Consider the following 477,872-nt stretch of genomic DNA (forward strand, 5'->3'; position numbering starts at 1 on the left):
CTATAGCGAGGAAAGTGCAACATCCACAGGCGTTAGATCATCTTCATCAACTGGAATCACTATTTTTTTTTACGATATTATAACAAAAAACTGGAAATTCTGTACTTTTACGTGAGAAGTTTTTAAGTAAAATTTTTGTTGACAATGTTGACATTTCTAACGTATGAAATGTCAATGATGCGTTTTGAAATTGCATCGACTTAACTTGTGCGTTCAGAATTATATTTAACATAATTATTAAAAAACAAACGTTTATTATAGAATTTTAAGGTAAAATTAAGAGATATCAGACAGCAATACTTTCATATTCAATATTAAAATCATTAACCCTTAAATGCATGATTTTTTGTATAACTTTTTAATAAATTGAAATAGATGTGTCATGCTGTATAACAGTAATAAATGTGATTTTGGATAGCTGCATATTGAGCCACGGACCATCAAATATACGATGCATATATACATCATTATGCATTTAAGGGTTAAATAAAGCTAAATCTGGTATTTTTTATTAGATTCTCAAACCATTTATTTAATGATAATTAATATCGAACGAACCATTATTATGAGCGTTTTACGTTTTGTTATCTGTCAAGCTACTTAAACACGCTCCATTCAAGGTCAAATTACTTTCCCCACTAGTGGATAAAATGCGTTTTTCCCCGCTTGTTTTAAAGGATAAAAGACGGCTTTCCGAGCTAGTGAGGGGAAAATCAAATTATTTGTATGAAATATTTTGCTTTGTAGTCACACTACTATATATAATTTATCTTGAATTATCCTTTGTAGAATAGTGTGTAGGACGTTAGCCGCGTAAGCTGAAGACGCGGGGTCGATTCCCGCCTCGGCCACCCGGTGGATTTGGTCACTTTCTCTTTAGAGTATGATATCTATTTCAGTTTAAAACTCAGTATCATTTTTGACATTTTATTTACACTTACATTATGTAACACAAACTTTATTATTCCTTACACCGAAAACAGTCATTCTTTCTTAGCATACTTTAATATGTTTAAATACTTTTCAGCAAAGCTTTTAAGCGATGCAAATTGCAAATACAATGAATGAATTAAAAATTGTATTTTTAAGATAGGAAATTCGTTTTACCGAAAATGTATTATAAATCAACAACAATAATTATGAGTAGTTATAACCTAATCGTCATCTTCGTTATACGACGGTGAAGTCGGCGAGTAGTTTGGAGAAGTCGGGGAGTAGGAGGTCGGACCGGCGGAAGAAGGAGAGTAGGCAGGGGACGAGGGAGAGTAATTCGGCGACGTAGGGGTGTAAGTTGGCGACGTCGGCGAGTACTTGGTCGACGAGGGCGAGTAGCCCGGCGACGACGGCGAGTAGTTCGGTGAAGACGGGGAATAGTTCGGGGAGGACGGCGAGTAACGCGTGCTACCCGGGTGTTGGGGCGATGAAGGCGAGTAAGCCGGGCTGGCCGGCGAGTACTGAGGACTCGTCGGCGAGTATTGTGGGCTGGTCGGCGAATATGTCGGACTGCCGCCCGCAACCGACGGGGACGTCGGCGAGTAGTTTGGTGAAGTCGGTGAATATTTTGGCGACGACGGCGAGTAGCTGGGCGAAGTAGGTGAATACGCCGGAGACGTGGGAGAGTACGACGGGCTCGTCGGAGAATAAGCGGGGGAAGTCGGCGTGTAATTCGGCGACGATGGAGAATAGCTCGGTGACGCGGGACTGTAAACGGGGCTGGTCGGCGAGTAACTCGGTGACGATGGCGAGTATCCCGGTGATGCGGGCGAATACGCGGGACTCGTCGGCGAGTACGAAGGACTTGTTGGCGAGTAGGAAGGACTCGTCGGCGAGTAACTGGGCGAAGTGGGCGAGTAACTCGGGGACGTGGGAGAATAAGCCGGGCTGGTCGGTGAATAGCTCGGCGACGTCGGCGAGTAGCTGGGCGACGTGGGCGAATACGACGGAGAGGTCGGCGAGTAGCCGGGCGACGTGGGCGAGTAGCTCGGCGAGGCCGGCGAGTACATCGGTGACGTGGGGGAGTAGTTGGGTGAGGTCGGCGAGTAGGACGGGCTGGTGGGAGAGTAGTGCGGGGACGCCGGGGTGAGGCTCGGAGAAGCGGCGGCGTACACGGGGCTGGTGGGGGAGTAGGACGGGGAGGCGCCGGCCGGGGACGCGTAGGGGGAGAGCGGCGGGCCGGGCGAGCCGGGGGAGCCGGGCTGCGGCGACCAGGCGCTGTAGGCGGGCGACAGGCCCGACGCGTCCGACGCGCCGGACGGCGAGAACGATGGCCCACCGGGGGTCATGATGCTTCCAACTGGAATAGAAGATCAATAATCAATAAAATCATTATTGATTTACAATGTATTAGCGACGCAGTAGATGATCCTACTATAAGCGCATTCGTACTTTCGGAGCAATCACCACGTAACTACCAACTAAAGTAGCATAAGTACAACATTAGCAAAAAGAATCGTCTGTACTTAATTAATTTAACTTATACCTACAGTGGCAGTGTAGTTAAGATTGCGGAGTTAAAGCAAAACAAGTCGTTTCTAATAAATAATAATTATAGGAAAAAACATAAATTGAAATACAGTAGAGCCCGCCTAATAAGATCACGTTTATTATTATTTCCCGCCTATCCCTGCAAATGTTTGTTGTTTTCATAAATGTTATCATGGTTAAAACACTTTTCCGTTTTAGATGCTTCTGACATAGCTTCTTCAGACTAGTCTTAGCTTATTGCGTTGCGTTAAAAAAATTAGATCTCTATGTAAACGTTACGTGAACAGATACGAATCTACTTTCACCCCCCAAATTTCGTGTAAATATTTTCTATAGCTACCTGAGTGGACAAGGGCGCCATAAGTGGCCCATGCTAACGCACAGTCGCCGTACTTGCATTTGTCGGCGTCAAGGAGTAAATCGCAGCAACTTTTCTGTATCTACAACACATACCTTGACCAGGAGACCAGACGCTGCTTCCATAACCCGGCGTGTTCTGCGTGGACCAGGGCGTCATGAGCGGCGTCATGGACGGCGTGCCCACGCCAAAGTACATGCCGCCGCCGACGCCCATGCCGACGCCGAGACCTCCCATTTCCATGCCGTGCTTGCATTTTTCGGCGTCGAGCAGTAAATCGAAACAACCTAGAAATAAAGATTTTACATTAATCTTAAGTATAAAAAATTCAAGACTTATGTTCACGACTGCAGTCTTGGCTTAAAAAATCGAAGAGATACAAAATAATATAGGCAAAAAGTATAAAGAAGATAAAAGTTACGATAATTATCGAAAAACAGTAGTAATTTATAATATGTTTTCGTGAATTTCTTTTCATTTGAACTGAGGTTATTAAAATATAATAGCAATGTGTTAATGAATCATACCTGTGCCCATTCTTGGCAATTGTCCCATGATAATATTTTCCGACACGCCTCTCATAGGATCCACTTCAGCATGACTGGCCGCGTCCAGCAGCACGTCCACCGTTTCCTCGAAGGAGCATCTCATGAGCGCGCCAGTGTCCTGCCTGTTGATACCGTGACGGGTGATAGCCATAAGGTGACCTTTAGCCGTCATCACGTCACAAAGCAGCGCAAGATGCCGGTAGTTCACGTATAGACCGTAGAACTGCAGCACAGCATTCATTTCCTTTTCTACCGATTTACGTACAGCCTCGATACCCAACACTTGGAATATTTCGCAAATGTCGTTACTGAACGTCCTGATCGGATCGACGTCTCTCTCGGACAATACTTTCATAAGAGAAGTACCGTCAGTTTCCAATAACCATTCGGCAATAGCCTTGAACTCTCCCTGTTCAGTGATAATAATGCGTTTCTTCGCCTCCGTTTGAGGCAAGTGCATGTATACTTTAGCGATAGCTTCTATACCCTGTAGAGTCATGTCTGACAACATATTGGCTTCGATACAGCGCAAGAACATGTCGTCTTCCATTTTATCTACCGTCTCTTCATCATTGTCTTGGAATTTGCTTTCTTCGTTATTCATGATTCTAATACGCAATACAAGTTTTTCTGCGTTGTCGTCGTTGAAGATACAGTTCAAGTCATCTCCAAATCCAGCATTAATTTTCTCTGCGATCTGTTCCATGGTAAGTTTTTTGTCTGTCATCCTCTTACGATCCAACTCTATACGAAGAAGCCAGGGCGAAATCTTTGTAGGATCGAAGTCAGGCATTTCATAGTAGACATTTACGAATTCTTGATCTTCAGCAATAACTGTATTTTGAGGATCAGGGTCATAATAAATAGCTGTATTAGCGGTCACTTTACGCAACGTCGTGTGTTCCAGCCTGCAAAGCACATTCTTAGCTTTCTCAGCATCTCGAGCCGCACCGCCTGTTAGAAACACGGTTAGAGAAGGCGCCTTTGGTTTCTTGGAAATGTTGATAATTTCCTTGAGACGTGGCACGCCAAGGGTTACGTTTTTGGACGACACACCAGCAAAATGGAAAGTGTTCAGTGTCATCTGCGTGGCAGGTTCTCCGAGAGATTGCGCGGCCAGGGCGCCCACCATTTCTCCAGGGTTCACTTGAGCCTGTTGGAAGCGAGTTTCAATTTCTCCAATCAACCATTCGAATGCCTCACTTGACAATCTGTATTCTTCAGCAACAAACTTAGTGCAAAGTGTAGATCTCACTAGACATTGGAACAACAAAGTAGCATTCTCATTAGCTTGTACGGATAAACGATCTTCGCCAGCTACAATGACACACTTTTTCAAAAGGTCCTTGACTCCCTGTATAACTTTGATGGGACTCAGGTCTGTCGGCATTCGTTTATTTATATGGAAAATCTTTTGAACATTCCAGATCATTCTCTTAAAGTTGCATGGGAGTACAACTTTAGATTCTCCACTCGGGAAGATTTGACGCAACACTTCTCTGTCCTTGTTCAGTTGTTCCCATTCGCTTTCAAGATCGGCAATAACATATCCAGATTCCGTGAGCTCTTTAATAATTTCTTCATTGAATATCCTCTTTAGGTAACGTTCATTTGAAGGGTCAAATTTGAATTTCTTTTCAAATGCCTTGTTTGACAGTTTCACAGTTGGTAGATTTTGAAACTCTACAGTTTCTCCAGCCAGGCCATCCTCTCCGTATCTCAACTGGATAAGCTGTCCGACAGAGTTACGCACGGTTCCATCGTAGTGAACCATTACAGACTCCATAGCCTTTATGAGACGACGTTGGATATAACCGGTTTCAGCAGTCTTTACGGCAGTATCGATAAGACCTTCACGACCACCCATGGCGTGGAAGTAGAACTCTGAAGGAGTAAGGCCGGCAAGGTATGAATTTTCTACAAAACCTCTGGACTCAGGACCATAATCGTCTTTGATGAAGTGTGGCAGAGTTCTCTTTCGAAAACCGAATGGAATACGTTTACCCTCAACGTTTTGTTGTCCCACGCAAGCAATAACCTGGGAAATGTTAATGTTGGAACCCTTGGAACCGGATACCACCATAGCTTTGAGGTTATTGTACTCAGTCAGTGATTTCTTAGCTGATCCACCGGTCTTGTCACGAGCGTCATTAAGAATACGATTCACTTGATTTTCGAATGTCTGCCTGAGAGTATTACCAGGCGTAGGCTCCAACTCCATATTGTGAGCTTTTTGAATGACCTCTATTACATCATCCTTGGCTTTAACTATAGCTCTCTGAATTTCTTGATATGTTTGCGGATCGGCAATAGTGTCTCCAATACCAATGGAATGGCCTTCCAGCAACAGCCAGTTGTTAATCACAGTTTGAATATTACCATAAAATCGGCCAGCAGTTTCATGGCCCAGCTCCAACATGCAAATGTGAAGAAGAGAACCAGCAGAGGCACCAAGTGACTTTTTACACAATATTCCCATGAGGAGCTCTCCATGCTCTACTACTACTTTAGTGTCTCCGGGAGAAATCCATTTGTAAGGCCCATCATCTTCTTCATCAGGATGTGTGGAATGTGTGCGAATCATGTTTACATTGCCTGGGATGATCAGGGTAAATATTTGCTTTCCAGTCCAAAGTGGCTGGGGTTTCAAAATGCAAGGCTGAGGAATTTTACCATCCCAAGTGGGTAAGAACATCAGAAGGTTCATGACCTGTTCTTTAGTCAAGAACACATCTCTCTTAGTCATTTTTCGGACTGCAGTAAGAGTGTCCTGCACAATACCCATGACAGGTTTGTTAGCTTGTGGAGTAATAATCTGTCTGGGTGTTATGTGAATATTTTCTACCTCGGCACGAGTCTCCATTGACTGTGGCACGTGCAAATTCATTTCATCTCCGTCAAAATCTGCATTGTAGGGAGAAGTACAACTCAAATTCATACGAAACGTTGACCATGGCAGTACTTTTACTCTGTGGCCCATCATACTCATTTTGTGTAATGTTGGCTGACGATTGAAGATAACCAAGTCATCATCTCTCAGATGGCGTTCAACTTTGTATCCATATTGTAAATGCAAATCTGATGGTTTTGGGTGGAATCTCAAGTCTATCCTCTCTCCATTGTCACGAACAATATACTTGGCCCCTGGGTATTGAGCATTGCCTCGCCGTACAAGCTCCTGCATTCTATCTATATTGAATGGTGTTACTAACTCTGGGAATGTCAAGTTTTGAGCAATAGATCTGGGCACTCCTACTTGATCAATACGCAAGTTCGGATCTGGGGTAATGACAGTACGTGCTGAGAAATCAACACGTTTTCCCATGAGATTTCCTCTGATCCTTCCTTCTTTGCCCTTTAGTCGCGCTTTGATTGCTTTAAGTGGCTTCCCCGATTTTTGCATAGCTCTGAAAAGGAAGCAAACCAATACATAAGAGATACTATGAAATATTAATGAGGTCAGAGAAAGGCAGAAATATGAACAAAGTAACAAAACAAGATGCTACATGAAGAACTTTTCAGGAATTATAAAAAATCACCAGTTTAATTTACCATACCATATGTACTTATGAGTACGAGGAGAGGTAAACCGAGGAAAAGGTGGATGGACAGCGTGGGAGATGATATGAAACAAATGCAAGTGAATAATGAGATGACGGGTGACAGAGGTATGGAAGAAAAAGACATGCTGCAACAAACCCAAGTGAATGGGACAAGGGCAAGCAAATGATGATGTACTTATGAGACTTAGTTCACTGAAATTACAACTGAACAAGATTGACTAACTTACTTTGGCATACCAGGCATGTCATTATCAACAAACGTGGCCACATGGAACTGAAGCATTCTAATATTGTCAGCGAGAACATGAGCTGCAGCACCCGACTGTTCATTCCTTTGTAACTCATTGTTTGCTTTGATGATGTCAGCAAGTTTGTGTGTCAAATCATCCTGATTCTTGGCAGCCCCAAACATGACCACAGCGGGCCGCACTGACAATGGTGGTACAGGGAGAACTGTGACAATCATCCAATCTGGTCTGGCGAATTTGGGATCCATTCCCAGAATAAAGGACTCCTCATCTAAAAATAAAGCAATCATTACCAAAACATTTGTGTATAAATGGATAGAATAACTCATTTTCTGTAAAGGTATCCTTGACACAATACTCTATTTCATGGCATTAAAATTTTCCATTACTTATATCAAAGTACAATAAAAATAACATGGACGAAAATTTTAGGGATGTGACAATACAAAATTGACAAACATATCTTCTCTGTCGGGCATCAAGACCAAACAGGAAAATAAATCAATCTTGACGATGAAAGTTAGTAGACAAAGATAATATCAAAACCCTTTTGTCTAAACTCTGACAGTCATTCAGTGGCGGATTTGCCCTAATACCCAGTATCCCTGGGCCTAGGGCAGCAAGACATAAGAGGTGACAGCAAGCCGGCAGTCTATGACGCATGCTGAGAAAGGGGCGGCTAGCTGTTACTACAGGGCTTGGGTCTAAGGCGGCTAACACTGCAAATCCACCACTGCAGTCATTGTTAAAAAACATGCATGGAATATAATTATATTAAAAAAAACTGTCCACCTAGTGGCATAACTAACTCAATCCTCACCAGTAATGTGTTTTAAAATTTCCCAAACTCTTTCTGCAGTAATGATGATCTTTTTCTCTTGCGAGTCTTCATTGACATGTTTCCATTCAGCAGAAAGGTCAAGTCCCTGTCTCCTGATTGAAGGCTGGTAATGGCCACAACCTCCATGGCCAGAGCCTTTTTTAGCCTCCTCTCCTTCTTTCCCTAAATCCATGTCTTCTCCACCCTCACAAATATTTTTGCCCTTACACAAGTCATACACATATGTTAATCTTTTACGGGGTTGTCCTTTTGACTTCATTACAACTTCTTTTATCTTTGGATTAGTCTGTAATAAAAATAAGATCATAGGATTGATTATTCTTACCCAGCATTAAACTTAAGACAATATTATTAAACAAAATGTTACATACATAAAATCAATAAAATAATGTTAGAATAAGTAATTAGTGTAGATGTTGCAACACCCGAATCGGGTAGCATGTAAGAACTTTTTGTAATATTTAATACCTTTTGTACCTACTACATGTATGCAATTGTGAAAGAATAAAGAATAAAATTGATAACTTACCGGACTGACAAGCAGTTTTGAACAATAAAAACAAACGCATCTTAATATTTTTATAGTTTTTGTTATGAAACCAATATGAAATACTGGTTTGGCTAGATCAATATGGCCAAAGTGTCCAGGGCATTCTGTCATGTTGCCAGCACACGTCTGGCATCGAGAGCTTCTGTCGATCACCCCTTGTCGAGGATCCATAAGGCCACCAAGCTTGGGCCGTCCGCCTTCCATGGTTTCGGGGAAGCGGATACCCCCTTCCGTGACTGACATACGTCGCTAAAAGTGTTTACATACTTGATATACATAGCACAGCATTACACGTATTTACACAATATAATAATTATAATAGATATCACAAAAACGAAACGACACTAAAATTATGACCGTAAACAAATTGACTTGTCTTGAGCAAGGCAAACAGATAACACCACAATACAAGCGCAACTGCGTGACCCGTCAAGACATGTGTCGAATACAAATCCAGCCACTACACCGTAACTTTATTTTATTGTTATCAGAAAGGGAACTTAAAATAACACTGTATTCACAACTTACTATTTCATCGGGTGATATTATACCAAACTGTACCCTTTTTACTTGGCGCACTGGCGCCTTTGAGTCATTCGTGGTAGCCATTTTGAATGGCTCTGAATTCTGGCAATTTTTTTTTGGTACGATTTCACAGATGTTGCCACAGTAAAAAAAAAATTTATTTAAGCGAGGTTTAGACTAGCAAGAACTTGCATGCAATTTATGTTATAGTTTGTCAAGGGACTGTCTCATTTCGGGCGTAGACGGAGAGAGTCATACTGTCTTTGTCTTGCATTGGTGCTGGCGCCCAGAAGAATGAGATGAGTGTCACAAATAATACAAAAGGTAATCACGGTCTATATCCAGGTCAATATAAGTCTAGAGATGAGTGTAGTTTTTTTGTTCTTATTTATTGACAAGATTTGCTTGACCAACTATACATTGCTGACTACTAAGGTAAACTGCATTCAAAATGTATAAAATAATAATAATAAATAATATCAGATACCGCAATGTAATGAAAATTGCATGCAAGTTCTTGCTAGTCTAAATCTCGATATTTCCTTGTTAAAAAAATGTTACCTGGATAAAAAACAAATAGTTGGTCAAACCAAATTGGCAGTAAATAAGAACAAAAAAAACTATACTCATCCTTTTCTTTCGGGTGCTAGTACTAGTGTAAGATAAAGATAGTATGATTCTCTCTATCTATGTTTGAAATAAGACAGTCCTTTGACAAACTATACTTATCGATAGATTCATTTCATAGTCTAATAAAACCATAATAAAACAATATTATTATACCATGAATAAAACATATTTTTTTATGAATATATGGCATGAAAAGTGGTATAAAAATAAAAATCAGCCACGACTTTCATGTATGTGAAACAGTCGTAAATTAATGTAAATTAAGTACGACGCAAAAATCGATATCCCCATTTTTTTTTAAATATACCACGGTGGTGGCAAACAAGCATACGGCCTGCCTAATAATGGTACGCAGTCACCGTAACCTATGGACGCCTACATTTTCAGGGGTGAGACATACGCGGTGCCGACCATTTAAATACACGACATCATTTATCAAACCAGTAGGTACACCAGTTTTGAAGAACCTCGGACCACCATCACACTATCCTATCGTTTTCATTTAAAATTACGAAACCCTGCTTTCTACCGGAGTACACTACGGTACGGTCACGGGTTGTATTCTTGTTATGTGTTCCAACATCCGTAGTTTCGAAAGGTTGTACCGAGAGGTATTACTGTTAGGTTAGGTTACGGAGCAGTAGTGAGCCGAGCGCGGCCGAATAATTGAATGAAATACCACGTTACCATAGACCTAGCATTACATAGATCAGCTATACGCGTGCGCCCGTGGGGGACGGAACATACGCAATGCGATAATATGATTGGTCGATTAGATTTGTAGCCCACCATAAACCATACAAATTTACGGTGGGGAATTTAAAAAAAGTGAGACTATGACAAGGCCAAACAATAATAGCGCTTTCTCTGCTACTCCTACTGAAAGATACATAAGACTATCCCGTTCGGTCATTTCCCCCCACCCCTCATGACCGATCCAGTTATACTAGATTCATGACTGTTGCGCTGCGCTGCCTTTAAATAAAGGCAACCCTACACTAGCGTCTATTGAGCGTCGGCGTCTAATCAGTGCTATGGATTGGCGTAGCTGCGCAGATTGCGCCAACGTTGCGTCCAGCAGTAGCCATGAGGGTGGCTCCAAGGTTGAATGATTGGTGGAGTGCCCACAATAGGGTATCTAGGTAACAATAAAAAAAAAACGATGTTGCCATTTTTTATTATTACTTAAATATTATTGCAAATTCTTGTTTATAAATATACTTTGGCAGAACAAAAAAATCTAGCTCTCATAATTAATATACAAAGGTGCTGTTACATAGTTAACTACTAACTTTTAAAAAATGCGTATCTTCATACATGAGGTTTAGTTATGCTTTACTGCTGGAAGCACTATTTGTATTAAATTCTAGGAAATCTTTGAGTAATGTAGTGCGTCTTTTTTCTGCTATGTCCATTTGATTCTCTAAATCCCCGCGATCTGTCGTCTCTGCCCGTTCTACCTTCCATGATAAGTTTTCAATTTCTGCTTCCAGCTGGGCCTGCAAGACACAAACAAATCATCATCATCAACACAACCCGTAAACCGACGTTTGCGGGATTAATTGTGGAACACTTTGTGGTATCAATACTATCAATTTCACTCATTCTCCACAATTAAAAAGTGATTATTTCACATTCAGTCAAATAACTCGTTATTTAAATGCTTTCCAAATTGCCGGGCTCTTTACTATTTATACATATGTATCTTGCTAGTAAAAGTCAAGCTGCACCTCTTCTCCCCTTTGGAAAACATACTTTTTCTCAACAAAAACAACAGCACCAGCAACTACACAATCAATAAATATATTTTTCACCACACCAACTGGTAAAGGCCCTCTTGATTGTTCAAAAACGAATAGTAATGAGAAAGTTGCATTTTATCCACATGTGTGTGGGGCAAAGTAATCTGATGCAAATTTTGAGTTGTTTCCTTATGTTAGCTGGTAGAATTGACTTTTAAATTATGATTTTGAATGATAATTTTTTTATTACGTTTATTTGGATTTGAGTTGTTTTTTTTTTGTATTTCATAGTTACTTATTCCTCGCGTGTAAATTTTGTGTTTCATTCGGAGGCAAAGTTTGTTTAACCCTCGTGCCTTGAAACCCTCGTAACGCTCAAGATTCCACTTCTCGAAACAATCGCTGCGCTCGTGGTTCAATTTTGGAATCTTTCGCTATCTCGGGTATATATATATTAGCACGAGCGGTTAAACAACAACTTTGCCCCCCTGTAAAACAAATAGGTATTAAATTGCAGTTGATTTCTTTATCTAATTCTCGGTAGAAATTAAGCGCTTCACACACCTTTCTTACTTAATTATGTAACTGGCAGCAGGGACGCAGCTATACGTCAGACAAGGAAAGGTGAGGTAAGCATCTCACTTCCGCGATATTGCTGCATCCCTGTCGTCAGTTACTGAATAGAGCCAGGTGTGTGAAACGCTTTAGGGTGTGTTGTTAACTAAATATGGCGCTGGAGGCTGTCATTTCTTAGAGAATTGTCAAACTGCAAGCTAATTGTAACAAAATTGGATTATTACATTTACACCTTGTCCTTAGTCTAATATGAATATAACCTTTAGCTTACCTGCTGGTACTCAAAGAGTTCTTTTCGAGGTCCAACTTCCATATAATAAGCATAAGGGTATGTATACTGCAAGGTATATCGGCAACGCTTCAGTAGTCGCGCAGAATCCCACAGGTACTGCCAGTCAATCCAAGTACCCTCCCCAGCCATCACCTAAACAAATTAAAATATTTGTGTTACAAAAAATCAGTTATGGTGCGTTTAGATCTGGCTAATCTATCAGGTTTGCGCCGCCAACGCGACTATCGCGATTGCTTGCATTTCGTAGCACCAAACATTGATTGATCAGTAAGATGTGTAAGGGCCACCCCACACTATAGCGTCTTTTGAGCGCCGGCGTTTAGTCAGCGCTATGGAAATTGGCGTCGCTGCGCAGTTGCGCCAACGTTGCGTCGAGCAGCAACCATAGAGTTGACCAGACGACGACGCTCAGGAGACGCTAGTGTGGGGTGGCCCTAAAGTCTACGAAATGGCGTATGGCGCCATTTTAGTCAAGGGGTCTTCCACATTTCTTATGCGAACTGCCAAGGAGTGGAACACCCTGCCCGAGTCTGTGTTTCCGCATGAGTACAATTTGGAGCTCTTCAAGGCAAGAGTTAATAGGTATCTCATAGGTAAGCGTGCTTCACCGTAGACCACATCATCACTTACCATCAGGTGGGATCGTGGTCAAACGCCTGCCTATTCATCATTAAAAAAAAAAAGATTGTCTGTCAAACGTCAACTTTTGACGACCATAGGACCTATCGCGAACACCATTTCGACTATTTGTCTCTCTATAGCTCGAATATTCGATAAGGGACAGAGAGAAAGATAACGAAATTTCGATTTTCTATATTCACCATCTACATTAGCTGTAAAATTTAAAGCACATCCTAAACAATGCATTAATTTTGGTAGTTTCGTTGTGCAGCGAGTGTTCAGTACGCAATCGCCTGATAAGAACACACCTTTAAAGGCGTAATTATTAAGATCATCATCAGATCGCCCTCGACCAGTGAAGACGTGTCGTTGCTCCGTGAAGACGATCCTCGTAAATTGGATCGAAACATGTCGAGCTATTCGACTTAATAATACATGAGTGACCCGTTTTTATCAAATGGTTTTCTTAGCGTTACCTTTTGATTAATACGGCTTTTGAGACTTGCCAAGGTCTGCTCCTCCAGTTTCAGAGATCGTGCGTGATTTTCCCATCTTTCATAATAATGCAAATATTTTTTGAGAGCCTCGCGTGCCTACAATAAGGAAAAGAAAGTCAGATAAGTAAGTAATACTGCTTATACCCGCAGAAAAATTAACAAACAGAAAAAAGTTATGTTTTTGGTTTTTTGGTATTAAAAATATGGATAATAAAATATCAATATTATTTCATTAGCCACTAGACTAGTTAGTTCATTGTCCAATATAGCATTATGCAATGAAGCAAAGGGCGTAAATGCATAAGGAATGTTCATGCTATATTTTATATTACTCATAATAATATAATATATATAACTTCTAGAGAAAATCCAAAAGGCCTTTTTGAGATTTCTGTACAAAAAAAGATATGGGTACTACCCCTTTTTGTACCCAACAAAATTCTTACTAGGCTGCCTTGGATATAATTCTCTAGAGGTAAGGCGCAACAACATCTTGCTGACTACGGCTTGTCGCATATTGCGCGGTGACTCGGACTGCCTGGAACTGGTAGCTGGAGTCTTGAGGTTGTACGTCCCGGATATTCCTCGAGTCTGCTTGAGGCCGCGAACGCGTCCACTATTGTCTGTGCCGGCAGCGCGCACAGTATCGCATAGAAACTCGCCACTCCTCCGCGCGTTATCGCTGCTCAATGCACTCCTGACATCAGCACCAGAGTGCGACTTTTTGCGTGGAGATGGGCGAATGTGTGCCAGGAGTGTCTGAGGTTTTGTGAGATGAAGGATGATAGGCTTTCCAGCACTTGCATTTGACTTGACTATTTGTATTTTACTTTATATATATTTTGTATTTGTAATTTGTATACCTGTAACTAGTTTAATTATTCGGTGTATTGGCCTATGCTGTGATGCCGTGTAAATAATTTAAATAAATAATAATAAATAATAATAATAATAATATATTCATCATTCAGTCATACTGTTAGTCTTCGTTTAGTTTTATGTGAGTGTGATTCTATTAAATCATCAGTACTTTTATTTGCCTCACTCTAAATTTTATGGCTCGTCTACACAAGTACACAATGGCCCATGCCAGTGATGGGCGAACACGTGCATATCGGCGATTGTGAAGACACAAGCACGATCATCGCCACGCATTCCTTTGATGTACCGACGATTATTCACGATTATAGGAAATAATGGGCAACCACAGACTACACAATTACGCATGCCTGTACTCGCCCATCGTGGCCAATTGTGTAGACGAGTCTTGAAGTAGTGTTCAATATATTTTTCTATATTAACTATTCATATATTCACCTGTGCATGTTGATTGTCATTTGTCAAATTAGGATCTTCTTTATAACGACTGCACTCATAGTATTCAGAGCCATGCGTCTTCCAGTCGCCCAGGCACACCCAACAAAAATCGTGTCTACACGCTCCGCACTGCATATGATTGCAACCTCCATTTTTCTCTATGCATATTTGGCATTTAGGGCAATCCTGGAACAAAACAGATAATATTTTGGCAATGGCCGTTAATAATATGCCACAACTAAAGAATAAAAAAGTTTTATTAAATATTTGTGTTATTTTAACAGTAGCTACTGAAGGGCTTGGTCAATTTTCCTTAAGTAGTATATAGAAATAGAAATAGTTTATTCGTGGCACCAAATATACAGATAAAAAAGTTGAATTAAAAACAAACTTACACATAACATTACAATGCATATTTGACACAAATAATGTTAGCCACGAAATGGTCCCGATAGCATGACATCTATTTTAGTTCATAATGCACAAATACGTAGTATAAATGTGGCTTTTTATCAGAGCCACAAATGTGAGCCAAATATGTATAAGGCATCCAGCATGTACTAGTAGTATACTACCACATTACAATTCTTGGTCATAGACCTATTGGTAGGTACCTACTGTTAAATGACAGTTTAGCGCTTTCGCCTGGCGAACCAACTTTCGCCGGCAGTCAAACCAGTGAAAGACCGCGGTCTGGACGCACGCGACCGGCGGGGCGACGAGTGGCAAATCAAGACCATTCATACATTGCGTATAAACGCCCTTGAGCGGAGTCATGGCGTGTAAAAAAATTCACAAAGTATAAATAAGCAATGTTGGCATACCTTAGTGTGCGCACTGATGTAGTTGGCCGTCTCGGAGTCGTCCGCGCACTTGGTGAGCCAGCGGCGGATGGTGGGGCAGTCGGTGGGCGCGTGGTGCGGCGCGCCACACGAGAAGCACGTGAGCAGCTCGCAGCCCGAGCACTCCACCCGGCGCGCGCCCGACCGCACCCACGCTTGGAATATCCACTACAAACAGATTTCAATGCAATCATCACCTAATACGCCTCACTGGTCCCTGCAACTTGTTCACGTACATTTTTAACTGTTAAGACGCGTTTCACGCTTAAAACGCGTATTTGGGATGATAGACCTTATATAGAATTTACATTAAAAACAAATGTCAAATGTGCTAAAAATAACAGGGTTCTAGTTAAAACAAAAAAATACTCATGATATTAAATTGAACTGCAGAAGCAATTTGCATGATAACTGAAATAAATGTCTGTTCTACCTTAGAGATGGCCAGGGGGCGCCACAAGCCTTCGGGAAATTGTCATATACTTGTAAATTTCGACCCATGCTACCCTGACCGGATAGCCGAGCAGTTCAGGCACCTGTCCGGTAAACGGGGTACGCTGGTTCGATTCCAGCTCTGGACACTGGAGGCTTTGGTCATTTTTTCCTTCGTATATGACATTTATTTCAGTTTATAGTTTAAATAGTAGTGTGTCTACTTGAAAAAACACAAATTAAAATATTTTCGTAAAAAATAATTTAATTTGTTCTTAGAGAATTTGCATCATGTTCTTACCTGACAATTGGGACCTGGGCAAAATCTAAGTTGTGGATGTGATTTAACATGGTCTTTGAACATAAACTGCTGGTAGCGTTCTCGTAGCGTCGGTTTAGCCACATGCGACAACACAAAGTCCTCTGGAGCTCGCACTTCACAGTCCTGGGCCATGCACTGAATAGTGTTTGACACACCTGGAACATTAACATTCAACGATAAGATCAATAATAGTATTGCATAGGGATTGGCAAACTGGGGCTCTTAGAATCTGCAATTGTGGTTCTTCAAGACACCTGAAATACCTGATAGACCTCTGAAATCAATTTTTGCGGCTTTGTGAGATTCCTAAAAATAATTATATCTACTGTGGTTGGCTCGCTTGGTTAGAAGTGATGAAAGCTTGGTTAGAAGTGATCAGTCCCAGAATTTGTTCTTGTTGAATGAATTTTTCATTCATCACTTTAAATATTATAAATTGATGTGAGTATACACTAGACATCTTACTTTACACTTCACCATAGTTATGCACTTCATTTTTAGCCATTTAACATTTAGGAAGTTAAGGAAGCGGAAGAGGTATGTCAGGATCGTAGCAAGTGGAAATTCGTGGTCTGACTACCCCTCCAGGTAATAGGTGTGACTATACTACTACTGCCTAGTATGTATGTATATATGTATTTTTAGCCCCTTGGTCATTGTTTGGTCTGATAATATCCAAGTCACAGGTGTCACTCTATCACTGTTTACTTACACTCTGATTAAATCATAATGTAAAATGCATTTAATATTCCTATGAAATATATGTAAACAAATTTGACATGATGATGTCATCGTTATTAACATCCTGTGTATTTCATTTATAGACCCCTGTGATTTCAACACAAGTACAGTTTGCTCAAAGTGGTGGGTCTCCCTACCTAAACAATGCTAATAGGTACAGTACAGTCACCTGCAATAATATGTTAATCTTCGAAGGCCGCAAAAATATGTGACACACTCTTATGGTTTTACTAATAAGATTGTGTCAGATATTATTGTGGCCTTCGTTGTGTAACATATTATTGCAGGTGACTGTACTTGTCACGCTAATCAGTTACAATGTGTCATAAAAACTTAGGACTCTTTATCATTTTACTATAATAAAGACAACAAGGTTGTTTTAGGGTGGTATTCCATCTATCTAATTTCTTTGTCCAATGTGTATTGCGTCTCACATTTTGCTTAATGAGAGAGTGAGACGCAATGACATTGGACAGGTCAGGTGGAATACCACCCTTAGTTAAGAATTTAGGTATACAAAAAATAGGCTTGCCTTGCATAATTTGTACTTCAAAGTGCATAGCCCAGCATTCATTGCAGAAGTAATGTCCGCAAGCAAGAGCACTGTACTTGGTCAAAGCTGGAGTGTTGGCACAGACTGCACAGCATATCCTGCTGGAGCCTGCTTGGGCAGAGGGGACCCGAGGCTTCACCCGGCTGTACACTAGCACTTCATTACCATTATTTTTATACTTAGCTATAATCTCTTGAGCATTCCATTCATATGCATGTAACATAACCTGAAAAACAATCAAAAAAACTTGAACTTTACTATGAAAGTTTGTACTTTGTAATTATTTAGTAAATGGTTTAAAATGTAAGATGCAGTTTATAGGAAACAGTGATACGAACCTTTGCCAGGGAAGGTGTTATTTGTAGGCTGTTGCTGAGCAATTCAATCGATTCGTTTAACAATTTTTCCACTTCTTCTACCTTGTGACAGGAGTATAAAAAATATTCGGGATCAGCCTTACTACGGTCCACCGCTTCCATATCACAATCGTCTTGTCCTCCGTAGTAATCGTAGTCGTCCCCATCGTTATCAGAGTATTCCATATCAGATTCCGCAGACATTTTGGAGAAATGTAGAAAGGATGGGATCGAAATGGATGGATATAGGTTGTGTGGATATCAAGATGATATTAACATACTGTGATACACTGAAAATTTTAACATTTTAAATAAATTATATCCTACACACCGCAGTGTAAATGACTAGATTGCGACATTTAAGTTGGCCTTACTTGTTTATTTCAGGAAAAATCTATCGTTTATTTACTACTGTTTTCTACTAAAAACTTAAGCTAAGCAGTGTTTCCATAGCGAAACGAAACTATCTACGACAAAAATATAGTTGGTCAAACCAAATTGGCAGTAAATAAGAACAAAGAAAACTATACCCATCCTTTTCTTTTAGGTGCTAGTACTAGTGTAAGACAAAAATAGTATGATTCTCTCTATCTGTTTGAAATGAGACAGTCCTTTGACAAACTATAATTCGGTAATTGACAATTTTTTTAATGGTATCATTTGATCAGGTTTGTTTTGAGTATCAAAATTAAATGTCTGCATGGGATCCATTGTCTAAGCTAAGCAATACAAAAATCACAAATGGTGGTCAAAGACGTCAAAGTCTGGCACCCGCACTTTACTGACGAAACGCTCTCAAAATAGCAACCATAGACCTAGCATTACATAGATCAGCTATACGAGTGCGCCCGTGAGGGACAAAATGCGACGATATTGTATAGCAACAATATATATAAACGCAACATTTCACCCGACAAAATCGCAATTTTCTTGTTTTCCATACATCGAAAGTGTCGAAACCAGTCGAAACGGCTTCTAAGCAAAGCGGCTGACACAGTGACGTCACGATGTGTTGCTATCATGAATCTAGTATAACTGGATCGGTCATGAGGGGTGGGGGGAAATGACCGAACGGGATAGTCTTATGTATCTTTCAGTAGGAGTAGCAGAGAAAGCGCTGTTATTGTTTGTCCTTGTCACAGTCTCACATTTTTTTTTATTCCCCACCATAAATTTAGTATGGTTTATGGTGGGCTACAAATCTACTCGACCAATCATTAATTGTCGCATTACGTATGTTTTGTCACTTTTGTCCCTCTCACGAGCGCACGCGTATGAATACAAAAAATTACCGAAAACTTCCAACAGCTACATTATATGCAACACTAATAATGATACCAAGTTTCACAGCAAAATGTTTTTAACCAACACCCAAAACATTCCTTTAGACCTATGATGTCCAAATACCTACTAAATAAAGTTTATTTTTCTCTGTGACACAACTTCCTTTTAATATGCAGCTTAGAATGACGAACACCAACAACAACATAATTAAAAATACCAAGTTAAAAATGTTCTTTTTGCAGGGTAAATTTCTGAACTATGTAGAATAAACGGAGCTTGTAAATATTTTAAACGGTGATATCAACTTAACATTGAAATCCTTTTGGTGTACAAAGTAATGGTTGAATAATAAAGACATATTTGTTGATATATTTCAAACGAGATTGGTTGTAAGGAATTTCTGAAAATTTCGTTGTCAAACTTCAAACTTGTCATTCAAAGCAAAGGTCACCTTGGTGAAGTTGAAGTTCATCTCTGACAGATTCAAATTCAAAAAGATTTTGTAATTCAGGTTTGGTGCGTAATTCTCTAATAAATAAGAACTAAAATCTCTAGAGAACATTGCATGTGCATTGTTTAATTCATGTAGTGAAAATTTTAGACTATCTTGTGTATCTTCAGTGATAATAGAGTATGTGTGTATTTTAGGTGTCGGGGGATATTAAACCCTTCAGGATGGAGGTGACGGCAACGCAAAGGTTTATTGAGAGGGGGTCCCATAAAGGGAAGGGGCTCGCAGTATTTACGAGCGGAGGTGATTCCCAGGGCATGAATGCTGCGGTGCGGTCAGTGGTTCGAATGGGTATTTACTTGGGATGCAAAGTATACTTCATTCGCGAAGGTTATCAGGGCATGGTGGACGGAGGAGACAACATTGAGGAAGCTAACTGGTCTTCTGTGAGCTCCATTATTCATAAAGGAGGCACCATTATTGGTTCAGCCCGATGCATGGATTTCATGTAAGTGTTGTTATTGTTAGAAAAATTGATGAATCATCTCTATTTATTTACTAACATATTATGAATCCGACGATATACTTATTTGAACATTATTAGCTACTCTTATTTCACAATAATTAATTTTAAATTATGTCAGTATGTTTCATCATGGTTGATGCAACTTATTTCAGGAAGATGTAATCATATAATTACATGCACTTAATAATATTATAAAATACTATGTTTTAGACATTCTCAATTTGGATATGATATTAAAGGAATTCAGTATTTTTATGGAATTAATTCAATTTAACCCTGCATCCTCCATCTTACCTAACCTATTAAAACATCTAACCTTTTTTTACGAAAATAATTTATAAAGATATCTAATTTTAGCAAAAGAGAGGGTCGTCTGAAAGCCGCATACAACCTTGTTACTCGAGGCATTACAAATCTGGTGGTCATCGGAGGTGACGGATCTCTGACTGGAGCTAACCTCTTCCGTCAGGAGTGGTCGAGCCTTCTTGATGAACTGCTGGAAAATAATAAGATCACCAAAGATCAAAGAGAGAAATACAAATTCTTGCACATTGCGGGAATGGTAAGTAATTGAACAATCCTTGTTTTTATGCCCCAATTAAATCTGTAATTTTGTACAAATTTAGAAGATTAGGTAAAAATTGTCATTTTAGTAATTTGACAAATATTAAGTCATTTTGTTAAAGGGTGTAGCAGCTTTCAAAAATTGCCCCCAAAGCTTTGAGTTCGAAAGTCGTTACCAGATGATGCCTTGTGAAATACTTCATACAAGGAACCTCATGGCATCCATTTAACCCTAAAACTTATTTTGTTCTCAAAAAGCATGAAACGGACAAATATAAAATTTTGCGTAAATATTGCAAATTGCAATATATCAAATTTTGCATAAACTTTTTTTATTATATAATAGTGTCGCACTATTCTGAGTCTCCTAGTCATTAAATGAGTTTGTTGTGAAAAATGTGTAGTGAATGCGACCCTCAGTAACAAGGTTCATGACTCAAGGAGGAATAGGAATTTAATGTAGCTAACTCGGTGTTGGTCATTCAGGTGTGACTATTATTTAAATCTTGCAGTTCGAAGGCAAAATATTTTCATAAATAGGAGAATAAACTCATACATCACCAAAAAAAGGATTGGGAAAGATAGTTAATTACGCCACGAATGTGTGGACCACAGTTATAGTAACTAGATAGATAGAATACAACAAACAATTGATTAAGGATATAGGTAGACAACAGGCGGTCTTATCGCTGACTACTGGGAACCGGGCTATAGTTGGGTGGTTTTACGGTAATTGTTGTATAATAATAATCAGAACTGTAATAATAGCTCAGAGATTACTATTGTTTGTCATTTTTAATCTCCGGTTACCCAGACTAAAATATTGACACACATCGAAGTATCAATTCCTTACGTTCATGTAAACAGTTTTTATTTTATACTATGTCGGTGGGAAAGAAGCAAACGGCCCGCCTGATGTTAAGCAGTCTCCGTAGCCTATGTACGCCTGCAACTCTTGAGGAGCTACATACATACATAATCGTTACTACAAGAATATTGTATAACAGAAAAGTAATGATGACAGTGAATACATTTTTCACCCTGGCTCCTGTGTGTAGCGAAACGGTCAAGCCACATATTTTGATTAAGGTGTAGTTTGTGAAGTTAGGGCTTGTAGAGTTAGGGCGTGTAGAGTTAGAATCTTGGCTCTACATGGGATCTGTTAACTTTTTGACAGTGCGAGATATATGGTTGTCTTGGCAACATTTTACATGAAAATGTTTTTGGTGGGCTTTTACTACTTTTTGTAGGTTACTTATGACCATCTTCCATCCCCTAATTTATAGGAGGGGGGGTGATTTAATAAAAAATCCTGAAATGCGTATTTTATTATATATAGGGACTCTATATCAATTTTCAGACCTCTAGCATTTGCAGAAGTCTCATACAAACTTCCATCCCCTAGTTTTTAAGGGGTTGGGGGTAAGAGTTCCATGTTTTAGGATTTTTTTGTTGTTTGTGCCCTAATACTAGCTTATTTAATTTTGATGATCTCCAGTGAGTGGAGAAATAGGAGTTTTTTAGATATCAATAAAATCTAAAGTATAAAAGCTGTGCAATTAAAACTTTTTATGTTTAATAAGTCCACTATTGACATCATATCCTGAAAATTTTGTTTATCTGGTATAATCCAAACAATGTTAACCAACCAACCAATCAACCAAGTTATGAAGGTTCAAAAAAACGACGAAGCGCTTCGAGAAAAGGTAGGTAGTGCACTTGCGCTTCGCTTGGCTCGTCTTGGCGGGAGCATTACCATGCCTCCACATGAACAATACCTATTTTAATTCTAATTAAAAATCACACGGCGCACCCCATTTGTTGAAATCAGATGGAATGGCCCGTATGTAAAAGTTGTGGATGTGTCTTGTTTGGATATTTCTATCCTGGGTTAGCAACCAGATTCTATCTCCAAATCATTGGTACAGAGAAGTATGAATGCATATCGATATTTTTTTAGGTTGGTTCCATTGACAATGATTTCTGTGGTACGGACATGACCATAGGCACGGACTCAGCTCTGCACCGAATTATCGAGGCTATTGACGCCATCGTGAGCACGGCATACTCGCATCAAAGAACTTTCATCATGGAGGTCATGGGTAGACACTGCGGGTAGGTAACAATAGTTTAAACTTGAATGCTCATTTGTACCTACCATGTACCTACATTGTATATGTGTAATTTTATTGATGTCTATGATTGCTGGTTTGTATGTATTACAGGAAGTGTTCTTTAAAGCGGAGACGTAAAATAAAATCATAATTTTTAAATTAAAAAATTATATAAAAAAAATTAAGATGCATTCACATTAAGTGCGTCAATAGTTATTTGTGCAACAAGAGAGGAAAGTAAGAATCTTGAGCGTAGCGAGGCGACTCAAAATAAACACTCGCAAAAAAAAACAACTTTTCTCTCTTGTTGCACAAATAACTATTGAGGCACTTAATGTGAATGCATCTTAATATTTTTTTTTATATAATTTTTAATTCAAAGTGCAACTCAATATTCAAGTCAAGTGCTGCACATAATGTGGATGTACTTTTAAAATTTCTTAACTCGACTTAATTAACTATAAATACCTAGTCATACTTCCATCACCACACAACGCTATGTAAGCTTGCATCAGAAAAGGAAATGGAACCTAAAAAAGCTATTGTTCGTCCAGATATCTTGCTGTGGTAACGGGATTAGCGTCTGAAGCGGACTTTGTGTTTATCCCCGAGTCGCCTCCATCAGTTGACTGGAGCGCTAAACTATGTGATAAGTTAGAACAGGCAAGCTTATACATTTATATGTGCCTTGCCCCCTGCACCCGTTGATTTTTTCCATCAGCATTCATGGATGAATCATATAAATGTCATTCCATAACTGGTACTTTTATAGTTTTCTTGCAGTTCACACCAGCCTCTCTACGGATGCTACTTATACCTTTATATGCGAGGAACCAGTGCCCCTCAATTGGCATAAAAAGTTATGTGAAAAGATTATCCAGGCAAGGATTTAGTCTGTTATTTATGTGGGAGCAGGATCACTATCCATTTCCTCTATTAATTCACTCCATTGAGGCTGCTAGTATACTGACATTAGTGACATTACGGACCGCGAAAACCCGGCGATGCGAATTTCTTTTAAAGAATTTGGCCACGGTATCACGATCCGTAGCGTTAGTGTGCTAGAGGTCTAAATTCAGTTCGCAGGCTTTACTAGCGTTTTGTTTTGACCCAACCTATGGTGGTGTGTAACTCTGACTGTACCTATACTGAGCATTGTACGTGCAAGATGGGTTCCGCTTGCATGACCAACCCTCGGGCCGCTTGTTACAGTTACCTGGCCCTCGTGGCCGCTCTGGCGAGCGAGGCAGATCAAGTATTCATTCCCGAGGACCCTGTTCCCAATAATTGGGTTGAAAAGCTTTGCAAACGATTGACTCAGGTACGCAGCTTAATTGAGTGGCTCTGTGCACATATAACACGCAATCGCTGTAGGTACGCAAATAGTATAATGTAAATGTCCCAGTGTCTGATGCTGCCCCTTTTCATTAGTTGGCATCCTCAATCTCAACTCTTAGCAAAACATTTCGCAGACTGTCAACTGTTGGTATTAGGCTTTCAAGCACTAGGACTTTTACCATTTACTTTATTTTTGCTTTATTAGGCGCTGCGAACCACGCAATTCAATAGTTATTTTAAGGTACCTACCAACTCACTTGACTCGGTGATATCATTCATAAATCGATCCAATTTAGCCAATTGAAAGGAAATATTTTCAGTTGTCCCGTTTGACTTTTTTGCCACGACGACTTGCAAATTTGCTGAATTCGTTTTTAAACGTGCTTAAAAGCAATTTGACCGCGACCAGTAAAATTCGGTGACTTTTACCTTGTTTGTCTTTGATTGTGTGTTATTTGTCAACCTCTTATGTTCTTGTGAACCTAGTTCGTTCCTTAAAGTAGTCTCAATTACTTGTAGCATGTCTTATCGAAAGGTGTAGGTACCTACTTAAACACCATTACATTTCACAGTGACATATGTAACTTTTCACATGTTGCCATTTCATCACAAAGGATCGTACAATTGTCGTCCTACTTAAAATGAAATTTGCATTTGCAATCCACCCTGAATCCTGGAATGACTATAAATAGCATGTTGACTTACCAAGTTATAGTTAATATATTTAGATAGCCTTTACAGCCCTCATAGCATTGCAAGAATACAGAAAGAGTCAAATAGTTGAATTGATTTGTGCGCGCGCGTGTGCGTTACCTCTTCCATGTATTTCCCTACAATGCAGACTTTGCCATAAAAAGTTCCGAAGCCATGACCTTCATATGTCTTGCATCCATGCATTGAATGCGCTTAGTATAAATTTAATGTGATGTGGGTTAATATTATCCACTGGGATGGCATGTCTTATAACTGTTTTGCATTTTTTCCCCTGAATTAGCGTGTCGTAAATCTAATTGATAAACTATGGATCTGCTTAGAAATGCAAGGAATGTTATACTTTAATTAAAGTGGGCCTAAATTAGTACGATTAAGCCGAATTTATGTACCTTCTTAGTTGAAAATACTTTGTTTACTTATAGATGATTGCTTGAATGACATACCTACTTTCACCATTTCAATCTCTAACACGACGTCTGTGAAATAGGAAAGGAAATCGGGCCAGCGGCTAAACATCATCATAGTGGCGGAGGGAGCCATCGACCGCGAGGGCAAGCCCATCACCGCCGAACTCGTGAAGAAAGTGGTCGTGGACAACCTGCAGCAAGACACGCGCATCACCGTGCTGGGTCACGTGCAGCGCGGAGGCTCGCCTTCGGCTTTCGACAGGATTCTGGTAAGAACTGGGATGGTGCAAGTGGGCCTTACCTATATTTTAATTGCTTCACGAACAATTCGTTAATGAATAATTCGCCTCAAGGCTAACATATTTTTGACACATTTTTTACCCCGCAGGGTTGCCGCATGGGTGCAGAGGCAGTGATGGCGCTCATGGAGGCCACCCCGGATACTGAGCCGTGCGTGGTGACCCTGGACGGCAATCAAGCTGTGCGCCTCCCCCTCATGGAGTGCGTGCGACGCACTAAAGCGGTCGCGCAGGTAACCAGAATGAAAATACCAGTCATTGGCACCTATAGTCTGTCAAGTCATTTCCGTCAGTAGGAAAAAGCGGCAAAGTAAAGAAAATTTAGGCGCGTAGGGTTATCGTCCCATAGAAAATTTGAATTTCATGCCTTTTTCTACTGACAAAGTTGTTTCACAGACTATAGTTTTATAAAATTCACTAATGCTGTTACACCCCCCCGAGTCCTGCGGAAGCGATATCGCGACCGCAGAAAAGTGATCTTTAAGGCGGTCTTGCGAACAACGGAGTTTATGCGAATAAGTAGGTACCTTTTTGTAGTATGGTGGTTCCTAGTTTTTGATAGCTTTTCTTTTACACATTTAAAATTATCTGCTGCCGGTACCGCATGAACACAATATTCATCAATTTATTAAAAAAATAATGACGTTATTCATAAACACGCTGTAAGCTTGTAAGCCTCAATAAGCTATTAATCGTTTGTCTTTGTCATTTTGACTTTGTATTTGTAAGTAAGGGATAAAACATAAATTGACTAATGAAGGTTTGTAAAGTTTTATGAATAAGTGGGTAAAACTACTACGTTAGCTAGACACTTTAATAATAATGGTATCTTGCAGGCCATGGCAGACAAGAACTGGGACCTAGCGGTTCAGCTGCGTGGTCGCAGCTTCGCTCGCAATCTGGAGACCTACAAGATGCTGACGCGCCTGAAGCCTCCCAAGGAGGCCTTTGACGCCGATGGGAAACCTTCCGTAGGTGAAATTTCATACCACTATAGAATAACAAATCTTGGTAAGATGTATTGGGGTAGCTTCGGAAGCGGGTTAATATCAAAATCGCTTATATCAAACTAAAGCACTTCATACTTTGGCGTCACTTACGTTACTGCAACGATTACCAAAGTATCTTGCTTGCTTTTAAGGGCTTTCAGATTAGTACATATGTATTTGCAATTTCAAAATTATCCCGCTGCTTCCGAAGTTATCCCTATGCACCTTATCCGGATGAATGCATACGCTGCCTACAGCGTCGCGTTCTGTAGAAATATTTGTGTCTTGCCATATAATGTGACGTTATAAACAGCGTTCGGCGTCAGCCGGAGACCAAGGCTTCAAGGATCGCAGTAACTAATGGTTCATGGCCGGTCTAACCCAGTGAACGCCCGATCTTTTTTTCAGATGTCGCTCTACCAAATGAGGCACTAGATCTGTGAACGTGGTTCTTATTTCAAAACTTTTCGTTTCAACACTAATGAAGTCGTAACAGGGCTATTTAGGTCCGTATTTATACATAGACACAGAAGATATAGACACATTTGTAAATAAAACTCAAATATATAATTGGTATTAGGTGTGTAGACAATCAACCATATTTAATAAATTGTCTTCACTGTTCAATGCTGTACCAAACATAAGTTGTAAAATAGAGTTCGCATGCTAAAATTTACGTAAAGTATGGCGCGGCCATACATCGTCCTTAGCGTGGTTGTGACCTAGTGTAGTGTGTCTAGGCAAGTTTTTTAAAGCGATATTTGAATGATTAAGGAGGGCTACACACTGGCAGTGATGCACGTGGGCGCGCCCGCGTGCGGTATGAACGCGGCCGTGCGCTCCTTCGTGCGCAACTGCATCTACCGCGGCGACACCGTGCTCGGCGTACACGATGGCGTCGAGGGCTTCATCAGCGGCAACATCGTCAAGATGGACTGGTGAATACACGTCTCTAACACGACCAACCCGCGTGCCGCGTAATCAAGTAATGACACTAATGGAGTTGGCAACTGACAAAGGTTTGCATAGATGGAGCCATCATAGCTTGCCCCTTATGCTATGAGATTTGGCTTAAGGCCGTTCCATCGGTTTGCCGCTATCACTGTCACTTTAAAGAACGGGAAAGACCATGCGCGCCAAGTGTCAATTTTGATCGAATTTTGTCGAATTTTATTTATTTCAAAAACGTTGCCTTACAATATCGTAATTCGAAAGCTGTCACATAACAATTAAATTAAGATTGTTTTTTCTTCTTTTTTTTTATAGTGTCACATAATAAATAACCGAGTAAAGTTTGATTAAAAGTTCGAATTAGAGGTTATTTTGGAAAACCGGACAACTCACGGGTCGGATGCGATCATTGGCGATGATAGACGATGATTAGCGGAGACTGCCGAGTATGCCCTCTTCACTATCGTGCCCGCCAGTCATCGTCTATCATCGCCGATAGTGTAGAGGAGCCATAATACAAATAGAGTTGCTCCCCTTGTTTTACTCACTCACTCACTCTCAGGTCGGACGTAACGGGCTGGGTGGGGCAGGGCGGCGCGTTCCTGGGAACTAAACGCACGCTTCCCGGGGACAAGAAGGCGGAGATGGCCGCTCGCATCAAGCAGTTCAGCATCCAGGGCTTGTTGATTATCGGTGGATTTGAGGTACGCACGACTAAACATTCATATGTATAGTCAGCTGTAGAGATAACTGACCCCCCGTTAACCTCCTGGGTTAGCTATATGCAGCTGACTGTACATGCATGTCTTTGTAGATTTAGGAGGAATTCAATATGTGAATTGTTAAATAGCATTCCTTATACCTACATATTATTGTCAGGAAGATGCAGGGTACTTCTTATGCAACTTATTGTCGTAGCTTTTATAGTAGCATTATATCACTGTATATAATTAACACAATTGAAGTTAGTATAAAAATATTTTGACATAACCCTTCCTGGTAAATAATGTGTTCTGGTTCTGGTAATATTTTTATTACATGTTTGTTTTAGAGAAAGCTATCTTTATATTTAAAGATATGTATAGTGAAAAAGTTTTCTAATATCATAATTTTTTAGGACTTCTTATGTCGTCTTGTTATGTAGAGGCAGCAAAACTATTAGCTTAGCACCCCCGCATACAAATATGTATGTGAATGTATGTACATTAAACTAAATGTACGATAACTTACAGGCGTACCAAGCAGGCTTGGAGCTATACGAATCCCGTCACCAATTCGCCGAATTCAACATCCCCCTAGTGGTGATCCCGTCAACCATCAGCAACAACGTGCCCGGGACCGATTTCTCATTAGGAGCTGATACAGCCCTTAACGAAATCACTGAGATTTGCGACCGCATCCGTCAGTCCGCGCAGGTGATATTGAAACTTGTTTATACTAGCATAAGGTTTATCGGGCTAGTTGGTTATACCAATTCGACATCTCACTAGTAGTGATTCCGTCAACCATCAGCAACAACGTGCCCGGGACCGATTTCTCTCTAGTAGCTGATACAGTCCTCTAACTTATTTATTTTAAAATTACAAAAAAAAAGATATATTTGCGATTCTCAAAATGAGCTCTTTCATTTGATATGTAACACGATATAGTTTGAAAAACTTTATTTTTTAATTTTCTCATTTACCCCCCCAAAATGGCCGCCATGTTTAAAATTCATTTGTTTACGTTACATGTCCGTCTTTGGGTCACAAACTTACATATGTATACCAAATTTCAACTTAATTGGTCCAGTAGTTTTGGAGAAAAGGGCTGTGACAGACAGACGCACGAGTGATCCTATAAGGGTTCCGTTTTTTTCCTTTTGAGGTACGGAACTCTAAAAAGGTGATATTGAACCTTATTTATGCTAGCATAAGTTTTATTATTTTGCTATTTGACTTTAACGTTTGTTTATTTATTTCACAGGGTACAAAACGCCGTGTGTTCGTCATTGAAACCATGGGTGGATATTGCGGCTATTTAGCAACCTTAGCAGGTATCTACTATTACTACTATTTCATAATCATAATAAATCGATACAAACTTCGAATATAGTCCGTACATATGGCGTTATTCATAAACGCCTATCAAGCCCGAGATCGTTTGTCCTTATCTGTCATTTTGTGATTTGAGTTTATTAGAAAGGGACAAAATTTAACCCTTAAATGCATGATTTTTTGTATAACTTTTTAATAAATTGAAATAGATGTGTCATGCTGTATAAAAGTAATAAATGTGATTTTGGATAGCTGCATATTGAGCCACGGACCATCAAATATACGATGCATATATACATCATTATGCATTTAAGGGTTAACAAAGTTTTGCAAATTTTTATAAATAAGGTTAATCATTGCTATAATTTTAGGTCTGGCCGGTGGCGCCGACGCTGCCTACATCTACGAAGAAAAGTTCTCCATCAAGGACTTGCAGCAAGACGTGTACCACATGGCGTCTAAAATGACGGGCGGCATTCAGCGCGGTCTCATTCTGCGTAATGAGAAGGCTAACGACAATTACAATACTGACTTTATCTACCGGCTCTATTCGGAGGAGGGCAAGGGACTGTTCACAGCCAGGAGCAATGTGTTGGGTAAGATCTGCGTTGGCAGCATGGTTGTATTTTTATCGCCTGTCACTATGCCCGTCACTTTCACACTTGCATACTTGTTAGAACATGACAGGGATGGTGATAGGCGATAAAAATGGCTGCTGAACTATTATGGCGTTAAGCTTAGAATAAATTTAAATTTATTCTAAGCTTAATAGCATCGATCGCAGACGTTTCTGCTTGTTAAAAATTAATTTATTATGGCGTTATTCATAAACGCGTTACTGGCCTGAATTAGCTATGAATCGTTTGTTTATCTGTCATTTCGACTTATGTATTTGTAAGAATGGGATAAAAATAATTTAACTAAATCAGGCCCCTAAAGTTTTATGAATAATGGGGTTAATATATGACTGTTTGTTAACCGGGAAGATAAATTTCAGTTGAAACTAATTAGTTTAAGGGCCTGTTTCACAATGTCCAAGTAAAGTCCTGAATAAGCTACTTGCCACTTATCTGACGAATAAAGTCATCGTTGGCGTTTCACAATCTCCAAATAAGCTTTATCTGCTGGATAAAGTGCTTTTTTTGTAGGAAATTTTATCTGGCAGTTAATTTATTTGTTAATTAGCTATCCAATACTTTACTTGGACATTGTGAAACAGGCCCTAAGCTTAGGGAAGACCACAGTATAGTAATAAAAGATAGCTAAGAAGTCCGGGATACAAATGATTGATTGTCCCTAGTAGAGTTGAGGTACACAGAGTAGGTACTCATTGCAAAATCAGTATTGAATGAATGTGACTTAAGCGCACGATATTAAGCTAAAAAAATACATTGAAGATACTTTTTGGTCCATCTTGCAGTTGGCGGTTCAACTTGCTATCGTTACGAAAAAATAATACTAATTTCAATATTTTGCTGTCACTTCAACTTTCGTGTCGTGCCCATACCTAAGGTAAACGTCCGAGTGCTCGACGCGGTACTAGTATATGACATGGGCACTCTATAGCGAGGTTTAAACTAACAAGAACTTGCATGCAATTTACGTTACATTGCCGACTACTAAGGTAAACTGAATTCAAAATGTTCATCCGCAATGTAATGAAAATTGCATGCACGTTCTTGCTAGTCTGCTTAAAATCGAACTAAGATGATTTTTCTTCATTCGAATTTAAGCCATGTCACTTTGACATAGAGTGCCCATGCCATATACTAGTACCGCGTCGAGCACTCGGACGTTTACCTTATAACTAATTTACGTTAGCGATGCCTTTGTAGCGTTATTGTTACATATTTATTTCATTTTTAGGGTTCCGTACTCAAAGGGTAAAAACGGGACCCTGTTACTAAGACTCCGCTGTCCGTCTATCCGTCTGTCTGTCTCTCACCAGGCTATATCTCATGAACCGTAATAGACTAGACAGTTGAAATTTTTACAGATGATGTATTTCTGTTGCCGCTATAACAACAAATACTAAAAAGTACGGAACCCTCGGTGCGCGAGTGCGACTCGCACTTGACCGGTTTTTTTCAATTGTTGTTCTCTATCTTACAAGGTTTCGTATAACCAGGTCACATGCAACAAGGCGGCTCCCCGACTCCGTTCGACCGCAACATGGGCACCAAGATGGCCGCCAAATGCCTGCACTGGCTGGTGGAGACGCTGCAGCGCGGGCCCGCCCCCGCGGGCGGCGCCGACACGGCCTGCCTGCTCGGCGTCGTCAAGCGCCAGTACAAGTTCACGCCACTAGAGGATCTCAAGGCTCAGACCAACTTTGCGTAAGCTATTGATTTGTATTAACCATACATTTTCATTGTTACATTTAGGTATATAGGTCTGCAATATGAATGTCAAACATAAATACATTAATACAAAGAAAATACTACAATAAAATTATGAGAATGTCATTAAAAATTAAAAATAATAGTTAATCGTCGTGCTCCAAGAATTCAGGTACAGAATAATACCGGGAATCATCTTTTCTATTCTGGCAACCCTTACCAATTCTTGGTGCCGTGCTACATTTATGTTTATGTCAACCCTGCCAACATGGACTAACTACAAACCTTTTTGCAATTGGATAAGGTTTACTATTGATAACATTTGTCTTGTGTCAATACTGTCCAGGCGAAATTAAATCTTATGTCAATATTGTAAATATGTCGTATTTTTTCTGGTGTTGGCTGAATATTAGTTTGTTTGATTCTACTTTGCTTTTGAGAGGTAAAGTGAAATATCGATTTCAATTGTTTCCTTGTTCCCAGGCAAAGAGTACCAAAGCAGCAATGGTGGATGAAACTGCGTCCCCTGCTTCGTATCTTGGCGAAGCACGACTCCACTTACGAAGAAGAAGGAATGTACATGACCGTTGAACAAGGAGAGATTGACTCAGAAAGTATCATTTAATTTAATTTTATCTCAATGGGATTCGTAATTCGAATTTTAAAGTTTAGAACTTAGCTGCCTTTGCTACACCAATACTAACAGCTTTAGAGCCCGTTCACACGGCGTCAAGTTTTGTAAGATCTACTAACTATCGGATCCTGTAAAACCGGATAGTGTATTCACATGGCCGCCTGGTTCTGGGTCTGGTTTTTTGCAGGATTCTTGATCCGAGCTTGTGTGAATGCAAGTATTGAAATACTGTTGCCACTGAATCGGATCCGGCATTTTACTGAACGATCGGACCGATTTGTAGTCGCAAAATCGGATGACACATTTTGCAGGATCCGTTTTATTGCCGGATTCTGCAACCGTACGCTTGTGTCAACGCGTGCATTGAAATACTGTTGCCACTAAATCGGATCCTGCAAAGAATCGTATGTCTCCGTGTGAACGAGCTCTTACATGTAGGTAGATGTTAAACTGTAGCAGACACACAGTGATTAGTTTGTGATTATTATTTATTTATTTCAATGAGATTCACTAGCAATTAATAGGTAGATGAATTTTACAGAAGACACTAGTTAATAATGGGTGCAGTATAAAATTACGCATTAAACGGGTTGAATTTCATTAAGATGCTTTTTACCTTAAAATGGTATATCAATTTTATTTTAAGTCTAAGTACAAATGATGATTAATAATTAAAAATAGTTAACGAGACATAACCTAGACAATTTTGAGCTGTGAATTCAAACTACAAATATGAGGGCTGTGGATTTGTGGGAGGACCGCGTATTTTGCCGTTCATTTTATTGACTATTTATTACTAGCGCAATTTATTTATTTTTAAACTGTTTATTTTTGATATAGTACAATATTATGTAAAATTTTATAAGCATTATTCTTATATCAATTATGCATGTGAATCTATAAAACCTATCAAACTATTTCAATTTAAGAATCAATTTTGTAATTTTTAATATTCAGAATCACAACTAATCAATACTTGATGTTTAAACGAGCGTAGTAACTTAAGCTTTTATTTGTAATAGAAAATATATATTGAAATTAAGTTTGCTAACAGTATTTTTTGAAATTGTAAGACGTAATGTATGTTCGTCGATGAATCGTTATTATTGTTAGAGATTATTTATTATAGCAGCTTATAAAATCAGAAAAACAGCAAATTCGTGGCAAGCGAATATAAATGTTGTTAAATTATGTTACATTTTATAATAAATGTTTTTGGCTCTCTTTCTTCTTATCCTTTTGCTCAACTAGTCCTAACTTCTACTCAAAAATTTTTCATCAACATACTTATAACGTTTATACATGTACAGCAGCAGCTATACGCTATACCGACGAATAGTTCGGACCAGACTGGATTGGGACTGATACTCGGATAAGTAAGTAAATCTTGAAAAACCAAAAACCATGGTATGTACATAGATGTTACAAATTATGTAAAGTTTCACATGGACCCCGGTGGGGTGTAGCAATTTTTCTTATAACCAGCTTATGGGAGAAGGGATAGATGATGGCATGTATTCAAAATTCCCGGCAACCAGATCCAGGGTCTAAATAGCACGCGATTTGTTGAAAGATCTGTGGAAGAGAGGTCGTCCTCAACTCACAACTTTTAGAGGCCACACAAACGAGCGCTTTTTCAACGCGCGTTATAAAAGCGCTTGAATCCGCCCGCACGCTAAATTCGATTTTGAGAATGGATTTTGACCCTGAGATGAAGCCGTGAGCTTAACGTGGGCCTTTGAGATTAATTTAACGGCCAACGCTTAAAGTCGAAAATCCAACAACGCTTGATAAAAACGCCACCGCCATAGTGTGAATAAATACACATTTTATCAATTTGTGTCATTCAAACGCTTTTTTAACACGCGTCGAAAAAGCGCTCGTGCTTATGATGCCTTAGTTTTGTGAGTATTATTTTCTTTGAACACGACAGCCTAGCCAGCTATTGTATCTCGCTATCAAGCGCTTCACATCGCTCATACATCGCTAGATATCCCAAATCCCATATAAGTTAGGTACTTACATAAAAGGTTATGCTTATATGTAGTAGTTATATAATAAGTAGATATATAAAAGAAGCTAACGTTATTTAAAATATTCTTTAAATACGTTTAGGATTAGGATTCTTGCAACTTGCAATGGAATATTCGGTCGTGAGTGGAACGAACCAACCTAGACTTCAGTAACTTCAGTTTCCTTTCCTAGAATATATGTAGAATATAGTTTTTAGCATAGATCCACGACAAAAATTGTTGATAAATATATGTATATTATTAAATTGATTTTTAAATGTAAAATAATTGGAACTTATGTTAGTAAAACAAAGTTTATGTTAAATAAATCGTTAATTGACCTTTTTATGTGCCAACACAACAATCAACAAACGACAGCGCTGTTGACGTGCGTAAAGTGAAAGTGTCACGTCGGCCAATTCGCTGTCAGTAATATTTTTGTTCCGATATAATTTCTTATTGGCTGCTTATTGGTACGGAAATAACGCTAGTTTTGAAAAAATAGAAAAATAATAATTGTTACTTGTTTTATGAAAATCATCTTACGTGTGTAAAACGGTTGGTTAAGGACAAGATACCTCTGATCTAGGTTATTGCCGGGAAAAATGGGTGTTAAGCCTGCAATTGGAAGAAAATCTAACAAAAGCCCACCTATATTTAGCCATGAATTTGTGATCCAGAATCACGCAGATATAGTATCATGTGTGGTTATGGTTTTCCTGGTTGGACTGATGGTTCAGGTACGTTCAAAGCAGTTGCCACGTAAGCCGAGCTTTTCGATGTTTCTTGAAATATTGTAGCATTTTGTCGTGTTATTGTCGTTATCTCAGTGGTTTTTGTTACAGTCGACGAGTCCCATCGCTAGTTTATTCATCAGCCTGCACCATAATGTCAGTGGCGTTGAGCCTACGAGAGAAAATCCTAAGGGTGAGCCTTTCTCGTACGAAGCGGGCTGGAAAGATTCCTGCGCGGTCTTCTTCTACTCGCTTGTGTGCATCGTGATGCATGCAATCCTTCAGGAATACTTCTTGGACGTAAGTTGCCACCTATACATTTATTCTTGTTCTAGTCTTGTACATGGTTCAGTATGTTTACAGTTTTTTTGTCTTGTAGAAAATATCAAAGAAGTTCCACTTGTCAAAATCAAGATTGAGTGCGCTGAATGAGTCTGGTCAGCTGGTTGTGTTCCATTTGGTGACCTTGCTATGGGGAGGGGATGCTATTCTTCGAGAAGGATTTGCATTCAACATTTCCCAGCTTTGGGATGGTAAGTTTTACTTAAAGTTATTATTTTACTTCTACATAATATAACTGTGACAAGATACCAAACTAACACAGCTGGCAATTATAGTTGCATCAGTGCATTCATTATATCTACCATCTTTTCTTAAATCCTATTTTGCAAGATTTTAGAAATACCATTAAAAACAAGAAGATTTCTAAAAAGATTTTTTAATAAAATTTTTTATGAAACTGGACAGATCAGGGTTACATTTTTGGCTGAAGTTTTAGTTACACTTAAATCTTTAGAAACATTATCTTTTTCTGGTTCTTCTCATAAACACAAATATTCCTGGCCTAAGTTAAATAATCCTGGCCTAATTATGTAACCATCATCTCTCATTCTTCTGTTCTATTTAGAAAGAGGATCTTTATTTTTCTAAGATGAAGACTTTCATGGTCATCCATGCTAGACCTACAAAAAACACCAGATAATTAATATTTGTGTGATGTTTTTTCATGTTCAGGCTACCCGAACCACCCAATGAGCTTCCTGCTGAAACTGTGGTGGATCGTCCAGGCTGCATATTGGATCCACACTCTCCCCGAACTGTACTTCCAACGCATCAAGAAGGACGAGTGGGCTGGCCGTATCCGCCAAGCTCTAATCGCATTTACTTTTGTAGCTCTGGCTTATGGCTTCAAGTAAGTTTCATATGAACTGTTCTCCTTCAGTGAACACCTTTAAAAACAGACTTGACAAACACTTAAAACAACTAACAAAATGAACACTAATAGACCTAATAGTAAAAAAAAAACAAGTGCAGTGATATACACGCATCAGCTTTCAGCTGCTAGTGTATTAAACAATATAATAATATCAGAATCCTAATTAAGTTAATTAATGTAATCAGTTAAACCATATCTCTAATTATCTTGTGTAATTAACTAGTTCACGTTTACAAATGTGTATTGTTACTAAATTTAATTTGTAAATAAGTCATGTTACAGTCTGGCAAAAAAGAGTAGAAATTAAAAAGTGGCAACACTGTAGTGTCGTCCCGTTTTTCTTAGATTGATTTGAAAGGGACGACACTACAGTGTTGCCATTTTTTAATTTCTACTCTTTTTTTGCCAGACTGTACTTTCGTTTTATGTTATTGTTTATGAACTGGACAAATTTTACATTTACATTTACTTGATGACTTACTTCTGTTTTTTAAAACAGAGCACACTTTACAAGAATCTATTCATAACTACCCAGTATCATCTGTTTGATATTAGTTTTCAATCCTAATACTGTTAGGACATTGGGCTGTAAGGCCACACATCTTACAACAACTAAAAAGTAGCTTGGGCTTTATGCTTTATGAGGATTAAATTATGTGGATGTCTTGTTGTTCACCTGTTAGACCAATCAGACTGAAAACGAAATTGAATGTCCCTTAAGGATAGAGTAATTAACTGATACAAATGTATTTTTATCTAGATTCCAGCGTGTTGGCGTCAGCTTGGTTGTCCTGCACTCCCTTGCCGAATTCGTGTCACACGCCTACCGCCTTAACGTCATCCTGAGGGGCGAGCGAGAGGACTTCATTGAGAAATGTAAGTTCTCATATATTTGCACAATGCTGTAACTGAAAAACTCCCATGAGACTCGAGCATATTAAAATTTGGGTCAGATTTGGAACTAGACTCTAGGGGATGTTCTTTAAAATAGATCAAATACTGCCAATGTTGTGATGTAGTCGCTCAACTGTCAATCTGTATTGACGATGCAAAAAGTCGCAGCATGTAAAGACTAGGGCCTGTGGAACCATCTACAATCGACGTCACCCAGCAGATAATTTTGACACTTTTCATACAATTAAACTTCGCGGTCGTTTTGACAGTTTTGATGGTGACAGGAACGTTTTGATCCTAAGAGGCTGGTCGCACTAAACCATCCGTCACAGTTAGAGTTTGCTTAATTTTATAGTATGGGAAGTTTGATAGTTCACTGCTGAGTGACGTTGATCAGTCTGCTAATTGTTGTTGGTGCAACTGCCCCTAAGTTGTGTAATGTCGTGCAGTCGGCCGGCTGGTGAACGGCGCGGTGTTCGTGCTGGTGCGGCTGGCGTCGCTGGTGCTGGGCGTGCTGACGTTCTACTTCGGGCTGGCCGGCGCCGCGCCGCTGCTGCTCCGCGTCGGCGCACTGTCGCTGCTCGTCTCCTTCCAGGTATAAAACTTTACCGCCTAATATATACCTAATAACGAACCAGCGTCCTAAATTTAGGCCGTAGCACACCTTTGTGGCACATTTTATTTTATTTTCCCAGGCTCCAGAATAAGGTCTAATTTCATTCGAAAATTAGACCATGAGGGCTGATGTTAGTACTTTTTGCCGTTCTAAAAATAAGACACTAGACTTTAAGAGGATACGCCGTCAACCAATAATCTTGTCTGGACACTACAATGTTCCAAATATTAAAGACCTATACATATCAAGCCAGAATGCAAAGTTGCGAGGACACTCTAAGAAACTTGTCAAACCCCCGTGTGCTAGCAACCGTAGGAAACAATTCTTGCCGAATCGTGTGGTAAATGTGTGGAACTCTCTACCAGAAACTGTTGTCAGTGCACCGTCAGTGAACACTTTCAAAAATAGACTAGATACACATTTTAGAACTTTGAAAAGTACAAAATAAAATACAAGTGCTCGATATACACGCATCAGCTCCAAGAGCTGCTAGTGTATCAAATAATTAATAATAAAATAATAAACCAAACTGACGACTCATTTAGTGAGAACATTTTCCACATTGTATTTTTTTATATACCCATATTTGCCAAAAATACATGGGTAGATATCTCCAAGAGCTAAGCTAAAATCTGAATTATGTTTTTAAGTAGTTTTAAAAGTAGAAGTGATAGTTTATATTGCTATAGGCAAAAATGACATATAATTAGAATTAAACATGAATAATGTATTTTTACTTTTTTTTAAAGGTTTACCTCATGTTCAACTTTATCTCTGAAGCCATGAAGCAGAGGCAAGAGTCCCGCCAGTTGGCCCTGAACAGGCCGAAAAAGGAAAAGAAAGACAAACCTAAAAAGGAAAAGGGTATGATTATTATATGCCTACAAAATTATTATTTTCTGTTTACAAAACAAAATGTAGTAAGTACCAAGTTGGTATCAAGTAGGTTGAATCTTTCACTTGCAGCTTCTGACTCTACACATATCCATTGTCTTTGCAGAGATGAGTTGAGAATTTGGGGTAATACCTACGCCACGCTACTTATACTTATTACATACCATTTATTAAATGCCAACCATGGTATAACAAGGTATTAACATAATAAAGTGCAACATGGACCCTGCTAGGGCAAGACAAATCTTAAAATTAGCTTAACCGATAGAGAAAAAAAAGGCTAAAGTTGAACATACAATCCACCCTACCAGTTGCCAAATAAAACAGGTGTATACTTATAAGTATTTATAAGTATAATATTAAATGTATTCTGTGGTCAACAGTAAAGAAAGCACCCGTCGAAGAATCCGATCTGCCGGAGGTGGATCAGAACACGAACAAAACTCTAAGGCAGCGACAGGCCGCCGCCGCCAAGGCCAAGTGAAGCCCTCCCAGTAGCCCATAGACCTGCACTTCCGAACCGAGACGCCGAACGGCCATCACTGCATATTCTCATAGCATTGACAATTCGACAATGACATGATGAAATATTTGTTGAAGTAGAAAACATTGTATTGACTGTTCCTACGTGACCCAAGGGTTATCTCTGTAAAGTTATACCATGACATAAGTAATCGTCGCAAACCATTTGTGGGAGATAGTTTTGTTAAGGTTTGGAGAAGTGACGACCATCTGAAGTGCACGTCTGGGCTTCACCTAGTTCAATGAAGGTTGTCCACATCCCGTCGTATCTCAGTCTTTCCACTACATAACGAGTCTTTCATTTTTAATCTTCCTATAGTTAATGTAATTAACAATTTAATAAACAATGTTGTGTTGTTAACAAGTTAGAGCACAAAGTATAAAGATATTTGTTCAGCTATACCTGGCTGTACTTACTTCGATTTTTTTTATTGTATCACCAACCATTAACAGAAAATTTTACCCCAGCCGTGATAATTTATAAACAAGACTTACTCGTCAAGAAATATGTTGCGTCGAGTTGTTCATATTCTACGTAAATGTGCCGTTTATTTTCTCAAATCATGATTTGGATAGCAAAACGTACTGTCATATAAAAGTATAGTGGATACAGGGTTGTAAAATATCTCCTAAAGTGTAAAAATAAATGTAATAGGTTAAAATGTTGTTTATATGAATATATTGATAAGGATTACGAGGTACTGTGTGTTCAACACTAAACGGAGGAACTGCATTATTAATTTGCATTTTTAATATATATTTTTCAAGAATTCCAATACTGAGTTGTTTTAAATATATTCGTAATTATTTTTGTAATGCGGATTACTTTTTATTACATAAGTTCGTTTATTTTTGTGACTATTTATTCTGTAACATTCGAAGTGAAAATTGTTTTGGTGCTCTCGAGATTTTAATTTATGAAAGGTTTGTAGTAGAACGCTCGGTTGCCGACCGCGAACGAGCTTGCTGTTCTGGGGGGCATTCTGTTACGCCATGAGATTGAATCCATGTTTGTTATGTATGTGAACATTGTCAACTAATTACTAAAGCATAAATGAAATTATTCTTCCTAATGTCAAATTTGTGCTCACAATTTATAGTTATTTTTTTCACATGAATTGTCAATTTTAAAAAGCTTGATGTTATTTTTTATTTCAGAATAAATTTTCTAACAAAAATGTGGGAGTTTTTTTTTGTGCCTAGCGGGTTTTGTCGAATTTCTCAAAAATACTATAGGTACTTAAACAAATAAAAAATAAAAAATCTTTAGAGGTACAAAGCGACACATAATGGTCTCTTGCGTCAGCAATTTTCTTTACCTCGGGTAACCCACCGCAATAATCGATTTTTCATTAGGTATTTGCATTCCTTTCACTTTTGCATAACCTCTAGCGTACCACGGTACTAATATGTAGTAGTAGTAGTTATAATTACATGGAACAGTTGCTTTTCTTTTGTTTGTTAAAATTTTAAAACAAAACATTCAATTATATTTTATAACCCTTTAAGCGGCAGGGACCGGCTCCCGGTCAATTACGTCATTTAAATTTGAAATTTGATTAATTGAAATAAAATCAAAGTTCCAACAACTCAAAAATGACGTAGGGGAAGGCCGGGTAATCACGAACGCTGCGTAATCGCGAACGCAGCAGTTTCAGTATGTTAGAGACTTTAGAGAGAGATAACATGACTTCACTCAACGCCATCTTAGAAATCACGCTATCACTTCTGCCAAGCGACTAGCGGAGCGTTACGGGTGCACACAGGATTCAAGTTAAAACTACTTCAAATATTTGCTTACTTTCGTTGCAATTTTCCCATAAATTAAACACATTGTAACTTATAAAACAACGTAAATTTAATAACAATATAAAGTAATAAGTAATAGTTCTAACACGACATTTATTTGCATAAATACGAGAATTACATTACGGCGGGGCCAAACTTAAGCTAAAATTACGTTTTTGTTTTATTACCTTGGTGGGTATAGGCGGACGAATTAAGTGGGTCAAACGTTCGGCATTGCCCCATATAGAACAAAAATCGGCTCTAACTTGTAAATTAAATTTAAAATAATACTCTATTTGATTTTAACTCTCCGTTAAAAAAATGTAATTCCCCATTTTACGTTTGTTTAAAATGGACCCATAAAAAGTGCACAGCCGGCCAATCGTTGGCTAACGTTGTGAATTGTGATTTTTGCCGGGCAGTATGTATGTACATACCTACGTTTTAATAGTTATTTGTTATAGGAGGGTGCAAAGTTGTATTTTAGGTGGAATTGAAACACGAGCAAGCGAAAGGATCCTATAGTTGAACCACGAGCGAAGCGAGTGGTTCTAAAATATAATCGTGAGCGTAGCGAGTGTTTCAACACACGAGAAGTAAAATGCATTTGCACTATTTGCACCCGTGTGTAACAAAACTTTTCAACTCACTATAGCGAGGAAAGTGAAACATGCACAGAAACAGCTCATAAAAAATAAGTCTTTATTTGTACACATTTATAATCATCATCATCTTAATTATAATCATCATCAATAAAAGTAAAATTTATGTTGACAATGTTGACATTGACATTTCTGACGATGCGTTTTGAAATTGCATCGACTCAACTTGTGGCACTTGTGCGTTCAGAATTATATTCAACATCATTATAAAAAAAGAGCAGTACCCAAGTATAGAGCTGATGCTGAACTCTGGCTGTACCTAGTGGAACTCAAGTTTGGTGCAACATATGCACACGCTGTTTTGGTCTTCCGTCACATCAGATAGAGCTGATGCTGAATTCTGGCTTGTGACGTCACACCAGGGGGGGTGGGGTTTGCCAAATGTGACCAAGTGTGACAAGGAGGGGGGAGGGGTCAAAAAACCTCGAAATTCGTGTGACGTAATTAATGGATGAACCCTTAGTGGAACTCAGGTTTGGTAAAACATAGGCACCTACTGTTTTCGTTAACCGACTCGTCGTCGTCTGCCGATGTTGCATAACTAGGTGGGTCGATCAACTTTTTTTAACCGCCTTAAAAAAAAGGTTCTTACATTCTTAGTTTGACCCGTATGTTTGTATGTTGGCTGAACCGGTTGCCTTGATGCGGTTTTCGAAAAATGCTTGTTACATTCTGGACTTTCTGGAGGTTTTAGTATACCTATACATGGATGGTTTGAAAAACCAATTTCACTCGGTAGGTGGCGCTGCTATCGGTATACATATCGTCAAATTTGATTTGCTGAAACCGAATCAGATGAAAATTTTGTGTTTAGATGAAATAGTGTTTCTGAGTCCTCCTCTAACTTTTGAAGCATGGGTCCTAAAAATATGAAAAAAATCGTGAAAGTAAAGCTTATTAAAGACTTTCAAGAAAAACTATAGCAAACCTGATCGGTTAAGCCATTTTTGAGTTTTTGCAAAAAGTATATTTTGCCCCGACATGCTTTTGGCCGGTTTATTTTTATTTTTGGTCAGCAGGTGACTCAACTTGCTTATTCTATACTAAAAAATTCAGTTATGATGAACAACTACGAAAAAACGACGTTTTCTTATATCGTCTATTTTTGCTATTGGCTGAACCGGTTGCCTTGATGCGGTTTTCGAAAAATGCTTGTTACATTCTGGACTTTCTGGAGGTTTTAGTATACCTATACATGGATGGTTTGAAAAACCAATTTCACTCGGTAGGTGGCGCTGCTATCGGTATACATATCGTCAAATTTGATTTGCTGAAACCGAATCAGATGAAAATTTTGTGTTTAGATGAAATAGTGTTTCTGAGTCCTCCTCTAACTTTTGAAGCATGGGTCCTAAAAATATGAAAAAAATCGTGAAAGTAAAGCTTATTAAAGACTTTCAAGAAAAACTATAGCAAACCTGATCGGTTAAGCCATTTTTGAGTTTTTGCAAAAAGTATATTTTGCCCCGACATGCTTTTGGCCGGTTTATTTTTATTTTTGGTCAGCAGGTGACTCAACTTGCTTATTCTATACTAAAAAATTCAGTTATGATGAACAACTACGAAAAAACGACGTTTTCTTATATCGTCTATTTTTTATCTCTTTGTTAACTGAAACACCCTGTAGATCCTAAAGTATTGATCGTAGAGTAAAATAAATATAACCTAATTTGTAGAAAATATTATGTAAAAACTTTGGTTCGAAGTAATTATAATGCTATTTGTACAGATATTCGAGATACGAGCAAAAATCTGAAAAAAGGTACCCTCAACCCCCTCCTACACCCTCAGCACAAACCCCACCCCCGAGGACTTTTAGTATGTTCATCTGGACACCACAAGGTATATCCATACCAATTTTCAAAACTACACGAATGATTTCCGCACATTTGTTTAATTTTCTTGGGTTACCTCTGGCTTGCCTTAGCCGGCTGGCCAGAGTGGAGTCGTTAGAGCTATAATATAAGCTCCAGGGGTGGAAGTGAAATATGCATAAGACGCGAGTTGGCACAGTGGCTGTTAACAGCCACTGGGTAGAAAGCGGCGCACACCTCTCGACACCCCTGAGCCGCTCACACCGATGTTGCCCTTGAGCCATCCTAAACGTCGCGTTTTGTGAAGGCCCATCTTGTGAGGGCGAGTCACCGTCTGCCGGAAATAAAATTGGATACGGTTTTATTGGGCAGGCGTCCGGTTTTTTATCCCATAGCTCAGTACTTATTCCATCGCTTTCACCCAATAACCATGTTCATTTTAGATCCCATCAACTCTCAATAGTCCTTACACCCTGGCGTTGCTGCCTCTGCGTGCGTGCTATGACACGGGCAAGGGCAACATCCGCTCGGTGTACCCCTTACATTCCACTAAAGTGTCAAAATGGCTCAACGTGTTGGCTTCGGCTCCGCGCACGCCTCCAAAGGTCCAAAAGGTCCGGAACACCATAGTTCCGTGATGGGAAAGAAATCAATATATGTTTTTTTTTTTCAACAATTTTCAGTTTTCAGATTTCTTCCCCTATGTACACCTAATAGTCTACCTTGGTGCCAAATATCAAGTTTCTAAGTTATCTGGAAGTGGGTTAGGTTTTTGATCCATAAGTGCTTAATTAATCTAATGATTATCAATAAGTATATGATCGATTTTTTTTCCATCGAAATATCAAATAATTTTCAGTTTTCAGATTTTTTTTCTCTATATATTTACACCTTGATGCCAAATTTCAAGTTCCTAGGTCATTCTGGAAGTGGGTTAGGTTTTTGCGGAAAGGGTGGACAGCACTCTTATTACCTACTCATTGGATGTTTAATGCATGTGCGATCCAACGAGCACTATACTTTCTACTAACATAGGAATATATTTTTCCCCTCACTAGCTCGGAAAGTTGTCTTTTATCCTTCAATACAAGCGGGGAAAAACGCGTTTTATCCACTAGTGGGGAAAGTAATTTGACCTTGGATGGAGCGTGTTTAAGTAGCTTGACAGATAACAAAACGTAAATCATGATAATGATTCGTTCGATATTAATTATCATTAAATAAATGGTTTGAGAATCTAATGAAAAATACCAAATTTAGCTTTATTTAATGATTTTAAGTCATAAACATTAAAATTCCATAAGAAACGTTTGTTTTTTTATAATGATGTTAAATATAATTCTGAACGCACAAGTTGAGTCGATGCAATTTCAAAACGCATCGTTGACATTTCATACGTCAGAAATGTCAACATTGTCAACAATTTTTTTACTAAAAAACTTTTCTCACCGACTCGCGTAAAAATACACAACTTCCAGAGTTTTCTGTTATAATATCGTAAAGAAATGAGTGATTCCAGTGATAAAGATGATCTAACGCCTGTGGATGTTGCATTTTCCTCGCTATAGTGAGGTGAAAAGTTTTGTGTTATACACGGGCGCAAATGTATTTTACTTCTCGTGTGTTGAAACACTCGCTACGCTCAGGATTCTATTTTAGAACCACTCGCTTCGCTCGTGGTTCACCTATAGAATCCTTTCGCTTGCTTGTGTTTCAATTCTACACTCGCGGGTAAAATACAACTTTGCACCCTTGTATAACAAATAACTATTTCCCCTCACTAGCTCGGAAAGCCGTCTTTTATCCTTTAAAACAAGCGGGGAAAAACGCATTTTATCCACTAGTGGGGAAAGTAATTTGACCTTGGATGGAGCGTGTTTAAGTCACAGTCCTAAAATTTATGCTTATGTCATCCTAGTTCTGTGGTTTAAGTAGCTTTTGACAGATAACAAAACGTAAAACGCTCATAATAATGGTTCGTTCGATATTAATTATCATTAAATAAATGGTTTGAGAATTTAATAAAAAATAACAAATTTGGCTTTATTTAATGATTTTAAGTCATAAACCTTAAATTCCATAAGAAACATTTGTTTTTTAAATGATGTTGAATGTAATTCTGAACGCACAAGTTGAGTCGATGCAATTTCAAAACGCATCGTCAGAAATGTCAGCATTGTCAACAAAATTTTTCTCACCGGCTCCGACACGTAAAAATGCACAACTTTTGGAGTTTTCTGTTATAATATCGTATTATCGTAAAAAAAAAGCGATTCCAGTGACGAAGATGATCTAACGCCTGTGGATGTTGCACTTTCCTCGCTATAGTGAGGGGAAAAGTTTTGTGTTACACACGGGTGCAAATGTATTTTACTTCTCGTGTGTTGAAACACTCGCTACGCTCAGGATTCTATTTTAGAACCACTCGCTACGCTCGTGGTTCAACTATAGAATCATTTCGCTTGCTCGTGTATCAATTCCACACTCGCGGGTAAAATACAACTTTGCACCCTTGTATAACAAATAACTATTTCCCCTCACTAGCTCGGAAAGCCGTCTTTTATCCTTTAAAACAAGCGGGGAAAAACGCATTTTATCCACTAGTGGGGAAAGTAATTTGACCTTGGATGGAGCGTGTTTAAGTAGCTTTTGACAGATAACAAAACGTAAAACGCTCATAATAATGGTTCGTTCGGTATTAATTATCATAAATAAATGGTTTGAGAATTTAATAAAAAATACCAAATTTAGCTTTATTTAATGATTTTAAGTCATAAACCTTAAATTCCATAAGAAACATTTGTTTTTTTTAATGATGTTGAATGTAATTCTGAACGCACATTGAGTCGATGCAATTTCAAAACGCATCGTCAGAAATGTCAACATTGTTAACAAAAATTTTCTCACCGACTCCGACACGTAAAAATACACAACTTCCAGAGTTTTCTGTTATAATATCGTATTATCGTAAAAAAATGAGTAATTCCAGTGATGATGATGATCTAACGCCTGTGGATGTTGCACTTTCCTCGCTATAGTGAGGGGAAAAGTTTTGTGTTACACACGGGTGCAAATGTATTTTACTTCTCGTGTGTTGAAACACTCGCTACGCTCAGGATTCTGTTTTAGAACCACTCGCTACGCTCGTGGTTCAACTATAGAATCCTTTCGCTTGCTCGTGTTTCGATTCCACACTCGCGGGTGAAATACAACTTTGCACCCTTGTATAACAAATAACTATATATCTTATTGTTACTAACATAATGTTGTAAACAAACACCTGGTGTCTGAAATAAATATATTCATTTTTTTTAATGTATAAGTCCGTCATAAATCAGTCACAACAATGTGTCTGAGCTACGTTTATAAAAAATGTATTTTAGACAAGCTAAAGGGGCTTGAATAAATGTGCCCACGTTTGTAGGTATCAAAAGTAGCTCGAAATGGTTCGTGTAAGTTGCTGCGTCGCAAGTTCCTTTTTCTTTGAACTTGGCTGAACACGCTACTGCGTCTAAAAATAATAAATATCTAATAAATTTATGTAAAAATAAGAAAATAAGAAGATATATGTAAAAATTATAAAAATCTAATAAATTTGTAATAAAACAAATACCTACTATGTTCTCTGTGCACTATAAAGTCTATAAAACTAAACTGTGACTTCCCGCGCTACCTATATACCTATACTAATGCTAAATAAAGTTTTGTTAAATGTCCATAAGTATAATTTGTTCTTTGTGTATCTTTATTGAATTTAATAATAAATTAAAAGCAACAACCGACCATGGAAGTTATTACGTACCTACTTACCTACTAACTATAAAAATCTATAAATTTAGCAAATAATTTGTGATAATTCATTTGACTAATGATTATTTCCTAGTACCTACCAATAACTTACTTTGGTAAAACAATGCGACATAATTTTTTAAATACCTATAGGTACGCAACAAGATAATTAATCTTAGCCACAAATATTAGTTAAACACAGGTAAAAATACGTTTTTATTTATTTGGATAATTATCCGGGATCACTTTGATATTTGTAGATATTTGGAGGTATGTAGCATAACCGCAAAACATTGCAAAAGTTCAGTCAATGCAGTAATATTATTTATTTATTTAACATTTGTTACACAAAAATAACTTCCAGTACAACAAGGCATTGGCATTACATGATATCCACAATGTTTGTGTTATAGAGCGACGATTTCCACCAGTTAAGGCTAAATAAAACCTTTTTCTTTTAATACCACGTCGGTGGCAAACATGGATACGGCCCGCCTGATGGTAAGCATTCTCCGTAGTCTATGGACGCCTGTAACTCCAGAGGTGTTACATGCGCGTTGCCGATGCCGACTCTAACACACCGCACCTTCGTTGAGCTCTGGCAACCTAACTCATCGGCAGGAACACAACACCTATGAGTTATTTGGCTGCGGTTTTCTCTAAGGTGTAGGTACTTCCCCAGTTGGGCTCTAGCTGTTCTAGATCTGGAATGACATGTGCCTTTCCATACAATACAAAGCGAGATGACATTCACAGGGCCCATACAGTTGGAGTTTTTGGACGTAGTTTAAGGGACCGTCCCTTTGTTTGAAATAATTATTGAAAGTCATAATGTAACGATTATCATTATAGCTACATCAAATTAAGCCGAAAATGGGCGATCTGCGGAAATAATTCGTGTAGTTTTGAAAATTGATACAGTTATACCTTGTGGTGTACAGATGAACATACTAAAAGTCCTCGGGGGTGGGGGGTGAGCTAAGGGTGTAGGGGGGGGGGGGGTACTTGAAGGTACCTTTTTTCAGATTTTTGCTCATATCTCGAATATCTGTACGAATAGCATTTTAATTAATTCAGACAAAAAATTCTACATAATTTTTTCTACAAATTAGGTCATATTCATTTTTACTCTAACATTAATACTTTACGAGGTACAGGATGTTTAAATTAACAAAGGGATAAAAAATAGACGATTTAAGAAAACGTCGTTTTTTCGTAGTTGTTCATCATAACTCAAATGTTTAGTTTAGAATAAGCAAGCTTAGTCACCTGCTGATCAATTATAAAAATAAACGGCCAACATCATGTCGGGCCATGCTCAGTGTAGAGTTCCGTAGTTACCCATCCGTCAAAATATACTTTTTGCAAAAACTCAAAAACGGCTTAACCGATCAGATTTGCTATAGTTTTCCATGAAATTATTTACTAAGCTCTACTTTCACGATTTTGGCTTAAAAGTTAGAGGGGGACTCACAAACATTATTTTTTCTTTCAAAGCGAATATTTCCGGAAATATCACGTTTATCAAAAAAATGTTCTTAAAGACTCACATTCATTTTAAAAGACCTATCCAATGACACCCCACACTATATGGTTGAAGCGAAAAAAAAAATTCATCCCCACTTCTCGACCATGGTCTAACTTTTGAACCATGGGTCCAAAAAATATGAAAAAAATCGTGAAAGTAAAGCTTATTAAAGACTTTCAAGGAAAACTATAGCAAACCTGATCGGTTAAGCCATTTTTGAGTTTTTGTAAAAGGTATATATTGCGGGGCGGGTAACTACGGAAGTACGAAACCATACACTGAGCATGACCCGACATGCTCTTGGCCGGTTTATTTTTATTTTTGATCAGCAGGTGACTCAACTTGCTTATACTATACTAAAAAATTCAGTTATGACGAACAACTACGAAGAAACGACGTTTTCTTATGTCGTTTATTTTTCATCTCTTTGTTAACTTAAACACCCTGTAGCTCCTAAAGTATTGATCGTAGAGTAAAAATAAATATAACCTAATTTGTAGAAAATTTTATGTAGAAACTTTTGTTCGAAGTAATTATAATGCTATTCGTACAGATATTCGAGATACGAGCAAAAATCTGAAAAAATATACCTTCAACCCCCCCTACACCCTCAGCTCACCCCCCATCCCCGAGGACTTTTAGTATGTTCATCTGGACACTACAAGGTACAACTATACCAATTTTCAAAACACACGAATTATTTCCGCAGATTTCTTTAATTTTCTTGGGTTATTCCTAATAGTGGCAATTTAAAAAGTACCTACCTTCAATGCGCATTTTCTTATTAGGCACATGCGCCGGTTAGATACATGCATTGTGTAAAATTGGGAACAACGGTCTAATATGGGTTCAGTTCAGTGACAATGATGTAAGTAAGCGTAGATTTCTAACTAGTTATTCGGGGTCCATAAATTACAGTTGAACCATTATCAAAAAATAGTATCGTTACAAAACGACCCGCTGCATGTACCTAATTATAACTACACAGTAACCTAGCAGGCACGAAGTGGGTTATAGGCACGCACTTTAAAAATCACAGCCGTCTCATCTCCATCAAGCTTTATTGCTACCTTTGCTACCTATTCAATTTTACGATAACTTTTCGCTGGTAACCGTTACTGTAAGTAGCGGGCGTGCCGAGCATGATGCGCTTTCAAAGCTTTGCACTGAGTTATATCTAGGTAGCTATATAAAAGTGAGCCAGCGGAGCGACCGGCAGTTCCTCCACAGAATCTGTCCGAGTCCGACGTATCAACCTTCACCATGCAGCGACTAACCTTGTTTTTACTCTCGGCGGTGTTGGCTGTCGCTCTGGCAGGTTAGTGCCCTTTCGTTTAGTTTTTGCCGCTGTTCGATGCGACTGTCACTTGTTTTTTTGGATGGTAACATCCGATCGGATCGAGTTTTTTAGCGGCCTTATTTGCGAAACAATAGGGACGACTATTACGCGGGAACTCGCGTCAATGCCGTTGATTTTCAAACTTTTGAAAACCTCGGATCTGCAATAATTTCTGTCGGCAGAATATTAGACATGAACGAATCAAATACTATAATTTCCGATATCAAATGGATGACTCACTTTATAAAAAACTCTTCGTCTCAGTTGTTTCCTCGTGGATTTTCATTATCAGACCACGGTTCTGATGACAATGATAAGAAGTTTTCGAAATTATGGCTAGTAGAGTTTATGGCTCCTGTACACCATGGCCCAGTGTAGGCCAGTCCAAGGGACGTATTTATGCCTTAGAGGGAGCAAGTGATATTGCTATCTCATTCCACCGCATAGCTGCGTCCCTTAGACTGGCCTACGCTGGGCCATGGTGTACAGGAGCCATTAGAATATAATGTTTTTCAAACAGGACGGGAAGAGTAGGGTGACATTTGAATTTTTATCATTCCATGCTATTAACGTTACAGATCAATCCTTTTTTAACAAAAAAATAACTTAAATGCTAATAGGCCAAAAATATCTCCGTAGCTTAGAATATCTCATTAAAATAGACACAAATCACCAAAATATATAATTATGATGTTATAAAAATAGAAAGATAAATTTTAATATCGTTGAGTTTCATTATGTAAATCGGAACTCAATTGGACCGAATCGATTCCGCTCGTTTCAAATTGTTACAGTCGCGTTCAATTGTGAATTTGTTTAAAAAAATGAATCATCACCTATAGAATCGGTTATATGGCCTCTGCAGATTTAATCGAGAATCGTAAAAAATCGTTTCTAATTTGCATTTATCACAACCCTATAATCACTTTGTGACATAGGTACTTAAGTACGTTAGGTAGGTAGCAAAGTGACGTCAGCGACGTCATAATGACGTAATGATGATGTCATAAAGAAGTCGCTGACGTCATAATGACGTATAAATGTTACCTGGGAAGTGCGACAGAGAGGCAACACGTCGAACGTGGTTCGCGGTAGGCCCTCTAAGCTAGTATTGATTGATACCCGAGCAAGCGAAAGATGCCAAAATTGAACCACGAGCGTAGCGTGTGGTTAGCAGAGGAAACTTGAGCATTGCGATGGTTTCAAGGCACGCACGAAGGTAAAACTTCGCTACCGAGTGAAACACAAGACACCACATCAACGAGAGGAAAATACTGTAATAAAATATTACAAATTAAATCTAAATGAACGCTATTATTAAATATTAAATTTATCATTCAAAATCATAACTTAAAAGTAAACCAGCCAACATGCAGAAACAACTCAAATCAACTTTGCCTTTATTTGTACGGGAGCCATTAGAATATAGCTTAGTGTTTTTCAAACGGGACGGGAAGGGTAGGGTGCCTTTTTATTTATCAGCTGTATGTTGAGAAAAATATAAGGCTCTACATTAATATACCTAATGTTAGCAGTGTAAGTAGGTATTCCTAAAAATATCTAAAAAAAAAACAAATTAAAATATACCTAACTGGGCCAGAAAACTAAATAAAAACTAGCAAAGAAATGCTAAAATAACATCTTAATAAAATAAAATAAAACGGAAATAGAATTCAAAAATTCTACCAATGATTAAAAGAGTTTTCTTAAAATTTCCTTTTTCTCATTAAGAGCCGTCGCTGACTACCACTTTGATGACTTCAGGCTGTCTCGGCCTTCTTTGCCGATAAATATTTAAAGGTGCTTACTATTGTGGTTACACACAGCATAGAGTAACTTATACTAGAGCGGTACTGTCATAGTAAATTTTGTAACCCCAGTAAATTCACTGCCATCTGTCGACACACTTTAAAACTAAAAATAAATATTTTTAAAAATACGATAAAATGTATTTAGATATGGATAAATGACTTTTTTTATTTGCATTAATTATTTTTATGATTTTGACCCATGTTAAGGATAGTTGCTGTATTTAATAAATAAAAATAAAATAAAAATAAAATAAATGTTCTTTCACTGATATGCGTTAAAATTGTTAAATAACAAACGAAACCGTGAACGCCATCTATACGACAGTTGGCCAAAGCTAGTAGCGCCCTCTGAACGAGAATCTAATTTTCTTGATTTTCGAGGCACGTTTTTTCCTTAGACTGTATCCATCTATTACGGAGTTATATCTATCTTTGCACACAGTAAAAAACGAAAACGCTTAACAAGCATAGCGATTCACAAAGCTTACGAAGATCTTCACTACAGATGTACCAATGCAAGCTTGACCTCCGATCACGCATAGTTGTCTGCCATCCCGAGATCAAATTATACAACATTTATACAAGAATTTGTGGAAAATGAGAAGACTTGTGAATAGATAGGATCGAGGCACTCACAAGGTTAAGATCATCACAGTACGTAATTAATCTTTTATGTTTAAGTCGAAGCGACGACCTTCTTTACCCGATCGTGACTAACTTTATTCTTGATGATCAACAAATAGGTTGTTGTATTTCTAAATCCATATGATTACATACTTTGGTTTATTTGGAGACCCTTTAAGATTCGTTATGCGGAATTAGCCAGGGATTTGTCAAGGGTATGGTAGGTAATATATAGTATTTGTTTATTTTATCTTTTTTGCACATTACAAGAAAGTACAAACGGAGGACTTAATGTATGTAGGTATGTAGTACTAGTAGGTGACTTACCTATACCTACCTTGTTGTGGTCAATGTTAATTAAACAATATATTTATAATGGATGCACATGGCTCAGACTTGCACCTACCTATGCTGATCAACATGCCACCAGAAAAAATGTGTGGTCCCAAAGACCAGAGTTGAAATGCCCCCTTTTAACTAACAGTACCCGTAACGTACTTTCTGAGGAACGACGTTGAACGACAACGGCATACTGCATTCGGAGCGCAGTGAAACAATGCATGTACTGTTACTGCATTCCTGGCAGTAGAACGAACAATACCTACGTAGTACGTACTGTGCGCGTGCTTACTACAATGTCGACTTGACCCAGCTCAACACAAAAACAACCTGAACCCCAACAACCCGCCGGTAAACAAACTGTAAAACATAAACCGACTGACTTTACAAAACAGTATATCATCTTTTTGTGGTCTTCTACAGTGGCTCCATTTCATCAAAAGTCGGTTTCCACAAGAGGAAATGCCACAGTTACTATGAAAAATACCCAAAACACAAGGTATAGCTGTGCCTTCAGAATCCCATGACCATCAGATCCTGAGTATCCTGACGTAACGACAGATGGTCTAACCAGTATTGGTATAACGTTTAAAAATATAATAAAAAGCAATTCCAGTCGCAATTTGAGAACCGCACCATTTTGTTGAATTTAGATGAATTTATCCACAATTCAATCAAATGTCTCGAAACCGCCAACATTTTTATAGGTATCGTAACTTTGTAGACAATGGATAACATGTCTGCTGCACATTCCAGAAGGCCAGTTCTACGTGCCCCGCGCGTACTACACGATCGACTCTACAGGGCACGCGTCGGTGCCTGTGCCCCTGCAGCGCCTGCGTCGGTCCTTCAACCCCTACCCCGGCCCTGGATCTGATGCTAATGCCAACGCTAACGCCAACTCATGGGGAGGCAAGTACCTACTCAGTACTCAGTAACTGATGCTTTAAGTACGACCACCTTGATACGATGACTCTACGGGCACTCTACTATTTCACATAGGTACATTACGTACTCGTAAAAATAGCACTAAAATACACCCTCTGCCCTGCCCTGCTTTAGCAATGCGAACTTGCGAATGCAAGGGAGGCATGTATTGTGTTCTATAGGTCTTAGGTAGTACCTAAATGATGCTGTAGGGTTTTTGGCACAATGACTGGTCAAAAGCTACTACATAAATAGATACTAGCGGTTAGTAGAAGCGTTTTTTCGTTTGTATGGTTTAAGGTTTCAAAAATAAAGTTTCAACATAACAATTTATTTACGTATTTTAAAGTTTAAACTGCAATTTTTTTAATGATAAAATTAATAGATTACCGTAAATATATTATTAGCTCAACTTTATTGAATCCGGAACTAATCATCACTAAAATGCGATGGGTGATTCAATCGAGATGACTGAGAATCATGACATCGCAATAACATTCATTCATTGACCGGTCGAGGAAATCCTTGATGATTCGAAGCTAATCTTAACCACGACTTTCCTATAAATTAAAATGCAGTTAATTATATACCACCTACCTCGGTACTAACATACTAACATTGACTTAATTGGTGGTAATGTTAGGAACCTGTTTTAAAATATAAAATTTGCCTCAAGCCAACATGCCAATCGTTTACGCTTCGTAGCGAACGAAACGTAACTAATATGTCGCACTAATATGAAATAGTGATATAGAGAGATGACTACGCTACGCAACGGAGCGTTAACGATTGGCATATGTTGGCTAAGCACCCTGAAACCTAAAATAAGGGAAACTGGAGCTTCGAGCTTCAAAACTTTAAGAATGGGTTAGTGTTAACTCTTTTGTAGGTAGGTAGGTACTTTTGATCCTTATCAAAATTTAAAATTTTAATTGATTCATTAAGAAATATTATTGACCGTACCTGAAGTTTACTAGCTAAAATTATCATTAAATTTTGCAATCATAGGTTTTTATTCTTAACTTGCTTGTTCTAAATAAAAACCACTAACATAACTGTTTGAAGTACATAGATAGGTACTCGTCTTGCCTTAAACAACGGAACACGTCCAAACGGGGAATGGCAACGGAATGGTAATTGATATGCACAAAATGAGTTCTTAAGTAGAGCATCATCGACGTGCGGGGCCACCACAATATTCTAATCGCTTTTCGAGTTCCTACTTGCAAACCTCTGTCTCAGGCAAACCAGTATAAGTGTAAACTTGAGCCGAAATAAAATATGCACGATTTAAGGGTACAGTTTGTACTGTTCTAATGAGATGAATTCTTGACTCTATGCGATCGCAACACGGCTAAGGTGTATCGCCGCTGCGTTGGCGCCGTTCGAATAACGGTCTTCGATCACCCATCACCCGCCAATGCGCAAATAGGAAAAAAAAGATCCATGAAATCATTAACTACTTTCTTAAAAAAAATTTCATAAAAACTAGTGTCAGCTACTTGAAGATCAATCACCCGCGACGAAACGTGAGGAACCTAGCTGCTTTTGAGTAGACACACAAAGTAGGTATTATGCTAACTTAATAGAATTCTTGACTCTATTTACCACATTGTCAATAAGTATATAATTGCTCAATTCGTGGTAAATGTGGGTTCAGTGAACTAACAGTGCCTGGCAGGTGGATGGTACAGCAGACCAAATAAGTACCTAAATATATTCTGCCCAATATACCCGTAAATAAGGTACATAATAACTTAGGTATAATAAATTCTTAGCAAATGTGTGCGCCCTTCTCCTGGGGACAATATCCTACTTGGATATTCGAGGTATCTATACATACAGAATGTTCAGTAAATAATGGACAACCTTCTGACTACCGACAGGTCAACTTAGGCTGGTCCAGAAATGGCCTTATAGATTTTTTTAAAGTTTCACGGTGTTCGAGATAATCTAACTTTTCTTTCTTTTTTAATAGCTAGCACCTTACTCGTACTTCACTTAAATGACCACCTAGGCCATCTTATTTTTATAAATATTTTTTATTAATGTTAATATGTAAATAGCATGTGCTTATCAGAAAATACCATTTTAGAATTATATATATTTTGGTCACTGGTGGATACATTTTTATTCGCCGCATGCGATCGAAAAACGTCAGTGCTTAGAAGGCTGTCCGTTATTTTACTGGACACCCGGTATAAGAATCAACTTAAGTATCTAATACAAAAGCCACTTTTAAGTAGGTATATAAAGCATGGGAACTATCTGAAATTTAACGTATATTCTTAGTATATGATGGTTGTTCTTGTCTACGTGACAGCGTGATAAAACTGTGTCCGTCCCTTTCTATCCAGCGGTGATAAAAGTGACAGTTATTGTAGGGTGGCCCTAAAATGCATAGTCTCGCAAAATTGTATTGAGATGACATCAGTCACCGTGCCCAAGCAGTTTGGAAAATACCTACCTACTACTTATAGGCTAAGCAAATCAGACGACTAAAGAAATTACATCCTAATTTTGTTTTAATTACAAAAATATTTAGTGATCATTCACTGATTAACTGAGTGATTGTTCATACAAAACGTTGGTTTAAAATTAATCGCAATTTAGCGTAAGTAATGTATGTTACCTATCTAATCTATTTGCACCATCAACGATTACCTCCGGAATACCAATCAATCAGAATAATTACTAACGATGGTTTCTTAGAAACTATATTAATTTCATAATAATATTGACGAACTGTATATTGTATGAGTTTCTTAGACACTATACTCTGTTATTATTATATTATTTTTATACTGTTCCAGAACTAGGCTATTATTGCAATCAAAATCTCTACCAGTTTATTCTAGTTACCTAGTTCTCGGGTTAGGATACTTAAATATATACATACATTTTCTCCACGCAAAAGTGACAACACAATGACCCACACACGTTTAAGTGCACTGTAGCTTTACCACGAGTTTGACCCTGGCATATTCGCTAGCGTTTGCGTAACTTTCTTTCTTTGAGATGTATATAAAGTAAGTTATGCAAACGTTAGCGAATATGTCAGTGGCAAACTCGTGGTATAGGTACTGCAAAAAATTGGGAAGTAAAGGATGGTGACGTTGTTTTCAGGTGGCACTGCTAACGCAAACGCGAACGCTTATGCCGGCGGTCGCTTCCCCGGTGGTGCCGGCGGTCACTTCCCCGGTGGTGCCGGCGGCAGCTGGGGCGTCCCCGGAGCGTACGGAGCTGCGAAGCCCATGGGGTAAATAACTGAGTCTAATTAATATTACAGTTGGGAATGCAAGCCGGTAAAAAATTGTGTAAAAATTACCGGTAATTTCTCATAAGATCAGATGAGATAAAACGCGCACAGGGACAAGTAGAACACTTTAACTTTATGGAATCGTCGTAGTGTTCGTTTTGCTCCATCGTCATCTTCCTCGCGTTATCATTATCACGGCATTTTGTTTTGCCGCGGCTCATGGGAGCCTGGGGTCCGCTTAGCAACTAATCCCAAGAATTGGCGTACGCACTCGTTTTATGGAAGCGACTGTCATCTAGCCTTCCAACCCCGAGAGTAAACTAACGTCTGGTTTACTATCGGGATTAGTCCGGTTTCCTCACGATGTTTTCCTTCACCGAAAAGCGACTGGTAAATATCAAATGATATTTCGTACATAAGTTCCTGAAAACTCATTGGGTACGAGCCGGGGTTTGAACCCGCGACCTCCGGATTTAAAGTCGCACGCCCTTACCGCTAGGCCACCAGCGCGCAAAATAAACCATGTTCTTCCCTTATCTCACCTTACGAGATATTTACCGGTTGCATCTGGGGGCACCCCCAAACCCCCCGCCAAGACGAGCCAAGCGAAGCGTAAGCGTTACCTATTCCCTTTCCTCGAAACGCTTCGTAATTTTTTTAACCCTCATTAACTTGGGTTTGGTGTAACCAGGCGGCCTAGTCAAGGTAACAATCGCTTGCGCTTCGCCATCGATCGATATATATATATCATAATATATATCAGTGTGACAGTGACAGTTGCGTTTCGTTTGCTACGGATACGGAACGTTAGCGATTGGCATCTCCTCTACGATGCCTGATAAACAAAATTCTCGGGATACGTTGTCAAAAGTGGACTTATTAAAGGAACATAAAGTTATAATTGCATTATTAATATCTAAAAACCTTGATTTTATCACTGATTCACTCCTAGAAATGGAAATCCGGGGTCCTAAAAAGCTGAAATTTGGTATGTATTAGTACAGGTTCCGTACATTACACAATTTTTAACAATGCATTTTTTTATGTGAAACGTGAGTGAATTGTCTAAAAAAACCGTCTAAGTAATTCCGTCCGTGTCTAAGTAATTAAGTCCGATTCACGCTTGACTGAACATTTCTAATAGATTTTCCTGTCATCTATAGGTAAAGAAATATTTTGTGTATTTATTTCAAAATTTTACCTAGTAGTTTCGGAGATAAAGGGTGGGGAATGGTAATTTTTTGCCTATTTTCTTGACAAACTTCTAAACTGCTTATCCTAAAATTATGAAAAAAAAACATTTGAGATACTCACAATAAGCTCTTTCATTTTATATGTAACACGGTATAGTTTGAAAAACTTTATTTTTAATTTTCTCATTTCCCCCAAAAGTGGCCCCCATGTTTAAAATTCATTTGTTTACGTTACATGTCCATCTTTGGGTCACAAACTTACATATGTGTACCAAATATCAACTTAATTGGTCCATTAGTTTCGGAGAAAATAGGCTATGACAGACGGACAGACAGACAGACAGACGCACGAGTGATCCTATAAGGGTTCCGTTTTTTTCCTTTTGAGGCACGGAACCCGAAAAAAACTTGGAACTTTTACCCCCCAACCCCTTAAATTAGGGGATGGAAGTTTGTATGCCGCTTCCGCAAATTTTGATGCTAGCTAGAGATCTGCATGTTGATATAGAGACCCTTTTCATAAATAATAAAATATATATAAGTATTTTTAGTAAATCATCCCCCACCTTAAATTTAGGGGCTGGAAGACAGACATAAGCAAGTTAAGCAACTTACAAAAAAAAGTGAAATCCCACCAAATACATTTTTATATAAAATTTTGCCAAGACGAGATTATATAGCTAGCACTGTCAAAAAGTTATCAGATCTCATGTAGAGTCAAGCTTCTAACTCTGCACGCCCTAATTATACAAGCCCTAACTTCACAAACTACACCTTAGTCAAAATATGTGGCTAGGGGCCCGTTTATACAAAACTTGTAGCTTATAATACAAGTGGAAGTCCCTAACAAAAGCTGTCAAAAAGGGACTTCCACTTGTATTACAAGCTACAAGCTTTTGATAAACGGGCCCTTGGTCGTTTCGCTACAGTCACATGGGCGTAAGGTGAAAACTTTATTCACTGTTCATTGCTTTTCTGTTTTACAATAGTTCTTGTAGATAGTAACAAAACGGCCAAGCCACTTAATAGTTTGACTAAGGCGTAGAGTTTGTAAAGTTAGGGTTTGTAGAGTTAGAGCGTGTAGATAGGTATACGTCGTTTTTTTAGCATTAGAAAATGACTACACGGTTATGATGTGTCTTTTTATTGATAAACAATTTTGAAAAATAAGTTACAGCAAATATATAACATTTATATATTATATATATGTTCATTTACATTCTTTTGGTTTCATAAGTAATAATTACAATTTGTTTTAAAGCGTTTTTCAATAAAAAGACACGTCAAGATCGTGTAATCTTTTCTAATGCTAAAAAAACGAGGTATAGTTAGGAGCTTGGCTCTACATGAGAACTGATATGTAACTTTTTGACAATGCGAGCCATATGGTCTCGCGTTGGCAACATTTTACATGAAAATGTTTTTGGATATTTTTCTCTTATTGTTTTGGACCTCACCAAGGCGGGTTAGGACTTGACTACTAGTAATGTGACAGTGGCGCCATGCCATCCAATTATGTAGGAACAGCCAGTGATTGTCAATGTCATAGGGATCAGCATTCTTCGCAAGGAGTAAGGTTTCAAATAGGGTTACGGTAGTTATGCGACATATGCATGGTGGTGAGAATCGATGTTGACGGATTGTTAGCGTCAGAGTTATGGCAAGCCAATAATATATGAAGGAGGAACTAACGGCCTCATCTCAATGGTTTACACATTGTGGTTACAAATGGTCACACGCATGGGGTATAGGATTCGTCAACTAATGCATCACCAAACCGTCTGTCACCGTTAAAGAGTTCGCGAAATTTTATTGTATGGGAAGTCTTATAGTTCATTGCTGAGTGACGTTAGTCAGTCCGCCACTGTGGTTGGTGCTAACTCTCATGCTTTTTTAAATTTCAAGTCTTGTTGCTAGCTGCAACCTGCAATCGATAAGAATAGACCTCATAAGTACATTACTCATCATCACAATCAAATGAACATCAGTGACTAATTTGCCCTTTTTGTCCCTAGGGCTTAGCGGGCGAGCGACATAACTAACTCCGGTGTGAGCCATCCTGAACTTTTCCACCAGCTGCACGCGCCGCGCGCCGCCGCCCCGCGCCCCGCGGCCTACCGTGCAGCTGCCGGAAGACCATTTTATTGTATCTAAGTTGTTACTAATAAAAAATGCATTTTGAAATGTTGAATTACTTCGCTTTCTCTCCTGGATGTCTTAAACTGGATGAGACATACACTTAACTGTTCATAAACGAAACGCACGCTCAACACTGACGCTGACTGACATACGACCTTCAAACCTCCAAGAAAAGAGCGTACTCCCATCTTATACGCCAGCAGCGCACTTACAAGTCTTACAACCCGGTGTTGCGGGTGTCCATGGGCAACGGTAATCGCTTACCATCAGGCGATTCGTCTGCTCGTTTGCCTCCTAATATCATAAAAATAATCAGGGTTTCTACTAATACTACTATACGGAACTACACACATCTTACATCTTATCGTATACCCGATATACCTACCTACTAAACAAGACTAAGTGCGAAATGGCTTGCGCCCCCATATCGATGTAATACGCTTCGGTCGATCGTATCGTATCACAGGTCTAATATGGTACCCACTGAACTAACTAACGGATATTAGCAATAACCTCAAAGCGCAAAACTAATAAGTTAATGGCACACATTACATTACTCACGTAGGTAACAACGGAGGTGCAAAAAAATAAACAAAAAATAATCATGTTGCCGGTTTTTATAACAATTCATGTAATACAAGTTTAGGAAATATATATAGGCAACGACCTTGGTAGATTTTGATAAAATCGTACAGTGGAACCTTGATAGCACGAATCTTATCGACTTGGCGAAGTTTTTATAGGTTTTTGTTCATCTTAAATAGCTTTCAAGTTACAGAGGTAAAACGCATGAAAAATTCGTATTAGAGAGGTAATTATAGGTACAAACGTGTAAAGTAAAGTCTTATACTGAGGTTTGTTAGTAAATAAATTCGAGATAGAGGTGATAAAATAATACGCCAATTTTTTCGAGTTATAGAAGTAAAATTTCATAGGTAAAAATTGTACGCGTTAATAGTGAAGGGAATCGTGAGTTACTTCGTCTTTATGAGGTTAAATAATTGGAGTTATGGAGGTTTGATGGGAAGGAAATGGCATTTTATTTCGTTCTAACGAGGATTTCGTCTTATCGATGTTCGAGTTATTGAGGTTCCACTGTATATACTGTGCTGCAGCCAAGTGTGCAACTTTCGTGAGCATGTATTTTGATATTGCTTAAAACATCTGGCACAGATGAAAAGGCCTATTATATATACATATTATAACATCATTTGTCAACTGTCAAATAACTTGTAGTTTGCCTCGGGGAAGTTTGCAGTTCCCGGGACACGCGGCAGACGCGTTCCCAAAATTAGCAGTACAACACAACGCGCAATTAAATAGTATAAGATAAGTAGGGAAACTATTTCGCACCAAGATTGGCGATTCGAGATCTCGCACGAAAAATCTAAATCGAGTCCCAATGGGTGTTTCGAGATCTCAACCGTCAGACTTTCGAGATCGAGATTAATCTCGACGAGATCGAGATTTGGCAAAGTATTTAAAAATGTGATATTTTGACTAAAAACTAAGAATATTTATACTACTTATTTAGGGTATGTCATGTTATATTTTGAAAAAAAAAAAAAACATATGAAATCAACATTTCATACAATATCCACTTTTATTTAAAAAAAAACAAGGAATATATATATAGCTCTAATTTGTAATAAGTAAAAAGTAGTAATAATTATTTTTAATTATAATTGTAAGCAGATACACTAACATGCACAGTTGATATTTTTGACAAGCACTGAGCAACTTACAAAAAAGTGTTGGGTTAGCGAGTAAAAATCATATAAATAATTGTGGCTACGATAAGTTAGCCCAATTCTTCCCAACAGGACTAGTCAACGTGCCAATCGCCTACGCTCCGTAGCGATCGAAATTCGAAACCACCTCACCTGTCACTGTGGAAGAGCGATAGATACACACAAAGCGTTTCGTTGTCGTAGCGATAGCAATTGTCACCTTGGCTAGGCAGAGCTTTTATCGTCAGCTAAAGTCACACACAATAGCATATAAACAACATGAATCTAAGGTCAAAAAGATTACTTAAAACAAAGTAATTCACATGGATCAATATTTTTAATCTCGTTCAAGATCTCGAAAATATTTATCTCGACCGAGATTACGAAAATCGAGATTTCCTATCGACGAGATTGAATCTCGAAAATTCGTGCAAGATCTCGCATATAAATTGCATTCCGTAAAGATCGGAAATCAAGAAAAAGTTATACTCGAATAGATGGCGTCACCCACATCTTTGGCCTATACTCGGGTAGATGCCGTTGACCACACCGTTTGATATACTGTAACTATTTTAACAGATATCAGTAAAAAAACATGGATCAGTCATATGGCGTTCTAAAAAAAATATCAATAAAAAATTTATATATATATAAAAAAATTTTATATATATATATATATATATATATATGTATACACATATACACATATACACATATATGTATAGATTATATAGGTAGGCGCACTTCGCCCCCTTCACCTTAATAGTTACATCAATATTCTCAGAATTAATTAATTCACAGACGACAACACTGATTATGCCAAATAGTTACTAGCTTAATCGGGCTCAGGTTAGGGTTTAAATACTTAAAATGATTGTGGTACCTAAATTACTAATAAAGTATAATTTTAACAGCCCCGGGATGACCCGACGTATGTTCGGTGCAGTGAACGGCGCCAACTCGGTCTCTGCCAGCTCCTCGGTGGATGTCGACGGGGAAGGCAACGGTTCTTACGACGTGTCTTCTTCAGTTGGCTACTAAACAGAATTCACCATGAACAGCGAATGATGGTCGAGCTTTTATCGTCTGTCTTTGAGGCCGTCACGTTGTATAATATAACAAACAAGTATGCGCGAGGGTGACGCATGAATAGACGAACAGCCGAAAAAGCGCAACCATCACATCTGGACTGTAACTACTCTACTGACTGCAGTTTCAATTCCTAATCAGCCCTATAATGTGGATGTTTAGATATAAATATATATATATATATTTAGGTATAACGATAACGACAAATGACTTCAGAATTGTTTCTCCGTCTTATATGATCAAGTACGCCATAGTAAATCTATGGCGAACTTGATCTTAGAAAACGGGCAGGTTATACTAATATTAAATTTCTAAGTAGGTATTCTTGTGAGTTCGCGTAAGCTTTACTTAGGTACTTTAAAAATAGGGGTAACTTTGCTAAACTTACCCACCTATTTATTAAATTTTAAAATCTTTTTTTTGTGATAATTATTATTGAAAAAGTTTTAATAAAATGGACTATATCTGTTATGTGTAGAAAGCGCACACGCTTCACACACCTTACTTAATTTAGTCGTCCTAACTGGAAGCCTAAAAAGGATCCTAAAAAAATTGTTTCTTGTTAGTGCAGTCAGGTTCTTACTAAATGCATCTTTACGATTTTATTTAGGATTCTGAGTAAGATGTGTGAAGCGTTTTAACTAAAGTTAGTAGGTACCTGCTACCTTTACGTTCCTATTGCGAATATACTTTTTGGTTCCTAATCAGAAGGAAACCCGGACTTTAATGTGTGAATTTATGTATCAATAAATACATTAATGTCATTGTCAATGTGATTTTGTAAGAACCTACGAAAAATCCACATTAAACAATTGAATTAGGTAAACCTTCGTTAGTCTCAAATTAATTTGCGTGTACAAGCAGCACCAAGCAGATACAAACGCAATGATGCGTGTTAATTAAAACTAATTGCAACATTACGAGTATGTGTGATAAAGTGTTTCAAAATTTACAATAGTGTAGGTTTGGATTACTGTTGTAGCTTTTAGTAATAGCTTATTTTAAGGTAATTTCACTAGATATATTTTAATATATGTATAGGTGTATCGTTCAGGATGGATCACAAATAAATATATGCATTTTATATCTCATTACTTATTTATTACTTTATTGGTCTAGAGTTATCGACACCTAATTAGTAAATTATTCACCGATTTCGTACTTGTAAGTCTTATTTAGTAACAATGTAAAAACAGTAGCAGTGCCTAATACTGAAGGGAGCCTCTTCTGAATTTATTACCTACTTAATACCCGTAAAATTGTGCAGTTATTCCTGGTAAATCTCGGAAATTTAAAAATCAAAAAATTCGGTGATCTGATGCCAACGATGCTCGAAGGAAATTTACACATATTAAATTAAAGTCTCATCAATAGTTTCCTAGGAATTTGGCAATGTGAACTTTACTTATGGGGTAATTCGAGCCTGTACTGCGGTTTGTTATACTGGTAACCGCCCTCAGCGGGCTCCACCGGGGCCGGCGCAGGCGCAGGCGGCGCTATCGGCACGTGCGGAGGGGTCACTATCACAGCGTCATCAGTTATAGCCACATCGCGGCCCGCTGCGAAATTCCGAGGGTACAGATGGGCCGGGTACTGGGGCGGTACTTGATTGAATTGAGGCTGCAAATGGTTGAACTGTGGTTGCGCCTGGTTGAATTGCGGCTGCGCTTGGTGGTATAGATTGTACGATTGGTAGCCAGGCGCGCTGTACTGCTGGGAGTCGTAGTTATTAATCGAAGGAGGACCGTACTGCGTGGGCAGCTCCATCCGACCAAACATGTTTCCTAGGAATGGGAACTTGTTGATGAGGTGGTTCCAGAGGCCGGTGCCGCCGACCTGGTTGCTGCCTTGCCCGTTGCCCCAGAATAGACGTTGCGAAGGTTGTTCGAGGAAGTTGGGGTTGACTTCAACCGCGAACGGATCGTTCGGCCCGACGTTGTAGGGCGCGTTTGGCTGAGCATAGTACCCTACGGCACTTCCTAAAACACAAATATTTAACACTGTCATAGGTACCTAATTGTGGAATACGGGTGTAAAAAATGTAAGTTGTGCATTTTGACCAAAATAAATATTCTGAAATAAGTTTTTTTATAACGATAATTTTAAAAGTTAGGTTAATAGTGTGATTTATGTATTACTATTAATTTTATTTGAAATTTAAAAGAGTAGGTAGGTACTGCAAGAAACCTGACATTTGAAAGATGTCTACGATTCTTAAAATTGTCAATATGCTTCGATCAATGTCGTATTCGCATGGCAAAATTACTGCAAATATATTAGAATAATACTCCATTACAACCAAAGATTTACGATTATGTACAAAAATTTCGGGTTGCACAATTATACGTTTTAGATAGGTACGTAATCAATTCAAACTAGTTTATTAGAGCCGAAATGAAAGTCTCATTCCATTTTGCTCTAAGTTCCTTTTAGAAGTATTGGGGAAGTATGGCAATAGTCGCAATACTATGAAGATTACAGTATTACAATTATAATAAATAATGGGTTTTAGGTAATTCGCGCCCCTTTTTAACATGCGACATTGCTCCATGCATATAAAATTTCACTAGGTATCCATTGTTGACCATCACTTTTTTTAACCGAACTATTGAAAGGTTTTTTTTTAAAGTGAAACCATTGTCACCACTTTACGCATCACTTGAAAAAGTTAACATCACGTACCAACAACACAACACAGCAAGAGTGCAAGGGGCGCATTCATTTTGGCACGAGTATCGGCGTCGACTGCATGTCATTGTTGCCTCTTCTTGTATTTATACCCCCTCTATTCCCCAAAAAAGGACCTTGAGGTTCATTGTAGCCCAATATTGATAGTGTGAGGTAATGGTGGCTCACCCAGCGGACAATAGGCGCGACAACTAGGTGACTCGTGCGATGCACAGGCCGTGCCGAATCTGCATGTCGTATGCTAAACTCCTAAGTTTTCCTCGGAATTGTCGTGTAATTATGGCGTATGCTGAAGGCAGAATACATAATCAGCTCGTGAAAGCGGAGAGAAAACGTACCAGACTTGCAAGATTTACAAGAGGATTGCGTGGTGCTTATGTAGGTATTACTCTATTACTCCTCCTGGTTGCAAGTTGCAACCTTGCAACCTTATTAGGAGTAAGGTGGGTTGGGTTGGTAAGGTTGAAAGCGTTTTTCATGAGGGGTAAGACAAAAATCGTCCGTATGCCGAAGCATTACGGCCAACTTATCATCTTACCCCTCATGAAGAACCCTTTCAATGTTACCCCACGAACCTTAGTTATTTATTAACAGTATAGGCAAAGATAGATATAACTCCGTAATAGATGGATACAGTCTAAGGAAAAAACGTGCCTCGAAAATCAAGAAAATTTGATTCTCGATCAGATGGCGCCACTACCTTTGGCCTACTCTCGGATAGATGGCGTTGACGGTTTCGTTTTATTTAACAATTTTAACGCATATCAGTGAAAGAACATGGGTCAAAATCATAAAAATAATTAATGCAAATAAAAAAATCATTTATCCATATTTAAATACATTTTATCGTATTTTTATAAATCTTCATTTTTAGTTTTAAAGTGTGTCGATAGATGGCAGTGAATTTACTGGGGTCACAAAATTTACTATGACAGTACCGCTCTATCCTATTATATCCTCTTTGGTATAGGTAAGGAATAAATAACAGCCATCTAGCCTAGTCGGTAATGACCCTGCCTACTAAGCAGGAGATCCCGGGTTCAAATCCTGGTAAGGTCAACCGGGTTAAATGCGTTACTGTGTTTTTAATATTTTTTTACTCTTCTTTAACCACATATTATGAAATATTTAATAAGTCTATTGAAATATCCTTTTGCTGTGTGCTTTCTTCAAATCTTTGCCAAGATAATTCGTGAAGTAACTTTTTCGTTGTGCTATAATTAAAATTTAAAGATGTTTAAAAAAAGACGCCGTTGTACCAGTTGGGCAAATTACGTCTTTTTAAAATAATTTATAAACAATTACGATAAGACTTTTCAAACCTCATGAAACGTGTTCATAATATCAGTATTTTATAATCAATACAAGGGGCCAAAAACAGCAATTAAGAAAATTAAGTAGAAAATAGTATAACTTGGTTAAATGGTGGGTAAATGCGTGCCGAATTTGTAGACGCATTTATCCAAACATAATTTCCAGATGTTATAAACCATTTTAGTCGATTAAAAACTAATATAAAAAACCGGCCAAAACTGGTTCCGTACATAACACAATTTAAACAATGTATTTTTTATGTGAAATGTCTTTAAAAACCCCGTAGGGGTCGGATCAATAACTAAGTAATTAAGTCCGACTCACGCTTGACTGCACATTTCTAACAGGTTTTCCGGTGATCTATAGGTAAAGATCTATTTTGTATATTTTTCATAATTTTTGACCCAGTAGTTTCGGAGATAAAGGGGGGGGGGGGATGGTCATTTTTTGCCTATTTTCTTGAATAACTTCTAAACTACTTATCTTAAAATTATAAAAATATATATTTGAGATTCTCACAATGAGCTCTTTCATTTGATATGTAACACGATATAGTTTGACAAACTTTATTTTTGAATTTTCTCATTTACCCCCCAAAAGTGGCCCCCGTGTTTAAAATTAATTTGTTTACGTTACATGTCCATCTTTGGGTCACAAACTTACATATGTGTACCAAATTTCAACTTAATTGGTCCAGTAGTTTCAGAGAAAATAGGCTGTGACAGACGGACAGACAGACGGACAGACAGACGGACAGACAGACGGACAGACAGACAGACAGACGCACGAGTGATCCTATAAGGGTTCCGTTTTTTCCTTTTTAGGTACGGAACCCTAAAAAGAGGTATTATTTTAGTGCGGGCAAAAGTGTTTATGGTAAAAATGTATTCCTTATATTGCAAAGCTTGGCAAGCAAGAAGAAAGTTCCGTTCCATAGAAAAGCTAGTTTTAGAAAATTTTGTATAGTCGAAGGGCTGAAATTGTAACTTCGTGACTTTGTCTACTGACGAAACTTTCTTGAATAGCTGCTAAAACTACGTATTAAGTATAATGGTGAAACGAAAAACTACGTATCTAGTAAAAAGGTTGTTGACCACTGACATTGGAACAAATGCGTTACATTGACGCAATTACCTCAAAATTATTGATGCATATTGGCAAGGTAAAAAAATAATTATCCTCCAAGAATTTGACACGGTTTTATTTCCAAAACAGAAGTATTATTACCTAATACAAATTGTGGTTCGCATGTCTCAGTTAAATAATATTAAGCACGTTTATTACTAAATAGTACTAAATATCTAAATAAAAACAAGGATTTAAACGGATTTTGTTGACTTACCTCATTCACCTTATCTGATGTAACCATGATTCCTTTCTTTTTCGTACGATAAAGTGTTTACTTACTTACACCGTGTGGGTTTGGGGTGAAACTAATTCTCAAAAAAAAAAATAGTCTACTACTTATTTGAATACGATTTGGTAAAACGCCCTCTATGTTACGTGTTGGCCTCCAAGTAGTTCTGACCTTTTTCTCTAGATGAAGGGAGCTGTAGTGTTTAAAAAATAACTCGAATAGACGCAATAACCCAATAGTGGCAATTAACCCGGTTGACCCGGTTATAAGGGCATTTATTTTTGTGTTCATCACAGACATTTCTAGTCCCTGAGTTATGTATATACGTATATAATAGGTAGATATAGATAAATACTTAAATACATAGAAAACATCCATAACTCAGGAACTAGAAATATCTTTGATGAACACACAAATAAATGCCCTTAAGGTCAACCGGGGTAATTGCCACTATGGGGTTATTGGCGTTATTGCGTCTATTCGAGTTATTTTTTAAACAACATTGGTTACTAGCTACAGCTCCCTCCATTGTCCCATAAAATTGAATATCTGGGAGATATAAAACAAACATATAAAAACTCAAAAATGCGCGTTTTCCCAGAGATAAGATCTAGCTAGATCGATTTTTCGGCCCCGAAAACCCCCATATAGCAAATTTCATCGAAATCGTAAGAGCCGTTTCCGAGATCCCTGAAATATATATACATACATATATACAAGAATTGCTCGTTTAAAGGTATAAGATTTATTTATTTATTGTATTTTAATTGTTTTAATAATAACGTTTCAAACTGGATACTAGTATGAATTTTATTATGAAAATTTGTTTCTCAGCACCTATTTAGGGTAAGCGGTCACTCAAGTGCTAGATCAAAATAAATTTGTGTTTATTTAGGTAGGTAAATAATAATGATCGGGTCATTTAAGAACTACCAAAATTAAATTTGGAATTCTCGTTATGAAACATAATTCAGTAATAAAATACTATACCATTTAGCAAACAATGTATGTATTGTTACGTATAAAACAATTACATATGAGAAATAAAGCGATCTATAAAATCTACAGCCTGTATAAGACAATTTTTTTGTGAAAAATTCACTCGAACGCATGTGTTTACCCAACATAATCGGCATTATTCATAAGATAACAAGTATTTGTCTTCGCCGGTTGTCGCGGCATTGTCCGAAGAAGCGTTTTGCGAAACCTTTACTCAAGCGAGCCTACACGATGGTCACGGAATCGTAGACCGACGACGGAATAGATAGCGCAGTCAAATATTGCAACAACGATCCATTGAGTAAACTGCTGTTAGTGTATGTCTTAATTTTTATTAACCCTTAACCACTGACGTTAAATTTTGACATCCCATTTTGAACTTTAACAAAACGTCATAAGGAACGGTTATGGCGAAATATATGTATAGGTAGAGTTATACCAAGAAAATTCTGCAGAGATTTTGACAGCGCACGCAGTGCCAGTGTTATTTATACGTCATAATTTCATAGTTTAAAATAACACCTGCACTGCGTGTGCTGTCAAAATCTCTGCAGACTTTTCTTGGTTTAGCTCTACCACATTCGTACGTCACTGGTTAATAGAGCACACGTACTGCACAGTAGAAAAGCGATGTGGCTGTTAGGTCAAACTACTTTTGATGTTTATGGGAATAAATAGGTAAACGTATCTTTATAGGTATATACATGCATTTTCTGCCGCCGTTCTCATTTTTGTTTCACCACACGCAAAATCAAAGTCTATCAAGATCCGTCCCTTCTTGTCTAGGAGACTATCCACAGCAAAAAGGGTGATATAGGTAAATCTAAATAATAAATAACTTATTTATAAGTATAGGATTCTTAATAGGTAAATTATTTTTGCACAGTCACGTCTATGAGATTTAATAGCTATTGTCTTAATCCCTAACTTATCTCTTAATCTGACCAGCATAAGTTTAAAGCTGATTATGCCAATAGGGAAAGTGGTTAGCTGCAATGCCTGCAATGGGTCAAGTCAAGTCTTAAAGCCACTCGACTTGCCAGCGATGCGAGCTATAATGACGACATACGAATCTACGGTTTTATAAGAAGAAAAAGCTTACTTTATATGTGTATGAGTAAGTTCTGATGAATGAATAAATAATGAACTTTTTATACGGCGAATGGTAAACATGTATCGATGATAAATCGCTATGTTACAAGTACACTTGCAATGTACCTACTTCCATTTTTCGCCGCAGGTAGCGTGCGGTTAGTCAACAAAGGTTAAAGGGTGACGTACAGTCAACGCTAAAGATATATTTGTATATCTTTATGAGATTAGTAGTTGAATCTAAATCGACCATGAAAATTAAAGGGTGGTCCAGAGATAGAGGCCGCTTTTTGCAGCCGTTTATATGACTACGAGAATAAACAATTGGATTAAATAGTAATGCGTTTTATTGTAAAATTTTACAATACAATACAATTAAAACAACACGACAATTACAACAACAACACAATACAACAATACAATTTTCAATAAACAACAACAATACAATACAATACAATTTTACCGGCACAATTAACATTAATTAAACATTAATTTTATAACAGTGCAATTTTAAATATTAATGCATTTTATTGTAAAGATTATTTCATAAGAGAGAATCCGACCCTAACAATTCTAGGCCTATATCTAACGACACCTTGGTAATATCATGACGTACGATTAACCACGATACCACAAAATCCTCAAATAACACATTGCCTACTTAAATAAAAAATTGGTATTAAAACATGAATAGGTTAGATATATAGGTAGACTACATTGGTTAAAAGTAGGTAAATACCTATCTTTTGCTGGATAGATTACTAAATATATTATAGTTTAACGTCTTCGTCTTTCCGTGCCTCTTCCCATTATTTGGGATATATAAATATATATTATTTAACTAACGAAAGTATTTAACGCATTCACTGCCAGGGGGCGTGGCCTAGGAACAAACTTGTATGACGGTGAACGCACATGTGCGTTGGGGGCAATGAATGTGTTAAATAGAACACGCAATACACTAAACTTGACAATCTGTCATTTTGTAAGAAGGTACGTAGGTATAGGTATTGTAGCCATTATAGGATTCATGTTTTGGAGCAGCATTTGTTCAGCATAATGTCGAGCTCGTTATCCATGCCTTGTCTCTGTGCTACTCTAAGCGGTCATTGTTCTAAAAGGTGAATTACGGATGAGACGACAGAAATTATAGCGTTTACTGCATATTATATTGAACGCCCGAGGCTCGGTGACCCGGATATCAACATCACGAGGCTCTTGCCACGCAATCCCGACTTGTTTATTTACTTTTAACATTTTATTCCCTTTTAAATAAATTTATTTACATTTTTGATTAAACCACAAATATGTCGAGAAGCTTGATTTATAGCCTTTTGTTATTTATTGGAATTTACGATGACCAGCCTTTATTGATTAAATATTTTTTTCTTTTTTTTCATGTCCGGTTTACACTTCGGTGCTTATGTGAGATTATACACTAGGTATTATTCTACAAATCTATAGTATAGCTACTACATAGGTTTTTCTATAGTATAAATATTGTGTTAACGAAATATTCGGACGCCTTTACCAATTGGTTTTATTTAATTTCGAAGGCTTACTTACTTAAATATATGCGCATAAATTAATTGATTAATTGCCATTGTCCACGGGGTATCAATCATGGGCATAACGGTTGGGCAAGGCTGCACATTACAGATAGTGGAGTAGGCAAATATTGATCATACATACCTAGTTTAATTTAATGACTATAATAGTAATAACGTTGCTACTCGTCAAAAATAACTAATGAAGGTCAAAAAATTTGAGGAGATGTGTATTATGGATCTGGATGAATCAGATGCAAGAAAAAGAGGGGGCAATATATATAAAAAAGTGAAAGAGTTTAGCTTTGAAGACTTTTATTATTATTTATTAAGGAGACAACACAGAAAACATACATGGGATGAACAAAGAATTTAAAATAGCATAAATGTCCTTAAATACAGATGCTTCCATAAACGTATCTTCATCAGAATCAGAGCCTACAGCGAAGGTGCAGGTCTAATTACTCCAATTTTTCACTTTATTTTCATTGAAATTATTAGAAAAATATTCAAATATATAAAAATAATGCAATCTACAAGGAAACGACGGAATTAAAATATTTTAATTAGAGACAGGAATATAAATTTTAGATTACCTATTTTAAATAGACACCTACTACTTTCGGCTCGGATCCATTTTATGAATAAGGGGCCTTCGACTTAATTCGTCTGTTCTGTGGTTTCGTCTCGGAATTCTGAACAGGAAGCCCTAGTTCCATCATTCTTATCAGATGATGAGACGAGACAAAAATATGTATACATCTAAGGTGTCCCATTTTCATAGCTCTTCAATGATTTTAAACTCTCGTGCATTTATGGCCAGATCTAATTATTAATGTGTTATTAATGAATCAGATCGAGGCAAGCTGGATAGCCTGGATATAATAAGAATTGTCATTTGATAGCACTTAACCCATAGTTCTATTATACTGAATGTAGTAAGAGTGAGTTATGTGTTGTTTAGTAATTCTAGGTAGTGGGTATCATAGTATTCATAGTATAAAATAGGTTCTGTAAACAGAGTGCGGTGTCCATGACGATCCTTTGTGGATATTGTGAGTGGGTGAAGGTAGTGATAGTGACTACGTTTATTAGTCAGCCCTTGCAAACATAATATGTACAAGGCGTTACCGTGACGGAAACGATATAAACAATGTCAACTGCCTACAGAGGTACAGTGTCATTGTTTTTGCGAATAGCGATAGCGAAAAGAAGTTATGAAGACAGTGTGCAATCTAAGTCGATTTAGACTATACGCCCTGTATAGTGGTCGTGTACAGCGGAATTTCATCTCGCTTGAATTTGATTTCAATCCGAGGAAGTTATACTCTACCATAGTGCACCAACCAAGTTGGCAAAGTATTCACATAAAACGTTTAAAGTCTAGGAAAAATTCGTGCCTCGAATGTGATAGCAGAAGTACCTAATATAGCTGCACGGCTCTGTACCGTGCGGTACAAGTCTGCGGTCTGTATAATAAGTGGGGTAATTTGGCTGCTGAAAGTTGTCGTTAGAAAATTCAGTTACCACAAAGTATAACGCGCAATCTAGTTCAGCTGTCAGACTTGGGGGACAATATATCTTAGGCAGTACATCTCTTCTACAACCAACAACTCTTTCGTATCGGTATTAGTATTGGGGCATTTGGATCACTTCTTACCACATAATCCTTGTGCCCATAAGGTTTGTTTAGGAAATAAAAAGACGATGATTAAAATTCGTAATATATTAAAATAAAATGGGCGGGACACTAACCACAGTAAGTAATGAACCAAAACCGGTTGGTGTTTTAATTGTTCATCATAAGACACGGCACATTAAATACCTAGGTTTATATTAGAAATAAACTTTATGGATCAAAGTCGATTTTTAACTTGACTAATTAGGATTAGGATGATTGTGAAATTAGTGGCACAATACGACTTTTAAACACAGGATTTTGGTACCTACGGGTCAACGTTGGGGAGCTTTATGCCGTTATCATTCAGCACTATATTCATATTAGGCTCCTGCGTGTTCTTAACTTTTAGTAATAGAGATTGTATTTTACATAGGTACAGTGTCTGCTTATGTTTTACATACCTACATAGTCTACATACATCTTATCTTATCTTATACCTTTAAACGAGCAATTCTTGTATATATGTATATACATTTATATATTTCGGGGATCTCGGAAACGGCTCTAACGATTTTGACGAAATTTGCTATATGGGGGTTTTCGGGGGCAAAAAAACGATCTTATGCAGACATAAGACCTAGCTAGATCGTTTTTTTCCCAGAGGAAAACGCGCATTTTTGAGTTTTTATATGTTTTCTAAGCAAAGCTCGGTGTCCCAGATATTACATACATATATAATCACGCCTATTTCCCGGAGGGGTAGGCAGAGTCCACGGATTTCCACTTGCTTCGATCCTGACATACCTATTTCGCTTCCTACACTTTCATAACATTCCTCATCATACACGCTCGCCGGTTTAGGGTGCTCTTGACCTGGCCTTTCTTCAGGATTTTCCCGATCTGATCTGAGAAAGTCCGCTGAGGTCTACCCCTTCCAACTCCTGCTTCTACTTCTCCCTTATACACTCTCTTTGTTAGCCTTCTTTCACTCATTCTTTCCACGTGTCCAAACCATCTCAACATACCTTTCTCAATTTTTGTCACTACATCTTCGTTCAGTCCACACTTTATCCTTATTATACCTATCTAGGTCATATTTATCTCAAATATGAAAAGTCTATCGGAACACTTCAATAAGTACTTACCTCCTACATGCAACAGAAGCTTTAGCTAAGTTTTTAATCTGCACCCTCGTCATGGTACGAGTAGAGGTAAGGTACCTATTAATATTTACCTAAGTGCCAGAGGGATGGGCAACTCCCACAATGAATATTTATTGATCAGCATCCGTGATGTTCATACGAGTCGTGAACAATGGAGAGAAGTGGATGATTGTATCAGCAAACCTGCATTCCCATCGCTCACCGAGGGTTCTAATCATGCTATAACCAGTTACAACTATTATCTGAAGACCCGTGATAATAATATGAATCGCAATCACTATTAATACTTGTTCACTAACAACGATGTATCAAGCATGTGGTGGTAACAGTATAAGCACTGATATATGTGACGGTTGCCGAGATTTACGATCGATGCTGAGAATCTGTAGATGATTAGGACTGATGCGAGCAATCACTGTAATTCTGTCAAGCTGGAATAAAGAAGTAATGAAGGTAAAGGATATACCTATTACAATTTAAATTTATTACTTGAGGCGCATAGGCTAATAGAAGACACCACAACAAATACAATAGAAAATGTCGGATTAAAAGTTTTTTTTAACCTTCGATGAAAAAGATAGCCGTAATATTATTGTTTTAAAATATGTAGGTATTTGTGCGTCTACCTTTATTTTCGCAGCTCCCAGCTGGATCAATTTGAGTGCGTTTTTTAGGGTTCCGTACCCAAAGGGTAGAAACGGGACCCTATTACTAAGACTCCGCTGTCCGTCCGCCTGTCTGTTTGTCCGTCTGTCACCAGGCTGTATCTCATGAACCGTGATAGCTAGACAGTTGAAATTTTCACAGATGATGTATTTCTGTTGCCGCTATTTATAACAACAAATACTAGAAACAGAATAGAATGAATATTTAAGTGGGGCTCCCATACAACAAACGTGTTTTTTTTGCCGTTTTTTGCGTAAGCAATGGTACGGAGCCCTTCGTGCGCGAGTCCGACTCGCACTTGGCCGGTTTTTTATCGAGTATTTGTCGTTGTCGAGATAGTTATAACTAAGCTGTTTTTGGTAGAAATAGTCTTCTCCCTGATGTTCAGCTCTCATTGGAAATGGTGGCAGGATCAGGATCTCAGGCAATACCGAAGAGAAGAATATTTTTAATTTATAGTTTTACACTATAAACGTAGCAAAGATGCGGGACTATCTGCTAGTACGCGGACACCGCTGAATGCATTGCTAAACCGTTCTACTAGTTAGTAAAAAGATATCTAAATATGTAAGTACTCATGAGGGTTTCATTTAAGTACCCACTATGTTTAGATCACATATCACATCATAAGAGAGGGCCGCTGCCGCTGGGTTCATCTTTGATTTTGAATTAATCTGATTAACAGTTTTGAATGATTCACGGTTAGTTTCACTAGACTTACTTATATTTATCGACCGGGATATGGATATGGAATTTCGGGAGCTCGAAAACAATACAAAAGTAATCACGGTCCATATGTCAATAAGTCTAGTAAACTGATTAAGTACAATTATGCACAGAAAACAATAATAAGGTATACATTATATTTTGTATAGGTATATATTGTATAGGTAGGTATATATTATTATTGTATCCCGAGAATATGAAATTATTGCTGTCTGATATCTCTCCACGCTTAAATAATTCTGAACAGATTTAGATAAATTTTGTTATAGATAGTATACTATCCTATCTGGGACTAAAACTCTGTTAAGTATACCAAATATCATCTAAATCGGTTCAGGTACTTATTAGGAGGAAAAGGGCACGGCCGCTTCTCCATACAAACGTAGTCCTTATTTTCCTCTCTGGATATGCACATGATGGAAAATATTTTTTCACCTCAGCAGCTCGAATAAGCCTACTTTCGTCACTCCCTGGAGTGAGGAAAGTGCGACTTTCCTCACTCCAGGGAGTGAAACAATGTAGCCTTTTAATTTAGTGAAGGCCATGAACTTCATACTTTTATTACATTTTTTTTTATGGTATGGTACGGTACGGTACGGTACGCTACGGTACGGTACGGTCCGGTCCGGTCCGGTCCGGTCCGGTCCGTCGTCTCGTCTCGTATCGTATCGTAACGTATCTTATCGTATCGTACATATTATAATACTTTTTTTTTCTGTTTATTCTGTGTAATTCGAAATACATTTTAACCTTTAATATGTTCTCACTACTGAGGTGAAAAATTATGTGTGCAACACTAGAGCAAAGTTATTTTACATCTCGTGTTTTTGAGTCCCTCGCTACGCTCAAGATTCTACCTTAGAATCACTCGCTTCGCTCGTGATTCAATTATAGAATCTTTCGCTTTCTCGGGACTCAAAATAAACACTCGCAAGAAAAACCAACTTTCCTCTCTTGTTGCACAAATAACTATTGCTTAATTTGATGTATATTAACCATAGCTGACTACGTTTGACTTTTTAATTTTTTTTAATTATTGTAAACTTAGGTGCGAACAACAGATTTCATTAAAAAAAATGCTCCTTACTCTTATAATAAGATCATGCATGGCCGGGTTTCATGGTTTCTTTAATACTTTAAGTATTAATATTTTCTGTCTGTACTGATAGCTATGCTATGTACGTGTATAATAGTTAAATGTTTCTTAGTTTTAATTTAGTTTTAAGTGTCCATTGTATACCCGAATTGGGTTACCGTTGAAACTCACATGTATCACACCACATAACACCTCTGTAACACGGTTGTACAATAAAGCAATATCTTATCTTATCTGTGCATAATTGCATATTCAATAGGTATTATTCGCTATATCTACGCACACAAAGTCGCACGCAGAAGTTAGTAATGAGTAAAAATAGCTTTCAAATATATAATTTACGCTAAATAGCTTAAAATATTACTTTGATGGTACCTACCTATAAAAGATTTATATTTATAATATTTATTTCTATAATTTAGTGACTAGAGGTAAGATAACGATCTGTGTGATAGAATTTAAAATATAATTGCTTCTAATAACTCAAGTTTTACCTGTTAAGGCGTTAGTCACACCAATAATTATAATTATACGTTAATAGTCGTCGATCCATAGCATCCTGTTACAAGTCAAAAATTCCTTATAAGCAGTTCGGCATTTTTCTACATATATTTTCAATTAGTCGGCATAGTTGTGCCAGAGACAAGTAAATGATGGAGACTTACAATCTCCTTTTAAAGGGACTTTCCTCGTCATATTGTTGTAAATTGGTAGGTACATTAGGTACATAGCAGACGTAGGTTAAGATCAAGGCGGGAATAGTGGCTTCGCTCAAAGAGGGGCTATTTTGCTTTCCTGCGAATACAGCAGAAATATTCAGTTATCGAACAAATTCAAAAGGTTATTCTAACACGCGAGGGTGCAACAGTATTAAGCGATATTTGGAGGACTGAGTCACTGCTCGAGCAGAGCCACTGTTCCCACATATTGTGTACATATTGTAAGTCCTTTGACCCCTGGTTCACAAGTTTACCCATAACGACATAAATTTTAACTCTCTCAAATAACTCACTAGGAAGGAGATCAAGTTTAAGGGATGTCATGTTAATTTGTTAAAATCAAAAGGAATTTTTGTTTTTTTTTCTACCTTATAACAGGATGCCTGTGACAAGGTAGAAAAAAATCAAAAATTCCTTATAAGCAGTTCGGCATTTTCCTACATATATTTTCAATTGGTCGGCATAGTTGTGCCAGAGACAAGTAAATTTAAGATTAAGCGATATTTGGAGGACTGAGTCACTGATCGAGCAGAGCTACTGTTCCCGCCTACATATTGTAAGTCCTTTGACCCCTGATTCACAAGTTTACCCATAACGACATAAATTTTAACTCTCGCAAATAACGCACTATGAAGGAGGTCAGGTTTAAGGGATGTCATGTTAATTTGTTAAAATCAGTAACGAGGAATGAGAGTTTGTATTAAGATTAACAGTCTCTATTATTCGCTTAGGTATAATTAGGAGGTAATCTCATTAACTTTGCAAAAATTACCACTGAAATTATAGTCCGCTTTTAGTTTTTTTCTTACCTAATTTATCAAATATGTCGACCATCACGGTAAGATAATTCCACGGAAGTGCTTACGCAGGAAGTCAGTAGTCGTTGAACTCTAATAGATATGTGCTCTTATGACGTCAGAAATTCGCTCAATTAAAAAACCCCTCAAGTAAACGTGTCGTTTTTTTGGTGCGCCTGTCGTGTATAATATTTGCGAGGCAAGAAGTGACCTTTAATTTTTTAGCTTTGCAATTGTCAAAACAAATGACAGCTGGTCTATGAATGGTTTGGCAAGTTCCATGTAAAGGGGCCCACTGACTATCAGTCCGCCGGACGATATCGGCCTGTCAGTTAGAACAAAAATTTGACAGTTCCGAACAACTGATAGGCCGATATCGTCCGGCGGACTGATAGTCAGTGGGCCCCTTAAAAAAGTTTGTACCAGCAAAACTAAACAATCTACAATTTCGATACCGATGTGCAAGTACTAACGAACTGAAAAATATTACACAGTAATAACAGACTACCTTAGTTATTCTCTTATAATTTTCTTTGGGATGAGATGATAAACCCTGAAGTAAAAATGAAACTAGTGTACGTAAAGTGCTCACACAGATTCTGTGAGATACGGCTGGTCGGATTACAGTCTGGGTCTCTACGCTTTAGTTTATACTGTCCGCCTTTGTTTTTTTTTCTTTTTTAATATGAGATCTTGAGGTACTAGGTGCTAACTATAACATTTATTAAACCAGCATTATTTTGCTCTAGTGCGGTGTCTTTGTCTTTCAACTATTTCGTTTACTTTTTGTAAGCAACCTGATTTTTTGTCTTCTACTACAACCCCCCTTGTAAGTTCTCCCACCTGCCACATATTGAAAAAAAAAAACTGATTTTGATTGACATAAGCTCGTTGAACTCCATCGTATGCCAAGCTAAACTATGTAGGTTTTGAAATAAAACTATGAAAACGGATTATATCGCGTATATTGAATTTATAATACATCCCGACGTTTCGTCGTTTTTTTTATCGCTTGTATATATATATATCTTTACTTGAAAATAATTGTAGTGTATAACTAGCCTTATGAGCCTTATGATTGTTCATTATTTTGTATGTGGGTATTTTTGGACTTTGTAATTTTTCCTCAGTCGCCCGTTGACCACGAACGCTGTAAAGGGTTCGAAACGTCGGGATGTATTATAAATTCAATATACGCGATATAATCCGTTTTCATAGTTTTATTTCATGAGTAACTATCGCGGTAACCGAAGACAATATTATGTAGGTTTTATTATACGGATATAAAGCAACCATGTTAATCTAGCCCTAGTCACAAATCTTATTATTATTAAATAGCAGGCAGTGTTGCGTAGGGAAAACTAAAGGTCACTTTACTTGAAGGATCTATAAAAGGTTAGGTACATTTATTATAAAACTTATTAAAGAAGGAAGAAGGAAAGAGGCAATAAAAGAAGTGTAATAAAACCGTGTTTAAAAAAATCCTTTAATTAAATAATAATGACCGAAGTAGTTTTGAACTACCTAATACTCACGTTATATTGCACTAAAATACTACATATATGGCTAAATCGTTAACAATTCTTCAATATGTTTAGGTATGTATGTACCTTAAAGAAAATATTTTGTAGTTACCTAAGTATATGTATACAGATTGCACTGTTATGTTTGTTGCTTTTGCCACTTCTATTATAAATAGAGGTACAAATTGTACTTCGCTAAAGCGACAACACAGTATGCAGAAAATTTAGCTTTAGTATCTATCGACATAAATATGCGCGTAGTAGGTAGGTAGGTAGGTATGTCTTGAATTGACAATTTAAAAATCCTAAGCTTAGTAATTAAAAAATAAATGTCAAATCGGTTACAACAATCTCAGTTGGTTAGTCTATATATTAAATATCACAATAAGTCCGTATTCAGATCTCCTAATGATTAAACAATTATTATAGTTAACGAATTAAATTAAATCAGGTCGTCACATAGGCTTTGGGTGCCTTATGAACAGCTTGCCCATGTATGGAGTCTTGTCGTGGAGTAATTAAAGTTATCTTCTTCCGTAACCTGGAACAAGATTAGTGGTGAATTAGTACTAACATCAACATGTACACTTGTACAGCTACAGATCGATTCATATTTCTAAGAACTGGCTCAAAATTTGAAACATGTAGTCTGTCAATATGATACGGTGTTGGTTGTTTTTTTTTTCCCCTCACTAGCTCGGAAAGTTGTCTTTTATCCTTTAAAACAAGCGGGGAAAAACGCATTTTATCCACTAGTGGGGAAAGTAATTTGACCTTGGATGGAGCGTGTTTAAGTAGCTTGACAGATAACAAAACGTAAAACGCTCATAATAATGATTCGTTTGATATTAATTATCATTAAACAAATGGTTTGAGAATCTAATAAAAAATACCAAATTTAGCTTTATTTAATGATTTTATGTCATATACCTTAAAGTTCCATAAGAAACGTTTGTTTTTTAATAATGATGTTAAATATTATTCTGAACGCACAAGTTGAGTCGATGCAATTTCAAAACGCATCATTGACATTTCATACGTCAGAAATGTCAACAAAATTTTTACTTATAAACTTCTCACGTAAAAATACAGAATTTCCAGTTTTTTTTTGTTATAATATCGTAAAAAAAATTAGTGATTTCAGTGATCTAACGCCTGTGGATGTTGCACTTTCCTCGCTATAGTGAGGTGAAAAGTTTTGTGTTACACACGGGTGCAAATGTATTTTACTTCTCGTGTGTTGAAACACTTGCTACGCTCAGGATTCTATTTTAGAACCACTCGCTTCGCTCGTGGTTCAACTATAGAATCCTTTCGCTTGCTCGTGTTTCAATTCCACACTCGCGGGTAAAATACAACTTTGCACCCTTGTATAACAAATAACTATTTTATAAACTGATCGGCGATTGGCCCTAGTCACACCTGATGGAAAGTGAAGACAGGGCCTAAGATGGAGCTCACCGGTTCAGTAACAGCCTATTCACTCTTGTTTTAAAGAGACCGAGGTCATATTGATCAGGGAATACAGATGGCGGGAGCGCATTCCTTAGCCGTCCGTACCAAAAAGGAGGAGGCAAAACGTTTCGTCCGAACGAATGGAATGTGGACCACGAACGGGTGTATTCGCTCCCCGCGCCTGGATGTCCGATGATGGAAAGGGGAAGGTGGGATCAGGTCGTGCAGTTCCTGTGCGCACTCCCCGAAATGTATCCGATAGATAGTTGTGCATGTTGTATTGGGAGGTGAAACGAATTATAAAGTTTTGTACCTAGTGTGGCATGTTATTCGGGTACGGACTTTAAATTAGACTGGATAAGTAATCTACTTAATATATACCTATACATATACATATTTTGGGGAAGGTTAAAGGTAACCAAGTAATAGTTGGTTAAAATTGTTTGATAACTGAACAATTTTGGAAAGAAACACTTTCAATGTTAGTGACAGGTACCTAACTAAATAGTTACTCGCAAAGCTATACGAAATTACTAACCTAACATGGGAATAAAACACATCGAAAAGGTACCTACCTATTAATATAAATTCAATATATACAAATGAATAGTAAATACTAACCTCCTTTAGTAGGGAATCCGGCAGAAGCTTGGGCGTTAGCGGAACTGCTCGCAAAGCTGCCAGCTTGGCTGTACGCCCCGCTGGTGGCTCCCGCGAGACTCTTCGCGGTTGCGATCGCACCACTGTTACTCCGCGCGAGGTTACCATACGGACTGCCGCCACTGCCTCCACTTCCGCCACAACCACCACCACATCCATTATGACCACCTTGGTTACTTCCAGAGCTAAATGCGCCTGCAGCAGCCCCGGCAGCTGCGTGTGCTCCAGCACCAGACTGCGATCCACTTCCACCTACATTCGGGGAATTATAAGGCGAATAGCTTCCAGTTCCTGCTGTTCCTGCATTCAGGTTATTGCCGTTTCCGTTATTGCCGAAACTACCAGCCTCAAGGCCGTTTTGAGAAGCGCCTGGCTTGCTTCCCAGTTTTCCCTCATCATAAGGTTTCAGAAGCCCCGGTGGACCGCCAAACCCTCCTGAGTATGCAACAGCGTTGGCACTGGCTGACGCACTTGCACCAGCGGCGGCCCCGGCTATACCCTTGTTCTCGTTGCCAGCACCTAATGAAGGGGATGACTGACTTGGTTGAGCTCCGCAATTCCCAGATGTGCAGGAAGGTTTATTGTAAAAATTGGAAGTAGGAGACGTTGGAGCTACTCCATGTGTAGTGGACGGGATTGCGCTTGTACTAGGGTGCGCGGGTTGACTTGTAGGATTTTGACCTGTTGGGAATGCAGGTTTAGAAGGTAGTGAGAAATCGTTAGGTTTTAAAATTCCGAGTGGGGCGCCGAAGCCACCGGTATAAGAAGGTAATTTTTCTTCGGAAGAGGGATATGTTCCGCTAGCTGGTTTAGAAACACCCAATGGTCCCGCTCCAGCATTGGCACCAGCCGCCACACCGTACTGGCCAGAGTTAGAAGGTAAAGTAAATGGAGGAGTATATGTAATACTTGGTTTGGTGATTGCTCCTGGGCTAGGCTGTGCGGAAGAACCGACACAGTTAGGAGTTCCACAATTAGTGGGAGCAGTTGCACTCGCTGATGGGATTGTAGGTGATGTTCCTTGCGAAAAACTTGGGAATTTTGATCCTGGATAAGTGCTAGCTCCTATGGGACTGGGTGCTGACGAGGGGAAATTGCCACAATTGCCGTTAACACAGTTGCCGCTAGGACCTGTAGGCGAAGATGTATAACCAGGGGCTTTTGAACCTGGATACGCTCCCGCAGCACTAGGGGCAGAAGAAGGATAGGTGCCGCAGTTTCCGTTGGCACAATTGCTACCGGGAGCCGAAGGCGTAGGTGAATAGCTCGTGGGTTTAGAACCCGAATACGATCCCGCAGTGCTTGGGGCAGATGAAGGATATGTACCGCAGTTTCCATTGGCACAGCTGCTACCGGGAGCAGAAGGCGTAGGTGAATAGCTTGTGGGTTTGAAACCTGCATAAGATGACGTAGCACTTGTGGCAGATGAAGGATAGGTGCCACAGTTTCCATTGGCACAGTTGCTACCGGGGGTAGATGGCGTAGGTGAATAGCTTGTAGGTTTGGTACCTGCATACGAACCCGCAGCGCTTGGACTAGATAAAGGGTAGGAGCCGCAGTTTCCGTTGGCGCAGTTGCTACTGGGGGCAGAAGGTGAATAACTTGTGGGTTTGGAATCGGCATAAGAACCGGTAGCGCTTGGGACAGGTGAAGGATAACTGCCGCAGTTCCCGTTGGCACAGTTGCCGTTAGGAGATGACGGCGTAGGCGAAAGGCCTGGGGCTGTGGAGCCCAGGTAAGATCCCGTAGCACTGGCGGCTGAAGAAGGATAACTGCCACAATTTCCATTAGCACAGTTACCACTAGGAGCTGATGGTGCAGATGAATAGCCGGAAGCTTTGGAACCTGCATAAGAACCCGCAGAGCTTGAGGCAGATGTAGGATAACTGCCACAATTACCGTTGGCACAGTTGCTATTAGGGCCCAATGGCGTTTGTAAATAAGATCCGGTAGGTGCAGAGGAAGGGTAGGTACCGCAACTTCCGCTAGTGCAACCACCATTAGTAGAAGGCGATTGTGAATAGCCTGGGGCTTTGGATCCGGGATACGATCCTGTAGGAGCCGGAGCGATTGACGGATAGCTACCACAATTTCCACCAACACAGTTTTCATTGGGGCCGGCCGATGTCGGGGCATAACCAGGGGCTGACGGATTAGTACCGGAAGAGGGATACGTGCCACAATTTCCAGATGCACAGTTTCCTTTGTTGCTATCCGTCGATTGCGTAGGGAACTTGGGGCCTAAGTAATTAGTTGAATAAGAATCACCATTAGCGGAATTGTATACACCATCCGAATGTTTATTATCACACTTTCCGGAAGAGCACTGACCAACTTGACCATTCGCTGAAGGGGCGTTTTGGTAAGCATTGTTATTCAAAGGCAATCCCCCAGTTCCTGGATTGGGGTATTCTTTCGGAGCTGTCAAATCTTTAGCAGGTACTGGTACGTCTGCATTACCCTGTGCTCCACTCTGAGGATAATAATTACCATTGCAATTTGGTGATTCACATTTAGGCTTGGAATAATCGGGACCTGCACCAGGGTTCGTTTGCGGGTATAATGGCTTTGTAGAGGACGGCGATCCACAGTTTCCATTGGAACAATCGAAAGGTTGATAGCTATCAGAAGATTTGTCGTACTGAGATCCTTGATCATTTTCAGTAGTTTTCGAAGCTGTCGTGCGAGCAACATTTACATGAATGTCATTTCCGTCATCTTCTGATCCATCGTTTGATGATGGCGTGTCACATTTTTCTGAAGTACATTTGGTAGCGTCACCGCAGTTAGATCCTTGACAGCCTGAGGGTTTCTGGCCTGAACACGCGCCACTAGTGCAAGGAGCGCCATTAGGTGAATACGCCCCAGCGATTGCGCCTGCTGATGCTATAGCCCCCGCGTTCGCACCACTGAATGCTGGAAAACCGTTTCCAGGTTGACCATCTGTGCTCTTCTGACACCCTCCAGAAGTGCAACCCGCACCTCCCGGGCCAAAGGAACCACTACCGCTGTAGCTGAATGAACTTGACCCGGAACTAGCACTCGATGAGGCAAAGCTGGAGGCCGAGGATTTAGAAAAACTGCCCGAAAATCCGGCACTAGCGGGGATGTTTCCAGCGCCACTAAAAGCCCCGGCTAGCGCTGCTGCATCGGCTAAAAAATAAAATTATAAACACTTTTATATCCATATTTAAATGTATCCACGTCAAATTATGATTTATGATAACATTACTCTTTTAATTATTTACGTCTAGTTTCCTGTTATTCAAATTAGAAGCCGGTTTATTACTTAACTCTAAACAATTATAAATTGCAGACGGCTTAATAGCTTAATTGCCGAATAACTAAATCAAAGTTTGAACTGTTATTTTTCCTAACAAATAAACTTTACAAGTAAACACTTACCTTTAGCCCCCGCGCCGCCCTTAACGCCATAGCTATTATAAGGACTGGATGCCACTACACCCACGAGGGTCAACACTAAGGCGCACTTGAGCTCCATCTTAGTGAAGCCTCGCGATTACAATGTGGCACAGCAACCGGTGCCTTGTCTTTATAAAGCGATACACAAATAGCCAGTCGTTCATAATGTATAGCAAAAAACCAGTCGGCGTTTACCGCGAATCAAAATGTTGACTTCACGTTTGTTTCCCGCATTCATTAGAAGCACCGCTCCGCCGTGCATAGTAATTGGGAGCCGGGGTACTCCATTTCAAATTTTATTACGTAAGTAACGTCCTTAACTTACGCTTATTAACATATGAAATTGATACCATGCTCGGATCTATTCAGGATTTTACAAGAGAGTGCCATCCTTGTATCCGCTAATGTTTTTTATATTCTTTTAAGTGCTTACAGGAAAATACATTGACGTTGTTGGGGTTATCGTTTGAGATGATTTTGATATTGTTTACAAGGTAACGGCCTCCATAGGTATGTTTTTAAGAACCGGTATTTACCAATAACTTTTACAAATCAATTCCAATAATCGCTTAGTCATTTGAATTATAAACACTATCGGTGTAGGTATACAAAAAAAAACTGGCCAAGTGTGAGTCGGACTCGTGTACGAAGGGTTCCGTACCATTACGCAAATAAACGGCAAAAAATCACGTTTTTTTTTTTTTTTTTTTTTTTATACCACGTCGGTGGCAATCAAGCATACGGGACAACAACTTGTATGGGAGCCCCACTTAAATATTTATTTTATTCTGTTTTTAGTATTTGTTGTATAACAGCAACAAAAATAAGTACATCGTGAAATTTTCAACTGACTAGCTATCACGGTTCATGAGATACAGCCTAGTGACTGACAGACGGACAGACAGACAGCGGAACCTTAGTAATAGGGTCCCGTTTTTACCTACATGCTGAACCGAACCTACCTACTTGCCTTTAAAATTACGTAAGTAAACAATTTATCACTCACAAAAATAAAGGACCACAATTAAAACTAACGGTTATTTACATCTTTATTCGTAAAAACCTAAAAACATGGGAATCGAGCTATAGCACAATCGTATTAAGTCTAACCTCGAAATCCTTCCAAAGTTATGAAATTTGGTATGTATGTTAATTAAAGGTCTCTTTTTCATGTCCACCTTTTGACATTTGGGGACCTCGAGGAATCGCAGCCATCTTGGAAAATGTGTAATCATATTTTTACTCCTAGCGCCTAAACTATTGAGTGGATTTCAATAAAATAGACATCAGTAGATCCATAATTGGTACACGAGTGCTATGCAATACAAATTTACTAAAATAAACGGAGGAAACATGGTTAGAACTTAAAAATGTGACTGCAAAAACAGATTTTAGGTCTTAAATGGGGTTTAAACAATAGTGACAGTAATGAAATTTGACACCTACAATTTCAGGGATCCCTGTTTGCGTGTTATATAATTGGAGCTTCGGGGACCACGGGGATCAAACGCCATCTTGAAAAGTATAAGTCTTTTTTGGTTTTTCTGTTTTTCTTGGAATATCTGGGTTTAATGTGAATACTGTGTATGGCGAAACAAAAGCTTGTTAAGTTCTACACAAAAAAGGTATAAAACACCATGTCCCTAAAACGGAGCTTTCTTCTAGAAATATGGCTCAGAAGTCTAAAGGTTATACTTAATCATCTACAATTTTTTTATTTTAAGACGGGTCAGAAAAAGATACTTGTATATTTTTTTTTACAATTTTTGGAACACAAAAACATTATTTACCCAACCACGAATAAAAAAAAATGTGTGGAAACTTGTAAGCTTCCCTTGTAACTTGTAAACCCTATTTCTAGAAAAAGGCTTCGTTTTTGGGACATGGTGTTGTATAACTTTTTAGTGTGGAATTTAATAAGCTTTCGTTTCGCCATACACAGTATTCACATTAAACCCAGATATTCCGAGAAAAACAGAAAAACCAAAAAAGACATACTTTTCAAGATGGCGCTGGATCCCCGTGGTCCCCGAAGCTACAATTTTATGACACGCAAACAGGGATCCCTGAAATTGTAGGTGTCAAATGTCATTACTGTCACTATTGTTTAAACACCATTTAAGACATAAAATCTGTTTTTGCAGTTACATTTTTAAGTCCTAAACATTTTTCCTCCATTTATTTTAGTAGATTTGTATTGCATAGCACTCGTGTACCAATTATGGATCTACTGATGTCTATGTTTTTGAAATCCACTCAATAGTTTAGGCGCTAGGAGTAAAAATATGATTTATTATTCGGCGTCCTCTCAAGGCGGCTGTATTGATTTTTCTTTAATATAACAAGTGTAAGCAGGTTGTGAAGGGCAAGAGTAATCTACGGATATGTCATTTAAAAAAATCCGTCCAGTATCCTGAGCTACAGGGTGTACTGATTTTCAGTATTTAAACCAAAAACCCTACTTTCTGCTTAAGTCGCTGTCGAGTAAAATGTTGATATTAGGGTAGAACGTGTACAAATGTATAGACAAAAGTGGAATTCATATTCCTCCAAGTTTCATATTAAGAGAATATCCCCTGAAAGGGTATAAGCGCTAAATCTGGATAAAACTATTATTTTCTATAACAGGATGTATTTTTTCCGCAAAGATATCTAGGACTTTTTTGTGTAGAATTTAATAAGCTTTAATGTTGCCTTACACCATATTTTCATAGAGAAAGTATATTTAGAGTAAAACGCAAATTTCTCCAGGATGGTACACATTTTCCAAGATGGCTGCGATTCCTCGAGGTCCCCAAATGTCAAATAGTGTGGACATGAAAAAGAGACCTTTAATTAACATACATACCAAATTTCATAACTTTGGAAGGATTTCGAGGTCAGACTTAATCCGATTGTGCTACTACTAAAGTATTTATCACAGAATGTACTTCTAGAAGGCAACTAATATTGAACTTCTTTCTATTCAAATAATTTGCAATATATTGCAGTTATTTAACTATCTATAAGGTATGATAATTAATGTTTACAGTAAAAATGGTACTATTACACTTTTCCGCATCAAAAAACTTCTATATCTAGGAACTCTAACTCCATTCATCATAGTTTAATTTAGCACAGTCTATATAACAATACAGTCATTCGACGAAGCCGTCTAGACAGGGCAATCATGCACCCCGCGAGGGGTGGATCGCGCGCACCCAAGCTGCATACATCGCCATTGTTAGTAGCTCGGTACTTGTGCGGTGTCGGCATTTACGCAAACAACAAAGGCGTCGGTCCACTGTTACTTTTTAGGGTTCCGTACCTCAAAAGGAAAAAACGGAACCCTTATAGGATCACTCGTGCGTCTGTCTGTCCGTCTGTCACAGCCTATTTTCTCCGAAACTACTGGACCAATTAAGTTAAATTTTGGTATACATATGTAATTTTGTGACCCAAAGACGGACATGTAACGTAAACAAATGAATTTTAAACACGGGGGCCACATTTTAAAACTATACTGTGTTACATATCAAATGAAAGAACTCATTATGAGAAACTCAATTTTTTTTTTATAATTTTAGGATAAACAGTTTAGAAGTTATTTAAGAAAATAGACAAAAAATGACCATTCCCCCCTTTTATCTCCGAAACTACTGGGTCTAAACCCAGTAGTGGTCTAAAATTTTGAAAAAAATACACAAAATAGTTCTTTACCTATAGATCACAGGAAAACCTAGTAGAAATGTGCAGTCAAGCGTGAGTCGGACTTAATTACTTAGTTTTTGATCCGACCCCTACGGGTTTTTTAAAGACATTTCACACACGTTTCACATAAAAAATACGTTGTTTAAATTGTGTAACGGAACCCTTGGAACGCGAGTCCGAATCGCACTTGCCCGGTTTTTTACACAGTGGTTTTAATTTAACGCTAAAAAATAGCCCTCCACGAGTCATTTTCTGTATGCGCCCGCAGCGTGAAAAAGCGAATACGTGACATTAAGTTTATTCTGATAATAATAATATTATAATAATAATAATTCAACCTAAAACAATATTTAACATTAAATATTGTTTTAGGTATTAAAAAAAAAATATTTTTTTTATACCACGTCGGTGGCAATCAAGCATACGGCCCGCCTGATGGTAAGCAGTGATATGGTGTATTTTAATCATGTCAAAGAATGTTACTGTTATGCTGGGGCGACACTTACGGGTAACGCGTTAATTCGACGTTTTTTATACGGCCACACGGGGATTATCGCGATAATCAACGGCGTTTCCCATTAGTGTGGCCCCCGGCATTAGAAATTTATCTTAGTTATTTTTTCAACAACATAGGCAATTTAGCACGGGTAAACTGGGGTTTCCTACATAAAAGCTTCTAGTAAAAAAACCACATACGAGTAGGTACTGTATAGATTAACATTTTTACTGTATTACAGCCACGTCATTGGCATAAATCACAGACAAACAATCGGTCCTTCCTACTACATCCATATGTGCATGAATGTAAAATTAAACAAGATATGACATCAACGCCAAGTCATCTGGAGCTTTATGTGATCTCGTTGTCAATGACAATGGGGAAAACTGACTGACTACGTAACTACCTATATATACCTACCTATGTTGCTAAACACCGGAGGTGGTTTTCGACTCATTTAATGACCGCTGGTGACATAACGTCTTAGCCATAATAGGTAACATGAAAACTTAATTTGGTAACGTGTACCTAAACTTAATTTTGCTATTAAATATGTATCACCAGAAGTAGTATTATGTATTTAATTTATATTTGCGAAAATGACTTAATGCTTTGTCTCGCATTGGTCAAAAATGGTAAAATGAAGTAGTTTTCTGAAAACTCCCAATTTTAAAGGCTGAAGGCATAGGCATAGGCGTAGGAACCCTCGATCTTATCTCTCTCCCTCTTATCCTATAGAATCTAGAATAAATTTATTATCAACTTAAACAACCACAAAAATGTCGCTTCAAGAAGGCTTGTATCAAAAGAAAGATAAAAAAACCAGCAAGTTGAGCTGGACAGGGTGACTAGTCAACATGCCAATCGTTTACGCTCCGTAGCGTAGTCATCTCTCTCTATCACTCTTTCACATTAGTGCGACAGTGACAGTTGCGTTTCGTTCGCTATGGAGCGTAAACGATTGGCACGTTGGCTACGCACACAGGACATATGACGAATTTGTTTTAAAACAAAGACGAATACTGCTTCTATGCAGATACCAGCAAGGACAAGTGATAGTGTTACTGTTACCAGTACCTTTTAGACTGGATCAGTTGAATCAGCATGGGTTAGTCATAGTTCAACTTGAACTTTTGAATAAGTAATAATGTTTAAGCCAGCACTGAAACCCGGCTCTAATGCCATGACAGCATATATTAACTCTGGCATGCCAGCTTTGTCAGTAGAAAAAGGTGGCATAATTAACCTTTTCGACGCCGTGTCAAACACAAAAGCTGTCGCTTGGACGCCAAGTCACCGAAATGTTAAACTGAAATTGGACTTTATGCACATGCGCGTAGGTCTATGTTGCTCTGTGGTCTTTGACCAATTAATCGGTCTTTGGCGTTGGACCTGCGGTGCCAATATATCCGTCATTGGCGTCCATAAGGTTATATAATGTAGGCGCAAAGGATCGATCGTCCATACAAATTTCGCGCCATTTTCTACTGACAAAGTTTGCTTGCCAGAGTATACAAGTATACATATGTAAGATCCTTAGATTCTCTTTAAACTTTCCTTATCCTTATTCCTGCAATTATGCAATATCATTTCAATCTTGATTCCTTGAATATTGTAGTCTTAGTCACTTGCAACGATAAGTATCCATAGCCACGAACGACTAGTTAAATCAACACAATAAAAGGTCCTTACAGCAATTGCCTTAGTATGGTTTTCATTACATTTTGTAATTCTATAGTAATCCATATTCTATTCATGTCAGATTATGAAAGTAGGTACAATAGTATCATGTTTGGGGTCCTAGCCAATCTTGGTCATCTGAAAATCGTGCCCCGCGCCGTAGCGAACGAAACGCGTTTCTCTCTCTATCGCACTTATAAGAGTGATAGAGACGAGGCATTAGCGTTTCGTTCGCTACGGCGCAAACGGTAAAATCTCTCTTTCACTCTTACATATAATTTAGTATGACAGAGAGACATTAGCGTTTAGCGTATCCTTTGCTACGGAGCGAACAATTAGCATCTTGGCTAGGCACCCAGGCGTATTAAAAATGCAACATGTCATGAGCGGGCAATTCGATGTCAATTCAATACTTTAGGACAATTGCTAATTTTCATTCGGACTAATTTACAAAGGAGCTAATATTATTTTACGTAGTCGCATATGACCAGGACCACCACGGTAAAACAAGCACACCACCCGTCCGAAGGTAAGCGGTTACCGTAGCCTATGGAGGCCTGTGACGTCAGTAACAGTGATGTCGACAATTGTCGCACCTGTCACCGTAGTAAATTAGGGGCCAGGTGATACTAACCCAAGCTTGTCAAGTTAGGATTTCTTCAAGTGTGTGTTACCTTTGATTTGAAAAGTCAGACGAAGCCGGTGTATCCTGGTTTTCGTTGCAAGTGTCAGCCGCAGGCGCCGTGGCCTTATAGCGTGACAAAGCGTGGCGCGTCGTCTAGCTTTATATAATTACCAATAGCTTCCCAAGTTTTAACAAACGCTCGACTCGGGAGAACTTATAGGTCTGCCACTTATATCAGGCGGTTGGTAAATAAGTTGCGCAGTGTTTTTCTAGTGGAAAGTAGCTAGTTTTGTGACTATAACTAGTTTATATACTACACTTTGACTTACTTAACCTGATACAAATCAGCTATACGTAAGCCAAGCTTTCAGCTAGTCCGAAGTTGACCATAATATAGCATTTTGCCAACTGCCCCAGAGGCCCTACCGCGAAACACGAATATCGAAATTTCTGCCTCAAACACAATTTGCATATTCGAACGATAGAGAGGCAGATACCGAAATTACGATTTTATGTTTCCCGGTAAGCCCGCAGTTAAACGGTAGACCTATTGTATTGTATAGATGTGACCTCGAGACTCGGTAACTAAGCGTAAAAACTTTTTTAATACAGTTGCTCAAAAAGTGCTACTTTTCGTGGCTGTTTAGCGTGCGGAAAGTTGGTTTTCGCGAACTAGTGCTTTTTACTTTTCTAATTTTTTTAAATTCTTACTTGTTCCAATTCATGACTACTTATTGATGAGTGTTAATATTAGTTTCCTTTAAACGTCGTAATCAACATAAAAACCTACTGTTAATGTAAGAATACGAAAAATATGCATATTTCATATTTTATTACTTACCTCTTCATCATTATAAGTATTATTACACGTTTATTTTTTAATGTTGAAAAACCGTTCTTAATAAGTTGTCTGAATGGAACGGAACGCCTGTCAAAGAAGAGGCGTATTTTGTTACTGCAAGAATGTTTTAAGTTTCCAAAGGCAACATTCGATATTGTTTTTATAAATATATGATACAGAAATAATCGTAAATAACGATATTTAGGTAATAATAGTACAATGTTTTAATATTTACAATTGTTTCTGTCTTATAGAACATGCATTTTAAAAAAACTTGCATTGAAGTGGGTTCAATAATAATAACAAAATCTATTCTAGTCGAATAAAAGCTAGAAAAACACCGCTTCATAATGTCAATGATGTCACAGAATTAATAATATAAAAGTTTCGAATTCCATTCCTTACGTGTTGCTTTTCTTATTTTTTCGCAACTGTATTAAAAAACGTTCGATACACGTGCGGAAATGTCATTCCTCACTCGTCCCGAGTTTTGTGATGATGTCTCGGTACTCGTGAGGTAATGACATACTTTCCGCACTAGCATCGAAATGTACTATTTTCACATAGAATATATTTTTTTTCGCATACTTTTAAATATATTTTTATTGTAAGTCAAGCAAAATGAAATTCACCCTTAGGAACCTTGGAGGATATAACCAACGGAGACGCCTTGTCTGTAATTTGCTGTACAAAAAAGTCTGCCAATTTTTGCGGGGGAGGGAAAACGTCAAATGTATAACGTCAAAATAGCCATGTCACGTCAGTCTATACATTGTGTATGACCATTGGCCGACTATTTTCGACAGAGGGGAACGCCTGTTAATGGCTACTCCGTTTGGTTATATCCTCTAAGTTAGGAACTCTTTTATAAAACAACGCACCTAACCTAATTTAATTATGAGGCTCCTCAGAATCGTCTAAATGGTCTCAAGCATGTGTCGAAAATAAAATTTCTGAAAGTTTATCTAAGGTCACACTTGGTTCGCCTGACGCGATCGCTCCCTTGCGGTCGTTACGCAATACGAATAACGACCTAAGTCGTGCGACCGCAGCCGTGCGTTGCATCCACACATCCGGGTGACGTACAGCCCACATACTTACCACTAATTCTCCATACATTCCAAACTATATATGTTTCATCCATACTCCTATAAATCATGCCATGAACCTTGCATGGACTTAGATGGTAAATTGTATATCCATATCGTAGCTAACAATGTGCACATGTATGGCTCAATAGAGCCAACTTGTCTCGGAAAATAAGTCGTATATTCTTAGATCTTCGTTTACCTAATCATTTAATAACATAGTGTGAATACGCTAAGGTATAAGTATTCAAATATAATCCTTATAAAAGATTGATTTGTGCCTATGACAGAACGGGAGATTCAGAGTCAAAGGCTTTACAACGGATACAAACATTACATTACTTTGTATAAATTTGTGAATTATACAGTTTGAGTAAATAAATTGTACGTATCGGTCATCAACATTTAGATTTTCCTTACTTAGAAATTTGCAAACAAAGCAAGGTTGCATTGCACGAGAGCATTATCAAAATTAATTTCCTGTTTAAAAGGTCTGCACGATGAACACATTAAAATCAATTCCCTGCAAGCTCTTATTTGTCTCTACGTAATAGAAGTGGTTAAAACTAAAGCAAATGCGCGCAATATTTTTTTTAAGTTAAAGGAAAGACACAAAACACAAATTTTAATAAATATGTACTATGAATACGGTTAACTTGAATTAAAGTCGATTTCACCAGAATAAAATATGTATTTTATTTAAAAATAGCATATTTATCGAACCATTACGACAATTTTAGCTTAAAACTACGAACAATTTCGAAGGAAACAAATTAGTAAACCTACTAAAATCCTAAATAAGTTCATTTGTTTACGGAACATTGTTAAAACACTACGAGTGTTTGTAATGGGCGTCCTTTGGGTGATGTATGTCCAAATTATATGAACTCGTCTGGTTCGCGCGGCGCGTCCAGGTCTCGGTAGTGTATGACAGGGCGGTAGTCCGCGCCGCCGCCCCTTTAACAAGCAACCACACGGTTAGGTTAGGGACCACTCTACTCAAACTTACTAAATCGGGATCACTCCAAATTTCGAAATCATTGGTCCGAAAGCATCAAACTTCGAAAATTACATAATTCCGAAAATCATTTACTACTGAAGGAATTGTCTCACACACTAGCGTCTCTCGAACGTCGGCGTCTAGTCAACTCTATGACTGCTGCTCGACACACCGTTGGCGTATCTGCGCATCGACGCCATTTTCCATAGTACTGATGCTCCAAAGACGCTAGTGTGGGGTGGCTCTTACTGTTACTGATTTAATGTAGAATAAGTTCAAATTATACCATAAAAACTAACATCATCCTATGGAATGGTTTACGGAAAAACGAAATTCAAAACGACAGCCTTCGGAAAAATGTTTTTCGGAATGAGGTGATTACTACTAAAACTCGTACACACGGCAAAACACACATTTAATGCAACAACAAGTAAACATGTCATTTTAAATGTAAAGTGTTTATGTAGGTACTAGAGTAGGTAGTGGAAGGCTTGTTCTATATCATACTCGTAGGTACGCCACAAATAATAAAAATAATGTTATCAATACAGTATGCTATTTATAAATATTTCTGCCCAGTTTAGAAATGGAAAGAAAATAATCTCGGCTTCCCGGAGATTATATATTGATACGCTACAGTGGTTGTAAAGTATAGGAAGTTTAGGAAAAACAGATGTAACACGTCATATTATAAGATAATTTATTTCAAAATATTCTTACAAGTGATTGTACTACAGTGTCTTGCTGCAATGTAATTAATACTCGCATATACTCGTATGTACTATTTAAATTATATTTATACTTAATGTACAAGAGAGTTACTAGCACATAGGTATAATGTAAAAGTCTAAGGTAACATTACACAACCAAAAATTGTATAAGCAATTGAAAAAGTATTGAGACTACAACATACAGGAGGTTTATAAGATGTCTCAATGATTAATCTATTTCCGTGCATCATACCTATAGTTTCGGATTTATTGAGAAAGTATTTATTGTATAATTAACAGTTAAACAAGTTGGTTTTGCGACTTTAGAACAAGCTAGTTTATATGTGACGTTCAACGGGTAAAGGTACCTTATGGCGGTTGGCACTTACACTATTATTAACGACGCTCCAATACTAATGTGGTGCTAGGACGTAAGCGCAGACCGCCATAAGGTACCTTTTCCCGTGGAACGTCACATATACATGTCATTTTTTTTTTATATTAGAGGAACATGGAAATATGTATATGTACTTGAAATAAGTTAACATTATCTATAAGTCGGAATGATTAATACAAAAATATCAAATATAAGATATAATCTGTCATGATTTTTAGTAAATGCTTATAAGTTAAAATATATCGCCACTTTCCGGGAAGTCAAGATCGTTGTAGGCAATAATAGGCCGGGAGCGGTCGACATTATCCCTGCAAATTATTTCCTTTAACTTAACTAATTGTTTTTGAAAGAGTATAAAAATATATTTCTACATTAATATTTTATCAAAATGAGAAACAAATGCCATGCAAAAACCCAAAAATCAGTTATTAAAGAAAACATGCATACATTGTCATCGAACCAGTATGAAGTTGTGATCGCCTAAGCGGCGTTTAGAAAATGAATAGGTATCGGACGGTTCCGCATTAATGACACAGATTAATGCTAACTACGATTTACCGAGTATAATATTACATCATTTTAAATATATGATTCGATTCTGTTTTATATTTTTATGTTTATTTTAATAATATAAAAAAATGGCCCTTTGATTAGATTTAAATCATGTTAATTATAGGAAATATTCTCAAATAACATGTCAAATAAATTGTAAACAAAAATGGTGCGCAGTTGCGGAATATTGTATCGTTTATTAGTTGTTGTGTTTATGTACATCTGAATTCGGCGTTTATTAATGATAGTATACTTGTTATAGTCATTTTAAGCACAGAAAGTCGACTAAACTTGATATTAATAAATTTTATTAAAATTGGTTAGATACCGGCGTGTAAATGCACCAAACAGATTAAAACAGCGGCATATATGTATTATTCAAATCGATGCGTGATTTATCTTAATAAATAAGTGCATGTTAAGTTTATAAGTAAACTAAACATCATAAATTTCAATAGACTTAATAATATTTTATGATGTTTAATTAAGGCACGGCTGAGGGCCATACTAGGCTAATGACTGTGTTATCTAGAAACCGCACGGCCCATATTAGGCTATCGTTTAGATCAGAATTGCCATCGTCGCTTCATTATCGATTGTAAATATGTACGATGCCCATAGTTGATTAAAGAAATAAAGCACTATGATTAATGCAAAAGAAGACAAGTAAGCGTTGGTTAAATAAAAATAATATTAACCAATACTAAGGCCAGGATTACACTTGTAAGTTTTACTTAGGTAAGTAGGGACAAAGCTATTTGCTAGAATGAGATAACGATATTCATATCTCATTCTGTAGTATAGCTGTGTCCCTACTTACGTAAGTAAAACTTACAAGTGTAATCCTGGCCTAAAATCATAGTTTATTCAATGTTGGTTATAAAAAAGCAAGAAACCCTGGAATGCATTCGTTTCGGGTCGATCATTCAGTAACAAGTTTGCCAATTAAAAACTAAAACTTCAGTTCAACTCAATTAGCTTGGCTTCGTTAAACTTTGTTTAAATAACGTGCAATATAGGCTATGAGTATTTACAAGTAAATAAAAAATAATGGTAATGATTTTATGTTTCCTGAAACCGAAATGCAAACTTGAGGCTCAATGACGAACGGTTTTCATTCATATTATAGGTCCTGTTTGCACTTGGAACTTGCTTCTTTTTTCTGAGTAAATAACCAATGGTTATTTATGGATTCGTTATTTATTTTTAATTTTCAAGTTACTAGTTAAAGTTGCCTCCAAAATTAGGCGAACTAAATTGACAAATCAGTATGCACAAAATGATACCACAGTTTGGCCAGTGCTGTTCATATCGATATTTTCAAAAAAGTTTGAATTAGAGAATATCGCGAAAGTTCACCGCTAGGGGCGCTACTCTTGCGCGGTCAGTTCAAACGTAACTTTAAGTATTTTTTTGTTATTTTACAAATGTTCGTTGGTATTTAGAAAATAGTGCAATTTTATAGTAATAAAGATAAGGATATTGGATAAATATATTGTAACTAAATAAATGTTTTGGCTCAAAATACAAATAAGGCCAGCCCAGACGGGGCAATTTTTCGCACAATCTGATTAATTTCTCAATTACATTGTGTGGTGGTGTGGACGCAAAAATTAAATCGTTTCGGTAATGCCTATTTGCTTCGATCGTGGAGACCAGTCTCAAGTTGACAATTTGGTCAGAATTTAAATATGCGTCAATCTCATCTACCGTACATAATTAAATCACCAATTTTAGATTTATGGCGACAACCGAGCTTTCAAAATAAACAACTTGCCCCGAAACCTGCATATTAACATCGTGGCATTTTCGCGTCCGCACCTACAATCCTACAAACTTTTCTTGTGACATTCATTAATCGAAATCGTTCGTGACCCCTTTATAATAATTATCACATGGGTAGTAATTGCAATATCTTACTTATCGCAATCATTTTATCGTCATATACTCGGACTAATTTTTATTTGCTATTCCTGGTATCATATTATCTGTCAATCACATGTCAATTTAGTTCGCCTAATTCTGGAGGCATGTTTAGTAAACGGTTTCAAGTGAAAAGAAGCTTATATAATATGGGGTGAGGATAAAGACGGTCAGCTTACCTGGGCCTGGAGAACCTCGGGTGGCGGGGCGCGTAGGGCTGCGGCGGCGCCCAGCCCGCCCAGCCCCAGCCGCGCCCGCCCGCCCCGCCCGCCCCGCCGCCGTACCTGCCCGCAGATATACACACTCAATAACCTTCAATACCATTCCTCCGGGGTTCCGCGACGTCTGAGGTTAATAACTGTTCAAGTTTAGGTTCTAAACCACCTTTGGTATCACTTTCAACTAAATCAAAGATATAGGCCATACCAAATTTCAGCTTAATCGGTTCAGCTTCAGCGTTTGATTCCCCATACAAACTTCCACCCCTCTTTTCACCTCCTTAACCTTTTTGACGCCTTGTCAAACACAAAAGCTGTCACTCGGAGGCCACGTTACCGAACTGTCAATACTGAAATTAACCTTTATGCACATGCACGTAGGTCTATGTCGCTCTATCGTCTGTGACGGATTAATCCGTCTTTGGCGTCGGCCCTGCGGTGCGGATATATCCGTCGTTGGCGTCCAAAAGGTTAAGGGATGATTTTTGTGATAAAAACTATCCTATGTCCTTTCCCGGGACTCGAACTATCTCCATTCGGAATGGTGTTAATGTGATACCATAAATGAATTCGCCATCCCCGATTTATACGAAAACGATACCAAACTTGGCCTAGTACCTGAAATGATCAAGATAAAGTTGAGATCGACCAGCCAAAAATTTACTTCAAAAATCTTGGTGGATCCATTTCTCAAACCAATCCTTGGGTCCTAAGGACCAAGCCGGCCAAAGGAAGTCTTCGGTTGACGAAACGGCGTATTTCCTCGGCTGCAACGGCTACTGTATTCGAATTTGACTGTAGATATGAAGCAGGGATATAATAGTGTATGGTGCACTGACGGCGCGGGCTGCGGCGGCGGCTGGAGCGGCGCGGGCGGCGCGCGCTGCGGCGGCTCGGGCTGCTGCGGGCGCCGCACGTCGCGCACGTACGCGTTGAAGTACGCCACCTCGCGACGGACCTCCTCCACCTTACGGAAACACAACACACAGCAGCTTAGGAACATACGGCTCTACAAGCTTTTATAGGTGACACATGTCGACCGTGGAACGCGCGTTCCGAGTGCGACAGGCTGGATCTCACATTTAAAGAAAACGAATGGCGGTCGGCGGTAGCGCCGAGCGTACGTTCCGTGGCCCTCGAGTAAGTCTAAACTGTCTGAGCCGCCTCAAACGTCTGTGGCGATAAAAAGCCGGTCGCATGTTGGTCACGAACTCGGGTAGTACTAATAGGGTCGACACAATGGAAAAACACATTTAGCTCCATCAAACATGCAATGATTTAGTGACCCTGGACTATTTTTGGGGCAAAATTAATGATGTAAAACCCACCTTCTCCGCATGCTTGTTGAAGATATGTTTCCTAATAAAGTCGGGCCCCTTGAACTTCTTGCCGCTGAGTGGACACAACCACTTGTCTTTGGCTAACTCCTGAGTGTTAGATTGGATGAACTTCTCTACTTCTGCATCGGGATCCTGATACAATTCAATAGAAACATCAGTAAAGTAAGTATATAATATTAAGTACCAATTAAGTCACAGCTAAAAAAGTTACACTCGACTACATTACCTTGATTCCAAGCTTTTGTAACTCTTCTTCAGTAAGGGGTTTGACGTCTTGGAGGAAAGCAGACATTTTCCCCTCAAATGTTTTGATGTAATCCTGCACTTCTTGTTGGGTGGGCTAAAAATAAATCGCATATTAGTTATTGATTCGAATCATGTATTGTAAGAAATATATTTAAAAAAAAAACACCATTCATCTCCCCTTATTATTCTCCAGTGGGAACAAATGGGAAAAAGTCCCACCTATTAGCACTGGGTGGCAGTAACTAAGAAATATTAACATTCTAGCAACTGACAATTTTCAATTTTGACCACAAATGAGATTTAATTCTTCCCGGTGGTAACAACTGGGCATAATTCCTTTCCAGCTCTCCTCGGAGGTAATTAATCGACTTTATTCCCCATTGGTTCCTACTAAGGCTGGGCGACATTCCACCAAAAGGTCAACTTTAGTCGGTGATGTGACTTCAAACTGCAATAATCTGTAGAATATACAAAGTAGTAGATAGTATCTAGCAGGTACTTGTAGAGCATTCATTTGAAAGCCAGCTTCCTTGGGGCTTGTTTATTCGTTAGTGGGAGGGGATTCCAAAGTCGGATTGCTTGAACAGCGTGAGAAAACCGGACACTTTCTTGAACATGCAAACCGCCGCCGTTTATCACCGATAAACAACGGCGTTTCCCGTGAGCGTGGCCCCGGCATAACAGATGGGGACAAATGAAACAGGTAACAATGGGCAGATTTTTGGGTGATAATCCGTAGGTACCTTAGTGGCAGGAGGGCCGGCGCGCGCGTGCATGATGCCGCAGCGGTTGGGCATCTCGTCCTCGTACGGGTACTCGCAGTGGTTGTAGTAGTCCACCGAGTGCACGATGCGCAAGTACATCACCAGCCGGTCCAGTACTCGCATCTGACCCGATAGATGTAGTTAAAAGTCAACATATTTTTTCTCTAAATAATAGCGTTAACAACTAATGTGTAGTTGATGTAGGTACAAAATCTAGGGCGCGCGTAGGGGGTTAGCAGGGCGGTGTCATCGACGAATAACGAGCGGCAAGCTACATAACACCACCACCGTGCGAAACCCCGCTAGCCACCAGTATCCCTCCTCCTCATTGAAAGTATACCTAGTTGGGCAAGTCCACACAGAACGAGTCGCCTCGCGAGGAAAGAGCTGCGCGGTCTGCGACGCATGAAGCAAACGCACACAACCACGAACACTCCACAAGTCTGTTTTCACCTCTCATGCTTATAAAGTTCGACTTTAATTCGTGCGTAGACGACATAAAGTTGCTTATTATGTTCTAGAGTATTAAGTAAAAACATCTATTACGACCCTTATCGACTTAGCAATAAAGTCAAAAATCTGCCATACAAACTGCCGGCGCGCCCCCGTACGGAGTACCCCGCGACCCCGACACAACCGAGTACTATTTTCTTTAGTGTGGAATAAATACGGTAAAATAACCTACAATATTGGATATTTTTGTATATTTTACTCACAATCGAAGTGAAAAGTAGAGTGATAACTCAGGCATATAAATTGCCTCAGATAAAAATGGATTGCTTTATGCCCTTGTTGTACAATCTAGTCATCTACTATTTTGCGGGCGGCTCGTTGTGTGTGCATCCACCTGATCTGGATACCTGGAGATCTTGTGAAGTACATTCGTGTTATTTCTTATTGGTTTGAATTCTCACGTACCAGCTCAGGGTCCACCTGCTCGGTCTGCGTCTCGGTGTCGGGCTCGACTCCTAGCAACTCCTCCTCTTCAGTGGAAGCCTCCTCGATCAGGTGCTCGGTGATCTTGTGGAGCACGGGGTTGGGAGACTCATTCAGGCTGAAGCTCTAAAACGAACATAAACAACTATGATGGGAATTACTAGAAAGACATTACCTTTTCAATGATAGGCGCTCAGTGTTTTTAAATGCTGACAGGCAGATGCAAAAGGCATGGACGTTACAGAAGTAATCTGTGGTCTATCTTTATAAACACAAAAACATATCAAATCTCCTAAAAATTTGGTATTCAACTATTACGTTACGATTGTTTCGCTTTGAAATAGACTAATTTCTTTTGTACAGATGTAGGCAAGATAAATAGTTCAACACAATTCGAGGTTTTTTTTGTTGAGGCAATTACTAACAGTACATTTCACAACATGCGCTTAGTTAATGCGACACGCTACTTAATGTAATATTATTCGACGTACTACGTGATGACCACACCTTATCTTCTTGAAATCACCTTAGCTCTAATTTCCACATATGGGTATCGTTCGATATTAATGCACATGTTATACATATCTAATACTAAATACACTCCTATAAAGAAACATGGATGAAGGCTACCTACATACCGAGCAAAAACCAGAGCAGAGACGTTGGGCTCCCATGCATAGGTCCATGCAGCTGACCATTGAGGCAATAAAGCCCCGTATTTGTGGTAAATAAGTGTTGCGTGCAACGTGCAACCCATGTTACTTAGGATGGTATTCCACCTACTTACCCAATTTCATTGCGTCTCACTCTCTTATTAAGCAAAATGTGAGTAGCAAATACACATTGGACCAAGAAATTGGCCAGGTGTAATACAACCCTTAGTTGGTTTTCCTTGATAGACGGATGCGGATACGTTTTAGCTCAGCACAAGCTCTGCAGATGAGTTAGGGTGGTATTACACCTGTCACCTGTCCAATTTCTTTATCTAATGTAATTGCGTCTCACTCTCATTATTAGGCAAAATGTGAGACGCATTAGACATTGGGCAGACGGAATACCACCCTTACACGTAAACGTCCGATTTAATTTTCAATAAACATGCTCAATGTAGACTTGCTTGTCGTGCTTGGGAATGAAGGAAGGTTTTACTAACCGAGTCCTCATGAGGGACTGTTCTATTGAGACGGGGATCGCGATTGTTCTTGACTTTTTGACCATGGGCATCCTAAAAGTAAATAAGTGTTAGCTACACACAAAAGCAAAGAGGATGAGGACATTATGTTAAGGAATTTGGTATAAAATATACCTGCTTTCATTATTATTGATTATATTATTGCCAGACTAGCTACGTAGCTATTAGACGTAAAATATTCTTTTCACTTCTCATGCTCGTAAAGTTCGACTTTAAGTCGTGCGTAGACGACATAATAGACTCGCTGCGCTCGAACCAATAAATTGCCTCGGATAAAAATGGATCGCTTTATGCCCTTATTGTACAATCTACAATTTCCTGCTAATAATAAAAATTCGAAAAGCTCGAACGATTTTTTGGTGTTTAATAAACAGGGGGGAGTAGGACGCTATCTTACTATAGCGTCGGCTGAGAATACGTTGGTGCCATATCCATTTTTGAGCAAAATCGTTTTTTAATTTTTTCTAAAATAACCAAAACATATGCTATAATTGACACTAATCGGTTTAAAAAAATATATTTCTCAAAAATCTTGTGCCATATCCGCGTTTTACTATAGGCAAGTGCCTCGAAAATCACGAAAATATGATTCTCGATCAGATGTCGCTACTACCTTTGGCCTACTCTCGTATAGAGGGCGTTGACGGTTTCGTTTGTTATTTAACAATTTTAACGCATATCAGTGAAAGAACATGGGTCAAAATAATAAAATTAATTAATGCAAATAAAAAAAAAAAAACATTTATCCATATTTAAATACATTTTATCGTATTTTTATAAATCTTCATTTTTAGTTTTAAAGTGTGTCGATAGATGGCAGTGAATTTACTGTGGTTACAAAATTTACTATGAGAGTACCGCTCTATAATATTATATCCTTTGCTATAGGATAATTACACTATATTACCAGAAAATTATCACAAAAATTGTGACATATCCAAAACTTTGTGTCATGTCATACTTTGTTTTATTTTTATTTCTATTTTTATTTTGCTTTCATTTCATGATAACCACTATATATTCAAAATATTTGTATGGTACAATAAATAGTAAACATATGTGCCTAAATGATAAATAAATTCAATATGTCCTAAATATAAAACTTTTTGATTTTTGTTTTTTAATTCATAAATTTCATAATTCATATTTTTTTATTGCATGAAAGTGTAGTTTTGCTTATTTTTCTCTCCTGCAAACCAATGTAAGTGGCGTATGGCACAAACGTATTGTCACCCGACGAATTAGGTGTTTTGTTTTTTAAAGCAGGAACTTTTAAGAAAGAAAGGTTTAAATGCGAAAAAGTGCAGGTGTAAGTATATGATATCGATATAAATGATCTGCCTGCAGTAATATGAAGATATCACCACATTTTTTGTCTCCAAATCGATTTAACCCATGCAGAAACATATGCTTCGCTTCTCCGACCGTCGCTTCGACATCGGCAATCATCACATATACGAAACGTGAGAAACGTCTTCCGCTTAAGACCATCGGACGTCGATAAATGAGGTGAGACCGTCAAGACAGCCGCGCGTCTGACCGATCTGTAACAACGGCCGCGAGGCGGGCGTCGGCGCGCAGCACGGGCCGCTCCAGCGTCACGCCCGTCACGGGCCACACGCACTGACCTCCATCTGTTGTTCCTCAGCGGCGTCCTCCTTGGGTCGGTTCCACAGCTTGGTGCGCGTGTCGAGCAGGTGCGCGAGCCGCGCCGCGAGGCGGGCGTCGGCGCGCAGCACGGGCCGCTCCAGCGTCACGCCCGTCACGGGCCACACGCACTGACCTCCATCTGTTGTTCCTCAGCGGCGTCCTCCTTGGGTCGGTTCCACAGCTTGGTGCGCGTGTCGAGCAGGTGCGCGAGCCGCGCCGCGAGGCGGGCGTCGGCGCGCAGCACGGGCCGCTCCAGCGTCACGCCCGTCACGGGCCACACGCACTGACCTCCATCTGTTGTTCCTCAGCGGCGTCCTCCTTGGGTCGGTTCCACAGCTTGGTGCGCGTGTCGAGCAGGTGCGCGAGCCGCGCCGCGAGGCGGGCGTCGGCGCGCAGCACGGGCCGCTCCAGCGTCACGCCCGTCACGGGCCACACGCACTGACCTCCATCTGTTGTTCCTCAGCGGCGTCCTCCTTGGGTCGGTTCCACAGCTTGGTGCGCGTGTCGAGCAGGTGCGCGAGCCGCGCCGCGAGGCGGGCGTCGGCGCGCAGCACGGGCCGCTCCAGCGTCACGCCCGTCACGGGCCACACGCACTGACCTCCATCTGTTGTTCCTCAGCGGCGTCCTCCTTGGGCCGGTTCCACAGCTTGGTGCGCGTGTCGAGCAGGTGCGCGAGCCGCGCCGCGAGGCGGGCGTCGGCGCGCAGCACGGGCCGCTCCAGCGTCACGCCCGTCACGGGCCACACGCACTGACCTCCATCTATTGTTCCTCAGCGGCGTCCTCCTTGGGCCGGTTCCACAGCTTGGTGCGCGTGTCGAGCAGGTGCGCGAGCCGCGCCGCGAGGCGGGCGTCGGCGCGCAGCACGGGCCGCTCCAGCGTCACGCCCGTCACGGGCCACACGCACTGACCTCCATCTGTTGTTCCTCAGCGGCGTCCTCCTTGGGTCGGTTCCACAGCTTGGTGCGCGTGTCGAGCAGGTGCGCGAGCCGCGCCGCGAGGCGGGCGTCGGCGCGCAGCACGGGCCGCTCCAGCGTCACGCCCGTCACGGGCCACACGCACTGACCTCCATCTGTTGTTCCTCAGCGGCGTCCTCCTTGGGTCGGTTCCACAGCTTGGTGCGCGTGTCGAGCAGGTGCGCGAGCCGCGCCGCGAGGCGGGCGTCGGCGCGCAGCACGGGCCGCTCCAGCGTCACGCCCGTCACGGGCCACACGCACTGACCTCCATCTGTTGTTCCTCAGCGGCGTCCTCCTTGGGTCGGTTCCACAGCTTGGTGCGCGTGTCGAGCAGGTGCGCGAGCCGCGCCGCGAGGCGGGCGTCGGCGCGCAGCACGGGCCGCTCCAGCGTCACGCCCGTCACGGGCCACACGCACTGACCTCCATCTGTTGTTCCTCAGCGGCGTCCTCCTTGGGTCGGTTCCACAGCTTGGTGCGCGTGTCGAGCAGGTGCGCGAGCCGCGCCGCGAGGCGGGCGTCGGCGCGCAGCACGGGCCGCTCCAGCGTCACGCCCGTCACGGGCCACACGCACTGACCTCCATCTGTTGTTCCTCAGCGGCGTCCTCCTTGGGTCGGTTCCACAGCTTGGTGCGCGTGTCGAGCAGGTGCGCGAGCCGCGCCGCGAGGCGGGCGTCGGCGCGCAGCACGGGCCGCTCCAGCGTCACGCCCGTCACGGGCCACACGCACTGACCTCCATCTGTTGTTCCTCAGCGGCGTCCTCCTTGGGTCGGTTCCACAGCTTGGTGCGCGTGTCGAGCAGGTGCGCGAGCCGCGCCGCGAGGCGGGCGTCGGCGCGCAGCACGGGCCGCTCCAGCGTCACGCCCGTCACGGGCCACACGCACTGACCTCCATCTGTTGTTCCTCAGCGGCGTCCTCCTTGGGCCGGTTCCACAGCTTGGTGCGCGTGTCGAGCAGGTGCGCGAGCCGCGCCGCGAGGCGGGCGTCGGCGCGCAGCACGGGCCGCTCCAGCGTCACGCCCGTCACGGGCCACACGCACTGACCTCCATCTGTTGTTCCTCAGCGGCGTCCTCCTTGGGTCGGTTCCACAGCTTGGTGCGCGTGTCGAGCAGGTGCGCGAGCCGCGCCGCGAGGCGGGCGTCGGCGCGCAGCACGGGCCGCTCCAGCGTCACGCCCGTCACGGGCCGCACGCACTCACCTCCGTCTGTTGTTCCTCAGCGGCGTCCTCCTTGGGCCGGTTCCACAGCTTGGTGCGCGTGTCGAGCAGGTGCGCGAGCCGCGCCGCGAGGCGGGCGTCGGCGCGCAGCACGGGCCGCTCCAGCGTCACGCCCGTCACGGGCCACACGCACTGACCTCCATCTGTTGTTCCTCAGCGGCGTCCTCCTTGGGTCGGTTCCACAGCTTGGTGCGCGTGTCGAGCAGGTGCGCGAGCCGCGCCGCGAGGCGGGCGTCGGCGCGCAGCACGGGCCGCTCCAGCGTCACGCCCGTCACGGGCCACACGCACTGACCTCCATCTGTTGTTCCTCAGCGGCGTCCTCCTTGGGCCGGTTCCACAGCTTGGTGCGCGTGTCGAGCAGGTGCGCGAGCCGCGCCGCGAGGCGGGCGTCGGCGCGCAGCACGGGCCGCTCCAGCGTCACGCCCGTCACGGGCCACACGCACTGACCTCCATCTGTTGTTCCTCAGCGGCGTCCTCCTTGGGTCGGTTCCACAGCTTGGTGCGCGTGTCGAGCAGGTGCGCGAGCCGCGCCGCGAGGCGGGCGTCGGCGCGCAGCACGGGCCGCTCCAGCGTCACGCCCGTCACGGGCCGCACGCACTCACCTCCGTCTGTTGTTCCTCAGCGGCGTCCTCCTTGGGCCGGTTCCACAGCTTGGTGCGCGTGTCGAGCAGGTGCGCGAGCCGCGCCGCGAGGCGGGCGTCGGCGCGCAGCACGGGCCGCTCCAGCGTCACGCCCGTCACGGGCCGCACGCACTCACCTCCGTCTGTTGTTCCTCAGCGGCGTCCTCCTTGGGCCGGTTCCACAGCTTGGTGCGCGTGTCGAGCAGGTGCGCGAGCCGCGCCGCGAGGCGGGCGTCGGCGCGCAGCACGGGCCGCTCCAGCGTCACGCCCGTCACGGGCCGCACGCACTCACCTCCGTCTGTTGTTCCTCAGCGGCGTCCTCCTTGGGCCGGTTCCACAGCTTGGTGCGCGTGTCGAGCAGGTGCGCGAGCCGCGCCGCGAGGCGGGCGTCGGCGCGCAGCACGGGCCGCTCCAGCGTCACGCCCGTCACGGGCCGCACGCACTCACCTCCGTCTGTTGTTCCTCAGCGGCGTCCTCCTTGGGCCGGTTCCACAGCTTGGTGCGCGTGTCGAGCAGGTGCGCGAGCCGCGCCGCGAGGCGGGCGTCGGCGCGCAGCACGGGCCACTCCAGCGTCACGCCCGTCACGGGCCGCACGCACTCACCTCTGTCTGTTGTTCCTCAGCGGCGTCCTCCTTGGGCCGGTTCCACAGCTTGGTGCGCGTGTCGAGCAGGTGCGCGAGCCGCGCCGCGAGGCGGGCGTCGGCGCGCAGCACGGGCCGCTCCAGCGTCACGCCCGTCACGGGCCGCACGCGCCGCGCCAGGTCGCGGTTCACGATCGCGCCCAGCTCGCACTCGCGCAACTACACAAATACAAACATTGAAGGAAACAAGTTCAACCTAGCCGAATTAGGCTAAGCGGTGCTCGTAGATTTACATCACCAATGTGCTCATCGATTGCAGTATTCGCGGTATTCAACTCTACTTACTAATGATTTCAACAGACGAGTCAATGTATAAAATTTTAAGCGAGTTCACCATGAACATCCAGTAGTCGCCTTAACCCCTCGAGTTCCACAGGCGCGATATTGAGACAGCGAAGAGATTCAAAATTCGAATCTAACTTTAAACAAGGTTGTTTTTTGGCTAGCAAATTTTAAGCACTAGGATTCAAGAGGTTACCAATGTAGCTCGTTTCATACTTCTTGGAGAAAACAAAAGATTTACATTTAGAATTAGGTAATTAACAAGAAAAACGAAAGATACGACATACCCGAATGTTGTTGAGGTTCCAGCAGATGTCCTTGATGTTGACTTCTCTGCGGAAGGTGACCCAGCCGCGGCGGAACCAGCGCCGCTCAGGCAGAGGGTCGGCCAGCGCCACGCGCAAGAAACCGCCGTAGCGTTTGCACATCTGTATTAAACAGAGTAATACAATATGTCAACAAATTGTCTTTAACTCTTTACCACTTATGGTCTTTTGCAAAGATAAGGGGCCGTGCGCGACGGAGGGTCTGTTCTGTTACATTGTAGAAATTAATATCAAGATAATTACACTTCTCGATAATAGGGGGCCTCTCAAGTCTGTTTACGCACGATCCCAGTATTTACGCGTTTCTGGAAAAATTACTGATTTCATGGAAAAAAAACCGGCTAAGTCACCTCTTGGATGGCTCTTAGTAACAATTAAAGTTGAATGTAACAATGAGGAGTTAAAAACTGTTCGTGCTGGGGGTTATAAACTACGATTACACAAAGTAGACAGTTGAAAATAAGACTTACAGCTTCGACTTCAGCTTTAGTAATACTGGGCGCGAGGTTCCTCAAGAATATGGAGGTAGTTTTATGAAGGGCCCTAGTTTCTTTCTTCTCGACGACGACATCAGACACCGATTCCGCCTTATCATCGCCGCTCTTGTCTCCATTCTTTTCGTTTTCCTTAACAATATCGACGGGCTTCTCGTCCTTTTCAGGGGATGGGGATTTGGATTTTTCCTTGCGTTTAGGGGACTTGTCTGGCGTTTTGGATTTGGACTTTGATTTGCGTCTCGTCGCCGTGTCGCCCTCGTCTTCGGAGCTGGAGGAAGACGAGCTGGATGAGGAAGAACTTGATGAAGATCCAGGCGGTGCTGAAATAAAACGATGATGAAAATTTTGCTCTTGTTGGGGTATACTAGAAAATTATTAGTCTGTATCCATGGTCTTGTTTTATTATCCTTGCTTTAATCATAAACACTTGTCAAGTCTAATAAGCCCTTAATAATAGTTTAGTGTAATCTTGTTTGTTAGAAAAAGCCAAAATTAAGAGGCCTTATTCCTACAAACGAGCGTATTTTGCAAAATGCTTCCTTTTTCATTCAACATTACGACGTAACTATTAGTATTTATTCAAAAACTGTTAACGTTCTTAAATAATCATTTCCTAAACTAGCGGCTGAAATAATTAAAGTTTGCATTTTCTCTTTTTAAACCTAAAATAAATGAGTTTTCCTGGGAGTATTTTTCAAAATTTGCAGTGAAAGGTGTCGTTTCGGTTGCCAATTTTGCAGTAAACAAGAATCATTTGGAACATGAATGATTACAATTCAATTCACCATATCTTGGACGAGGGGCTAAAATGATTGAAAATCAAAGATTCATTTAAAAAAATTGATAAAATACCTTCCGAGTTTTCTTCATTTTTTCGGTGAAAACAGGGTCGCATTATATTTTTTTATCGCAAATTGTACTTATATTTTGCCCTCAAAATAATATTATAGCAAACTCTAACTTTATGTGAACCCATAAAAAAATAATCATAACTATAGGACCTATTTTACCGTAAATTTAAATATTTTTAAAAGAAGTATAAATCACGCTGCACCGACACTGCGCGCTCAGTCTCCGCCGGGCGCGCTTAGGGGACGGACCTGTGCTCGATCGTCAGGCGTTTGTTTCGTTCGTAATCAACGAGCTAGTTCCGAGAAGTGGTGTATACTGCGATTAGAAAATCTTGATCCTTAGGTGATCAATGTAATCATAGGTACATTTTATAGCACAAATATTAAATTTTTTCGCCTAGGTGGTCGGGTCTGTTCAGGGTGCCTAGCCAAGATGCCAACCGTTTAGGTACCTATAGTTTACATTAAAACCAAATCTGTAGCTGGCCTCTGAATGGGTAGTAGAAACGGGTTCCGTGTGTTTCCCTTTCCAGATGACCAAGGTGCCTAGCCAAGATGCCAACCGTTTAGGTACCTATAGTTTACATTAAAACCAAATCTGTAGCTGGCCTCTGGATGGGTAGTAGAAACGGGTTCCGTATGTCTTTCCCTTTCCAGATGACCAAGGTGCCTAGCCAAGATGCCAACCGTTTAGGTATCTATAATATAATTTACATTAAAACCAAATCTGTAGCTGGCCTCTAAAATGGGTAGTAGAAACGCGTTCCTTATGTCTTTCGCTTTCCAGATGACCAGGGTGCCTAGCCAAAATGCCAACCGTTTAGGTACCTATAGTCTACATTAAAACCAAATCTGTAGCTGGCCTCTGAATGGGTAGTAGAAACGCGTTCCGTATGTGTTTCGCTTTGCAGATGACCAGGGTGCCTAGCCAAGATGCCAACTGTTTACGCTCCGTAGCGAACGAAACGCAACCGTCTCTGTCGCACTAATATGCAAGAGTGATAGAGAGCGATTACCCTATCGTTCGCTGCGGAACGAACGACTGGCATCTTGGCTAGGCACCCAGGTTAAGGTACCTATAGTTTACATTAAAACCAAATCTATAGCTGGCCACTGTAATGGGTAATAGAAACGCGCTCTGTATGTGTTTCGCTTTGCAGATGACCAGGGTGCCTAGCCAAGATGCCAACTGTTTACGCTCCGTAGCGAACGAAACGCAACCGTCTCTGTCGCACTAATATGGAAGAGTGATAGAGAGAGATTACCCTATCGTTCGCTGCGGAACGAACGACTGGCATCTTGGCTAGGTACTCTGATTATCTGGAAAGCAAAACACATGCGGAACGCGTTTCTATTACCCATTTCAGTGGCCAGCTACAGATTTGGTTTTAAGTGGTTTTAACGTAAACTGTAGGTACTAAACCCGAGTGCCTAGCCAAGATTCCAGTCGTTCGTTCCGAAGCGAACAATAGCGTAATCTCTCTCTATCACTCTTCAATATTAGTGCGGCAGAGACAGTTACGTTTCGTTTGCTACGGAGCATAAACGGTTGGCATCTTGGCTAGGCACCCTGGTCATTTGGAAAATGAAAGACATACGGATCGCGTTTCTATTACCCATTTCAGAGGCCAGCTGCAGATTTGGTTTTAATGTAAACTATAAGTACCTAAACGGTTGGCATCTTGGCTAGGCACCCTGGTCATCTCTGGGTACAAGTATGTATATGTTCTTAACATAATAAACTGAAATTACTACTACCATGCATATAAAATAAAATAAAAGAGTGGCTATAACAATAAAAATAATGTTACTTGCTGTTGAAATCGACAAAGATCAAGATTATTCTTCTCTGCGTTCAAAACGCGTTATAGTTGCCGGCGCTCGCGTACCGCGCGTCAACGCCATCTATTGAGTGTTATTTCGTGAAATCGATGAACGCTCCAGGGAATAAGGGCTCTTAACATAGGTTTGCTAAGCTTTATGAAGAAGGAAGTAAGAATGTAAATGTAACAACTGGAGTTGATCTGCAAGAGCATTTTGGTTTGCTCCCGCAGTTGATGGAGATTTAGCTCTATGGCAGATATATGGCCTTACTTTATGATTTTAAGATTATTATTGTAAGAGTATGTATTTTACTCTGTAAGGTATCTAAGCCTAAGGCCTAGGGCCTAAGTTGAAAATAGATGATTTGATTTATCACTCTTATCTACTCTATTTAGGTACCCCAAGTAGGACCAGTTAGGTACTTACGCGGTTCTTTCTCCGGCACGTCGATATCGTCGCCCGGTTCCGTGCCCGGCGCGGAGTTGAACCGCGAGAACATTTTAGCTTGCTCCTGCAACTGCTTGAGATGAGGGTCTATCTCCATAGTCAATGGCGTCGTAGGCTTTGGTGACTCTGGTTTCTTTTCCTATTACAACAAAAAATATATGAATGCGGTAAATTTTATGGCTTATGCGCTAAATGGTATCCTATTAATTCATAACGTATCTTTTCTTCTATTAGGGTGCAGTAGGGCTCAGTTTTGAAAAGTTGTAGCGCTTTTTTAGATCACAATACGGTTGCCAAAATTTTAATTAGCAATCTTGAGGCCTTTCCTTGGGGACTTCAGCGATTCGTATCCCGAGTTTTTGACTTTCGCTCGATAGAAGAAAAAAACCGGCCAAGTGCGAGTCGGACTCGCGTTCCAAGGGTTCCGTACATTACAAAATTTTTAGCAATGTATTTTTTTTATGTGAAATATGAGTGAAATGTCATCAAAAAACCCGTAGGGGTCGGATCAAAACTAAGTAATTTAGTCCGACTCACGATTGACTGCACATTTCTAATAGGTTTTCCTGTCATCTGTAGGTATAGAACTATTTTGTGTATTTTTTTTCAAAATTTTAGGCTCAGTAGTTTCGGTGATAAGGGGGGGGGGGGGGGGGGGGTGGTAATTTTTTGCCTATGTTCTTTAATAACTTCTAAACTATTTATTTTAAAATTACAAAAAAATATATATATCATTCTTTCTTTTATTTGATATGTTAATGTAACACGATATAGTTTGAGAAACTTTATTTTTTAATTTCTCACTTACCCTCCAAAAGTGGCCCTTTTGTTGAAAATTAATTTGTTTACGTTACATGTCCATCTTTGTGTCACAAACTTACATATGTGTACCAAATTTCAACTTAATTGGTCCAGTAGTTTCGGAGAAAATAGGCTGTGACAGATGGACAGACAGACAGACGCACGAGTGATCCTATAAGAGTTCCGTTTTTTTTTCCCTTTGAGGTACGGAACATTAAAAATCACGAATATAGGTCTAAAATGCAGTTCAGTTAATTTTGCACTAAAAATATGAAAATTATTTCTAAAAATGAGCAATATTATGCTTGATGAACTCAGTGACTATTTTTATTAGTATTAAAACACACAAAAACTTAAAATTCTAAAACATGATATCCGCGGTCCCAAGCACGCACATCCATCTCGCTCACGCTTACGCTCAGTGAGAGTGAGAGAAGAACACGAACCTACTAGGCCTTACCAGTATGGCTCAAGACTGACAGTTTAAATTCGATTACCTTTTCTTCTGTTTTCTCAGAATCGTCTTTTTCTTCTTTAACTTTGACAGCGTCTACGTCAATGACGACCGGTTGGTCGTCACGTTTATCTGCAACAAGCCACTCAGTAAAATAAAGCGGCATCAATAATTAAAACGCTCCTCGGTATGGGTTTGGTAGAGTGTGTAAACGTGTAACTCTATACAATGGAATCCTCGTCTCAAACACACGTAAGGTAGCCAAAGAAGTAAATAAGTACCTGATTTTTCACTTATCGTATTAATATTCTCGGGGGCAGGCGGCAGATCGAGCGCTTTCAAATCTTCCTCAGTTCCGCCTTCTAGTTTTATGACCACGGTATCCAGCAATCGGACCAATTGGTCGGACTTGTCCACGTCCACGGATACTTTGTTGAGCTCCCCACCTTCTAAAAGCTCCAGGAAGATGTTGACGCGGTTCTAGAAAACAAATTACCATCAGTGTCTTATTCAATAGTAAGAACACCCCTGCAAAAAAGCAAAAAATTTAAATAAAATATTTGCCTATATATATCATAACACCAGTTGCTCTGTTAACTGAGCTACCAATCAAGGCATCTAATTGAGAGAGCAAATACCTAATTAACATGAATAATCAAAAAGGACTTACCTTTAGCGCATTCAGTTGCTCCTCTTTCCGTTTAACTGATTCTTCAGGATGGTATTTGATCTTGAACCTAAATCAAAATCAATTGTTATCATGCCTTCAGAGTAGAGTACACAACACGACTACAACTTGTCTAGTCTTGTCATACACTTAAATACAAAGTCCTTTAGAAGCGAAAGTGATTGTTCCAGAGATAAATAATCATAAAAATCACTTCTAACAGACTTATACAACAACATAGACATGACTTTCTCACTAATAAAGGCTAATAAAACTACAGAACTTTCGCTTTTATTAGAAAGAATGTCATAGCAGTTTATACCTCTGTTGCACACCAGTCTTGCTCAACCACTGTTGGTGCTCAGAAAACTAAAGAGCTTAGTAATAATTTGTAAAATTACTTCATTCTCACCTGTACCACACTTGTGGAATTTAGCCCTAACAGCCCTACAGTATCGAAACCGGTAGCATTGCGCGCTACTGGTCAACGCGAGATCAACTAGCTACACACACGATTTTATTTGTACAAAGTTTCAATATATTTTTCTCAACGGTGTCCAGCAATTCCACGCGTTTACGCGGTTGACTGTAGGGAAAAAAGGTTACATTATAATTTGCACAAGGTCTTTAAAAGATTTTAAGCCTTAACTGATCTACAAAAATCACAGATTATAATTTTATCTCATGCAATGTTTGTTAATGCTTAGAGTCTTTTAATTACCAGCAAATACATTAATATAAAAAGCTAAGTATAGAAAATTTCCTTGTGATTTAAACTTCAAGTTACTATTCAAAAATGAACTCTCACTCTATAGTTTTTTTACGAGTCTGCTTGCATCAAAGAGCAAGAAATATTTTTTAGTAAGATAAAATGAATGTAATTATTAAGTTTTTTATCATTAAGAGTCCCCGGCAAGCTCAGCCTAATTTCACTTTCCCATACAAACGGAGTTTCGTTCTCATTTTAAAACTACGTGTTGGATTGTAATGAAACTTTGCATATACAATGACATGAGGTATGTCTAGGTCTGTAATTAGTTTATATAGCTCTAGTAGGTATAACACAAACAAAATAGAGCAAACACAAGTTTTGTATGAAAAACTTAAATTCGCTGTATTTGTTTACTAGTGTATCTGAAGCTACATAAACTAATTACAGACCTAGATATACCTTATCCTATTGTAAGTACAACGTTTCAGAGCAATCAAGCTAGTCGTTTTAAAATGAGAGCGTAACTACGTTTGTATGGAGAACCGAGCTTGCCGGGGACTTAAGCTTTCCAAGATTGGTAAACAATGAATATATATAAGTGCTACATACCATTCCTCGTCTTTATGAGCCACGAAGAACTCATTGAGCTGTTGTCGCTTGTAGTCGAGTTTGTACTCGTTGTACTTGACAATGGCGTCGTCGACGGTGATGGAGTCGTCCTGCGCCGCGAGGAACGCCTTGAAGGACATCATGGTGGACGAGCCGTCTGTTGGACCAATGGGGAGAACTGCGTCCCTAAAATAATAATTGTATTTTATTATATTACTCTATCCTATACACATGTATGCATTGATGAAAACAAAGAATATAGTTACCATTACAATTTGCAATAAAAAAACCATTTCCACAACCAAGACTAAATTTTATTTCTCCAAATGAATGGTTTTTAATTATCTGAAATGTTTTAACTCCAAATGCACTTATTTAAAGTAGGGTTTTCTAATATAAGAGAAGATAAGGGTTCTAAACTACGGTCCATAAGCCCTTGCAAGCCTTCAGAATCGAAGTGAAGGATTTGAAGGGCCCACAATAATGAACATAAAAGCCAATTTTTAACTTGCACAAATTTTATTTAAGGTCAAAAGGTGAAAAATATGTCAAGAAGATATGAAAACTCTGATTTAAGAAGTTTACAAATTTAAAGAAATTTGATGAAATTAAAAATAACATTTGTAATACACATAGAATTGATGAAACATTTAAAAAAAGCGTAACACTATGAAAGCCAGGTCTTGTTAAAGATGTGTTTGAACATCATTGTGACAAGTTTTAACGTTATAGACAGAAGTTTTATTTCATTCAAACATAATCAAACATAAAGGTAATCCGCCACAAGCTTCGTCAAAACACAAAGGTAATCCGCCACAAGCTTCATCAAAACACAAACGTAACCCGCACAAGCATCGTCATGGCCTTATTCTACATTAACACTAATACAAATCATAATTTCTGCGTCAAGCTTCGTTAAAAACAACCACAAACTAATGGCCGTGGGGACCCTGCACCAAAAGTTCCCATTATGCTTGCAGCATTCCCACGCTGTATGGCGATGGAAACCTGTTGGACCAGCCAAAATCCACAGTGGGGATCATTACCCCTCTACCGTAAACGCCTGCCCAACTCCCTAAAAAGCTCCAGAGCCTCATTACCCAAGGGCCCAACAGTCTCCACAGCAACCGGTACGAAATCGTACACCCTATCTAAGGTGGAGTACTTGGCGTGTTTGAGCCTTGCAGACGTTTCCGCCGCCGATCCTGCAGCGTTAAGAGCGTGTCTCAAATGAGATGCAGCATATGTACTTACACATGTTGCATCCCATAAGAGACAACGCCCTTTCCGCCAGGGAACCAACGTTAACCCGTCCGGCCTCTTGCCATCCATACGTGACAAACCCAGTGGCTCCAAAACGCATGGAACAGTGGCCGATACCATGGCCCGACGTATTATGTCATTTATGGAAAGGTGCCTCGAGAAACGTCCAACCCGTGATGCCCATTTTCCTCTACCATTACACCGCATATACACTGGTGCACCTCACACACCTTATTCCCTAACCTCAAGGCCACTGCTATTGTCAAATAATCATTGTCAAGCAGTGTACCCAAATGTGGCGAGGGCAAAGCATGCAACCACGCACCTGACTCTGTTCTTGAAGTCACCTTTAGACGCGCTAAATCGGCTCCTTAAGCACCACCCAACAAACTAAACAACAAAATTTTAACTAGATATCATTTGTAATTTGAACATGGATTACCTAGCAGGAACTGGGGGCATAGGCTGACCATAACCTTGATGAGCAGGATGAGGCCCAAAGTGATCATGTGCCCATCCATAGGACCCGTATGAATCATGAGGCATCCCCCCAAATCTCCTATCTTCCATGGGCCAGTCCGGCCGGATTCTCTTGTTGGGTGGCCCGTCACCCCGGATGGGGGAGTAGCCACGGCTTGCACTGGCTCCTCCACGGTAGTCTCTGTAATCAGGTCCGGAGCGGCCTCCACCACGGGATCTTGAAGGAAAATTATATTCATTTGTTTTTAGGAAATGCTTTCATATTAAATTCTGGTGATTTACATGGCTTGAAGGTTTAAAAGGGCTGTTATAGAAAAATAATACAGCACTACATTTTAAGCTATTTGTCTGCAATATTTGTTTGGCCGAAAGATAGCATCCCTATGTTAATAGAATTCACCATGAATATCGTCAAACAGAACAATTGCCATGGATATTACTTTAACATTTTGGACGCCAATGACATATATATACGCACCGTAGGTTCAACGCTAAAGACCAATTAATCGGTCATAGACCACATATGCATGAAAGTCTATGGTGCTCTGCATATAACCCTTTATTAATTTAACTTCACATTTCAGCATGAAATATTAATATTTAAGCATACTGCATATGCATAAAGTTCAATTTTAGTTTTGACACTTCGGTGGGGTGGCGTTTGGCAAGAGAACAAAATGCCAACTAGTGCATTTTCTGTTTCATACAACTTAGCAACCTATTAATTAAACACTACACACACTACTACTCACTACTACATATTTTTTCACTTTAAAGCACTTTATATGGAGAGAAAAGTAAGTCATTACTTCTACTATTACCTGGATGAATCAACTACTTCTTGTTGTTATTCTGTCCCATCAGCCAGAGCACAATAGTAGCAAAGTTTGTTAGAAATGTTTAAACACGTTCTACAAACAGTTGAGTTGAGGGGCAGTCACAAAAAATCATGTCTAGATAATTTAAATGCCATAAAACCCAGGTTTAAGGAGTGAGCCAGGGGACTGTTACGATTGCAACCAGTGCCAAGAAAAAGTTGATTCGCCCACCTACTTCTTGTTTGTAGTAAGAAATGACATAAGGTGTATTCAGGTAAAGCCAAATACTTAAGAATGTCAGCTTATTCTGAAAATCACCCATAATTTTATACCCGAATATACCTTAGTAGTTTTTCAGAAGATATTTAATGCAAATACTTATTTCATATAATGCTTCAGGTAAGCAAAAGAGGTTAGAAGTTCGTACCAACTATAACATAACAGTCATATCTCTAACTAGGCTAAGACAGATGGTGTACCAATTCATATCATTTATAAGTATTTCTGAATTTATACCTTATTACTAGGGTAAAAGAACGCTTTGGATATTTAGGGGCAGGTATAGGATTCTTAGGAAGCTCTGTATTTTGAGGATGGGATCTGGAAAAGAAAGATCAGTGTTTGTGATGTAAACATAAAATAACTGCCACATACGCTAACGTATAGAGTAACGTAAGTACCTCTCAGACCACTCTTCGCGTCCACGACCTCTTTCTTCCCGCCGATCGCTGCTCCGGTAGCTGCTGCCCTCAGCTGTACCTCTTTCACCACGAAATTTGTCTCGTCGCTTACGATCGTATTCATCATCACTGTCAGCCATAGTTTAAGGAGGCAATGTAATGACAATTATTAGTTTTATACACTAATTAAGAGTTTTGCTGAATCAACAACTAATAAAATTATAATGATTGGCAGGCACGTAACGTAAAGTCAAGAGAGAAACTTCATTCATCAGTGTTACCAGCCTGTATCCCCAGTTTCGGACGATGTGTAAAGCCTGACCAGAAATATATGATCATGCGCCATGTTGCGGAATTTCATTGGAACTAATTTCTTACACTGGCAATAATTTTAATGATAGGTTGTCACTGTTGTCAGTCATTGTGGCGGTTTACTTGAATAATGCTTAAGTGTTGAATATTAAATAATAAATGACAAAAATGCCCAAAACTATACATAGTCAGGAGCGGAACATTGTTAATAATGTAAATAATAAACTGCTGTAAAAGAACAGTTCGGGAAATTAAACTATTTCGCTACGAAACATTTCTAAATTAACATCAGAGCTGACAGGTAAACAAATCAAAATGTCATTGTAGTCTGGTTATTAACGACTTAGTTATTGTAGTGTTATGTTATACGAGCGAGGAAAGATGAGTTTGAGAAATATTTACTATGGGCTTTGGAGACGATCAATATTATTGTTAATTGACAATGTAGCAGAACCCATGTAAGGTTACGGAACATATACCTAGTAACACGACCATCATCATCATCATAGTGGCCGTTTGGTGATCCAATCTTAGATGTAGGCCTCTTCCCAGAATGGAGTAACATGATAGACGAAATATTTTTTCAACTATAGAGCTGAGCTGATGTTGTGGCTAATAGTAATCACACCATCTTGTTATGTTACGACTAAATTAAATACATATATGTAATTTTATATAAATTTCGAGGTAAATCGGAGGCATCAATTACACGGATTACGAGAGAAGGCATCTCCTGAGGTTTTATGCAAACCAAAAATAAAAAAGAAGATGCAATTAGATGATGTTGACCTATGTGTGATACGTAAGAAAATACATGAATTTTATACGCCAAAAAAGAAGTACCGACTATAAAAAAATGTGTAGACACCAAATAAATGGGTTCTGATTTTGATTACGGTGAAGAAAAGTAGATGTAAGTCAAACGAGTTGCCAATCCACATTGCTCAGACTATACTGAACTGTTGCCATATAAATGAGAATAATAGCGCCCTCTTGACAATGATCATATATTCCTGGTCAGACCTTTTAATCTAAAAAGGGACGGGTTTTATCACAATGGGACGAAAACAAAGTTGGAACATTTTTATCATAATTTGTGTACCTGCGATCAATGCAAATGGTCAAAACTATCAATATTAGTGCGTTGTTAGTACATCAGGCTTCTTCAAAACAGGCAAATTATCGATGTATAGACAAATACATAGGCACATGCTACTTAGGTACTCGATATGTACCGTCGATGGACGGTAATGACGGTATTTCGGTAAAGATTTTCAAAAGCTTTTATACTGGACGCTCGATGCCCAAAAGGGACGGTAGTTCGGAAGGGACGACAAAGGGACGGTGTGACATTAAAAAGGACGGAAAATCGTCCTATTTGGGACGATCTGGCAACACTGTCATTCATAGATTATAGAATAGCATCTCACGCCAGAAACCAGAGTATATAACCACTACGTTTAAAGAGACGGGACTTCCTTACTGGCCAATGGAATCATTTTAGTATAGGTCTAGTGCATGAATCTAGTATAACTGGATCGGTCATGAGGAGTGGGGGAAAATGACCGAACGGGATAGTCTTATGTATCTTTCAGTAGGAGTAGCAGAGAAAGCGCTGTTATTGTTTGTCCTTGTCATAGTTTCACTTTTCCACCGCTGCCACAACCGAGGTTGTGGCAAACAAATAAGTACGTGACATGTCATGTTTGTTCGTTGCTTGTTTAATTATCGTTGTTTTGTATGAAATTGTGCTTTCTCTTATGAAATATAGTGATGGTTAGCGTTTTGAATGCTTGAACTTTGATAAAATACTGGTGAATTGTTCTGTAATCGGCTGTAATAGCCGCTCTGAGCAAAAATATGAGATCATAACCTTTCACACGTAAGTACGGTATTTTACACCTTCCTCTTAACGCAATATGTAAGAATAACATCGTAAAATTACGTTACACTCAAAGCAATGTAGAATCAAACGATTTCAATAAAAATATCACAATTATTTACGCAAATTAACAAAACATTATTTGTAAAATTATCCGCCCAAATTACGTAGGTAGGTAGGAGTCTGAGGTCAGCCATTTTTAAACTTCTTCTTAATTTAGCTGCATAACAATCATGTTAGGGATACCAGATAAAAATATCATAATTTTATGGGTAATTTTGACCTCGAAGTTTTTTCGTACTTCTAATTCCAAAAAATAAATAAACAAATGTTGTGAAGATTAAATGTGGTGTACATTAATTGGTGTGATTGCGATTTGTGATTTCTTTAAATTAAAACCCATAATACATTTTATTTTACGTTTTATTTACTAAACATGTTTAGTTTTGTACCACCTGCGCGAATTATAGGAGGTATTTCATTGTTTATACGCCTAAAAAGAACGGCCCATTGACATTTTATTTAACAATTTTTTAATACCGTCAAACAAGCGTCAAAAAAAAAAAAAAAACCCCTCACGCATGTCTCTCCTGAATGCTTTATTTTGATTGTATTTTTTTTTTGTTTGCATATATTTTCCTGCATGCACTTTTTTGTAGTTCAATTAATTTATAGTTCATATTTGATATCTCTCGTTCAATCAACGGCCATCATACTCAGTATTGTTAAAATTTCTCAGTAAATTGTATTTACCCGGTTCCCGAGATACAGGCTGCGCCTAGTTTGGGGCCGATGGATATTAACTTAATTGTAAAATCTAATTTATTATTTTTTGTTCAACCTGTGATGTCAACTTGTAAAATATTTGGTAAATAAACGATTTGAATTTGAAGCTAACTTTGCCTCCAGGGTAATCGCCCCAACGTGATATCAAATATTGGGGTAATTTTTACCAATACGGTATCCCCACGTTTATGACGTCATCTATGTCTATCCCTTACGGGCGCACGCGTATAGCTGGTCTATGTAATGCTAGGTCTATGGTCTAGTGACTAGTTAATAATCTGTGGTTGCGCCAGGCTGCCAGAAACCACAGAATCACAGATAAAGAATTGACTTAACTCAACTTGGCATTTTAATGTTGGCTAAACTGAATCGATATCAATAATATACTCTGTCAAGCAATTTCCGTCAGTAGAAAAGAGCGGTAAATTCGAAAAATGTAGGCGCGTAGGGTTATCGTCTTATCGTCCCATAGAAAAAATAAAATTCGAGCCTTTTTCTATTGACAAACTTGTTTGACCGGCTATATTTTGAAAACTCGAGAGGGTCTACCGCGAACCACGTTCGACGTGTGCCTTCCTGTCACACTTACTTACGAATATACAAATGCGACAAAGAGGCAACACGTCGAACGTGGTTCGCGGTAGGCCCTCAGATGCTATAGTTTGTCAAAGGGCTGTATTCAGTATTCATTTTTTTTTATACTACGTCGGTGGCAAACAAGCATACGGCCCGCCTGATGTTAAGCAGTCTCCATAGCCTATGTACGCCTGCAACTCCAGAGGAGTTACATGCGCGTTGCCGACCCTAACACTCCTCTCCCTCGAGCTCTGGCAACCTTACTCACCGGCAGGAACACAACACTATTAGTAGGGTTCTTGCTTCCATGGTACATAGTTACATACTACATTTTTGGGTAGTATTTACATTTACTGTCTCATTTCAAACATAGACAGAGAGAATCATACTATATTTGTCTTACACTAGTACTAGCACGCAAAAGAAAAGGATGAGTATTGTTTTTTTCCTAGTTTTTTTCTGTTCTTATTTACTGACAGTTTGATTTGACCAACTACATATAAGTTTCTTTGGCTAACCATACTTACTTTACTCCAAAGAGTAGTATAATATATAGGAGACTTTCGAGACTTTACTCTTTGGGTTAACCCATGGAGACCATGGAGACTATATAAAGGAGCCAAATCTCTATGTATGAAAAGTGTCCATCAAAAATCAGTAATTAGGCGGCGCCACCATACACCGAAATACTACCAAAAACAACCTACGTAATTTGGTCGGGTTATTTGTTGGTTCATGTTATACTCATGTCCCAGAGCCTAACTAGCGTCACTGGCGAGATTAGGAACTATTATTTAAAGCTGAAAGCGGTTACTTTTGCAACAATTCTGCCATAAGAGATTGGCATCCTTTCTATACCATCCATAGGCTACCCCATGGCTAACCATTTCATTTCCGTCATCAAAAGTAAAGGCGCGAAGTTCAAAGTTTGTACCAGGCTGTATCTCATGAACCGTGATAGCTAGACACATGGAGACTGTATAAAGGAGCCAAATCTCTATGTATGAAAAGTGTCCATCAAAAAACAGTAATTAGGCGGCGCCACCATACACCGAAATACTACCAAAAACAATCTTCGTAATTTGGTCGGGTTATTTGTTACCTTATATGGTTCATGTTATACTCATGTCCCAGAGCCTAACTAGCGCCGCCGGAGAGATTAGGAACTATAATTTAAAGCTTAACGCGGTCACTTTTACAACAATTCTGCCATAAGAGATTGCGATCCTTTCTATACCATCCATAGCTAGACAGTTGAAATTTTGACAGATGATGTATTTCTGTTGCCGCTATAACAACAAATACTAAAAATAGAATAATATAAATATTTAAATGGGGCTCCCATACAACAAGCGTGATTTTTTGCTGTTTTTTTCCGTAATGGTACGTGTGGTGTTTAGATTTACATCCGTTAATCTAACCACTCTTGGATTAATTATATTATAAATAAAACAATTTATTATTGTTCCACACAGTGCGCTCGAAACACCCTCCGCCATGACAGTCTGACTAGTGTTGCCAACGCATCTGATTGATTTATTTATTTATGAACACCACATCTCTTCCCTTTTAACAAATTTGAAATTGTAGAACAATTCATAAAATGAACCATTTACTAAATAACAAAAAGTAAACTCGCACTACACACATTTCTAATCAGCATCTTAGCTTTAACCAAATGAGTGGTAACAATTAAAATAATGCATTTAGAAACAATGACAAAACTAATAAATCACCACACACTTTTTATTAACTCGGTGTTCACCTATGAATGACAACACCTAATGATAATATCAAGAAGTTGAACTCCAGTTACCAATAATATTACAGCTTTCCACATAGTCTTAGAAACCTTATTTCTTGTAAATACCCTTTAGTGTACAATCATTATGTTTACAATATGATCACGACTATATATTACCTAGCCAGCTTTGGATGCTTAATATGTTAACAACAATGAGTGATGTTAGACTAGAAATATGTACCACTGGTTAGTAGCACAACATATATATATTCTTACTTGAGTCTAGATTAGTCCTTAATGTAGGTAGTTAAAGTAGACCATATACTGATACATCAATGACATGTAACATTCACTGTAGCAATACTGATACATCTATGACCTGTACATCCAGTATAATAATGATTGTTCCATAAATATCTTGTTCGCAGTGTATCCTCTTTTGTAGAGATACCTATGACATTTATAATCTATTACCTCTCCTTTCTTTTAAATGAAATTTTAAGTACTTTTGTTACAATCTGCATCTATTCATTTCAGTGTATACTTGCAATTATATCATACATAATAAAATCTGTTAGTTTGTCAAGGACTGTCACATTTCAAACATAGACAGAGAATCATACTATCCTTGTCTTACACTAGCACCAGCACACAAAAGAAAAGGATGAGTATTGTTCCTATTTATTGCCAATTTGGTTTGACCAACTATAGATAAATCTATTAACCCACTATAGATAAATACATGAAGCATATATATATGTTTAATAAACTTTCATACTTACAATATTTTTTGTAGTTGAAACTACCTATATGAGCCAATGTGCACATTTTCAACATTCTACACCATAATTTTAATCAGTAATCAGTCATTAATTTCTTTCATTGGTACATATGATGGTACATAATAAATAATAGTTATGACCCTGTAAGGGCACTGAAAATTAAAATCCTTGGTAACTAAAAGTTTTAGTTTATGCTATATATATTAGTAGTTACCCTTTTGCTACCGCTATTAAGTATTAAGACAGATTATCTTTATTTATAACATGTCAGTATCAATTAATTACAATAATTAGTGACAAACATCTAAACATGTTTCACATAGATTTGAATCCCCATATCACGCACATTTTGTCTACAAGTAAGTAAATATAAGGATACATACGCCACGCAGGTGGCGCTGTAATCGTTACAATGCACTTAATTGTCATAAACAATCAAGATATTTGAAATCGCTTCACATTTTACTATTTTTATTCTGTGTTGGTACTGTTGGTATCTAAATACTTACATAAAATACATAATACATATGTATTTCAAAACAACAGAAACCAAATTATGGCGACAAAACGTCGTGGCTAACTTGCGTTATTTGCTTGATGGAGGATTCAGTGCAATATTTGTAACCACCAGATAAACTCCACCGACCTTCGCCAGGAATTTGCACTCCAAATGGACTGTTTAGCACGTAGTCAGTTTTCAGCCGCATTGGTTGGTTGTGAACTTCCTGTAAGAGAAATCCAGACGATTCATCTGTCACCACGCTATGGGTGTGTTTTATACCCATTTGGGAAGGTACATAAGTGGTATATAAACAATTCAAGCAGTTGTTTGTGTTGTGAGCCGTTAATCAAGTTGATTGACATGTAATAATTTGATGTTGTCTTTCTTGCGTAAATACATAATGGACTTGTGGTATGGACTAGTATAAGCAGTATACAGTAGTATTTAGGTATTTATTTGTTCTGTTACAGGTATACATTTCAGGCCATTAATAAGGCATAAGCGTCAACAATTTAACGCAAAAATGAACCCTATAACTTGAAATATAGTTCAAAATCAGGTGGAAAATATATACCCTCTGCCTTAAAAACGTAATACTCCATTGCTATTTATAATGTACACATTTCATGAAATATTGAGTTTTAATGTCATAGGATACCTTGTTCCTGAAAATACTTGCTGAAAATTTCAAGGAAGCAATCTACCATAAATTTGTTTAAAAAACATCATAGGTAACATTGACACTAATAAGTACATTATTCTAATCCCTCCTATAAGGTGATTGTATATCCTTGGACCTAATGTATTTATTATTTAACCTTTTTGACGCCATGTCAAACACAAAAGCTGTCACTCGAACGTCACGTCACCGAAGTGTCAAAACTGAAATTGAACTTGATGCACATGCACGCTCTGTTGCGCTGTGGTCTGTGATGGATGAATCCGTCTTTGCGCATTGTACCTGCGGTGCCGATATATCGGTCATTGGCGTCCAAAAGGTTAATACAGAGTAAGAGACATTGCCAGCTTGCCTAACAAATGCAGGCCGCACAATGCACAAGAATAAGATATGGTTTAAGACTGGAAGGTTTTAAGATATGGATACCAATATGTGCCCGTCGAATTTAATTTCAATTTCGATGAGGTGGTCTAAATCACTGCCACTCAAGAGTTGACAATTTCGACATGATCACTAGTAAGGTTAAATCAAAACTCCATTAAGATTTTCTTTTTACTTGCACTTACCCTATTCCACTGACATTTAGAAATATATATGGCTCGTAACATACCACAGGTGCTGACATCATTATACCTCACGCAGCTAAGTCAGTCTCCATTCCTGGTCACTGATATTTTCTCTGACAATGTTGAACAACACCCACAGACGTTGCAAACAACAATTTTACTGAAGTTGTTGTTCTCAATGTGTTAATTAGGACATATTGTGACATATCAATATAACTTAACATTTGCATTAACACCCAGTATAATTATTTTGCTCTGTAGTTTTGTAAAATCTGGTGATGCCCAAGAAACCTGAAAACTCATATTAATTGTTAGTACACATTCCTAGAGTAAATCTACTCCGGGACATTGTTGTATTCTCTACTAAGGCCTTGTCTGTCAGACCTCTCTTTCAGTTTTTCTTTTATTTTATTTTTTATTTTTTCTAACATGTATATGTTAACATTGTTAACACTAAAACGGCTTCCCCTTCCAGGGATAAGCTCCTGCAATGTGAATCATTTTATAACAGGTGTCTTAAACAACTTCTTTAGTGCCTCCATTGTAGAATTTGATAAGAACTAATAAAGTTAATATAAGATATATAATCTAAGTCAACTTGTTGACATTTGTTGTTGCTCATAACTTGTCTACCATAAGACAAAATTTAATTGAATAGGCTAGATGACAAATGTTGATTTCAATGATATCACTTGTTCCGGTATATCTTGAGAATCAAATGTTTGTATGAGACTCATCCTGTTAAAACTTAAAACAATCCACAAGTCAGAAATGCTTATATGCGAGATCCAATTCCAGTAAAAGCCATCTTGATGTACAGGAAACAAGAAAATTGCTATTTAAATATTTACAGTTTGTATAACAAATAACTATATACATCTACTTTTCAATAAAATGCAGGGAATCATTTGAACAGATACTGCTAAAATTTGGGTTTATTGAATGGACAAGTCATGAACTTTTGAGAGCTTATTTTGTTTCAGATGTCTTGTATGTATATTACTGATTACAATATTAATTCTTATAAATCTCATTTTAAAATTTAAAATGCAATGTACTATTATGCAGCATAGCACTAGAAAGAGAGAAATGGAAAGAGTTGGGGGAGGCCTTTGCCAACAAAAGGCATACAGACAACCCTATTATAATAAATAATTAAGATGTAATATACAAAGATAACAAGTGAAACTATGTAATTGTCTGAAACAAAAGGCTATTTTTATTTTATTATTATGCAGCATACAATAAGGAATCGAACACACAATCTCTTCTTTTCATTTTGAAATTTGAAAACAAAATAACCTTGTGTAAGTGTGATACTTTGGAGTTCTTGTATTTCCATACATTATTAGATAATCCAAATCATTGTGATAAATTGCTCATTTATCTACTTCACTAGACAGTGTATTATTGATTCAACATAATGTCATCTTGCCAATTTATCTTGTAATAAAACATTTAGATTAGACTCCATTTGCAATCCACAGACGCCTCCGGGTTACACCCATTAAGGCATTAGAAAAAGCACAGTAGTAATTGTGATCTGTCAAAATGAAGATACAAAATACGAGTCCTTTTGTAATTCTGAGCAACTAGGGGATAATTTATTTGTTTATTATGTCTTTATATGTGGAAATACCACCAAGCATTTACTTTTCCTTTAGATTACCCTGTACATGCAGGTCATATTCCAGTTTTCATAATTTTTTATTAGATAAGTACTCATGGTACATAGATTTTATGAATAACTAACAAGTACAATAAAATTAATTTTCATCAATTTATCGCTTTATTCGTTCCCATCCATTTTGTGGGGTGTATGATGTATTATTTGACAACTCGGACGTACGAGTTTACATCATTTTCGGCCGCAGCCAGTAGTCATTTGACATTTTAGCGATTTCTTCCCATCATTTTATGGGGTTTATGGCTTTACTAGGACTTTACAACTCGGCCGTACGAGTAACCTACACCATACATCCGGCATCAGCCTACACCAACTTGTTGGTATTTTCGTTATTTGGGTTTATGGCTTTACTAGGACTTTACAACTCGGCCGTACGAGTAACCTACACCATACATACGGCATCAGCCTAAACCAACTTGTTGGTATTTTCGTTATTTACGACATGAATATACATTCATTTACTGCAATCGTTTGTCTATCTTGCAAGATTGAATTGAATTGTACTTATTTAGTTAGAATTTCGATACCATTTATTGCCGCTGCAATTGTTGGTAAACATGGCGCCTTATTTATTTCTGCACGCTTATTTGTCACATGTCGTGTTTACTTACAGTTTTCTGATTTACCTCGTCGCCACTTGTGGTGTTTAGATTTACATCCGTTAATCTAACCACTCTTGGATTAATTATATTATAAATAAAACAATTTATTATTGTTCCACACAGTGCGCTCGAAACACCCTCCGCCATGACAGTCTGACTAGTGTTGCCAACGCATCTGATTGATTTATTTATTTATGAACACCACAGTACGGAACCCTTCGTGCGCGAGTCCGACTCGCACTTGGCCGGTTTTTTTAAATTGCCGCCTTTTTCTACTGACAAGATTTGCTTGACCAACTATAATACCTACACCATCGGAAAGGCTATAATGGCTATAATAATAGGGACGCTAAATTCATGAAGTCAAAAAGAGTCATTAATTTCAGTCACTATTTATTTAACTATCTATTAATACAAAGTAATGTAATTTATGAATTACACAAAATTCAATTAAAATTACTTAAAACAGTCACTATATCAACACTACACTCAAAATAAAATTTGAATATTGTATAAAGGGAAAGATGGACCATCAAGAGCAGTGAACTTCACCAGCGTGGCATCGCCAGTGTTAATAGGCTGGTTTTAGTGTCATACAGATGATCGGAGTTGTTCTAAAACGCTTCCTAATAAACATGATGACCTATTGGCCTGTCAGCGCCGATGGTCAGCGCGACACTAAAACCAGCCTTACTGCAACCGCCGTCGTAGCAAACAAAATCGGAATATTGTATGTATAATGGAAGAATGCATAACCGAGAGCAGTTGACTTCATCAGTAGCGTCGCCGAAGTTGTTATGGCCGTCGCACCTCACGTTGGTAGACACGCAGCGTCGATTCCTGCATTGCAACTCGTGTTGACTGTAGCCACCATGCCATAAATAAAAGGGAATATTGTATAACGGAATAATGATCATCAAGAGCAGTTGACTTCATCAGTAGCGTCGCCGCAGTTGTCATGCCCGTCGCACCTCACGGTGTTAGACACGCAGCGCCGATTCCTGCATTGCAACTCGTGTTTACTACAACCGCCGTCGCAGCCGCGCGGTTCGTCACTACCGTCCGGGCAGTCGGTGTAACCGTCGCAGAAGCGAGACTCGAGGATGCATTGACCGTCTGTGCAGGTGAACTGGTCTTCGGGACATTCTGGAACAGTTATGAAAATTTAATACTTTGGCTGCCAAGAGATAAGGATAAGTGTCGTTTGTAAAATAACTTGCGAAATCATGAATTTAATTATGTAATATTGAATGAATGAATATGTATTTATTGCCACAACAGCGAATACAGAAAACACAATATCAAAAAGTTACTTAACCTATAAACATTATATCTATAACCTTAACCTTATATCTGTAACTTAATAACTAAACATTTGCTGTGACAAATGGTTTGGGCGTCAGCATAATGCTGCCAGCATCAGCTCAGCGTGAGTGACACTGCAGCGCTGTTTTTCAGCCCAGACCAAGATACCAATTAAAATAAATTAAATTAGCTCCGTATTTAACTACACAACACAAATACAATTCTCACTTAACCAAATCTTGTATATATATCGATTTTTTTTATATTTGGGACAGGTTCGGTACGGTGTTGGGCGAGTCATTAATTCTTCAGAGCTATTGTCGGTCACAAATGTTAATAAAAACTACAAACCTAAGTACAATACCGTATAAAATTTGTTATTGTGACGGTTACTGTGCCAAAACACAAAAAAGGTACCTGCAATACGAGTACTTGCATGTTTAAATTTTCAGTGCGGAATGTGGTCGATTTGACTCCCAAAAATTAATCATAGGTAGGTAGGTAGGTACCTTACCTATACATACCTGACATTAATTACGAGATAAACTAATTGCCACTACGACAATAACAATTACCGTTTTACACGAGTCTGCTTATTAAGGTTAGGGGCTAAGAGTTGATAGCCTAGCGTCTAGCGTCATCAGTTACCCATATTGTCCGTAACCTTAACAAAATGTATTTACTCATTAGCAGTTCGATAAAATTTGTCGCGGCGTTCGTTATGAACCAAATTTATGTCAATATAGATTATAATGAGTAGGAACTCCCGTTAGTTTGAGTGAATACATTTATAACTTAACCCAGTTTCGAGGCTACCAAATCAAGGTCACGGCGATTTACTTCACATTCGGTATAATAATAATACGAGTACCTAGGTACCTAGGTATTTATAAATCAACGACGTTCGCTTTACCATTTCGAAAAAAACCTGAAACAATAGTAGATTGTTAAACAAGGGATGAAAGGCACTCGTTCCTGCCGAGGTATTTTGGCGCTCGAACGCAGTGAGAGCGCCAATAGTCCGAGGTTTTTTTTTTTGAACCTGACGGGCTCTATTGCACTAGGGCAATTAGAGCGGTAGGACTGCGTGGAAGGATGGTCGCCTGGGGAAAATCCAGGACCCTTCCGCATCACACAAGACGGTTTTGATACGCTGGAATACTCCTAAAGAGTTTTCGCTCCAGCGCAGATCAGTTGAGCGGTCTCAACCTGATCCGAGTCCGAGACTGAAATGATGTTTTTCACCCGAGTTAGCCCACTCTACTTTTCATTTCGAATACGTAGACCTGTACCGCTGGCTATATTTTGACCCCTAGGTTATAAAAATATTAAAGTCAATTCTGTTTTCGCTTATGAATACTTTGTTAAGATGTAAATCTTACATTTTGTTTTGTGTCATATATATAATTTGCTTTTCTAGTAATTTGTTATTTTGTGGTAATTATTTTTTATTTTCAATTATTTTGGAGAAAAAAATATTCGAGAGAAAACATGTAACTGTGTTGCATTTAGGATAGTGTTTTTAGTGTGAAAACATAGTTTGTGTCAATTACGTCCACTGCAATCTGATACTATGTCATAATATTCTAAATGACACAAAAAAAAATTAGAGTTAAAAAAAATTACTTAGGTCGAATTTAATCGTTTAAATAGGTCCATTAAATGATTTTGTGTCTTATTAAGGCATAGCTTCATAAGATATTTGATGATTTTGTTGTAACAGTCTGTCACCGTTACAAAAGAATATTAAAGATATTAGAGTTTACATCTTATTAATTTGAAATGCGGGATAAATAAGATGTATGAATTTGTGTCACTTGCATCCACTGCATAAACAAATATTACAAAAATATTATTTGCGTTCAAACGAAGCTAGCGGGCGGTCTGAATGGGCAACGGAGGCCGTGCAGGGTGGGGCCGCGGCGTGACCTTGCCGTACGCAACGCATGTTTACTTCGCCTGTGCGCCAAATTAACGCAACTTATTCAAAGAAGTTACGCAAACAACACAACAACAAGCAACAAGCAAGCAAAGAATGCGTCGAATTATCTTTTACCTATTTAAAACTTATAGATATTGTACAATGTCACCATTATGCAAAAGAACTGTAAGTACATGTTTGATTTGCGAGCGAGCTGGCAACATTGCGCAGGGAAATCTCAAAAATATCGCGTTTACGTGAACGCCACATACATTTGTGACAGTGATAGGGAAAAGGTACCACTAAAGTAAAATTTGGTTATTAATACCGTGACTTTCTTTCATTCTTTGATAAAAAAATGCGGAAATCATCTTTACGCACGTGTATCATACAATGTTTTACTATGCATTGTGCGAGTAAATAAAAAAACATATCATGGCAAATAAGTTTAATTATTAAAAGGAGTGTTTTAAATCGACACGAGTTGCGAATTACCTATTCGCACGTGTATCGTACGTTTTACAGTACATATGGCCCTTTAAACTTTCGACATATGCACGGTAAGTGCTCTTTTCCGCACTAGTGCGAGAAAGTAGCACCATATGTACTGTAAAAAAAAATTGAAAACAAAAAGCACTAGTGCGGAAAAGCAGTACTTTCCGCACGATATGGCTCCGTAGGAAACGCACTTTTCGAGCACATGCATTGTAAAAAAAATATAGGACTGTATCTCCTAAACCATGCGTCGTAGCGCAAAAATAATAAAATTTTCGTTCCCCTTTATGTAACCCAAAAGTAATACATGAAAAATACAATGAAAAAAAAAAAAGAAACAAAATCTTTATAGGGCTGTATTAGCTGGATCTCCTAAATCGTGCATCGTAGCGCAAAAATAATCAAATTTTCGCTCCCCTTTAAGAAGCCCCTTAGTAAGATTTAAAAACGCAAAAAAGAAAAAAAAGAGGAAAAAATCTTTATAGGGCTGTATCTCCTAAACCGTGCGTCGTAGCGCAAAAATAAACGTTTCGGTCCCGTTTATGTAACCATTAATTTATATTTAAAAAAAACGCAATAAAAAAAAACAAAAAAAAACTTTATAGGGCTGTATCTCCTAAACCGTCGTAGCGCAAAAATAATCAAATTTTCGTTCCCCTTTATGGAACCCCAAACTAATATACAAAAAACACAATGAAAAAAAAAAAAAAAAAAAATCTTTATAGGGCTGCATCTCCTAAATCGTGCATCGTAGCGCAAAAATATACAATTTTTCGTTCCCCTTTAAGAAACCCTTAATTAATACTTAAAAAAAAAAACATAAAAAAACAGGAAAAAATCTTTATAGAGCTATATCTCCTAAACCGTGCGTGGTAGCGCAAAAATAACAAAATTTTCGTTCCCCTATACGGAAACCCAAAGTAATATACAAAAAACACAATGAAAAAAAAAAACAACAAAAAAATCTTTATAGGGCTGCATCTCCTAAACCGTGCATCGTAGCACAAAAATAATCAAATTTTCGTTCCCCTTAAGAAACCCTTAATTAAAACTTAAAAAAAAAAACAGGAAAAAAACTTTATAGAGCTATTATAGCTATATATATAGATATAAAATATCTCCTAAACCGTGCGTGGTGGCGCAAAAATAATAAAAATTTCGTTCCCCTTTATGCAACCCATAATTTATATTTAAAAAAACGCAAAAATTTAAAAAAAAAATCATTATAGGGCTGTATCTCTTAAACCATGCGTCGTAGCGCAAAAATAATAAGAATTTCGTTCCCCTTTATGAAGCCCCAAAGTAATATACTAAAAACACAATGAAAAAAAAGAAAAAAAAATAACAAAAAACTTTATAGGGCTCTATCTCCTACACCGTGCATCGTAGCGCAAAAATAATTAAAAAAACCCCTTTAAGAAAGAAACCCCTAATTAAGATTGAAAAACGCAAAAAACAAAAAGAGGAAAAAATCATTTTAGGGCTGTATCTTCTAAACCATGCGTCGTAGCGCAAAAATAATAAAATTTTCGTTCCCCTTTACAGAACCCCAAAGTAATATACAAAAAACACAATGAAAAAAAAAAAAAAAAACTTTATAGGGCTGTATCTCCTAAACCGTCGTAGCGCAAAAATAATCAAATTTTCGTTCCCCTTTGTGGAACCCCAAACTAATATACAAAAAACACAATGAAAAAAAAAAACAAAAAGAAAATCTTTATAGGGCTGCATCTCGTAAATCGTGCATCGTAGCGCAAAAATAATCAATTTTTCGTTCCCCTTTAAGAAACTCTTAATTAATACTTTAAAAAAAACGCAAAATTAAAAAAAAAAACATTACAGGGCTGTATCTCTTAAACCATGCGTCGTAGCGCAAAAATAATAAAACAAACCCCTTCAAGAAACCCGTAATTAATACTTAAAAAAAAAAAACAAAATAAAACCAGGAAAAAAAACTTTATAGAGCTGTATCTCCTAAACCGTGCGTGGTACCGCAAAAACAATAAAATTTTCGTTCCCCTTTATGCAACCCATAATTTATATTTAAAAAAACGCAAACTTTAAAAAAAAAATCTTTATAGGGCTGTATCTCCTAAACCATGTGTCGTAGCGCAAAAATAATAAAATTTTCGTTCCCCTTTATGAAGCCCCAAAGTAATAACAAAAAACGCAATGACAAAAAAAAGAAAAAAAAAACAACAAAAAAACTTTAGGGATGTATCTCCTAAACCGTGCATGGTAGCGAAAAATAATCAAATTTTCGTTCCCCTTAAGAAGCCCTTAATTAAGATTTAAAAACGTAAAAAAGAAAAAGAAAAAAATCTATATAGGGCTGTATCTCCTAAACCGTGCGTCGTAGCGCAAAAATAATCAACTTTTCGGTCCCCTTTATGTAACCAGTAATTTATACAAAAAAAACGCAAAAAAAAGAGATTTTTTTTATAGGGCTTGATCTCCTAAACCATGCGTCGTAGCGCAAAAATAATTAAAATTTCGTTCCCCTTTATGAAACCCCAAAGTAATATATAGGTACAAAAAACACAATGTAAAAAAAAAAAAAAAAAAAAAAAACTATAGGGCTGTATCTCCTAAACCGTGCGTCGTAGCGCAAAAATAATCAAATTTTCTTTTCTCTTTATTCAACCCTTAATTTATATTTAAAAAAAAAACGCTTTCATTAAACTGCTGTCACTCGGAAACTTAGAATCCACAAAGGGGACTTTACTAAATTATGACACATATTAAAGCCTGACCAGTAATATATGATTATTGTCAAGAGGGCGCTGTTCATTCTCATTTATAGGGTGACAGTTTAGTATAGTATGAAAAAGTATTGTATTTAATGAACATCATCATCATTGTAATTAATGTTGCTTGCCACGCTTAAACATAACAAAAATCACAATAAATTGCGTCTTAAAATAAACTTAAAAAGTCTACTAAAAATCGAAACAAAAGTAATTTTTAAGTCGCTGATGTAACATTCTCAATCAAAAGGTAGGTACCACTTTGTCGTTTACCATAAAAACGAAATTTGATTATATCTTTATACAAATAACCTGTCAGAGAAAGTGGTACCTTTTGATTAGGAACGTCACAAATGTTGGTCAGTATGAGGAGTGCAGCCTACAGTTTATTTTTAATTATATTTATATACCTACTACGGTAAAATTGATAAGACAATGTAATTATGCCTCCGAATGAAATAAATACACTGTATCGCAAAACTAAGTGGCGAGACAGCTCATAATGCCATCTCTTTCACTCTTGGTTGGTCTTAACAAGGGTAAAGGAGATAGTATTAAGATCTCAGTCGCCAGCTGATATTGCGGCAAGTATAATAAGCACCCCACCCGCGTAGGTACCCTTCCCCGCGCACGCCCTTCTTGCTCAATTGTGTTTTATTTTGCCAGATAGTAAAAAAACCGTGGATCAAAATGACCCAAATTATGAATGATGTCTCAATGTGGTATTATAATATTGTAGACGTAAACTTAATAATATGAATTTTTTTTTGTGGCAGATACAGGGTGTTAATTAGAAAAAAATTTTTTTTAAATAAAAGCGGTGGATGAATTTGACACAGATTTGTTTGAATAACATATAACAATGTTCTGTAAAGTACAACACTTCACTTACCGACTCTAATATTTTTTTAGGCGTTTTAGGATCAATATTAGGTATTTATTAAATGCCATTATACCCGTGGATGAAAATGACACAAAATGCGTGTGTACGTCGGAAGCCACTTTGCCTTTACAAGGAAACAAAGAATTTCGTCTCTAATATTTTTTTTACAGAATGCTGATTGAAAAAAGAAATACCTAAATTTCTACCTAAGCAAATACCTAGGATGACACAAAATATTATTTTTAGGTTTAATATATGGTCTGGAAACTATATATAAAAAATAAGCAACATTAATATTCTTATAACCTCAGAAGTTATTGGTACAGGTCTATACGAGGAAACTAAAATGCATATGTTTTTTAAAAACATGACTAAGTTTACATTTTTACAGTATTTCTTGAGGGTACTTTCAATTAACAATTTAGGCAAAAGTATCGTTATTTATGGAATGGGGAGTCAAATATCAGAATGGAAATTGTATAACAAATCCATTTAAACTCCAAATTTAATTGCTTATCCTAAAAAAATTAAAAAAAATCGTACTTCGAACGTAAAATGCTCTAGTGCAGACACGTCTCATTTTCTGCACCCCTTTTAAAACAACAATGACCCTCTTTGAGAGCATGAGAAATGAAAAGAATCAGGTCGTGTTTGTGGCCCTATAGGGAGCGTGCATTAACTATAGGGGGCAGCACAGAAGCTTAAGCTTAAATGTGAAGTTCATGCTTCCGATGTAGCCCACAAGATGGCGGAACCTACTATCTATGCACAAGAAAACGTACTAGTACGGTACATGGTAGCACTTGCTTTGGCAATGTACATACAATGTCTATGTTTCCGATTTAGGCCACAAGATGGCAGACCCTCCAACGCACACGGTCCTCATTAATATTTGATATTGGTTTAAGGATTAGGCGTACTCTTGCTACAAAGTGTACCTAGTAGTATATATTGTACCTAGTATGGGCTTATTTACTATATGATTTATTTGGTTTCTAAAGGTTTATCGCTCAAAACTGATCGAGGTTTGACTCTTCCTGCCCCGGGTCAAGGCCCCTTTTGGTCCTAGGCTAGAGTAAATACGCCTCAAGCGTTTTTCACGAGACTATTTCGCAGCCACGAATTTTTTTGTAGACACACTTTCATTGTTCTTATTTTGCCTTTGGTACTCTCTCAATTTTCTGCGTAAGGAAACTCAAATTGAAATGATTCACTGACATCTAATCAGTAACCTGCCACTTCGTCATTGTCATACCTACATATATACCCATAGTTCAACAAAACACGTAGCTCAAAGAAAGTCCCGTTTTTAGAACGTAGTTATTACTTATTAGTTATCTATCTATACTATCTTTGATCCCTACCATCCAAGTTGAATGAATTCCATTCATAATTTCTCCATGCAATTTCGAACCTCACTGTAAGTTCCTAAGTTAAAAATGCTTGGCAACGGCAATCCATCAGACGTGACAAAGACAACATACAACCGTGAAAATTAAGGGGCAATATAAAAATGTTTGCAGTTAGAAAGTCACGATTTCGCAAAATTGATGGGTAGGTAAAATGCTAGGTATAGAGTAAACTGATAAATAACCTGTCGTGCAGTTAACTTCGTCGAAACCGTCCCAGCAGTCGATGATCCCGTCGCACAGCTTGTTGTTGGGGAAACATGATATGAAGTGACCGCAACGAAACTGCTTCGTTAGATCACACTCTGTAACAAGCAACAATCAAATTAATTTCTCCTTTCTGTCGCCATTAGTAAAAAAAACGTCACAATTATTCCTACATAATTAGCTCAAGCAAGCCAATATAAACTAAACATCCATATGCAGTCGAAGAGTATTATACCGTCTGTCTGTTCGTTAGTAAAAAAGCCGGCCAAGTGCGAGTACCATTACGCAAAAAAAACGGCAAAAAATCAAGTTTGTTGTATGGGAGCCCTACTTAAATATTTATTTTATTCTGTTTTTAGTATTTGTTGTTATAGCGGCAACAGAAATACAGTGCGTCTCGTCAGACTTATTGTAGCCCTGCACGACGCTGTTGCAGCGTGTCGCGGCCGGCGCGTACAGCCCGTTGCGAAACCACTACTCCTGCGGCGATCATGTCACTGCACTGGGCTCAACTGCCTACATACGTGCGCTCATAGGCGGTCTACAAAGTGGCTTCTTCAGGGCACATAACATCATAGATGGTCCTTACCGCAGTGCGCCTCGTCAGACTTGTCGTAGCACTGCACGGCGCCGTCGCAGCGCCCCGTCGCCGGCACGCACAGCCCGTTGCGACAGCGCCACTCTTGCGGCGAGCACGTGACCAGAGTCAGCTGCCGACATACGCGCACACCTCGCAGTCTGTCTACTAGCTGACATGCCTCGGTCTCCAAGGCACACAGACCTCCACAACCTGTAGAGGACAATTTAGTAGGAAATTCAGAATATAAGTAGGAAAAACTATAAGAGCTTCACGAACCTGCCCCACTGGCAATAATAAGTGTGCGTAATGTGCGTATGTTAAAAAAAACCGGGCAAGTGCGAATTCGTTTAACTCGCGCACTCGCATCTCATGTAAAAATACGAAAGACTTTTGACCACAAGTATTCTAAGTATAATTGTGTGTATTTCATGTATCTTGGTGGTTCAGGGATAATTCTTTATTATGTAAACCGATTTCAACAATTTTAGTTTTATTTGAAAATAGGTGTTTTTAGTGTAATCTCACACGAATTTCAAGTATTACAATTATATAATTAACACCTGCAAATTAAATTTCGAAATGTTCTTTGAAGATAAAAAAAAAAGTTATCAAGATAGAGATGTGGTTATATTTTTCCTGTAATATTTATGATAAACTTAATGTTATGTAACAAACAAGGATCATAATTTTTTGATGGTAAACTTCGGAGATAAGGAGGGGGAATGGTATTTTTCCACATTTTCCTTCATAATTTTTATTTTTTTACTATGAAAAAAAAAATGTGTTGGAATGTCTAATTTGAGCTCTTTCAAATGATACCCCTCTTGACCTAATAACTAGAATTTGAAATTTTCCCCCTTATCATACTGGGAATTTACCTTAGTTAATCTAAATAAAATAAAAATAACACATTCAATGTGTTTGGGTTGGCGTTGTTGATAACTATTCCAAATTTCAAATCGATAGTTTAGTAGTTCTCGAGATATTTAGCAATGTGACAGACGGACAGAGTCGCACCATAAGGGTTCCTTTTGTACCTTTTTGGTACGGAACCCTAAAAATAAACGAATGCTTCAATTAAATAATAACAAAAGCCTAATCATACAACATATAACTAGTCTAATTATGTGTTTATAGTAATTATCGTTTAAAGATCAACTTTCAAGAACTTTTTGGCTTTTATTTGCTTTAGGGTGGCTTTAGGGTTTAAGACACGCAGCCCTCGAGTCGAAAACCTATGAATTATGTTTATTTAATTTTGCAATGCCGAGGGCGATAAACATGCAGTCTAGCGCTTTATTTATCAGAACTCGTGGACTAGACTTTTACGTCTTCTTCTGATTGGGTAATGATATTTATTTAAAAAGGTAGAGCTGGTCCATAAAATCAAAGATAGATATAACTCCGTAATAGATGGATACAGTCTAAGGAAAAAACGTGCCTCGAAAAATCAAGAAAATTTGATTCTCGTTCAGAGGGCGCTACTAGTTTTGGCCTACAGTCGTATAGATGGCGTTGATGGTTTCGTTTGTTATTTAACAATTTTAACGCATATCAGTGACAGAACATGGGTCAAAATCATAAAAATAATTAATGCAAATAAAAAAATCATTTAACTATATTTAAATACATTCTATCGTATTTTTATAAATCTTCATTTTTAGTTTTAAAGTGTGTCGACAGATGGCAGTGAACTTACTGGGGTTACAAAATTTACTATGACAGTACCGCTCTAGTATAAGTTACTTTATGATAAAATGTATGCATTTTACCTAACCCATGGCTAAAGTATGGTTAAGCATAATAAGATTGCGTCAGTTGGAAACAAATAGGTATACATGTACTAAGGGTAATGTGAACTTACCCGTAGGATCATCGGCGTCGATAGCTTTCTTGCAATCTGGCGTTCCGCTGCTTTCGTTTAGCATGCATATTTCATCTGTTTGGCACGAGCAGAAACTTTGCGATACAATGTCTCGATTTATGATATCTTTTGGTTTTTGGCTTTCTTTGCTTTTGTTAGAGTTTCTCGGATAAGTCCTTATATTCTTACGGATTTTAGATAAAACATTATTAATTAAGGAATTATTTTCAGTTGTACTGCTAAACTCGTCTTCTGTTGTCAATGATATTTCAGTGGCGAGAACTTCGGGCAGTTGTGCCGACGGTAATGCGATATTTGTAACTGCTGACGAAGTTTTATTTACAATTACGGGTTGGGTTGGCACTACAGTTGTACTAATTACTTTTACACGTGTAGAACTAGGAGCAGTAAAATTTACCAAAACAAAACTTATAACTACAATAGCAACAATCATCACACTTATTGAGCACGCTTGGATCTGAGTCCGCTTCTTCACGGGTTCAGTTAGAGCAAAATTCACGATACATCCGATGCCTTTAAGGCTTTTCCTAAGTCTTCGAGGATTACTTTCAGTAGGCTGTGGTTCATAGGAAGTAAATTTTTGGCGGACACTTGAGTCTATTTGATGAGATATTGATGGAATGTAACGGTTAATTTCTACCTCCGCGATGGCGGAGTCTTTTGTGGAAGTTTTTCTACAAGAGAAACCTTCTGTCCTACTAATATCTTCACATATGGAATCTTCTCTTGGGTCATCTAACGGTAAGCCAACCTCTTTGGAAATTCTTATGTTTGGAGTGGAATGCTCATTTGGTCGGAAATCAGTTCGTGGAGATTTTATCTCATATTTTCTCATCTTTCCCCTGCAAGTATAACAATACGTAATCGCTCGATTGTCCACACTTTGGACATTGTTGAGTATTGTTTTCCGTAGGTTGCTGTTTGACCAAAGATGGGAGCAGTATAGTTGATCCCAGTTGGATGTAGAATCATCGGTCGCGCTAGCTATCTCTCCGGAAAAACTGTCCGTCAATGTCATAGTGTCCGATTGCTTCTTTGTATGTCTATCATATTTATATTGGACTTAGTTACATTATTTTGATTGAGAACGTCTGAAAAAAAAAGAATGACGTTTTAGTGTCTTGTTGTAGGTACTGTACGAGTACCTACACCTAAGGTTAGGTAGAAAATAAAATGTATGGAGCTATGTGGCTACCACGTAACTTAGATGGAAAGTTTCTATGTATCTCGCTCGTACTCGCATATTAGTGCGAGAGAAATGTATAGAAAGTAAATTACGTAGTGACTCATGGTACGGGTACTGATAGGTGTTCCTACCTCCTCCCCCTACCTCAGTTGCACGTTACTTGATATTTTAGAAGGGCATCATGTAGTATCTTTTACGGTTAATTCTAATTGCGTGAAAATGACACCGTTTAATCTATGCGGGTATTCGTGTCCGTAATTAAAATTAAGGGATTAAGTGCAGGAGGGGTCTGTGCCCAGCAACGCCTCTAATATATATAAAAAACAGTAATCTTTTAAGTTTAACGACGGACGCATTCAAGTGAGTAGATAACCTGGTACTTAAGAATACGGACCAACAGTCTTTTTTATACATGAGGATTTTTATCAAACACTTTAGGTGGTAAGTTTTAAGGATATAATTTTAACCATCACAATATTTTTTTTCCTACTCATCAAATACTTCAAAATTACCGCCTAATCGAATACCAGATGCTTATTTATGCGAGTTTACGAGTTATTTCTAGTCCTAAACAACGAACTTAAGTAGAGTTCTAATTATCAAGCCTAAATCACGATTAAATGGTACCTACTGTTTCGTTATGTTTGATCTGAACCTCTTGACCTGAATAAATAAATGGATATAGCTATTAGGTAACATGAAATAGAAATTTCATTTAATTGCGTATTAAAATTAAGTTAATTTGTGTTTAAATAGGTACCTACACCTACGTAGATATTTTGTAACTTATTAGAAGATACAGATTTAAGAATGAAGTAACTCAATAAGTACCTAAGGGTAAGTAAATTTTAAAACAGGTATTAATTCGTTAATCATCAATCTAATATCTAATTAATCAACTAAGAAAAATATACGTATGGGAACTAACATTTGGAATGTGACACGTACTAGCTAATAAATTCTAATATCAACGTGCTGCGTCAGCTGAGTTCGGTACGATCTTACGTCTAAATCTATCTAGTATCTACCTACGTTATCTATCGGCTATCTACTTACGTGTTGTTATAAGTTGATGTCTAAACCCACACTTGACTGGAACATTTTCTATATTAAATATTGTCTAATTATGGAAGTACAATGTAGGACGTCAGCGTGCCGGTAAGCCGCGGGTCTTGTGGACGGAGCTCCGTTGCCGGGACGACCATTAAACAACCCACACAACCCCTTTGGAGTAAAACTGGCAAAGAAAAGAGATGCTTATTTTAAATTGTGTGCTAGAAAGGGATATAGCTAGGGGTTGGTGACGTATGGTGCTGCCAGTGGCCAAAGGCTGTGTTCAGCCAAGAGTGACACGCAGCAGGTTTTTATCGGGGGAAAGCAACTGAACTAACAGCTGTTCATGTTACGCCCTTAGTTAACGCGATGCACTACAAGTACTTACAATTAATGCAGGTGCTGCTCTTAACGTCACGCTGTGTGTTTTAGATAGGTGTTGAGAGATTTAAAGTCGCAATTAACACGGTACCTATTAGATTTATTCCAAAAGTGAATTTATACATGTGTGTCTCTATGTCTGGCTGGTAATTTATACATGTGTGTCTCTATGTCTGGCTGGTAATTTATACATGTGTGTCTCTATGTCTGGCTGGTAATTTATACATGTGTGTCTCTATGTCTGGCTGGTAATTTATACATGTGTGTCTCTATGTCTGGCTGGTAATTTATACATGTGTGTCTCTATGTCTGGCTGGTAATTTATACATGTGTGTCTCTATGTCTGGCTGGTAATTTATACATGTGTGTCTCTATGTCTGGCTGGTAATTTTTAATTACCTTTTTTTTATAATTAATACGTAGGAAGAGGGATGGAGATAGGAAGACAAAAAATAAGTACCTAGGTAACTACTTTACAAAACCCACCCCCTGTGATGGCAGCCAAGCTGAAATTAATAGACCAAATTATACACGCAGGCACAGCTAGGCTAGCGTAGGTGTATAAATAGTCACCTGCGATAATATAATGTTTGCAAAAATATGTGACACGCTCTTCTGGCTCTACAAATAAGGTCGTGTCAGATATTTTTGCGGCCTTCGCTGCGTAACGCGTAACATATTATTGTTGGTGACTGTACCTATAAGTAGGTACATAATTATTATTATTAATTTTCGTAGACAATTGTAAAATGGTAGATTTGATATTCTAACAGCTCCGCTTCTGGTTCTCGACACTATTTAAGATGCCGGTACACATACATGTATGTAAGTATTCATATTCATAATGTTGACTTTCCCTACCTGGCACCGACTTCAAACATATCTTACATATCAGTTGCAATAAGCGCACATAAAATCTTTCCGTTATTATTTTATTTTTCTTTTTAAGTTAATTTTATCAGCCGTATCTACCTATACAGTCAAGGTAATAAATAAATAACGGCACGGAAAAGTGCCAAAAATATGTATTATACACGACCTTATTGCCCATACATTAAAGTAGTGTGTACATATTTTTGGCACATTGTTCTTGTGGATATTTATTTTAATACCTAGACTCTAGGTACTACTGTACCTGCCTGCCTACATAACCATGGCCGTGGCATGGATAGGTTAATATATTAGGCAACATGGTTCAGTTATTTTGTGTTCCATCCAACGTGTGTTCTTTGTACTATAGGCCCAATTATATAGAACTATTGATGCATTTCTCATCAAGATTAATTACATTGTCATGTTTTAAGTTTATCTTGTAGGTAAGTACGTTACCTAGCGATGCAAAAATGGGAAGCTTTCAAGGTAATTCATAAGTATTAAGTATACTTATGAATTTATTATACAATAACTTTAACACTTGAAATGCCTTATCTATGTATAAGACCTGATACCTAAATAATATGATCGTAATTATGTTTTTATTGCTTTTTTGATGACTGTGAAAGGATAAAGTACGATAAATATCTATGGAATACAATTAAAGAAATCTCTAATTTCTATTAAAATATCAACTATGTACGTACAATTAGAGTTGTGCATATTGGTAAGGAAACTGGTATCAGGATTGACTTATTAGCTACCGGAGAATACTTACAGTGTGGAAAAAAAATATGGGCCCTGGAGGGAAAGTGCCTTAAAACCTTAAGTTAGCTCATTTTACTTAAAAGAAACATTTTTTATTTTTAAATAGAAACATAACTGCATTCAAAGTTTTTTTTATTTGCTTGTCTCGCCCGGGAATCGAACCGATTAAAAACTCAAAAAAATAACACTCGCTATTATACTATTATTGTACTAGTCGATACAGTTAATGTTAATGATAACATTTCTTCAAGAAACATTAGGTCTTACACTCGTCTGTCGTACAAAATATCCATAAAATCTAATATTTATAGTACTCGAGAATATATTTAGACAAGCGAAAATGAAAAAAATAAAATAAACAACGGGTTGCACTCCGGGAGTGCCGGCAGAAGTGAAATCTTGAATATTGTATTTTACCACATAAATTATAGTACTTTTATACTGATAATTAAAGCAATTCGTGCAAAATTATTCCCTAACCATTCCAAAATATCAATCACTTCAACAATATTCATTTATTGCGCTATCGTACACAAGCATAACAATTTATATTACATAAAAAAATTAACACTTCAGAACTATTACAATTTGCTCAGAAAAATCAACTTCCATCCATAATTTCGATCAGGTCACGTGTCCGTCTTACGAATTTTCAATCTGTCGGTCACGTGACCTATCGCGAAATCTGTCGCGAGTTTAACATTTTTCCCCATCACAAAAAGTGCACAGCGCTGCTATAGTTATTTGTTATACAAGGGTGCAAAGTTGTATTTTACCCGCGAGTGTGGAATTGAAACACGAGCAAGCGAAAGGATTCTATAGTTGAACCACGAGCGAAGCGAGTGGTTCTAAAATAGAATCCTGAGCGTACGAGTGTTTCAATACACGAGAAGTAAAATACATTTGCACCCGTGTGTAACACAAAACTTTTCCCCTCACTATAGCGAGGAAAGTGCAACATCCACAGGCGTTAGATCATCTTCATCACTGGAATCACTCATTTTTTTACGATAATACGATATTATAACAGAAATCTCTGGAAGTTATGTATTTTCACGTGTCGGAGTCGGTGAGAAAATTTTTGTTGACATAGTTGACATTTCTGAATTCCTGAGGTTAATACTGTTTAAATTTAGGTTTGAAGTCATGTTTGGTATTATTATCAACTAAATCAAACATGTAGACCATCCCAAATATTATTTAAATAGGTTCAGCGGTTATTGATTCCCCATACAAATTTCCACCCCACTTTTCACACCCTTAAAATGATTTGACCATGATTTTGGTTATAAAAACTATCCTATGTACTGTCCCGGGACTCAAACCATCTCTGTACCAAATTTCAACTAAATCGGTTCGGCGGTTTAAGCGTAAAGAGGAGTTTTATAAAAAATCATTTTTTTAACTTTTGTTTTTACTTCGGAATGGTGTCAATGTTGATACCATAAATTAAATACATTTATTTACATACAAGATATATACAGTGGTACTACGTAAACGAAATTAATAACTAGCTTAAATCTAAAATAGGCCCTTGAGATGACGGAACTCTAGGAGGCGACGTGAATACTGTGCTCTCTGATTTGTCTTTTATTAAGAGTAGTTTCGAAAATATTGGTTTAGAACTGAATTTCAGCAAATGTGAACTCTTTATTCAAAAACCTTCTTGTTCTTTGGCAGACTTACAACCCAAATTTGACGATCTGGCTCCTGATATCAAATCAGTAGACAAGTATTCTCTTTGCCTCCTGGGATCTCCTATATACGAAGAATCTTTTCCCGGTTATATTTCTAACTCTATAACTAAATTCAAAAGTCACACGAATCGCTTACTCGAAATTAGCCCTCATTATGCTCTTGTGATTCTTAAATTTTGTCTTTTTGTCCCTAAATTTACATATGTGCTCCGCTGCTGTCCTTTTTGGAAACATCAAAATTTATTGTCGCCTTTAGATGATTTGATCAAAATTAGTTTAGAGACTATTCTAAACATTCAGCTAAGTGAGCCTTCCTGGTCTCAAGCGTCCCTCCCTATTCGGTTTGGAGGTTTAGGAATTCGCAAAATTTCCAGTGTGGCTTCCCCAGCCTTTTTGGCGTCCACTCATAGCACGTCTGGTCTCATAGGAAATATTTTAAGGGCTTTGCCCACAAACTGTGAGATTGCGGGCTTTGAGGACGCCAAAAATGCTTTTAAAATTGCTTGCCCGGGAAAACAATTTCCAGACAACCCAAATTCACAAAGGAGTTGGGATAATGTTTACTGTGATTTAACTTACAATATTCTCCTAAACAACTGTACAGGTCCAGAACGCGCGAGGCTTTTGGCGGTCGGAGCCCGGGAAGCGGGTTACTGGCTACATGCCCATCCTTCGCCTAATACTGGTACTTTCTTGGATCCGGCCTCCCTTAGACTGGCGACTGGTTTGCGACTCGGGGTTTCGGTGTGTACGCCACACATATGCTCTTGTGGCACGGACGTGGACCGACTGGGACACCATGGATTATCTTGTCAAAAAAGTGCCGGCCGTTTTTCAAGACATGCGTCGCTTAATGACATAATCCGTCGGTCTCTTGCCACCATCAATGTACCCGCTCTTCTTGAGCCGACTGGCATTATCAGAGATGATGGAAAGAGGCCCGATGGGATGTCCTTGGTTCCTTGGAGCTTGGGACGGATGTTGGTGTGGGATGCTACCTGCGTAGACACACTGGCACCGTCCCACCTCCAACGGACTAATGTAAAAGCGGGCGGAGCGGCGGAAAGCGCCGAAATTTTAAAACGTAATAAATATAAGAGCCTCGGTAGAGAGTATCATTTCGTTCCATTTGGAGTTGAAACTCTAGGTCCATGGGGTCCCAGCGCGCATAAGTTGTTTGCAGAAATCGCGAAGCGTCTGGTTGACGTAACTGGTGACCGAAGAGCTGGCGGCTTTCTCGCACAACGTATCAGCATTGCGATACAGCGGGGAAATGCCGCCAGCATCCTTGGTACAATGCCTCAAGGGCCTATTTTAGATTTAAGCTAGTTATTAATTTCGTTTACGTAATACCATAAATGAATTCAGCACCCCCGATTTATACGAAAACGATCCCAAACCCGGCCTAGCAGCTTCACCGATGTAGATAATCGAGATAAAAATTGACGAAAAACTTGACTGAATAAAACTTGTAACAAATTAAATCTCTTTTCATTTTGTATAAGTGGCCAAGTCGCTCAGACGCATAGTTTCCGAGATATAATCGAAAAACCGAAAAATGGAAACTTCAAACCCCCCTCCCCCCAGCACCAGGGTTATGGCCGGGGACTTTTGATATATTAATCTCCTAACTAGTCTAAACAAAGCTACGAAGTTAAAAATTGTGTTCCTTGCATTTCCCTCTATACCTTTTTTTGGGCATTCATTTCCTGGCCTACAAGCAGTCAGTCGGCATCAGTATAAATCTCGCGCCAGCTTTCGTGAATCGACTTATACTTTTACGTAATATTGCTAAAAAGTATTACAACTAATTGCAACCAACAAAGTTGATTTTGTAATAAAAATAAAATCGAATATACTTACTGTTTTCTTTGATTCCCTGGCAGATTTATAACCATTTAACCACATTAGTTTAGTCAAATACCGTATCTTACGGGATATAACTATATCCCTAGGGATATAACTATACTCCGCCGCACCGCCGCGCCGCACTTCTACCTACAATTAGGCCAGGATTACACTTGTAAGTTTTACTTACGTAAGTAGGGACAAAGCTATTTGCTAGAATGAGATAAAGATATTCATATCTCATTATGTAGTACAGCTGTGTCCCTACTTACGTAAGTAAAACTTAGTGTAATCCTGGCCTTATTTCACTAAACACTCCAGTAATATAACTATATATCACTAAACTAAAGACGTATTATAGTTATATTCCTAGTAAGATAGTAATGAATCGCTTTCGTATAACTATGTTACGACATATAATTATATCCCTAGGGTTATAACTATATAACGGCTTTATCTATCGTACTGCGACATATACATAAGTTGTATACTTGTATAAGTTCTTCAACCTCTGATAATAGAATAGTGAGTTACCTACCAAGGAAGATAAAATGAGGGTCGGTGTCATGAATTGGGAATAGCAGTAGCGGTAGCTATTAGTACTTTACATAAGGCGCCATTCATTTATTACGTAAGACGATTTAGGAGGGGTCGAACATATCTTATTTTATCTTACAAGGGGAGGGAGGGGGTTTTCATAGTTCTTACGTAAGATCACAAAGATCGAGTTTTTTTAAATTTTTTGTGAATTTGTAATGGCACGTCTGTTCTCGCAGGTAAAATCCTCAAAGCCCCATCGGCAACAAACTGCGAGATCGCGTGCCTGGTTGAAGCCAGGAATGCCTGGCTAGCTGAATTGCCGGATGTGCCATCTAGACCCGAGAGGCAAAGGACCTGGGACAACTTAGCCTCCACTGCCGTTTTGAAAGGTTTAATTGACACGTCGTCGGGAAGGGACCGCGCAAGGCTCCTAGCTGTGTCCAGGCCAGAGTCGGGATAATGGCTGCACGCCTATCCTTCACCCAACACCGGCACATTTATCGACCCAACTACTCTTAGAATTGCCATCGGTCTCCGGGTCGGGGCTGATGTATGTGTGGACCACAGCTGCGCCTCTTGTGGAGCCTCCGTTGATCGCCTCGGCCATCACGGACTAGCCTGCTCCTCGGGCGCTGGCCGCCTATCCCGTCATGCCGCGCTCAACGACATCCTGAGGAGAGCGCTCGTCAGCGCCAACGTCCCTGCGGCTCTGGAGCCCCAGATCGCAAGGGATGACGGCAAGCGCCCCGACGGGATGTCGTTGATCCCCTGACGGATGGATCGCGCGCTGGTGTGGGACGCCACCTGCGCAGACACGTTGGCGGCGTCCTACATTTCAGCCACCAGCAAACAGGCCGGGGCGGCGGCTGACGTCCGAGAACGCTTCAAGTCGAATAAATATAGTTGTCTCGGCGCACACTACGAGTTTGTGGCTTTTGGCGTCGAGACACTAGGCCCTTGGGGTAAGGGGGCACGGGGGCTCCACAAAGCGCTTAGCAAACGCCTGAGGGAGGCCACAGGTGACCCTCGCGCAGGATTGGCTATAGCAATCCAGCGCGGGAATGCCGCCTGCGTGATGGGCACCTTGCCTAGGGGGCAAAATTTAGAAGGGCCTTTTATGTAAGTATTTTTAAGTTTATTTTTACTTTAGTATTATTTATTATTATTATTCTATATGGTTTTTTCCATGTCAGTTGATCATAAGCCCTAAATTTTTTTAACTCTATTTTCAATCGTAGCTGAATGCCGGATGGGTCTGTGCCTTCGATGCCGAACCTGTCAAAAAATGACAATATGGCCCACGAATGTTAAAATGTCACCGTATATTTCGCTTAAAATTTAGTTTTTTCTTCGCATGTGTGACGAAAAACATTGTGTGTAACTTCGAGGGTAAGAATATTGCAAACTCGGGTCTATAATTCACTTCAGCCTCCAGCTGTCGTGAATTAACACCCTCTTTTCCAATATTTCACAATCAATTCGTTGCATAATCTACTATTTGATACTTCAAAAACTTTATGAGAAAGTTGCGTTTTATCTACAAGAGTGGCAAAGTAGATGCAAATTTTGAGTTATTTACTCATTTGGCTGGTGAAATTGACTTTTTTAAGTGGTGATTTTAAATGATTAATATTTAACAGCGTTCATTTGGATTTGATTTCTAATGTTTTACAGTTAGTATTTTCCTCGCGTTTGTGTGGTGAAAAATATTGAGTTTCACTCGGTGGCAAAGTTTGTTTAACCCTCATGCCTTGAAACACTCGCAACGCTCAATATTCCATTTTCTAATCACTCGCTACGCTCGTGGTTCAATTTTGGGATCTGTCACTTGCTAGGGTATCAGAATTAGAACGAGGGGTTAAACAATAACTTTGTCCCCTTGTAAAACAAATAATTACCTATTTTTAAATAGGCTAAATATTCTCCGGTTCAAACGTGTTATTATTATCGTTAGCCTGTGACATAACAAGGCGCTGTTCACTTTCCTCATTGTTTTAGGAAGTCAATGGTCGTGTTAGTGAATGACGTCGCGTGCGTGCGCTGAACGCGCGAGTGCGTCGAGTTTCAGGCGCTGTCCGTGCTGGTGCAGACATCAGCATCTCCCTGGTCTGGTGCATAGCGAAATACCTTGCCCGTCGAGCGGGCCGAAGCCGAACACGCAATCAAAGCTGAGCGCATCGCATCAAGCACAACTCTCACTGCGCGCGCCGCGTGCGGTTGTGGTACTTGTGGTCACTTGCCTCCATTCCTCGCTTCGCTCACCCGACTCGGACATACACTCAGTGTACTTGCACACAGTGATCCGTATGCGCGTTTCAACGTACATCGCGCGGTTTCTCTCGTAAATAATTAGTATGTGAATGCGACGTGTATTTGTTCAACACGAAAACGAGTGAAATGGTGTGGATTCGCTGATCAGCGCGCGTTCGCTTCGTCTTGCACTTGGACTGACTTCATGAGGAACTGGTCGAAATATCCTGTTTTGCTTAGGTGAGCTAAATACGTTGATTAAGGCTAGGGTTCTTATAAGTGCAACAGTTGTACCGTGATCTTTAAAGCTACCAAATGCTTCATCACATTGTTGCTATCAGTTAGAAGTCAATATTATTAACACTGCGAGGTGTGTAGGTCAGATAATCAGATGTCCCACTTGTCAACGGGCGGCATCAAGTCACCAAACAGAGTGGCGAACTGTTGTTAACTGTTAGTTCGTGCCGGTTTATTGGCTACGATATTTTAGAGGGCATTCTATTTTACACTTTCCGCCAAGTTTTGCACTTAAAATCAACACTGGTTCAAGTTTTTGTATAAGCAAAATTGTGGTCAAGGGTGACCTGTTCAAATGTTTACGTACTCTTTTTACTGCAGCAAGTAGTATACCTCCCTACTACTTAATTATGTCGTCAATTTATTAGTTTACCTAGGTACTCAGTCAAAATATGAAGACCTACCTAACACAATAAATAATAAAGTACCTAAACTAACCTTTGGTTTTTATGAGCCATATTATTCGCATGGTTAAACATATTAATTGTAGCATTAACTGAAAGAACAACGATTACCTTAATTACCTATATTATTAGAGAATTACTTAGACAAACGGTATTTTTTTATTACCATTATTCAAATAATGATGTTTGACGTTTTGTTTTTCCTCGATGATTGTATAATAATAACACAGTGTAATGAGAACGCTTATTTCCGTATGTTTTTAACTGAAAGCGGCGAATATAATCATTGCCGTTGTGGTGTCGTGTGACGCGCTATCTCCGTTTATTACCAAAAAAAATGAAATACCTTGTTCAGTGTTTCTTATAGACGTATATTGTATTCAATTATGGCGCACGATAGCTCCGAAGACAATCCAGTTAGTTCGAGCTAAGTGTCGCTAAGCCGAAGACTAGTCGGCTTGACTTTCTCATACTTACTCTGGTACTTAGAAATTATGACGACGACACGGTTAGCGCAACCTGTCGCAACTTTGTCGCGCGACGCCACCAAATGGCAGCTAACATTGATATTTTGACTGATATCGAGAATGAGGAAGCGTAAACCGACACCAGCTTGAAGAAATAATTTAGATTCCGGCAATAAAAGTATGACTGAAAAGGTATGGAGCTACGTAAATAAAAGTATCTTTATAAGAAATGAGATACCGCGTTAGCCTCGTGAAATACATGCCCTCAGTTACCCGTTTTCTCTTTCTAATTCTGCATATTAAATCAGAAATGGACATTATTTCTTGTGAATTGAGAACATGTTATCCACTGTTAGATAAAATAAAATAAACAATTATCTATGGGACAATCTGTCTATCATACGAAAATAAATAGTAATTGCTACAAAGGCTTTGTTTACATAAGCTTTTGGCAAAGAATTCATTTTTGGTACAAACTTTTATTGCTGACTGTACTTTTCTTTCCACAAGTAACTAATACTCATCGAGACAATTCTAAAAACCCCAAACACAATTATTAGGTTTCGTTGTTTTATCACAGTTCCTATGGTCACCTCCTGTCTCCATCATCAGATCAGCTCGATGGTACCTAAATATTGCATTGTCACCCGACTTACATATGTATGCAAATTTTCAGCTTAATTGGAAGTCAGGAAGTGGGTCAAATTTAACTTGCAAGATTAGACCCGTACATTAGTTATTTGTGCAACAAGAGAGGAAAGTTGATTTTTCTTGCGAGTGTTTATTTTGAGTCCCGAGAAAGCGAAAGATTCTATAATTGAATTACGAGCGAAGCGAGTGATTCTAAGTTAGAATCTTGAGCGTAGCGAGGGACTCAAAAACACGAGATAACTGCTCTCGTGTTGCACACATAATTTTTCACCTCAGTAGTGAAAACATATTGGTGAAATAAAACTATGAAAACGGATTATATCGCGTATATTGAATTTATAATACATCCCGACGTTTCGAACCCTTTACAGCGTTCGTGGTCAACGGGTGACCCGAACCACCACCGACCACGAACCACGAACGCTGTAAAGGGTTCGAAACGTCGGGATGTATTATAAATTCAATATACGCGATATAATCCGTTTTCATAGTTTTATTTCATGAGTAACTATCGCGGTAACCGAAGACAATATTAACATATTGGTGGTTAAAATGTATTTCGAATTACACAGAATAATCGAGACAAAAAAAAAGTGAAGTGGCAGTTCATGGCCTTCACTAAATTAAAAAGCTACTTTGTTTCACTCCCTGGAGTGAGGAAAGTCGCGCTTTCCTCACTCCAGGGAGTGACGAAAGTAGGCTTGTTCGAGCTGCTGAGGTGAAAACATACATTCATAGGTACCTACTATACCTACATTGCAAGTTAATAAAAAGCTTGTAATAAACATAATGCTACTTAAAATCTTTTTCGTTAAACACAATTATTTTCTATTTTGTTACATCATGTTACCTCAACAAATTGTTTACAAATTTTACCCAATAATGTTGCTTTTTCCTTGCTGTTTGGCTACACGCAGGTGACACCTTTGAAGTTCGGCTACGCTTTCGTCTTACCATCACTTAGGTCATTCTTATACATATCACGTTTATACATATGTTTGTACCTACCTATTAACGAAAATAGGATCTAAACGGAATAAAATAGGAAACATAAACTGATACCTAGTTGTTTAACGCAAGTAAACATATGCAAACTTATTATTCCAAGATTCCGCGCTGTGATTATATAAATGTTTAGGTACGTTAATTACTATGAAGCATAGAGTAACTTATACTAGAGCGGTACTGTCATAGTAAATTTTGTAACCCCAGTAAATTCACTGCCATCTGTCGACACACTTTAAAACTAAAAATAAATATTTATAAAAATACGATAAAATGTATTTAAATATGGATAATTGATTTTTTTATTTGCATTAATTATTTTTATACGATTTTAACCCATGTTCTTTCACTGGTATGCGTTAAAATTATAAATAACAAACGAAACTGTCAACGCCCTCTATACGAGTGTAGGCCAAAACTAGTGGCGCCATCTGATCGAGAATCAAATTTTCGTGATTTTCGAGGCACGTTTTTTCCTTAGACTGTATCCATCTATTACGGAGTTATATCTATCTTTGCTATGAAGGTACTTACTTATTCATACAAAACAGCAAGAATTATGTAACTGTGAACCCTTCAACTAACATAAGAGGTATTGAAGGTGTGCGAGACATAGGTATGCAGGTAAGTAGGTACATATGCTTTTTTCAAAACGCATTTAGGTGTAAGGTTTGATAGAAACGCCAACATTTTAAATAGATATCTACATATTTATTAAGGGCGGAAGGTTCTCTTTTTTTGAAGTTACACGACTTTACGAATTATTTTGTAATAATTTGACTGCGGAGACTATGATAACTACTTACACTCGAAAAGCAATTTATTTATTTAGTTTTTAGAAATATAGAAGTTATGAAACCCGTGGTCACCCGTTGACCACGAACGCTGTAAAGAGTTCGAAACGTCGGGATGTATTATAAATTCAATATACGCGATATAATCCGTTTTCATAGTTTTATTTCATGAGTAACTATCGCGGTAACCGAAGACAATATTAAATATAGAAGTTGTTAATTAGACTAGGCAAAAGTTAAGACAAGCTGAGGTAATTTAGTAACCTACCAACTTGTGAAATAAGCTGAATACTTGCAACATGTCTGTGAGTGCAAAAGTCGGTATTTATTACAACATCTGCCTCTGTAAGTGTTGAGACATTATAAATTCATGTCATCCTTTAGGCACGGCAGCTACTTTCTTTCTGGCAGCCGAAGGAGGTTAACGGCGAATTTCGATGTGTCGCGAATCGCAAGCTTATCTGTACCATAGAAGCATATAAATAGCGTTGTGTTCTAGTTATATTGATATGTTTGTTCATACGAATAAAATAGGGAGATCTAGATATTAAGAACATTATACAGGGTGTCCCTAATAGCCATTGGACACAGCCGAAATGTAATATGCATTAGGGTATTTAGAACCAGTATACAAAGTATCATAACAACCGGTGTAGCGGTTACGAAGAAATTAACAAATTAAGATTTTTTACTTTGGAGCAGCCTTTTTAGCTCCTGAGGTAATAAATAGTATGGAACCTTCTTCGACCCTTTTGATGCTTTTTTATTTATGACACTAATAAGATTCTGACTTGTGACAAATGTCATCATTGCCGCACATTTTCTATGGATGGTATAGAAAGGATGCCAATCTCTTATGGCAGAATTTCAGCTTTAAATAATAGTTCCTAATCTTTCCGGTGGCGCTAGTTAGGCTTTGGGACATGAGTATAACATGAACCATATAAGGCAACAAATATCCCGACCAACTTACGTAGGTTATTTTTGGTAGTATTTCGGTGTATGGTGGCGCCGCCTAATTACTGTTTTTTGATGGAAACTTTTCATACATAGAGATTTGGCTCCTTTATATAGTCTCCATGACATTTTCGAACAAATTGTCAAAAGCACTGCCAATGATTAATAGTATGTTTCCTTTATTTGTCGATTATTGGAAATAACTTTTGTTTGAAAATTCTTTTTTTTGTTCTAATAAAAAAATATTAACGTTAGAGCATTCCTGAAAAGTAACCCTACGTGGAATTTCAGGGTTTGTCCAATGGCTAAGGACAGCCTGTATATTCCGTAAAAAGAAAATAAATCAGTACTTACCTATACAATACAATGGATTGCAAAACTAGGAGGCATAAAACAAGAATATATTTTTAGTAAACAGAAACATCTACGAACGATACCACAATGCTCAGATATAAAACTAAAACCGGCCAAGTGCGAGTCGGACTCGCGCACGAAAGGTTCCGTACCATTACGCAAAAAACGGCAAAAAATCACGTTTATTGTATGGGAGCCCCATTAAAATATTTTTTTCAATGGGGCTCCCATTTTATTCTGTTTTTAGTATTTGTTGTTATAGCGGCAACAGAAATACATCATCTGTGAAAATTTCAACTGTCTAGCTATCACGGTTCAAGAGATACAGCCTGGTGACAGACGGACAGACAGACAGAGACAGACAGACGGACAGCGGGGTCTTAGCCCTTCAAGTGGCGCCAGCGAAAATGCGAAAAGTAGTCGTGGCGCCGCCGCGGATTTGCACAAAAGCAGTCACGTGGCGGGGCCCCGATGGGTGGTCAGTGCAGATTAAGAGAATTTCTATGTTTAAAAGCTATATTAAATCACATATCGTTACAAGCTGCGTTAAATAGGCTATTTAAATATAGCAATTAAATTATTATAATGTTTATACACTTGGCCAGACCTAATCAAACAGGAAGAATAACAGCTTTCCAGTTTCCTTGTCAAAAATGACTGCCACCAAAAAATTTATTAACGATTGGAATAGCTATTTAATTATCAAAGTAAGACTTTTAGTTTTAAGATTATATCATTAAAAAGAACTTAACATACAATTTATTTTACAAAACAATGTCTTAAAAATCAAAACTGAACGAACTCGGACTAGGCGGTCGCTCCCGAATCAATGGTTCTCACCAACAAATTTTATACCGAGTTTTTTTGTGTTTCTTACGGTATGCTATCCTTGTCTAACTCGCTACTAATTTTTGGGCGATAGAAGAGCGTAACTATACTTAAGACCGTTTAATTTCAACTCTAAATACGGCAACACCTATTTGACCACTCACTGGTGGCCGACAGTTTACTGGTTTTCGCATCGACCCGTGAGTGGTGGGCCGCCAGTTTACTGCTTTTCGATCCGACCATTCACGGGTTGGCCGCCACTTGAAGGGTTAGTAATAGGGTCCCCGTTTTTACCCTTTAAATAAAATAAAAATAATTAAAATATATACCCGCTACTTAAGCCCGCTACAGTGACTTTTCCACCTTTCTTTTATATTTAAGCATTATAAAACGAATCTTACGTAACTAATAAACTACGAGCATGATTCCCAACACTATAGCTCGAAATACCGGATCAATCTGATCAGCAATTATTACTAACACTAATGCAACGATAAACAACAGAAAGACAAGTTCCTTATCTACAGAAGAACACAAATACTCGGCAGCATTATACTTAATGACACAGGGGTACCTCCATGCAATTCTATTGTTTCTATCTGCTTACTTACAAATATTATTTAAAAAAAAAAACGGTTGAAAAAGTGAAGCTTACAAATAAGGATAGGGGGACAACGTATAAATACCTACAGCAAGCTGTAAAATTGTATGGACACATAATAAATGGAATTCATTCATAAAGTGAGTGAGAAATCTCTCATCTCATCTCTTTTTGTAATAGACACTAGGTACCTAAATATCCTCTTTACGGTTGTGAATGTTGTGATACTCGTAATATAGGCCGTGAAACCACACATTTCGGGTATCGCGAATCTCGACCTCTCTTTCGATCCTGACAATGAAATTTCAATAAGTACACCATTTTCAACCTAGGCCGCGGATTGCATAGCATTATTTCTTGGGTGTTTTGAGAAAAAGAACTATTTGTTCGTACCTTGATGGAAACATAAAACAAGGCCGTTGTAGTAGGTAGCGTAGTACTATACAATTGTAACGATATCAGTCAATATTATATCTAACTAATAATAATTTTATCAGCATGTTTTCAAACTAGGAAGACTACTATTATTGGCTCTTGTATGAAAACAGGGTTGAGGTCGGATATACAAATACGCAGTTATAAGTAGGCTAGTCAATCTGCCACGGTTAGTCACTCACTAACGTGCTTCAATTAATTACGAGGTAGGTAATAGATTTATTCACACAGTTTTCCGTTCCTGGTACACACTAGATACGTCAGATTTCTTTGTTTCTTTGTTTTTTCATCGATTCGGGAAATTGATGAGTCTTGTTTTCAGGGTTAAGTCTCGATCGACACATCTGAAACCTACATAATTGTTACATATTTGCTGTAGTTTTAATAACAAAACTTCCGTGAGACACAGACATATTAAATATATTAACCGCGGGTCACTCACGTATTTTAAGTCGAAAAACGCTCGACATGTTTCACTCCGTACCGAGTAGTGTCATCAGGAGCTTGCGTTGACGGTGACGGACCGGCGCAGACTGCGGGCCGCAGCCCTCCGTAATACGTGAGTGACCCGTTGTTAATATATTTAATATTTGCAGTAATTTATTTTTCAAGTGTTTTTCTATAAAAAGATACGTCAAGATTGTTTACACTTTTTCTAATACTAAAAAAAACGAGGTATAGCTAATGGTTGATATACAATAATTTGTGTCAAAATAATTTCAATAATGTTAGTATCCACAGAGGAAAATGAGGACTACATTTGTATGGAGAAGCGGCCGTCCCCTTTCCTCTTAATCGTGAATATCTGCACACTGATAGTACGACTACGTTTGTATGAAAATGCGATTTCGCGCGGGTCCTCCACTTTCGTCTTAAGTTCTGCATAGCAAGCCAGACATAAGACACCACTTGCGAGATCTATATATAAAAAAATATACCTATTGAAATTTGCAACGGTGGACTGGTAGAGAAGATTTAGTCCGCTGTTTGTCCAATTTTGTGTCGTGCAATAGTTTGATAAAATAGTTACATTAGATAGGTACTAACTACTAAATAACGTACGTACCTACTTAAAGATACGTACTTAAGTAAGTACCTACTAAGCTGTTTGTTTTAAGTATCGAGAAATTGTTTAAATGATTTAGAATTTTTTCATCATTATTTTTTTTATTGCACAAAAGGCGCATTGTTTACATTCAAATTACACTGCGCGTTTTTACAAAATTTGTATGAACTTTTAATGTTATCTGCCATACATTGATGAGATGAGTGTTCATTTAGAGGTTACGGTTTTTATCGGACGTCTCTGCGAGCGCCAGGCCACAACGGGTCAATTATCGCCTGATTTTCTATTAACTTCATTTAATTTAGAGCTCGGTGTTGTATATTTATTTAACAAATGACTAGAATATTATTATCTATTTTTCATCATCCATGTATACATACATAAACTTCAGATATGTTCTCATCATAATAATTATTGACCTAAATCTCAACAATTATTGAATAAGTGTTTGGTTTATGTTAGATAAACAAATAGAGAAAAGTACTTGATTTTTGGACAACGCATGGAATTAAAAGCTTACCTTTCCTCATATCCGGATGTAATAACTTGAAAAGTAGCTCATCAAAACCACAAACACAACAGAGGAAGACACGAGCAGAGCATTTTAATGATAGTTAGTATGTTTTTCCGGCATCCCGACCGGCCACTAACACTATTTATAAGCGACAGTGATACGCTATATAGATAGCTGGGGCGAAGCGTCTGAAACACTGAATGTAAATATTGAATATCACATGAGAAAATCATCTCGCGCGATCTCCGAACAGGCGCTGCCCGCAGCGCGGACCCGACTAACCTATGCCATTTAGGTACACACCAAAATACATAATGGGACTCCTATCTGACTGATCATTATTATTATGCATTAGTTATTTGACTTCTTAATCAAAAGTTTATCGAATTTATGGTTTATTCCAGATACGCCTCTATAAGTATTTTTATCTCTTCTCAGATATATAGGTATATAGAAGTTTTTTTCTTGTACGTAATAATTTTACTTATGTAATATGTTACATATTTAATGACACAAGTATCTTAAAAGATATGTATATTCTAAGCTAATTAAGAAAGTATCTTAGAATTTCTGAAGTCATCTATAGAAACACAGACTCATTAAAAAGTTGTCGTTCATATTCGACAAACGTGTCAAAACCAATTTATAGCTGAAAGTGAATTCTGAGCTCAAAGACAAGTCGCGTGTTAATTAAGTTAATCGGTAAAACTGAATAACAGTTTGCTACACGAAGCACGTGCGCCGCTGCTTTGTCAGTGAGACATTAATTAGCATGCTTGATGAAATGATCTGCCCGCCCTAGTTTTTTATTTGCATGCAATTGGGCAAATAGCTAATGCAAAAGTTTACAGTTATATATATATATATATATATATATATAGAAAGCACGTCACACAGTACATCGGTCTCTGATACATACTTCATTTTTGGAAAGTGTAACCGATATTCACGTTGTCGTCCCTTACGTTCCTCGAAGTTTTTAGTTAACGTCGCAAATACGTTAAATATGTACTATTGTACTATCTGTCTAAAGTTCGGGCTGCTATTTTGGGTGGAGGATCCACCGCAGCCACCCTACCACCAACACTACTCTCGCCGGTCGGAAGACGGTCATTTCTTCTCGCCCCGGGCAGCCACCTGAGTACAGTCGGCCACAGTTGCAGCGCCCGCGCACACCACCGACGGCACATACAGGCGAGAGTACCTAACCGCAAAGTAGATAGGATCCATTTGTGTGAATTTACGAATAACCTACGACCCTACTAAAAATAAAGATTCGCTAAATTTCAATCTTTAAGTTAGCTTCTGATATTTTAATTAAATTTATTATTGCACGAATCTAGATTTTTTTTATTCCGCTCCTTATAGTTAGTGGTCTAGATCAAAACCGTGACACTGGGATATATATATATATAATAATTAAATATTAAAGAAAGTAAAATCTTCTATTATTAGTAACTTCTCTCAAGATTTTCTCGCGAGTTCTTTTTTATGTTAGCACGAATTTTCAATTCGTTTAGACGTTTCCGCATGTTCCTATTTTTAGTTCAATTCTTATAAAACCTTTTGATAAAAGTTCAGATAAATATTTCAAAATCTGGCTCATTCATGCTTCCATTCCACTGTTAACTGTCACGCGTAAACTGCGTTGCTAGTGTATGTAATAAGATATAATGTTTTGGAAGCGTGAGAGCGTAGAGTGTATGTATGAATATGATTTTTCCTTGCACGTGGATGGCGCTAACAATTATAATGCATTCCGATGAGAGCCTTGGGAGTTCGGGTATCGGGAGAAAGTGAGTTCGATGAACTAGTTGTAAATGAAAGTTGTTCAACAAAGGGAGTCTGGATCGGGTAGAGATCCAGAAAGTAAAAGGTCACGCATGTCGGGATGAATGAACGTTAATTGTAAACAATTCACGACAATACTGGTGTATCAACAAAGGTCTTTTTTGTTGTAGGGGATTAATAGTTATTTGTTATACAAGGGTGCAAAGTTGTATTTTACCCGCGAGTGTAGAATTGAAACACAAGCAAGCGAAAGGATTCTATAGTTGAACCACGAGCGAAGCGAGTGGTTCTAAAATAGAATCCTGAGCGTAGCGAGTGTTTCAACACACGAGAAGTAAAATACATTTGCACCCGTGTGTAACACAAAACTTTTCACCTCACTATAGCGAGGAAAGTGCAACATCCACAGGCGTTAGATTATCTTCATCACTGGAATCACAATTTTTTTTTACGATATTATAACAAAAAACTCTGGAAGTTGTGTATTTTTACACGAGAAGTTTTTAAGTAAAAAATTTGTTGACAATGTTGACATTTCTGACGTATGAAATGTCAACGATGCGTTTTGAAATTGCATCGACTCAACTTGTGCGTTCAGAATTATATTTAACATCATTATAAAAACAAACGTTTCTTATGGAACTTTAAGGTTTATGACTTAAAAACATTAAATAAAGCTAAATTTGGTATTTTTTGTTAGATTCTCAAACCATTTATTTAATGATAATTAATATCGAACGAACCATTATCATGAGCGTTTTACGTTTTGTTATCTGTCAAGCTACTTAAACACGCTCCATCCAAGGTCAGATTACTTTCCCCACTAGTGGATAAAACGCGTTTTTCCCCGCTTGTATTGAAGGATAAACGACAACTTTCCGAGCTAGTGAGGGGAAAAATGTGTTTCGGCTGATTCGGCGGCTGGATCCTAAATTTTATGAGTCGTATCGTATAGACTCCACTTATTAACCACAAATAGAATCATAGCGGGACAGGGGAAATATTAGTAAATTTAATAATTTTATTTTTGTTTTTGATATTCTTTTTATATTCCCTTTTTTAGCATCTTATTTCTTTCATCGTATTGTCCTGTGTATGTGTGCTTTATGGCATAAATGACTTTCTTCTTCTTCTTCTAAATTTAAGAAAAAAATATTTGTCATCGTGATACGTGTGGGCAATTTATTAAGACGATTTGTTACGTTTATTATTTACTTGTTCTTACGATTATTCGACGAGTAAATTAATTAAATTAACACATAATAACGATGGCTTGCATATTTTATAAGGCTTGCATAAGAATCATAACAGTAGCTGTGAGCGCAACTTTCTACATCTTACGATTCTTACGTACTATACCTAACGGAACTGTAAAGCAAAATTGTTTACAGTATCCGGGCGAACGTGCGACCTTAGGCTAGGACGGGAAAATGTAAACATGTATGCCTAAGTAATTATAAAATGCATAGCCAATATGCAGAATGTGTAACATCGTCTATTGAAATTATGATTATTTTTAAATAGGTACTTATATACCCATCATAATTATATAATTAGCGAGTATATGCATTTTAATTATTCTAAAGTGCTGAGATGAAAAGTTGTCACAAGAGGTGACGGGACGAGTCTTATGTCTTATGAGTCCCTTTCTACGCTCAAGGTTCTACATTAGTAGTAGTCGTAGTAATCACTTTATTGTACACAACGTCACTGACTGAACTGGCATGACAAATACGAAAATACGAACGTTTCCGAGATAATACGATGGAAAACAATTATATATGCACTACATCGTCTGTACCTAGTTACCACATAAGTGGGTACCTATGTACCAAATAATCGTATTGTAACATTGTATTGAATAGTTGGTGCTAATCACCCGTATCATTTATAATTGTGTATAGTATAGATGCTTGTGTAATTGCGTCTCCGCAATCCGCATGCTTAATTAGGTACTGTAGGATTCTTCCTAGCAGGTGGACCGGCTATCTCTCCATACCGACTGCAATAAGTGTCTAGTGGCCGGACCAGTTTCGATCCTCGGCTGTTTTAGAAAATTAGAAGCGCGACAACTTACGAGTATAAGTGAGGGTTAGTTGCGGAAGAAAATAAAAAGTTATTTCTTACACTGTCATTACTTTCATGGATCCGTATGTAATTTTCGAACAAGAAAATGCCTATGGTATGTATGCAAAAACGAAAGGACGTCATGTAGTCGAATTATTCTCGTAAACAAAGTATCGTATATTTATGCACGAAAGAAAGTTGTTTAAGTATGCAAGATTGGAGACAGTCCTTGTAGCCGGCGAAACTTGCATCTTGCGTGAGTGCGTCGTCATAAATCTAACCAGGAGGCCAATTCAAACTAACATTCCGACATCCAAATGAAGTCATTTAGTTATCATTCGCACGTGCATTTCGCTCGTAGGTACTTTGTTCCTACATGTATTCGGGCAAGTGAGACGCACGGGAACATCCAGTAAGGCATTTTCATAGCGTGAGCACCTGACGATCAGGGAGTGTAATCCGCGCTGTTTCAGTAGATAGGCGTTTTCTAAAACAATTAATGATTAAACGAACTTACCTGAAGTGAAGTTCTATCATAATTATACGAAGCGCCTCGTCCGAAGAGATTAGTAACTGAAGATATATATACACTTGTAGTTACGCCGGTAGGTGTCACCACTCTGCACTTAGTTTGGAGTTATTTTTAAATTTTTATTTTTTAATTAGTGGGTATGCCTAGATTCTACCTCCCGGCCGCCATCGCTCCGTCCGTTCATTAAGTTGAGAGAAATATTTTACATATATTATGGTAGTACATTGATTGATGTATTTTGTATAACATTGTAAGGGGATGAGCGAAGCGATGGGTGGGAGGGAGCTATGTTACTAATCTCTTCGGACGAGGCGCTTCGTATAATTATGATAGAACTTCACTTCAGGTAAGTTCGTTTAATCATTAATTATACTTCGCGCCTCGTCCTCGAGATTAGTAACTGAAGATATATATACACTTGTAGACTTTGAGAGTAATATTTTCTAAAAGATCATCAATCAATGACGATATTCTTATATATTATTAGACAATTTATAGGTACTATATAAATACCTAATCGGCCATGATAAAATATAATTTTATTTATACATATGATACTCAAAAAATCTACTGATATGTAGATATGTTACTATCAGCTAGGATCGGGCACTATAGGCAGGAATGGCAGGATGTCAATCTTAAACACCTTAAATACCATTATATTACAATCATTTATTGCATGAAATAGAAATAAATTACATAAGTAAAAACTGAAGTCGCAATTAGTCATTATACTAATTGGTACAATTTTCTTACAATATCAAGGACTATGTAAAACACATTTATCATAATTAATAAGATCTGTGATGAATGATCTTTAAATATGATTCTTATTTGCTAATCATATTCTCAAAAGCTTAGCAGTTTTTTAATAATCAACCGATACGGGATGAGTTGGATATCCTTTTCATTAATTATTTATTTAAAACGGATAGCGCCAGAGACAGACAGTCTTCGTTGCTTAAAATTGGCCTTTGGTAAAACTTTGCAAAAGTATTGGACTGTCCGCTCCACCCTGCGGTGTTGCGAATGGCGTCGACGCTGACGCCTCTCGCGTGCGCGTGCGACACGGCGGCGTGCCGCGTGCTGTGCCCGCTGAACGCCGCCGTGTCGACCCCGCACTCGCTCAATGTGCGCTTGATCCATCGGCTGAGCGTCTGTGAGCCTACTGGTTTATGAGGCTTTTTAGTAGCGATGAACAGGCTGTCAGATATTCTTAAGGGCTTTGTTTTATTCAAGTAGCAAGAAAGCGCTTCCGCTGGACATATGGAAGGGTTTTCGCGGAAAAAGGGTAGATATATAATAGGTTGTTTACAGCCAAGTCTCGATGTTTTTAAAATATCTGGAATTTTAATAGATATACATTCGGAAGTTATTTCAATGTTTTTTATATTAATTTTTGATATAGTTTGGACTCTGTGAGCCGTAGTGAGAGCCAGCAATGTAACCGTTTTGTTTGAAAGCCTATCGAGGTTTAATGTATCGTTAGGAAACCAATCGCTCAAATGATTTAATACAAGATTGGTATCCCAAGTTGCATTGTACTTAGGCGTCGGAGGTCGTAGACGAAAAACGCCTTTGAAGAATCTCTGAAGCCTGTCATCATGTGATATAGTTGGACCTAAGACTAAAGATAAGGCCGATCTACAGGCGTTTAATGTACCATATTGACTACCTTCATTAAACAAATTGGTCAAGGAATAGACAACTGTCGGAATAGACGCGTCATATACGTCGACTGAATTATTTTTACAAAAGCGCCACCACTTTTTAAGGCAAACATCATATTGTTTTATCGTGTTTGGTGATAGAGATGCTAACATTATGTCCATTGAGGATGGTGGTAGGCTTCTTCTCGATAGCGCGACCCGCACAATATCCCTGCAACCAGGGTAATCGAGTTGTGTATTCGTTGGGAACTGGAATGAGAAATTAAAGCATTGCTGCATGGCTGAAAAGTTATGACTTCGCTAACAAGGAGACTTCGAAAGACAGGGTACCATGGTTGTGTTGGCCACAAAGGTACGACCATGATACCCGTAGCTTTATCTGAAATAATCTTTCGAAGAGCTTTCAGCACAATCGAAAAAGGTGGGAAAGCGTAAAAGAACATGCCTGTCCAGGCTACAGTAAACGAGTCTACCGCATAGGCATCAGGGTCTTTGTGCCAGGAAATGTATTTTGCGCATTTCTTATTTATACGACTTGCGAATAAATCAATTAACGGTAAACCAAATTTGTACACTATCTCATTAAAAGCCCAATCAGCCAATTCCCATTCTATATCCGGATGTGATCTCCTTGATTCGTAATCAGCTATAACATTATCGCGGGATCTTATATAAGATGCAAACACAAACAACTTTCTTTGTTCGCACCATTGCCAGAACTCTCTCGTAACCTGGGTAAGATGAGGGTATTGTATACCACCCATTCTGTTAATGTACGCTATCGCGGTAGTATTATCTAATCGTAGGAGTATCTGGCAATTGTACAAATTGCATGCGTAAATTTTTAAAGCAATAAATGCGGCAAGCAGCTCTAAATAATTTATATGATTTTCTCGTTCAGTACTAGACCATTGGCCGCTGGCCGTATCACCCCCACAGGCTGCCCCCCACCCCGTAGTTGAGGCGTCAGAAAATATCTGAATTTGGTAATTATCCGTGCGAATGCGACTATGGGAATTATCGATATTCATTAGCCACCAATGTATGTCAGGTAGGATGGACTCGGGTATACTCATTGCACGATTATAATTATCGTGGCCTTGTAGGTTAAGGAACTTGCACCGTTCCAGTTCCTTCGTATAGAGCCATCCGTACTCGATAGCCGGGCACGCTGAGACTAGTAGGCCGGTTAGTTTTGCTAGCTGTCTAATCTTGCATCGCTTAATTTTTAAAAACAGTTCTAACTCAGATTTTATGCGCACTCGTTTTTCAGAAGGTAAACTAAGTCGCAAACGACGTGAATCGATAATCATTCCTAGGAATTTGCATGACGTCATAGGTGTAAGTATACTTTTCTCTTGATTGATAATAAAGCCTAACGAAATTAATAATTCTGTTGTTAATTTTACGTTTTCTAGACATTGTTCGTAACTTTGACCGAAAAGTAACCAATCGTCGAGATACAGGGTAGAGAGGAGGCCTGTGGAACGTAATAGTTTTACAATAGGCTTTGTGATTTTGGTGAAAATATAAGGCGCAGTGTTGAGGCCGAACGGTAAAACGTTGAATTCATACATTTTATTTTCATAAATAAAACGAAGGTATTTTCTTGATTCCTCGTGAATTTTTATTAAAAAATACGCATCTTTCAAATCAAGCGTAGCCATAAAGCAATCCGGAGTTAAAAGCTTAACGGCTGTTCGCAAATCCTCGAGCTTGAAATGATCAGTTTTTATAAATTTATTTAACTGTTTTAAATTGAGTATAAAACGCATTTTTCCGTTCGGCTTCGGCACAAGAAAAATACCGGACACAAATTGTCCGTCGCAAGGATTACACTCGGATATAGCACCTGCTTGCAAAAGGTTGTTAATGGCATCTACAAAATGTGACCTCTCTATATCAGAATATTCTGGCGCTGAGGGCAAAGAATGTTGAACAACAGGGCCAGAGAATTTGATTTTATAGCCTATCCATGAAAGTATGGTGCGGTTACTAGTAATGAGCGCCCACTGTTCATGAAATAGTGATAAACGGCCGGCATACTTAACTGTGTCTAGTAGTAGTGGCCGTAGTGGCGCGGCGGCGGCGGGGGCTGGTGCGTGTACGACGGTCTGTAGTAGCGCGCGGGCGGCGCCGGGGGAGGCGGCGCGCGGGGAGCAGGCGCGCGACCCCTCGGAGTCGGAGCCGGCGGTGGCGGGCCCGGCGGCGGCCTGCGCGGCGCTGGGCCTCGGCGGTTTAAAGGCCGCGATACACTGGATTTCATCCGCCTGTATTGCGCTACGGGCTGCTTAGGAACAGGAGCTTTTATCTCTCCGCCGGATTTAATCATGGCTTTCGCTGATTTAAGCGTTTCCGTCAAGTTTTCGCCAAATAGGCAAGTGTCTATCTTGGTATTCGCCAGATGGTCTTTGAGATCTTTTTTCAATGAGAAAAGTATAAAATTGCGTCTGGTCACGCTGTCTGCGTATTGTAAGTCGCACAAAATACGACCGAGGTCTATAAGTTTTTGTAACAGGTCGTTATTTTTCTCTTTCGAATTTAATTGCGATGTAATTATTTCGCCAAGACATGATATCGCGCTAGCCATTTCCTTTTGCTTGGACTCGATGCCCTTGTCTCGTTTAGCAAAGTTTTCTGAGATGGCAGCTTTGATCTCAGGGTTTAACTTTGGCGCGCCTATTTTAAGCAATTAGCAGGGATTAGATATTTACTAAGGAGGTCTTTACGGATTTCTTTAGTTATACCCTCTATGGCTACATGTGTAAAACGGGTAGCTATTTCTGCACGTACCTCTTTGCCATATATTGTGGCCGACGAGGGGTCATCTCCCAGAATTTGCAATACATCATCGTCCAAATCGATTGTGTCAGCGACTTTATTATCGTCAGCATGCTCAACAGTGGACGTGCTTGTGCCTGGTATGGCAGTGGCGCTTGCGCCGGGCATGGCGCTGGAGCTGGTGCCGGCTATGGCGTTGGAGCTCGTGCCGGGTACGGCATTGCCGCTTGTATCTGTCACGGCCTGTGTGTTAGTCCGTGTAGCGCTTTGCTGAGCCTCAGTAGGCTTTATCACATTTTCAACAGAATTCTGAGGTTCCTCGCTAGGACAATTATCGGCCTCAATAGGGTCTTCCAGATACTCAGCGCCATTATATTGGTCACTCTGACTGTATGGATCGTAGTTCAGTTCATAATCCGGGTATTCCGGAAACCAATCGTCTGGTCGTAAAACCGGTGATTCTGAGAACAAAAAGCAATACTTAGTTTGCTTTTATATTTATATACTTACTCATTTATTTAAAAAGCAAAATGAATTAAATAAGAAAATCTTCACGACTATATTTAAGGTAAACGTACTGATATATTAATCATATATAAATTACTATTTTTTACTCATAAACTCAAATATATTATTACTGAATAGAAATATTCTAATCATCTAAACTGAACCAGATAACGCATGTTATCCCATCTTAAAGTTAGGTTACAAATCCCAATGAATTGTACGCCAACCGTCATACCATGCGTCGACTTAGCCCCAACGGCTAATCGGAGTGCATTGATGTATGTATGTACAAGTATGAACTCGTACTGTGGTTCTATACAGTCAATAGATACGTATCATTTAGTTAGGTATCAATTCCCAATGAACTGAACGCCAACCGATACAATTTATGCTTTGATTTATCCCCAATGGCTAAATCTGAATGCACGTATACCTAGGTTTAATAACCTTGGCCAACTTAAAATTTGCACAAGCGAAAATTAAAAAGACTTACCTGTTTCTTGTGGTATAAATTCCTCATTGGAACCACTGTGTGAAGAAGCACTTTCACTATTCCGTATTTTACGTTTTAATTTTCGAACTTTATGCAGTAGATGATAAATGTCATCTTCGTATTTCTTAACACGTTTACGTTTCGGCATTTTGCGAGACTCCACGAACAAGAAACTTAGTTAAATTTCTAAGAAGTGACTTGAGTGGTCGAGCACTAGAAAGCGTATGGACGGACGGAGCGATGGCGGCCGGGAGGTAGAATCTAGGCATACCCACTAATTAAAAAATAAAAATTTAAAAATAACTCCAAACTAAGTGCAGAGTGGTGACACCTACCGGCGTAACTACAAGTGTATATATATCTTCAGTTACTAATCTCGAGGACGAGGCGCGAAGTATAATAAATATTGAAAACCGAATTCTCTCAGATCCTGGTGTTTTTGGGTTTTTTAAACTTAGAATCACTAGCATATTCAATCCTGATTATAAAAAAAAGTCCCAAAAATTTGTATGAAAATTGTATAGGTACATTCCACTACGTCACGCACATACAAATGAAATTTTTTCTACTCGTCGAGTATAATCTGTGTATTACGACTTCATATGCAACACTACAACCTTACTCTTTTCAACGTTGGATAGTCTATGGCACTTCCGACTCAAGCATAAGAATTTTATCGATACGGTTTAGTCAATTATAAAAATTTTGAAAATAGAACTTCATACATTTCAGTAAAATATTTCTTGTTTAAGGAGACTCTATTCAATGCAAATTAGCCTACTTAGCGTCGCATCTGCTTTGTGATTGGGTGGCCAACAATTGCTTCATATTTCATAAACGCGCATGTGACACCCTTCATATAGCATCCATATCCTACGAAAACCGCTTAGCGTTGCTTGCTAGTCTCCATAGGCTACGGTGGCCAAAATCGAAAAAAAAACTCTTAAAATTGAATTTAGCGCGGAGCAGGTACCAGCGCCTCATGAGTTACGAGGAGGTGTCGTTGACCATCCCGCCGTGGTCGCCGGGCCCGCGGCGGCCGCGGCCGAGGCGCGTACGAGTATGAAGGTATCGCGGGCCACGGCAGCTCGCGTATCTTAATTAGCTGTATACTTTTGGTTTGTTTACCTAAGTATATGATTCTACTAGTTGAAAATAAAAAATTTTTGTCTCGTAGAAAAAGTATTGTATACAATAGTGATATAATCAAGCTTTTCAATCTCGTACCTTAACTTAAGCAACTCAGCAAGCTTCGTTGCTTAAGCACGGTACTCGACTGAAAAGCTCTCTATTATATCACGATTGTATAAAATACTATTTTTTTACACTAAAACGTGACGTAATGGAATGGACATTATGGGACATCTTTTTTTAGAGGTCTCTTTGTTTGACATAATTATTGAAAGTCGTAATGTAATGATTTGTCAGATTATCATTAGTCATAATTCTGAAACTGTTTGTTAACAGTTTTTGAAAATACAGAAAAAAATTCAGGATTTTCTTAAGATAGGTTAGGTTTGTTTTATGGCAATCGTGAAAAGTCACGCGTTTCTGAGAAAAACCAAATTATGACTACTAATTATGAATTATGATTATGAAATGATGACTGTGATTATAAACGATAATGTGGACAAACAATACATTATGACTTAAAACTTTATGGGAAACAATAGAGACCCCTTTTTTAATTGCAGGAATGGCAGGATGGAGAATGCTGACGATTCTGAGTAGAATGAGCCCAAGAATGTCCATTGCAGATTTGATAGAATCAGGTTTTTAATATTTATTTTAGAAAACGCCCAGATACGAGTTTATAAACTTTAATCGTCATAATTAATAAACAAATGGATTCTACTTACCTAATTGTGATAGTTTTTAGGGTTCCGTACCCAAAGGGTAAAAACGCGACCCTAATAAAATGACGGACGGTGATACTAATGAAATGAATATATGTTCTTTCTTACAAATAAAAAAGAATTTAGAATAATAAATAAAACGTAGCACAGTAGTACCTTTTTTTTTTTTTTAACGTTGGAGAAATGCGTTTACGCATGCCACCTGGTCCGGGGGAACCAGGAGGGATGACGGACTAACCAGAGGACTACCGTCTAAAACCACCAACGAGTGCCGAATCCGCCTTAGATAGGGTGCCGCAGGGTCGCTATCAGCATTCGACCGCATGCGCCCCGGCGGAGCACAGTAGTACCTACGTAGGGGGTGGTCTGTGACCTACGTACAGTATTATATAATCTGTGGTACAGTTGCGTGCAATATAACAGCAGTACATAAGAAAATGAAAATTAGAGGAAAACTATAACTTTAGATCAATTATATTATTGGATCTTTTTGTATAATTCTTCTGCATTATTTGACATTATTTCAAAATTAACTGTAACCTTTACTTAAATAATATTGGAAGTAAAAAAAATATCATGAAAACAGGCTTTTTTACTAACTCGCGGAAATTCATATAAAAATGTAGAACCCTATGAAAAAAATACAACTGTGTACTATAATAATAATTTAGTATCTTGAATATTATTTTTCACCTCAGCAGCTCGAACAAGCCTACTTTCGTCAAAGTCGCACTTTCCTCACTCCAGGGACTGAAACAATGTAGCTTTTCAATTTAGTGAAGGCCACGAACTTCATACTACGGTACGGTATGGTACGGTCCGGTCCGGTCCGGTCCGGTCTCGTCTCGTCTCGTCTCGTCTCTTATCGTATCTTATCGTATCGTACATACAGGGACCGGCCCGCTATCCCTTATCGGGGTTTTATAAGGGTATTGCATAAGGCTTAACTCACCATACTCTTTGCCAGACGAAACCCTTTGTTTTGGTTTTAAAAACCCTTATATAAAGCTACCACATTTTTGTAATCGGTAGCCCAAATACCCTTACAAAACCCTTATCATCCGCTCACCAACACCTTGCATATTGCTTATAAGGGTTAGCCTTATAAAGGGCTTCCCTTTTAGCATACTATAAGCGTGCTAATTTAAGTCGTCTACCTTGTTCATAAAGCACACATTACTTCGAATCCGAGCGATCGTCGGCGGCGACGGCGGCGTTCTTTGACTAGGCACGTATTTTCTTTCCTTTTCATACACTACCGTAGATATATACTAATCCTGTCTCTTTCACGCAAAGGGAAACCTTTATAAAAAGCGCTTAAAGATAAGGGTAACCCTTATTAAGAGCTAGCCTTATTTTTGGTTAGCTTTTCGGTAAGGGTTAGTCAAAGGTAAGGGTATGAATGGGCTTGCAGTTCAAAAGGGAAAGTCTTTCAAAGTGTTAGCCGTGTTTAAGTGTCGCCCATTGAAAGGGTTTTATCGCGGAAAGGGTTGTCCGGTCCCTGCGTACATATTATAATATTTTTTTTTCTGTTTATTCTGTGTAATTCGAAATACATTTTTCACCTCAGCAGCTCGAACAAGCCTACTTTCGTCACTCCCTGGAGTGAAGGATGAATGAAGGATGAAGGAAAGTCGCACTTTCCTCACTCCAGGGAGTGAAACAATGTAGCTTTTTAATTTAGTGAAGGCCATGAACTTCATACTTTTATTACATTTTTTTTATGGTACGGTACGGTACGGTACGGTCCGGTCCGGTCCGGTCCGGTCCGGTCCGGTCCGGTCCGGTCCGGTCCGGTCTCGTATCGTATCGTATCGTATCTTATCATATCGTATCGTACATATTATAATACTTTTCTGTTTTTCTGTTTATTCTGTGTAATTCGAAATACATTTTAACCTTTAATATGTTCTCACTACTGAGGTGAAAAATTATGTGTGCAACACGAGAGCAAAGTTATTTTACATCTCGTGTTTTTGAGTCCCTCGCTACGCTCAAGATTCTATCTTAGAATCACTCGCTTCGCTCGTGATTCAATTATAGGATCTTCCGCTTTCTCGGGACTCAAAATAAACACTCGCAAGAAAAAACAACTTTCCTCTCTTGTTGCACAAATAACTATTTTCCTGCTCCATACTTTTTTTTTGAAAAAAAAAAAACGACTTGTCCAGTCAAATCGTTTGAAATTCATAGTTTTGCATAACAATGATAGACAAAACCCATTTCAATAAAAACCCTTTCCCATTTCACTTAGATTTTTTTTTAAACGCACCCGTGGCCGCAATATGAAGTAGGTATGCCAAAAAATCACAAACAATTCGTAGTATAATCATCTGCGTTTTGTTGTGCGGTTTTTGAAATAAATAGATTTTTTGTTCTTACTCCATAATTTTTTTTTCCAAAAAAGATCATAATTTGACACTCTTTAATCCCAAATTCAATAGTAACCATAACAAATTAACAATGATGGGCAAACCCTATTTCAATCAAAAATAAAATGAAAATAACAACTTTGGTTTCTATGTCAATGAGAGCCGAATTTCAGCCCACAGTGCGCCACTTCATCGCCCTCGGCAGGCGCGCGTTATCGTTTCTGTTACGTGTTGGATAAGGATGAAGAGTTTACGACTGACTGCTTGCATCGGATTATTTTACCACGGTAACAATGTGTCAATAAGCAGACTCACCGCGTGCGAATGCGCGATACATTCGTCACTTTCTTTGGAGCGAGTCAATGAAGCGCGGAGAAAGTGCCAACCTCCACGTCCGCGTACAGTCTGCAAAATCCGCTGACTCACAGTCTCACACACGTACCGTAAATCACACATTGTTTTCCATTTTTTCTGAAATGAAATGTGTACCGACTGCGTTTACTATAAAGGCGGCCCGCATCCGCAGAACCAATACTGGTCCACCGCAGCAACCGTAAAGCGATATGCGCCCATTCACTTTAGCTATCAGGTCTTCCCATTAATTAAAAATGTTATTTACTTGTATTTATAGGCAGTAAGTAGTACAGTGGCTTCCTAAAACCATCTAAAACCAAGCGCACGACATAAATATCTACGCGTACATTGTGCAGTAAGCTTCATGTGAAAATTATCCAAATTGGATCATATAAAAGCTGGATAATCTGCCGGGTTTTTTAATGATTTAAATATTATTAATTTTCCAGAATCGGATTGTATCGTATACTGTGTCGTATAGGTGTAGGTTTTGTCCATAATCACTAGATACGTAAATTAAACAGTAGGTGACAATATTTCAGTTTATATAGGTAGCACACATTTTAAAGGAGGAAAGTGGGTAAAGTAATGTAATATGAGATGAGTTGTGACTCAAATTACATAAGCCATGTTTACGACGCGCGTGATGCCCATTGGCGTATGAAAGCTTATTGGAAATATGGGTCCCAAGTTCTTCAACTTTTACATTGCGTAGATACAACAATGATTGCATAGAATTATGTAAAGCCTCGTTTAATAGGCCATGGATCGTCCGTTGTCCCACTTTCACTACATTTTCCGAAAGTAGAAAGACTTTTACTACCGAATTATTTTATAGTACTATTACTAATGTTATTTCTTTTCAAGTATTTATGGATTTATTCATAAATGCCAGTCTATTACAAAAATGATTTTACGGCAATTACGAATTCACCCAAATAAAGTAGAGATTTTTTACGAGTTTCACGGCAGGCGGGAAGAAAGTTTTGAGTTATGTTTGAGTACAGTCGAATCGAATACGAAAGTTGTATGAAACTTTTGAATTCTGATTTCTGAAACCTGTTTGTCTACCTACTTTATTAAGCTTTTTTTGGACTTTACTTAAGTAAATAAATAAGTAGGTAAATATTTTGAGCGCGAACTTAAAATTTGTGTCGGTATCGTTACGTCGTCATCTTTAACATTTAACTTTGGATACGTAATTGCTGATGCCGATTGCTTTATTTGCAATGTCTGACTAGACAAATTCTTTTTTTCTAAATACCCATGGAACAAAATACCAATATATCCCAACAGATTACAGTTAATAGGGGTATAAATAGTTAATACTGCAATGTTCTGCCACCAGAGTGCAGCACTAGCCCCTTTAGTAAACCATACAGTAACTTATACATACTGTGCCTTAACAGTTTTTTGGCGGTTTGTTTACAGAGGACCCACCGGGAAACGCGAATCCGAAATTTTGCTATCTGAGATAACGAAATTTAGATTTTCTAGTTTCGCGATAGACCCTCAGATTGTGGTAGTGGCGCCCCCTACGCAGTTTCGCGTAATTCTATTCTTTTCTAATATTCCCTATTGGTTATCTTGTTTATTAGATTTGCAGTTACACCTTCTTTGCATAGATTTAAAATACTGTAGCCGTACCAAGAGTTGACACTGAAGTTTAAGTTAGCGACTGCGTAAACTCGGTCACAGTTCATCTAGCTCGCACTGATATATTGGTGCGATAGAGAGGGAATGCGATCGAGTTCACGCAGTCGCTAACGCAATTTCAAATGCCAACTCGTGGTAGCCGTGCTGTAGGGGTGAAGTAAATCATTAGGTACCTATATTAGATTGTAAAACACTATGAACTAGGTTTACTCACCCACAACGTATTGTGATTTCGACTACACATAATTAACCCTATACCAGGCAAAGGGTTATATGCCAACCAGGCAACCACATAGTATAATATACTATGTGGTTGGCATATCACCCTTTGACGATATTATCGTTGACCATAGTCAGGTTTTAGTTCCAAATTTCCTATAAAGCATTATATTGATCCCTGAAAATATTATTTTATGATCTTCATTCACAATGATGGATAATTGGATGGATGATTTAGAAGCATTTCTAAATCCAATAATTTATCGATTGAATTAACTTGACCAGTAATTTCAGTGGTTTATGACGAAACCCGAATACTACTTAGTTTCAGAGAAATTAAAGCAGATAGGTCGGATATTTTTTTTATTTTTTTAGATTGTGATTATTGTAAGGTTATCTAATCTCATGCTTCGCTAAACATTCATGCATTTTTGTAATATGACCAGAATTAGGATGTGGGATGACACAATCCCATTGCTTTGTTAGAGTTTGACTATGTTGGAACTACTCCGCCCATAGCCGGGTTGGTTGTCTTGTCGTGTCATGTAATAAAATTCTTATTGTGTTCAACCTATAACTAGGGAATTTGCGTAGTCTTAAAAGTTCCCTTTAAAGACTTGTCCTCTTAGAGTTAAAAACTGACTATGGTAAATTATATACTAGGTGGGTGGCATATCACCCTATGCCTGGTAAAGAATACAATTACACTAAATTGAATATGGCAGTTCATTACTCAGACAGGCAACGGGATTACCGTATCCCACGTTTTTTTCTGGTTTACAGGAACATACCCGACTTTTGTTAATACATTTGCAAACCTATATAAAGTACTTAATAAAACACGCTTGTTCTTCGCGGCCTGGTAAAGGGTTAACCATAAGCTGGTGGTTTGCCATGTCCGGGTAGACATATTTACAATACCAGAATTTAAACTACTTAGCTAGACTTTGTAATGACAGAGATATAGAGTACTTACTTATCTTACTTACTTACGTGTTGTTTGTTTCCAACCAAATTTGGGTATAAAAAGTATCCCATGTTTTATTTTATACCTATGATGTATGTGACTAATTGCATCTAAATACGTTCAACAATTTTTCTTGATTGAGTAACAAATCTCCATCATCATGTTACTTTTATAAGTAGGTATGTATTAATGTGAAATAATAAAATGTTACCTGCCTAATGATATTTTCTTTGTTTCAGATAACTTCTTTCTTCACCTTCAGTAATGATTATCAGAATACCATGGCTTTCGCTGCAGCTGATACTACTTACTTCTGCTTACATTACTTTTGTATTAGGTAAATCACAGTTCAATTATTTATTTATATAATGTAAAGTCGGCGTTAAAGATATATTTACACTTCTGCTCCTTACTCATTTGTATTATGACGAAAAAAATCTGTATACATATCTTTGACGTCGCGTCGACTATACATACCTATAGAAAGGAAAATATGTACAATAATAGTAATAGCAGATACCGGAGTAACAAATACCACTTACGTGAAAAGCAGCAAAGGGGCTGACGAAAGTTGAAGTGAATACGCACATATCACATCACAACATTTGTGATATGTCTTAAGATTGCGAATAATGCATCTGCCATTTGCAATCGTCGATTAAAATGGCACTTAAGCATCTGTTTATGTTATCTTGTTTGTAGAGCTTTCTGGTTGCTGTGCAAAATATAGAGTTAAGTTGTACCATTACACCAGCTAACTTAAGCATGCCTGCAAGTCATTGACATTAAATAAATGTCAGCTTTGCTTTAGTCATCATGTTTATTGTATAAATATACTTACTCGCCAGATACATCTCACTACAGAATCTACATGATTTGTGTCGTTGAGGAAAGAAGGGAAATATCACTTTTAAACTCCATTGCCGTTTTTTAAAGATTGAAATTTGAGAAATCAGTTCTTTTTGCGACCGTACTGTACATTCTTACATGATGTGGCCGATGTGGGCATGTTTTCTTGTATGTATGAATTATTCTACGCTGTAATGTACATGTTGTGTTTATAGATTTCTTGCTTATTAAATAAATATATGGTTACGATGGGATAGAAATTAGAATCTTTAAAATTTGTCTTTGTGGTCTTCGAGGCATAGGTACTCTACAAGAATATAACTTAGGTACCTAAATGGTTAAAATTTTGCTGATTTGAAACCACGTCCTAGACTTCTAGTTATAAGATAACGGGTCTGTCTTATTAACAACAGTAAGTGGAAATTGAATTTAATATCTTGAACTTTGCCGAGACTCTTCTATTTAATACAGCTGTTATACCTACATATTTTGATCATCTGTTTCATACTAAAATCATCTATTTAATAGGCATGTGTCGTATCGGTATGGGTTTAGATAGCAAAAACAGTTAAAATAAAATTACTCGTCAAAATCAGTACTCGTTAATATTATAGCGGTCTCGAAATAACATTAAAATACACGCATACTTACGAGTACCTATTCATTAAAAAAAAGTACGAGTAAGGCACAGTTAATAATGATAATTATTGTCTTTCAGGTAACCCAATATTTCTCGACCAAAAATGGAACAAAAATCCTGTAATAAAATGGTCGCCCCCAATGGACAACTGGAACTGGACGACTGAACCTCGCAACCAGGAACTGTTCTTCATGCCCTCCAACCATGAGCACAAGCTGCCGCCGTCAGCGAACGAGACAGAACTAATTGCGCACATGGCTGCCCTGAAGAGAAATTACTCTCGCCTTTTATGGGACAGCGATAAAAGCTCAAACTTGCCACTCTTTGTAGAAAAAGCCTTGAAGTTGCTCAATTTAAAACAAGTTTACTATGAAGTAGAACACTCTGTGATGTCTAAAGTGTCGTGCACCGCGTGTAAAGCGGGCGCAGGTCTCCTACAACACTACATACGCGCTGGCAAAAGCAATGAGGAAATCAATAAAACAATATATCAGTTCTGCGTCTCCTTGAAAATACAGTCTGCCAGAGTATGTGAGGGCATAACAAGACTCTTCGGGGTAAGACAAGTTTCTATTTATTCAAACTATAACACCTAACCACAAACAAGCACTTACATAACGTTGTAGGCATTTGAATGCTTGTGGTGTGCGGTTAACTGACCATACGATTAGACAGCACATTTCTTTGGCGATTACACATTTCTTTTCACACTTGTTTTCACTTTCAGAGTGAAGTTGTATACGTACTGAAGCGTGTAACAATAGGACCCGACGAGATATGCAGCTTCGTCATAGGCGATGCTTGTGGGGACGTGTATAATCCTTACCATGAGTGGGAAGTTGCTTTTCCTCCGGTGCCGAAGCCAGCCGCGAAAGTCCTCGATATCCCGGTAGACAAGGCTCCCACGTTCAAAGTTCTTCAGATTTCTGATACACATTTCGATCCGTATTACGCTGAAGGTAAATATTTATTAGTAACAGAAATACTCATCGTTTTAGGTCAAAATGGCTTGGCATTCTTTTAAACAGATATTTACTGTAGAAGAATATGACGCAATTAAGATTATTGCGGGTCATGAAACATTTTTTTTTTTTTTTTTATTATTCAATAGCCATAAACTGTATGTGTACATGTTGATGTTAGACAAGGACAGTGAGAATCAATACAATTTTACCCGGTGGGTGTAGCTACATATTTACATACTTATTAACTAACAGTTTATATTATAGTATTCACTTAAGGTGTAGGGGCATAACTCAATGACAAATTTTTTAAGTTCTGTCAAAAACTTCAACATACTCGTACTGTGATTTTATAATAGGCACGTTTTTAGGGTTCCGTCTGTCCGTCCGTCCTCGGCTTTGCTCCTTGATCGTTAGTGCTAGAAAGGTGTAATTTGGCATAAATACATAAATCATGCATGGCGAAAACAAAAATAACAAAAGGATTGTTTTTTAGGGTAGAAAATGTTTTTTTTTAAATGTGGGGTATCGTTGGATAGGTCTTCAAAAGCCATTTTTTGATAAAGTAATTATTTTAATTAATAATTTCGCTCAGAAAGATAAAAACCGGCCAAGTGCGAGTCGGACTCGCGCACGAAGGGTTCCATACCATTACGGAAAAAACAGCAAAAAAAATCACGTTTGTTGTATGGGAGCCCCATTTAAATATTTATATTATTCTGTTTTTAGTATTTGTTGTTATAGCGGTAACAGAAATACATCATCTGTGAACATTTCAACTGTCTAGCTATCACGGTTCATGAGATACAGCCTGATGAGAGACAGACAGACGGACGGACAGACGGACAGCGGAGTCTTAGTAATAGGGTCCCGTTTTTACCCTTTGGGTACGGAACCCTAAAAACTAAGTTTTGAACCATGGGTCCAAAAAATATGAAAAAAATCGTAAAACAAAAACTTAACAAATACTTTCAATGAAAACCATAGCGAACATGATCCGCGTAGCAGTTTTTGAGTTATTGAAAAAAATCTTATCTTCTTAGTTTATACTAATAATACGTACGAACCGCAGCGAAGGTACTCCCTTATACTTGTAATGTACATGATACTTACTAATAGCCCCCGTTAGCCTATACTGAGCATGGCCCGACATGCTCTTGGGCGATTTTTTATTACTTACAGCCGTATAAATTGTTACGGAGACCTGTAATTAGGTATATGCTACCTAAAAATTGCATTATAAATAAGTCGTTGACCTAAGAGCAAGCATTCTTGCAGATTCCGTTGAATATTTAGTAGCGTATGTAGTATAGTGGGCGAATGAGTGAACAAAGCTATAGAACTGGAATAAAATGAAACGTTAAAGGCGTCGGCAGGACGACTTACGCATAAAAATTCAATCGAGTTAGGACTGAAACCTTATATGGTTTAAGAAAGGAGAACGCGAACACGCGTGTAATAAACAAATAATAATAATTAAGGTCTTTGTAATTATTGTTTTGTCTACTTTAAAACGTATTACAGTCAACTAAGTAAGTAGTAAATAATAGTTCTATAACTGGGTCCAGCTGGGAAGTGGAACAGAAATATGCTTTCCACGAGACTTCAAGCCTCAGATAAAAAAAAGCTTACGCGAGTACTTTCACTCCGGGATGATGTTTTTTTTCCAATGTTACTGAAGCCTTTGACTAATGGTTACTCAGACTATATCATATTTGATGCAATTAAATATTGCTCTGCGCAGGTGCAAACGCAGAATGCAACGAGCCGCTGTGCTGCCGCGCGTCCAACGGGCCTGCGGTGACGCCCGGCGGCGGCGCCGGCCGCTGGGGCGACTACCGCAAGTGCGACACGCCCAAGAGGACCATCGACCATATGTTGAAGCACATCGCTGATACGCATACGGTAATTATTTTTTATCTAAATGTCCGGGTGTCCGGGATAATTGGATTCGTCAATGAACGCCTCTTTTATCCACTATTCATTATCCAATTTTAATTATTGACTACTCCAGTCTCCGGGCAGCTTGCCATAAAGAAACGGCTCCTTGTTCTCATCAACTAGCTTTAGCCTTATTATATTAAACCTCACAAGGTGTCCATGGCTTTCAATGGGTTAAGATTACCCTTTATCGATCTCAACGATTTGCTTCTGGCGTTTTCCAGGATATCGACTATATTTTATGGACTGGTGACTTGCCTCCTCATGACGTTTGGAACCAGACAAAGGAAGAAAACCTCAAAGTTCTGCAGGAGACTGTAGCCCAGATGTCTGATATGTTTCCGGGTGTTCCCATCTTCCCCGCTCTCGGTAACCATGAGTCCTCTCCAGTTAATAGGTACGGATAAAATTATGGATACTGATTCATTACTCGTTCCGTTGTGTTGTTGTAATGCTCGAGGTCATATCAATCAGTACGATCAACACGAGCGCTCGTATGTGCTTGATTAAGGTTGATATTTTGAAATTGGCTTTTATATAAAAACAGGTTGAACGTTCTGGTACAGTTTCGACCGGTGTTTCTACATATTGTAATTAAAACATTTTGGATTCAAATGGTCAAGTAGGACTTTACTAAACGAGATAAATTTAATCTATTACTAATTTACCCTCTGGTCATTTTAAAAAGATATGCAAAATACCTAACCAACGGGAACAGTAATATAATACATTAAATATCTAGGAGCAATATTTACGTTGAATCCTTTTATTTAAAGCATGCGAAACCTACACGCTGCGATTATCACTAGGTAACTGTGCCGTGTTCTGTTTTCAATTCATATTCCTATTGTTTCCAGTTTCCCACCGCCATACATATCGTCACCGGAGTCCAACATAGCCTGGTTGTACGACGAACTGGACGCCCAGTGGCGACGGTGGCTACCCGCCGGAGTGTCCCATACGGTGCGCCGCGGGGCCTTCTACTCTGTCCTCGTGCGCCCCGGCTTCCGCATCATATCGCTCAACATGAACTATTGCAATAACAAAAACTGGTCCGTATTCTTCATAATAAGAATACTTTATCTGCATGGTATATGAATTATACTTTGAGACTCAAAAGCAGCAGCAGTAGGTTAACGGGTGTAGTAGTCTGCAAACGGGTATCACTCTCTTGACAATAAAGTTGTGTTCAGATCTTTATGAACACCACTTAGCAACTTCTGCTGCTGATTATGCAACCCCGGTATTCCCATGCATTGATGACATGATCGTTAAATCGCTTTGGTGTTAAATTAGAGACGTCAATTAACTCGTCCGCCGCTTGAAACAGTTCTAAAACTTCCTCTTCCCTCGGAATCCACGCCTAATTGTCTTTTCTAATACGTAGTGAGAATACAAGTAACACATTAGATTACACTCGCACAGATTGTGACATAAAATACTTTATAAAGATACGTGTCGTATCAATATCTAATGGATTACTTATACATAAGCATAAGTAAGTATTATGGAGCACCCTTACCACGAGTCACTTACAGTGTCAACACTGACATTATACGCTAACATCTACGTAATTTACTTTCTAGATGCATCCGCTCGGACTTACATATTAGTGCGAGCGAGATGTATAGAAAGTAAATTACACATTAGTGTTGTAGTGTTGACATGCCATGTCAGTGACTCGTGGTTCGGGTACTGATTGTTGACCTGAGGTATTTATTTACCCACCAATAGATGAATCTGGCTTTAATTTTGAATAATAATCATTCGAAAATTTATTTTTTAGGTGGCTGTTACTCAACAGCACCGACCCGGCGACCGAACTTCAGTGGCTCATCTACGAGCTGCAGTCAGCAGAGTTCAGCGGGGAGAGAGTTCACATAATCGGCCACATACCGCCCGGTCATTCTGACTGTTTAAAAGTGTGGAGCAGAAACTACTATGCCATCATTAACCGTTATGAGTCCACGATTACTGCACAATTTTTTGGACACACGCATTTTGATGAATTCGAGGTGTTTTACGATCCAAACGATCTAGGTAATACTAAAAACATGCTACAAACACGTCTCTCGTACCTTACGTTTACCTTCTCATGTTAATTGTAGATTGCAAATAGGCAGGTCTAATTATTTGCTGAAATGTTAAGAATAATTAATAATTAAATGTTAGACGTCATATCCAGTTCATTATGTTTCAATTGTGATTGTTTTTAACCTCTTGGAGGAAAACGTAACTTGACATTAACCTACCCTGATTGTTTACAGGCAGAGCGACTAGTATAGCCTACGTGGGACCGTCTGTATCGCCTTACTATGATTTAAATCTTGGGTATCGAATATATTATGTCGACGGAGATCATGAAGCAACTACTCGGGTAAGTCCAGACGTAAACTGTAAACTACTATAGTAAGTATTTATTTCAAAACTGTAATAGATGTCATATATTAAAGAAAAAGTGACGAAAAGCCCTCCAGTGGTGAAGGCCGGATTCGAACCGGCGTCTTTAACTATCGCGGCTAACGCCATGAACCCCTAGGCCACCCCGCCACGGCGGTGCCCGTCCGAATTTCTCGACTATATGCCATCTTAGTAAGACTAGGCGTCTTTGACCAGCTCTAAGGGCAAGCAGTGCGCGCTTGCACCTCCTAAACGAACTCCTTACGGATTTACGTTGTAGCGAGAGAGACTGGTGCTGCCATCTATGAACAAGTTTGGGAACAAATCAAATTATTTTATTAAATATTTTGATGTGTTTTTTTTTCCATGCCCAATTGCAGCTTTCTAGCACTAACGATCACGAAGTAAAGCCTCGGACGGACAGACAGAGGGTCATGGTGAAACTATAAGGGTTCCTAATAGTTGACTACGGAACCCTAAAAACGGATTTGCAGAGTTTGCTGATCCGTGATTCTAGCCATAAGACGGTGTGGTTTGATTTCAACGAATCATTGGCCGGGTGGACCGGGTGGTCGTGGTCAGGATGTTAGCCGCGTAGGTAAGCTGAAGACGCGGGTTTGATTTTCACCTCGGCCACCGGTGGACTTGGTCCTTGGTCACTTTTTCTTTAGTGTATGACATCTATTTCAGTTTTGAATCATTGGCGTTCAAGAAGCAATTTCTAAGTTTTATTGTATCTTTCAGTTAGTGGTGGATCACGAGACATGGATAATGAACTTGAAGGAGGCCAATTTGTTTGGCTACCCGATATGGTACAAGCTGTACTCTGCGCGGTCGGCGTACACGATGAATGCCCTGCGGCCGCAAGACTGGGACAAGTTAATTGACGATATGACAGCTAAAGAAGACGTGTTCAATTTATATTACAAGTAATTAGAGTTCCGAATTTATTCTTCTTACCTATTTGAAGGTAATATAATCAAACCGGAGGACTTCCTTTGTTATTATGCAGTGCTACTTGATATCTCCTGTTAGTCGAACCTTGGTTATGGTGACTGCCTATGGTTCTATTCATACCCATCAATCAGCGGAGCTCCTCCAAAAGAGACCTCCGAAATAATAACAATTTACCTTTGTCCTCTTCTTCACTATTAGGGCACGATCTCTTGCCTCCCTTGTAGCACCCTGGCTTCCTTTTAGTTGATCTCAAAATTTATCATTCTTTCTTTCGCTCTCTCCCTCTCAATAAAGCACCGCCATAATGTGTTCAGGACAGCGTGGGCTACGTCAATCACCCTTCAACCGTCAGTTGAAAACTGTGCTTGTTTCCCCCTGTTGCAGGTGTATTTATGGTCGCCAGTGCTCGACGTCTCTTACCCTACCAGAATTACTCCTAATATACGTCGATAATTAATTGGATAAAAATCTTCCAGGCATTACTGGAAGAACAGTCCCCGCCGCGGCACTTGCGACGGCGAATGCCGCAAGCGGCTGGTGTGCGACGCGCGCTCGGGCCGCTCGCACGACCGCCGCGCGCTGTGCGGGCACATCGAGGCGCGCATCGACGGCTCGGCGCCGGCGCCGCAGACGTGGCGAGCATGGTTCTACAACGGACTCTCAGTCTCGTAAGTATCTAGCTCAACAGGGTTTAGCAAATTTAGACAAAGCAGAACATACTGCAGTGTACATATTTCACTAAATAAAATTTCTTAATAAGTATACCTAACACCCGATAGGTACTTATATCATAGAGTTAAACCAAGAAAAGTCTGCAGAGATTTTGAGGGGTGTTATTTTAAACGTCAAACTTCTATGAAATTATGACGCATAAATAACACAGGCACTGCGTGTGCTGTCAAAATCTCTGCAAACTTTACTTGGTCTAACTCTTAATAGTCTGGTCTGGACTAAAAATATTATGAATTACTCGGTCTCACAATCTGCAGCATAATTGTGTCCGCGGCCCGCAAAACATCCCACTTTGTCGCTTGCCATATAAAGACGCTTTGACGGGTTATTCGTATAAAAATACAAGCAAATCTCGTCCTCATGGTAAGCGACAATATGGGACCTTTGACTAGACTTCGACACAATTATGATTTAAGTAGTTTACTAATAAACTAATCGATTACCTATTTTAATAACAAAATCAATCGACTACCTGTTCAACTGTAGATGGAATGAAATGAAAATGCACTTAAGAGTTTTGTAGCATGTTGAATGCAACACGTGCAACGATTGAGATTAGTCCAGCGACACTGTTTTGTGCTTTAAAAGTTCTGTATATATACTCTAAGAGTCCTATTATTATGAATGAATTCCATTCATAATTTCTCCATGCAATTTGGAACCTCACTGTACCTAATCTATATATATATTATGTCCTATTTTCAGTTTCATAGCTATAGAAAACTTAGTCAAAGTAGTTTTGGATGCTTTATAAATTGTGCTTTTCGACTAAATTATGGAATGATATGTCAAGGTAACAACATGTATTAAACACCATGTATCTACACTTACAGCTGCACTTCACTAGCGATAAACAAACATGCACTGCACTGCACCTAGGTCTAATGACTAAAAGTTTGAAAAAGTGGATAAGTGGCGTATTTCAATATTCGCCGTTTCCATTTTCCATTTTACAATTTGTTCCATACAGTTCAAGTTCAGTACAAGCTTCCCTACTTCCATACAGTTCAACATCGTACTTACGAAGTTTCATGCCAACTAATTATTTCTAGACTTCGGTCCAAAGGCATAACATCAGCATGGAGAGAATTCTCTATTACTCTATCTCTTAACATCACTTAGACTTAGGTACTGCACTGCACTCTACCTAAACAGAAAAATCTAGCTTACTAAACAAAATAAATTTACATAGGTAACAGAATATAAAATATATACCTACCTACAATTTTCATTGGCACTATCACCTGGTGACCGGAAAATAGATTACAGAAAGTGACTTTCATCTCGGCGCATAAGAAAAAGAAACCTAGTTACGATATTATTAAGCAGTTCGTAAGTTTAATTACGTCCGTCTGTCCGTCCGTATTTTACAGATATTTTACGTAGAAACATATTAATTAGGTAGGTATACCTGATCAAGTAATCATAGAAAGTCTAACAAATTGTAAATGTAGATATTGAATAGTAAATACTTCATACTAAAATTGTTTTTAAAAGGATAACTATAATAAAAGAAAAACTATCCTCATTCAACTAAAGGGTGTAAGTGCCGAGTGCTGTATTTCGTATAAAGAACTCTTTGTATTTTTCCTGTCTCGTATCCTATATACCTAAATATCTATATACGGAACACGGAACCCTTAATTGTGCGTGGTCTGACACGTATTAAATCGGTTTATTGTTCCTACAGCTTGAAATGGAGATGGTTCTCGGATTTCCGAATAAACAGTATCGGCCAATTAAATTTTAAGTAAAGATAAAAGCCAGATATTTTCGTCATGATTGACAAGGAAAGGAACCTTTTTTATTATTATGAACTGATCGGCGATTAGCCCTAGTCACACCTGATGGAAAGTGAAGACAGCCCCTGTAATAAGATGAAGCTCACTTAAATAGACCTATTGATTGAGTAAATAAAACAAACCACTTGAGTGTTTTGGCCGGTACTGTATTAACTATAAGAGTTGGAACAAGATAACTCTGCAGCGATTTTGACAGCATAGACTGCGCAACGTCAACTATGAAATTATGACGTTTAAATAACACTTGCACAGTCTGTGCTATCGAAATCGATGCAGAGTTATCTTGGTCCAACTCTAAACAGCTTTTGATACTTACCTATTAACTACACTTCACTGTACATACCTTATTAGTGTTTATTTCTTTTTGTACAGACCTAGTGTACAGCAAGTTTAAGGTGGTGGATATAACAAACGCAAAGAAGGTGGGTACAATCCGTACAATTTAACATTAAACTCTTTTAACCTTTTGAACACCTGTCAAACCCAAGAACGTCATGCACACGCCAATACTCTATCTCTGGCATAAGCGCGAATACGTGAAACGTAAACCATACTGGAAACGTAATAGGTTACTTTGACAACGCGAGCCACAGCACTTATTTATAAGCGTTTTTGGCGCTACGGGCAAGACCTCACGACGAAAGGGTTCTGACGTTCAAAGTTCAACGGGTTAAGGAATTTCTTGCTATACAAATATGCAGGATAATTTATCCTGGTTGCAATAATCGAATCGCAATATGAAAGGGTATCAGCGATAAAGCGTGCGGTGGTTCTTAAACGCCGTTTCGCTCTGCACCAATTCGTTTCACGGGACTTGTACTTACTCGTAGGTACACCAAATATAATTGTATAATTACATGTTGCTTTCCGGCAAAGGAAAACATCGTGATCAACATCAAATGGGTTGTCAGGGTAGTCCTCAATCCACATTGGGCTTGCGTAGTTACTATAGAGTAAACCCTCTTGTACAAGCCTGTGTCCATCCAGCACGTAGCACTATGGAGTAACCAAAAATGGTTTTTTGACCGTTATGGATTGACCTTTACGTAAGCATATGGATCTAAAGCTATCAGTTAAACGGGAGGTTTTAGCTTCATATATGTAAGGACTAAAATTATAAGTATTATAACTGTCAAAAATCAATTCTTACGTTAACCCTTAAATTTTTTTCTTTTTGCCTGGTATTAATATATGCATGTTACATAATAGGGAATATTACGCGAAACTCTGCGTAGAGGACGTCACTAGTACAATCACAGGGTCTACCGCGAAACACAAAAGTTCGGTTTCTGCCTCTATCATTCTTGCATATTTGATCGATAGAGAGGCAGATAACGAAATTTCGATTTACGCGTTTTTGCGGTATATAGGCCATCTGTAAAACAAACCGCCTTGATGCATCAACGTCATAGTTTAAGGCACAGTATGTATAAGTTACTCTATGGTTTTCGATAGGTGCTAGTGCTGCACTCTGGCGCCACAATTTTGCAGTAATACTCCCTATTGTCTACTGATTCTGGAAAAAAGAATTAAAAACATCAATTTTCACTGCTCAATCAGTGTTAGAATTGACATAGGGTAAATCATAATTTATGTAAATATACAATTATTAGCAAAAGATATATGAAAAATCTTACCACCATTAGAAATGTACACTATTTGTAATGTACCTATAATAAAGATTTTAAATAAAAATTAAAAAATCGGATGGTCTAGTGGTTAGCCGCGTAAGCTGAAGACGCGGGTTCGATTCCCGCCTCGGCCACAGGTGTATTGGTCACTTTTTCTTTAGTGTATAATATCTATTTCAGTTTATAATTTATATATAGTAGTGTGACTACTTTAAAACAAATCAAATAATCGAATTTAAACTGTTGTGAGACATACTAACATAATGTTGCGAGTGACTAAAACAAGTGAGTCTAAACCGTAAAATGATTTAATGTTAAATCAAATAATATTTCATAAAATAATTTGATTTGTTCCCTAGCTGGATTATACATATGCATGTTTTTTTGTTGTATAGGCTGCATCCATCACTATGCATTTAAGGGTTAAATCAGCTATAGTCTAGTGCAGGGATCACCAATTAGTTTCTTCACGGGTACGGACGGTACGGTTTTTAAAATAAAGTGACCCTGGATGGTCCGTTTGTACTTGAGAGTTATTAAATATTTAAGCAAAAAAGCAAAATAGGTCGGCGGTCTGGATCCGGACCGCTGGTGACCCCTAATCTAGTGAGTATCACAGTGATTTATCATTTAATATTGTATTAACAAATCATTTCAGGATGTCAATGATAATGCAAATACCTCAAGTGGCATATTCAATACCAAAGTTCGTGATGGGTCTCGGCTGAGAAGTGCCGAATGAAAACTGCGGAAGTTTGATCAGCGCCGGAAGCTCGGTAGTTAAGTAAAGCTGCTAAAGTGACTTCAATTATTACAGGGAACTGATTAACATCGAACAATCTAATTGATCTGTGTATTTACCTACGCAAGACAAGTAAATTAGTCCCACTGTTTTCGTTATTACTTTTTTATTCTACGTAACATTGATGACATTACTTCAACAATATATGTAGATCTATTTCTAAAAAAATTTTTTTTAAAAATAAGGTTAAATTTTAAAACTTACTCTAATTTACACTACGGTGGTCTCAAACTGTACTAAATACTGAAACTTGTATAGACTTAATGATAATTTGATGTTAATAATAATTTAATTTAATTTTATATTGTACATACCTACAAACGTGTAAATTTTTAATTAAATGATTTTAAAAATATATATGTGCTTCATTAAGTGATATACCTACTTTAGAGTTTGTCCGACCTCTGTATAAGATCCTAGTTCGCGGTGTTAAGGCCGTTCCATCGGTTTGCTGCTATCACTGTCACGTTTCGCAAGAAAGAACGGGAAAGACCATGCGCGCCAAGAGTCAATTTTGATCGAAATTTGTCGATTTTTATTTATTTTAAAAACGTTGCCTTACGATATCGAAATTCGAAAGCGGTATATTTTTTCCACGTCTACGAATATCAACGTCGCGTCTCTTAGAAAATATGATCATATAAGGAGATTTTTCGCCTTCTGGCTCAGGTAATCGCCTTAACCCTTAAATGCATGATTTTTTATTTTTGGTTTGAAAAAATGTTTTTATTTGTTACTTGGATGTAGGATCATCTTTTGCCTATTTTCTTCAATAACCTCTAAACTGTTTATTCTAAAATTATAAAAAAAAAATTGAGATTCTCACAATGAGCTTCATTTGATAATTATGTAACACGATATAGTCTGCAAAACTTTATTTTTTAATTTTCTCATCCCTCCCATCCCATCCCTCAAACTGTCTTTGGGTCACAAACTTACATATGTGTACCAAATTTCAACGTAATTGGTCCAGTAGTTTCGGAGAAAATAGGATGTGACAGACGGACAGACGCACGCACGAGTGATCCTAAAAGGATTCCGTTTTTTTCCTTTTGAGGTACGGAACCCAAAAAAACCGGCCAAGTGCGAGTCGGACTCGCGCACGAAGGGTTCCGTACCATTACGCAAAAACGGCAAAAAAATCAAGTTTGTTGTATGAGAGCTTAAGTGGGGCTCTCATTTATTTTATTTTATCCTGCTTTTAGTATTTGTTATAGCGGCAACAGAAATACATCATCTGAGAAAATTTCAACGTCTATAGCTATCACGGTTTATGAGATACAGCCTGGTGACAGACGGACGGACGGACGGACAGCGGAGTCTTAGTAATAGGGTCCCGTTTTTACCCTTTGGGTACGGAACCCTAAAAAAGCATAACTAATACCATCTCATGTAGTAGTTTATGTTATGAGTATTTGGTAAGGAATTAGGACATTTTAGTTAAAACATTTTTACGATATTTTAACTACAGTAGCGGCAAAAAATCTATCATATTCCTATTTTATTACAGGCATTCATTCGAATATTCGTGAAATTAGACTTCATATCCTGTAAACAATGATGGTATCAATCATCATCGCGATGATATATATATATATATATATATATATATATATATATATATACGTTACGTGGCAACATAGGCAGCCACGTTAGAACAATGCGTATTAGGGAGTTGGGGACTTCACACACAACAATTAATGTATGTTATAAATATTGAATTTCTTATTTGAAAACAATCAAAAGCGAATCTTACCAACAATAAAACCTAGATGGATCGATTTTTCACCCTCGTTAGCCTCAAGTTTGAAAATGATATCGAATCATTACAATTGAATACCCACCGGGCTACCGCGAAAACTCAGGCAAACTAATTATTTTACAAATGTACCCTAGTTTGATCGAATTGTCCTTTTCATACCCTATATTGTAAATTTCATCGAAATCGCTACAGGCGTTATAGATAAATTTGATTTGTTTATATTTATTATGAAAAAGGGTTACCTCGGCGAAAATAAATTAAATACAAAATTTTATCAAGTTTTTATTTACCTTTAAAACTTCAATTCACAGAAATAGAGAGCTTTCGAAGCGTCCCGAATTGTAATAATTAAGTATTTACATTAAAATCAAATGAGTCTTTAAAATTATTTAAAATGTGTTAAAACACAATTGTTCCCATAGTAATTATGTCTGCATAACCAATATTGATAATTCTACACTATGCCATTGAGTAATGGTTTGTGACAATAAAATTAAGAGCATTACATACGTAACTTAGTAGCGATAACTAATTACTGAATGCTATTCTAAATAAAATACAATTATAATTAAAATGAGGTATGTACCAGTCAATACCATTACGTATAATTATGGGAAAAGGTTATGCAATAGTACTTGAATTTAATAATAAAATAGTAAAAATTGCTAATAAAACTTTTAGTTATGCACTGCACTGCATCTCACTAGGAAAATCAAGTACCTAACTCAAAAAATTGATTGGTTTAAAAATTGGTAAATATTTTTAGGTACCTAAAATGAAAAACCCATAGACATACATATATATCGTCGCTATACTTAACGTCATATCTGCAACAATCATTTGATGGAAATGTCGCTTTTCTTTTATTCGGAATACGGGTGTTTTTGTCATCAAATGAGTGTTGCAGATACGAGGTTGAGTAAGTATAGCGGCGATATTATTACTTCGTAAAGACCAGCCTTACGAGCACTACGAATGGGGCCGATACATTGGAGTCAAAATCGCATTTAGTTACATTACACCAGCGCGCTCAGTCGTGTGGCGAATTGCGCAGTGGGAAGACGTCGGTGTTCGGTCGGAATTGTATGCATACGCTTATACTTTGTTTACACCAATGGTGACGCCTTTACACTGCGCAATTCGCCACACGACTGAGCGCGCTGGTGTAACTAAATGCGATTTTGACTCCAATGTATCGGTCCCATTCGTAGTGCTCGTAAGGCCAGTCTTTACGAAGTAATATATATGTATGGAAAGACCAGATTTTCTTAATCTTTCGGACTTAATGATGAAGTAATGTAAGTATCTAAATTCTAAATTTAGTATTAGGTAACTAAAACATGACCTCAGAACATAGTTATTACTAAAATCAAGTATTACCAGCAAACAAGTTGACTTTTGATGTAATACTATTCATTTAAATATTACGAACAAATTAGAAACAATTATTTTAATAATGTTAAAGGACTAGAACTTATTTGATTGTAATTAGGATTTTGTGTGAGAATCATAATAATATTATTCAAATAATCAATGTGATAAAAGGCAATAAAACCAAATTAACAATAATTAAAATGTAACCTATATTACCTAAAAATGCCATTTTGTCCATGTAATTCGAGTGAAAGTTAAAAGTAGTGATGTAATATGAACAGTCTTGTTTTTATGAGTAAATTCATCCTCCTTACATTGTTATTTTTTTACGTTGTGTACCTGATACTCAAAAAGTTAATATAAAGGGTGGTTAATATATAGATCACATGTGAATTAACTATTACACGAAGATCACCAAAATTATTTAAGTAAAAGTTAGGTACGTACTCAAACATTACACTGCAAAGATATGGCACTATTAAACAGACTGGATGCTGATATTAGAACATACCTAAATAATTGATTAACAACCATTAAGTTTGCAGAATAACTTCTGAATGTTGTGGTGTAGTTAATTCAATTTCCCCAAACATTCATGTTGGACAAAAATCTATTTATACATTAAGCTTTTCAAGTTTACGGATTCGGTATAAAGTGAATTGTAGCTCAAAATGTTTGATTTTACTAAAAATAGTAAACAAATTCGAAATAATGTCAAGATCATAAAATAAAATCACTAAGTGCAATGTTCAATATTCAATAAAATCATACACTGTTTCCAATTTTATGTTAATTATAGTACCAAAGTTTGCCATCAGCACAAAGTTTATGGCATTATGAGTAAATGGAAATTGCCATTTACATGAAGGTACATAATTCGGCTTATCATTAACAGACACAACATAGGCACTATCTCCTTCTAAAGGCAACATTAAGAGTCAATATATTATTTCTAAATTAAAACAAACTTATAAATTGTAAATTACTTTAACATGGCATTAATATTTCAGTCTATCGTTTAACTTCCAGAGTTTTTCCTTATACTTGAAATTTAACATTATAATGTCATTTTGGAATGTAGGGCTCATAAAAAGAATGTTCAAAAGTTTATACTCTATGTTACGCACACAAAGTTACAGCTAATTTTCTTTTTCATGTATAATATTAGCCATAGCCAAACATATTAAAAACGAGAATAATTCAAATAAAAAGTTGTATAAAAATGGCACAACACCTAACACTGGGAATTTTTTGAAAAATAATCTCAATACATACTAAAACGAATTGGCCCCCTACGCATCCAGCTTACATTTTCGTAGACACTATCAACTATAAGTAGCACACATTATCAAATAAGTTTAACCACCAAGTCTCATTTGATGAGAAGCCTGCGCAGGTTGGTCTTACTTTGTCTAGATCCCGCAGCACAAGTTTTCTTTTTCCTTTTAGACGGGCTAGGTCCTTCAAGGCCAAAACGAATACAGCTCTTACCTGGATGGCGATTGCAGGAGCAAAGCTTGCAGAACTGGTATGCGCAAGTTGCTCTTGTGCATGCTGCCCAAATCTCGCCAGAAGGGTCTTTTGTCACTTTAGCTGGCTGTTGACACCGTACACAGGACAGTTGAATGCACACATCCAGAGATGCTGACTGCAAACAAAAATATAATAATTTGGTCATCCATGTAATCCAATCAATAAGCAGTGCACGTATCCCTTTTATTAGGGTTACACTCATAAAAGCATATAAAACTTCTTGTATGGAATTAACTCAATTCAAAGGGTCCCTAAATCAATTAAAACAAGTAACCAATTTTCATCCTAAAGAACTCGGAGGGGAAATAGGATAGATTTTTGGGCACTGGAAAAGAAATGGGGCACTGAGTGCTACTTAGATCACCTGATGCTACCCCAAAATGGTCTTAGGAGACCTTACCTAACTTTTTAATGAATGACTATTGACATTTACAGATTTAAGAACAGACAGAAGAAAATGTTTTTCATAGATGTAGTATAATAAACAGTGTTGGCCGTAATTGTTAATTTTAATTAACCATTGATCAATTTTATTAACCATTAGTTCCGCCATTAACCAATTGCATTAAAGTTAATTCGGATTAAAGTTAATTCGGATTAAATTTTTGAGACGTTAATGGCCATTGAAGTTAATTCGGATTAACTTTAATTCGGATTAACTTCAATGGGCATGAAAGTCAAATAATTAATCCGAATTACTCTCAATTTGGATTAACGTCTAATAAAATTACATTCGTGATATTTTAAAATGAGAGAGCAAAATGACCCTGACTGAACCCTGGCAGTAGTAGCAGTACCTACCTACTACCTAGTAGAATTCTGGTTTGGTGCAACACAGACATACGCGGTTTTGGTCATTTAAATCGTCTTGATGAGCACTTCGGAGAGCCGTACCCATGATAGAGCTGATGCTGAACCCTGGCAGTACCTAATGGATCTAAGGTTTGGTGCAACATAGGCACAGGCTGTTTTAGTCATCCGACTCGTCTTGATGAGCACTTCGGAGAGCCATACCCATGATAGAGCTGATGCTGAACCCTGGCAGTACCTAATGGATCTAAGGTTTGGTGCAACATAGGCACAGGCTGTTTTAGTCATCCGACTCGTCTTGATGAGCACTTCGGAGAGCCATACCCATGATAGAGCTGATGCTGAACTCTGGCAGTACCTAATGGATCTAAGGTTTGGTGCAACATAGGCACACGCTGTTTTAGTCATCCGACTCGTCTTGATGAGCACTTATGAGAGCAGTACCCATAATGGAGCTGATGCTGAACCCTGGCAGTACCTAGCGGAACTAAGATTTGGTGCAACGTAGGCACACGCTGTTTTAGTCATCCGACTCGTCTTGATGAGCACTTAGGAGAGCAGTACCCATGATAGAGCTGATGCTGAACCCTGGCAGTACCTAGTGGATCTAAGGTTTGGTGCATCATAGGGACACGCTGTTTTAGTCACCCGACTCGTCTTGATAAGCACTTAGGAGAGCGGTACCCATGATAGAGCTGATGCTGAACCCTGGCAGTACCTAGTGGATCTAAGGTTTGGTGCAATATAGGCACACGCTGTTTTAGTCACCCGACTCGTCTTGATGAGCACTTAGGAGAGCGGTACCCATGATAGAGCTGATGCTGAACCCTGGCAGTACCTAGTGGATCTAAGGTTTGGTGCAACATAGGCACACGCTGTTTTAGTCACCCGACTCGTCTTGATGAGCACTTAGGAGAGCAGTACCCATGATAGAGCTGATGCTGAACCCTGGCAGTACCTAGTGGATCTAAGGTTTGGTGCAACATAGGCACACGCTGTTTTAGTCACCCGACTCGTCTTGATGAGCACTTAGGAGAGCAGTACCCATGATAGAGCTGATGCTGAACCCTGGCAGTACCTAGTGGATCTAAGGTTTGGTGCAACATAGGCACACGCTGTTTTAGTCACCCGACTCGTCTTGATGAGCACTTAGGAGAGCAGTACCCATAATGGAGCTGATGCTGAACCCTGGCAGTACCTCGCGGAACTAAGGTTTGGTGCAACATAGGCACACGCTGTTTTAGTCATCCGATTCGTCTTGATGAGCACTTAGGAGAGCAGTACCCATGATAGAGCTGATGCTGAACCCTGGAACTACCTAGTGGATCTAAGGTTTGGTGCAACATAGGCACACGCTGTTTTAGTCACCTGACTCGTCTTGATGAGCACTTAGGAGAGCAGTACCCATAATGGAGCTGATGCTGAACCCTGGCAGTACCTAGCGGAACTAAGGTTTGGTGCAACATAGGCACACGCTGTTTTAGTCATCCGACTCGTCTTGATGAGCACTTAGGAGTGCAGTACCCATGATAGAGCTGATGCTGAACCCTGGCAGTACCTAATGGATCTAAGGTTTGGTGCAACATAGGCACGCGCTGTTTTAGTCATCCGACTCGTCTTGATGAGCACTTAGGAGAGCAGTACCCATGATAGAGCTGATGCTGAACCCTGGCAGTACCTAATGGATCTAAGGTTTGGTGCAACATAGGCACACGCTGTTTTAGTCATCCGACTCGTCTTGATGAGCACTTATGAGAGCAGTACCCATAATGGAGCTGATGCTGAACCCTGGCAGTACCTAGCGGAACTAAGGTTTGGTGCAACGTAGGCACACGCTGTTTTAGTCATCCGACTCGTCTTGATGAGCACTTAGGAGAGCAGTACCCATGATAGAGCTGATGCTGAACCCTGGCAGTACCTAGTGGATCTAAGGTTTGGTGCAATATAGGCACACGCTGTTTTAGTCACCCGACTCGTCTTGATGAGCACTTAGGAGAGCAGTACCCATGATAGAGCTGATGCTGAACCCTGGCAGTACCTAATGGATCTAAGGTTTGGTGCGACATAGGCACACGCTGTTTTAGTCATCCGACTCGTCTTGATGAGCACTTATGAGAGCAGTACCCATAATGGAGCTGATGCTGAACCCTGGCAGTACCTAGCGGAACTAAGGTTTGGTGCAACGTAGGCACACGCTGTTTTAGTCATCCGACTCGTCTTGATGAGCACTTAGGAGAGCAGTACCCATGATAGAGCTGATGCTGAACCCTGGCAGTACCTAGTGGATCTAAGGTTTGGTGCAACATAGGCACACGCTGTTTTAGTCACCCGACTCGTCTTGATGAGCACTTAGGAGAGCAGTACCCATAATGGAGCTGATGCTGAACCCTGGCAGTACCTCGCGGAACTAAGGTTTGGTGCAACATAGGCACACGCTGTTTTAGTCATCCGATTCGTCTTGATGAGCACTTAGGAGAGCAGTACCCATGATAGAGCTGATGCTGAACCCTGGAACTACCTAGTGGATCTAAGGTTTGGTGCAACATAGGCACACGCTGTTTTAGTCACCTGACTCGTCTTGATGAGCACTTAGGAGAGCAGTACCCATAATGGAGCTGATGCTGAACCCTGGCAGTACCTAGCGGAACTAAGGTTTGGTGCAACATAGGCACACGCTGTTTTAGTCATCCGACTCGTCTTGATGAGCACTTAGGAGTGCAGTACCCATGATAGAGCTGATGCTGAACCCTGGCAGTACCTAATGGATCTAAGGTTTGGTGCAACATAGGCACGCGCTGTTTTAGTCATCCGACTCGTCTTGATGAGCACTTAGGAGAGCAGTACCCATGATAGAGCTGATGCTGAACCCTGGCAGTACCTAATGGATCTAAGGTTTGGTGCAACATAGGCACACGCTGTTTTAGTCATCCGACTCGTCTTGATGAGCACTTATGAGAGCAGTACCCATAATGGAGCTGATGCTGAACCCTGGCAGTACCTAGCGGAACTAAGGTTTGGTGCAACGTAGGCACACGCTGTTTTAGTCATCCGACTCGTCTTGATGAGCACTTAGGAGAGCAGTACCCATGATAGAGCTGATGCTGAACCCTGGCAGTACCTAGTGGATCTAAGGTTTGGTGCAATATAGGCACACGCTGTTTTAGTCACCCGACTCGTCTTGATGAGCACTTAGGAGAGCAGTACTCATAATGTAGCTGATGCTGAACCCTGGCAGTACCTAGCGGAACTAAGGTTTGGTGCAACATAGGCACACGCTGTTTTAGTCATCCGACTCGTCTTGATGAGCACTTGGAAGAGCAGTACCCAAGATAGAGCTGATGCTGGACCCTGGCAGTACCTAATGGATCTAAGGTTTGGTGCAACATAGGCACAGGCTGTTTTAGTCATCCGACTCGTCTTGATGAGCACTTCGGAGAGCCATACCCATGATAGAGCTGATGCTGAACCCTGGCAGTACCTAATGGATCTAAGGTTTGGTGCAACATAGGCACACGCTGTTTTAGTCATCCGACTCGTCTTGATGAGCACTTAGGAGAGCAGTACCCATGATAGAGCTGATGCTGAACCCTGGCAGTACCTAATGGATCTAAGGTTTGGTGCGACATAGGCACACGCTGTTTTAGTCATCCGACTCGTCTTGATGAGCACTTATGAGAGCAGTACCCATAATGGAGCTGATGCTGAACCCTGGCAGTACCTAGCGGAACTAAGGTTTGGTGCAACGTAGGCACACGCTGTTTTAGTCATCCGACTCGTCTTGATGAGCACTTAGGAGAGCAGTACCCATGATAGAGCTGATGCTGAACCCTGGCAGTACCTAGTGGATCTAAGGTTTGGTGCATCATAGGGACACGCTGTTTTAGTCACCCGACTCGTCTTGATAAGCACTTAGGAGAGCGGTACCCATGATAGAGCTGATGCTGAACCCTGGCAGTACCTAGTGGATCTAGGGTTTGGTGCAACATAGGCACACGCTGTTTTAGTCACCCGACTCGTCTTGATGAGCACTTAGGAGAGCAGTACCCATAATGGAGCTGATGCTGAACCCTGGCAGTACATAGTGGATCTAAGGTTTGGTGCAACATAGGCACGCGCTGTTTAGGTCATCCGACTCGTCTTGATGAGCACTTAGAAGAGCAGTACCCATGATAGAGCTGATGCTGAACCCTGGCAGTACCTAGTGGGTCTAAGGTTTGGTGCAACATAGGCACACGCTGTTTTAGTCATCCGACTCGTCTTGATGAGCACTTAGGAGAGCAGTACCCATGATAGAGCTGATGCTGAACCCTGGCAGTACCTAATGGATCTAAGGTTTGGTGCAACATAGGCACACGCTGTTTTAGTCATCCGACTCGTCTTGATGAGCACTTAGGAGAGCAGTACCCATGATAGAGCTGATGCTGAACCCTGGCAGTACCTAATGGATCTAAGGTTTGGTGCGACATAGGCACACGCTGTTTTAGTCATCCGACTCGTCTTGATGAGCACTTATGAGAGCAGTACCCATAATGGAGCTGATGCTGAACCCTGGCAGTACCTAGCGGAACTAAGGTTTGGTGCAACGTAGGCACACGCTGTTTTAGTCATCCGACTCGTCTTGATGAGCACTTAGGAGAGCAGTACCCATGATAGAGCTGATGCTGAACCCTGGCAGTACCTAGTGGATCTAAGGTTTGGTGCATCATAGGGACACGCTGTTTTAGTCACCCGACTCGTCTTGATAAGCACTTAGGAGAGCGGTACCCATGATAGAGCTGATGCTGAACCCTGGCAGTACCTAGTGGATCTAGGGTTTGGTGCAACATAGGCACACGCTGTTTTAGTCACCCGACTCGTCTTGATGAGCACTTAGGAGAGCAGTACCCATAATGGAGCTGATGCTGAACCCTGGCAGTACATAGTGGAACTAAGGTTTGGTGCAACATAGGCACGCGCTGTTTTGGTCATCCGACTCGTCTTGATGAGCACTTAGGAGAGCAGTACCCATGATAGAGCTGATGCTGAACCCTGGCAATACCTAGTGGATCTAAGGTTTGGTGCAACATAGGCACGCGCTGTTTAGGTCATCCGACTCGTCTTGATGAGCACTTAGAAGAGCAGTACCCATGATAGAGCTGATGCTGAACCCTGGCAGTACCTAGTGGGTCTAAGGTTTGGTGCAACATAGGCACACGCTGTTTTAGTCATCCGACTCGTCTTGATGAGCACTTAGGAGAGCAGTACCCATGATAGAGCTGATGCTGAACCCTGGCAGTACCTAATGGATCTAAGGTTTGGTGCAACATAGGCACACGCTGTTTTAGTCATCCGACTCGTCTTGATGAGCACTTAGGAGAGCAGTACCCATGATAGAGCTGATGCTGAACCCTGGCAGTACCTAATGGATCTAAGGTTTGGTGCGACATAGGCACACGCTGTTTTAGTCATCCGACTCGTCTTGATGAGCACTTATGAGAGCAGTACCCATAATGGAGCTGATGCTGAACCCTGGCAGTACCTAGCGGAACTAAGGTTTGGTGCAACGTAGGCACACGCTGTTTTAGTCATCCGACTCGTCTTGATGAGCACTTAGGAGAGCAGTACCCATGATAGAGCTGATGCTGAACCCTGGCAGTACCTAGTGGATCTAAGGTTTGGTGCATCATAGGGACACGCTGTTTTAGTCACCCGACTCGTCTTGATAAGCACTTAGGAGAGCGGTACCCATGATAGAGCTGATGCTGAACCCTGGCAGTACCTAGTGGATCTAGGGTTTGGTGCAACATAGGCACACGCTGTTTTAGTCACCCGACTCGTCTTGATGAGCACTTAGGAGAGCAGTACCCATAATGGAGCTGATGCTGAACCCTGGCAGTACATAGTGGAACTAAGGTTTGGTGCAACATAGGCACGCGCTGTTTTGGTCATCCGACTCGTCTTGATGAGCACTTAGGAGAGCAGTACCCATGATAGAGCTGATGCTGAACCCTGGCAATACCTAGTGGATCTAAGGTAGGTGGTAAGGCTCTATCATGCGTACCGCTCTCCTAAGTGCTCATCAAGACGAGTCGGGTGACTAAAACAGCGTGTGCCTATGTTGCACCAAACCTTAGATCCACTAGGTACTGCCAGGGTTCAGCATCAGCTCTATCATGGGTACTGCTCTTCTAAGTGCTCATCAAGACGAGTCGGATGACCTAAACAGCGCGTGCCTATGTTGCACCAAACCTTAGATCCACTATGTACTGCCAGGGTTCAGCATCAGCTCCATTATGGGTACTGCTCTCCTAAGTGCTCATCAAGACGAGTCGGGTGACTAAAACAGCGTGTGCCTATGTTGCACCAAACCCTAGATCCACTAGGTACTGCCAGGGTTCAGCATCAGCTCTATCATGGGTACCGTTCTCCTAAGTGCTTATCAAGACGAGTCGGGTGACTAAAACAGCGTGTCCCTATGATGCACCAAACCTTAGATCCACTAGGTACTGCCAGGGTTCAGCATCAGCTCTATCATGGGTACTGCTCTCCTAAGTGCTCATCAAGACGAGTCGGATGACTAAAACAGCGTGTGCCTACGTTGCACCAAACCTTAGTTCCGCTAGGTACTGCCAGGGTTCAGCATCAGCTCCATTATGGGTACTGCTCTCATAAGTGCTCATCAAGACGAGTCGGATGACTAAAACAGCGTGTGCCTATGTCGCACCAAACCTTAGATCCATTAGGTACTGCCAGGGTTCAGCATCAGCTCTATCATGGGTACTGCTCTCCTAAGTGCTCATCAAGACGAGTCGGATGACTAAAACAGCGTGTGCCTATGTTGCACCAAACCTTAGATCCACTAGGTAGTGCCAGGGTTCAGCATCAGCTCTATCATGGGTACTGCTCTCCTAAGTGCTCATCAAGACGAGTCGGATGACTAAAACAGCGTGTGCCTATGTTGCACCAAACCTTAGTTCCGCTAGGTACTGCCAGGGTTCAGCATCAGCTCCATTATGGGTACTGCTCTCCTAAGTGCTCATCAAGACGAGTCGGGTGACTAAAACAGCGTGTGCCTATGTTGTACCAAACCTTAGATCCACTAGGTACTGCCAGGGTTCAGCATCAGCTCTATCATGGGTACTGCTCTCCTAAGTGCTCATCAAGACGAGTCGGATGACTAAAACAGCGTGTGCCTATGTTGCACCAAACCCTGGATCCACTAGGTACTGCCAGGGTTCAGCATCAGCTCTATCATGGGTACTGCACTCCTAAGTGCTCATCAAGACGAGTCGGATGACTAAAACAGCGTGTGCCTATGTTGCACCAAACCCTAGATCCACTAGGTACTGCCAGGGTTCAGCATCAGCTCTATCATGGGTACTGCTCTACTAAGTGCTCATCAAGACGAGTCGGGTGACTAAAACAGCGTGTGCCTATGTTGCACTAAACCTTAGATCCACTAGGTACTGCCAGGGTTCAGCATCAGCTCTATCATGGGTACTGCTCTCCTAAGTGCTCATCAAGACGAGTCGGATGACTAAAACAGCGTGTGCCTATGTTGCACCAAACCTTAGACCCACTAGGTACTGCCAGGGTTCAGCATCAGCTCTATCATGGGTACTGCTCTTCTAAGTGCTCATCAAGACGAGTCGGATGACTAAAACAGCGTGTGCCTATGTTGCACTAATCCTTAGTTCCGCTAGGTACTGCCAGGGTTCAGCATCAGCTCTATTATGGGTACTGCTCTCCTAAGTGCTCATCAAGACGAGTCGGGTGACTAAAACAGCGTGTGCCTATGTTGCACCAAACCTTAGATCCACTAGGTAGTGCCAGGGTTCAGCATCAGCTCTATCATGGTTACTGCTCTTCTAAGTGCTCCTCAAGACGAGTCGGATGACCAAAACAGCGCGTGCCTATGTTGCACCAAACCTTACTTCCACTATGTACTGCCAGGGTTCAGCATCAGCTCTATCATGGGTACCGCTCTACTAAGTGCTCATCAAGACGAGTCAGATGACCAAAACAGCGCGTGCCTATGTTGCACCAAACCTTAGATCCACTAGGTACTGCCAGGGTTCAGCATCAGCTCTATCGTGGGTACCGCTCTCCTAAGTGCTCATCAAGACGAGTCAGATGACCAAAACAGAACGTGCCTATGTTGCACCAAACCTTAGATCCACTAGGTACTGCCAGGGTGCAGCATCAGCTCTATCATGGGTACTGCTCTCCTAAGTGCTCATCAAGACGAGTCGGACGACCTAAACAGCGCGTGCCTATGTTGCACCAAACCTTAGATCCACTAGGTACTGCCAGGGTTCAGCATCAGCTCTATCATGGGTACCGCTCTACTAAGTGCTCATCAAGACGAGTCGGGTGACTAAAACAGCGTGTGCCTATGTTGCACCAAACCTTAGATCCACTAGGTACTGCCAGGGTTCAGCATCAGCTCTATCATGGGTACTGCTCTCCTAAGTGCTCATCAAGACGAGTCGGATGACTAAAACAGCGTGTGCCTATGTTGCACCAAACCTTAGACCCACTAGGTACTGCCAGGGTTCAGCATCAGCTCTATCATGGGTACTGCTCTTCTAAGTGCTCATCAAGACGAGTCGGATGGCCTAAACAGCGCGTGCCTATGTTGCACCAAACCTTAGATCCACTAGGTACTGCCAGGGTGCAGCATCAGCTCTATCATGGGTACCGCTCTCCTAAGTGCTCATCAAGACGAGTCAGATGACCGAAACAGCGCGTGCCTATGTTGCACCAAACCTTAGATCCACTAGGTACTGCCAGGGTTCAGCATCAGCTCTATCATGGGTACCGCTCTCCTAAGTGCTCATCAAGACGAGTCGGGTGACTAAAACAGCGTGTGCCTATGTTGCACCAAACCTTAGATCCACTAGGTACTGCCAGGGTTCAGCATCAGCTCTATCATGGGTACTGCTCTCCTAAGTGCTCATCAAGACGAGTCGGATGACTAAAACAGCGTGTGCCTATGTTGCACCAAACCTTAGATCCACTAGGTAGTGCCAGGGTTCAGCATCAGCTCTATCATGGGTACTGCTCTCCTAAGTGCTCATCAAGACGAGTCGGGTGACTAAAACAGCGTGTGCCTATGTTGCACCAAACCTTAGATCCACTAGGTACTGCCAGGGTTCAGCATCAGCTCTATCATGGGTACCGCTCTCCTAAGTGCTCATCAAGACGAGTCGGGTGACTAAAACAGCGTGTGCCTATGTTGCACCAAACCTTAGATCCACTAGGTACTGCCAGGGTTCAGCATCAGCTCTATCATGGGTACTGCTCTCCTAAGTGCTCATCAAGACGAGTCGGGTGACTAAAACAGCGTGTGCCTATGTTGCACCAAACCTTAGATCCACTAGGTACTGCCAGGGTTCAGCATCAGCTCCATTATGGGTACTGCTCTCCTAAGTGCTCATCAAGACGAGTCGGGTGACTAAAACAGCGTGTGCCTATGTTGCACCAAACCTTAGATCCACTAGGTACTGCTAGGGTTCAGCATCAGCTCTATCATGGGTACAGCTCTCCTAAGTGCTCATCAAGACGAGTCGGGTGACTAAAACAGCGTGTGCCTATGTTGCACCAAACCTTAGATCCACTAGGTAGTGCCAGGGTTCAGCATCAGCTCTATCATGGGTACTGCTCTCCTAAGTGCTCATCAAGACGAGTCGGATGACTAAAACAGCGTGTGCCTATGTTGCACCAAACCTTAGTTCCGCTAGGTACTGCCAGGGTTCAGCATCACCTCCATTATGGGTACTGCTCTCCTAAGTGCTCATCAAGACGAGTCGGGTGACTAAAACAGCGTGTGCCTATGTTGCACCAAACCTTAGATCCATTAGGTACTGCCAGGGTTCAGCATCAGCTCTATCATGGGTATGGCTCTCCGAAGTGCTCATCAAGACGAGTCGGATGACTAAAACAGCGTGTGCCTATGTTGCACCAAACCGTAGATCCATTAGGTACTGCCAGGGTTCAGCATCAGCTCTATCGTGGGTACGGCTCTCCGAAGTGCTCATCAAGACGATTTAAATGACCAAAACCGCGTATGTCTGTGTTGCACCAAACCAGAATTCTACTAGGTAGTAGGTAGGTACTGCTACTACTGCCAGGGTTCAGTCAGGGTCATTTTGCTGTCTCATTTTAAAATATCACGAATGTAATTTTATTAGACGTTGATGCAATTGAGAGTAATTCTAATAAATTTTTTGAAACTTTAATGGCCATTGAAGTTAATCCGAATTAAAGTTAATCCGAATTAACTTCAATGGCCATTAACGTCTCAAAAATTTAATCCGAATTAACTTTAATCCGAATTAACTTTAATCCGAATTAAATGGCTAATGGTTAATGGCCATTAACCTTTTTAATTGTTAATTTTTAATGGTTAATGGCATTAGCGTTCGGCCAACACTGATAATAAACAAAATAAACATAAAATCACATGCCTGCTAATCACTTTATTATGCTTAAGGACTAAAACACTGCGTTGCGCATCACAATTGATGAGCATAAAAACCGGCTAAGTGCGAATCGGACTCGCGCACGAAGGGTTCCGTACCATTACGCAAAAAACGGCAAAAAAATCACGTTTGTTGTATGGGAGTCCCACTTAAATATTTATTTTATTCTGTTTTTAGTATTTGTTGTTATAGCGGTAACAGAAATACATCATGTGTGAAAATTTCAATGATTCATGAGATACAGCCTGGTGACAGATGCCCGTTTTTACCCTTTGGGTACGGTACCCTAAAAAAATTAACAAAATTGATGATTTTGTCCCTGACTGTACATTTTTTCCAAAATCTGTAAATGTCAGTGCCCCATTTAAAAATCCAGCCTGTAAGTTATTCCTACAATACTCTACAAAAGGCATAAACAAAAACGATTTCTAGGTAAAGTAAAAAGGTTATCAGTACCCAAGATCTTATCACATTGGAACAAAAGACAAGTGTAACTTTTTAACACAGGCCAATTATGACCAGGTAGATTGACATGATTAACTCCCCACAAGGTATTAATCCTTTTTTTTTCTTTTGTTCTTAAGAGATAAGCTTCACATTTCATAGAATTCTAGTAATTCAAAATAAGTTCCTAACCTATAGTTTAGACAGATTTAGAATTAAAACACTTTCTGTTGGGGGATTACAATGGGGGGTGCAAGAAGAAAGTTTGATATCTTACCCGAGCAAATGTTTTGAATCTCATGGACCGAGGAGAAGTTGGAGGGCTTCTTGGAGAGCTTGGTGTAGTTTGAACATGTTCAATATTGTGTATGTCCCTAAGTTTTCTTCTGGTATCAATAATGTTAATCTTAGGGCTACTTCTTATATTCTCTTGGTTCTCCTTAGACAATCTCAAATAAGTCTTCAACTTTTCTCTGCCTGCTAATGAATCCGCGCAAACCCGAGACCATGTTGGGCTGACCAATGAAAAGTTGAAAATATCTACTGGTGACATAAAACTCAAAATAGTATCAATAACTGGTATTGAACAGACTCGCTCACTTAAGAGCTGGATGATATCAATCTTCTGATTGGGTTTATAGAGTACTGGAGCAGCAGGACTTGGTGGTGGGATAGTGACTACTATCAGACTCTGCGGCTCACAGGCCAACGAGTGTGTTTCAAAGTCAAGTTGTCTAGCAAACTTTTTAGGCTGCTGATTATTACTATTCAATGGCCTCAATGGACTGGACTTGTGGTTAGATCTTATCCTGTTTAACTTGCAGCTGCTTTTGCATATTTTCTTTACGGGTGTAGATGGGAATGACCATGAATATGCATTGAAGTTATAGATACTACTGGCATCAGTGTAATCAGAGCTGATTGGTGAGATTGTATAGTTGCCACTGTAGTTTCCAGATTCATTTACTTTTAACTTCTGTATTTGACTAGCTATTATACTTGTTGGAGTTGGAACAGATCCAAAGCCGACATTGGGTTCTATATCACTTGGATATGGGCGTTTCACACCTCTTCTCTTGAACCTCCCTGGTTCACCATTATCTGAGAAATTGGTCAGATCGTAACATGGTTCAGGAGTATTGTTATGAAATCTGTGATGATTCCCTTTACCATCACATACAGATGCTTGGACTATAACAGGATCCACATTCTCAGATGACAATTCTGAAAAGTCGATGGAGCCAGGAGTAAAAGTATGGTATCCACTGTCTTCAGTTCTACAATAGTTGACACCATCGCAAGATAACACTGGGGTGGCGGGCTCCATCATATCAGAAAGCGTATCCATGTTGAATGCAAACTTAAAACGAAAAATTGTTTAGCTGCATTTCCGCGCCAACTTCACGTGATCGAAGTAAACATTGCTTCCAACGGCGTCATGACTGTGTTTTACCTCGAACATAACATGCCGCCACAAAATGTATAGGTACAAAATATATAACGACCGTAGTTGACGGTTGACTTGACACGACGCCGATGCTATCACGACTTGTTCGTTATTCGAAACCTTAAGACACTTTATTTCGTCGCAGTTTCAATCACTAACTCACGATAGGTAATTTAACTTTATTTCCAATTATTACGTACGCATTGAGATGAGCTGATTTCCATATATTGTTTAGAAGCTCGATTTTAACATTGTTCCATTCCACAGACACGGACTTTTTTTCGCACTTTCGCAGTCTTCGCTTGTCATTTTTTTTTTAATTTATTTCATGACCATGGATACAAGTTCTTCAGTCGTATTAATAAAATATTAAAGATGACATTAATAATGTCAAAAAAAAAAATTAGTCAATCTGCAATAAAAAATCCTGCATTTATTCAAATATTTGTGTTAGATATCGTTGTTTCTTTTTACATTCAATATATCTATTACAATTACCTATATTTTGATTTGATTGTATTTTACCCATGTTGTGTCCCACATGCCGCTGTTTGTTCATAGGTTGTTATCAAGTTGCATCTTCTTCCTCAATATGCAAAACAAAACTAACACAGCACTTGCACGCCACATAACACAAACCATGAAGTGTATTGTACCCTTTAAACTAACCCTACTTCCAACCTACTTCTCCTAAAAATATGTGACGTTCCACTGAAAGTACCTTATGGCGGCTGGCACTTACGTCACATAGCACCGCAAAAGTATTAGAGTGGCGTTAATAATAGCGTAAGCGCCAACGACCTTAAGGTATCTTTAATTATAGGACGTCACATAATCTTTGGTCGACAATGTAAAAGAAATTGTTGCAAGGTCTGTGTAGCCCTTTATATTTCTAGCCGACAACACTGCAAACTGCAAGTGACAGGGATTGGCACTAAACGTCATGCAGCACGATAATGTGTGAACATTTCTTGTTTTATTTATTTATTAATATCAGTATTGTTAGTTAACAGTTTATTTGTCTTCCTGAAAATAATCTGTTTCAACATGTAATTGACCAATATATTCTACGATATAAGAACACGTTTCTAACAAAATGACTAGCTTTAAACACTTGAAGTACTTGTGTAGACTTTGTGCGAAAAGCGATGAGTTTTGTAAGGATTTACTCGACGAAAGCAACAAAAACGTTATGAGCATGATAAGAGATTTTATTCAAATAACTGTAAGTATAAAACGTTTACAGTTGTAATGGTCGACTTCTTTCAATACCTTTCGGAATATAAAAACCATCTCTTGTTTATGTACTTACAAGTCGCTTTAAGCAAATCACGTAATTCTTTATATTCCTGCATTTTAATCCCTATTTTACAGATAAATGAAAGTGATGATTTACCAACCCGAATCTGTCTCAACTGTGAAGAGAAAATGGTGTCCTTTCAATTGTTTGTCTTGGAATGTTATAAAGTCCAGGAGGATTTTAGAAAACAATTGGATACGGAGCATTTAGAAATTTGTACTGACTTGCACATCAAGCTTGAAGAAACTGCTGTAGACTATGGAGCATCTCTAATAAAATCTGAGGTATTCATTATAATTATAGGTATTCTTTTGGTTCTTTGCCAAATACCAATTCTATTAATGAGCATTAATTTTTAGGTAAAAGATGAGTTAACTGCTGAGGATATAGTATGTAAGTATATTTTAATACATATTTAATTGTTTGTTATATTTTGTGATTGGCATTTGGTTGCAAGTTGGGGTGAATTACCACAACTATAATATTTATAAATATCCTCCTAAGGCCCAAGGTCCTACCTTCTCTACCAGAATACTTCTTCAGTTAGATGAAATTGAAATCATATAAAATTGGATCAGAGCCACTGCTTTTGCTTTGTTTTGTTCAATTTTCAAACAAGGCAAAATAAAAACTCTATTTTCTAGAGGTTGAAATTTCAGCGGCAAATTTTGGGTTTTTCATTTGTATGGCTGGACCTTAGGAGGATATATTACCTACACTTAAATAGCATTCTTTTCAAGCAGTTTAATATGTATTGTGGGGTTAAAGGCATATGCATATTATAATATTTATATTTCAGCTTGATATGTTACCATGGTGTTGCATCTAAAATGCTGATCACTGGTTATATTTTAAATCAAACTTACTTTAACAGTTACTTTACTGACATTAATTATTACATTTTTTGACATTATTTATTGTTCAGGTGCAATCACTTCAAATGATGCTTCATTGTCTGAATTTGAAGCAGTGGATTACAATGATGATATTGACATAAATCATGATGTTGATGAAGATGAAGATGATGATGACTTGGATGATGTAGCAATAGCATCACTGAAGGAAATAAAGCAAAAGCGGATCAAAAAGAAAGTCATTTCAGAAGAGGACTCTATCAAGTTTAGTGAACTTTTAAAACAGCCAAACTTGAAAGTGAAAGACTTTGTTAAGTAAGTTTTATCTTATTTATCTCATCATTGCATCATTTTTGCATGCTCAATTGTGGGTAGAGTACACTGCACTTCTAATTTTGTCACCATCTACATACTTGACAAATAAATAATTTGTATTTGTATTGATGATCTAAATACTTATCATTAAAGTTGCCACAGTGGTTAAGGTGTGCATTAAATGATAATTTTATGTTTTTTGCAGGCTGATATGTCACCTGTGTGGAGCAGAGTCCAATACATGGAGTAACTTGCGCGTGCATTATTTCAATAATCATAGAAGCAAAGTAGTAGCATACTGCCTATGTGGATATGCAATAAGATCCAAAAGTGTTCTCTATAAACATTTTTCTCAACATAAGTTGGAAAGTAGAAAAATAAGAAGTGCTGAGAATTTGCATGAAGAAAGGCCAGAAAAATCTCAATATTCAGATCTAAAAATTAATAACTTTGTAAAGTAAGTTTGCTATTAAAGAAAACATGTATGATGATTGATGATGTTGTTGTGATAAATGTATGATGTCATGTCAATTGAATATTTTCATTTTGTCAATTGTTAATCAGTTAAAAGCTGTAATTAAGAAATTGTTCAGTTCAAATCGGTTTGACAAATTTGAACATGTCTCCAACGTTGGGAGTTTGGGAGTCACAGTTCCTGTAATACTTTTACAATCAATAAGGTTTTTTTAGGGTTCCGTACCCAAGGGGTAAAAACACTCTATTACTAAGACTTCTCTGTCTGTCCATCTGTCTGTCTGTCCGTCTGACACCAGCCGCATGCCGCTGTATCTCATGAACCGTGATAGCTACACAGTTGAAATTTTCACAGATGAAGTATTTCTGTTGCCGCTATAACAAAAAATACTAAAAAGTACGGAACCCTCGGTGGGCGAGTCCGACTAGCACTTATCCGGTTTTTTATTACTTATACTTGTTATTAATCATATTCGTTTTCTCACCTGCAGTTTCAATTGCAATGTCTGTGATAAGGTGTGCTCCAGTTGGTATAGTCTGAAGTCACATTGTGAAAGAGCTCACAAGATTCTTCCAGTAGTGCATTGTGTTTGTGGCATTGCTCTCAAGTCAAAATCAGTTCTCTACAAACATATAAATGATCACAAAAATCCTAATGTATTATCGTAAGTATAAACAACTAGTCTTGTTGATTAAATATATGTTTATATTATTGGGAGACTAAGAATTATGATGCTATTTAAGTTTTTTTATTAATAATTTACAAACGAGTGTCTCAACTGCAGTACAGCAAATATAATAAAGTTTAGATAAAAAAAAATAGTGTGCACCTTAAAATTGCAGATACAACACAACATGCAAGTTTAAATTATTATAGGAGCAGAGTTATTTTTTAAATCTTTATTAAGATAAGGTGCTGCATAAAAACACAGCTCACAAACGGAATTGTCAAAGTACAAACCCACTTTACGATACTCAATTATACTTGTTTGTACTGTAAATGTCTTGAACTATTGTTCGTTTGTTTTCAGGTGTGACAAATGTCCACGAATAACGAAAACCTTGGCAGCGTTAAACAAACATAAAATGAGACACGTCCCTAAATCGGAACGGAAATTCACGTGCGAATCCTGTGATAAAATATTTAATACTAAGGATGCGTTAAAATCTCATGAACGGTCACACATTCCAATAGAAGATAGGAAAATTTACCACTGTACTTTCTGTAACATGAAGTAAGTTTGCAAACATAGCTAGTACCTAATTAGATTTATAATAGAAGAAACTTAAATAGAGCAGACAATTAAATTTGTAATTATACTCAATCATTTATGTATTTGAATTGATATGTATGACAAATAAAAAATTAAAAACATCTATACCTTTGCATTCGCCGTTAACTTTACTTTTACACTTTTTTTCTGCAGCTTATAACTCATAAGTGCCGATTAGTTCGCAATACTCGCAAACATATTGTAACCTATGATATTATCGCTAGGTTCACAACCCGGTCGTCAGCGGCGTCACACAAGCGCGTGGTACACGACAAAATCAAGAGTTATGTGTGCGATCTGTGCGGCTACGCGTGCGGCACCAACGGCGAGCTGCGGCAGCATCGCGCAATACATTCCGACGACAAGCCCTTCGTGTGCAGGAAGTGCTCCAAGCCGTAAGTTATCCACAGTGGGTCCATGTTACCGTTAAATTTTTAATCGTGGAAAAAATCGGAATATCGCAGTTAAGTATGCCGGGTTAAAATGTTTTAAGGGTTGTAACACAACGACACTAGATGTAAGTACCTAACATATGTAGGTATATTAGCAGACTTCGGACAAATTATCGCAAAAATAAATATGGTATGGAACAGAATAAAAACGTTAAACAATTTTGAACTGCAGTTTTGAGTATAATCTGGAAATTTTATTCAAAAATACTTTACATAATACGAGTTTAATAAATCTTGTCCTATTTTGAGATATAAATGATTTTTGATGGTTTTGCGATGATTTGTCCGACCTATGTATATTAGTAACAAATCCGGTCACTTTAAACTGACTGTTTTGTTGCAGATTCAAAACTTACTCGAATCTCAAAACTCACATGGACATCCACGAAGAAACTTCGTACCCGTGCTACGTGTGCAACCGCGTGCTGAACAGTCGTCGGACGCTGAGGAAACATCTGCTCGTACATGAGGACAAGTGCCGGCATGTCTGCTCGTATTGCAATAAGGCCTTCAAGAGGAGGCAGACGTTGAAGGTACCCTCTTTCTCATTCTTGAAATAGTCAGTCTAGGTTCACACGGCGTTAATTTTTTCCCGTATACCGTATACGAGATTTTATCGAATATCGTAGTGACAGCAACGTTTATATGGCAACTTTCAAAATCGTTCACACGGCTAGACGGCTTTCCCGCATAGACGCCGAGTGAACAATTTTGAACGCTGCCATACAAATGTTACTGTGACCACGATATTCGCTAAAATCTCGTACACGGTATACGGGAAAAATTAACGCCGTGTGAACCTAGCCTTATAAATGTCTATGTTGAAATGTCGTGAGCTGAAGTGGCTGAAATTGTATTGACATTTTTTAGCTATAAAGGTCTCTTGGCAAGATTTTTCAGAAGCACACCAGTGTATTTTGCAAAATTCGCAATATTTAAGTTGGAAAACTTCTGGGAAATGTCAGAAAAAAATCACAGGCATTTGAAATCGTTTCCATTTTGAGATGTTCCTCATGTGGAAATTTTAAGTTATTTCCAACGTATACGTTGCCATTCCACCATATCAGTTTAAAAACCTACTCAGCTTTAAGTATCTACTCAGTAAACATTGCCGTTACTTTATATCACACGTGTATTCTCCAACTGCCCAGGTTCACATGTATACTCACACGGGCGACAAGCCGCTGACGTGTAAATGGTGCGACGAGCGGTTCGCGTACGCGTCCACTTTACGATCGCACCGCCTGCGATGCCACCCCGACAAGATGGCTGCGCAGATGAACGAGCAGTACGTCTACCGGCACGTCAACATCTTGCAGCAGGTACGTCACGTGCGTGTAGTGTGCTGTTGACCATAGCCGTCGTACGCGTCTACTTTACGATCGCACCGCCTGCGATGCCACCCCGACAGGATTGCGGCGCAGATGAATGAGCAGTACGTCTACCGGCACGTCAACATCCTGCAGCAGATACGTCACGTGCGTGTAGTGTGCTGTTGATCTAGGCGGTCGTACGCGTCCACTTTACGATCTCACCGTTTGCGATGCCACCCCGAAATGATGTCGGCGCAGATGAGTGAGCAGTACGTCTACCGGCATGTCAGCATCCTGCAGCAAGTACGTCGACCGAGGCGGCGTACGCGTCTACTTTACGGTCGCACCGCCTGCGCTGCTATCCACACAAGATAGTGGTGCAGATGAACGAGCAGTACGTCTACCAGCAACTCAACATCCTCAAGTCAGCATGAGCAAGTTCAGTTGACAAGTCCACTAAATACCCTTCTAACAATAACCGACACCACAGAAGTTTACTAACAGACTCCGCCGTAGCGTAGAGCGTAGGGCACGGCACGACTTACAAAAAAAAGCAGTTAGCGAGCAAAAATCAGTTATTTGTATGTCTTTCCCATCACGGAACAATGGTTTTCCGGACCTTTGGGAGGCGTGCGCGGAGCCGAAGCCAACACGTAGTGGCCCTTTTGACACTTTAGTGAAATGTAAGGGGTACACCGAGCGGATGCTGCCCTTGCCCGTGTCATGGGACGCACGAGAGGCAGCTCCCGCCACGGTGTACCTAAGGACTATTGAGAGTTCACAACTTGTTATTATTCTCAACTTATATATTAAGTTAACAAAGCTTTAAAAGTTACATCAAGACTATATTATAATAGTTACGTTTATAATGTAACTCCTTTGTGTGTAGACTCCGTTCTGGATATTCACACAGCGCACAATGATAAAGCTGCCGCTGTCCGCGCCTCCCCGCCTGTCTCGCGAGCCCGTCTCGTATGTCTCTCTAACTTGTACTTTGTTTTTCTCTAGAATAAATTACGCCCATTGTAGGTATTAGATACTTTCAAAGTCACCCTTTGTTTAGACTTATCTAAACTTTTGCTTGTTTGTCGAAAACTCGTAAATTGTATAAAGTTACTAATTGTACTTGGGAAAGTTTTACGGCAGCTTGTTAAAATGTAAGTAAGTGAGCAGATTATATTATAAGTTATTTATTTTCAGGATTACATCAAAGCTGACGTCGCCGCGATTAACGCGAAAAATGAAGTAGAGGCTATTTAAAGAATAAGTTTAGTATTCCGCCAGCTGAATCTATGTAAGGTAATTATAATTTTTACATGTTAATATTATAGCCATTTTGGTTTCACTGATAATAAATAATTTATCTCAATTAGAGTGAGTAGTTTTCGTTAATAGTAGTAGTTTATCCCCACATTGCCTAGTTTTCCCTATGGGAGATCAAATAATATATAAAAATTGTGCTTATTTTTGGGATTTTAAGGTTCGAGTTTAGAATTAGTTGCATTAAAGGTACTAAGGGGAGAAAAGTAGGGAGTACCTAGTATATATTTTCAGAATTGGTTGTCTCATATACATTTCAATACGCGTCAATAGTCTCGCTGTAGTGTGAAATATGGGTCGCCTATTGTGGCCGTATGTTTTCATTGATCTAAATGCAGCGCTGCACGCTGAAATGAAGAGAACGCTTGAAAGCAAACCGCCGTTTGTTTGCCTTCACTGCACTGCACCGTCTGCACCCGTGCACCGGCCTGACGTAAAACTACTTCTTACAAAATGTAAACGTTTTTAAATCTGTTCTATTTAGAATCTAGTCTTTTTAAATCGTATTTTCTGCTTGCTCTGGGAGCATCACAATGTTTTTAAATGAATTGTAAAATATTGACTTTCGTTGTGTGAGTGATCTCAGATACATGTAGGTATTCAAAGCATACCTACTCGTATAACAGATTTACGAAGACGCGGCCCATTTATTTATATAAAGAGATACAGTACTGGAGCGGCATTTGATCATAACAAATTGATATCATTTTGATCTAGATTATTAACCGAGTGTTAGCGAAGGTTTCCATTTCAGCTGGGGCAAAAATGCTTGCGTATGTTCGGATGTTCTCTTCTACCGGTCGCAATTCTCAACCGATGCCCGTGAAATTTTATGAGGTGGTTCGATGACGAGAGAAGAAGAAGAAAGTTGATTCAGACTTTGGAAATTTTAAAAAAGGCGGAGCCATACATTTAGCTTTAAGTTATGCGCGCGAGGTCTACAGCTCACAGTGCCACTAGTTTAGTAAACTTCATATGCCACTTCTAGTTAGTTTTTCTCCTTCAATTTTCATCCTAAAAATAGTTGTAGCCATTATTATTATCTCTAGTTTCTTCAAAACAAGTTTCTAACACCAGATTTTTGTGGTGAGATAGATAGATACAGAAAAAACAAATATGTTGATAAAATGTTAACAGAATTTTATATTTTATTGTAGCCAGTCCCACGAGTGTGATGTAGTGTAGCGCATCGATCGGTAGAACTAGATATAAGTAATAGTTGGGGTGACCTCGGTTCGTGCTCAAGGGTTCAGGTCGCGCGATACGCTTATCTTTATCTGTCTCGGTAAGTAGAATAGTCACGAAACAAAGAATTATAGGAGGGGAGCGTCTTCAACAAAAAAGGTAAGATATACCCACAGACTGGAAGTACCTACATCGCGATATCGATAGCGTGACCACAGTTTGCTTATAAACAGTAAACTATTTCCGGCTGAAGCTTTACTCAATTATTTTTTGATCACTTGTCGACCTCCAATTCGCGGATACTGCTTATATAAGTTTAACAATACTATCGGGTAATTTTTTATGACTGAGAGCTGAATATGTAGGGCATACTTAATTATTTTTACTGTGGCGACAAACCCGAAATCGAAAAAATGTAGCTACGTACATATCATACGTCGATGTTGTCTACAGGACAGCCGCCTTTTTTTGCGATTTCTATAGGCCGAGCACATGATTGGCGCGACAGTATCTCGCCGCGAGATAGACTACCCGTCTTTTGATAACTGTATGAATTAAAGGGGGACGGGTAGTCTATGTCGCGGCGAGTTACTCTCGCGCCAATCATGTGCTAGCCCGCCTGTGTTGACCACATAAAAGAAACTATAAAATAATAATAATAATCCTTTATAAATCTACTGTGGCGTAACGACCATTAGGCATTTCCATAATTTAATCCGGCTGACAGTAGAAATAAATGCGTTTCATTGCATAAGCACTGCTGGCGCTGCGGTGATTTCACAATTTGCAAATTTGGTCTGCAATGCGCTAATGAATAAAGTTTATACGAACTTGGATAGGTACATAGATAAGATAACTGTCGAGTGGTAGACTCGAACATTTGCTGCTGTGCGAATCTCGTAGCGCTACGCCGTAGCTTGTAGGATCTAAATAAAGTGAATAGGTATGTCCAATTAGCTTAACAACAGATTCATTGATTACTTACTTACTGGTTGTATAATGGTGCTCCCACATTGGCTGTTATAAAATGTTTTACAGTACATATGGGGCTACTTTACAGCACTAGTGCGATAATTAGCACATTACGCAACTATGTCGAAAATTTACAGGGCCATATGTACTGTAAAACGTTGTACGATACATGTGCGAATAGGTAATTCGCAACTCGTGTCGATTTAAAACACTCCCTTCGGTCGTGTTTTAATTTATCGCCACTCATTTCGAATTTCCTATTTATCGCACTTGTATCGTAATGTACTAATATAACATCGTGTGACACGACCACATAGTAAAACACTATCAATACTATCATGCTGTCCCTGTCACACAATGTAAACCATGTTATATAACATTTTTCAAACACACGTGCTCGACGTTTTTATTCCACCGATGTTTGGCTCATAATCCTAGATATTAAACACGCGTGCTTTTTCAGTATATTATAACACTCGTGCTTTTTCATTATATTATCCGACTGAGTTAAGAAGGTAACTGATTGCTAATAATATGCATGGAAACGGAGCCTTCTTTAATTGGTCGGACTGGCGGGCATCGGCGCGCCCGACCGCCCGCCGCCCGCGGCCGGGGCGAGGGGCGGCCGGCAGCGGCAGTATGACAGATTTTAGACTTTACAGTACATATGGTGCTACTTTCTAGCACTAGTACGTAAAGTACACATTTCGTGCATCATCATCATCATCATCATGACAGCCGATAGACGTCCACTGCTGGACATAGGCCTCCCCCAAGGCATTTCGTGCATATGCCGAAAGTTTAAAGGGCCATATGTACTGTAAAACGTTGTTCGATACACGTGCGAAAAGATAATTAGCAACTCGTGTCGATTTAAAACACTCCCTGCGGTCGTGTTTTAATTTATCGCCACTCGTTTCGAATTTCCTCTTTTCCCCACTTGTATCGAAAATAACTATTACTGTTTTAACAATTTAAATTTGATTAATATGAAAGCTTTTCTTTTCTCGCAAGTGTGTTGAAAAACGTCGTATAAAACGCATTGGTCATTACACACATCGGCTTTCTTATTGCGCGCTCGTTTACAGCTCGCGCGCACAATATCGCCTCGTGTGTAATGACCAACTTAGCACTTGTATCACAATGGCCTATTATAACAGCCAATGTGGGAGCACCTTAAGATGTGTAGAGACTTAGAACCAATTCGCGCTTCGAATTTGAAAACTTCTAAATGATACACAGTAATGTACAGTCAAGGGCATAAATATATATACATTCCCAAAGTTTCAAAAATATGTGTACGCTCTTATAACTTAGACAATAAAGTCGTGTTCATATATTTTTGAGCCATTTGTCTGGATCGATATTTTTGCCTTCGACTGTACAGTATGTGCCGCTTTGACAATTCAGTGACCACCGTACGCGGTGGCGCCGTACCACAGAATAACTAATAGTACTACCGTACAGAAAATTCACTCCTTCACAAAAGCCAGATTTAGGTATAAAATTATACCTAAAATTGAAACTTATAACCGCGCACGAACCGTGAATCTTCTTTGCGCGCCGCAGTTTTATGACCGAGCTGCGAGTGTCGGCACGGGGTTGTCACTTGACAAGTTTTTGTACCTATACCTACTGATTTATTATTTTTAAGATAAATATGTAGGAATTACAAACGTTGATTCTGTAAACATAAAATTTTTAGCCGGAAATAGTATGTCTGATTCTCACGGAAGTAGGTATGCCACAGAAGTATGTATGTATGTAAACACTTTATTGTACATAAGACAGATTACAAACACAATAAAAGAACAAAAATATATACAATGTACAAAGGCGGACTTATACCTATAAGGGATCCCTAAAAGTACTTATTCCTTTGAAAATATGTCGGTCAATATAGTCAGGAATTAAAAAAAAATGTTTTTTCTGCTTCCTTGTTCTTCCGTTTATTCTAGGGCTCCCGGTATCCGTGTTACACGCCGAAACGAATACCCGTGTTCTTAAGCCCGGCGGTACTAAGAACCCGGTTTACACGGAACCGCCGGGATTCGAAAACGTTTCGAAGGAACGTTCCCAAGAAACGTATCTCAGACACGTATCTCCGTTTACACGGGTACTTAAGACCGTTCCGAACGGGTCTGAATACTCCGAACCAGTTTGAGCCAATGTACAATGGTAACAAGGTCCACTTTCCACTATTATTATGTTGACTTCAGATGAATTCGTTTGTCGTACGATATTTAAAGTAAAACTTTTTTTCTATCGCCCCAATTTATTAAGTTAACATTAAAACCGCGATTTTAATACCGTAATTCGAATTAATTTCCGAAATTTTTTAGTTAAATGCCTACAATCCGAAAAAAGTTTCACTTGCATCGTGGTTTCATAAAACCGCACAATTACTTTTTTTTTAATTGTTTTTAACCATATTGATAAAACATAGGTACTGAGCCATCTTCCTATGTTTAATAGTAGGTATATAATTTTTATTTTAAACTATTTATATCATTTAATAAAACCGATTGCTTCTAAGCTAATTACATAAATTTGATATCGATCATAGTTTCTTTTTATAATTACATTATGGTATTGTATTTTTTCATTAATAATAGGTGTGCAGACAGAATACAATATTCATTAAAAATAACAGTTTAATTATTTCGTGGTTATTTTTATCTCAGGTGTATTACTGCTTTGCGAAAACAACAAACCTGCCAACCGCGCAAAAAAAGTTAGGTACACAAAAGCGGGATTATCGAGTAATCATGCTCAAATGAAAAGCAGAATTTTACCCAAGAACCATAAAAACCCATACTACCTTGGATAACTTGCGAAAATATTGCTAATTACATTAAGATAGATCTTTAAATTGGTAATCATTCATAATTCACTTTGGTCACTTTCTCACTAGCGTTCAGGTAATAAACTTGAATGGTCCATCCATCCATTGTTTTCCAATATCCTTTTGTTTGTCATCGTCGAAAACATGTAGGTTCCCAAACTATTATCACAAGTGTCACCGCGAATTATAAGCTTTATGTCGTTGTAATAAGGTCAAAACATCTGCACAAGAAAATGTTTTCCATTGTTTTGTAGCCGCGCCGCACTAAAAAGCGTTTTATTATGGTAAGAGGTACCTAGAGCAAAAACAATTAGAATTTATTGAGAAGGTGCAATTTTATCAAGTTGATTTAAAATGTTTATTAATAACTAGCGACCTTCGCTTGGAGAGTCAAGCATAATAAAATACATTCTGTAACAAGTATTCACATCGGGAGCCCAATAATACTAAGACTTCCATCCACCTGTCTGTCACCACTCACTAGGCTGTATCTCATGAACCGTGATAACTGGACAGTTAAAATTTTTACACATGTATTTCTGTTGCCGCTATAACAACTAAAATTTAAAATTAAATTTTGTAAGGAACCTTCGGTGGGCGAGTCCGACTCGCACTTGTCCGGTTTTTTTAGAAGTTAATAATGGGTTAATTATTCTTAAAATATAGACAGACAGCCATCGCGCACTTTTTTGTAGACTTTTTTCCACCATACATTGTGTCGTTATATCTCAAATAGATTGGGCAGCGTTTCCGATTAAGCTCCTGGCCAGCGTGATTTTTTCTAACTTCATTAGCAAACATCGTCATATTTCTACCAATTTAAACAAAACTTTAACAAAACTTCATTCATAGGTGAGGTCTGGTTATCGCGAACATACAGACAGACATACGGACGCGGCGGGGGACTTTGTTTTATAAGGTGTACCTACACTACATTATATGACAAGAAATAGAATTTCATATCATGTTCTCAAACTAAACTAGTAAGGGCAAATCGCCTAGCATGGTATGGGCATGTGATGCGGAGGGATAAAAGTCATGTGACAAGAAAGGTATTAAGAATGAATGTGGAGGGAAGTACGAGGAGAGGAAAACCGAGGAAAAGGTGGATGGACTGTGTGAAAGATGATATGAAACTAACGCAAGTGAATGATGAGATGACGGGTGACAGAGATGTATGGAAGAAAAAGACATGCTGCGCCGACCCCAAGTGAATGGGACAAGGGCAAGCGAATGATGATGATGTTCTCAAATTAAACTAAAAATAAAGAAGCAAGTTAAAAATTTATTTTTTTGTAAATACTTACCTAATGCCAATTTCGAACATTAGTTTGACTTCCTGCCTACATACTGAACTCGATGGTTCTAATTATTTTTTTAAATAGGTACTAGCAGGTTTTTATTTTATTTTATTGCTAACCCGCAACGTAAAAAAAAGTAGCTATTTAAAGTGCTATATAAAATACTACTTTGATAAGAAGCGTGAATACTCGTAATACCTATTGCAAGCAAAAACTACCTGCTCAAGAAAGGGTTTTCTAAACCGTTTATTAAATTTCGACTCTATGACCCCACGGAATAAGGTTAAATATGACAGAAACTCGTCATGAATCTTTTGTCTATTCATTTGTAGCTGGCGTTCGTTCCTTCGCTACTATCGTCAAGGACGTGTCCGGAGCCACGGATAAATAAGATACGTATCTTCGAATACCCGTTTATCCGTGTACACGGGTCTTAACTACACGTTTCTTAATTAAACGTGCGGAACGGGCCAGAAAACCGTTTACGTATTATTCGGAGACGGGTATTCGAAACGTGTAAACGAAACACGGATTCGACCGCGAGCCCTTCACTTTATTCAGACATCCGTAAACAGAACATTATCTTTTATACAGATTAGATCGCGATTTAGGTTTCGAAGCCATTGCGTATTTACAATTTTGCGCGAGCGCCACGTGACACGACTATCGTGCGAGCCGAGCGGCAGCCCACTGCCATACACCGTCCCGGGCGGTGCGCCGGCCAAATATACCTAAACTGCGCAGTGACACCCCCCTGGCCGTACATCGCCATAATAAAATATAATAGATTTAATCCAATGCTATATACATGTTTGTGCGAGCAAAAATAGCATTACTTAAATATTTTCTCGCACCGCACACTAAATGTTTGGCCTTTATCTAATATTAATTTTAGTGCATCGAATCAATACCTACCTACCTACCATATTTTCTGAGTCTGAATACACCTCTATTACCGTGACGAGAATTTCTTATGATTTCCCCTGATTTAAGCCGCAAAATAGCTACAATACAAGCAAATACACCACTATACAGGACTAGCCTAGTGTGGAACCACTGAGCCTATTGTGTAATTTTAAATTCTTTCTTTTAATAAATAACTTTTTTTTAAATTAAAACAAAATAACAAAAACAGAAAATGCAAAAAAAATATCGCATTGTAGATATCTTGAATAAAACTAGAAAGAGAGCTAATAAACCATGTCAACATTTTACCTACATCATAAAGCTTTCAATGTTTCATAAATTTCACTCATCTTCGTGTTTGTACAGCGCGCGACAAATTGGGAGAGATGAATGAGATCTACATAAGTTTCCATTTGACAAAATTGCCGGAGCTCACATAGTAAGTCCGGCATTATTGCAGAAACAGACAATGTGGCATGCACTGCTGGCAGCGGTAAACGGTGACGAGGAAAGTGAAGCGAGGCATTGACGGCGCGGATTCATGCGGCGATAAGGCTTTTATAGCAGTTTAAAAGGAGGTAAACGTTTGTTGATGGTGCTGTACATAGGCTGTTTTGTCGAGCGGGGATAGTGACAGCGTCAGCGGATGGCGCGTTGCCAGGCATTCGTATATTTCTGTTGCTTACCGAAAAATATGCTTCTGGCGAACCAGCATAAGTGTGGTCTGCGATTGTTGCGTACGGCTTGAGGACTGTGATGATCATACACATTGAGCCTAGTTAGCTCGGGCTAACTAGGCTAAGTTAGAGTTAGCATTCACGCAAATACCGATATTACAGTTTTCGTAGATATGTACTTTGGTTTATTTACAGTAACAAATACTATATAAAGTATAGTTCATATAGAATTGGTACGCACACTACGCACTAGAAAATTGTTATTAGGGTTCCGTACCCAAGGGGTAAAAACGGGACCCTATTACTAAGACTCCGCTGTCCGTTCATCTGTCTGTCCGTCTGTCACCAGGCAGTATCTCATTATGGAGGCTTATGAAAGAGTGAATTTGCATTATTTGAACAGTACAAAATGGTTTTGATTATAGGTGCCTCTGATTGGCCGCGATACATGATGTATGGAGCGCCTGCTATTGGAGCTTTAGAAAAAGCCTGCGAAAACTAGCCGAGCCCGACGGCTGCGTTTAGCTACTGCATAAGCAATATTTTTATGTAAATAAAAAGTTGCGTTCGCAACAGTTATCAATATCATCATACTTATAAACGTAAATAATTGGATGAAATCCATTACGCTCATGTAAGTTATACATTATTGTTGTACCTACCTACCAAATCATCCGTAAAATATTTCGCTAGGCGCAATTAATCAGCACCTGTTGTAAAATATATTTACACGAGCTACATTTTGCCAACAATTCATCCAAATTATTCGGAGTAACATAAGGCAACATTAAATAAATATTCAAATTGCTTTCAATTTGAAAATTTTATATTGTTTGTTTTTTTTCACTTTGAATATAGCTTTATGTGGCACCTGTGAATAATGCTAATGAGCAAGAGCAATCCCTAGCATTATTAATTGCGTCTCACGCTACACTGTCATTACTGAGTAATAAGAAGCGCCGAAATCCTAGTTAGCTAAGCCACGCTAAGCTCCCAGAGGTGAGCTGCTGATTATTAAGAGGATATATTAGCTGAGTCCCTTCTCAATTTTGAGACTTTTAGGTAAATAAATATCTCCGTCGCGCTGACGGGGACGGCTCCTAAAGTTACACTGCACTAAGGACAACTGTAGCTTAGGCGAAAAATCCTGCGTAAAAATATTAGAAATCGAGGTTTCGTTCTCGACATTTTCCTCCTCCAAAACTTGACCAATCGTAACGAAATTTTGGGAACGGAATGAGAAAGAAATTATCTGTGTCTGACGGTTTAAATTTTTGCGTTTATTGTTGCCAATTTTGTATGCTAGGCGTCTGTTTACGGCACATTTATTTGGCCGTTTTTAGCGCTATTTGAAGTAACCTAGATCTTATAAAAAAAAGAATATCAAAAAAAGCAAAACGTATAGACATAGATACTGGTAATATTCTATATCTATAGGTAATGATCTATTTTGTATAATTTTTTCAAAATTTTAGATCCAGTAGTTTCGGAGATAAAGGGGGAGGGGGGATGGTCATTTTTTTGCCTATTTTCTTGAATGACTTCTAAACTGTTTATTCTTAAATTATAAAAAAATATATTTGAGATTCTCACAATGAGTTCTTTCATGTGATATGTAATACGATATAGTTTGAAAAACTTTATTTTTTAATTTTCTTATTTACCCCCCAAAAGTGGCCCCCATGTTTAAAATTCATTTGCTTACGTTACATGTCAGTCTTTGGGTCACAAACTTACATATGTGTACCAAATCTCAACCTAATTGATCCAGTAGTTTCGGAGAAAATAGGCTGTGTCAGACGGACAGACAGACAGACAGACGCACGAGTGATCCTATAAGGGTTCCTTTTTTTTCTTTTGAGGTACGGAACCCTAAAAATAATCCTAATCTAATAATCCTAAGGGTCAAAATCCAGAGAGGAAAATGTCGAGAACATTTGTAGGTATAGAAAAATTACCACTAATGTATCCTCTTAATGAAATAGTGGCGTTTACTCTAAACGCTGCAAAGCGTACTATATTCGCGAGGCAGGACGCGTAGCCAACGTGCCAATCGTTAACTCCCGTAGCGTATCGTAGTCATCTCTCTGTATCACTTTTTCACACTCACTAGTGTGCAACAGTGACAGTTGCGTTTCGTTCGCTACGGAGCGTTAACGATTGCACGTTGGCTACGCGGCCTGGCATACAGGTAGTTAGGGAATCGGTAGATTTGATTAACCAATCGAACGGCTATTGGGAGCCTCGCAAATAGCAATTATTTTGAACGTTATTGCACATAATTATAATTTACATATAGGTACATAATTGTTAAACTTGAAATTGTAAGATGCATAGGTAATAATACTAATAATAAACACAGTAGCTGTAAGAAAAGTTTTACGTGTCAGTTCATACGATGTCGCATTGGCTGGCACAAGGTTAGTTCCTGAGATAAAAACCTTCATCACTGTATAGTATTAAGGACCCATAGCATTGACCTTTATTTATTCTATAGTAATAATCCTTCGAGTAAAAATAATAACACCGCCCGTTTTGGATAACTTTGTGACACTTGTAAAAGCTTCATAGCTTGTGGTGTTTTAATTTTTGGATGCAATCGGAAACTTTATTTTGACTATTAGTCATTAATCCTACATACCCCTACACATAATCCTATAAGAAATACATCCCGTTAGAAGACATCGTATACAATAACTAGTTACCGTCTTATTTTACCTTAGCTTCATTCCAGTACGGCACACCTATATTTAACCTCGTAAGCGTTAGATTAACTTGCAATCTTACCAACCCCCGGCTACGGCCGTAGGCGAAGGCGAAGCAGAGATTAACACTAAACTCATTAGCAACAGTAAATACGCCACGAGTAGTTTATTTATATACACCCTGAGCGTATTTAGTTTGATCGTGTTTAACTTCTACCTGTTTATTTGTTAACGTATTGATTTTGTACGTTTTAATTTGTCTTTCTATCGTTGTATTAAGTCTAAGGCCCTAGCGTAATTATTTAAGTAGGTACTCAGGTTTCTAAGGAGTTTCTTATATGCCAGCACAGTAGTTTGGCTTGCATCCTTGCATAAGATCACAAATGAAATAATGTCACTCTTCATTGGCTGCCTTGCATCTAAATAAGAAGGTATTGATGAAGGTATATTAGCATATTTTACATCCCTTATAGCATAGTTCTACAATTTTTACTACAATACTAATGAGAATTTTAGGTAATTTACTTTTTTATTACGCATTCGCTTTTAACGCATAATCTGTTGCGAAGAGAAATAATCGTCCGTAAAATGTCTGTCTGCGGCTGTTCGCGTCGTAGCACGGTACGCTTATCACCATGCCTGTCACGTTCTAACAAGTATGTGAGTGCGAAAGTGACGGACTTAGTGATAGGGGAACCATGCTGTGCGGGCAGTAGTCCTTACGATTAGTAGGTAAGCATCAATTTAGTCAAAGAGGAGGATATTAAAAATGTATTTATTTATGGGTAAATGATTATATATTATAACTATACATGACTGTTAATATATTTGTTTTATTTCACATAAATCCCATGCCCATGCTATATACTGTAGGTTATAGGTTTACCTATCTTTTAGGAAATTAAATATTTTCTTTTATGCCGTTTAGTACAGCTTTGATGTCTACCTCGATTCAATGCAAATTAGCCTACTTAAACACGCTGCTGCGTCGCACTGCTTTGTGATTGGTTGGCCAATAAAAACATTTTATTTTATGTTGTAGTAGAAACAACTGCTTCATAAGTCAGAAACGCGCAAGTGACACCCTTCATATAGCAACATCCATACCCTACGAAAACCGCTTACCGTTGCTTATTAGTATCCATAGGCTACGGTGGCCAAAATCGAGAAAAAAACAGTCTTAAAATTGAATTTAGCAAGGAGCAGGTACCAGGGCCTCATGAGTTACAAGGAGGTGTCGTTGACCAACCCGCCGGGGACGCCGAGCCCGGCGGCCGGGGCGCGTACGAGCATGAAGGTATCGCGGGCTGCGGCAGCTCGCGTATCTTAGCTGTATACTTTTGGTTTGTTTACCTATATGATAAAAAATAATACTTTCAACTAGTAAGTTGAAAGTATTATTTTTTTGTCTCGTAGAAAAAGTATTGTATACAATAGTGATATAATCAAGCTTTTCAATCTCGTACCTTACTTAAGCAACTCAGCAAGCTTCGTTGCTTAAACGCGGTACTCGACTGAAAAGCTCTCTATTATATCACGATTGTATAAAATACTATTTTTGCGGTAAAAACGGCTGTATCTTTTTTATGTTAACTTCGAAATTTGATTTTGATTCAAGGTACTGTAGACCTGAGTACATGTATGGTTTTAATTTCAACTCGATACTTTACGCGTTGCCGAGATAAAGGGTCTTGACTTGACAGACCGACGGACGGACGGACAACAAAGTGATCCTATAAGGGTTCCGTTTTTCCTTTTGAGGTACGGAACCCTAAAAATACTTAGTATAATTTCAAAGGATGACATAGGCGGACTAGCCAATTTTTTTATACATCGATATGTATAAAAAAAAGTACATGCTACGAGGGTTGATCCGTATGCACCACCCCTAACCCTCTTACAATGAAACTACATTCAAGATTTATTTTTTATTTTTCTACATAGTCTCTCTCAACACTAATACACTTATTCCATCGGTGCTCCAGCATTTCAATAGCCTCCTGAAAAAAAAATGTCCGACCTCTGAAAACCACTCCTCCACAACAGATATCACCTCTTGATTATCCAAAAAAAATTTTCCACGTAAAAATTCCTTTAATTTTGAGAATAGCCTGTAGTCGCTGGGGGCCAAGTCAGGCGAATACGGTGGGTGCTCCACCAATTCGAAGCCTGCTTGGTGTATGGCAGCCTTAGCGACACAGGACGTATGGACGGTAGCATTGTCTTGGTGGAAGAGTACGCCACTTGTCAACTTGCCCCGGCGTTTCTCTTTAATAGCCCCTCGCAATTTTAGAATTAAGTTTGCATAATAGGCCCCTGTAATAGTCTCTCCCTTTTTCAAATAGTCAGCCAGGATTATTCCTTGAGCATCCCAGAATACAGACAGCATAACCTTTCCTGCAGACGATGCCACTTTAAATTTACGTGGTGGCGGAGAACCACTGTGTTTCCACTGCTTACTTTGAATTTTAGTTTCGGGATCATAGTGATGTACCCAAGACTCGTCCATGATTACGTATCTATGGAGAAAATTATCTTTATTAGCTTGGTACATATCCAACAGACGCTAGCAAATCAATACTCTGTGTCTTTTCTGATCAATGGTCAACATTCGTGGCACCCATCTTGCACTGATCTTGTTCATACCCAACTCTTTAGTAAGTATCTGTTGCACTACATGATTTATTTATTTTATTTATTTATTTTATTTTATTTATTAAATAGAGCAACTATTTTTACAGGTAAATCCTAATACATTAGTGCCTTAAATGAACCTTATTACTACTTACTTAACTATATTATGTCAATTTGAATTTCAATATATTTACACAATCATTCCAATCTATTTAATTACACAATAGTCAAAAATTTCTATTTACCTACATATATTTCAATATTACCTTTCTTATAGATTACACAATTATTTAAATTCAATTTCAATATTTTATATTACACATACACAATACATACAATAATGTTTTTGATAATTCCCACATAGGGCAATAAAAAAGGTCTGTTTTGTCGACCACGAGATTCAGTATGTGCAAGGCACGGCTGAGAGGTGCCTTACGGAGCAGGTTTGTCCTGCCGGTTTGCTCTGTCAACAGCTGCGGTTTTCGCCGCCGCTCGGTGTACCTGTCCGGCACGCATAGCTTGATCTTTTACAAAATGTCGGGGTTGCAGACACTACCACGGAGAATCCGAAGCACGTAACACGTAAGCGCCAGATTCCTACGGGTTTCTAATTTGTCGTAACCGACCATGCCAATTACAAATAGTGTAGGGTACATCAGTGGATAGAAAGGATACACTCCGTACCGTTTCCAGTATAAGTACCTAGTGAACTTATTTTGTATCCTTTCCATCATGATGTTGTATTTGGCCTCATGCGGAGCCCATATTGCAGCGTTGCATTCTAATTGGCTTCTTACCAGAGCATTGTACAACGCCGAAACGGCTTTCACGTGACTTTCGGCATTCATGATATGACAAGCCAGTCTCTTCAACAATTTGCCTGATACGTATTCGCCGGTTTTGTAACACCATATCGTGAACTTTATTAATGTTTTCGTCTGGAGTAACCGTTACAGGCAAGTTACAGGTGGTCCACCGCCATGTTGGTTTTCACAACTTGATCTTCCGCACTTAAACTCTCGACACCAACGTTTCACTATGTAATAGGATACTGCACACTCCCCTACAGTTGCCACAATATCTTGATGGATTTGAGTTGATGTAAAATATTTTTTTTTGTAGATATTTTATTACCGCCCTCTGCTCAACAAAATCCATTTTCATACAAAAAAACCACGACTCAACAATTACAGTAAGCTCAATAATAGTTCGACATTTAAAAATGTTTTATTTTTTTTAATAACCTCTAAATGTCTATAAACCTACAGCAAAAAGGTTTTAATAACCAAGTGACAGCAAAGAGGTCAGGGGTGGTGCATACGAATCAACCCTCGTATCTCCAAAAATGGGCAAGTAAAAAGTAATGTTTGTAAGTTACCCCATAAAAAGCGATGTCTCATTAAATATTACTTGCGTGCGAGGTGGTTTTTAGATCTAAATATATTGCGCCAATTTACTTATGCTTATGACTCTTTTGAGCCGCCATAATATAAATATCTCAACCTTTTATATGATGAAATTATTAACGTGCCTTATTGCACCATGTTTTATTTTAAACGTACAGTAGCGGCAAATAATGATTCGATTTAATCTTCAAACCAGAGGCTAATCGATCCATCTTATTGTTGGTAAGATTCGCTCTTGAGTGTTTTACAATATATATTCAATATTTATAACATATGTACATTAATTAGTGTGTGTGACGTGAAATCCCCAATTTGCATTGTGCTAACGTGGCTGCCTATATTGCCACGTGCAGTGGGACGTAGGTATATACATGGGTTCACAATTAGGCAAGTAAATAAAGGTCACTCCTAACATATGGTATCATAATTAAATCATACTTAAGCAATTCATGTTAATAAAACGTCCCCTATTTATATCGTATTAAGGGTTACGGGCATAAAAATATTAACGTAATAGTATATATTATGTGCAATTATATTAATAAGTAGGTTAGGGTATTTTTAAGGTAGGCTATTTTTTTTCAGGCATACATTCGAAAATTCGTGACATTAGACTTGAATGTAAGCAATGATTGTATCATCATCACGACCGTATAGGTATATCTATTTATATACATGTGGCCATAATACAAGGTGTCACCTTATATGGCTTATATGTTTTGTTGGTTTAGATCGGCGGTGGGTAGTTCGTTGTTTTCAAAATATAGAGGTCCCTCTTCTTAGCGTTCAACCCAGTTGCAGTTGCAATTACTGATTCTAAATCAGATTCCCTTTGGGAGCGTAGGTTCGCATCCCACCGGCTGCTCCATGTTATGTATTGGGGCATTTTAGTCAAACACAAGCTCGAGACAAAGACTTGATTTATTCAACTCTTTTGATGTCATCCAGACTTTTGATGTTTGACTTAATCTATTCTCTTCTCTCTCTTTTGTGGACCATGTTACCCCTTCCATTATAACGTTAGTGCAACCAGTACCTCCAATAACTCCACTATGTATACACCGCCACCGGTGGATTAATCGGCTAAGCACAAAACACAATTTATTCCAAATATCGTTATTGTAAATCGTAATCAAGACTAACAAATAACAGAGTAAATGATATGGCGATATAATTATTGCATTTTCGCACAATCGACAACGTTTGCGCGTGTAATGCGGCTTGGCGGCGTGTGATGATATATAGCGCAAAGGAAAATATTTCACAAAATTCACACCCGGATTTTGACCTTTGCATTTTTAGCGTCTTTCGTAATGCATATAAATTCTAGGTACATTAGTACTTCTACCTAATATTTCCACTTTCTAACACAGTGCTGAAAAACCGTTCTCGTGTAGAAAACTATTCTCTATTTCTTGTTATTTGCTATTGAAAATCGTAGCCCTTTATTTACCATTTTAACATTCCCCCTTATATTGCACAATTTACCAATGCTATCGCGTTCACAAAATAGGCTTTAACGATATCAATGGGAGATCATTGGGGCTTAAGAGATGGTACCTGTATCTCGTTAAATCTTTTGAGCGCAGAATTCGAGGTCTACAGAGATTTTTTAATCTGCCTATGTATTTATCTATTTATTTGAATATTATCGCTGTTGACTGCAGTCTTATTTCAAAACAGTATAAAAGTATGTAACTAAAGTTTTTTGACTGCAGCCTGATCTTAGGGGATCAGTACTTGGTAATTCTGTACTTTACAATGCTTGACCTTAAAAAAACAACCTTATTCGAATAGATATAAGTTTAAATTTGGAACGGGATTTTTAATATATTTAAGTCATTTAGTAAATTTGTTCGTGGAATTTATATGTGCATAGTTACTAAATCCTAGATACATTAATTTAATATTTATTTAATAGTGTTGATAATTTCAAATTTTGACTATGATTGACAGTTCATGCAGTATCTGATTAGTCAAATTATACTGTCGAGTTAAGTAAACCAAGTGCCATAATGTATAATAGCTAACGCAAACACGTGCTGTTAATGCTACGTAGCAGCTCAGAGATCGATGCATGCGAAATTATCCTTTAGGAACATAATGTTGAATTCTCAACTTAACTAGACGGCGACGATGAGCAAAGCGAGAAGGAGTATGTTAGGCTAACCGTGACCAATCAGCCGAATTCGAGAGAATGGCGATAAATTAAATGTCGCATAATTTAATACTGAAACGGGATTTAATAGAATGCACTTACTTTTTCATTTTGGCCTGACGTTTTGAACGTCACATTACGTCCGCGGCAAACTCAAATCAATATAGATAAAATGTATTTTTTCTTATTGCTACTTTCATATACCTCTTATTAAACATTTCGGTAAAGGGGTATTGTAAGAAACGAAGTTAAGAGCTCCTAGTGAGTATTATATTATTTGGTTAAGAGGTTAAGAGACAAAAACTGACTTTTCATTTTGAGTCGTGTCCAGTCTATAGGTTTCACATTCCTACAACAATCATAGGTTATAATAACATGAGGTTTACATACAAAGTTGTCATTTTTATTGTCAACTTTGACGTATATAGTTGTTATTTTGGTGTTTGGTAAATAAAGATATAAAGAGAGGACTTCCGGTTCGAGCGCCATCTTGATAGTTAGCATCGTGATTAATTACTTTGTTTTTTGCTCATTAATATTGTTTAAAGTGTAATATCGATAGCTTATTATACAGTAAACTAATGTGGTAGTGTGCAGTGAATGGAGAATTAATTTTGAAGCGCGTTTAACCACCATCTTGGTGTCAACGGCCGGTAGTCCACGTGCTTCTTGTAAAGTCTAGCTATCGATTTACAAGAGCTAACAAAGTCACCGTACACTGTCTTGTACAACCGTACAATTTTTGTCGTTTTTAAACCTCTTAATACCTTGATACTGGCGAAATAGTCCCACTGGGCTGAAGCCATAAATTTAAAAGAAGAAGATATAAAGAGAGATTTTATGGTACTGGACGTGAGATATAAGAGGGTCAGTCGGTGTCTACGACACGGATATCAAATGACGCCTCCCTCTGTGCATCCTAGACGCCGCGGCAGCAGAGATAGCCGCGAAGTCCACCGTCGCCTTCGGTGATGATGGGTTCTTTAACCACGTTCCCCCAGATTATATTATATTATTATAAGAGTTAGGGGCGAAAACCAGGTTTCATACAAGGCATAGCTATGATTAAAATATATCAAATTGTGTAAAAATATTTTCCATTATGTCAATATCTAGGGAGGAAAGTAAGGACTACGTTTGTGCGGAGAATCGATTGTCCCCTATCCTCTTAATGTATGCTAGAGACCTCATACTATTGTCACTGTGACAAGGTACAAAATGAGTCATAAATTTAACCTGTTCGAAATACCTTAAGCAATGATAAAAGCTTTATCTATTTAATCAGCTTTATCATTTCATAGTGTTTGAGATATGCCTAAACTTTAATGCGTCATAACGATGCGTACAGTCACCTGCAATAATATGTTACTCTTCAAATGCCGCAAAAATATGAGACACGCTCAGGCTCTACAAATAAGACCATGTCAGGTATTTTTGCGGCCTTCGAAGAGTAACATATTATTGTAGATGACTGTACGATAGTAGATAGATTACCTACTCACGGAACACTGCTGCCGCAGTTGTGGCTGCGGGCTTGGCCAAATTACTTAATTGTATGGACACGTACGTACGTACATGTACGGCAAACCGGCGCACTTCATATTTATACTCTATACGTCCAACAATGCTCACTTCAGCGAGGTTTTTTGAGTGGCAGCGTTAGCAGAAAAATATTTTCAATCTGCCGGCTGCCCACATAATATTGGATTATGTTAGGCGCGGTATCCGAGGAATGTAACGCAATAAATACCCGGTGGGCAGCGGGCAGGTAGCGCAGACGATGTTTACAGGCCGGTCCCGCCGTGAAGCCCCCCGAGACGGAGGTCGTTTGTCAGTCGCATCACGCTGACCCTACAATGAACCATCGACTCCACTGAGACCTCAACCTACACACTCGCAAAACTTAATTGCAGGCATTGCTATTTATAAAATCCTTTAAGTTAAAAATAGGAACTCACGTTAAATCTTGACACGTCCAGGAATTCGTTTGTATTTCAGGCATGTAGTAAAATTAAGTAAAGATACAGGCGTGAGGGTGCAGGCGAGGGTGGCGGGTGGAGCGGGGCGCGGCGCGGGGCAGTCTGCCCTCAGTGTCGCGGAGGCTGCGGCGCATCGAGCCGCCCGCCCTGCGCCGCGCGAACTTTTTGCCAAAACACTACCTAATCCCATCCAAATTACTCATTTTAACGGCACCAACTTGCCCCATTACAAGTTTACGTACTCCAAACGAGCCAATGTTTTTGTAAAGTCACGTTTCTTAGCTGAACTTGTGAAATAAGAAAATGACAACATAATTTTCGTTTGAGGATTATCAACTAAGTATATAGGTAAATATGTGAATTGTTTTGCAACTTCTTATGAACGGCTAAAACGTGACTGAGAAAGCTCTGTATGAATTCTTACGTAAGTATCTTATTATTTTCATGTATAGTATATGCTTACATACGTATACATATTTTAGAAGAAAAAGTAGATAACTACTTATTAGATAGTAGCGTTTGTCATATTGTTAAATTACCGTAATTTTTTATTTGAAAAGTGAAGCATATATTCTAAGTAAACTTTGTTTATACCCTTAGTAAAAATTAGCGCCCGCAACACAATTACAAGGTAGGTTAAGTAATGAGGATTTTCCTATACTGAAGGTATTGTTGAAGTGAGATACCTAACTCAAGTTCATCCGGGAGCTGCACTCCTGGTGTAGAGGGTCGCACTCTTTAGGCGAGGACTCGACAGCTGTCCAATTATAAATGTTTTCGCCAAGAGACCACTCGTGTATCGCGCCACTTGGGATTTTGGAACACCTGAAATACCTACACCTTTTATTTAAAAGTCCTTCATTAGAACAAAAGATGTTTTTAACCCAATTATAAATTAATTTCGTATCATAAGATTTTTGCGAACAATAGAACGATTCATTCAAATTTTCATGATATTGCTTTCTTTGTCAACAGGATTAATACAGCCTTGAAAGCAGAACCACTAGAGAATAATCTACTTGTGCCAAATTTACAAACGCAAAATAAAAAGTTCTTATCATCATGGATGGCCGGAGATGCAGTGCCCGTGTCCAAACACATATGTCACCCAGTTTATTGGCCGCGCTATTATTATTATCTTTAGCAGGAGTGTGTTTATGTAAATCAACTGTTAACCCGACAGAAAACGTTACGTTCCCTAGCACGTTGCTTAGCACGTCGCCTAGTACGTTGCATACCACGTCGCCTAGCACGTCGCCAAGCACGTTGCCTAGCACTCAGCCCTCTCAGACAACTGTACATGTGAAACCGACAAACACAACTTTGAAGCCATTAGAGCCGGCTGAAGCAAGTACTACTGCATCTCCAACTACAAAAGCGAAACGTAAAACAACAAAAGCGAATAGTGCCTTGCGGGCCACGACTAGCTATTCAACGACTCAAGTATATGAGAGCACAAAAGCCGTAGTAAAAAGTGCAAGGAAGCCGAAGTTAAACACTGGTTCAAGTGTAGGGGGGGTGCATTCCGCGGACCGGCTGCAGGAGCGCCTCGGGGCCATAGATTGTGATTTACCCGTGTTGCCGCGGGAGTCGCGGCTTTGGCGGGGCAACGAGACGCATGAGCTCAATCTACCGGTCAAGGTAAGTTTTTTGCCATATATCTGAGAGGCTTTACACATTAATTAGTGACTAAGCACGAGTTCATACATTTTCCAATAACTCCTAGAAAAATATTGATATTTAAATCGCGCTTATCACTGATTAATCGATTTTCTAATAAGGCTTTGACATCATCGTCGTCATCGTTTCTCAAAAAAGTAGTCTCCCATGACATTGACATCACACACTAAAAAAGTCGAAATTGAGTCCCTTGATGACCTAGTAGATGAAGGTACGATGGCTATCAGTGGAAACGATCATCTTTACCTAAAAGTAATTTATTAAATTCCCTTTGAGCTCAAATGCGCTATTTATCTATCTATCCGTCCGTATTAAATTTATATCGCCGGTCCAATATACCTTCTGCCGTACATGCTGTTGTACAACAGACAAATAAAATACTTCTGGAACACACGATCTATATAAAAACAACGCGTCACCATGTTTTTTTAATCAAAAATCTGGTGCATCAACCGAAAATTATATAATAAATAATGAACATTTTTTAGCTGCTATGCTATTGCTGTATCTAGTTTTTAACTTATATTTTTAGAGTATCCACTGACCAATTCTCTATAATCATCAAATTCATATATATCTTGAAGCTGCTTGTCGGTTAAATAAGCGGTACAGCCTGATTTTAATGCTTACTACATTTTTTTTGTGAAAATACTAAAAACACGAAGGTTATTATCTTCGTACATAATATTTGGTTTGATACTTTAGGGATATGTAAAGATAAACATAAATCTGCTTTTGATGTCCTTTCACAATGTTCGCAATCTTGAAGCACGTATAAATAAGAACAAGATTTTTCCTTAAAAGAAAGTAATGAACAGAGCTCAACGAGTCTCTTAAATCGTTGAAGCAAAAAAGCTTTTCCCCCTTTCCTTTCTTCTTTCCTTCTTCTGTCGAATTGTATGTTTTATGTATTCGATCTCAGCGTAGTCCTTTGTAGCCGTGATGTAACTTATCAAAATTAAATTATTATGTGAAACTTAGGTACTTGTTTTTTTTTCATGATTATAAAAAGACAAAAGTTGGCCAAAGGAGGTAATTCCGGTGTTATATTGGGTGATTTACCAATGTTATTCCAAAATCATTAATTACCTATAACCATGACCTGCGTTTTGTTACACCATTACATGTTCGTCACGGAGCGTCGGCTGGCATTCGGTATAAAATATAAATATACCGAATGCATGGCATAATATTTAGTACCAAGTACCTATAACTTACCTAATTTACCTATACCTAACTAAGGTACGGACTCATTAGCCACTATATAGCGCCACAATTTAAATCACATTTGAAAATGAAAAGTTTGCGTGTATTTAATATGTACAAGTGTAACCGACACCTTCACTAAAATAAATTAGAGCAACGGGTCACATCTATACATTTTCACAATTGATATTCTGGGTCACACAACCCGGTGGTACTGTAAGTATATACCTTAAAATTTAATTAACATTCACTTCCCAACCTCCCGAAAGCTACGGGTTTTTAGGATTCTAGAAGAAATTAACAATTGATCGAAGAGTGAAAGTCCTTTAATGATAATGATCGTAATCCGCAACGTCAAGGACTTCCGTGATGTTGAGGCCATAAAGCTTGTCTTTAACGCAATGGTGAGAAGCAAGTTGGAGACCTCGTCAATTGTGTGGATCCCGTATGAGTCGACTTACGCTTTACTTCTAGAGAAGATTAAAAGGCTTTTCTTAGATTTTTGTATAAGAAAATACGATGGACGACTGAGTACCGTGAGTGTCTGAAGTATTGTGAGACGATCGATGATAGGCCTTCCACAGTCGGTGTATAATACTATGTTATGTGATGTGTTATTTCTGTTTCTTCCTATGTATTTTGTATCTTGTACCTACTTTTGTATTATATTTTTCTTGAAATGAAATATTCTGTTAGGTTAAGTTTCTCGGCGCATTGGTATTTGCTTTAATGCCGTTTAACCATAATTGTAATAAATAAATAAATAAAATAAAATAAATAATAAACCCCTCAAGGTGGTGTTATCGACTTAGAAACTATAATCTTAATCATAATCATATTAATTATTAACTTCATAAGGTACCTGCGCCAAAGAAGGCCCGGTTCTTAATTTTTGCACGGAAAACGAATAAGTAAATAAATACACCGGTTCCGGTGCACGTGGGGTGGGTCGCTCTAGCATATATACATTGCGTGGGCGCCAGGTGCATTACCTCCAAACGCAACATGTTTCCTCGCTCTAACGTTAAAAATGAGATTGCGGGGAAATTGTTTTGCCCGCCATGTCCTTTTTGTCCGCCTGTCCTCGAATTATTATTAAAAAAGTACGAATGTAAAAAAAACTTTATCTACAAGTACCTACTTACCTACGTGTACCTAGAATCTAGTCAGCTACAGAGAAAAGGTACCCCCTCTCTGCATAGAAATTTGTATGCAAAGGTGCTAAGCGAATAACATTGCTGACTGGCTGTACGTATCGTTGCCTAGTACTTAGTAGCTAGGTACTCAATGTACCCATAGTATCAACCTTGCTTAGTTTGGGGCAATGTCGTTCTGTGGAAGATTGTCTTAAAATACGTATTTATTATTTAACTTAATATGTATACTGCAGTCTGCCTTAATATAGTCGTCAGCTAAGCCAAGAACTATAGGTAGATGCTCATTAGTTTTGTGCAATGAAATCTAACCCTTCTTTGCATGGTGATGGAAATACCAACCCGCCATATTTGTAGTTTAACTCGCCCGCAAAATTCGTCAACCTCGTCGCTTTGATTTTGTTTTACTTATATAACAAAACTCTCATTTTATAACTTTACGCAAATTACGCATACCTTTTTATTAATTGACTCATTACAAAATGAAAGACGACGAAGAAGTGATGATTACCTTTTTAGAACATAAAAAACAATTTCTGTTTTAAATAATTCAAGAAGTTTATAATTTAAGCTTAAGGGTTTCCGATGATGTCACTCGCACGCAGTTTTTAGCGAGGGCTCAATCCGCTGATAAAACGCGTTCAGATTATATTGAAACCGTAGATAAGCTTATAATTGAACAAATAAATAAATAAATAAAATTGTCCTTGGAATTAAAGGTACTTTTGGAGGTGATTGATATTTATTTTTAAGACTGTCAATTTTCAACAACAGTACAGCGTGAAATCGAAAGTAGTTGCGAAAAAAAATAAACAGAATTTTCATATTTAAAATTTGAATTCGCGGGTTCGCTGTTATGCGCCAATAGGGAATATTACGCGAAACTCTGCGAAGGGGGCGCCACTACCACAATCTGAGGGTCTATCGCGAAACAAGAAAATCGAAATTTCGTTATCTAACATCTCTGTCACTTGCTAATTCGAGCGATAAAGAAGAAGCGCGTTTCCCGGTAGGTCCTCTGTAAACAAACCGCCTTGATGCATCAATGTCATATTTTATTATCTCTGAAAACTTGTCAAAAACCTGTTAAAGGTACAGTATGTAAAAGTTACTCTATGGTTTACTAAAAAGGCTAGTACAGTCAGCTACAGAGAAAACCCCTGCATATAAATTTATATGGTGGTACCTCTTCTCTGCAGCTGACCGTACATGCACTCTGGTGGCAGAACATTGCAGTAATATCCCCTATTACGAAAACGATTGACTTTCAAACTGTATTCTGGAGGATTTTACTGAGAATATATTGATTTACGCGGGATAATAAATGTGTATCAGACGTAGACGGCATGAGTTGCGCTCTCGCGCGCCAGTCCATACTTTAAGTCGCGCTAGAGGTATGGAGTCGTGCTGGAGAACGCAACTCATGCCAGCAGGTCTAGTATGTAATTTAATACAAATGTTACTTTTTGTGCATATTAAATTTTCAAAATTCGAACACAAAATAACTCTAATTTACATCATTATGCAACGACTTCACTCGTAAAGTATGGCGAATTATTTATTAATTATACAATAAATAACTAATAAATATTTTGTGCGTATTATATAGAATAAATAAAAATTATATTTAATTTATTTAGTACTAAGCGACTTGATTTTTGCATAATTATGGATATTTCCATCATATTAGAAAAAATAAAAAATATATATTCTCGAATTTAAACTATCGTGATACATACATGGACATTAACGCTGGCGTTCCGCAAGGCTCTGTGCTATCCCCAACGCTGTTTTTGCTGCACATCAATGACATGTTGTCTATCGACGACATTCATTGCTATGCAGACGACAGTACTGGGGATGCCTATTACGCAGGCCGTGCCAACATCCCTCGTTCCGTGGTGCTAGAGAGTCGTGAAAAGCTTGTGTCGGATATTGAGGGCACTCTATCCAGAGTTTCGGTGTGGGGCCGGGACAATTTAGTGCGATTCAACCCCACCAAGACACAAGTTTGCGCGTTTACCGCTAAGAAAACCCCATTTACTGTGGTCCCACAGTTCGAAGGCACAGCCCTTACCATGTCAGGGAGTATTGGGATCCTCGGTGTCGACATCTCCAGTGACGTCCAATTCCGTAGCCACCTGGAAGGGAAGGCTGATCTGGCATCCAAAAAACTCGGTGTGCTCAATAAAGCACGGCGATACTTTACTCCGGGGCAAAGAGTGCTGCTATATAAATCGCAAGTCAGACCCCATATGGAGTACTGCTGTCACCTTTGGGCAGGAGCACCTGGATGCCAGCTTGGACCCTTCGACTCAGTCCAAAGGCGCGCTGTACGAATCGTCGACGATCCCAAACTCACAAGCGGTATCGAACCTTTAAGTCTAAGGAGAGACTTCGCCTCCTTGTGTGTGTTCTACCGCTTGTACAATGGGCTGTGCTCTGAAGAATTGTTTGACATGATGCCAACGGCCGCTTTCTATCACCGCACCGCTCGCCATCGGCAGGGTGTTCATCCTCACACCCTAGCACCTAAATGGTCGCGTACTGTGCGGTTTAAGAGGAATTTCCTCCCGCGTACGCTTCGGCTGTGGAATGAGCTCCCTGCCGAGGTTTTCCCGAGGGGCTACAGTATGGGGTTCTTCAAAAAAGGAGTGTACAGGTTTTTAAAGGGTCGGCAACGCGCGTGTAATATCTCCGGTGTTGCAGGCGTTCATAGGCTACGGTAACTGCTTACCATCAGGCGGGCCGTATGCTTGATTGCCACCGACGTGGTATAAAAAAAAAAACCTACTAACTTTAAGCTAATTTTACGGTTTCACTCACGTATTTTTTAGTCACTCGCGCCTCGCGCGACATGTTTCGGAGAGCCTAGTATCTACTTATTAATAAACTATAATAGCTATTTATGCAAGTGCGGAAATCATCTTTACGCACGTGTATCATACAATGTTTTACTATGCATTGTGCGAGTAAATAAAAAAACATATCATGACAAATAAGTTTAATTATTAAAAAATTGAAAACAAAAAGCACTAGTGCGGAAAAGTGCTCATTTCCGCACTAGTGCGAGAAAGTAGCACCATATGTACTGTAAAAAAAAAATTGAAAACAAAAAGCACTAGTGCGGAAAAGTAGTACTTTCCGCATGATATGGCTCCGTAGGAAACGCACTTTTCGAGCACATGCATTGTAAATATTTTTTGTGGTACTTTCGTACCACCTTTGGCCCTCGACTTCGGCTCCAAATTTATTTATGAGCTGGTTCAGAAAGGATTGCCCACTTATTCTCAATTTCTGATCATAAGTGTATTGTGAAATAGAAATAGGGTAGCAAGATCATTCAATAATAAGAACCCTTTTAACCCTTTACTTACGATGATACGCGTTTGATCCATAATTTTATTTACATTGCGACCCCGGCTGGGCCTTTACGAAACAGATAACTTTTAGACTTTTCAGACGAAAGCCAATTATATTTGGCTCCTAATTACTCGTATCGTATCATATGTAGAATGGCATTTACCGAATACTTTAGGTAACCTTACAGATATTACAGTAACTTTATACATTAGGTTTGCGTCAAATCTGGTAGTTCTGATTTTTTGGGTACTTGTTTATGATGGCCTAATGAATAATCCAAGTTTGAGACCTCGAGCGCCGAACGCAACTTTGTCAAAAATCGAAAAAAAAAAACGCAAAAACTTAGTTTTTTTTTAGATTTAGGCGATTATAACCCTAAAGGAGTAGTATTAGACTAGTAGACTGAATTAGCTACAATACTAGGCTAGAATAGTCTCTGTAGATTTAATAGTTTCTAACTCGTATTCGTAGCGGAGCGTAGGGTAACCAGGCCAAAAGCGGGTAGGCCGCCTAAAGCGGGTAAGCGCCTATACATCGTTGTATGTAACAGTAGTGTGAATGTATGCATGCGCCGTAAGAGACTGACCGCCAACGAGATTCAATTAGGTCCAAGCAATCCGCGCTATACAGAGGACGCCTGGCTGTATGCCGTTAAAGTTTTGTGGTGTTTTTGTTAAAAAAAATCAAGGTAAGTTTTGTCTGAATAGTCAGATACCTTAGGAGATTACTAGTTAGCAGTGTTACTGTATGATTTTAGCCAAATTTACCATTTAAATGAGATCGAATGCATTCACATCTCTGTTAGTAGCTTGGCGGAACAGGCTTTAGGTTACTTTTCGCTCATGTCGTCGCAGACATGGATATATTTGGTATCAGTACATTCAGTATGATGTACTGAATACAAATATATGAGATGACAAGCGCGAAAGTGGTGGGAGTAGTTGCTGTGACGTCATAAAGTTGGCAGTACAAAGTTTTTTACTTTTTTCTTTTAAACATACCATGTGGGGTACCAAATGAAAGGGCTTTGTGAGTAGATCATAAATATATAACATACTGTAACATTTTCACTACGTGGTCTAACAAATTATTAGAAAACGTTCAAAATTTTCACAATCCACAGTTGACTTTGAACTGCTCTAAATTGAAAATTACTGAATAGATTATTCTAAAATACATACCAAGTGACTGTGAATATCCTCTTTATAATGTTAAAAAATAATTAACCAGATATATCCAAAAATAAAAAAAAAGTACATCAAGTTGAATAACAGTATAATTTTCTGTTACATTAAACTGCAACTATTATTAAAACAAATAAAAAACCTGACTGTTTTTGAAATGAACATATATTTTTGGAATGGTCTTTTCACTAGCTTTCATTTGGTACCCTTATTGCTATAGTAAGAAAAAAAAACAATCCCCCCTCCCTTTTTTCATTAGCGGGCGCCATTTTCAAAATTTATATAGCCTTTGTCACTACCATAATTCTCTCGAATTCAACCACACCTCATATATCTAAAACCGTCCAACCGTTTAGGCTGTAGGGCGTGCCAAATAAATGGACATATATACATACCTACGCTCGAAACACATTACACTCCTTCTGATGCAGTCGGGTAAAGACACCATTTTATACTATTTTTTTTACTGGAAACGTGTTTTTACCCGACTGCATCAGAAGAAGGGTAATGTGTTTCGAGCGTGGGTATGTATAATATTTGGCACGCCCTACAGCCCAGACGACTGGACGGTTTTTGACATATGAGGTCAATGTTGATAATTTATGTTATTCATTGAATTCAGTACCCCCGATTTATACGAAAACCTAACCAAACCCGGCCTAGCAGCCTCACTGATATAGATAATCAAGATAAAAATGAGAGCCCTAAATAAAGCTTCAAGAGCGGATATCTCAAAAACTATACAAGATATCAAAAAACTTGACCTAATAGAACTTGTAACAAATTAAATTACTTTTCCCCTCACTAGCTCGGAAAGTTGTAGTAGTAGTAGTAGTAAATCACTTTATTGTACAAAACAAAAATCAAAGTTGTCGTTTGTCCTTCAATACAAGCGGGGAAAAACGCGTTTTATCCACTAGTGGGGAAAGTAATTTGACCTTGGATGGAGCGTGTTTAAGTAGCTTGACAGATAACAAAACGTAAAACGCTCATGATAATGGTTCGTTCGATATTAATTATCATTAAATAAATGGTTTGAGAATCTAATAAAAAATACCAAATTTAGCTTTATTTAATGATTTTAAGTCATAAACCTTAAAATTCCATAAGAAACGTTTGTTTTTTTATAATGATGTTAAATATAATTCTGAACGCACAAGTTGAGTCGATGCAATTTCAAAACGCATCGTTGACATTTCATACATCAGAAATGTCAACATTGTCAACAATTTTTTTACTTAAAACCTTTTCTCACCGACTCGCGTAAAAATACACAACTTCCAGAGTTTTCGGTTATAATATCGTAAAGAAATGAGTGATTCCAGTGATGAAGATGATCTAACGCCTGTGGATGTTGCACTTTCCTCGCTATAGTGAGGTGAAAAGTTTTGTGTTACACACGGGCGCAAATGTATTTTACTTCTCGTGTGATGAAACACTCGTTACGCTCAGGATTCTATTTTAGAACCACTCGCTTCGCTCTTGGTTCACATATAGAATCCTTTCGCTTGCTCGTGTTTCAATTCTACACTCGCGGGTAAAATACAACTTTGCACCCTTGTATAACAAATAACTATTTCATTTTGTGTAAGTGGCCATGTCGCTCAGACGCATAGTTTCCGAGATATAATCGAAAAACCGAAAAATTTAACCTTCAAACCTCCCTCTCCCCTCCCCCCTGCCCCCAGCACCAGGGTTACGGTCGGGGACTTTTGATATGTTCATCTCCTAACTAGTCAGAAGTAAAAAATTGTGTTCCTAGCATTTCTCTCTATACCTTCTTATTGCTTGGCCTATAAGCGAAACAATACAAAAAGAAAACTTTTTTTTCTAAATTAACATTATATAGTCTAGTTTTAACTACAATTTATTATGACAATTAGTGAAAACTAGTTGTGAGTTTTACTGAAAAATCCCAGTTTAAACTAGTTTTCACTGAGGCGTTACGAAAAACTAGTTTTAACTAGTGAAAATGTGTTTTCGCCGAGAAGATACAGAATAGTACATTTCGATGCTAGTGCGGAAAGTATATCATTACTTCACGAGTACCGAGATATCTTGACTCGGGACGAGTGAAGAATGACATATCCGCACGTGTATCGAACGACGTTTTTTAATACAGTTGCGAAAAAATAAGAAAAGCAACAAGTAAGGTATGGAATTCGAAACTTTTATATTATTAATTCTGTGACATCATTGACATTATGAAGAGGTGTTTTTCTAGCTTTTATTTGACTAGAATAGATTTTGTTATTATCATTGAACCCACTTCAATGAGTTTTTTTTTCAAATGCATGTTCTATAAGACAGAAACAATTGTAAATATTAAAACATTGTACTATTATTACCTAAATATCGTTATTTACGATTATTTGTGTATCGTATATTTATAAAAAAAATATCGAATGTTGCCTTTGGAAACTTAAAACATTCTTGCAGTAAGAAAATACGCCTCTTCTTTGACAGGCTATCCGTTCCATTCAGACAACTTATTAAGAACGGTTTTTCAACATTAAAAAATAAATGTGTTAATACTTATAATGATGAAGAGGTAAGTAATAAAATATGAAATATGCATATTTTTCGTATTCTTACATTAACAGCAGGTTTTTGTCTTGATTACGACATTTAAAGGAAACTAATATTAACACTCATCAATAAGTAGTCATGAATTGGAAAGTAAAAATTTAAAAAAATTGGAAAAGTAAAAAGCACTAGTTCGCGAAAACCAACTTTCCGCACGCTAAACAGCCACGAAAAGTAGCACTTTTTGAGCAACTGTATTAAAAAACTAGTTTCACTTAAAACGGGGTTTGACGGCGGAACTATATTAATGGGGTTGGCAACTGTCAAAGGTTTGCAGAGATGGCGCCATCATAGCTTGCCCCTTTTTCTATGAGATTTGGCTTAAAGGGCTGGCATCCAGGGCATTAAAGAAACAAAATTTGACACAATTCTAGGGATTGACAGGGCAAGCTATGCTGGCGCCATCAGCTCAATATTTCGACCGGCCAACCCCATTGGCGTGCTTAATCGTTTATTCTAGTAATAAATTGTCGAGACTGATAATATCCGGAATTTAATGGAGGATAAAATGAAATTAATATATAAATGAATTAAATTACGCGTGAGAATGATAAGTGAACTCCAGGCGGGCTGATGAAATGGCTTCGAATTATTCTGTATGACGGGTCATTATTATCGGCACAATAGTACCCTCATTTCATCTGGGTCTGGGGACCTACGTACCTACGGACCTAATATACCTAAACATGCGTGAGCAGAAATTTGTAATTTGTATTTCTTAGATTTTTCAGAGCGCGGTAATGAATAGATAGATATTTCTTCATAAACCCATATACAATTCGCCTACACTCGCCACTCGAATCTTTCTTGAGGTCTGATAAATCTTTTTGAGGTCTAAATGTAAGTTTGAGTTGGCCTCCTTGTGTCGGATTTTCCCAGTTATGATAAGTCTTAGTGGTAAATCACTAGGGTAAATGTTATATACGTGTATGTTTAAATAAATAATAATAATAATGTATGTATGTAAACATTTTGACCTCAAAAAGATTTATTAGCCCTCAGAAAGATTCGAGTGGTAGATATCTCTTGGAAATTTATTATATTACCAAAAAATACTTATAATTATCCGTCCAGAGAAATAGTAGATTGTGTCACAAGGGAGCAAAATGACATATTTACGGCGAAGGCGTACTTGAATCATGAAACGAAGCGAAGGATTCCGAAATATAATCTTAAGCGTAGTGAGGGATTCAAGTGTTAACGCCCGAGATGGAAACAATTTTTTTACGAAGTTACACATGCAGTATGTTATCATTTTCACATAAATAAGGTTACTATGGGGAAATTATTGTTACAAAATATTATTTAAGATAAAAAATTGTATGCAAAAATAAAATAAAAATAGTGTCAAAAACTAGGTATCAGAAAAGTGCCACTGATTCCTCCTGGCAGGGAGGAAAAGTGCCACTTTGATCCCTCCTAACGGGGTAGAAAAAGCCCTTTTCCGAATAGGTGATGTATAACAATCTTTGTGGGTATACTTAACCTAACTACTAACTCTTAAATTTTTATCTTGCGCTTCGATGGCGAAAGTAAAATATGTTGTCAAACCTATTTGGTTGTGGCTTGTGGTTATTTTTTTATGGACGTTCACCGATTACTCCGAGACCCGTTGTCCCATTTGAGTAATTCTGTTTTTGATCGAAAGGAGAATGTATTTAGTAAAATCAGCATCCGCAACATCCTTGCTAGCGAGTTATATACATAATGAGAAAACAAACAAATATTATAGGACAATTTTACTCAGATCGACCTAGTAGTAGTTACTATGGGTAGTAAGCTCAATAATGATTGTGTTGTGGGCACTAGACGACTATATATATATATGTGTAGGTGTATATACTTATATACATAGAAAACATCCATAACTCAGGAACAAATATTTGTGATAAACACACAAATAAAATTGTAGAGCAATACACTGTTCGTCAGTCGCGACACATTCGACGTCTAGTGTCGAGTAGCAGTACTGAGTGTTCCGCTACTTGATGTCGACTACGAAATAAGGCGCGAAAACTGATGTATGGAGTTACCATCCTTTCTTTACTTATATTTCTCTATGCTACGATAGTCAACTGATGGCCAGCCGTTCGCCAGTGTATACCCCCTGTACACAATGGCGATGGCTTGTCATGGACCATCCTTGACCACTGTGTAGCTTTTAAAGCAAAAAAATCATTACTTTGCTGAAAAGGGAACCATGCCAGTACAAAATAACCACCGTATAAATAAATCTCTTTGATGCATCATGCATCCCTAAATGTTTTTAAGCAAATAAAGCAGTCATTTCACTCTACGCTCCCACAAAGGCTCTCGTGATAATTAATGTGTGTGACTTTGTCACTCGTGTGTGCGGTCTCTGTGCGAGACACATGAGGCGGTACGAGTATGAAGTCAAATGTAGTCTGAATGACTCGGGGTTCTTGATACTGGCCATTTTTCGGTAGAAGTTAATATTTTGTGTGGTCTTGGGAAGTACTTAGGTAAAGATTAGCGGTTGTCACGAAACGGATGATAACAATCTTAACCGTACATACATATTGACATGTTTCTAATTATGTCTCTAATTAAATTAGAAAGAAAATTAGAATATTTTGAAAATAAACGTGGCGTAAGACAGGGAGACCCAATCTCGCCCAACTTATTTACGGCTCTACTAGAATACATATTTCGAAGACTGGACTGGCAAAACTGTGGTATTTCCGTAAATGGAGAACGGCTTCATCACCTACGTTTCGCAGATGATATAGTTTTGATGACAGAAAACCACGACGAGCTCGTATACATGTTGAAAACCTTACAAATTGAAAGTGAAAAGTGTGGTTTAGAAATGAACCCGGAAAAGACATGTATTATGACCAACGGCGATGCTATTTCTACGACAATATCATCCAAAAATATAGAATACGTAAAAGATTACATATTTATTACACCTTGGTCAAAATATAACTGTCAAGGATCGCGACCCGGTTCAAGAAGTCGAGAGACGAATTAAAAAAGCCTGGCAGGCGTACTGGTCGCACAAACACATATTTAAGTCGAAATTAAACATCAAATTAAAGAAAAAAGTTATGGACTCCGTAGTAACGCCTACCCTATTATATGGATGCCAAACTTGGCCATTAACTAAAGAACTTGTCCAAAAACTCAAAGTGTTTCAAAGATCAGCCGAAAGGAGTATGTTAAATATCAGGCTAACAGATAGAGTACGCTGTACAGATATCCGCCGTCGCACAAATATAATAGATGCAGCGGAAATGGCTTGCAAATTAAAATGGCGATGGGCTGGACACACGGCTCGCACTAATGATAGACGATGGAGCGAGAAAATCCTGCACTGGTACCCGCGCGGCTCTACGCGGCACGCGTACCGCCCGCGGCGACGCTGGCGAGATGACATCGTTGCCGAGGCGGGCATCACCTGGTCCCGAGCCCGAGTAGCCACCGACAGAAACGAATGGAACAGGAGGGAGGAGGCCTATGTCCGAAAATGGACAGCCCAATAGATAGTTGTAGATTTAAGAAAATTATTATAATAAAACCAATGCTAGAATTTAAAATTATCACCATATATAAATTAATTTATTTAATTTATAATGCTATAAATACAAATGGTAAAATTGATGCTAACTTGTTAACTAAATATAAATAATCATTTATGTTATGTTTTTAGTGTAGTAAATATATCGATGCATGGAATTTTAATAATGTAATCTATTGGTATAAACGGCTTAATTATTATTATTATTTGTATCTCCTCGGATTTCACGGGCCTATAAATCCCGGTCTTTTGATAGGATTGCGTGGGGATATAGATCCTACACGTGTGCAACAATAGACACCCATGAACCGGTCGCAGCAGGCATTGGGACTATTGTAGAAAAAGTGAACAGTATACCGGTCTATGGATTGAAGTTTGGGTGGACAATGAGACTGGGCTATTGTAAAGAAGTCCGGATACCTGCCATAACAATGTTAAAACACATTATCGAGGCAGGTGGTGACTTGCCGCTGACTAGATGGGCCCCTGAAACTGCCGTCGTGAAGACGACCAGGAGCAACACCGGTGTGAGCGGCTCAGGGGTGTCGAGAGGTGTGCGCCGCTTTCTACCCAGTGACTGTTAATAGCCACTGTGCCAACTCGCGTCTTATGCATCTTTCACTTCCACCCCTGGAGCATATAGCTCTTACGACTCCCCTTTGGACGGCCAATGAAGGCAAGCCAGAGCTGAGAGTCCTGCGTGTCCCCTTGGGGTCCACTCCGACCGACGAAGACACGCCGGAGACGGAGACCCTGACCGACTCTCTGGAGCACTCGGGTCCGTGGGGTCGTCACTCCCCAACAGCTCGCCGCAAGCTGCCCTGCGGGCTTATTATTATTATTGTTATTGACATGTTTTTCTAATAAGTATTTTTTTATCAGAGTTCTGTTTTAATAAGAGTGGCATCGCATTATAATAAAACCCGCTTATATGAACATGTTTTATACAATTTGTCAGGTGACATGACAGTCTATCTAGACACGCGGTAGCGTGTCCAGCCAAGTTCAAAGAAAAAGAAACTGGCAACGCAGCAACCGTGTGTATCAGTAATTGGAATAAAATAATAATAATAATAATGCTTTATTTTTCCATGCAAAAAAGTAATATTACAATAATTAATTTACAATATGGAGTAGATTATTTTTATGTAACATTCAATGTAACTTATTCGTATTATTTTTTAACATTTATAATTATTGATTGTATATCTGTATCTGCACTTAAATAGTTAGTTTACCATTAATTAAATGAATTTAACAGAATAATTAGTTATAACTAGAATTAAAAATGTATACATTATTCTTGATTTTTTTCTTTCGTTTTGAAACTGTTCTTAAATGGACCCCCTTCGGGTAAAAGCCTCCTCCAAGGTATACCACTTTTTCCTGTCTTTGGCTGTGTTTAGCCAACCTCGACCTGCTGTTACTGTAATCGGAATAGGCAGAGTATAAATACCTAAACTTGATACTCTTGATAGAACAAAGTTAGTTGTTTTTTACAGTATTTATAACAATATTATTTACTTAGTACGTTTCCGGGACTATACTCCCGGATTTTTTTTTATCTCAAGGCAGTCTCCACTTTATGACTTTGTTCTACCAAGTTTAGGTATTGATACTCTGCCTATACCGATCACTGGTAACCATTTCGAGCTACTTTTGACCCCTTCACACATTGAAACCTATTTAACCTACACACATGAACTTTGGCATATTTATTCAAGCCCCTTAGCTTGTCTAAATACAAAATTTCATAAACGTAGCTCAAACAGTTATTGATAAATTAACGTTATAAAGCGGCATTTTTGTGACTGACTAACTTATAAATCAAAAACCTTATTAATATTAGGTGGAAAAAATCAGAAAACTTAAAATTATTGAAAATTCGATGGAAAAAAATCATATATTGATAATTATTAGATTAATTTAGACTTATAGATTAAAACCTAACCAGTGGGTTCTGTCTGTAAGTGTCCAGATGACCTAGAAACTTGATATTTGGCACCAAGGTAGACTATTAGGTGTAGGTACATAGGGGAAACAATTTAAAAACAGAAAATTATTGAAAATTTGATTTAAAAAAACAGTTATTGATAATTATGAGATTAATTAAGACTTATCCTAAACCTAACCCACTTCCAGATGACCTAGAAACTTAATATTTTGCATCAAGGTAGACTATTTGTATATAGAGGAAAAAATCGGAAAACTAAATTATTGATTACTTGATGGAAAAAAATCATATATTGATAATATTAGATTAATTAAGACTTATAAACCAAAAACCTAACCCATTTGCAGATGACTTAGAAACTTGATATTTGGCATGAAGGTAGACTATTAGGCGTATACAAAGGAAAAAATATAAAAACTGAATTTTATTAACAATTGACCGCGCGTTAGCGAGGGTCTCCTTTTCAGCCTGGGCAAAACTGCTTTCATGATGAATACTAAAGTAAATTTTGTAAAAAAAGTAATGATACCAACAAAAACATAAATGTAAATTGAGAGCCAAGTTCAATATTAAGAATATGTGTCGTAGTTAACTCGCCGACTAAATAATTGAGATCTAAATGGGTGCCAAGTTCTTGTGCTGTGTAGAAAATCCTGAAATTATAAAGGATTTGTCTTAAATACGATACAAAATAAAAATACAAACAAATAGAGAGTAACAAAATTAAATGTATATTTTAAGGTACGTTGCCAAGAAAAGGAATAAATCCTTACCTGCCTTGGCGCCTTACACAGCTTAAACAGTTGTGAAAGCGAGGTAATATGTATGAGTGAAAATTCTTCTTGTTCCTACTGAAGAACATAATAATAGGACGACGATAATAAAACGGGATGATAATCGTTGAATCTATTTGTTGCATAGATAGCAGAGGATTGCGTGGGCGGAGAGGAGTGTCCTCCGGTCGTCGCGTCTTGGGAGGGCTCGGCCGATATCCAGAGCGGAGACATCCTGATTGTGCGCATCGCCGACTCGTCGCTGCTCGACAGCTTTACCCACCCTGACGCTAAGAATACTAGCCATGATGCGAACGCTACGCAAGCAGATGGACAGAGGTAAATAGCTATGGTCCGAATTAAGTAAGTTACGGGCAACTTGATTAACCGGGCAGTATAAATAATGACCGGTCATTATGAATAAATGCCCAAGAGCGTCGGGCAAAGTGATAAATTTATACTTCCTTACCTTCCTTCCTTAGCCGGGCGATGTGATAAATTCGGCCGCGCTGTGGTTAAAAGAGTTTATTTCTGAAGGGGGGTTGCAATTCTAACCTAACTTAAACTTACTTTTCTATAAACATATGGGTTAGGTTAGGTTAGAACAGCGACGGGGTGCTAGGTCAAGCAACCTCCACGAGCGTCAGGGCCCTGCCAATTTCTTTGAATTCTCGTGGATCCGCAAGAAAGGGTAGGGTCCTGGTTGGTGTATCCTGGGGGCAACGGTAGGAGAACTCTCACGGGGGATCACTTTCCGGTGCTGCTAATAACTCGACACGGGGGAAGGAAAACGGCCGTAGAGGCCGAGAAAGTGTTGCTCTGGGCTCCTCTGACTAAGCAGAGGACACCTCAGATGCGACTTGAAGATTGAATTGGTGGGTTTGCCTTTAGTATCCTGCTGATCTCCGAGGCTATACCGGATAGGGCCACCCATACCGGGCAGGCTTGGGGGGAAAGACATCCAAGAAGCGAACCAGCACACGGGGTATTACGCCACTTCCCGTCAGCTCGGGTTCCAACACTATCCCAATTGACCTCCATTTATGGCGTCATGGAGTACGGAAAGTGTGCGGAACCGGAAGGACTTGGTGCGTGCGACGAGGAGGGGCGGCGGGCTCTACTACTCCTAGTGCTCTGTGCTAGGCGTAGGGGGACAGACTCAAGTCACCGTCGGCCAGCCTGTTACTCCTTTAGGAGCCAGGGGGCTTGCCTTTACCGGCCGGTCCAAGTAGAAAAAAAACCACATTAAAAAACCACAACCCCCGGTATTGCGGTCCATGTTATCGGTAGGTAGGTGGTCCACGTGACAGACGGACGGACAGACAGATAGACAGACAGACAGCGGAGTCTTAGTAATAGGGTCCCGTTTTTACCCGTTGGGTACGGAACCCTAAAAAGTGACATTTAATGAAATGGAACTGCTGATGGTGACCAGAACGGATCAACGACGCATAGTTCTAATATATTAAGAATTATTTATATTCCAGGTATTGTTTTAAGATATCTAACAAGAACTGTTTAAGTACTTATAATTTATTCTAAAAACATGTGTGTCCTTCTGGTAAAATCAGGCCGATTCAAACGTACACTGACATCAGAATGATATCTGAATGATGTTATTAGTTATCATTATTACGGGTCTCGCTCGCTCCAATACAGTAGGTAGGAGCGAACTATATCGATAACTGAATGGCATCATGTATAATATGCCATTCTAATGTCAGTGTACGTTTGAATTGGCCTGAATGTAAAACAATACGTAGCCTATACTGTATTCAAAATCTCAAACGTTTACGTTTACGTTTTACGGCCTAACCTAACATGAGGTTCGCGGGGCTTCAAAGTTTTATCAATTTGAAAACTCGAATAGTTCTGCGCAGTTCTTGGCTACTTTTTACGTGAAACAACCCTTATCTCGAATTACAACTTAAACAAAATATTCGTGGTAAACCTAAACACTAGAGGATAGTTATCCGATTTAAAAATATTCAATTCAGCTGTAATGTTGTTCCGCTGTGGAATATCCAATGGCGTGGAACAAAGAGGATTTGATCCCTCGGTGGGATCCAATCCAAACCCGATGTAAAAAACAAGAATTTAGAAGAGAATGTTTAATAATATGAATATGACCGCTACGAAGATATGTCAGCATCTAATATACTTTGCTAGATTAATGAGGCTTAATAAATATCATCAAAGTAACTAACTTACTGTGAGTCAAGAGAAGGTCAGAGTGAACTTACTTCATCACGCATCATAATTACATGATTGATTAATCTTGAAGGGGTTAGGCGGTGACCCGAAAAATCGAGATGCCTCAATGCTTTGCTGAACCCACGGGTAATCCGGACAACTAATGGACTAATAAGCACAAGTAATTCAACGGCAGACCCCTCAAGGGGGTGAAAATGGAGGTGGAAATTAGTATGGGGAATCAATAACTGCTGAACCGATTTAGATGAAACTTGGTTCGGGGATATTTTGAGCTGCGGGGAAGGACACAATCTTTATCCCCGAAATTATTCCTCAAGGGTGTTAAAAATGGAGTAGAAATTTATAGTGGACCGATTTGGGGATGAAAAAAAGGATGGATTTAAAAGCAGATTTGTTTAAAAATTAAGGTACCCAAATTACTAATTCCACGCAGAGGAAGTCGCGGGCAAAAGCTAGTATTATAACTACGAAAGTGTGTCTGTCTGTCTGTTACCTCTTCACGCTTAAACCGCTGAACCGATTTAGTTGAAATTTGGTATAGAGATAGTTTGAGTCCGGGGGGACATATAGTTTTTATCCCAGAAGTCATCGTTTAAGGGGGTGAAAAGGGGGGTGGAAGTTTGTATGGTGAATCGATAAAAAGCAAATTGGATAAAAAATAAGCTACCCAAATTACTAACTCCACGCAGACGAAGTTGCGGGCAAAAGCTTACTGCTTACTGCTAGCCTTTCTCCGCAAACGTCTTGTCTGGTTGCTCTTGGCATAGGCCTCTCCCATATTCCTCCACGAGTCCCTGTCCAGAGCCTGTCTTCTCCAGAAGGCTCCAGCCACCTGCCTGAATTCGTTTTACCATCTCATTTTTTGTCTTCCATCATCCCTTTTTTCGTCTCTTGGGTACCATGTTGTGATGTCTTTTGACCATTTTTCTCGTTTGTCTCGGAGCATGTGGCAAAAGCTAGTAAGTAATAAAACAGAAGTGTTTAAAAAGTAATTATATTTTTTCTGTCTGCCTTTAGTAAAATAAATCAAGGTCCTATAGTTACGTCAACAGCTAGTTCATTGAAAAATATGTTCATATAAACCTAATGTTGTCCTGGCATTTTGCCACGGCTCACTTGGGGAGCCTTGGGTCCGCTTAGCAAGAACGGGCCGAGAGAATTATACTACTTATTTATTAATTTCTTTCATACGCTAGTAATATCATCGCGATATTTTAACACAGGTATTTTGCTCCTACTGTTATTGCAGCTATTGATGTCACTGTCAATTTTATGAGTTGTGTAAAATTTCGGCAAACACATTTGATACTTTCGCGCGCCCTGCCCGATGTGGGTTCCCATGGGGTAATATTGTTTTCGCCGCCTTGTCGCCTACACTCTTGGCTCTTTCGTCGAGTGGGTCGCCGCCGCGCCGCCAAGAAACTCGCTTGCTACCCTAATCCTGAAATAGTAGATTGTGTCACAATGGAGCAAAATGACATATTTACGGCGAGGGCGTACAATTGAATCCTAAACGAAGCGAAGGATTCTATAATAGAATCCTGAGCGTAGCGAGGGATTCTAACATAGAATCCTGAGCGTAGTGAGTGATTCAAGTGTTAACGCCCAAGGTGAAAATTATTTTGCTACCATGTGACACATACTGCTTTTCACATCACCTATGAGGAAATTACATACATATATTAGGTTTCAAAACATTATTATTTTAAGCAAAGATCGATACGGACAAAGTGCCAAAAATATGTATACACGACCTTAGTATAAATTAAATTAAATTAAATAATCATTTATTTTCAGGCATGGCCCATAAAAGTGTATAGGTACATACTTCTGGCACTTTGTTCGTATCGATATTTTCAGACGTGACTGTACTGACAAATTAAAAGTACCTACAGCTCATAATTATGTACCTAATTTATTTTCAAAGACAGCAGCAAACACCTAAAATGTTACAATGAAAATCAGGTACATTATTTTTGTAGATTTTTCTGGTAACAAATTAGCTCTTACCCCTTTGAACCGAATCTTCGGAAGAACACTATGAAGACTGATATCACTTATATTTATTATTATAAAGTTATTGATTTAAACTAAGTATTTACAAATTTATATACAATACAAAACCGCATAATTATGCTTTGTGAAATATTTGTACAAAACTTTTTAAATATAAACTTTTTAAATTGCATAGACAAGTATGGCTGCGTTTAAGGAGACCTAAAATGTCAAAATAAAAATTAAATTATTAAACTAATGTTTTTTACGTTTCTTTGTAAATATTACGCTAATTAATTAATTTACTTAATTAAAATATGCTATTAATTAATTTAAAATACGCTAATTACATTTATTGTTTACAATTACAACAAAATATTATTTAAGTTAGAAAAATTGTATGCACGTAATCGATTATAAAGAAATTGTAATCGATTATATGCATACTAATTTCATATGTCTTTGTGTCAATATTTCATACTGGCAACAAAATGTCCTTGAACAGAAAAGTGCCACTTTGATCCCTCCTAGCAGGGAAGAAAAGTTCCCTTTTCGAATAGGTGATGTGAAAATGGATTTCATTTAATATATCGTTCGGTTGTAGTATTTCATTATTTAAAAATAGGTTTGTAAAGTCTGATTACATTTTTGATTAAATTTAAAAGAATATCGACTATCAATAAGCGACATAGAGTACTTATCACTATCACAGAATCCAATTAGAATAAACTTTTTTGATCAAAGCTACTTGTATCAGAAATTCGAAAAAATATAGTTTACTACTTAAAGTAAGTTAGCCAAATATTTGAAAAGCATTGCCTTGCATACTCGTTCTCTATCCTATATTTGTATTTACCATGGAAATGAATTAGAGATTCACTAGATATGAAATAGTCAAGATATGTGACGTCCCACGGGTAAAGGTACCTTATGGCGTTTGGAGCTTAAATACGCTATTATTAACGCCGCTCCAATTAATATTGGATGGCGCTTACGTCGCATAGCACCGCAATAATTTGCGACGCTATGCGACGTAAGCGCCAGCCGCCATAAGGTACCTTTTGCCGTGAAATGTCACATACTTTACTATTTCATATCTAGTGAATCTCTAATTCGTTTCTCGAATCGCGCCGAAAGTTTTGAGACGCACTCGTGTAACCCAGAACAAATTAAAGCATCAATATTATTATTTTTTATTTTTACCTACTCTACTACGTAAGACGTGCGACTTCCAAACTGAAATCGTGAGTTTAAATCCCAGCCCGTATCAATGTGCTTCTCCCTTCTCCGAACTTATTGTACGAAATATTATTTGACATTAGGCAGTTGATTTTCTCTTAAGGAAAACATCGTGAGGAAACCTAAATACATCTCCGATTTTTTTTAAGGTGCATGTGAAGTCCTTTGTCCGCTTTGGGCTAGCGTAGCGGGGACAGTAGCTTTCAGCCGCCCACAAATGAAACTTGCCAAGACCAATGGAATTTAGTTTTGGTTAAAATACTCAAAATAAAGATTAAAAATACAATGGAATATAGCGCCTTTAATATGTATATACATATTAAAACGGCGGCTAACAATGGCCCAAAACTACTGTTACCTACAAAAGGGGAAGCCTGTGCTTGAGTGGGACGCATATCATATCACGCATATTGCTGGTATTGACTGTCACAAAAGTAAGGTACGAGTACCTATTTAGTCCATACACGGGTACCTATGTTGAAACTGTATGTACAGTGTGGAAAAAATGAATGCGCCCTGGAGGGAAAGTACGTCAAAACCTCGAGTTAGCTCATTTTGCATAACGAGGTCGTTAATTATGTATATCGACGTTATATTATAATTGAAAGCGAGCACGCGGTACCTTAGTTCTGTTTGAACTCCGGTTAGACCGCATTAGGGTGGGCTCCGAGCGACTGTAAAAGCATCAGGGCTTGAAAACCACTTCTAACACGAGTGGAGAGATGGATTTCCTCTACTTATTGTAACCGACGCTTGCCACGTGTCTATGCAAATAAAACGTCCCTGTGTTTTACGATTCTTGGGTGTAAATACTCGTAGATCCGAATTCTGACGGATTTTCGTATGTAGGCGACAGATGCGCCATTTTTACAAGCTTTTATTTAACTTGCAATGTACCTATGTAACTATACATATGTATGTATGTTTGTACGGGTCAAATCTTGCAAGTTAAATTTGACCCACTTCCCGGTTTCCGATGAAGGTGAAAGTTTGCATACATATGTAAATTGGATGACAATGCAGTATTTATGGTACCATCGTGCTGATCTGATAATGGAGACAGGAGGTGGCCATAGGAACTCTGTGATGAAACAACGCAACCTAATTGTGTTTGGGGTTTTTAGAATTGTCTCGATGAGTACTAGTTGCCTATTGAAAGAAAAGTACAGTTAGTTAAAGCTTTTATCAAAAATATTTTTTTTACAAAAAACTTATTATTAGATCATTTCTTGACTTCTAATTTTTCTTAGAAGTTGAGACTGAGAAAGTTGGAAACAATCGAATTTATAGTAACTATGTATGCTTCCTATGCATAGTTACCACATTTTTCTTTTGATTGGCAGATCAGGATAAGAGTTTTTTTTTTTCGATGTAGTCACGATAACCTTTGCTTACTGTAGTATGGTGTATTTTACTGTCCAAGTTCTTCAACGTGTTTCCCTTAATACCCGATGTGTTCCACTGTGCAGGGTACACCGCACGCTGCCATCGCCGGCCGTGTACCAGGTGACGCGGCAGGGGCACGTGCACTGCGACGTGTCTGAAGGCATGCTGCTCGACATCACGCCGCTGGACGAGAGCGGCGCCAAACTTATCACGCTCTACGACAAGGATCTCACCGAGGGCGTCAACTTGCTTATAGGTACGTACATGACACTGTTTGTATTAATTTAATTTAATATTCCGCTATTTGTTCATATAAGATGTAAGTAATGTGCTAAGACGTTTATAATAGGTACCTACGTATTTTTACGTTTTCGTGATATATTGCTTGCTTTCAGCAAGTTTTATTATTACTTTTGTATAACCTATAAACATGGCAGTGGCAGTTACTTCAGTGTAATAAACGTCGTGTTTCGAGATTTATGTGCATGTCATTTTTAGTTCAAAGTCGAATGAGTTCTAAATAAGCAGCGCGCACGAAACATACTTTATTGACAGCATTTAAACTAACAACAACCCCTACCTAACGAAAAAAGTATAAATAAAACATAAAGATCCCAGGGAAAAGGAAGTTTCACCCGTTAAGCAAATGATAAATCGATTTTGTAACAAAAGATGGGGCTATCTTTTTTTAATACCACGTCGGTGGCAAACAAGCATACGACCCGCCTGATGGTAAGCAGTCACCGTAGCCTATGGACGTCTGCAACACCAGAGCTATTACATGCGCGTTGCCGACCCTTTAAAAACCTGTACACTCCTTTTTTGAAGAACCCCATACTGTAGCCTCTCGAGAAAACCTCGGCAGGGAGCTCATTCCACAGCCGAAGCGTCCGCGGTTGGAAATTCCTCTTAAACCGCACAGTACGCGACCATTTCTAAATAAAAAACATCTATAAACAACGAGCCGAATAGTGAAAACTGAATGCTTGTGAGTGGTTGTTAGTTTCAGCCCTTGCGAGTCCGGGGACGTATACGTGGACGTCATTAGTTAAGGCGCTTAGCCAAGTCAAATCGGCTATTTCGGTTTATTTCTGCCTGAAGTGATGCCGTCGGATACGTGGCATGACAAAGTAAGCAGGTAGACTCTTTGTTACTGGCACCACACCTGACAAGATTACGGAATTGAGGAGCTTTAGTATTTTGTTTGTTGTATCACTTTTAAAATTTCTTTGTTATCTAAACTTTGTCCTTTGTAAAAGCGCAGGTCCTGTTTTCGAATAAGGCACTTTAACTATGACGTAACTTGAAGCTTGCGGAAAGTTAGTTGCGCAGCGCTAGCCGTTTTGTGCCGTAGCAAACTGTTATCGCTACGGTATAACGCAAGTTCAGCGAGGGCTGCATTTTCGCTGAGTAAATTCCTTTTGTGGTTTAATAACTAGCAATTCTTACACAATCAACTATTATTACGTAGTCCCTTTATTCAATAACCTGTTTATTCGCGAAGGTTATATACCATAAAAATGCTCGCTTTTCACAACAAGGGGAGTAAATACGTGTATGGCGAGCGGAAACGAGGCACCAAGGGGAAAACGATGACGCTTTTATGCCTCGGGAACAATAGTTATACGAGGAATCCCGCCGCATGCATGCCACGCGCCGTGCATCGCTGACACAGTTAATGTTGCCGCCTGGGACACACTTGTACCTCTCTGCCGTCTTATCTCGTATTTAGCGCCCGCGTAAATTTAACAAAGGTTTACACTACATTCATAATACCTACATTAATTATAAATTATTACAAACACCGTGCCAAAAAAAATCACATTCCACGAGCGCTCACTACGATATAAAGAACGCTCCACTTGAGTGAAGAGCCGCAAAGCCGCGCTCTCGAGCGGTCGGTCCTCCAGCGATATAAGTTACATTAAGGAGGCGCCGCGCCGTGTGGCTGCAATAAACATTTATGCTTACAGTTGTTTCCGAGAACTGGGGGTCACAGTGCGTCCGCCTCAAAGTTACTGTCAAGTCGGATAACTGTGGAGAGTCTCAAGATTGCTCCGGGAAAGGCGTGTGCTACACCAACGTATCTATGGTAAGTTAATTAAGCTGTATTCTAATTCGCTGCATAATGCCGCGGAGCATAGTGCTTTGGGAATTTAGTTTCGTTCAGGAAACCATTGTAATCGTGTAGGTAGTCCATCTGATAGAGGAACAAGCGACACATTGACTGTGAGACCTTTGTGCTGGATGATGTTGGACATTCCGAGTATACAATATGTTTGAAAAGTCTCCTACAATTTAGGAGGGAATTAAATCTTCTCGGGTCAGAGGTGTAGGGTTAGAGCCGGCGTAGCTTTATCGAGTAGACCTGTGTTTCCATATAGCTCTTCAGTAGAAAAACCTTGTGGTTTAGAGAGCATTACTTTAATTGGGCATTTTTGTCCTCTTTCAACCTCGATTGCTTTTATTGCCACCGCCCCAGACTGGTATACAGTAAGACATAATAAATTGTCCAAGGGTAATTACGTATATAACTTGATAAGCAAATTAGTGCGAGCAATTGTTTTAGAATTTTAAAAATCCAAATAACCTTCCGAATCCTGTTAGTGATGTACTCAATGTGTCCGTGCCAGCCACGAGAGTCGCTGATTACACCAAGATATTTAGTATGTAGTATGACCACAGTATGACGTAACTTTTTCTATTTGCTGTGTGGTGTGTGCACTTGCAGTTCAGGGCGTTAGTCAGGTCAGGTCACAATTGTGAATTTTTATTTGTTGTTTGTTCGGCGGCTGAAGTATTTTATATTTTGAAAAACAAATAAAGTTTTATAGGTGTTTAGTGATAGTAGATTTAATCTTAGCCAAGTTGATAAGTATAATTGCAAGACTTTTTTCAGCTTTTTTATAACATTCATCCCAAGTATCGCCGCAAATGACCATTGCCGTATTATTACGCTTATTATTATTAAGTAAAAAACTCATATATGGAGCACTCTACGCTTAGGTACTTATTTCTCTATGGTAACAGGTACAATTGTAGTTTCTCGGAAGATAAGACACGATTCCCAAGCATCCGTAATTTAGACGCACTGTACAAGTTTATGATGCAATTGCGAATTTAGAATAAACATCCGTGCGTTTTGAGTCTGCGCACGAACGATATTACCTATGCATTCAGGGTGGAATGCAATGCAATATAAGACTTTCTATCAAGTAGATCATTCAAAGCCAAGTCGCATATAAGTATGCTAATCGCATGTCATTACTTGTTCTGTGCTATAGGTCGGAGGTGTTTATAGATACCTACTACAGTCAGTACTACACCTATCATAAAAAGCCTAAGCCTAACTATAACTAGCAAATAAATGTTATTTATAACATTAGTCAATACTCTATTACTGTTCGAGGTAATAATGGCAGCTACACTTATCCCTAATGACCTTAGCAGAAAATTAAGTACATGTATGTATATACGAGGTCATGAGTATTTAATTATGCGACCATTGAATAATAAGGAGTTTTAGCACGCTACGATGACAAAGGTCACGAGTTACAGTAATAACATATACTAATCTATGTTCACGAGTACCTACTCGTACCCTGTCATTTGCATTCAGTTGCATACTAAACCAACGTTTGACGTTACATTTAACAGCATCCTAGTCTTGTGGGTAATGCCAAGTAATGCTAATTGTGATCCTGCATACGAAGCTGAAGTCTGGAGGTCCTGGGTTCGAATCCCGGTAAGGGCATTTATTTATGTTTAATATATTAAAATATTGTAAATGTCATGAGCTAAGCGTTCTTAGTGTAAGATCTGGTGATTATATTAAATGTTTATAATTTATTATACGGGCCATTTTATTTTAAGTTGTACAGTGCACACTACATACACTTATATTTTTAATTTGGACATTTGTATGTTATATAACTACATATAGAATTAGCCTCATGCATGAAGTTATATTTGAACGAAATATTTTTTATTCGGACAAATGCATTTCCGTTATTAAATTATCATCTAATTGCTTAAAATAATAAACAAAAACTAAAAAAAAATGCCCACGAAAAGCTAGTGAGCGAAACGCGCGAAATGTCACGTGACTTCACGCGTTCGACAGATTAGTTAACATAAGTGTCATTACTTCATTAGTAGCAAACGTCAGCTCTGTCGATTTCGCGCCAAAAATTATGAAAACATCAAGCGCTCCAAATTTTTCAACATTTTAAATATTTTTTAATAAAATTATGTGAAGGTTTACAAAAGTATTTTTATTTTTTCCGGTGTTCAAACGATATAAATTATGATTACAAAAATAAAATAAAATCATGCATGGAGCTAATTTGCGAGCTCTTTTGATCCTTATTAGTAGGAGAAAAAAATTGTCCCAACATTTTTATTTCCATTCCGTTTTTCCGTTAAAATTTTTCATATACCTTGTATGAGGTTAACGGGATGGTAATAACGAAAAATGTATGGAAATTATGTGACATTTTCTTCTCCTATTAGGAGTAACAGAACTCGTAATTCTTAGTAAAAATAATATAAAAAATCCCAAAGGAAAAAAAATTGTATCCAACTTTAAATAAAATGACCCATACTTCCTGTTGAGAAAAGAAAATTATAAAGGCAAGGATTAAACATATATAAATTTAGAAGTTTAAATTGATTTTGTAACAAAACATACACTTAAATCAACTTTTAGACGAATTAGAGCCCTTACTAAAGTATTCATTTAAAATCATATTACAAAATGCCATTTCGTTGAACCCGTATATATCTTGTCATCTCATTAATTTTAAAGATTCCAGTAGATAGGTATAGGTACATAAGTAATCGCAACGTATTTAAACTTAACAATTTAATATCTCAACGTCTTATAATAACCAGTAAAATATGTAATATACTACTATATAGTAATACAGCTATATTCGACCCTAAGTGTAGATACTTGTAGATAGAAGTTCCGACCGCGACGTTCGTAAGTCTGTGACTGCTAAAGGTCGGAAAAGTCTAAACTAATGCTAACTACGCGTTCGTTCGACCCCTGGCAACTGTGAATCGTCGTTAGGGGTAATAGACGTCCGGAGCGTTATTAACTTTTTGGACGCCAATGACCGTAGGTTCAACGCCATAGACCGATTAATCGGTCGTAGACCACAGAGCAGCATAGACCTACATGCATATGCATAAAGTTCAATTTCAGTTTTGACACTTTGGTGACGTGGCGTCTGGATGACAGCTTCTGTGTTTGACACGGCGTCGAAAAGGTTAATGCGCTATTTTGTAAGCAGAATAGGAATGTTCATACCATAAAATAATTTGCATCAGAAACACGTGACAATTCAGATTTAGAAAACAAATAGCGGTTTTAAACCGTATTACTTATATATTAGATCCGTATCTACTTTCTTAATGCGATATGGTACTGTCGCCACAGATAAAAGTTTTCTCTAGTATACGTTGACCAAAGAGGGCCCTATTCAAATTGTAGAGCTTTATGCGCGGTTTGTGTCGGTTTTCCCTTGGGATTTGAACAAGAAAGGGCGTATTATGCGATGTGCATTTGGCGTAACAAAATAATATAGAAAACGTATTGGTTTTGCGCGTTTGCTAGCTTTTTTGCGCGAGCACATATGTGCCAGCAATGTCGTAGGTACCTACCTAATTGCGTACATTTCCCCCGGTAGTTAGGCCAGTGACCCGCCAGTCATATGTTTTTATGAAACAATTATAATGATTCGTTCAAGTAACTCATGCGCTAAATTTATAGTATCTCGGTTTAATCAAAACCACTTTAAACATTGCTTTGTTTTTCTTGATTTTCCTCGTGATTATCATTACGTATTAAATCATTTTGTTAGGTCACCTTAACCTAACTAAATGTCCTTATTCGACTTATGGATTTTTTTGGTAATCCCCATTGTTGATGGTTCAAACTTTTTCTGTAAGTTACACAGTATGGAATTTATACCCTTCAAGACGCGTAACGTCAATGTGTCGTAATTAGCGCTATTTTTGTAATTAAACTGTAAATGTACTAAGTTTATTACAATATTTTAGTGAAAGCTTTGTAAATAAAAAGCAAGTTAAATGTTAGGTTGCTCCCATAATGTGGTACGATATGTGCAGTAGGTATTGTGTAGTCGGTAGAAAAAGGCTATCATGCGTTTGACCTCAACCGGCGTGTGACGCGTCGTTAGTGGTAATAGAAGCCGACAGCGTTATTGATGTGCTTGTAGGAAGGCTACGAGTGCCAGTGCTGCGCCGGCCAACTGGGCCCACACTGCGAGGAGCGCGACGTCTGCAATCCATCACCTTGCCTGAATAATGGCATATGTGTCGACCTCACGCAGCCTCTCAACGAGGCGAACTACCACTGCCTTTGTCCCTACGGTAAGGAATATGAGGAATATTACCTATGCAAATTGTGATGATACTTATCTCGTTAGCGCGTGAGATGTGACTTAATCCGAGTATTGACTGCGGACGGCTGGATGCTTATTGAGAGGGATTGTTTAAAATATGCGAGTTATTGACCTTATTATTGAAATGATTTAATGTATTTTTGACATGATCTTTATGTACTTAGTTCATAGAACAGAATAAAATAGAATTTCTTTATTTGCCAGAATACGTGTATAAGATGACAACAGCAAAGGTTTACATGTATCAGTATTCAGTCGAGGACACGACATGCAAATAATTGACAATTTAATAAATTTAACATAAAATAAAAGTACAATATGGAAAATATTACGACAGAAATGAAAACAGTGGGTAAATTCCTGTTAAAAAAACTAATAATAAGTTGGTAACAATTTGAATATTAAATAATAAAATGTCCATGAATAAATAAAACTAATATCGATGTTAAACTTTTTATATAAAAAGTCAAATTACAAAATGGATGTCGTGTTTAATTTATTTAAAAGTCATTGGGAAAATAATTTAATGATAAGATGTCAAGATATATACATAATTTATGCTACTTAAATTATCATTCTAATTGCTTTAAAAAAATATTGTGCTCTAAAAATTCCCTCACACTATAAAAGCAATTTTCAGACAGCCATTTTGTAATCTTATTGCTAAATTGGTTACTATCGATTTGCTTTAGTTCATCAGGAAGACTGTTGAATATAACTATACACATATTGTATGCATTTCTGTGGTATACAATACAATAGAATGTGAAGGAGGTTGATACAATAAATCCTTGTATTGCGCTCTCCGATTTCCGGCAAATACATCAAATCTCTTTTTAAAAAAATTTCACAAATAGACATGCTTTTTTGATGTACATGCAAGGCAAAGGCAAAACACTAAATTGCTTAAACAGTGGTTTACAACTGTCCGTGATCCAAGCGTTGGCTATAGCACGAATACACTTTTTCTGCCGAATGAACGCTTTTTCAATGTCGACTGAATTGCCCCACAGTTACATACATTTATTGTTATTGTTTTTATGTTCGTCCTTTACATAATCTCGGGACCATGGGGTCCCGGACATTGGAAGGCGTGCGTGGGGCCGAAGCCAACACACAGAGGCCCCTTGTAAAAAGACAATTTACTCTAAAAGGTGATGTGACACCCACCGACGATTATTCCTGTATGCACTATAGTAGTGCACCCAAGGACAAGCCCCGGTTAGTGTAGGACTATTGCAATGATAAGAAACAAAAGAAACTAGGCTATTGTGTTGAGATGTTAGTGTACTGGTTACCGGGTCTATGGAAATACTATGGCACCTGCCCCAATCTATGTTTAAAAACACGAAAAAAGAATGGACAGGTGGTGACTCGCCAAATCACAATATGGGTCCCCGAAAACGGCCGCTCGCACGGAGCGACAAGGGGATAACATCGCGTGAGTGGCTCAGGGTGTAGAGAGGTGTGCACCGCTTTCTACCCAGTGGCTGGACCAACAGCCACTGTGCCAACTCACGTCTTATGCATATTTCACTTCCACCCTGCGAGCTTATATAGCTCTGACACCTCACTCTGGACGGCCGGTAAAGGCAAGCCAGAGGTGAGTCCTGCGGCCCCTGCTCAGTGTTCACTCCAGCCGGCCAATGAAGGCAAGCCGGAGGGAGGGGCCTGACCGACTCTCGGGGATTATTATTTATAATCGAACCTAAACATAAGAAATGTATAATGACTTAGGCTAGTCCTGTAACGTTGCATTTTGTTTTAAAAATGCAACGAAAATGCAAAGAAATGAATACCTAATACGTACTAATTACTAGTAGTACAATCGGATTAAGTCTCACCTCGAAATCCTTCCAAAGTTATGAAATTTGGTATGTATGTTAATTAAAGGTCTCTTTTTCATGTCCACACTATTTCACATTTGGGGACCTCGAGGAATCGCAGCCATCTTGGAAAATGTGTACCATCCTGGAGAAATTTGCGTTTTACTCTAAATATACGTTCTCTATGAAAATATGGTGTAAGGCAACATTAAAGCTTATTAAATTCTACATAAATAAGTCCTAGATAACTTTGCGGAAAAAATACATCTTGTAATAGAAAATAATAGCTGAAACCAGATTTAGAGCTTATACCCTTTCAGGGGATATTCTCTTAATATGAAACTTGGAGGAATATGAATTCCACTTTTGTCTATACATTTGTACACGTTCTACTCCAATATCAACATTTTACTCGACTGCGACTTAAACAGAAAGTAGGGATGTGGGTTTAAATACTGAAAATCAGTACACCCTGTAGCTTAGGATACTGGACGGATTTTTTAAGACGACATATTGGTAGATTCCTCTTGCCCTTCACAACCTGTTTACACCTGTTTTATTAAAGAAAAATCAATACAGCTGCCTTGAGAGGACGCCGAATAGTAAATCATATTTTTACTTCTAGCGCCTAAACTATTGAGTGGATTTTAATAAAATAGACATGAGTAGATCCATAACTGGTACACGAGTGCTATGCAATACAAATTTACTAAAATAAATGGAGGAAAAATGTGTAAAACTTCAAAATGTGACTATAAAAACAGATTTTAGGTCTTAAATGGGGTTTAAACAATAGTGAGAGTAATGAAATTTGACACCTACAATTTCAGGGATCCCTGTTTGCGTGTCATAAAATTGGAGCTTCGGGGACCACGGGGATCAAACGCCATCTTGAAAAGTATGTCTTTTTTGGTTTTTCTTTTTTTCTCGGAATATCTGGGTTTAATGTGAATACTGTGTATGGCGAAACGAAAGCTTATTAAATTCCACACTAAAAAGTTATACAACACCATAAGCGCTAAATCTGGTTTCAGCTATTATTTTCTATTACAAGATGTATTTTTTCCGCAAAGTTATCTAGGACTTATTTATGTAGAATTTAATAAGCTTTAATGTTGCCTTACACCATATTTTCATAGAGAACGTATATTTAGAGTAAAACGCAAATTTCTCCAGGATGGTACACATTTTCCAAGATGGCTGCGATTCCTCGAGGTCCCCAAATGTGAAATAGTGTGGACATGAAAAAGAGACCTTTAATTAACATACATACCAAATTTCATATCTTTGGAAGGATTTCGAGGTGAGACTTAATCCGGTTGTACTATAGTTGATGAATCCTTGATGGTAACCTAAGTAATGTTTTGTTTCGTCGTAGGCAAGATTATCATACTCTCTATTGGCTTTGGCTTTACAGATAAAGATATCAAATTATCTTAAAAACATTAGATTCATTGAGGTGACCTTTACATAACTGGTCCCCGTCATAAAAAAGTATCGAAATGAACGGGTTTACACGCCTTTGTGATCATATACAGATGTTGCGTGAACCCATGACGTCATAACGTGAAACTGAAAATATCTAACATACCGAGTCCGTGTTTCCTTCATGAATTATTGCCTGGATTTTACCATTTTCCTCGAGCCATTTATTTTTCGGACAACTTCATTCTAATTTATGTTGGAGGTAAAAGTTTATATTTTATGTTTAGGCTCAGGATAAAGAATCCCAGTTGAAATAATTTATTCCTTTCATATTCAGTGGTGCGATGGCGAAAATTTATTCATTGTATTATTTCGACTGAGGAATATTTTTTGTTACGCAGTCAATTAAGCATCGTTGTGACGCAATCTGCTGCCCTGAATACGGAGCGTGTTATTACGTAATCATTCAGCCAATTGGGTTGAATAAGTTATCTGGATAAAATGTTAATACTTGTTCATATTGGCTAGCTAAATGCTGGACCTGATATGGGCTTCGCCTATATTTATTTTCGTAAATGGAATGGATGAGTAAAGTTTGTCAAGAGCTTAAGCTTTTAGCTTTGTTAGAACGGTGGTGCACTCTTGATACACTTTTCCGTACCATGCCCCATGCATGCATGCATATATCTTGTTTGCACGACGCTTTTACTCAACTAGGCAGCTTGAAGGAAGATTTATTTATAGTTGTATAGCGGGTTTTGGGCTAACAATATTTATTTAGCAGCGTGACAAAGAACTTCATAAGATTATCCCGTACGTCGTATAGTGACTAAGAATAATAAGTTAATATAGTGTTAAGAGTCCCCTGCGAGCTCGGTTCTCCATACAAACGTAGTTACGCTCTGTTTTTAAAACGACTAACTAGATTGCTCTGAAGTTTATGTAGCTTCAGATACCATAGTTAAAAAAAACATCGAATTTAAGTTTTTCATACAAAACTTGTTTTTGCTCTATTTCGTTTGTTTTATAAACTGGAGCTATATAAACTAATTACAGGACTAGATATACCTCATTTGCAAAGTTTCATTACAATCCAACACGTAGTTTTAAAATGAGAACGAAACTCAGTTTGTAAGGGAAGGTGAAATTCGGCCGATCTTGCTGGGGGACTCTTAATCTATTAACGGTTAAGGAGGTAAGTATAAGTAGTTTAAATTTGCATCGATTAGCTTGGAATACTAATTTTATTAAGTAAACTTGGTTAAATCCATGCAAAATGTTATTCGAGCTTGAATTTTGTTATACGTTGACTCAGTTGTAATTTAGTTAAGAAACTTAAGAGTAGATATTTCGTATGATTGCAATATTACCATACCTACCTACCTAATAAATTATACTAAGTTCTGTTATGTTACAAGCTTTAGTTTGATGCTTACAAACATATTTTAATGATAAGTAACTACTTAATTCGACTACTATTGGTTTTTATTGGAACTACCTGTGGCATAAAGCAAAGTGGACTGTATTGTTTGTGTGCTATACTAACCCAAAGGAAACTAACTTGGCTTTGGCTTACCGATGGCTGCGGGTCCTCGTGTTGGCAGAGGCCTCTGCTGCTGGTGGCTGCTTCCTAGTTCTTTCTTTATATTAATAATTAGGAAACACTTAATTAGTTTGGTTTTTACGGAATATAATTCCCAAGAAGAAATTCCCAAATTTGATGCCGATTTAGCGCTCCATTACACACAACTGTCACGCTGGACGGACTTCCAATGCTTGCTAAACCATTAATTCTAAAAGATATTGACATGCCTAACGTTCCAGTATTATCGCCACAATTTATAGCGCTAGTCTGTATTCATAAACATATATCGCTTATGATTTATTTTATTACTAAATAAATAACGGCCAGTGTCTGCCACTATAGTTTTTTTTCTGACTACTCCTTTTAATATACCTATAATTTAACCTAAAGAAATAAAGCTTCAGTGTGTGATCTCAAAGGTGAGATGAAGGGAAAGTAAAGTAAGGAAAGCATTCACAAACATTGAAGCCTTTTAGGAAATGTTTTATGCATTCGCTCTAAACGTTTCGTTTTTACGTAGGTTTTACAGGTAGAAAGTGCGAAAAGGATCCGTGCTACTCGGAGCCTTGTCTGAACGGAGGGTCGTGCATGAGCCTGGCGATGAATGGGTCGACGACTTTCCACTGCGCATGCGCGGACGGCTGGACGGGCGCGCACTGCGAGCTGCCCACGGTGGGCGGCGCCTGCGCTGACAAACCCTGCGTCAACGGCATCTGCATAGAGCAGACAGACATTGATACTGAGGGGCACGAGTACCGATGTTTCTGCTTGCCAGGTAATTATTTAACAGTAACTTTTCTTTTTTAGTTTTTTCGCTTGCGCAAACAGCGTCAGCGGCATTTGCATAGAGCAGACGGAGGTACACACATCGACACCGAGAGGCACGAGTTAGTTGCTTTATAATTCTTTACCAGAGACTTTTCATCTGGTAGAGACTTTTTCCTCTTTTTTATAGCGCTTTCCCAGTCGCTTCGTAAAGGTACACTTAGACAAAAATAAAGGTCTAGAATAATCAGTCAGCATTCAAATGCACCTATCGTTGTCGCCTTTCTCTGTACCATAATGCTTCTATGCTTTTATTTCTAAAAGGTAGGAGAATTTTTGATCGTAACTAATGGAATTGGAAATTGATGATATGGCTGGAAAACGTGATCAAATGAATTAAGTAGGTGGTAGAAAGGTAAAAAAAACCGGCCAAGTGCGAGTCGGACTCGTGCACTAAGGGTTCCGTACCATTACGGAAAAAAACAGCAAAAAGATCACGTTTGTTGTATGGGAGCCCCATTTAAATATTTATATTATTCTGTTTTTAGTATTTGTTGTTATAGCGGCAGCAGAAATACGTCATCTGTGAAAATTTCAACTGTCTAGCTATCACGGTTCATGAGATACAGCCTGGTGACAGACAGACGGACAGCGGAATCTTAGTAATAGGGTCCCGTTTTTACCCTTTGGGTACGGAACCCTAAAAAGTAGGTACTTAGACGATGAGCTGACTGTAAACTTAAAGTAAAGCCCGTCTTCTATATGCAGCTGTGTAGAAAGTAGAAAGCGACTGGTCATCGTATATTTTTTTACCAATACGTGTAGATATAGAGACCATCACCATCTTCCTCGCGTTGTCCCAGCATTTTGCCACGGCTCATGGAAGCCTGGGGTCTGCTTGGTAACTAATCCCAGGAATTGGCGTGGGCACTAGTTTTTACGAAAGCGACTGCCATCTGACCTTCCAAGTTCCAACCCAGAGGGTAAACTAGGCCTTATTGGGATTAGTCCGGTTTCCTCACGATGTTTTCCTTCACCGAAAAGAGACTAGTTGGTAAATATCTAATGATATTTCGTACATAAATTTCGAAAAACTCAGCGGTACGAGCCGGGGTTTGAACCCGCGACCACCGGATTGCAAGTCGCACGCTCTTACCGCTACGCCACCAGGGCTTGTAGACATAGAAACCCATCTCGTGTAGATAAAAATGATCCGTATATAAATATTTACTCTTCTTGCGAGAAGAAAAAAAACATTCGGTCGCGTAGATAAATACGCTGATCGCTAACTAACTCGCTTCTCGTTTTTGTTTTCGGCGTTTGAACATTTGCTCAAACTACTTATGGTCGTGGAGCCCATGAGGGGATTTTTAGTCAGTCGAGCGCCTCAGCTCAGCATGGGGGATAGCTTGCATCCTATTGAGTATCTCCACCAAGTATGCGTCCTTGACACCGAGCAGGGAATCCAAGACAGCCCGTCAGAATAGTAAAAAAAAACACCGCCTTGAAATACTCGAGCGCGTCAGATTAAGATATAGTAGATTAATTACTTGTTAAATAGTGCCCATTTCAATAATCTGACGATTTTAGCGATCCGTGGTAGTCGCAGTTGCAAAAAAAAATCGCGACCTTGACTTACTCGAGTGCATTCGATTTTTTTAAGGGAATAATGCAAGAATAACAATGAAAAAAATCTGCCGATTTGAGCAAGCAGAAGTGTCAAAAATCGTTTATGAAGTTTAGTGCACCCAGCTCTTTTTCCCTTTCACTTTTTTAGCTATCTCTCTGGCTCCTATTTGTAAATTAAGCACACTTATAGATATTTTCTAGGTTAGGTAAAGCTTACGGATGTAAATTTTTTAAATTAAATGAAATTGTAACTAGCGACCCGCCCCGGCTTCGGACGGGTAGGTCAACTAATTTACACAAAACCTATACAAATTATACATATAAACCTTTCTCTTGAATCACTCTATCTATTAAAAAAAACCGCATCAAAATCCGTTGCGTAGTTTTAAAGATCTAAGCATACATAGGGACAAACATACAGACAGCGGAAAGCGAGTTTGTTATATACTTTGTAGTGATTTATATTTTTAGTTGTAGCAATATTTTTTCTTTTCTTGTTTTCCTTTCGTTCTCTCTCTCTCACGTACCCATACCCGTGTAATAATACCCATAATGTAGTGTAATAATTATTTCCTATAACTTACATGGAGGCTAAGTCTAGGTCAGAATAAGGATTCAACGCGGTTTTCAATTTGTAGTGTTATAGACAGTTAAAAATCGAATAGCTGAAATATTATTAAGTAATGTATTCAGATTTCAGAAATCTTCACACTGTGATATCTCTTGAACCTGTTGGTCGATTTTGGTCTACTTGACGGACGGCATTCTACCATCATTCTACGCAGTTTTTTAAGCACAAAAAAAATTATAATTTTCAAAATTACACTATGGAAACTATGTCACCACACCAGCCTTGGTATTATGGCCTTGGCTTAAAAATCGTTAATAATAGCATATAAAAATGGAAAAGTATATTTGAGGGCAACCTGTATACTTAAACACTATAGTCAATTCTAAAATTGCCTGGGCGGCGTTAATACCTGCATTTACCTTACCTACATCTAATCTCTATTGTTTTAACGACCTTATCTCTATCACGCGCTTGTGTTTGTGTTTTAGGGGTCGTTAATGTTATAAATCGTTTTGGAGTTAGTCGATTTAATAATGGTTAATCGTGTTTGCGAACGTCGGGCGAGCGAAATTGTAGGAGTGATTTATTTGAAGATCAGTTGGAACTATTGGAAGGTTGCCCGCTCGCGTGCGGTCTCGCTCGTCACTTGATGTGATGCCTAACCGTCTTGCCACGCTTGCTGGGGCACGGGCACGACCTCATTTATGTGTTTATTTAAACTTTATTGACCAAATGCCTTCTATTATATAGACCATATATCTTATTTTCACTGATTTACGTATAGTATTTCGAACTTATGTTAGTACCTAATATGGGTACCTAAAATAGGTAAAAAAGTCATGAAAAAGTAATGGATGCGTTCGCCTTCCCATTAAATATAAATGGCGCGTTCACAGGCGTGCGAGCGCGACGCACTTAATATGTATATATTTTTGGTACATTTTTGTTTTCTGAATAAAATATTGTCTTCGGTTACCGCGATAGTTACTCATGAAATAAAACTATGAAAACGGATTATATCGCGTCTATTACAATACACGCATATAGCATATATTATTCAATATACATGTACGCGATATAATCCGTTTTCATAGTTTTATTTCTGAATAAAGCTTTTAATATTAGCAGCACTTGCACTTCGATTACGTAACTTAGATTTTTCGAAATACTTTTAAGAAATATTTTTGGGATAGGTAGGTATATCTTTTGAAGCAACGTTTATTAAAAAACGTCACACTAATGGATCGAGAATAGAATTAATCAATCAAATCAAGTTTGATGAAAATTTGTTTCCTTTCTTCGAACATTTTTCACGAAACGCTACGTCGAGCCCCGTAATCACGAGAACAAAAAAAATCCTTCAAAAACGGCCAAATTATTTTTTCACTTTATCGCATTAATATTCGTTTACTTAATTTAATTAAGGGTCTTAAGTAACCGAATGTTTTATATCCCATGCTTGAAATAAATCGGGGTGAATTAATCAAGGGACTCGTTTTCCCGACTACATGGAAGAGGGAATATACATAGTACCGGGGCAAACAAACAATCCCCAGGGCAGTATTGTCTTACAGAAGAAAGCGACCGAAACTTGTTTCATTGAGATCGTACAGTACGTATAACATAGCGACACTGCACATTTTAGGTAGGTAGGTAGGTACCTACTCTCTCGGACAAAACTTATCTAAGATGACATAGTATATACTTAACAAATAAAGAACAACCGATATTTCAATATTAAATATATTAAAACGGGTCCTCACGTATTTTAAGTCGAAAATTGCTCGACATGTTTCACTACGTACCGAGTAGCATCATCGGGAGCACGTATTGGCAGACCGACGAAGACATGTCGAACAATTTTCTACTAAAAATACGTGAGTGAGTGAGTGAAGTTTTAATATATTTAATGTCTGTGTCTTACGGAAGTTTTTTTTATTAAAATTGATAACCTTTACGGGGCGATATATCAATATTCATACTTATTCTTCTGTTGATTCAGTACCTATCGTGCGATTAGATTAAAAAGGTTTGGTTCATTAAACTGAAGAGATTTATTTTTATCACTTTGGTAGAACCCTTCCGCTTAAGTTGCTTTTAATTACGCTATCGTAAAGTGGAACGGAAATCGCTGTCGTATCTCATGGACTTAACTTGTAGGTATCTAATTCTGAAGTTTTAGACGCTATCCTTATTAAAAAAGATACTTGTACCAAAATCAGTCAGGTCATCAATTTATTATTGCTTTGTATACAATTGGATCACCCACTACTTAGTCACATATTTAGGCATTTAGGCATTATTAAATAGTCAGTCAGTTAGTACCTGTAGCTGGGGAGGCGACAATGCTAAATGTGTAGTAACTCGAGCGTCGTAGAGACCTATTGGAATCGAAAGATTAGATGACGGAAAGAAAAAAATGTTAATAATATTTTCTTTTTTAGCGAGCAGGAAAGCGTCTACAGATTTTTTTAAATGTAAAAAAAAAAACACCATGTCAATCGTCAATCGCGCAACATGTCTCTGTAATAAGGGTATGTTAATCTGCCGGTTTACGTAGGCAGGGTGGTCATACGGAAGGGTAGAAAATTTGGAAAAAAAATGATTTACTCGAGCGCGTCAGATATTCAAAGGGGTTGTTAAATGGACCCTACAATAGTGTCTATTTCAATAATCTGACGATTTAGGCGAGCAGTAAGCAAATGGCAGAGTCACAAAGTTGCAAAAAAAAGCCGCCATCTTGAAATACTCGAGCGTGTCAGATTATTATACAGACAGGTTCAGATTGATGTCCCAGTTACGTAAACCCTTAATCTGACTATAATGTGGAGCAGTATCCTTATTCTGACGATTTGAGAAAAAAAAATTTTTTCCAGACTATTTTAAAAATTCCTGTCGTATGTATTTATTTTATATGTAAACTTTTTTGTACCTAAGAAACAGCAGAATGCCGCTAAGTAGATCAAAATCGACCAACGGGTTCACGAGATATCATTTAAAGATTTCTAAATAAATGTTGGTTAACAACGATTTTTTTAAGCTCGAGTTACTTCAAATTTAGCATCTTGGGCTCCCCTGTTATTAACATTGTTTAATTATTTCGTTTAAAGCGTATTATTAAAATAATGACAACGGAGGGCTATATGTGGACAGTGTGAGAGAGAAAAAAAGGAAAAAAATGCAACAATAAAATATAAATAACAATAAAATTTTACACCCGTAAATTATACTTAATCAAGATAAAATCTATAAAAGAGCTTAATAATTTACAAATAGGAGTCAGAGATAGCGAAAAAGTTAAAGGGCAAAAGAACTGGGTGCACTAAATATAAACGATTTTTGACACTTCGGCTTGCTCAAATCGGCAGATTTTTTTATTTAGTTATTCTTGCATTATTCCCTTAAAAATAAAATAAAAATCGAACGCGCTCGAGTAAGTCGTCGCGACTTTGTGACCCTACCACTCGCTTATGGATCGCTAAAATCATCAGATTATTGAAACGGGCACTATTTAACAAGTAATTAATCCACAATATCTTAATCTGACGCGCTCGAGTATTTCAAAGTGGCGATTTTTTTTACTATTCTGACGGCCTATCCTTGACTCCCTGCTCAGTGTCAAGGACGCATACTTAGTGGAGGTACTCAACAGGATGCAAGGTATCCCCATATCTTAATCTGACGCGCTCGAGTGACTCCAAAAATCCCCTCTTGGGCTCCCCGACCACTACTCGTAATTTGACAGTTGAATTAGTTATAGTATTTCACATTAATATAATAGCAGCTTACTGCAGAAATATTTATTAGGTACATACTAGTAATTTTAGTTGAGCATTTATAAAATAATGACAAATCCATATCCGCAATACAGGCTTCGTCGGTAGGGTACAACCATTAATAAGCAAATGGCGTCATCATTTCTCATAAACAATAAAGCCATCCAACAGCTTCGTCACTACACGGTCAATAATCATCACCACCCCGAATCGCATCCGGTCCAAAAGTTCCCATTACGCTAGCAGCGTTTACACGTTGAGCCTATGAAAAGATACGACCCGGAGCGTGGTTAATATAATTATAGTTCACACAAAACTTCGCATTGAAACTTAGATTCCAGGTTTCACTTTCTTAAAATAAATAAATAATACTTTTTAACCTGAAAACATAATCGACATCTGGAGGCTGATATTGATTTGACGATTTGTTAAAGTTTCGATAAGTTAAAGTTACGACCCTGACACGATTAGCAGTACATCTTTCTGGCGAAAATAAATGCGAGCGAGATGCCTAATGACTCGACCCTTCAGATTCGGTGCATTTCGCGCGCACCAACCAGCGTGAGCGATCGTCAACGTCGTATCACAACAAGATCAAAACAAATTGGTATACCAGAATCGGCCTCCTGATCTGCCGAAACGTATGAAATCATAATAAGCAGAGTCGAGGTTGCCACACAATAGCGCTCCCTTACTAATTGTACATGAACTGTTGATATAATATAAACTAAATTAATAAGGGAGCGATATTGTGTGGTGAGTTGGTGACCTCGAGTCTGCTTATCTGCTCAATTCAGTTGCGACAACGTTTATGATCTGTACTCATGTAAACGACAGATGTTAACAGATATTCAGTTCTTGAGGTGAAAATGGGTTGTTATAGCGTTATAAGGTAACAGTGTAGTGTTCACGGCTTAGTTTTTTCAAGTATAAGAACACTTACTTGTAGCGCTGGCGGTTGCCAGTCTTTGCAAATGCTTCATAATTCGGAGTCTATCGCGGCTCACTTGGGGAACCTGGGGTCAGCTCAGTATCTAATTCCTAAAATTGGCACAGGCGCTACTTTATACGAAAGCGGTTTCCATCTTACCTCCAGCCCAGTGGGGAAACTAGTGTTATCCCGAATATCTTCACCGAAAAGCGATTGTTAAATATCAAATGTTATTTCGGAAGTATATAAATGCCATGCCGCGACATTCGGTTAAAAAGTTGCACGCATTAGGACCCAACATATACTACTGCTCAAAAGTATTTAGGCACCCGCAATTTTATACAAAAATTATTTTCAAAATCATACTGTTCGTTCGCAGGCAAATGACTCTCTTTACATGTTGGATTGAATTTTTATTTAGGTAAATATATTGAGCCTCAAATTGTTGCCAAAGACATCCTTTAAAATTTCGAGTTTACTTTATGCAACGATTTAAAAACCCTTATGTACTAGTTCATGAATAAAAAGATCTTGTACTGGAAATAAACGATTTTGTACTGGAAAACGATCTATGGATTTTTTTACGCTTGCCATTTGGTAAATAGGCAATGTACACGAATATTCTGCACATCATTTTGAAGCTCGATATGTCTGTTAAATTAAAAAAGTAAACTGCACTAAAAACTGTTACCCGACTGCGACTTAGCGGTATCATTCTGAAAGTCGATTTTGTGTACAATTGTATGGAAAAAATTACGAGTGCCTAAATAGTTATGAGCGGGGTAGTGTACATCCATCGATTTTTCATCTTCACTGTCTTCAGCTAATAAGCTGTATGGAGGTCAGCAAAATATTATCGGCGCGTGTCGATAACTTAAGATAGGTTAGAGCACTTGCTGATCCGGTTAAGATAATGTCTATACCGCCGTAGATTAGAGATGTATAAAACACTTGAGTTATGATTTAATAAATCAGTCTAAGTCTACCCGTCAACGGTACCTTTTACTCACCCAACTATGTTCCTCTAAAGTGGTGACCCCGAGTGGGGTCCCTACGGGGACCGACGTGCACGGTTGCCACTTCGCTACAGTGGTAACCCGCCGAAGGAACACGCACCTACTGAGATGTCTACACGAAGAGCTCCAGTATAGAAGCCTGGGAAGTAAGTGACTGAGACACTCAATTGCTGGTCGAGAAGGACTGACAAAGTGATCTCGTCTCAATTTGATTTCGCCACCCTTTCATCAAATGACATCACCGACACTGCCAAGTAACATCGCGGGAAAGCAGCGGCTACTCCCATTATATTCCGGTTTCCGGATTCTTGGACCACAGAATATCGTCAGAAGGGAGAAGAGATAATTACAACGAGCTTGACATGACCTCACGATGACACCAGACATCCACCAACGCTTTATGGCAAGAGGATTCTGATTAATCCTGATGTGGCACGCAGCAAACCTAGCGACCCGACTACTTTACTCAGCGCTCCACTACTAGTCGTCGCCCTCTACGCTCGCCTTGTCGGCTCTGAGCACCCCGCTCGCCACAATGGCTCGAGATTCTCCGCTCGCCACCCTGGCTCGAGCATCTCCGCTCGCCACGCTGGCTCTGAGCACCCTGGCTGCACTCTTCATACGTCCGCCCAGACGTATTAGAAGACATCGGCACGTCTCCGTTTCTTCCAAGAACGACAAGTTTAAGGAAAGGATACAACGGGGAGGACTGTCACAACGCAACAAGAAAATATTCAAGGAAATTCACGCCAAATAGCAAATTAATAAAAATGAAGTCATGTGACCAGCTGTAATGTGTGAAAATGCAAGCAAGCACAATACGCGACACGCGCGAGGAAATTATTGTCAACGCAGCATGCGTCGAGACATGCCGCAGCGATTCATTTTCAAATTCACGGTCGCGGGGCCGTGATTGAAGTTATAACGTCGTGGAAGTGAAATAATCGTATCGTAATCGTATCCTGTTCAGGACAGCTCCTGCGAGAGACCTGGTCGTCAACCCTACCGGTTGACTAAGGGGGGAGTATTATGGAGGTCAGCAAAATATTATCGGCGCGTGTCGATAACTTAGTATAGGTTAGAAGCACTTGCTGATCCGGTTAAGATAATGTCTGTACCGCCGTAGATTAGAGATGTATAAAACACTTGAGTTATGATTTAATAAATCAGTCTAAGTCTACCCGTCAACGGTACCTTTTACTCACCCAACTACGTTCCTCTAAAAGCTGTAAGTGCTGATTTTTTTCTCGCGCTCAAGATTTAATTGTGTAGATAACTACGAGTAGGTATATCCAAGCATCCAAGTAGCACTTACCCTAATACGACATTATTCCTAATTTGAATTCGCGATAATATTCTTCTACTCAATTTATTTTATGTATTTATTATATGAGAGTTTCATGCAAAACCAAGGCTTGAAAAACGGCTTACGAGCGATATGGTTGGCGCAGCCCTGCGTCGAATGTCGTTGCGTAATCTTTATTTACATAGGCGTGTTAAGGGACCCTTTGTGGCTTGTTTCCCGGAATGAGAAATTTCTCTTGTTTTTCATTTTTATGTCGCCTTCGTATTAGATTAACATATTTTACTTCGCTATTGCTAATTTAGGTCAATAAAGAACATTATGGGAGAGTTCATTGGGAGGTTTTCGGTTAGGTACCTGATCTCGTTTTCACAAATTAAAGTTTCGTTAAAATATAAACTTTGATGCAAGTTGGATACTTAGTAGCAGTAGTAGTAATCACTTTATTGTATACAACACAGGTTTACAAAAATAAATTATAGTAATGGAAGTACAAAGGCGAACTTATCCCTATAAGGGATCTCTTCCAGCTAACCTTCGAATAGATGAGTGGAAAGAACTTAGAACTTACTACTTAGCGAAAAGTCAAATTACAAACCTACCACCATTGCATATTTGATAATAACATAATTATTAGCATAGGCAACCTAATTTTACTTTGACAGTTTTGTCTCATCTGAGTTTCCGTAATAACAATAATTTCTATACGGAGCGGATATCAGACTATACATACAGGCTTTTATTTTCAGACATGGAAAGATTTTTAAATTGCAGCCTTTGCTTATAAACAGGGTACACGGGTGAGCATTGTGAGATGGAATACAACGAGTGCGAGTCGTCACCGTGCGCGAACGGCGGCACTTGCACCGACCGCGTCGGCGGCTTCGCGTGCGCCTGCGGCCGCGGCTTCACCGGCAACACCTGTCAGCTCAAGGTAGTGTACTGGGTACACGGGTGCTGATGTATGAGTGCAAGTATCCGCGTCGGAGTATCTCATGTGTCTGCGGCAGCGATTTTACTGGCAACACCTGCTAGCTCAAGTTCTGGGTACACGGTTGCTGATGTAGGACAGCCGTCGAGACCGCGAACGGCGGCACCTGCACCAACCGCGTTGGGGGCTTCGAGTCTGCGGCTGCGGCTTCGTCGGCAACACCTGCCTACTACCTACTGATGTATAACGAGTAGGTACGAGTACTGCGAGTCGTCGCCGTGCACGCACTACGGTGGACCTTCAACAATTGCCAGCTTAATATACTTATTTGGGTCTCTATTGTTTCCCATATAGTTTTCTAGAAAATCCTGAAAAGTTAACGGTTTCAGAATTATGACTAATGATAATATGACAATCATTACATTATGACTTTCAATAATTATGTCAAACAAAGGGACCCCACTTATTTACAGGGATTTTGTGGTAAAAGAGCATAATATATCGCGGTTTATTTTTTAACTTCTTTGTGGCACTAGCCTTAGCTAAATTATCAACTAAGGGTCTATTTGATATAAGAAAGACATATGACGTTAATAACCTTTTAGGTACCACATAGCTGCGTCTTTGAAAAGATGGTGATGGACGATGTGCACTTTTTAACCAACTTCAAAAAAGGAAGTTATCAATTCGACCGTATTTTTTTTGTATGTATGTTATAAATAAATAAATAATAAATAAATAAATATTATAGGACATTCTTACACAGATTGACCAAGTCCCACGGTAAGCCCAAGGAGGCTTGTGTTATGGGTACTCAGACAACGATATATATAATATATAAATACTTAAATACATAGAAAACACCCATGACTCGGGAACAAATATCTGTGCTCATCACACAAATAAATGCCCTTACTGGGATTCGAACCCAGGACCATCGGCTTCACAGGCAGGGTAACTACCCACTAGGCCAGACTGGTCGTCAAAATGTTACCTCAGAACTCCGTCATTTCTGAGCCGATTTGGAAAATTATTTTTTTGTTTGAATGTATATAGTCCCTAGTTGGTCCCGTTTTTGTAAAAACCCAGTTTTGATGGCGGGATCCATTAGGAATCCAGGGAACTTCTCAAATCTTATAGGCATAGGTACATATATAGGTTTTAGTATTTTCATCAACAAACCAAGCACTTTCATCCAAAACAGTACCATTTGTTGAAGTGGAACTACTGATGATGACAAGAACGAGACTTTTTAAACCGAATTCAAACGTATCAGTTTGCTAGCGCATATAAAACGAGATAATATTTAATTTTATCCCCTTTGAAGTCGGTTTTACTTATTTTTTTAGATTAATTTTATTCATCTGAATATTGGAACTGGAATATATAATTCCAATTTTGGTAGCTTATTCTAAATATTCACCATCTTTCCCATTTCAGGTTGATTTGTGCTCACCAAACCCGTGCTCTGCGCAGCGCTACTGTGTGGACCGCGGCAACAGCTATACCTGCGAGTGCCTCCACGGCTACGTCGGCGACGAGTGCCACCTGCCTGTCAAATCGGTAACTATCACACCTTGCACCTGCACCTCCTACCTACACCTGTGCTAATTAAACTCGTGCTCTGCGAAACGCTACTGTGTGCATCGTGGCAGCAGCTATTCTGTTCTGTTCAGCTACGTCAGTGATAAGTGGTCCTTAGCACTGCTCCTTAGCTGCGCCTAGCAGAGTTTTCCACTATTCCATTCCATAGGTACGGGGATTGACTCACTACCTACTAATATGGCTTAAGAAATGCACTTTTTTATAGGTTAATAATGATTATGTTGGTGTTACAGGCGTGCGACAATAATCCGTGCGCGCACGGCGGCACCTGCTGGAGCGGCATCGACGCCTTCTACTGCTCCTGCCGACCGGGATACACCGGCAAATTATGCGAAGGTATAAATATCTTATATTCTTGTTTTAATTCGATTATTTTATGCCTCAACCATCGGGTATATTTTTCTAAAACCTATTAAGTACGCGTCTCCATGTGCGCACATTCACCTGGTTAACCTAAGTGGGTAGTGAGCTAGTGAGTAGTGACCCTGCCTTCAAAACTGATAGGGTTCAAATCTGGGTAAGAACACTTCTTTGTTTGATGATCATTGATCACAAAAGTTTATTCCTGAGACAAGGAAGTTATCCATGTAAGTAAAGTATAAGTAATATCAACGTTTCATTACCGTCATTGAAAATCTAATTTAGCTTAGGTATGGCAGATTTGTATATAAATACCCTTAAGTATTCATTTAATTATGCTTAATTAACCAAATTTCTGGAAATACATAGTAACGAAATTTCTTCAGAAATAGCTGCCGAAACTAATTATTAATTTAATACGTACTAATCCACGGTAGAACCCTATGTGTGTATTTTTGAAACGAAAATTTTGCGTAACTTTTCTGGTCAGTTTTTGTCTTTAGCATTTGGAAAAATAACTATGACATAAGAAACACTTTCGAAATAGAATTTGAATGATACATAACATAAGGCACCGGTTTTAAGTATTTACTTGAAACCGGTGCCCACTTAAAACTATTTAGTTTAGAAGAAATAGTTAATTAAAATAAATTGGACCAGGAATATGACGTAGAAAATTACGGTCTTAGCAGGAAAATTATGCCGTCTTTGCTATTTTTAGGGTTCCGTACCCAAAGGGTTAAAAAAACGGGACCCTATTACTAAGACTCCGCTATCCATCTGTCCGTCTGTCTGTCACCAGGCTGTATCTCAAGAACCGTGAATTTTCACAGATGATGTGTTTCTGTTGGTTTGTTGAACAACTTTGTTCGCGGTGGGTAATGAGTAGCGCGGGTAGCGCCGTGGTTCGTTAGAAGCGGGTACTGCTCGAGCAGTAACGGCCGGCGGCTTGAACTTGGTCGCGGCTACAGGCACAGGATTTTTTCCTTGCGTCTTCGGCGCGATCGATCCGTTAGGGTGATTGTTGCGTGCAGCTACATCACTGCATTTCGTGCGTATACGTTGAACGTTTTCTAACTCATTTATTTTATCCTCTAGCCTTTTTAAATCGACAAGTACACATCCCATTTTTTCATTAATCGGTAGTAAGTACTTCTTAATTACTTTTTCTAAAGATTCTATGGTGGATTTTGACATTTTTCACCAAAAAAGACAGCTCACGGTTACACACAGACGCGCACTCGCTCGCGATCGAATGTCAACTGAACAGCATTGTATATGTATATTTCAGCTTATTTGGTAATAACATAATTTTCAGAGGATTTCATCCTGGAATCAGTGGTCCGCGGCGAGGTAATCAGCTCGGAGTCCCGCAGCGACGGCGGCGGCGCGGTGCGCGAGGTGCGCATGCCGCTCGGCCTGTACCACGACCGCCTGCACAACGTGTACATCGCCGCCGGCACGCTTGGCGCCGCCATCGCCATTGTGGGCGTCGTGGTCAGTATACACGCGATACATATCAGTGATTCTTATCTTTCGGTGCGCATGACCAAAATATTACGTCACGTGTCTACGAAAGACAATGCTACGACGTGGCAAACTTTAATGAATCGGGGACCCTTGTGGATAAATCCAAGATTTTGTAATTATTCGTAAGAGATTTAACGTCCAAGAGAAAATAGATTAGATTAGTTATATTTATTTCTTAAAGAAAAAGGGCAGTATTTTACAAAAAGGGATAAAACAAAGACTTTCACTAAAAGATCGTCAACTTAAGATTAGAACAGAAATCAAATAATAGACCGACCATTGTTTCATATTTGAAAAAGATACCTACTTAGGTAGGTACTTTAAATAGTTAAATCGAAAAAAAAAACAATAATGTTAGATAGGGTAAGAGAAACACTTGGGCACGAGAAACATTTTGTAGGGAATTCTTATGCTTTTCCTCTCGCCCGAGCACAATAAACTACTTATTTTCTTCTTACACAACATGACCTTAACAAAAATATGAACATTCCAGGTGACGGCGTGCCACTGCCGCATGAACAAGACGTACTCGCGGCTGCTGTCGCGGCTAGCGCGCGCGCCGACGCCGTCGCCGCACTGGCTGCACGACAAGCGCGCGCCCGCGCACACGCCCGCGCATGCGCCCGCGCCGCCCGCGCTCGACACCACCGACATGTACTACACGCTCGACTTCAGCGACAGTCAGAGCTCTCCGCTCATCCAATAGCAATCACTCATGAACTGCTCCGATGGGGAACGGTTCAAGATACAAATTTAAATCGCGGAACTTGCATGGTAGGTACGAGATATTTACGTACGTTACGAGATACAATTTTTGAGTTATTTCTTCTCAGAATTTCGGGAATTATTGATAAAATTTATCTGATCTGATCTAATAAACCCAAACACATCTAAATTGCGTTGCTTTATCACAGAATTCCTATGGCCACCTCCTGTGTCCATCATCAGATCAGCTCGATGGTACCATAATATTGCATTGTCACAAGTGTCACAACATACATTTCTCGAATATACAAACATATATATATATATATATATATATATACATTGCAAGTTAGATAAAAGTTTGTAAAAAAAAAGTGTTCCCAGTTTCTCAATCAAAATTTATAACTTTTAAGAGTCGTCGGTTCTATGACGGCTCATATAAAATGTATGTGAAAATGCGTCACAAAACGGACAAACATTTTTGGGCAAGCAATCTGTCTAATAGATGATGAGGATGCTGATAAGCAATAATGTGTCAAACCACAAAAACTTTAAAATGAGTTTTTAATGCCATATTGTAGCTGGTCTGCTTGACTTCATTTTGCAAAAAAGACCTTAGTGATTTGAAGTTTATAAATGTGTTTAAATGCTGGTGTTAAATTCTTATTTTACACGATTATCTATACGACTCATTTTGATGCTTTGTCCATCATAGGGGTGTTTACTATACCTATCTATTGCACAATTATAGATGACATCGGTTTATTTCATTCCGTTTGTGCCTGCATTCGAAATAACTTTTGTAACTAATTTATTCCGTTTTGCTTAGCTTGTTACCGCTCAACTACCTAAACTCGATGGATGTTAGAAGCGAGTGACTCAAAACTCAAATGTGTATAAGGTATTGATATATAGATATGAATTTCCAGTACCACCATTGCCCAACATGTATACGGCATTACGGCATGACACAGACGTTGTGTCACACCGCTACGAATATGTTGTACCACATAGCCAAAAACACCTCTACGAGCTACGACGTAGCGCTTATAGTAAACCTGCAGCCTGCACACTGAAAGAGTTAATATTTAGATCTATTCTTCGACAGACAATTTCTGCTATTATACTTGTGGAGTTCACATTGTCGCACAGTACCTAAGCTATAGAAAAGTGATAATTATAACCCGCCCTATATATAATATAACCTACTTGTGTAATATCGATATATAGGTAGCAACATAGACCTCCATAGAGATACCATTGTGATTAGAGAGCTGAAATAATTTGTACGTAATGTACTTGGGTAAGCTTAGTGATCTCTATTTTGCATATTATGTGAATATTGTTGAGGTAAAACGTTTAGTGTAAAGAGATGTTAATGTCGGCGGCGGTTAGATAGATCTATAATATTAATAAGACATTTGTGAAGAAAATGCATTTGCTAATAATACCATTTGATGTAATTTTCTGAAAGAAATAATCTATGTGGTGTTAGGTTAAGTAAATTATATAAATTCGGCCGGTTTACTGGCATAACCTCATAAAACCATTATAAACTAACCCACTAACCAATTTCACATCTCCATTTAGGGTTACAATTAAAGGTGTACCTATTTATTAAAATTGTTTCCCCTTAACCTAACCCTACTCAGGGATCCGTAATTACTAATTATTGATAGTCCAAAAACATATTTATGCTACCCATTTATTTGTTGTTAAAAATATAAGTAGATAGTGAGGTAGGTAATTATTATTATTTATATGTTTATATTTTTTGTCGTTTTCTTTTTAATTACGAGGTAATTAATTGTTAATCATAAGTCAAGAATAAAGTCTAGTTAAAGAAGAGTAAAAAGGTAGCCAAATTTTATATTTGTATGTACTTTACTTAGTCAGGTCATAAGTTCTGTCACAAAAGTTTAGACTGATATAATGTAATACAAAGCCTTCAATAAAAAAATATGACTCGATTTAAAAGATTGTTTTATACTGATCAAAACGTATATCGAAAAATTTAACTAAATTAAACTTGTAGCAAATTTAATCATACGTGGCCATGTCGCTAAGACGCAGTTTACGAGATATAATCGAAAAACCGACAAATGGGACCTTCAAACCCCCCTCTTTCCCCCGGCACAAGAGGGCCGGGGACTTTTGATATATTCACCGCTTAACTAGTCCAAACAAAGTAACGAAGTCAAAAATTGTGTTCCAACCATTTTCCTCTATAACTTTTTTGAGTATTCGTTATTTTATTTAGGTTATTTCTGACCTACATGTAAAAAAGAAAAATAAATAAATAAGGAACAAACTCACCTTGAACAGGTCGCGTATATTTTTTGCATGTTTTTTATAACTTTTTAAGGTTCCGTACCTCAAAAGGAAAAAACGGAACCCTTATAATAGGATCACTTGTCCGTCTGTCACAGCCTATTTTCTCCGAAACTACTGGACCAATTAAGTTGAAATTTGGTATACATATGTAAGTTTGTGATCCAAAGACGGACATGTAACGTAAACAAATGAATTTTAAACATGGGGGCTACTTTTGGGGGGTAAATGGGAAAATTAACCCTTTACCTACGGGGACTTTGAACACCCAGTCACCGCTCAATACGGGCATGTGTTGGCGAGAGTCAGCGGTTTGACATAATTTCACTTACTTGTAACTTTTGTAGTACTACAGCTACGTGGTTGAAATTTCACTCACACATTAAGTATAATATGTTTAGTTAATAACTAATCACTTGGTGTATTTATATTCACTAATATTCCTTATTTCACGGTTAATAATAATCACTAAGAAATTGAAGTATTTTAAGTTACTATTAGCGAATTTCTCAAGATTAAGTTTTAAAGTGTTAGTTTATTATATATGTAACACAATTAAATACTTAAATGATGATAATTATTGAAATATTCCAAAAAATCAATTACTTAAAATGTTGCATAGAAACAAATCTCTGCTACTGACAAAAATAGGGATGTGCGCATATCGATACAACTGTCGATATTTCTGTAAGTACGAGATAGAAGCTCAGCAAATTATGTTTTTCGTAAAAAAAATATTATAATCCAATTTTGTAACTATTTGGACAAAGAGAAGTCAAAAAACTAAAAATAACATTCAAAACACCCACGCACGTCACTCCTACAACAAGTCGATGAAATATAAAACACTAGGACCGCCATATTGAGTTCAATTATTTGCGCTTCTGCAGTACGGGTGTCAACCCCAGTTGACAGCAAAAAAGCGGTAATTTTAAAAATATGTTTATGTCAGAGCCAAAACATTATGATATTTTTTTCTTTGCACCTATATTAATCCCAATGCATAATGTGACCGCTATTACCAAGACACAAGGTCTCGTTTTGATTAAAAAATATATTGAACGTGAACATATCTACGATCAACTATAGTTGACACCCGTACTGCAGCGGTGTTGCCTTACTGGCAACTGGTTGACACCCGTAGGTAAAGGGTTAAAAAATAAAGTTTTTCAAACTGTATCGTGTTATATATCAAATGAAAAAGCTCATTCTAAGAATCTCAAATATACTTTTTTTATAATTTTAGGATAAACAATTTAGAAGTTATTCAAGAAAATAGGCAAAAAATGACCATTCCCCCCTTTATCTCCGAAACTACTGGGACTAAAATTTTGAAAAAAATACAGAAAATAGATCTTTACCTACCTATAGGTAGATTACAGGAAAACCTATTAGAAATTGCAGTCAAGCGTGAGTCAGACTTAATTACTTAGTTTTTGATTCGACCCCTCCGATTTGTTTAAAGACATTTCACTCACTTTTCACATAAAAAATATGTACTTTGTTTAAATTGTGTAATGTACGGAACCCTTGAAACGCGAGTCCGACTCGCACTTGGCCGGTTTATCTGAATATCACACACAGAATTATAGAATTATGCAAAACTGAGACAGCAAGTTACGTTCGATTATATTGTAAGTAGGTAGGTAATTCAGCATTAAATAAGCTTTCAACCCATATATATGAATAATAAGGTATCTGTACCTATAACTTTTTTATCAGTATAAATCTTTGTGACGCAACTTATGACCTGACTAACAAAAGTAATATATTTACATGAACCAAGGAAGTCATTAAATGAGCTAATTAACTCCTGTAAGCTTCTGAAATCGGAACAAATGTCTAAATCGGATAAACTTGTTTGTCTAAAATTTTAATTGACATGAACTACAACTTACTCGCATGAAAACAAATCAGTAACAACGTAATCAGTGGCAATGCTGGCAATCATTAAATCCGACAATTGGATGGGTTTGCGTACGACGGGGGTTGAAAAATAACAGTACACGAGCTGTGTGTAGCATTACTAGTTTACAAAAAAATATGACAATATTACTCGTTAGGTCATGATACCGATCTACCAATAAGATTTAGTGAAGTTGGCTGTTGTCCCTAAAAGTTTGCCGATCCCTGGGTCTAAGGACACGTATCTAATGGTAATTTTATTAAACTCATTATCTTTCATACGCACTGCAATAGTGTGACGCCCGTGGGTCTATGATTTGTCAATAACTTCATAGATTTAGTTTGCCCCACTAAGTGCCTATTAGGTTTGCCAAAATGCTTATCGTACAACCTAGGTTATACAAGTACCTAATATCTTTTGTCAGATCCGTCTCTAGATAGTTATTCAATAAAGCAGCGTTAGCAGCGTTACACAATTCCTGAGTAATATAAACCGACATCGTACATTTTATAGCGATTTCGGTGCAACATAGTTGATCTAAAGGAATTGCTAAAAACAATTTCTAGAGAGATAATCAATTCAGGTTCGTATTATTTATATTAAGTCTTATTAATAATTTTGGGTATTGGGTAAATAGATCACTTTAATACAACAATACTGCACTGAAATTTTTGCAAAATTAATTATGTTTGGGTAATAAATAGTTGAACATGTAAGTAAGTATTTGACTGATCTTCAAATTAGATATTTTCTGACTATCTTTAGCTTGCTTTAGATGTTCTGGTGCAAAAGTACGTACAGTAAGTCGTTATCAAATATCTACGATACTAACGTACTGGAATATAATCGTCCCGCCAGTTAAATTGTCATATTGAAATAAAATCTGAGTCAAGATGTTTACAGTACGTTAAATTCGTAGGTACTTTTGCAGCCCATTTTACCTAAACGCATATGTTAAATTCGGCAGTAGTTTTACTAAATAAGTTCCTAATTTATAATTAATGAAATAAGTAGACAGGATACTTAGATACCTATTTGCATTCCAAGCGATTCGCAAGTTAAAAACAAATTGTCTTCTTAAATACAAAACAATTAAATAAATAAAGACGGTGAACAAAATAGAGTACCTACTTAAGCTAAGTTATAGTATCTACTTTGGGAACGTTGTTAATATATCTCTAAATTAAACTACGAGTAAATCCTCGTCTTAATGCTTTCGTGATCTATGTAATACCTACTTACCTATGCTAAGTTATAGTAACTATTTAGGGAACGTTCTTAATATATCTCTAAATTGAACTAGATCTTTCGTCTCCATACCCTGTGCTTTGTGTGAAAAATTCTGATATTTACCTTCCTACTTATTGTTAGCTTTAAGGCTCCATTAAATGTTGATGGTTCCAATATTGTTTCTTTGTCTTAATAGCTTTCCCTTTATCTCTTCGGCACGCACGGCACACCAATATCACAAATCAAACAACCTTAATGTTTTGAAGAAAAACATTTTTATTTAGATTATAAACTTTGATAAAAATAATTATATTAATAATATTTTATGACAACTTACAAATATTCATATAAAAGAATAACGTAACATCTATTCAATTTCATCTTAAGTACAGTAGAATTTTATAACGAAAATGTGCTAACACTTTCGGGGTGTGTTTAACTAGTGTGACTAAACTCTCTCGCCGGCGACGCGGGCGGCCGCGGCTCGCCGCGACTCGGGCCCGACCCGAGTCCGACCCGACCGCCGACCCGACGACCCGACCACTGACCCGACATTGCACAACTCCGGCGGCCGCGGCGGCCGGCGTCGCGCCGCGCGAGCCCATTTAACTACTAACTGCTTCACGTATTTATTGCTACTGACGTTTGTGACTTATGACGAGATTCAGAATCACGATCTAACATCAATGTAAGTAAATATTAAAGCTGCACGATTAAAATAATAAGATCATAAATAAACATTAGGTGAATACGTATAAGTAGGTATAATAACAATGTCGTTATAGTCCGCCCCACTCGAGCGCAGACTTTGAGCAATACGCGTAACCATATAAAATGTGTATAATGAATATACTTCGATCCCTTTTACATAAGCAGTGGATAAACATTAACGAGTGTCTTTTACATAGGTACATATCTTCAAATATAATATGAAATGCAGATATAAGTGTTACGCGATGGACCAGAGGAGTCTCAACACTATCGCAATAACATGGAAGAAACGAAATAGAAGAGATAGAAAAGTATTGACAATAATAACATTATCTTAATTAAAATTCGATGTCTATCTGCAATTCGTGGGACAATAAAACGAATTATATTTAAAAATCTATAACTAACATCATTAAGTATACTCTAAATTATGTCATAATATGGCAGTTAATCGAACCGTCCTCCGCACTAGGCACTTCTCTTAAAAACTCTTGGGCATGTCCAAGACTGATCCTTTTAGGAAACAGAACCTGGTTCTAAATTTTGAATATAATCGGTGGAGAAACTTAATACATAATATGATTTCAGCGTCATCCATCAGTGATGGACCATCACTTTAATGATAACACGATCACAGTTTCCGAACCAATTTTTTTCATTAGCCATTAACCCTTTTTTTGCTTAGCAGTATTTAATTAGAATGTAACACATTGCATTTAGGTATTTATTTAAGTATCTTTTAGTTGTACTTGTGGGTCATTTCAGCATGGTTTCATATACAATACGAAAAGTATAGAAATACTTACTGGACTGGGAACGTGTTAATCATTTGTTTGTTTGTTAGGCTATGCGACTCGTAAATAGCTACTATGTAATGCGATGGCTTACGTTGTAACGAAATGGTCAGTCGCTTGCATGTAAGGCGTAATTCAATACATTATTTATTGATGAGTAGGCACGTGTATGGATATCTATATATAATTTGCTTCGATTTGTCTAGGTATAATCCAAATATGCAAATCGCTGAAAATTATATATAAAACCATAATCAATAAATTCAAGCGATAACTTTGGATATGAATTATAAAATGGCTCGGTAAAATAACGTAATTAGGTACATGGTAAAGTCTTGGACACAGCATACATTTTTCCTTAATCTAAATTGTTGTCATGGCCCGATAACTTAAGTATCGAAATTCGTTTATAATAACAAAATCTATTATCAATAATACCTTAAATTATACACAAACCAATCCCACAGATGATAATGAAATTGTATTTCAAACGGACTCGTCCTTTGTGACTATGTTACAATGACTAAGTACATATCCTTTCCTTTTTGAAATTACTAGCGACAGTTTTTTGTGTGAATGATAATGGCAAATATTTGTAAATACAGTACTGTAACATCGGTTCGAATAGTCGTCATTAAAATTTTTCGTTATATTTTACGAGAAATTCGGAAAGGGAATAGGCTCATTCAGGAGTTACAAAAATAAATAAGGACGTAATTTACAATATGATAGTGAACGATGAAAGTAATGACGAACAATCTATCGATTCCTATAGCTAGAGTCACCATCACTAAATGAATGAATTGAGCGAGCTTATAAAGCAAACTTACGCTTATAAAACTTAACAAAGTGGATGGCATTTAATTTGACTTAACTCACTTACATTAATTATTATGACAAAGGCACTTCATGCTTTTACTTCAAGTAGATAATATAGTATCTACTAATACATAATGTTTTGTGACAAGAATTTCTTACTTTATCATCATGGCAAGATTCAAAGGTACCTGTTGAAACGTTAACTACATACAGCTAGTATGATAACCGAGTGAATGGCACACACGTTTTGATCAGCAACAGATAGTCATTTACAAATTACACATTTATAACTAATATAGTCAGAATTACTTTCAGAACTAATTTCTTCGCATTAGAAATATGAATTTCTCTGTCATCGTCGTTCCGCAACAATAATAAATTCTAGCGTGGTCGTTATTTACAACGCGGTCCCACAAACGGATGCCGTCCTACGACAACCACCATGATGTTTTTGTGACAGTAAGTTTTAGTAAAAAGAAAACTACGGTGATGAATCGCTTAAAAGTAAATTTCAATGTGAGATCGACACTTTGAGAAAACGTTTAATCAGTTTATCTCATAACGAGTGTAACTCTGACGGAGACTGTTGGTATCACTGTCCAGAGCGTAGTCGCCACGCGGTTTTTGAGTCTCTGCGCCGGCGCCGGCAGGGGCGCGGACGTTTTCGCGGGCCGGCTAGTGGTCGAGGGGCAGCTCCACGAACGTGATGTCGTACAGCGGCTCGTCGTCGGCGGCGCCCGCCGGCCGCACCTCCAGCAAGAACAAGTCCTCGTTGCAGTAGTAAGCTAGCATTTCATCGTCAATTTTGGCCGTAATCCTGCAAATAATATTTTGGTTAAACAAAATACAAATACAAAATCAAAGCCAGTACTCATTCATTCAGTCATTCTTAAAGAATGCAACAGTAAATGACGTAAGAATTTTGTTCCATTTAGGTATTATTGCAAATGCATGCATCGATTTACACAATAATGAAGGCTATTCAAAAAAGTCATTAGGTTTAAACAATTTAAGGAATCAATTCATCTTTGCGTAATTTACCCATAATTTAATTAGTTGGGTACTTAATGCTATTAAGTCGTTAGAGTGTTCATTTTATTAATTTAGTCCAAGTGCTCACCATTATTGCAATATAAATTAGGTTTTGGGGCAAGGTCTGTTACACGCTAAGGGACATGATTATTGTAAATGATACCATTTTATGTGCAGCTTATAAATTGCATCGGTTATTTTGAAAACAATCAAAGACAAGGTGTATTTAAATGCGACCTTGGTTGTTTTCTAATCAAACGATTCAATTAGGGGTATAGGTAATTATTTGAATAAGCGTTGCAAGTTAGTGGCGCGCCCGGGGCAAGCGATGCTAGCGCGTGGCGGCCGGGTGTGTGAAACACGTCACAACGACAACTATCTAAGGCCAATGAAAACCACTTACCCTTTCTTGTTCTTTCGATAAAGATTATTAATTGCCGAACTTGAAATTTTGTACTTATTCTCAATCTGAAAATAAGCAAAAAACAAACGATTACAAACGGGCCTTTGTTTTTTGAACCGAGACGTCTCGTCTGACGGAACCGGTGGAGTGGTTTCACAACGAGAATGATTCGCGCGAGTTCTGGCGACGTGGTCCGGTGCGGCCGCGCGGGTGTTAATTACAACATGCAGTTATGATGACGTGTGTATTGTATTAGACGGGGTTATGAAGCGCCACATCGGTTACAGCGGCGCCGCGAGCGACGGCGTCGCGCCCGAGGGGCGGAGCCGTGGCTCGTGGCGCGGACGAAGCGTCTCGATTACATTGGTTTACAATTTTGAATATTGGTAACGTTAACAAATGTCGAGATAGCGAGAAAGCATCCAAGTCCATCTCGCTCCCTCACGTTCTGCGGTTAGCCGAAATCACCAAGGTTATTCTCGTGCTGCCGCGCCGAGCGGCGGCCCGCGGCACGCCGCGTTGACGAGCCCTGGTCAACGTGGCGAGCCAATAAGGCAAGCGTGTGCAAAAACGAAAAGGAAAAACAATACACGTACTTGAATTTCGTTTCAGCCGTGCTACTATTCAACCATAATCTCTAAGTTAAAGAGCCGATTCAAACAAAATGAACTGAAATTAGGCAGTAGGCCAATGAATCATTTGAAAATCGTACAATGAAAAGCATGCGAACTCAAACAGGTTTTCGTTGACGTTTGACAATCATAGCACCTTAAAATTTATAAAGCCGTGTCAGCATCATTCAGCTATGGTATAATTACAATTTAGACGTAATGAAATTCTGACAGCTCGTCTTTTATTTCAGTTGCCTGATTGTAACTTAAAAAAATTACAAATGAAAATCATATATACCTATGAAAAATGGAATTAACTTTAAGGTACTTATATGTCACATTTAGTGCGTACAACAGTAATCGGTTTGTAAAAACGTGGTTGAAGCACGGCGTTGTTGAACAGACCCGATGGCCGTATAGGAGGACGTATATAGTTTTTCCCTCGAAAGTAGGAACCGCTAGCGGAGAGTAGTGTGCTCACCGCATGCAGCAGACCCTGCGTAGTGGGTGGCGCGACGTGCAGCGGTGTGTACACGTCGTCGGTGTCCTGGCGCACGTACAGCATGACGCGCTCGCTGAGCGGCGGCGTGCCGGTGCGCGCGCGCTTGCCCAGCACGCCCTCCAGCTCCAGCGTGTCCTTGCGGTCGCCGTACGGCGAGAGGCTGCCCACCTCCGACCTGTACCTGAATACACATCACTTCTATAGGTATCTCTGTTTCTGACCATAACGATGCTTTTATTTATGCAACAATCTTATTTATTAAACGCAAGCATCTGCTAATAGAGAAAGTTTTCTCCATGTTAATAAAATAAATAATACTTTCTATTTTTAACAATTTTCCCTAAATATATCTAAGTTTATCAGATTAACTACTTACAGCTGTATGGTACTGGGACTACTGGGTCAAGACCAAAAGCAAAATAGTTCAAAAATATTTCTGCTAATACAATAATTTTCAATCTGAACACATACCTGAATACAAACCAATATTTTACAATTTAGCCATAACAATTTGCCAAGTTAATCGGTACTGCAATCGATCGGTTGAAGGACTAGCATTATCTATCTATATCTACCCATGATTGTTATGGAATTTTACCTATTCTTATTCTTGGTAATTTGAGATATCAATAATTTGGCGCTGACTTTAACTAATAACCGATATGACATTTGCTTAAACAAATGGTACTTTATCTGACATCGGTTTGATTAATAAGCTCTTTGTGTACTTGGTATCACAATGAATTCATAAGTATATTCTTGCGTCATGGGTATTGTAGTATCATGTTTCGTGATCGATTGAGTAATCAATTTACCTAGTGTAAGAAGCCGAAAATTTGCATTATTATGCAGGTATCAAGAGGTTATATCAGCGGCATTTATTAGCGTGGTCGCATAAAACAGACAAACAGCGACAGGACATTGAAAATACGTACAGAACTCTGTTGTTTAATAAGCCAGATGTGTAACAGGGATTTCAAATAGGTGTATATTTCCTGTCGTATATGATCTTCATCTATTAGTAGATCTGCCAAGTTAGTCATCCGCATCATAACGGCTAGCGATCTGAAACCTTGTTCGAGTGGATTCCTCAGAGCAGTAAGCGAAGAGTGACAGCAAGTGTAGGTATGTAGAGCAGATACTTACGCAGGCGCGTCAGGCGGGAAGTGGTTGTGGAACTTGAGCGCAGGCGCCTGCGGTTTGGCGGCGTGTAGCAGGAACGGCGAGGCGCCCTTCAGGTGCGCCTCCGCCAGCGCCGACTCGTCGTGACCGTAGAACCCTTGGATGTCCATCCCCGTTAGCTTGTCGATGTCTTCAGCCGGGCTGAACAGCACCGGTGGCTTCGCTAAGTCAGCCATCGTATAGAATTCACTCCGCTCCGTCACTGGGTGGTAAATCTCGTCCAGCTTCTTTCTATTCGTAGCAGACATTTTTCTTTTCGCTGCTCTTCTCTCTTCGTCCCTTGTTTTTCTTTCCGCGCCCTATAAGCCAGATGAAGAAAGTTACATTCAAGTACCTACCAATGGTATTAGACAGATATACATAAATATAAATTATCCTTAACGTGTCACAAAAGTGAGTTACCTTGTCACAAAAAACTTTAATTTGGCAGTATCCTCTGTGATACACTTGTGTGTCGCGTGGGTCTTCAAACGTGTCAATTTGAATGTGCAACGGTAGGCCCTGAAACGAAATATCAAAATTCATTATACGAAAGTATTTATGTAACTACGTAATTAATCCACTCGTCTGTAAAACGCAAACATTCAGATACCTACGTATCAACCGCTCGAACTAATACTTTTCGTCTAACGCAATTTCACGCTTCGTGTCTCATAACGAGTATGGTATCACAATTTTTTTTAATAAACTATAAGAAATAATTACGTCAAATTTACAAATAAGGAAAAATATGCACGTGTCTGAATCGAATCGCGTTAAAACGACTTAATTGCGGCGGTTCGAGGTCGGTGCACGTCACCGCGGCGGGCTTTTACCTAGGCTCGTCGCGAGCTGAGTATTCGCTTTTAAACAGCCAAAATAAGAGTAACCTCGTCATTCATAACATCAATGCGTAATCAGAGATCATAATTATATAGGATCGCCTGGTTCGTGTGCTACACCAGTGATGGGGGGTAGGGTAGTTTTGGAGGGTAATCGCGACTAGAACTGGCTGTTCCGGGTGGACGCCGAGAACTGCGCTAGCAGCTAGGACGCCCGGTTACTGTTTTATTACTTACCATTTCAAAAACATGCGGAGCAAATATAGAATACAAACTTAATATTTCATTTAAAATGAAACTGCTGTAATTTAGTTATACCTATACTGGTAAATATACATTAGGTTTAACCTTTTGGGTATTGTTTAAGAAAGCGATTTTGGATTAACTGACTGCTAATTCGTGGTTAAATCACGCATTCATTCTCGCAGTTAATTCTCTAAATTCATCAAAGTACCTAGTTCATTTAGTACAAAAACCAAAAGTTCACCCAGAACAGAGGATGCCGACCTCATTCTTGACGCTATTCTCATTATACCTATTACCTATCTTGACATAATTATAATTATTATTTGTAATGTAATGTACTTATTCTCAATAAATAAAAAACAATAACAAAACTTATAAACTATTATTAAAATTAACCTATAAACCTAAAAACAAATTAAAACTAACAAAAATAAATTAAACTACGAACTAAACAAACTAAACTAAAACTACCTAAAAAGTCCTATAAATAAAAAATTGGCCCCAGGTCTGTGCCGTCCGGTAGGGTGCCCAGAAGGCTGGCGGCGTTGCCGCGCTAAACGGCAACGCCGATGCGTTGGGCGAGGTATGCTCCAGCCTTCCGGTCACCCGTTGCGTCTATTAGGCGCTTGGCCAACTCCTTATATATGCTGTGCGCGCCTTGACCCCACGGCCCAAGCGTCTCCACACCAAACGGCTCAAACATGCAGCCGGTGTCAATGGCTGCATATTTGCGCCGCTTGAGACGCTCGGCCGCATCGGCAGCAGCTTTTATATCTTAGCAATCCACACGTGTACAATTTAAGCAATTAAAGTTACACTATACCTAAAACAACAACCGACACATTACTCCGATACTGCGTTTTGAGGTTTATAGGTGAAAAATAAATAGGTACGTCTTCCTATCAATATTTTAGAATAAGAAGAAGTTAACCGCGCAAAATTTTTAATCAATAATTCCAAGCCATGTGATAAGTATATTACCTGCGTGCGTATCGTACCAATTACTTTAAATACCCGACGATATAAAAATGCATCTACTATGTATGTAATCAGTTATCGTAAACAAGTGTCAGAAACGTACCTTGACTCCCTTTTGGCTGCTAAAGTCTGTGCTGAGGCACTGTACTGCAATGTTGATCTGAAATAAACAAAATATCATGAGAGCGGCCGGATTATAATGATGTTAGATTCTCATTACTCTGATAATACCTGCGATGTATACAGCACACATCCTGACCGCAATGACAGGCGCCAGGGGTGTCGGACTAAGACATGAGAACCGCCCGTCACTAATGTGCATTGTATAAAAAATATAGTGACTGGAAATTTTTCAATGAAATATTGGCGATGTTGGTAGTATCCAGTGTTGCGTTAGGGTCATTATAGCGTAGCATGTAGCTAAGGGCGGTGCTGTTGGCTGGTCTACGTTGCTCATTACCGCAGTCTATGCAAATGACCCCCTGCGTTTTTCCTCGCCGCCACCGCCACCGATCACTGTCCGAACGCATATTATCTGTCGCTAACAACTCGCATCCGCTGTGGTTTCGCCCAACAATAAATAATTACAGATATTGGTAACTGACTACTAAGTAATTTACGGCAATAAAAGAAACCAAGAAAAACAAAAAGCGCACACATGAGTTTGTTGGCATAGCGCAATGATCTCTCAAACCATCCGTATTTTATTGATATTATCTGAGTGAAGATTTGATGGCACGGTAGTCTACATTATTATAAGCGCTGCATGGTACGTGGTACCGTAAGACTATCTACATATCTGAATATGAACTATATGAATGTATTTATAGGTAATGATAGTACAATGAATTTTATAAATGCAATTAAAAACGGAGACCGTTGTTTTTTAATATTTATACCAACGGCGGCCGCCAGGGTTCTCAGGCGGACGCTTGCAGATTTTTTTGCTTCATTTAGTCGTTATTCGACCAAATAAGGTTGCAGGAGTCTATTTAATTACACTGTAATAAGTGTAAGTATAATAATATCATGAGCTGTATTTTAATGCTGCTTCATAATGAGAATTAAGTATACGAACATCTTTATGAAATGTTTCCAAATATTTTGATCAACTTGTTTTTTTTACACGACTGCCCAAAAAAGAGAGTGTAATTGAGTAGTCATTCCTTAATATTTAGATCAGTACGGTTTTTACTCACTATTATTTTTAGTCGCTTTTGGCGACATGTTTCGGATTCTTTGGGAATCCTTCCTCAGGCACGAGTTAACGAGTTTTGAAATATGTCTCACGATAGTGCGATTAGTCATTCCTTATTCATTTTACATTTAATACTTACAACTCTTACAAGTAATTATCCCGATAGATTGCCAGTCGGCGCGATTCGAGAAATGAATTAGAGATTCACTAAATACGAAATAGATATGTGACATTTCACGGCAAAGGTACCTTATGTCGGCTGGCGCTTACGTCGCATAGCGTCGCAAATTATTGCGGCGCTATGCGGCGTAAGCGCCATCCAATATTAATTGGAGCGGCGTTAATAATAGCAAAGAGGATATAATAGGATAGAGCGGTACTGTCATAGTAATTTTGTAACTATTTTGTATCCACAGTAAATTCACTGCCATCTATCGACACACTTTAAAACTAAAAATGAAGATTTATAAAAATACGATAAAATGTATAAATATATGTATGTATATGGATATATGTTTTTTTTTATTTGCATTAATTATTTTTATGATTTTGACCCATGTTCTTTCACTGATATGCGTTAAGATTGTTAAATAACAAACGAAACCGTCAACGCCCTCTATACGAGAGTAGGCCAAAGGTAGTGGCGCCATCTGATGGAGAATCAAATTTTCGTGATTTTCGAGGCACGTTTTTTCCTTAGACTGTATCCATCTATTACGGAGTTATATCTATCTTTGATAATAGCGTTAGCTCCAACCGTCCCACGTCCATTTCCCGAATCGCGCCGAGTGTCATTTTGAAGTGCTGAATACTCGAAAATTTATTGCCCATCGTATACCTATTACCGACACTTTTTTTATTCGCATCTCACTTTTGTTTAGTGCCTAAAAATTATTTATTTTAATATAGGTAATTTATTTTTAATCTTAAGACTTAGGAAAGTCGTGTAGGTAACACACCTTAGCAGCACTCTCGAGAGGATTCCAGTAGATGGCAATGGCGTTGTGCGACACCTCCTCGATGCAGCCCGCCAGCCCGATGCTGTTCTTCGTGTCTGCAACAAAAACACGCATTTATCAACCCAGGCCCGCAGTAATGACGACGCAGATTTCGATTAAGATATCAACACAATACGTCATCGCCGACGGAAATTTATAAGCAGGGCGTGAATAATCACGTGACGTGATAACATCGATTTATCAACGCAACGCGTACGTTTCGACAAGTGTTCTTCTAGGGTTTATGTAAATTGGTGAAGTCTTCTGATTGCCTCGTCAATTATTCTTTGTGCGAACGAATAACGAGTTTTAACGTCGTATTCGCACGCATTTGATTTTATTATACTCTCAATCAAGTCCAATTTGTACAAATGGCAGGAGACGGGTAAGTACTGCGTGTATATTACAATCTGCACTAAATTATTTTGAGTCCTAAGGCTCTATAGTGTTATTAGTGTTCAATCAAATTAATAGTTAGATATTTTATGTCATTTACGTAATCCAATTATTATAGAAAGAGTTTCAAATGCAAATCCGGTAACTGGTTAATTAGTACTGATTAATAGATAGAATAATTAAAATAATTTTAGATAGAACTCATTTAGGTACCTACTTTAACTACCAGACCGTGTCACCGTCATTAGGTAGATAATGGAGTAGGTGCTATTCGAGCATGTGATTAATATCTAAGTAAGTAGATAATTAGATACCAAATCAGTAATCACCTAAATGCGTTTATAATAATATTTTCAGATTATGTTAAAAATGAAATTAAGTACCCTTAGAAAAGTCTAAGTTAGATAAGGTTTGTTTTAAAGTGGAATATTTAGTGTAAGAAAACATGAATAAAGTTAAACAAAACATTGGACGACACATCAAATTCGATTAACACTTTTTTTGGGTCAAACGAGAGCAAAATAAGTTAAGTGAACTATGATTTAGACGTACCAGCATCAGCTGCCTGTCTAAAATGAAAAAATAATAAAAATAATAATAAATGTTCATGAGTGGCTGGAGTCGTCAACATGAGTGGCACAGCTCTGGTCTAGGGTTATGCATTATCTGGCGCGGGGGTGGTGGTTAGTGAGTAATCGGCGTGGCTGATGCGGCGTGGGCGCAGCCCTATCAGCGAGGCAGCGATTTGTGCGGGCGCCGCTCGCCGGTGCCGACGTGTTTATGACGACCGCCGCCCGCCCTCACACGGCCTTATTGTTTTAACTGCCTCCAACGAATTTACGAGTCTGGCTTACGTCCTGCTGTGAACAATACGCCTTCTGTGCTGTCACTCAAAAAAAACGCTTCTGTCATATGTTTGGTGTGTTTTATGACACTTATCAGGCTTAACGTATTTTCATTACTAATTAGTACCTAATACTCATTGCTCATACTTTTGTAAAAGGGAGAAGCCAGAAAAAATTGGATACAAAATATGAATACATACTTAAATATCTTTTCATATCGCATGCTCTAAAAGTGGGTCGTTGTTGTTCTAAAAAGTGCACAGAAAGTGATACGTTTCTACTCTAGCGCAGAAAAGTGGTGTACTCCTCTGCATCCCCGTCCCACGAGCAAGTGGGTGGAAACAAAATGGAAAAACAGTATCTTTATTTCCCCGCCTGGAACAATTGGTCTAATTTGTTCCAGGTTTGTTGTTGGTTGTTCTAAGTTTACTAATCCCGCATTGAAGCTTTTTTGTAATCAAAAATCAAAAGTGATGTAAGTCAATTGTTAAATAAATTATTCTTCGTTTCTTTTGTTGAATTGTAACTCGGATATTTATAACCAAAAGGAATACACCAAAACCGTTTGTACGATATTAAATGGGTTTTGAAAGTTATTTAGCACTACATTCATGAAAATAAATAAATAATTAGGGGACATCTTAAACAAATCAACCTAGCCCCAAACTAAGTAAAGCTTGTATCTACTATGGGTGCTAGGCGACGATATACATACTTATATAGATAAATACATGCTTATATAAACACCCATGACATGACTCAGGAACAAATATTTGTATTCATCACACAAATTAATGCCCTTACCCGCAAATAACATAAAGTATAAGATAAAAATTGCTTCATTTATTCATTAAATTGTTATTCAATGTTAAGATTCTTTAAAATACTTTTATTATGTTGGCTGAATGAGTAATGCCATTGACTATTGGGAGTTTTAGATCGAAAAAGTAAATAATTAAAAAGTCAAGAGGCAATCCCGCTGATTTTCATACTACATTATATATAAAATGAACAAATCATTTTAAAATCAGGTATATACTGCAGTTTGTTAAAATATGTGTGTTTTCGTAAATATTAATTAATACTGTTTTTTTATTTCGTAATATTGCAATCTAAATGTTTTCACTAGGGGTTATTTATCTTCACATATGTAAAGTCTCCGATTGCAAGTAAGTCCTAAGGAAAAAAATCACGGCCGAGGTCTATTAGGTACTTTAATTACTAATTTGAAAGAAAGAAAGAAAGAAAGAAAAGACATTTATTGTAAAGACCTTCTACAAACAGCGCCACCTCAGTTACAAAAAAGAACTTACTCACTAAACACTTAAAGCTAGGTACAATGGTAGTTATAGAAAAAGGAGTAAGGTAAGGGTTAATGAATTTCAAAATTTCCTTGTCTTGTTTGGTTTCCTCGTATTCGATATGAAAAGTAGTGTTTAACTGAAAGGCACCATTTCCGCCTCGGGCTAATGGCGCTCTCACTGTTCGAGCGCCAAACTACCTCGACAGAAATAGGTGCCTTTCAACCCTTGGTTAATAATCTACTAGACTTAGGTGCTTACAGTTTTTTCGTACAAAAAGATAATAAAATACACATGATAGACTTATAAGAGTCAAGATGGGTGTTGGCTTCTCCTCGTCTTGTAAGCTGCATTTCATAGGCTTCTTACTGATGAAAGCTACGAAATAAAATACCGAACCGAACGCTAAACCCTTTTCCCAAAAAACTAACCCCGACCATGAGACTGAAGGTAATCAGGTTTTTTAATAACAGATTGTGTAAGATTTTGTGAGGTAAATAAACCACCGCCATAGTATAAACTGGGTTAGAACCTCCATCGTCTCCAACCAGAATAATAAGAACAACTAACTCTACCTATCTAATAGTGATTAGGTATTAATTATCTAAGTATTATTATGTTCGAGTATCTTGCGAGTCATATGTTAGAGATTTTCTGAGGATACGTTGTGTTGACAGCGGAGGACCTATCAAGCTCATAATAAACTTTTGGTAAATTTGTTCCGTGGCACCAGGCACAAAATATAATACATTTGAGATATATTGTGGCAAAACAAACTGATAAATATAAAGTAAAATCTTTAGTTTTGATCAGTTTAGGGTGTTACAGGTAGGTGCTTAAGCAAAACCCTGTCAAAAGGAATAACCAAAGACGCTCGGATGCGTTGGACACGCGATACAAGAAGGCATGTAGTAATCGGAGCAGGCATTGTGCGGGTGCGCCGTGCGTTGCGAGTCCCTGCCCCTACCCCCGGCCTCGTTCCCCATTACCCCTTCGCTTTCACATGCCCGCGCACAGGTGTCCGGTGTCGCCCTTGACGCTGCTCCCGAGTCCAAGATCATACAATTTCTGATTTCTGTACGTAAGATGTACATATTTATATTCAATATTGGACATCTAACGATTTCTTACTAAAATGCAGTTGCACAATCCAAATTTTTTTGACTTTGGCGTTTACCTAATTCTGTGCTTTGCTTTAAAAACAGATGAGTGCAATAATTTTGATATCTAAGGAATAGGTTAGTTTTTTAATGATACCTACTCGTACGAGGCATTATTTTAATTTTTCTGACGTTAGACTTTATATCATTGTTTATAATAATGCTAACAAAGTAAAAAACAAAACTCAAGTAACATCGAGATAAGCTAAAAAAGCCTTGACATTAAACTTGGCCCGGCCGCGCGAATTAATGGCTTCCATGTTTTTATTTTCCTTGAGATTTAATTTATGGGCAATGCTTGTGACCGCGGCTTCACTCATCACTAATGCCATAGGCACAGCTAAGTAAGTAATGTTAGAATATGTAAAGTGTCATATATCACCAATGCCGATGTTTGCCTGGGATTAATTCCGTCGATGACGCTTGGCGCCGCTGTCAGGCCCACTATACTTCAATTGAACCGATTAATTTACGTTTTCTAGCTTCTTTAAACTTAATAACATGCCTATAGAAGGATACGCGCCTTTTATATTAAATTTTATGTACAGACGAGGAGACAGAAATTGATGATTTTAATTTAAATCGAAATTGCTTTATATTACTTATCCTGTTATGTATCATTATAATTTGCTTCGTATGTATCCATTATGATTTTTTATTTATTTTACAAAATAAATTAAGAATATTTTAGTATTACACGCAGGAATGAAATCTGTTTGGTGGAAAATGGATGAGATTTATTTATAGTGTTTAGATGGAAACATACATTTTATTTGGCACTTATTTAACCGGTCAACTAATCGAATTTGGGCGGTTTAAAAAAAATAGAAACGGGTACTAAAATAAATAGATTGGCAACAAAAACGAGCTTTTTTTTTTAGGAGGTACCAAGTATTAATTTGGCAACTGAATTATTATATTGGAGACCATCTATGAAGCACATTTTTAAAAGAAAACGGCTATCTATCAATTCAAAAATGACGTTCTATTAAAATATTTCGATAGCAAATAAAGTTAAACGCACATTCAAAATTTGTATATCGATCATTACATTAATCTGTTATTTTAATATAAAAAAGGATCCTTATAAAGTTATTGTAGGCGTATAATCATTGAACCTATGAGTAGAAAACAAAAGTGTTCGCTTGTGTCGTGGTTAGGATAATGTTTATGGAATAGTTCATACATTTATTTCAGTGAAAACTAGTTTTAACTTAATGATATACATAACATAACCTTGTTTTCTAAATTAACAGTATAAAACACATAAAATCGGTTCTGGCACACTGTCTACGCTCGCTCAACTTCGCGCGCTGTTTTGTCACTACACACTACACGCTTAACCTAACACGCTCCTCGCTTCGCTCGTTGTCGCTCCTACCTTTTGACTCTGGACACTGTGATAACTATTGAAATTATAATCAAAAATTGAAACACCTAATAGTATAATGGTAGAAACATATAAAGCTGCAACGTAAACGAAACTAAATGGGCGGTACTTGGAAAAACTTGCGAAAAGATTAAGTACTTAAGACCAATCTTTACCTACCACAAGCTATATGATATATACTTAACCCCACAACTAAACACTATCCACATACATATTATAAGACCAGTGTTTAGGACGATGCAATCAATATTTCGATATAATTTCGAGACGTGTTAAGCATACCTGAGAATAAGTCCCGAGTCCCGACGTAAAACGGCGCGGTGCGCGGTCGCGGTGCGCAGGCGCCGGCAGCATCACGCAATTAACATGCTAATGAACGCGCCGCGCGATATCATCGCGGTACTTATGTGTCCGCCAGACTATATTGTATCATTCCTTATGTCTCTTCTTTTCGCGTTAGACAACTCACCGCGCATATATTAAGCATTACTGAAGCCATGTTTATATTGTGCCAATAAAATGCTGCGGTGCAATACGCAATTAAGTAACGAAGCCAGTAAACTGCTTATGAATACGTGTGTACCTAACAATCGTGGACACATGAGGTAATTAGGTTTAGCAGGAGAAAGAGAAATTCAACGATAAAATTTAATTTAGTCATTTCACTAGTCGACTTTAAGGCTCAAATCAACGTTTCTTAATACTGTTTACGATTTCCTGTTACTCACTAAAAGTTTAAAATAGCAGGAAAGCCCATCGCGTCAGATATCTTTATTGCTTAGATCGTTTTATTCAACCTCACATCGTGGAAACGTTACATTCAGTTTCATATCTTTAATCTGGTTGTAGCCGTGGAATGCGTCATTATTACTAGGTTTACAGTGGAGGTAATATGAGACCGGCAGCATTAAGCAAGCGGGCAGTGATACTTACGCGGCGGCGCCAGGGGACTATGAATAAGTATATTTTTAGCCGGGACGATTGATAGGTTCGCAGAGTGTGGGCCGCGAAAGAGGTAGGCCTTATATATGCAAATGTTCTAACGAGATAGTAACGGCCGGAGCGGAGGACGGGATATGCGCGGGAGCCAGCCCGCAGCACAGTAATTAGACCCTCCTGACCACGCGAGAGCCACCGCCGACCCTCACGCAACTACTCCCGCATATTTCTGTGTCGCCTCAAGCACGACTGTTTTTGTGCAGGTAATGCCGTGTCTCCTATCCTTGTACGTGTTACTGCCCGATCTGCACTCTCGCAAAAACAAAGAGTCATTGTTTTCAAAATTATCATCTTAATGGGCATGTAATTACTCTCACTCACGCGATGTAGCGTTTAATGTGCAGAGGAAGTCTGAATATGACTTACCGGCGTCTAGTATCCTTTGTTTTACTGAATGTTGTCTCCCGTGCCAGAATTGCCATGCTTTAATTTCATCTTCAGGTGATTTTTCTTCCCTGAACATCAGCATAACCACACTCTGAAACAAAATAAAAACATATTTAATTAGGAATGTCTAAATCATCATTTCATTTCGGTTTAGACAGAAACTGAACAAAAAACATGGTTTATTAAGGTCTACGGCTATAAAGAATGCCATAGTACATAAATTGATACAGAGGGTGGTCATTAGACACACCTGACGCCAAGAAGCTATGCTTTTGCGTAATTTATAGCAAAGTTTTAATGGCGAAAGTGCCCACCTCCGCAACAGAGCGCCTAGAGCATTTCGCGAATACGCAAAATGCGATTACCGACGCGCATTCCTGAGCTATTACGTTAAACGAGTGCGATTACGTCGTTGCGACGGGCATCTTAATTTCATACGCATTTAAATCTCCTTTGAAAAAGGCACGTGAAACCTTTGGACCGTTTCCGTTCAGGTGAAAAAGTGAAATATGTTGTTAGGAGATTTCTACAGACGAGTTAGAAAATAAAGTTGAAAAGAAGTGGCTTGCGCGAGGCGTGGTGCCAGACGTGGCCTTATAGGGCTAACGATGAGAAAGCACCTCCGATCGCCGCCTCTGATTGATGGATCGGTGCGACTGCAACGCTCGCCAATGGCTTAGCCTCGCCCTTTTTGTCTGACTCTACTGAAACGATGCATGAAGATACCGTGAAAACGTAACTGCTAAAGCAATTCTTCCGGTGTAATCTAAAATCCAATACTAAAATAATTGTCAAGGTCATGTCAATAATTGTAAGCCCGCGAGCCAAGAACCGAATTCCATGACCAATAGCATCACGGGTAAAGTACATAGTTAAGGGCGATGTTTAATGAACCCTTGTGGACGTCAGGTGTCGCTCCGTTGGTAGGTTGAGGAACGGCAGCCACCCAAACACGTAAAATAAATTGTCATCGCATACCGATTGATTGAGATGATAGTTTAGATGTACTATTGTGAATAAAAAAATCGTCTGCCGGTTGTATCGTGGCGGAAAAACCGTTAGCTGGTCATATGAATATATGTAAAAAAAAATTATTATAGTCGTCACATTCCAATTTCACCAAACACAACGAACGACGAACAGCATTGTTAACGTAGTGTACGCAACCTGCTACTGTATGAGCAAGGCTTCCGCTGCAATTATTTAATTAGTGTTATAGATTATTTAATTTTAGTTTAGTTTAGTTTAGAATAGTTAAATTTAATATAGATATCATTACCTAAATAAATAACTTTTTTTTTAACTTTGTCAAATGATAGTTTATTGTGATAGTATATGCTATTGTGATTAAATAATATCATCAGCCAGCTGTTTCGCGCTGGAAAGACCACCGGCTAATGAACTGAAGGAGCATCTATCACTTATGTAAATGCACCAGGTCACTATTTTATCACCATAGTGGTATCACTGTAAGCTCTGTGGACATCAGCTGCCGCTCCGCTGATTGGGTGACACACAACAGCCACTATAACAAACCACCTTACCCTATTTGGTAAAATTCAGCAAACCAAACCCTATTTGAATGAAAAAAGTTCATAAAAATAAAACCTAGAATGAATTGAGTTCGGTATTTTGTTACGGTAGCCTAAAATTAGTAAGACTATAATTATACAGAGCGATCAATCTAAATGGGTCAGTATGGAGAAGTCAGAAACTATGAGAGATAGCGAAGTCTGTTCTTAGGAACCATGGCGTCGATTTTAGATTTAATAATAATGTCATTCAACCCTTCTTTTAAACTCTCATACATAATCGGGAATCGAACCTGGTCAATATTCTTTACGTACCTAATCGCGTGTAGTATTTGTTTGTCGACGTCACAATGGTCTTTTTACTAAGCTGTCCAATGACCATGTCGGAATTTTTGAATCGTCGGTAGGTACGAGTACTTCCATAATTATCGAGAAGAACTGACTTATGTATAATTTGTATAAATATGTAAAGACAAACTGTAAACTCCTACTGTCAGGGCGATATTAATATTACTTAAATGAAATATCTACTAAAATAGACTTTATTTAACTGCACCCTGACTGAGTTCACAGAGGCTACAAGCGGGCAACTGTTCTATGTTATTGGGGCATTTCATTCACGTGAAGCGGGCAGGGTAAAATGGTTGAAGTTTCCGATTTCGGTTATATTCGAGTATGTTACACATGTACGAGTTCTCGACACAACTACTAAATATTTTTACAATTGGAAGCCTATTTCACAAATTATCGGTCTTAGAAAAATTGACTAAAGGCGAGATTTATGCTAAGACTCAGTTAGAGGAAGTATATTGAACCAAACTAACTGCTACATTTAATTAACCATTAAATTGCCTTTATTACCTCATATTTTGATTTTGTTTATTACTTTTTTTATATAAAAAAAGTGTAAAATAAAACTTTGTTTTTTACAGTATTATGTTTATACTCTATGTAAAATTTCGTAGTGGGCCGCAAAGTAGTTTAGAAACTATACGAATAAGAATACCAGTGCGGCGTCAGCCCCTTTGTAGCATCAATCCGTACATAGTTACGACGACACATTTTCGTTTCACATCATCACTACAAAGTATAAAACAAAGTCGCTTCCTGCTGTCTGGATAGATGTCTGTCCCTATGTATGCTTATCTTTAAAACTACGCAACGGATTTTGATGCAGGTTTTTATAAAAGAGAGTTATTCAAGAGGAAGGTTTATATGTATAATACATCAGCATTGCACCCGTGCGAAGCCGGGGCGGGTCGCTAGTACATTATAAATAGTGCTATTAATGGTTGTGTCTGATTATTTGGGCTATTTCCCACTCGTTACCACCAAATTGTCACCAGTGGTAACAACTGGGATTTTCTTTCCTCCTAGTAGTAAAATACGAGTTGAATTTTTAATCAATTGTTAGCACCGGGGACAGCTAGGAAAGTTTATTCTGAGTACTAGTTACCTCCAAAATGTTGTTAGTGTTCAATACTAAAAATACTAATTTATATTATAGGCTAGATGACAATTTTTTATTAATGATACTAATCGAACAGGTTTGTTTATAGGATCAAATATCTATATGGGACCCATTGTATTAAAGCAATACAAAAAACTTTTATAAAAAAAAGATAAACCGACTTCAAAAAGGATGAAATAAAATATTATCCTTTTTAGGGTTCCGTGTTTAAGTATATGCGTTACCAACTGATATGTTTGAATTCGGTGCCAAGTCAAATTTTAAACCATATATTCATAGGGATTTTGGTGCAATTCGATAAAGATGCGGCTATATAAGTATGTACGTTGGATTACCTAATGCAGCGTACTACGTAGGCGAACAACACGCGAATGCGAAGCGGCGCGGCACGGCGCCTTAATTAATCCTTTGATACCTATATAGAAGTGTCCTACGTGGGCGATCTCGTTGCGAACGCGAACGAATTGGGCCGGCCGTGCCGTGCCGCGTCGCTTCGCTTCGTGTTCGCGAGTGTTCGCCTATGTAAGACGCAGCGTTACACGACGACAATAAACGAACTTCCTGTACACCTCAGAACAGAACACACGGTTGGACCTTCTTGGCGCAGTTCGTAACATGCTTGTCGGCACGTTAGTGTAAATCTAATACGTTTTGTCGTCGTATTTTTTTAAAGAGCATTTCTTACTAATTCTTAAACAGTCATAGCACGCAAGTGTGGGATTGGGACTGAGTTATTTTCTGTTGCTTATCCAGAGGACTACATTTCAAAATATAAAACAATTCAAGGAACCTTCATGCAAAATTTCAGCTAAAGCGGTTTAGTTGTTTAGCCATGAAAAGGTAGCAAAGAGGTAGACATAATTGCTTTCACGTTTATAACATTTGTAAAGTTGTAATGGGATTTATAGACATAAAGCTGATTATTTTTGACTGGTATTGTTACTACTTGGAGTACTTGGCTTGGCACCGACTTCAAACATATCAGTTGGTAACGCATCTACTTAAACACGGAACCCTAAAAAGGATAATATTTTATTTCATCCTTTTTGAAGTCGGTTTATCTTTTTTTTATAAAAGTTTTTATTTTTCCATTTTTAGTTTTAAGACATTGTTAAGAGCAGGGACCGGACAACCCTTTCCGCGATAAAACCCTTTCAATGGGCAACACTTAAACACGGCTAACACATTGAAAGACTTTCCCTTTTGAACTGCAAGCCTATTCATACCCTTACCTTTGACTAACCCTTACCGAAAAGCTAACCAAAAATAACGCTAGCCCTTAATAAGGGTTACCCTTATCTTTAAGCGCTTTTTATAAAGGTTTCCCTTTGCGTGATAGAGACAGAATTAGTATATATCTACGGTAGTGTATGAAAAGGAAATAAAATACGTGCCTAGTCAAAGAACGCCGCCGTCGCCGCCGACGATCGCTCGGATTCGAAGTAATGTGTGCTTTATGAACAAGGTAGACGACTTAAATTAGCACGCTTATATGCTAAAAGGGAAGCCCTTTATAAGGCTAACCCTTATAAGCAATATGCAAGGTGTTGGTGAGCGGATGATAAGGGTTTTGTAAGGGTATTTGGGCTACCGATTACTCAAATGTGGTAGCTTTATATAAGGGTTTTTAAAAGCAAAACAAAGGGTTTCGTCTGGCAAAGGGTATGGTGAGTTAAGCCTTATGCAATACCCTTATAAAACCCCGATAAGGGATAGCGGGCCGGTCCCTGGTTAAGAGCGTGACGCATGAATGAAAAACATAATCATGTTTATCTGTAAATTCGTAAACTTTATTAAATAATCAGAATTTTCCTCGAGTCCGTCTGGGAAATCATTCCTGTCAGTAAATCCATTCTCCGCCCCGCCACTGACCCAATCCCTCAAACCCCCCGATCACTCAACCTCACAGCACATCAACCCCTGATCACTGAACCCCTCGACCCTAAACCACCAACCCTTCAACCGCCATTCCCCGACCCCTAACCCCAGACCCCTAAACTTCTAACAGTCCTAACCCTAACCCCCAATCCCTTAACTCCCAACCCCTCAGTCTCCGACCCATCAACTCACCTCCCCTCAACCCCCAACCTCAAACCCCTCAAACAGTAATACCCTCTACCTTCACCTCTCAGTCTCTTTGGTTGTTTCCAACACTACCTACATCAAAAATAATACACATGCGAGGGAAGTTATCAGTAGCCTTACCACGAGTTTGACATTGATATATTCGCTATCGTGTGCGTAACTTACTGTTTATGCATCTCGCTCGTACTGGCGTATTAGTGTACAAAGTAAGTTACGAAGAATATTTAGTGCCAAACTCGTGGTTAGGCTACAGTTGCACTACATCAAATTGGTGGTATTGGTGAGGAAATGCTTGAGTTACTTTAGAAAACACCGAAATTACCATACACGTGCCTTTAAAAATTGAGGAGTTCCCTCAATTCCTCACGGATTCCATAATCAGATCAAAACCAAAAATATTACGAAAACACCTTGGAGAGTTAACTTCTTTCAAACAGAAAAAGAATAACTCAATTTGGATCATGGGTGCCGGAGTAATCGCTGAAATCATTATCATCAAAACAATCATCATCATCAGCTCCACTTCATCAAATTGGTGGTTTCCTAGAAAAAATGATCAAGTTGCTTAAGAAAACGACCAAATCACCATACATGTGCCTTTAAAAATTGAGGAGTTCCCTCAATTCCTCATGGATCCCATCATCAGAACAGCACCAGATTAATGTGGAACCACCTTGGTGGTAGTTCCTTTCAAACAAAAAAAGAATTGTTCAAGTCGGACCACGGGTCTCGGAGTAATCGCTGAACATCCTACATTAAAAAAATCATCATCACTATCTTCAAAACAATCATCATCATCAGCTCCACTTCATCAAATTGGTCGTTTTCGAGAGAAAATGCTCAAGTTGCTTATGAAAACACCCAAATCACCATACATGTGCCTTTAAAAATTGAGGAGTTCCCTCAATTCCTCAGGGATCCCATCATCAGATCAGAACCAGATTAATATGGGACCAACTTGGAAGTAGCTCCTTTCGAACAAAAAAAGAATGACTCAAATCGGACCACGGGTCTCGGAATAATCGGTGAACATACATAAAAAAAAAAATAGCCACAACCGAATACAGAACCTCCTCCTTCTATGAAATTGAAGTCGGTTAAAAAGTCAGAAATGATAGTCAAAGTAACGCTACTAATAAAACGATAAGTGTGAACGTGACGACAAGGTCACTGAGAGCCCATCTTGAAGTATGGACAAAACAAGAAAATTGCGTTATGGTCGGTGAAATATTGCGTTTATGTATACACGGTCTAACATGAGGATACCAAATAATTTTAACAGCGTATTCCTGATCATATTTAAAGACTAAAATGTCCTATAAACTTTTGTGTAATTTGCCTAGTTTCAGAGGTAATACCAATTTAAACAAAAACAAGTTTTTATTGTTACATAGTGCAAAACGCATATCTGATGTCGATGTTGCCACTGTGGGACGTAGTCTAAGTAACCTTGTTGATAGGGGTACACTACATAATTCCGAAAAATGTTATGCCGAATTTTATTATTCCGATTTTTAAATGCTCGACCTATCAAAATTCCGACTGTCGTAATTACGAATGATGAAAATGACGAAGATTTATATTTCCGAAAAACCGAATTTTGTAAATTCCGAACCACATAATTCCGATTATAACAATTCCGATGGTGACAAACACCGAATTTAACAATTCCGATTTTTGAAATGACGAATTCCGAATTGCCATTATTCCGAAATTTTAAATTCCGAATATAACAATTCCGACAGTGAACCACGCCGAATTTAACAATTATGATTTTTGAAATCACGAATTCCGTATTGCCATTATTCCGAAATTTTAAATTCCGAATATAACAATTCCGACAGTGAAAAACGCCGAATTTAACAATTATGATTTTGGAAATCACGAATTCCGTATTGCCATTATTCCGAAATTTTAAATTCCGAATATAACAATTCCGACAGTGAAAAACGCCGAAATTAATTAAATTTACGATTTCTGAAATCACGAATTCCGAATTGACGTTATTCCTATTTTAAATATCCAATTTTTTTAATTTCCGAATAACGACATTTTGAATATATTGTTAAAGTTCGTTTTCTTGAGGGTCGTAGTTCTAACTTAACCTAACCCACTTTTCTGGCAACAGTTCGTTTTCTTGGGGGTCGCAGTTTTAACCTAACCTAACCCACTTCTGACAACAGTTCGTTTTCTTGGGGGTCGCAGTTCAAACCTAACCTAACCCACTTCTGGCAACAGTTCGTTTATTTGGGGGTAACAGTTCTAACCTAACCTAACCCACTTCTAGCAAGAGTTCGTTTATTTCGGGGTCCCAGTTATAACCTAACCTAACCCACTTTTCTGGCAACAGTTCGTTTTCTTGGAGGTCGAATCTCCGAATCCGAATTTATTTATGCCGAATTTTTATGCCAAAAGTATTTTATGCCGAATTTAAGAAGTCCGAATTTAACGTGCTGCGGCACGACAGGCACCCATAATAATGGCACGACAGGCACCCGTAATAATTACTAAAACGTGAGGCTTTCGGTAAAATGACAATCGGATTTTAAATATTCGGAAATAGCACATTCGTGATTTTCTTCCATCGTGTTTTTAAAAATCGTAATTTTGATATTTCGGACTTATAAAAAATCGGTATTATGAAAATCGTGCTTACGAAATTCGGAAAAACATATTTCGGAATTATTGGGTGTTCCCTGTTGATAGATGTCAAAAAGTGACAAGTACCACTTTGTAAAAACTACGTTTTACGAAAAAAAAAATAAGTCCATTTTAAGTGAAAAGTTTACCAATAATATTTACTTTTTATGTACAAATACATCTGAAAAATCGAAAACAAAAAAAAAAAAATTTTTTTTGCGAATTTGACCTAAACATTACATTTTTTCCTTCTTTTGGCCTCAGAAAAGCGTGGTTAAAATCTTTCGGTTTCCTCGTGAACACCTTGTATAGTTGCCGTACAATCTTTTTTTTTGGATAAAATGTAAGGAATCGAATGGTAACCCTTACTTTTTACTTTTTTGAAAGTTAAAAAAAAATTATATTTTGAAACTTTCAAGTCCTGTATTTTTGTACTATTTTCATATATTTTAATATCCACATTATTGTGATAAATTGCTCATTTGCTACCTATTTTACTCGATTTTGTTATAAAATTCAACATGTGTCAACAATGTCATCATCCCTATGCTAGGTATCAGTATTAAACTCTAACAAAATTTTGGTGGTAACTATTGAGAATATAACTTTCCCAGCTATCCCCAGTGGTAACAACTGATGGGTCATCCATAAATTACGTCTTACGTCACACGAATATGATCCCCCGACGGGGGGGGGGCCTTGTCACACCTAGTCACATTTCCCACTGGCAACCCCCTCCCCCCTAGTGTGACGTCATATATTTGGCAATTTTGTTTTCAACTAAATCAGGAATTCGAATTATGTAGGTATTATTATTTTAATATTAGATATTTTATGACACGAAACCGATTAGGAATAGAAAAATAACGAAGAAAAACGAGTTTTCATTGCAAAAAGCTATATTATCTAACTAACTGTACAGCAAATACACAACAATGGAAACAATGATCGGTTACAGGTGAAGTTAAAGTGACTCCCCTCCCCCTAGTCACAACATTTCACATTTTCTTGACCCGCTCTACCCTAAACGTGTCACGTAATTTTATTAATGGATGACCCCTGAGAAAAAATGCCACTAGTATTTTACTACTAGGATTTTTTCCAGTTGTTACTAGTGGGAACAAGTGGGAAAAAAATCCCAGTTGTTGCCACTGGTGACAATTTGGTGGTAACTAGTGGGAAATGGACCAAATAATCAGACACAACTATTAATAACACTATTTAAAATGTATGTGAAACGAAAATGTGTCGTCGTAACTATGGACAGGCAGAGTGACAAAGGGGCTGACGCCGCACTTTGGTATTCTTATTCGTATAGCTCCTAAACTACTTTGCGGCCCACTACGAAATATTGCATAGAGTATAAACATAATACATATAAGCTTTCAAAATTCTTCTCTTCTTCTCATCAAATCAAATGCGAACTTCGTAAAAAATAAAAAAAGATTTTTTAAACTTTTTTAAAATAAATTACGATAAACTAAATCGATATATGAGGTAATAAAGGAAATTTAATGGTTAATTAAATGTAGCAGTTAGTTTGGTCCAATATAGGTACTAACTGAGTTATGGCATTTAAAGAAGTATAAAATCTCGCCTTTAGTCAATTCTTCTAAGACTCATAATTTGTGAAATTATCTTCCAATTGTAAAAATATTTTGTAGTTGTGTCGAGAACTCGTACATGTGTAACATACTCGAATATAACCGAAATCGGAAACCTCAACCATTTTACCCTGTCCGCTTCACGTGAAATGCCAGTTTAGTTTTTTATGTAATATTTACCACGCGTTGGACTATATAGTCTGTAAGTGATATGTATGATTGTAAATTAATTAATTAATTCCTACAACCTAACAAATAAAATGGTTTTACCAAAATATTTTACAAAATGACAAGACAGAGATATTTTCAATATTAGGTAATTAAAGTGTTAGTACTACACGAAATCTAATTGAATTTGTGACATCGACTTGTATTACATTTATTACTGATTAAATACCCTACCTATAGCAACAGGAAGATTCCTTATGTAATACCTACGTATACAAATTGAATGTAGCTATAAAAATAATTTTACAGAAAATCAATGAATTTATGTGTAATTTATGTCAGCAAATAGCTGCGTATATAAGGGCATAATATATTATGTTAGAGGTCGCGGGTTCAAATCCTGGCTCGTACCAATAAGTTTGTCGGAACTTATGTACGGAATATCGCTTGATATTTACCACTAGCTAAAACATCGTGAGGAAACCTGCATACATCCGCGAAGAAATTCAAAGGAATATGTGAAGTCCCCAACCCGCATTGGGCTAGCGTGGGGACTATAGCCCAATCCCTATCGTGCATGAGAGGAGGCCTGTGCCCAGCAGTGGGACGTATATATGCTGAAATATTATATTATTATATATTAAATTATGATTACACATAATATAAGGGCGACGCAGGGCAGGCTTTCTCCGGAGATCGGACGGTGTAAAGTCGACGACTCCGTGCATACTAATGGATAGCCCATGGATAAAATTGTAACGGTATCGTCTCTAACCGTCGCTATTCATAAATAAACTTTACCGTACCACTTTATTAGAATTCTCCAAAATGATTTGTAGGTATTTCACCAAATCTTTAAATGCATGTTAAACTGTAAAAGTCAAATAGGTTTACGACTATGATAAGTAATGGCATTCAAATCGCAGATAAGCACCTATTATTATAAAATGTAGGTAAATATTTTTGTAGGCAACTGTATTTCCGAATAAGTAATCGTTTAGTTGTAATTGGGGCAACATTTTGTTTATTATATTGCAGCTAATAATTAATAAATTCTCACTAACTAATTTAAGCCCTAGTGCAATGGTTTACGTAAGTTAGTGCCTATTTTGAAATGGCAATTGATACGAAACAATGTTTGCCGGCTATTGTTGCTTGACAAAGATACATTGAGTTTGAGCTACGCAGGTAATTACTGGGTGACTACGACTATCTTAAATATTCCAATTACGCAATTTATCAAAGACAAGTTTAACTCCGTTTACATTGACAAGTGCAACTTACTTAAGTTATTACTTTATAGCTTAGTGCAATCTTTTGCAACATAGTGCAGTTTAGAAAAAAAGAAATCAAGGTACCTATAGTTTTTATTAGATAGATGCGATTAATTTTTAATGTGCACCATTTAATCCTTCGTGAGCATTAATATTGGTTGCAGCAAGCGTGGGTGACACAAACAGCCCACGTTCGCCATGCTGTTAATTGGATTTTTAATCCATATTGACATTTGGTAAATACGCGGATATTAGGTACGAGGAACATAATAACCAATACACATTGTAATTTGACGTTGCACAGGAGTACAGATGTAGCTAGTGCATACTTGTTTTCCATCGTATTTTCTCGGAAACGTTCGTATTTGTCATGCTACTTCAGTCAACTTCAGTCCTTTTTGTACTGAGCCTGACTGAAATAGCAAGACAAGTTCGTACGTTTCCGTGAAAATACGATGGAAAATAATGAAGTGCTACTTTCTTTTTCTTATCATAAATTGTAGATCAAATCGAACCTAAAGGGTGTTTTAATAACCTGCAATATTTTACGATGTAAATATATACTTAGGTCATATTGAGCAAGTTTTACTATGGAACCAACTCCGAAATAACGAATAAAAATTGTCTGTTTCATACGTTTTGGCTGGTCATATTCATACAATCGGGGTTTTGGGTGCGGGAATGTTTTACACTAGCCAAAAATAGGTAAAAGCTGTAAAAACAGAGACTATTGTAACATTTTTAGGCACATTTGGAGCTTACTACCTATTTTTAATCCCTATGGATTAACCTAACTATTTAGGTAATTATTTTGCAATAAAGAAAGTTATAAATACACGAAATCATTCCCGCATCCAAAACCCTGATGTATGCGTGCAGCGTGATGTTGATATGTTCTATGGAGGAGTAAATTATTTTTTCGCGATTTTGGGGTTGGTCCCATAGTAAAAGTTGCTCAGTAGTACATACCTATAATATTCACAATGTTAAAATTTCAGTTTTTAAATAAAACATTCTGGATGGTAAAGATTGATGATTTGCCCGGGCAATATCAGTAGTCCCCGCTATTAGTATTAGACTAGATTCTATAGAGGAGGCGATGCCACCTTCAGGTCAAAGATTGTGCATGATATTTTATGAGACGATTTACAACAAATTGTTTAACATAAATTATTTTTGCTGTGCTGCTTAGTTTTTATTTTAATAAAACATACGCCTTTTAAAAGTGATTGCGGATTTGCGGAATCCAGTTTAAAGTTTAACCAAGTGAGGTATATGGAATTAGGCTAGGCATAAGCTTTCGTTTGCAGTAGGTAATCTATTACTTTATTAATTAACAATGCGTTTTTGCTTCGGTACATACCTAGGTATATATACTAATGACTATTAACTACCTAGGTACTAGCAGTATTTACAAAAATATTTAACACATTATAAAATTTAATTATAAACACCAGTTGTGAAATAAAGTTTTAATTGCCTAAGATTTGCAAGTCTCCGTCAGTACCTTAATTTATGGAAAAGTATGTGGGCAGGTGATTTGTGCTTTTTATTACGTACCTATGTTTGCAAGTTCAATCGTGACATAATTCAAAACTAAACCAAAGTCTTCCTTCAAATAACAAAAAGAAAAAGCAATAGGGTAGTTATTCCACATTTTTTTATTTATGGTATCAGGCGATCAAGTTTGTTTTGAGGATCAAATGTCTGTATGGGACCCATTGTCTTAAAGCAATACAAAAGTCACAACTGATGGTCAAAGCAGTTTACTGACGAAACGCTTCTAACAAATTGGCATTACATCGTCACGTCAGCATGTAACGTCGCTATTGCTTAGAAGCCGAGGAAAACAAGGAAATTGCCATTTTGTCGGTGAATTATTGCGTTATATATTGTTGCTATACAATATATTTTTTAATTAAACGAAAGGAATCGAATGGTACCATTATATTTTTCCTATTTGGAAGTTAAAAAATGTTTTTTTTTGAAACGTGGAAGTCTTGTATTTATTTATTATTCCATATATTTTTAAAGTTTCCAATTTATTGTGATAAATTGCTCATTTTTTATCTATTTAACTAGATTTAGTTATAAAATTGAACATATGTGGAAGCAACCCTATTTAGAGCACTGAATGTTTTTTTTTGCTAATTAATGAAGCTCCAATTTACGCGGCCGGTTAAGCATGTGCACCTCGCAATTAACCAGAGCCAAATTGAGCTTATTAACTTTTTAGTAGCGTCATTCGTTGGTCGGCGCATGTTTCATAAGAGTACAGTTTTGGTTTCTCGGACCAGTTAGCTCCAACTTTTCGGACCGTCAATTAATTAATCGAGTGTATCGACATTCGACCCGATTTCAGGAGCTCGGTTGACAATCTGTGTTATCTGATTAAGCACGCTTTCTCTTGCATGCGCGCTCTGTGTGACTAGTGTCACATACGCTCGGTGACTGCTCTGCCCATGTGTAGCTCACCGATTACATACTGACAGCCACTCTACTTTAATTTCATCATTCCATTTGAATAAAACAAGCATTTGCATATATTTCAGGTATGGCATTGCGTAAGCTTAAGCAGTGACGATCGGTATCTTTTTGTTAACGTGTGACAGAGAGTCAGAGAGTGAGCGGTCATCAATATAGCCAGTCATCTTAAATTGTCCTGTTGCCGAGTTTACAGAGTTGACTATTTAATTTTATAAATTATGTTATTTATTTATACATGTGACGATCTTTCTATCAATTAGTGTTATGTAGGTGTAATATTTTCATCGTCAGTCCTCACCCCTGCTCGGGTCATATTTACTGAAAGGGAAAAACAACTGATTTGCTCATGAATTCAAGCAAAGCACTTCTGAAATTCCACATCAATATTACAGCGCTATAATTATCACAATACAATAGGTATCATTCAAATCACATGCCTGGCCGTAAAAGCTAAAAGGTGCCCGCGTATTGTATAGGATTCGTGATAAATTGGCTAATCAGAGCCGAGACCCGCGCATGTACTCACTTTATTCCTATATCAAAGCTCATTTCTCACACTTGTAAAGAATGCCGCTCAATAAAACCGTCGTTTTTGTTTATGGAAGCAGTGATTCAGTGTGATTCAGTGTCAACAAAACAATTACTGTTTCTGATTTTATCTCTTCGTGTTACGCTTTTGTGCGTCTTCGGAGAAGTAGTGCGTGACAGCATATATAGCGGAACGGTGTTCGGTAGGTGATCGCATCATCTCTTCGTAAGCGAACAATGCATGCGATGTTATGCAAGGCGGGCGCACGCGCGCGGCCGGTGCAACGCAGCAGCGGCGCGGCGCCGACGCCGGTTCGTCCTCGTCCTTTTGCCCGCGAACTTCCTCGTTAGCTGCAGGGCGCAGCCATCCATCAGACCCTATCTACTTTATGACAATTATTTATGTTCCCCGCATAGCAAAACTATTTCGCTTACCGTTGAGCTTTATCGATAGCGCAAAAGTAATGTCCTGCCGTTTAGATACTCTATATCTGATAAGGTTACGTCTGTTTGTTAAGTGCGCTAGTTGTTTGTGGTAGTTGTTTTAACGCCTAGGTTATTTGCTGGAAATGTTCTCTGTGGCGAATGTCGGTTTCGACATAAATTCTGAGCGGAACTGTGGGTGTAACTGCTGCAGTGCAGTTGCTAGCGATCTATGTGTTGGTATTTATTACTCGTACACCTCAAGTGAAATATATCAATGGTAATTTTTGCATCGTAAAGAATAGGTTTCATTCATTCATGGGGCAATATATAAGTTTTTGTTCCTTCGTTGGAGTCTAACATCGCAGAACATTTTTTCTTTGAGCTTTGCTACAAGTGGACGATAACGTATATTTGAGAACGTGCATTAAGTTGTTAAAGGCTGCGTGCATGATATTATGTGTTTCGCGGATGCTGGGAGGGAGGGCGCCCGCAGGCGCGCGGAAGATTGCTAGAGATGTGCAGCTTCCGCTCGCGGACAAATTGCCCTGCGCTCGCGCATCCGGCGAGAACCCAGCACTACTAATTGAATATCGAGCGCAGACTAAATTATTATTTCCAATACTTCACTAACATTACAAGAGCCAGGGTAAATGTCTCTTAATTACACAGGATTTTGTATCGGCCGCTTTTATTATTGGCAATAATAATAATAACGCAACAATTTCATTTGATGGTGTTACACCTAGTGCCCGTAAATCTCGATTAAATCGGAGCAATTCCTGCGATCCGTCCAGCGTCGGATTAGCATCCGAAGTCGCGTCGTAACACTAATCTGCTTAAATGTCGAAAGGAAATGTCAGATTGTAAAGTGCAGCTCTGGACGAGCGTGATGGGGCTTAAGTGTGGGCCTCCCGCTTAGAGCACGGCTCGCTGTCACTCGCTTCAGTCACATTCGTCGCTACATCATTAATGTACACTTGTAATAATTGAATCATATTATTGACAAATAATTTCTACCAGGCATCCGTTGCACTATTCTTATAAGTAGTGGTACCCTGTGGTAGTCAGGGGTACCCTGTATTCCAATTAATGTAATATGCATCTTTACATCCATATATAAATAATCTAATTATACACGAATCCGCTTACTGGATCGTAAATATTTTCTTGTAAGAGTTGTCAAGCGGACCCCAGTCTCCCATGCCGTGGCAAAATGCCGGGATAACGCGAGGAAGGAGAAGAAGAGTTGATTTCCAACCGTATAAGTATAATAGTTAGAGCCCAAATTGTGTAAAACAGTAATTCATTTTCCAGTAGGTAGTGTGTTAACAAGTTAAATATTATTCTTGTAATATAAGCACGAGATATGGTTAGATACCTTTATTATCAGAAATATTACGTCAATGAACTATTAACATTAATCCATTGTTTTAAGTCGCAAATCATGTAACGATTGCGCAATGGTTTTTAAATCAGCATTGCGTTTGATTAGGACGCGTGTTGGTGCGCTGTCGCAGTGGCGTGATGCTATCGCGATTGACGCTAAATACGCGCCCGCCAAGACGCGATATCGACTCGAGCAATGACGGACTTCAACTTACGTAATGCCATTTGCGTCCAACTTTGCTGTCACCTAAGTTGAGGAATTAAGGTTAAGACGAGTGAAAGTTGATCTATAAAAAAATATAATTACGATTCTATCGAAAGGACGCAATGTGATTGATAATGCAAAAATATTTGGCCGGATGGCTATCGAGCGCTTATGTGCAGTTACGCAGTTTCAGCCGTTACGTGGAGCTGTATTATCGAATACCACGTAATAATTCGAAAGCATAATGGCTATCGTGTATTATGCGAACCTGAAACCGAACGTGGAAAGTTCACGCTCGGCGAAGCGCGACCCTCGCGCGTAGACGCAGCTACGACACCTAGCCACTTCAACTCCTTAGTGCAGTTGGTTCCAGCAGCTACGATGTCTCACGGTGCAGACAGACATTCTATTTCATCATGTAATATACAAAAATTATCGAATTATCCATGTCTGTAACGTAAATTTACGGCTAATTGTGAAATATGTTCCTAAAGCATTGCGAAAGTTTTTTAGGCGTATCTAAATTACAACTTGCATGATTTCTATTCTCTCAAATAGTTACCTGTTCACTGAACCACGTAATGGTTTGAAATCTGCGATTTGCGAAATATGGTTACAATTTTAATAATAACTGGATATGTTCTTTGTGGCGACATAATGGGGTTTTTTCGATCAGAAACGAATTCATGCCGAATTTTATTAAGTTAAAGAAAACAAGCTAATAAAAGGCAATGACATTATTTGAAGGAACATAAATTCACTTTGAAATACAGAAACTCATAAAGGTGTTTATGGTTTAAAAGCAAGCTTAAGAGATAAGAAATGCAAAAATACATTTCACGCCTTGATCACCTTTTGCATTCCGTCTTATTATTAATGTATGATTAATAATTACAATATACATTTAAATAAAATATCTACTAATATCATGGAATAACTTTTGAGTCGCCTGTTTATAGGTATTTATATTAAATATTAATGGAATAGCACAGAATAATTTTATAATTAAACATATCTAATGCTATGTATCTATTCAAAGTAGGTTGGTACCTAATTTATAAAATGCCGTTGCTCATGTTTTCTGTCGTATAATTTTGCAATTTATAATCATTAGCGTGTTTCTGAAGCGACGAGCGGGCCAAGCGGCGCGGGCGCGGGCGCAGGATAGCGAGGGTGCAACTTAATTGAGACATCTCAACAAGTGATTGATTACTGTTCAACCGTGATTCGTAATACAAATACCAAAAGATGGAAATGCAAATTCGATGTCGTGTTTTTCGGCCTACATTGTTGCAAAGCTTCTTTTTGTGAAAATTGCATAAGAAAATCATTACACCTGATCGCTCCCTGTGAGAATTATTTGAACTGTCTCAGATGACAGCCCTTCACTTGTCCGCGACGGCCGAAAGGTGCACGGCCCGCGTGCTCTGAATACGACCGTTATAATCCCTCATCGCGCATAACATGTGCAGTGTAAAAGGTATCATTAACGATTGCCTTAAAAAGGCAAACGGGACAATCATTAAAATCGTAAAATATTGCAAAGAGAAAAGATTGTATTAATAAAGAAACGTATCTCGTTACGCGAGTTTCCGTTCCTACGAAAGTGAACACAATAATGTCAGTTAACGATAAAAAATAGAGTAAAAAATGATCTGAATGAGTGGGCGCGCATTAAGACGACGCCGTTTCATCGCGCCCGCGACGGAACACCGCGCATTCGATAAGCGGAAGTATTACTCCTATTTACCTACTGACAAGCACTAGTTTTTAGAATTTCTCGCCTGAAACACAGGGTACCTTAGTTCAGGCACATGTAAAACGTCACTATTTTGTAAGTCTTTGTTTTGTATGAATGTAAGCATGCCACGTATTTTTGAATAAATTATGTTTATGTTTAATTAAAGTACTTGACTACTCTGTCAACGTAGTCTATGATCTATCTAATAACGTTAAGGTATCCGCTTAAAAATGCCATAAAATTACAACCACGATACTTTTTTTCTATTCATATGATAATCATATAACGTCTTATTTGTTTGAGCATTAAATTAAGAGCAACGATTAATGAGATTTTGCTAAACGTGTTGCATATATGCATTTAGTTTAAAGCTTGGGGTTACCTGTTACGTGCACATTCAACCCTCGAGTGACTGGGATGGATAACAAAAACTAAACTGTTACTAGCAAAATGATTAATTGCTGCTGTGTACTTTGATTGATCGGTCTCCTTTCACGTTTTTTTACTGCAACCCATTATAACGGAAAGAATATTTGCACTGCTTAAGTATTTTAGGACAGCGTTTTAAAAACCGATTTGTTATGCGCATTAAAAAGCGTGATATTTTCATATAGCGTGCGAACGTTTCGAGAGTGGATGTGAAATTGTATCTGTCGTTTATTGGGTCGTAGCAACGGTGTTTAATTAGGTGCAAAATGTTGCATTCGGCGCGGGCGGGGCGGACAGCCGCGATGGTATCGCCGAAGCTCCGCCAAAACAAGGGCGGCGCTGCCCGCCGTAATTACGATTCCGCCACGCACACCCCGCGCGCCAAATCTCGACTCTACTAAAATTACTTGACACGCAAAATGTATTCAGATTGCGTGTGAAATTTAAATTGTCAGCCACGGTTTATAACGAAATAATTGCTTGTGTTGGTTTAACGATTACCTCTAAAAGCATGAAAATGTTTATTGTTTTCGGTATTATTTATTCAAAAGTCGATGACATCAAATGAAATGATAAATACCGTAAAGGCGACAAAAACAGAACAAAATCTTAAAATGTATATAAATGCAACGAGGTTCTCGGGCAACACAATTTATTTAATATCTAATTTATCTCATGGGGCTTGCGATATATGTCGATATCTATGTAGGTATATACTTGCTTATAGATTGGACAGAACAAAAGAGACCACAACATTTCAAGCCACAACAACCTCTTTTGGAATGTAACTTTTTTCAAGCTGGAACAAAACCAAATGCTCGTTAAGGAAACACGATGTTTGCTGCATTGAAATTATTTTATCATATACAGTAAGGTTATTGTTTAAGGGGAGCGATAATATCCGAGCGGAGCGGGCTCCCGGGGCAGTCATTGTGTTCCTATATGGCAAATGTCAAAAGCGTCGTCTTAATTATCGGGCGCGGCTTTACAATGCGGACTCGATTGCGCCGAGATAAGGCCTCTATACCTACTATCTGAATCAGTATTGAATGCGATACGCCGCGCCGCTCGCGGCCGCGTGCGCGCGCGCCGGCGACTCACACTCGCTCCACTTACTGCCTTAATAATAACTTCAAACGTATGTCGCATTGTATCTTAGATTATTCCGATCTAACTCCATTCAATACAGATAAACATGTTTGACCATGGAACATTACAAGAAAAAGGAAAAAAAAGTGAACAACTGAATAGCAATTGCATTTCATTAAACTCGCTCAATATACTCGTAGTACCTATTTTATATATGTATTAAGTAAAACCAGGCACGGCCCACGCCACCTTTTTAAATTGAACAACTACAAGTATCTACAGGCCAATTCGAACGTGCACCTAACATGAAACCGATATTAGTTCATTCGCGGCCTGTTAATCCGTGTTAACTTGTTAGGATCTGCCCACTATTCAGCCCCTTACAGTTAAGATCGAAATAAAAAGGATTTTAATTAGTCTATACCTACAAAAAAAACTTCCACGAATCATTATCAATTACTAAATACATACTTTTCATGGTTTTGAAAAATACTGAGACGAATATACCTAGTTAAATTCGTTTTTAGTGCTTTTACCTATAGCACATTAACAATCCTAGTGTAAACGTTTTCTCATCATCAATATCTACCTAAGACCAGCAAAGACACGTACCTATAGATTACTAAATGTCAAAATTGTGCGAGATAATTCTGTAGATACATACATATACTAAATAGGTACTAATTACTGTACGGACCAGTGAACTGTCTTTAAAATGTTTTATTATCCACGGCCAATTATGTGTACAATTTCAAACAATAGGTACTACCTAGGTGCACCGATTATCTAAACCAGTATGCATGGTACCAGATTTTCTGGTTTTTCAAGAAAACTAACTAAACTAATGCAATTTCATTGTTACAAAGATCTCGTGCTGGACTCTATTAAATGATATCATTTCCTGGGAAGTGTCAGAACAATAATGCGAGGGGATTTCCGATTTCCATTCCATGGTAAATGCGACGCGTGGGTTTATCTTTTGTCTATTGAACATTGATCATTTTCTCATGATATAATAATGGACAGCTTGAGTCACGCAATTACTTTTCCAGTTAAAAGTCCGCGTCTATATTTATGTTATAACGATTAATAATATAAATAAGACGAATAAAGAAATAATCAAAGCATTGTATTACGGTTACCAAAAGAAATAATGGATAGTTGAAAATGTTGAGTTTTGCACCCCAGTGTTGAGTTTTGCAAGTTGGTTTGTAATTATTTTGTGGTTAGTCCGCGAAGGCGAGGGCAGCGGTGCCCGGGTGCAGGTGGGGAAACTGACACGAGATGCGTGCGTGTACGAGTATGCGGCATGCGGTCGCCGCTTCCTGGGCTACCGAGCCGAGATGTCGTAGCAAACCCAATTAACAAAAATCAGATAACTAAAAACCTCCTTGTCTTCCACTGATTGGTACAAAAGCAGTAATAATTAAGTATTCGAGTAGGGACGTCGGAACTTGTAAATGTCAATTTGTAATGACAGTCCTCTAGACTGCTAGCGAGCTGCGTTCAGCCTTTCACAAAGTGACAAGTGACGCGCGATGCGTCTGACGCGGCGCGGCGTAGGCGCACGCGGCGTGGGCTACCCAATAAAATTATACATGTTGATGCACCCCGCTCGTAAATATCGATCAAACACCGATTACATTTCCGCACAGGAGCAATAATTTCGAACATTTTATTATTCCACGCTAGAATTATAAATTGAGATGTTCGGTGAGAGGCAGCGCGGTTGTGTTTTACGATTGCCCATGCCTCTTAAAGTGCGACACAGCTTTCTAGGGTCCGCGGGCAAACATCCGGCCGACCAACGGTTAACGCCGATAGCTTCGATTGATTTTAATAATAAAAAGTCATCGAGCCGTAGCCACTATCGACGGTATAACTACTGTTCATGTTTATTCATAGTGTGTATTTCAAGCGCATATCTACTAGTCCACTTGATAGCTGGCTTGTGGTAGGTACACAAAAAGATTAATTTACGTAATGTATGTAAAATGTTTGAAACTCAGTAGTTGAAGTATAAATGTAATGTGGATAAACGTCGATAAAATATACTATAAAACACAAAAAAGTTTACAGGCGAATCCACTCAGTCACCTGATCCTAACAAAATATACCTAAAACGTGTTCCGGTTTACCGAAGAGACAAATGATATTTATTTGAGCTATCTGTACAACACTCATATCTCACTTACTACTGTGCTATTTGAGGTAAAAGTACTATCTCATTAGCGTAAAGTGTAAGGGATCAATGTTTTGTATTTTTTTTTTTGTTTACAATGTGTTTCTGATTACTGCTCAAAGGACCCCGCAGCAAACATAGGGAAAAAGTGGTTTCAGTCAAATCTCACAAAATTTTAGTATGATGTAGATTTAAGTATCCTGATAAAAAAAATAAGAGCACATCTCTCAGAAGTATACTTTCAGAAATATTCAAGTTTATATTTTTCTATTACACCTCATAAGGTGTTTCCTAAAATCGATACATTAAATTGATAGTAATGACAGTGGGGCGACACTCCTCCTTCTCGGCTCCGTTCGGCTCAGCATTGCTACGAGCAATTAACCCTTAAATGCATGATTTTTTGTATAACTTTTTAATAAATTGAAATAGATGTGTCATGCTGTATAAAAGTAATAAATGTGATTTTGGATAGCTGCATATTGAGCCACGGACCATCAAATATACGATGCATATATACATCATTATGCATTTAAGGGTTAATAGGGTTAGCATAACTTGACGTCCCTTTGCGTGCACGACCACAAATAAGATAATGACTTGAATTTTGACAATCCTAAATAGCGGAAAGGGATAGTGCCATACATTAGAAGGGACAGCGTGATTCGTCCCTGAAACGCTGTCATGCTAACTTCTGTTTTGTAGGAAATGTCCTTTCTGTAAAGTAGTACTATTATTTATTCTGTGGTAATGATAATGACACATACTGACAGTTACTGAAGCTATGAAGTCATATTATAAATATTATAATGCAGTTACCAATTATTTTTCTTCTAATTTTTACTTTTAATTTCTTATTACCTATCTATTAAAAAGGTCGTCACGGAAATAACTAAACACTAAGATTATAACAGTTTTCTTTGTAGAATCTCGACTTTTGTATATTTTTTAATCTCAATTATTTGATTGCCAGGTCGTGATTAAATAAGGAGAGCGTACCTAGGAGTTTTTTGGGTCTATAACTAGCGTGACGCCATATCCTCGCGCCACTCCAGGTAGTACTTGGTTTATTTGAAGCATGAACACTAACCTTGACCGTCTGGTTCTTAAGGGGCTTGTCGGGGTCATGGACGTACTCCAGTGTGATGCCGTAGAACTGCCCCTTGTTGATGTAGGTGATGCGGTCGTCCTCGCGCCGCTGCGAGCTGCTGCTCGCCGTCTCCAGGTGGTACTTGAAGCCATAAGGCGAAAACCTGGACAATGATATGTAATTGAAAAATTGTTTTAATTTACATACCTAAATAACAACACGTCAGCTAACGAGATTGAGATTAAAATATTTTTGTTTTAATAATATTAGGTTTACTCTAAAGGCGGGATTCCACCAGTGTGCGGCATTGTGTGGCACAATCAAAGTACAATAATTCTTGTGCCGCACAGTAACTCACACTGGTGGAATCCCGCCTAAATGGTATCCCTACAGCTCAGTTGGATAAGCGAATTTCAATGGCAGGTGTAAACAGCTGTAGTTGTGATTACAATTTATTATTGTAGGTATTAATGGTTTCCATTTTTAATCGACTTCAAGATTTCAAAGGAGGAGGTTCTCATTTCGGTTGTATGTTTTTTTTTTTTTATGTTTGTTACTCCATAACTCCGTCATTTCTGGACCGATTTTGAAAATTCTTTTTTTGATTGTAAGTATATACATACAGATTGGTCCCGTTTTTGTCAAAAAGCAGTTCTGATGATGGGATCCATGAGGAATCGAGGGAACTCCTCAAATGTTAAAGGCATACATATAGTGATTTTAGTATTTTCATCAACAACTCAAGCGCTTACATTTAAAAAAGTGACATTTGATGAAGTGGAACTGCTGATGATGATCAGAACGAAACTCTTCAATGACGCATAGTTCACGTTTAGCGATTTGTCCTCTTCGTTATGTTTGTTAAGCAAGTTAGGTTTTCAAGAAACATTTTTGTCAAGCTCAAGTTCTGATGATGGGATCCATGAGGAATCGACGGAACTCCTCAAATGTGAAAGGCATACATATAGTGATTTTTGTATTTTTATATACAAATCCAGCACTTCCATTTTAAAAAGTGACATTTGATGAAGTGGAACTGCTGATGATGATCAGAACGGAACTCTTCAATGAGGCATAGTTCACGTTTGGCGATTTGTCCTCTTCGTTATGTTTGTTAAGCAAGTTAGGTTTTCAAGAAACATTTTTGTCAAGCTCGAGTTCTGATGATGGGATCCATGAGGAATCGAGGGAACTCCTCAAATGTGAAAGGCATACATATAGTGATTTTTGTATTTTTATAAACAAATCCAGCACTTCCATTTTAAAAAGTGACATTTGATGAATTGGAACTGCTGATGATGATCAGAATGGAACTCTTCAATGACACATAGTTCACGTTTGGCGATTTGTTCTCTTCCTTATGGACCCAGACCTAAACTTGGACCCGGACTCGGACCCGGACCCGGACCGAACTCTGACCCAAACTTGGACCCGGTCAGCCGGACACGGACCCGGACTCTGATCCGGGCCCAGACCCGGACCCGGAAATGCTACTAGAAAAGTGGGTTAGGTGGGTGGTTGGGTTTTGAACTGCGATTCTCACAGAACAGAACTGCTATCAGAAAAGTAGCTTACAGAAACGAAATGCTATCAGAAAAGTAGGTTAGGTTAGGTTAGAACTGCGACCCTTACAGAAACGAAATGCTACTAGAAAAGTGGGTGGTTTTACCTCCTTTTCTACATTATTAGGCAAAAGATGCTGTCTTTTTCATTTCATTGTCTGGAATCTAAGAGTGCACCATCAACAATAAGTGAACTTTCAGCGGCATCCCCCATTGAAGTCGGTTTTTTTTCTTAAAAATTATTTTATTTTAAATTACTATAATGCGAACATGGATATGATAAACGAAGGTAACTCCATAAGCAACTTCAGCAGTCGGTAAATTATATAATCTAATGTTGTCATATATTTATATCTTTTAATATTGTTGTAAAATCCTCTTAGAGTAGTCAGTTAAGCAAATTACTACGAAACTGCCATAATGTAGCCTTAGATCTAGGCAGATAAAAACGTAAGCCACCAGCACTCGTAAGCGGTAAAGTTCACGCATATGCAAATAAAACGACAAAGTTCTGAGCCGACTCAACAGGCATTTAGAAAAAGTGCGATTTCTTCTTTGAGATGTTTATCTACAAATACAAGTTCTCGACAATAATTTCCATGAACTAAGCAATAACATTGTGCAAAAAGTGGAAATCTTAATTGCACCGCAAGCAATGCTTGTCGGCCGGCGTTATATAAAGTCGCCGAGATCTAGTTAGTAGTACGCAATGAAAAAACTGGCCAAGTGCGAGTCTGACTCGCCCACCGAGGGTTCCGCACTTTTTCGTATTTGTTGTTGTAGCGGCAACAGAAATACATCATCTGTGAAAATTTCAGCTGTCTAGCTATCACGGTTCATGAGATACAGCCTGGTGACAGACAGACGGACAGCGGAGTCTTAGTAATAAGGTCCCGTTTTTACCCTTTGGGTACAGAACCCTAAAATCGGTTTTCTCGGGATTTCCTGAGCTCGGGATCTACGGAAGGAAAACCCTGCTAATCGGTTATCTAACTAGTTAACTAAATAGTCGATCGCGTGTCGCGGCTCGTTAGCGCGACGCGCGCCGCGCGGCGGCCGCCCGGCGCGCGCGCACCGCCGCTGTTGCCGCCGCGGCAATCTACGCCTACGACGTCGAGGTGTCACACCAAATGACACTAGGAAACGTCATTATCAGCCTACTTTATTATAGCTTTCGCACTAAACAATGCAATGAGATAAACGCAATAAATAATTATGAAAGATTTAATCCGGAATGTCGGCCCGCCAGTTTACATCGATTCCATTCTTGATTCGCGGTTGCACCATTAAAGCTTATTGGAAACAATTTGGTAAACAGGCCCGCTGATGTTTGCGATTTAAACCGAGCATGGGCAGATAAAGGCCGTGTAATGCAAACGCGGGCCGACAGTGACGGATCGGTCGCGGCGCTCGCCTATCTGATGCTCTCTAAGTGATTCCAAGCGCAATTTCCATTTGCGACGTTGCTCTCTATTGTCATTTTGACTATCCTTATCCTTTATATTGTTGCAAGCTGGCTTTACATGGAATGAAGGACTAATGAACAATGGATTATCGAACAAAACGTAATCCATTATTGTTATTTTAGTAAATATGATAGGTAAGTAGGTACCTAGGTTAGGAGTTTTTATTTTATTTGCGAACAAACATACATTCATAACACAGATCGTTAGCTAAGTTAACGGGTACATGTACCTCATATCCAGTAATAAATAACACATTGTTTTCCAATGAGCTTCATTACAAATTTCAGCGACGCAGAAGCCAAAAAAGACACTTCCTGCGTGAAGACGAGGACCGTTCATGAATAAATCAATCGGTGAGGCGCGGAAATTGATGAGTGCACAAAAAACCTCAGAACTTCGCGGCAACAAAGTGCTCGCAATAAAAACACATGCCGAGATAAGAGCCCGGGCGTCCCGCGGAGGGCTCCCGGCCCAAATCAGATGCGCATAATCCACGCGGCCTTATACAGAGCCCCACCGACTACACAACGCACGACCAGCTCATACTTTATTCTTACTACGTCAGCCCCACATGTGGTAGACAAAACCTTTTTTGTTGGAAGCAGATCGAGTAATTAAAGGAATACAGTAGCTCTCGTTAACCAAGAACGCGACATAAGTGAATACCGCTATTCACAAAAGTGCATTAACTGCGCCAAGATATCGTCTCATCATTCGTTGATGGAAATTGAGGCACCATTGTATGCCCGAGACGAATGCTTTAACTGATACAATGCCTTGAATGCCTACGTACCTGAGGTTTTGTTTCATTGTATATTGCTTTTGTTGCAACTGCAGCAGTATTGTTTGCGTTTTATACCAAATACTAACTACCGGCAGTCTCAAGACATTAGATGAATGAATGCTTAAACTGCTTAAATTGGCTTCCTGTATCTACTATATTTTTTATGTTAATGTCACAGCTGTTGGATCTTCAAATAAAAAAAAATTACGTATAAAAGTGGAAAGGATAGTATAAACTGAGGAGATATATATTGAAAGGATACCAATCGAGGTCAATCAGCTATTACTACAGCTAGAAAATTAAAAGATGTTATCTGATAATGCTAGGGTAGGTGCACGCATGATAGCATGTTAGCAGGGCGCGGAGTAGCGGCGGGTAGCGGTTAATGAGAACGCTTAGGCGGCGTAATAGCGGCGTACTGATTGCTAGGTGCGCTCCTCGCCGACACACGCAGCGTCACAAGTCACAACACCATAATGGTGATGCACCACAATTATTAACCAGCCCAAGATTTGCCAATCACGTGGGATAATATGTCCTACCTTTTTAACGGGTTGCATTGCCGTAGAAATTTACTATGATATTTAATATTCGTACAGTCGGTAACTAAACAAACTCTGCACAAAGTTTGCAATGATAAAGTGTCACCATAAACATCAAGTATGTCATTTATTGTGGCACTTCCACACTCACGTCACGTCAAAGTCAAGTTAGGGGGACTATTTGGTGACACCCCTATATCTAATAATTGAAGTAACTAAGTGGTGCACGGTAGTTGAATGAAATTTACTAAACTGCTACCGGATAGAATTATGTTCTCTAACGTTTTAAACGCATAAGCGAGTAATAATGTTGATCAAAGTAATTACTTCCCATATTTTATGTTAGATGGTACACGTAGACGCCATTAGTGGTAATTCAAAAACTGAATCAAGGTAGTTGGAATTTAATTTTCCGTGAAAGCGTTGAGTTGTACAGTAACCTGCAATAATATGTTACCCTTCGTAGGCCGCAAAACTACGTGAAACGCTCTTATGGCTCTACAAATAAGATCGGGTCAGATATTTTTGCGGCCTCCGTTGTACATATTATTGAAGGTGACTGTACAAAAAATATATTATTATAAAAGTGCATGCCGCTGTGCCGAATATCCATTCGCGATGCCGAACTGTAGACGCGATATCGCATTTCTTGCTTCGCTAATGAACTCATGAATTAAAATGCGATTTATACAGCGGAAATGTTATCATTACCTACCTATATAATCGTCATGACTTGAGTTTACTAACGACGTTTTCTGAAATCACCAAGAAAACTAACGGTATACAGCGTTTTACGATCCGATTCCGTGATACGGAGAAGGAATGTAAATACCATTTTGAAGTGATAATCACATACGCACACATTAGTTGATTAAGTCACTGGCTTTTAAGAGCTCATTTCTGTGTTGAGCATCGGATGGGTAAATAAAGTGCCTGTTGAAAGTATTAGTTCAGCTAGGCGAGGAGCCGTCGAGAGGCTAACCGACATGGTAAGTAATAGGCCAAACATTTATGAGGGCGTCGGAATAACTCGGCAGATACGGGGCCGAGGGTTGATTATCGGCCGGGACCGAGCGCCGTATCGGTATCGAGGTAATTTAAGACGGTAGAAGCGACCGCGTTATTTGGGCCAAATGCAAGCAAGTAATTATTATCCAGATAATAATGCTAATGCACTTATCGTGTCGACGAGCGCTTCCGCCGGCTCGTCGCCCGCGCAGCGCCATCGCTGTGACGATTTCTATCGAGGGTGCCGATTTGTGTTAAACATTCAATCGTAAATACTGTTTCAATGACATGTGTTACCTAATGGATATATAGTTAGACGTAATCCTAACTTAAATAACAGTTACTTGCATAATTAATCTGACAGAATCTGTAGCTGTAAACAACAATATTAAAGCATAATAAAGCATGTATACTTACATTTCCTAGTTAGTTATCCACATATTTGGTTGCGTGAAAACAAATTTATTTCCATTATTCAACAGAGACTTAATATGGTGCGTGTAAAATGCTCGTTAAAAGGTACCTATTAAATGGTGCTAGTGGCTGACTTGATTTAATAAAGAGCTGTCAAATCACTGATATAATCGTTATATTTGTTCTAAAACCCACGCTGGCTTTTCTTTCTCTTGACAACAACAACAAAGACAAATAAATGAAAGATCTGCATTAACGCATGCCTAAAGAGTACCTAGGTATTTACAAATAAACACATTTTAGTCCTAATCTAAAATCAGTAAACGTCAAAAGAGAAGTAGTATAGCGTTACTTAGCCTTTTAAGAGTAATTTAATTGTGACTTGATAAAATGCAAACCAAATAGGTGCAGCAAGTTATTCGCGGTAATGCGTTGTCGGACAGGCATCCGTGCATTCTTGCATATTATGTTCATAAATATTAATGGCGAGGGCAATATTTTTGATATAACAAGTGTGTTATTTTATTCTTTACTTCAGATAAAATATACTGAATGTTTAGAAAAGTAATTTAATCAAACGATAACCATTAATTCTTCGAAATCTTTGAGGCCAGCTTAATCTCCGTCATACAAACGCAATTAGCGTTCATCGAGGAAAACATCAATTTACACACCTTAGTACAGTCGATGGTCACGAAATGGCATTTAGCACCTTTTAGAAAAACTATCCCTCCCCGATGGGTCATTGTAAGTGAGAATACCTATACACACAACAGCGACAAACAGTTATACCTACCTACGTGTAAATACTTTTAGCATTTCCTTGTTGTTTTCGTTTCTTTCTTGGTCTACAAATATGTGTTTATGTACTGTATCTATTTACACTTTTGTACATTTTATTAATGTTTTGATACCTTTAATACCTGGTGCAAAGAGTTAAAAGTAAGTAGTTGTACTTAATACTTGGTTCTGTGGGTTGCCACAGAACCAGCTTCTGATGCCAAATTTAACAATCGGAAATTCTTTTAATATGGACTAACAGATAGATAGATGTGCGGCGCTCACACACAATGTCCGACCGCTCGCGTAAAAGAGACAATGGCTTTTGTGTAACAAATTTACGTCTTAGACGAAAAAGTCATCTCAGAAGATGAAGACTAAAGGCTGGCCCAGAAGTTAAGAGACAACTTTTAAAGTCTTACTGGCCGAAAGTATTATTAAAATAAAACAAAAGAAAAGTTTTGGTGTCGTTGCATCTACAATTTGGTTATCTGTCATTTAAAGCAAAAATTTCGTTATTGCATATTAGTTTTTCGAAATGAATGATCAGAATATGAAGCACTAATAAGATTATTCACAATTGCCTTTATTTTACGAGTCTCATATTAAAAAGGATATAGTAAAACACTTTCTTCAAGTAAACGCTACACAAACTAGTATATATATAGTAATAAGACTTTAAGAAGAAACGGGTGAGATTAGTTTTAAGAAGATTCCGGTTAGAAATAGGACAATCACGGTACCTCGAAATATTCACCGAGTTAAATCAATTTTTGATAAGACTCCTTTAACGTCCGTCAGAGTGGCAGCGGATAAATTAAAACTTTAATTTAAAAGTATCAAAGTCGCCTGTCGCCAGAATGATAAAAGAATGAACTAGGTTTAAAACCATATGTGCAACAAACTGCTTCTAGATATGTAAAGGACCAAGAGGAACATGCCAAAAGAGGTAACCAATATGTTTATAAAAGTTAACTGAAAAAAATACTAAACGATTTATTGACGATTGAACCTATGTTCCGGCTAAATCCCACTGATATTCATGAAGGAAATATTTCCGTACAACCATTTATTAATTTCCATTCAGTCGTGTGTCGTAGATGTGACGTCCCTGAATTGAACCCTCTACTTATTTACATGTTTGTTTGTTTGTTTATTTCCGTGTCTATGAGATTCATATTCGCGACTCTTTAGTGGTATTTTGTAAGACATTTACTTTAACTACTACTTTTAATTTCTATTGATAGGTCTATCACTTAAGCGGTTATAAAGTAATGGTGCGGCGGTTTTATAGTAGAATAGTGAAGCGATTTTGTAGAAGGTAGATAGCTTAATTTTGGGTTAGTTAAGGTTTGGTTAAGTTTTTAATTATTTTTACTTAGTACAAATCAGTCGCACTTAGCCAGGCCTTTGCCCAGACCATAGTCAAAAAATAGCGTCTTACCAAACGAGTCAGTAAAGTTGTAGATTTATTGTTTATAATATTTATTTTAAGTTGTAACTATGTGTTTCTTTTTAGTAATATAAATATGTTTGTCCTATATCCATATTTTATGTTTGAAATTCGATGAGTACCTAGTATAAATAGTACCTTCATACATGAGGAATGAAACATATATTTTGAAAACGAGTCAATGATGCTTCATTAAACGAATACAATATTATTGTTGTTAAATGTTATCGCGTTAAATTATACTTGAACCACTATTTAACGTTTATTTTGAGGTAATCAGACTCCTAAGTTTAGGATAGCGTTGCGGTGAACACACGCAGTACAAAATGTTTTCCTAGAAAGGGCCTGGCCGAGACACGCGGCGAGGTGCGAAGTGGTCGGTCAATAAGGTCGCTCGGACATTAGATGGTGTGCCGTGTGCCAGCGCGCACACACACCACACTTACTTACCAACAAACTATTTAATCAAACTGTTTTATGCCAATGTTTGTTCTATCTGTTTACAGCAATTCAGTAAATTGTTCCGTTTTCGGTTCGAGCATTAATTAAAGACTCCAAATTGAGGGGAATTGCTTAACTAATTTTCATTTTTAATCTTCCGCTTAAATACTTTGATTTATTCAAAAAGTGGATAGTAATTATTTTACGACCACGATTCAAATTAAAATATATGCCAACATTAGAATTAGGTATACAATTATGTTGATTTACGTGGTTCTTAATATATTGCAAACGTGCTCTTAAGGTGACGCGATATCGATTATGATGTGTCACGTTGACCCTCTACTATTCAGGCTTAAGGAAAACTACTAAAATTATACCTATACATCTGGTTGTACATTAACGCGCTCTATAAATGTATAAGTACATATTAGCATAGCACAGCAATACAAAACAGAATTGTGTAGTAGTATAGCGAAAACTGACTATATAGTGTATATACATATGTGATGTTTTCAGGCAAAAGGTACCACATTGTCGCTTACCATAAGGACGAAATTTGCTAGTATCTTTATACGAATAACCTGTCAGAGCGTCCTTGAAAACGTAACATATTTAGAGATTATGGTACTGCTAATCTAATATGCACAACCTTTTTTACCATTGGCTCAAGTGTCGATTGCTAATTATCTCACATAGTATATTATATAACAACATCAATTACATATAAAAGTTACTGGAAATCTGCCAATGGTACACGGTGCCTGGTGTAACGGAACCTTGAAAGCAATACACATCCCGTGGATACCATCTGAATTAAAGTATATAGCATCGTGTAATATCCCTGTAACTTCGAAACCACTAAGATACTATAGGGTATAAGATACTCTTAACATAGATTTACTTACAATTTGGCAATTTGTATCTTATCGGCGTCATTTTGTCTGCCGAAGTCGTGCCAGGGGCGCGTGCGTGGGGGCTGGGCGGGCGAGTGATGCGCGGACGGCGTTCCTCGCCCGTCCTCCGGTGGTTGCTGGCAGATCACTGTGTAGTCGAACGACTGTGCACACAAAAAAAAAATTAGCGTGAACCACTGAACAGCAATATATTTTCTAAAGGCTAGTTGCAATTCGATGCCAATTTTAATGAAGATCGATATTAAAACAAATGAATAACTTCTGAATAATCGAACTTAGGTTAAACGAGTTTTGATACAATGAGGGCTAACGCGTATGAATTCGCCGCTAGGGGCGCTAGTGTAGATGGTGGTCTTTTCCATAGTTCGAAATGTCAAATGTCACTTGTCACTTCAATGACTGACAGCTGATCTTTAGTCTTTTGGACCACCATCAACAGAGGCGCCAACTGGTGAGCAAAAAAGCCCTCATTAGTAACAAAGGATTTTTTTCTATAATGTAGTGCCGATATCTATCCGGTAAGAATAATTCCATTTCATATTTTAAGATAAGATAAGATATAGATTACTCTAAATAGGGATGTTGTTGGAGACTGTATTTAATATGAATTCTTTCACACCATGCATAAAATAAATCACTAGAAAATTACTGGAAAAATATAAAAAGTAGATTGCAGTTACATTGTGACACGATTTCTATTTAATTAATCGGTATGAAAACTATGAAATATAACGAGTAGGTTGCACTTGACGTCAAAAAAACGTGGTTCTTCAAAAAAGTAATGTACAGGTTTTTAAAGGGTCGGCAACGCGCATGTAATATCTCTAGTGTTGCAGGCGTCCATAGGCTACGGTGACTGCTTACCATCAGGCGGGCCGTATGCTTGTTTGCCACCGTCTTGGTATAAAAAAAAACGTCACTCCAGTTCCATAGCGGCCAACCATTTTTATTTGATACCTGATTTGACTTGTCAATTAAACACCATATTCTCCATTAAAAATGTAATTTGTCGGTGAACTGAATATATAACTCGCATAGTTATGAAAAATATTCAACTCAATTTCCTTGTCACGATAAAGCAAAGTCGTGCAATAGTTCACCCACTTATTAATATTTACTAAGAACAACATTCAGATAATAAACGTGGATCAGCAAATTAAAGTCCTTCGCTTGGTTGTCTATTAGTTTTATGAACAAATAATACCCAACAAAATATAAAGAAGAAAGAAATAGAGTTATCAACCAAATACATACCTACCTATATATTTAATGTATATAAAAGAGAGGTTTTGGTTTGATTTCATTTACTGCTCTACCGGAGTAAAGTACTTTATTTTATATTTACATATCGTACGACTTTGCTAATAACACTTTTAGTCTATAAGTTATCTATATGAATATTTTATGGGACAGGTCGATTTCTTAGCGATATTTAAATTATGTACCTAACCTACATTCACGACACTACCTGCGAGTTTTAAAAATGTTTTTCAAATATTTAATAATAATAATATAAACCATCAAATATATTAGTATGTACAGGTAATAATAATACACCAACCACCTTTCGACAAAACCTGAACTGGATAATCTTCCTCACGAAGGAGTAATTAAAACATTGACACTAGATCATAAGTTAGAATGTATAACAAACAATGTGGTTAGAAGGTTATGAAACTAGTACGTCTAGCACAACTTACTTTTCTGGAAATCAAAATATACATGCAACAACAAACACTCATGCCAGCACTATGGTATTTGTGTATACCGTGTTATTTGTTTAAAGACAATTAATTTAAACACATACATTGTAAACACTATGTAAAGTTGTAGGTATGCCTACCTACATAAAATCATATGGCTAATATCTAATACATTTGCAAGTTGATTCACCTACGTACGTACGGCGGATATTGTAGGTATTCATAGTAATGCTATCTATGTAATGTATATCCCATGTGACCGCAATTTGCGAAAAAGATTGTATAATTTTAAATCACGTTCGTGCAATTAACTCTGAGGCATTTGGATTAAAGCTCCATTTTTAGCGTTGGCGTGTTTTGGTGTCGGGGTTTCCTATCATCAAATTCCTGAATTGTAATGACACTTGGCAAGGAACGCGTTGAAGTCTTTTTCTACGACTGCCTAATTTCGTAGCAACGTAGCGCTCTCCCTTGCATACAATTAGGATGCTACGGATAGGTCACATATCTCGCAAGGATTTTTAGAATAGATTCAAATGTTTTTTTAAATAAAATCGTAATTATTTGAATATTTTTTACTAAAACTCTTTTCGCCATTCTTATTTGTTTTCAACTTGTTTCTTTGGTAATCGGCTGATGATTAAACATTTTTGTCAATTAATATTTGCCTAATGAATAATGTAAATTTCTTTGATTAGAGCATAAGTAAATATGTTGATTATCTCATCTCTATAGTTTAGTAAACAATATGTATGTAGTTACTATTTGTGGTATTTTCTATAAAAAGGGACCTTATTGTCGATGGCGCTTACGCCATTATAAACGATGCTCCGATATAAATACAATGCCGCGCGACGCTGTGTGGCGTTAGCGCCATCGACAATAAGGTCCCTTTTCATAGAAAATGCCCCATTTTATGTTCATATTTTATGATAAGATACCTAGATATTCTCTTCAGCGGAAAAATGCAGATCTAAGTATCTAAATATAAGTAGCTGAAAGCTCTTAGGTAAGTGTTTTTTATAAAAGTATTATTTTTGTGGATAGGTATTTTAACGCCAGCTAATTCAAAAGGTACCTAGGGCATAGAGGTGGGGCGTAAATAACGTCTCGCGAGTTTTCACCGTCGAACGGATATTGCTTTGATAAATAACCAATTACACGAACGGGTGTTTTGAGAGATACTCTGTTACACTGATGTTTTATGTCGAAATCTTCCGTGAATAAAGTCCAATTGGCAACTAATTTATGATAATGGTTTCTCATTAAAATTTCATTGTAAGTGTGTCATCGGCATTAAGTAGTTATCAGCTATTTGCAGGTATGACGTTACTTCAATACATTTATACATCTAATATTTATCTATTTGTTTGAGCCGTTTAGATATTTATGTACCTATCAGTTTCACGTATAGGAGGCATTTACTACGGATTAGAAAACAATGTTTTTTTTTAAACTATGCCGTACCTTACTATAATATATGAGTTATATGACCTAAACAAACTGTTAACGAAATTGTATATAATAAAGAAAATAACGCGAAGTGCTAGTTATAAACACAATGTACATATGTAAATCTTGACATGTAATTTATATTACCAATAAAGTATGAGTATGAGTAAATGAAAAATTTAGGTATATAAATAATTCATAAACGCGTTAGGAAACAAGGTATTTAAATTAGATACATATGTTTAAGCTAATTGTTAAGTAGAAAAACAATATTCTTACTATTTTCGTGTTATAATCGCGGAACTATTAGACCAATCGGAAGATTAATATAGGTATAGGTACCTAGGTTCTGCTTCATAAGTTCATACTTGTATATAGGTGTCATTACAATCAGTTTTCTATGCAATAATGACTTGATTGAGTGGTCCGCGCACGTAAACAATAATCGAGTTAATTAATGCGCTGAGAATTGCATATTTTACTAACAGGCCATGCCCCACGTGCAGTTAGTAAACTTTACAATTGAGTTAGTAGCGCCGCCGCCGTATATTTATCATTTCACTATTGCTCTCATTCAATTTGATTACCTCATATTTCGCTCAGTAAGGTGACAGTAAACATCAAGCGAAATTTATATGGTGCCAGACTGAATTGCAAGCTCGAGTCGGTTCAACAAGAGGCAAATTAATAAACTCAATCCGGTGTCATTGTGGTGCTAGGTTGTCAGTTGCCTACTGCGTGCGCACCGCGCCCTGAAAACCGTCCTTCAAAGCAGCTTATCACCTAACTGGGTTATGGTCTGGTCCATTTGTTATTTTAATTTTCGCAAACATTGCTAATGCTCAGAAACGCTCCAGGTAGGCACTTGATTGACCCCGAAGGTTACGCTGCGGCGAGCCATTGTCTAACTCAAAGAGCAATTACACCAATGCACTTCATACATAAGTGTTTAAAATGTACCTGCTCACTAATAAGCATTGTTTAGGTATATGCCAATATAATTCTTAGCAAATATACCTAATTGGGTAAAGATTTGAATTCTTATTAGATTTCATATAATATATTCTTTTTGCTGATTAGAAACCATCTTAGCAGAAAATTTCGATACTTGTTTATATAAAATAAAAAGATAGACTGATAAAAGAGGCATGGTTCGGCAACAGACTTATAAGGTTATCAGCGTTAAATAAATATTGATAATTAGAGCTGAGCGCGGGTGGGCTTTGATGACTTAATTAGTGAAATAAAACTTATCTGCATATCTACCGACATTCTGATATAAGGTGTACCTACATAAAATGTATCAACTATTTAATAGGACCTAAGTATATATTAAAAATAAAATACACTATCCGTTATAAATAGAAAAGATACAAAATATATTGAGATCTAACAAGATATCATAATCAAGGATGACTAACTAGGTACATGTTGTTGTGTTGTGTATGATAAAGTGGTGAGTGGTGTGGTGTAAGCATCCCGCCCGCCCGCGCCCGGGTGTGCACCGACCTGCTGAACGGCGGTGTGATCCCTGGGGGTGACAGCATCAGCGCCAATTCCACTGTCCGGCGAGGGCAGGTCCACGGTGAGGCCGGCAGCCGCGATCACGCTCTTGCTGTGGTAGCGCGGCGCCGCGTACCGTTCGCCGAAAGCCGACCCCGGCGCCGCTTCTGCGTCCCCATAGGGCGGCGCGGACCTCTGCTGGTAGCCTTCACCCACAAAGTACTCTCTATAGTAGGGCTCAGCGGCGAAGGCGGCACCGGAGGGCTGCCGCGAGTACTGATCGCCATAGGGCGTCGGGCTCGGGGTGCCGGGCGGCGCGAACATTTGCGCCGCGTACATGGCGGCGTCCGGCAGCAGCGAGCCGGCCGAGGAGGCGCGCGACGGCACCGGCGACGGCGACGCCGCCTCGCTCACCTCGCCCACCGCCACCTGCGGACACACGCGTCTGTTACACGCGTTCTCCCACGACAACTGTCCGCTCCGCAACGTCGACGCGTACATGCCGCGTCGAAGCACAGTTCACAGCTTCACGTACACTAAGGTTTATGGTCGGTAACACGTTCACATGAATAATCCCGGATGAGTATACAGGTCCTGGGGATAGGGTGCATCAGAGTAAAGCAGGTTAGGGCGCGGGCGGGCGCGGTTAGTGCGTCGCAAGCACGGAGCCCGGCGCATTGTACGGAGACCGCGATAAATAATACATGAGTGACCGGTAAGGAGTGTGTGAGTGCGTGCGCGCGCGACGGCGGCGTGCGGACGTGTGACGCACCTTGTGTCGCGGCGGCTTGAGCGCGTGCGCGTGCGGCTCGGGCTCGTCGGCCACCTTGCGGCTCAGGTCCTCGGGCTCGCGCTTCACGAGCCCCGCGTGTAGCAGCCCGGAGAGCTCGCCCAGCTCCGCCCCGTGCGCGCCATTGGTTGTCTTCAGCGCCGATCCGGCCCTGCGGAGGGGAGATAGCGGTGATTGGCGCCGCCGACGCTGCGCGCGCGCTACTCGCGCCGCGACCTCGCGCAGCGCAGCGCGCAGCGTCGTTACAGTTGATACGTGTACTATTCGCGCTATCATTATCCTGCAACTGCGCTAACTGTCATACTGATAATTTACATTCCTTCACATTCTACAGACATTCATCATCGGCTCAACAATTATTTTCATATTAATTTTTTAACGGAATTAAAAGGATACATAATACGAATATGTATAATAAAATAACCATAATTTTAATAAATATTAAACACATTTCCATTTATAACAAAAGTAGTACCTACTAATTTTTTTGCCTAATCGCACAATTTATTTTATTTTAAACTTTATTGCACATAAAAAGTGTACAACAGGAGGACGAATTTAAGGGCTTATTAGTAAGAAAACCGGCCAAGTGCGAATTGGACTCGCGCACGAAGGGTTCTGTACCATTACGCAAAAAACGGCAAAATAATCACGTTTGTTGTATGGGAGCCTCCCTTAAATATTTATTTTATTCTCTTTTTAGTATTTGTTGTTATAGCGGCAACAGAAATACATCATCTGTGAAATTTTCAACTGTCTAGCTATCACGGTTCATGAGATACAGCCTGGTGCCAGACGGACAGACAGACAGACATCCAGCGAAGTAATAGGGTCCCGTTTTTACCCTTTGGGTACGGAACCCTAAAAAATTAGTTAAAAAATGCATACAAATAAATGTGTACTACCTGTAAGCAATATTCCAGAAGTGTTCACAATTCTTACACATTTTTGTAAGTATTCATAAGTCTTAGCTACTTTTCCATTGTTTCACTATACTCAAAGAATTTAATTTCCGACCCATTTTGCACCTTATCACAGTGACAATAGTATGAGGTCCCTAACTGTCCCTAGCGACTTTAATATTGGTTGTCACTGTGACAGAGTAGGTACGACATTGGTCGGAAATTAAATTCTTTGAGTATACCTACACTTTTTTTTAAAGTCGAGTCTGTATAAAAAATGGGAACACTTCTTCGTTTCAGTTAAATAAGAATTACCTATACCTCTACCTAGTCTATTTTTTTTACAATGAAGTACTGCCCATAGGAAATAGTATAGAACACTCATATTAAGTAAGAAGTGTGCGTTTTAGCTACTTATCTAACCTACCAACGCAATATTGTACGCATTACCAAAGTTTAAACGTCATATGTTCAATATTATTTTCTTGACACATAATAATATTTAATATAATATAATATATAATAATATATTTATTGCTTTCACATTGGTAAAATTACAGATGTTCTTAATCGATAATGTATCACAACATGACACCCTGTAAGGGTATTGCAATTTTATCTATCTACTCTAAACTAAACATAGTATGGTTGTTTATATTAAACGGCAATTTGTAATCCTTCAAACTAGTAGGTAATTTATCAATTCATTCATTCAGTAGAGATGAGAAGCAGTAGTTTTTAAATGTAACATTTTAAATTTAAATATTATGTTGCATCTTACGCTAATGGAAAATAGGTAGGTATCTATAATAATTTACAATGAGAAATATAGAATTGTTGGGCCTAAATTAATATTTTGCACATTAACTTATTCCCAATGCCACTGCTACTTGGTAGGGTGCCCATAATGATGCCTGTTTTTCCCCAATTAATGAATTTGAGAGAGATATCATATCATTGTCAAGCCAGGATCAGTCTTTGAGTTTCAAAAAACGCTTCCTTGATTTGTTTTTCAGTCATAGTACAAGCCAAGCCTTGCTTAGTTTGGGTTTAAGTCGACCTATGTGAAATTGTCGGTTAGTTAATACCTAATAAATATTTCATTAAATACACTTGCAGAAATATAGAATGATACTAGTACTTACCTATTTTTACATTGCTTAGTGTTTGGAAGGATTAAGGTATATTAGGATTTTTTTAATAACATTCTTAATATACCTACCTAGTACCTATATTTTAAACATATGGCCATATTCTGAATATTATTGATATACCTACATGTGCAGATGTAGCTACTCATACAAGTATTACACATCACATACCAACATACCCATTTTAAGAAAGGAATGTTGTTTCTTGGAAATTCGTAGCTCCGTCAAGAATATGCAGGCAAACTTACTTAGTAAAATGTTCCAGTGAAATAATTTGTAATATAAATATTTGTCTTTTTTTAATGAATATATTCGCGCCACGTAGTACTTACCTACACGAGGAACGGCTGAACATTTGTTTGATTTGTTAGCGATGCGGCCACCTCCGCACGCCGAGCGCAGGCGCGGTTTTCGTCGGCACTGATGCGATGTCAGTGCGCGCCGATTTATGATAATTGAAGACAAGTTTCATTGGCGTTCAGATGTTTATTTTAGATAAGAGTCTCGCGCCGCACTATTTCATGCGTCCGAATTGGTCGGGACGCGCGACCTCCCGCAAGCTCGCTCGCCGCCGCCCGTGTCCGATTGCAATTCTCGCTTTGCTCATACTTAACGATTTATGAAAGCGATTTGTAAGAGAAACACGACGAGTGTGAAATCGCTCATCCGATAAGATAAACCGCGTGTGTAAAATGTTTCGGGAAACGTCGACAGTGTTTCTACACAAGAGAGATGCGGCGCTAATTTGTTTCACGGATTATTTCGGCAGCGCCGACGGTCAGGTAAGTCAGGTTAGATTTCGTGTGCACCGTCGATCGTACGAGCGACAACTACGTAAAATATATTCAAATAGATTTTATGACAATGAGGGTACGAGTTACGGAATGAAGTGGCATAGATATCTTTATTCATGCGAGTGAAACATAAAGCGATGTTTGCTTGTCGTTCATTGTTGGCGCCTTGCAAAAACATTACACAAAGCGCGCTCCACTGACAGCTGAGTCGCGGCGCCTCGAGACAGGACCGACCGCCAACTTCGCTCGCGGCCAAGCTTGCTGTCGCGACCCAAGCTTGCGATGCGAGACGTCATCCATTGTATCGAGGCGTGTGTCTATAGCAGTATGTAAGTTCGAACTGTTTGAAGAATAATCCGAGCGACACTGCAATTAGACGACTTTTGCACTGAAATACATCTTATGGTCATCCCTTCAATTCAAGCCCTATTTCCCATCCCCATTATTTGCTAGTAGATGCAGCTAAGATTTTTTTTTATACTTACACGGTTCATAACCAATTAAAAATATCAAGCCATTTTTATTTCCCGACTCACTTTACAAAACCAGTCATTGCAACTTGAATCTGTTTCTTAAGGCCAGTTGCACCAACCACAATTAACAGACTGATTAACGTCAAGCAACAGATAACTATGAAACTTTCCATACGGTAAAATGGTGACAGACGGTTTGGTGCAACCGGCCCTTAGTACGGTAATTTGAGCGGATTATTTTGATTCAAAAGTTACTCTTAATCTGTGATTATATCAGCTAAACCTATCTCATCATTGGGTAGCATTTCAGATAGTACTAGTGAAATATACTATTATATAAATACTTACTTACCAAATATTGGTTTGTGACAAATATTATTTCTCCTTTTTATAAGAGTAGGTATTTTATTAAATAAATAATCAACACATCCGCCGAATGTGACCGGTTTCAATGCTCATGTCCCCTCTAACATACGCGGTTATTCAGGAATTCTAACATCATAACTTGTTATTAGATCCCATGCCACTCGTTAACCACTTTCCATTCACATAAAAAACAAGTACAAGCTTGTACCTAGCCTGTTTATAAACGGTGATGCTATTAAATTTTACAAACAAAAACTCGTCTAGAAATTGGCATATGTATTTATCATTAATGAACTTACTAGCATTTATTAGGAACACGGAACACAGGAACAGGGGCCCATTTTTCGAACAATATTAGGCTAATATGATTAGTATGTTGTCATGGAAACCCATACGATTTGACAGTTTGTGGACTAATAATATTAGCCTAATACCGTTTGAGAAATGGGCCCCAGGTTTACTTTTAAATCGTATCAAGTTAAGATTAGCTGTGTAAACGTGCCTACTTAGACATAGCGTGCCTACTTAGAACTTATTACAATCGTTAACCAAACACTTGAATTATAATAAAGAGTTACTATTTACGTACCTATAAAAAAAACCTACAAGTACATTTCTAAAATTTCTATTTGTAAGTAGGTTATAAAATATCAGTAGGTATGTGAACCTTACCGTTGCCAAGGAAAGAATTGTATTAATTCCAAAACTTACCTGCTATCCAACATAAATTTAATTTTGATAAGGAATAGAAAGGAATCCGTTACGAACCCGAATCCCAAAGTTTAGATCAGATATCAGTGTCATGTTGCAAATGATTACCATAACAGTGGCGGTAATAAAAGGATAAGAATGAACACCTCTAGCATCCGACTGCTACATTTTACATGCAAATAACTATTTTCTTATCAAAGCAAATCGGAATACGCGCGGATGCAATTGCCATTATAATTATTTGCAATGTTTACTTAACACCCTTTCACACATGACGAGATCGCGACAATGCGATGCAAGGGGTGCGCATGGGCAACCCTATCCTAAGCACCAACTCAGAAACGCACTGATTGAAAAATCTCCTATGAATCACAATGATAAACTTTAGTATCCTCAAGGATAAATAATGCATTAATCGTGTGATTTGTAGGTTATTTTTATTATAGTCACCATCAGAAATATTTATTCTCAGAATGTACAGAAATGTTTGATCATACACTAATAGTAGTCGTGTTCAGATATTTGTGAGCAATTTCTTTGCTCCGATATATATAATGACGACTTTGTTAAGAGTAATATATGTATATTTAATATTTCTGCTTATATACGTCCCACTGCAGGGCACAGGCCTCCTCTTATGCACGAGAGGGATTGGGCTATAGTCCCCACGCTAGCCCAATGCGGGTTGGGGACTTCACATACACCTTTGAATTTCTTCGCGGATGTATGCAGGTTTCCTCACGATGTTTTCCTTCACCGATAAGCTAGTGGTAAATATCAAGCGATATTCCGTACATAAGTTCCGAAAAGCTTATTGGTAGGTACGAGCCAGGATTTGAACCCGCGACCTCCGGATTGAAAGTCGGACGTCAGATCCACTCGGCCACTACCGCTTAAGAGTAATAATTTTCCAATAATGTAAGATTCAATAACTATAATCAAAGTATAATGTAGTCGAAAGTAATTCATACAAGTAATTGCATAATAATGTTAAAAATAATAACTACCGGTAAAGTAGATGTCGGTCATGTAATATACAACAAACTAGCTGTTGAGAAATGTAAAGAAGCTTAATGATGAAGAAAACCAGTGAGATAATGAAGTGAATGAACACTTGGTAGTGGTATCGCGCTCGGTATCTCCCGCGGCGACAGTTTATCCGTTGCTTGACGAATAGATTAGAATCTATCGCGCGACGGAGACCGCGTCGAGGAGGAGGCGCTTGCAGCGGATGCCCGCATCGTAATATCAATGCTATTTGAATATATCATCCGCTAAATGTAGGTTTATTGCTACTTTTCTCACGGAACTAATACATTATCAAAAACTTTAATTGAAAACGATTTCGCCATTTGTCTAAGGTCTAAGTCATTTAAGAGTTTGTAGTTACACGGAGCCGTAACGGTGATTAATAAGCCGTTAAACATTTCCATGATCCTAATTAACCGAAAATAGCGAATAGGTAATAATAAAAATAAATCAGCATGTCTGTGAGTAATGCTGTTAAAAATAATTCGCATGGCTAACAACTGTTAATTCAAATTCTTTAGCTGACCGTTTCAATGGGAATGTTCGCATGATAAAGAATGGTCAAGGGGAATGGTCAGCCCCGATTGGATATTTCGCTACGTGATGGCCGGCCAGGGACATAACGATGTTCCTATCTTTTTATGCATTATCTTATAAGGGGGATGGGGGTTTCCAAGGGAATTGAATGGTATTAACTGCTTTGCCATTAACAATACAGTCGGATCGTCAAGAGAGAACCGGTTCTCTCCTAAATGGGTCACACGGTTCCAGCTCCTGAGTTTTTGCCGCCGCATTACCGAGCGTCGCACACCCAGGGATACTTATGAACCATTATGTATTACAATTTCATTATAAAACTGTAAACATAAAATAACTACTTAATGTATGTACCTACCAATAAACGCTCAACAGGTATGTATATTGTTTATCTTTACTTCCATTATAACATTCATAACTGATCCGTTACAACGTTTATTGGTTTATAGGAGATAATGTATTCCGAGTGTTAGGGTCATATCAAAAATGGTCATTTTATAATTAACAATGTGTCGCTACAGGATTAATTAACGCGCCGACAGTGGCTTCGTCGAACCTTCGCAATTTAGCATGTAGGAAATCCCACTGAACACTATTTTTTTTAAATTATATTTTATTACATGTCTATTAACTTCATTTATATTCGTCCATAGGTAATTCCAATATTAATGTAATGTAATAAAGTGATCCGGAGAGAGGAGAAAATGTTTTCCCGTTAGTGGTGAGTGTGAACAGTGACAGGGTCAAAGGGCGCGCCCCTCCCTGAGACATCCCGCTGCGCATTTCTATGCTAATCTTAGAGTTAGCATTCGACAGCGTCCAACTTATATTAATGGTTATAGCCGCCCGTTTCCACCTAACAGCCATAATATTCGTAGTCCTGCCTGGCTATAACGGACGCTAGGGCAAGCTGCGCCCGCGCAATACGCAACGCGTTTACGAAACATGCTCACGCCTACGGCTGATCTCGAGGATATTTATAAAGATGGAACTAGTCCGTGTCTAAGTATATTGAGCATTCAATTCAAATAATACGAGCGATTTAGACAATAAACACTGCAAGCCGAACCTGACGATGAACCTGGCGCTCAACTAGAGGTGAATTTGCATACAAACGCATAAGAGACACAGCCCGGGGAGCGGGCAGGGGGCGCGGGTGAACGAGCATTCGTTATAATTTTGAATGTATGAATGAGCAATAGCGCGCTCATCGTAGCTCGTCGCGTGGGCCGCGCTCTGACAATGCACCAGACAAGTCCTGGGCGTCCTTGTCAATGTGAGCCGCTTCCAGCCACATCCGTCTATTGTCATTATTTGTATTTATGCACTCCTGTAAACAGTGATGAGAATGACGAGCCAAATCTGGTCGCCGTCACATTCCATCCGCGCGCCAGAATTGAGGGCGACTTGTCCCAGTCGCCCGGCCCCTCGACGTGTGAGGTGTTATGAAGGAGGCCCACTGCATCGCAATGTTGCACCATGCACTTTTACACCCTCCACTACTTATGAAGGTTTTTGTAATTTCTCTCATAATTTTTAATGTCCATTACAGTCTTCATCAGGTATACGAAGGGTTCCTTTTAAGTTGTGTCGTTTGTAAAATCTAAAGACAATTTAAAGCTCAAGTACTATTTATTTATTGTTTTTCTAGGAACTCGGCGTGATATTTGATACACTTTTTCATTCGGTCGATCCAGATTTGAAACCACTTATTCCACTCCGAAGTTAGGGCTCTAAATGGCCTCTTCTTGGGTTCGGTACCGTTAACCGCGAAGACATTGCTTGATTTTAGGGAAAGCAAAGAAATCATTAGAGCTCAAGTCAGGGCTGTACGGCGGGTGGTCGAGAATTTCGACGTTATGCTCTTGTAAAAACGCAATTGTTTGCCGGGAGGTGTGTGAGCTTGCATTGTCATGGTGCAGTACCATACGATGTTTTGGGTTGATTTTTGGGAATTCACTTAAAACTTCTAGTATTACGCAAAGTGTGATATACTAGTCAGGGTTAATTGTTTTGTGATATTCTAACCCAATAGTGGCAATGTATTTAAAAAAAATGTTTTTTTAATCTAGTATTTAATACAATTTTGCTGTGCCCTAACAGGGTATCATGTACCGACTATATTTCATTTAACACCTGTATGTAATGAACATGATTGTAATAAATAAATAAATGAATGAATTAATGAATGTGTCCACTTTTGGCGACAAATGAGTTAACCATTTTTTTAAGCTCTTCTTGAGCATATGACTTATTCGGGCGGTCGGTTCGGCTCGTTTTAGAACACTCAGACGGTGGATTGCTGTTTGGAATCTGGATCTTAAGCATGAATCCATGATTCATCACCACTGACAAGCGGCACCAGCTAATGCAAGCCGTTTTTGGTCGTCAATAAGCAAACAATACCACATTTACCGGCAAGAATATTTTTTTACACCTAGCTCTTCATGTAAGATTTATTAAATGGTTGTCCCTGAAATGCCTATAGAAGCTTCTATCTCACGGTAAGTATATCACATGGCGATCTTCGACGATCAGCTGCCGTACAGCCCCAATGTTTTCCTGGTTTTTCGCGGTTCTCGGACGATCTTCACCCAGTCTGTCACTGAGCTTAGAGCAATCGCGCTAAAATTCCAAAATTAGCGTTACACAATCCGAAGGCATGAAGTGTTGTCAATAAAAACAGTAGTCAGCTCTTTAAAGCACTGAAAACCGTCGCGTCGCGTTAAACCTCATTTAAAGTTATAGAAAATTATCGCACGAAAATTTTCCTATGAAATTTCCATCTTCACAACTGACTTGTCAACTTTGACTCGACGCTGTACTAAAACGGTTTGGTCAATCATAATTCGTTTATTTATTTTGAGTTTAATACGATGGTCGTTTTTTTAGGGTTCCGTACCTCAATAGGAAACAACGGAACCCTTATAGGATCACTCGTGCGTCTGCCTGTCTGTCTGTCCGCTGTCACAGCCCATTTCTTAGACAAGATAAGATAAGATTTCTTTATTGTCAAAGCTGTGTTGGTACACAGGTCTTATAAATATCATAGAAGTTCATCAGCTTTCCCATTTCGGGCGTACAATAATAAACTAAACTAATACATGCAAACGTAAAACAATAATCGTGTTACATATCAAACATACTTTTTTGGAATTTTAAAATAAATAAGTTATTTAAAAAAAAAGACAAATTATTATCACCGAAACTACTGGGTCTAAAATTTTGAAAAAAAATGAATACCTATTAGAAACGTGCAGTCAAGCGTGAGTCGGACTTAATTACTTAGTTTTTGATCCTATCCCTACGAGGTTTTTAAAGACATTTCACTCACGTTTCAGATGAAAAAAATACTTTAAAAAATATTAATGTACGGAGCTCTTGGCCGGTTTTTTAAAAATAATTGTAAGATTTGCAAACGACAAGACTTAAAAAGCAGCCCTCGTATCGGAACGATCAAGTTCTTGCTCAAAAATATCTGAACATGCGCTATGACACTTTTAAAATAATCTTAACGGCCTTCCAGCCCAGTCGGTAGCTGGACCTACAAAGCAGGAACGGTTCGACTCCCGGTAAGGGCATTTATTTGTGTTTATCACGAATATTAGTGAGTTATGGATGTACCTATATAAAAATATATTTATATATTTAAGTATGTAAATCGTCACAGAATAAATAATAGTATTATATATCGTTGCCTCGCACACATAGAACTAGCTTTGCGTAGTTTGGGGGTAGGTCGTTCAGGTCGTTCTGAGTAAGATAGACCCCAAATATGTATATAATCTACGACATATCCGACAGCGACTCGACTGCGAGCGACTGTCTCGAGGTGTTAGTCGGCTTATTACCATTTTCATAGGTTCAAACTTGTTTCTTTTATAACTGCGTCACTGTGTTTATGGAATATAATAAACCTTCATAAAAGTAGATATAAACGGTTTGTGGGGTCAAGTTAACATTATGCACTCCTTGTGTTAAAATGTGACACGGCGTTTGCTCATTTTGGGCTGCTATTCAAGGGATGCTGTTAACAACCTCTTTCAAAGACCGAGCATAATTTGGATCGGGGTCGCATTTCTATAGGATTTCTTTGAATGCACTGACATTTTAAGTTTGAATTGCACGTATTTTCACGAATAATATGAATAAAAAGCAACCATTTGACTGCTTCTAAAAGTTAGACCAGTTACATGAAATACATATGACAATGAGATTGGCAGGCATGGTAGGTCTATTTAGTTAGCTGTATTTATTTCACAATGATCATAGTAAATAATAATACACCAGAAAAATATTTTAATAAGCTCATTTTATACGTTACGTTATTTGAAAACAAAGGATATGATATCGTCGTCGATGAATAGTACCTGTCATAAATAGTTAAAAAAATAATGAGCCAAGACTAAAACACAATTAATATTATTATTATGCAAAACATATTCGAAGAAGTCGAAATGTGGGGATCGAAAATATGCGCAGTTGCGAACTCTCAATTCGTTAATCCTGCCATAGGTATTCAAATGAGTGCTTGTGATTTATTGAGTGGAACATTAACATTTTTATTATTTGTTATTCTTACACCTTTCGTTAGGGCCGGGAGCCACGCGGCCTCTGTCTCAGCGTACTCGTCCGTGAGACTGCAACACAAACCCCATGCGTCTTCAATGTGCATAAAAACTCTACAAAGATTGCATATTATCATAGTTTACATATAAATTTTACGCGAATTCATTCCGTATTCACTGCGCTTCAAAATTCGTCGATTATAATGATAATGCTTCCAATACACGAACGTCATGATGTACGGCCGTGAGAATCGCCGATTGATTTTCCGCGATCGCTTCTGATTGAACTTTGATGTTGTCGATATTCGAGATTCGTTTTGCATATTCGCAGCAGGCAATTATCGTGAGTATGGTAAGCATACATATGTTTAACTCGTCTGACTATTTTATATGTTGATTAAACACTAATTGTTTTTTTTTAAGTTCTAATAGTTAATATAAGTACCTTTGTATATAAATCGCTGACAGTCTTAGAAAAAAATCTTATCCTCGTTACGTTACGTTTTTATAACCTTTTACATACATATATAGACCAATTAATTTATTTTCTGATTGCGATTGTGATACATTCATTAATAAAATTGTTATTAACTTGTAAATAAATAATACTTTTTTGATATGACTAATGAATGCAAATAAATAAATAAATTAAAAACGAGTAATAATGTATAAATCGTATAAAATCAATTCTATGCCCTAACGATACACCGAAGAATATTAAACAAAACAGATTAGGAAATAGGTAAAAGTGTAATGTATATTAGTAGAAGGAACATTTTAAATAATAAATAAATTTACAATTTTCAATGCAAAAATAAATGCCAATTATAGATTGCGACATCGCAACAATAATTTAAGTTTGCTTCAACGTTTTGTCTGGCAGCCGAATACTACGAAATTAATGCATATGAAAAAAATTGTCATTTTAATCGTCTTTATTACTTCCCGTCTTTTGCTTCGCAAGTTAAAAAGTCAAATATGTAATATTTCCTGCAAACAAACATAATACATATTATTCATGCTTTAAGCAATTAAGATTCTGTTTACCGCAATAGTTTATGGGTATGCCTTTAGATATCAAGTCGGTCAATAGTATTGTAAATATAGGTTCCGGGAAAAATTTCTTTAGTATTTTATAGGTAGCACAACAGCACAACCAAAGAGTTTTTACTATAACTGTATGTTATAGTAAAAACCGGCCAAGTGCGAGTCGGGCTCGCGCACGAAGGGTTTCGTACCATTACGCAAAATAACGGCAAAAAAATTACGTTTGTTGTATGAGCCCCACTTAGTATTTTTTTATTTTTTTTTATGTGATATTCAGCAAACGAGCAGACGAGCCGCCTGATGGGAAGCAGTCATCGTCGCCCATGGACGTAAGCAACATCACAGGAGCCACTTAAGCATTGCCGACCCTTGAGAACCCTAAACACCCGCTTCTTGAAGAATCCCATGTCGTAGCACAAAGGAAATACCTCAGGAGGCAACTCATTCCACATTCTGCACGTTCTGGGAAGAAACGAGCGGGATGCCCGCTTATTCATGGTGTGCCATGTGTCTAAGTGAGGATGAGCTTTGCTCCTTTGGCGGGAGGTGCGGTGATAGAAACGAGACGATGGCACCAGATCAAAAAGTTCTTCGGAACATTCCCCATTGTACAGGCGGTAGAACATGCAAAGAGAGCCAACGTCTCTCCGAAGACTAAGAGCTGTTGTTGTTATAGCGGCAACAGAAATACATTATCTGTGAAAATATCAACTGTCTAGCTATCACGGTTCGTGAGATACAGCCTGATGACAGACGGACAGACAGACAGACAGCGGAGTCTTAGTAATAGGGTCCCGTTTTACCCTTTTGTTACGGAACCCTAAAAACTCTTTGGTTGTGTGTAACTGGCTACATTTAAAAAATAAAAAAAGGTTGCCGGCATTTGCCTATTATTTTCCTGTCCGCCAAAATGAGTAAATCTTAGGCAGAAATTCCTTGCATTTTGAAATTTCATTTCATTTCATTCTTATGACTACTAAATCAGCCGCAAAACAAAATTGGTTCAAGCGTTTTCAGTCCGGGAATGTTGATGTCACAGATGAAGCTCGTTCTGGCTGCCCCGCCCTATCAAAGCCTGACCAGTAAGATATGATCATTGTCAAGAGGGCGCTGTTGTTGTGCATGTATAGGGTGACAGACTGACAGTTCAGTATAGTATGAAAAAATTAGTTCCAGTGAAGTTCCGCAACATGGCGCGTGATCATATATTCCTGGTCAGGCTTTACGGATAAAGTCAATGCCATTTTTGAAAAAGTGGAGCAAGATCGGCATGTTAGTATTTACAATAATCAAAGCTAACGAGCTATATAGGTATTGACTCCAAAACAGATTAGACCCATTAAAAAAAGTCTGGGTGCTACACGAGCTCACTGAGAGAAACTTAATGAATGAACGTGTAAGACGCCAGACCACACGCATTTTTAGCCACTCGGTCAAAGTTGAAAGAGCTTGAATTGAGCGCCATATAGCGCTACCCTTGCACCTTCAGATTTCCACCTGTTACGGTCTATTCTGAATTCTTTAGGTTGACATCACGAGTTCACGGGAGGACAGTCAAGTTTTTTGAGCAGAAGTCCCAAATTTTTTACAGCAATGGGATAATGTCACTACCTACAATGGCAACAAGTTATCGAACAAAATGGCATATAATTCCATGTGGTTTAAGGTGAATAAACTATGTATATTAAAAAATGTTTTAAATTTCTATATAAAATACGAAAAAATAAACTTTTTCCCCGACCTTATCCATTGTAGTTCAAATGTCTAGCAAGGATGTCTATGGACTAATACATTTTAAAGTAAGATTAAATCTTGTGAATGAAATACTTCAGAGCAATGAAAATCAGCGTATCGTTTATATCCCTCCAAAGTATCTTGTTTTCATTTCATGAGCGTAATTTAGTTTCAGATTAATTACATTTCCTTGACACATATTTAATACAGTGAGAAACTAACACACTTACCTTTATTGCAGGGAATTCAGAGTTAAGACCGTAAACATGAAATCGATTATTATAAATACGATACAGCGTGTAAGTTATCAACGCGGCTCATCCGTAATTTGTAATGCTTTTCAAAGTAGCTATAGCCGCACCACACCTAAGATATATTATCTACTGCCGAAGCAATTTGTTCGTAGTTCGAGTAGTGATGTTACTAAGATTATAATGTTTAAAAGATAAGTTCAGTCAACCAATTTGATTCCTAGGCCACTATAGAACCTTGTCGCTTTAGCTACTAGATACATGACATATATTACTTTATAATAAGCACTGTCGTAGAAGATAAACAAATTAATGAATGGCATGGTTCTATGGAGGCCTAGGAATAAAATCGGTTGACTGTACGCACTAATAGCAAATATTTTTTCCCCTCACTAGCTCGGAAAGTTGTCTTTTATCCTTTAAAACAAGCGGGGAAAAACGCATTTTATCCATTAGTGGGGAAAGTAATTTGACCTTGGATGGAGCGTGTTTAAGTAGCTTGACAGATAACAAAACGTAAAACGCTCATAATAATGGTTCGTTCGATATTAATTATCATTAAACAAATTGTTTGAGAATCTATTAAAAAATACCAAATTTAGCTTTATTTAATGATTTTATGCCATAAACCTTAAAGTTCCATAAGAAATGTTTTTTAATAATGATGTTAAATATAATTTTGAACGCACAAGTTGAGTCGATGCAATTTCAAAACGCATCAATGACATTTCATACGTCAGAAATGTCAACATTGTCAACAAATTTTTTACTTAGAAACTTCTCGCGTAAAAATACAGAATTTCCAGAGTTTTTTGTTATAATATCGTAAAAAAATGAGTGATTCCAGTGATGAAGATGATCTAACGCCTGTGGATGTTGCACTTTCCTCGCTATAGTGAGGTGAAAAGTTTTGTGTTACACACGGGTGCAAATGTATTTTACTTCTCGTGTGTTGAAACACTCGCGGGTAAAATACAACTTTGCACCCTTGTATAACAAATAACTATTATTGACACTTTCGTACGGTAAACCTTTTTCATTGTCTGCCCTATACGACAGCACAGTACCTGATGGAAAAGCCGTTCAATATAAAATCAAGCTGGAAAGACGAATGGACAGCAAATCCACCCAGGGCTAATGTTTCAAACTATGACCCCACGCAAAAGCCATCTGGCTTTTCGGACTCTAGACAGGATTGGTGCCAGCTGAATAGGCTCAGAACCGGACATGGACTCTGCGGAGACTACATGTTTAAGTGTGGCTGGCGAAACTCACCGCCAGCCACACCGCGGTGCTGCGGTGCTGTGTGTGATTGCGGAGCTCCAGCGCAGCCTATTAAACACATAATCTACGACTGCCCCAAGAGGAAATATACCGGAGTTACCCTGGACCTGCTCTGCCCTGATGTGAACGCAGCCCGATGGGTGAAGAAGCTAGATGTTAAATTATAGTACCTACTCAATAAGCAATTAATTATTATATATGCGACCAGTTTATTATATGCCATACGATTAAATAAATAAATTGTAGATATAATCCCATCAAAAACATAAATGTGAAATGAGAGCCAAGTTCAATATTAAGAATAGGTATGCGGCGTTGTTGACTTCGCCGGAAAAATAATTGAGATCTATATGGGTGCCAAGTTCTAGTTGGCTTGGTATGTAATTAAAGTTGGGATATATTATATATCATTACTTTTTGTACAGAAATTATTGGTATTCATCATAGTTGATTTCGAAACTAATATTAATTTTTGCTACTACAAATTCGATAGGCGTAGGTAAATAAAAACTGTTTTTTTAGGATTCCGTACCTAAGGGTTAAAACGGGACCCTATTACTAAGACTCCGCTGTCTGTCTGTCCGTCTGTCACCAGGCTGTATCTCATGAACCGTGATAGCCAGACAGTTGAAGTTTTCACAGATGAGGTATTTCTGTTGCCGCTATAACAACAAACAGTAAAAACAGAATAAAATAAATATTTAAGTGGGGCTCCCATACAACAAAGGTGATTTTTTGCCGTTTTTTGCGTAATGGTACGGAACCCTTAGTGCGCGAGTCCGTATCTCAGTTTCGTAACCACACAATTGCCCAGCTGGATGCCAAATTTCATCTTGCTAAATAGGTCATCTGGAACTGGGTTAGGTTTTTGATGTTAGGTCAGTCAGTACATCAGTAAGTCAGTAAGTACATAAGTCAGTGAGAAAAATCCTGATTTTTAGATATGTATGTATCTTTATAACAGGTCACAGGTATAGCTCACTATATTCATGAAATTTGGTGTTCTAGTTAGGGTCTTAATAAATAAACCAAATTTCATATGTTTATGTTTAATAGATTTTGAGTTACGTAGTAGGGGTCAAAAGTGGCTCCAAATGGTTCGTGCAATATAACACACGGCCGCTGCGTCGCGGTTCTCTTCTTTTGAACTTGGCTTGACACGCTGCCGCGTGTCTAGATTTCTAACCAACAACTTTACACAGATCGACGTAGAGCCAAGCTAAGCGAAATAGTGCTAACGCTAAGTTAATTTCTCAAAGACACCAGTATTCTAAATAATTCTGCTAAGGCACTTACCAGCTGCCTATTAGGGCCTGTTTTGCATATTGTTTAGTATTTAGTATGAGTTCTACATTGACTGCTAAACGCAAGTAGTTAGTCATAGTTTTCAATTGTTTGGTTGAGTTAAATTTATTGCCCGTGTTATATAACAATGTATCGCTATATGCAGCATTTATGAAAAATAAAAATAAAACAAATTTACGAAATTAACTATGCCATTCAATTTCCTGAAATATACTTAGTATACCCTAAGTTAACGGAATTCAATAAAAACACTGTATGTATATACCCTGATATACATAGTTACCGAGTCTATAACCTATATACACACACGTTTGTGAGTGTATAGGTTATCGAGGTTCATAAGTAACATATCGATCTAGAAGTAGGACTCACGTCCAGACGTCAGTTAGTTTCCCATCCTTGTGTAGATCGTGCGCCTGCAGAGGCGGCAGCTTGTAGTACTCGGTGACGAGCGCCTGCGGCTGCTGGTCATCCACGGCCAGCACCGTCGAGGACGCCGCGCTCAGCGGGTGCTCCGCGCTCGAGTAGTACGCGCGCCACGACTCGCCGCTCAACTCCATCACCTCCTTGCGTCTCCTGTTCAAACATAATATAACCATTAGGGACTGTTATACTTCTATGTAGATATCCTACCTACCTACCTACCTACCTACCTACGAGTCATCATCAAAAGCACAATGCATATTCTAATTCCGTCTGCCGTATTACGTAATACAAATGGATTTTCATTCAGTCTATCGGATCATCGAGTAAACATAGCGTAAAATACCTGTACCCTGGCCTTTAGTTGTACGACGGGGCCGACTACAACTTGCGAACCAGTTATTAGGCGTGACCATTTTGGTACGGATACTGACCTCTGGTGGTTGGTGGGCACCAGCGGTCGTCCGTGTGACGCTTTGCGTGCTAATTGTTAAGTACACAGACGTGAGTCAGCAAGGCGAGTGTCCGGTTCAAAAGTAAACCAGTAGTGATCGGAACGGGACGCGAACGAGCGTGGGGGCGACGTCGACGTCTAATTCGGGTAGTTTTTTGCGAGGTATCGCGAAGCCGGGAGTACGTCACGGCGGCGGGTCACCTGGTGCCTCAACCTGATGTAGAACAGGTCCGTGCCACTTGCAGAACCGGAAGGATGCGAGGCAAATCCCTGCTCCCTCGCTAACCAGTTTAGGTCGTCTGACGTCACGCCCAGCGGTATCCGACGATGCAGACAAATAAATAAAAAATGTTGGAAGCACGCGTCGGACGGGTTTGACCGGATCGTAGCTCTACCTGATTCCTGTTCCTGGTCTCGTGTTGATATCATGGGATGACATCGCTTTTTTGTTTTTGGCCACTATCATTTTCGGAAATCCGTAGCTTTAAGGTTGCTTAGACCTATTTAGTACAACAAAATCAATGCCTAAATGAAATATTAAATGCATATTTGATAATATTCAATTCCTTTCTTTATCCAGTTGAACTAAACTAATAAGTCGTAACATCCAGTTGGTGTATCTGCACTTTAAACTCATTCATTAAAAGCGGTTTAAGCAAAGAACCTGTTCGTTTTTTACGCAGGTACCTACTGCTAATTATATAGATTATATACTCATATGGTGTGCATCAGAATTGCGTCGTTCATAATATGAATGAATGAGCTACGCTTGCCCAGTTAATCAATGCATTAAAGTATCTATTCCACAGAATGTCATATTAGTTTCAAGTAAGAATAGTATGTGCGAATTCGATCAGAAAACTGGAAAAGCCAGCTTCTGGCATTTAACCAGCCGAAGCGTGAGTCATTTGACGAGTTAACTGGCAGGCGGCGCGGGGCCGCGGCGCGGGTGCAGCACGTGAATGAGATTCCGGTAGGTGCGCACGTAAAAATCGTGCAACGAATCTAACAGGTTTGCTGGGGTCCTTGCGAGGCCACCGGGACTGGTCTAACCTGCCCTGAGCACCTCAGCCACGAATTTCCGAACGTTTCCTATCGTATCGTACACATTACACATCGAGTTCAAGTATACATCCGAGTTTGTTTATAGAGGTTAAACTTTATAAAATGTACTGATTCTGTATTTAAATATCTGGGGTACCAAGTCACCGCTTACGTAATCAGGTTGACAAAGCTTTTGTTGACTCTCATGTCTATAAATAATTAATTGATGTCTTTTCTTTTCTGTCGATTGTTCGAGCCATTTAAATCTTTCGCAAGTCGCCAACTCCTTCTCTGTGTGTTTGGTATTGAATGGAGCGATTAGAAAGTATAGCGCACAGCTGTCACGACGACGTGACGTATGCAAGAGCGGAACGGATGGCTCAGAGCGTAGGGTTGAAGGAGACTTGTTCAAACAAAAGATTCGACACGGCCGTTTTTTACACGACCGTTACTCAGAAAACATATAGGTATCCTTGATGTGTACCTACGACACAACGGCTGATTATGTGTAACGTAAGCGAAGCTTTGTTATAGTGGTCGACATTGCACAAGAACTTGAACTCATTTATTTTAGAAATTTCGTAAATCGGGTAAGTACTTAGTTGGATTTAGGCAACTTAGTTAGCTATGAAAATTTCTTACTTTGGGGTTTACTGGAAATCTTCTGAATTACATTAAGAAGTGACAGTCATAAGTAGTAAGTAAATGAATTTTAAGGATAACTGATTAAGAGGGCAAGCGAGGCGCACGCGGCGAGTCTGTTCGGCGACGGCGACGGCCAGTTTCGAAAGGCAGCGCTCCGCCACGTCCACGTCCGGTGTCGCCTCCAACTATCGATCATTCGGTTCGTTAATAAATAACACGTTGGCGTCTCTTGCCGCTTATCTTAGCTGCGCGGGCATGTGGAAAAATTCGGTGTCGGTGTCGTAACGGAGCGGCATACATGTCTCATAGGGCTGCGTGCGCCCGCCTGCCGTGTGTGCTCTCCGGTCGTTGCCTTGCGCCTGCATTGCTTTATTACTAATCTCTTAATTAAAACTCGAACACCATCCACCAAGCGGAATACTTTGATCTTTTTATTAATTATAAACCATCGTGGTCTACATTATACTTCTGCACTTACGCACAGGATCCGCAAACATCGTCGATTTAGGTCTCCATTAAAGTTATATGTTATATATGTTTATATATTTGTTCACTTACCATCTATTATGAGGTACATTTATAAAAATTATAGACGAGGACTACTCATCGCTTGTAATAAACGGGAAATACGAGATCCGTATATCTCGTGAATGGCCATTCATATAGTAGGTATAATAAGGAGAACTTTCACGTGGCGTAAATCGGTTTAACCCGTCTCATATGCAATAACCTCATGTACGGTACGAGTATCTGGATATATCTATAAACGTTAGTCGTGCATTGCAGTGTACTATTTTAAATCATGGTTAAGCGACGGAACCGCCTTCACCTCGGTCACCCGGCAGACGGCGCAGCAAGTGTAGTAAGTTCAGGGGAAAGTGCAGGGAGTGCCGCACTACACGTATGTTTTATCATCAGTGATAAGAGAAACTGCTATCAATCCCCGACAACTTGTTACGAAGAACTAACATTTAAACTGCTTCCAACTTTAACATCTAATAACCGTAGGTAAGCTTTATTATACCGGATCTCATATTATTATAATGCGATAAAAATGTATGATACATTATAATTATTACAGCAAAAGCGTCAGCTTGACGTATTTAATCACTACCTTACCGTTTAGAGTAGATAGACTTCGAGCCATAAAAGGTACGTTTAAGTACTTACATCGGTAATAGTACTTTTCGATGCTAGTGCGGAAAGTATGTCATTTCCGCACGTGTATCGAAATCGCACGACGTTTTTTAATACAGTTGCGAAAAAACACGCAACATGATAAGAAACACAACAAGTAAGGAACTTTCGCAATAAAAATTATTGACATTATGAAGAGGTGTTTTTTTTAGCTTTTATTCGACGTATGGATTTTGTATTGTTATTGAACCCACTTCAATGAGTTTTTTTTTTCAAATGCATGTTCTTTAAGACAGAAACAATTGTAAATATAAAACATTGTACTACATATTATTACCTAAGTATCGTTATTTACGATTACTTGTGTATCGTATATCTATAAAAACAATATAGAATGTTGCCTTCACATGTTTTATTGGTAAAAGGCAGTCATTTAGTAACTTAAAAACTTAAAATTTGCTTGCAGTAAGAAAAAACGCCTCTTCTTTGACAGGCGTTCCGTTCCATTCAGACAATATTAAAAAATAAACGTGCTATAATGATGAAGAGGTAAGTAATAAAATATGATTTGATGTATATATTTTTCGTATTCTTACATTAACAGTAGGTTTTTCTGTTGATTACGACGTTTAAAGGAAACTAATATTAACACTCATCAATAAGTAGTCATGAATTGGCACAAGTATAAATTGAAAAAAATTGGAAAACTAAACAGCACTAGTTCGCGTAAACCAACGTTCCGCACGCTAAACAGCTACGTCAAGTAGCACTTTTCGAGCAACTGTATTAAAATAGTTATTTACGATACAAGTGCGGAAAAGAGGAAATTCGAAACTAGTGGCGATAAATTAAAACACGACCGCAGGGAGTGTATTAAATCGACACGAGCTGCGAATTACCTTTTCGCACGTGTATCGTACGTTTTACAGTACATATGGCCCTTTAAACTTTCGACATATGCACGAAAAGTGCTCATTCCCGCACTAGTGCGAAAAAGTAGCACCATATGTACTGTAATAGAAGTTCTTGCTGTTTTGAGACATTTAATTACAAGTAATTGGACTAGCGTGCTGCAAGGCCCCTAGGCCCTACGTAACGGCAAAAATATCGCCAGCTATGTTTTAAATATGAGATAAATTAATTTTTTGAGATGATTTTGTGTCAGAATAAGGCTAACAATTGTTGAAACATATTATTGAAACGAGACACCTTATTTAAAGACAGTAGTGGTTATTTCGTTAAACATTGTGAGCCAAGATTAAAAAAATCGGGATTCATCAATTATTTTTTATTTTAGTAGATAATCAGTGTTAGGTACCAGTGCTATGTGGTAGTAGTAGGTGTCAGTGCTATGTTACGTAGCTACGCTGTTTTTGAATTACCACTATTATAATAACTGTCACTGGAGCTGGCTATTGTCTTTAATTTAACGAGTACATAATTATATTGTACAACATTAAGAGTAAGACTAGGTCCAGTAATCTCCACACACTTGACGGTTATAATATAAATTCGTATAGATTAGTGTGGAATAATTTATATTATAATTTATTTAATATTATGAAATAAATAAATCTCAATCCTACCTACTTAATATTCTTAAATATTAAACGGCGTGCTAGTAAGTACCTTACTAAAAAATTAACGAAGATGATAGATTTGGTGCCTTAGTAAATATACACCTCTTGATAGTTCAAGTACTTCCTCTACCTGATTATAGCCCTTTATTAATACACTATAGGTACTCTAGTTTGTTTCTTAATAGGCAACTATTAGACTACTGGGTATAATTTGTTAATACGGGCCATCATGTGTCGTAGTAATAATCACCTTATTCCTAAATATTACACAACTACGTAACGTAACTGCTAACACCTTATCCCTAAATATTACCTATACACAACTATGTCACTGCTCAAATGAGCAAGTGTTGAAACAGTGAAATGTATTAATTATTAATGCTCTAGCAATAAGGCATTTTCGTATTCCCACATTAAGCCTAACGATCCAACTGGAATGCAGAGTTGCTGCATTTCGTCAATTAAAGAATTCGCTGGATCGGATTGTGGCAGCGCTGAACGCGCTGATACAGAGCTACAAAAAACGCATTCCTCATACCAACCAGTATAAATAAATAAGGGATGAGTACCCAGCAGCCAGCAGACAAGCGCTAGCTAACTGAACGAGGAGCATTTTCGACAAACCTCTTTTTGCACTGTGACGAGGAACGCATATGCGATGATTCATTTACGGAGTTCTTTACCGTACAAGTATGGCTAACATTATTACTTCTGTTTTCTTAGCAGCATCATGCGCGCTCGACAAGAAATGTTTTCTCGGAAATATGCGCCCACGCAGATTAAAGATGGAAACACAACATGGGCACTAAATAAGTCATGTCTCCTGTCTGCGTAACTAGTAGCGCTCGAGTAATCTGAAAATTTAATGGCGGTAAATAATTACACTTAGTTTAGCAGATGCTTTCAATTAATAGCTAACTCAAAACGGTTCTACCAAAGATAGACATCACACGTAATAGATGGATGGATGGATGTAAGGAAAAAACGTGCCTCGAAAATCACGAAAATTTGATTCTCGATCAGATGGCGCCACTACCTTTGGCCTACTCTCGTATAGAGGGCGTTGGCGGTTTCGTTTGTTATTTAACAATTTTAACGCATATCACTGAATGAACATGGGTCAAAATCATATAAAAATAATTAATGCAAATAAAAATAAATCATTTATCCATATTTAAATACATTTTATCGTATTTTTAAAATCTTCATTTTTAGTTTTAAAGTGTGTAGTCTGGCAGTGAATTTACTGTGGTTACAAAATTTACTATGACAGTACCGCTCTATCCTATTATATCCTCTTTGGTTCTACTATATTGTATTATTTTCGTTCGCTCTATGCCCCATTTATACCATCAGTAACTTTACTGTATATGTATATCGTACCCATCACTGCTCCTAAAGAAAGGGGTGTCATTGATATTTCATTGTTCGATAAAGAGCCTTTTTATTATCTTTAACGCTTACTGCTATAAACATTACTTGTCTCTCGTAATTTATTATCTTACCCATACAATTTTAACGATACCTTATTTTATGGGTTATTTACACATTTAGCTCAATAAAAATATGATTTTAACGTTATAGATATTTGATAACTGTATAAAGTTTAAAAATTGACATTTTGTGTGAAATGCCATGGAAGTCGAGAACGTTCATTGTTTTTTTTTTTTACGAAACCGTTGGATGACCGTTGAGTGACAGCGGCCGGAGGTGACGTTGACGCGAGCTCATTCAATATGTTCGGAACGTTAACTTGCGTTTATATGAAGTGCCCTTTGTATTGTAGTCGGTGGGATAGCTGGCCAAGACCGCGGACCGTCATTCAAATCGAGGCATCAGAACCGTAACTTAATTTTTAACAACACAATAAAATTTACACAATATGAAGTATTAAAAATTGGCCAAAAGCATGTCGGGCCATGCTCAGTGTAGGGTTCCTTAGTTACCCGTTTGTCACAATAGGCTGCCTTGAACGGGGGTTATATTACGGAAAAAAACAGCAAAAAAATCACGTTCGTTGTATGGGAGCCCCATTTAAATATTTATATTATTCTGTTTTTAGTATTTGTTGTTATAGCGGCAACAGAAATACATCTTCTGTGAAAATTTCAACTGTCTAGCTATCACGGTTCATGAGATACAGCCTGGTGACAGACAGACAGACAGACGGATAGACGGACGGACGGACGGACAGCAGAGTCTTAGTAATAGGGTCCCGTTTTTACCCAAAGGTACGGAACCCTAAAAATGAGCACCAATCATAGCGATATCGTCGCTTAATTTAACGATTTCGTCACGAAATGTTTCTTAATGCTGTTTCCATTTTAGTTTTTGTTTTTATTAAATAAACATGTAACACGATAATTTCCGCACTTAATCTGCTAACGTAAACATTGGGCAATGCGGAAAAGAAGGTTGCATTAAAGGTCGTCCGACGTAGAAACGACATTGTACCTACTAGCCTTCATCTTCGGTTGCTCTTAAAGAAAATTTGAGGCAAAAAATATTATTTTTAATACAGTTGCTCAAAAAGTGCTACTTTTCGTGGCTGTTTAGCGTGCGGAAAGTTGGTTTTCGCGAACTAGTGCTTTTTACTTTTCAATTTTTTTTAAATTTTTACTTGTTCCAATTCATGACTACTTATTGATGAGTGTTAATATTAGTTTCCTTTAAACGTCGTAATCAACATAAAAACCTACTGTTAATGTAAGAATACGAAAAATATGCATATTTCATATTTTATTACTTACCTCTTCATCATTATAAGTATTATAACACGTTTATTTTTTTATGTTGAAAAACCGTTCTTAATAAGTTGTCTGAATGGAACGGAACGCTTGTCAAAGAAGAGGCGTATTTTCTTACTGCAAGAATGTTTTAAGTTTCCAAAGGCAACATTCGATATTGTTTTTATAAATATACGATACACAAATAATCGTAAATAATGATATTTAGGTAATAATAGTACAATGTTTTAATATTTACAATTGTTTCTGTCTTATAGAACATGCATTTGAAAAAAAAAACTTTCATTGAAGTGGGTTCAATAAAAAATTATTCTAGTCGAATAAAAGCTAGAAAAACACCTCTTCATAATGTCAATGTCAATGATGTCACAGAATTAATAATATAAAAGTTTCGAATTCCATTCCTTACTTGTTGCTTTTCTTATTTTTTCGCAACTGTATTAAAAAACGTCGTTCGATACACGTGCGAAAATGACATTCTTCACTCGTCCTGAGTCTTGCCACTCGCCTACGGCTCGTAGCGAGATATCTCGGTACTCGTGAAGTAATGACGTACTTTCCGCACTAGCATCGAAATGTACTGCCGGAAATGCTGAATGTACTGCTGTAATGTGGTTGCCGACCACAGGGTCCCCAAGTGAGCGCTAGGTAGGTGTTGATGAAATATATTGGCTTCACGAAGGGCATATTCCTACCAGATAATTGAGGAGTGTCTATTCAAAAGGGCTTATTTTTGTATGGTGTTCATAGAGAAATAAGTTCTTTTGAAAACACTCCTCAATTGTTCTAATGAGCTATTTAAACGTATCACATAAATCAGACTACATTCCGGTCAATTCGAACAACGTGATAATTACTAGACACGAGAACAATACGAGATCTAATAGATACGTTATAGATTAGTTCTCAACTAGTTATCTTTTGCAGTTCGATTCGAGAAACCAATTATTGTCATTTCACGCTACAATTATTGTGACGTTTTGATATCCATTGGATGTCTTAGTAATATCTTAAGCAAATCTTAAAGAGATCGTTCAAGAGGACATTCGGAATCGCGGAAATGTCAAATTTAACATGAGTTTCTTAAATATCTCGTTATCATTACGAAATCATATCTAGTTTATAGATTTCATATCTAGTGGATATCTAGTTGATACCTAGATCATTGTTCGAATTGGCCCGATAGTCAAGACGAACAACTTCGTTTTTCCGATGAACCGATTTTCGTTTAGTTTTTTTTTGTCATAGATAATTTTATCCCGAGTGTTCTTAGCTATGTTTAATGAAAATCTGTTCAGCCGTTAAAAGATCATCAGCTCTTTTCTAGTTGATGAGGGGATCTGGCTACCTTCCATATGTCCTATCGATTCGAAATTTGATACCGTGTTACTTCAATGATATTGAAAGAACATGGTAAGGTAAAGTACCTAACTAAGTTACCTACTTTAAAAAAGACAAAATAAAAGTAAAATCAAAAAAATTAAAAACCCCACGACACAAAAAATGAACTCTAAAAACTAATAAATAATATTTTAAACCAAATAGGTTACGCTACCGTACGGTATTAATTAATTAGCTGTTGTTGGAAAAATACTTATAAACTTCAGCGGTCCCCCGACGACGCGACGACGCTTGGAAAATAAAAATATTTTAACTTACATAATATATGTGACAATAATAATTAGAATAGGTTTAAAATATTATTTGCTAGTTTTTAGAGTTTGTTTTTTGTGTCTGTTATATTTTGGAGCCAAATAAAACTGTAAATTAATTAATTACGGTTTATTAATAGCTATATACACATGCGTTCCGTTACATATGGTTTGAATGACAGTTCATGTCTCAGTGTTGCCACTGTAAACTCTGTGACAGGTTATTACAGTGTCGAAGGGTTTTTCCAGTTTAGTTTGTCATATATGATGTCAGGTGTCATATGAACAAAAGTACAATTAAAGCATAATAAAAGCATTTCATAGCATGGTTGTTTTTTATAAATAAAAAATAAATAAATAAAAATCATTTACTTTAGGTCTTAAAACCTATATTACATCACATTACAAAATATAAAAATAAAAATGAAAAAATATAAAATTAACATTGATAAAAATTAAAAATTATAATACATTAACAGTCAAACACAATTTCAATTTTTAATTATATATATCGTTGCCTGAGTACTTGGGTACCTATAACACAAGTCTTCTTGAGCTTACTGTGGGGTTAAGTCAATTTGTGTAGAAATGTTTATAATATTTATTATTCTAGCCATACCTACCCTTATTTAATGGCGCCATCCATTTTTAGGATTTTAAAACCTTTTTTAATGGCTCAAAATAGTTTGTTTATGCTTTACATCTACTTTTAGGACTATAATTGCGGCCAGCCAAGTCCATTTTTGCCTTTTGAAATTATTAATAACCAGTTGCTGGCAGTTTTCGTACACAAATAAAAATAGTTAATTTGCTAAAATTTAAAAATAATAATAAATGTCTTCTACAACATAGATGATTCTCGCGGCGTTGTATAGGTATCATGGAAACAAGAAATAAGGAAATATTAATATAATTTATTTTTTAATTACTATATTACAAAAAAAACAACACAAATCAATGTATTGTTGTTTAGATTATGTAACTTAACTAAATAAATAAAGTGTATTACAGTTTCGTGGTTATAAGATAAGTGGCAGACTAAGTTATTACACTAATCGTCTTAGCACACGGAACACGGCGGACAAATGTTTCGGTTTCACCACAAATCATAATGAAATATTTAATCGATGTTGCTTGCACGTATTAGGCGCGCTTAAAAGTGTCTTATTAGAAGAGTTACGAGCTTAAAGAGAAGAGACGCCCGCGGTGTTCGCCCTACGTACGAGCTACGATAAATGCATCATTTCCGTTTACATTGACTTTTCTAATTTGAATGGCCGTGTGTGGTCCATTTTCAGTGAGTTAAGGCGTTACCTAATAGGTTACTATATAACAGCAATCCTTATAAATCAGACACAACTGTTATAGTTGTGTCTGATTTATAAGGATTGCTATAATCGCGGGCGGAAGTAAATGTAATGTTCCTATTTGTATTTTTTTTATTTAATGTTAAAACGAAGGCAGCAACGGATTTCTTTTTAATTAATTAGACCACACCTTAATGCGATTACGAGAACAAAAAATCCTTGCTCAAGTTATTTTGACCCGACTACGTTATACTCCCGTAGACAAAGATTGAGTGAGTTCTATGGCTGATTAAACCACTCACGTTTCAATGGTAATGTTAATGCTCTCAATTGTGTGCTAAACGCGATACTAAACAGAGTCCTGAACAATGAGATGATGCTGTATAAATTTTATAGGCATCCGAATAAAAGCTTATGAACAGATTTGCAATTCTTTAGAACGAAATTTAAAACGTTGATACGTTATAGTTTTGGATGAATTTGGCGTCTTTCAGTTAACAAGCATGAAGGTATAAATTAGAAGGATGTCGCCCGCGCGGCGCACAATGCGCGGCTCGGCGCGGTTTCGCATTGTGGCGTGCGAATTAAAACAGGTTGCGCTGGCAGGTATCTATACACTGTGATTTATGCCCGATTATGCTATACTCCTGCGACTATAATTAAATCTCGGTGCCATTATACCCAAAAGATCTGCGACACTGCGCTGTGCCCACGGATCTACGCGAGCTTGATTTACTACCCTCAGCTGTTGTAGTACATTGTCTAATTTGACATCTCATTAAAATAAATGGAATACCAATTATTTTTAGATTTAAGCATGAAAAGTTGTTCAACGAAAGAAATAATGAATTTGCCATTATTTCAATAATATTTGCTTCCCTAGATTCTATTACGGAGCTGCTTCAATAAGAGACTAAAAAGTCTGCACTCAAGCACATACAAATACAAATACAGCGATATAGCTACAGACACACAATTCAATAAGCGTGTGTTTAAAAGATCCAATTGAATACGAATATTTGTCGTTTAAGATAAATTATCTGAAACCGCTTTAAGAAAAAATAGCAATAAGCTGTACAAGCGAGGTGTTGCTGTAAGCTGTACAACGTCTCGAGTGTCTCGACTCCGACAACTTTTTAAGTGTACACAACTTGCAAACAACTCATCAAACTGACAATTGTGAGAACGCGATCAATTATACCACAATGTTTTGTAAATATAGTAACTGTCCACAATAAATACAGTAAGAATTAAACGAGGAGGAACGTTTTCATTATCGGACCGCTGCAGTTAAAATAGTGCGTATGTCAATCATTTCTCGGAGCCATCCTGGTCAGCGGCGCGGCGAGCCTGGCAGGCCGCGAGATAAGCTTTTAATTGCCTTCGACGCCTATTTACATATTGTAGTAGATACTGCTGGAAATCTCGCAATTAGGGGCGTATACATCTTCCTTTTACGCCTCGGAGTGGTCGGGGATGTTTCATCCGATAACATCTGTTTGACGGAACGATTAAGCGCTCTCACGGGGAAAATCTGCATCAGCTGTAGGCGAACGACACAGCCACAACAACAAGATACATACATTTGCTTGGTCATGCATATGAGCGTCTGGAATTAACATAGATATAGAGGTATGTAGATTGCAGGTCGGTCTAACATTAGGCACGCACAAACACCGTTTATAACACTATAATAATTAATAAATCTATCCGTTTAATAGCTGGTATTAGTATGCTAACCCGTTACCATGCAAATAAGCATCGAAACGCGTAAACTACTATTTATGGCTAGTTTATATACTGTAAGTATTTAAAATGATTGACTTATTAAATTGTTATAATTATCTCGACTGAACTGTTTTTTAAACAAATTGTAGTTTAGGTATTTATTGCAGTAAACAAACGCACATTTCGCATTCATAAAATAATGTTCAGTTTAGACGAGAAGCTACGCCGCAGCATGCGAAGAGTGAGGTATTCAATAACAGTAAGAGTGTGTATTAAATACAAACTACCTAACCTAATCCATTTAAGTATGTATGTCAGATGGGTAGGTGGTAGGTGGTTTTATCGGGTATTAAAATAAGTTACGAGAGCACTCGGAAATGGGACGATTTAGTGTGATTCAATAAACAACAAACTAGTATACTTCTGACAATTTTTTGTATAATACCTACAAATATATGAATATAACTGCGCGAGCGCAGTTTACTGCTTATTTACGAGTTTTTGAATAACGACTTCAGTCCCGAAATTATCTTTAAAACAATACAAGAGTATGTACCTTAGTTTAATAAATCTCTTTTTCTCCTCGGTCAGTATAAAGACTTAATAGTCCTTGAAGGAGATAATTGTATTTGCTGCCTGCTATGGCTGCTGCCTTACCTCAGCAGCCATAGGAAACGTATAATGCGCCAATTCGGCGCCTGCTAATTGCGGAGGTGTATAATTTACGAGCCGTCTGAATAGACTCCCCTCGCCCTCCGCAACCTTCCCCTCGTCTAATAGCTTACTTTTCCGTCCCAGAAAGCCATAATCTGTTAATATTCTAATCTTAACGGTATATCGCAACCGTTCGGCAATTAATGATTAATGCAATTACTGTTTATAAATAGTTTGTTTAAGGGTTATATTTTACGTTACAATATTTACCTACTATCGAGATAAAGACATTCAAGTGTGAAATTGAAAAGATTACTTATATTAGCCGAATCGAACCGCATCCTTACTATAATCAGGATATAATAGGATAGAGCGGTACTGTCATAGTAAATTTTGTAGCCGCAGTAAATTCACTGCCATCTATCGACACACTTTAAAACTAAAAATGAAGATTTAAAAAATACGGTAAATGTATTTAAATATGGATAAATGTTTTATTTTTATTTTTATACGATTTTGACCCATGTTCTTTCACTGATATGCGTTAAAATCGTTAAATAACAAACGAAACCGTCAACGCCCTCTATACGAGAGTAGGCCAAAGGTAGTGGCGCCATCTGATCGAGAATAGAATTTTCGTGATTTTCGAGGCACGTTTTTTTCCTTAGACTGTATCCATCTATTACGGAGTTATATCTATCTTTGTTACTATTTTTATGTTTTTTTACAGTTACCTACGGAAGTACGGATATGTATATGTCGGAGCAACTACTTGTATCTGAACATGCCTTTATTTTCAAGGTGTTGAGTTCATGTTCAGATATTTTTGAACAATTTGGCTTTAGCTTTGCATTACAAATGACACACATGTAGGCTTCTTATGAGAATAATATTTTACTTTGGTAACTACATTATCAACGTTGGCAATGTTGTTAACCAAATACCATGTCCCTACGAACAGTACCATATATAAAATTTACAACCTTTGGAAGGAATTTTGTTCCGTAGTCCCGTCCGCGAATACCTACCCACGATCTAATCAGTAAGTGTTCCTTTCCTTTAACAGTCTTAGTTATTTGCAGAATACTGAGCCTGGTCCGTTGATTGGACGATTAAATCTCTCATTTATGGGATGCGAAGCCATCTTGATTTTTTTGCGCAAACATAATTTTATAGTTAATTTACGTGCGATAGAGTAAAACGGTCGTCCGTTCTCGGCGCTCGCCCGCCGCCCGCCGCTATCTAAATGCAAATCGGATAGGTTCGGTGGATGTCCACGATAAATCAAGACTCTTGCGCACCGTTACACCGCCCGCCGCCCGGCCCTGCGGCGCTTCGCGCAGCCATACGTCGCGCATCCACAATACGGCACGATGCAGTACAAACGCTTCCCAAATACATTTATACCATTTTTAGGGTTCCGTACCTCAACAGGAAAAAACGGAACCCTTATAGGATCACTTTGTTGTCCGTCTGTCTGTCCGTCTGTCCGTCCGTCTGTCTGTCAAGACTCTTTATCTCGGGAACGCGTGGAGGTATCGAGTTAAAATTTAAACCATATATTTAGGTCTACGGTCCCTGGAAGCTGTGAAAATATCAAACTTCTAAGTTAACGTATAAAAAAGATACGGCACTCGACACTCGAGGGAATCAAAATTGATTGGGTACTTCCCGTTGACATGACATGAAATTTGGCAATTAAAATCGTCTTACACTACAAATACAGGGAAAAATCTGAAAACTGTAAATTTGTAAAAAATAGTTAAATGTGTACCCTCGGTGGGCAAGTCCAAGTCTCACCTGGCCGGTTTTTTTTAAATAATAATTTCATTCAATAAGTGGACAATTCCATTGTAATTCAATGCACCCATAAAACCATTGCGGTCCATCAAAGACCACCACTACTCACCTGTACTATTACGGTCGCTTTATCACGTTATTAAAGCGTGTATTAAGGGGCCTACTGACTATCAGTCCGCCGGACGATATCGGCCTGTCAGTTAGAACAAAAATTTGGCAGTTCCGAACAACTGACAGGGCGATATCGTCCGGCGGACTGATAGTCAATGGGCCCCTTTATAGCATTTAATTGATATGCACCGCTAATCGCTATCCTATGATAATTTTAATCTAGAAGTGATAAAAACTCTTAAATTTTGTCAAGTAGTTAATTTAGAAAATTATAAATAACAACTAGTCCTCCAACCGTAACAAGAGTGAGTGCATATAAATTACCCATATCGATGCTACTCGCGTAACCTAACCTGTCAAAAAATGACAATATGGCATAGTATTTAAGAATTATTTCGCTTTTTGTTTTTTTCTTCGCAAGTGTGATGAAAAACATTATTCACTGATTTAAACTTTCACGGGGATAACGCCATCCTCGAAACGTCGCAGGTAAATTTAAAATTTATTATACGCGAATAAGTCCCGTCGTTGTGAATAATAATAAAAACATTATTCCTGGATAATCCTCCAGGGTGACCGAACCACACGCATGGACAACCCCGGAAGACGACTAACTTCGGGGGTAAGAATATATGTATAACTCGAGTCTTTAATTCACTCCAGCCTTCGGCTCGTCGTAAACAATAATATTATATTATAGGCCTTTGTCCTTCAGTACACCTGCATGAAATAAGTTCTTTTTCGAACAAGTGTGATGAAAACATATTACTTCAGCAATACAAAATTGCCTGCTGTAATTCGAAAAACTAATAAGAATAATTTGAAAACCATTAAGAAATAAAAAACCGGCCAAGTGCGAGTCGGACTCGCGTTCCAAGGGTTCCGTACATTACACAATTTAAACAAATGTATTTTTATGTGAAACGTGAGTGAAATGTCTTTAAAAAACCCGTAGGGTAGGGGTCGGATCAAAAACTAATTAAGTCCGACTCACGCTTGACTGCACATTTCTAATAGGTTTTCCTGTAATCTATAGGTAAAGATCTATTTTGTGTATTTTTTTTTTCAAAATTTTAGACCCAGTAGTTTCAGAGATAAAGGGGGGAATGGTCATTTTTTGCCTATTTTCTAAAATAACTTCTAAACTGTTTCTCCTAAAATTATAAAAAAAATATATTTGCGATTCTCACAATGAGATTACCTATATTCATTTGATATGTAACACGTTATAGTTTGAAAAACTTTATTTTTTATTTTCACATTTACCCCCCAAAAGTGGCCCCCGTGTTTAAAATCTATTTGTTTACGTTACATGTCCGTCTTTGTGTTACAAACTTACATATGTATACCAAATTTCAACTTAATTGGTCCAGTAGTTTCGGAGAAAATAGGCTGTGACAGACGGACAGACAGACAGACAGACAGACAGACAGACAGACAGACGCACGAGTGATCCTATAAGGGTTCCGTTTTTTCCTTTTGAGGTACGGAACCCTAAAAATAGGTCCAATTACTCACTTACGACTTCATCTTGTGTCTCCATTTTTGGAATAAGCGTCTTATTAGCGCATTTCATCTACCTCTAGTAAAATCCATGTTATCGTGCTCTAGAGGAGGATGGGGGAAATGCGGACGCGGGATAAAATCAGACAACCAAATATTTATTCAATCCCTTTCCCCCGCGCCCTCCCGATGCAATCACGTGTTCCTTTTCGCCATCATTAATACATTAGTGCCGTACATTCAGGCAGGGATCGGATACCGGTATTTTTTGTATGGGAACGAAACCGGTATTTTTTCGTTATTTCTAAATTATTTTATTTCTAATTGGACAATCTCATAATACGAAGTCGATACTTAAAAACACAACTGAGTCCTACATTTGGAGTATAAAATAATTCGAAATATATGGTTATTTCGAAATTTTAGCATAAAACCGGTTCCGATCCCTGCATTCAGGACGGACGACTGCGCACGGTTTTCAAGGTAAATAAAACCAAATTTGTTCGTCTAATTTTGGGTGTTTACAAATTTGAGTGACAGGTCTATATAGTAAGTGATGGTAAATAGTAATATTTTCTAGGGATTGCCTCGCTAATGGCGTATGAATTGCAAATGTTTGTTTCAATGACACGTTTTGATAAACTAAAAAAAAATCTTGTTGATTCTTTTAAAACTAGTTGTCTACTCAAAATAGGGACGTTACGATACATGATTTTGCCGATACGATAACTAACCGATTTTTAAAGTAAATAATCGGCGATGCCGATACAGATACCGATATTAATGACATAGTAGTTAGGTATTAAATCAAATAAATAAGGAATTATATACTTAATATGCATATGCATAAAACATAATTAAATACTTATGTATAATAGACACTCGCTTTAGTGAAGTGTAAAAAACTATAAAATAAATAAAGATACATGCCAAATCAAAGATACAAGCAATCAAAGCAAAAGTAAATCCAAATCAGTAATTATAGTTCACTTTAGGTAGATTTTTGTTAAGGAAACAAAGTTTGTTCAAATTATTAGCGGCTAGTTCATTTCGCTCGCTTTTCAAACCGATATATCGCCGATATATCGGCCGATATATCGGTATCGGTATCGTTACATCCCTAACTCAAAACATTAATCAATTACTGCATATTTTCAGCGAAATTATGTAAGAAAAAAAAAACAAGCGTACACCATAGAAACCTTACATAAAGCCGTGCAAATAATTAATAAATATCCCATGCTGTCCGTAATTAACCCAGCTTCCGTCCGTGTTTACCACAAGTACTACGGGTAATTACGGACAGACAACATTTTGATTTTAATTTAAAACTTATAATTGTTGATTGATCTCGTATAATAATTAATGTTGATTTTGTAGGTGTATAACCGGTGTTTAATAATGAATATAGTCAGACTGATTATTGCTAATAGTAGGTATAGAAGTTGTACATTATATTCTTTCAGCATCCGCAATTCTCCCATCCTCCCTAATAAGTGAATTCACTAACCGCATGTTACCTACTTGTAGTAGATACCTGAAGAAAAAAATGCAATACAATGACCGTGATTGTGATACTTCATTCTGACATATAGAACTTATTAGAAACGGAAATCGATTCAAAGGTAACAACTTTCTGATTGGATTTTTCAATGTACGTATTGAAGTCGAGACACGCCCCGGCTCTATCTTCAGGGCACTAAGAGCAGAGTGACATGTTTCCAATAACACGTAATGGCTGACTTGGATAGGTACATACATATTTATGCAATATCAGGTTGTATCAATATTTCGATACGGAATAATAAAAGCATTCAGTAGCAAAACAACGACACAATAATTGTCACCCGCCCCGTGCCGGCGTCGCGTCTACTGCGATACCATAATAATCATTTTTATATACCTACCCATTCAAGTTAGTTGGAATCTTATTAGATTTACTATTCTCGGTCGGATCTCAATATTCAAATTATCTCAAATCGGATCAAACGGAAATGTTGTTGTAATAAAACGGTTTTCTGCGCCACTTTTTTTCTCTTCCGTTCTTGTTTACTTTTTATAACGCCTTTGAACAGTTTGAACGATAGCATAGGTATAAGGTAAATAGCGGACACTTAATCAGTTTATAAATCATATAAGGGAATTATCTACGAATGTCAACGGTGATTATAGGGTTTCTTGCCTGATCAGTTTCTTTGCTATTCATAGTCGATAATGTGTAGCTGATGGTAATGGAACTTGGGCAGGTACATATTTACCTTGTAAATAGTAATCAAAGAGCGCGCAGAACGCCGCTGCTGGTGCAATGTCCGCTGAGTGTTCGTTAATGGATCTATACATTTATTTACATCTCAATCTGATCCATTATACATATTCATTTCCAGCAGCTTTATCTTTGAGCCAATAACGGAGTAAGCGATTCGAAGTATTATAAAATATTCGAACATTTGAATAACAAAATTTATTGCATATTATTGCCTACCGCCTCGTGTCAGACGATATGATAATCCTCATTAAAAGTTTTTCATCCAAAACCATACACACAAATTTAAGTCATAAATTATATAACCGCCGATAAATTATACATAAAGTTAGCGTCTTCGTGTCAGAACCAGAACTAAAATGCCCGTTGATAATGCGCAGCTACTAAACTTTAATTAGAAATGTCAAGCCGTCCCGAGGAAATTTTCGATTAAAGAGTTTTTCGTCGTTGCTAAATATAGGGTAGTTGAGAAAAAGATGCAATTTTATGTAGATACAGACACTTAGCGGACATAATTATGCAAATCTGCTGCGTCGATTATTCCATAGTAACTACCGACTAGTTACGAGAATTGATCGCCCGGTGCGCCCGCGCTAATTGCCCACCACTAGGTTTCAGGAAAAGTTGGTACGCACTTCAAGGTAACATTCGACTTAGGTACATTGTCAATGTTTCATTCTCTGCCATTGTCATTGTTCTATTATAGAACGATTGATGATTAACTTACGATCACGATTAAAGGTAAAGTGATGAACCATAGAAACTTGCTACAAAACACCGGGTAATCAAGTGTTACGGCTCCAATACAAATTGGAATTGCGGCCTTATGAGCACCGCCCCCAGTCGTGGGAGAGTTTACCGCAAGACTATACACATGATAATTTTTCACCAAAACTCTTTGTGTAAGCAATTATAAATGCATTTTGTCGGTGTGTCTGTCATTAACTTAAACGTACGATGTTATTTTAAGGGCCGTAATGGCGGCTCAGCGTGCCTCCGCTTTTTGCGAACGCTCACGAAAAGCTATGCATTTAAACGCTTGAATTATGAAATTACAGTATTGAGTGTAAACAAGAGACGCTGGGAGGCATAACTTGAGGGTGGAATAAAGCTGATCTCAATGCGCCCAAGGTTACATATTACATTGACTTATAGACTGAAAGTATCCTCCGTATTTGCAAGTCTGGCACAATGTCACAAAATTAATTAGATAAGCAAAAAGCGGTACGCGAAAGGTAATTCTGCCAAACGACAGCTCTGCCAAGTAATATTATGCAGTACAAAAATATGTCAAAACACTTTCTGCAACACAATAGGGAACCGAGAATTAGCTGTACCTACTTGTACACCTACATGACGAGACAAGACGTTGAGGCCTTAGCTTATTAACGTTAGTTTGTTGAAGTAAACAAATACTAAAACTATACTATAGGTACATAATATATGTGTAAACTCGTTGAAGTCTTTTGTTAGGAGTGAGAAGCGACGCCCGCGGCGACCGTCGCATCTTATTATCGATCTGTGCCGCAACAAACGAGTTGCCATTGTCTCGCTAAAAAATATACTGTTACTGTTTAGTGTTTACACCAACATCTTAATACATACGTTACGCAAGCTCAACGCCCAGAAACAATGGTTGTCTATAGATCAAATTACTATATTGATTCACAAAGCGTAAACTCATTCTGTTATGACAGGCGAACATAAATTCTCGGCAGGACCCTCAGATGCTGCGAAACAATAAAACCCTCACATCAGGCGATTGTCAAAACTGTGAGACATTATCATAGATCGTCAAGACCCATGGACGCGCCGGAGAAAGGGGTGAACGGCACAAAGGCCGGGGTCGCGAATTGTCTATTTAATGATAGGGGACACACAATGGTCAAGTGTGCACCTCTCACCGTGTGAAATTGCTGCAAATTTCAAACCGCCATGACATAATTTATTCGCAAATTTAATATAAGCATAGCCGTTAAAATAAATTGATTTAAATACGGCCTTGATAATTAAAAGTCTGTTATTAATCGAGGCGTCGTCACCAATGCGAACAGTGCCTGTTGTGGCAATGAGTATAATGTAGTTAAATATAGTAAACACCTGCATGAGACCGCAAAATTACATGGTCTAGTCTAGGCGCACAATGGCACGCCGGCTCCGCGACGGCGCTGATTGCCAAATTACAGGGTGGGTATCACCACCGACTGAGCAGCGCCGGGGCCGACGGTGGCCGCTGTGGTCGGTCCGTAAACTGATATTGCTTACCGAGTCAAACACTCCGACTAACCAGCCTGAATATGACATCGAGATAAAATGGAGGGAGACTTTACACTGGTCTTTAGGGCGTTTAACTCGCTTATTTAGCCCTTTAAATAACACTACACTTATACTCAATGCTTACCAGCCGCGTCTCTTCATGTTAACCACTGCAAATCGATCTATGATCAGTATCTTGACATCAAGTTACAACAGGGACAAGCTCACAGTCGAGACCAATTTTGTTAGCTAGGTAGCTCCGCAGGGACACGTGAGAACACATCGCCCATCTGGCTATTAATTGCACAGCGAGGTACAGGTACTTCGCCACACCTCCTGGCGCTGTATTTACTGAATTTAGAAGCAATTATTCTTGACCTTTATATAAATTATTTGACTCTGAGCTGCAGTAGCCATTAGAATTAATAATAATGATTTCAGCTATTTATCAAAACTTAGGAACAGAAAGTATATAACAGTCAGCATCAATAGTATAGTAGCGGATGAAACAACGCGCAAAACTATCTGACATTCCAGATAACTTTTCCAAATATGAATAAATCTCTAAAATTCACGTTCAAAAAGGTATACATTTTACAGTCTTAATTGTTCTACATATATATAAAACATCACTTTTTGTTAAGCTGTTACAGAATGGTGAATACCTACTTATGAAGCGTTGTTTGATCCGCTACTTTTGATGTTGACTGTATCTATACTAGTTGCACTTTATAATTAATTGCTTAGGACAAATCAATAAAATGTATTATCTACCGTAAACGTTGAGATTTGCTATCGAAACACCAAAGTATAACTATATGTATTTTATAAACTTGGTAGTTTTAAAACTCGACAACTCCGCGCGGATCTATTCTTAGTTAAATAACGGTAATGTTTCGTCGGTCAGGAGCTCGAGAATAAACAGAGGTACAAATTATAAATATAAAATAAAGTTCCAAGCGAGGAGTACGAAAGCGCGCAGTGAGAAATGTAATTTTCATTAATGACACGTACGGCTGCACAAAAACCCTAAAGCGTTGCGGACCCTAATAAAGGGTCTTATAAGGAGCGGACAAAAAAATTAAGAATCGCCCCGATGAGCCATTATCTTTGGATGTTAAAAATAATATGGTCATAGGGTAAGGTACATTCATGCGAGGAGCGTCCAGGAGCGCATTTGAATATGCCTTTATTCTTTGTTGCGCTTGTGCCCCTCGCGCCGGACTTCACACGCTCCCGCAGGTACCCTGACGGCGAACAAGACTGCGACACACCATTATTTGATGCTATTATTTTTGTGTGTCATTTGCATATCACAATTATCATTTACATTTGCTAATGCGAAATTAATATTGGATGCTAGGTAAATGTACTTATAGTAATAAGTAGTTACTTTAATCAACTAAAATTATAAATGCGAAAGTTTGTTACGTTACTGTATAATAACACAGAAAGTTATAACCTGAATTAATACGTATGCTCACTCTATATTGTGCGGTTAACGTATGCATTAGGGTGGGCTATTTTTATTTATTTTATTTTGGTAATTAATTAGTGCACGTATTTTTATTTTATTTTCACCTCAGCAGCTCGAACAAGCCTACTTTCGTCACTCTCTGGAGTGAGGAAAGTACGACTTTCCTCACTCCAGGGAGTGAAACAATGTAGCTTTTTAATTTAGTGAAGGCCATGAAATTCATACTTTTATTACATTTTTATGGTATGGTATCGTATCGTGTCGTGTCGTGTCGTGTCGTGTCGTGTCGTGTCGTGTCGTGTCGTGTCGTATCGTATCGTATCGTATCGTATCGTATCGTATCGTATCGTATCGTATCGTATCGTATCGTATCGTATCGTATGGTATGGTACATATTATAATACTTTTTTTTCTGTTTATTCTGTGTAATTCGAAATACATTTTAACCTTTAATATGTTCTCACTACTCAGGTGAAAAATTATGTGTGCAACACGAGAGCAAAGTTATTTTACATCTCGTGTTTTTGAATCCCTCGCTACGCTCAGAATTCTACCTTAGAATCACTCGCTTCGCTCGTGATTCAATTATAGAATCTTTCGCTTTCTCGGGACTCAAAATAAACACTCGCAAGAAAAACCAACTTTCCTCTCTTGTTGCACAAATAACTATTTTAGCTTTAATTTTACTGCCTTCGGATTTGAGTTGGAGTTTCGTAAAATGTGTGTGGAAATTGTGAAAAAAATTTTTCATTTTGAGTACTTACTTTTTTTTTTCAATTTATTAGTTTGAACCATGCTATTTTGAGCCAAATAAAGCTGTTTGAATAAAGCTCTGTTCTTCATCTTTTAGCAAAAGTTTAAATAAAGAGGCAATACATAGATATACTTCCGCACACCATACAAAATGTAACAACTTTTATATGAAAACTGAAATAGATCCGGAGGCAGAAAATGAATTCCGATTGCATAATAATTTGAAATACTGTTTATTTGCATTATTACGTAACTTTTTATTACTAATATCTGGGAGACTGAGCTTTGCTCGGAAAAAATACAAAAACTCAAAGATACTCGTTTTCCCAGAGATAAGACCTAGCTAGATCGATTTTTCGCCCCCGAAAACCTCCATATAGCAAATTTCATCCAAATCGTTAGAACCGTTTTCGAGATCCCCCGAAATATATATATATATACAAGAATTGCTCGTTTAAAGGTATAAGATTACCGAAGGATACCGAATATATTTTTTTTCCTTCATACACGAGTGACCCACCCTAGTAGTCATGACATAAATTAAGATGAGTAATTATTGTAGAGCTTTTATCAAGTGAGCTTTTTGGCTTGGGTTGGTAGAGTTAAAAGGTTTACATGATATTAGCTTGACTATTTAACGCAGACAAAGTGACGGGCAAAACTAGACTTATATTGACCGGGATATAGACCGTGATTACCTTTTGTATTATTTATGAGCTCCCGATATTTCGACGCAGTTACATGCATCATGTTCGTCGAAATATCGGGAACTCATAAATAATACAAAAGGTAATCACGGTCTATATCCCGGTCACTATAAGTCTAGTGAAACTAACCGTGAATCATTCAAAACTCGAATTGACGGGCAAAAGCTATAAAGTATAATAAAAGCACCGCCAACCCTACACTACGTACACTAATTGCAATTTTACCCTGTCTTTAACATAGCTCTGAAATTTATAAATTAAATAAATGACGTACCTACGTATACGATGATGTACGTACCTATGTACCGAGATAGGCGCCACCCGTAGGTACAAAACTTCGGTGAAAACAAGGAAGGCAGGTATATTAATACAAGTACAGTTTCTAAGCAGCGCAATAATCATCTCCTAATACCGGCATTTCGGCTGACTGACGCCAGATTGTTCTATGATAGGTAGGTATATATTCCATGTGACTAATTCCGATACAGCTGGCCCGCAACCGTTGTCTTCTCTGTGAAAAACGGCGTATAAACATACGACTCCGAACAGTACAAAAGTTACTTTTTTACTAAACTGTATGTGGATGTACCAAGCCCGATACTGATTACGTCGAGTTTCATTACGAACTGGATGTCAAAAATGCAAGTGTCAAGATCGGTTAAGCTCACCATAGCAACGATCGTGTGCATTGTTCGGACAACAAACTGTTAAAGAGCTTATTATTAGCAACGTATGTTTATGCAATTAAAGATTTTATATCATATTCCTGGTATATGTATACCTACATTCCACATATTTGTCCTCGCTTGGTTTTGTTAGTTCAAATAGGAAAGTACTTGTTTATATTTGGGTATATACCCATTTTTCATTACAAAAACGACTGAAATGAAATTGATTAAAAAACCCGGAATTAGTATTCAAATGAAATTCAATTACTTTTTACAAAAAAAAACTTATCCGCAACTGCTATGAGGTTCCCGATTTTATGACTACTTATTTTCGATCGTTAATTAATGCGCGTGTGCAATTAAATGAACCTAGATACACGTCTAATCAGAGGAAGATATACATTTTAACGACGCGCGCCGTATAAATGTGTTTAGTGGCTTCGCTTTGAAGCCGACTTGTCGTGTTTCGGAATTGAAAGTCATTTAGAAAAGTTAACTGAATGCAATAAATTTTACATTCCAAGCCGTTACAAAAAGTGATCCACGCGCGTAATCTCTTTAATTGATGCCGAATAAAAAATTGAATCTTGTATAATTATATATTATGTACCTACCTAGGTATATTTTTAGCTGCCTAGTGATACAAGGTATAGCTTATGCACATATTAACATACCCTATTTTAATCAAATTAATCTGTGATGTAAACTAATAATAAATCCTTATATTCACCTGCTACTCAGATATTCTTATTTTTATACGATGATAATGTAGTTTAAGGTGTGTAATAAAATACGTGGCGTGTAACATCGCGTGTCATTTGACATTCGTGAGTATTCAGCCTTAGCGCGGGCGCAGGGCTTTAGAAAGCGCGCGCACCAATAAATACTCGTCCGATTATGATCTACGGCGTAGCCCGTAGCCACCATGCTCCCGGCATCCCGCGCATGCCGACCTTATACTAGCACTTCGATACTCACTACCCACTATCCTTCAAACCATATACAATGTTATTTTGGAATAGTGCGTAAAGTAATAATAAAACGCACAAAATTATTTTCAAACGTCCCACAAGATCCAATTAGAACTAACATTTTAAATAGGGAAAAAAATAGGCTTTCTATGGCAATTTTGAAAGCGTTTGAGAAAGAGCGTGCTCTCGACAACATTCCAAGCTGCGTTCACGATGTTCACGCGTCATACCTAGAAAAACGTACGAGCGCGGGATTCTCGGGAAGACGCTAACTAAATAAAAAACGTATGTAGGTACACAATGAACACTCATATAATAACAACTATGTTTTTTAAGTCCTTTCCAATACCATAAAACTGCCAGAACGCTATTGACGGCGATGAAAAATAATTAGTCCGCTTCCCAGAAACAAGGCATGTACTAGGTTGACAGTATTATCCGGGATATAATGTAATGAACTTATCGGTGAAGTCTCAGTCGAGAATCCTTTTTAGTATGTAAATACCTAATAACACTAAGAAGTGATGGCGGCGCTGCTCGTCCCGGCCGCGATGCGCAGGCGCCCGCGGCTCCCATTAGCATACGCGGTACATGCAGCCTCCATTACCTACGTTGCGGAGACTATCACAGAGGCCGTATTTAAATCGAAGGTGTGCCAATTTCGATATGTCGTCGACGTGCGTGGGAGGCTATATCGCAAATGTTTTTAATGTAGGTCAGCCGAATATCAGATCGGCATCGAACAGTAATTGGATATCGAGTGTAATTGTACACCTATGAAACGTTTATGTTTAACTTCACCAAACCCTGTGATTACGATACGTGTTTGATGATTTATTCATTATTGCTTGCAATTTAGAAAGATAAATGTATTGCAAATTTGCGGCACAGTTCTTAGTGAATCGTTTATATTTCGACAACTGAATTTATAGGTCAATTTGTACCGTGGCTACCTTGTAAGTAGTCAGCGAAAATTTGGAGAGAGTGATTTATAACTATTCACAGTTTTCATATCACGTTTTTTTTTTCATGGTTGATTACATAAAGGACGTTTTGCCGGACGGATACACATGTAGGTTGTACGATATCATACGATATACATATATGTATAGGTACAGGCATTTGTGCTTTCGTCCGCGATCCACACATGTGCCGCGTCGTATCTCTACTTTCACGGAAGACAGGCGCGCCTATATTAATTGCTCCCGTTCTTCGACGAAGCTTTATTTATTGCGTTCGCCGGTGATTGTGAAAAGCTTTGAGTGTACATTAGTTTAAGTTTTATCTATTCTATTTGATCTGACGTGTGACACGAGAGCGCGTTGCGGATTATATCGTCCGTTGTGACGGCGTTGCGTCGCGCGACCAAACGCTGCAGGTCATGCAGCAGAGATCACTTACCAGCTAAATTGACGTTCGATCGCCATACAGTAACGCTCACATACTAATTTAAGAGAAGAGGACAACCTCTCATATTCCCACCACGTTCAGGATTTCCTGATATAGATTATAAACATGGGTTGTTAGCTTACAATCGTGTAGGATGCAACTAAGTATGTATTTTGACTCATAGGGTAGTAGTGCCGCTTCGTAAACGCTTTTTATCACGGAGCCTGATAAGGTCATATCCATGGACAGGTCACGCATCGTGAGAAAATATCCCCAAATACCATTTGCCGATGTCTTAGAAGAGCATTACATCGGAGGAGTCAATAAAAAAACAATGATTAGCCAAACAAAAAAATCGAACGGTCGCGCGCCGATGTCGACGTTTTTAGAGAAATAAACATGAGCTGTTTACTCAGTGACCGCCGCCATATCCAATATTTGATATTCGAAAATACTATTCTAATGTATGTCGTGGTACATAGGTACCACTCAAAGCATCTGGCACTTTAGCGGCTCTTTTGGTCTGTGTCTATATTATTACGTGTCTTCTTAGCGCTATTATACCTATGTGTGTATTGTAACGTTAACGTTGGCATATAAATAATAGGTACCTGCTTATTATTCAATTGGAAGTTTGTTCATGGATTTAATAAATTTAATGAAATATATTTAGGGAAATACATTTTTATTATGTTGTGGATATAGCGAAACTTAAAAGCAATAATCAACAAATCTGCGGGCATAGTTAAGATATGTAGAATGTAGAATGCAATCTCGAACCAAGATTATTGATTAGCGATTCGCGGTCTCGCGAGAAAAATCTCAATATAGATTGGGTGTTTCGTCAATCAATTTCGAGATCGAGATTATTGACAAAGTTAATAAATCAACCCGTGCTTTACTCAAGTTAGGCCTATAAGTAAAATGACTAGTAGACGCTTATGGTTGGTAACTATAATATCGGTTGGTTATTATTGGTATTCCAGCCAAAGTCAATTTCACAAATTGTATAAAAAAATCTTTAAACTATTATCTTTTGACCCATGAACCTTTATGTTCAATATGAAACGGTCTTTATAATTTCCTTTGTGTAACTTCATTTTTGTGTCACATTTTTGTGAATATTCTATTGTGTTATGTACACTTTTTTTGAAATTTACATATTGTTTTATTATGTGATAAACTTGATCATGATATACCTCCTGGCCTGGACCTCTTATAGGAATAATTGACAACACAATAATTAATATTCACAGTTTTAGTATTTATTATGTTTTTCTTAAAGTTTTGACACAAATACCGACTTAAGTCATTAATTTGTGAGGTTTTACAATCAAATTTTAATAAATAACTCATTAGGTAGCAGCAAAAAACAGCCACGCCTGGGATCTCACGGTCAAACGCGCCGTAAATTTGTGACGAACGTCGCGAGCGGAGCGGAGCGGGGCCGAGCACGCGGAAACCACGGCTGTCGCTACGCTACAGTCGCTTACCGAATACAAGCGATTTGACTGACCTGGGTGCCTAGGCAACGTGCCAATTGTATACGCTCCTGTAGCGTAGCTTAGTCATCTCTCTCTATCACTCTTCCATAATAATTTAAAAAATAAATTAAAAAATTAAAATTAAAATTCATTTATTTCGAGTATCTGTGACTCATAAGTACATAATACATAATACACAAATTAAACAAAACACAAACATTAACACGATAACATTAAACAAAAAAAACTACAAAAATTACATTATGGTAGGTAACCGTGGTAAACACATTGACACCCTTTATCTATTTCTCAATGTGTTTACCACAGTGCTGCCGGGCGTATGAAGTCCGTAGCAAAATGTCATATACGGACAAATGCGACAGAGACATTTGCGTTTCGTTCGCTACGGAACGTAAACAATTGGCACGTTGGCTAGGCACCCAGTATAGACGCTTACCGATAACGAACAGATCTCAAGATCACTTTACATAGGTTAGCCCCAGAACTCTACTAGTCCACGCTCGCGTAAGCAATACGAATACATTGCCAGCATTGTTACGTCCTCATCTGGACAGCCTGGTTAAAGAGCCTGTGCCTATTGTTAATTAACCTTGCATTACAATTAAATAAGTTAAAAATTTACGGGCACCTAATGGGAGATCTGATTAAAACAGAATGTCTAAAGATATATGATATACATAAATAAAATTTTAAATTATTATCAGATCGTGCCTGTTTATTTTCTTGGCTAAAAATATCAATCTATAATTTATGTATTTTATAATTTTTACAGTCGTTTTAGATAGGTACCCATAGAGATGTGTGCTATAGTAGCATAGTAGCAATCAATGAAGAACTGGAAATTACGAAAACCATAAATGAAGATCAATCATATTCGAACTTTGATGGTTATTCTTTTGCATTACTGAACATTAATTCGAACGTAACTATAAACTTTGCCTAAATTATATTAGGAGTAAAAAAAAAACATCAAAACTGGCTTAATTAAAACCCTAGTAAAAATACTTATTAAACTTGAAAACACAATGAAAAATGTACAATTGTGTACATTTCTACAGACTCGACTTTTAAGAGAACTTTTAATACGTCATCACGAAGGTGTATAGGAGTTTCCAGCTTATTATCTCTCATTCCGAGGTAAAACCCTTAATTTAACTGGGCCATTATGAACGCGTGGAAGGCTAGATTAATACCTAGGTGTAGTAGGTATTTAATATTTGATGCGACGTCGTGCCGTGGCTTGATACGACGTCGTGTCGTGGAAATCGAAAGGTTTTTTGACTCACAGGTACACCTTTTATCTTATAAATAAGTACAACAAAGGATAACTGGTTGCAAAGGTCAAAGGTTAACTGGAAGAGATCCCTTAAGGGATAAGTTCGCCTTTGTACAAATGATGCGTTTTTCTCGTGTTTTATGTTTATTTTTGTACAATAAAGAGTTTTACTACTACTACTACTACAACAATTCTTAATAAAATATTGGGCAAATTATTGTCCGGGTCGCGTGAATGAAGTAAATATGGGCGTTTACACAATTTACCTATAGGTACAATCGCGGCCATTATTGGATGGACACAACTAGGTCGACTTTCGTATGCATTTTCTTGCGTCCCAATGGCATAGGTTGTTCAAATACCAACCTAGATGGCGCTGCAGGCGAAACTAATGAAGTATTCTGAAATATCTGAATAATTAAAATATTTTTTGGTAAATTTATTTTCCAAATAATATATACCATTAGAGGTCATCTGTAGTAACTAAATTTAACCTCTTGCAAGTCGAGCAAGTTATTAAATATTATCTAGTCTATGGTAGTTTTGAATTGATATTGAGATCGGGGTGCAATTTTACACAGGGTAGTTAGCGCTACTTACCCTTTCTAACCAAAGATCCAGTCTGGCATAATATGACGATTCTTTTAGTTTAACTCCTATTTGAGTGTAAATTGCTTAAAAAATGCGAAAGTGAAACTGGTAGAGGTCCATTGTGCCGGTAGACAATAAAGACGATTTTCTAGTTGAATACATATGCACTTGAATACATATTCACTTTCACAGTGAGTTTCAATGTTTTTGAAAACAATATATGTTATAGAACATTAGTTTATACATAATATACCCAAAATTGGTGGGTGTCCCTATTTCGGAAATAAAATAAAAAATTGAAAAATTAAAAGTGTAAATTTGACTACATATAAGAATATTTGGAACTCCATTTTTTTTTAATAATACATCTAGATTACTTACATAATATTTATGTATAAGTTACAAAAAAAGTCGGTTCAGTACTTTAGATAAAAAAAATGAAAACCGATTTTTAATAAGTATTCTCAAAAACCTGTAGCATTTTAGGTTTAATATTTGGTGAAATAGCATTTTATAGGTACATCTGAGCTGATTGGCATAACGGCAATCAATTTGGCTTCTGGGGCCGATGCCCCATACAAACACGGCTATACGCTTTACAAATACATATTAAAAGAAACAAACACAAATTTTTTTTCTCGATCGGAAATTATAGTTGGTAGAAAAAGGCGCGAAATTATAATTTTATATGGAACGATAACCCTTCGCCCTTCGCGCCTACATTTATAGGGTTCCGTACCTAAAAAGGAAAAAACGGAACCCTTATAGGATCACTCGTGCGTCTGTCTGTCTGTCTGTCCGTCTGTCACAGCCTATTTTCTCCGAAGCTACTGGACCAATTAAGTTGAACTTTGGTACATTACATATATGTAAGTTTGTGACCCAAGGACGGACATGTAACGTAAACAAATTAAAACTATATCGTGTTATATATCAAATGAAAGAGCTCATTGTGAGAATCTCAAATATATATTTTTATAATTTTAGGATAAACAATTTAGAAGTTATTCAAGAAAATAGGCGAAAAATGACCATTCCCCCCCCCCCCTTATCTCCGAATTTATTTTATTTTTTGTATGAGTCGGACTTAATTACCTACTTAGTTTTTGATCCGACCCCTACGAGTTTTTTAAAGACTCACGTTTCACACAAAAATACATTGTTTAAATAGTGTAATGTACGGAACCCTTGGAACGTGAGTCCGACTCGCAATTGGCCGGATTTTAAATTTGCCGCCTTTTATTTTCTACTGACAAGATTTGCTTGACCAACTATAAAAGCAAGTGAAGCAATCAAATAAGAAATAAACATAGGAAAAGCATTATGAACGAACTATAAAAATGATTTATAGTCATGTCGTGTAATTCAAAGTCGTAAACACTGTAGGCATTCAAGCGCTGATAAACTTCCATAGATCTAAATATCAGTTAAGTGATTCCTTATTATTGTTCTTACTTTTAACTAATTAGTGACGCCATCAAAAATGATTCAATGCTTGATTTTACTAATGAATTATCAATAAGAACAGGTCACGACGATTATCAAAATACCTGTAGAACGGGTCTCGATGCGGTCGCAGGGGGGACGGTTGGGCAGCCCCAGATCATCGGCTGAGGGCGGCGGGCACACCGCGCGGTGGTCAGTTGCCGGGCTCATCCAATAGGGGTCACTTGTGTACAATGGACTGTCCAGCGTCCACCCCACTGTCCAGTCGGTAGGGGTCCGTTAAGATCGGTGTGGGGTCTGTGGGGTGTCAGTGCGCAACCGACGGCGGTGCGGTCCGGGTGCGGCGCTGCTCGCTACTGCCAGCCTGTCCGCGCCCGCTCGCCCCACACGCTCGGTCCGCTGGCGATGGCGCTCTCTTAGCCCATTCGGAGAAGGGTGACATCGGTTCTTCCTCTTATCATGTCAAAGGGGTGCTCATTGCGGCCTATGCATTGTACGGCAACCCTTATTTTTAATGCTCTAAGATATTTGCTCCTGTCATTACGCATCTTCATAATTTATAAGCGAATATTTATTTTAATACTATTTCTTATGTACATATATACGTAGGACTATGCCATATACGACAATACGACTTTAGGATGTCTTAGTCGTTCGATCAAGATTTAAACGCGAAGCTAATTAGAACAGTAATTGAACTGTGATTGATAATTCATAATTCTTTATTGCAACCATGGTACAGTATAGATGTAAATTATAATATACAATGTCACACATGGACCCTGTAAGGGCACAGCATATCAATAGCTTACTCATAACATTTTATTATTATATTTTTTATTGTATTGTATGTAGCAAAATATTAATTTATCTAAAAAATATCAGGTCATAAAACAGTGTAATGATATGTTCTAAACAAATAAATATTTAATTTTAATCTCTTACTTATTTAAACCGATAAAACTGTCTTAGTGCCCGTTACGTAAATAATACTGTTTATAACAATACGACTCCGCTACATAATACTTCAAATTAAACTTCGTGAGAAAAGCATGGTTGAACCTAACATTAATTAAGGTAATGGCAAAAAGGAAACATAAAATGTTGCTAGTGGCGAGATAATTAGAAGTTGAATCTTAGCGGGCATACTGACGGACGAGCAAGTCGCCGCGCGCGCCCGCTGTGTCTGCGTGCGGACTTATTAACTTTATACATATAATACTCCGCTATACAACAAGCAACAGCACGTGTAATAGGCTCTTACCCTACCCTATGTGAACGTTAGGCTCAGCAGTTAACTATATGTAAATTGTTCTTAACAATATACGTAAATAAGCTGTACATCTAATATGATATCTGTAAAGCGTGATCCTGTCTTTAATATCTGTCCTGCGTTAAATCAGTCTTAAAATAATACATCTTCCTTTAAACAATCTGTGTGGTTTATAATGTGAAATACGGTAAAAATTACACACGCATAAGATATCGTTCTTCAGGAGGCACTTACCTTAATGGTTGGGGAGCCCAAGATGGGTTTTTTGTAGTTACTCGAGCGCGTCAGATTAAGATATGAGTGGTATCTTACTACCCCATGGAGTCTAGCTTAATCACTTTTAGCCGTCTATGTTGAGCCGTTGGTTGGTGTGGGGTTGGTGGGGGATACAACAGATCGTTAAGCAGATCGTGGATTTGGTCATTTTAGTCTAAATTAATGCTATAATTGTGCTATTACTAAATCTGACAATTATTTGTACGCATTTCCTTAATCTGACGGTTACAATGTGAAAATCGGGCGTCAATGTTGTGATCGTCAGATTAAGGAAATGCGTACAAATAATTGTCAGATAAAGTTATAGAAAAATTATAGCATTAACCTGGACCTAAACGACCAAATCCATAATCTACTTAAAGATCTGCATACGCTTTCCTGCTCGCTGGAAAAGAAAACTTTTGTGTTCCTATCTAATCTTTCGATTCCAATAGGTCGGTACGACGCTCGAGTAACAACACATTTAGAATCGCCGACTCCCCAGCTATAACTACTTTAGATCAATGACCGATTTGCTATTCTAGGGATCGTAATGTATAAATAATTACCAATTTATAGTTTAGTTATTAGGTAGCTACATTATATAGAACATAAACTTATCCAATGCAATAAAAGATACATTATACTAAATTAATATTTGTCGTAATAAAAGTAAAATATACTTATTTTTCGCAAAGAATCTGTTATTCCTTGCTACGTTACTCTGGAGCAGGTGAAAACCCGCCCTTCCTTTAGGAAAGAAAAACAACATTTTTTTTTAACCTGTTACTTAGCTTTATCCTCGTAAACATTTTACAATTTAATACTTAGCAGAAATTTGAACAAAGAACACTTAACAATCAACTACAAACATTTGACACGTTTAATTAAACGGCTCTCCTGATATTCCAAAGCGATTGCCTGGTATAACTATTAAACCTGGCATAGGTACATAGGTATAGGTAAGTCATTATTGATATATGATTATGGGCACAAATTGACTCCGCTGTTATAAATACTTATCGACGTTAAAGCATTATATAGACCTATGTTTTTTTTAATTAAAATCGAAATCAGTTCACTGCTTGGTGGACCAAAATACAAAAAGAGATGATCCAGGACAGCCTAACTACGCAGACAACCCAGAACAGAGCTCTCTGGCGCAAACGTACAAGGAGACCCGACCCCAGATGAGCTGGGAAGAGGGTTGGCCTAAGAAGAAGATCGTAGGGTAGTTCGTATTGTACACGTTAAGTACTTGTTCCGTAAGTTGTTAATAAATTAAATGCGATAAAATCAAATCCACAAAATGACTTTAAAGATCCGTCGACATCAAGACGTCTAAATTAAGTACCTAGTTCATTGAAAAAATATTTGCAATAAAACGTACCGACCCGAACCCGACCATTCGTCTTTGCGTTAACGTCTGGCAATTAAAAGTTTGATTTCCTTGACAATCTAATCGTTCAACGAATAAGTTATACTGTAAACTTAATTGAATAATAAAAGTAGGGCATTTGAGTCAATCGATTGAAACGAAAACAACTTAAAAGATTTGCCGTCACCGAGTTTTATTATATGGCGGCCATTAATTTATATTGCGTTACAGATAGCAAACGATTTGGACTTGGTTTTTTACCGTTTTACATAATTACAAAATTATGCCTTATATTTACGAGTATATCGGTCGCCGGCGCGCCCACGCTCAGCGGCTAAAAAGAGAATTAGAGAAGCGCGTCTATATCCGAGATGGATTGCTTTAGATAACGTGTCATGTTCGTTCACAAGTAGCCAAATAACAACTAGTCCGCCAAATTGCTAATGGGCCGTCCAATATGACTTTAGTTTCACTGTCATTAGGAGCAATGCTGAGTGTGAAGCTTTCAAATTAGAATATATGTTTGAAAAGATAGTTATCTTACAATACTCTTATTCGATACTCTTATTAGGAACTTTTTTTTACCTATATTTAGCCATTTTTCTATGACACAGTCACACTGGACTTTAAATACATTATTAAATTATAAAACGGAACTTAATCGCGTATTTAAGTTAAGATTTACCTCCGACGTTTCGAGGACGGCGTAGTCCCCGTGGTCTCAGAGAAGCTGGCTAAAGTTGACATCAACATCTTCTAGCCGCGCGAGTTTTTCGAACTACCCGCAGTTGGTCTTGTTTATCACAACTTGAACGTTTTGCGCACTAAGAGATGTTACTCTGTCGACACACAACACTAACGATATTCGATTTATCGACTGTCGATATTCGTTTCCGCTTACATTTACTAATGACTGGATTCCATGTGGATGAGATCCTAAAACCCTCGTCCCGATTGAAATTGTAATCGTCAGGTGAACAAGTCTGATAAACTATACAATACAATAAACGATTTAAAAAAATCGCACCCGTTACGAAAATATGAAATATGCCAAAACATGACAAATACATCTTGGTATCCGTCTGCGAGGATTTTACGGTATTTTTTGCGGTTCTTGGATTTTTTGGTCCTGCTCCATACATTGTTTTTGAAAAAAAAAACATAACGTTTTTCAAGCCAAATCGTTTGAAATTCATAGTTTGGCAAACCAATGATGAGTAAAACCCATTTCAATAAAAAAACTTTAAAATATTAATTTCGGTTTTTACCACTTTTCCATAGAAACAATTACCGATTTTTTTTATCTAAAAAAATCACAAATAATTCGTAGTATAGTATAACCATCTGCGAGGATATTATGGTATTTTTGCGGTTTTCGAAATAAATTCATTTTTTGTTCCTGCTCCATACATTTTTTATTTTTAGGGTTTCGTACCCAAAGGGTAAAAACGGGACCCTATTACTAAGACTCCGCTGTCCGTCTGTCCGTTTGTCTGTCCGTCTGTCCGTCTGTCACCAGGCTGTATCTCATGAACCGTGATAGTTGAAATTTTCACAGATGGTGTATTTCTGTTACCGCTATAACAACAAATACTAAAAACAGAATAAAATTAATATTAAGGGGGGCTCAAATACAACAAACGTGATTTTTTTGCCGTTTTTTGCGTAATGGTACGGAACCCTTCGTGCGCGAGTCCGACTCGCAGTTGGCCGGTTTTTTTAAATCATAACTCGACACTTTTGCCAAATTGTCCCAAAATCGAAAATTACCATAACAAAGCTGGGCAAAACCTATTCCAATAAAAAAATATGAAAATTACAAACTGGTTTCTATGTGAAGGAGAGCCGTATTCAGCCCACAGGGCGAAATGGGCCTTGGTTCATATGTGCAAAAAAATTGGTATAGTAAGGTACCTATGATAATATAACGAAGTTAAAAGAAGAAATATAACAAGTACCTACCCCTTACTTATAAATCGGTGGTGTTAATAGCGATTCCAATCAAGCAAACGAATAACATTTTTTTTTTTGTACTTAATAGTGGCATTACAAATGTAACTACATTGAGTATGATCTGACATGCTCAAGATTTGGCCGATTTTATATTAAATATCATTTAATAGTACTTTTAAGTACAGATGTGCAAGTTGCGGAAAGTTTCTAAGATATTAAAAAAGTTATGCAACATTTTAGGTAAATTTTACAGGAAACAAAAGTTTTTTGGAAATTTTTACACGTAGTAGTTTTAAGACCCTCTACCCGAGTCAATTCGTATTAAATTGGCAAAAAATTTACAAAGATTCTGAGTCTGGATTTAAAAACTAAATAGAAGAGCTAAAATATTTCCATTAGATTCGTAAGGGATCATTTTCACGCAAGTCTCGTATAATTAATTTGACAATTCGAGATCGGGTTTACTGGTTCATAGAACTAGCCATAGCACTTTTTCTATCTATTTATTTTCAGCATTTTTAGGGTTCCGTACCTCAAAAGGAAAAAACGTAACCCTTATTAGGATCACTCGTGCGTCTGTCTGTCTGTCCGTCTGTCACAGTCTATTTTCTCCGAAACTACTGGACCAATTTAGTTGAAATTTGGTACACATATGTAAGTTTATGACCCAAACGTAACGTAAACATATTAATTTTAAACACGGGGGCCACTTTTGGGGGGTAAATAAAAAATAAAGGTTGACAAACTATATCGTGTTACATATCAAATGAAAGAGCTCATTGTGAGAATCTGAAATATATTTTTTTTTTAATTTTAAGATAAATAGTTTAGAAGTTATTCGAGAAAATAGGCAAACCCCCCCCCCCCCCTTTATCTCCGAAACTACTGGGTCAAAATTTTTGAAAAAAATACACAAAATAGATCTTTACCTATAGATCACCGGAAAACCTATTTGAAATGTGCAGTCAAGCGTGAGTCGGACTTAATTACTTAGTTTTTGATCCGACCCCTACGGGTTTTTTAAAGACATTTTACATAAAAAATACATTGTTTAAATTGTGTAATGTACGGAACCCTTGGAACGCGAGTCCGACTCGCACTTGGCCGGGGTTTTTTTTCTATCAATTAGTTACGTATTCTTCAATCAATATAATTTTCGTAAAAAAACTTACCTATCGAATACTAATTTAAATAAATTTACTCTAGAATGCTATTATTATAGCGCTAAAGCTTTCTTCTTATACAACCTATGCATGGCTTAGTGAGATGTCTTTTTAACTTCAGCGTATCCGAATACTTGCGCCCAAAATGGGAGTAGGTACTACGTAATATGTATAGTATACATATATTGTATACAAGTGATTCGATTAAGCCTCGACAAATATGTAAATGTCATTTATGTTGCATTTGTGTATGCAGGTACACGTAATCTTGTAACGGAGGCACGTACGATGCGAGTACCTACGGGGCGTACGGGGGTATGATTGGCGTAACAAGCGTAGGTACCGATTTTGGTCAATAATCGCAATAAGTATAGTGAGCACTTTCGCATACCGAATGGCTTGTTCATAATTGGTGGGTCCGATTTATCACATTTCTCTTCTCCGAAACGCCTGAACAGTTCTTGTGCAAGCACGTCGTACTTCAGGTCGTGCGCACGAAAATATCTCGAAGAGTCCATTCCGAGTGCACATAATTATGGGTAGAAAAAACGGCCATGGGAAGTTTGCCATGTGCTTATTTTTCATGTTCTAACCGTTAATATCAAGGCAAAAATAAAAAAAAGACAAGAGACACATTTCAATAGTCTAAATCCCCTTTCGTTATGAAACAGTGAAACTTAAGAAAGGGTCAAGCCTGACAAAGACATGAGCGAGTCTTCCCACACTGGTCATGTGGGTACTGGTCATCGGTGGTCATCGAACGCTTTGTTTAGAAACAGACCCTTAAGAAGTACCCTCTCGGGTTTATTTGAAAGGAACATTTAGTTGCGCGACACCCCTTCGAGGAAAGTTAACGGTTGCTATTCATCGCTCAAGCTACAAGTACCATGAACGTTTATTATACGTTATTATCGGTGAGGCCCGGTGAATGAACTATTAACGTGCAATAATGGACACATGGATATATGATGCAGAAATTGTCCTTTTGATTCAAACACATTTATGGTAAGTAGTAATTTTCTACAAATATTATCGCATTCGGACGAACGATAAAGAACCTGTGTAAATAATAATCTTCGTGATTAAAATACTTTGCATTAGGTAGCTATTTTCGGTATACGAGTCCCTAAAAGGGTATTTTGCGGAAAATAATAACGCCGACTACAGAACTGCTAAACAATTTAGAACTTTGTCATTTTTGTTATATGTTGACATATTTAATTCGGCCTCGCATTATAGGTATCCTTTCCTGCGACATTGGGTTTAAGTGTACAGCGAATCCCGAGATCGAACATTCGGAAATATAAGTACTTACATAGATGCGGTCAGAAATCCCGTCGCGGGGCGCAGGCGCACGTGTGAGCCGCCTTTCCCGCCACACGGCGTATATCGACACTCGGAGAAAGTCGACGTGATCATGATAAGCCGCTCCCTGGCGATAAATTTATGCGCCCTTTGTTTCTTTTCAACGATTTATCAAAAAAGGCTGCTTTTGCGGCTATGTGACATCGTATGTAACTCTTAAGTAACGTCATAAATAGGGTCATGGCTTGTACTATTGTACCCAGGGGCCGTAAGTACGGCAACTAATTCAGTTATTTACAACATCCTAGAACTTAAAATGTATTATTTGTACGTTGATATTAACCTTGTTAAAAATAAAATTAAAACCTTAGTTATTTGTTTTACAAGGGGGCAAAGTTGTTGTTTAACCTCTCGTGCTAATATTGATACACGAGCAAGCGAAAGATTCCAAAAATGAACCACGAGCACAACCAGTGGTTCGAAAAATTGAATCTTGAGCGTTGCGAGGGTTACAAGGCACGAGGGTTAAACAAATTATGCCACCGAGTGAAACACAAAATTATTCACCACACCAACACAAGGAAAATTATAACTGTATAGGTAATATCAAACAAAATCAAAGCTATCGATTCAAACTGAATGTTATGAAATATTTATCATTCAAAATTATCATTTAAAAGTAAATTCTACCAGCAAACATGAAAACACAACTCAAAATTTGTCTTTGATTACACTTAATTAAAAATACGTTGTCATTAGTGAGTTACGAATACTAACATAGTTTTTAGGTTTTAATTTGTAGAATACTAACAAAATGGATATTATTATCTAAATAAATAAACGTTTTATTATTATTATTTGTATCTCCGTTACAAACTCTCGGGTTGTTAAGCCCGGTCATTTATAAGGCGTGCGTGGGGATATAGATCCAACACGTAGAGGCCGTTTGGAAAGCTTTGATGTCATGTAGAACGCCTGCTGGAACCCATTTACGGGTGCATAAATAGATACCCGTAAACCGGTTTCAGCAGGCATTGGGAGCTATTATAGAAAAATATAGGAGAGTCCTGGTCTATGGTTTAAATTTGGGTGGAAAATAAAACTTGGCTATTGCAAAGAGTTCCGGACACCTGCCATAACATTGTGACATACAGTGTTATCGAGGCAGGCGGTGACTCGCCACTCGCTAGATGGGCACTTGATGCGCCATCGTAAAGACGGCCAGGCGCAACACCGGAGTGAGCGGCTCAGGGGTGTCGAGAAGTGTGCTGCGCTTTCTCCGAAGTTACTCGCGGCGTTATGCCCTTTAACACTTCCACCCCTGGAGCATATAGCTCTTACGACTCCCCTCTGGACGGCCAATGAAGGCAAGCCAGAGCTGAGAGTCCTGCGGGTCCCCTTGGGGTCCACTCCAACCGACGAAGACACGCCGGAGACGGAGACCCTGACCGATTCTCTGGAGTTCTCGGGTCCGTGGGGTCGTCACTCCCCAACAGCTCGCCACAAGCTGCCCTGTGGGCTTATTATTATTGTTATTATTTGCCTCACATGTGAATAAAATGCGACTTTCTTATCAGTTTTAGAACAATTAAGAGCTTTTACCAGCCGGTGTGGTGAAAATATTTTTTCTTGCTTTTTATGCTGTCTTTTTTTATAGATTTAGATTTATTTATTTCAGGATAAAAATTACACTATAAATTTGCATCAATGTCAAAATTATGCTTATATAAATGATTACTGCTTCGTAAGCAATTGTTTTCGATAATCTACAGTCCATAACTCACTGTCAGTCAGGCAAGTTTACTTCAATGAGCTTTTAAAGCAATTAATGAAGATGCAGCGCGATAGGTATTCAGTTACCCCTCCGAGTGAAACTCAGCATGCGATATGAACGGGCACTGTTATTACGTCTCGAGTCTCGACCGAGCCGCTGTAACGAGATAACCGAGTAGAATAATAATAAAAACCGTAATGTATCGAGTGCCGTAAATTGCTTGTTTTGTTCACATAGGCCGCGGGCGGCTCAATTTGACCCTTATCGAGAAAATAACCGACGAAAGCGTACTCCCATTAACCGTGCCAAGAAAAAATTAATTGTCCGTGATTATGGATTGTTGATAATTGATTGTCGGTGAGGACGGGATGTGTCGTGGCCATCCTCCTTCGGCGTGAAATTACATATGCTACCCGAGTAGCTCTAGCCGGCAAATTGAGTGGCTCTTACACAGCGTCTTACGTACGCGAACAACTCACGAACGCTAAGCGAAGCGGCGGGGCGGGCCCACGCAGGACACTTCTATAGGTATCCAAGGATTGATTAATTCCGCGCCGCATCGCTTCGCTTCGCGTTCGTGTTGTTCGCCTACGTAGTACGCTGCGTTACGCACTCATTACGTACCTACCCGGATTTTACAAACCGTACCTATCCGTACCTATAGGTACATACAAAGCAAAGAGAGATGAAGGCTTTGTAGTGCCTAATCGTGCGATAAATGTGTCGCAAAAAGAAATCCGTTCCACGAACGACTCATTCAAATACATAGAATATTTAGAAACAGGTTGCAAATTTAAGATTACCTTGTTTTTGTGTTCACAATTACCTTGTTTAGGAGGCAGGGAAAACGAACAATAACGCATGAAGATCAAAGCTGTAAGTTTAGCCAGGTTTATATGCTCTAATTTTATTTATTTAATACGACCCGAATTCAATGTGGATATATAATTTATTCGAATTCTCATAAAATCTGATATGATTAGTTGATTATCCAAATCCAACGAACGTTCTAATATGAGAATATTTTATTAAACCATGGGAACTAATTTAATTATCAGATTTTCTTAATGGATTCCTATCATACAAATGCATCCGCTCGACTTAAAAAGACGCTTATAAGCAGGTATAACCTAATAAGTCATGGATCTAGATTGCTAGCTATTTAATTGCCACGTCCCGCTAATCCCAATATAGGCACGTTGCACTTAGTGCAAAAATATGCCACATAATGGATTCAATATTCATAAATCATCGTCATCGACAGCTCCTGCCCGCCCCAACTGCCATCGTCCTTTTGACGTTATTTGCTTCATCACATCGTAACCCGTAATCTCCTGCACTTGTGCCTTTCACTTGAAAACAATTGTAAATGAATAGTGTTGTAATAACACTTAATTGTACTTGTAAAAATGCTAAATGCATACCTTTCGTACAATAATATTAAAAAATATGTTTAAATTTTGATTATTAAAGCAAATTATCAACAGTCTTTTTTTAACAGTTGTTATCATAAAAACTAGAGTGTAAGCGTCTTATATTAGTTATTTATTACCTAATGCAATTTTTACTCACATGTTAAAACGTGATTCGGTGAAATGGATACCTATTCAATTTAACTAAAAATGGAGATGACAAATAGCTTGAATTTCATTGGATACTTCACGTTCAGTACCATTCCTCCGGTAAGTCATTTAAACGCTTCATTGATGATAACGACATTACTGGCCAATTAGAGATTTCTTTGCGAACAATCTTGATTCTCGATAAATTTTAGCGATATTCAGTTTAACTTAAAACACCATGAATCATCAAATATGTACATTACAGAGTTACCAATGTCTAAATCAAAATAAATTGATTTTAACTTACCTTCTCCCGGTGTTACGATCTGCGTGTAGTAAATATACCTGAAAAAAAAAGAGCTGTCATCAATAAGTAACAACGCAAACATAACACTTTAATAAACTTGGCAATTGCACCAAAAATGTTGTTTGTTATTATATTTTACGGATTAAACAATAAAATAATATTTGACATTTAAACTCTAAAATAAAACGAATACTTTGTGAAAGTTTACTGGGTTATTGATATTACGAAATCAGTTTATACGAGTGAGTATTCAACGCTTGTTACGATATTGGCCAGTATAATGTCCGACTGCAAAGCTTCACATTCACACTCGAGTTGCATTGCATATTTTTAGCCTGCCTCATAACTAAACGCGGCTGTACGGAGGCACCGCAGTAAATCATGACATTTGACAGCGTTGATAAATTGTTCCGATCCTAGGTAGAAATCACACGTGACCATATACGTATACTTACAAATACTGTGTTCATGTTTTATTTATGATACGGGACTCATAACTTTTGATTTAAAATTACTTAACATAATAGTTATCACTTTTTTATCAATTTATAACACTTTCAGAAAGCACCAACACAGTTCTCATTGCAAGCACTGGACTGACAAGTGCAGTAAGAATAGAGAAAAACCTACTGTATGTTTATGTTTAGTAACAAACACAATGAATTAACATACTGCCATCCCGCTATAAGAGGAGATTACCGATATCGATTTGTTACATTGTAAAGTCTTTGTATCGCAGCGACCCTCCAATGAAATAAACATTTTCATTCTCATAAACAAAATGAATTATTAACGTGTTGAATATTCAGAAAGATCATAAAGTTAATTGAGTACTTACAGACTCCTGCTACCTAGGTAGGACCTAGGTCCTATTAGTCCATATAGCGACAACGGATATTAAGATAAAATAACGGGCTCTACCTAAGCTTTTAATCCTTCCTACAAAGTAGTTAAGGCTGAATATATGATGTAGTCTACCTAGGAAAGAGATTATGGACCCTGTCTTATGACACGTAGCGGTAGGGACCAGGGAGCATAATACATCTCTTCTACGCTAAGAGCTAACTAATACAACGGAACTACTACAACCATCTCAACAACATTTCTTATTGGTATCACTAACACTTTTAATCGAATTTAAACTGTTGTGAGACATACTAATATTACATCATTTTACGGTTTAGACTCACTTGTTTTAGTCACTCGCGCGACATGTTTCAGAGAGCCTAGGTCTCCTTTCTCAAGCACTAATACAGTACGCAACACACGGTCGTCGTGAACGCTGCTCGCACTATTAGTGCTTGTTGCTCCGAAACATGTCGCGCGAGTGACTAAAACAAGTGAGTCTAAACCGTAAAATGATTTAATACTAACACTTTTACAAAAAAAAAATGATTATATGTGGCTTACCATCAGATAAGGGTCCTAATGCTTCATGTGCAATAAAGACGTTTCCATCACAATTTCTGATGGAAAGGTCCTTATCATAGGTTATCAATTGGTCCATTTAAATTGGCAGCCCAGTACTTACTTAAGTATATATGAGATATACAAAATAACTTGCCCGTCTTTATATTTTATTATTCTTGAACTACCTATGTTTTTTATTAACGCTTTTATATTTTGTTAGCATTATGTATAGTAATGAACCTTCAGATATATTTGTACTTTTCTCTGTTTCTGTACATTGTGTACAATATACCTACAATACCTACATATGTAATATTATGTCAGTGTTCTAACTAAATAAATAACTTTAATTCTCTTTCTTGAACATAGTTACCTGTCCCTTTAAAGATATGGAAAACTTTTATTAGGCTAAGCCACTACGACTAAGTGCTCCAAATTTTTCTAGTATTAAGGTGCAGTGGGTTCAACCAGCAGTTTTTAAAAAACCGTCGCGCTTTTTAAGATTATAACTAATACGGTTGCAAAAAAATATAAATAGCAATCTTGACGCCTTTCTTTAGTAATTTCATCGATTCGAAACCTGATTTCGTGACTAGAAAAAAAAATCACCAACATAGGTCTAAAACGCACCTTAAAAATTTGTAACAAAATATTGATTCATATCTGAAGAACAGATCACAATGTGTGGAAGTAAAAAATATTAGTAGCAAGAATGTAAGCATGTGTCATAGATCTATGTTTAGAAACAATAAATTTGGGGTACCACAAGGAAGTATCCTTGGGCCGCTTCTTTTCTTAGTATACATCAATGACCTTGTAGATATAATTAATTACAAGTGCGTCTTATTCGCTGATGACATATCCATTGTAGTTACCAATGATTTTTAGATGGGCATTAACCACTACGAGTCGCAGGTTAATGAGACAGTAAATATTGTAGTCGAGTGGCTTGAACGTAACAACTTAAAGACTAACTTAGATAAAACAAATTTTATTAATTTTTATAATAATAATCAGCATTTAGACATACTTTATAATGGACATAAATTAAAAGAAAACGACATTACAAAATTTTTAGGAATATTTGTTGACCGTAATTTAAATTGGTATGACCAGATAAATAATGTGTGTAATAAGATTAATAGATTGTATATGTCCTTCGTAGATTAAGAAAAACGACAGATCACAAAACAGTTATGGCCGTCTACTATGGATATGTTGAATCTGTACTAAGATATGGCTTGATTATCTGGGGCAATGGTGGTGACATTCAGAGAGCGTTTGTTGCCCAAAAAAGATGTATTCGTGCTATCTGTGGAGTTAGTCCTTTGGAATCATGTAAACCCTTATTTTTTAGATTGGGTATATTATTACCTCTTGCATGTTTATATATTGAAGAAGTGTCTAAATTTGTAAGAAAGCACAGAACACTTTTTAAGACTGCTAGTGATTTATTTCCACGGAACACAAGGAACTGTAACCGACTTGTGGTGGGCAAACAACAAAAAACAAGCCGATTTAAGAAGAATTGTACGGTGATGTGTGTAAACATATATAATAAAATACCACAACAGCTTAAAGAAGTGCCCGATAACCAATTTAATAAAAAAAATACGTGAGTGGCTTTTAGAACGCAGATTTTATAAATTGAATGATTTTTTGCTATATTAATGTATATTATAATGCAATAAGGTTAGAAATATTTATAAATGGGCTCATAATATTATTCATTTTTTAATTAAATTTAAATTTAATTGTATTTGTACATATGTAAATAATTGTGAATATTTTGCATGCTATAGATTATGGCTAATTAAGGAGTGTACATAAAAATACTTATTGTAATAACACCTGTAAACCAACCCTTATTATAGCAAAATAAATTGATTGATTGATTGAATAATTTTTGCACAAAAGCTAAAAACATGAAAATTGCTTTTAAAAATGCACAATTTTACTTTTGATCGAACTCATCAATTACTTTTTTTTTTGTTAAAATTTACTTAAACTAACAATTCAAAAACATGATATCGGCGACCCTGGTCACGCACAGTCGTCTCACGCTTTACGTTCAGTGAGAGTGAGAAAATAACCTGAACCCACGGGGCCTTAACCAGAAAGCGGGATTCTAACGGTAGGCGCCCTGTAAAAGTCCACTGGCGTATGACAATATTATCGAAGTCGCGCTGTTAATTGCATACGTCGAATGAATATAAAAATGCATGGCATTTAAATGTCAACTCGGCCGCCAACTCAGCTCGACGCAAGAGAGACTATCACCTTGAACACGACTTAAATCTGAGAGCGTGAATGTCGTTCACGCATGGATCAATTAATATCTCTGGTTTTTGTCTCATCAGTCGAATATTAATACAAATATTTAGTACAATGAAAACTTCTTCATTTGCAGAAAGGAAGTGCTCATAGGGTATTTGACTAATAATCATATTAGTTTCTTTTTTACGATTTTGCTAGTATAGAATTTATATGAAACACTAGCATGTGACGTCACAATCAAATTACCTACTCTTTATAGTTTTATACGGGTTTTAAAATAGAAATTGTGTCTAAAATAACTTCTGTCTACGTTTCTCTATTAATCTTCTAGTGCTTTGTTTCATGCATGGTGTAAAATAATTATAAAAATTTTAAATACAGTCAAATACCCCATTGCATTACTGAATTTGTATGGGTATAACCGGGAATTTCCTGTTCCAGCACTATTATTGTATAGACACTACTACCAGAAACACATCGTATTGCAGTACACACTAAGCCATTAGCCCCACCAGCCCCTTGAATTTACCCCTTAAAATTATCGTTCATTCGCCGTCGCAAAATTTACACAAATTTCTTTTTCACAAATCAGTGATTTTAGCTCATAGCATAAATTGCACTACCAACTACAAGAATCAGAAGTTAAACTGCGGTCTAATAATGAATTTAACTCAATTGGAGCTCGAAAGTAAATACCAACCGTTTCGTGAGACATAGCGAAAGTTTAATGAGAGTATGTTACGGAACGTTAAGGAAGAAAAATGCAAAGCAGACCCAAAACATGACGTGATAACGACCGGGAGATAAGCTTCCAGAACACCTACGGTAACGAGAAAAAATGTGTGACGGCACTAACACCGCTTTATACGTTTACTGATAGCCATCGTTTCTTTCTGTGCACCGCTAAATTGCGTTTCTAGTAGCTGTGTAGCGCGTTTACGACGTACTTTTGAGATGCTACAGTGTGTTCGTAATGGCTAATGCAATATTATATGGTCAGATGTCCGAATGATATCCATACGTGTGGCTATATAACTTTTAAACACACAAAATACCTCACTGAGGGTCAAAGAAAATTCTCTCTAAAAAGACTGTCTATGACACCTAACATTATTTATCTACAGCTACAACATCAAAGCTTTCTAAGAAAATTATATAGGTAGTGCTAGTGATCCTAGTTATGTACGCTTTACAGCCATCTTAAATAACGGTGTTGAAATACATGAGTACCTAAATGTACCCAGCACCATAATATGTTAAGTAGCTTCTTTCTATGATCTGAGGTAGTACCTAATAATCAGGCATTAAGTGTCTATATAGGTAAATAGTTTCTTATGTAGATACTGAAACATTGAAGTACGGTTCAATTAATAAAAGTAAAGTAAACAGGCAGCAAAAAATATTTCTGTGTATTTTTTATGTTGATCCTATACGTATTATGTATGCATTTAATTAATACATATATTTACCTACATGTAACTTAGTATATAAATTGTAATTTACATACCTACTCGATAACATTTGCAGCAAGATGTTAAATACTCGTAAATAAATGAATGAATAGCAAATGCAACTAAACATACGTATTTATCAAATTTTAAAATCAACTGCAAGTGTAGAATAATGCGACATAATTACATAATTAAATTTTAATCATTTTATAAGCTAAGTACCGTAAAATGGGGTGAGTAGGAGCAAAACTGACATTCAAACCTCAATAACATTTTATTTTTACATATGCAAACTGAATGGTGTATTATTATTTTATTTATTTACAAAAAACATGTCCGGCTCACAGCGGAGGCCAAACGCCATGACATGGGAAAAAACATTTCATACACAGCACAAGACAAGTAAAACACAACAAAACAAACAATTCATCATAAATAACATAATTAAACATAATAAAACAACATTCGGGCATATCTCCCAACCGCCTCAGTCTAGGGACGTGTGACAAAAACATTTAAATATTCGGATATTTTTGAGCACAAAAGACACAACTTGTCATTAAAAAGGTCAGCATCCTGGACCGAGCCAACTAAACCGTTTAGAAGTTTGAGGGCTCTCAACGTGGGCGCTCGGCGCGCGTACTGCGTGCGCGTCACGGGGACTGCGAAAAGCGCGTGCCGGCGTCGAGCGCCCGCGCGCACATAGTCGTTGGGGACGAACAGCCGTATGTTTGAGAGCACACAAGGATTATCCACTTTGCCCCGGAAAAGCAAGACATAGTGGATCGCGAGAAGCATTTTCCTCCGAAACTCCAGCATTTCCAATCCGACCATACCTGTGACGAACAACGAGGGATAGAGAAAAGGATAACGGCCATATAGCCTCTTGTAGAGGTACCGAGCGAATTTTTTTTGGACTCTCTCAATCATATCCCTGTACTTTTGGTCGTTTGGATCCCATACGATGCAGTTAAATTCCAGCCGGCTACGGACAAAAGCATTGAACAAGACTAAAGCAATCCTGGTGTCCCGGAACTGGGAAGCAGTCCGCATGATAAAACCTAGGTTTTTATTAGCCTTTTTACACATGTCAACAATGTGATCATGGAAAGTCAGACCTTTGTCAATAGTGACCCCTAAATCCCGTATACTATTAACACGCTCAAGGGAAACGCCTTGTAGACAATATGGGAAAGTCTCAGGCGTTTTGGAACGGGAAAAGGAAATGGCTTTGCACTTAGACACATTTAACTGCAACCGATTGGTCACACTCCATTCGGCTACTTTGTTAATAGATTCCTGAAGTAGTCTGCAGTCTCGAACATCAGCCACTGGCTGCAGGAGTTTAAGGTCGTCAGCAAATACCAGGCATCTAGAATTGCTAATAACAGAAGGAAGATCGTTAATCATAGTCAAAAACAGAGTAGGTCCTAGATTACTACCTTGACTCATACGTGTATACAGGATGGTTAAGTGAATTCCCGTTACCAGGGAGGTTTTGGGATTATACTGAGCAATTTTGACTATGGGACCAACCACGAAATCGCGAAAAAAATTTACCCTCCCATAGAAAATGGACCTGCCAAGATGTATCAGGCAAATATTTTTTCGCGATTTCGGGGTTGGTCCCATAGTAAAAGTTGCTCATTATAATCCCAAAAACCTCGCTGGCAACGGGAATGCACTTATTTTTTAACCACCATGTATAACAAGTGTTCCGGACGTTTGTATTTTACTTTTTATTTTATTTTGGGTAGTTCCATTTCATAACTTTGACGATAAACAGGAAACCCCACCTCACCTCGTAGTCCCTCGTGATTGGGGTTAGATGGGTTTTCATACAAAGGTGATTTTGGAAGATTTTTGGATCGATTTTTTAGGGTTCCATAGCCAAATGGCAAAAAACGGAACCCTTATAGATTCGTCATGTCTGTCTGTCTGTCTGTATGTCCGTCCATACCACAGCTACTTTTCTCTGAAACTATAAGAACTGTTGAAACTTGGTAAGTAGATGTATTCTGTGAACCGCATTAAGATTTTCACACAAAAATTTAAAAAAAAATCAATAAATTTTGGGGATTCCCCATACTTGGAACTGAAACTCAAAAAATTTTTTTTCATCAAACCCATACGTGTGGGGTATCTATGGATAGGTCTTCAAAAATTATATTGAGGTTTCTATTATCATTTTTTTTCTAAACTGAATAGTTTGCGCGAGAGACACTTCCAAAGTGGTAAAATGTGTGCCCCCCAACCCCTGTAACTTCTAAAATAAGAGAATGATAAATTAACTTTCACTCACGTTTCACATAAAAATACATTGTTAAAATTATACTGGTTTTTTTATTATGAGTATTACTATAGCTCCATTTAAAATTGGAATACATTATTTTTGTAGCAGTAGCCTTAAAATCCCATCTCACCCCCTTTTATCCCATCTCTTCCCATTCATAACCCAACTCTCCCCGCGAACCCTACTCACCGCATTTTACGGTAATCATTTGAAATTTTACTTTTGAGTGGCATTAACGTGAGATACTTCATTCGGTTCTTGTCTGTTTATCTTTTAATTACTTTATTTCTCGTCTTAATTACTTATATAAAAATTCAAGTCTTGAAGACCCTAAGGATAATTTGATGATCGTCTTTTTTTATTATATATATTTTACCTCTGACACTTAGAGACTTTTACATCTCTAATGAATTTTAGTATTTATTTGTGGTTTGTATTTTTTTATTATACCTAGTATTTTTTTGTGTTTTCGACAATTAGAGACTGTATACATCTCTAATAAAGTATCTAATATTTCATTGATTCCATATTTGTAATTGTTTTTTTTTTATAATTCTGGTCATTTTTATTGCTTGTAAAAAATTGACATGTAAATGTGCCCCTGTGGCCTTTTGCTGGATAAATGTTTGATTTAGAGGACTCCAGACTGACCACCGATACTGCGTTCCGTAGATATTAACCCTGCAATTAATTGTGTAGTGACCGCTAGTTAGTCTTATGATTAACACTTTAATGGATCATTTTCTCAATGTAACTACAACAGCACCTATGTAGCGGGCCTACGCAGCTGTTCGATACCTACACGTGCCAATTCCTCAATCACGATCCTTATCTTGGCAGCTATGTTTGATGTCAATAAGTTACTTGCACGATTGCAATAAGCCAATGGTATACATGTTTGTTTATTTTACCTGTTATAAAATATGCTCATTGCCGTGCAGCAAATTGAATATATTATATACGTATTGACTGTGTTCTCTGAGAACATTTGATGTGTGGGTGGTTGAGATGAGCTTTAAGGTTTTTTTCAAAGACGTATTACAAATATTATGGTTGCACCGCTATTGTACGCTCCGCTATAGGATATACCTACCCCAGAAAGAAAGTTTTAACTCAAATTATTATAGTTAGATCAATTGCAAGAGCAGAAAATTTATTTACGTAGGTACACCCTACCCGTTGGCAATAAAACCAAATAACTATATATTTTGATGGTTTAATATAACAATAAATACAACTATAATAGCATAGCAAAACAGTAGGTCATTGGGACGAATACCAAAGTCGATCGAGGTTTGTACCCTGGAGTGGAGTGAAATGGCAAACGAATAAAACAAAAACCGTTATTGTTACCATTTAGGTAACGTTAAGCCAGGGACTACTTTTAAAGACCTATCGAATGATGTACCTCACATTGTTTTTTTACTGAAAAAGTGTTTTTACTTTTAGTTACATACGTACCGAAAACCGCCGAAAATTTTTAACTTCTAAACTAAGTAGCGGCTTACATAATACACCTACCTTCAAAATTTCATTAAAAGGTTCCGTTTTTGGATTCTAAAACCTCATCGTCAATCACTTAACAAGATACATAACGATACTATTAACGATTGTTCTCGACAGGTGTAGAATCTAATCATTCACGCAACACTATTGAATTGACGGCCGATATAAAATAAATGACGCAATTTTTCTCTCGCACTTCTAATACATTTCAATGCAATAAAACAGCTACTGGCCTGACACCTCTCATCTGGATACCAGGCCACCATTGCCTACCAATTAATGCACTTTGTATAAGATGAAGTGTTTGACGTCTTGCAATCAAACGACTAAGTGCGGAAGCGACCAGCTTTAGGCTCGCTGATAAATTAATCATAAACGCTATCGTAAAACATCATACGTCTGCAGGTGATGGGTGCCCAAATGAAATGAGCGCCGACGGCGACGGCGACGGCGGCGCGCCGGGCGTGCGGTCCTCTGACGTTACATTACACCTCCAGCTTGCTTTCAATTTTATGGGCCCACAATTTTTGGGGCTAATTAAAACTATGGTCGCTCCAAACGTCCAATCGACCGTGAGAGAGTTGTCATAAAATATCTAGAGAGTATGTTCGAATATTTAACACAAACCTACATTAAATTACTTACTTCGTTTGTTTTATAGATACTATTACACCGATACGTTTAGCACATTTAAAGCATGAAACACTTAATTATTTAATGTGTGCCAAAAGTACTTCCCGTAACTAATTACTCGGTACAAATGAGTCGTACAACGTGAAGAAGATGAATAACGACGGAACACTTCTAATCAGGGGTCGGAAACCGGTATTTGCTCCATACAAAAATACCGGTATTATTACGTTCTTTTTCGTTCTTTTGTTTATAATTTCATTTTTAATGGGACGTTTTAATAATGCAAAATTGTTTCCTAAATACATGATTCAGTCCTACGTAATGAGCATAAAAAAATTCAAAATATTGGGCTATTTCGGGGTTTTAAAAAAATACCGGTTCCGAGCCCTGCTTCTAATATATTGCTAACGCAAAAGATCTCCCTCTCAGAATGTTTTACTACAAGTTTAGTGATTACCCACTTGGAATAAATGTTTAAATATAAACCTAAGTAGGCGCTCAAGTGCCTGTATTAATGAAGTACATGTCCAATCCGCATAGAATTTAAACGGGACTCAGCGCGGCAATATTTATTGTGACCCGGCCGGTCAGACATGGGTGCAGTGTTCGTTAGAGCGCGGTGTAAATTACCGCAGCTTTGTAGCCCATGACTGCTATTATAGCACGAGTATAGCACCTAATATATGACGCCAAAAGCTAAATAAAAAGATTGTATAATTTCAACCAGTCACCAAGAGAAGGATTCAATTTATTTCATTGAAAAAGAGATACTAAACTAACAGGTGGATTTGCCCCTGTGTAGTACCAATTAACAGGCCACAACTTTACTGTAAACGTATACCTACTAGGTAGAAATATTTCCGCACCACGGATTCAAGTTTAACGTGAACGGATTGAAAACAAATTAGGTAGTGCCATTATATAAATTACATAATTCTGATGGTTGATGTATCGATCTGTTGTCGGTCTAGAAGCCTTACACCTGGGCAGGTCACGTCTAGCGCATTCCTGCATTACAGGTTACCCAGCTTGGAACCGGCTTTAAGTGATTTAATATCAACTTCAACCTTATATTGTCTGGAATAACTGATAACAAGTCTAAAGGCTGGTCTAAGGTCATAATAACATAACGTAACGCACGTATGTACATTGTACAGTAGTCACAAATATCTGAACACGCCTCTATTGGCAAGGCGCTAGTGCGTATTCAGTTCAGATATTATGTGTGAGCACCTTGGCCGCTCCGATATATTTGATGGCGACTGTACAGTGCTTTATGTTATGTTATGTTATGTCGTTATGTTATGTTATGTTATGTTATGTTATGTTATGTTATGTTATGTTATGTTATGTTGTTATGTTATGTTATGTTATGTTATGTTATGTTATGTTATGTTATGTTATGTTATGTTATGTTATGTTATGTTATGTTATGTTATGTTATGTTATGTTATGTTATGTTATGTTATTTTTTTTTTTTTTTTTTATTTTATTAATTCAAAAAAATTTACACAGCATTACAGCGAACTAATACACTGAGAAATTTATAATAGAAAGTATTTATACAACTAGGTACATGATACAGTCTAGAAAGGACAACAGAACAAATGTAAGAAAAAAAACTAGTACAAAACAGATGATTCACGCTTATCCATCGCCTCACAGTACTTCATACATTCTTTACACAGATCCATCCAACTACTTGCAAATAAATCACATTCCGGTGCTGATGCGAGGAGCGCGTTGATATACTGTAGAGCGCGGACAAGTGGTGATTTGCCATGAGACATAGTGCGCGTTTTAGGCACAGCTAATAGGTGAGGACTTCGCGGTCGTAAATTAATTTGGGCCTTAGCTATAGATGGTACGAACAGGCGTACGAGCTGTGCAACCAGTTCAAGGCAGTCCGAGTTCCCCCGTAAGACATTACATGCAGTAGTCAAGAGCCCGTAGTTACGCCTTACCTCTAAGGCGTAACTACTTATGTTATGTTATGTTATGTTATGTTATGTTATGTTATGTTATGTTATGTTATGTTATGTTATGTTATGTTATGTTATGTTATGTTATGTTATGTTATGTTATGTTATGTTATGTTATGTTATGTTATGTTATGTTATGTTATGTTATGTTGTTATTTATTTATTTATTTTAAACTATTGCACTAGAACAAGCACAAAAGGCCGACTTAATGCCTTGGGCATTCTCTACCAGTCAACCACTGGGCCAAACAGAAATTAGTTATGTTATGTTATGTTATTATGACCTTAGGGCTTAGACCAGCCTTAGACTTGTTATCAGTTATTTCAGACCATATAAGGTGATTTTCGGATGGCGACTGCAGCAGCTGCGTTGCTATGTAGACGCTAACCAAACTGATGACCGGAGTCATAAAACTTCTCATTCACACTCGCGTGGTCGTAGGTAGAGTGAGAGAGATAGAGATAGGTATGACCCCGGCCGTCAGTTCAGTTTGCATCTACTATAGTGCAGCGTTGCAAGGAAATGGGTGACGTCACTGTCAATTTCATTGATACAATTTGTGTCGGATTGATCATTTTAATCTCGACAGTAATGCGGCAGCGACAGCAACGCAAATTATCAAAGAAGTGGTGATATCGACAGACTGTTTTCCGCTGCTACAACGCTACAGCGGTAACGTTGCTGTAGTCGACATCCGAATTTCACCTATACTTTGACAGATTTGGCGAGGTAATAAGTGAATTTGAAATACCTACGGTACAGAATACACTCTTCTAGGTCTGTGATATACAGAGTGTCCGGAGTGTAACGTGTATGACGATGATGATGTGTATATGTAATAATATGTACACGAATTACGAAGTTTGCTTCAAGAATGCGGTGTGAACATAGAGGTACAATAATATACTTAGAGAGAAAATGGCCCCTCCCCCATTTGACCGAACGAGAAGCTCCTATGGAACTTTCAGTAGGAGTAGCAGAGAAAGCGCTATTATTGTTTGACCTTGTCATAGTCTCACTTTTTCTTTCTGCCTACTTCTAAAAAGTCCTAAGTGACGTAGACGTTTTTTGTTGCCCACCGTTTTTATGGTGGGTAAGAAACAATGAGCCTGAACAAATTACGTAGGTTGTTTTTGGTTGGTTGTCAGGAATGTTAAAAACGTGTTTTTAATTTTGTCGCATTGCGTATGTTCTGTCGCACGCGTATAGCACATCTACAATGTAATGCTAGGTCTCTTCTATAGGAATGAATGGTGTAAAAAACCGGTTAAGTGCGAGTTCGTTTAACTCGCGCACCTAGGGTTCCGTACTAAATTTTAATTATCTTATGTACGTCACTATAAACTCGAAAAACTTTTGACCAGAAGTATACTAAGTATAATTGTGTACAGCGCCATCTATCGTCTATTCGGCAACTAATTTGCGCGACCTAATTTATGTAAGTTCAACCGGGACGGGATAAATGCGTCACTTGGGTTTGCGTTTTTTGAAGATAATTATCTTCTAAACGGAACATTTTACAACTATTGCAACCCTGAGTTCGAAGTATGGTCCCCAAACTTTTAATGTAGTTGTAGACAGACGGCTATAATAGTTATAACATGTTACGTTTTTAAGATATCTTCAAAAGACTCATTTAAGTTAGTTTTTCAGGGATAATTCTTTACCTGATTACAACTTTTTTTTAAAGAAGGTTGATTTAGTGTGATCTCATAGAAATTTCAATAATAATAAACACACGCAAAGGTGCTCAAATTGCAAAATAAACTCGAAAATGTTTTTTGTTAATTACAAAAATATATCGAGATAGAAGTGTGTATCGAAATATTTTCCCAGTAATATTTGAGGAGTGTCTTAATAAGGTTAGGTTAGGTTTGTTATAAGTTAATAACTTTAATGTTGTGTAAAAAAAATATTATTTTTCTTTGGTAAATTTCGGAGATAGGGGGGAGGAATGGTTTTTTTTTTCATTTTCTTTATAACACAATTTATTGCTCATTCAATTAAAATCCTCACAACGTTACAACTTCTACGTTATATAAACCTGCGCAAATTTGATTTATTGCAATCGCGAAACGAATCGCTTCAAATATTGTCTCATTAATAACAAAAATCGATAACCGAGCCGCGCCAAATCTGACTCTGTACTTATTCGAATTGCTAACCGGATTCATCTCAGGTAAAAAGTTAAGTAAAAGATCTGCAATTAGGTACATACCGTACATACAGTTTTGTTACAGATCTGTTATACATATAGGTATTGATACTTGTAACTCATTAATTAAGTAACGTTGAGGTACCTGAAAAAACTCTAAATACTTATGTTACACCGATTTGTATGAGCGACTGATGCGCTTGCGCTAAGTAAGCAACGGGAATAGGCTGCCTGTTTTCTTCAATTACTGAGCATTACGGCTACCACCAGTTTGACGCCGACATAGGTATTCGCCAGCGTGTGTGTAACTTGCTTTCTATGCATCTCTCTTGTACTCGCATATTAGCGCGAGATGTATAGAAAGTAAGTTACGCAGAGGTTAGCGAATATGTCAGTTTGACACTGCTAACGTTACCTAATTTAATTGTGGATATCAAACCCATATCCATTATGTTTCGCTGGATGTCATACTCACACTGGCTGGTTAAAAGCGAGAGCTCAGTAAAGGCAAGAGAATAACCACCTCGCATCAGTTCCCCGAAGCGGGATTTAGTCACGCAATTATTCTCCACGGCGAACTGTCCATCGATATTCGTATGAATTTCTATTACACCCATGTTCATTTGCATATAATCAACACCGCGCAAATTCAGACGCTGACGCACGTTCTAAGATCGAGTAACATAAAAATTTCTCCACGCGATAGTCATTAATCAAAAGCTAACGTCCAGCTCACTTGCAATCGTATCGAATCGTTATCAAATGGAATAAATTTATTTAATGAGCCATCTAAGTGGTTCGTTTAGTGCGTTGTTATAACCAAATCACGTTCGTTTTTCAGTTGGCGGCCGTACAGCGGTGACAGATGGCGACAAGATACAGCGAGCGCTCGGAGATTTATGCTTGAAGTAAATTAGCGCGAAGGGCGGAGAGGGATAGCCGTGTCTAGGCATGACCCTCAAGCACGCAAGCTTTACTACACAGAGCACATTGGTCGAGGAAGTTTTTGTTGCCATGTGAAGCTTGCACATATTCACTGATAATGCAGGTTAAGCAACATCGGCCGCAGTTAGGTTTAGAATTTGTGACCGCTAGAAGTCTCTACCTACTTATATATTCTAACTGTGCGTTCCATAAAAGCATGTTAAACTAAGTACCTATTGATTTCAATTATCGCATTATATTTTACATGCTTTTAAGCAGATATTTTACAGCTTAAGAACTTCAGTAAACTCAAGAGACAAAACTTAACTTATTATCTTCTGAAATCGAAAGCCTTCAGAATACTATCGCTTTTCGTAAATACTAGTGAGAACACCAATCTTGGAATTAGGTCAAAGCAAACCCGGAGTCTGCTATTTTAGAATGAAACTAGGAAAATGCGTTGATGAGAACAGAGAGATTGGGTCCTTTGGAAGTCGTACATTCTAGAAGAGGATCATACACTTGTATTTAAGCTTCAGAGGAAAGAATTAAAATTGTTTGGTGTTTCATTCGTCTTCGATACTCAAACTATCCAAACCGCGGGTAAATTAATGGAACTCAACGTTTGCGCTCTTTTATTACCTACCTAACAGAACAGCACCAACTCAAGAGAACAGATTTTTTTTATTGATTAAATGATTTGAGTAGGTGACAAATTTGTTAGAGGGCATAGACTACGGAGGAACAGTTCGCGTGCGCGCGATGACCTATCGCACCGATCACTGATACCCGGCATGCACATTGTTTGTGCTCGACATTACAAATGGCACCTCCCACAAATGGAACTAAAGTCGTGTGTAGGTGATTTTAATCTGTTCTTCTGAGTTAATGTCTTTTTGGAGTTGTTATCAACGAAATAAAAATACTCGTAATGCCTATGTTTAATCGTTTATGCCTATGATTTTTGGGGGGAGACGTTAATCAATTTGGTTTGTTTCGCTATTGTACCTACTTGCATTTATTTTACAATATTATTAAAGATAATTTTAAGAGGTTATGTAACAGATATTTGCTTTCAATAGGCATATTAAGTACCATTAACTAATTTAATTATTCCACAGAGCCAGAGTCTACCTATATTGTACAGATCACTTTTTTAAAGCCTATTCATTCACCACAAAGTACATAGGGGCTCGTGGTAGCTATTTTATGAGTGCTAATTAAGCTTCTTGTATCCAGCGAGCTTCGACCTGAAACTAATAATTAGTCCTCAGTGGACTTTTTATCTGCCGCTTTCGAACAATGGGAACGTGACCGCACTGGCGATCTGCGCCCGAGGGCTCTGCCGTATTATTACATTACTCCTGTCCTGTGCCCTTCCGTACGACATTGCAATTTGAATCTAAATCGTGCCATAAGTTAGGGTTAGATACCTTCAAGTTTGCCTTCAAGTAATAAAGAGAGAATCCTTAATTATAAGAGGAGACCCTTTCGAATAAGTGAAATAAAAATAAGTATATAAATTATATAAATTATTTATACAGATCTAGAATATCTGCCTGTATATTTAAATAAGTTTTAATTCGTGACGTTTTCTATCAAAAGGTACTACATTGTCGCTTATCATAAGGGCGAAAATTGCATGTATTTTTATACGAAAAACCAACCTGCCAGAGCGTCCTTATGGCAAGTGACATTGTGGTACCTTTTGCTTGAAACTACACATTTAGTTTGACGTATCAAACAGTTATGAGCCATGTTGCTTACCGACCAACCAATTTTTCTAACAGTTTTATAGAGGAAATGGCATAGATTCAAGCTTTACATGTTTATAACTCGGTTCAGAATATTTTCGTAACGATCGAAGCGTATAGTAAATTTCCGATTAAGTTAATAGATTCAATTAAATTATATTTGTAGAGTATATTTTAATAGTCCAACCTTTAGCGAGTTTTATCCGAGTATCGGCCGAGTATTAAAAAATAATTATTAAAAATCTTACCATTGGTGGTCTATATTTGTATATGGGGTACGGTACTAAGCTAATAGTTTTGCTGACTGTACCTACCTACATAAACATAAGTATAACAACTAAGTACTTTAACGCTGTCTACAAGTTCACAGTTGAGTCTGAACTTCAGACTCACTATGTTATAAGCTTAAAGAAATATTATCGGCCAAGCAAGCTCCTTGTCAAAACGCATACATTACCTTCTGTGAGCAACTATTAGGAATTAAACGAACTTACCTGTAAGTAACAATAAGATCTGGGATGTAAAACTAAATAAATACGAGTATTGTCTGCTAAAAATGGTTAACAGCTACTTTTTTATAAAGAAGTATCTATGATATTAAATCATTACCTATTTTTCTTAATGGAGCTACAGTGGTTAAAGTATAGTTTTCCCCCAGTATTAAAAAAAAACGTTCGCACAAAACAGATTTCCAATGTCTCTTGAAACCACTTACGCAAATTTACGCCCATGGGTTGATAATAAGCAATGCCGTCTACAGGGCTTAGAAACAGTTGGGGTAAAACATACTACTTCATTTTACAACATTTTATATATGCACTTATGGAGTCTCAACATACAGCCTCACTATCTAGACATATACTTCTTAATGAAAATATATATATTATATATGTATATACATGTACTAATATATAATACATGTACCTATAAAACAATAATAATTCATAAATGGCATAAATGGCGGATATTCATTAGAACCTAAGATAATATGTTAATAAAATATACATATGTATAGGTAGATCTATAGTTTTAAGTGTATGTTATCATAAAAAACTATGCCGAATTCTGGTATAGATCTAGAGTTTAGAAAGGCGAGGTGTCGAGAACTGAATTGATATAAATGGCTCCCGCTAGTCCCGCTTTGGGCCAGGCGTGGGGGCTATAGCCCAATCTTTCTCGTGCGTGAGAGGTGTGTCCCCAGTAGTCAGACGTACAGTGAGCTACGAAATTGCATGGAGAAATTATGAATGAATTCTTTGATACAGTCGCCATGCACTTTTGCAGCTGATGGTACCTATATAGGCTGAATTATGATGATCAAACGAAAGTCGAGGACTCATCGCGGCAGTTTGTATCTCGTGATAAAATTCGAGAAGCGAAATGCTATAAAACGCATTTATACACGTTCTCAAATAAGGACTGTCAATAAAACGTTTATGGAACTCTCTGTACTAAACTAAATGACCATAAATTCTACAGATTAGGGTCAATAACGCGATGGATATCATAACATTCATATCATAACTGCAAAAAGTTTGCATGGTTCATTCAATTGGTAGCCGTATTCAACTGGCTGTAATATAAGGTAAACTGATTTAACGAATAATTTAACGCTCCAGTTTATTAATTAGAGACAAATCTGAGTTTGCAGTAAAAACTAAAAAGTACCTATAGACAAGTTACACGGTTAGCTGTAAATAACACTTTGTTTATCGAGTAAGGCTACAGGCTACGCGCGCTTTTGAATAAGTGATAAGCAACGCCATCTCTCGGAGATTAACCGAATTTCAACGTACACACGTTCTCCAACATACCATCTGTTGACAAAGCGACACAACATTACGTGATACGCTACGCTTATAAAGATGCTTACGACTTTAACTGACTACGGGAGCAAAGATTATGACTGGCAGTTTATGTATGTTTATATGTAAGTATGTAGCTATGTTTGTATTGACGACTAGTCTGGCCTAGTGGGTAGTGACCCTGCCTGTGAAGCCGATGGTCCTGGGTTCGAATCCCGGTAAGGGCGTTTATTTGTGTGATGAGCACAGATATTTGTTCCTGAGTTTTGGGTGTTTTCTATGTATTTGTATATTATATATATCGTTGTCTGAGTACCCGCAACACAAGCCTTCTTGAGCTTACTGTGGGACTTAGTCAAATTGTGTAAGAATGTCCTATAATTTTTTTTTGTATCGCGTGGTCCTCAGTAGCGTCAAAATTACTCAGCCGATTTCGGTGAATGAGGTGCCAATCGATTAGTTTATAATAACATGGTCTACATTTTTAACCGAATTTAAAAGACTTAGTTTATGTCACTCAACCAATTCCATAGTAAAGTAAGTTTTTAAAATATTTTGCTTGTTTTTAACTTGTTAGGGTTCCGTAGTCAACTAGGAACCCTCAGCGCCACTTGCACCATTCGACTAACCCGGGGTTAACCCGTTAAATCCGTAATTACCAGAGGGCGGAATTGCTCATGGCAAAAATCAAACGTCAATAGAGTTGGAACGTTGAATTTTATTGACTTTTTCAGCTATCGATAAGTTCAGTCACCTGACTTAACATTAACCTGTTTGATTAGCTAGTTGGCCATTTGACCTCTTTGATTAGATTAAAAGTAAATTGCATGGCAGTTAACTGTCATTTCTGCCACTAGTCTTTTTGCAACTAATTCACGTTTTTTTAAAATGGTTAATCCAAAAAGAAAATAATTAACAAATGGATAAAGAAGTATCCTTGTCTTACTTACAACGAAAACAACTCAACAATATACTGCTCTAAATGTAAGGTTCACTTAAAGCACCAAAAAAAATATTACGTTGAAACTCGCATAACGAGAAAAACACATTCACCTGAGTTTAAAGAGGTAAAGAACGATAATAGTTTTTATCTAGATTTGATAATATTTCTCGTTTGTTGCAACATTCCATGGAAAAAAAATCATCCACATTTCCGGAATTTTTAAATGTTACTGAACTTATAAAACTCTACTTATAAAAGTCGATAAAATTCAACGTTCCAACTCTATTAACGTTTGATTTTTGCCATGAGCAATTCCGCCCTCTGGTAATTACTATGGTTAACAATACAATTTGACACTGGCAAAGAGAATAGATAGTATAGAGGGTTATTGTCATAGTAAATTTACTGCCATCTTCAAAAAACAATAAATATATATATATATATATATATATATATATGTAGGATTGTGTGAAACGGAACGTATGAATGGCGTATTGTGAGTGGATGTGATAGACTAAAGACTATATCAACACGTATGAGAGATGGTTCGGACTGTTCGGAGAGCTAAGAAAAAAGACGTGCCGTTAGTTTAATTTTGTTAGCCAATTTATTTTAATATTTTTCCAAATCCACTTCCTACATATAATATGGATAAATGTTTGTTTTTAGAATGCCATATGACATGTTTTTTCACTGATATGTGTTAAAATTATTAAATATCAGACGGTGTCGTCAACGCCATCTAGCAGAATATAGGCCAAAGGTATGGCGCCATCTATTCGAGAATGATTTTTTCTTGATTTCCGAGGCACGTTTTTTCCTTAGACTTTATTCATCTTATACGAAGTTACATATATCTTTGACACTGGGTTCACGGTTTAACCGCTTAACCCCGGGTTAGTGGGATGGTGCTAGTTGCACTTATATTAGTTTCGCCATGTCCGTCTGTCTGTTCGAGGCTTTGCTCCGGGATCGTTAGTGCCAGAAAGCTGCAATTTGGCATGAATATATAGTCGTACAATAAAATAAAATAAAATTATTTTTTTTTACGTACACGTAAAGTGGGGGTGGATTTTTTTTATTTTCGCTTCAACTTCTTGTTGGATAGGTCTTTCAAAACGAATAGGGGTCTGCAACAAACATTTTTTGATAAAGTGAATATTTACGTAAATAATGGCTCCGAAAGAAAAAAAAATTGTCCGTCCCGTGTGTCGTCCGTCCGTCCGTTATCTAACTTTTTTATTCTCGTCATGCCCAATGTTTTCAATATGGTTATAATTTTACAGATTATTAAATGTTTGTGTACACTGCACAGTAGACAAAGTTGTATGAAAATCAACATACCAACAGTGCCAACTTTTACTGATAGGTTGGCAAGTAAATTGAAGGAAATAATTTCTTAATTAGCTTCTCCTTGATTTTTTTCGATTTTTTACCAAAAGCTCGTTACCCTTCGGTGACTTAATAAGTTTAATTAAGCCCATAGGTAGGTACATTATTAACGCATTCCAATACCGTAAGGTACGATCAGTAAAACAATATCGTTGTCAATAAATACACTCACGAGCAGTTTGAAAAAACCGGCCAAGTGCGAGTCGGACTCGCGCACGAAGGGTTCCGTACCATTACGCAAAAAACGGCAATAAAATCACATTTTTTGTATGGGAGCCCCACTTAAATATTTGTTTTATTCTGTTTTTAGTATTTGTTGTTATAGCGGCAACAGAAATACATCATCTGTAAAAATTTCAACTGTCTAGCTATCACGGTTCATGAGATACAGCCTGGTGACAGACGGACGGACAGCAGAGTCTTAGTAATAGGGTACCGTTTTTACCCTTTGGGTACGGAACCCTAAAAAGCGTACCTTTCGAAAAGTTTTGTACAATGTGATCCTGTTTTTGCTATTCCATGATCCACTCGTGATCTGAAATTCTGAACTATACTCGTATTATGAAGTTCGAACCAAAAACGTATGTTGGGAAAATATAGCCGATAATAGGCTTTTACAAAATTCAAACAGAACCCATTACCCATGTCTATTTTTTATTATTGTTACGTTTTATTTCCTTCCAAAATAAAGTATTATACATACTGGCCTCGTAAGTATAAATAAACACTCTCTACATACGCGCCCGCAATCGACAGCTTATTATACATAATTATGTATATGTAGATCTTATTCCGGATACACCTACAGTTTATTAATTGAGCTAAGTATGGATAATATTATATATTTCATTGTAAAATTAAACAAATGCAGGTAAGCAAAAAATATATCGCAAATTAAAACTAAAATGAGAACGAATCCCTGATGCGCGTGCGCTGTGGACGGTACGCCCGTTATAGGCATGATGGGTGAGTTTGTTTTGTTAGCGAGCCTTACTGTGGTAAATTGATGATTGTATTTATTCTCGGCACTGGCATCACAAAGTATTTATATAAAACAATGCCATAACATTTAAGCGTAAGTAATTTTATCTCAATTGGCAGTTTTTTCTGTAAATAAGTCAATTATTATTTGCTGCCTTATTTAAACCTTCGCCGACAATTCACTCGCCGAGGTATATTTTTTCGAAATAAGTATTTTATACTATGTTTGTAGATATTTTTGTAATGGCTTTGAGTCATTGAGTGCATTAAAGTATTTAATCTGCAATTAATGAATATGCGATTGTATTCGCGAGTGTAAATACTCGTGTATGAACAAATAATAACATCTGACTCAACACCCTGCATTTATAATGAAAATATTTATAAGAAAACGGTATGTATTTTCATATTGTTAATATTTACAATGTATATAATGTAAATGTATGTGTAATAGATGTAACCACCGGCAATGTAAACGCCGGTATGGTCGGCCTAAGAGGAGATGGCGGGACGACCTGGACGCGTTTCTCAAAAACTGGACGGATGCTGCGGTTAATCGGGAGGATTGGAAGTCTAGGGGGGAGGCCTTTGCCCAGCAGTGGGACACTGTATAGGCTCGTTAAAAAAAATAGATATACAATCTTAATAGTTAGTCATTACAAGTAGGTAGGTATGTTAAAAAAAAATCTAATCTTTTTTTTCGAGTTGTGGCCTCCCAACTGCAACACTATCTAGCATCACATATTATTTAAAAATATGCACACATACTTACCTATACTCGTGGACAAATTTAGAGGAACGCAAAAAAAAGGTAACCTAAAGTAATTTCAAACTTAGTAATTAAACTTTTTTTGCGTTCCTCTTAATTTGTCCATGAGTGTACTTAGTTAAAATTCAACTAATATACAGCTCATCCATAGTTTCTTTGTGTATGGTTGTGACATCCGACTGCGACTTCGGAACATTCAGTTAGCAATGATTAAACTGTTTGAATTAAACGGAACTACCGTACCGGGTGACATCAGTGGAGACTGATTTTACGATGGCACCTTTTTTCCATGAACAACCTTTATAGTACCTACTTGTCTCTGCAGGTTTAGTACCTATTTTTTAAACAGCATAGGTACGGTGGCAGATGTCATCTCCATGCAATTTATAACCTTATAACGCAAAATTTTAAAAAATTGTACTGAAATGACATTTGTCGCCGTACCAAGCTGTTTGAAAAACACCAATTATCTGTGTCATATGTATATATACTAGTATTGTATAGCACAGTTCTTATGTTATGATTGTTATGAATGAATATTTCCCTACTTATAAATAAATTGGAAAGCAAACAAACCGTGCTTGATCGATATATCTACGAGCTGAAAAAAATCCTACTTCAAAACCTGCTTTTGCGATCGCTGAATGGAAAAGATGCAATAACAATATTTAAGTTAATCGTATAATGTACACCTTACATATCATAATTACATGCCGTTTCAAAACTTCTGTCCAAGAGTAAAACATTCTGAATACCCGTACGTTGCAAAAGTCGCCGATTATACGTAATTATGTGGCCGCATAAACCGAGCACTTTGCTCGAATCCCAATTACGCTTAGCGGGGCTCTTAATATTGTTCATTATGCTAAGGAAATGACAAGATTTTGCTAGAAGCCATTATACCTATAAAGTTACAGGCGCCGTTCACGTATGACGCGATCAAAGTGACAAGCTCGCAGCTCAAGTTAGCGCTCCCGTAATGCCGCTCGGCTGCTCCTCCTGATGGCCGCCTAGCCGATTAGTCGGTAAAGTTTACATTCAGACAGCAGGCTACTGTAGCAGCTTTGTCTAACAGGCGTATTCTTATTTTAATTATAGGATATGAATTCGATCTGGATTAGATATGGATCGGATCGGATCTGTCAGTGACAAGGACAAGAGTGAATCTTTGGTTGAAGAAATGTCACTTTTGACACTAACAGATTCTATCCACATTTAATCCAGATCGTCTTATGAAAAACAATCGTTTAGCAACTTGCGTCTCGCTATGTATCATATGATGAGTCATATGTCCCCTGTTGGTTCAAAGACCTAACGACTGGTCGTGTGAAGTAAGTCCCGATTCAACTATATACATACTTATATATTTATCGTGATCTTGACCAGATCAGCAGTGCATCTTTAATTCGTTCTCGCAGGGAAACTCAAAGCACAACTCTCTTATTGCCTTTTCAGAAATTAAGACTTTTCTTCAGACCCATGTTTTGTGATATCTTAGTACCATCGCCATCGCCGATGTACAGTTAAGTGTTGCGTTGGTTACAATTACAAGTGTTATATATATTACATTAGGTTTTTCTCTGTACTTACCTATTATTTGAGGTGGTATTTTAACACCTCATTTAAAAATAATTCAATTATCAATAACACCTCAAATAATAGGTAAGTACAAATGAAAAACCTAATGTAATTATAACACTTGTAATTGTAACCAACGCAACATTTTCTACGTCTGCAACATACATTTCCATGAATTTAATGATGTATGATAATAATAACTATGAACAAAAGTTTTTGTATGCACCCTAGAAATAGGTATTTCAGGTATTTGGGTAATAAGGTTATAAAAGGTAAGGTTAAAGGTTAGGTTTGTTTTGTAGCTCGCAGTGCCGTAGTAGTAATAGTGTATATAAATAGTATTACTACTAAGTGTACATGTAGTATTGTAGTGTAACTAATTTAACTAATAAAATTAAAATAAATAAAACTTATTATAAATATTGGCTGCTTTCTCGTTTATGTTCCATTTGCCCGTAACTAATAAAAGGCCGACTAATCGGTATTTTTGTCGACTAGTCGCCGACTACAAATAAGTCCGGATAGTCGGCTTTTTAACAAGTCGGTACATTCCTAAATATTATACAGTTTACAAGTACACATTAATTTGACTAACTGCTATTTAATTGATTAAGTTTTAGAGCACTTTAAATAGGTATATATTTTAATTTCTTAATTATTATTATTATTTTGCAGAATCGCACAAATAATGTAACTATAATTGCGTCGCAAAAATAGGATGCAATTAAAATACATAAATAGTGAAGTAGATTTTAGTTTATTATGTACCGCTGTTCCTTTTTATCTCACAATCTTTATTGACATTTTTGTGGTAAAATGTGTTAGGTGTATTTTGTTTGTTGTATTCAGAGCAAAAAACAGAATTGAAAGCTTATATTATATCCTACCATCAAAGAGAATATATAGGATAGAGGGGTACTGTCATAGTAAATTTTTGTATTTAGTCACAGTAAATTTACTGCCATCTATCGACACACGTTTAAAATTAAAATACATAACCTAGAATCGACCTAATAACTATGTATGTATAATGTTTGTTTGATGATGTATACCGTGTATAGTGCGAAACGTTTTTTTATGTATGTATGTATGTATGTATAAACTCTTTATTGTACAAAGACATAGAACACAAATATGGCACAGAAATAGGCAGTACAAAGGCGAACTTATCCCTTTACGGGATTTCTTCCAGTTAACCTTTAACCTTTAACCTTTTTATGTGTTTGGAATCAGCGTATCTAGTGTTAAATTATTTCATTTTATTTTATTTCATTTATTTCATGCAAAAACCATGGTTATAAAAGGGTGCTACATAGAGATTTGGTACATGGTCACCCTGCAAGGGCGTAGCACTGTCTTAAAAACGAGTTAAAGCTAAAAAGTTAATTTATACAAAGTTAATTTAAATTGGTACTTACAGTGGAAATATAATAATAATCAATTCGTAGTAAATATATAACATTGGTGAATTATCGTCAAGAAATATTTTTTTAAATTATAGCAAATTAGAATGTTATTTATATACTAAAAAATATATAGTTAAATGTCAAGTCGTTAGAATTAGAATTATATAGTTAAATTGTCATCAAAGTACTCAGTTATTGTATAGTAGCATTTTGAGACAAGTAATTGTTTTAGACGTCTTATGAAGGTAGAGTGTTCGTTTCGTCGTCTGTCGTTCGTTGGTAATTTATTGAAAATTTTTATTGCCATAACGTATGTGCTTTTTGAATGCATTTTCAATGTTGATAAGGGTCTTTGTTTTATAATTAATTAAGTCTTGTGTCTCTGTAAAACGCATCAAATACTCGTAGGTATTCGTTTCGTAACCCACTACACCACTACACAGTTTAGGTATACGCCGATCGTGCACAATATTAAAATGTAACAAATACGAACAAACAACTTTATTTGTAACTGGTGATACCTAAACCAACGTTTAATATCCACAATATTGCGAATAAATTTACCATTTAATTATTAAGTCCACCACGGAGACATCATTAAAGGTCATCATTATAATTATAAGAAACTTGCACCATCATTGAGATAAATTAATAATAAAAACTCAATATACAACCTACTTTGCACATTAAATGCGTTAAAACAAACTACGTCAGGCCAAATTAAACAATTATCAAAACTATCACTTCTTACAGAATTTAAGAGTCCCCGGCAAGCTCGGCCGAATTGCACCTTCCCATACAAACGTAGTCCCGACCTCATTTTAAAAGTACGTGTTGGATTGTAATAAAACTTTGCACATACAATGACATGAGGTATATCTAGGTCTGTCATTAGTTTATATAGCTCCAGTTTATAAAACAAACGAAATAGAGCAAAAACAAGTTTTGTATGAAAAACTTAAATTCGCTGTATTTTTTTAACTATGATATCTGAAGCTACATAAAGTAATTACAGACAGTCAAATCAATCAAATCATAAATATTCATTTGTATAAACAAGGGAAAACGAAAACGAGTGGAGAAAACGAGGGGAGGCCTTTGCCCAGCAGTGGGACACCAAAGTAGGCTAAAAAAAAAAACAAGGGTACAAAACAGGTGGTATACAAAGTTTTCATTATCATTCCTTATTTTACCGTAATCTGGCGTACAAGTATTCAATACTTAAATTTAACTTAACTATTACCCATAGAGCTATACTCGTATGTATACATACATGCATTGTTATAATCTATATGGCACAATTTTATACAGGCAAAAAATTATTTAAAATGAAATTGATAATTAATGTCCTTCTTGGTAATGTTACGAATTTCAAATAATAGATATACCTTAACCTATCGTAAGTACAAAGTTTCAGAGCAATCTAGCTAGTCGTTTTAAAATGAAAGCGGAACTACGTTTGTATGGAGAACCGAGCTTGACGGGGACCCTTAATGTGATTTTATAAGATCGCAATTTCCTATGTACCTACATTTCTTAGGGCCACTTGCACCATTCACTAACCCGGGGTTAACCGGTTAAACCTGGAGTTACCACGGTTACCAATACAATTTGACACTGGGTTAAAGGTTTAACCGGTTAACCCCGGATTAGTGGGATGGTGCAAGTGGCGCTTAGTAGGCTACCGATACCTTAGGCTATTTAAATATATTGTGAGATGTAACTTAGTTCTATCAAATGACATTAAACAACCTTCTTAAATATACATATATTTAGCATCAAAAGTAGTGGATCAGAGATACTGACTGTACTCTGATGAGCCAGCTTTGCCAGTAGAAAAATGTAGGCGCGATTGGATTTCTGCTGTCAAACATGACTTGCAAAAGTATATATATTAAAGGGTCTGTACTGACTGACTATAGGGAAATAGCACCGAAACAACTTTAATAGTGTGTACAAGCAAAGAGGATATAATAGCATAGAGCGATACTGTCATAGTAAATTTTGTAGCAACAGTAAATTTACTGCCAACTATCGACTCACGATTAAAACTAAAAATGAAGATGTATAAAAATACCATAAAATGTAATTTATATAGATAAATGTTTTTTTTTTAATTTGCATTAATTATTTTTATATGATTTTGACCCATGTTCTTTCACTGATATTCGTTAAAATTGTTAAATAACAAACGAAACCGTCAACGGCATCTATCCGAGATTAGGCCAAAGGTAGTGGCGCCATCTGATGGAGAATCAATTTTTTATTATTTTCGCGGCACTTTTTTTCCTTAGACTGTATCCATCTATTACGGAGTTACATCTATATTTGCCTAGAATTGACCTAATAACTATGTTTCAATTCAATTTAATTCAATTCAATATATTCTTTATTCAAATAGGCCTAGCAACAAGCACTTTTAAATTGTCAAGTTTTAAATACTACCTTAATCTAAATATCAGAGCAATTTATTGATGCAGTTATTATTCTTAAAAACATTGAATTATTATAGATATGTCAAACTTAATAATAAGAATTCACAAAAGGATCGTCAAACACCAAAATTGTATAAAAAATACTAGTCTAGAAACTTTCTAGAATAAAAATCTAAATCTAAAATTTCATCATTATTAACACAATAATAAATAATTAATTATTTTCAATCACAATCCCACGGTGTTTCATCATTCATGTAGTCGTGTGTGCTATAATAGGCTTTAGAAATAAGTTTACGTTTTACATATTTTTTAAATTTATTAACAGATAATTCAGTGATGATATTTGGAAGTTTCTTATAAAATATTTAATTAGCTCAACACCAGCCTCGGTTGTTGAGCGACCCTGTGTAAAACCAAATTGTTTGTTATGCATTAAATTATTGATGTTAAAATGTTTCAATAACTGAGACAATACTAATTTTTCAAAAAATTTACTGAATGTCGGTAACACTGATATCAGTCTACAGTTAGTGGGGTCGGATGTGCTATCTGATTTAAATAAAGGAGTGACTTTACTATGTTTCATTAGATCAGGAAACTCACCGCAATCAACACTGTTATTAAATCAGGCGCAAGTCAGGCGCTACAACTTCTATTAAGGATTTGACTACTCCCCAGGGGTCACTAGTTTTTTTGACATTAATTGATTTAAACGCCTTTATTATATCTGAGGCACTCACATGTTCAAAATGAAGGTCTCTACTATATTCTGGGACATTATCTTCTAACAATGTAACGGCAGACGAGGGTGATGAATTTAAGTCCTTGGTTGTGGAAACTGGTACCTCGGTGAAGAATTTTTCAAATTCTGTTGCTACAGCTAAACTGGAGTCTGTTTGATGATGTATACCAGTGCGAGACGTTTTTTTTATGTGTTTGGAATCAGCGTATCTAGTGTTAAATTAAGTCTTGTGTCTCTGTAAAACGCATCAAATACTCGTAGGTATTCGTTTCGTAACCCACTACACCACTACACAGTTTAGGTATACGCCTCTATCTTACAAGCAATCAGGAGTTATTTATTATACAAATGAGTTAAATGGTGGTTGATAGGTTGTATGAGGATTGGGGAATATTTAAGTCAGCAAATCAAAACTCCTGAAACATAAAAAAAAAACACAATCGAATTGATAACCTCCTCCTTTTGAAATCTTGAAGTCGGTTAAAAAATTAGGGTATACCACACCTTCCCTATAAGTAAAGTGGAGTTGAACTTTTTTTTACCGTAAACCGTAGTGTAGTGTGTCGTTGGATAGGTATTTTAAAATAAATACGGGCCATCAAAACCATTTTAGTTTAAGTAAATATTTTCTTAAAGAATCGCAATTAAGAAAAAAATAGTATGTAATCGACGACCAAGTTTACAATAATACGAGTACACGGTAATTATAAACTGAAATAAATAGTAGTGTGTCTACTTGAAAAACCACAAATTAAAAATATTTTCATAGAAAATAATTTAATTTGTTCTTAGAGTACACGGTAATTGCTAAAATTGCGCTTAAGGATATTTAATTAACATTTAACACTAACGTTAATGAAATCGTCAGCGCATAGTCATACAAAGCTAACTCGGCAGCGATTATGATAGCACAGACTGTGCAAGCGTTATTTTAAACGTCATAATTTCATAGACGTTTGACGTGCTATCAAAATCGCTGCCGAGTTGGCTTGGTCTGACTCTACATTAGTAACCAATAATGAAACGTAAACCACAAATCCTGAACAATATTTAAGTATTAAACATCAGTACGACTGCCTTTAAGCAGTGTCAAACTGTAACTGCGTAACTTACTTTCTATACGTCTCGTTCGCACTAATACGCGAGTACGAGCGAGATTCCTAGAAAGTAAAGTTACGCACACGCTAGCTAGCTATGTCAGTGTTAAACTGGTGGTAGCTTTACAGTTTTTAAACACTAGCAACATTTAACCAACATTTAACCAACTATATAAAGCTGTTTAAGTTTAACATTTCATGGATTTTGGTCTGTTCTAAAAGAAATGGCGCCTTGTTGTCCATGATTAGAGAAAAAAAAACATAGTTTTAATATTTTAATTATGTTGAGACCAATTGCAGTATCTTAATACAAAATAAAATACAGTGGTAGAAGTTTTACAAGTATCAGTGAAATATCAAAAAATACTTCAAATTTTCTCTTGATGGTTTTATGATTGACGCCGTTATTATGGGACTATGGGTAGAAATTATAATGCGATGGTCAGGAACAAAAGGTCCCCAGAATGGTTCTAGTAATGGTTTCCAAATGTTCTCAATAAATGATTAAGAATCCAGATTGAATTTTCCTTAAATTTCTAATATATCGCAAGTTGCATTAAAAAGCCAGGTAAAAGCTACAGTTGATAGGCTCTTAGGCAAGTTCCCAGCTGACATAAAAGGGTTTTCATATAAATCAGCAATAAAAATCGATGATCTTGGCATTCTCATACGTGGCGGGAGATACAAATTGGTGTTGCAGTATTTAATGAGAAGCATTAGCGTGTGTAAACTGAGGACGTGCTCCGCGCGATACCATCTGTGGCGCTCATTACTACTTTTGCCCAAGTAAGGCTGTAGGAGTTTTCTACATGATTTACTTAGCTCATTTGCAAAAATGATCGCAAGTTTTCCTTTTTGCACCTACAGTCACCTAATTATTTAGTAAAAAAAAGAAAAAAGCTATTTCAGTGTAATATGCCTACAATGCAAATGTTTATATCTATAGGTTATAACTTACATGTTTCAACAATGGCGTTAAACAAACATATAAATAATTATAAGAGCTCCAATTAGCACCTATTTAGAATAGTTATATATATATATATATATCACCTACAAAGTTATTTCGTAAGACAAAAGTGTATTAAGAGGTAAAGAGTATTTGATACTGCGTATTTATTTGACTTGCTAAAGAACATAAATCAGAAATCACTGCTACGTTTATTCATTTATCTAGTTTATGCCCGCCAGTAGGTAAGCCTTACATAGTAATCAGCAAACGCTGGCGCGGCGATACAAATATAACGCGACTCTAACTAGAGAATTCCATGGTAAGTATATAATAAACTTTAATGCCTTTCGTAATCCATTTTATTCTGTTAATGGTATTTATACGAGCCTGTTTTTTAACCTTTACAAAGCTCTCCGTAAAAGCTTGATTAAAAATTTTAATGAAGGCATTTACTCCTATATCCACCCAACTCTTGGTTAATATCTTATTTCTAAATATTATATGTTCTCTGTCACCGAATTTTCTGATCTCTTTCCATATTAGTTCATTATTATCTTTTTTTAGGGTTCCGTACCTCAAAAGGAAAAAACGGGACCCTTATAGGATTACTCGTGCGTCTGTCTGTCTGTCCGTCTGTCACAGCCTATTTTCTCTGAAACTACTGGACCAATTAAGTTGAAATTTGGTACACATATGTAAGTTTGTAACGCTAAGACGGACATGTAACGTAAATAAATGAATTTTAAACACGGGGGCCACTTTTGGGGGATAAATGAGAAAATTAAAAAAATAAAGTTTTTCAAACTATATCGTGTTACATATCAAATGAAAAAGCTCATTATGAGAATCTCAAATATATTTTTTTTATAGGATAAACAATTTAGAAGTTATTCAAGAAAATAGGCAAAAAATGACCATTCCCCCCCTTTATCCCCGAAAATACTGGGTGAAAAATTTCGAAAAAAATACACAAAATAGATCTTTACCTATAGATCACAGGAAAACCTATTAGAAATGTACAGTCAAGCGTGAGTCGGACTTAATTACTTAGTTTTTGATCCGACCGCTACGGGTTTTTTAAAGACATTTCCCTCACGTTTCACATAAAAAATACATTGTTTAAATTGTGTAATGTACGGAACCATTGGAACGCGAGTCCGACTCGCACTTGGCCGGTTTTGTTTCTGTGTAGTCAATAGAAAAAGAGCTTAGTATAGCTGCATGGCCATCAGCTAGTACATTATGATCCACCAACGGTAAAGCGATACATTCATGAGGCAGGTTTAAGTAATTACTTATATTAAAAAAAACGGGCCAAGTGCGAGTCGGACTCGCGTTCTAAGGGTTCCGTACATGTCTTTAAAAAGCCCGTAGGGGTCGGATCAAAAACTAAGTAATTAAGTCCGACTCACACTTGACTGCACATTTCTAATAGGTTTTCCTGTGATCTATAGGTAAAGATCTATTTTGTGTATTTTTTTCAGAATTTTAGACCCAGTAGTTTCGGAGATAAAGGGGGGGAAATGGTCATTTTTTGCCTATTTTCTTGAATAACTTCTAAACTGTTTATCCTAAAATTATAAAAAAAATATATTTGAGATTCTCATAACGAGCTCTTTCATTTGATATGTAAAACGATGTAGGTTGAAAAACTATATCTTTTAATTTTCTCATTTATCCCCCAAAAGTGGCCCCCGTGTTTAATATTCATTTGTTTACGTTACATGTCCGTCTTTGGGTCACAAACTTACATATGTATAGCAAATTTCAACTTAATTGGTCCAGTAGTTTCGGAGAAAATAGGCTGTGATAGACGGACAGACAGACAGACAGACGCACGAGTGATCCTATAAGGGTTCCGTTTTTTTTCCTTTTGAGGTAGGGAACCCTAAAAAACAAGGAATAATAATTAATAATAATTATGAATAGGGAATTAAAAAAAATATACAGTTGCTCAAAAGGTGCTACTTTACGTAGCTGTTTAGCGTGCGGAAAGTTGGTTTTCGCGAACTAATGCTTTAAACTTTTCCAATTTCTTTAAATTTATTCTTGTTCCAATTCATGACTACTTATTTATGAGTGTTAATATTAGTGTCCTTTAAACGTCGTAATCAACATAAAAACCTACTGTTAATGTAAGAATACGAAAAATATACATATTTCATATTTTGTTACTTACCTCTTCATTATTATAACACGTTTATTTTTTAATATTTAATATTGAAAAACCGTTCTTAATAAGTTATCTGAATGAAACGGAAAGCCTGTCAAAGAAGAGGCGTTTTTTCTTACTGCAAACGTGTTTTAAATTTCTAAAGGCAACATTCGATGTTGTTTTTAATTTTATAAATATACGATACACAAATCATTGTAAATAACGATACTTGGGTAATAATAGTACAATGTTTTATATTTACAATTATTTCTGTCTTCATGCATTAAAAAAATGGGTTCAATAATAATAACAACATCCATTCTAGTCGAATAAAAGCTAAAAAAAAAACCTCTTCATAATGTCTATGTCAATGATGTCACAGAATTAATAATATAAAAGTTTCGAATTCATTACTTGTTGTTTTTTCGCAACTGTATTAAAACACGTCGTTCGATACACGTGCGGAAATATCATTCTTCACTCGTACCGAGTATATTTTGGTACTCGTGGAGTAATGACGCACTTTCCGCACTAGCATCGAAATGTACTATTTCACCTTACGCCCATGTGACATGACGGTAGCGAAACGGCCAAGCCACATATTTTGACTAAGTTTGTGAAGTTAGGGCTTGAAGCTTGGCTCTATAAGAGATCTGATAACTTTTTGACATTGCGAGCCTTATAGTTTTGTCTTGTCTGAGGAATCGAGGGAACTCCTCAAATGTTATAGGCATACATATAGTGATTTTAGTATTTTCATCAACAAATCAAGCACTTACATTTAAGAAAGTGACATTTGATGAAGTTGTACTGCTGATAATGATCAGAACGAAACTCTTCAATGACGCATAGTTCACGTTTGGCGATTTGTCCTCTTCGTTATGTTTGTTAAGAAAGTTAGGTTTTCAAGAAACATTTTTGTCAAGCTCGTGTTCTGATGATGGGATCCATGAGGAATCAAGGGAACTGCTCAAATCCAGCATTTCTATTTAAAAAAGTGACATTTGTTGAAGGAACTGCTGATGATGATCTGAATGGAACTCTTTAATGACGCATAGTTTACGTTTGGCGATTTGTCCTCTTCTTTATGTTTGTTAAGCAACTTAAGTTTTCAAGATACATTTTTGTCAAGCACGAGTTCTGATGATGGGACCCATGAGGAACCGAGGGAACTCCTCAAATGTGAAAGGCATACATAAAGTGATTTTAAGATAAGATAAGATAAGATAATCATTTATTGCATTATTATTTTGTATTTTTGTATTTTCATGAGGAAATCCAGCATTTACATTTAAAAAAGTGACATTTGATGAAGTGGAACTGCTGATGATGATCAGAATGGAACTCTTCAATGACACATAGTTCACGTTTGGCGATTTGTTCTCTTCGTTATGGACCCAGACCCAAACTTGGACCCGGACTCGGACACGGACTCGGACCCGGACTCGGGTCTGGACATGGACCCCAACTCGGACCCGGACCCGGACCGAACTCGGACCCGGACTTGAACCCGGACCCCGACTTGGGCCCGGACCCAGACCGAACTCTGACCCAAATTTGGACCCGGACAGCCGGACACGGACCCGGACTCGGATCCGAAACCAGACCCGGACCCGGAAATGCTACTAGAAAAGTGGGTTAGGTGGGTGGGTGCTATTGAACTGCGATTCTCACAGAACAGAACTGCTATCAGAAAAGTAGGTTAGGTTAGGTTAGAACTGTGACCCTTACATAAACGAAATAATAATAATAAATCATTTATTTCGAGTAACTTTTACAGACTCATAGCTTGTGTTAGTAAGTACTTATAGCTATGTTAATGCTTACATCTATCACTATATATACAGAATAATCATTATCACGAAATGCTATCAGAAAAGTGGGTTAGGTTAGGTTAAAACTGCGACCCTTACAAAAACGAAATGCTACTAAAAAAGTGGGGGATTTTACCTCCTTTTCTACATAATTAGGTAAAAGATGCTGTCTTTTCATTTCATTGTCTGGAATCTCTATCTACACTATCAAAAGTAAACTTTCAGCGGCATCCCCCATTGAAGTCGGTTTTTTAGGGTTCCGTACCCAAAGGGTAAAAACGGGACCCTATTACTAAGACTCCGCTGTCCGTCTGTCCGTCTGTCCGTCTGTCTGTCTGTCTGTCCGTCTGTCACCAGGCTGTATCTCATGAACCGTGATAGCTAGACAGTTGAAATTTTCACAGATGGTGTATTTCTGTTGCCGCTATAACAACAAATACTAAAAACAGAATAAAATGAATATTTAAGGGGGGCTCCCATACAACAAACGTGATTTTTTTACCGTTTTTTGCGTAATGGTACGGAACCATTCGTGCGCGAGTCCGACTCGCACTTGGCCGGTTTTATTTTATTTTATTATACGTGAAAATGTTTTTGGGTGGGATATTCCTTTCTCCAGACTATTCGTTCTATTACATCCCTGTCTCTATCTGTATTAAGATTAGGATGATGCATGATTAGCTGCTACTTTTTAGGCAATCCTCGCCTAATTTTATTCTCAAACCTGGCAAACACAATAATTTGAGGAGTTAACTTTATATGCTTTTACTTTACAACATGAGAATGTGCCGTTCGAGAATATTGTACTTTATGTGTTGTTGTGTTATTTTTGCGTTAATAGAAAACAGAAGTTTACAACAAACGGTATAACAATAAATTAGCCTGTCATGAAGGCATTTCTTGAATAAATATCACTCACATAATTTATCGTCAACACTATACCGTTATTTAAAGTAAGATTTGTAATTTAACGTTTATTACCTACTACTTATGGAATGGGTACCCGCGAAGCGAAAGCTTTCGAGCTACCTAATGACCGTGCTCAGGTTTGACCCCGACCTAAAAGGTCCCACCCATCCTAGTAATATATCCGTGTTCAACAATGACCCCTAATTTCCCACACATACACATTTAAACTCCCTGCAATAGTCACTAGTCAGTACCTACCTTAATTAGGTATGGGAGTGTTGTATAAAAATATATCGCTAAAGATAAAAAAATAAAATTTCAAACAAAGGTTATTTCCAAAAATCGACAACAAAAAGAAACACACTGTATTAATCATTGGCAGAGGTTTTGACAATTTGTTCGAAAATATGCGGCAATGATGACATTTGTCAAAAGTCAGAATCTTATTAGTGACATAAATAAAAAAGAAAATCAAAAAGGTCGAAGAAGGTTTTATACTATTTATTACCTCAGGAGCTACTAACACATACAGGTTGCTCCAAAGTAAAAAATCGTAAGTTGTTAATTTCTTCGTAACCGGTGTAGGTTGTTATGATACTTTGTATACTGGTTCTAAATACCCTAATGCATTTGTACATTTCGGCTTTGTCCAATGGCTAGGGATACTCTGTTTATCATTATATTGAGATAGAACTATGCCAATTTATTTTTATAGCGTTTGAAGTACTTTCACCTATACTTATCCTAACAAACAAAAAAAATTGTCCAAATTGGTTAATCCATTCAAACGGAAAACTAACATAAAAAATATCCCGACCGACTAAGACATTAATTCTAAGGTATATTATTCATTTTATCGGTAACGCCATCGTTCGTCTTATTCGTTTTAAATTTTTTTTTTTCACCCTTGTTAATAATCATTACTTCCATGGTTTTTCGTCACTTTCACATGAACAATTTCGCCACATTTGCAATTCGTCACGTTCATATGTGGGCACATTTCTTACACGTCCCGTTCGCGGATATGTATTTTTGCGACGTTTCCGAGGAACATTCTTTTTTGAAAATTATTTTTGCAATACGTTAATGATAATTCAAGATTCAAGTGTGATATGAAAGAATAGTGACAAATAACAAATGAGACGAAAACGAAAGTGTCGAACTCAGGATGCGACCAAAAATATAAGAGACTATTAATATACCGAATGTGACCAGCACGGAAAAGGTCGACGATTTGGTAATAAGTAGTTAAATAAGATAAAAAAACAAAAGAGACAAACGATGAATGAGACAAAGGAAGGCCGAGAAGAAAAACGAATGACACTTGTTGAGAGAGAGTGGCTAGTTACAGAATTTGGCCAAGATAGACAATGACGACTACCAAACAAGACAAGTAAAGTATGAGAGACGAATACAGAATTATACGAAATAAACGAATAATGAATGAGACAAGCGATGATAATATCGTTTAATCTACCTACGTATTTAGAAATTAAAACCTTTTAGATTGAATAACTAAAGGGTGCGTTGTTCACATTGCTATCCTAATATTAGCATCAAAAACCAGTATAAGTGTGATCTCAACGTGTAATTGAAGCCAATGTGGGTGGACAAATTCAATATAATAAATTAAAGTCACAATAAATATATTCATAATTTCAAAGTTTATTATTTTGAGTCTTAAACTCGGTTGATGAACTTGTAATAAACGTAAAAAAGGTTAGATTTTCCGCGAATGAAGATACTAATAAGGTGTCTATTACTTAGCACTGCTAAGTAATAGACACCTTAGCATGTTCGTCTGTCTGTGACAAGCTGCAAATATGTGTTAATCGTGTACTTTGGATTTACATCATCATATAAATTTACTTATGAAATAATCTTAGGCATGTATATTTAGAAAAAAAAACAGTATTTATTGACAATATTTTTTTTACAATTTACATTACAAACAATTATCGACGTATTGATGAATGTAATGTAATAGAATTATTACAAATCCTGCAGCTGAAATCCTTTTAATGCGATTTAGGTACTCAAAATTATGTTATTGTAACACATACACACTCGAGGTCACACGTCACCTGGGTATCCCGAGGCTAAGGCTTGCCTGCGCTCAGAGGGAAGGGAATATGCGGGAGAAAGTCCGCGCACCTCCCTGTTATGGCGGCATTTCTCATTCCTCGAGCCTTTTCCCCTGTTACTTGTGTAAATCTGTCTCTTTGGTATTATAATTACATCCATATTTCTCTTGGTTGGAATTGTTAACATAGAGGGAGAAAAGTTAAACTAATATTTATTTATAGATTTGTTGCTCTAGCGTTATTGTTAAAACCAACGTAAACAAAAATATTTGAAGCCTATAAACTAAGCTCACCTAAAAAGTCGATATTAAAATAATAAAACCGGCCAAGTGCGAGTCGGACTCGCGTTCCAAGGGTTCCGTATATTACACAATTTAAACAATGTATTTTTTATGTGAAACGTGAGTGAAATGTCTTTAAAAAAACCCGTAGGGGTCAGATCAAAAACTAAGTAATTAAGTCCGACTCACGCTTGACTGCAATTTCTAATAGGTTTTCCTGTAATCTAAAGGTAAAGATCTATTTTGTTTATTTTTTTCAAAATTTTAGACCCAGTAGTTTCGGAGATAAAGGGGGGGAATGGTCATTTTTTGCCTATTTTCTTGAATAACTTCTAAATTGTTTATCCTATAAAAAAATATATTTGAGATTCTCACAATGAGCTCTTTCAATTGATATATAACACGATATAGTTTGAAAAACTTTATTTTTTAATTTTCTCATTTACCCCCCAAAAGTGGCCCCCATGTTTAAAATTCATTTGTTTGTCACAAATACCAAATTTCAATTAATTGGTCCAGTAATTTCGGAGAAAATAGGCTGTGACAGACGGACAGACAGGCAGACAGACGCACGAGTGATCCTATAAGGGTTCCGTTTTTTCCTTTTGAGGTACGGAACCCTAAAAATGGAATATGATAGCTATATCGTCTGTCTTGGTAATGTTTTTGGTTTAAGGACAATGAGGACAATAAAAAACCGGCCAAGTGCGAGTCGGACTCGCGCACTAAGGGTACCACTACGCAAAAAACGGCAAAAAAATTACGGTTGTTGTATAGGAGCCTCACTTAAATATTTATTTTATTCTGTTTTAGTAAGTATTTGTTGTTATAGCGGCAACAGAAATACATCATCCGTGAAAATTTCAACTGTCTAACTATCACGGTTCATGATACAGCCTGGTGACAGATGGACAGACAGACAGACAGACAACGGAATTTTAGTAATAAGGTCCAGTTTTTACCCTTTGGGTACGGAACCCTAATAAAAGGACCAAATGGTCTAGTAAACATTTTTACAAATTATCAGTCTCGGTATCTTTTCAAGAAATTGTTTCTTTATTGAAAAAAAAAAATCAAGATATTTGCTTTGACCGCACTTCGACAATATAAAAAAATCGGCCAAGAGCATGTCGAGCCATGCTCACTGTAGGTTCAGTAGATACCATTCTGTCAGAATAGGCTAAACGGGGGCTATTAGCACACGGCGGACACGCCATACATCAAAAATCCTTTGCGTTTCTATGTGTGAACGGCATATACACGCGCGTCATTGTGTAAGTCACTTAGGTAGGCCACCAAACGAAGGAAAATCGGGGGAAATAATTCGTGTGTAAGCGAATTTTGGCATACCTAGTTGTAGACAAAGGTGCCTGAAACAACATACTAAAAGTACTGATGGATGGGGCGAAGCTAACGGGTTTAAAAAAGGTCCCTTTTTTAGTTTTTCGTAAATAACTCGTAAACGGTGGCCCATAGCAAGAAATGTCCTTTTACATAAATAATCTAACATATAAATAATGTAACACCTATTATGTACATGACAATATAATAAATAAATGATAAATGATCTACATAAAATTGCATACAAGAAAGATTTCGTACACTTTTTCGCTAGGATCAATATTTAAAAATATATTAAAGTGGGAATGCTTACAAGCATAAGGGAGTTCCTTACCCTTATTCGTTTTGAAAGACCTATCCAACATACAACGATACCCCACACCATGGGCCCATTTCTCGAACGATATTAGTCTAAAAGGTATTATTAGTGTGTTGTCATGACTCTAGTGGGAATATTAGTTGTAGTTTATCATGCAACACGGCCCTGGTTTAATTTATTGCCCGTTTTGGATTTACACACTGTACCTATATAATTACCTACCGAGACATGGCTAATTCATGGGTCTACCACCGCACCGCATGACAAATGTGCGCCTCAACTGATCGCGCGCCACCCCTGCAAAAGCACAATGTGTGTGGTGGTGGGACTGGTGGGGTATTCTGGCATCGAGCGCATCAACACAAGAGTGTGACCTCTGCGCGGCGCGCGCGGCGGCAAGGTCACGACCGCGCGTGCGCGTCAGTCGTGACCCGATCATGCGCTGTGCTTAACTCCACCGACTACATGCGACATTTACATCAAACACAATACAGATAGAGTCCACAATCATTTCATACTAATTTCGCTAGGGCCCTGCATCTAATACTGTACCAGTTGTTAAAGCCGCATAAGACAGTATAGTATCACAAACAATTTGATTGCAGTCGCAGCGCCGTTTTGTATTTACTTATGTAGGTTATATTAATCGTGTCCTGTAGGTCGACAACATTGAATCACTACCACCAGTACCACCGAATAGCGACACGCTGAGATCATAGATGGTTTTATTAACAAATATATTTTACAAACTAGTTCAAGAAGTGTAATATCATTTCAATGCAATAGTGTGGGTTTTGTAATGCACGATATTTTATTAGTTTTGAGTCACTCCGAACAGTTATCACAACGCGCCACGATGCGACACGTATTTATTAGACGCTAACCCGAGGCCGTGAACTCGGCATCATCTTCGAGGCAACACAAAACGAAATTATTGTGTTTGCATAAGCACTGTATTGTTTTAACAATACGTTGTGAGATAAGTAGTTTTCAAGGTCTCATGTGACCTTCAATAACCCTGACACGCGGAAGTGTTTCGGCAAGAGCTAACTAATAACAATCCCATGGGACTTTACACCCATAGATTAGGCAAACGCTTATTACTATTTCAATTTGCATAGTTAGCAGTTAGTCGTAACGGTCGATTGTCGAACGCCTTATTTGCTGGTGGAGGGAGAAGGCCAAGAATGGTCATACATTATACTGGGGATCATTTACATCGCGGTGCGACGGACGTGCGGGATTGCGACTCCATGTATGTAAGTACAGGGTGGCTACTATGGCACTCACTCACCACTGCATGCAAAAAAATCCCTACATAGCGCTCCTTAAACGCTTTCTTTTTTAACGTACTTACTTATGGTATCCGCTTAACGATTGAACCGTTCAAGTCAGTGCGATAAACCTTGAGAGTAACAAGTCTGTTTCATTGTGCATCATTAAATATTGTTACAGATACTTTTATTCTCTACATTCGGTGCGTCAATTTTGGATCCAAAATCGTTTAATCGGTAACTATAGTATTCAAAACAAAGTTTATTGTTGAATTTAATAACAAAAATCACCATTAACATCTACAAAATGACAAGAACCCGAGCACGTTAAAGGTATCCGAAACTTTTGTGGCGCGAGTGAGAGGCGCGCCCTCGCGGCGCCGAGTCCTTGCAGCAATGTGGTCGTCAGAGTCAGCGCCTGCGCCTGCGCACCCTGCCAGTGCCATGCGAGTGAATGTCCAACCTTACTGACCAACAACACTACTGCAAAACGAAAGCCTTCGGGCAATATACACTTCTTAATTGGCTTTGGCGTGCACAACAAAACAGTACATTTATAAAAAGGAAGCCGTGAGAAAAAACACTTCTGGCTAGGACATAGCAAAATGTGACATATTTATAATACGAATAATGAATAGATCATCAATATAATTTAACAACACGAATCGACTAAGTAGGTATTTGTCTAAACTAACCAACCAAACTTAACATGATAGAATGGCCGACCAACATCTTTCCAAGAAGACAAAAAAATATTAACTCCAGGGGCCCGTTTTTCAAAAGCTTGTAGCTTGTAATACAAGTAGAAGTCCCTTTCTAACAAAAGCTGTCAAAAAGTGACATCCGCTTGTCTTACAAGTTACAAGCTTTTGAGAAACGGGCCCCTGAACTAAGTTCAGGTACAATCCCAGCCATAGGTTACGGTAGCATGTAGATAATAATTAATATAGTAATTGAAACGATAAAATTTAAGGGAACAACTCCGAAACCATCGGGGTTGGTCCAGGTTTGTAATTTTTTAATATGACCAACACTAAGGGTTGTAAAATCACCCCGTATATAATGAATAAAACTTCTCATGTGTTTCGTAAATAGTTTGATTCGTATTAATTTATAAGGATACAGAAGATCTATGTAAGTCCCCGACACAGTCATGTAATACCCACATATAGTATATTTTATTATAAACAATGTACTGGTTTCCAAAAGCATTATGTACGACACGTCATTTCCTAATTAGCACCGCTGCGTGTATTGTGTTATCGAGTCAATTTACATATTACTAATTTACACTCTATTCTTTAATATTGCCTACGACTATACACAATTATTCAGTTACCTAGTCAGTCATTTTATTTTGTGGTGGCTATAAAGTTCATAAATTTTCTTTATCATTCATATGGTTATTAAATAGTTGTTACCTCACCGCTATTCTTTAGCTGCCTACTGACGGTGGTTCGAGAATTACACGCGCTTTATATGCTTACATCACTACAGTGTATCTACCATATACACATGGCATTCCTCATTACCACAATCATAACAAGAAGGAAAATTGCCGGCTTGCAAAAGCGAATCGAAGTGGATACCATTAAAAATAACTTCTACCCACATCTTTAATACTACTCATAGTTGTAGTTGTAGAAACCAAAATCCGTGTAGGTATGTTTTTCGCATGTTTGCATAAACACCGAGTAAAAATCTTGTAAAATAAAAGCAACCTGCTAAAATAATCAAGAAATTCTGAACCACGTTTCACACGCATGTATGTAATGTACCGCGATATTGGTTCACATTATTAAACATCCAAAAACTTTGGAGGACAGCGCATACCTATCAGGTTTGTTAACAAAAAATCATAAACAGGAAAACATGCATCTTTTTCTTTTTATACCGTAATCTTTAAACTGAACTCAATTACGATTATATGTACCCATGTATTATAATGTTGAGCCGTATAACGAATCAAGTTAATAAAAACGTACATTCATATACTAAAAAGGTAAAGCTAGCCTTGTTGACGTCTGTTTTTCTCAGTTGCACATATTAGTCCCAGATTCTCTGTCTTTTTCCCACTAATAAGCTACGTTTCAAGCTCGTAGCTACACACGCAGATACATTGTGCCTGTGTGAGTTGTCTACGCGATGGATGAATAAACAGTTTCTCCGATTTTACGATTCAATGGCGATATATAGATACCTATCTATGTAAAGTTGGGTAATAATTTTGAATGACATTATTTTAATGATCTGGTGAAATATAACAAATTAAATCTTTAAATCACAACTGGTCTCAGGTGTTGAATACTGTGAAAAAGAGCAATATCTAAATGCTGACATCTTTTTTAATAACGTACCTAGTGTACCTACCTAGATCACACCTCACACCTAATAATGAGCAAACTTAATAAACGACGGTAAGCAACCACCGCTTCCGCGCGTTTCTATTTACACTGAAAACAATACAGCTGAGAGTAATGAGTAATTATCTACTGACTCGTCCATAAACAAAGGGTAAACAACGGGATTGAAATCTTCGGTCGACCCTTTATGGGATTCTAATTCTAACCACAAAGGAATCCCCGAACGACAAAAAAATGTATCCCCATTAATGTCCGAAGCTCCTGCGGCGGACGCACTCGATTTCAGCCTTATACCCCTCTAATAAGAAACTGTTTTACATAATCAACTCGCACAAGCTCTATAAAATATTGATGCCTTACAATTTCAAACCTTGATATAAGATAATAAAATGCTATAATGGATTTGCTCTTGTACGGCTGTGGCTGTGAGTGAACAAAAAAATAACAACCGATTAACCTACTGTATATGGACATGGTCATTTTTAAATAAATTGAACATTTATCCATCGTTCAATTAATATAATTATAAATGACAATATTCATATACGCAGAAGGAAAATAAATTCATTTCAATGCCAATTAGCTACCTGTTTTACTGTAGTCAAGCTAGTCTGGATATTAACATTATTGAAAATATTTTGACACAATTTGTTGTATATCAATCACAGCTATGCCGCTACGTTTGATTTTTTTAGACTTTTAAGATAGATAGAAGCATTTAATTTTTTTTATGAAATTTGTTTTTTTACAATAATACTCCTAATTTTTACAATAATCAAAAAATCTAAAAAAGTCAAACGTATTAGGGGCATAGCTATGGTTAATATACATCAAATTATATAAAAATATTTTAAACGTATTTTTATAAATCTTCATTTTTAGTTTTAAAGTGTGTCGATAGATGGCAGTGAATTTACAGTGGTTACAAAATTTACTATGACAGTACCGCTCTATCTTATTATATCCTCATTACTAATAACTAAGCCAAACATACTGTCGGTTAATTTGAATTTGGCTAGGCATAGTACCTATCAGTTGTCATTTGTCATATAAATTTATCTACGCACATATCGTTAGTGCTCTAAAATGCGTTTAGAAACCGTAGGAAATGACTCAAATGATCAGCATTATTACAACCAATTTTTCTATGAGAATTTTCTTATCTGTGGTAGTAGGTAAAATCTGTACTTTAATGTTATTACCATGGAGACTGTATAAAGGAGCCAAATCTCTATGTATGAAAAGTGTCCATCAAAAAACAGTAATTAGGCGGCGCCACCATACACCGAAATACTACCAAAAACAACCTACGTAATTTGGTCGGGTTATTTGTTGCCTTATATGGTTCATGTTATACTCATGTCCCAGAGCCTAACTAGCGCCACCGGAGAGATTAGGAACTATTATTTAAAGCTTAACGCGGTCACTTTTACAACAATTCTACCATAAGAGATTGCGATCCTTTCTATACCATCCATAGTTATTACATTATAGATTTTTGTAAGGATACATGAGCTTAAATTTGGAACAGCTGTCGAAACTCAAGTGGGTCTATATTTTAGTATCCATAGATATTAAAACAGTTATCTATGGATGGTATAGAAAGGATCGCAATCTCTTATGGCAGAATTGTTGCAAAAGTGACCGCTTTCAGCTTTAAATAATAGTTCCTAATCTCTCCGTTGGCGCTAGGTAGGCTCTGAGACCAAAGAGTAGTGTAATTTAAAGGAGACTCTATGACATGAACAAATACAAATTATACAGAGGTATAATAATGTAGAGATGAAATGGGGGAGGGGCAGCAGATAACCCGACCAAATTACGTAGGTTGTTTCTGGTATATTGTCAGGAATGTTAAAACGTATTTTTTAATTTTGTCGCATTGCGTATGTTCTGTCCCTCACGGTCGCACATCTATATAAAATACTAGTTGTGTGGTCTAGGTACTTCAGTGTATGGTGCCACCGCCTATTTACTGTTTTTACGGTCACTTTTTGATACAAGATGATTCATTTCCTTACCTCTACCTTCCATACAGTTATCGATACGAAACGTCAATTCAGTATGTTTTTTGAATATAAACCGCGTGCGTGTCGTGTCGTGTCATGATATTTGATCTCGAGTGACATGAGAATAGGGACTTCATTCGTTTGTCTATAATTAAAAAAAAAAAAAACATTCGTCTTGACGGAGGATCGAATTGCCGCCATTACTGTTGTCATTTGTTTGTTGGTTTATTGTTGTTACGAAAGTAGAATTGTGAAAAGTTGTTTGTAATTCACATATTAGTTGAAAATATGAGTAGTATGTTTCTGTATTTATTTAAATTTATTTTTATTGCATTCTTTTAATATCTATAGTCTATAGATATTTTACAGGTAGCACAAGTAGCAATGCAGGCCATCTCCCTACGGCTTCTGAACCCATCTTAGAGTACTTATGATATGTATGTAGAAAAAGTAGTGTATGCAACTGTACATAATTAGGCCTTAAAACACCCGTGTGATTCTATTATGAAACTCGCTAACGCTCGTTTCATAAAACCACGCTTGTGTTTAACTGCCTCTCATTATGTATCAGTTGCATAAACTACTATTATTGACCGAGCGTTCGCGAAAGTCTACGCTCCAATCCAATTTAGCATTAAAATACGGCAAATAAACACTTTCTGCAAATGAAGTGTAAATAAATGGACCAGTTAGCGTCGTGACTTAAATATGTTATGTTTATAACTGGTACAGTTCATTTCTCCCGAACCCTTCAATAAAGACTTCGTTCCAAGAATAATCAATAAAATGTTCAATTTGACAGATCCACGTTATGCTGACGGTCGGAAGAAATTTTATCCCCCGTCGAGATTTCAGTCGGACTGCGAGCCTCGCTGCCTAAAGTGACGTCGGTGCGGCGAATGTGTGTGCTGCTGATACACATGTGTGCGTGAGTACCTACAGCCTCCATGTGATGGGAAGTGAACCCTTTGCGCGGGGAAACCGTTTTTTATTTGCACTCGGACAGCGGCATCAGGTAGAAAGGATGATCGTTAATTTTTAAAGGACATACTGAACTTTGTGTTTATACACGCGGTCATGATCTGATACGTTAGTGTGATCTCTAAGAAGTCAGCAACAGGTTTTTCGGTGAACAATTATCATTGAACTCCTAATAATACCATAACATTAGCAAACCTGTTCTCGCTATGCAGTTTAAGGAAGTCAAGTTTACTTAAAATAGACTTCAATCAGTTCTGTAAATGCCGTCGTTCAAAGTTGGGGGCACGCATTTTAGGGGAATATTGGAATATTGAAAATATATCGAATGTCAAATTTGATTTGATTTGATTAATGATAGCTCATGCACGACATAGCGAGCACGACATTGTTGCAAATGACTATGACACCGACGAACGGTGATTTTTTTAAAATTAAAAATGTATCAAATACAATACAATATTATATACAGCTTGTGGCATTAAGCCAATGGACTGTATTGGTTGTGTGATTGTGTGCACCCAAAGGAACCTAGTTTGGCTTACCGATGGCTGCGGGTCCTTGTTGGCAGAGGCCTCTGCTGTGGCTGCTTCCTGGTTCTTACTTTATATTAATAATTAGGGAACACTTCATTAGTTATGGTTAAGCAAATTTTTTTTTGAGTGTCAACGTATTTATTTGCAATAACATTCCGCCATTGTTTGTTACGGACTAAATGTATGACCAATTGGATATTTTATTGAAATAAATATCAGTAAAAACCGCAGAATTAAATAGAAAACAGCGAGATAATATGCGGAAACAATCCGCAAGGGAAACGCAACGGTTAGCCTATAGAAGATAGGATTTGGGGAAAAATAAATTAGGAAGGTTAAAAATTTCGAAAAAATTAAGATTCGGCTCGAAGGACCAGAAAATGTGGCATAAAGCCAATAGACTGTATTAGTTGTGTGCTATATTAACCCAAAGGAACCTAGCTTGGCTTACCGATGGCTGCGGGTCCTCGTGTTGGCAGAGGCCTCTAGCTGCTGCTGGTGGCTGCTTCCTGGTTCTTTCTTTATATTAATAATTAGGGAACACTTAATTAGTTTGGTTTTTACGGAATATATATATTTCATATATCTTTATTGCGATCATGTTCATTACAGAGGATGGTACAAAACATTTTGAAGTAGGTACATGATACCCCGTTAGGGCACTGCAACAATCTTAATACTAGGTACTGAACTATTTACAAATAATACATTATTGAGCTAGGAAATTGCTAAATAAATTATTATAAAAAACAAAACTTTGGTTAAATGTCATTCATATTACATAATTACTCATTTATAATTGTATATTTAATTCATCATAAAAGCCCGACAATAATCAAATGCCCGACAATAATAATAAATAATAACATGAAATAAAAATAATTAATTCTTTGGACTGATAATTAATCTATTGCATTATCTGATAAAAATTCCTCGACGCTGCTGAGGGCTATTTCTAAACATTTGTAGATTTGGTTTTGCTGGCAACAATAATTTATCCTGTCTTCGGGCACTTTTAACATGTTCGTACAAGGTAATATGTTTTCTAACAAAAATGGCAGTTTCTAATATGTAGAGACAGGGTGAGCATATTTTCTTTAATAAAGAGTTCTTTGCATCCAGCTCGTTTGCGCACGTTTACAATTATTCGAAGGCACTTCTTTTGGCTTACGAAAAGACTGTGAGCTTCTGAGCTGTGTCCCCATAAAATAATGCCATATTTCAGCCAAGAGTAGGCATAAGCATAATATGCAGATTTGGCGCATTCAGCGTGTGTATTCGATTTCAGTAAATTTAAGGCAAAAATGAATTGGGATAGTTTTGATTCTATCATTGAAATATGCTCTTGCCAGTTTAACGTAGTATCGACAGTGATACCCAGAAGCTTGAAATGCTTTACTTCCTCTATATTTAAAGTATTAGTTACAGGTCTAGGGGTTCCTTTTGGTAAGGATGACATAGTATAATTTTTGTTTTAAGATTATTAATTTCCAGATTATGATTTGAGAGCCATGAAGTCGTGTTGTGATACGATTCTATAACTTTATTTGCGTCGCTTGAATGCTGGCAATCAAAAAGGAAGGACATATCGTCAGCATACAATATATTGAAATTGTTTGTCGATTTTGGCAGATTATTGATATAAATAATGAAAAGTAAACATCCGATCACGCTGCCCTGAGGGATAGAGCAGTTCGTTACTTTCATGTTTGATTGCACTAAAGTTAGTTGGTTACTTTGCTCGTCAAAGTGCTGTAACTGCACGTTTTGTTTTCTGTCGCTGAGGTACGATTTTAGCCAGCCGTAAGCGTTACCTCGTATGCCTATTTCCTCCAGTTTCTTTAGTATAATGTTGTGAGAGACCCTATCATATGCCTTCGTCATGTCGAGTAGGAGCCCTACGGTGTAATTTTTGTTTCTTATAAAATCTAGAACGCTCTGTACAAACTTAAATACTGCTAAGGTGGTTGACCTGTCTTTACGGAAACCATGTTGATTTTCATCTAGAAGTTTGTACTTTTCCAGAAAATCGTAAATACGGGTTGTCATTATTTTCTCGAACACCTTGGAAACGGCAGGTAGGAGCGCAATTGGGCGATATTTACTGGGGTCCTGAGTGTCTCCCCCTTTTTTTAGAATTGGTATAACTTTTGCTATTTTAAGTTTGTCCGGAAAAGTTTTTTCCAGAAAAGATTGGTTTATAAGTTGCGTTATCGGGGATGTTAATTCAGTAGCACATTTTTTTACTAGAAAAGAGGGAAAGTTATCTATGCCACAACTTAATTTATTTGGCATGTTTCGTATTGTGTTAAATATTTCTTCTTCTGAAACAGGGCATAAAAACATTGAGTTTATTGACCGCACGACGGGATCTGTGGGGGAATGATTTGGTCCTGGTAGTGGGGTAACAGTGGCGTTAGTGGGCAATGTACCGACTGTTGAAAAGTACTCGTTGAAGGCCTCTGCGACTTTGGGTGCTGAAGATATTGATTCATTATTTATTTTAAGCGTTATGTTTGTATGTTTTCTATTTAATGGCCGTTTTGTAAGTTGCTTTATGATGCCCCACATAGTTTTTGTTTTGTTAGACGATTTTTTCATCTTGTACACATAGTTAAGTTTTTTTGATGTTTTTATGCTTTTTTTCAGACATTTAGTATATAGTTTATAATGCTTTCTAAGTACCGTATTGTTCGAGCTATTAACTAGTATTTTTAGCAATCTCTTATGTCTACATGATATCTTTAAACCGTCTGTTAGCCAGGTGTTCTTATGTTTACTGTATATTTTTTTGTAAGTATAAGGCATACAAGTGTCTAGTATTGATGTCAAGGTTTTTTCAAAAGAGTCATAATTTAAGTTTATGTTTTGTTCTGGCTTAATTATATCGCTCCAAATAACATTACTTAATTTATATTTAAGAGAATCGATTTTTGACTCATTTGTAAAATCTCTCTTGCATATTCGAACAGGTTTTGGTGAAGTGGGAGTAAAGGAATCTACCGGAAAGTCACAGGTTATGGCTTTGTGATCAGAGATACCACAATCAATGACACGTGTACTGGCGTTTTTATAATTTGTAAACACAAGATCTATACACGTAGAACTGCTGACGGTCACTCTGGTTGGTTCAGTAACCATTTGATGCATATTATACTCGAGCATTGTATCAGTTAGTCTTTTATATTCACTAGATAGTGGTTGAGCGTTTATGTTGAAATCACCGCCTATCATTACACACTTTTTTGGATACGTGGTTTGAGTAGCAGATGGTTAAGAAAATCGTGGAAAACTTCAATCTCGCGGTCGGCTCTATATATCGCTACCAATATAAAGTTTGGTTTCAGTTCTATAGCACAGCATTCAACAATATATTCAATAGATAGTTTAGTTAAGTCTGACCGGTCGATGTAATCGGTACCGCGATGCAATAAGATAGCTACTCCACCTCCTCGATGCTCACGCCGGCTGAAGGCTGCAGCAAGCTCGTAGTCATGTATTTGGATTAGCCTCCATTGGTCTTCTGTAGTCCAAGTTTCTGATAAGAATAAAACTTGGTGTTTTTCATCTCTTAAGTAGCTTTCTAGTACATCAACTTTATTTTTTATGCTTTGAACGTTTTGTAAGAAGATATTAAGGGTTGGTATAATATGCGAATTAGGCACGAAAGGTAGAGTTCGTTTGTGTTTCGGTAATTTCCGCTGTAGTGGTCGTTCGTTCATTTTCTTGAGAGATGTATTGCGAATCAGGGGTGGGGGAGTCCCATGCAGGTAGAGTCTTGTCATTTTGTCCTGCCCCCCAGGTAGGATAATTTCCTTTCCGTCAACGAATAGGCGATTATTCCTTATGTAGGAACGTTTTCCTTGTTTTCTGGTATTTATCAGGTATTCTCTCTGTGATCTTCTCAGCTCCAATGATTGGCTATCTAGATACGTTGAGACTGCATATCCAGTATTTCGAAAACAGTTAGCGTTGTCAAGTACAAATTTTTTCATTCTCTTGCTGATAAGCTCTAGGGCTATAGGGCGGCGTGGTCCTTTTTTGCCTATTCTTCTGGCAGACTCGATAAAGCCATTTATGTCTGTATTGAGAATATCGTAAAACATGTGGCTCAGCCGACGATAGAGATCCGCCTCATTTTCACCTGGGTACTGGTCAAGGCCATATAAAACAAGTGTTTTTGCATTATCGTCGATATTCTGTCTTCCTATGTTATTAATCCTATCTTGCAATTTTAGGAGTTCCGATTTTATTTTGTAATTTTCTTGTTCTAGCATTGTTATTTTATTCTTTGCAATGTGAATCTCATTGTTTAGGGCATTGTTTTGCACGAATAAGTCATCAAACTTCTGTGAAAGCTCTTGGTTCAATTTTTGAAAGGAACTGTTTATTGGGAATTGTGATATAATTTCTCTCGCGATTCGAATGAAACTGAAGTATTGTCATTTATTGATTTTTTTATGGACATTTTGTGTCACCGGCCAGTAGCCGCGCTACTTCAGATGAGTTGGCATAGCAATTAGTTTGAATACTAAACACAGCTCTTTTTTAAGTGGCCGGATATGTATGGTAAGTAGTACATGGTAATTGGTCGATTTGAAACACATTGGTTTGGCTTGCCGCACCCGCTTAAATTGAATTGAATCAAAACAAAATGATATCAAGATCAAATTTAAATTATATTCAACTCAAATTAAGTTTCACTGAATTCAGGACCAAGCTAAAATATAGGAAATTTATAGTTACGTGTAAATGTAGTGCAGTAGGTCCTGTGACATATGATGTGATGATTATCACCACACAGGGCTAGAAGCAACTGGGGTACTGGGAATAGTAGTCGATATTATTAACAGTCCAGCATGGAACGTATCATATGCAACTTTAGTACGAGTATTCTTTGTACAGCGTGCTGCAAAATTGCATGGATTGTACTTTTGCGACTGGGTGTACATAAAATCATACAACTACGTCATAGCTTACGTATAAACCCGAGCGAATACAAAATGATTTGGTATTCACGATAGTGGAATCACGGAGGAGCCGTATTCGCCGATCACGCGAGCGGATGCAAGTAAGGTATATTCACAGTAAAATTGAAGTTTATTTAGTTTTCCCAGTCTTTACCACTAGCCAGTCAACAACAAGAAATGTAGGTACAGTATCACATAATTCATGGCAACTATTACAAGATTTGTATTAATATTCTAATATTATTATAGCTATTTTCACCCCAGCTCAATCAATCAACTAAACTGATGAAGCGATATTAAAACATCGCTAAAAATTCAAAAGCTTTAGAGCCTTATGCATTTTACTATAGTAGGTAAATGCTATACGCATACGCGCCAAAACGACGAACGTTCGTTGGTGAAACAAAATAAACATCCCAATAGCAAAGAGTGGTCGATTATAGAATGGATGTAGTCTACGAAAAATATCATGCCCCCCTATACGTGTACAGCTGAAATAGATAATGGATTACGCACATGTTTTTTGTTGTAATAACTGGATTCTCAAATGACAACTTATGATTTGTCTAGCAGAGTTCCGTATAATTTACGGAGCCATACATCGCTATCTACATCAGCTAAAGCTGCTAAAGCATTCGAAGCACTAATTTGTCTTTGACTACACATCTTATAATATATGTACAATCAATGAATCTTTGCCAATTTTGTTGTAAGTATATAGTACAAAACCGATTTTGTAGTAAGTAGTACAAATATATCTTGGTTCAAAAACATGTTCAACTGAAATGATATTTTACAAATCGAAATACGCGTATTGAGAATAACACCCGCGCGGAATGGACCCACGCGGCGCGCTGTCCGGGAGTGAGAGACCCCGTTGATGTCTTTTGCTAAGAGCTTAATGTCTCCCACTTTCACGAGTTTGTTGACCCTGTCTTTTCAGATATTTTGCGTAAACCTTTTCAATGCTGAGAACCTTTTTGTATGGCATAAGGAGTATTTAAATTGACTTTTTATACAGATTTACCCACACTGAAGGTAATATAAGGACGGAAACTGAAATTGAAAGACAACATTGTATGAATAGATCTATATTCTACTTATTTTTGGTTTAATTAGCCGAATTGTTGCTTTCAGACTGGCAGTCTTGATTTATTTATATTTATGTATTTTTAAGTAGGTATACTTGATTAATGATTACCGTAAGTGCTCTGGCTTCGTTATATTCTGAGCAAAATTCCGCAAAATTTTCTCGGACTTAATTACCTTCACGACCGCACAAAGACCACGACTCGGGAGAAATACAAAATTCGAGTAAAAAATATTCATAACTGTTAAGATTTCAAAAAAGAGTTGTTTACCGGGCAGATAATTACATTAAATAATGATTGGGGGCAAAAAGGCACGGCGATCATCTCGAGGGCTCGCCGGCCGCTCGATGAGGCAGTAAAATAAGGCTTCACGACGCGGGAGGGGAGAGGGATTCGGGGCCAAGGGGGGGCGAGTGTGGGAGAGGGGGGCGAGGGACACGCAGCCTGTCGCCCTCAGGAGAAACCTTCGGTGGCAAGTCAACACCGGTAGCGATTCCAGCATGCTTAAGTTTAAGTTTCAAGGAACGCCTTTTGGTTATGACAAACTGCACTAACCTAACATATTGGAATAGAAATTGATTCAAATTCGAATCGGATCAATTTATAATATTGATGATATGTCTTGAAATTAGCTACCGGCTAGGGTAAAACTTATATACTGGCATTTTATGTCTTATTAAGAAATTTAAGAGTTTTATTTTGTGGTAACTGGTAAGTTATAAATTGCGATTGCTTTATTATAGACGCAAAATATAATATATAAATAAATGCTTTGTTTAATTTGCAGAGATACATAGGTTACCCTTTTCCTCTTATAGATACGCCTATGCTAAGTGCAACTTTATTCCGCTGATAATCTTACATTCCTATGTTCTTTTATAGTACTTCGACTAGCCAATTAGGTAGAAATACCGTATTAAATAAAATGGCAGATTAGTTTTAACGCTCATAAACACTTTAATATGCGAATGTTTAGTACTATATTATTCTGAAATGAGTTTTAATCAAGAATAGAATCGCTTTTAGCTTGTATTAAAAGCCGCTGCTCAACAAAAAGTCATCATTAAAGTGTTGGAGGCGGCGAACGCAGCCTCCCGTCCCGCCTAAACGATCCAGCCGACTTTTTATCACTCGACCTACCGAGCCGACCAATCCATTCTCTACTGGAACCTTTTCCATTTTGAAAACTTATTGTAATTATCAGCACACAATACCCTATTTGAAATAGTTGGACCGCTCTCCCACTGGACGCCAGTTCTTATAAGACCGGTGACTCACGGCTTGATTTAAGAATATTGAGACAATGAATGAAGGCAAGCTTCAGAGCTATAACCGCGAAAATCGAATTTCGTAAGTTGCGGGCATATTTCTCTGTCACTCTAATTACGTCTTAATGAGAGTAAAAGAGAAAGGTCCCCGAATTTCTGTTTTCGCGGTAGGCCCCCAGAAAACAATGACATACTTTACTACTGTAAATAATGGGCGTAGATAGTGAGAAAAATAAGTTGTAAAAGCATTAAACAAATCACGGTTTATTAAAATACACACTATATTGCTAATACCAAATGCTACTCGATCATCGATTTTGTCAAATACATTTGTAGTAATAAACAACAAATAAAACATTTTCAGCGACGATATCTTACATTTTTTAATGTTATTGTGTACAAGCCGTATCGTGTACTTATTTATAAGATAATTATATTATAGCGATGACAAACGGCGCAAATTGCCGATTTTGGTATCTTGAAAAAAACTTTATCATCTCTGAATACGTAATTTATTCTTAATAATAAATTGTATCTGTGCAAATTCGAACGCCGACAGTCACGCGATAAATGATAATTACGATAACCGGCAGTAATTACAGCCGAGTCGCAAACGACAACAGGAAATATTTTTAAATCTGTTGTTTCGAAATTATGCATTAAAGATTTTCTCACCACAAGTTACATCACATGTTAAGCTCATACCCGCATACTAACTAACACTTAATACGTATTACTTTGCCGATAAGGTGAGTGGATGGAGCAGTTAAGAACGATCTTAGTTAGTAGAGCGAGATACGTTAAAGCCTTATTTATTACGGTCGTCGAAACACTACTATCGGTTTCGTACCAAGGGAGAAATGAATCCAATTTTCATAGTTTTCCAATGTTAAATGTTTTTTCACATTTTTAAGCGTGGAAAGGTCGCCATGTGTACAATGAATGGGCTCCTATCCACGAGCGCGGGGTTGAGGCCAAAGCTGAGGATTGTGTCATCTCGCTCTCAGTTAGGGTATATATCCGGATATGGATGCTCGTTAAAGGATTTTAGACACAGACTCCAACTTACAAGACAAGAAGCGATTGGAATAGACTAACCCTTAAATTTACTATAGCAGACATGAGACTAGACATGATGTTGTTAGGACCTAACATTAATACTAAGTACCTAATAGTTAGGTAGTATTATTACCTGCATAATTAAGTCCATGAAACCCAATACAGACAAATAACTCAATAAAGACTTAATGGGAGGGTCAAAATGGGGGCCGAGGTATTCACATGACGGAGCTTCACTATTAAGATACCTATCTGACCTAACGAAGGCCGCTTGTTGTAATGTATAAATGCTAGACAATTCAAGCTAAGTTTGACGATCGATCTTATTAATACTTAAAAGTATCAGTAACACATTATAGTAAGGTAAATTAATAGTTACGCCTTAGAGGTGAAAGTATACACATATTATTATACACTAAAATGTGTGTATGAGGTTCACTTTTTGTTAATACATATGTTGATTTCCATCACAGAAGGGTCCTTTCCTTACGCTTCACGTGCAATAAGGTCCGTTTTATCTGAAATTTCAATTGAATTCTGATAGAAAGGTCCTTATTGCAGACGTAGCATGAAGACACTTCTCTAATGGAAAGCCACCTATAAGCTTTAAATACTTAAAATAATGTAAAAATAACAGCTATTTAAAAAAAAAAACCTACTCCTTTATTTGTTTTGTTCCTAAGACTCAGTATGAATTAATATTTAAGGAAAACAGTATAATACACTGTATGAGAAGGATAAAATTAAGCCAAAGCTACTTTAAGGCATATTTAGAAAAGCTAAACATGTAAATGTTATCTGGATATTAGCACGTCGGACTACTTTTATACGTCAATACTTTGTGGAGCGACGCCCGTAAAATATGAGACGGTTAATGACATCACTTCCTGAATACTCCTATGGGTATTAAAAAACTTTAGAAAGATCAGTAATAAGTATTGGTATCGACGGTTTGGCTACGGCTTCATCACAGCATCGAAATGTGATCGGCTCGGGAGCGGCGGCGCGCCGCGCGCCGCGGGCCGCGGGCCCTCGCAAGTTCAAGGTGAACGCGTCGCTCCGCCCACGCGCCGCTCCTAGCACAACCGTTATGCTGCAGGCTTCAGAACAGAACAAACACTATCGCCAACCTCCTAGCAATACCCACTGACCACTTTTGCTGTAGTAGTACCTACCTAGGAATCGCGCAGCGTCAAACATATATAAATAGGCAAGCCGGCGATAATTTGGTTAACTTTTTCTGAATGTTCTTCAAGAACAAATTAGGAGGCGTATTCTAATTGTGATGACAGGTTATGAATTTGGTCTGGATTTGTTATGGATATCTGTCAGTGATATCAGTGTCAAAGGTGACGTTTATGGTTGAAGAAATGTATAATAGGCAACCCGATAGTAGTAGAGTTCGTGGACATCTCGCAAATATATAATATCAACTTCAGCGACAACGTTCTTTATATTATAAACAATTACTTAGATACCACAATTTTATTCTTGCCTAAAAAAAATTGAAGCCGTTCTTAGCACAATCGTTATACACATACTGCAGCTATCAGAACAGAGGAATCCTAACCTAACCTAACTGGCTAGGTAACTATATCCACTGACCACTTTGTTGCCGTCAAATTAAGTAACTGCCTACCTACCTTACCGGCGGTATAATCTTTGTTGTAAAAAGAGAATACTAAGTACTAAATATACGGGCGGATACGGTGCGTTAGGATAAATTACAACAGGCATGATTTTCATTTAGAAAATCATTAATTCCAACTCATGTAGGTATGTACATTTAAAATGTACTAAGAAGGGAAGAGAACAGTCTTTCAGTCAGTTTGTCAGTCAGTGAGAGGGGTCGGCAGTCTGGGAGCATGTCATGGATAAAGACAATCACTCAATAAAGTTTGATAAGCCTCTGCTTCTTGCCAAGGAGAAGCGATACATACTTAGTAGAATGCTGTGCGAGGCCATTGAGATTAAGAAATATCCAAACTTTAATATGGAAGATGGCTTTTCTCTACCACCAGCTTGGGGTCCTGTAGTCCATCTGATAAAGGAACAAGCGAGACATAGACTGTGAGACCTTTGTGTTGGATGATGATGGACATTCTGTTCTGAGTATTTTAACTATAAAATTCCCGTGAGACTCAAACATATTAAAATTATTTTAAAACGGGTCACTCACGTATTATTAAGTCGAATAGCTCGACATGTTTCGATCCAATTTACGAGGATCCTCTTCACGGAGCAACGACACGTCTTCACTGGTCGAGGGCGCGCCATGTACTGTGCCTCGTAAATTGGATCGAAACATGTCGAGCTAATATTTGAATTAATAATTCGTGAGTGACCCGTTTTAAAATAATTTTAATACATCTGAATATAATAAAGACTGTCCCGAAAGTAAAGAGACAACTTTCAAAGTCTTACTGGCCGAAAGTATTATTAAAACAAAAAAAAGTTTTGGTGTCGTTGCATCTACGATTTTGTTATCTGTCATTTAAAGCGGGAATTTCGTTATTGCATATTAGTTTTTCAAAATGAATGATCAGAATATGAAGCACTTGCTAATAGGATTATTTAGAATTGCGCCTTTATCTTAAGAGTCTCATACTAAAAAGGATATAGTAAAACACTTTCTTCAAGGAAAAGCTAGACAAACTAGTATATATATGTATAATAATAAGACTTTATGAAGAAACGGGTGAGATCAGTTTTAAGAAGATTCCGGTTAGAAATAGGACAATCACGGTACTTAGAAATATTAACCGACTTAAATCTATCTTTGATAACACTACTTTAACGTCCGTCACAGTGGCAGCGGATAAATTAAAAGTATCAAAGTCGTCTGTCGCCAGAATGATAAAAGAACGAACTAGGTTTAAAACCATATGTGCAACAAACCGCTTCTAGATATGTAAAGGACCAAGAGGAACATGCCAAAAGAGGTAACCAATAAGTTTATAAAAGTTAGCTGAAAAAAATACTCATAGATTTATTAAGACGATTGAACCTATGTTCCGGCTAAATCTCAATGATGTTCATGAAGGAAACATTTCCGTACAACCATTCAATAATTTCCATTCAGTCGTATAGGACCAAAAAATTATACCAAAAGCCAATTTTTTTACGAAATACTTTGTATGGCAAAACGAGACGGCTGCAAAATCAGGAACAGCCGTAATGTGACTGGCCGCGAACAATCTAAGATAAAAAAAAATGTCGTGGGAGCAAATTCGGTATCAATCTAATAATTTAATTAACTTTGTGACTACTTTCAACCAAAATCAATACTTTTAACGTTTATCTTAAATTACATATTTTGAAAATAAATTTGTCTCTTTACTTCCGGGGCACCCCAGTATGTTTTAAAAAGATGTGTCCCGCCGAGTTTGTTGCCGGTCCCATATTGGGATACCCTCCTACAAATTAGGAGGGAATTAAATCTCCTCGGGTCAGAGGTGTAGGGTTAGAGCCGGCTTAGCTTTATTGCGTATATCTTTACTTGAAAATAGTTGTATTGTATTGTATAACTAGCCTTATGAACCGATTTTACATGTACAACCAGCCTTAAAGTTTATAGTTTATTATGCTTCATTATTATTGTATGTGGGTAGTTTTGCACATTGTAGCTTTGCCTCATTCACCCGTTGACCACGAACACTGCAAAGGATTCGAAACGTCGGGATGTATTATAAAATTCGATATACGCGATATAATCCGTTTTCATAGCTTTATTTCATTAGTCTAAATTCCCCTAAATTCAAGATGGCTGTAACATTTTATTGTATGATTATGATAAATGTCTAGACAGGGCAGCCAGTTTTAGTGCTTACGTAGCGTCTTAAGCTGGCCATACACGCTAGGGTACGCCTGCGCAGTTGAACTGTAAAGCTAAAACGTCTGTGGCATTCGACTGTGCAGTTTTCTATGAATGCACAGTTGACCTGCGCAAATATGAAAATAGATATTTTTTCCTGTGGGCTCTTGAACTGTACAGATAAAACTGAGCGTGTGTGGCGTCCGCCTGCGCAGGCCTCAGTTGGTCGCGGATATTGTAGATCGCGGGTAGATTGCGATTGCACAAAAATGTCTCGTATATTTAAAGCGGAATGTAACGCTAGTTGAGTTAATTGAATTTTATAAATCAGAGCCCTGCCTCTGGCGTACTAAAAGTGCAGAATACCACGAGATAAATAAAAAACCGGCCAAGAGCATGTCGGGCCATGCTCAGTGTAGGGTTCCGTAGTTACCTTACCATCACAATAAGCTAAACTGGAGCTATTAGTATAGAAGATTGTTAACGAAGGGATGAAATTTGGCTTGGTGCCTTTCACCCGACTCAAACAATGTACTTTTCATATCGAATACAAGGAAAACAAAAACACAAGGCAAATTTGCAAAGTAATAAACGTAGTTAATTGGCCATGATTTTTTCCTTAGAGCTTACTTTCAATCGGAGACTTAGCATGTCGTAAAAATAACATACTTTAACTTGTATTTCGGTGTACATTTCTAGCTGTTTTGGACATTTAGAGATGTTCTCACTCTTTGCTCATATAGGATTTGTTTTTTTTTTGTTTTAGTTTTTTTTATATTGTTATTTTGACATATTCCATACTGTAATCACATCTACATACTGTGCAATGGTATCGTAGCGTGTACTGTGTAACATATTAGTATATTCAGTTTTTATTTGCGAGAATATTAACTTTACTTCAAAAAAAATGTTTGTTAAAGACGTTAATAGTGCTGCGTCATTATCAAGCACAGCTGACGACGGTGCCATGTCTAGTACACAACTGAGAGTTTGTGCAGGTTTACCGCTGCCGTGTGTGTGCTCCATCCTTTAACTGTACAGGTTAAACTGCGCAGGCGTACCCTAGCGTGTATGGCCAGCTTTACGTAGGCGGTTGACGCGCGAACGCGAAGCGAAGCGGCGCGATGCGGCTAAATCACCCCTTTGATACCCATCATAGAAGTGTCCTACGTGAGCGATCTCGTTGTGAAGCGTCAGGCGGCGCGATGCGGCGCGGAAGAAACAAACCGTTCTTACCTATGTAAGTGTCCTAGGAAGGTGAGATGGCGAAGCGGCGCGGAGCTCAATCCATTCGATTTTTTGACGCGAATACGACGCGGCTAGAGGCGTGGCGCATGTTAATAAAAATAAATAAATAAAAATAAAAATAATTTATTTTCAGACAGTTACAGTCCATAGTTGTTAGTATTAACTTACAGGCTATGAACCCCGCACAGATTATGAGGCTATGGTATATTAATACCGGATTAGATTTGATTAGTCGACTCACATTTGATTTTTTATAGGTTTTACTGTCTGTTTTACTGTACTTTATAGGGAAATGAAATAAAATTATTTCTATCCTAAGTTGACTATAGTGCCACCTATGGACCGTCTTGTGAACTACGTGGTGGGTGTCCCATAGATAGCGCTGTTAACACACACAATACAATAATCGACTTCATTAAATAAGAATAAGGTCGATATTTTTCTAGCATCAAACCCGTGCACGTGTATTATAGACGGTCGCGCGAAGAACGCTCACCTAGGACACTTCCATACGTATCAACGGTTTGTTTCTTCCTCGCCTCGTGGGCCGCCGCGTCGCGCCGCTTCGTTTCGCGTTCGCGAATCGTTCGCCTACGTAAGACGCAGCATTACTAAAGTGTCCGGTCGCTGTATTGCCTTGCTGTATTGTCAATTAATCAGGGGCTGAATGCTGTCCTGGCGCACACCTTTAATACCTGCAAGCAAGCAATCTCCAAAACCCGGAAGTTGCTAAAGGGTACTTAATTGCCCGGCTCTAAAGCCTTAATCTCGCATCGGTATCACTAGCCTGCATACATAATAAGCGAGGCCTTTCCATCGCATGCAACTAACATTCATTTCAACTGCATATATATATATATATATAATAAGCTGGCGTATTACATTTTTGTTATTGACTTTATTTAGTTTTTAAATGGGCGTGCTGATTATTTCTCCAGTTTGCTAATGCGCTAACTCTAACGCAAATTGACAATTAACGAGATTTATAAACTGAAATAGATATCATACACTAAAGAAAACCGTGGCCGGGTGGTCTAGTGATCAGGACGTTAGCCGCATAAGCTGAAGACGCGGGTTCGATTCCCGCCTCGGCCACCGGTAGACTAGGTCACTTTTTCTTTAGTGTATATGATATCTATTTCAGTGTATAATTTATATATAGTAGTGTGACTACTTAAAAAAACCGGCCAAGTGCGAGTCGGACTCGCGCATGAAGGGTTCCGTACCATTACGCAAAAAACGGCAAATCACGTTTGTTGTATGGGAGCCCCACTTAAATATTTATTTTATTCTGTTTTTAGTATTTGTTGTTATAGCGGCAACATAAATACATCATCTGTGAAAATGTCAACTGTCTAGCTATCACGGTTCATGAGATACAGCCTGGTGACAAACGGACAGACAGACAAGACAGACAGCGGAGTCTTAGTAATAGGGTCCCGTTTTTACCCTTTGGGTACGGAACCCTAAAAAACAAATATAACAAAAAAAACATAATAGTATTTTATACAATCGTGATATAATAGAGAGCTTTTCAGTCGAGTACCGTGTTAAGGCAACGAAGCTTGCTGAGTGGCCTTAATTGGGTACGAGATTGAAAAGCTTGATTATATCACTATTGTATACAATACTTTTTCTACGAGTCAACAAAAATAATACTTACTTTAAACTAGTAGAATCATCCGTCGGCTCAGGGTAAGAAGGGCTTGTTCTCGGAAATATTACTCTTTGGGGAAAAAAGCGACTGGGACATACGCGTGTGATTAAATTAACTACTGAAAAAATAAACGCCTGGTTAAAAAGCAGAATGGGGAAAAACGCGAATGGAACAAAAGCAAAGGGGAACAAAATTTTTGGGTAATTAATCTATACAGTCACCATAGCCTATGGAGACTAACAAGCAACGCAAAGCGCTTTTCGTAGTCTATGGATGTTGCTATATTAAGGGTGTCACATGCACGTTTCTGACTTATGAAGCAATTGTTTCTACTATACAACCTAAAATAAGTAATTAATTTGAGCTATTGTTTTGTTTCATCCTCTTGACCGCGGCGAGCTGTGATTGGTCAATTTCATTATAGTCAACTAAATCGTTTCGAAATGAATATTATAGTTGAGTTGGGAATACATGAAACTACTCAATTAAGGTTTGGTTGGAATCTTAATTCAACAATTACAGTCGACGAGTAGAAAAATTAATTTGATTTGTTTCCTAGTTGAATTAACGAGCTTCTTGTTACATTCTAACTACCTAAGCCGCCTGACTGCGCAATGTCACACACATCACACCTGCGATCGTTATCATTGCAACCTGTGCTAAATAACCCGTAAAATATAGATCCTTATTCTGGAAAACACGTTAGTTAAGTGTAAGTAACTGACTGAATATAAGTAACTGGCAAAATGATTAGACAGGCCCAGTTGCACCAACCACAATTAACGGACTGATCACCGTCACGCAGCACTGATCTATGAAACTTCAGTCAGATACAAAGTAGATGGCCGGCGCCGCTGTCTCCCGGCAGTTTTGTAAACCCAGTACTATGCCAAATAACTGAACTATATTCCCATAAGGCAGTGCACTAGAACGCTTCAACGGTGACAGACGGTTTGGGGCAACTGGCCCTTATTATTTTATAAGTTCTGTTCTGTAACTACTATATAAAAGGGCGATGATCCTTTTACTAGGCTTCGATGTCCGTCTATGTCAGCAAGGTAAGCAACAGCAATATGAGGTAGAAAATTGCTTCATAAGCTTAAAAATATGTAAAAAATGTATGTAAAAAAATACTTCATTAAGTCATTACCATAGATAGGTCCTTTATGCCAATTTCCACTATTTTGAACATTTTCCAAAAAACAAAACGACAGAAAAATTCTATGTAACTACTGAACTGGTAGAGGAGAACATCCGGACATACGAAAGCCGTTTACCCGTGTCAAACAAAACGAAGACCTTCGCTAACGCGTCGGTCAATAAATCTTCGATATCATCCGACTAATAAACTGATAATAGGATGTCAGCCATGTCAGGGAGGTATACATACAGGGTTGTATCATGCTCACACCAATACCTAAGGACAGCACATTTTCGAAGAATATTCTTATATTTGAAAATTGGCTCTTTGAAATTTGTTTGCAAATTATTCCACTGCAGTTCTGGGCTCTAATCAAGTATTTTAAATCATATATTGCCAAAATGAAACACAGGTTTCACTAAGTACCTAGAACAATTAGAAAAGCTTATGGCAGCATATCCATATCAATACAAACGCATAGTTTGATTTTACTTCACAATGTTACGTTTGTCGTATTGTGTCTCTGCATATAACTTCTCGTAGCTATTTTGATGTACTTAAAGGAAAATGGGTCAAACACAAAACTGTGTTCAGTCTTTCCTGTAGACATACCCAAAAGTTAAGGTAAGTAAAGGTTAATTTTCTTATTTAACCTTTATCCACTTGTATGTTCATCAAAACTGTACAGTTTTCTCTCCTGTGGACAATAGTTAACAGCTTGTGGGCATGTAGGTAATGATTTTATCATACTTATCCAAATAAAAGGAGTACCTTTTCATGTGGATAAGGTAAGGGTGTACAGGAAAAACGTGAACACAGTTTTGTGTTTGACCCAAATATGACCTTTTTTTTTCAGGAGGGGAAAAATGCAATTATGCATACCACTCGGGCGTGGGGACGGACCCGAGTGGTTATGTGGGACTCCTTGTTTTGGGCTAATGGGACCCCAAGTTTACCCACTAAACAACCCCCCCGTCTGCCGCCATTGTGCTGTAGCGGTGGGCTGTAGGAACGCTCGCGCTTTACTTCTACAGCACCACCAGCACCAGTCCGTGTTTGCGGACCATCGCCTCCGGAGGCCCTTGGTGGCCTCATTTTCCTATGGACTGTATCCAGTACGGTCGCCCTCTCAGGGACCACGTGAGTGAAGGATGGCAGGCGTCCCCGTGCCTGTCATCCTGAGGTCAACCTACGGAGGCAGGCGGCGGTCGTGTGCGACCCGTCTGCGTCGAGCACGTTTGCGGCGCCGAGGGTCGGCCATTGGGTCGATCTCCCTGGCGCGTTCCGCCATCTCCTTCTACTCTATGACGTCTTCGCAGAAGGTCTTTACACCTTGCCATGAGCTGTCACTGTCGACCATGGACTTGACCACGGCCGGCAGCGACAAGTCCGGCCCCAGTATGGCTATCAGATCAGCCCGCTCTGGGCCCCACACTGGGCACTCCTCTAGAGTATGTTGTGCGGTGTCGACTGCCGCGCCGCATTCATGGCACTCCCCAGTTGGCTCTCTGCCGGCAATTTTGTGCAGATATCTCCCGAAGCAGCCGTGCCCCGAGAGAATCTGCACGAGCCGGTAGGTGAGAGCGCCGTGTGGTCGTTCTAGCCACTCGAAAATGTCCGGACGCCCGCACTCGGTCGTTCCAGCCGGTCCACCCACTCATAAATCGCCTCGCGAGAGAGCTTTTCGCGTTTGGCTTCGATCTCACGCGGTGCTGGCCAGAAATCTCGGGCCCGCGCCTCCTCACGCCAGAAGAAAACTGACGCAAGGGCTCTCGCGTCCAAATCCCACGGCAGAGATCCAGCCAGCACGCATGCAGCCTCACCCGAAATTGTGCAATAACCCCGTATTGCCCTTATTGCCATCACCCGTTGCGCTTGACGCAGTTGGGTGACGTTCTTGTTACTAAGGCCATCGGCCCACACTGGGGCTCCGTACAGGGCTATAGAGTGTACGACTCCCGAGTACAGACGCCGGCACAAACTTTTCGGCCCCCCAATATTCGGGAGCAGGCGCCCGAGCGCACCAGCTGCACCCAGCAGCTTCGGAGTCAGCCGCTCGAAGTGGGCCTGAAACGACCAACGGCTGTCTAGGGTGATGCCCAGATACCGCATCGTTGATTGGATGGCAATCCGGACACCCGCCACGATTATATGAGCCCCGGGCTGGGGCGCCCTCCTGGGCCCATGGAAGCAGATAGCCTCCGACTTGTTCAAGGCGACCTCTAAGCCTAGCCGCCTTATTTTCCCTACTATATAGGCTACGGCCGCTGTGGCGAGAATAGCGGCATCTCTGTATGTTTTCCCCCGCGCCGTGACAAGAGTGTCGTCCGCGTAACACACTAGGTTGACCCCACGCAGAAGGGCTCCCCGTAACACCCAATCATATCCGATGTTCCACAGGAGTGGTCCCAACACCGATCCCTGTGGAACACCACACACCATTTCCCGACGTCCCCACTCATGCTGCCTGGGGAAGGCCACGAACCGCCGTAGCAGATAGGCCTTCACTATTCGGCTAAGATGGTGGGGCACTTGGTGGTATAACAGCGCCTCATTTATGCACTCCCAGGGGAGAGTGTTAAAGGCGTTGGCAATATCTAATGACACTGCCAAGACGACCTCACCCTGGGACACAGCATCCTCTGCCAGTTTCTTCACCCGCAAGATGGCGTGGACTGTAGAGCGACCCCTGCGGAATCCGCACTGGCAATCAGCCAGGTCCGGCCCTTCCGTCATTAAGTGCTTGATAAGACGGTTCGCAATAATCCGCTCAAAGAGCTTGCCAACCTCATCCAGCAACACGATGGGCCGGTAGGCCGACGGTGATTCCGCAGGACGACCCTCTTTCCTCAACAACCCAAATATGACCTATAGACAACCTAAGTCAATCACAATTTACAAAAGGGGGCCGATGTAATTTTTGTTCTAAACACTGCATAAATATAACTATTATTTAGCCATAATTAAACACATTTCAAAGTATGGATTTCACACTGACTTAATATTTGTTAAGACCCATGCCTTGTTCGAATAAAAAAAGCAATTTACATTAAGCATACCAAATTGCAGCGAGATAAATAACTTGTAATAAATTAAAAGTTTTATTTCACTCTATAGGTACCCACTCAGTTGTATCCGCTGAGAATCTGAGATGGAATTTCCCATCTTGAATCTGTTAAGACACCTGGCAACGCGATATTTCGATGCCGTCTCATAAATCTAGGCAATAAAATACGACGTAACCACGACTATTTAGAGTTAATCTTGGTTTATTCGAAATTTGATAACGGGCTATAAACCGTGGTCAACGAGGCCGTGTGTATAGGTATCTATTGTTTTCCTTAATACTTGTCTTATCCTCGCAAAGGGAGATGAAAATTCCTCGCGTTCTCAATTAAAACTGCCTCTCATATTCGACGTTGTTTTTAAAGTTATCTGACTGGCCTTCCTAATGCTGACTTAAATTTAACAAAAATTGCATCACATAAAAGTATTTATAATTTGAGATTCTACTCGCTTTCGTTATTGTATGTTATAAAATACTAATTTGAAGTATAGCTTCCAGGTGAGGTAATTTTTGTAACTAGGTACTTATTTGTGTAAATAGCCCCTTCTTGTGATGAAACTTGAGACATATCAGCATACTCGTAACTGAGCATTTCAGTAATTTTAGTAAGGTGTATAAAAAAAACTGACCTGGGTATCGTGATGACCTGTCCGAGCTCATCGACGACGTGGTCGGCCAGCACCAGCACCGTACCCTGCCCGGGCGCGCCGACCACCACCGACACACCGCCGTCCACCAGCTGCCCACCGCCGCTCACCAGCTGTCCGTCTTCCAACTGCCCGCTGATCATCTCCACGCGCTTCTGGTCCGGCGTCGTCGTATATATTACAGTCTGTTTCTCGTCTTCGTAAATGAGATCAATCGGCGTCTTCTCGTCTATGGACTCCATGCCCTGGTCGTACACGTCCGGCTGCACGGGCACCTTGTTGTCGGGCGCGTACGCGGCGAGCTCGTGCGGCGAGTGCCGGTAGGAGTGCGCTTCGGGGGGGTACCCGTCGTCGGAGTCCATCTCGACTTTGTGCGGGTAGTAGTCGTGGGGGTGCGGGTGGTGCGCATGGTGCGCGTGCGCGGGCTGCACGGGCGTCATGGTGGCGAGCACGGCGTGCGCGGGCGCAGGCGAGCGCGGAGCGGAGGCCGGGGAGGCGGGGGGGCTGCGCTCCGGCACCAGCGGCACCGGCGACACGGCGGACATGGCGCTGCGGGGGGAGGCCGCTCGGGAGGCCCCACTCACCAGCACCCCGCGTAACAATTTGACTCCCCCAATTTCAACTTCTGAAATAATTTCCCACATTGGATAAGTCTGCTTGGAAAACTAGTCTATGCTATATTTAGAACACTTGCAATTACTGTTATAGTCTTCTTGTATTTCATTATTAGATAGTTAGAAGTGCGTAAACTGCAAATTTTTAGGTTTGTTAATAAAGAACAGTATTGTGACGTGAGTCGTGACCAGTGCTACATTGACGCGTTGAACTCTTTTGTTCAGAAACAGAGAAAACGTCGATGGATCATGATATGTTTCAGATGCAAGCGAAGAACTAGACCAGCTACCGAACAAAATAAACCTAAATTATAGCAAAGAAAAACGAAACAATGCATAAAAGGACGTTGCTTTGACAGAACATCAAACCGACCAAATCAGTACGCTTCATTGTCACAGCACAGATTCAGGTAACAATCGAGATTCCATACGGGTGAGTTAAGGGTGACACGGCAACAGCTGATGCGAGTCCAGTTAGAAGAACTCGTATCGAGGCACCTGACGCCAGAGCGCCCGAACTCGTTCAGAAGCCGCCCTCGGCCGCTCCGACCACCGCGGCCGTACGGTACAAACTGGTAACTATTGTACCACGTGCCTGTCAAACAACAACAGTATGCACCTAATACATCAGGTTACATTTTATTGTGTACGCCAAATTGTAAACTCGTTCGATACAACCAACCGGACTTCCAAACTGGAATCAAGATTACCGCGTATATTATAGATAAGTTCATTGAATCAAACTGAAACAAACAAAAACAACTACCTACTTTTCCCGATCCAAAATTGTGATGAGAGCGTGAATATAAAAAATATACACCGATTATTTATTGTATATTGGAAGATATAATACCTACAAAGTTTAATTATCGTAAGGGATACTACCTACTTACACAAAAAGATAAATATTGCCCTCTCGATGCAGCCGGGAGGCTGCCATCGTGCGAAAAGGAAAGAGAATATGCGCTGCTGGCAGTTCGAGTGGAATGGTAGTGAATCGGTCAGTTTCTGTATTTTCACGATTTAAAATTCTCTTTGTCTGTCTACCTGATATGGTTGTCTTGCACTTATAAGAATCCAGAATGATTCTTTGTAGAATATACATAGATTATATATATTTATATATAATATATGTATTTACTGACTATGACTATTTATTTTATTTGTACCAATTTGTAACATTATAATGATCGTGTTAAAGCACTACACTGAATTTGAATTTATCCGAATGTGTTATCAAGTGATAATGTTCTCGTTAATGTCGGAGCCTAGTCATTATACTTTCTGAAATTCCAAGACAGCGACCTTGCCATTAGGTACCACCAGTAATGCCTGCTCAAGTGCTCAGGCAAGCGCCATTGCCTCTCTACAGGAGGAAAAATAAAATTACAAAAAAGGCTTTGCCGCCAAGCCTCGCCAGTGTGCGGGTCGCACACACTCAGCATGCATGAAGCTCGCCGGCATATCGATACAGCAAGAAATGAACGTAATTCACTCACACACGCTGGCAAATATGGCCTGTCTGCGCGGACATACCTATGTAGCTACACATAGGTACAGCACGCTCGTTACACATGGATATCGCGGCCTTTTTACTCCGAGTTAAAAATTAAGATTATTTATATTTGTTAATCTCATAAGACTCATAAGTGCTTATTGGAAATCGACGGCCATTCCTACCGATCCGAATCAAAACAAAGAGGTGTTTTAGATTCTAAATGCATCTCGAGAACCCGTGAAGGGTAAGCATCTGACGACGACGACCTGAGGAGTATTATGAACCGCGAGCACCACGAGACACTTTCGAGAGCAGCAACACGTCATAGCACTGGTCTGGTTGATCGGGGGCGGCGGCGGCGCGGGCGTCCTGGCGCAGGCCGTCACGCACGCGCGTCAAACTAGTATCGTGACGTCACGGCCCACCCGGCGAAATTACAAAACCGGCCGGCGGCAGCCGAGTGCGCCAACAAGCGGCGCTGGCGCGGCGCAGTGGTGGACGCGCGGCCGGCCGACCCCGACGCGCCGGCGTTACGTACCCTGGGTGGCGTCGCGACGCTACGCGGCGCGGGACGCGGGCGCGGGGACTGAGCACGCGACGTGCGGCGCTACGGAGCGCGGGCGCAGGTGCTCTGAGCGCAGCAGCCTCCGCGGCCCGGCGCCGCGCCCGCCTCCCCGCGCCGCCCCCGCCGCGCTACACGCACGCACCAAAACGACGAATTTATCTTCCACGCATGCTGACTGACCCTCCTACCCGGAGACGATGTCCAGGGTGCCACAGCGATTTGCCGCCAGCGCCGATCAAATTTACGATTATGACCTGAGAATAAAAATGTTTTTTATTTATCTCAAGACTCATCTCCTTATTCACTTGATAAGGTGGTAGGTACCGGATAAGGATTTAAATTTGAACAATTTATTTAGTCTTGTTAGTTGTTGAACTTTCATATGAGATACGTAATGGCAGACGGTGTCCGACGCCGGCGACGCGCCGCCTGAGGCGACGGCCGCGGCGCGGCTGCAGTCGTTACAAAACTGCGACCTGCGACGCATGGAATTACCCAACTTTACGCAACTTCCCTTAACTGGCTTTCAAGACAAGCTTAATATTTTTATTCAATATCGATCAAAACAAAGTTTACAATTTACATCAAAGAATGGTATTTTTTATTCTGAAAATTCGCTTCAATAATAGTAGATTGTGTCACAAGGGAGCGAAATGACATATTTACAGCGTCGGCGTACATTAAAACCTGAGCGTATTGAGGGATTCAAGTGTTAACGCCCCAGGGTGGAAATAATTTTGCTACTACATATTATTATGTGTGTGACACATATACTGCTTTTCACATGACGTTAACATTAATAATAAGACCAGGACTATTTCCATTTTTCTATAATAGCTCCCAATGCCTGCTGAAACCGGTTTAGATGTGGAAAAGACGTACAAATAATAATAGTACTAGCAATAAAATGTCCTAGAACAGAAATTAAAGTACCACGTTGATCCCTCCTAGCAGGGAGGAAAAGTGCCACTTTGATCCCTTCAGCTTCATGGCATGAAAGAAAAAACAGTTTTCACATCACCAATTCGAAAAAGGGCTTTTTCTTCCCTGCTAGGACGGATCAAAGAGGCACTTTTCTTCCCTGCTAGGAGGGATCAAATCAAAGTAACACTTTTCTGTTTTAGGACACTATTTTTACATTTTTTTGCGCATTATTTTTTTAGCTTAAATAATATTTTTAAATATTATAATTACCTCATAGGTGATGTGAAAAGTAATATGTGTCACATGGTAGCAAAATTATTTCCATCTTGGGCGTAACATACTTGAATCCCTCACTACGCTCAGGATTCTACTTTGGAATCCCTCGCTACTCTCGGGATTCTATTATAGAATCCTTCGCTTCGTTTAGGATTCAATTGTACGCCCTCATCGTAAATATGTCATTTTGCTCCCTTGTGACACAATCTACTATTTCCGAATAGGTAAAACTAATAGGTAGCTTTGTGGAATGATGCATGTGCTGTAATGCTGTTGCTATCACCTACAGAGAGGCCAATCGCAAGTCCATTCTACCGCTGTTGAAATTAGGAAAAATCTATTGATGCAAAATTTATTAAACATCAAACATTTATTCAAAATAGGCCACAGGGGCACTTTTACATGTCAATTTTCACAAACAATAAAATTAACCCAAAGTTACAAAAACAAAACAATTACATAAATATAAATGTCAAATTACACAAAAAAAGCTAATAAAAAATATACAAACAACAGAAGTACTAAAATTGTTTAGAGATGTAAAAGTCTCTAGGTGTCAGAGATAAAATGTATATAATAATAAAAAAGATCATCAAATTATCCAGAGATGTAAAGGGTCTCCAAGACTTGAATTGTTATATAATTAATAAAAAGACAAGATATTAAATCAGACAAACAGACAAAAAGTAAAGTTACATAGGCAAAATGAAGCCCGTGTAAGACTGTAAAGTTAAACAGACCGGTCTCCACAAACAGCACCCGTTCACGAGTATGACGCGTATCTCAGCCATCGTCTCCCTCAACCTTCATTCGGGAATGTTCATATTTACGTGCTTTTAAATATTTTATCTGAAATTCCAACAGAAATTATGATAGAAAGGTCCTATTGCACATGAAGCATCCCCATTACCCACCCCATTTATACCTTAACCACACCACCACCACCACCACCACCATACACCATACCCCCTAACACCATACACCATATTTTCACAGAGAACGAAGATTTTGAGTAAAACGCAAATTTCTCCAGGATGGTGCACATATTTTCCAAGATGGCTGCGTTTCCTTGAGGTCCCCAAATGTCAAATAGTGTGGACATGAAAAAGAGACCTTTAATTAACATACATCCGATTGTGCTATTTTTTATTTGGCACAAACAACAAATGAGAATTTGCCAAAAAACAAAAGTGCCGAAACGAAAACGTGCGAGACAACGGTATTTTTTTTACATCACACTTGCGCTATTGCTATTTCACGCAAGTGCAGAGGGAGCTTATTTAAAGTCCATTTACTCCCACGGGAGTTACAGCTTTTTTATTTATTTATGTCATTAACTCATACCAACCAAGGAGGTTCTAAGTAAAATATACTTGTTAAAAGTCAAAATGAGTTTTACATTCAAAATACTAACGTTTATAATTGAATTGTTTTGTTTATGTTTAAAAATGTTTAATTTGATTAATTTAAGGTAAAGTTACGTGTAGCCTAGTGAGTGTGTCAGTGTCAAAACTAAGGAACTTTGACGTGCAATAGTTCTTAAACTAAAAGTTCAAATTTAATGTTATTGCCTATTGGGAATATATTTAAATCGTATTATGCCCAATACATTAAGGCACAAAATTACATGACGTTGAAAATGGCCTGAATGGCTTCGAAAAAAGGATGGTACGGCCGTGCCTCTTTGTTTTGGTCGACTTGGCGGGGGCACTACCGTGCCCCCGGATACGAGAGTGGTGATGCTGGTGATAGGCGCCAATTTTGATGCGGGTCACAATTCCGTGGTGTACCACGACGGTAATAGTCAAAGTGGTAGTTTTGCATCTTTATGCTTTATGTATACAATTTTTATAGTCATTCCAATCTTGATCTATTCACGATTTTAAAGAACTATTTCCGTGGTATGTAAAGTATTCAACAAAGTCAACAAACCCTTCGTTTTTGACAAAAACTTCAGTACTGAACTTGTACCTATAGTTATGGTTTAAGAAGAACTTTATTCTCAAAAAGAATTTACAAAATTCGCTTACTTGAGAATACAAAAAATTATAATAAGTATATCTTAGGACTAGCGTGCAGACAATGTGACATAAATATTCATTATAAATAATCATTACAAAGATTCGTTTGGTTACAAAGTGGGTAGAAATAGAAAAAGGTTACTAAGTTAGTTAGTTTCTATAGAAACCGTTATTTTGTAATGAAAATGAAACTGTATCCTATTGTTTTTAAGGGTCGGAATTAGGTTTTACAATACTCCAAGTTAAGCCTATTACCGATGGTACGATCACATAACCCTCGGTAATAGGATGATTGTAGGGTCTATAACGTATTATTATTATTTAACCCTCAGTATTAAGTGCTAAAACTTGAGTCGGGTTTCTATCACCAATGGTAGGAAATATAATCTCAATTTGCGGTAATAGAAATACGGTCCGCCATTACCACGGTAGTAAAAGACTCGCGCATGTTGGTTTCAATAATTATTTTTTTAAATAAAATAAACTAAAAGGAGTCTTAAAAGTTACGAAGCTGAAAGTTTAATAAACACTCTTCGATAAAAAATAATCTCGGTCGTTAAGAAGCTTGGATATAGTTCATTTATTGGAATCATTCCAAAAATTTCAAAATAGGTACCACGGTATTAGACGCCTTTACCTTAATAGCCGTCTAAAATATTTTAACACAATTTTCAATCTTGGCTGAATGGCGGACAGGGAACCAGTCAAAAATGACAATATGGCAGACGAATCGCACTTAAACTATCGTGAGACATATTTCAAAATATTTATCAGTACGGTTCAAAGAATCCGAAACATGTCGCCAAAAGCGACTAAAAATAATAGTGAGTAAAAACCGTACTGATAAATATTATGGCAGACGAATGTCTGAAATGTCACCGTTAAAGAATTATTTCGCTTAAAATTTAGTATTTTCTTTGCATGTGTGATGAAAAACATTGTGTAACTCCGGGAGTAAAAATATTGCAAACTCGAGTCTTTAATTCACTCCAGCCTGTCGTGAATCTGTAGACCTCGTTTGCAAAATATTACTTACTTAGGCTATATAGAACCCCAAATTTCATGAATAACCGCTCAACCGGTTACTTAGATACAAACAACAATAACTCGGGATTTTTCTCACTGACAGACTGACTGACCGACTCACCTAACATCAAAAACAGCCGCTCACATAAAAGAAACATTTAACAGGTTAGGGTCTTAGACGTAGAAATCATTTGAGAGGATGCAGACTATATTAATTTATAGTGTAATTTTTATCCTGAAATAAATAAATCTAAATCTAAATCTATTATAATAAAGTCCCATGCCGCTAGAGCAAGCGAGGGAGTCAAGTGCAACTTCGTTATTTATAACAATAAATACATTTTATTATGATTCATAAACTGCGCATTTTAAAAAAACCGGCCAAGTGCGAGTCGGACTCGCGCACCGAGGGTTCCGTACTTTTTAGTATTTGTTGTTATAGCGGCAACAGAAATACATCATCTGTAAAAATTTCAACTGTCTAGCTATCACGGTTCATGAGATACAGCCTGATGACAGACAGACAGACGGACAGCGGAGTCTTAGTAATAGGGTCCCGTTTTTACCCTTTGGGTACGTAATAAACCAATAAACAACAATAAACATTATTCTATTCTATTCTATTCTATTCCTAAAAATTGTCTTATACGGCTGCGTTTCCACCAGAGATGAGTGAGGATGCGTAGCGAGTAGCGAGGGATTTGTTTGTAGAAAATTGGCAACTAGAGCTGCGCTGAGCGAGGATAGGTACCTAAATGTAATGTAATACAAACACATCCCTTGATACGCATTCTCGCACATCTCTAGTGGAAAAACAGCCTAATGGTT

The 477,872-nt window shown here is 38.2% G+C and overlaps 14 protein-coding genes and 1 non-coding gene across 21 annotated transcripts; 7 read left to right on the forward strand and 8 right to left on the reverse strand.

Moving 5' to 3' along the window:
* Positions 1–916: 916 nt before the first annotated feature.
* On the reverse strand, positions 917–9,228 carry LOC134755831 (DNA-directed RNA polymerase II subunit RPB1). The gene is made up of 7 exons (XM_063692443.1): positions 9,121–9,228; positions 8,572–8,841; positions 8,022–8,328; positions 7,181–7,472; positions 3,370–6,797; positions 2,938–3,129; positions 917–2,293 (listed from the first exon to the last, which is right to left on the reverse strand). The coding sequence occupies exons 1-7, from the start codon at positions 9,199–9,201 to the stop codon at positions 1,155–1,157; spliced, it is 5,709 nt and encodes a 1,902-aa protein (XP_063548513.1). The 5' UTR covers positions 9,202–9,228; the 3' UTR covers positions 917–1,154.
* Positions 9,229–10,897: 1,669 nt separating this feature from the next.
* On the reverse strand, positions 10,898–18,488 carry LOC134755828 (potential E3 ubiquitin-protein ligase ariadne-2). The gene is made up of 9 exons (XM_063692438.1): positions 18,413–18,488; positions 18,021–18,328; positions 17,662–17,908; positions 16,368–16,543; positions 15,617–15,802; positions 14,793–14,978; positions 13,455–13,571; positions 12,337–12,489; positions 10,898–11,246 (listed from the first exon to the last, which is right to left on the reverse strand). Exons 2-9 carry the CDS (start codon positions 18,240–18,242, stop codon positions 11,076–11,078), a joined length of 1,458 nt encoding a protein of 485 aa, XP_063548508.1. The 5' UTR covers positions 18,243–18,328; positions 18,413–18,488; the 3' UTR covers positions 10,898–11,075.
* Positions 18,489–19,679: 1,191 nt separating this feature from the next.
* On the forward strand, positions 19,680–33,908 carry LOC134755841 (ATP-dependent 6-phosphofructokinase). Of its 2 annotated transcripts, none has more exons than XM_063692458.1 (15): positions 19,680–19,838; positions 19,971–20,281; positions 20,657–20,861; positions 22,824–22,978; positions 23,532–23,640; positions 25,517–25,705; positions 25,825–25,968; positions 26,572–26,706; positions 27,499–27,662; positions 28,238–28,379; positions 28,908–29,090; positions 29,641–29,710; positions 30,083–30,307; positions 31,840–32,047; positions 32,534–33,908. In XM_063692458.1, the coding sequence occupies exons 2-15, from the start codon at positions 19,998–20,000 to the stop codon at positions 32,673–32,675; spliced, it is 2,355 nt and encodes a 784-aa protein (XP_063548528.1). In that variant the 5' UTR covers positions 19,680–19,838; positions 19,971–19,997; the 3' UTR covers positions 32,676–33,908. The 2 variants fall into 2 exon arrangements, with proteins under 2 accessions (XP_063548528.1, XP_063548529.1); XM_063692459.1 differs by lacking the exon at positions 23,532–23,640 and adding an exon at positions 24,190–24,298.
* A 1,162-nt stretch (positions 33,909–35,070) lies between these two features.
* Positions 35,071–40,750, forward strand: LOC134755829 (translocating chain-associated membrane protein 1). The gene is made up of 8 exons (XM_063692440.1): positions 35,071–35,436; positions 35,542–35,730; positions 35,810–35,963; positions 36,445–36,622; positions 37,407–37,522; positions 37,990–38,135; positions 38,906–39,020; positions 39,434–40,750. Exons 1-8 carry the CDS (start codon positions 35,302–35,304, stop codon positions 39,532–39,534), a joined length of 1,134 nt encoding a protein of 377 aa, XP_063548510.1. The 5' UTR covers positions 35,071–35,301; the 3' UTR covers positions 39,535–40,750.
* A 9,561-nt stretch (positions 40,751–50,311) lies between these two features.
* Positions 50,312–64,694, forward strand: LOC134755830 (uncharacterized). Of its 2 annotated transcripts, none has more exons than XM_063692441.1 (4): positions 50,312–50,471; positions 54,023–54,178; positions 57,320–57,452; positions 63,429–64,694. In XM_063692441.1, exons 1-4 carry the CDS (start codon positions 50,417–50,419, stop codon positions 63,553–63,555), a joined length of 471 nt encoding a protein of 156 aa, XP_063548511.1. In that variant the 5' UTR covers positions 50,312–50,416; the 3' UTR covers positions 63,556–64,694. The 2 variants fall into 2 exon arrangements, with proteins under 2 accessions (XP_063548511.1, XP_063548512.1); XM_063692442.1 differs by lacking the exon at positions 63,429–64,694 and adding an exon at positions 60,661–60,836.
* A 198-nt stretch (positions 64,695–64,892) lies between these two features.
* On the reverse strand, positions 64,893–66,624 carry LOC134756284 (uncharacterized). The gene is made up of 2 exons (XM_063693118.1): positions 66,286–66,624; positions 64,893–65,582 (listed from the first exon to the last, which is right to left on the reverse strand). The coding sequence occupies exons 1-2, from the start codon at positions 66,323–66,325 to the stop codon at positions 65,005–65,007; spliced, it is 618 nt and encodes a 205-aa protein (XP_063549188.1). The 5' UTR covers positions 66,326–66,624; the 3' UTR covers positions 64,893–65,004.
* Positions 66,625–80,854: 14,230 nt separating this feature from the next.
* Positions 80,855–86,587, reverse strand: LOC134755836 (mucin-19-like). Its single transcript, XM_063692452.1, has 3 exons — positions 86,432–86,587; positions 82,988–86,179; positions 80,855–81,452 (listed from the first exon to the last, which is right to left on the reverse strand). The coding sequence occupies exons 1-3, from the start codon at positions 86,526–86,528 to the stop codon at positions 81,436–81,438; spliced, it is 3,306 nt and encodes a 1,101-aa protein (XP_063548522.1). The 5' UTR covers positions 86,529–86,587; the 3' UTR covers positions 80,855–81,435.
* An 8,956-nt stretch (positions 86,588–95,543) lies between these two features.
* LOC134755859 (serrate RNA effector molecule homolog) lies at positions 95,544–120,189 on the reverse strand. Its single transcript, XM_063692492.1, has 17 exons — positions 119,939–120,189; positions 118,403–118,657; positions 116,698–116,883; positions 115,380–115,446; positions 114,991–115,189; positions 114,753–114,841; positions 113,434–113,593; positions 110,306–110,652; positions 109,797–109,937; positions 109,189–109,386; positions 102,941–103,084; positions 102,002–102,145; positions 101,239–101,352; positions 101,001–101,144; positions 100,512–100,639; positions 99,634–99,738; positions 95,544–95,829 (listed from the first exon to the last, which is right to left on the reverse strand). The coding sequence occupies exons 1-17, from the start codon at positions 120,076–120,078 to the stop codon at positions 95,751–95,753; spliced, it is 2,640 nt and encodes an 879-aa protein (XP_063548562.1). The 5' UTR covers positions 120,079–120,189; the 3' UTR covers positions 95,544–95,750.
* Positions 120,190–130,677: 10,488 nt separating this feature from the next.
* LOC134755862 (atrial natriuretic peptide-converting enzyme-like) lies at positions 130,678–143,916 on the reverse strand. The gene is made up of 5 exons (XM_063692495.1): positions 143,731–143,916; positions 141,468–142,579; positions 139,613–139,813; positions 139,002–139,121; positions 130,678–131,202 (listed from the first exon to the last, which is right to left on the reverse strand). Exons 2-5 carry the CDS (start codon positions 142,504–142,506, stop codon positions 130,973–130,975), a joined length of 1,590 nt encoding a protein of 529 aa, XP_063548565.1. The 5' UTR covers positions 142,507–142,579; positions 143,731–143,916; the 3' UTR covers positions 130,678–130,972.
* Positions 143,917–152,049: 8,133 nt separating this feature from the next.
* Positions 152,050–190,791, forward strand: LOC134755860 (sphingomyelin phosphodiesterase). Of its 2 annotated transcripts, XM_063692494.1 has the most exons (13): positions 152,050–152,324; positions 177,962–178,059; positions 179,290–179,768; positions 179,939–180,170; positions 181,918–182,078; positions 182,339–182,511; positions 182,972–183,166; positions 183,901–184,154; positions 184,382–184,491; positions 185,259–185,443; positions 185,948–186,139; positions 188,378–188,427; positions 190,295–190,791. In XM_063692494.1, the coding sequence occupies exons 2-12, from the start codon at positions 177,987–177,989 to the stop codon at positions 188,397–188,399; spliced, it is 2,076 nt and encodes a 691-aa protein (XP_063548564.1). In that variant the 5' UTR covers positions 152,050–152,324; positions 177,962–177,986; the 3' UTR covers positions 188,400–188,427; positions 190,295–190,791. The 2 variants fall into 2 exon arrangements, with proteins under 2 accessions (XP_063548564.1, XP_063548563.1); XM_063692493.1 differs by lacking the exon at positions 188,378–188,427.
* Positions 190,792–192,469: 1,678 nt separating this feature from the next.
* LOC134755864 (uncharacterized) lies at positions 192,470–208,548 on the reverse strand. The gene is made up of 2 exons (XM_063692497.1): positions 207,102–208,548; positions 192,470–195,222 (listed from the first exon to the last, which is right to left on the reverse strand). Exons 1-2 carry the CDS (start codon positions 208,170–208,172, stop codon positions 194,947–194,949), a joined length of 1,347 nt encoding a protein of 448 aa, XP_063548567.1. The 5' UTR covers positions 208,173–208,548; the 3' UTR covers positions 192,470–194,946.
* Positions 208,549–209,199: 651 nt separating this feature from the next.
* LOC134755863 (zinc finger protein 679-like) lies at positions 209,200–215,624 on the forward strand. The gene is made up of 11 exons (XM_063692496.1): positions 209,200–209,496; positions 209,646–209,855; positions 209,931–209,964; positions 210,497–210,740; positions 210,946–211,197; positions 211,706–211,879; positions 212,246–212,449; positions 212,713–212,883; positions 213,284–213,473; positions 214,092–214,262; positions 215,454–215,624. Exons 1-11 carry the CDS (start codon positions 209,368–209,370, stop codon positions 215,511–215,513), a joined length of 1,839 nt encoding a protein of 612 aa, XP_063548566.1. The 5' UTR covers positions 209,200–209,367; the 3' UTR covers positions 215,514–215,624.
* A 19,680-nt stretch (positions 215,625–235,304) lies between these two features.
* On the forward strand, positions 235,305–285,100 carry LOC134755900 (delta and Notch-like epidermal growth factor-related receptor). Of its 2 annotated transcripts, none has more exons than XM_063692568.1 (11): positions 235,305–235,986; positions 251,935–252,121; positions 258,700–258,872; positions 260,590–260,708; positions 264,862–265,015; positions 270,404–270,658; positions 280,666–280,808; positions 282,246–282,368; positions 282,644–282,746; positions 284,089–284,267; positions 284,794–285,100. In XM_063692568.1, exons 1-11 carry the CDS (start codon positions 235,404–235,406, stop codon positions 285,004–285,006), a joined length of 2,232 nt encoding a protein of 743 aa, XP_063548638.1. In that variant the 5' UTR covers positions 235,305–235,403; the 3' UTR covers positions 285,007–285,100. The 2 variants fall into 2 exon arrangements, with proteins under 2 accessions (XP_063548638.1, XP_063548637.1); XM_063692567.1 differs by having other exon boundaries at positions 235,305–235,982; positions 251,931–252,121; positions 284,794–285,099.
* Positions 285,101–290,728: 5,628 nt separating this feature from the next.
* LOC134755894 (protein grainyhead) lies at positions 290,729–472,878 on the reverse strand. 3 transcript variants are annotated; one of them, XM_063692540.1, is made up of 15 exons: positions 472,771–472,878; positions 470,103–470,745; positions 360,922–361,125; positions 344,380–344,548; positions 343,614–344,036; positions 338,941–339,092; positions 329,583–329,745; positions 307,225–307,336; positions 300,729–300,823; positions 298,675–298,731; positions 296,929–297,027; positions 296,491–296,825; positions 295,324–295,525; positions 294,232–294,296; positions 290,729–293,613 (listed from the first exon to the last, which is right to left on the reverse strand). In XM_063692540.1, the coding sequence occupies exons 2-15, from the start codon at positions 470,663–470,665 to the stop codon at positions 293,472–293,474; spliced, it is 2,781 nt and encodes a 926-aa protein (XP_063548610.1). In that variant the 5' UTR covers positions 470,666–470,745; positions 472,771–472,878; the 3' UTR covers positions 290,729–293,471. The 3 variants fall into 3 exon arrangements, with proteins under 3 accessions (XP_063548610.1, XP_063548612.1, XP_063548611.1); XM_063692542.1 differs by lacking the exon at positions 343,614–344,036; XM_063692541.1 differs by lacking the exon at positions 294,232–294,296.
* Trnam-cau (transfer RNA methionine (anticodon CAU)) lies at positions 464,632–464,703 on the forward strand. The gene has a single exon. It is a non-coding gene; the product is annotated as a tRNA-Met (tRNA).
* Positions 472,879–477,872: the final 4,994 nt, after the last annotated feature.

The sequence above is a fragment of the Cydia strobilella genome, chromosome 3 (assembly GCF_947568885.1).
Source record: "Cydia strobilella chromosome 3, ilCydStro3.1, whole genome shotgun sequence".
Lineage (NCBI taxonomy): Eukaryota > Metazoa > Arthropoda > Insecta > Lepidoptera > Tortricidae > Cydia > Cydia strobilella.

Coding starts and splice junctions, on each gene's coding strand:
- LOC134755831 (XM_063692443.1), bottom strand. CDS start 9,201: ATGGCTACCACGAATGACTCAAAGGCGCCAGTGCGCCAAGTAAAAAGG. Junction 6,798..7,180: donor GACATGCCTGGTATGCCAAA/GTAAGTTAGTCA, acceptor CTTCCTTTTCAG/AGCTATGCAAAAATCGGGGA. Junction 2,294..2,937: donor CGTCTGGTCTCCTGGTCAAG/GTATGTGTTGTA, acceptor CTTCTATTCCAG/TTGGAAGCATCATGACCCCC.
- LOC134755828 (XM_063692438.1), bottom strand. CDS start 18,242: ATGTCTGCGGAATCTGATATGGAATACTCTGATAACGATGGGGACGAC. Junction 17,909..18,020: donor TAACACCTTCCCTGGCAAAG/GTTCGTATCACT, acceptor ATTGTTTTTCAG/GTTATGTTACATGCATATGA. Junction 14,979..15,616: donor ACATCAGTGCGCACACTAAG/GTATGCCAACAT, acceptor GTTTTGTTCCAG/GATTGCCCTAAATGCCAAAT.
- LOC134755841 (XM_063692458.1), top strand. CDS start 19,998: ATGGAGGTGACGGCAACGCAAAGGTTTATTGAGAGGGGGTCCCATAAA. Junction 27,663..28,237: donor AACATCGTCAAGATGGACTG/GTGAATACACGT, acceptor ACTCACTCTCAG/GTCGGACGTAACGGGCTGGG. Junction 28,380..28,907: donor TGATTATCGGTGGATTTGAG/GTACGCACGACT, acceptor GATAACTTACAG/GCGTACCAAGCAGGCTTGGA.
- LOC134755829 (XM_063692440.1), top strand. CDS start 35,302: ATGGGTGTTAAGCCTGCAATTGGAAGAAAATCTAACAAAAGCCCACCT. Junction 35,731..35,809: donor TTCAGGAATACTTCTTGGAC/GTAAGTTGCCAC, acceptor TTTGTCTTGTAG/AAAATATCAAAGAAGTTCCA. Junction 38,136..38,905: donor CGCTGCTCGTCTCCTTCCAG/GTATAAAACTTT, acceptor TTTTTTTTAAAG/GTTTACCTCATGTTCAACTT.
- LOC134755830 (XM_063692441.1), top strand. CDS start 50,417: ATGCAGCGACTAACCTTGTTTTTACTCTCGGCGGTGTTGGCTGTCGCT. Junction 50,472..54,022: donor GTTGGCTGTCGCTCTGGCAG/GTTAGTGCCCTT, acceptor TGCACATTCCAG/AAGGCCAGTTCTACGTGCCC. Junction 57,453..63,428: donor GGAGCTGCGAAGCCCATGGG/GTAAATAACTGA, acceptor TAATTTTAACAG/CCCCGGGATGACCCGACGTA.
- LOC134756284 (XM_063693118.1), bottom strand. CDS start 66,325: ATGAATGCGCCCCTTGCACTCTTGCTGTGTTGTGTTGTTG. Junction 65,583..66,285: donor CTTGCTGTGTTGTGTTGTTG/GTACGTGATGTT, acceptor TTTGTGTTTTAG/GAAGTGCCGTAGGGTACTAT.
- LOC134755836 (XM_063692452.1), bottom strand. CDS start 86,528: ATGGAGCTCAAGTGCGCCTTAGTGTTGACCCTCGTGGGTGTAGTGGCA. Junction 86,180..86,431: donor GGGCGGCGCGGGGGCTAAAG/GTAAGTGTTTAC, acceptor TTTATTTTTTAG/CCGATGCAGCAGCGCTAGCC.
- LOC134755859 (XM_063692492.1), bottom strand. CDS start 120,078: ATGGCTGACAGTGATGATGAATACGATCGTAAGCGACGAGACAAATTT. Junction 115,447..116,697: donor GCTCATAAAGACGAGGAATG/GTATGTAGCACT, acceptor ATTTTGATTTAG/GTTCAAGATCAAATACCATC. Junction 114,842..114,990: donor TACGATAAGTGAAAAATCAG/GTACTTATTTAC, acceptor GGCTTGTTGCAG/ATAAACGTGACGACCAACCG.
- LOC134755862 (XM_063692495.1), bottom strand. CDS start 142,506: ATGACATTGACGGACAGTTTTTCCGGAGAGATAGCTAGCGCGACCGAT. Junction 139,814..141,467: donor CGACGCCGATGATCCTACGG/GTAAGTTCACAT, acceptor TGTCCTCTACAG/GTTGTGGAGGTCTGTGTGCC. Junction 131,203..139,001: donor CGAAGTTAACTGCACGACAG/GTTATTTATCAG, acceptor TAACTGTTCCAG/AATGTCCCGAAGACCAGTTC.
- LOC134755860 (XM_063692493.1), top strand. CDS start 177,987: ATGATTATCAGAATACCATGGCTTTCGCTGCAGCTGATACTACTTACT. Junction 184,492..185,258: donor ATCATGAAGCAACTACTCGG/GTAAGTCCAGAC, acceptor TGTATCTTTCAG/TTAGTGGTGGATCACGAGAC. Junction 186,140..190,294: donor TACAACGGACTCTCAGTCTC/GTAAGTATCTAG, acceptor AAATCATTTCAG/GATGTCAATGATAATGCAAA.
- LOC134755864 (XM_063692497.1), bottom strand. CDS start 208,172: ATGGATACGCTTTCTGATATGATGGAGCCCGCCACCCCAGTGTTATCT. Junction 195,223..207,101: donor GATTCAAAACATTTGCTCGG/GTAAGATATCAA, acceptor TTTTGTTTGCAG/TCAGCATCTCTGGATGTGTG.
- LOC134755863 (XM_063692496.1), top strand. CDS start 209,368: ATGACTAGCTTTAAACACTTGAAGTACTTGTGTAGACTTTGTGCGAAA. Junction 211,198..211,705: donor AAAATTAATAACTTTGTAAA/GTAAGTTTGCTA, acceptor TCTCACCTGCAG/TTTCAATTGCAATGTCTGTG. Junction 212,884..213,283: donor TGCAGGAAGTGCTCCAAGCC/GTAAGTTATCCA, acceptor GTTTTGTTGCAG/ATTCAAAACTTACTCGAATC.
- LOC134755900 (XM_063692568.1), top strand. CDS start 235,404: ATGGATGGCCGGAGATGCAGTGCCCGTGTCCAAACACATATGTCACCC. Junction 280,809..282,245: donor GCAACACCTGTCAGCTCAAG/GTAGTGTACTGG, acceptor TTCCCATTTCAG/GTTGATTTGTGCTCACCAAA. Junction 284,268..284,793: donor TCGCCATTGTGGGCGTCGTG/GTCAGTATACAC, acceptor TGAACATTCCAG/GTGACGGCGTGCCACTGCCG.
- LOC134755894 (XM_063692540.1), bottom strand. CDS start 470,665: ATGTCCGCCGTGTCGCCGGTGCCGCTGGTGCCGGAGCGCAGCCCCCCC. Junction 294,297..295,323: donor CGCAGGGTCTGCTGCATGCG/GTGAGCACACTA, acceptor GCTTATTTTCAG/ATTGAGAATAAGTACAAAAT. Junction 293,614..294,231: donor TATCGAAAGAACAAGAAAGG/GTAAGTGGTTTT, acceptor TATTATTTGCAG/GATTACGGCCAAAATTGACG.